The sequence below is a fragment of the Prionailurus viverrinus genome, chromosome B2 (genome assembly GCF_022837055.1).
Source record: "Prionailurus viverrinus isolate Anna chromosome B2, UM_Priviv_1.0, whole genome shotgun sequence".
NCBI lineage: Eukaryota > Metazoa > Chordata > Mammalia > Carnivora > Felidae > Prionailurus > Prionailurus viverrinus.
The window spans coordinates 4,417,903-4,982,934 of NC_062565.1; the positions used below are offsets into that span (position 1 = coordinate 4,417,903).

The 565,032-nt window shown below is 45.1% G+C and overlaps 7 protein-coding genes, 4 long non-coding RNA genes and 1 pseudogene across 22 annotated transcripts; 8 read left to right on the forward strand and 4 right to left on the reverse strand.

Annotated features, from left to right (window-relative positions):
- The first annotated feature begins 1,174 nt into the window (after positions 1 to 1,174).
- LOC125165218 (cytidine monophosphate-N-acetylneuraminic acid hydroxylase) lies at positions 1,175 to 129,172 on the forward strand. Of its 6 annotated transcripts, none has more exons than XM_047857810.1 (16): positions 1,175 to 1,322; positions 30,468 to 30,515; positions 71,703 to 71,906; positions 75,427 to 75,518; positions 84,248 to 84,357; positions 85,662 to 85,852; positions 89,891 to 90,038; positions 90,352 to 90,433; positions 92,086 to 92,223; positions 94,565 to 94,700; positions 112,097 to 112,237; positions 116,332 to 116,506; positions 118,527 to 118,643; positions 123,155 to 123,270; positions 125,720 to 125,815; positions 127,858 to 129,172. In XM_047857810.1, the coding sequence occupies exons 2-15, from the start codon at positions 30,505 to 30,507 to the stop codon at positions 125,793 to 125,795; spliced, it is 1,737 nt and encodes a 578-aa protein (XP_047713766.1). In that variant the 5' UTR covers positions 1,175 to 1,322; positions 30,468 to 30,504; the 3' UTR covers positions 125,796 to 125,815; positions 127,858 to 129,172. The 6 variants fall into 6 exon arrangements, 5 of the variants coding, with proteins under 5 accessions (XP_047713766.1, XP_047713765.1, XP_047713769.1 ...); XM_047857809.1 differs by lacking the exon at positions 1,175 to 1,322 and adding an exon at positions 14,416 to 14,461; XM_047857808.1 differs by lacking the exon at positions 1,175 to 1,322 and adding an exon at positions 25,506 to 25,573.
- Positions 129,173 to 140,277: 11,105 nt separating this feature from the next.
- Positions 140,278 to 142,925, reverse strand: LOC125165185 (uncharacterized). Its single transcript, XR_007152010.1, has 2 exons — positions 142,573 to 142,925; positions 140,278 to 141,129 (listed from the first exon to the last, which is right to left on the reverse strand). It is a non-coding gene; the product is annotated as an uncharacterized LOC125165185 (long non-coding RNA).
- Positions 142,926 to 159,265: 16,340 nt separating this feature from the next.
- Positions 159,266 to 392,256, forward strand: RIPOR2 (RHO family interacting cell polarization regulator 2). Of its 5 annotated transcripts, XM_047859371.1 has the most exons (22): positions 159,274 to 159,668; positions 328,248 to 328,374; positions 330,142 to 330,297; positions 331,110 to 331,188; positions 334,102 to 334,125; positions 335,472 to 335,525; positions 338,940 to 339,089; positions 342,787 to 342,850; positions 351,149 to 351,192; positions 352,961 to 353,086; positions 353,333 to 353,481; positions 354,990 to 355,119; positions 359,795 to 360,472; positions 363,723 to 363,904; positions 366,616 to 366,787; positions 369,473 to 369,608; positions 371,643 to 371,804; positions 372,819 to 372,977; positions 375,493 to 375,695; positions 381,393 to 381,476; positions 385,703 to 385,793; positions 390,511 to 392,256. In XM_047859371.1, the coding sequence occupies exons 1-22, from the start codon at positions 159,593 to 159,595 to the stop codon at positions 390,609 to 390,611; spliced, it is 3,147 nt and encodes a 1,048-aa protein (XP_047715327.1). In that variant the 5' UTR covers positions 159,274 to 159,592; the 3' UTR covers positions 390,612 to 392,256. The 5 variants fall into 5 exon arrangements, with proteins under 5 accessions (XP_047715324.1, XP_047715326.1, XP_047715323.1 ...); XM_047859367.1 differs by having other exon boundaries at positions 159,267 to 159,668; positions 352,961 to 353,481; XM_047859368.1 differs by lacking the exon at positions 385,703 to 385,793 and having other exon boundaries at positions 159,266 to 159,668; positions 352,961 to 353,481.
- On the reverse strand, positions 366,788 to 372,896 carry LOC125165897 (uncharacterized). The gene is made up of 3 exons (XR_007152259.1): positions 372,752 to 372,896; positions 372,473 to 372,480; positions 366,788 to 366,800 (listed from the first exon to the last, which is right to left on the reverse strand). It is a non-coding gene; the product is annotated as an uncharacterized LOC125165897 (long non-coding RNA).
- Positions 392,257 to 395,520: 3,264 nt separating the features above from the next.
- Positions 395,521 to 399,502, forward strand: ARMH2 (armadillo like helical domain containing 2). The gene is made up of 2 exons (XM_047859505.1): positions 395,521 to 396,516; positions 398,834 to 399,502. Exons 1-2 carry the CDS (start codon positions 396,252 to 396,254, stop codon positions 399,259 to 399,261), a joined length of 693 nt encoding a protein of 230 aa, XP_047715461.1. The 5' UTR covers positions 395,521 to 396,251; the 3' UTR covers positions 399,262 to 399,502.
- Positions 399,503 to 409,383: 9,881 nt separating this feature from the next.
- On the reverse strand, positions 409,384 to 419,459 carry GMNN (geminin DNA replication inhibitor). Of its 2 annotated transcripts, none has more exons than XM_047859122.1 (7): positions 419,332 to 419,459; positions 417,481 to 417,538; positions 413,423 to 413,500; positions 412,717 to 412,864; positions 411,868 to 411,950; positions 411,446 to 411,556; positions 409,384 to 409,796 (listed from the first exon to the last, which is right to left on the reverse strand). In XM_047859122.1, the coding sequence occupies exons 2-7, from the start codon at positions 417,529 to 417,531 to the stop codon at positions 409,635 to 409,637; spliced, it is 633 nt and encodes a 210-aa protein (XP_047715078.1). In that variant the 5' UTR covers positions 417,532 to 417,538; positions 419,332 to 419,459; the 3' UTR covers positions 409,384 to 409,634. The 2 variants fall into 2 exon arrangements, with proteins under 2 accessions (XP_047715078.1, XP_047715080.1); XM_047859124.1 differs by lacking the exon at positions 419,332 to 419,459 and adding an exon at positions 418,841 to 419,060.
- A 136-nt stretch (positions 419,460 to 419,595) lies between these two features.
- On the forward strand, positions 419,596 to 423,751 carry LOC125165800 (uncharacterized). The gene is made up of 3 exons (XR_007152228.1): positions 419,596 to 419,737; positions 420,337 to 420,578; positions 423,354 to 423,751. It is a non-coding gene; the product is annotated as an uncharacterized LOC125165800 (long non-coding RNA).
- Positions 423,752 to 462,365: 38,614 nt separating this feature from the next.
- Positions 462,366 to 467,454, forward strand: LOC125165799 (uncharacterized). Its single transcript, XR_007152227.1, has 3 exons — positions 462,366 to 463,077; positions 466,278 to 466,515; positions 467,304 to 467,454. It is a non-coding gene; the product is annotated as an uncharacterized LOC125165799 (long non-coding RNA).
- A 1,449-nt stretch (positions 467,455 to 468,903) lies between these two features.
- Positions 468,904 to 471,324, forward strand: LOC125165797 (protein numb homolog; annotated as a pseudogene).
- A 2,185-nt stretch (positions 471,325 to 473,509) lies between these two features.
- Positions 473,510 to 489,249, forward strand: CB2H6orf62 (chromosome B2 C6orf62 homolog). Of its 2 annotated transcripts, none has more exons than XM_047857886.1 (5): positions 473,510 to 474,604; positions 478,236 to 478,412; positions 479,235 to 479,357; positions 483,427 to 483,561; positions 487,838 to 489,249. In XM_047857886.1, exons 1-5 carry the CDS (start codon positions 474,563 to 474,565, stop codon positions 487,961 to 487,963), a joined length of 603 nt encoding a protein of 200 aa, XP_047713842.1. In that variant the 5' UTR covers positions 473,510 to 474,562; the 3' UTR covers positions 487,964 to 489,249. The 2 variants fall into 2 exon arrangements, with proteins under 2 accessions (XP_047713842.1, XP_047713841.1); XM_047857885.1 differs by lacking the exon at positions 473,510 to 474,604 and adding an exon at positions 474,621 to 475,978.
- Positions 489,250 to 492,137: 2,888 nt separating this feature from the next.
- Positions 492,138 to 508,350, reverse strand: ACOT13 (acyl-CoA thioesterase 13). The gene is made up of 3 exons (XM_047857887.1): positions 508,049 to 508,350; positions 494,853 to 495,037; positions 492,138 to 492,387 (listed from the first exon to the last, which is right to left on the reverse strand). Exons 1-3 carry the CDS (start codon positions 508,127 to 508,129, stop codon positions 492,216 to 492,218), a joined length of 438 nt encoding a protein of 145 aa, XP_047713843.1. The 5' UTR covers positions 508,130 to 508,350; the 3' UTR covers positions 492,138 to 492,215.
- A 124-nt stretch (positions 508,351 to 508,474) lies between these two features.
- Positions 508,475 to 523,416, forward strand: TDP2 (tyrosyl-DNA phosphodiesterase 2). Its single transcript, XM_047857884.1, has 7 exons — positions 508,475 to 508,678; positions 508,758 to 508,843; positions 512,295 to 512,468; positions 513,136 to 513,227; positions 514,943 to 515,061; positions 516,784 to 516,954; positions 522,268 to 523,416. The coding sequence occupies exons 1-7, from the start codon at positions 508,514 to 508,516 to the stop codon at positions 522,547 to 522,549; spliced, it is 1,089 nt and encodes a 362-aa protein (XP_047713840.1). The 5' UTR covers positions 508,475 to 508,513; the 3' UTR covers positions 522,550 to 523,416.
- Positions 523,417 to 565,032: the final 41,616 nt, after the last annotated feature.

Here is a 565,032-nt window from a genome sequence, read left to right on the forward strand (position 1 = left end):
TGCTCGTAATCCAAAGCACTTGTGTCTCAAAGTGAATTTTTCCATAAGAAATAATGGCAGGGCACTTGGGTGGTTCAGTGGGTTAAGCATCCGACTTTGACTCAAGTCACGATCTCACGGTTTGTCAGTTCAAGCCCCCCATGGGCTCTGTGCGGACAGAGCGGAGCCTTCTTGAGATTCTCCCTCTTTCTCTGCCCCTCCCCTGCTCACAGTCTGTTTCTCTCAAGATAAGTAAATAAACTTAAAAAAAAGGGCAGGGGACTCAGATGACTTGTTCCACAACCCAAAAATATTCATATAAAAATGATTACAATGCTGTAATATACTATAAAATAGTAAAACGCAAAATATAAAGAAAAGTAAACAAATTAACCTGAACTTACCTTTGAAAACCTTCGTGGCAGATGTGAGGGAGACAAGAGGGAGGAGGGTTATTGTGTAGGACAACTTTCACTATGCTAACAGGATCACTGCCATCTGTTGGCTCAATGGAATCTTTCTCTGCATGGGGGCCATTGTATACGCTCGCACGGATGTTGACTACAGCACAGTATTAATAAACTCTCATCATAGATGGTATTTAATGTAACTGGCAATAAGGCAGTGGAGGAAAGGGTCTATATCCGCAGGCAGCCCGATCTAGAATGAAGCAAAGCGTTCCTAAGCTCACTCTTTCTGGAAAAGCAAAAGACTGTCCATAGGTGCTTGGAAGTGACAAAAAATACACTAGTGCCTATTGTGAGCGCCTTCCAACGTTCTGAAAAGTCACTGATCTCTGTCAAACACCACGGCCTGAGATCGAGCATCCAAGCACGGGAGAGGATCACCCACAACCCCCGAGAGAGAGAGCGAGAGACAAGAGACAGAGAGAACCATTGGCTCCGTTGTGATCAGGTGACGTTCGGCTTCATGTACGACTTGTAGTGCAAGACATCGCTCGTTTATCAAGTTAAAGTGTATTAGAAAAGTTTGCTTGTCTTGCGGAACACTCAGAACAAGTTACTGGCGGTCCAAGGTTCTACTGTACTTGGCTCTGTTTCACGTAGTGTGGGTGGGAGAGGAAATCCAGTGGGCTGCCTTTCACTCCAGAAGCTTCCTCCTCCGGGACCTGGGCGGAGCAAGCTCTCTGAGGTTCTGACAAGTGGCTGATCCCAGCGGCAACATCCCAACAAAGCCGTGCCTGCCAGGAACGCGGTCCGATCCGATCCGTTAGCTCCCGATCCCAGCTCCCACTGGGAAATCGGTGCTGCCGATTTCCCAGGCTGCTTCTCCTAGGCGCCTCCCGGTTTGCAGAGAGCCAGCTGTTTCCTCGTGTGTTGGAGGTAACCAGGGTCGGGTGTTCCCCATTAGCAAGCAGAAACCCTCATGGTCTGGTCCACCGTGTGGCCAGTTCAGGGCTCCCAAGAAAGAAGCCAGCGGCCAGAAAGAGAGACAGAAAGCGCTGTAAGCGAGCCCCTGTTCCAGGAGCAGGACGGGCTTACCTGAGCCAAGGTCAGCTGGGAGTTAGATGCCGACGTCCTGGGGAGACAGAGGAAGAAAGGCCTAGTTTTTACACCCAACCATTCCCCGCCCCCCACAACGGCCACATCCACCTCTGTCACCTTATTGGCCTTCCTGCCAGGGCCTCTGCTTCAGGTCCTACCTTTTCCATTCAAAGCCTCTGAACTGTGGGAGGTCAATCTGCAACTTGTTCATTGTGTGCTTCCCCATCTACTAAGCAGAGGCCTCCTGTCTCCCAACCAACCTGCCACCCGTGCCCGCCCCGCCCGCCCAATGCCCTTCGCTAACAGGGAGGGACGGGCTCTCCTTCCTTTGGGTCCTGGGGACACACACATCAGCCCTTACCTCAGCCCTGATTGTCTCCACTGGACAGTGATCTCAGGCTCAGATGCTCGGGTCAGGAGGAACTGAAACAAATTAAGACCTGGCATATTTTCATGGCGGTGCTCTTTTTAAACTAGCGAATACTCTGTAAGGCAGTGATTCTTTAATACGAATATACATGGACTTAACCATCCAAGCAAATCTGAACCTGTTGAAGTCATGACCCCAGCGGCTATGGAGCGATTCTAATTATGCTGCCATTTCTCCTCATAGTTCTGAAACTCACTTTTGGTAGTTTCTTTCAGCCTCTAAAGCCTGATTTTTCTCACTCACTGAATATGTTCTGAGTACCTAGCATACTACAGATTTTGGGTCAGGGACCGGTGAAGAAGGGGTTATGGTTCTCAAACTCCTGGCCTCAGAAAGGACACAGATGGACAATTAGAAGAAGAGATCCGGATAATCCAATCTTAAATAATCAAGTGTGTTTAGGACTGTTTATAGTTTGCAAATATTCCTTACACCATCCAAACGCTGTGAGCAAATTGGCATCTTTTCAGAGTAGTCATATCTCTAGCACCCGGACTGTGGCTTCCAGACACGCTCTCAACAAAAGAAACCAAGGCTTTTTTAGGAAAAATAGCTGATTGGGAGTCTGGAGCAGGAAAGTGCAATGTGAATGTGGAATGTGTTGTCCTAGAAGAGGCAAGGAGCTCTCAAATGCCATTGGGATCATCACAAAATGACTCGCGAAGGCCAATATGAAGAGATTCCCGCTGGCCAAATGGGTCAGTTTGAGCATTAGTAAGAATAGTAACGGGAAAAAAGGATTGTTATTGGAGATGGTGGCTACACTCATCACGGTATTTTGTGATGTATGTAATCGCCAGACCACTATGTCGTACCCTTGAAACAAATATAAAATTTGTTGTCAACTATACTTTAGTTTTAAAAAAAAAGAATGGTAATTGATTGGATTCAAACTCATCAAATATGTTTAACTCACTGAGTTCAAAATGACACTAAAAAAAAAATTGGAGGCTAGGGGAAAATGATGCCACCACCCTCCCTTTCCTTGATAAACTGTACAACTGAGTAACTAAGTGGTACATAAAGGGAAATTTAACTTACGAAAGGATTCCAATTAATGCATGAAACGGGAATGGTAGAATCAGGCCATCTTGCAAGCCCCTAATGAAATAATGGGTCACAGTGTTGAGCATCAGTGGTTTTAAACCTCACAAACAAGAAAGTCTGACTTTTCTGTAGGGTGAAAATCTTTCATCAATTAATATAGGACAACATGTCTCAAAGCAGGTTATGCTAAATATTGTCTAATAAATATTCTGCCAAAAAACTATTTTAATCTTCAGTAAGTTTGGGGAATGTGGAACACCGTATGCCTTCCTTCTTGATGATTCATCATGTACATTAGTATATTAAATTCTTATAAAAATTAGTATATTAAATTCCTTTAAAAAATATGAAGAAAAGAACACTAGTGCTTGACATCACAGTCCTCCTGATAGAAGAAACTAAACATTACAAGCAAAGCTCTTGTAAAAGAAATTGAATCTGAATCTGAACAAGCCTCTAAAGACATCTAAAGGAAGTAAGTCCAAGGGACATATTAAATCATACCACAGGGATGCGATCTGCAAAATCCAGACTGTGAAAAATTTGGAGGGTCAAGCCACTTGGTTTCTTCTACCAATAAATTGTTAAGGGGAAAAAGAGAGACTGAAGGGAGTCTATTCATGGAGAGACCTTAAAGTTCTAGCAACCAGTCGTAAGGTGGGAAGCTTGTTTAGATGGTGAACTTTTTAATGCTAACGAAACCTCCATTTATGACAGGAGACAAGTAAAAATTGGAATACTGGATATTTAATAATAAGTAATGTTTTGGACGTGATACTGGCATATGGCTTCATCTTAAAAAAGGTCATTCCTTACAGAGATGCAGAGGTAAACGCAAGTGTGTGATGTAAGGGATTTGCTTCCAAATAGTGGACGGAGGGAAGCGGATGGGAGTCTGGATGGAGCGTGGGTGGGCTGTGGGTTGATGGTTGTTGGGCTGAGTGATGGGCATATGGGATGCCATTATATTATTTTATTTACTTTGGTGTGTGTTTGAGTTTCTACATAGTAGAAAATTAAAAAAAATTTTTTTAATGTTTATTTATTTTTGAGAGAGAGACAGAGCATGACTGGGGGAGGGGCAGAGAGAGAGGGAGACCTAGAAGCAGGCTCCAGACTCTGAGCTGTCCGCACAGAGCTCGATGTGGGGCTCGAACTCACGAACCGTGAGATCACGACCTGAGTCGAAGTCGGATGCTCAACCGACTGAGCCACCCAGGCGCCCCTCTGTAGGAGAAAACTTAAAAAAAGAGAGTGGCTATAACTTTCAGTTGGCTATGTACGTCAAACTCATAAGAGAAGGGGGTAGATCAAATTAAGTCTGTTTCTCATAAGAGAAATACCACACTGCCATCAGTGACTGCCCCCGGGGGTTAGGATGAGAGGGATAAAGCATGCTTACATGCTCCTGGAGACTTTTCCTTTTATGATGAATATGTATGTGCTTTTACAATATAGAAATCTTCAAGAAAAGCTTTTTTTCCCTTTGTGTCTAATAACCTTGCTTGTGTGATCACAAATACCGAATTTCTTTTCTTTTTTTGGTACTTTTTATATATTTTTAAATGTTTACTTATTATTGAGAGACAGAGGCAGAGTATGAGCAGGGGAGGGGCAGAGAGAGAGGGAGACACAGAATCCGAAGCAGGCTCCAGGCTCTGAGCTGTCAGCACAGAGCCCGACATGGGGCCTGAACCCACAAACCGCGAGATCATGACCTGAGCTGAAGTCAGATACTCAACTGACTGAGCCACCCAGGCGCCCCACAAATACCCAATTTCTTTTTTTTTTTTTTTTTTTTTTTTTTTTTTTTTAATTTTTTTTTCAACGTTTATTTATTTTTGGGACAGAGAGAGGCAGAGCATGAACGGGGGAGGGGCAGAGAGAGAGGGAGACACAGAATCTGAAACTGGCTCCAGGCTCTGAGCCATCAGCCCAGAGCCTGACGCGGGGCTCGAACTCCCGGACCGCGAGATCGTGACCTGGCTGAAGTCGGACGCTTAACCGACTGCGCCACCCAGGCGCCCCCCCAATTTCTTAAGGTAATGAGAGGACTTTTGCAACTAGGGTTCCTAAATTGAAGAGTATTACATGTTTTGACATCTAAAATTCTGAGGGTTTGTTTGTTTTTAAAGTCTCATGATCTACTGAGTCATACACACAGTCAAATAGGTCATGCCGATTAGACATAAATCAATTTTGGAAAATGGATTTGGAGTCAAGGACTAGAGCCGGAGACGCCCCACCCACTCCAAGGCTCTGTAATTTAGTGAGCTGTATGGCCAGACCCAACGGGGATCTGGGACACTGTATAAAATACTTAAGAAAAATGTGATCACGTTGCTTACTCTTTCTTGAGTGGCTAAGACATTCCATTTGTTTTGCTCGTAGAAGCCAGGGTAGAAAGCACACAAAGTAATTTATGATAAGTTTTTAATAAGAGGTCCTCTTTGTTTTGGGGACCTGTGTCTTGAAATACTTTACCCCAGCAAGGAGGGGGATTTATTCAGTTTACCTGAGGTCAGAGACAGTATGGTGTGATGGTAAATGTTTTAGCTTCTTAAATTTTTTTAAACATTTATTATTGAGAGACAGAGAGAGACAGAGCATGAGCAGGGGAAGGACAGAGAGTGGGGAGACCCAGAATCCGAAGCGGGCTCCGGGCTCCGAGCTGTCGGCACAGAGCCCGACGCGGGGCTCGAACTCACAGACCGCGAGGTCACGACCTGAGCCGAAGCCGGACACCTAACCGACTGAGCCACCCAGGCGCCCCTAAATGTTTTAGTTTCTATGTGCCACAAACCACATAGCAAACATTTGTAGGGCAACCACTAGGTTTGCTGGGAGGTGTTATAGAGATAATTATGGCCATAACAACCATTTACTCAACAAATGTGGTGTGTGACTGTGTAGAGTGAGCATTATTATTTTGCTCACAGATGTGTAAAGTGAAACTCAGACATGAAGTTCATTTACTGCATAAGGGGAGGAGGCAGATTTGAACCAGCTCTCTTCCCCACCCGCTGCCCCCCAGTTCTAAACCTTGGGATCTTTTTTTTTTTTTTAATTTTTTTTCAACGTTTTTTATTTTTTATTTTTGGGACAGAGAGAGACAGAGCATGAACGGGGGAGGGGCAGAGAGAGAGGGAGACACAGAATCGGAAACAGGCTCCAGGCTCCGAGCCATCAGCCCAGAGCCCTATGCGGGGCTCGAACTCACGGACCGCGAGATCGTGACCTGGCTGAAGTCGGACGCTTAACCGACTGCGCCACCCAGGCGCCCCTAAACCTTGGGATCTTAACCATCATGATGGAGGCACAGTGGAAAGATGGCCAGTCATGTTAATGCATAAAGAATGACCTCACTCTTAGCAACAGTGGCCGTGTCATATGCTCTGTGTCTCACTTTTCTCATCTGTAAAGCAACCATACTAACACCTTCTACCTAGAGTTGCTTTTAGGATTGCATGATAAAATACATGTAAACTGTAAGAACACACCTGGCTTATCAAAAGTCCTCAATACCTGTTATCTTTTCAAATATAATTGATAGGCAGGTGGCGAAGGGGTTGATAGGTTGGTGGATTATGGCGTGGTTTCTCGGGGGAGCAGGTGCCCCATGATGACACAAGCCATAGGCTTATGGCTGGTTGTAGTGGTCGTGTGACCGAAAGATAGAAATGACACAGCGGTTCGTTCAGATGGGTTGCGTGGGGATAGACGGGTGGGGACGGAAGGGTGGGCTGGGGTGGGAGAGGGTAGGAGGACTGCTGACAGGGTCTCTGCACACCTCCCCGTGCCCAGGGGAGAGGAAATAGTCAATGCGGGACATTACGCGTGTGTGTGTTTCAAGAAAGACGTTTCCAGGAGCAGCTGTGGTTGACGGTCATCGTGTGGCCGGGTCTGGCCTGGTTTTAAGGACGTCCCAGGGTGAGTGTGGAAAGGCTCAAAAGTGGGCTCTGCCCGGGGCAAGGACAGTTGCTCAGGGGGCCGGGGGTGCAGCAGGGGCCTGGGCCTCCCAGCAGACTCCTGCCGCACCACGGGCAGGTGCACGGCTTCCCTAGCAAGGGCCCCCAAAGAACAAAACAGAACAAAACAAAAAGCAACCAAAAAAATCAAACCACTGAACGGAAGATCATTTAATTAAAACGGTTGTGTTTTTAGAGCTGTTCACATTAAATATAATAGTTTTATTCTACTTAGGTTTACTAAAAGTCAAATAAGCTCGTGTTATCCCTGTCGTAGAATTTGTCAGCCAGGAAGAGAACTTAGAGATGATGGTCAGCTATTTAGCATCTCATGAAATTTTCATGACTGATCTAAACATAATGATGAAGACCAAGTGAATTAATGAAGTAAGATAAAAGTTTATAATTGAACTTTTCAATAATATTTAGGTCTACTTAAATAGTTTCCCCAATTTTTTTGGGGGGGGTAGGTAACTTAAAACCTTCGTTTTGCTCATTTAAATAAAGTGACAGATAGTCATTAAATATTTAGATCTTTCCAAATAAGATAAAATACAGAAACATTAATTAATAGCCATAGATTTATCTGCTTTTGACTTCCTCTTAGAAACGAAAGATTTGGGATCTGTTAGTAAATAGGTTCTGTGCCATGATGAGAAATTTGCTATGAGGAGACATATGGTTTTTAACAATATTCAGCGTATTCATATATCTGCCATCTAAAGAACACTGGTATGGGACGCCTGGGTGGCTCAGTCGGTTAAGCATCCGACTTCAGCTCAGGTCATGATCTCACGGTCCATGAGTTCGAGCCCCACATTGGGCTTTGTGCTGACAGCTCAGAGCCTGGAGCCTGCTTCGGATTCTGTGTCTCCCTCTCTCTCTGCCTCTCCCCCTCTTGCGTGCTGTCTCTCCCCAAAATGAATAAACATTAAAAAAATGTGTCTTAAAAACCTTCTGATATTTTTGACAAGCTTCCCCCAATTGAAATTCTAAATGAAGTCTTTTTGACTAATGAGACTCATTTACTTGGTATGTTCAATTACAAGGGAAGCATTGTCATTAGTGATAATAAACTTTCTTAGGCTATATTGTTAGGAGGGAATGTTATTAATATAACTATTCCAGAAATTATATGAAGTTCCTAAAGTTTTCCTATGTCCCGGCATAATGTTATCACTTGTAATTCTACTTACGGAACTGTTGTGTGTCACAGAAATAACCAAATTTCCTTTGTCGATTGCATTGTAATAAACTCTCATCAGATCTTTAGCCATAGCCAGGTTTTCAGTCTTCTGTCATTTACAGCTGTTGTTTTACTTTGATGCTCTTACAAATGTATTTCCTCTTAAGGGGATTCATGGAGAGGACTTTTGACAAATGCAGGTTTCTGACACCCTTAAGATTATGAAACTAAACTGGGTAAGAGTTTCTGGGCCTGGAGTGAAGACTGGATTCCAACAGAATAAGCATTAATGAGATGGGGCTGAATGAATTGAGGAAGGTGATTATATGACCCTTATTTGAAACATTCTGTTCCCTAATGTTTGTTCTTCCAGATTTAAGAAAACGTTTTCTCTTAAAGTATCTATGGCTTTTAGAAATTTGGCAAAATGGGGGTGCCTGGGTGGCTCCGTCAGTTAAGCGTCTGATTGTTGATTTCAGTTCAGGTCATGATCTCACGGTCCCTGGAATCAAGCCCTGCGTCAGACTCTGTGTTGACAATGCAGAGCCCGCTTGGGATTCCCTCTCTCCCTCTCTCTCCGCCCCTCCCCTACTTGCACAGGCACCTGAGTTCTCTCTCTCTCTCTCTCAAAATAAACGTTAAAAATTTTTTTAATATATCTTTATAAATAAATATGAAACATATTTTTCTCCCTGGTTCCTCCGGAATGGGGAAACTCTCAGTGAGTACTTTTATTTTCATGCAAATTGGAGTTATTTGCATAAGCTTCTCCTCGTAACAGGATAGGATTGGAAACAAGGTTGTACCAGCAAGGCTTTGACTGGAAGGTTATATTTGAGAAGACATCCATAGACTCAGATACCAACAGACAGATTTAAGGAACTAGGGTTGGCTTGATGGGGCCAATAAAGCCCCTTTGAAAAAAAAATCAGCCCTGTCCCCTAATTTACAGGGTTCCCAGCAGCCTTACCAGGGGAGCAAGGAAGGTCACTTCCTGGCAGGCCCAGGAAACTCAGGATCTTTGGGGGACGTTGAGAAGAGAGGAGGAAGTAACCCAGATCTGTAGGTATTTCAGGCAAATCTGTTGGCAAGAATCTGGCTTGGCTTCTGGCCTTGAGAGGCTATTAAAAGTTCAATCTAGAGATTCTTTATGAAAAGTTCCAGTAAGGCAGGTTTTAAAGAGTCTATGTGGTCCACCCCTATTCTTGCTGTCCTTATGTAAATAATTAGGCCAAGTTTGGCTAAAACTGGACTTATTTTACAAACAAATTCATCTTACTTTAGTTCTCCTTGCTGGAGACCAGGGTGATTTTAGAGAAAAAAAACATTGTTTCTGTAACACCGTGTTGTGGATGTTAGCTTCTAGTTCTGACGGTCTCTGAGTGTTTGCTGTTTGCCTATAAAACTGGGCTGGGTCCCGAATTCTTCTGGTTTCCTCGAATATCTGACTGTGATTCTCCAAACAAAGGTTTCTCATTTTCATCACTTGGAATCACCGGGAACCGAAACTGCCTTTTTTCCCCCTGAAAAGCCCTGCAAACTGAGGCTGGATGACTTGAGATAAACCTCAGAGAAATGGCCACAACAATGCTCGTTGAGACACAGGATCCCCAGAGACCTTCAAACTGGAGACCAGGAAACCCCATCAGATTGTCACTGCCGGCCCTCACTCCATCGGAGGTGCCTTGAGCCTGGCTGGCGTCTAGAAACTCCACTCGGCCGGAAGCAGCAATTGTTATGACAAACGTTGCTCATAAAATTTCACCGACAGTCAGAGCATATGAGGACAGGAAACTTAATTATCTAGCAGGAACCGTGTCGTTGATAGCACCGATCAGTAATCAATAAGATAGTCACCATCGGTTCAACTGGTCAGCACTAAATTAGCAGGGTTTTTTTCCCCTCTCTTCTTTTTTTTTTAAATTTTGTTTTTTTTAACATTTATTTATTTTTGAGACAGAGAGAGAGAGCATGAACAGGGGAGGGTCAGAGAAAGAGGGAGATGCAGGATGAAACAGGCTCCAGGCTCTGAGCTGTCAGCACAGAGCCCGACATGGGGCTGGAACCTACAGACCGCGAGATCATGACCTGAGCCGAAGTCAGACGCTTAACCGCTTAACCGACTGAGCCACCCAGGCGCCCCTCCCCTCTCTTCTTTATCTCAATCTTGTAATTACCTCTTCCTTCTTTCTCATAAAAACTCTTGGCTTTCCCTGCACAAGTGGGTCGCTTTTCTGGTTATTCTGGAATCCGTGCTCTCCCCCGAATTGCAGTCCTGGGACCCCAAATAAAGACCTGCGTTTCTTTTCAGTTTTGTCTCCTTTCTCTGTTGACAAACTCTTAACTACCTCAAACTCTCCAGCCCCTCGGTGATTTCCTCAACTGGGAGGACTTCTGGAAGCGTGTGTCTTCCTCACTCTGAGGCCTGGAAACTCCAACCACTAAACTGGGGGCAGTCATTCTGCTCACCTCATTTGTTTACTTGTTTCTTTCTTTTTTCCTTTCTTTCTTTTTTAATGTTTTATTTATTTTTCAGAGAACACGAGCAAGGGAGGGGCAGAAAGACAGAGGGAGCCAGAGGATCTGAAGTGGGTGGTGCACCGAGGGGCTTGAACCCACGAACTGTGAGATCATGACCTGTGCTAAAGTCGGATGTTTAACCGACTGGGCCACCCAGGCGCCCCTGTTCACTTGTCGCTTGGAGATCTTTGGTTTTTGTTGTCTGATTTGTCTGAGCACTGTTCTTTCATGTATTTCATTCCCGCCCCCCTTTTTTTGGGTTGTTTCAACAGAGGGGGTAGATCTGGTCCCTCCTCCATCTTGGCGAGAAGTAGAAATACAGGAGTCATTTTTGGTGCTTTTGTTTCCTACTTATTTTCGGTTTTAATTTACATGTCCTCATCTAGTGATGATTCGGGGCACTTTTTCACGTGCTCATTGGCGTGTGTTTATCTCTTTGATGAAACGTTCAAAACTTTTGCGTTTGTAAAAAATTGGGTTGTCCACCTTTTTGTTCTTGAGTTACAGGAATTCTTGCCTTGTGTATTTGTGGGCAGGAGTTTTCCATCAGATGTGTGATTTGCAAATGTGTTCTCCCCGTCCTTAGCATGCCTGTTCATTTTCTCGACGATGTCTTTTGTTAAGCAGAAGTTTAACAAAATTTTGGTGCCGCTTAGTTTATTAATGTCTTTTTTAGGGTAATGCTTTCTGTATCAATTTTAAGAAATCCTGTATACCTCCGAGTCATGCGTTTGCTCTTCACGCTTTCCTCCAAAAGCTTTATAGTTTTGTGTTTAAGTTTATCGCAGATTGTTGTGTATCGTGCGATGTAGAGATTAATCTCTTTCCCATATGAACATCCAGTTGTTCTAGAACCATTGTTGGAAAAACAACAAAGGGCTTCTGTTCTTTGTTTCGTTTTCATTGTTCCATCTTAAAAATATTTTTCTTTTTTATTCATTTAAAAAAATTGTAATTCCAGCATAGTTAACATACAGTGTTATATCGGTTTCAGAAGTACAATGTAGTGATTCAACAATTCGTGTATTACCCGGCGCACCTCATGGTCAGGGGATGCCTAATCCCCATCCCCCATTTCACCCATCCCCCCACCCACCTCCCCTCTGGTGACTGTCAGCTTATTCTATCTAGTTAAGAGTTTGGTTTTTGGTCTTTTTTTTTGTTCCTTTGTTCATTCGTTTCGCTCCTTAAATTCCACGTATGAATGAAATCATATGGCATTTGCCTTTCGTTGCCTGGCTTATTTTGCTTAGCATAATATACCCTAGCTTCGTCCACGTCGTGGCCCAATGGCAGGATCTCATTCTTTCCTATGGCTGGATAATACTGCGTTGTGCGTGTATCCACACCTTTGTCCATTCATCAGTCAGTGGACACTTGGGCTGCTTCCATAGTTTGGCTATTGGAGATAATGCCGCTAGAAACAGAGGGCTGCATGTATCCCACTGAATGACTGTCTTCGTATTCTTTGGGTGGTTGCCCAGTAGTGTGATTCCTGGGTTACAGGGTTGTTCTATTTTCAGCTTTAACTTTTTGAGGAACCTCCACTCGGTTGTACAGAGTGACCGCACCAGTTTGCATTCCCACCAACAGTGCCTGAGGGTTCCTCTTTATCCACATCCTTGCCAACCCTGGTTGTTTTCGGAGTGCTTGATTTTAGCCATTCTGACAGGGGTGAGGTGGTATCTCACCGTGGTCTATGTTTTCAAACGGGTTGTATTCTACCGCAATCTAATTTTTCAATCCTTTGCCAACACCGCATTATCTTCGTCCTGTAGTTTTATAATAAGCTCTGAAGTCAGGTAGTCGAAGTCTTCCAACTTTCTTCTTTTTCAAGATTTCTTTGGCTGTTTAGGTCCTTTGTATTTCCATACGAGTCCCAGAATAAACTTGTCAATTTCTCCACAAAACTTCTAGTGAGATTCATTGGAAATGCACTGAACCTGTTGCGTCAAGAAGTCAACGTGGGGAGAAATGACATGTTAACAACTGAGACTTCCGACCCGGGATATTTTAGGGTTGCTATTTATGTAGGGTTTTGATTGATATTATATAGTTGAATTTTGATGGGATATACTGGAGTTGATACTCTGCTAGTATTTTATCCATTTCATCTACATATTTATGTTTATTGGCACAAAGATTTTAGTACTATTATTTTATTTTAATGTCTGCAGGACTACAGTACAGTCTCTTCTTCCTGACAGTGGTGACTCATGGGCTTTCTCTTTATTTTTTCCTTGGCCAGTAATATCACTAGAGGTATTTTTATTTTGTTTTGGCCTTTTCAAAGAACTACCTCTTGAATAGATGATTTTGAATAGGTCTCTATTGTATGTTTTCTTTTTTATAAAATCCCACTCTTTCTTACTTCCTTTTTCTTTATTTTATTTTGTCGTTCTTTTCTAAGTACAGTACTTGGAATTAATATTTGGCTCGTTAAATTTCAGATTTCCTTCTTTTCTAATGTCTGTGTTTCCCTCTAAATACTGCTTCAAAAGAGTCCCTCAAGTTTGATATGTATGTTTTCGTTAGTATTTAGTTCTAATTTCTGATCTCTTATGATTTATTTTTGACCCAATATATCATATTAATATATATTGCTTAATTTCCAATGATGAATTTTAGTAGTTACCATTTGTTTTTGGTTCTGAGTTTAGTTTTATTATGATATATACAATCTTGTATCTCTACATTATTCCTTTGAAATTTGAGATTAAGCCTATGTATGAACAGTTATTATAACTGTTACATGTGTGCAGGAAAAAAAAACAGGTATATTCTGCAGTTGTTGAATGGTATGTTGTGATTCCTGTATCTCTCTCTCTCTCTCTTTTTTTTTTTTTTTGGTTATTTCAAACAGGAAGGTAAATTTGGTCCCTGTTATTGGAACTTGGCCAGAAGTAGAAATACATGAGTCATTCTTAATGCTTTTGCTTCCTACTCATTTTTTTTTTTGTTTTAATTTCTATCTCTCTGCTGACTAATGATAACGTTGGGCACTTTTTCATGCGTTCATTGGCCATTTGTGTGCGTGTAAAAAAATCTCCATTAGGTCAGGTTTGGTAACTGTGATATTCAAACCCTCTTCATCCTTACTAATTTATCTGCTTTTGACATATCCCAACATGTATTGGTACCTTTGGGGGCTACCATTTCCCTGACAATGGCTCAAGTCAGTCTGGAAGCAGGATACATCTCACTACAACATTCTCTCTCTCTCTCTAAGGGAGGGTACTGCCCTTTCCGGGGCAGAGTGGGGCCAGTGGAGGGCGGGCACGGGTAAGGGGGTGGGGGCGCGCGCAGGGGCGCAGGGTGAGGGGAGCAAGGGAGCAAGGGAGCAAGGGGAGAAGGGTATGTGGGGACGGGGCGGGGCACAGGGCGCTGAGCGAGGCAGGAGGCCAGAACAGCGCGGCGCCCTGCCCAGGCGCATGGGGCGCTCGACTCCAGGACTGGCGGGCCTCGGAGGGGGTGACGAGGGGGTGCCGGGCGGGCTCCCAGCTGCCTCCAGGCCGCCCGCAGTGTGAGCCACGGTGGGAAGGGGGGGGGGGGGCGACCCTTATCCCCAGGAAATGGGACGCGGAGGAAGCTTCTGGAGTTCGAGTTGTCCCTGCTCACCCCCAGGGCAGGTGACTCCCCTTCCCACGTGGTGGTTCCCGGCCGGCTCCTCCGGTGGATGCTCCTTTGGGTTCCCTTGACTCTGGCGCCTCTCCCTGGAGCCCCTCCGTCCGCAGCCTCCCTCCTGCAGCCCTGCGCCCCCAGGTGGAGTCCGGAGACCTCCCTGGGCCTCCGGAAACCCTCCCTGAGTCCCCAGGAGTCCCCACAGGTGAGCCGGCATCACTTGTTGGCGTGCCTGCTGCGCCTGCGCCCTCCGGACGAATTAAAATACATTTTTATCCGCCTCTTCAATCAGTTACTGAGAGTATTTAAAAATCTGGGGTTTTGAATTCGCCTGTGACTCCTTACAGTTTTGGCAGTATATCCTGAGGCTCTTAGTGCATGTAAATTTAAAAGTATGGTTTCTGACTAATTGGTCCTCTTATCTTTATGAAATGACTCACTTTGGCAATATTTGTTGCTTAGCACATGCTTTGTTGCTTATACGGCTAGGTCAGTGTTCTCTTGGTTAGAGTTTGAGATCTCCTTTATACAGACATTACGTGGGCATGAGTATACAAAGACATATTTCAAGCCTCAGGCACAGAGAATGGAATTAACTGTAAGATTATGGAATTTCTGAATTTCCCATGCTGTGAGCTGCTGATGCTTTGGAACTTTGCCTGCACAAATTACCATTAGCTGAGCTAGAAGTGGAGCCTTGCAGACGGGATCAGCACTTGCTTTTTCCAGGTTTATGGGAGCTACTCAACTAAATGGCAAGAGGTTTGTCCAGTGCCCCTCGCTAGTGTGAATTCAGGCTGAAAACACTCATGGTGGCCAGGTTGTACTTTTTTTCTCCCGTCCACTTAAAATTAAGATTTGAACTAATAGATTTTCCTGTCTCCTGGAACTGGGCTTGGGATGGGAGGAGTGGGGGATTGAGGAGAAAAGCAGTTTATTTCTACATTCATTCTTTTTTTAATGTAATTTTTTAATGTGTATTTTTAAATAAAAAAATTTTTTTTAATGTTTATTTATTTTTTTTTTGAGAGAGCATGAGTGGGGAAGGGGCAGAGAGAGAGAGAGAGAGAGGGAGACACAGAATTGGAAGCAGGCTCCGGGCTGTGAGATCATGACCTGCTGAGCCACCCAGGGCTCAGTGGGTTTCACCCACTGGGATCACTTTTGGGGGGAAGATCCCAATTAGACTCCCCAACTTGACAGGCTCTTTGGGCTGTGTCTCTGGAGCCATTGGAGGCCATGAATGCAAACCTCTATGTGTTCCCTCCCCCACCCCGCCTCCTTATTTGGGGGAAATGGCTGGCTACAGTCTTGTCTGCAATCAGTGTCTGATTTGAGAATTCCTTACGTTCATGACAGCTCATTGACTCTTAAGATGGTCAGATTTTTAGTTGTTTTTAACAAGAGGATTCATTCAGGTGGTTAGCCCATCACCTTACTGGAAACAGAATCTAAATTTAGTACATGGTACCTCAGACTCTGTTAGGCTCCTTATTTATGCTTTTGTCTCTCACATAATTATATATGTCCATAAATGACAATTGAGAGTATTTTTTTTAAATTCCACGGGAAGAAATTGGGAAGGTGATCAGCTTTAGCGATTAAGTATGTGCTGACCATTTCAGCAATGTTCCTGGCTTGGGTCAGTTTTTAAAGAGGCTGCCAGAAAGTGGTGACGATGATACCACAAGCCACTTACATCTGCTGGTTTGAAACTGCCCAGGAAACTTTACATTTTTTATTTTTAGCTTTTACTTCCCTTCGGCTTATATTTCTGTTGTAGTAGCCTTCTTCCAATGCCAAAACCGCACGAGCAAGCTGTGGGAGGTTGGCAGTTGCCCTGCCCCCACGAGATATGTCTATCTGGAGCCTCCAAATGTGACCTAATATAGGAAGAGGACCTTTTGGATATAATTAGGGATTTTTTTTAAGTTTATTTATTTATTGTGAGAGAGAGAGCATGAGTGGAGAAGGAACAGAGAGAGAGAGAGAGGGAGAGAGAGAATCCCAAGGAGGCTCTGCTCTGTCAGAGTGGAGCCCAACATGGGGCTCGAACTCACAAACCTTGACAGTATGATCTTAGCTGATACCAAGTTGGATGCTTAACCCATGGAGCCACCCAGACGCCCTGATGTAATTAAGGATCTTAAGAGGAGATCATCCTGGATTACGTAGGTAGACCCTGATCCAATAGCAGGTGCCTTTACAGCAAGAGGAAAAGACAAAGGCAGAGCCACAGGAAAAGACACAGAGGAGAGACACGGAATGAAGGTGACCACAGAGCAGGAGCCCGAGGTGATGCATCTGCAGAAGCTAGGAGAAAGACACGTACGCTCCTTCACACTCCCAGCAGGAAGCAGCTCTGCAGGCACCTTGATTTCAGACTCCTGGCCTCTAGAACCATGAGGGATTACATTTCTGTGATTTTAAGCCACCCGGTTAAACTTGAACTTGTTTGGGCAGCTCTGGGAAACTAACAACCGGTACTCACACTCTCTCTGCTTCAGTGAGATTGAAAGCCTAGTTTCCCATCAATTGTGATCAAGGTCAGGGACCAGAATGGAACTTCTCTGGAGCCACTCCCAACTTCAGCAGTTTCCTGCTTGTGTACTTTCTCCAATCAAGGGTTTCCAGGAGTTTCCCGTTAGTGTACATGCTCAAAGCTTTTAAAAGTATAACGCCCTTCCTATGACTGTTACTTTTTTTTCTGTTACCTTTTTAAAAATTTTATTTTAGAGCATGCACACCCATGTGTCGGGGGGGGGGCAGAGAGAGAGAGAGAGAGAGAGAGAGAGAAGGAGAGAGAATCCCAAGCAGGCTCCCCTGCTTGGGATTGGGCAGAGCCCAATGCAGGGCGTGAACCCATGAATGGTGAGATCATGACCTGAGCTCATGACATGAGCCAAAGCCGGATGCTTAACCCACTGAGCCACCCAGGCGCCCGCTATTACGGTTACTTTTGACCATGCCTCACGTCTGGGCTCGGCTCTTGCCATCATCCCCCTCTTCACCCTCATCTATGGTAGTATTTTTAATGTTTGACCCTCTCTCCCGTCCCCTCCTTCACACCTCCCCCCGCCTCCTCCAAACACATTGAAAAAGTCTCTCTGAAACATCTAGTGTGTCTCTGAACTTGACAGAAAAGTCATTTTTATCCAGTGAAGTCTGACAATACAACAGTTGCTAGGATTTATTTGTCATCGCAGCAGCACTGTGAGGTGGGCATTGTTGTCACCATTTTATTCAAAAGGACAGTGTTCCTCCAGTTAGAATCAAAGAACTAGAACCAGAAGGAGCCTTGGAACTGCTAGCCTGTTTTGTTAATTTATTAAACAGTGCTGAGTAGCTATGATGTCCTAGATTCTAGATTCTAAGACGCTCTGGGGATTCCAATGTAATTGATCTATTCTGAGCCTCACCGGCTGGCAAACGACTATATATTACTATCTGCATGTGGTACAATTTTGGAGCATTAAGAAGTTTGATGCTGGGGTGCCTGGGTGGCTCAGTCAGTTAAGCATCTGACCTGATTTCGGCTCAGGTCATGATCATGACCTCACAGTTCATGGTATCGAGCCCCATGTTGGGCTCTGTGCCGACAGCATGGAGCCTGTTTGGGATTCTCTCTCTCCCTCTCCCTCTGCCCCTCCCCTACTCACGTTCTCTCTCTCTCTCAAAATAAATAAATAAACTAAAAAAAAGATTAAAAGAAACTTGATGTTAATTTTAAACCAAGGTAATCATAAGTAGGCATTTTTTTACACACTCCAAAACAACATAAATGGACAAAACGATGTTGTAGAACCCTATTTATATTGGCACTTATAAATCTACTTTATTCATAACTGTTGCCTAGTATTTCATAGAAGAATATGCCAAAATTTACTTACTTATTCCTCCATTGGTATTTCCAGTATTTTGTTGCAATAGACATCTCTTTGTACCCGTGCTAAAATATTGCTTTAAAAACAAACTTAAACTGGAATAGAAGTAGAGTTGCTCTGCCAGAGGGTAGTTCTATTGTGATTTGATAGACACTGTCAAATTTCCCTGCCGAGCTACTGTTTTATACTCCTGTGTTTATTATGAGCATACACCTCTCCCAGGGGGCCCACCAACACTGAATACTACTCATCTTTAAAATTCTGCCAGGGGCACCTGGGTGGCTCAGGTGGTTAAGCGTCTGCCTTAGGCTCAGGTCATGATCTCACGGTTCGTGGGTTCAAGCCCCGCATTGGGCTCTGTGCTACCAGCACGGAACCTGGAGCCTGCTTCAGATTCTGGGTCTCCCTCTCTCTCTGCCCCTCCCCCACTCACGCTCTGTCTCTGTCTCTGTCTCTGTCTCTCTCTCTCAAAAATGAATAAACGTTAAAAAAAATTTTTTTTTAAATTCTGCCAATGTGAAGGGTGCAAGTGACCATCTTGTTTTGATGGGAGGAGGGCAGAAGAGAAGGTTAGGGAAGATTCTCACTGTGTTCCCTTTGTGTCTGACGGGAGACACATCCGAAGGGGCTGGGCTCCTCTCTCCTTCTGCCAGGCTGAGCTGGCCTGAGCTAGTCTGCAGAGGGGCAGCAGGGCTTTCGGTGGATGTTAACGTTCTGGATATGCAGAGGCTCTTCTAGATTGCTCCAGGGTGCTCCGTCTGCAACCTTTGACCTTCGGTGTAGATTGGGCCCTCCGTATGCATTTTCCCTACTCTTCTCTCAGGGCCCAGAGATGCCATCTTTTACTTCTCGTGACCCAGAGAACCTAAGTGTTCCATAGGCCACCGTAAGCGTGTAGCAGCCTAAATGTGTAATGTGGTGTGAGATCAGGTCCTTTTTTTGTGTGCACCCACATTACCGTAAGAGGCTGGCCGTGCTCTCCTGGACTTTGGCCTTGGTGCAGATAGACCATCGATGGCTGGCCCATGCTGTGGGAGATGAGAGTTTGGGGAACTCTACGTGCTCTCTTACTTTTCTCTAATAGACCGTGTGCCACACTGTGTTAATCCTGTTGGTACTAGGGCTGTGTGTCGGTGACCGGCCCTTTAAGCGTCACAGTATGCTTTGTCATGCTCTCATTTTATACTAACGGAAACTTAATTTAAGCATGACTTGAGCAATTTTTTTTTTCGGCGATAAAAACAGCCATTTATTATGTCCACAGAGTCTGTGGGTCAGGCATGCTCAGACAGGGCACGCCAGGGACAGCTTGTGTCTGCTCCGTGCTGTCTGGAGCCTCACCAGACGGCTGGAGCAGCTAGGGATAGGATCTTTGGAAAGCTTGCTCCCTCACACGCCTGGGAATGATGGCGGCTTAGCCCTTGGCTGGACTTGCCAGACGCCTCCATGGGGTTCTTTCATTTGTCCCAGCTTCCTCATAAATGGGGACTGGCTTCTGAGGACAGGCCCAAAAGAGAGAAGGCCAGGTGGTGTCTTAGACTAAGCTTCAGAAGCCACGTAGCATCTGTTGTCTGGGGCAGTCACAGGCTCCCGCCCAGATACAAGGGGAGGAACACGGATGCCACACACCTCCGTGGGAGGAAGGTCAGTCACGCTGTGAGAACAGCCTGTGGGAAGCTGTGGCCGTCTTTGGAAAATACCATCCGCCACTTTCCCTAGGCCCTATGGATGCATTCTCCTCGTTTCCAGACTGGAAGACATTTGGCCAGATATCTCCCACCAGAAAAATGTAACTGAAGATCAAAACTGCCAGAGTCATAGAGGGTAACACATTTGTCTCTGCAAACGAGTCTGGTTCTAGGGACCCTTCAGTTACCTACCCTTGGTTTATTGTAGCTTCCCTGGAAGGAAATATGCTATGCAAAATCGTTTCCCTTATATTTATCACGACCTTCAAAACTGCTGACCCAAAATTGGCCCCCCCAAAAGTTAGTATGTTCTTCTTAATGTCTTCTCAGTCCTTGGGAAGATCAGTAGGAAGGTGAGTGGCTAGAAATGCCTTTACTGCATCATAGACTATAACCTCTGGATGTATAACCTGGACACAAAACCTGGCCATTTGAACAGGAGACCCACATTCCTGGCCGGTGGCACCTTACGTCTTTGAAACTAAAAAAATCCTGCCTCCCCGTGTTTACATAATTGAGTTCTAGTCGTTAAGTTCTCGGTAGTTTGGACACTAGAAATGGAACAGGCCTCATAAGGAAAGAAGGTAATGGCCAGAGCCACAGTCCTTTTTTTTTTTTTTTCTTAACATTTATTTATATTTGAGAGACAGAGCATGAATGGGGGAGAAGCAGAGAGAGAAGGAGACACAGAATCTGAAGCAGGCTCCAGGCTTTGAGCTGTCAGCACAGAGCCCAGCACGGGGCTTGAACCCACGAACCGTGAGGTCATGACCTGGGCCGAAGTCCGATGCTTTAACCGACGGGGCCACCCAGGCACCCCATCAGAGCCACAGTCTTGAAGGCACAAATGAGGAGGGTGGTGGGTGGTCAAAAAGTTCTCAGGCCTGAGAAACGCTTTTCTCATTCAGATGCTAGATGGTTCCTCGTCTTATGCATCAGATCAGGGTGTCAGTTCAAGAAACTGTTCCTGAATTCGAATGGGAAACCAAGAGAACTTGCCTTTCCCTGCTGCTTCTTGGGGCAGAATGTAGTCCTACAACTTAATTAAAATTCTTCCCCTGCCCCCTTCCTCAGTCCGTAGAAAGCAGGGCAGGTCTGTACCGTGACTTTCCTGTAAGCCCCTGCCTAGAACACACGAGAGTGGGGTCCATCCTAGCCTGACCGTGGCCACCAGGACAGGCATCCTGCACAGTGCATTCGACATCACCACCACTGTCTGCTTCCTGAACTCTTTCATCATCCCAAGCAGAGACTGTACCCATTAAGCAGGGACTGCCCGTTTCTCTGTCCCTCCAGTCCTGGTAGCTGTCCTACATGCTGTCTCAATTTGCCTATTCTGAGTATCTCCCAGAAGTGGAATTCTACAGTATGTGTTCTTTTGTGTCAGCTTTATTTCACTTAGCACACTCTTTTCCTGTTATATCCATGTTGTGGCACCTATCAGAATGTCATTCTATTATTTGGCCAAATAATATCCCATTGTGTATATAGACACCACATTTTGTTATCAGCTCCTCTGTTGATGGACACTTGGGTCATTTCCACCTTCTGACTCTTGTGAAGAACGCTGCACTGGACGTGGATGTACGAGTATCCGTTTGAGTCCCTCCTTGCTTTAAATTCTTTTAGATGTATACACAGGAATGGAATTGCCAGATCATCCCGAGTGATTTTTTTGGAAACACAGAAGTTTCCAAAATATTCTATGACAGCAGGGAGGCTGATTTTCTCAGGGCTTAGAAGGGACAAAAGGGCACTACGTTACGTAATGCCTCAGGACAGAATATTATGTCAAGGCGTTATTCAAAGTTCTTCAGCGACTACTATTATTAGATCCTAAGCCTTTGAGCAGTGTAAGTGGTAAGGGGAAGGTGTTATTGGGGTCAGCAGCACCTAAAGGCTTTGTTTTATTCAGGGTATTCTCTTTAATGAATCAGGATTAGAGACTAGAGGAGAATAAGGGTTTCTGGAAAACCATTTTTTCGGGCCATGGTTTGGAGAAGGCTTATAAATTTCATAAAATTAGAGTTTATGGAATCAAGAAGAGGAAAGCATTCAGTTCCACTGGCATAGACATCTGGATTTTATTACCCAATTTGCTGCTAACAGGACATTAACCTTAGGGAAGTGACTTAAACTCTTAGGGCCTCTGCTTCCTGTATTAGACAACATGGATGGAGGAGGGGTTGGAGGACAGGGTGGGAGGTTTGGGCTGGATAATGTCGGGTCCATTTCTGCTCTATACATCCATGATTTTAAAAAGCTTGATTACTTTCTTATCCAGATCAAATTTTTATTTTTAGAAAGCCTTGATCCCTAGGTCCTGGCCATGTTGATTTATGACATGAGCTCATTGTAACTACCTCATCACAGAAGCTACTGTTTGTTTCTATCATGCCTTTACTCAACTGGAAATGTGCGACGTGAATTTAAGATAACAAATATTTCCTCAGAGTATGAACCATATCATGGGCAGAGTTATTGGATACTGTCACACCCTAGATCTTGTATTTGGTACTGTAAAACTTTAGAATAACAGTGGTTCTCTTAAAAGCCATTATGCTCTCCTCAACTACTTTCCGTAAACACACCTGCCCTTTACAAACATCTCGCCCTTTCTATGAACCCACCATCTGGTTTCGACTACATTTCCTTTAGAAATAATAGTAGTATAGTTTGGGAAAAGGCCTGACCTGTGATGACTGCGGGGTTGTTTTTATAGCATCTAGTGCATTTCTCATTCATTCATGCATTCATTCAAAAATATGCCCCATCCTAGGTGTTGGGGATACAGCAGTAAACAAGACAGCCCCCCTGCCCCCCATTTAGGTTAACGTTTAAACATGAAGACAGGCAGTGAATAAGCAATAACAGGTGTGCTGGGTGTTAAGCTGGAGAAATGGAAAGTTGTCCGTGCCACGGAAGCTTGTAGTGGGATTGAGCCAAAACTTTGGGTATCAAAGATTTCCAGGTGAAGTGGCATTTCAAGTGAAATCTGAGGAGTGGGAGGGAGTTAGCCAGGCAAAGATGGGGAGGGGGGATGTTGAAGTAGGGGAAACAACTGAAGTGCACAGGTCCACAGAACAGCAGGAAAACTAAGAGTGTCACGCTGACCAGACCAGGGTGAGCAGTGGGAGATAAGGGCAGGAGAGGGAGGCACACGCCAGGATGAGCATGATAGGCCACGCTAAGGATTTTGGACTTTATCCCCAAGGAAGTGGGGAATCATCGGGAGCTGCAAGCAGGGAAGAGACGTGGTTCCATCTGACATTTTTAAGGCTCGTCTAGCTGTAACATACTGCGTAGGTTGGAGGTGGGCTGGCAGGAGGAGAGTAGGAGGCTCTTCCTGAAGTTCACATGAGAAGGCCAGGGCTGTGGCTGAGGCCCTGGATCCCCCTGGAGGGACAGGCATGGTGTTTGGTAGGAGCTGGGGGGCTGCAGGTGGACCTAGGGTCAAGAAGGCTTCCACGGAGGCCCCAGGGAAAGAGTTTTCCAGAAGGGGGAGCGTTGTCCAGGGTGCCAGTGGAGCTGAGATGTCCAGTAAGTGGATGACTGAGAAGCATCGTTTGGATTTCACAACGTAGAAGATATTGCTGACCTTAGAACATTCCTGGTGGAGGATGCGGGCAACACTCATCTTGAGTGGCTTGAGGGGTCAGTGGAAAGTAAGAAGAGAGGAGAAAGAGAGACAGAGGGACAGACAAAGAGTGATACTCTTCCGGAAGTAAAGAGAGAGGACCATTGCTGGGGGGGACAATAGTGAGTTTAGAAAGAATTATAGTTTTAAAAACTGGAGAGGCTTGCACACGTTTAAATGCCAAAGGGAAGGAGCTGGGTAGAGAGGAAAGACTGAAGAATTAGGAGAGAAAGGGACAATAGCCTGGGGCTCCTGAGACTATGCACTGAAGAAGGAAGTCTAGAGCCCAGGTGGAGGAATTGGTCACTTGGCACATTTCACGGGCATTTTCCAACAAGACGTCTTCCTTTCTCACTAGACCGTAAGCTCCTGTATCTTTTGGATTCTGTATCCCTAGCACTGAGGCTAAGACCTGACACGGAAAGTGCCCTGTGAGCATTTAACTGAACTCATGTGTCCTTGGTGCTGGAAGTCCTCCCTTAGGGCAGAGAGACCAAATGCCTTGACATGTAGTGGGCTTCTGGCGTAGACTTTAAAAATGAGAGCTATGGGTGACAGAGTCGCCTGGCCAGTGATTAGGCTGGTACCTTTGGTCATTTATACTTGATGGGAAGGTAGTGGCTGAAATCCGTCACGATGGAGATGGAGAGAAACACACGGTATACAAGTCAAGAATGACTAGAGAAGTATTTCCCTCCCTCTTGGCTCTCTTCTTGGCCCAGAAAGGAAAAGGAACAATCCAACAGTCTCCACAGGAAAAGGAACAATGCTCCCACTTGGTGGGTCCATTTCTGTCGATGGGAGGCAGCTATTAGCACAGGCCTCAAACAGAACAAAAAGCTGGTTGCCAACCTTTTTCCATCCAGTGGATCATAAATCTTATATAAATGTACAGATTAAACTAACTCAATGAAACAATTCCATTAGATTTTTTTTTCCTTACTGGCAAAGGGCACCATTAATCTTGAGGAGCAAACATTGTTCCATATCTGTTTTGTTTTCCCCAAATCTCAAAATGCTTAAAGACTGACACTTATGCGTGAGATTCTTCCAGGAGGGAGGGAAGGAGTTGGAAATGGCCTCTGGGGTTTGTAGGAAGGGAAGATTGAAGCCGGGTGAAGAGGATGTGTGCCGGTTCCAGAAGCAGACTGGTTAATACTTCCAAGAAAGGAACATGCTACGGAGGTGTTTGTTGAGCCAGTATTTATTAACCGTTGACCTTGTGCCTCTGGCCCAGGCTCTTTGCCAGACACAGGCAATGAAGAGAAGGCAGCAGAGTGCTGGCCTTTGGGAGCTCATCATTGTGCACCGTCCTAGAATGAATTCAGTGTCCACTAGAGCTGCTTAGGGAAAGAGTCTTCTAGGTTCTGGTAAATTGGGCACGCACACGAAGATCCACTTGTGGATGCATGGAAATAATGATTCTGTTAGTCAGTGCAGTACCCTAGAAACCCCAGCGCAGGCTCCTTTGATAAAAGCCACACTACAGAGCATGACTGAAGAAGGCATGAGGCCCTCAATCCCTGTCCTGGACCTCTGTTCGGGGACTGGTGATGTGCTGTTGTGCCTACAGAGATACGACTGGGCTTGTGGGGGAAATTCCGAGTCCAACCAGTAGCCTAAAAAAGAACCCAAGCCTTCCCCCTTCGCTACCCCCACTCCTGTGGCTTGACCCGCTGAAGCACGTGACCCTGTGAATGTGTGCCTGGCCATTCAGATTTGTCTTTCTATTTCCTCATGCCCTGGAAACACAGGCAGAAGGGGGATAAGTGTTCTCCAAGCAGGGACAAAAAGCAAGGGATTCCAGACCTGCATGAAACCACAGGGGTTCCTGTGCTTGGGTTTTTTGAGATATCCCTGGATCCTTCTCACAAACCCCTCTTTTTACTCGAGGAGGTTCTGATTTCCGGAAACAAATGAGCGAGGCGGACACAGTCTCTGAAAAGAGCAACAAGGGAAGGAAGCCTGGGGAACAGGAACATTTAAGGTCAGGCAGAGGGAAAGGAGGAAACAAAACCAAAACAGAACGGAGCAAACGGCTCTGGAGGCCCAGGAATGAATGCGTTCCATTCACCGATTTCTAGCAAGCAGAAAGTTTCAAGGAGAAGGTGGGTGGTCATACTGAGTGTAACAGTGAGGCCAGTACGGTAAGGATGGGCAGATGCTATCACGCCTTCCCGGATGGCCTTCCTTCCAGGCACGGCGGGAGAAGCCAGATGGCGCTGGGGAGGGAGAGTTAGGAAGTGGAGAGGAGGAGTAAGAGTAACAAGAAATGTGGCAGATGAAAAAGAGAGAGCGAGAGAGAGAGAGAGTCGGGATAGTTGCCGGAAGAGGCCATCATCCGAGGGAGGTTTAGCAGGACAGTGTTGAGAGAGATCTAGAGAACTTTTCTCTAGGGTACAGCGTGGGCGAGAGTGGGCGGGATACAAACCTTCCCCTGGAGAAGGCTGGCACACTTCTTTGGGAGGTGCAGCGTTCTGTTACAGTGGTTTCTCCCCAGAGTTGGAGACAGAGAGGATGAGGGGACTGGGGAAGGGCCTCTCAGGGGAGCACAGCTGACCCGTGGCATTCTGAGTCAGGCAAGTCTGAAGAGATCTTCTTTTTATAGCCTCCCTTGAGTCACCACCAGGCTGTAGAATGCCCCCCCCCCCACTTCTTTTGTCATCCCCCTAGCATTTTATTTGCAAACGAGAGGGCTGATATCAGCAGGTTTCTTTTCCCTGGCCAGGTGCTGTTTGGGGGACTTCTTTGGGTGGAGGGAGTACGGTGGGTAGGGGAGTGGTCTGGAAGCTCGTAGGATTTTTTTTTGGTCACTTGTAAGTGTCATCGGATTATCTGTAGTATGTCTTTTTTCAGCATTCCTGCCCAACAATCATTAGATCCTTTAACTATGGAATCTGGTTTTTCTTCAGCTGGAAAAAAAAAAGTTCTCTTTTTATTTCTTTGATTGTTCCTTTTCAATTTGGTTTTTTTTTTTCCCTTTGGAAGACAAATTCTCATTTGTTCTCATATTTTCTTCCTGTTTATTTTGGGTTTCATAATTTCTCTCTCTTCTATGTTCTTTTTTCTTTTTTAATTTTTTTCTGAGCTGGTGGGGGGGTGGGGGGAGGGGGATGAGACTCCTTAAATTGGTTTCCTAGTTCACAGATTCTAAATGTGGTTTTGGTATATCCTGCCACTTAAGGCCTCTTCTGACGATGCGTTGCTGTGGCACTCACGGTTCTGTTTCTTACGGCTGTTCCCTTCCCAGGAAGGCTGTTCATACTTCCTTTTCCATCTCTGCAACATCTTCCTGCGTGTCACTTTGTCCTTTGAGACTTAAATGTCTAACTCCCAATCCCATACCTGATGGGAGGTTTAATGCCCCTCCTAGGTTTTTTTTTGTTTGTTTCTTTTTGATTCCAGCAGGTTTTGTATAAACGGTCCCTTCAAGGTCCCATTTTCTTTGGCCAATCATCTCCTGACCTCACGCCTCCTTATAGCCAGCCCATCCTGGCCCGGACAAAGGCCACATCTTTCCCTGTGTTTCCCAAGCGCCATTCACCTTGTGTGGGGCTCTCTTTGCTGGAGGTGTAAGGAGGGTGGTATCACTGCCCTCCAGAGAGCACACACTGTCCTTGAAAGTCCTGCCCCCTCCCCATCTTGGGAGCCTGCATGCACCTGCTTCCCCAGGTGCCTTCCCCCCACCTCCTACTGGCTCGTGCTCATTCAAGAGCCCCCTTCTCCAGAATCCTAGCTTCTTTTTCTGTCAGTACTTAAACAGGCAGAAAAGCCATCACCAGACCTGTTTTCTCCTCAAGAGAGTCCGGGCTCCCACTATTAAAATGACGATGTTTATAACTCAGTGCACTAATGAAAAAGGGGTTTTTTTAAGCTCTGCCTTGTGTACTCAGTCCATCTTGGGGAGAGAGATCTTCTTATTTCCAGTTCCCAATTTCCTCCACATATGTCGTGGTCCTCATACCCCCTTTGATTTCTCTTGGGTTTCTCAGGGTTGGCAAGCAATGCGGCTTCCCACGGCAGTTGTGCCAGTTCCTTCTGGCAGTTTCCTGCCTCCTTTCCTTAAGTGAGGCTTGTGTAGAATGTATGAAACATGTAATACATGTACAGCCACCAGCAATAATGTACAGACCCCAGAGAGTGTGACTCACCATTAGCCAGGAGTAAATAACAGACCCGTTGCCATTCTCCTTTGTCTACCTGATTCAGATTCACTTTGGTGACGCATCCGGTCCCCATACCATACTCTTGGGTGCTGGTCCCCTTAGGCTGTCCGTATGCTTGTGTTAGGGCTGGTCAACCAATCACAAAGGTTCATAGCTGCTTAGCACGCAACTGGCCGTGTCCAGTTGACTAATTGCACACTAAAAAACACCGCGAAAATGGTGCAAAAAGCCTGTGATACCGCCATACAACTCTTACCCTTGTTGTTGTGAGCGTAAATTGGTAGAGTCTCTTTGGACAGTTGTTTGAACCTGTCAAAGTTGGGTGTTTATATACCACTTGACTCAGAAATGCCATCCCTGGGTACATGGCCAACAGAAATGAGCACTTACGTCCACCAAAAGTTATGTGCAAGAATATTCATAGCACGTTTAGTCATAATAGGCAAAAACAAGGAACAGACCAAATAGCTAACAATAGTAGGATAAAGAAAATGTAGCATATTTACACAGTGGAATACGAGGCAGCAATGAAAAGGAACACCCCACTGCTGTGTATAATACGGATAAATGTCAGGGCACCTGGGTGGCTCAGTTGGTTGAGCGGCCGACTTCGGCTCAGGTCACGATCTTGCTGCTTGAAGGCTCGTGAGTTCGAGCCCCGCGTCGGGCTCTCTGCTGACGGCTCAGAGCCTGGAGCCTGCTTTGGATTCTGTGTCTCTCTCTCTCTCTCTGCCCCTCCCCTGCTCACGCTCTGTCTCTCTCTCCCCAAAATAAATAAACATTAAAAAAAATTAAAAACAAATAATAATATGGATAAATGTCATAATGGTGGGAGAAAGAGCCCAGGTATGTAACTGCACGATTCCATTTATGTGAAATTCAAGAGTAGGCATAACTAACCTGTAGTGATAGAGGTCAGAAGAGTGGTTGGTATTGGAGTGGGTATTGGCAGGGCAGGAGTTTGCTGGGGAACTACAAATGTTCTGTACTTTGATGTGGGAGGCATTTGCATAGGTGTATATCTATGTAAGAGATCATAGGGGCACCTGGATGGCTCAGTCGGTTAAGCATCCGACTCTTGATCTCGGCTCAGATCTTGATCTCAGGGTTATGAGTTCAAGTCCCGTGTTGGGCTCTGCACTGGGTATGAAGCGTACTTAAATTAAAAAAATCACAAAGCTGTACATTCAAGATTAGTGCACCTTACTATATGTTATACTTGAGTTTTTAAAAAGTATGATGCAATATGTTGTAACACTAGGGAAGGAAGAATTGAGAGACTTTCTCGATTTGGGAAGGAGAAGAACACTTTCAGGGGCCAGGGGTTACCTCGAATTGCCTTATGTAGAAATCCTTCCTTTATCCTACTAACAGACATGTCTCCTCCTAGAACAGTTGAAGCTGATTTGCTACTCCACTGATGATTTGCCATTGAGTTGGTCCCTCCACACCATCATAAGCGTCCTCAGGGGTACAAGTCCTTTGTCACACTTCCTGTGCTCCAGAAGCTTACAGTCTTACTAGCATAAATAACATATTTAGAGAATTTAGTATTATTCCTTTTTCCTCAAGTACAATTTGTGAGGTGCAGAATTCTCCAGGAATTCAGAAGAAAGAAAAGTCAGTTAGAAAAGGTGGTGAGTGAGGAACACCTGGCTGGCTCATCCGGTTAAGTGTCCAACGCTTGGTTTCGGCTCAGGTCGTGATCTCACAGTCCGTGGGTTCGAGCCCCGCACTGGGCTCTGCGCTGACAGTGCGGAGCCTGCTTGGGATTTTGTCTTTTCTCTCTCTCTCTCTGCCCCTCCCCTGTGTGCATGATCTCTCTCTCTCTCAAAAATCAGTAAAATTTAAAAGGAAAAAAAATGGAGTGATTTCAATGAAGGGGGAAGAACTTGAGGGTTTTTAACCTGATGGGAAAACTGTCTGATAGTCTTTTATTGTTTACTTTCTTGTCCTTGTTTGACGGACCGTAGAGGACCTGCCAGCAAGTGCCGGGATAGTGACCAGCCGAGAGACAGCGAATTTGTCACATAGGGGAAATCAACCATGGAGAAGATCCCAGACTTGCCAGGAGATCTGGGTTTGGACCCTGACCTGGCACCGGCCTGGGGCTCCAGGGACTGGGAAGACAGAATCGCAGTCAGAGGGGTGTAGGAATCAGGGACGACCTGGGGCCAGAGCTAAACTCTACACCTCGATGGAAAATAGTCTGCAGATACCCTTTGTTCGCTAGGAAAGCAGTTATTGTCAGTGCATTAAATATGGGGTATATGTGTGTAGGTGACGAGCTGACTCGAAGAGGCAGAATTAACAGAGAGTTAATAATTTCTCCTCTGTCACCTCATTCATGTGCCTGCACACACACACACACACACACACACACACACACACACGCACATTGTCACACACCCACACATATCTACCCCCCTGCATGTACCCACCACCACCCCCACACACCCATAACACTCCCTACCCCCACACCCACACACACCCATACACACCCCAAGCTCTGGTGCTGGCAGGGAATTAGAAGTTTATCTAAAATCACCCTCCACTTGCCAGGCTGTAATGGGTGGAGCCATGTGGGTGAGTGAAGGTTGGCAGGTATCTGAAGACAACAGAAACTCACATCAGCTGGCTGAATGTCTGTGCCTCCACAAGTCCCCTCACCCCCTGTGCTCTCATAATTGCTTTTGAAAAGGTTTTCTGGCTTCAAAGAAATCAAATCAAATTCGTTACCACGCAAATTGAAATTTACAGGCTGGTGTCATCCTAGAAGTTGTAAACATCATTTAAAAGAAGATTTCAGTCTCCTTCTGTTTCTGCTTTCTCTAAGGAGCTGTTTTGTGCTGTTTGACCCCTTCCTACCTGGAATGGAACAAAGGTATGGTTTCTAGTTTACTTGTTTTTTTTTCTTCCTACCGAATTTGGGATTAATATGTTTGCTAACTTGTATTTATTGCTTCCGATGAAAAGGTACAAGGAACTGAAAGCTCTTGGTGGAGGATAGGGAGGATCTCGTGAAGCTAAGATGATTTGGGGATATATGTCCCATTTTAGGAGCATGGGAGTCACAACTCAGTCAGTTATTTGGGTTCTGAGCTTGCCTCCTGCACACCCTGGCTGTCCTGAAATCCTCCCTGCCGGAGCTCTCTCTCTCCCATGCCATGTCCACTGTGCCCAGCCCTTCACTCGTGACCTCTTCTTTTCTGCAGATTTCCATTACTATTGTCTCTGGCTGCCAGCAGATCTTCTTGATTTTGGAACTTGCTTCTGTGTATACATTGCCTCCTGCTTTGCTTAGGGCTCAAAAAGCTTTAGGGCCATGAGAAAGACTAAAGGGTCAGGGCTGAAGGAGCCCATGGGGGTTCAAGCCCTGAAGGGCTTGGAGTTGAGGGGTGCTCTGGACTGAGAGGTTCCCTGAATTCTTGGTTCAGAAGTGCAGTCAGCCTTAAAGTTCTTACAGTAAGATGCTGACTCCATCGGGAGATAGGTAAGATTTTGAGGGCTGGGTTGGAGCTTACTCACCATTCGCAAATTGTTTCTGGGGGGGGGAAGGTCACGTGCAGTACAAATAAATTTGCAGACTGCTGCCTAGTCATGTTGGGGATACTGTCTGTAGGACATTTCATTTTAAACATGTCAATGTACCATTTGGGTACATGCCTAGTTCTCAAGCAAACATGCAGCTGTTCTAAAGATATTCTAGGAATGCTCGCATGTTTAAATCCCAGGTTCGTGTAAAAGGTTTTGTAAGAATCGCTGTGGTGGGTCATTAGGTGCAATGTCCATTTCTTCTTTCAGTAAATATTAATTGGGATCCTCGTGTGCTAGGTTCTTGGGGGTGCAGCAGCAAACTTACACACACACGGTTCCTTCCCTGTGTGGTTTTCAGTTTTTTAGGGGGTACGGGTAATTAATCAGTCTCATAATTAAACATGCGATTATAGGTTTAGTATCTCACATGAAACAAAGGAACACGGTGCTGTGAGACTGTTATAGCAGGAGTCGACCTTCTCTGGAGACTCAGGGAAGGTTTCCCAGTGGAGATGATTGAGCTGAGGTCTAAAGGGTAGGAGAGTAAAATACGTGAGAAGGGACCAAAGCGATATATTCTGGGTACAGGGTTGTACTTTGAGGAAATGAAAAAAGGCCAGGTGTTTTTAGGAGACACAGCTTAGATAAAAACGAGCTGGAGGAAGTGATTAGGGGTCACTGTGGTCCAGGCCATATTAGGTGCTTTCTCTTCTGGAAACAATGGCAGGAGATTGATGGATATTTGAGAGGCAAGAGAGGGACTGGCAGGATGAGATTGTCTTAAAGTGTCCATCTGAAATGTTATTCTGGCCGTAGTGGAAAGAATGACTTAGTGACGGCAGGGTGATCGGTTAGGGACTCTGACAGTGGTCCAGAAGGGAGATAATGGTAGTTTGGGTGAGGTGGGAGAGGAGGATGGTCGTGAAAATCCACTTTCTGGGTAAATGGATGGACTTGAATTGAATATGTGATGGCGAGAGGAAAGTGTCCGCTAACAGGGTCATGGCGGACGTATGGAGGTTTGGGAGGGTGAGATGTGCCAAGTTGAATTTTGGACATGCTAAGTTTCAGGTGTGTTTAAGATATTCTGAAGGATATGTCCAAAAGGCAGTTCGTTTACAGCAATGGCTTTGTGGCTCCAGTGTGTGTGTGTGTGTGTGTGTGTGTGTGTGTGTGTTTGAGTTTGAGTCATGAGTGTTCCGGGGCCATGGGTATGGATGAGATCCCTTAGGAAGAAATGTCAAAAGAAGAAAATGTAGAACAGAGCCTTGAGTAACTACAACATTTATTGACCGGGTCGCGGAAGGATGAGTCAACAGTGGAAACAGAAAGTATGAGCAGAAATGTAGGATAGAAACCAGTGAGTTGTTAGGTGTATAGAAACAGCAATCCCCAAAAGCATGTTGGACTCTGAGGGTGAGGAGAAAAACAACTAGCTGGAGACTATGTGGGGCTGAGACATTGTTTTTCCTTTAATGAGAGAGATCTCGACAGTTTAAAAGTCAATCTAATGCTGTATGATTCCATTTATATGGCACTTGCAAAATGGCATTAAGGGCAGAGAACAAATAAATCAGTGGTTGCCAGAGGATAGGCACAGTGGGGGCGCCATATAAAGGGGAGTTCCTTGGGAGTTCACCGAGCAAGGTCCTTGGTGACAATGGAAGAGTTATGTTATCTTGATTGAGTGGTAGCTATACACATCTATACACGGACTAAAATCTCATAGAACACACACACACCCACCCACCTGCACACACACCCACACATGTGCATGAAAATGGGTGAAAATGGGTGCATGTATAACTGGTGACTATGGGATAAAGTGTGTACCCGACAGTATTGTAGCGACGTCAGTTTCCTGGTTTGGGTGTTATAACACGGTAATAACAGTCATCTAAGATGTCACTAGTAGAAGTTAGTTGAAGGAGACACAGGACCTGCGACTATTTTTGCAAATTTCTGTGAGTCCGTTTCAAAAATAGACCCAACCCAGGTCTATTTTTTTTTTAATTTTTTACGTTATTTTATTATTTTATTTTATTTTATTTTATTTTATTTTATTTTATTTTATTTTATTTTTATTTATTTTTGGGACAGAGAGAGACAGAGCATGAACGGGGGAGGGGCAGAGAGAGAGGGAGACACAGAATCGGAAACAGGCTCCAGGCTCTGAGCCATCAGCCCAGAGCCTGACACGGGGCTCGAACTCACGGACCGCGAGATCGTGACCTGGCTGAAGTCGGACGCTTAACTGACTGCGCCACCCAGGCGCCCCTATTTTATTTTATTTTGAGAGAGAGGGAGAGACAGAGCATGAGCAGGGGAGGGGCAGAGAGAGAGGGAGACACAGAATCAGAAGCAGGCTCCAGGCTCCGAGCTGTCAGCCCAGAGCCCGACACAGGGCTCAAACTCACGAACCACGAGATCATGACCTGAGCCAGAGCCGGATGCCCAACCGACTGAGCCACCCAGATGCCCCTATTTTATTTTTATTTTAAGCTTTTTTTCCAAAGGAAAAGTTGTAAAACGTCGGTGATAGAGAAAGATAGGAAATTGACAGTGGAAAGATGTCCTGGAGGAATGTCTTTTTCTCTTTTTCTTTAGTATTTTGTCCTCTAGGTGAGGCTCAATTATTACTCTCATCATTATTACTCATGCATCACACACAGGAAGCACTTATCATTAAAATATAACTCAAATGGGGTGACTGGCTGGCTCGGTTGGTTAGAGCATGTGACTCTTGATCTCACGGTCATGAGTTTGAGCCCCGTGTTGGACTTAGAGATTACTTAAAAGAAACACAATTTAAAAAAAAAACGTTGGGCTTCCTGGGATGGCTCAGTCAATTAAGCATCTGACTCTTGATTTCAGCTCAGGTCATGATCTGACGGTTTGTGGGATTGAGCCTCAAGTTAGAGACTGTGACCGACATTGTGGAGCCTGCTTGGGATTCTCTCTCTCCCCCGCTTTCTCTGCCCCTCTCCCATTTACTTTCTCTCTCTCTCTCTCTCAAAAATAAATAAATATACTCAAAAATTTTTAAAAAATAACTCAAACCCCCTCCAGTTCTTGTCCCTAGAAGACCATCCAGAGACAGTTTGGGGAACTAAGGCAAATGCATTGGTGTTTGACCTTGTGCATTGATTTTACTTGGTGTCAGAGGTGGTCTGCTCCCTCCTGGAAGGGCGGTCTTTATTTACCGTTATATTTCAGAGTAAGTGAGGAGTGCATATGCTTTGAAAAGCCTTCTTTATGTATGTATGTATTTTTCTTTCCAAGTTTTTATTTAAATTCTGGTTAGTTAACATACAACGCAAGATTGGTTTCAGGAGTAGAATTCTGTGATTCATCACTTGCATATAACACCCAGTGCTCATCCCAACAAGTGCCCTCCTTAATGCCCATCACCCCTTTAATCCACTCCCCCCACCCCACCCCCATCAATCCTCAGTTTGTTCTGTATTTAAGAGTCTCTCATGGTTTGTTTCCCCTCTCTAACCGCCCCCCCCATATGTTCGTCTGTCTTGTTTCTTAAATTCCACATACGAGTGAAATCATATGGTATTTGTCTTTCTCTGACTGACTTATTTTGTTGAAAAGTCATACTTAAGATACGAATTTCCCTGCTATGTTTGTTGTGCGTTATAAGGTGTATACAGAGAAGTTCATAAAACATCAAGTTTAACACGTATAAATACCAGTTTAACCCAAGTCAGTAACTGTAGCAATACCTACTAGCACGCCAGAAGTCTCTCGTGTGCCCCCTTTCCCTTTTTTGAAAATAGCTTTTTTGACAGGATTTAAATGCTATAAAATTGATCTGATTTAAGTGTCTCAGTCAATAGCCTTTGGTGTATTTACAGAGATATGCAGCTATCGTCACAATGATTTTAGACTCTTTCTGTCACCCCAGAAAGAAACCTCATGCCCATCACCAGTCATCCCGTATTCCCCAGCCACGTCTCCACTCTCACCCTTGGCAACCACTACTCTCCTTTCTGTTTCTATAGATCGGCCAACTCTGGGCATTTTATTTAAATGAGATTCTACAATATGTGGCATTTTATGGCTTCCTTCACTTAGCTCGGTATTTTGAGGTTCATCTATGTTGTAGCTCGCATTGGTACATCCTTTTTATTGCCAAATAGTATTCTGAAGTGTAGACATGCGTGTTATGTTCACCCACGAATCAATTGATGGCCATTCAGGTTGTTTTCATAATAGCCAAATGAACGTTCGTGTACAAATTCTTGTGTGGACGTATGTTTCCAGTGCTTTGGGGTAGAGACCTAGGAGTGGAATTGCTCAATCATACAGAAACTCTGCGTTTAACACATTGAGAACCTGCCAAATTGTTTCCAGAAGTCCCACCAGCAAGTGCACGTTGGTTCCCATTTGTCAACATCCTCACCAAAGCCTGTTATTATTTGTATTTACTATAATAGCCATCCTAATGGATGTGAAGTGCTATCTCATTGTGGTTTTGATTTGAGTCTCTCTCTCGACTAATGATATTAAGCTCCTGTTCATGTGTGTTACTGACCGTTCATGTATCTTTTTTGGAGAAATGTGTATTCAAATCCTTTGTTTTTTAATTGGGTTATTTGCTTTGTTAGTGAGTTTTAAGAGTTTTTTTTATACATTCTTGATACGAAATTTTTATCAGGTATTCAATTTGCAAACATTTGCGTGTTGTCTTTTCACTTTCCTGATGGTATCATTTGAAGTGTGAGAGTTTTTTTTTATTTTAATGGCCAAATTTATCAAGTTTGTCTTTTTTGTACTTTAGAGAGAGAGAGACAGAGAGAGAACTTGCATGCTTTTGCAAGCAGGGGAGGGGCAGAGGGAGAGAGAGAGAATCGTAAGCAGGTGCCACACTCAGTGCAGAGTCTAACTTAGGGCTTATTCCCACAACCCTGCAATCATGAGCTGAGCTGAAATCAAGCGTTGGATGCTCAACTGACTGAGCCACTCAGGCACCCCAATTTTGCCTTTTTTTTTCACTTGGTGTGGTATCTAAGAAATCATTGCCCGATCTAAAGTCACAAAGATTTATTACTTTTTTAAAGTGTAAGTGAGCCCAAGATGGCCCTGTTATATTCTTCTCTAGGCAATTTATTTTTATTTAATTTTTTAGTGTTTTTAAAAACATTTTTAAATGTCTGTTTATTTTTGAGAGAGGCAGAGTACAAGTGGGGGAGGGACAGAGAGAGAGGGAGACATGGAATCCGAAGCAGGCTCCAGGCTCCGAGCTGTCAGCCCGGAGCCTGACACGGGGCTCGAACTGGTGAACCGCGATACCGTGACATGAGCTGAAGTCAGACGCTTAACCGACTGAGCCACCCAGGCACCCCGGTTGTTTATTTTTCAAGAGCAAGCAGAGACCCATTAGCTGAAAAGCTCAAATTCTTGTACATTCAGTGGTTTTAAGCATCGCCCAAATGAGCAGAATTTAGTCCTGTAAAGACTGCTTTGCCTACCTCGTGAAGCTGACAACGTTTGTTAGCCGTAGACAGAGTAAGCCGCGGTGCTGTAAAGATCCCAAGCTCGGTGACCCTTTGAACTCTCTGGCACAAGTGCTCTACTGTGTGGCCAAGCTGACACCACGTAGACACATCGGCCTCTCTCCCTTGGAATTTCCCCTGAGGTCGGTGGCCCTGCTGAACAATGGACAGTCCCTGGCATGGTGTGATAAGCCTCTCCCTCAACCTACCCTCTGTGTCTCCCACACAAGGCATGCGCACATTACTGCCATCTTGTGTCTGTGTCTTTTTCTTTCATCAGCCCTCCAATCCTCCAACTCACTCCCTACAGTTGGCTTCTAAAAGTTGTATAGTTTCAACCAGTACTTTTAGGTCTGTGATTCACTTTGAGTTGCTTTTTTTATGTGGTGTGGGACAGGGGTACGGTTTCATCCTTTCGGACGTGGCTATTCAGTTGTCCCGCCAGCATTTTGTTAAAAAAAACTATCCTTTCAACTCTTACGATCTTGGTGCCTTTGTTGAAAATCAGCTGGTCACACACACACACACACACACACACACACACAGATTTATTTCTGGACTCTCAGTTCTCTTCCACCGGTATCTGTGTCTATCCTTATGTCAGCACCGCACTGTCTTGATGGCTGTAGATTTGCAGTAAATTTGAAATTGGGAAATGTGAGTCCTCCAACTTAGTTCTTTTAAAAATTGCTTTGACTATTCTGGGTCTTTTGCAATTCCATGAAGATTTTAGAATCAGCTCGTCAGTTTCTGAGTTTTGGATAGGGGTTGCATTAAACCTGTAGATCAATTTAGGGGGAATTTCCATCTTAACATTTTAAGTATTCTGATCCATTAACATGGGATGTCTTTCTCTTTATTTAGAACTTTATTTTCCTTCAACGTGTTGTAGTTTTTGGCATACAAGTCTTGCACTTCTTTTGGTGAATTTATTCCTAGGTGTTTTCTTCTTTTTGATGGTATTCTGAATGGAATTATTTTTATAATTTCTTCTTTGAATGGTTTGCTAGCATATAGAAACACAATTGACTTTTGTTATTATTCTTGTATCTGTACCTTCGCTGAACCTGTTAACTCTGGGAACTTTTTAGTAAATCTCTTTGGATTTTCTGTGTAGGTGGTCATGTTTTCTGCACATAGTTTTACTTTTCCTTTCCAATTTTGATGGCTTGTATGTCTTTATTTAGCTTAATTTGCCTGAGGAGAACCTCCAATATACTGTTGAACAGAAGTGGTAAGAAAAGACATCCTTGTCTTGTTCCTGATCTTAGGGGAAAGCAACCAGTCTTTCATCAAGTATAATGTTAGCTGTGGGTTTTCTGCAGATTAGATTGAAGACATTCCCATCTGTTCTTAGTTTTTTGTTTTTGATTTGTTTTCATTATCAAGAGATGTTGGATTTTTGTCAAATGCTCTTTGTGTAACTTCTGAGATGACCATGTGGTTTTTATCTCTTTATCAATATGGTATATAGTATATTAATTGATTTTTAATGTTAAATCAATCCTGTATTCCTATGATAAATCCCAGTTTGTGTGTAACTGTTTATGAAGGATTGATAATTAGTTTTTCTCGAAATATTCCGTAGAATTCATCAATGAAGCCATCTGGGCTTTCCTTGTGGAAGTATTAATTGTAATTACTAATTCAATCTCTTTACCTGTCACAGGCTTATTCAGGTTTTCTGTTTCTTCATGAATCACTTTTGGCAATTCATGTTCCTCCAGGAATTGGTCCACATCACCTCTGTTACCGTATTCGTTGGCATGTAGTTGTTTAAAGTATCACCTTACAATCCTCTTAATATGTGTAGGATTGATGATAATGTCTCTTTTTTCATTCCTGATTCTTGTGACAGATGTTTTCTCTCTTTCTCTTGGTCCGTCTGCCTAAAGGTTTGTCAATGTGATGATCTTTTCAAAGAACCATGTTTTGGAATCTTTTCTTTCGGAATCTTTTGAAATTTGAAATTTGGAATCCAAATTTCTTTTGGAATCTTTTGACTCCTCTAGTGTTTTGTGTTCTGCTTCATTAAGTTTCTAATGTAATGGTTATTCTTTTCTTTCTTCTCTTTGCCTTGGGTTTAGCTTGCTCTCCTTTTTCTGGATCTAGAGTTGAAGGTTTTGGTTATTGATTTATGATTTCCTCTTTTCTAAAGAATAAATTTCCCTTTATGTCCTGTTTTAGCTGCAGAGCATGTCTTCTTTCTGATTTTAGTTCTCTCCCCACCAAAGGCATGGAGTACTCTACTTCTCAAATATCTTTCTCACTTTCCTAAACAGTATACTTTAGTTGCCTCTTTGGGAATGTTAATTTTTAAAACTATTTTTAATTTGAGAGAGAGCACATGAGTGGGGTAGAGGGGCAGAGAGAGAGAGACAGACAGACAGACTCTTAAGTGGGCCCCATGCTCAGCACGGAACCTGACGTGGGGCTTGATCTCAAGACCCTGGGATGGTGACCTGAGCTGGAATCAAGAGTCAGATGCTCGGGGAGCCTGGGTGGCGCAGTCGGTTAAGCGTCCGGCTTCAGCTGGGTCACGATCTCGCGGTCCGTGAGTTCGAGCCCCACGTCGGGCTCTGGGCTGATGGCTCAGAGCCTGGAGCCTGTTTCCGATTCTGTGTCTCCCTCTCTCTCTGCCCCTCCCCCGTTCATGCTCTGTCTCTCTCTGTCCCAAAAATAAATAAACGTTGAAAAAAAAAAAAAGAGTCAGATGCTCAACGGCTGAGCCATCTAGGTGCCTCTGTCTGGGAATGTTATTTGAATGAAGTCACATTGTATATATTTGCATACACGTGTGTGTGTGTGTGTGTGTGTGTGTGTGTGTGTGTGTGTGTGTGTTGTCCCTTAATATACTGGTGTTATGTTTTTACAAGTAGTCTTACTGGGTTCATTTGCCCTTGGTCTTATTTTCCATGGCATGATATTGTACCATTATAATTTATTTACATAATACATAAATGTGTAATTAACATTTTATTTTTGACGAACATTTGGGTTTCCATTTTGAAGCAATTAGGAATACTGTGATGTACATCCTTGTACATGTATCTTGGAGAATATGTGCACACATTTCTCTAATGTTGAGACTTAGTTAGAAGGAGGACCGGTAAGTCACAATGTGTGTGTATTTTCTATTTCATTAGCAAATGCCACTGTTTTCCAATGTGACTGAACCATTAGTAATATGAGAGTTTCCATTACTGCCCATAAACACTTGGTATTTTCAGTTGTTTTAATTTTAGTCATTCTGGTGGGTGTAGTGGTATGTTAGTGTAGTTTTAAGTTTCATTTCCCCAATTGCTAGGTTGAGCCTTCTTTTTGTGTTTATTGACCATCCGAATATTCTCTTTTGTGAAGTGTTGTTGAAACCTTTGTCCATTTTTCTTGTATATTGCAGTCTTTTTATTACTGATCTCTAGAAGTTCTCATATATTCTGCAAAGAAAGCCTTTGTTATAAGGGTATTACATATATCCCATTTGATGGCTTGTCTTTTCATTATTTATGGTGCCTTTGGACAAGCATGTTCTGTGTTTTAAATTTTTTTAAGTTTATTTATTTATTTTGAGAGAGAGACAGCATGAGTGGTGGAGGGGTAAAGAGAGAAGGGGAGAGAGAGAGAATCCCAAGCCGGCTCTGCACTGTCAGTGCGGAGCCTGACACGAGGCTCAAACTCATGAACCGTGAGATCATGACCTGAGCCAAGATCAAGAGTTGGATGCCTGACCGACTGAGCCACCCACACGCCCCTAATTTTTAATATAGTATAAAATACCACTAATTTTCTTTTTGGGTGGTGCTTTTTGTGTTTTGTTGAAAAAAATCCACACTAACCCAAGATCATGAAAATTTTTTCCTATATTATCTTTCAAAAAAGTTTATTGCTTGCCTTTTTTTTAAGATTTTATTTTTAAGTAATCTCTCAACCCAACATGGGGCTCGAACTCAACCTGGAAATCGAGTCACATGCTGTACTGACTGAGCCAGCCAGGTGCCCCCTCCTATTTTTTTTTAAAGACACAACTTACATTTATTCAGCGCCATGATCAGACTCTTACACTTAACAATCAACAGCATGGGTGCAAAAAAAAAAAAAAGTCTACATTAAAACTCTTTGTGGGAATATTTTGCCCTTTCCACTGAACAGAAACTATAATAACCTGTTATACAATTAGTCACAAATACAGTCCATGAAGTTTTTGCTCTTACACATGAGTGTTGTTTAAAACATGTCTTTGGTGTTTTTTTTTTAAGTTTTAATTTAAATTCCAGTTGGCTAACATACAGTATAATGTTAGTTTCAGGTGTACAATACAGTGACTCAACTATTCCATTCAACATCTGGGGCTCATCGCAACAAGTGCCCTCCTTAGTCCCCATCACCTATGTCCTCCCTCCCCCCTGCCCACCTCCCCTCTGGTCACCATCAGTGTGTTCTTTATGCTTAAGTGTCTGTTTCTTGGTTTGTCTCTTTTTTAACTTAGGCTTGTTTATTTCATTTCTTAAATTCCACACATGAGTGAAATCATATGGTATTTGTCTTTCTCTGAGTAACTCATTTTGCTTTAGCATAATGACATGGATAGAGCTAAAATATACCTCAGTATCAGCTAGGTCCTGCCACCACTGTGTGGCCAAGTTCACAAATCTGTTGTAATCTGTAGCTTCCCTGTCACTTCTCTGGCTCTCCTCTCCCACTAAGCTTTGTTTCCGGTTGAACAGTGTGGAATCAAGTCGTTAGTCTAAACAAAATAGTAAGAATCAAGGCTACAATCCGCAAAACTAAAAGGCAACCGACAGAATGGGAGAAGATACTTGCAAACAACATATCAGATAAAGGGTTAGTATCCAAAATCTACAAAGGACTTATTAAACTCAACACCCAAAAAACAAGTAATCCAGTGAAGAGATGGGCAAAAGACATGAATAGACACTTCTCCAAAGAAGACGTCCAGATGGCCAACCGACACATGAAAAAATGCTCCACATCACTCATCATCAGGGAAATACAAATCAAAACCACAATGAGATACCACCTCACACCTGTCAAAATGGCTAACATTAACAAATCAGGCAACAACAGATGTCGGCGAGGATGTGGAGAAAGAGGATCCCTTTTGTATTGTTGGTGGGAATGCAAGCTGGTGCAGCCACTCTGGAAAGCAGTATGGAGGTTCCTCAAAAAACTAAAAATAGAACTACCCTATGAACCAGCAATTGCACTACTAGGCATTTATCCACAGGATGCAGGTGTGCTGTTTCGAAGGGACACATGCACCCCCATGTTTATGGCAGCACTATCAACAATAGCCAAAGTATGGAAAGAGCCCAAATGTCCATCGATGGCTGAATGGATAAAGAATATGTGGTATATATATACAATGGAGTATTACTCGGCAATCATAAAGAATGAAATCTTGCCATTTGCAACTACGTGGATGGAACTGGAGGGTATTATGCTAAGCAAAATTAGTCAGAGAAAGACAAAAATCATATGACTTCATTCCTATGAGGACTTTAAGAGACAAAACAGATGAACACAAGGGAAGGGAAACAAAAATAAAATAAAAACGGGGGGGGGGACAAAACAGAAGAGACTCATAAATATGGAGAACAAACTGAGGGTTACGGGAGGGATCGTGGGAGGGGGGATGGGCTAAATGGGTAAGGAGCATTATGAAATCTCCTGAAATCATTGCTTCACTATATGCTAACTAACTTGGATATAAATTTTAAAAACTAAAAAATAAAGTTAAAAAAGGCTACAATCCAATAGAAAATTTTGTTTCCTACAAATTTTACTGATCTGCATACTAATATCAACAATTTTACTGCAATTATCATGTTAATTATGTTGCACTGCTCAGCTATTTTAAGGTTACTGGGTTCATTATCCATTGCAAAAATGAACTCAAAACATAAAAAAGCGTTTACTTACATTGTTTGCCTTTTAAATACATCTTTAATCTGCCTGGAATTGATTTTTGTCTATACTATAGGTAGACGGCCAATTTACATTTACAGTATGGGCTCCAAATTATCCCAGTAACACATATGGAAAAGTTTGTCCTTCCCCTACTGATTTACAATGTCATTTTTTTTTTGTTTTTAGGTTTTATTTATTTATTTTTGAGAGAGAGAGAGCAAGCAGGGGAGGAGCAGAGAGAGAAAATCCCAAGCGGTGCAGAGCCCAATGTGGGGCTCAAACTCATGAACCCATGACATCATGACCTGAGCCGAAATCAAGAGTCAGATGCTTAACTGACTGAGCCACCCAGGCACCTATACAATGTCACTTTTCAAGTGTTATTGTATGTGTTTGTTTGTTTCCAGGCCTCTATCCTTTTACTGATATTTTTTCTGTCACTGAGTCAACACCACACTGTCTTAATAGTTATAACTTTGCGGGCCACCTGGGTGGCTCTGTCCACTGAGCATCCGACTTTGGCTCAGGTCATGATCTCACAGTTTCTGAGTTGGAACCCCACATCAGGCTCACTGCTGTCAGCTCAGAGTCTGCTTCAGATCCTCTGTCCCCCTCTCTCTCTGCCCCTCCCCCGCTCATGCTGTCTCTCTAAAAAAATAATAACAATAATTATAACTTTGCAATAAGTCTAGATATTTGTTAGGACAAATCTTCCCTTATCTTATTCCTCTTCAAGAATATTTTATCTCTTTTTGGCCTTTTGTAATTCCAAATAAATTTTAGAATACATTTTTTTGATGTAAACAAAACAAAACAAAAACAAGCTCCCTCCGAAAGAACATTGAGAATTTGATTTGGATTGTATTATGTCTAATTAATTAGGAGTTAATTAATTAGGAGTGCATTGACATCTTTATAATATTCAGCTTCTGACCAGGGAACAAAGTGTTAACTGTCTTGTGGATCTACTTAATGTCTCTCAATAGAGTTCTATAATGTTCTCCATAGATAATCACATCTTTTGTTAGATTTATTCCTAGATATTTCGTATGTTATGTAAGTTTTTATCTTTACAAAATTTCAATATTCTTTTTTTTTTTTGCTGGTATGGGAATAAATGCCTTTTCTTAAAAGTTTATTTATTATTTTGAGGGTGGGGAGGGCAGAGAGAGAGAGAGGAAGAGCGAGAATCCTAAGCTGGCTCTGAGCTGTCAGCACAGAGCCCCACTCAAGTCTCAGTCCCACGAACCATGAGATCAAGACCTGAGGTGAAGTCAAGAGCCAGATACTCAACTGACTGAGTCACCCCGTGCCCTGAGAATAAATGACTTTTAAAATGATTGATTAGGTATCCAGCAATTCTGTTTAACTTTCATAGATTCTTATAATTTATCTGTGTGTTCTCTTGAATGTTTTATATATACAATGTACCTTCAAAGAATGAAAGCATTTTCTCTCTCTCTTTTTTTTTTTTTTTTGCAGCTGTTATATTTTTTTTAATTTCCTTTTCTTGCCTCAGTGTCCTAGGGAGGTCCTTCAGTACAGTGTTGAGTAGAAGTGTAATTGGAGGCATCTTTATCTTATTTCCAGTACCAAAGAAAAGTGTTCAGTGTTTCACCATTATGGATATTTGCTGTAGGTTTTGTTTTGGTTTGTTTTGGCTGGTTTGGTTTACATACTCTTTCTCAGCTAAGAGAGATAATTTTTCCTATTTTGCTATGAGTTTTTGTTATGAATGGATGAAATTTTCTTACACTGTTGTGTCTATTGAGGTGATGGTATGATTTTTCTCACTGATTCCCTCTTGGTGGAGAGTTATCTTAATTTTCTTAATGTTAAATTGACTTTGCATTTCTGGAATGAAGACTAGTTGATTATGATGTTTTATCTTTTTTATATATTGCTGGTTTGGGTTTGTGAATACTTTTATTAGGATTTTTCCATCTATGTTCATTAGTAAAATTGGCCTATAAATAATCTTTCTCAGGGTGTTTGGGTGGCTCAGTTGGTTGAGCAACGGACTTCAGCCCAGGTCATGATGTCATGGTTTGTGGGTTCAAGCCCCACGTTGGGCTTTGCACTGACAGTGCAGAGCCTTCTGATTCCCTGTCTTCCTCTCTCTCTGCTTCTCCTCCACTCGCACTCTCTTTCTCAAAAATAAATAAACATTTTTAAAAAATCTTTTAAAAAATGCCTGGGTGGCTCATTTGGTTAAATGTCAGAATTTGGCTCAGGTCATGATCTCACAGCTCATGAGTTTGAGCTCTGCATCAGGCTCTGTGCCGACAGCTCAAGAGCCTGGAGCCTGCTTCAGGTTCCGTGTCTCCCTCTCTCTCTCTGCCCCTCCTCTGCTCACACTCTCTCTGTCTCTCTCAAAAACAACTAAACATTAAAATTTTTTTTTAATGAAAAAAAACTTCAATCTTTCTCATACCATCCCAAAGATTAAGGTAGCCTCGGGGTGGGCTCCTGAGTGACTCAGTCAGTAGAGCATGCAACTCTTGATCTTGGGGTTGTGAGTTTGAGACCCACATTGGGTGTAGAGATTACTTCAAAAAGAAAGATTAAAGTAGCCTTACACAATGAATTGGGGGAATGGATTATTCCATTTCAGTTATCTGAAAATTTTTTGTAAGTTTAAAATGATTTCTCCATTGACTTTAGTAGAACTTGTGTGAAGCCATCTGGGCCTGGAGTTTTCCTTGTGAGAAAAGTTTAGACCACCAACCATTATCTTTGGTGGTTGAAGAGTATTCAGGTTTGCTATTTCTTCTTAAATTCTTCTGATATATTTTTCTAGGAATTCATCCATGTAATCTGAATTTTCAGAATATTGAAATAAAGTTAATAATGTCCACTTAATGTATTTTTTATGCTTGTAGAATCTGTAATTCTTCTTCAATCCTAATCTTGGCATTTGTATTTTTCTCTTATTTTTCTGACAAATTACACTAGAAATTTGTCAGTTCTATTAGTCTTATCAAAGAAATACCTTTGTTAAGGGAGGGGCCAAGATGGCGGAGAAGCATGGAAGTTTTTTTTGCCTGTCTCATGCCTGAAATGCAGCTACATCAACAATAAACCATTCTGCACATCTAGAAAACTGATGTGAGGATCAACACAACAATCTGCACAACCTGAACCACAGAACTCGGCAGGTACACAGTGCGGAGAGGTGAACTGGGGGAGAGAGAAGCTGCAGAGGGCAGGGAGCTGTGTTTGCTTGTGGAGAGAAGACGGAGACAGGGCGAGAGTATGGGAAAACAATCCCCCCAAAAGCAGCTGGAGAGAAAAGTAAAGGTGGAAACACCAGCAAAGGACTGCACACGAAAGGAAGAAAGGAGAGGGTTTAACTTCCGTTAAGACTCTATAAACCAGGGGAGCACAGAGTCTGAAACTCTGCAGCTTGTTACCTGGTGGTGCTCTGGTGGGAATCCCCAGGAGGAGAGTGGGATCCAGGGGGTCCTTGGGACACATGAGGAGAGGCAGTTCACTGCTGGGAGGACATTGGGTAGAGGCTCTGTGGCCTCTCCCCACAGACAAAGGTCCCAGTGGACCCTGGAGAACAACGGCATTCGCTGGTACTGGAACAAGGTCATTAAGTGTGAAGCCTGGTGCCAGATGTGTGTCGTGATTTTCCATAATCCCTGAAAGGCTGCTGCTATATGATTGCATGAACTTTTTCTGGGGTGGCTGGTACCTGGCCATGGTCTCTGGGCATCAGTAGAGGCACGGTCGTGTGAACACTCCTGGGGGCTGGCCGGCACCTGGCCATTGCTCAGTGAAACCACACACCCCCCCCCCCCCCCGCCCTGAGAGGGTCTAAGCAGGTCAAAGCTACACAGCCCTCAGAAGTGAAGGGTTTGGAAACATAGACCTATTTGAGATAAAAGTCGGGAGGGAGGTGCTGCCGGGCAGGCTGACAGCTTGGTCACAAACAGTGCAGAAGCTGGGAGTGACAGAAGCTGGAGACAAAGGAGGGATGCTTGATTGCCAGTCGGGGAAAGCACAGAGTTCTGAAACTGGAGACTGGGTAGCTGGGTGATGCCATTCTCACCCCTCCTGCATGTGCACGAACACACCTACATGCACCACCAACAATCCACCCAAGTAAGCTAAGCAGTGCCATCTAGTGGAGAATGGAGCTGTTACACCAAGCACTGTCCAGCTGGGTCAATTGTGCTTTAGAGGAACACCACAAGTCTCTGCCTGCTTCGTTTACGGACTATAAGGGGCTTCATAGCTTGACTTCTAGGGGAAACCGATGTAATTTCAATTGTATTTCATTCTGTTCATTGGTCCATCTATTCACTTTTTTTCTTTTTCTGTTCTGATTCTTTTTTTTTTTTAACGTTTATTTATTTTTGAGACAGAGAGAGACAGAGCATGAAGCGGGGAGGGGCAGAGAGAGAGAGACACAGAAGCGGAAGCAGGCTTCAGGCTCTGAGTCATCAGCCCAGAGCCTGACGCGGGGCTCGAACTCACGGACCGCGAGATCGTGACCTGAGCTGAAGTCGGACGCTCAACCGGCTGAGCCACCCAGGCGCCCCTTCTGTTCTGATTCTTGAATACAGAAAGAGAAAAGTTTTTTTATTTTTCATTTGTATAAAAAATTTTTTTCTTTATTTTTTTACTATATTTCTTACTTTTTTGTAAATTTTTAAAATTCTATTTGACTTTCATCATTTCGGTTTATTGTATTTTATTGTATTGATTTCTAAAATTTTCAGACATTTGCCTTTTTTTTCTTTTCTTCCCTTTTTTCCTCTATTCTATCAAGCTTCTTTCAACAACCAGACCACAACACACCTAGGATCTAGCATCCTTTATTTGGATTTTTTGTCTTGTTTTTAATTTTTAAATTTTATTTATTTATTTTTATTTTATTAATTCTTTTTCTTCCATCAAATGGTGAAACAAAGGAATTCATCCCCAAAGAAAGATCAGGAAGAAATGACAGCTAGGGACTTAATCAACACAGATACAAGCAAGATGTCTGAACCAGCATTTAGAATCATGATAATAAGATTACTAGCTGGGGTTGAAAAAAACATAGAATCCCTTTCTGCAGAGATAAAAGAAGTAAAATCTAGTCAGGACGAAATTAAAAATGCGATAACTGAGATGCAATCTCAAATGGATGCCACGGCAGCAAGGATGGATGATGCAGAGCAGTGAATCAGCGATATAGAGGACAAACTTATGGAGGACAATGAAGCAGAAAAAAGAGGGAAACTAAGGCAAAAGAGCACGATATAGGAATTAGAGAACTCAGTGACTCATTAAAAAGGAATAACATCCAAATCATAGGGGTCCCAGAAGATGAAGCGAGAGAAAAAGGGGTAGAAGGTTTATGAGAGCAAATCATACCAGAAAACTTTCCTAACCTGGGGAAAGACACAGACATCAAAATCCAGGAAGCACAGAGAACCCCCATTAGATTTAACAAAAACTGACCATCAACAAGGCATATCATAGTCAAATTCACAAAACTCAGGAAAGAATCGTGAAAGCAGCAAGGGAAAAAAAAGTCCTTAGCCTATAAGGGAAGACAGATCAGGTTTGCAGCAGACCTACCTACAGAAACTTGGCAGGCCAGAAAGGAGTGGCAGGATATATTCAATGTCTGAATTGGAAAAATATGCAGCCAAGAATTCTTTATCCAGCAAGGCTTCATTCAAAATAGAAGAAGAGATAAAAAGTTTCCCCCAAACTAAAGGAGTTTGTGACCACTAAACTAGCCCTGCAAGAAATTTTAAGGCAGTTTCTCTGAGGGGAGAAAAGATGAAACAAAAAAAAAGGACCAAAAGCGACAAAGACTAGAAGGGACCAGAGGACACCACCAGAAACTCCAACTCTACAGGCAACATAATGGCAATAAATTCATATCTTTAAGTACTCACTCTAAATATCAACATACTAAATGCTCCAATGAAAAGACAGAAGGTAACAGAATGGATAAGAAAACAAGATCCGTCTATATGCTGTTTACAAGACACCAAACTCATTCTACAAGGCCAACATTACCTTGATTCCAAAACCAAAGACCCCACTAAAAAGGAAAACTCTAGACCAATTTCCCTGATGAACATGGATGCAGAAATCCTCAACAAGATACTAGTCAACCAGATCCAACAATATAATGAAAGAATAATTCACCACAACCAAGTGGGATTTATACCTGGGATGCAGGGCTGGTTAAACATCCCCAAAACAATCAATGTGACACATCACGTCAATAAAAGAAAGGACAAGAACCACATGATCCTCTCAATAGATGCAGAGAAAGCATTTGACAAAATATAGCATCCTTTCTTGATAAAAACCATCAAGAAAGTAGGGAAAGAAGTATTATTCCTCATAAAAGCCATGTATGAAAGACCCACCACTAATATCATCCTCAATGGGAAAAACTGAGAGGTTTCCTAAGGTCAGGAACATGACAGGGATGTCCACTCTTGCCACTGTTATTCAACATAGTATCAGAAGTCCTAGCCTCAGCAATCAGACAACACAAAGGAAAAAAAGACATTCAAATCGGCCAGGAGTAAGTCAAACTTTCACTCTTCACAGACGACATGGTACTCTATGTGGAAAACCCAAAAGATTCCACCAAAAACCTGTTAGAACTGATCCATGAATTCAGCAAAGTTGCAGGATATAAAACCAACGCACAGAAATCGGATGCATTCCTATACACCAAGTGTATACCATAGTATACCATAGTATAGCTTATGAAAGAAATTGAAGACACGAAAAGTGGAAAAATATTCCATGCTCATGGATTGGAAGAACAAATATTGTTAAAATGTCGATACTACCCAAAGTAATCTTGTATACTCAATGCAATCCCTATCAAGATAACACCAGCATTCTTCACAGAACTAGAAAAAAACAATCCTAAAATTTGTATGAAACCACAAAAGACCCTGAAAAACCAAAGCAACCCTGAAAAAGAAAACCAAAGGTAGAGGCATCACGATCCTGGACTTCAAGATGTATTACAAAGCTGTAATCATCAAGACAATATGGTACTGGCACAAAAACAGACACTCAGATCAGTGGAACAGAACAGAGAACCCAAAAATGGACCCACAAGTGTATGGCCAACTAATCTTGGACAAAGCAGGAAAGAATATACAATGAAATAGACAGTCTCTTCAGCAAATGGTGCTGGGAAAACTGGATAGTGACATACAGAAAAATGAACCTGGACCACTTTCTTACATCATACACAAAAATAAACTCAAAATGGATGAAAGACCTAAATGTAAGACAGGAAGCCATCAAAATCCTAGAGGAGAAAGCAGGCAAAAACTTCTTTGACCTTGGCCACAGCAACTTTTTTCTCAACCTGTCTCTGGAGGCAAGGGAAACAAAAGCAAAAATGAACTATTGGGACCTCATCAAAATAAAATGCTTCTGCACAGCGAAGGAAACAACCAGCAAAACTGAAAGGCAACCGATGGAATGGGAGAAGATATTTGCAAACGACATATCAGATACAGGGTTAGTATCCAAAATCTATAAAGAACTTATCAAAGTCAACACCCAAAAGACAAATAATCCAGTGAAGAAATGGGCAAATGACATAGACACTTCTCCAAAGAAGACATCCATCCAGATGGCCAACTGACACATAAAAAGATGCTCAATGTCACTCAACATCAGGGAAATAGAAGTCCAAACCACAATGAGATACCCCCTCATGACTGTGAGAATGGCTAGAATTAACAACTCAGGCAACAACAAATGTTGGCAAGGATGTGGAGAAAGGGGAACTCTTTTGCACTGTCGGTGGGAATGCAAACTGGTGCAGCCACTCTGGGAAACAGTATGGAGGTTCTTCAAAAAGTATAAATAGAACTACCCTATGACCCAGCAATTGCACTACTCAGTATTTATCCAGGAGATACAGGTGTGCAGTTTCAAAGAGGCACATGCACCCCAATGTTTATAGCAACGCTGTTGCTAATAGCCAAAGTATGGAAAGAGCCCAGATGTCCATCAATGGATGAATGGAAAAAGATGTGGTGTGTATATATATGTGTGTGTATGTGTGTGTGTGTGTATACATATATATGTATATATATATATGTATATATGTATGTACATATATGTATATATATACATACATATATATGTGTGTATATATATATATAATGGAGTATTATTCATTGATGGAAAAGAATAAAATCTTGCCACTTGCAACTATGTGGATGGAACTAGAGGGTATTATGCTAAGCAAAATCAGTCAGAGAAAGATAAGTATATGACTTCACTCATATGAGGAATTTAAGATACGAAACAGATGAGCATAGGGAAGGGAAGCAAAAATAATATAAAAATGGAGGGAGACAAAACATAAGAGACTCTTAAATATAGAGAACAAACTGAGGGTTGCTGGAGGGGTTGTGGGAGAGGGGATGGGCTAAATGGGTAAGGGGTATTAAGGAAGACACTTGCTGGGATGAGCACTGGGTGTTATACATAGGGGATGAATCACTGGAATCTACTCCTGAAGTCATTATTGCACTTTATGCTAACCAACTTGGATGTAAATTTAATTAATTAATTAATTAATTAATTAAGTTAAAACAAAAAACAAAAGACAAAAAAATACCTTTGTCTTTGTTGATCCTATATAATACATGGAGAGTTTCTATTTTATTAATATTTGTTCTTCTATTCTTTCTACTTTCTTGGATTATTTTATTGTTCTTTAATGGTCTTGGATGCTTAGCTCATTATTTTCAGCCTTTTTAAAATATTCATATCTCGGGCTAAATACTTCTCTCTAAGCACTGCCTTCTTTCCTGCTACACATTTTGATATGTCAATTCTCATCATATTCAACATAAAATATTATTTAATTTCCATTATGATTTATTTTTACCTAAATATATAAATTGTATACATTTTTTTTGGATTTCTAACTTAATTGCATTGTCAGATAACATGTACTGTATGATTTCAGTATGTATGATGTTATTTTGTATTGTCATTTACTATTTTATCATTACTCTCTTGTAAAAAAAAACATTATTTTTTTAATGTTTGTTTATTTTGAGAGAAAGTCACCATGATTGGGGCAGTGGCAGAGAGAGAGAGAGAGAGGAAGACAGAATTCCAAGCAATCTCCACGCTGTCAGCACAGAGCCCAATGTGGGGTTTGAACTCATGATCTGAGCCAATGTTGAGATTTGGATGCTTAACCAACTGAGCCACCCAGGTGTCCCCAAAGCCATTTGTTTTTGTAAAAATACTCTCCTCAAGGGTTTAGGTTGATGATTGGTGAGATTCTGATTAAATAAGACGTAGAAAACCATAAAGTTCTGTGTGAATGTAGAATATGCCCTGATATCCCGATGGAGGACTGCATGTTTTTTTGAAGGTTATATAATGGTAAGAGTAGGAACAGTGGCTCTGTATAATAGATCAAACCGTCTGAAACTGCCATTTTTGCAAAAACCGTCGACTCTTGGCAATTTCCTGTCATTCAACAAAACACTTTGAAGATAGAAAATGTCCCATACAATTGCCATAATAACAATGCCTTTTATGTGTTTACTGGATTAAATGAGTATTTTATTCTCTCCCCAAAGCATCAGGCTTTGGCGCCAGGAAAAAAGAAAACTATGACTCGTTGTGACCAGAAGAAGCAGCCTGCTTCATATGACATTCTTCTTGGGACTTCTCTCCCGTCCCTCACGGTTTCCTCGCCCTGCTTCCCGCTTTCTGTCTATGTCTGCTTTGTTTTCCTATAACTGCTGTAAGTAGCTCACGCTTCTCCTTTTTTTTTAGATCAACAAACATTGCCTGGCAGTGCGCTAAGCGCTTCTTTGAAAATTTGTGATAAAATACGTATAACACGAACTATACCATCTGAACTATGTCAGCATACAGTTGGTTGGCATTAAGCACACTCACGTTGCCATGCACCCATCACTGCCACCCATCTCCAGAACTCTCTTCATCCTGCAAAGTTGAAACCATACCATTAAATGGTATCGCCCCATTCGGTCTCCCCCCAGCCCCAGCAGACCGTTCTTCTGTCCGCGTCTACGGATTTGACTACTCTTGGTCCTTCCTGTAAATGCCATCAGGCAGCACTGAGTGCTCGTCTCTTATTTCATTTAATCCTCCCAATAAACCAGAGGAGAAGGATTATCCTTAAAAAACCTGTTTTAACTGAAGTATAGCTGACACACAGTGGTACATTAGTTTCAGGTGACCAGCATGGTGATTCGACGTCTCTGTACGTTATGCCGTGCTCACCACAAGTGTAGCCGCCATCTGTCGCCACACAAGTCTACTACGCTGCCATTTGTCTTTTATTCCTGGGACTTACTCATGCCATAACTGGAAGCCTGTATCTCCCCTTCCCTCTCACCCATTTTGCCCACCGCCTTCCCAACCTCTTTTCTCTGGCAGCCATCAGTTTGTTCTCTGTATTTATGGGTCTATTTCTGCTTTCGATTGTTTTGTTTTTTAGATTCCAAGTGAAATCATATTGTGTTTGTCTTTCTTTGACTTATTTTACTTAGCATAATACCCTCTAGGTCCTTCAGTGTTGTCACATATGGCAAGAGCTCCTTCTTTTTTATGGCTGAGTAATATTCCATTGTGTGTGTGTGTGTGTGTGTGTGTGTGTGTGTGTGCGTGCGCGTGCACACCACATCTTCTTTATCCATTCATCTATCAGTGGGCACTTTGGGTGCTTTCTTATCTGGCTATTGTAAATAAAGCAGTAATAAACAGGGGTGCATGCGTCTTGAAAAGTAGTATTTTCATTTTCTTTGGGTAGTTCTACCCATTAGTAGAATTCCTGGATTGTGCGGTATTTCTATTTTTAATTTTCTGTTTTCTAGAGTGTCTGCACCAGTTTACATTCCCACCAAAAGGGCACGAGTGTTCCTTTTTTTGTCCACATCCTCCCCCACACTTGTTATTTCATTTTTTTTCTTTTTAAATTTCTATTTCAATTCTAGTTAGTTAGCATACAGTACAATATTGGTTTCAGGAGTAGAATTCAGTGGTTCAACACTTACGTACAATGCCCAGTGCTCATCACAACAACTGCCCTCCTTGATCCCCATCCCCCACCTAGCCCATTCCCTCCCACCCACCCCCCCACCCCGCCGTCAACCCTCAGTTTGTTCTGTATCGTCAAGAGTCTCTTAGGGTTTGTTTCCCTCTCTCTTTTTTCTAACCCCCGCCCCCCCCCCCCCCGCCTCATATGTTCATCTGTTTTGTTTTTTAAATTCCACATATGAGTGAACTCATATGGTATTTGTCTTTCTCTGACTGGTGTATTTCACTCAGCATAATATGCTCTAGCTCCACCCACATCATTGCAAATGGCAACACTTGTTATTACTCGTCTTTTTGATATTAACAATTGTGACAGGTGTAAGGGGATGGGTCACTGTGGTTTTGATTCACTTTTCCCTGGTGATTGGTGAAGTTGAGCATCTTTTCATGTATCTTTTGGCCATCTGTACATCTTCTTTGGAAAAATGTCTATGCAAGTTCTCTTCCCATTTTCAAATTAGACTGGAGGTTTTTTGAGTGTTGAGTTGTAGAAGTTCTTTATATTTTGGACACTAACCGCCTGTTGGGTATATCATTTGCAAATATCTTCCTCTATTTTGTAGGTTGCCTTTCCATTTTGTTGATGGTTTCCTTGGCTGTGCAAAAGCTTATTTTACTGTATTCCCAATAGCTTCTTTTTGCTTTAGTTCCTTTTGCCTGAAGAGACATATCTAGAAAAATGTTGCTAAGGCCAATATCAAAGAGATCACTGCCTGTGTTTTCTTCTTGGTCACTCTTCTATTTTGAATGTTCTTTATTCTTTGCCTCATTGCTCTGGCCATACTTTAAAACATAAAATTTTATATGTTTTTGGTTCTATAATAAATTAACTATTACAAATTTTAAAATGAGGTAACTTAATATTTATTTTTAAATACACTTTATTTGGAAATTTACAATTACAATTTACAGAAAAATTGAGAGGCTAGCAGATAGTTTTCATAAGTATCACACCCAGTTTTCCCCCATTACTAACATTTATGCTAACATGAGATATTTGTTACAATTAATGAACCACTGTTGATACATTATTGTTAACCAGAGTTCCTCATTTATTTACATCTCCTGGGTTTTACTTAATGTCTTTTTCTGTCCCAGGGTCACATCTCAGATACCACATTGTATTTAGTCATCATGTCTTCCTGGGCATTTCTTGGCTGGGACAGTTTCTCAGCCTTTCCTTGTTTTTGATGATCTTGATAATTTTAAGGAGTACTGCTGATCAAATATTTTGTAGACACTTCTCTGTTGGAGTTTGTCTGATGTTTTTCTCAAGACTGGACTAGGGTTATGGGTTTTGGGTTGGAAGATTACAGAGGTAAAGTGCCATTTCATTACATCACCTCAAGGTTACCTAACAACATAATTTATCAGTGTTGATATTGACCTTGAGCTCCTGGATGAGGTCATGTTTGTCCCATTTCTCATTGTGAAGTTGTTCTCTCCTTCCTTCCCATGATGCACTCTTTGAAAGGAAGTCACTATGTGTGGCCCATATTTAAGGGGTCAGAATTTATGCCCCCTTCCTTGAGTCAGGCTGAGTATACATGTAAATTCTTTGAAATTATTCTGCAAGGAGATTTGTCTCTTTCCCCCCATATTTAATTGGTCATTTATTTATACCAGTATGGTCTCATGGATATGTATTTTACACTCTGAGTTATAATTTAGTACCACTTTGTTTTTTTTCCAGTATGTTCTAGCTTTGGCCACTGGGAGGTCTTTCAGTTTTCACCTTTGTCTCTTTGACATAACCCGGTCAAGATAGTTGTTCAGGGTGTTTTGTTTTGTTTTGTTTTGGTGTGTGTGTGTGTGTGTGTGTGTGTGTGTGTGTGTGTGTGTGCATGTGCCCTTTCTTATTTTCCCGCACTACAAGATGCCCCAGGCTTACCTTGTGTATTTCCTTTCCTAGTCCTAGAATCAGCCATTTCTCTCTAAGGAGCCCTGGTTTCTTTTGTTGGAGGATGATACTAGACACCCAGATCTGGCTGCCAGTGTTCTTGTTGCCATGGGATATTGTTGCTTCGTGTTCCTCTCAGCTGACTGAGCTGGGACATGAATGTGTGCGTCCTGATCAGTATATACACACATCTCCATCAATGTTTCCATGTGTATCCATTTGTATCTACATCAAACTAAACATGAGTTCATAGATGTCTCCAGCTCTGATCCATTGCCACCCCAGCCCTTCTAGCCTCTTTCCCTTGCTTACTGTAGAGTCCCCATCCAGCAAGGATAAACCCGGCTCCTGCTGTTGCCATCCATTTATTTAATTGTGCAGTTACAACGCCACACATGTATAGAAGTGTCACAATTGGTAAACACACCCCTCTGCAAAACAGCATTGTCAACTAGAGTATAACAGTTACGCGCACTTCCGTTTGCCTTCAGTCTTACAGACTCCATTCATTTCCATAGGTTATTAGCCAGCACCTTTCCCCTCGCCCACTTCAGGTTGTTTCATACCTTTGTAATACATTCTCTTGTCAGTCTACATTCTTTCCTGGGATCCCTCAATCTTCTAAACCTTTTTTTATTTTAATTTGCCTATGTTGAGGCTCACTCTGTTCTATAGAGTGCTGTGGGTTTTGACAAATGTGTAATGTCATACCCACCATGGCAGTATCCTACAGACTAGCTTTGCCACCCTAAAAATTTCCTGTGCCTCATCTATTTAACCCTCCCTCCACTCCTGAACCTCTGGTCATCACTGATCTTTCTACTGTCTCTGTAGTTTTGCCTTTTCCAGAATGCCATGTAAGTAGAATCATAGTATTTCATCTAATCAGACTGGGTTAATTACTCAATAATATGTATTTAAGGTTCACCCATGTCTTTTTTTTTTTTTTGGATTGATAGCTAATTTCTTTTATTTAAAAAATATTTTAAAAAAATTTTTTTTCAACATTTATTTATTTTTGGGACAGAGAGAGACAGAGCATGAACGGGGGAGGGGCAGAGAGAGAGGGAGACACAGAATCGGAAACAGGCTCCAGGCTCTGAGACATCAGCCCAGAGCCTGATGCGGGGCTCGAACTCACAGACTGCGAGATCGTGACCTGGCTGAAGTCGGACGCTTAACCGACTGCGCCACCCAGGCGCCCCTAAAAAAATATTTTTAACGTTAATTTATTATTGAGAGACAGAGAGAGAGAGAGAGAGAGAGAGAGAGAGAGAGAGAGACAGAGCATGAGCATGAGCATGAGCATGGGAGGGGCAGAGAGAGGGGCAGACCCAGAATCGGAAGCTCTGAGCTGTCAGCACAGAGCCTGAAGCAGGTCTCAAACCCACGAACCGCAAGATCATGACCTGAGCTGAAGTTGGACGCTTAACTGACTGAGCCACCCAGGCACCCCTTTTTTATTTTACGTAGACTTTATATTTTAGAGATGCTTTAGGTTGATGGCAACATCGTGCAGAAACGACCTAGAATTGCCATATATATCCTTGCTCCACACATGCGCAGCCTCCCTCATTATGAACAAACTACACCACATTGTGAGAGTTGGTGAGCCGGCATCATTATCACCCTAAATCTACAGTTTATGTTAGTGTTCATTCTCAGTGGTGTTCTGTCAGCTTGTATACATTCTATGGGTTTTGATAAGTACATAATGACAAGTGTCCAAGTGTCGGCCATTGCAGCATACACAATAATTTCATTTACTTCTGTGCTCTCTGCCTCTTCATTTGTCCCTTACCCCCAACCCCTGGGATCCACTCACTGTCTTTTTAGTTTTGCCTTTTTCTAGGATGTCATATAGTTGGAATTAGACCGTATGTAGCCATTTCATATGGCTTCTTGCATTTAGTCACAGGCATTTAAGTTTTCCCTATGTCTTCGTGATTTCCTAGCGCATTTGTTTTTTAACACTGAGGAATATTCCATTGTCTGGATGGACCACAGTTTATTTGTCCACCCACCTACTGAAGCATCTCTTGGTTGCTTCCAGATTTTGACAGTTGTGAATAAAGCTTCTATAAACATCCGTGTGCAAGATTTTGTGTGGCCATAAGTTTTCAACTCCTGTGGGTAATAAACACCAAGGAGCATAGTTGCTGGATTGTATATTGTAAGAGTGTGTTTAGTTTTGTGAAAAACCACCAAACTGCTGTGGCTGTACCATTTTGCGTTCCCACCAGCGATGGACGGGAGTTCCTGTTGCTCCACGTCCTTGTCAGCATCTGGTGTTGTCAGTGTTCTGGATTTGGGCCATTGCAATAGGTGTGTGGTGATATCCCATAGTCATTTTAATTGGCAATTCCCTAATGACATTTGATGTTGAGTGTCTTTTCATATGATTATTTGCCACCAGTATGTTTTCTGTGAGGTGTATGTTCAGATCTTTGGCCCATTTTTTGATCAGGCTGTATGTTTTCACATTGTTAAGTTTAAGAGTTCTTTGTATATTTTAGATGATCGTCTTCTACTGGATATATTTTTTGCAAGTATTTTCTCCCTGTCTGTGGCTTGTGTTCTCATTCTCTCGATAGTGTCTTTTGCAGAATTGAAGATTTTACTTTTAATGAAGCCCAGCTTATCAATAATTCTTTCATGTATGAAGTCTTGTGTTATATCTAAAAAGTCATCACCAAACCCAAAGTCATCTAGATTTTCTTCTATGTAATCTTCCAAGAGTTTAATAGTCTTGCATTTTGCATTGAGGTATCTGAGCCATTTTGGATTGACTTTTGTAAAAAGTGTACAGCCTAGGTTTATCCTTTTGGATGCGGATGTCCAATTGTTCCTGCACCATCTGTTGAAAAGACTCTTTTTTTCATTGCATGGCCTTTGCTCCTTTGTCAAAGATCAGTTGACTGTATTTGAGTAAGTCTATTTCTGGGCTCTACTCTGTTTCATTGCTCTATTTGTCTATCATGTGCAAGTCTACTCTGTCTTGATTTATAGATTTTTGTAGCTTTGTAGTAAGTGTTGAAGTCTGGTAGTTTAAATCTTCTGACTTCATTTTTCTCCTTCAATATTATGTCGGTTATTCTGGGCCTTTTGCCTCTTCTTCTAAATTTTAGGATCAGTTTGTTGATATCCACAAAATAGCATGAAAGGACCCTGATGGAAATTGTGTTGATTCTGTAGATCAAGCTGAAAAGAATTAACATCTTGACAATATTGTGTTCCTTCCTATCCATGAACATGGAATCTTCCATTTATTTCTTTGATTTTTTTAAATCAGAGTTTTATAGTTTTCCTAATGTAGATCTGATATATATTTTGTTAGATTTATACTTGAGTGTTTCATTTTTTTAGGTGTTAATGTAAATGGTATTGTATTTTTGATCTCAAAGTCTCCTTGTTTATTGTTGATAGATAGGAAAGTGATTGACTTTTGTATATTAACCTTGGATCCTGCAACATTGCTATAATTGCTTGTTAGTTTCAACAGTTTGTTCTTGATTCTGAGATTTTCTCCAGAGACAACTACATCATGTGCAAAGATGGTTTTATTTTTTCTTTTTCAATCTGTATATCCTTATGTCCTTTTTTTATTATCTTATGTAGTACTTCCAGTACAATGTTGAAAAGAAGTAGTGAGAGGGAACATTTTCGCTTTGTTCCTTATCTTAGCAGGAAAGCTTCTAGTTTCTCACCATTAAGTCTGATGTTAGCTTTTGAGTTTCTTTTGTAGATGTTCTTTATTAAGTTCAGAAAGTTCTCCTCCATTCCTAGTTTATGGAGTTGTTACCATGCATGGGTGCTAGGTTTTGTCAAATGCTTCTTCTGTATCTATTCATATGATTATGTTATTTTTCTTCTTTAGGTGGTTGATGTGGTCGATTACATTAATTGATTTTTAAATGTTGAACCAGCTTTGCATTATGTGGAATAAATCCTACCTCTTTGTGGTGTATAATTATTTTTACTTATCACTGGGTTCAATTTCCTATTATTTTACTAAAGATATTTGTATCTATGTTTATGGGAGGTATTGGTCTATAATATTCTTGGAATGTCTTTGTCTGGTTTTGATATTAGTGTAATGGTGGCCTCATAGAATGAATTAGGAAGTATTCCCTCTGCTTCTACATTCTGGGTGAGATTGTAGAGAATTGGCATAATTTTTTCCTTAAATGTTTGGTAGATTTCACCAGTAAACTCAGCCAAACCTAATGCTTTTTTGTTTTGGAAGGTTATTTGTTGTTGACTCAATCTATTCAATAGACATCAGCTTATGCAGATTGTCTGTTTCTTCTTGTGTGAGTTTTGGCAAGTTGTTTTTCAAGGAATTGGTCTATTTCATCTAGCTTATCAAATTTGTGAGCATAGAACAATTCATAGTAATCCTTTATTTTCCTTTAAATGTCCACAGGATCTGTAGTGTTGTCCCCTTTTCCATTTCTGATAGAAGTAATTTGTGTTTTATCTCTTTTCTTAGTTAACCTGGCTAAAAACTTATTGACTTGATTCATCTACTCAAAGAAGCAGCTTTTGGTGCACCTGGTGGCTCAGTCAGTTAAGCGTCTGGCTTCAGTTCAGGTCATGACCTCACCATTTGTGAGTTTGAGTCCCATGTCAGGCTCTGTGCTGACAGCTCAGAGCCTGAAGCCTGCTTCAGATTCTGTGTCTCCCTCTATCTCTGTTCCTTCTCCTTCCCCTTTCTTTTTTCTTGCCTAATTGCTGTGGCTAGGACTTCCAATACTATGTTGAATAAAAGTTGCAAAAGTGGGAATACTTGTCTTTTTTCTGATATTAAAGGAAAATCAGTCAAATTTTTACCATGAATATGATGCTAGCTATGATTTGTCATATATGGCCTTCATTCTGTTGACGTACATTGTTTCTATACCCATTTTATTGAGAATTTTTATCATAAATGGATATTGAATTTGTCAAACGCTTTTTCTGCTCCTACTGAAATGATCATATGATTTTTATCCTTTGTTTTGTTAGTATTGTATATCACATTGATTGATTTATGGATATTGAACCACTCTTATGTCATTGGAATAAATCCCACTTGACCATGGTGTAGGATCCTTTTAATTTGTTGTTGACTTTAGTTCGCTATTATTTTGTTGAAGATTTTTGCATGTCTTCTCATCAGGGATATTGGCCTATAATTTTCTTTTTTTGTAGTGTCTTTAGTTTATTTTTTTTTAATTTTTTTTTCAACGTTTATTTATTTTTGGGACAGAGAGAGACAGAGCATGAACGGGGGAGGGGCAGAGAGAGAGGGAGACACAGAATCGGAAACAGGCTCCAGGCTCTGAGCCATCAGCCCAGAGCCTGACGCGGGGCTCGAACTCACGGAGCGCAAGATCGTGACCTGGCTGAAGTCGGACGCTTAACCGACTGCGCCACCCAGGCGCCCCAAGTGTCTTTAGTTTAGATATCAGGGTAATGCTGGTCTTGTGGAATGACTTTGGAAGCATTCTCTCCTCTTCAATTTTTTGGAATAGTTTGAAAAGTGTAGGTGTTAACTCCTTTTTAAATGTTGGGTAGAATTCACAGTCTTGTCCTGACTTTTGTTTGTTGGGTTTTTTTTTTTTTATTACTGATTAAATTTCATTACTAGTAATCAATCTTTTCAGATTTTCTATTTCTTCCTGATTCAGTCTTGGAAGTTGTATGTATTTATCCATTTCTTCTAGGTTGTCTTAATTTATTGTCAAATTGGTTTCCATACAACACCCAGTGCTCATCCCAACAAGTGCCCTCCTCAATGCCCATCACCAATTTTCCCCTCTCTCCCCTCTCCCTCATCTCCCCCCACATCAACTCTCAGTTTGTTCTCTGAATTTAAGAGTCTCTTGTGGTTTTCCACCCTCCCTCTCTGTTTGTAACCCTTTTTTCCCCTTTCCCTTCCCCCATGGTCTTCTGTTAAGCTTCTCAAGATCCACATATGACTGAAAACATATGGTACCTGTCTTTCTCTGACTGACTTATTTCACTTAGCATAATACCCTCCAGTTCCATCCACATAGCTGCAAATGACAGGATTTCATTCTTTCTCATTGCCAAGTAGTATCCCATTGTATATATAAATCCATTTGTATATATATATATCCACTTGTTAATTGATGGACAGTTAGTTTCTTTCCATAATTTGGCTATTGTTGAAAGCACTGTTAGAAACATTGGAGTACACGTGCCTCTATGTATAAGCACTCCTGTATCCTTTGTATAAATTCCTAGCAGTGCTATTGCTGGGTCATAGGGTAGTTCTATTTTTAATTTCTTGAGGAACCTCCACACTGTTTTCCAGAGCAGCTGCACAAGTTTGCATTCCCACCAATAGCGCAAGAGGGTTCCTGTTTCTCCACATCCTCACCAGCATCTATAGTCTCTTGATTTGTTCATTTTAGCCACTCTGACTGGCGTGAGGTGGTTTCTCATTGTGGCTTTGATTTGTATTTCCCTGATGATGAGTGATGTTGAGCATTGTTTCGTGTGTCTGTTGGCTATCTGGATGTCTTCTTTGGAAAAAGGTCTATTCATGTCTTCTGCCCGTTTCTTCACTGGATTATTTGTTTTTTGGGTGTGGAGTTTGGTGAATTCTTTATAGATTTTGGATACTAGCCCTTATCAGATATGTCATTTCCAAATATCTTTTCCCATTCCATCGGTTGCCTTTTAGTTTTGTTGATTGTTTCCTTTGCAGGGCAGAAGATTTTTATCTTCTGCACTGCAGAATGAGGCCCCAATAGCTCATTTTTGCTTTTAATTCTCTTGCCTTTGGAGATGTGTCAAGTAAGAAATTGCTGCAGCTGAGGTCAAACAGGTTGTTGCCTGTTTTCTCCTCTAGGGTTTTGATGGTTTCCTGTCTCATATTCAGGTCTTTCATCCATTTTGAGTTTACTTTTGTGTATGGTGTAAGAAAGTGGTCTAGTCTAGGTTGTCTAATTTAATGGCATACAATTGTTTGGAGTAGTCTCTTATGATCCTTTGTATTTCTGTGGTATCCGTTGTAACTTCTCTCTTTTATTTTGATTTTATTTGGGCTTCCTCCCTTTTTTTCTTGATGAATGTGGCTAAAGATTTATCAATTCTGTTGATCTTTTCAAAGAACTAGCTCTTAGTTTCATTGATCTTTTCTTTCTTTCTTTCTTTCTTTCTTTCTTTCTTTCTTTCTTTCCTGTTTCATTTATTTCCATTGTGATCTTTATTCTTTCCTTGTACTAACTTTAGGCTTTCCTCTTTTTTTAGTTCCTTTATTTCCTGTGAACTTTCATTGTTTATTTGTTACCTTCCTTGTTTCTTGAGGTGGGCCTGAATCACTATAACTTCTCTTTTGGAACTGCTTTTGCTGAATCATACAGATTTTGGAACATTGTGTTTTCATTTTAATTCGTTTCAAGGTACTTTCATTTCTTCTTTGATTTCTTAATTGACTAATCAGTTGTTTAGTTTCCAAGTGTCTGTGTTTTCTTCCAGTTTTCTTCTTGTAATTGATTTCTAGTTTCATACTGTTGTGGTCAGAAAAGATGCCTGCTATGATTTCGGTCTTTTTAAATTTATTGAGGCTTGTTTTGTGGCTTAACATGTGACCTATCCTGGAGAATGTTCCATGTGCACTTGAGAAGAATGTGTATTTTCTGTTTTCGGATAGAATATTCTGTATATATCTCTTAAGCACCTCTAAAGTGTCATTTAAGGGGCACCTGAGTGGCACAGTCTTTATGCATCCAGCTCTTAATTTCAACTCAGGTCATGATCTCATGGTTCGTGAGTTCGAGCCAAGTGTCAAGCTCCACACTGACAGTGTAGAGCCTGCTTGGGATTCTCTCTTTCCCTCTCTCTCTGCCCTTCCCCCACTCACACATATGCTCTCTCTCATGCTCCCTCTCTCTCCCTGACTCAAAATAAATAAGTAAACTTAAAAAAGATAAAATGTCATTTAAAGCCAATGTTTTCTCATTAATTTTGTACCTGGATGATCTATCCATTGATGTAAGGTGGGATGTTAAAGTCCCCTACCATTGTATTACTGTCAGTTTCTCCCTTTGTGTCTGTTAACATTTGCTTTATATATTTAGGTTCTTCTATGTTGGCTGCATAGATATTTAGAAGTGTCAATACTTCTTGTTTAACTGGTCCCTTTATCATTACATAATGCCCTTCTTCATCTCCTGGTACAGCCTTTGTTTTAAAGTCTGTTTTGAGTGAAAGCCTAAGAACCCAGCTGTTCAGAAAAGATTTTCACACTGGTATTTCTGGCTAGTGATATCTTCTTCCACTTACCTGCTGAAGCACATTTATCTATTTCTTTCTGGCAAAACCAACAAAAATTTTAGCTGGAGTCTGCCTAATATTACCATAGCACCTCAACATCAAGGGCAGGGATTCTGATTTTTGAATTATTAGTTGACCTACCACATTAAGACAAATTAGCAAATAAGCAATAACGTGCTAACCTGACTGTGCATCAAGATACTCTGCAGCTTATGGGAAAGTATTTTTAAAATGTAACTAGTGGAGACAAATCATATGACAGTGGCTTTCAGAGGAGACTGTCTGAAGCTGTACCTGACTTTACAGCTGACAGAACATCACAGCCCAGAAAGCCATGCATGGAGATTTATCCTGAGGGAGAAAGGGGTTCATCTTGGCAGATGACCTAAAGCAGTTCCTGTGTGAAACATTACCAAGTGTTGAAGGGCTCTATGCTCTTGTTGGGTCAGATAGAGATGCAGTGCCTGTTACTAAAGTGGCCAGTGACGGGGCGCGTGGGGGCTCAGTCGGTTGGGCGTCCGACTTCAGCTCAGGTCATGATCTCGCGGTTCGTGGGTTCGAGCGTCGCATTGGGCTCTGTGCTGACAGATCGGAGCCTGGAGCCTGCCTCGGATTCTGTGTGTGTGTGTGTGTGTGTGTGTGTGTGTGTGTGTGTGTATGTGTGTGTCTCTCTCTGTGCCTCCTCTGCTCACATGTGTTCTCTCTCTCTCTGTCTCTCAAAAATAAACAAACATTAAAAAAAATTTTAAGTGGCCAGTGACAGTGCTCTGGAGCATGCTTTCAGACCTGGCTTCTTAACTACTTTTTCCTTTGCAAACAGAGGAAGAGAGAAAACTTGGACTTTCAAAAAAGCAAAACTGTCATCTGTTACTATAACACCTACCAAGTGGTTCGATACAATCGTTTACCTTTGGGGGTGAGTTTCATAGCCAGCAGCAATGCCAATCAATACAGGAGTAATTATTAGACTAGAAAAGAAACTTACTCCATTATTTGAGGAATTGAGACAAGTTGTGGAAGTTTCTTTATCTGGCAGTGGCTTTGATTTACATCTTATTTTCATTATAACAGATACAATATCAATCCAGCAACCTTTAGACCACAGCAAATACTTGTGTCCATGTACTCAAGAAAGGGCCCCTTTCTCTACCTTACGCTAAAGAAAGAGCCTATAGATGTAGTTTATGGACAGATTGTTATCTTTTCTTGTGTAGGGTCTTTTCGTATTTAGTGAGATCTGGGGATGCCACAGACGCGGTTCAGTAAGTACATCCCAGTTCCCGTGGACTTGGTCTAGTCACCAAGTACATACGAGATTCTATTCAGTGGGTCAGAATCAAAATGGTACCTTGCTCCACTTGTACCAGTAAATGCTCCCTGTTACATGCCCAGGCCTGCAGAATGAAGCAGACCCTTTTTATTGTGAATAATAATGAGAACATATTTTTTTTAGGTTTTCTTTCTTTGCTTTGAGTGTGAGGAAGATAGAATGGCTCAGTAAAAGCAGTAAAATCAGTCCCGTCACTAACTTTTGTCTGTATACGTTCTGTTGCGGCACAGATGAATATTGCTAATGGGTTTGATTCTTCTCAGAGTGCTGCTCTTTAATGGCAATGAAAGTGCTGGCTGATGGCTTTGTTCTCCCCTCTGCTTTCTGTAAGCAATCAGTGTTTTAATGTTTGTGTGTTCTTCATGAAATTTAGAAGTGATTCATTATTGAATTCTGTTTCCACTATTGATGTGTGTGGAAACACGGTAGTGCAGCCATTTCTTTTCATACGTGAGTATAAATAAAACAGAATTGTTTTAAGTAAAAAAATAATAAAATGTAATAGGCAGAAAATTACACTGTGCTTAATGACTGATTTTTATTTTTAAACCGTTAGTCCCTTAAGGTCACATCTGTCAAGTGTGTGTTCACATATTTACTTAAGTCAATGATTGCTTTATTTTAACCACCTTTTATTATTGTTATTATTATTCTTTATTTATTTTTGAGGGAGAGAGAGACAGAGTGCAAGCAGGGGAGGGGCAGACAGAGAGGAAGACACAGAATCCGAAGCAGGCTCCAGGCTCCGAGCTGTCAACACAGAGCCCAACGCGGAGCTCGAACCCACAGACCGTGAAATTATGACCTGAGCCGAATGATGACGCTTAACCGACTGAGCCACCCAGGCGACCCTATTATAATTATTTTTATTTTTTTAAGTTTATTTATTTATTTTGAGCGAGAAAGCATGAGTGGGGTGGGGCAGAGAAAGAGGAGAGAATCTCAAGCAGGCTCTGTGCTGTCAGTGAAGAGCCTGTCATGGGGCTCGATCTCACAAATCGTGAGATCACGACCTGAGCCAAAATCAAGACTCAGATGCTTAACGGACTGAGCCACCCAGGCACCCCATCTTTTATTATTAGCTAGCTTTAGTGGTTTGTCCTATGTGCACTTTTCTTTTTGCTCTAAATATGCCATTGGACTTGTGTGTCTGTGTGTGTGCGTGTGTGTGTGTGACGAGTTTGCAAAATTCACCATGACTTGAAGTGCAATGACAGATCTAGATGTTCATTTATCATGCTGTGTGACTTTTCCCAAAGGATCTGTACTTTATTTCCTTACACCAGCTTGAAACCTGTTGTTTTAAATCTTTGGATCACTGTGTCCTGATCATGTTTACATGGTGTGCCATAGGTACTTACTCATGGACCAGGAGAGCACCTTCAGTTTTGGACGACTACTCTAATGACGTTCTTAGGAAAAATGGAAGGTGCCAGGGGTAATAATGGCCAGTCAGTAATCATACCGTGGACTTCAAATACTATAGCTGTCGATGGATTTGCTATGTAATCACGTGTAGAACTTTGTATGGGTGTCTTCAACCCTTTCTCTTCCACTAGCAACCCGAATAACACCTGACCTTTTGGTTGGCTAGAGTAAGTGGCCGGCTACCTTTCTTTCTTGCTGTGGTGTGATTGGCTGAACAGTCTTTTATTAAAAGTTGAAATGTAGATTGAAATCACATGAAAAATCACCTTTGGTTATAAACCTCCAACATTTTGATCCTCCATCCATGTTTTTGTCACATGCGGGGTAAAAAGCACCTCGCGATGCCAAAATTGTACAGTACTTATGTTCCCAAGTAGCGTCCTCATCTTCTGGGTAGAAATTACATTGTGCTAGGAATATGCAGAAAAATGGACCTCAGGAGTGGATTTACCGCTCATCTGTTAAGTCTTTAACTACAGTTTTAACAAGCATGACATTGCTAAGTATACGACATGTACATCATTTCAAAAAATACTGCCATGACTATCTTTTATGCATATTTTAGCTTCAAATTTTGAATCATCTTTTCTTTCTTTCCTTTCCCCTTCTTCTCATTTTGCTTCATTTTCATTATTGATATTAAACAGCGTTATCTTTGCAAACATATATCGAAGGTTGTTCTGGAGCATTTATTGCCTTTCTGGAAACGTTCGTAAGAAATGTTCTTTAAATGGGAACCCTCTTGCACTCTTGGTGGGGATGCAAGGTGGAGAACAGTATGGAGGTTCGTCAAAAACTAAAAATGGAATTACCCTACAATCCAGCAATTGCCTACTAGGTATTTACCTAAAGGATACAGAAATACAGATTCAAAGCGGGTACACGCTCCCCAATGCTTATAGCAGCGCTATCAACAATAGCTCAACTATGGAGAGAACCCAAATATCCATCGACTGATAAATGGACAAAGAAGATATAGATATAGATATAGATATAGATATAGATATAGATACATACACACATATCTCCATACATACACACACACACTGAAATATTACTCGGCAATGAAAAAGAATGAAATCTTGCCATTTGCGATGACATGGTTGGAGCTAGAATGTACCATGCTAAGTGAAATAAGTCAGTCAGAGAAAGACGAATACCATATGATTTCTTCACTCATGTGGAATTTAAGAAACAAAACAGATGAACATATGGGAAGTGGGGGGCAGTTTTGTTCTAACAGACATTTAGGTTAATTGTAAAGATAAGGAATGCATTATGGGTCGAAATCAAATATTCCTGTCACATCTATTTTGTTCCTGGCTTACTGGCTTTATTTTCAAAATTGAAGTTTGTAGTTTTCTCTTATTGGCATTCTTGCATATACTGTTCATTCAATAAATGAGTTATGACTTTCAAAAATAGTCTATTATGTCTTACATAAATATTGCCACCCCTACTTTCTTTTCTTTCTCATTTTCATGGGATATCTTTTTTCTATGCTTTTACTTTCAGTCTGTGTGTGTCTAAAATCTGAAATGAACCTTTTGTAGGCAGCATATAGGTGGGGTTTTTTTGTTTGTTTGTTTGTTTGTTTGTTTTTTTGAGAGAGAGGCAGAGAGAGAGAGAGAGAGAGAGAGAGAGAGAGAGAGAGAGAGAGACCGAGAGAGAATCTTATAGCAACAATGTGGAGCTCGATCCCATGACCCTGGGATCATGACCTGAGCAGAAACCAAGAGTCGGAGGCTCAGCCAACTGAGCCACCCAGGAGCCCCAGGATGGTCTTGTTTTTTTAATCCATTCAGCCACACTCTGTATTTTGACTGGGGCATTTAATCCATTTACATTTAAGTATCGATACGTATGTATTTATTGCCATTTTGTTCATTGTTTTCTGGCTGTTTTGTAGTTCTTCTGTATTTCTCCTTCTCTTGCTCTCTTCCCATGTGATTTGATGACTTTATTTAGTGTTATACTTGGATTCCTCTCTTACTACCTTTCGTGTATCTATTTTTAGGTTTTTGGTTTGTGGTTACCATGAGGTTTGTGTATGGTAACCCATGTATGTAGCCGTCTATTTTTAGTTTCTTATACTCCTTGTTTTTTTATGTTGAGGTTCTCGCTGTGTTCGCCCGTTCTTCTCCCAAGTTTTGTAAGCACATTTATGACCATTACTTTGAATTCTTTGTTGGGTAGGTTGTCTATCTCCATTTTGTTTGGTTCTTACTCAGAAGTTCTGTCTTACTCTTTTGTTGGGAGCACAATCCTCTGTCTCATTTTGCCTGACTCTCTCTGTTGGTCTCTATGTATGAGGTAGTCCAGCTTTGGCTCCCACTTTTGCGGGCATGGCTTTAAGTAGGCGATGTCCTGTGGGGCCCATGCGTGCAGTGTCCCCTGACAGCAGAGACTGGGGCTTTAGTGGCACCCCAGTGTGGGCTGCTCACGCTCCCCTGTTGTTGGAGGGTCGTGACTTGTCTAGGTGTGCCTGTGGCTGGCCGTGAACCTGGCCAGGACTGCGGCTGGTGGGAAGGGCTGGTTTCCAGCCCAGCGGATTGCCAGGCCCAGGGAGGGTTGCTGTGGGTGTGCTGGTGGGTGGTGCTGTTGTACTGTTGGCTCGAGGTCTGCCAAGGTGCAGAGCCGCGTGGTCCCCTCAGCACGGTGTCACCAGTCCAGAGGGAGGATTGCAGAACGGAACCCGCCAGGGATGGGGTCAGCATGGCAGAATGAGAGCAAAAACTGCTGCCGTCTGTGTCTATCGGACCCCAGCGAGAGGCCCAGCTGCCTCCCGCGTCTCTGGCAGGTGCTCCAAGGTTACTAAGCGGGTGTCCTTCACCTGTGGCACGTGCACTTTTAAATCGGACGTGAGCCCTTTCAGAGTGTTCCCTTCCCTACAGTTTTGTCGTTGTCCTGGACGTATTGCCCGTGAGCGTTTAAAGCCAGGCGTTCAGGGGGCTCATGTCTCCTGTGCAGGATCGGGACAGTGCCAATCTGGAGCTTGAATCTCTTACTCCTCAGGGAAGCTCCCAAACCTGAGCCACACCAGATCTCCGCCTCTTTCGCCTCATCTCAGTGCCGGCAGAGGCTCTGTCCTCCCAGTCTCCAGGCCCCCTTCGGAGGGAATTCTTCCATATACAGGTGCGGATTTGTTGTGTCCACGGGAGGAGGTGAGCTCCGGACATGCGTCTGCCACCACCTCCAACCTTCGACCATCACGTGTTTTCTTTTGCCTTCTGTGCCACCGTGACCTCGAACAGAACTGATAAACACAGACGTAGCTGGTTCAGCCTGCTTTACACGGTGCACAGAAAGCCTTCGAATCCAACACAGAACTTTGGCTAACTGAGTCATTCAATCAAGTAAAACAACAGATTTCGAGGGGTTCTCTCTCTCTCTCTTTTTTTTTTTTTTTTTTACTTTTAGGCCAATTATTCTGGGAACTGTGGCTGTGTTTACTGGGCTTGGTGTCAGATATTGGGACTCCTAAGAACAAAGTTGAAAGAAATGCATGAGGCATAGAATGGATTCCATCCTATCAAATACATTTAAAAAACAGTTTGGGAAATATTGAAATCTGTTGCGCACAGAATTACTAGCCATTTGGGACAGAAGTGACGGCCGGAACCTTCTTGGAGGAAGAGAATTATACTGGATTAGACTCAATTACGGAGCTCTGCCTCGTCAGCTCAGACTTGAAGTAGCTTTCCTTTCTTGTCACTATCTTGGTGTGATTTTTAAAATGATTTTTGGCTCTTAAAAACTGAGAGCAAACTGAGGGTTGATGGGGGGAGGGTGGGTGATGGGTATTGAGGAGGGCACCTGTTGGGATGAGCACTGGGTGTTGTATAGAAACCACTTTGACAATAAATTTCATATTTAAAAAAATAAAATGATTTTTATTTCCCATTTTAAGAAATTTTCAGGACTTCTAAACTGAAAGTGAAAATGCCACAAATGTAGTTGAGCTACACCCATTCTAAGTCAACACATGGAGAGAATTTTGACCACGTTGGCTTTGGAAGGGGATGTAAAATTGAGCGACCTGCACCCAGATTGCAATCCAGATTGCAAATCCACGCAATGTGTGCCAAATGATGTCTTGAAACGTCTCTTGGCAAAAATTGTAACCCGTTATGCTTCAGAGTTGTATCATAAAGACTGTTTCTTTAGCAACTGGGGTCTAAAAAGTGTAACCTCTGTGGTTTCCTTAAAATAATACGCAAGAGCAACTGTTTCCTTTGCTGCTGGAGTGTTATTTATATATATATATTCGTACAAATTATTCAGACGGAGGTTCTGTGGGAAAGTTAACTCACGAAGTAGCTAGCTGGTAGAGATACACCGCGTGACAGGCCGTGTGCTCAGCGACGGGGAGGGAGAATGTTTGGAAAAGCGTCCATATGTAAATAAACGGGGCACTGTGCCGGGTGTAAGGTTCTCCTGTTCTACAGAATGGTAGTGCGTATTAGCACGCGTAGGCTTGTCCCGGGGGTGGCTTTGGAGGCTTGACCCAGGCTGGGGTAGGACGACTGGGTTATATTTGAACCTGGAGGGTGGTAAACATGACTAGTGGTGAAAGTTGAACCGTGCTTGTGAGCAAAAGGATCAGATCTAAACGCAGAAGTGTGCAGGTGGGAGCGGGCAGGGTGGGCACCTGGAGCCCAATAGGATCCTGCGTCTGAAGCAAAACAGCAGAGGAAGTGGTGCAACGGAATCAGTAGTGAACCGCGTGCATATGCATCCTCCGTCTCATACTTCGTGGGAGCAAACGAGCAACCGAAGCTGAACGAGCAACCACCGTCCTTTCAGAATTCCCAGGGAGAGGCAGCTGCGGACCATGGGCAGGCAAGTGACAGGGGCATTGGGTCTGGAGGAACCCGAGACCAACACTGAGCAAGCAGAGCGTGTATTTCCAGGGGAGCAGCCAAGCCTGGGTCCTGCGAGGGAGGGGCTTGAGCCTATCGCGGTGGAAAGAGGCTTTGAGCCGCCAGTTTCAAAAGATGCTCTCCTAAGTCTTAACGTTATTAACCTTTCCTCCCCCAAATGTCTGCCTTTCCGTAGCATTGAACAGACGACGGAGGTCTTGTTGTGTCTGTCACCCGGAGAAGCTGCTGACCTGAAGGAAGGAATCAATTTCTTGAGAAACAAGAAGACCGGCAAAGATTTCATTCTGTACAAGAATAAGAATCGCGTGAGGGCGTGCAAGAACATGTGCAAGCATCAAGGAGGCCTGTTCATAAAAGACATCGAAGATTTAGACGGAAGGTACCGAGGGTTCTGTGCCTTCTCACGGGTGGCCCCTCTCCCGGTGAGACTTGGGCAGGGAGGGGTGCGCTCACTGAGAAACTTTGAACAACTCCGTCAACAGATTACGTCCCCGAGTAAATTCATAATCTTCGTGTGTGCTCACTTAGGCCATCTCTCCGATCTCGAGAGTTTATGATCTCTACTTAGGTTTCCTCTCTCTCGGGGGAACTCTCCGACTCCTCTGTGGCTTGGTAAAAGCTTCCAGTCCTTGTGCGAGGGAGTGTTTGGGCGCGTGTTTGCCTGGAAGTGGGTGTGTTGGTCGGTGGGCTTTTCCAGACCCCGCCTGAGAGCGGACAGAATCCCCCTTCACTCCCCGCCAGGCTCCTTGTAACTAATAAACAAAAAAGATGGCGTCCCAACTCTCCCTGCCTGGAACTGTGACTCTTCTGGGCCCTTCCCAGAAGAACTCACGCTGGTGTTCCCGGCCCCGCGATGAAAGCTTCACCTTAAACTTGGGCCTCCCAGACACAGGAGCGGTGCCAGAAGAGGGTGGTTTTGTTTTGTTTCCTGTGGCTGCTGGAGAGCTAACAGCTGTGCCTGGTGGAGCCAGGGGGAGTTCTGAGCGGGGGCAAAGTGTTATCAGCCAGCTTCTCGACTCCAGCAGTGCCTGAGAGACCCGCCTTCAAGCTCTGCTCCAGCCCAACCTGCCCTGTGTGGTTTTAGTCGTCCCCATAGTGGGCGTTCTGCTCCCACCGTGCTGTCGGTCCTCTTTATCAGGTCATTTGTGACCAACGTGCTCAGAGGGAGCTGGGCGGCTGTTGAGAAGCTCCCTCGGTGACCGGGTGGAAGACCACCGCCAGGGGTGGGACTAGGATGTTCTCGCGCTTGCAGATGCGTTTGCTTGTGAACGGTTAGTTTCAGGGCCCAGCCTACATACTATTAGAATTTTACATCTTAGAAAGACCACTGTCGGACCTGTGGCTTGATGGGCTCCTCCGATAAAGTCGCTAGCTTGGGAAAATGAAAATACAGGGCACCCTCTTAAATTTGCCTTGCGGATAAACAATGAGTACATTTTTAGTACAAACATGTCCGTGTACTGCACGGAACGTACTTTCACGGACAGCTGTGCCCTGGAGAACCTCTTGATAATTTGCTGACAGCCCAATCTTGACTCCCTGCCCTTTGCCCAAGGGGTGCAGTTAGGAGGCCCTGAGACAGGGGTGGTCCTGTCCCGAGTGGACTTTTGACAGCGCTCACGGCTGTCCGGGTCCTCTGATGGTTCGGAGACTTGCTTGTCTTCTCTTCGGGTCTCTGCTGATCCCTTTCACACGGTGCCCACCTAACCAGGCGTTTAAGGAAGTGTTGCGGCTTGGTGGTTGAGGGCCGAGTCTTTCCCGTGGCCCGATTCAGAAGCCCCACCGCTTAGCAGCTCAGTGACCTGGACCAGTTTCTTAGCCCGTCTGGGCCTCCGTTCTCCCCTCCCAGTTCCGCCCCTGTCCTGTCGACGGGTTTCCTCTACACGGGGAGCCAAAATCTCTCACCGTTACTCCCAGACGCAGCTCCCCGAGCATTTCTTTGCTGAAACCGAATCCCCGGAGTTAACTTCTGCACTGCCCTCCCTCACCCTCCTCTCCCCATCTGGCCGCCCCCTTCAGGTTCTCCTCCAGCCATTCCCCCCGAAGACTCTCTTTCTTCCAGGATCCGGTCAAGAACGATGACCTGCCTCTCCTCCCCTCCCCACTGCAGCCATTTTCTCTTCTTCAGCCACAACCCAGGTCAGCAACTCCTTGAAGCTGTGCTTCTCGGATCTCACGTCCAACGGTTTCTCACAATCTCTCCTGCATGTGAAGCTGTTGTTGCCTTCTGCCCGCCCACCTCCGCGTGAGGATTTATGTTCCTTCTCCGATGGCCCAGGATGCTGAGGAGCTAATTTGGAACGTTTTCTCTTAGTTTTCAGAGAGCTGTTGTTGGCTACTTGCTGATGATTAAAGGAGATGGCACAAAAGAGTCCTCTGTAAACCAAAGTGTGGAGCATGCTTTATGCCTTCTTCGTAGAAAAGAATATTTTATTTTTTATTTTTTTTTTTTAATATTTTTTTTCAACGTTTATTTATTTTTGGGACAGAGAGAGACAGAGCATGAACGGGGGAGGGGCAGAGAGAGAGGGAGACACAGAATCGGAAACAGGCTCCAGGCTCCGAGCCAACAGCCCAGAGCCTGACGCGGGGCTCGAACTCACGGACCGCGAGATCGTGACCTGGCTGAAGTCGGACGCCCAACCGACTGCGCCACCGAGGCGCCCCGAAAAGAATATTTTAAAAGTCTAGATATAACGAAGCTTGAAAAAAAAATCAGCAGAGTTCCCTTATATGTCAAATACGCATTTTTAGGGGCCCCCGGGTGGCTCAGTCGGTTGAGTGTCTGACTTCGGCTCAAGTCATGTTCTCACGGTTCGTGGGTTCGGGCCCCGCATCGGGCTCTGTGCTGACAGCTTGGAGCCTGGAGCCTGCTTGGGATATTGTGTCTCCCTCTCTGCCCCTCCCCCACTCATTCTCTCTCTGTCTCTCTGTTTCTCTCTCTCTCTCAAAAATAAACAAACATTAAAAAATGTAAAAAAATTCATAAAACACATTTTTAGTTTACAACCTCTCATGTTTCTGGTCTGAGACATATTTGGTTTTGTTTTTAAATTCTTCAACTGTCCAAGGAAAAGACTTCGCTGCAAACACTAGCAAAATAAAGAGGAAAAAGTTGAACTGTTTGTGTCCCATCCCCAACCCCCACACACCTTTCAACGCTCCGGTAAGAATGGAAAGAAAAAATCAGTACACATCCTGTTTTTGTTACAGTCTGATTCTCCTTCGGGAGTAGGGCTACCAAAGTGAGCAAATGAAAGTACAGAAATCTTAGTTAAATTTGGATTACAGATCAGCAAAAGATTTTCAGCATATCTCAAATACTGTGTTTGATGTAGATATATTTTTTAAATGTTCTCTATTTATCTGATATTCATATTAACTGGGGGCATTGTTCTATCTGGCAACCAGGCCCTGAAATTTTGAGCTATAAGGAAATCCTTCCTCTTCGAAACATGAACACTTTAGCTGAAGTTTGGTTTGGTACACTGTTGGCAGAGGTCAAGTGTTGTCGATCAGAAACATATATTTACTACTACGTTCTTTCCTTGTGTTGGCTCCCATTTGGATCTTCTCCAGCGAACCATCCCTGAAGACCACTTTATTCTCTTGGTTCTGTTGATCTGTCTAGACACGTGTCATCTTAGGACATGGAACTGAACGTCACTATTCATTTATTCATTTATTTTTTTTGGCTTCATTTTTTTAAAATCACCTACTGAGGATGATTACATATTTCCTTGGGTACTGAGTATTCATCTATTAGTGATTTTCCTTTTATATAGTTGGTGCTCAAGCCCCTCATTTAATTTGATCGCCAAGTAATGCACTTAAGCTTAGTGAGATTAATTATCATTTTACCATTTCACAAACCTCAGTACAGTGTCTTTTCCACGTAGGTCTGTCAGATGCACAAAGCACAACTGGAGGTTGGATGTGAGCACCATGAAATACGTCAATCCCCCAGGCAGCTTCTGTCAAGACGAACTAGGTAAATGGCATCAGGGATGAGAAATATATTCTGCTGTGATCGTTACTGGCGTCCTTTTTTGTCAGCTTGTGTCTCTACTCTCACTTGAAGCTTTGGTAAGACGGGTGAGAGAGCGCCAGGTCCAACGAGAGGACATTTCCATGAGGTGGTGCCTAGGACAAGACTGTGACCAGCTAGGGTCGGGGGGGGGGGGGCTATGACAGGTCTTTTGGAGGCCGTGTTTGTGAAGATACGCAAGATAGATGTTCGTGCACGTGACACTCCGAACAATGATGATGAAACCTCACCTTTTGGGCTGGGAAAGAAAGTACTTCAAACCCCACAGCTCTTTCTGGCACCGATAAGAGGCTGCAGTGTGTGTGCGACTCTCAGTACACCCCCCTTCAACTTTCTGCTTCCCCTTCTGGAGCAGAAGGGCTTGTCTAAATATGAGTCACAAGGGCTTCGGTGGACTCATAAATGCGTTTCTGTTCGAACTTACTAAGCTGGGTTTTAACAGTAGAAACGTTACATGTTAGACTGTTTCAGAATGACTGCTGCAGGAATAACGGATAGTTGTGATCGGGTGGGGAGATCACAGAAAGCTTCATGCTCCCTCCTGTGTCATCAGTTTTGGGCTTGCCTGTTAGCCCCCCGTGCGCGCATGCTCACACATGCACACGCACACACACACACACACACACACACACACACACACACAGGATCTGGCACCTGTTAGCTCCCCATGTGTGCATGCTCACACACACACACACACACACACACACACAGGGTCTGGCACCTGTTAGCTCCCCATGTGTGCATGCTCACACACACAGGCACAGACACACACCCAGTCTGGTGTTCATACAGACCCTTCCTAGACCTTCATCGCCTGCTTAAATTATGCCCCCATTCCTCTGAACCCTAAAACAAGGAACCCCCTTGAAGTGGGTGTCCACACTTGCTGTCTGCCCCTCCCCTTCCCACTGTGGTGGAGCTGCGGCCCCACCACAGCATGGACACGGCTCCTATCTAGGTCACCAGCCCCTTCCGTGTTGCTCAATTCACTGGTCACTCCGTTGTCACGGTACCCAAAGCCAGCGGCATATAGCCCAGTGGCACGGTCTTTTCCCTCCTATCTGGGGAGCAGCGGTTTCTGCATTCTTTCCTATGTGCTACCTTACAGCTCTGTGGGCCACAGGGGCAGCACACGTCTTGGCAGCTAACACTATAGTGTCAGCAGAGCTGTGTCCCTTTCTGGAAGCTCTGGGGAAGGATCCGTGTCCTTGCCTTTTCTAGCTTCTAGAGGCCCTCTTTGTCCATCGTCAGAGCCTTGCATCTCTGGGGCTTATTTCTATAGTCACATCTCCCTCTGACTCTTCTGCCTCCTGCTTACAGGTTTTAGGGTCTTTGGGATATATTGGGCACACCCAGATAATTCAGGATATTCTCCCTAGTTTAGGGTCAGCTGATTAGCAACCTTAATCTTGTTGGCAACTTTAATTCCCTTTTGCCATAGAAAACCTAATTTACCCATCGTTCCTGGGCATTAGAATGTGGACATGTTTGGAGGCCATAGTGCTGTCCTTGTCCAGGTTGTCAGCTCCCACCTAGAATCCTTAGTTCTACAACCTTCCAAGTCTCGTCTGCTGTACTATCCCTTAAGGAGGAGGAGGAGGAGGAGTCAGAAGAGGCTTCCAAGGGGGCCTCTGAGGAAACCACCCAGAAAGGGGGCATTTTGAAGAAATACTGGAGGACCCAAGAATATCTGCCAAGAAAACCGAGAAATCAAACATAGAAGAAAGTACCACATCAAACAAACAAATAAGAAATAAAATTCTGTTGCTTAAGAGGGGATAGCATGCATTGAAATCGTTAAAGAGCCTATTCCTGAACCCAGACACCTGTCACCACTATAAAATGTCTTCAAGGCTTAAACAAAAACAAAAAACAAAACACTCTCCTGATTTTTATTCCGACCACACTAACTACTTTTCTCAGGCTCCTCTGCTGACTCATCCCCGGCCAGACTTTTGAATGTTGGAGCGCCCTGGGACTGGCCCTACAGCTCCCTACCTATAAGCTTCCCCTAAGGGATCCCATCTAATCCCGTGACTCTAGATGCCGTCTTTACTCGGATGAGTCCAAAATCGTTCCCTCCAGATCTGAGCTCCTCCCTGAGCTGGCCACCTGCCCACCCGTATTTCCACACGGACTTGAGGTCGGGATCCCAAGCCAGCACAGCCAGGACAGAACTCTCCATGCCCGCCTCCCGCACAGCCTTCCCCATCTCCATAAATACCCGCCCAGTTGAACAAAGCCCGAAAGTCGCTCTTGACTTTCCTGTTTCCGTAAACTCCCACATCCAGACCGTTAATCGGTTGCTTCTATGCCAGAGCATCTCAGAACCTCTGTATACCGCGTCCCTCTGAGCGCAAGTCCGTGCCCTCTGCCGTGTGGGCGGCCGCTCTGCTTCCTTGCTTGCCTTCTGCTGTCTGTCCATTCTGCTTACAGCACCCGGCCTGATGTCGTAAATATCCAGGTCGATTCACTTCGCTCCCCTGCTCAAAACTCTCCAGACAGCTTCCTCTCACACTTAAGAATGTGAACACCTTTGACCCAGCGATTTCACATCCAAGGCTGTATCCTCAGATACACTGATGTGTAATGTGTATCTTAATCACTGGTGTGTTGAAAGCTATGGCTATAAGAATGTTCATTTACAGTACTTACAAAAAAAAATTGGAAACAACTTAAACGTTAGCAACAATTCTAGTATATCTAAGAGTGATACGAGTGAAAAAACGGAAAGAATAGTACTGATTGTAAAGCAAAATAGGGGTGCGTGCGTGGCTCAGTCAGTTGAGTGTCTGATTCAGTTTCAGCTCAGGTCGTGATCCCAGGGATCACGTGGGATCGAGCCCTGCGTCAGGCTCGACCCTGAGCGTGGAGCTTGCTTGGGATCCTGTCTCTGTCTCTCTCTCTCGCAATTACAAAAAAAATTTAATTTTTTGAAATTAAAATTCTTTTAAATTTTTTGAAATTAAAATTTTTTTTAATTTTTTAAAATAAAAAGATTTAATTTTTTAAAATTAAAAAAATTTTAAATATTTTTTTATAAAGCTGAGTAGAGGTCATCAACATTACATATAGTAGGACCCAATTATGAAAAAGGACCATGTACCTAAGCGCGTGCCGGCAGTATGGGTGGGGGCTGACTTACCACTGGTTACCTGTGGAGGGAGCTGAGCTGGGGGGCTTCCCACATGTGCCTCCAGACTGGGGGCTTTGAGTATGCTACCTCTATATCCTTTTTAGGCTCAGATTACTGTGACCCTAGCAGATAACATAGAATATCGGGGCCACTCTTGCTCATGTGTCTTAACGAGACCAACTCCAAATCACTTTTGAAAGAGTCTGACCTATACGGCCAGGTTCCCCCACGAGCAGAGGGGTCACTGAGTAGGGTACGTACTTCTTTCCATTCACCGCCAACCGGACAGGATGTTGTTCTGGGCAGAGTTGCTGATTGCTTTGACTGGAAATGTTTCCTCCCGTGCCCCTCGAAGGGACGTCTGCACCCCTAACTTCTTTTGCCAGTAAACTCCCCACTCCTGTGTTGACCTGGCCCAGGAGGCCTGCAGATCGCTGTTATCAGGAACTGGTTACAAGTGCTGTACAAATACTGTGAGGTTAATTTGGCGGAAAACTGATAAACAAAAGTTTGCGCCTGATAAAGTGTTTGCCTAAGTGAAAGAGCAATAGACTGTTGCCCCTCGTGAGTCTGTAACCACAAATCTAGAGCCGCTTGGGGTCTTATTCCAAACCTCTCTTTTGGACAAGACCTGTGGAGAGACAGGATAGCAAAATGGCTAAGGGTGGAGGCAGTGGGGCCTGACAGCCTGGGTTCAGATCCTCACGCGCAAACACACAATTAAGTGACTTTGGGCGTATTTTCCATCTCCTTGTGCTTTAGTTCCCTCAAATGGAGGTGATATCAGTGGTAGCTGCTTTCCCGGGTTGTTGTCAGGATTTTCAGGGTGAACATCTGTTAGATTCCCTCAGTACACGGGGCCTAATGATTTATCTGTACACGTCTATCTGGGGTAATCTGCACGTGTCCCGCAGCCGGGGACCGCAGGAGCAGGGAGGAGGGATTTCCCAGCAGCGGGAAGTTGGGTCCACTGGAAAACAGAACGATGATCTGGGAATTAACATGAGGGCTGATGTCCGCTGCCCGGCGGCTGGCAGGGTAGTGGAGGACTGGAGGCAGCGAGCCCCAGGAGGGCTTCTTTCGGAGCCCGTATGCAATCTGCCTTTGTGCAAGGGGCAGAGAGACCCTTACAGCACTTGCTTTGGGATCATAGTTAAGAGTTGTAGACTCTTAGTTTCTTCTGTTTCTCTTGGGGGGAAACATTCTGAAGGAGAATCCTTCAGAGTGGGTATCAGTGCAGTTTTCTGAGAGACTCTCATAATACTGTGGTATTTTCTACCTGATATTTGCTAATACGTTTTGTTTGTCCAGTGCTGAGCTCTCGTTTTATCTCTTCATTCCTTGAAGGTACAATAATTATCACGATAATCCTGTGATTCATAAGATGTCTTCTCTGTGCCAGGCATAATGCTAGACACATTGGGACCTATGATCTCATTTAATCCCCACAACTGTATGACGGGTGTATCGCATTTGTATTGTACAGATCAGGAAGGAAGCCCACCATGCTGACAATAAGCAGCAGAGTCAGGATTCCACATTCTCTTTATTTCATGACACCATCTTCCGGCAATCACATAACCTGGAAATAATAATAAGATGTACCTTTATTATACCACGCACATTTTCATGAACATAGTATAATCATAATGGTGCTCTCAGGCATCCTTTGTGCATTCCTGATTTTATTAAGAAAGCCAGTTGTCTTTCACTATTAAATAAATTGATTATTATTAAGATATTAATAGTCTTTCATTAAATTCTTAAGCAGTATTTTAAAGGTATGAAAATAATAGAGTGGCCACCCATGTGCCCAACATCCAGCATAAGACCCAGAACGTTACCAACAGAAGACCTGGGTCATATCACATGTACCCCCATCCCCCAGAGGCAATCACTCCTCTGAATTTGGGGTTTCAGCATAGCTGATTTTTTTATGTTTATTTATTTATTTGGACAGAGATAAAGAGTGTGGAAGCAGGGGAGGGGCAGAGAGAGAGGGAAAGAGAGAATCCCGAGCAGGTTCCATGCTGTCGGCGCAGAGACCGATGTGGAGCTTGATCCCACAAGATCCCATGATCCCGTGAGATCATAACCCGAGCCATAATCATAAGTCAGATGTTTAACTGACTGAGCCACCCGGGCACCCCTCAATGTAGCCGTTTTTAATTATTGTATTGGTTAGACTCACAAAAGGAAAACCAGTGCCATCCCCAAATTAGGATAATTTGATGAGAGTGTATTCACAAAGGGCTTTCTTTGTAAGTTGTGGATGTGAGAGAAACACAGAGAAAGTGGAGTAACCTAGCATTGATAGCAACCAAATTATCCATCTTTAGGCCCAAAGGGATGAGGAAGGGAGCAGTTTCCAGAATCTGGAAGAGGAGAGAGTCATAAAGGATTGGCTTGCAAGAGAGGAGCAGTGGCCTCTGTCAATGCCCAGAGCTATGTCTGTGGCCACTCATAATTGCAAAGGGGGCATGGGAAATCATGATTTTTAGATAGGCATAGCATCACTCCTCAGGAAAATGAGGATGCTAATAGGAAGAAGGAGGGAACAGATTTTGTGCAGACCACCAACAATGTCTGCAACAAAATCACCTTACTGGGAAGGAGCCAGAGGAATAAAAACCCCAACCTCACTGAGTCCTGTCACTGTCTCATCCTGGGGCTTTGCAGTGGCCAAACTCATCTGGAAGGGGAGACTCTGGGAGCCCTTCTATGTGATCCAAATAAGTCAGCCTCCTGACGTGGAGAGCAGGTGGATGAGGGAGAAGAAAGGTAGAGAAGAGGAGTCTGTAAGGATGAACGGAAGCCGTCTGGTGCAGTCATGTTTCTGGTTTCTAAAGTGCTCTTTTAAAAATGAAGAAGCAGCACAGGTGCCTGGGTGGCTCAGTCGGTTGAGGGTCTGACTCTTAAGGTTGGCTCAGGTCATGATCTCACAGTTGTGAGTTCAAGCCCCGCACTGGGCTCCGCACTGATGGTGCAGAGCCTGCTTGGGATTCTCTATCTCCCTCTCCCTCTGCCCCCCACCCCACTCGTTCTCTCTCCCTCTCTCCCTTAAAATAAAAATGAAGAAATAGTAAATTTTATCTTTGGCTTATCTTGAGATAATTCTATATTTAAGGTTCCCAATTTGAGGTGCCATATCTGGGCAGGAGCAGTGTCTAGGTTGAGAGAAAGTTGTGTAGCCTCAAGAGAGTCTTGGGAGACATGCAATTAAGACCATTAACTAAACAGTTTACTCAGCAGGTATTTAAGGAATGCCTGTCGTGAGTCAGGCATTGTTCCTGGCACGCTACTGATATCGCAGAGAACAAACTCCAGCTCTCGTGGAGTCAATAATCTTGTAGGGGAGGCAGGCCAGAAGCAAACAAGATAAGAGTATGTGCAGTGACGCTAAGGGGTAGGAAGAAAAATAATGAGAGGTAGGGGGTTGGAGAGTGCTCTTTGAGATAGAGTGGTCAGAAAGGCTTCTCTGATAAGGTGACGGGTGAGCCCCAACGAAGCCAAGTGTGGGCAGTGCTGATACTGGGAGAGCCTTCCAGGGAGACCATCTACACAAGACATCAGTCTGTCAGGGGCAGGGAGAGAGACTACCAGTACCTGGCCATGAGGATAAAGCTAGGGACATGAGTGAGAAAAACAGACTTTGGGGAGGTAATTCTTTAGGTTTCCAACTTCTTCTTTATTATGGTTACTCGGGATGACCTTGAAAATTGAAGTTTGACAGCATGTCTAAGTCTTTGTTCACACCCCTGAGGAAAATCCTAAAATGCATCCTTTTTCATTTTATGGGTAATTTTTGCCTCAGTTTTTTCCATAAGCAGTTGTCTTAAAGTGAGTGTAATTAATATTCATTTGGAAGGTGTGGAAAAGATTTCTTTTTCTATATACTTTGAAGAAAGTGGGGAAAATGCTTGACTTTGAGGAGAGAGCAGTGTCACCATTTCCACACGGACCGCATTGGTCTAGGACCTCATTTGCTTTCATTTAGCAATTAATAGACTTGCTACAATTTGTTGGGATGCCTGCGTCCTTGGAGGCAGCTAGAGTTGACAAGGAAAACACTGAAGAATGGAGCAGTCAAGTGAACTTGCTCGAGGTCACCCAGCTGTGAAGCTAACAAGTGGGGAGAGTGAGGGTTCCAACCAAACAAGGCCATCTGTCTTCGGAGACCGTGCCCGTCAGCAGTTTGCCACTGGCCTCCGAGACCACGGTGAGGGCCCTCAGATACAGTCCTCCCTTCCTCCAGTGGATTCTCCCCATGTGTCTCACAGCGTGGCCTTTCTAAAATTGAGTTCTGATTTTAATACTCCCTTGCCATGGCGGTTAGGTATTGCTTTCAGCTGTTGTAACGGAAAACCCAAGTCAGAGTGGCCTGGTCACACCGGGGGTTGTTTTTCTTATTCTGCAAGAAGCTGGAAAGCAGACAGTCCTGGGTATCATGGCCGTTTCAGAAGTTTATCAAGGAGCCAAGTTCCTTCTGTCTTCCTACTCTGCCATCCTTAGGATCTGGCTTTTTCCCTCAGCATCCCAAGATGGCTCCTGTTCCCTCAGGGGAAGCAACCACTTTCCGAACAAGAGAAGGGAAAGACGAAGGGCAACTAGTGTGCTTCCTTTGACTTTGTCCCTCTTTGTCAGGAAAATCAAAGTGTTTCCGGAAGCCCACTTGGGGACTTCTACTCACATCGCACTGGCCAGAGCTGTAGACACCGTATGTAGCACTATGTCGATGGCCACTCATAATTGCAAGGGGCCCTGGGAAATCATGATCTTTAGATGGGCATATCAACACTCCTAAAAAAAAAAAATTAGGATGCTAACAGTAAGAAAGAAGGGTGTAGGTCACCGGTAGGGTGTGCCACAATGGCTTAAAATTCGTCATTGACCTCTCATTGCTGCCACATAATAAAATCCAAATTCCTCCTTAGCATGCTGGCTAGGGTCCTCTATGATGTACCCTGGCCTTCCTGTCCATCCTGCCTGCCTCAGACACTGTGTTCCTGGGGCATAAGCCACCAGTCCCTTTGTGAATATCAAGCTCACCCCTCCTCCACGCCTTTGTGTGTGCTGCTCAGTCACCCCTTTTCCTTCACATAATCCTATTTCTTTTGTCTACACCAAGTACCCAGTCTTTCAAGTCTAGCTGGAGCACGATTTCCTATTTGAAATCTGCTTTGAGTCTTAACAACCAGGTTAGGTCCTCCCTCTTGCACGTTCCCATGGCACCTTGAACTCATCTGTATCATTCATTCATTTAATTGTAATGAAGTTGTTTGTGTGCATCTCTGTGACTCAGCTGAGGTCCCATGAGTCCCTTAAGTGCAATACGAACGAGGCAATGAATTGGCGTTGTCTGTCTCCAGCCCTTGTCCGGGCAGATATTGTTTGACACAAATGACTGTTGTGTCTTGTTTTGATTTCCCTTTGATTTTTGGTACTCTGTGTACCCGGGCCACACATTTCTGTCTGAGCGATTGTTTTGTACAGTCGTGTGTGTTGTGAATACGTGTCTCTTCCCTTTTGGTTCCAGTTGTTGAAATGGATGAAGAAAATGGACTTTTACTTCTAGAACTGAATCCTCCCAATCCCTGGGATTCAGAACCCAGATCTCCTGAACATTTGGCTTTTGGAGAAGTGCAGGTAAGGAAACATTAAAATTGTTATGTTCTTAAGAACAAAAATAAAACTAAGATGTCCATTTATGTGTGTGTGTGTGTGTATTATATATATATGTATATACACATATATATAATAAAACTAAAATATATAAATATGTATATATATATATTTACATCCTATATTACCTCAAATATTCTGAGGGAGCTATTTAGGACATGAAATAAAGTTCTTCTGAACTCTTGAGCAAATGTTTTTAGGAACCTCCACAACTTGATAGGAATCGCAAGGAAATATATTCAGAAAAAAACCCAACGAAACAACAACAACAAAAATCCATGAGCAAACAAAGTTCCAAAGGAGAGTCATGCCAAACTATTGGAGAAAGTTTGGAAGTTACCTCCGACGCCAGATTGCTGTCGGATAAGATGGCCAGCTGCATATTTCTGTATTTTTCCCTTTTACGAACCTTCCTGTGTACTCTCCTAGCTTTAAAAGAGAGTTTCCTCCAGAGGAAACACGTTGACAGTTTGGGAGAGGTAATCAAAAATTTGTTTTTCTGGAATATTTGGGAAGCGTGTACTTATTTGAGGGAAAGGGAAACCTGTCAAGAAGTAGGCCCAGTAAAATGGAATGTGATCGCTTGCCTCCCCTCCCGCTCCGCGCTGGCTTTCTACACCTTCTCTCTGCTTCTGGGTGTACTTCCTGTTTGCCGTGGATGTGCCGGACCGTGGGAAAGGACTGAGGAACTGAGCTGGAATCCTCCAGTCAATGCCTGTTTCTCTGTCATTGTTTATAGCTATTCTCAGAAGACCTCGACATCTTGAGTGTGGTAGCAGGTGATTTAGAAGAGGAATTCTTGCAAGCCACATGGCAAGCCACCCACCCAACCTCACCGGAATCACTCATTCCTGTATCTCTCCACAGCCACTCTGGCATGTAAATCCCCAAGTGTCTGTCGCATCACCTCTAACTGCCTTTCCTCGTAAATCGTGCCCTGAAGGACTCGGCACAGAGGGCAGTCTGCGGCGCTGATTATAAGTGAGCATTTAGGAGCTAATTGAAATAGAGTAAAACTAGGTAGGTCAGTTGCTTTGGCACCTAAAACCAACCGGGAGAGTTTCTATCCTAACGAAGCAGCGACCAGTCACTGCGAGCTATGTTCCATCTGAAGTCTCTTGCTGAGTCTCCCTTGGGTCCTCTGTCCTGATCACGCTCAGGACAGGGTTCTCCGGCCAAGGGGTGTCGGCCAAGCGGCACAGACCTTTCGGCTCCCTGTTGCTGGCCGGGAAGGATTCCGTCACCTGAATCTCACTGTCTTCCAACAGATCACGTACCTCACCCACGCCTGCATGGACCTCAAGCTGGGAGACAAGAGGATGGTGTTTGACCCCTGGTTAACGGGTCCTGCGTTCGCCCGAGGCTGGTGGCTGCTGCACGAGCCTCCGTCTGATTGGCTGGAGAGGCTGTGCCAGGCAGACTTGATTTACATCAGTCACATGCACTCAGACCACCTGAGGTAATGAAGGGAGCCAGTGCGGCGGGAAAGGCCTAGTGCGGTTTCAGGGGCTTTTGCAATTTTGGAGGTAGGTGCAGCTGGGATGAGAAAAAGCGGACTCAGGTCAGCTGAATGCCGACATTGGCGTGGCCCGATTTTAGCAGCGCGTGCACACTTCATACTGCCGGGAGTGAGGAAGGCCCCGTGGTGGGGAGGGGAGGGGGGCGCCGATAACCCTCTCTGCTTCCCACTTCCCCCTCTCGGGCCACTTGGTAGAAGTCTGCATCGAAGGATCACCAAAGCTGACTTCCTTTTTCAGTTCAACATTTATAGCAGGAGTCGGCACACATTTTCTGTACGGGCCAGAGCGTCGATGGTTTCGGCTGTACGAGCCGTGTGGTCACGGTCGCATCTGCTCACCTCTGTGGCTGTGGCTGTGGTTCCAATGAAATCCTATTCATAGACAAGGACTTGCGAATATCATAGTTTTCATGTGTCACAAGGCATCATTGTCCTTTGGATGATCCCTTCGGCTATTTTCAAAAGGTCAAAACCATTCTTAGCTTGCGGGAACAGGTTGCTGCGGTTGGCCACCTGATTTGTAGCGCCCCGATAACCCCGAGCTCCCGGCTCTTTGCCCCTGAGTCAACCCGATCCAACACTTCATTGAAACCAGACCGGCATCACACACTGATAATGGGAACTGAAACTCCCCTCCCCCAGGAAATCAAAAAGGAAGAGAATTGTCGCTTATAAAGCCACACACATTTGCAAATGAACTATTTAGGAAAGAGGGAAGGCCATGGTCCCAATCTCTTGGTTAATTACAGGGTCGTTTTTGTTCTTCCTTGTTTTGAAGTTTGTATCACTGCTGCTGGGTCGCCCATCTAAACACGCAGCAGTGCCCACAGTGTTATAAAATGAAGCAACTTCAGCCTTTTTTCTCCTGCGAACCTCCGTGACAAAGTTCACGTGCAGGACATGCTTTGGTAGAAACGTCCATGGTTAGGGACGGTATGTTGTTTGCTGGTTGACTGGCCCCTGGATTTTCTACTCCAAGACATGAATATGCGCTCAGTTATTTATTTATTTTTTCAGGAAATGCTTTATAAATGTAATTAACTGGCTGAATAACAAGTTACCTGCCGGTCACTTACAAACTGATGACAACCCAGTATGCGGGTGCGGTGATGAAAAATCTCTGTGTCCACTGCACGGCGCCTTTGTCCCACACCATGTGCGGAAGCTGCGGCCGCACACCTCCGAGTTTCTGAGAGCCCTGGGTTCATGCACCGTGTAACTGCCGTGCTGCGTGCGAGTTCTTTTGTGTAGCCTCTACAGAAAGAGCAGGGTTACCTACATGAGGTGATGGCTGCACAGTGCCCATTCCAAGGTGCAGTTGGCTTTCCTAAAACCTGGTTGCTGGTTTATTCAGGGGAGCACACGGAATTTGAGGGAAGGGGAGAAGTTTGCATGTCATTTCGTCCAGCTGTGCCCCAACCACAGTTCTAAAAAGCAATTTAGTTTTCATTTCAGGGGCTTGTGTAGGTGAATTTGTCAGGCGTTATGACACCAGTTCTCAACTAGAGTGTCACAGCACGCATGGCCATGAGGTCTACTGCAGGCAGGTCATCACCGAAGAGTTACTGAAGCTCGTCGGGGTCACTCCGCGGAGGCTGGTTCCTTGATAACCCCTTCCATTTTGACTCTCGCCTAGTCAACTCATAATTTTTTTTAATGTTTATTTATTTCTGAGACAGAGAGAGACGGAGCATGAGCGGGGGAGGGGCAGAGAGCATGGGAGACGCAGAATCCGAAGCAGGCTCCAGGCTCCGAGCCCTCGGCACAGACTCCAATGCGGGGCTCGAACTCAAAAACTGTGAGATCGTGACCTGAGCTGAAGTCGGTCGCTCAATCGACCGAGCCACCCAGGCGCCCCTTGCCTAGTCAACTCATAAACATGGGGGCCGTTTTCTCCCATTTTTTGTCTCACCTTTACTTGCTGAATAAAATCTCCTGATATCTATCAATGTAGTGTCATTAGGAATATGGCACTAGGTCAGATATCTGTGGGTTTTTTCTACACTGTCCAGTTATGTTTTCCAGGTTAAATTGTAGGTGAGGAAGCCACTTCCAGATTAAAGAAACAATGACTTATTTTGTCTGTACATACCGTTCCGTAAATATAATTTTTATTTGAGCTAAAAACAAAAACAAGGGGGAAAGGCCAGTGCACTTTAGAGAGTAGTCTTTAGTCAAAGAAATGTGATTTCATTGTGTAAAGGGAGGGAGTATTGCAATAGATCATATTATTAATGGATGCCACTAAGAATTGTGAACAATCAAAAAAAATCAGAAAACAATAAAACATCCATTTTAGACTAATTTGTCCTAACCCCCAAAGTCCTTTAAAATAGAAGATTTGGGTGCTGAACCCAAAGATTGAAGGCACAAAGAATCTTTCACTTTTCGAATCCTTTGTTTTTAAGGAAGAAAATTTTCTGATTTCCCCCACCCCCGGATTCTGCTTTTTTGACTATCTTTAACACAGTGCTGGAACTTAAATACTAGTACAGTTATGCAGATTTTGCTTCTGCTTTTCCTGTGATTAAATAACCTATTTCTCCTGACATTGCACTCTGTACAAGGGTAATTTAAAAAAAAAATTTTTTTTTGGTATTTGTTTTTGAGAGAGAGACAGAGCACAAGTTGGAGAGGGGCAGAGAGAGAAGGAGAATCCGAAGCAGGCTCCAGGCTCCAAGCTGTCAGCATAGAGCCCAACGGGACTCGAACTCAGGAACTGTGAGATCATGACCTGAGCCAAAGTCGGACGCTTAACCGACTGAGCCACCCAGGCGCCCCTGTACAAGGGTGATTCTTAAACCAGACAGTACATTCATTAGAGTCTCGGATTGCCTTCCATTAGAGGAAGAGCTAGGCCTAGAATCTGAAAATGTGAATTTGAATACCAGTTTGCTGTTTCTTAGTTGAATATGCCTGGATATGTTTCCTCGCTTATAAAAGCAAACGAATAATTCAGAGGGTTTTTGGTGAGCGTTAAACTACCATGTGAAAGTGCCTGACACCATGTTTGACATGTAGATACCTTGCCACTTATTTGTTTATTATTCATGTTTCTGCCACACCCCACAGCGTACATAATTTTTTTAATATAATGATTGCTCAGTAAATGAAACTTGACTTAATCTATGTAGGTGTTCGAAAGCTACTTGGACGGTTCATGGTGCACTGAGTCGGGATTACCACCCATGTTGAATGTCGTTTTCCTCTACACTAAATTTGACTCTCTTGTCCAACTGGAAACGGACTCCCTGTGAGGACAAAGAACTTATTCTATATACTGAGGTGTGGCTAACAACCTTTGAAAGTTGAAAAACTGCCCCAGGGTCTCCTTGTCTTGTGGACCAGGCCTTTCTCTTACTGGGAGCTGCCATGTGGGGAATGAGGAAAAAAAAGAAAATCACAGAGGTCTTCCCCTACCAGCAACCTCTTCAGCATGACTTTTTCCATCTTCTACCTTCAGTTAGAACTACCCACAGCATTCAAGTAGCAGATAGAATTTGCCCACCTGGTTGATATACGTGCCATGGGGTATGGTCTGTTCTGACAAGGAAAAAGGAATCTTGTAGGAAATGCCCCTCACCTTTATACTCAGCTTTGAGGGAAAAAAGCCCTTCTTTTGGACTCTGATGAGAGTCTGTGTTTTCAATTTCTTTAAAAAAAAATTTTTTTTAAATGTTTATTTATTTTTGAGAGACAGAGACAGAGCATGAGCAGGGGAAGGGCAGAGAGCAAGGAAGACACAGAATCGGAAGCAGGCTCCAGGCTCCGAGGTGTCAGCACAGAGCCCGACGTGAGGCTCGAACTCACGAATCGTGAGATCATGACCTGAGCTGAAGTCAGGAGCTTAGCCGACCGAGCCCCCCAGGCGCCCCTCAGTTTCTTCTTGGTCAACATGTTGGTATAAGGAGCAAACTGTCTCTTCTACTAGGTGATCTTGTTCTGTCACTTTCAACCTTTCCATCCTTCTGGTCCTAGTTACCCCACACTGAAGGAGCTGGCTGGGAGAAGACCGGATATTCCCATTTACGTTGGAAACACGGAAAGACCTGTATTTTGGAATCTGAATCAGAGCGGTGTCCAGTTGACCAATATCAATATAGTGCCGTTCGGAATATGGCAGCAGGTCAGATATCTACGTTTTTTTTCTATACTTCCCCGTTATGCTCTCTGGGTTGAATTTTAGGTGAGGAGGTCACTTGAAGATTAAAGAAACAAGAGCCGATTTTTGTCTGTGCATAGCGTTCTGTAAATACCACCTTTATTTGAGCTAAGACACTTTTTCCCCCATTTACCAACGGTGTAACTCCATAGTACAGGATAATAATCTAGTTTTGGATGAAGGAGATTTCTTTCCAGAGGAGGTGACAGCTTTCTCGAATACTGAATTAGAAGCCAAACTGGCATACACAGTTGTTGCTTTTATTGTTAAATTCCAGGTAGACAAAAATCTTCGATTCATGATCTTGATGGATGGCGTTCATCCTGAGATGGACACTTGCATTATTGTGGAGTATAAAGGTACTTTCTTGCCCTCATCAATAACGAAAGAGAAAAATGCTCCTGGAAGGAAGAGTGATAACCATCTTCTACTATCTTCGTTTCCCATGGAATAAAATGTATTCTGTCCTTGCCTTAGAACAGTGTGCTATCACTCAGATAATCTTTCCAAAGAACGTATTACCAGTAATGTTGTCTATGTAGTGAGAGGTGCAAAGCCTTTTCAGAAGGCAACAGATATTCTGTATATCGCATATAGTAATTTCTTCAAACTGCCTTTACCGAATGTCTTACGTTTTGAGATTTTAATTCCAGTGCAGTTAACATACAGTGTTATATTAGCTTCAGGCGCAGAATTTAGTGATTCAACACTTCCATACATCACCCTATACTCAACACAGGTGCGCTCCTTAATTCCCATCACCCATTTCACCCATCCTCCCACCCATCTCCCCTCTGGTAACCAGATTTGTTCTCTATAGTTAAGAGTCTGTTTCTTGGTTTCTCTCTCTCTCTCTCTCTCTTTTCCTTTGCTCATTTGTTCTGTTTCTTAAATTCCACATATGAGTTAAGTCATATGGTATTTGTCTTTCTCTGATTGACTTATTTTGCCTAGCATTATACTCTCTAGCTCCGTCCATCATTGCAAATGGCAAGATTTCATTCTTTTTTTATGGCTGAATAATATTCCACTGTATGTTACACATTCATGAGTCGATGGACATTTGGGCTGCTTCCATAGTTTGGCTATTGTGGATAATGCTGCAATAAACATAGGGGTGCATGTATCCCTTTGAATTAGTGTTTTTTTTGTATTTTGGGGGTACATACCCAGTAGTTCTGTTACTGGATAATAAAGTAATTCTATTTTTAGCTTTTTAAGGAGCCCTTGTACTGTTTTCCACAATGGCTACACTACTTTGCATTCCCACCAACAGCACAGGAGGGTTCCCCTTTCTCCAAATCCTCGCCAACACTTATGGTTTCGTGTGTGTGTGTGTGTGTGTGTGTGTGTGTGTGTTTAAGTTTATTCATTTATATAAACTTACATGTTATAAGTTTATAATCTCTACACTTGGCATGGGGCTCGAACTCATAGCACCAAGATCATGAGCCACATGCTTCTCCAACTGAGCCAGCCAGGCACCCCTCTTGTATTTTTTATTTTAGCCATTCTGATAAATGTCTTATTATCTGTTGAAATATTATCATGTAATGTAATCATGCACTTCTGCCTTTCATGTGGGAAGATGGCTTTACTGCCCTAACAATCATTGAATGGAATTTGTGGAAGGTTGAGATTTCTGTTGATCCCATCATGCTTCCTCTGCATTCTTTGGGCTCAACATCTAGAGATAATTGACTGAGGAAGTAAGCTGTCTGTGATCCTGGAGTGAAATCAAGCTAATTGTCCTCATGGGACATCCAGAACCCACCAAATAAAATCAAATAGGATGAATTTATTCACTTGAAACTTAAAAACAAAAATGCTATTGAAGATTTTAGGTTTTCAAATCTTCCTCACCTTTTTCCTTGGATAGAAGTAATTCTTCTCTGATCAAATGAGTCACATGAAAGAGACATACATGGGAGACTTCGTTGGCTTGGGAATTCAAACTGTATGATGTTCAAGATTTCACCCTGAAAACCCATCCCACTTTATTTTTCCACAGGTCATAAGATACTTAATACAGTGGACTGCACTAGACCCAATGGGGGAAGGTTGCCTGAGAAGGTTGCTCTAATGATGAGTGATTTTGCTGGAGGAGCATCAGGCTTTCCGATGACTTTCAGTGGTGGAAAATTTACCGGTAATATTTTATATCAGAGCGATGCCAAAGAGAGGCATGGTGCTTTGTTAAATGCTGTGAGAATAAACACAAAGATAATTAAGATACGGTTAAACTCCCCACAAGAAGTTTTTACAGTCTTACTGGGAAACCAGACTTGCAAAGCACGGACAGACAAGCTAACGTTTCCAGCTCGAAATATGGTGATGGAGCGTGAAAGAAACATTAAGGCTATTAGGGTACATCTGAGGAATAGCCAAGAAAAAAATCATTTGGATCATTTTGATTCATGGTGTAGACCATAGAGCCGAGCAGGAAAGGTCCGACGTTGGTAATCCAGACTTCAATGTTCTTGGAAGGTAGTTCAGAGCAGAGTGTGTGCCACTTGACGAAGGCGTGTCCCCTAGGCCCCATGGAATGCTCATACACGGGAGGAGTGCCGTCACTACAGGTGACGTTGCGGGGGTTAGGGAGTAGGGGCCGTGGGGAGATGTCGGTCAAAGGTCCACACTTCCAGTTATAAGAGGAGTGAATTCTGAGGACGTAGCGTGCGGCGTGGTGATGATCGTTACCAGTGTCGTTTTATACACTGAAGAGTTGCTGGGAGAAAAGGTCCCAGAGGTTTTCACCGAACACACAAAATGGTAATTATGTCAGGTGATGGAGGTGTTAACTAACCTCCTTGTGATCATCATTCTGCAATACAGACGCGTATCAGATCATCACGTTGCATACCTTAAACTTCTACAATGTTATATGTCAACTCTGTCTCAAACCTAGGGGGAGAAAAGCGTAGGGTCCAAGGCGAGGCCTCTTCTGCTCTGAGTCTAGGGGTGGTACTGGGTTGGGATGGGAGAAAGTGTGTAAGTGGCATCCTCAATGCCGACATTGTAAGTGTGCAATATATGTCTACGTAGTAAATTAACGTTTGGTACATGATCTCTAGCAATGCGGCAGAAATATTCCTTGCAGTCTGAAGCAAGCTCCTGTTCGGTTCCTTCCTTTCTTCCATAGGTCTGTGTTCATTGCCCACCAGGGTGCAAAACCGCGTGAGAGAGGAAGGTGCCTGTCTTAGGGAGTTAACTGGGGAGGCAAAATATGCCCATTAAAGGTTAGCTAGAATGATCCCATTCCCGTGTGAACATGTGTATGTGTATGGGAATGAATACACGCACCCATTTCTAAAAAGGTCTGGAGTATACGAGTGCTGGTACGTCTGGGTTATGGGTCACTCATTTCTCTGTGTCCTTATCTGTGTTTATCAAATTCAGTAGTGATAACCATAGGAACAACTCCCTGATGCGGTGCCCTGCATGCTCTGGCCCTGCCTGATTCCCCCGCTTCCTTTCCTGCCTGTCTCCCGTTGCTTGCTATAGATCAGTCCACACCGACCTATCATTCATTCCCCAGTCGCAATACACCAAGTGCGTTCCTGCCCTGGGCCTTTGTATTTGCCCTTTCGACCCCCTGGAGTTCTTTGGCCCCTGATCATGTGGTCAGCGCCTTCTATGTCTGTGTCTGGGTTTTATGACTCCGATGTCACCTTCGCCAACGGCTCTGTCTGACAATGCCCCTCTACCCCAGCCACTCTGCCCCTTGTCCTGGTTTACTTTCCTCCTAGCTCATCGCTCTTTGAAATGACCTTATTTATGTCCTTGTTCATTATTTGCTTCTCTCACTAGAATAAATACTCCATGAGAGCAGGGGCCTGCTTTATCTTTTCACCACTGGCCTCTCAGCACCTAGAACTGTCTGGCACGCAGTAGGTTCTCATTAAAAAAATTGCATGGGTGAGTGAGCGAGTGAACAGAGAAACAACCTGTGGGGTAGGGGTGACGACCCACTCACGGAAGAGGGAATAGACTTAATGCACTGGGGGAGCTGCGTTTTCATCCTCAGTCTTAACTGACTCCAGCATTCACGCTGTCAACCGCTGTGCACCTGCCGGAGTATGAGGGACACACGTTGCTTTTATAATCTACCAAAATGATAAAGTCATGTCCGTGTTAGAAAAGGGTTAACGCGTACAGGAATTACAGCACCCTTAGAATGTGCGTGCACACAAAGGACAGCCATGCATGCTGCCCTTTGTCTTCAGCTAGGGTCCCAGTGAGTTGCCATAGACAAGGAGAGAGTTCAGTGTCTTTGGCTGGTTTGGTAACATTTCCCTAGTAATAAGTTGAAATTTTCAAAGTAAAGCGTTTGGGGGCAGAGAGCACTTTTCACTCATGACACAGAGCTTTGTTCTGTTCCATGTTAGTCTATCAATTTTATCTCCAGAAAGAGTTCTGCTTTACCAGAACTTCTGTTTTTCTGTGATTTCTGAACTGGGGAGATTCTAACCCAAGCCCTGTCATTGCAGAGGAATGGAAAGCCCAATTCATTAAAGCAGAGAGGAAGAAGCTCTTGAACTACAAGGCCCGGCTGGTGAAGGACCTACAACCCCGAATTTATTGCCCCTTTGCTGGGTATTTTGTGGAATCTCACCCATCAGACAAGTATGGCTGGACGTTTGGTACCACATTTTTATGCCTAAGTTAATGTATGCTGGATGAGTTGTTTAGCTGGGAATCAACACGAAATGGGAATGAGTGAGCAGGAGCAGTCTAGAACTTGCTTCATAGGCTGCCTGAGAACACAGAGCATGAATAAAAGCCGTGCTTGGCAGCTAGAATCCATTCAGAGAGATTGTCTCTGAAAGGATCCTGGAAAGAGTGAAGGCAACGGCTGTGGGCTGAGTACATGCCAGGAACTAACCTAGGACTTTTAGCCACGCCATTCGAATCCATCTTCCCAGGGATGCTGTGGGGTCGGTACTATTACACCATTTTTGCGATAGGGAATCCAACTCAGAGAGGCATGGGACTTGCACAGCCGGGCTGTTGGAAACGCTGGAGTTGAGAAGTGAACTCTGGTGCGCCCGGTGCCAAAACTCTCTTCTCTTCACCACGCGGCGGCCCAGAGTAGAGAATCGTGTCCCCGTCACATTGAAGCTCCCTTCTCATTCTGGGGGTATGCGAAATGGTTGGCGACTGTAACTCTTGGTCTGGTTTTTCAACTGTGTTTTTGGAGGTCGGTGGAGTTTCTTTGAGAATGTTATTTAAATGTTGGGTCTTCAGTTTAACGGTGCAATAATGATAGTCATTCGTGTCAGTACTGGGTCTTGCGCAAAATTCACTTGTTATAGTCACTTTGATACCAGGTCATCTTTGAAAGAGTCAGCAGCTGACTTTTTTTTTTCAACGTTTTTTATTTATTTTTGGGACAGAGAGAGACAGAGCATGAACGGGGGAGGGGCAGAGAGAGAGGGAGACACAGAATCGGAAACAGGCTCCAGGCTCCGAGCCATCAGCCCAGAGCCTGACGCGGGGCTCGAACTCACGGACCGCGAGATCGTGACCTGGCTGAAGTCGGACGCTTAACCGACTGCGCCACCCAGGCGCCCCAGCAGCTGACTTTTAATAAACTTTCTCTCAAATAGGAATATCTATCCCAGGGGGCTTTCAGATTTAAGGAACATTGTTTTTCGTGCATCTTAACCGCTGTCTTTAGATCGGATTGTCCTTCCTGGGAACTTGACTACTACCAGATGCCTGAGCTGGAGAAATGCTTTTTCTTTTCTCTCAAAACATAGACCCTTTGATAGGAAGGAAACGTCCAAAATTTCCTATGAATTCCTAAAAGTTCAACTAAACATTTGCAAGATCATTAATGTCCTTTGAGACATCGATTGGAGCTGCTAGGGCTGAGTTGTCCAATATAGTAACTACCCGCCACGCGTGGCTATGAGCACTTTTAAAGTGGCCTTGGTGCAGTTGAGGGTTACAGAAGTTGGCGTCGATGGATCGATTGGGTTTGAATTATTTTTTCTATGCACCGATACGGTGTTGTAATGTGTTTTGTTGAATATGTTACGTAGAGAGCTCGTTTCACAGCGATACTTGTGTTCATTGTACTTGGAAATTCGATTGAACTAGTTACTATGTTACAATATATTTAACGTATTTTTCTAGCTTAAGGAAAAGATCTTAAGGAAAATAGGGACACGTTTGGACACGAGTTCAAGCCTCACGTTGAGCGTAAAGCCTACTTAAAAAAAAAAAAAAGTGCAAATTTTTCCTGAAACAAAAAGAATGCTTGCCAAATGTTCAGGAATCATAGACAGAATCTGGCATCGTGACTAACATTTCTCTGATATTATACTGCATACGAACAAGCTACATTTAAAGCTCCAGGGAGAGGAAACATGTATTTGTGACTTAGTCATACAGGTTGAATGTTATATTGAAATTGAATCTTTTTCTAATACAATTCAATAATGATTTTACACATTTTCTAACATGAATCAATATGCAGAAGACGTTATTTGTAATTGGCGGGAGTATATAAACTGCAAAAATTGCAAACCAAATTTGAACAATGCTTTGTTACTGTTTATAATTTGCCACTGCTTTTCAATTTATGCATTACCCTCTTTGAATTCAGTGTCAATACTAATGAGTTTACCCAAGAGTTATTGAATTTACTAAACTTGGGCAGTAAACTTGGGTAGTTTGGAAACAAATTCATTTTGCTTCAAAGTCAAATCAGTTCTTCCCAAGAAAGATGAAGCAGTTTTATCAACGTACATGTGAGTATTACATGAAAAAATATTTTTGGTGCTTGATTCACTTACTGAAAAACTTGTAAGCATGTTTGGAATAACTTGAACAAGTGAATCTACTCTTTCAACTGTAAGTATTATGAAATTTAAATGTTGATAAAGTTTCTTGATGAAAAGTTAGTATTTGAATTGAGATGTACTCTGATCAAGATGTGTCCCATTGAGAAGTACTGTAATTACTGTGGCTAGAGAAATACTGTTTATTTTTCTAGTCCTCAATGGTGTTTTCTATAAGGAAGGTCCATGTACTTGAAATGTTACTGTGCTTCCCCACTAAGCAGCTACATCAGTTACGTTTTTAAACTTAAAAAGAAACCCAGATGTACTTTTTTCCCTAAGAACTTCTTACTTTGAAGGAGCATAGCCCTTATAAGAAATCCTTTGGAATCGCTGGATAAGCCTAGATATAAATTGAAAGAATGTGTTCATGTATAAACATACACACCTTTTAAAAATGCGTATGTCAAAAGCAATCTTATCACAAGAAACAGTGCCAAAGTAGGAATGAAATTTAGGAGCCTTTGGTAACACAGGAGACATGCCCATCTATTAACCCTATTGATGCATGTTTAATCTGAGGGACAGAAGATAGACATGAGTTGAATTAACGGAGGTAGACAGCAAATGAAGGACTTAGGGAACCAGGGAAGGGTTGTGGGTGTCGAGTGAAACTTACACAGAACCAAGGGAATGAGCATCTCCAATACTGCTGGCAGTTGATGGCCCTCAGAAACTCCCTCAGGTTTTCCCTAAATTCTTTAGTTTTCTAAAGAAAATAGAGTGATCAGTAGATAACTCTGTCTCACACTCAGTCTTGGTATAGAGCTACATGGCCATCAGTTAATGTAACCAAAACAAACTTCCCAGTACCTACTATGGTAGACATAGCACAAAGATTTCACTTGAATGGCGCTAAGATTCAATGTAGTTAAGAACCGGGATAGCCATCAGAACACACACCAGTTAATGCTGGATCAGGTCCTGAAGGCTCCGCTCCCACAAGCTTTAATCTTCTAATTGATGGAACTGAGAGAGAGAGCCAGGAGGTCTCGGGGTAGCAAAGGAGACACTCAGGAACTCAGAGAAGCAGCTTTTAACCAGCTGACACAGAACTACTTCAACAGTTTCACAACCGCTGTGCCTACCAGCTAAAGGTTATCTGTTCCTTAAGGTAATGGAGAAAGGAGTGGGGAAGAGAACCCGCTGTCATCCACAGCTGTCACGCCACGTGGAAATACCTGAGGACTGAGAGACTGGACTGTGGTAATGCTTGCCATATTGTCACATAACTCACTGTCTTGGGCAATGGTGGACATAGGTTCAAAGATACAAAGAGAAAGCATTTCTAGGTCCAAGAGAGTCCGTTGAAGAAGATTAAAACAGGTTATTCTACTGCTTACGTATTCTTAGTTACGGTCACTCAGGTAAACAGTATCACCTCAGTGGCAATATTTGCCACATGACACCATGGAAAGTTGTGAAAGCCAGGCCAGCAATGAAGTATTGTAGAAGCTTCAGTTAAAAAAGAAGAACAGAGCATTTCCTTGTTTGGCCTAAATAAACATGTTTCATGTCAAAGCTTGTGGCCTGAATGCAGATAAACGACATCCTTTGAGCTGATCTTGTAGTCTAAGGTGTGACCACAGAAGAGGAACCAGACAAGGTAATGGACATTTTAAGTGTCTTAATCTTTAAGCTAAATTTGAGAAGGAAAGACTTTTCCTGATGGCACCCACAAAGGCATCCCTACCTGAGAAGTTAAGAATGGAGTTGCCCTCCAGACTTAGGTTGGATCGGAAGGGGAAGGAGATGGTCTGTACCTGTGGAAAAACAGAAATTCAGGCAGAGAAAAATAATGCTTTAAACATAGAGGAAAATTCAAGTAACTGTGGGTTCCTAATCATAAACCACAGAAACCAGCAGGTAGTAGAAAAGCATTTTTAAGGTGCTTAAAGAAAAGAACTGTCAACCCAGACTATATCCAGTGAAAATACCCTTCAGAAATGAAGGTAAAATAAAGACATTTTCAGATGATCCAAAATGAAGACAGTTCATTACCAGCAGACCTACTTTAAAAGAAATGCTAAAGAGGGGCACCTGGGTGGCTCAGTCGGTTGAGCATCTAACTTTGGCTCAAGTCATGATCTCCAAGTTCCTGGGTTTGAGCCCCACATGGGGCTCTGTGCTGACAGCTCAGAGCCTGGAGCCTGCTTCAGATTCTGTGTCTCCCACTCTGTCCCTTTCCTGCTCACACTATCTATCTCTCTCTATGAAAAAATGAATAAACATGAAAAGGAAATGCTACAGAAAGTTCTTTAGAGGAAAGGAAGATGGAACTAAAGAGAAACTTGGAATTTCAAGAATGAGAGAGAGAGCTACAGAAATGGTAATAACTGTCTACGCATTAAGACATTTTTTCCTAAGTTCTTTAAAAAAAATGTTAACCAGTTGAAAGCAACAATTATAACATGGTCTGATGGGATTTTCAATGTATGCCGGTGTGGTACACAAGACAACACTAACATAAAGGGCCCTGTGTAGTGGAAAGTTTTTGACATTCTACCATAAGCGCTACAACATTTTTAAGTAGACTGGAAAGTTAAGTATGTTAATTGCAATCCCCAGAGCAGCAACTATAAAAATCACACAGGGGCTCCCGGGCGGCTCAGTCAGTTGAGCATCCAACTTCGGCTCAGGTCATGATCTCACAGTTTGTGAGTTGGAGCCCCATGTCAGGCTCTGTGCTGACAGCTCAGAGCCTGGAGTCTGCTTCGGATTCTGTGTCCCTCTCTCTCTCTCTCTGCCCCTTCCTCGCTCATGCTGTCTCTCAAGAATAAATAAAACATTTAAAAATTTTTTAAATCGTACAAAGAAATGTCATCAAACACTCAATGGGATCAACAAATTCAGTTAAGCTGCAGGATACAAAATGAACATAACAAAATCAGGGTTTTTGTATACTAATGACAAATTATCTGAAAAAGACATTAAACAATAATATCAATAGCACTGAAAATAATAAAATATTTAAGAGTAAATTTAGGCAAGGAGGTGAAAGATCTCTACGCTGAAAATATAACACGTTGATGAAAGAAATCAAAGAAGATACAAATAAATGGAAAGATAATCTGTGTTCATGGATTGGAGGAATTAATATTGTCAAAGTGTCCATACTACCCAGTGTCATCCCTATCAAGATTCCACAGGCATTTTTTACAGACATAGAAAAAATAATCCTAATATTTGTACGGACCCACAAAAGACCCCAAATATCCAAAGCAGCCCTTAAAAAGAAGAACAAAGCAAGAGACATCATACTTCCTGATTCCAAGCTATATTATAAAGCTACAGTAATCAAAATAGTATGGTATTGGCATTAAAAACAGACACATAGGCCAGTGGAACAGAATCAACACCTGAGAAATAAACATTTTGACAAGGGAGCTAAGAATATTCACTGGGGAAAAGACACTCTTCATTAAACGGTCCTGGTAAAATTGGATAGTCACATGTAAAAGAATGAAACTAGACCCCTGTGTGACACCATTCACAAAAATTAATTCAAAATATATTAAAGAGTTACATGTAAGACCTGAGACCATAAAACTCCTAGAAGAAAACATAGGCAGTAACCTCCTTGACATGGGGCTTGGAGATGATTTTTGGATTTGACAACAAAAGGAAGGACAACAAAAACAAAAATAAACAAATGGGACTATATTTAAAAAGCTTTTGCACAGCAAAGGAAGTCGTAAGCAAAATGAAAAGGCAACCTATGGAGCAGGAGAAAGTATTTGCAAACCATAGATTTCATAAGGAGATAATACCCAAAATATATAAAGAAGTCCTACAACTCAACAGCAGAAAATAATCCAATTTCAAAACAAGTAAAGGACCTGAATAGACATTTTTCCAAAGAAGACATTCAGATGGGCAACAGGTATGTGAAAAGGTGCTCAATATCACTAGGCATCAGGGAAATGCAAATCAAAACTACAATGAAATATTACTGCACACCTATCAGAATGACTATTATCAGAACCACAAAAAAATAAGTGTTGGAGAGGATGTGGAGAAAGAACCCTTATGCACTGTTAATAGAATGTAAATTAATGCACCCACCATGGAAAACGGTATGGAGGTTCCTTAAAAAAATAAAAAATAGAAAGACTGTATGATCTAGCAATTCCACGTCTGGGTATTTATTTAAAGAAAATGAAAGCACTAACTTGAAAAGAAATGCACCTCCAATTTCATTGCAACATTATTTATAATAGCCCAAACCAAACAGGAGGTAACCTAAGTGTCCAACAGTGATTGAATGGATAAAGAAAATGTGGTATTATGGAATACCAATAGAATATTATGCAGCCATACGAAAGATGGAAAACTTGCTATTTGTTACAACATTGGATGAACCTTGAGGACGTTATGTTAAGTGAAATAAGTCAGACAGAAAAAGATAAATACCATATTATCTTACTTATATGTCAAATCTAAAAAAAAAAAAAAAAAAGGCCACCCAAACCCAAACCCTATAAAAAGACTTCAGAGTTGCAGTTACTAGAGAGACGCAGGGGTTGGGGTTGGAGAATGTGACAGAGATAGTCGAAGGTGCAAATTTCCAGTTATAAGTAAGTCATGAGGATGTAATCTTTAACACAACTATAGTTAACACTGCTGTACAGAATGCCCGAAAGTTCCTAAGACAGTAAACCCTACAAGTTCTCATCACAAGGAAAAAAACTTTTTCATGTATTTTTTGTATCTATATGAGAATGTGGAGGTTAGCTAAACTTCTTGTGGTAGAGAAATAAACATGGGAAGATCAAGGACAAAATTTTAAAATATTCTTAAGTATAGTTCTTTCTTATTTATTTATGTATGTATTTATTTATTTAGAGACAGAGAGAGAGGGAGGGAGGGGAAGAGAGAGAGAGAGGGAGAGAGAGAATCCCAATCAGGCTCCGTGCTGTCAGTGCAAAGCTGGGCATGGGCCTCCATCTCATAAACTGTGAGATCGTGACCCGAGCTGAAACCAAGGGTCAGGATGCTTAACTGACAGAGCCACCCAGGTGCCCTTAAGTACGTTTCTATAGTGCCAATCACTAATCCTAATTATTAAATGCAATATTTTTAAGCATCTTACCCTCGGGGATACTTCATCTGTCAATAGAACCATCTTGCATTAAGAACAGTGCAATATTGGGGAGCCTGGGTAGCGCAGTCGGTTGAGCGTCCGACTTCAGCCAGGTTACGATCTCGCGGTCCGTGAGTTCGAGCCCCGCGTCAGGCTCTGGGCTGATGGCTCAGAGCCTGGAGCCTGTTTCCGATTCTGTGTCTCCCTCTCTCTCTGCCCCTCCCCCGTTCATGCTCTGTCTCTCTCTGTCCCAAAAATAAATAAACGTTGAAAAAAAAATTTAAAGAACAGTGCAATATGATGACGACGGCTTTTACATTATCGTAAACATGTGCTAACTTAGAAAAGTTTTTAGAAAGCACCAACTTCAGAATTCAGTTTACAAATACAGTTGAATGGATATTTAAATGAATATGTTAATTTAAATGTCAAATGACATGTCAAATGCCTTCTCTGTGTCTACTGAGATGATTATATTCTAGTCTATTAATGATTGGCTTTCATATGTTAAACCAATATTGCATTCCTGGTGGAAGCCCTTCTTGGTAATGATGCAGTATAATTTGGGGGTGGTGGTAAACTATATATAATGAAATTTGGCATTTACACCATTTTTAAATGTGCAATTCAGTGGCATTAATTACATTCACAGTGTTATGCAACCATCACTACTATTTCTAAAACTTGTTTTTTCATCTCAAACAGAAACCCCACCCACCAAGCAGTAACTCTCCCTTTACCCTTCCCTCCATTTCTGATAAAATCTAATCTACTTTTTGTCTCTGTGAATCTGCCTATTATGGATATTTCGTATAAGAAAAATTATAAAATATTTGTCTTTTTTGTCTAGCTTATTTCACTTTGCATAATGGCTTTAAAGTTCTTCCCAGTTGTATGAGAATTTATTCTTTTTTATGGTTGAATAATATTCTGTTGTGTGGATACACCACATTTTGTTTATCCATTCTTCTGTTGGACAAGTGAGTTGTGTCCAACTTTTGACTATTGTGAATAATGATTCAAAGAACAGTGGTATACAAGTATCTGAGTTCCTATTTTCAATTTTTTGGGATATATACCTAGGACTGAAATTGCTGGATCCTATGGTAATTCTATGTTTAACTTTAAAGAACCTACCAAACTGGGGATGCCTGGTGTCTAGTTGGTTAAGCGTCCCACTCTTGATTTCAGCTCAGGTCATGATCTCATGGTTGGTGGGATTGAGCCTCGCATTAGGCTCTGTGCCATCAGTGGAGCCTGCCTGGGATTCTCTCTCCATCTCTGCCCCTCTCCTCCTTTCTCAAAATAATAAACTTAAGCCAAAAAAGAAAGTCCCAAACTATTTTCCACAGTGGTTGCAACATTTCATGTTCTCACCAGCAAGGTGCAAGGGTTCCAGTTTCTCCACTTGCCAACACTTAGTTCCATTTTTTGGATTATATCTATTCTAGCAGGTGTAAAATGGTAACTCATTATAGCTTTGTGTTGCATTTCCCTAATGACTAGTGTTGATCATTTTTCATGTGCTTATTAACTATTTATATATTTTCTTTGCATAAACATCTATTCAAGTTCTTTGCTCATTTTTTAATGTTTATTTCTGAGAAAGAGAGAGAGAGAGAGAGAGAGAGAGAGAGAGAGAGAGAGAGAGAGAGAAAGCAAGTGTGAGTGGGGGAGGGGCAGAGAAAGGGAGACACAGAATCTGAAGCAGGCTCCAGGCTCTGAGTTGTCAGCACAAAGCCCGACCTGGGGCTCAAACTTCTGAACTGAGAGATCATGACCTGAGCCAAAGTCAGAAGCTTAACCAACTGAGCCAGCCAGGCACCCCTTTGCTATGGGAAATAAGCTTAGGAATTCCTTGAGCCTGCACTGATGGGTTAATAGGCATAAAGAATTACAAAGCCATAGGATGCTCACATCCAAGCCTGGGTAAACAAGATTAGGCCCCCAAGATAGAGTAGAGGAGGGCAAAGGCCCCCATACAAAGGTACATGAGGTAAGCAAGATTAGGTATTCAGGGTGAAAGCACCCCCCAATTTAGTGCTGTAGCAGAAAGCTGCTTTCAGAGGAGGAAAGGACCAAATTAGGTAAACAAGTAAATAGGACTACAGACTGCTGCACTGCCGGTGAAGCTGCCCAGATCAGAGATGATTAACAAAAGAAAAGGTGCCTTGTTAACCCTGAGGTCATGTGTCCTATCTGTCTCATCCCCTAGGCTAGCTAAGATAAACAGAGGTGGTGTCTCATGTCCCCTGTAAGCAACCTTCTACCCAGCCACCTGGTGCCAGGATTTTGTTTTGTATTAACCCAAACCCCTAGACCCTGAATATCTTCAAGACCCCCTTTCCCTCATGCCCATGAGTTAATGTTCACAGTTTCATTGTCTGTTTGTGCACGTCCATCACCATGTTTGTAAGCCTTCTGATCCTAATAAAAATGGGGCAAGGACCCTTATTGGGGCTCTTGGTTTTTCCCGGATGTTAGCCATCTCTCACATTTTAATCCTGTGTCTGCTTTCTTGCTACACAAGAAAGAACTTTAGACTTAGAGTCTATGACATTTTGCTCATTTTTAAATTGGGCTATCATGATTGAATTGTAGGAGCGTTTAAATATTATATGGGTATTAATCCCTTATCAGGTGTGTTATTTGCAGATATTTTCTTCCACTCTCTACAGACTCTGTTTTCACTTTCTTGATAATAACCTTTGATGTACAAAAGTTCTTCATCAATATGAAATCAAATCTGTTGATTTTTCTTTCATTGCTTATGCTTTTGGTGTCATATCTAAGAATACATTGCCAAATCCAAGGTCACAGAAAGTTATTCATATGTTTTGTTTGAAAAATTTGATGGTTTTTAGCCTTTATATTTAGGTTGTTAATCAACTTTGAGTCAATTTTTGTATATGGTGTGAGGTAAGGGTCTGAATTAATCTTTTTTGCCTGTGGAAATCCAGTTGTCTCTGGACAGTTCTCTCTGTGTTGAAAGATATGGGCACCCTTGTCAAAAATCAGTTACCCATAGGTGTATTCGATGTTCATTTCTGGACTCTTAATTCTATTATATTGGTCTATATGTCTATTTTTAAGCCAGTGTCACACTGTTTTGGTTTTTCTAGCTTTGTAGCAAGGTGTTGGTCCTCCAACTTTGTCTTTTCCAAAATTGTTTCAGCTATTCAGGGACCCTTGTATTTCCATATGAATTTGAGAATCAGTTCCATTCCAGTCAACTATCCCATTTCTGCAAAAAAGGCTGATTGTTTTGAGGAGTATTGATATCTTAAAAATAATAACTCTTCAAATCTGTGAATATAGGAGGTCTTTTATTGAGTTCTTCTTAATTTCTTTCAGCAGTGTTTTGTAGTTTTCAGTGTACAAATCTTTTACCCCTTCAATTAAATTTATTCCCAGGTATTCTTTGGGATGTTATTGTAAATGGAATTGTTTTCTTAATTTCCTTTTTTGGTTGTTCTTTGCTGGTTTACAGAAGCACAACTGATTTTTGTTTGTTGACCTTATACCTTGCAACTTAAAAAAATTTTTTTTAGGGGCGCCTGGGTGGCGCAGTCGGTTAAGCGTCCGACTTCAGCCAGGTCACGATCTCGCGGTCTGTGAGTTCGAGCCCCGCGTCGGGCTCTGGGCTGATGGCTCAGAGCCTGGAGCCTGTTTCCGATTCTGTGTCTCCCTCTCTCTCTGCCCCTCCCCCATTCATGCTCTGTCTCTCTCTGTCCCAAAACTAAAAATAAAAAATAAAAAAATTTTTATTGTTTATTTATTTTTGAGAGAGAGAGAGAGAGAGAGAGACAGAGAGACAGAGCACAAATTGGGGAAGGGCAGAGAGAGAGAAGGAGACACAGAATCTGAAGCAGGCTCCAGGCTCTGAGCTGTCAGCACAGAGCCTGACACGAGGCTCAAACCCACGAGCTGTGAGATCATGACCTGAGCCAAAGTTGGTTGCCCAACCAACTGAGCCACCCAGGCGCCCTTACCATGCAACTTTACTAAATTTTCTTATTAATTTTATTAGCTTTCTTGTGTATTCTTTGGTTTTCTATAGATAGGGTCATGTCATTTGCAAATAAAGTTTTACTTCTTTTTTTTCCAGTTAGACGTCTTTTATTTCTTTTCCTTGACTAATTTCTTTCACTAGAACTTACAGTACTATTTTTAATAGCAGTAGTAAAAGCAAGCATCCTTGTCTTGTTCCTGTTCTTAGGGGGAAAGCTTTCATTCTTTCACCATTAAGCATGTTGTTAGCTATAGGTTTTTCATAAACACCATTTATCATGTCGAGGTTTGCTTTTATTCCTAGTTTCCTGAGTGTTTTTTTTTATCACAAAAGGGTATTGAATTTTGTAAAATCCGTTTTCTGCATCGATTGAGATGATTGTGTGCTTTTTTCCTTTATTCTACTAATGTGGTGAAATACACTTACTGATTGCCTTATGCTGAACCACCCTTGCATTTCTGTGACAAATCCTACCTGGTCATGGGGTATAATCAGTTTAGTATGCTGTTGGATATTGTTTGCTGGTATTTTGTTGAGGATTTTTGCATCTGTGTTCATAAGGGATATCAGTCTGTAATTTTCTTTTGTTGTAACATCTTTAACAACTTTTTTTTATTTTTGAAGAAGTTGACATATTAGTTTCAGGTGTACAACATAGCGATTTGATAACTCTATACATCACTCACTGCTCACCAAGATAAGTGTAGTTACCATCTGTCACCATAAAACATTATTATGATCTTAGTGACTACAGTACCTATGCTGTGCTTCTCATCTGCATCACTTATTTTACAGCTGGAAGTTTTAATCCTGTCACCTGCCTGCCTTTGGTATCAGGGTAATACTGACCTCATAGAGTGAATTAGGAAGTGTTTCCTTCTATGTTGAGGGGAGAGTTCGAGAATGAGGATGTTTTCTATTTTCTTCTTGAGTTGGTTTAAACACTGTGTGTGTTCCTAGGAATTTTCCCATTTCACCTAAGTTATTTGATTCGTTCGTGTTCAATTGTTCATAGCGTTATCTTATAGTTCTTTCTGTAAGGTCAGTAGTAGTGTTTCTCTTTATGATTTTAGTTATCTGTGTCTTCTTTTATTCTTTGTCTAATAAAGATTTGTCAATTTTTTTGATCTTTTCAAAGAGCCAACTTTTGGTTTCATTGATTCTCTCTATTGATCTTCTTTTTTAATACAGATGTTAGAGCTATCAATTTTCCTCCGAGCACAGCCTTTACTACATTTCATGGGTTTTGTATTTTGTATTTTTGTTTTCATTTTATTACTAAGTATTTTCTCATTTACCTTGCAATGTTGTGATTTATCGGTTAAGAGTGTGTTGTTATAGTCACTATTTAATTATCTCTCAGTGAATCTGTAGGTTCAGTGCAGTACCCATCAAAATCCTGACAGAATTTTTTGTACATACAGACAAGCTAACTATAAAATTTATAAGGAAAAGCAAAGGAACTAGAATAGCCAAAACAATTTTGAAAAAGAATAAATTTGGAGGGCTCACGCTCCCCACTTTTAAGACTTGCTGTAAAGCTACAGTAATCAAGATAGCATGAGACTGATGAAGGGATAAACACATGGATCAGTGGAGCAGAGAAGAGAGTCCAGAAATAGATCCACACAAATATAACCGTTGATTTTTGACAAAGGTGCAAAAACAATTCAACAGAAAAGAGAGAGTTTTTCGGTAAATATTAATAGAGCAATTGGACATTGGCATGCAAACAGTGAATCTCGATTAAGACCCCACATTGTATACCAAAACAATAAGTCAAAGGATATCATAGACCTAAATGTAAATGTAAAACTATAAAACTTTTAGAGGAAAAGGCAGGAGAAAATCTTCATGACCATGAGTTAGGCAAAGACTTCTTATATATAACGCCAAAAACAATCCATAGAGAAAAGTTTAATATATTGGACTTCATCAAAATTAAAAAATCTTTCTCTGTGAAAGATACACTAAAGACCGTGAGTAAATATTTGCAAATCAAATATCTGACTAACAACGTGTATCCAGAATCTATAATGAACTCTCAGAAACCAATGTCAGGAAACAATAATACGTGGACGCAACATTTGAATGGATACTTCATCAAAGAAGCTATATAGAAGCAAATCAACATAAGAAATGATGTGCTCGTATCATTAGCCATTAGGAAATACAGGTTAAAACCACAGTGAAATAACAAACTTTTGAAAATTGACAGTAGCCAGTTATGGTAAGGATGCAGAGCAACGGGGCTTTCACAGATGGCTGTTGGGAAGTCCAACTGGCCCAGCCTTCTGGAAAACTTTTGGCTGTTTCTTTCAACATGCATTTATCACATGACCCAGAAATTCCATTCCTGGGTATTTGGCCTAAAAAAATTAAACTTTTATTCACACCCAAGCTGTACCCAGATATTAATAGCAGCTCTATTCATGATTACAAAGTCAACTCAAATATCATTCACAGGTGAATGGCTAAACAGACCACGATGTCTACATCACGGAATACACTGCAAAGTAAAGACTGATAACACACAACAACATGGATGAATCTCAAAGGCATCATACTAAGTGGAGAAAGTCGGTCTCAAAAGTTGACATCTTGTATGATTCTGTTAATAAGGCATTCTGGAAAAGGCAAAACTATAGGGGTGGAGAACAGATCAGCGGTTGCCAGGGGTTGGACTAGGGGGGAGCATTTGACTGAAACGGGGCAACCCGAGAGAGTTTTGAGGGGTGATCGGACCGCTCTGTATACTGATTGCAGTGGCGGTTGCTCAAATCTGTACATGTGTTAAAATTCACAGAGCCATTCTCAAAAACTAAAAATACTGAATGTAAATTGATTTTTTTTAATTAAAAAACAAACAAAGCAAATAGTTATTCCTAACACCTTCAGCCCTGGTAGTTAAAACTCGTGTATTTGTTTGAGTCATGTTTGTGATACACTCAGGTTGCACACTTTTTTTTAATGTTTATTTATTTTTGAGACAGAGAGAGACAGAGCATGAACAGGGGAGGGGCAGAGGGAGAGGGAGACACAGAATCTGAAACAGGCTCCAGGCTCTGAGCTGTCAGCACAGAGCCCGACGCGGGGCTTGAACTCACAGACCGTGAGATCATGACCTGAGCCGAAGTCGGACGCTTAACCAACTGAGCCACCCAGGCGCCCCCAGGTTGCGCATTTTATGGCACCCATAACCCCTTGGAAAAACAATATGTATAACTTATCCATGTTCTCGTATTGGAAGCACAGTTTTATTTTAAATACTACTACCTTATAGATTAATTTTGCTTTTATAAGATTCTGTAATTATATATAAGGCTTATTTTATCCTTAGTACATGCAGTGACTCAGCCTCTTACTGCAATATTGTTTTCATGAGCAACTACAAGCACCATCTGCTTTGCGACGAGCCTCTTTGTCCTCCCTACCGGGAGCATTCTGTGAACAAAAGACAGACATGTGCAGACAGGCAATGCATGTGTCATTGTACCAGCTTGCTGGATATTACAGAATTATAAATTTATTATAAATCTGTTGGATAATAAAGAAACCAGTCCTCAAGATGAGTTTTCATAACAGTAATCCTGTAGGGACCAGCCGTGATTTCTCCTCCGTTACAGGCAGCACAGCACCATAGAAGAAATCATGCACGTGGAATTTAGGTCTTCCCTCTATCATTCGTTAGAAGCAATTATTTGACTTTTCTAGGCTTCATTTGTGTCATCATTAAAACATGACTGTTCTCACTTGAACATTCCGTGTTCTCGGAGGAACTATCGGCACATGTTTAATCACGTCCTATTTGCTGTGTTTGATACATCCTATCGCAGATGTGTTTCCATTCTTCCCACCTTCTTGTGGAGTTATATAGCGACCTCATATCTTCCTGATCTTTCTGTAAAGACTGACCTAAGATTAAAAAGTCGTTTCCTTTGATCAGTACTGTTCATTATGCATTCATTTATCATTTACTGAGCAGCACTGGTCTAGGTACTGAAAAAGCAGAGATAAATGATTGTGTTCTGAGCGATCGTCTCCTGGAAGAGAAAAACCATCATGATACAGCACGAAAAGCATAGGACACGTGTGTGTTTAGGAGGCAGTGGGGGTCAGAAAATGAGTACCGGGTGAGACGGTGAGGGTCAGTTTCGAAGTAGGAGTAGACACTGGCCGGAAAAGACAGTAAGATGCTGAGATGACAGAGCTCAGTATAGGGGACTAAGGAAGCTACGTGAGGCGTGGTGGGAGAAACCAGGAAGCCACACAGTGAACAGCCTTGTGTCTTCCACGGCAAGTGGCTTGGATTTTTACCTTGAAGGCATGAGGAGCCCAATAAAAGAGTCTGATGAGGAACAGCGATGTGATCAGAGGGGGAGTTAGGTCATGTGTCTGTGCGTTGGAAAGGGAAAGGCCAATACTGATCCTAGAGACCGGTTTGAGAACCATGACAATAATCTAGGCGGGGATGGTGAGTGACAGTGGGGAGTGAGAAGGGAATTCAGATTCAAGAGGCGTTAAGGAGACTGAATTCCAAGAACGTGGAGAAGAACCAGATGTCGTGCATGCTTGATTACAGGACACTTGGCTGCTTAAAATGCTGCCTTTTAAAGTAATGGCAAGCCACTCTTCTGTGTGTAAGTAATGGACAAATGTTGCTCTCAGCGCTCGCAGTGCCCCTCAGAGGGCAGCACCTCAGTATTGATTTTATTATTATTTTAGAGAGGGAGACAGGGAAGCATCAGGAAGTGACAGAGTTTTGTGAACACCACACATTGTGTTTTAGGAAGAGTAATCTGACAGTATCGTGGTTTGGAGACGAGATGGGAGGCAGAGAGACCAGGCAGTGAACCATCTTGAGACTAGAGGTCGTAAGAAAAGACAGAATGGTGGCAACTGCTTCGAAGTGAGTTCTACCCTGCTGGAGGTTCATTAATGCCAGTGGGAAGGGAAAAGCTACTCGCATCTGTGGGTGGAGTGCCGTCTTCACTCATATCTGCCGAATGGATTCCAGGGTCATAAGGTGATGTAAGTCCCCTGGTGCTGTAGAAATCCAGGTGCTTACATATGTTTTGTGTTTGTCTGACTAAAATTCTGTATCCAGTCTAGGTGAGCGGGTTGTAGCTCAAGGAGGTTAAATTCCCTTTAATAGAAATGTCTGTCTATATAACCCGTGTCAGGTGAAACACAGGGACAAATCCTTTTTCTCTGGATCGCCCCTTCTCTGCCCCAGCCCCACCACCACCTTCCCATATGACCCTGAGATGGTGATTTCCAGAAAGCTTGTGGTTTGGAATTAAATTTGGGACATGGTCGGCTCGGCTCGGTAGCACAGTGAGAAGCTAGGTGTCAGGAAGGGCTATGACTGAAGGTACGTGTGCTCTACAACCGAGGTTCATTTCTCAGGAGGCTGGAAAGTCCAACATCAAGTTGCAGATTCAGCGTCGAGTGAGCCCTGGCTTCCTGGTTCGCAGATAGCCGTCTTCTCGCGTATAACCGCACATGACGAGTGGTGACTTTTCAGACTTGGATCCCAAACTGGGGGAGAAGCTCCTTCCTGTGGCCTCCTGGCTGTGCGGTGTGGTGGACAGCCGGGTGGGCGCTGCCGTCCAGGGGGGTGACCTCGGGCAAGTCACCTGGCCTTTCAAAGCCTTAGTCCCCTTCTCTCTACGGTGAGAGCATGAATGGTAGCTGTCTCATTAGAGCTGTGAAGGTAAAGTCGACTAGCTCATGGTCAGTGCTTAGTATTATTCCTATCGAATACTATTTTGTCATCTGTACGTTTAGTTAATATCACATACAAGCGTGTGCTATTCCCACCTGTTAAAAATAGTCGGTCTTTTTACATCCAATCACCATATGATTATACTTAAAGACAAAGTATAAGTACAACTTCTTGGACTAATAATTCTTCCCTAATTAGGGACATTAGGCCAAGTATAGTCTTTATTTTTCCATGCGGTAAGTTATTGGTAAATGGGAATGAAGAGACAAAAAAATTCTAGCATCGCGCTACTCAGACTGTGCATCTGAGAATTAATTGCTTTCTTACATAAGCATGCTCTTATTTTCACAGGTATATTAAGGAAACAAACATCAAAAATGACCCAAATGAACTCAACAATCTTATCAAGAAAAACTCTGATGTGGTAACGTGGACCCCACGGCCTGGAGCCACTCTCGATCTGAGTCGGATGCTAAAGGACCCGACAGACAGGTTTGGTTTGAGTCTTTATAGAGACTTAAGGATGGTTAACGAATGGTTTTCAATTTTGTGAGAAAATAAAGAGCATACCTGTGGCCTTTTGACAGGTCCTCGCTTGTAGGAATATTAAGTCTTTGTTGACTGGCATGCCGAGATTCTCATGGAATCAGATCCACACGTCACCTGTAGAAACGGAAGTCTTACTGTTTAAATAAACCATTAAGTATCTTTCAGATCTAAGGGGGAAAAGATTGAGTTTTCCCGTAGGTTTCTCATGCACCGTAACAAATACTCAAATGTCTTCCTCATCTCAGAACCTTATTTGAGGATGAAGGGTGAGGGTGTTTTATTCCTATCAGGGACCGTTGATAGGCTCAAAAAGAAGTTGCCTTAAAGAAGTAAAACGCAACGGACACGAGAGTTGGTTTTCATATCAGCATAAACATTACCCCACCGCCTGTCCCATGCAGAGCACATCTGAGCAAGTAGCCTCGCATCGGGGGTGCGATTCGAGAAAAGTTAACATCGATGGCGCCGACCTATGTTTTTATAAACACTTGTCTTGAGCCAAATGAAACCATAAGTTCCTCACCCTAATTTAGAAACTGACGGGGTGAGTTAGAGAGCGAATCACACAGTTAACCAAAAGGGCACACCTGCTCCCAGCCTCACCCCTGCCAAGGCAGGGGTTAGCGATTCTGACCCTTTGCTGACTTCCTGTGTGAAACCGGTTGTTGAAGCCAGTCCTTTCTCCTCCATAAACCCCCCATAACTCCATCACTTGCCTCTAGCCTTTTCTGCCATGGCCTTCATTCAGCTTCTCATCATTTTTAGCCTCGATTCCCACGGTGTCCCCTGACTTGTCTGTGCCTGTATCTGTGTTCTCTATACCAACCAGTTCCAATCTGCTGGTCAAAATCCACGGTGGCTTTTGGTGGGTCATAAAAATCAGTGACATTCATTACAACCTGCATTTCTGAAAAATGAAATCGAACGGAATAGAATACACCCGAGTACCTTGCCTGTAATAAAGGGAATGATGATTTCAGGAAACTTTCGTGTCAGAGGTGCCCTTGGTGGACCCCGAGGGTCCTGATATAATGATTCAATGTTAATTCTTACAGGGACCGTAGGCAAAAGGTGGATAAGCCCCCACTCCACATTGCTGCCAGAGTAAACTTTTCAAAATGCAAAACGCTTCCTGTTCCTTCTGGCTTCAGATTCTTTAAGATCTCCCCAGTGTTTCTAGCATAAAAGCAGTTTTTATTCTCCAGATCAAAAGTAAGAGAATTTTTTACATCGCTGCCAGAGTAAACTTTTCAAAATACAAAACTGTTCCTGTTCCTTCCTGCTTCAGATTCTTTAGGATCCCCCCAGTGCTTCTAGGATAAAAGCAGTTTTTACTCTCCAGATCAAGGATAAGAGAAGTTGTTAATTATTCCGGTATTAGAGGGGCATTCGAGAGCCTTTGTCATTTGGCGTTTGCTGAGCTCCGTATCTTCTGGGTCCTGTCCTCCGGACGCATCCTGGAGCAGGAATTCGCAAACAGAATAACCTTGAGGAACTTGGGTAAATGCAGATCCCTGAGCCCCACCCCCCGGGGCTCTGGATCCGAGGTAGAGCCTGGGGATGTGCATTTGTATCACTGCATCTTACCGAACATTCTGGGTGACAAGAGCGTAGCGCTGTTGGGTTCTCAGTAATGACACGGAGTGTGAGGGACGTGGAAGGCTAAGTGCTTCCCTCTGCCTGGTGAGGGGAGGAGGGGGTGGGAGAACAGGAAGTGTGGTCAGGAAAAGCTCAACCTGAAATCTCTGGCATTTGAACTAGGTCTCAGAGGGGAAGGGGTTACTAGTAGAGTAATTGAGAGGGAGCGAATGAGAGGGACGGAGAGAGGGAAGGAGAGATTCCAGATTCCAGAGGGAATGGCGTGTGCTGGCGAAGGGAGGGGTCGATGGTGTTGCGAGTTTGATGCGCACAGACACTTTGAACCAGTGAGCAAGTGTATGTCATTCATTCAGAAACGATTTATTGAGCTCCTTTGGTATGCCTGCCTAGGTACTACTAGGTACAGGGACACAGCCGTGAAAATGTCCTTCCCTCGTGAAGCAGGAATGCCAGACGCCACGTGGGGGGGCCAGGGTCACAAAGGCCTCGTGCAACCACGCAGGGAGCTTGCCTGGGAGTAACTAGCGCTTGAGAAAGTTACTCAGCAGAGCAGGCACATCACTGCGTTATGTTCTGGAGAAACCATTTCAGCCTGCAGAGGAGCGTGAACTGGGCAAGAGGCTACAGGGAGAACAGCTCCAGTCGAGAAGGCAGCTGGGGGGCCTGAGATGAGTGTGGCTTTAAGCCGAGACCCGGCAAGGAGTTGCACAAGTAGCTCTGAGATTGACTTCCCAGGTAGAAGCTTTGGGATTCTGTTAAGTAATTTCTCACCGAAGCTAGCGCGTCTGTAGCTTTGGGAGAGCGATGGACCAAAAGCATCGTGTTGAGAAGTGGTGCGTACAGACCTACAGTGGCTTGCCAGGTATTTAGTAGACAGGTGCCTGTTTCCCTCCTTGGGTTTCCCCTGCCCCCTTCACATCCCGTTCCATTTCTAGGGTTCAGGGTTCCGTGTTTCACGCGGCGATTCCCTCTCCGCACTGGATGGACAGAGCTCTGGGGAGGTCAGAGAACTCGGTTATCCAGATTGCTGACCGGGTTTCAGAATAAAATTGCCCATCTGTCCGTCTCAGCTGTGGTTTGATCAGTACAGTAGGAGGACCACGTGTCAGAGGCCCCAAATTCTGGCTGTTTCTCGAAGCTAGGCTAAACTCGCTGAGACGCTCAACAGAGACTTGTTGAGCCCCTTCTAAGTGCCAGTCATGCTGCTGCTTCCCCCACACTTCCATTCCGCGGAGGCTGGGGGCGGGACCGTGAGTGGACATCCGCAACATAAATATGACATTATATTCAACACTTCCATCGTTTAGCTACTTGAATCAAAAGGGCCCAGATCAGTGGTTTTCCAACCTCCCCCCCCCCCCCCCCCCCCGCCCCAGACATGGACTTTGACCTTGAAATGTATTCTGACTTGGAAACCCACCACACTGGCCGATTCACAGCTCGGTGCAGGTTGGGGTTCAGGCCCCACTCCTCACACGTCTCCTCAGGAACTTCTGTGGGACGTTTCCGAATCATCCAGGCATTCTGACGGCTACTGTCTGGTTGACTGTTGATCTGGAAGGGCTCGCTTTTGCCTTCCTTGTTTATGGCTTCTCTCACCTTCGTGCCCTTCTTTCTCCCTGTGGAATCCCCCCTTTGTACACGCACACTCTGACTAGGTGCCTCCTCGCAGCCACCTTGCGGGGCGGTCAGGCCCTGTGGCCATCGGTGATTTCCTTCCAGCGGCCACTTTCCACCTGGATAGGCAGAGGCATCCAAAAGTGTCACACGTACTCAGCCACCTCGGGTAATATGCCTTCTGGACACGCAACAGATGTCTGGGGCCGTCGCTCAAGTGTGTGCAGGAAGGAGCCTCCCCAGAAGTATGGCACTCTTGGGGCACCTGGGTGGCTCAGTCGGTTAAGTGTCCGACTTCGGCTCAGGTCATGATCTCACGGTTCGTGAGTTCGAGCCCCGCGTCCGGCTCCGTGCTGATAGCTCGGAGCCTGGAGCCTGTTCTGGATTCTGTCTCTCTTTCTCTCTGCCCCGCCCCTGCTCACACTCTGTCGCTGTCTCCCTCAAAAGTAAACATTAAAAAATAAATAAATAAAAGAAGTAACAGCGCTCTTGGCATTCCCGTAAACCTTCACTACCCTTCCGGCTCCTCCAGGACCAATCTCTTTATGGGACATGTATGTGGGCACACAGCTTCCATAGACTGAGCTCTCCTACAAGGACTCAAGAGGGAATCAAATGATGTTTTTTTTTTTTAATTTTTAATGTAATTTATGATTTTTTTTTAATATTTAGGGAAAAGTTACAAAAGATGTGGAGTTTTCCCATAGTCCCATCCCCAGACTTTCCCTAACGTTTACATCCCGCATAACCATAATATAGTCATCAGTGCCAGGGATTCACATTGTCACAATAAGACTAATTGTCACCTTTGTGTCTTTAAGCAAGGGCATCATAGAGCCTCCAGAGGGGACCAAGATCTACAAGGATTCCTGGGACTTTGAACCCTATTTGAACATCTTGAATGCTGCTGTAGGAGATGAGATATTTCTTCACTCATCCTGGATAAAAGAATACTTCACCTGGGCGGGATTTAAGGATTACAACCTGGTGGTCAGGGTACGTCGTAAGTGTTGTCTGTCTTTGCTCTTGTATTATGGAACTAGAGGAAACCCCCTGAGCATTCCAGTTTATTTCTCAATAAGCCTGCCTTAAGCGCCAAATGTAGGGCATGTTCCCTCAGGTCCAGCTCACTTTTGCTTTGGGAGCATTCTTGTCCCACGATTGTTGTTGTGGGTTTTGTGGGTGTTCTGTTTTGTTTAGCATTGGCAGAAACAGCTCTTTACGCTGTGGAACTGGAAGGTGCTACCCACCTGACTTGTAGCCTGGTGACATAGAAACAGGTGCCTCCTATCTGCAGCTGTGGTAAGAATCAGATTGCACAGACCATGAGGTTTAAGCACAAGGTTAAGTGCTAGATCTGGGCTGGAGGTCTGAAACTTATATTCGCTGCAGCATGTACATACAGGGCTCACAAGCCAAGCGGTTCGGGTTATAACCTGGCCACCGAAGCTAAAAGTGTCTCCAAAAGCAAAGTAAATACTAACAGGTAGGAGGTGCAAGAGAAAGAGGGAGCCACAGTGGGCCAGGAGTACTGCAGGGGCTGGAGTAACCAGCCACTCACATGTATATTTTATCCGGCTTCTATTTAGTGCGCAAAGTTTAGGGACAGCGCATCAGGCAACAGACAACATTCGCTCTTAGAGACAAGGACCGGGGCCCCTCAGAGTGAGGACTATTCCCAGGTTTACCTTTCAACCCCTGAACGGTAATACCAGGCAATTCTTGCCATTCTTAAAGGCAATGATTCCTAAAACCTGGCCTGGGGGTCGGTGCCAGTCTATGACAATGATTTCTCCGGTCAGTGGTGAGTAAGTTTGAGTATGCTTACGAGTATGGTTACAAAGTTGTCAGCTTTCTTTTCTCGGGATGAATGGTCATTATTCCAAGATTAGGTCCTCTCTGTTTTTGAGGTGTCAAAGCATTCTTCCCTTAATGAAATAAAAGTAGATGTAAGACTTTTTTTAAGTCCTCACTGGGAAATAAAATGCGGTTGACTCTTGAGTGACACTTATAAGCAGGTTTTTTAACAATTGAGGACTGTAAATATAATACTGTATATATGTAAATTCTCCTATGAATTTCTTTTTTTTCAATGTAGTGTGTATTGATTTGGAGAGAGAGAGCAGGGGAGAGGCAGAGAGAGGGAGAGAGAGAGAGGATCCCAAGCAGGCTCCATGCTGTTAGCACAGAGCCTGATGTAGGGCTCGAACTCACAAACCACGAGATCATGACCTGAGCCAGAACCAAGAGTCAGACGTTTAAATGACTGAGCCACCCAGGTGCCCCTCTTAGGATTCTCTTAATAACACTTTTTCTCTAGTTTATTCTATTGTAAGAATACAGTATACAGTACATATTACATAAAAAACGTGTTTATGTTTTATGTTATCGGTAAGGCTTCTAGTCAACATGCTATTATATTGTGGGGGAGTCAAGTTATACATGGCGTTTCAGGTGCACAGGAGTGGGAGCAGGAAGGGGTCTGTGCCCCCAACCCTTTGTGTCATTCAAAGGCACTACATCGGTGCTTATATTAGCTCCCGAATATTTTTTGGGAAATGGTCTTTGAAGTCCAGAGACCTGGAGAGCATTGGCCTAAATGATTACTTTCAGTTGGACAATCAGTATGAAAAAGAGAAAATATTTGGAATTTTCCATGAAGCTATGGCTGTTTAGCTGCTATTTCATGATGAGAAACATTGCACATTTTATTTCTTCCTTTGCCTACAAACTTATCATGGTGTTTGCTGTCTCATTACTAACAATACTCAAGATGATGATAATCTTCTCTGTAAACTTGATCGAAGTTAGTGATGTGAAGAAGCTTGCTTGTGTAGAAGGCTAGGATTTGAATGTTATCAGTTCAAGAGAGAGAGATTGAGGGAGGGACTATACGAACTCCAATTCGTTGCTATCATTTAAGGATGTTTGGGTCTTACACAGTCTAGGATTTTTAGAAGACTTTGACCACCAGACTCATATGCTTCTTGCCTTTACCATGTTGTCATTTGCACAGATGATTGAAACAGATGAGGACTTCAGCCCTTTTCCTGGAGGATATGACTATTTGGTTGACTTTCTAGACTTATCCTTTCCAAAAGAGAGACCAAGCCGGGAACACCCGTATGAGGAAGTAAGCAGCAAATTGCTCCTTCCTGTCTACCTTTCTTCCTTCCTTTTTAAATCCACTTTTTATTTTAGAGTCGTTTTAGATTTACGGAAAAGCTTGCGAGGATGGTACAGAAGATCGTTAACACCTTCCTTTACTGTGGTAGTTGTCGCAACTAATGAGGCAGTGTTGAAACATAATTATTAACTGAAGTCCGTACTTGCTGCTTTTTGAGTCCATGGCAAAGACTGGCTCCTCTACGTGCTTACTGCCCAAACCCGACCCACTTAAGCTATCATCAGACCCGCAAGCCTTGAGATCTCTGCCTCCTTCCCCCCAGTGGACCCAGTGGGCATCCCTATAAAAGGAATTCAGTCAACATAAATCAACACATCTTTGATAGAGCTCCAGTTTTGAGCAAATCCCTGACCTGTGGCGCCATAATGGAAAGGGAGAGCTATTGCTTTGGAGACCGCTTCAAGCTTAGGACTGGTGCCCCCTCCCTGCTGATTATAGGCTTTGAGTAAGTGATTTAACCTGTCCAAGCCTTGGTTTTTTCTTTCCATGGGATGTATTCCCACTCTACCACTTTGTGGTAGTCACATAACTAATAATATACAGGAGCATGCGCTGTAATTTTAAATTCTATGTGAATGTAAACATAACGACCATTCGGGAAATTAGGAGGATATACGGTCTGCCCTTGAACTTGTTACTTGTGCCATATAAACGCACGCTACTTTAATTGCAGTGGTTTAAACGTACCTTTGGATAACAGATGTGTTCTTAAACGACCTTTTAATATTTTGATTTGTATTTTAAGGTTTCGTAAAGTACTTGCTATTGAAGAGAATCCTAGGTCGAAACTTCAGTACAACCAATGACTGATTGCCTGTTTTCTGGGTTTTAAAAAAAACTGGGTTTTCACATAGAGGAGAACCCTGTGTTGAAGCACCCATTTTAAGCAAAATGGATCTATTACATTTATTGCTTTATTTAACAAACGCATAGCTCTAAGCACTTTATAAACATTAAGTCATTTATTCGGCAGCAATCTCTGGACAGAGATCACTATATCCCCCACTTCTGGATGAGGGTAACGCCATACCGGCGGTCAGGAACTTGCCCGCAGGCTGTCCAGCTGGCAAGCGGTGGGGCACAGGGCTGACCTCCGCTGTCTGGCTCTAGAGTCTAGCTAGACTCTAGGCTCTAGACTTTAGCCACTATGTTGCTCCTCAGATTCTGAATTTACAAAATCTGTACATTGAGGTATCTGTTCGCCTTCAAGGAGATACATCTTCAGACTTTTCTGATTAACAAGTTCATGTAAAATATTCAGCGGAAAGTCGCTTTTTCACATCTGCTGGGTAAAGCAAGCAAGCGACCGCTTGCTGCAGATTTAAATGCACCGGGAAGTGCATCATCATCATGCCTGGTGCTCTGTGATGTGGCTCTCGGTGCTTTTATCTGCCAGGATCTTAGGGAGATTTTCTCATGCTGAGGTTTGCTTATGCCTACCCTTGGAAGCGCTCCTAGAGTCCTCTCATGCTGCCCGTTTCTGTTTTTGTTTTGTTTTGTTTTCTTTTAAACCATTAATTGCCTTTCAAGCTCATAAGTATATCTTCTGTCTCACCAGCTCTCCGTGTCTCCTAGATGCATGGCCACTGCAGTCCACCTCCTCCTGCTCCAATCTGGATGAGCTCCTCTGGGTCTCTACAGATCTGTCACCCTGCGACGTCCCTTACCTGCCTCCAGACCCCGGCCAGGTCCCAACCTTCTTTGCTTTTACACTTTCTGCTTAAGTCACTGCCACAGAAGGGATGCGTGGGAGCTGAACTTTACATAGTTTCCTGCCTCGCGTCGCAAGGCAGTTTAGCCGAGCGCACGACGCTGGCTAGCAGGTTACCTTGCGTGGACGTGGAGGGCGTTGCTCCTTTGGCCTCTCCCCGTGTGCCCCGCTGCTTACCGCAGGCTGATCTTTCTTCCTTTGTAAGTGACTTTGGACAAGTAAGGGATTCATCTGTATTTACCAGTGACAAGACCTTTCCCCAGCTGGTGTAGGGCTCTCTGTGCCTGTATAGGACTTGTCATCGGCGGGCTTTACCTAAAGTCAGGGATCACATGCTTCAGTGCTCACCGCTGGCTCAAGGCAGGTTGGAAACAGGAGAGCAGGGTGGGGACTATCACGTGGAAGGGGGCAGCGCCTGATGAGCCCCAGCTGATCGGAATATTCCAGAGAACTCGGAAGCCTGGATTTTTATGTGAAATACCCAGATTTACGAATGAGCACAAAACTAACTCAGTTTGTTAAAAAGGGACCGCGGGCTCTATGACCCGCGAGCTAGGCTGTTTGGTCAGGGGGTCACCAGTTTAAGTTATGGGGGTGAACAGCTAGCTGTTAGGTCGGGGGTCCCCTAAGCTCCAAAGTGTGGAGCTCCTGGCTTTGGGACATCACGAGGAAACCACCCCCTTGGGCTCCCGCCAGAATCCATTCCATTTACTCAGAGAACTGTCTGAAGGTATTCAGTGAGAACAGCGCGTAGGGCCATAGGAACAGGTCAGCGGTTGCATGTACGTCATGCTGTGTGTCCTCACATCGCCCTTGGGACCCACCTCTGCCCCCTGCACGTCTGGACGCCCCTCCCCACGCGCTCTGGGACTCTGCAGACTCTGTCTTTGGTTGCCCCTCATCAGCCTACATTCCAGATTGAAGTTAGTTGAAATCTCTTGCTGGTCAACGACTCCCTTTGTTTCCTGTTCCGTGACAGCTGATACCTGTATACGTGCGTTGTGAACACGCTGGTTGGGCCTGAGAGTGCACAGAACACAGGTGGTTTATTGCGCGTGACCGGTCCATCTTTTCAAACTGAAGTCCTTTCTCCATTCCTGTGACTCTGCCCCTGGGGTTTTTTCGCTTCCCGACTCTTCTCCTGCATTCTTCCAGGGCCTCTCTTTCTCCAGGCATCACTTAAAGTTCTTGTTTCCCCCCTGGGGTTCTGTGTTCAAATCATTCTTCCTCCCGCGCCTCCTCCTGGGCGATCTCGTCTGCTGGTACCGCGTCTCCGCTAATGAGTCCAAAATCTGTATGTCCTGCCCCACAACACGCTCGGGCTTGAGATTCTTTCCAGTCAGCGGCCCGCCCGATATCGCCACCCCATCTCCAAATCCTCATCACCTCCTTTTCAACCTGTTCAAACTCCAGCTCATCCTCTTCCTTCTCTAGAACCGCTCTTTCTTTTCTGGATTTTTGGCAGCACTGACCCCCGACGATGAGCCACGCTTGACACGGTGGCCCTTTCCCTCACCCCCAAAACTCATCAGTCACCAGGACCTTCCCATCTGTACCCCAAATCCTTCTCAGTTGTGTCCCCCGGTCTTCTGTGTGCTCTTCTCCAGATTGAAAGGTTAGAAAGGCCATCTCCTTGTCTGGTATGAGGAACGAGACCTCAGGCTCACGAGGGGCAGGCTCATCCCGGCCCAACTGCAGTCACGTTTCTAAATCTTCTGGTGGAAGAACAGAGCCGCTGAGCTGTGTCCGCGCTCACAGCGGATGTCATCTTTTTGGAGGGAAGGTGCAGGCGAGACAAGTAAACCACGGTGTCCATCTCGTCACCCTACGTCACGTAATGGCGTGTCATTTCCGGAAGTTGGCGTCTAGTGGCTTCCGTGTGCTGTTTCCCAGGGACAAATCCGACGCCCGATACCGAGAAAGCTCCTGGTGACCTTTAGCGCTGGTGCGGCTGCCGTGTCGAAGCCACCGCGGATCTTTGCACACTTCTTTTTATAAATGATATCAGTTTTTTCTCCCAACAGTCCTGTAAGAGAGGAAACTGAGGCTGAGCCAGGTTAAGGTCACCTGAGTAGTAAGCCCTCGGCTGACGCTCCAAACCATCTCTGCTTGTCTGCTAATCCTGAACTCTTCTGACGCCTGCCCCGAGCTTCCGTGTCGGGAGTTGAGATTCTCGAAAGGGAAGGGCCTGACCCCCTACCTGAGGTGGTCTTGCTGTGAGGCAGGCCCGAAACCCGCAGACGGCCGGAGACCCGGACGCTCGGCTGTGCCGCAGAATGTTCCGGCGGGAGACTGGAACGCGCCACTTTGAGAATAACACTGTAGCGCCCACTTGTGCGGAAAGCTTACCGTGCAGCAGGAGTCTTGGATGTGCGTCAACTCAGTTAATCTCACAGCCACCCTCGGAGGAGGGTTCCGTCATCTGCGTTCTGTAGATGAGGAGACTGAGGCACAGAGCGGTTGCTAATTCCACACGCTGGAACGTGGATTTCGAGCCAGCGATGTGACTGTGCCACGAGGCTTGCTTCCCCAGCTCCAGATCCCTTTCCCGTTTCCTTCCCTCACTTCCTGCTGAGCTCAGGTCCCTTCTCTCCAACCAACCCCCCACCCACACCCCGGCCTGTGACATCTACTGTGACTGCCCGGGTCCCTGCCGTCCCAGACAGCTGCTTCTCCCAGGGACATGAGGGGTCGGTACTCGGTGCTGGCTGGGTCACCCCTGCTCTTCGTTCCATGTCTGTTTCAGATTCGGAGCCGGGTTGACGTCATCAGACACGTGGTAAAGAACGGTCTTCTCTGGGACGACTTGTATATAGGATTCCAAACCCGGTTGCAACGGAGTCCTGACATATACCATCACCTGTAAGTTGGAAAGCGCCTGGCACATGCGAGGCCACCGTGGAGGACGCCGCGGATATATAAGCAGAGTCAGGGACTGACTGTGCCCCCATATTCTGGTGGATGTGCGAGATTCCACCATTAGAGCTTCATTCCTTTGTTAACCTGTGAAAAGCAAATCTGATTACAAAAGTAATATTTTAAAGAGTCATTTATACCTTCACATGGATGTGTTTCAGTTCCTTTCTGGAACTGAACCACATTTCCTTGGTACAAGAAATGAAAGGACATTATGAGAGGGAAGGAGGGCGTTTGCCAAGACAAGAATGAGGGGCAGTGTTTACGTGACAAAGTCATGGTCATTGAAGACAGACCTTTCCCACATCACATTTTGGCCTGTGCTCAACTCCAGGGTGCATTTGGAGGACGGTTTGGTTAGGGGGGATGGCCCACTGAGTGTCTGCCCGCCCTCCACTTCAAAAACCATGTAAGTCTCCCGTTACACAACTGTACATCTTTAAGACTGTACTTGGAATATTTGAGCTGAGACATCAGAAAGGCCCGTTGGCCATGTTTACATTTGCCAAAGAATCACCAAGAGGGAGAATCGTTTCTTATCATTACCACTGACCCTATGAAAAGTGCAGGAATTTCACTGTAAGTAAGCAAAATGTACCATCTGCCTCGGCCTTGAGCCCGCAGCACAGGCGTGTCTCTCTTTTACCGATTTCCTTTTGAACGTTTTAAAATTATTTTTAGAAAATGTAAAGAATGGTGAAGCATGAGAAGTAAAAAGTAAATAACACCACCCCACCCATCCCGCAAAACCCTGTTTCCTGCCTCTCCCCCCGCCCACTCACCAGAGCTCTCTCGGTAACTCTCTTCAAGTTCAGTGCGTATCAGTCATCCCAGGCCTGTTTCTGTCACCATTTCTCTGGTACGATGTCCCATACAGTTGGAGGGAAAAGTTTGTTGTTGCCGTTAATTTTTAAATATAATCTGAGTACGAAAGATCGGTGGCTTGCATTTTTTTTTTTTTACTCATCAGTGTTATCTTTGGCATCCCTCGTGTTGAGACACACACAGATCAGCCTCAGTTTTTTATTTAAAGATTTTCGTTTTACGTAATCTCTACACCCAAGGTGGGGCTCAGACTCACGACCCCGAGATCAAGAGTCACGTGCTCCACCGACCGAGCCAGCCGGGAGTCCCAAACCTCAAACTTTTTAATGGCTGTAAAACATGTTTGACTTTTGTTCATTTTGAACAGAACATATGCCTGACTTCTTGTTCTGGAAACACAGGAATGAAGCCACTTTTGGGGAGATTCAAGAGGTTATTTTCTTAAGAAAATAGTTTCCTCTTGTAGGATATTGGTGCTGAAGACTATTTTGTTCTGTTGTTTGGTAATGAAGGTCATAAATGTAAGAGGATCCCCTAATGAATCATGGGAAACAGTCACAGCCCAGTTTATCTTTGTCTCTCTTCAAATGGGATTTATGAGTTTATTGAACATTTTACTGGTTGTAAAGATAATATATCTCCACTGTAGAAAGTTTGAGGAAAGGTATTTAAAAATTCAAAAAAGAGTTAAAACCACAAATGTCTCCACCCCTCAGAGAGAGCCGTTTATATCTGGTTAATCTTTCCTTTTCATTTATAAGCACCTACACATGTGCTTTCTGTAAGCATCCAGTAATATTGTATGTACTTTTAAAAATGTTTATTTATATTAGAGAGAGAGCACATGAGAGAAAGGGGGAGGGGCGGGGGGGGGCAGGAGAGAGAATCCCAAGTAGGCTCACGCTGTCAGTGCAGAGCCCAATATGGGACTTGAACTCACGGACTGTAAGATCATGCCCTGAGCAGAAATCAAGAGTCGGACGCTTAACCGACTGAGCCCCCCAGGCGCCCCTAATATCATGTGTCCCTTTGTACCTACGTGTTTACTGAACAATCTTTGATCTACCTGTAAGTTGTTTCTAACTTTTCACTGTTGGATGATGTGGCGGGTTAACATGTCGGTGTTTCTTGTCAGGGCGGTTTCCTCAGGACACATTCCCACGAGCGGAGCTGCAGGATCCAGCGAGCACACAGTGCATAGGCTTTGGGCACAGTCTGCCCACTTGTTCAGGGAAGCCAGTTTATCTCCCCAGATACACGTAGGAGAGGACCCAGCTACCTGGACCCTCACTAGTACCGGGTTCTAATCCTTTTGTGTACAGAATACTAATCTATATTTTCACATACGAGAATTCCTTAAAGCAAGGCCCGCCACGATAAGATAAAAATAAGACACAGTTGTCCTGGTTTAAGGGTCCGCATTCAACACACTGAAAATGCCAGGCACTGAAACAGTACAGAAGCCCCATCTCTTAGGGGAGGGCTCAGTACCAGGTACCAAACAGATCTTGGCCAAGCAGCCGTCATGGAAATTTCCAAAACGTATTTCCGCGCTTTATCTCCTATACAGGTTTTGGAACCATTTTCAAATAAAACTCCCTCTCACGCCACCCAACTGGAGGTCCTTCCTGATGCACTGTGGGTAGAGCAGACCTGAGCTTTCCAGGTGAGGCATGCCGTAAGTCTGGGAGACACCCTTGTCGTAAATCCTGTCACTCTCTCTCGGGCGTCCAAATTAGGCAGGCGCCATACCTGTCAGAAAACCTGACTTTCAGGGGAGTGAGAAGAGCTAACATTACAAGAAGAACATTCAAGTTTAGAGATAAAGAAAGAAAATGAGCAGTGGGTACATCCAGTCCAAGTCCGTAGAGTGTTTGGTCTGGTTGACGTGAACATACGGCCAGTTAAAAAACAAGACGGAAATTATCCAGGAGGGCAGTGAGTGTTCAGAGCTGAATCCTGAACACAGAGCAGCAGAAGAAACCAAAGGGAGGAAAACTGAAAAACAGAGTACGATGGAAAATATCACCTCCCCATTTGCAATAGTCCTCTCCCTTTTTCAAGCCGATAGAGATCAGTTTGTCTGGTTCAAATCAGATTTGACATTTCTTCCTACCGCTTGGGATGGGATCTTATTAACTGAATTAAAAATTATGTTTCCTCACACTTACTATTAGAAAGATCACATAATATTATTGCGAAGATAGTAAATTCTTTGCCTCATGCATTTATTTATGTATTTATCCCACCAACACTGTCTCATCACATTGTACGGCAATAACCTGTTTTCTGCTCAGTAGACTCTGATTTTCTGACTAGTAAACTCTCTTGCTTTTGTATCCCTAGTGCTTAGCGCTGTGCCCCATGCACATACGATTTTAGTCATGGTATGCGTTCAAGGAGGGAAGGAACAGTGACTTTCTGTCTCCCACTCTCAGTACGACTTGTCTCTTAAACTGGGCTTCAGTGTCCTTACCAGTAAAATTAAGGATCGAAATAAAACATTTTTTTTTTTCAGTTGTTAGGTTCTTTGTTCCCTATTCTAGCCCTTTGCTCCATACCCCAGTCCAGCACACGGCATCGGGCTAGATCTTCTAAATTAGGATTATAAGCCAAAAGGGAAGCCAAGGGAATTCACATATTACTGGATGATAAGCACTATGTTTGTGTTACAAACTAAGTGTTGGGAGTACTGAGGAGGGAGAGATTACATCTGACTTTTTGAAATGACCAGGAAGAACATTATGGAGCAGGTAGTATTTGGGGACCGTGGAGAGGCGAGGTGGTGTTCGGAGAGTGGCTCGAAATTTGGGTAAAGTGCTTAATGAGGCTAAAACAGAGGGGAGGGATGGTGGAAAGAATATTCCAGACAGAAAGAGTGGCTGAAGTGAAAAGGGAGAAAAATGCAAGGTGGACTGGAGCCTTGAAGAGTCCTCCTGGGACAACAGAATAAGGGAAGTGGAGAAGAGGCATGAGTGGCCCTGAGGGAGCAGGGTCAGGGGGCCTCCGTGAAGGTGCTGAGTGCGTTTAGTAGTTAGAGAGGCCAGGAGGCATGGAAGGTGAGGAAGTAATGGACAGAAAAAGCAGAGAGTTCACGGTCTCGGAGCCAGAGCAGTTCTGAAAGATGCACAGGGACGCTTCTGTGTAAGTGGGTGAACGAAATGGAGCGGTGATGAAGGCTACAGTCAGGAGGCCAGCGTGTGCATTTTCAAGTGGCCACGTCAGGAAGGCAATAAAGTATGGCGGTCAGCACCTCCGACTTGGAATCTGACTTCTCAAGTTAAAATCTGCGCTTTGTCACCTACTGGATGACCTTGGGCAAATTAGTGAACCTCCCTATGTCTCAGGTTTTCATCTGTAAAGTAGACATAATGATAGCACCCACTCACAGGGTTGTGTCACAGGTAAGTCACTGCTGAGTGAGTGAGTAGCATGTGATAAGTGGACAATAAATGTTAACTTTGTCGGCCTGATGAAATAGACAGGAGAGTCCTGTGACCTACAGTCAGCCACATGGTGAATCTGTAAAAAGTCGGGAGAAGAACCATATAGTTCAGTTCACAATCCAGTTTTAGACTCCTGCTGACCTTTGAAGCATCAAAGACTATGTAACTTGGACTAAAGAACAAGACAAAAAATTTGTCCCAATGCAACAAAAAATGAAAAAGTATTAAAGTGAGATTTACCCTTAATGTCTTTAATTCACAGAGATGCCAAACAACATAGAAAATTCAAGAATTTACTGATGCTACGTCTTGAACACAGGAAGCTTATACCAAAGGGACTTATGCCTTATTGAAATCAACAGTGGATAATTACATGTTGCATTTGTGAGACGTTCACATATGTTTGTGGATCACTACATAGCCAGATAATTTAGCTTTCACTTATTCCATACACAATTCTCTGTAAAAGAGGTGATGAACCCTACAGGAACAGATTGTCTATGGGAAACCAATCATAACAGGAAGAGATGTGAATCTGAGGGTTGAAGAAATAGAACAGGAGGAGACAGAATTCCCTCAAGGACAATGAGGAAACTGGAAGGGGGTGAGGTAACAAAAGTTGGGTTAGAAAAAGAGAAGACGGAAGAGAAATGGATAAATGAGTGACTGTGAGAAGAAAGCAGGAAGGAGAATAACTTAAAATAGTATTATGAAAGAAGAATCTAACGATAGACATTTTGTGCCTGAATAGATTGATTTCCCAAATAGGGTCCATTAAGAGAGTCAGGTAAGAGGACTTGTGGGCTGTTTTGAAAAAGATTGTTGAAATGCATGCATTTGCCAAAACAAGGCTGCAGAGGCTGCCCTAAAAGGAAAACTTTCATTGGGACTGAAATTATCTTGATTCTGGGGCAAAATTAGTCATTTCCTGCAGCTTATAAATTCTAACAAATGGAAAGATCTTTGGTTGATAAAAAAAAAATGAACACTAGCTAGTAATGAGTTTTGTAGACAAAAATCGTTCAAAATCAATAGACAAGCCAACAACAAGCATCCATACCTTGAAAAAGTTGGGAAATCCTCGTCTGACCATACAAAAACATCGTTTCAGTGGTTGAGATAGGCAACTAATTTATCTAGTTTCTGCTACTGTCTGTAATTTTGGGTGATATTTGCACGATTAAGGCACAGCCATGCACATGTATCCCTAGGAAATGTGACTGTTAACAAGGTTGCTATTTTACGTGTTGACGTTGCTAGTACAACACACGCACACACGCACACACACACCTCTCATCGACTGAACTTCAATGTTGATTTTCTGAGTGTACATACTACCTCTTTAATTCTGAAGATACAAGAATCCAGTGGTGAATTTACCTCCTTAAATATCTGAATTCACACTTCGTAATGGAAAAGTTGATCTATTTCTCATGACAATTAATACCAATGATGTTTCATTTTCCTGGTTCACCTCACACATTATGCATGTAATTCAGGAATTGTATTTTGTGATTTACACCGTGTGGTAAACTATTCAATCATTACTGAAAAATAAATGTAATATATATCGATCACATGTATGTTAAAATGTATATGATGAGCAAAGAAAAGATCATTTTAAAATGTGGACTCATTTTCTCGCCATTAAGCCCATCTTTACTTTCATGCTAACTTTCCGGTGATATCGTTCTGATTCCCTCTCTCCAACAATTCTTTCATATCACCAGGACCGCCAGGGCATCGACCCTGCGTGCCCTCACTTTGTTCCTTACTCCTCTTAGATGGCTCTTTTCTACCTGTGTCCGCATCACCCTCTTCTTTCTTGTTCTCTACCCCACATCACCTGCCCTCTTTCCCTCTCTCGTATCTCATTTCCATGACTCAAACCAAAAACTGTGAAATCATCCTTTATGCCTTGCTCTGACATCCACTGCAGCAGCAAATCCTGTTACCTCCGCCTTCAAAATATACCCGGAGCCTATCCACTTCCTACCACCTGCACTGCTATCAAAATCCAGAGACAGAGGAAACTCATGGAAATAATCTTGGCATCGGGGGCTGATTTTCCTCCTGCCATGGATAGGCATCTGCCAATTCCAAAAGCCAAAAACCCGAATGCCTTGAAAATCACTCACACTCAAGGGGTGCCGGGAAAGCTGTTCATGGGGAGGTGGCTTGCAGACTGCACAGACCTACCATAAAGCCACGGTAGAGAGTGTCCAGGAAGCTGCCATGCTGCTATTCATCTCACACTTTGGGAGCTCCACAGTAGAGCAACTAAGATGTAAGAGCCAGAACGGAAACCACCGCCTTCATTAGTGCCCCCCCTCCAGTGCCCTCCTCAAACAAAGCTTAACTTTGAACTAGGTAGCCAGGGGGAAATATTTATATCCGCACTGCAGGCAACGAAGAGGAGATTTGGAGCTGAGAGGCAATAAGTTGATAATTAAAACACACACTTGATAAAAATTTGTATTGTAATCGCCAGGGTAACCAGTGAAGGAATAGTAAAAGAAGGTGTAACCACAAAAGTAACACAGGGAAGATGAAATGATTTAAAAATATTAACCTGCAAAAGAAGCCAACAAAAGAGAAAATAATAGAACAGATAGGATGAATAGAAAGCAAACACCCAGATGGGAGAGTATATCAATATTTGCATTAAATATAAACGGACTAAATGCTCTCATTAAAAGAGACAGGAACAGACTGGATTTCAAAAGATGCTTTTTGGGGTGGGAGATGGGCCAAATGGATGAAGGGGGGTGAGAAGTACAAGCTTTCAGTTGTGGAATGACTAATCACAGGGATGAAAGGTATAGCATAGGGAATATAGTCAGTGGTATTGTAACAGCATTGTATGGTGACAGATGGTAGCTATACTTGGGGTGAACATAGCATAATGTGTAAATCTGTCAAATCACTTAAGTTGTACACCTGAGACTAATATTTTGTGTCAGCTATTCTTCAGTTAAAAAAAAAAAAACCTCTTTGGCTGCTTATGAGACACATTTTTAAAAGATAAGCATACTGAAAGCATGAAAGAAAAAAAATGAGGGAATATATACTATAAAAACACTAATAAAAGATGGTACAGCTATCTTAATGTCAGATAAAGTGGAACACTCCGTAACGATAAAAAGGTTTTTTTTTTTAAATTCCAGTATAATTAAATACAGTGTTATATTGGCTTAAGGTGTAAAATATAGTCATTCGATAATTCCGTATATCACTCGGTGCTCATCATAAGAAGTATATTCTTAATCCCCATCGCCTACTTCACCCATCCCCTGCTCCCCCACCCCTCTGGGAACCATCTGTTTGTTTGCTGTAGGTAAGATCCTGTTTGTTGATTTGTCTCCTGTTTTCTTTGTTTGTTTGTTTTGTTTCTTATATTCCACATATGAGTGAAATCATATATTTATCTTGTTCTGGCTGACTTATTTCACTTAGCATTATACTCTCTAGATCCATCCATGTTGGTGCAAAAGGCAAGGTTTCATCCTTTTTTTATAGCTGAATAATATTACGTGTGTGTGTGTGTGTGTGTGTGTGTGTGTGTGTGTGTGTGTATCCATTCATTAGTCAGTGGACACTTAGGCTGGCTCCATACTTTGGTTATTGTAGATAATGCTGCTATAAACATAGGGGTGCATATATCTTTGCAGGTTAGTGTTTTTATATTCTTTGAGTAAATACCCAGTAGTGGGATTACTGGATCATAGGGTAATTCTATTTTTAATTTCTTGAGGAACTTCCATATTGTCCACAGTGGCTGCACAGTTTGCATTCCCACCAACAGAGCATGAGGTTTCCTTGGGTTCTACATCCTCACCAACACTTGTTTCTTGTGTTTTTGATTTGAGCCGTTGTGACAGGTGGGAGGTGATATCTCACTGTGGTTTTGATTTGCATTTCCCTGATGATGAGTGATGTTGTGCATCTTTTCATGTGTCTGTTGGCCATCTGGACGTCTTCTGCCCATTTTTTAATTGGATTGTTTGGGTTTTTTGTGTGTCTGTTGAGTTGTGTAGATTCTCTATATGTTTTGGATACTAACCCTTAATCGGCTATGCCATTTAAAAATATCTTCTCCCATTCAGTAGGCTGTTTTTTAATTTTGTTGATTGTTTCCTTTGCTGTGCAGAAGATTTTTATTTTGATGAAGTCCCAATAGTTTATTTTTGATTCCCCACCCCCTTGACTCAGGAGTCATATCTATGAAAAAGTTGCTATAGCTGATGTCAACGAAATTACTGCCTGTGCTCTCTCCTGGGATTTTTATGGTTTCAGGTCTCACATTTAGGTCTTTAATCCATTTTGAGTTTATTTTTGTGTATGGTTTAAGAAAGTGGTCCAATTGCATTGTTTTGCAGGTAGCTGACCAATTTTCCCAACACCATTTGTTGAAGAGACTGTCTTTTTTCCATTGTATATTCTTGCCTCCTTTGTCAAAGATTAATGGGCCATATAATGATGGGTTTATTTTGGGCTCTCTATCTTGTTTCACTGATCTGTGTGTCTGTTTTTGTGTCAGTACCGTGCTGTTTTGATTACTATAGCTTTGTACTATATCTTGAAATCTGGGATTGTGACACTCCTCACTTTGTTTTTCTTTACAAGATTGCTTTGGCTATTTGGGGTCTTTTGTGATTCTATACAAATTTTAGATTGTTCTAGTTCTATGAAAAATGCTGTTGGTATTTTGATAAGGATTGCATTAAATCTGTAGGTTGCTTTGGGTGGTATAGACATTTTAACAATATTTGTTTTTCCAGTCCATGAGCATGGAATATCTTTCTGTTTATGTTGTCTTCAATTTCTTTCATCAATGGTTTGTAGCTTTCACCTCCTTGGTTAAATTGAATCCTAGATATTTTATTATTTTTGGTGCAATTGTAAATGGGACTGTTTTCTTAATTCCTCTTTCTGCTACTTTGTTATTAGTATGTAGAAATGCAATGGATTTCTGTCTATTGACTTTTTATCCTGCAACCTTACTGAATTTATTTATCACTTCTGGTAGCTTCCTGGTGGAGTCTTGGGAGTTCTCTATATATAGTATCATGTCATCTACAAATAGTGAAAGTTTTATTTCTTCCTCACCAGTTTGGATACCTTTTATTCCTTTCCCTTGTCTGATTGCTGTGGCTAGAATTTCCAAAACTATGTTGAATAAAAGTGGGGAGAGTGGACATCCTCATCTTATGCCTGATTTTAGGGGAAAAGTTCTCAGTTTTTCACCATTGAGTATGGTGTTGTCTGTGGGTTTTTTATATATGGCCTTTATTATGTTGATGTACATTCCTCTAAACCTAATTTGTTGAGGGTTTTCATCATGAATGGATGTTGTACTTTGTCAAGTGCTTTTTCTGCATCATCTGAAATTTTCATATGGCTTTTATCAATGTCATGCATTGATTTGTGAATGTTGAACCACTCTTGCATCCCAGAAATAAATTCCACTTCATTGTGGTACATGATTTTTTTAATGTATTGTTGGGTGCTGGCCTCATAGAATGAATTTGAAAGCTTTCCTTCCTCTTCTATTTTTTGGAATAGTTTCAGAAGAGTAGGTGTTAACTCTTCTATAAATGCTTGGTGAAATTCACCCATGAAGCCGTCTGGTCCTTGGACTTTTGTTTATTTTGATTACTGACTCAATTTCTTTGCTGGTAATCGACCTGTTCAAATTTCCTCTCTCTTTCTGGTGGTTTTTGGGTGGTTATAGGTTCCAGGAATTTTATTCATTTCTTCTAGGTGGTCCAGTTTGTTGGCATATAAGTTTTCATAATATTCTTTTACAATCCTTTTTTCCCCTGTAGTGTTGGTTTCTTCTGTTTCGTTTCTGATTTTATTTGACTCCTCTCTGTTATTTTGATGAGTCTGGCTAAGGGTTTATCAATTTTGTTGATCTTTTCAAAGAACCAGCTCCTGGTCTTATTGATCTGATCTATTGTTTTTTTTAGTTTCTGTTTTGCTTATTTCTGCTCCAATCTTTATTATTTCCTTCTTTCTACTGGTTTTGGGTTTTGTTTGTTCTTCTTTTCTAGCTCCTTTAGGTGTAAGGTTAGGTTGTGTAATTGAGATTTTTCTTCTTGAGGTAGGCCTGTATTTCTATTAACTTCCCTCTTAAAACAGCTTTTGCTGCATCCCAAAGATTTGGGACCATTGTGTTTTCATTTTCATTTGTCTCCATATATTTGTTATTTCCTCTTTGATTTCCTTAAAAATTTTAAAAAATGTTTATTTATTTTGAGAGGAAAGGGAGGGAGAAAGAAGGGAGGGAGGGGGGCACAGAGAGAGAGAGAGAATCCCAAGCAGGCTCTGTGCAGCCAGTGCGGGGCTCCATCTCACGAACTGTGAGATCATGACCTGAACCAAAGTCAAGAGTTGGACATTTAAACAACTGACCCACCCAGCTGCCCCTCCTCTTTGATTTCTTAACTGACCCATTTCTTGTGTAGTAGCATGTTATTTAACCTCCATGTATTTGTGTTCCTCCCAGATTTTTTGTTGTGGTTGACTTCTAGTTTCATAGTCGGAAAAGACACATGGTATTACTTCAACTTTTTGAGTGTGTTGAGACTTGTTTTGTGGCCTAATATGTGATCTATTCTGGAGAATGTTCCATGTGCACTGAAAAAGATTATTCTGCTGTTTTAGGATGGAATACTTTGAACATATCTGTTAGATCCATCTGGTCCAGTGTATCATTCAAAGCCACTGCTTTCCTTGTTGATTTTTTGTTTGGATGATCTGTCCATTAATGTAAATGGGGTGTTAAAGTCCCCTACTATTATTTTATTCCTATGGATTCCTTCCTTTATGTTTTTTACTAGTTGCTTTACGTATTTGGGTGCTCCCATGTTGGGTGAATTAATATTTACCATTGTTATATCTTCTTATTGGATTGTTCCCTTTGTAATCATAAAGTGTCTGTCTTTGTCTCTTTGTTATAGTCATTGCTTTAAAGTCTACTTCGTCTGATACAAATATTGCTACTCTGGCTTTCTTTTGACGTCTGTTGGGTTGGTAAATGTTTCTCCATCCCCTGACTTTCAATCTGCAGGTATCTTTAGTTCTGAATGAGTCTCTTGTAGGCAGCATAAACATGGATCTTGATTTTTTTTTTTTGTCCATTCTGTCATCTTATGTCTTTTGATTGGATCATTTAGTCCATTTACATTCAAAGTAATTATTGATAGGTATGTGCTTAATTGCCATTTTGTTACTTATATTATGGTTAATCTTATAGTTCTTCTCCGTCCCTTTCTTCTCTTGCTTTCTTCTCTTGGATGCTAGCTTCCTTTAGTGATTATACTTGGATTCCCTTTTCTCTTTATTTTTTTGTATATCTGTTACCGAATTTTGGTTTTTTATTACCATTAAGTTTATATATAACATCTTCTGCGTATAGCAGTCTGTATTAAGTCGATGGTTGCTCAAGTTTTTACCCACTCTGAAGCACTAAATTTTTACTCCTCTCCCCTCCACGTTTTGGCTATATAGTGTCATACTTTACATCCTTTTATTTTGTGAACCCCTTGACTAATTTTTATAGATATACTTATTTTTATTGCTTTTGCGCTTCCTACTTTTCTTATTCCCACTTATGGTCTTTCCTTTCCATTCAAAGTGTCCCTTTTAACATTTCTTGTAAGGCTGGCTTAGTGGTGACGACTTCCTGTAACTTGTTTTTCTGAGAAACTCTTTGTCTCCTTGTATTCTCAATAATAGCCTTGCTGGATAGAGAATTCTTGGCTGCAGATTTTTTCTTTCCTTTTAGTATTTTGAATATGTCATTCTATTAACTTCTGGCCTGCGAAATTTCTGCTGAAATATCAGCTGATAGCTTCATGGGGTTTCCTTTGTATGTATCTGATTTCTTTTCTCTTGCTGCTTTTTAAAGTGTTTCTTTATCACTACTTTTTGTCGTTTTAATTACTGTGACTTGGTGTGGACCTCCTAGGGTGGGTTTTGTTAGGGGCTCTCTGTGCCTCCTGGATCTGGATTTCTGTTTCCCTCCCCAGATTTGGAAAGTTTTCAGCTATTATTTCTTTGAATACATCTTCTTCCCCCAGCCCTTTTTTTTCCTCTTCTGCTTCCAAGATCGCTATAATGTGACTGTCATTCTCCCTGCTGATGGTGTTGCATTCCCTTAATCTATTTTCATTTTTTCATGATTTTTCTCTCTCTCCTGTTCAGCTTGATTGCTTTCAGTTACTCTGCCCTCCAGTTCACTGGTCCATTCTTCTGCCCCCCCCCCCTACTCTACTGTTTATTCTCTCTGGTGTATTTTTATTTTAATCATGGAGTTCTCCATCCCTGATTGGTTCTTTTTCATGTGTTCTGTGTCTTTCTTGAAAGTCTCGCTGAGTCTCTCCACTCTTTCTCGAGTCCAGTGAGTGTCTTTATGACCGTTACTTAAAATTCTCTGTCAGGCATGTTACTTACCTCCATTTCATTTAGCTCTCTTACTGAGATGTGGGACATATTCCTTTGTCTCCTCATTTTGTCTCCCTGTCTGTGTCTGTTCCTATTTATTAGGAAAGTAAGCTACGTCTCCTGCTCCTGAAGGCCGTGGCCTTGTAAATAGCAGGTCCTGTGCGCCCACCGTGTAATGTCCCCCGTTCTCCAGAACCTGGCGCTTCAGCAGTGTCTCCTGTGTGTTGCACGTGCCCTGCTGTTGTGGCCGGGCTGTGTTTGCATTTAGTCCAGTTGGCTGTAATGTCTCCCTCTGCCTGATTGTGGGCAGTGTTTGATCCCTGTGTCGTTAGCGGGCCGGTCTGGGGCCGATTTGGGCTTGAATTGAGTCAGATCAGGCATTTGTCAGAGATGCAGTAGAAGAAAATGTTGGGGGGATTTCCTCTGTGTTGTCCCCTGAGGACCTTTGATTGGTGGGTGGGGCCTGCAGTTAGACCAGGTGTCAGCCACAGTGGGGCTGCCGTAGGTGGTTATCTTCCCCTCGCCTTGGGGCTGGGGTCAGTTTGGTGTGACACTGGGCCCTATCAGGGGTGCCCGCACACTGCCGGGTTGTGGCTCTGCTTTGGATGGACTTCTCCTGAGGGTGGGGCCACCGGATAACTAGGGGCCAGGGACGCACTGCCATCAAGGCCAGTGCCAGTCTGCCGTGGGAGGGGATTTGCAACGAACCGGAAGACTCCAGCTGAGACCGAGATGAGTGGGATTTGAGCAGGGGCGGGCAGGGCACACTGTTTGCAAGCTGGGTGGAGACTGTTCCCACTTCCTTGGTTCTCGCAGGTGTCTGTGTATCTTGGCCGGGGGTCAGGGGAGGGAAACCGCACCTGCCAGCTCTTTTGCTCTTGGAGAAGTCTCCCGACAACCCCTGCCCTTCCAGCACCCACTCTGAGATTAGTGAACGAATCCCCTCCCATACACCCCAGGCACTTCTCAAACTGCTGCTTCTGTGCTGCATCTTAGTGGGGCTGTTTTTTGCGCTGTTTCTTTAAGGGCAGGGACTCAGTTTCCCATCCTCCTCTGGCTTACCTGGAGCCGAGCCCACTGATTTTTAAAGTTCCAGGTGTTAAGCCCCGCTGATTGTAAGAACCCACAGAGTTAGGCCTTCTGGTCTTCAAACCCAAACATTATGGGGATTTGTCTTCCTAATGCAGGTCCCTTGTGTTTTGGGTGCCTGGTGTGGGATCTGCTCCTCTCTCCTCTCCCTCTGCACCTGCAGCATCCCCTCCCAGGATCAGATGACCAGACCCAGGGCTCAGTTTGACTCCTGATCCAGTCTCCACCCTTCCTACCCTTTTCGATGTGGCCTCTTCTTCTCTACATTTACCCATGGAGACTCCGTTCTGCCAGGATTCAGGCCATTTTCTGGGTCATTTGCACTGATGTGGGTGTTATCTAGTCGTACCTGTGAACTGAAGTGAGCGTAGGATCCTCCTCCTCCGCCATCTTCCCCGGAAGTCTCCACAAGGATAGAAGTTTTAGTTAACCAGGAATACATAAAAATCTAAATTTGTATGTATATCATGGCATAGCCTCAAAATGTATAAAGCAAAGAATGACATAACTAAATGAAGAAACAAAGTCAAATCATAGTGAGGTATCTGAAAATGCCTCCAGTAAATGATGAACTGACCAGACACACACACAAACTCAGTGAATACACAGACGATTTGAACAATACAGTTAAATACAAAGTCCTCGTTGACATCTAGAGAAACGTGCCCCCAACACCTGCACGATACCCATTCTTTTCAAGAATAAACAGATCGTTTACACGAAATGATGATACCCTAAGCTGTAAGGCAAAGCTCTGAAGATTTCAAAGATTTAAATCGTGTGGTGTGTTCTCATTCGACAGCACGACTGAGATAAAAATCAGCAAGATAATTATGAAGTCACCATGTGTTTTGAAATTAAGAAATAACTTCTAACGTACTGCTCTACGTTGAGTGTTCAAGTAGAAATGGAAATGTGGGAAAACTTTTCCATGCAGGCAGCTCGCTGGCAGACCCACGGCGCGTCCCAGGGTCCACCGGCCTAGTAGACTCGCCAAGGACGCGTTGAGAAAGGGCCACTCATCCTGTTCCGTCGATCGACTTAATCTCGTTCTGCACCAGTGTCTCGCTATTCTCACTGTTTTCGTTTGAAAGCAGGAGGGGTGAATCCTCTCTTACTGCTCTCTTTCATCCACATTATCAACAGGACATTCCCTCACATCTTCTTTTCAGAACTGTAAGTCGGTCTCTCATGCTCGAGCTTGTTTTTGAAAAACTGTTGTGCTGGACAGTTTATCATTGGCAACTTTAGTCACATCTGGTGGGGATTAGAGAGATTTGAAACAGGGAAGTGGTGCGGTGAGGCCGGGCCTAATGGAGGGGCAGGCATAGAAGGAAAGGGGCGGGGTGACGCTGAGATGTCCTGATGGAAAGACTTCACAGTTCAAATGCTCAAGGAGTTTTGAGGACCATTAAGTAACTGAAGTTATTTTCTTTGGTGAGCCAACGGCCCAAGGCAGGATATCCCAAGCGTTTTGCGTACTGCCACGGCATAAGTAGCTGACCCAAAAAGGAAGGCAAGACTTAGTATTCCCGAACTATGGTTTTATCTCTCTCCGCGATGTCTTATTTTTTTGGTATCTAAATCATGTTTTTGGTCTGTTAGAGGAAATGAAATCAATCTATTGATTTTCCTTGTATACAAGCAAATGAGTAGGCTCATCATTATACTTCTTGGAGTTATTACCTGACAGATCATTACAGCTTTAAAAAAAAAAAAAACTGATTTCAACTGGAGCTAGTCATTATTTCCATTAAAATTATTTTACTTATGTAAATAGCCATTGGAAATGTCTTCCCTTATGTAATATAAATTATAACAAGAAGTGTGCAAGATTTAAATAAAGAAAACAATAACATTTTGCCAAAGAATATATAAGAAGACTAGAATAAATAGGAAAATACATCCTAGACAGAAATATTCTATGTTGTACCAGTCTCTAAATCCAGTGAAATCTCAGTAAATCTAATCTAAAACATCCCCCTGTATTCATAAAAAGCCCCAACAAATCTCTATCTAAAATAGTCATAAAAAGCCTCAACAAATAAAGCAATAAATGTAATCTAATACATCCCTGTATTCATAAAAAGCCCTAACAAATCAACAATAAAGATGTCAGCAATGAAACAATTTTTGGCACAACATATGAATAGGAAATTCTGTAAGGAAATACAGATGGCCAATAAAAAAATGAAAAGAAGCTTAAGTTCATTAACAGGGTGTTCCAAGATAAATATACAAGGGGTCATCTGCAGAATTATTATCATTTTAAAAATTAAAAGAAACTGGGGTGCCTGAGCAGTTGGGCATTGGACTTCAGCTCAGGTCACAATCTCACAGTCCGTGAGTTCGAGCCCCGCGTCGGGCTGTGTGCTGACAGCTCAGAGCCTGGAGCCCACTTCGGATTCTGTGTCTCCCTCTCTCTCTCCCTCCCCTACTCGTGCTCTGTCTCTCTGTCTCAAAACTAAATAAAAACGTTTTTAAAAAATAAAAAATGAGAAGAAACAAGGATCAATTGTGAAATAGTGAAGTGTATTAGAGTAGATCACATTAAATAGCGGTTAAAAATGAGATAAACAAACATAATAAAATGATTTCAAAGAAACAAAACTATTTTCTTTAAACAAGTATGTCAGAATCTATATCCAAATAGTTTTTCTCCTGTAATTCCTTTGGCAAATATGAACATTTAAAAAAATTTTTTTTTAAGTTTATTTATTTTTGAGACAGAGGGACCACAAGCAGGGGAGGGGCAGAGAGAGAAGAGAGAGCCATAATTAAAGCAGGCTCTGAACCTTCGGCACAGAGTGCAATGCGGGGCTCGAACTCAGCAACTGTGAGGTCATGGCCTGATCCCAAACGAAGAGTTGGACGCTTAACCCACTGAGCCACCCAGGTGCCCCAGATAAGCATTTTTTAAAAATGAAACCGAAAAGGGCACCTGGGTGGCTCAGTCGGTTGCGTGGCCCACTTCAGCTCAGATCATGATCTCATGGTTTGAGTCTGAGCCCCACATCCGGCTCTTCTACTGTCAGCACAGAGCCCACTTCGGACCTTCTGTCCCCCCTCTCTCTCTGCCCCGCCCCTGCTTGCTCTCTCTCTCTCAAAAATAAATAGGCATTAAAAAAAAAAAAACCCACAATGAGATAGATTTATATTTTATTGATCCAGAAAGTCCTAGAGTACATATTGTTAAAAGAACCGAGTTTCAAGAAATACAATATTATCACTTTTATGTTAAAATAATGCCACATATAATGTGCGTGCACGAGCGCGTGCCTCTGAGGAAGAAGATACAGGGAGCTGACACCTTCTGATTCATGGGGAGCAGACAAGCCAGGAGCAGCCACATGGTGGCGTCCTCCACCTGCTACTGAACACGCTTCCGTATAACTTAAATATGTTAAGACCCGAAAGCTTCCCTGCATCGGTTACGTAATTAGGAAAACAGAAATGTGAGCATGCGTCACGTAACAGCCTCGTTAGAGTCAACTGCCCTCGAACTCAGCTTGCTTTACCGGTTTTCTGCAATCTTCCTGTGTCTATCTCCTAGTCCATATCTTCGTGGGTGTGGGTTTCACATACTGCCACCTGTCAAAATAATCCCCGTGCCTCCGTCATATTCCATATTCTGAATGGACCATGACTTGACCTCTGTTCTTCTTCTGCGGAACAGTGACTGGCCTTCGGGAGACTGTCGTCCGCACAACTTTTCTCACGGTTTTGAATTCTTGGGACAGAACTCTTGAAGTTGGATCGCTGAAAGGAAGCGGATGAACAGTTGCGCTTTGGGTAGCATGTTCTCCAGGTTCCAGTGAAAGTACAAGTGTGACGGGTGGACAGTCTCCCACGCTCGGCTTGCGCGTGCACTCCCCACGGAGCTGCGTAGTGTTGTTGCCTCTGCAGACACTTTGCACTCCTTGCTTGCACACCGTAGTCCTCTATTACTTCTCTTCTGCAAACTCCTTCAATACCTTCAGGGTAATCATATTTTCTAAAAACCAGCAACGACACAAATCTTAAAAACATGCAATACTTTTATGTATTCCAAAACATTAACCTAACAGAAGAAAGAAGACTGAATTCTGCCTCCCGTTATGCTTATACATTAGTTCAGCAGCTGGAAATCAAAGCTAATTCACCCAGTAAAATAGGTGACCTAGATTGCCTGGACACGTCTTTTCCCCTGCGGACTCAGCAAGTCTGTTTTGATTTGGATGCAGAAAACGTGCCTTGAATAGTTTTCGTTTTTCTGAGTCGGTGCCCATCCTGCCCCGGTCCAGGGAACAGGCGGACTAAGTGCGTCCGGAAGCCGCAGGGAGCGATGCCGTCGGTAGGTGGCGGAAGAGGACCACATCCCAGCCCACCACGCGTTTCCCCCACCCCTGCCCCTCGGCCACCTCGTGTGGGCGGGGACCTCCGAGGACCCCGAGCAGCCGCTCTCACGCCATCGGGAGTCCGCCTCCTCTGGCGTCTCCAGGAACAGAGGGGTCTCATTGGAACAGAGGAGTCTCATTTGGATCCTCAGTGATCCCTCGCCGAGGCCGGGCCGGGCTTCCCCTCCCAGGCCTGAGACCCCCTTCTCCCAGCGCCTCGCGCTGCAGGTCTGGCACGCTTCCCCCCTCCCAGCGCTCGGGGAATTTAGGAGACTACCGGGCAGGAGGCTAGAACTTCAAGTTCTGGGCCAGACATGACTTTTCCCTGTTTGGGAGGAAAAACACCTAAAATATTAAATCCTTTACAAGGAGACTTGTGAAGTGCACACAATTCCTATTCGGTCTTCCTTGCTTTCAAATCAAGAAGAAAGCCTAATATATATTAATATAATATATAATATTAAATAATAATAAATATATAAATAAATAATATATAATATTAAATTTTATATATATTATATGTATATGTACATATAATATAAATACATATATACATATATATAAAATACATATATATATACAGAGACACACACACATATATATATACACACATATATACATATACATACATAAGTATATGTGGGAGAAAAAGAAAAATTTTAAACCCTCATCCCTAGCTCACCCTCCCTTTAGGGGACCCCTTTCCACCCATAGAAACTGAGCCCAGGACCATGCCTGCTCCCAGGCAGTACATTCCCTTCAGCCTGGAATATTTACTCCAGTAATTCCTCAGGGGTCTCAGGCTATCAGCCCCAGGCTTCACTGCACCAAGACCTACACACCCCTGGCCGACCCTGGTCGGGGGAGGGTGGGAGGGGTCCTGTCGGCTTTGGCTTCAAGGCCTCCCAGTGCCCGGGCAGGCGTGGGCACTCTTAGGGTGGTTCTGCTGGAGACAAATGGTCCTCCAGGGAAACGTGCCATAACAGCTGAATCAGTAAACAAATCTTTACTTTCCGAGAAAACCATCTCAGATTTTAAGAAGGAAGGGAGGTTTTCCTCACTTGCCAAACGGTGCGGTTCAAAGTTCTCTTACTGTTCAGAACAACGTCACCTCTTGCCTTCGACATCATCACCGGGCACCCCCATTCCACCCTTCCTTTTGCAGCGTGCGTCTTTGAGCTGACCCAGAGTAAGAACTGTCTTCACGTCTGAGGCGTTTCCCTCTCGGCGAGCATTCCCTTCAGGAACACAAACACTAGGCTCCCTTAACTCGGAAATGTCATCTCGTAGGCATTAGATTCTTCGGTTCCTCCCCAGCCTCAGTCTATGGGAGGAGGGAAGGTGGGAGCTTTTTTTCTTCGGTTTCCGTGACAAACCACGATGGGAGGGCTGTGCCGCTCGGTGTAACCACAGACATCACACAACCGAAGGCGTGGTTCGGGTGTGAACACCCATGTGTTACTAGCAGTCTGATGCTCACAGAACGGGGGCCCCACCCAAGAATCCAGCTACAGGACTAAAGAAGGGGGTTTGTCCTTTTTTGAGGCCCAGATTGACCCAACCTGGACCCACGAAGACTTTGTCTCCATTAAAAGAGCATTTATAGGACTGGTCATTTCAGTGGCTGTAATTGACTCATGCAAATGGGACCCCAGTCACAGCGGTCAAAACTTTCATTTCTCCCTTTTGCACGAAACAACGGTGAGACTAGGGTTAATTTGCCTCCACGAAATAGGTCAGGCAAATTCTTACAAGGCCGGGCCATGAAGCAACATTTCCGGGGGCCTCAGGCCAATAGTTCTCTGGAAAAAAATGGAAATATCAGGGGCCTCGACAGGCCAGGGACATTCTAGTGCCCTCTGGGTAGACAGACATTATTAAGCACGCAGTTCAACTAGATATCGGGAACAACCAGACCGTTTCTGACAGTGAGTCTCAGCGGCCCCGACCGCACCAGCTGTCCAGTGCAGCTCTGGGGAACTTGGAGTGGATCCTGAAAATGGCACATGCCTGATAATCATGATTACTGGTATCGGGCCGTCCCTGTACTCTTCTTACCAAGTGTGGAGGAAGCCAGATAGGCTATTCTTTGGTGACATCACCCAAGGAAAATGGCCCCGTGTTCCTGGCCTAAAAGAGAACCGCTTGGAATTTACTCTTCCCCTCGGGAGAACGAAATACTAAAGTTCATTCTCTTCTCCCGTCGTGACCCGGGGCAGAAAAGAACGACTGGATGATTAAGGAGAAAGAGCAGTGCTCCAAAACTGGACGAGTAGACGGAATACTGCTCGGCAATGAGAAGGAATGAAACCCTGCCATTTGCAGCAACGTGGGTGGAACGGGAGGGTATTAAGCTGAGTGAAATAAGTCAGAGAAAGACCGATACCGTATGTTCTCGCTCGTATGTGGATCTTGAGAAACTCGACAGAAGCCCATGGGGGAGGGGAAGGGGAAAAATAGTTACAAACAGAGAGGGAGGGAGGCAAACCACAAGAGACTCTTAAATACAGAGAACAAACCGAGGGGTGATGGGGGGGTGGGAGGGAGGGGAAAGTGGGTGATGGGCATCGAGGAGGGCACCTGCTGGGATGAGCACTGGCTGTTGTATGGAAGCGATGAACCGCAGGAATCTACCCCCAAAACCAAGAGCACACTTTAGACACTGTATGTTAGCCAATGTGGCAATAAATTATATATCTATATGATATGTCTATCATATATATAACAATATATATAACAATAAATTATATATAACTATATACATAACAGTAAATTACAAATATATATATATATAAACAAAACAAAATATATATAAGAAAACAAAACAAAATTGGACAAGTAAAGGAAGAAATCCTTCCAGGGATCAAACTTCATCCTAGGCTGACAGTTTGCAAAGCTCATTAAAGACAGCAAGAACTCCTTGGGCATGTCATTGCAGAGCACTCTGAACTCACAGGGCTATACCACAAGGAAGAATTTTCTCTGAGGAGTCATTAGGTAGTTGTAGCGTTTATCCAGACTGAGCCCCCGGTAGAGTCACGGTGGACACAGAGGAGGTAGGAACTGGAGAGCTGGAGAGCGGCAGAAACCCACATCAGCAGGGTTCGTTCTCATCACCACACTCAGCCCAAGGTTTTTCATCAGTGTAGATTGGAAACGAATGAGCGTATCCGAAATTCCCAGCACCATTTGCAATTTGTCGTAGGTCATGCTCAAAGTCACTGCGAGAAACCTGTGTCCGGCCCTTGTTCCAGAGCGTGGAGTCGGCCGTTCTCGACTCCCACGCTGGTTTTTAGAGGCTTGTGGGTTGTGAATCCTTGGGTGGTGGCGGAAGAAAGGGCTCCGTCGGGGGCATCTGTCTCACCCTTGAGAGGGGGCCTCTGGATCCCAGCGCCGGGCAGGTCGGGTGTGGGAGCAGCAGCTGGCTTTTCCTGGTTTCCTTCCAGACTGTTCTGCGTCCCTTTCCCCCTATTTCCTCCACACGCCTCCCTCCAGGCCCCTTCTAGCTTCCGCTGAGCGTTTTCTTTCTCTGCATCTGTCCAGACCCCAACCATCCTCACGCTGACCCGCTGGGCGCCTCCGGCCTGCACCTGTCTCTCGCCTCGCCTCTGACTCCTCCCCCATCTTCCCCGCGCAACAGAGCACCTGCCGGAGAGCCAGTCATATTATGGCACTTAGTCTGGTCTTCTCTGTCTGCGAGCTCTGCCAGGTTGGGGACTCTATATTTCTATGGCCACACGGCCTCATACGGTGACATTTCAATTCATGCTTATCAGTAACAACGGTCAGCATGCGACTCTACTAAGTGTCAGGCGCTCTGTTAGGCATGCAACATACATCGCTTCCTAAAGGATACAAGGCAGGTTTCGTTATCCCTGTTTAACCAACGGGGAAGCCAAGGCCCCCAAAGCCAGTTAACTAACTTGCCCAAGGTCACACCATCTGTTTGGATCGAGAAGCTTGAACTTGCCTCTTCCTGCCTATGAAGAGCCGTCACCCCTCGGGTGCTGCTTCACTGGTCCACGGACCGGACGCCTGTGGACTCTGTCCGTAGCTGAGCTCTTCTCCTGAACCTTCCACCTCAGCAGCCCTCGGGGGTCGAGGGAGATGGTTCAAATGACCTAATGGGGCCTCAGGACCTTTGCGAGGTTTGATGGCAGGCGTGTAGAGTGAGCCTGTACCCCCATAAACTTGTCCTTCGCGATGCTAAAGGCTTTTCTGGAGGCAGGTGAGCAGCTGCGTGGGACTGGAGTGATGCCTGGGAATGTGTTCCCACCACGCGAGCCTCCTTCTGGGAGGAACTGGGACGGACGATTGGGCAACTCTTCTCTCTCTCCACATCTGCCTTCTCCCCACAGAGGATACCTTTTGGTTTCCTTCCTTCCTTCCTTCCTTTCTTCTTCCTCTTCTTCTTCTTCTTCTTCTTCTTGATAACTCTCTCTCTCTCTCTCTCTCTTTTTTTGATAACTGTCTGTGTCTAAGGATGCTTATAGACATTTCCTTTTCCCAGCTGCAGCAAGAACCGGGTGGATGTTTCAGATTCTTGGGGTTCTCAGAGACGGGTCATGTCAACAATGCCGTCCTCTTAGGGTATCAAGGAGTATTAAAGGTTTTTATTCAGAGGATCGTCCTGCCATATGGTGAGGGGGAAATACGATCCGTATTAGTGCCTTCCAAATTCCAAATGTAAGATAACAATACATTGAATGCCGAATTATCATCATTCAGGACGAACGGTTTATCCAGGGCTTCTGTTGGCTCTCCATCAATATGCTAAGTTTTTAATAAGTGTTGTCTTATTTAATCACCCAAACCAACCCCCGTATGACAAGTATCTATTAATTGCACAAGCTGGAGTAAGTTACGTAGCCTCATGGGCCTCAGTGCCCCCGGTCTGCAAGACGGACATCATAATAATGCCTGCCCCGTGAGGTTGAGATGCCAGAATTAAGTAATCCACATAAAGGGCTGAGCCCAGTGCCTAAGACAAAGTAAATGCTCGGGCATTCTGTGCCCTGGTCCCCATTGTACAGATCAGGAATATGAGCCTTGAAGGAACCTGCCCGAGTTCACAGAGCAAGATCCAAACCCAAAGCTCAAAGGGGAACCCTCTAACCACCTTGCCCCGCCGCCGTGCCTGTGGGTGCTTGTTGTCGTTGGCTCGATTCACTAATTAATCATTTACACTGCGTCTTATGTCCCTCATCTCCACCGTGTCTGGAGATGAACTCAATTGGTTAGAGCCCAGGGCTGCAAAGATCAGGGCCGGTTGACGCCTCCCTCGCCGGCCACCCTGCAATGCTTTGTTTATTTTCGAGAGAGACGGAGTGTGAGCAGTGGGGGGGAGCAGAGAGGGAGGCACAGAATCCAAAGCAGGCTCCGGGCTCCGAGCTAGCGGCAAAGAGCCTGATGCGGGGCTCGAACGGGCGAGGCCATGACCTGAGCCCCAGTCAGACGCTAACTGCGAACCGACCGAGCCACCCGGGCGCCCCTTCGTGGGTAATTATTCACAGTGCCCTGTCATTCTCAAACGGTGTTGGTTGAGACGATCGGTTATGTGGTCGCCCTCCCCGGAGTGGCGCCATCTTCAGCAAAGAGGCAGCATGTTCTCATAATCTTTTGGCTCCTTGCCCCTGTGCACAGACCGTCAGCAGCCACGACTTGCACGCCTGGGCGTCTTCCCTACCCCAAATCGCCGATTGCATTTAGGCTTCACCCCTCCCTGCTTCCCCAGTACTTCCGGCTTCGGATTCTTGGTGGCGGCCTGGGGTTTAAGGACGTCGGCTCTGGGGGTCTCTCTCCTGGGTCCACCACTCACTGGCTGGCAAATCACTTCCCCTTTCTCCAAGCCCTTCCTCATCTGCAGAGGAGACAGGAGACCCTCTGGCGAGGTTGTTACGACGTGGGGCTCAGGAGACCTCAGCCGCCTGGCGGTCGCAGTGGTGAAAAAGAGATGACGGGGTAGTCTCGCTCATCAGACAGGAGTCCCTGGTTTTATCACAAGTGTCCCTGCCAGGCACCAACATACCACACGAAGCATGATGAAGGATCCTGGGATTAGGAGGCAGAATATCCCGACAGAGTATTTCATTCCTGGTAAACAAGGCTGAAGGCTGAGCTTACAAGGCGAGGGACGCCCGTGGGTATGACTTGTGAGCTGCGGTACCGGCCGCCTGCCCCATACCCATCAAGCTCTCTGGAATGCAACTGCCGCTCTTCACAAGGCCTTCACGTTTGCTCAGCTTCTAAGAAGAGACCACTAGAGTCTCGGAGAATCTGGGTTGCCCCCTAGCGCCTCAGGGAGCCCTCATGCAGGGTCCCCCGCCCCAGCCTGGTTTCCCAGCACGGTGACCCTTGCTCCGGACTTGTCTTTCTATTTCTGCTGTGCCTCATGTTTCAGGGACCTGCTCGCTGCCTGTCATTATGGTGGAGGTATGAAAATCGAGCAGAAGTGAGGCAAAAGGGTTTTAGCTTTATCTTCCCATGACCCATTCTCTCCGCTCTTGGTAAGAGCACTTCCGTTTTCTTTGCTGAACCACTCGCTCCCACTCTTTGGGTGGGGCTGACCCCTCAACTCCAGCGATTGGTACGCGACTGAGGTCAGAGCCACGGCGATTGGTTCACGGAGACCACATGACTCCACTTGAGCCAATGAGAAGCAGTCCTGAGATTTTTGCTGGGCTGATGGGGGAGGGGCACTCCCTCCTTTAGGGTTACTAGCACCTGGGGGTTACTGGAGGCTGTCTTTGCCACCTAAAAAACAAAGCAAGCACAGACAAAAACCAAAGCTGGCAGAGGTAAGAAGATAGATTTATGATGACATTGTTTGGGCACCTGATCTAGCTGTGTTTGAACCCCTTCAAACCTAATTCCTGAGCCAAATAAATTCTCTTTTATGCACGTGCTATTTTTTTTTTTAATTTTTTTTTTCAACGTTTATTTATTTTTGGGACAGAGAGAGACAGAGCATGAACGGGGGAGGGGCAGAGAGAGAGGGAGACACAGAATCGGAAACAGGCTCCAGGCTCCGAGCCATCAGCCCAGAGCCCGACGCGGGGCTCAAACTCACGGACCGCGAGATCGTGACCTGGCTGAAGTCGGACGCTTAACCGACTGCGCCACCCAGGCGCCCCATGCGCGTGCTATTTTTAAAAAATTTTTAATGTTTGTTTTGAGAGACAGACAGAATGGGAGTGGAGGAGGGGCAGAGAGAGAGAGAGAGAGGGAGACACAGAATCTGAAGCAGGATCCAGGCTCCGAGCTGCCAACACAGAGCCTGACATGGAGCTCGAACTCACGAACTGTGAGATCATGACCTGAGCCAGAGTCAAACACCCAACCGACTGAGCCCCCCTGGGGTGCCCCAATGTGCACGCTATTTTTGAATTAAGTTCTTGTTGCAACCCAGAGAGTCCTGGTTAATATAATAGGGAAATGTGTCCTCTCTCGAAAGGCTTGCATTTTTAACAATAGACATGTCTTCAGCCCCAAAAATGGATGGAGCACTCGGACGTGGGTCTGGGCACGAGAGACTGGCTCAGAGCCCACCCCACCCGTGACGGTCATGCCTGCCTGGCGTTGAGGCCAGCCCGGCTCCAAGGACTGACCTGTCGGCCCAACAGAGCCCCTTGGCTGTTGAGGCGGGACCCCTCCCTGTGAGCACGTTTCTAGTGGAAGGCCACATGGATGGCCCGCCCTTAAGACCAGCGGCAGCAGCCTGCACAGTAGGGACGGGGAGTGCTCCCACGTGAGCATCAGCTGGGGTGTCAGCCTGTCTAGAACCACCGTCTCTCACCCTCCCTCCGTCTCCGGGTCCCCGCTTTGGACAGGCAGCCGCACTTGGCAGCAAGAGCCTGTTTTTCTGAAAGTTAAAACTGCTCTTCCAGCTTGGGGGGGTGGTGGGTTGGGTGGGGGGCAACAGACACGATCAGGTCACATACCAGACCAACCTTCTCTTTTCTTTCCTTTTTTTTTTTTTAATACGAGTGGCTGTTCTTGTTTTCTTTGAAAGAAGATCACTTTCTGAAGGCAGAGAGATGGGGCTCCCTCTCGGTGGGTGGGACCCAGGAAAGAATTACAAGGATGAGAAACAGAATCCAATCCCAGAGGACTGAAAGAATCTTCTTCACATGGACAGCAGTTACGTTCATTAATGGCTCACGACTGAGTTCAGGCTCGTTTTTGGATCCGTGGGATTGTCTTACTTTTTTTATTATTATTTTTAAAAAACTTTTAATGTTTCTTTTTGAGAGAGAGAGAGAGAGACAGAGCACGAGCAGGGGGGGGGGGAGCAGAGAGAGAGGGAGACACAGAATCCGAAGCAGGCTCCAGGCTCCGAGCCGTCCGCACAGAGCCCGACGCGGGGCTCGAACTCACAAACCGTGAGATCAGAACCTGACCCAAAGTCCAGCGCTTCACAGACTGAGCCACCCAGGGGACCTGTGTCCCCAACCAGGGCAAGGGTGCTGGGCTTTCAGACTCTCTTACCAGCAGTCGGAGTCTCTGGTTGTGGATGGCTCTGTGGGGAAACTCCCAGGCTTTCCGCACTTGTGAGCAGAATGACTGTAGATCAAGGGCAATTGTGAGCCAAAGCACAAAGCCGGGAAAGGAGGGAAACCCACGCACAGATGTGGTTAAAGGACACCCTGTATCTGGGGTGGGCCCAAGACTGCTCACGAAAGGCTTATCACGAAAGACCACAAAATGCAGGGCTGCTGGGCTCACCCCTTTGGGGAAGATTAACCAGCCATAAAGACGCCCCTTCTTTCTGCCACCACCGTTTCCACCCTGACTCCCGCGTGCACACAATTCAACCTTCCACAGCTGAGTTCATTTGCCTCCCTGACCGCAGCCCATCAAGAAGCTTCTTTCTGCTTTCTGCTGAGATTTCGGTTTGGAGACTTGAGGGAATCACATTCAGTCCGGCTGTTGGCCTGGATTGGGGTGGTGCGGACTTACCAGTGGGGTCGCCATCGTGGGGTGGCCGAGCTTGGACGCAGGCCCGGTGAAGCAGAGGAAACCGGTCCACGGGGAGAAAGAAGAGCGTCTGGTCAGATTAATAGCTAATAAATATTAAGTGCTGGCTGCGCACCAGGTACTGTTTTCACAAGGATGAGCTCATCCGGTCCTCACCGCAACGCGGAGGAGTAGGCGCGAAAGCTGTTCCCATCCGAGGTCGAGGGCGCTCATGTCTCAAGTGGCTTAGCCAGGGTCAGGCAGCTTCCAGGGGTGCAGTCAGGATTCAGTCTTCGGGATTCAGTTCTCCAGAGCCGTGGGCTGCCCACAGAGCCAGGAGGGCACCCCAGCACTCAGAAGCCCGGATTAGACTTTGTGGTAAGTCAAGGCCAGGCAGAGTCTGATTCACGGCCATCTGGGTTCTCGGTGGTGGTCCTCTCCCTCACACACCTGCCTGAAACGTTTGTCCTATCATCTTTTTTTTTTAAGTTTATTTATTTTGAGAGAGAGAGAGAATACACACATGAGCAGGGGAGAGCCCGAGAGAGAGTAAGAGGGAAGATCCCAAGAATTCCCATGCTGTCAGTGCAGAGCCCGGTGTGGGGCTCGACCTCAAACAGTGAGATCATGACCTGAGCCAAAATCACGAGTCAGGCACTTAACCCACTGAGCTACCTAGACACCCCTGTCCTAGCATCTTATAATAAATACCTTCCCCGTGCTTTAACAGAACCACACTTGGGTTGTGTTTACAGTGAATTGCTATGTTTGCAACAAGGAGACCCTTGGAAGGACACCTGCTCTTGATGAAAGGAGAGAGGAACCAAAGTTTGTTTCCAGCTCTTTCCAACTCCAAAAGTTCCCTTTCCTGGCCTCATGCCTCAGATCGGCTGTGCACAGGCGTCTCACCCAGGTTGGACTCTTGGGTGCGATAAAGGAAATTTTCGACTTTTCATGTTGGTGGGTCCTGCTCCTGGGCTCCCAGGGAAGCTATACTTTACATTTATCAAGGTCAGAATGACTCGGCAAGACCTCAAAGCCGGGGCTCTATTTCTGCCCGGAGCACACTTGTACATCTGCTTCGTCAAAAAAATAAATAAATAAATAACCAAAACAGAGCATTCCAAACACAAAGATAAGAAAACAAACCTCCCTGGTTCCCATAAGATTAGAGCCCTACAGCTTTGCACACACTAAAAACACTAAGATAAAGTCTGTAACTTTCTGGAATGTCTTTCGTCATGATGATTTGTAACTCTTTATGTAAAACAAACAAACATACATAACCCGGCACCAAAAGTCCCTTCCCTACAACAGTCTCTTTTTTTGTAAAGACTGTGTATCCCGGGCCGTTGTCTTAACTTGGGGTCAAAGAAAAAACTCTTTTCCTTTCTCTTTAAAATTTAAAAAAAAAAAAAAAAGGTCTGTTCAACTTGTGTCGACAGGTGTCAGAACAGGCCGTGCCTGGGCGGTGAGACGGTAGTGGCTGGATGGCCACTACAACCTTAACTTTGTCACCTCTGAATTGGAAAGTAAAAGTCCCCCTCGGAGAGAAAACCCCCCCAGGGGATGAGCCCTTTCAGGTGGACATGGGACAAGGGAGAGACAATGAGGAACCCCAAACTCTAGGAATTGTCAAAGAAATCATGCAATTTCTTTGCGTGTTGTGGATTCAGGCAGAGTGGCTTTATTTTCTTTCTCCACCTGTAAGAGGGGCCAGCGGATGCCCTGTCTGTCCAACAAGAGAACCTGAGAGATATACATAGTGGAAGAGAAAATAGCATAAGGCTGCTAACTTCGTTTATGGTTTACGTAAGAAGATTCTGTCTCCTATAATAGTCATGTTCTACAGCCAATGCAACAAATGTAATTTCCTATCACCAGCACACATTACAGCCTTTATGGAGGATTCAACAAAATTTTATCTTAAACTATGAATAGTAAAGGGAAGTTGTAAGAAATAGGATACCTACATATTTAAACTCGAGCAAGATCTTAATTCCTTCTTTCTAGCCACATTGATTATCCTACCCCTTAAAGGTAATACATACCTACTATAATATAGACAGGCATATATAGTGAAAATGTATACTAGAACGTAAACATTCTGAATCTCCTTTATCTTGGCGGAGCAAGACATTTTCAAGAGAACATTCCCATTCTTCAAGAACTTCCAGCAACAATCATTCAACCCTCGACGTCAGAGACAAACGTAGCTTATACTTCTAAAAACTAAGTGTAAAGAAATATGTCTAAAATTTCGGATTTCCAGAGTTAAACTTACAACGTCAACACCTTAGCAGAAGACACCTTACGCATGACGGTATGGTTGTAAAACCAAAGAAGAAAGACGTGTTTCTGTCAATCGCCTTAACCACAGATGGCCAAAGTCTGGCACAACTGTAATTCTTCTCTCTCCGGGGCCATAACGGTGGCCTCAATCCAGCAGAGCGGGTGTTCTCAATGAGCCTGGACGAGGCCTCAGAATTCCTTCCAATACAGCGACTCCAGGAGGCCGCTGTGAAGCAGTTGGTAATGGCATCCAAACTACCATCTCTGTCTGTGGTATTTGGGTCGCAAACTACAGAATCCTCTGGCTAATTTAGGCAAAAGGAGCTTTAGGAATGGTTACCGACAGCTCATAATATTGCGAGGACTCAGGATACACTGTCTGAACTTAAAAGAACAGGCCGCCTAAGGCCCCGGAAGCACCATGCCTCTGCCATGATCAGGAAGCTTCTGGGTCGACCCGCTTGCCAGACAGTCCGTTCTCCTGACACAAGGCCAACAACTGCTTTTGCCCACTCGCTCCTTCGAGACTCACATCGGTGCACCTGCCTGATGGACGTAAGTCACCGGAGGAGCTCTAGAGGCAGGTGAGTGTGCCCCACGCTGGCACCTGCCCGCCACCGTGGCGCAGGAAGGCACATGGAAGAGGGAACGATCGTAGTTCTGCTTCGCCATCTCAAGATGAACCTATGGCAGCAGATGTAGGAAGAAGGCACAGGGTGAGGAGCTAGAACAGTAAGATACAGAAATTGCAGTTTGGCAGTGTTCATCCAATGTCGTCCCGGGGAGAAGGGGCCCAGCTGTCCAGTCCTCTCCACGCACAAACCCTCAAAAGAGGAGAGAGAGACTCTGCTCAGTCAGCCATCCCAGTTCACCCAGGACCGGGGGTTCCGCGGACGTGAGGTTTGCGGTGCGAAGCCTCTGACAACCCAGGATGAACTGGTTATCCCAACTCGATGACGCTAACCTTTGCCATCAACCAACTAACCCCTTCGGTCTAGACTTCACTCTCACCCAGCGAATTTCTGGTTATAATCAGACTCTCCAGGGTTGTAGGAGATAATGCCCCCAAATCATTTGGTGTGACGTCTGGCACGGACCGAGCCCTCAGTAAATGCTTACATCTTTTAGATCTTCAACGTTTGTTTCACTTTTAAATATGTCGGCCAGGTAACCCAAAGTGTTTCAGCAAGTGTTTCTTCCGCCTTGTACGTTAATGGCTTTCCTTTCTGATTTCTAGTTTTCTGTTGAGGTTTTGCTTGGTATGACACAGTTCTCAGAGACGGTCTTCCCTGGGTGCCTTCTCAGCCTCTGGACCTCAACTCCACAGCTTGGGACAAGATGACTCCACGAAGGCCCTTGCCCACCCTCTCTGAGACGCCAAGGGGCAGCTTCTGGGCTCTCGAGACCACCTTATGTGGCATCCCTGCGGGGCCACACCCCGCGGCATCCACGGGCATCTCTGATTCTTCTTTGTCCGGGTAGCGTGGTGAAGAGAGGAGGCGTGAGACCCACGGACTCCTGAGGACAAGGCGAGACACTCCAGTGATGAGGGAGGCCCTGGATGAATAACAAGTCCCCTTCCTTCTGAACTAGGAGGGTCTGTCCTCCCCCCGCCCCCCGTGAGGCCTCCGGCCACCCCATCAGGCTGCTCTCCCTGCCCCGGACCTCCCCTCCTTCCAGGGCTGCCTGGCGTTTACCCCCCACTCCCCCCACCCCCCTCCGCCAGCCTTTGTGCACATGAGTCTTGGGCCTGCGAGGCCTTTTTTCTCATTCCTCTCCCCGCCTTGACATCCCCCAGTCTTTCAGGGCGCAGCTCGGATGCCGCCACCTCCCCAAACCTGCCCGGGATGCCCTCTTCCTGTTGGAATCATTTCTTTATCATCCGGGCCCCCAAATGGCTCCACGGGGCCTGCTCCAACACCCACCGGGTCGGATCCGGTAATGGAGTTACTTGTGAATCGGTCCTCATTCCCCACGGGACTTTAGGTTCTCCGGGGCAAACCCACGTATTGTTCATCTTTATATGGCCAGTGCCGACAACATCTAAAAAATCTGAATCGGATGAACCTAGTGAAGTCAACACCTCCGGGCTGCTTGGACAACCGCCCTCAAGCAGGCGCCCAGATTCTTGTGGGTCCAGGACCCTCGGCGGACACATCGAGGAGAGACCATCCCTCACTGTGTTCCTTATCTCCCTCCACTCTCTTCCCTGTCCGTCCTAAAAATGTATAAAAATATACGTGCCCCCAGTCAGATGAGTATCCCTCTGGGAACCACACGCGTGAAACCTTTGGGAAGCTCTGGTTTCATAGCACCATTAAAAAAATTTTTTTTATGTTTTTATTTTATTTTTGAGAGAGAGACAGAGAGAGAGAGCATGAGCAAGGGAGGGGCAGAGAGAGAGGGAGACTCAGAATCCGAAGCAGGCTCCAGGCTCCGAGGTGTCAGCACAGAGCCCGACGGGGGGCTCAGACCCACGAGCTGTGAGATCATGGCCTGAGCTGAAGTCCCACCCTTAACCGACTGAGCCACCCAGGCGCCCCATCATAGCACCATTTTAAAATGCCGTTCTTGCGATGCTGTTTGCTCACACATAAAACATAATGTTCAAAACACTGCCGACAATGCATGCATTTCATACGCGAGAAGTCAGGCTTGTGATGGCTTGTGAACGTGGAAAGAACAATGGGGTATTAAGATTGCCTCAGGAACTAACTGGTTTGGTGCCACTGAGGAGACATTTCTGTCTAAGTCTCCGCTTCCCCTCCCGTGACGTGAAGGGGTCGGGCAGTGATCCCCGAGTTCTCTGCAGCTCCGAAGTTCTGGGAGGTTCTGATTCTTCATTTTTACTTTGGGGTAAACAGAAGAGAAGCGGGGCACCTGGGTGGCTCGATCGGTTGAGCGGCCAACTTCGGCTGAGGTCATGATCTCACGGTTCGGGAGTTCGAGTCCCACATCAGGCTCTGTGCTGACAGCTCAGAGCCTGGAGCCTGCTTCGGATTCTGTGTCTCCCTCACTCTCTCTGCCCCTCCCCACTCATGCTCTGTCTCTCTCTCTCTCTCTCAAAAATAAATAAACATTAAAAAACTGAGATTACTATAGCTACTTATTAATAAGAACATGGGGGAGATTAAACAAAAGCATATATCTACTCAAAGCATGCAACACAAAGCCTATTTCTTGGTAAGCACTCCATCAGTGTGGGTTGATAGCCAGCCAGAAAGCCACAGCCAGGACCTGGCTCCCGCTCCCTTCCCGGTTCCAGGGAATAAGCTGAGCCCTATGTCCTTTTTAATGTGTGTTTGTGGCAGGAGAGAAATAAATACCGTGCTGTGCTGTTCTTTCCTCCTGGTGTTTGATAAGCTTTTATTTAAAAATAATACCAAGTTTTCCTTAGTGGTTGGCTTTAAAAGTAGCACTATGTGCCTTAGCTCAGTGGTTTCCATTCTCCACTGAGGCCTTGAAAGTCTGTTTCCCCCCAGGACTGTTTTAAAGCAGAAATAAACCCGCTGGTGGGCTTTCTCCTGAACCTAGCATCCAGTCTCCACCTATTGAAAATGAGTCGAAGGGAGAATGAAGAAAGGATCTCGTAATTATGCCCCCCCTTTTTTTTTTCATGTTCTTTTAAACACATTGCTCCTGGCAGAATCTGTTTGGCCATGAAATCCTGCAATTGATGAAAGTTTAATAGCAGCACGAGCCTAGAGGAGAGTCAGAAATTGAGATTCGACCCGTAGCGCAAAGGAGAATGTCCCCTGGGAGGGTGACACTCTCCACAGACACTTATTCCCACCGTTTACAAGTGTGTGCTCAGTGAAAGAAAAGGGAAAGCTTGAGGAGTCAGAAAGGGGAACCATTCGGTATGAGCCGTGGGCCCACAGCACGGCCAACGTGACTGGAAAGAACTGGCAAGAATGATGGAAAGTCCTCTGCTTCTGGCTCCGCCCCCCCTCCCACCAGTCTCTCCGTGATTATCAGGAATCAACTGGTATGATTTGTATTTCAATGCACAAGAGAAGAGGAAATGCAAACTTTTCAACTGCCTCTCATTTTAGACCTAACTGTACTTTCCGCCCCCCTGGCCCGCTGTTCTCCCTCATCTCCTGTTGTAAATTATGTGCATCAGAAAAGCAGTGACTCAGGCAGCACAGGCCTGAGGAAATGTGTGGCCTCAGGAGGAGGAAAGAAGATCTGATACCGACTGCAAAAAAAAAAAAAGAAAGAAAAAAAAAAAAGTGCTTCATTTTGTATCACATACTGTAGGTTCAAGTTCATTGCGGGCACAGACTTTGAAGAGCCAATGGTGAACCAAGATGGCGGAAGGGAGCATCCTCTCTGGAGCTTCCTCTCCTCTCTCATTTGCCTGGTTGGCGGCCACCTGATCTGATTTACCGTTAGTGGCAGGAAGAGCAGAGACGCGTTGCAGCGAATGATCGTGGAGGTCAAGGGCAGACAAGACTGTGAGAACGTCCGTTCCTAGGCTTCCTGGTTTTCTCGTCCTGCGTTCGTCATTCTAGGGGATTGTGTCCCCTTGCAACAGCCAATAAAACCTTCTCAGTGGCTGCCTGACATAGATTTTTGTGCAAATCTTGTTCTCCACCCTGCTTTGGAAAACGAAGCTCGAGATACAGACCCACCAGGGCCCAGCGGTGATTGTGTAGACCAGCCAAGCCACCCCGACCCTCGTTAACCAAGTCACTATGTTTGGTGTAAAGGGCCCTGGGGTGGTGGTCCCCCAGGCTCACAGAGACCCCTGGATGTAGATTCGAGGACAACCAGCCGCCCCCAGAGGCCCCTGGAATCAAGGAACAGATCGTCCCCCTAGGGCCTCCGGGAGGAACCCAGCCCTGCGATCCGCCTGGCGAGACCCACTCCAGACTTGGACCTCCCCACCTGTAAGATATTGGTGTCCTTTTAAATTTGTGGTGATAAATTAAAGCAGCAATAGGAAACTAATACTCCAGATTCTTGACATAATATACCCCAGCTCCTGCCCCCCCCCCCGCCCCATTTTGCAGCCGAGGAAACAAAGGCCCAGGGCATTTGCCCCCTTTTGTGAAATCACACGGCTAATTAACAGTAGCCGCTGACAACCAGGAGCAATGCTTTTATGCTGAGCACAATCTAAGTCCTTTGCGTGCATCGACTCATGGCGTCAGCATAACCCGAAGGCAGCGGCTGTCATTCTTCTCCCCACTTTACAGATGTAGAAACTGAGGCACAGTGATGTTCAAGGCACGAAGCTAGCCAGCGGGCTACCAAAGTTCGCACCCAGACGTTTCGGAAGGTACTCTATGCCCTGCCGGGCCCAGAGCCACTGAGCTCCCGGGGAGCGGTCCAATGTGCGGACCCCTAGAGTTACTTTATCTCACTGCGTCTCTACAACCCTGGGGAGGTCTGTGGGTCATTCCCCTTCTGGGAGGAAGCCGTGCCCACGCCACAGCTCTGGCTGGGGGCCGCTCCAGCCCTCCCGACTCCGATCTCTCCGCAGTCACCCGTCCCCCCCCGCTTGTGGCCCCGCGAGAGACACCGAAGAGACGCCAGGGACCCTGCCTTCAGCCAGCTGGTGGATTCTCTTGGGCTCAGTCCGGGCACCTGAGTGTCACTTTTCCCGATCCCGGCCTCACGGCAAGGCTGTTCCTAAGGCCTTGACCACTGACGGTAGGCTGTGTGCGGCAATGTGACAGGGCGTCCGGAAGGGCAATCAGGGAGAGCTTCCCTCCCGGGCGAGGCTCTGCCACGTCTGCGTGAGGGCGGTTCCAGAAAGCCATCTGCTTGGAGGGGCCGCACCTGCGGGCCCCGCGTGAGGCTGCGTTTTTATCACCCACACGGTGTATTTACTTACACTGTGTCTTCATTCAGGGTGGTCTGAGGAGGGGCTACGGAGATCGGGGAGGCCGACTGTCCCGGCCACTCCTTCATGCCACCAGTTTCCCATGCGCACCGCGGCACGCGGCAGCTCGGCGAAAGGACTATATACTTCCTGCTACCGAGAAGCTGCCTCCCTTTGGGACACGCGCGTTAAAACAAACCGGCGAGCAGAGAAGAGCTCTACCGGACGAGGGCCGTCTGGCCACGGGCCAGAGGACCGTGAGGGGCACAGGTGCACGGGGGCTGGCCCCGTCAATGTGGGTTCAGGAATGCTTCACAGGAAAACAAGATTTCCAGTGGGGGGGGGGGGGCGGGGGGGCGGGGAATACAGGGAGAGACACGGGCGGGAAGGTTCGAGCAGGCAGGGAGCCAGCAGCTTAACTGGAGCAAAGGGCTCCTGGGGGCACAAAGAAGTCCTCACGTCGGTTATCACGGGACCGTGCGTCCATTCACCAACTATGTGCTGTTCACCGCCCTGTGCCTGGTGAGACCCAGAGACCCAACAGTAAATAAATCAAGTGCCCCAAGGTGTGAGGGCCCCGGCCCCCCAGCTCCGCGATCCTGCCTGCAGAGCGGGAGCCCGTCCTTCCCGCCGACCCGCCACCTGCCCTCCCCCAGCCAGCGCCGGGCTGCTGTGACGCGGGGCGGACACAGGAGCTCCTCTAGAATAAATTACCGCCCCATCATCTTCATGCATAAAACATGGCACAGGAGGCCGGGAGAGGCTCGGCCCCGCGGCCCGGCAGCCGCCTTCGGGCCAGCGGGGAGCGAAGGGAAGGAAAGGAAAAAGCAAGTTAGAAGATAAAGAAGTCAACGGAAGCCTCAGATCCAAAAAGGAGAAGACGGTTTGTGTTTGGGGTGCTTTTTTTTTTTTCTTTGATACAAGTGGACTTGGCTTCCGTATCCCCCGGCGCCCTTTTGCTCCCTGCCATGAGAAGGTTGTAGAAGACTCAGGCCGGGACCATGGTGCTACCTTCACGATTACACTGGGTCAGAAGCAGGCCATGGAGGGACAGGATCCGGAGAAGGCAGCTCAACCGTGAGTGTCCCAAGGGTGTGGCCTGCGCCCCTCCTCCGTGCTGGCCTCCCCTCCGCACCCCTCCCTGCCCCCTCCTCGTCCAGGGCACCCTCTCGCCAAGACCTTAGTCCTCCTCCTCCCCTCCTTCCCCCTTCCTTCCTGTAGCTGCCTCCTAATTAGAGGTAACAAAATATGCCTTGTTTCAAGTAGCAGGTGAGAGAGGGCCTCTCTCTTTATTTCTGCATCTAGATGGAAACTACAAATGAGTATTGACACCAGTCAAGGGGTTGTGTGAATTGGAACTTTCGTTTACTACAGGGGGGCCAGGCGCCAGATGTCCGATCAAACGGGCAGGTAGCTAGAGCGGGTGAGACTCGGGTGAGTCACGTTTCCGTTAAAGGACCAGTCGTGTGTTTCCTAAATTATCAGACTCTCACTGAGGTTCCCCTTGAGTTGACAGAAACGCTAACCAAAAGGGAGAGTTCAGTGTTGAAGTAATCTGAGAACGAAAGAGCGTTCCTAATATATGCCGGGACCATCACCCCCCAATAAGTACCATACTGGTGTGGGTCTCTTGCCGGGGAGGGTCATGTAACCCCACGTGTCAGCAAGTTCAAATCGAGGGGCTAGGCTGCTGAGGTACGTGAGTGGGTCAAGGGCTGTTTTCACAGCTCTCGTCTTTGTCATGAGAAAAACAACAGTAAAGCCATGATGACGAGCGTCAGTGACTTCCGGCCTCGGCCTGAAGAGGCAACAGGGAGCGGTAGAGACCGTGGTAAATGGGGAACGCGTGTGCCCCCCAGAAGAGGGCACCATATTGTCGTCACGTTGTTTTCATGAGGAACGGAGGCCCACGTGGCCAGGTTTCCTGACTTTTCCAGAAAACAAAAACATGCTAGTTTCTCAGTCCAGGCCCTCAAGTCTAAACACGAGCAGTTAACTCTTTAAATACTCACCAGCGGACGGTAGGCCGTGACACAGAGTGTGACCACTGTGGACCCCCGGGCCCTGGTTTAAGGGCTGGGTGTTGCTCTCGCTAAAGGCCCATCACACGGTGCTGTTTCAGCCTCATTAGATGTTGGCGAGACTTTCTGACGTGTTAGAAGCCCCCGGTGAAGACGGTTGAATTAAGAGGAATGAGGGGTTTGGGAGGATAAATAGCAAACGGTGACGATGTGTTAGCGTGGGGGGCCCAGCTGGGCTGCTTGGGTTTCAAATAGCACCCCACGTGCAAGAAACTGCACGCAGCAGAATCTTTAATATAATGGAACAGCCGTTAGCAATTTTCTTATCTGTTTCTTTCACCTGAACCTCTCAAGTTCGGACTCTGGCTTTTGCGAGCCTTCGTTCTGTGTCCGTGGGGAGAAGAGCTGTGGTCCCGCCGATTTCGGACAAGACCTCCGGTGTGGGGCGTGTCGCTGAGAAAGGGTCGAGTATGATCTGTGTTGTTGCATACCGATGGGGTGGGGGTGGGGCAGCCTTCCCTCCACAGGCAAGAACTTGGGAGAAGGACCGGTTTCGTGACAGCGATCGTACTTAAATTATGGGACTAACACCTGGACTTTGGGAGAAGGTTTCTGCATGGTTTTAATACGAAACAATGAGGTGTTAACAAATGCTTAATCCAGGTTTGACATTAAGCAGGCTGGTCCTGACCTCTTTGGCATAAGCGTCTGAGGAAGGTGGGGGGTGGGTTTCTGACATTCCTCCAGAGTGGTCAAGAGGCCCGCCGTGTTAGAGTCAGCGTGAGTCAGAATCAGCAGCGGATCAAGTGACTTTGCCTGGGGTTGACTTTGCCAACTCATGGAACACCTGTGCGTGTTTGACGGCCGAGGAGTAGAGGCCGTGGAAAGGGGAAAAGAGTGAGGACGCTGAAGCGAGAACAATGGAGAAGTTTCTCACTGCAAACACCAGCCTACAAGGCTGGCCCTAGACATTGTTTTGCAGTTGCTAAACTCTCTTTGATAACTTTTTCTGTCCCCTTTCTCTGAGGCTTTTCTCACAGGTCAGCATCCCCTCTGACTCAGAGACCCAAGAGTAACCCTCGGGGTGATTCTGTTACTGAGAAAAAATAAGTTAATAACCTTTCCCCCAAAATTCACAAAGGGACCTTGAATGGCAATAGGAGATACACACGCCACCACTGTGCACTTCTGTGCCCATGCAGGCATTGCTAATCAACTCTGCACCCCTGTGCCCATGCAGGCGTTGCTAATCAACTCTGCACCCCTGTGCCCATGCAGGCATTGGTAATCAACTCTGCACCCCCTGTGCCCATGCAGGCGTTGCTAATCAACTCTGCACCCCCGTTCCCATGCAGGCGTTGCTAATCAACTCTGCACCCCCTGTGCCCATGCAGGCATTGGTAATCAACTCTGCACCCCTGTGCCCATGCAGGCGTTGCTAATCAACTCTGCACCCCTGTGCCCATGCAGGCGTTGCTAATCAACTCTGCACCCCTGTGCCCATGCAGGCGTTGCTAATCAACTCTGCACCTCTGTGCCCATGCAGGCGTTGCTAATCAACTCTGCACCCCCGTGCCCATGCAGGCGTTGCTAATCAACTCTGCACCCCTGTGCCCATGCAGGCATTGCTAATCGACCACCATTCTCCTCACCCAGGGAAGCCAGGCCCAGTCTTGGAATCCTTTCCAACCCAGTACTATTTCTCATCAATTAGATCTGCCTCAACAGCAAAAAGCTGTATTTGTATTCTGTTGCTTTGTAGCTAGTTACCACAAGCTTATTGTCTTCAAACAATACGCATTTATTACCTCACGGTTTCCATCGGTCAGGAGACTAGGCATGAATCAGCTGGGTCTGCTCAGGGTCAGCCAATGCTGTGGTCGGTGTGTCAGCCATAACTGCTGAACCCTCTGAGGCTCAGAGTCTCCTTCCAAACTCAACGGTTGTTGGCAGAATTTAGTTCCTTGTGGTAGGACTGAGGCCCTCAGCAAGAAAAGGCTACCCACTGGACCCTCTCTCCACCATGGAAGTTCTGTTTTCTTAAGGTCAACTAGAGAGTATCTGGTACTGCTTGTAATCTCTCCTGCAAAGAGTTCTCCTGATTAGGCCAGGCCCACCCAGGACAATCTCCTTTTGATTAGTTCAAAATCAGGGATCAGGGATCTTAGTTACATCTGTAAAATCCTTCTTTGCCCATATAACCTAATCATGGAAGTAAAATTTCATCATATTCCAGGTGTTTCCCACACTGGAGATCAGGGAATCACACAGAGCATGTGTACCAGGGTCAGGAGTCGGGGGCCATCTTAGAATTATGCTTACCACAGAGCCTGTCATCCTTGTGGTGGAACATGGATTCTGAGCTACTGGAAAGCTTTGTTTTTCCTTGAGCTTTCTTCTTGTGAAAATTTTCAACTAGACAGAGAAGTAGAGGAAATAATACAACGAATCTCATACACCCATCACCTAAACTTCACAACCGTTACCATGTTGCCATATTCGCTTTATCTACTTCCTGCCAAAGTATTTTATTTTTTTTCAATTTTATTTATTTTGGGGACAGAGAGAGACAGAGCATGAACGGGGGAGGGGCAGAGAGAGAGAGGGAGACACAGAATCGGAAGCAGGCTCCAGGCTCCGAGCCGTCAGCCCAGAGCCGACGGGGGGCTCGAACTCACGCGAGATCACTCGAGATCTCGCGAGATCGTGAACTCACCGACCGCGAGATCGTGACCTGGCTGAAGTCGGACGCTTCACCGACTGCGCCACCCAGGCGCCCCATTTTTTTTTTAAATTTTTTAAATTTATTTTGGGGACAGAGAGAGACAGAGCATGAACGGGGGAGGGGCAGAGAGAGAGGGAGACACAGAATCGGAAACAGGCTCCAGGCTCCGAGCCGTCCGCCCAGAGCCCGACGCGGGGCTCGAACTCACGGACCGCGAGATCGTGACCTGAGCCGAGGTCAGACGCTCAACCGACTGAGCCACCCAGACGCCCCTAAAAAAATTTTTTTTAATGTTTATTCATTTTTGAGACCGAGCACAAGCTGGGGAGGGGCAGAGAGAGTGGGAGGCACAGAATCCGAAGCAGGCTCCGGGCTCTGAGCTGTCAGCACGGAGCCTGACTCTGGGCTCAAACCCACGAACCGCGAGATCGTGACCTGAGCCAAAGTCAGAAACCCACCCGACTGAGTCGCCCAGGTGCCCCTGGGATATTTGCATTTTACGAGGGGCCACCAGAGACAGGCCCAAATCCACGATGGTGGGCAGGCTGAAGAGGGGCTCTTCTGACACCCCGGAAACCCTGCCAGGCTGCCTACCTGAGACCCCCAGGTAAAGAGGGGTGTGACCAATAGCTCAATGGACGCCTGGACTTTCTGAACGAGGACAGCAGCGTCTGGGCTGGCCGTGAGCCTGCCTTTCCTTTACTCTGCCACAGTTAGGGGACACTGAGGGACGGGACACCTGGCAAGGGTAACGCTCTGACAGCAGGGAGACTCCTTAGCTACTGGCCTGTGGGGGGGTCCCTGTACCTCCCTGGTGCCCGCCTCCTTGACCGTAACATGGCTGTTACGATGACACCAGCCTCGCGGTGCTACTGGGGAGGTTAAAAGACATGACTTGTGTCCCCTCCTTGCACCGTGCCTGGTACATGGCCGTGGTGGCTGCTGGCATCTGAGAGGACACAAGTGGTGACAGTGACGTGGGGGACAGTGCAGCAGGGCCACCAGTGCTTTTGGGCGGTTGGAGGGTAAATGCCGCATTGGGGAAGGTGGCCCTTCTTCCTGAGCCTTGACGTCACCCTCCCGCACGTCCAGCCCTGGGCAGCACCGCAGGTGGGAGGGTCCAGCCGCGCCCAGGAAAACCACTCTGGCCTCTGGGGGTGCGACAACTCCTTTCTTCTGGAAAACCCGGTGTTTTCCCCAACGGTGGATCCCCAGGCCGTTGTCCGTACCAGTAAAAACATCCAGATGACACAGCCCGAGGATGTCTTGTCGTGTCCCACAGAGGCTTTGCCTCTCCGTCCGGTGGAACTTTGATGGACAAGGCCGCAGAATGGCACCCTCGCGGACCCCAGTGACAGCTCCCTGGGTCCCTGGGAAGACAGCAGTGACAAAGCTGATACACGGTTGAGATTAGGGATGCTGCTCAGAGATACCACTGGCGACTTCCTTCCCAGGGGTAACGTGACTCGGCTGTCGGGTCTGCTCCTCTGCCCGTTCTCCTGGCTCAGTGGGTGGCGTTCTTCTTTGTGACGGGGCGGCTGGGGGCCTGCGGGCAGCGGGGAGACTTCTGGACCGTGTCTGGGAGCGCGGGCGAGATTTCAAAGGAGGGCTCTCCCGTCCGTGGCTGTCCTGGACGTGCAGTTCCGCACAAGGAGGTAAGAACACCTTGCGGTTCCTCCTCACCCCGCGTGGCTTTGGGGAGCACTCTGGTCCCTAGAAAGCTCTCGGAGTCTCTTCTAAATAACAGGTGGCTCCAATGGAGTTCAGGCCGAGGGCCAAGGCTCCGGGCAGGTCCCAGGGAGCCAGAGAGGCCTACGGAAGGTGCGCGGGGAGCCTTTCCCGGCGGCCTCTGTCCCCACGGGGCCACCACTGCGCAGATGGCCCCTGCCTGCCCGAGAGCCAGCGTCGGCTTACAGAGCAGGCCCGCTTACTATCGGCTTTCGGCACTGGCTCCCTGCTTGCTGGCCGGGCCGGGCCTGGACACTCTCACGTTTCCCTGCGCCCCTCCCCTGGGAGTCTGGCCTGGGGATGCCTCGAGCTGGCTTCTCAGCGCGCAGACACTCGAACATCCCAGAGGAGCACAAGCCACGTTGCTGCCTCGTACCCACCAGGCTGCTGCCCTGATGCCATCGGAATCGCCCTGAGTGTCTGTTCCTTCCGGCATTGCTACCGCCGCGGGCCGGGCCTCTCTGGTCCATCTCCCCACCCGAGAATCCCTGTGGTGGTGTCTGTTTGCTGTAAAGCCGTAAGCTTAAAGATTTGGGAGCCGGTAAATGAGGGGGCAAGATGCCTTTTAGAACATTCCCTACAATCCCTAAGTTACACATTCTTCTAGGCTCCATTTTATCCACCTGCTAAAATTGTCCATTAACAGCCTCAGCTCAGACAACAGGCAGGCTGCCCCCCCACCCTGCTCCCCCCCCAGGCCTGAGTCTCCCCCCAGTCCCACATCTTGTTTACCCCACAGTCCTGCCAGTTCCAGAGGATTCAGCTGTATCTTGTTTAGGGACCCTCGCATTCCTACTGATGTAAGAGTTCTTTATACACCTTCAAACATGGCGTTACCTATTTTCTCATGGTCCAGAAGAGTAATTGCTTCTCTAGAAGGCTCACCCTTCTTCTGCCTTAATGACTGAGTCTGGGAGTGCCATTGCCAAGTGCCCCATTCCAGCTCCTACTGTCAAGGAAAAACAGGACAGGAAACCCGAGAAAGGGAGACACTTTGAATAATTCAAGGGGGTTCTGTTGGTTGAAAAAGTGCTCTCTTTGTATGTACATTGATCTGGACAGATATTTTAGCTGTGTCCAGCCAAGGGCGGACAAAAGAGAGGGTGTGGAGGGAAAAGGGAAGGAGAGGAAGAAGAAACACTACTACAATGAACACAAATTTGAAAGAAAGAAAGAAAGAAAAAGGAAAGAAAGAACGAAAGAAAGAAAGAAAGAAAGGCAGAAACTTGCAGAGGGATTAGAGAACTCAGGGCTTGGTGACAGATCCCAAAGCCTTTTATTCTCAGATCGGTTGTTTGTAGACAGATAAAAAGAGCCCAAAAGTTACTCACTAGAATAACAACTTGGTCTCTGCTTAAAAGCAGAAAATTAGCAAAAGAGCACATTTTCTGGGTAATGTGAAGCTAGTGTATTAAGTTGGGGGTGGGGGCAGGGGGAGGAGGGTTCCAGGAGACGAAAACCATCTTGAAATATGTGAGCCAAACATCACCCACTTTGTGCGTGTCGGGTTTTCCTCCGAAACAGCAAGATCGGAAATTGTTTAAGTCCATATGAATGTGTGTGCGTGTGTGCGTGTGTGCACATGTACACACACGCCAGTTGTCAAGGCTGTGAAGACCACGAGCTTGGGCAGTAACGCTAGAAAACAAACATCTTCATTCCGTTTTGAGCTGATACAAAACCATCACGTCTCTGTGGTGCAAGAATCAAGCAATGTACAAACACATAAGGGAGAGGGGGGAAGTCATCTAGAACCCGCCCCCAGCCCACGACCATACAGCATAGTGTTCTCATTTCTTGGACTAAAACATACTAAACGTATTGTTTTCTCGGATCTGTTCTGCAACTTGCTCGTCTCGTGTAGCCACCTAACTTGAATACCTTTCTGTGTCCATCAGCAGCCTTGCATTTCTTTAGACGGGGTTCATACGGCCAAATAAACGCACACGAAGGTTTGCAGGGTTCGGGCAGTTTGAGTATATCTAATCTGATTCACTCAAATACACACACACGCGCGCACACACACAAAGACCATAATTGTAAAGAGGGATTGTATTGGATGTGGACTGGAGCGTGCACTTAACTATTCACCTCACCTGGAGTCTGGGACTCTGTAGCTTTGCCACACTGCCCCCACTGTCCCCACATGGTAATGTAGGTGGAACTAGTCCCCACATGCTCCCGGAAGAGTGAATCTTTGCAACCCCCTGCCAAAATGAATGCCGACTGGGAAACAAGACCATTCCCTGTCCCCTTGCGGGCTGGTCCCGTGGTGCCCGGTTTCCAAGGCACCAGAGGTGTTCTCGTGCCTGTGAGTGGGTGGTTTGACACTTGTCCCCGTCCCAAAATGGAGAGAGGCATCTAGGGCTGGAGCCCGTGCCCTGCACAGCCGGGCAAGATCCTGAAAAAACAGGGTCTGGGATATTTGCTGACTCTGAATTTCTGCAGCCCAACGTTTCTTTCCCCGAGGACTTGTTATCCATAGAGTCAAATTAATCCAATCCTTCAATTTCCGAGCAAGTGACACAAAGCCTAGAGGATTCACTTGCTAACGTTGTGTGAAAGGAAAACAAGTAAACACATGTAAAGGAGCCTGCAAAGAACCTCGAGAGACTCCCCCTCTGGACAAGGGGAAGCTTTACTTCTATCAGCATGGCTTCAAAGGATCAGAAAATATGCTCTTTTGAGCCCATCAGAGGCCGTGGCATGGAAGGGATTTTGGGGGCTTGCAAGCACCCCTCTAAATGGTAAGAATCATGAAGGAAATGTGTTAGATGTGTTCTTTAAATGTGTGCCAAGGTTTCATTGGCAACAATTTTCACATACGGAAAAGTTGAAAGAATTGTAGTGGGAGCATCTACACAACTACCCACCCCCTGGATTCTGCCACTGAGCTTCGCTGGACTTGCTTTATCTCCTATCTAGCCGTCCATCCTTTCCCCTACAAATCAATCCATGCATCTTACTTTTTTCATGACTGGCTCTTCACTTCAACATCTGTGTCACCCATTCTTGGTCAACGGTTCTTTAAAAACATTTCTTTTTGGTCAAATCCATGGAGGTATAATTTGCAGAGAGTCTTTTTATAGAGAGCACTTTTACTTCTTGGTATATGGTCCCATCAGTGTTGACAACATCTGGGGCTGTACAGCCACCTCAACAAGCAAGCTCTAGACGTTCCACCCCCCCAACCTTCCCTCCCGCTCCTTTGTTGTCAAGCCCCTCCCTAGACCTTGTCAGCCGGCGATCTGCCTCCTGCCTTATGGTTTTGCCTTTTCCAGAATAGATTATAAATGGACTCCTCCAGTCTGTAGTCTTTTCAGTCTGGCTTCTTTCACTTAGCTTAACAGGTTTGAGGTTCCCCCGTGTTGTTGCGTGAATGTTTGTCCTTCATTACAGAGTAGTATCCCATTATTGGGCGTATTTGTATAGGGTAGGATCATTTGCAGGTGACAAGGTCTCTAGGCAAAAAGCATGGGCACGGGTGCCTGGGTGGCTCCGTCGGTTAAGTGTCTGACTCTTGATTTCAGCTCAGGTCATGATCTCGTGGTTCACGGGTGTAAGCCCGGCATCCGGCTTTGTGCTAACGGCACGGCATGGAGGCTTCTTGGGATTCTCTCTCCCTCCTCTCTCTCTGCCCCTCCCTGCACACACATACACTCTCTCTCTAAGAATGAATAAATAAACTTTAAAACACATAGGTAGACAGTCCCCAAGGGCTACATGGTCTACATGGGTAGACATCAGTGTGGACAACACCCAAGATCTCAATGGTCTTCATATACCTGTTCCCCTCTCAGGGGAAGCTCCAAGCAAACAGGGACAATGAACCCCTCTGGAGTCCCACGACGCCTCGTCTACACTCTGGGAACATCAGTGGGACCTTCTCGGGTACTGTATTCAATCAGTGGGAAATGATTACAGTTCAGAATGTGTCACACAAGTTGTCAACACTACACTCTTTTTTCTATGACACTGTATGTGGCTGTAGAAGCTGTATATCGCTTTGCCCAGCGTGAGACCCAGAATCAGACCGACATTGGGGAGCAGAGGCCGGGGCACGGCTGTCCTGGCCCCAGAGAGTAAGAGACAATTACAGGGACCCCAGGAGTCCTATTGGGGTCCAGGAGCTTTCTGGCTGCCCTGTTACCCCTCTCCATTTTTTCTCCCTAATTTGAGTTAAAATGTTGTGTTTTGCATCAAGAGCAAATAAATCCTGGGCCCAGAAGGAAAAGAGTGAAGGAATGTCTTGAGTTCTCAAGGAAATCGTGTAGGTTAGCTTTCAGCTTTTCATCCAGCTTTTATTTTTTTTTAATGTTTGTTTATTTTTGAAAGAGAGAGAGAGACAGAGTGGGAGTGGGGAAGGGGCAGAGAGAGAGGGAGACACAGAATCGGAAGCAGGCTCCAGGCTCCGAGCTGTCAGCACAGAGCCGACGCGGGGCTTGAACCCATGAACCGTAAGATCATGACCTGAGGTGGAGTTGGACAGTTAACAGACTGAGCCACCCAGGCGCCCCTAATTCAGCTTTTAAAAGACTAGCCCAGACATAGATATAATTCCCCCAAAGGACAACAACTCGATTTCCTTCTAAATAGAAGTTAAATCACATTGAATCAAAGCTGAATTTAACCTCACAGTTCAAACAAAGCTGCTTGGTTTTGTAAGATGAGAAACCCAGTCCTCAGGTGAGACTCCAGATTCTCTTCGCCTTCAGCGGCATTCCCGTGTCATCTGTGATGTGGGGGCCCACGACGTCCCCACCACGGCCGCGGGACTCGTTTCCAGGTCTCCCCTTGGGTCATCTGCGAGAAGCCGCTCAGAGCACGTAGCCTGTCGGCGTCCAGCCATCCTTTCCCGCCCTGAGGCTCTTGGGCACCGGCTTTTCTCAGTGCTCCCTTCCAGTGCCCTGCGCCTCGGGTCACCCCAGTGCCTCCGGCGTTTGCCCCCTCGGCCTGGGACACAGCCCAGCTCTCAGCGCCTCGCCTGGCCTCCTCCCACACCAGACCAAACCCACTGCTGTCCGCAGCCTCCTGACGCTGGCGTGGCCCAGGCGACGGGTCCCAGTGTGTCAACCTCGTGGCAATGACTCAAATCTCACACTTCTGTGGGTCCAGGCGCTTCCCCCTGCATCCTCCCGCCGCGGACTCCCAGCTGCCCTGTCAGTTAGAAAGATCTGTATTACGCCCTTTCGCTCACGTGGGCACGAAGGCTCAGAGAGAAGGGAACACGAGGGGACACCGCTCCCTCCTCCGGAAGGGACCCGCGCCAGGCGCCATGCCAGCTGCTGCGTGAGTCACTCTTTCACTGACCGCTCAGTCCGGCCCCGTTTCTGCCTGTTTCGGAAATTCGCCTTACCGTGTCTCCCCACGTCTCAAGGTCTGGGCCCAGATGAAGTGCACGCAGCTGCGGGTGTCCCCCAGAGGCCGACTCCGGAACCCCACTGTCTGACCACAGAGGAAGGGATGTGCGGTATCCCCTGCGAACCGCGTCTCCAGAGCTGTGTCAAAGGCTCGGGAATCTGAGAGATACAAGGAAAGCACTAACAGAATGTTCGAATCGTGATGGAACATCTTCCCTGAGTCCCCGTTTCTTTTCTATGCCAGACAAGGGTGGTGGGGACCACTGAGACCGCAACCGGACCACCCGGCACCCCTGCGTCCCCTCCAGAACTGGGAGAAGTCAGGCCGGCTCCGTGCACCCTCCGCGACCAGGGCTGCCTCCTCCAGGGTGCCAGTCCTGCTTGGCTATCCGTTGACCCCTGAAAGTCGCCTCTCCCTGCTTGTTCAGTCGGTTGCCATCCCGCTGGTGGCTTCGGACACTGTGTTTCCCCACATCTGTGCAGAGGCTGAGCCGAAGGGAGGAATAGGGCGGGTGAGGGCAACTCCCATGGCCCCAGGATGTGGTGGCCCACTCCGGGGGCCCCTTTCCTTCCCAGCACAGAGCCGCAGACTCCCCTGGGGCTCGCCAGAGGATGCCTCCCTCCAGACCCGCCGGGGCTTCCCAACTCCAGCCGCTCATGGGTCACCGTGTGTAAGAGGCCGTCCCCAAACCGCTGACCCCCTCCCTGGGCCGCGCACACCTCCGGTTCTGTGCCGAGCAGGGCTCGTGCGGCGTCAGCACCCGTAACCCACCACTCCCATCAAGGTCGCCCCCCACACTTTCCCTTCTGACCTTGGGGAGGCGGGTCAGGCTTCCCCGAGGAGCTCCTCCCCATCCCCGGCGGTGGCCAGCCGCTCCCCACCCCCCCACCCCCGGTGACACTGTGCGCTTCAGCCTCTGCGGGCTCACCTGCCAAGCGGGCAGGCGGCATCCCCCCCTCGCTGGCGTCCCGAGCGCTCGGGACGACGGTGCGTGTGAAAATGTTTCGTCAGCTTGCACAACCATACAACCCGCATTAGGGCGTACCTTTACAGTTTTATTCTTTATGGTAAACACAGTGTATTATAAAAATACATATAACTTATCAAGAAGCTCTTAAAGGGCTTCCTCTTGTTTAATATACCTCCCGATGTCCCCCCATTTGCTCTCTTTAAAATTGTCATAGTCTTGCATTGAAGACCACTGTGACCTCCGCTCTACCGCGAAGGTCACCGGTTCAAAGACATCGCAGGGGAATTCATGTTCTAAAGCCATACCGCCGGTTTCTTTTGCAAGTATACATTCATTTTGTCCCCCTTTTTAAAATTTTTTTAACGTTTATTCATTTTTTTGATAGACACATTTTATTGATAGTGAGTGGGGGAGGGGCAGAGAGAGAGGGAGACACAGAATCTGAAACAGGATCCAGGCTCCGAGCTGTCAGCACAGAGCCCGACGTGGGGCTCGAACCCACGAACCGAGAGATCATGACCTGAGCCGAAGTCGGACGCTCCACCGACGGAGCCACCCAGGCGCCCCATTTTTTGTTCACTTTTAAAAATGTACAGAAAACAGAAAATAGACGGTAACTCAAAACAGGCTAACGAGGACTGAAGTGTAGAAATTCTCAGGCTCTTTACTTTTGAGGAAGAACAAGGACTTATGACGGTTTGTGTCCCCACTGTTTACGTGCTGACCTCCCAAAGTGTTTTTAGGAGACTGATCTGTTCCTTCTGCCCTTCGGTCTCTCATGTTTCCTCTGTTAGACAAAGATGCTCTTCAGCCTACGTAATGTTGAGCATAAATCTGAATTCGCGAGGCCTCACGTAATAAAACTCGGCTCTCCTTTGTGCGTGTGGCAAAATGCACACTAATATCAACACCTAATCAAACCCACGCTATCAGCCAAACACGACAAATGGAGGCAATTTCCCTCTTCTGCACACGAAAGCCCTGATTAATCCCACACCCTCCTGGGTAGCATCTAGAGCCTTTTCGCCTTTCGTTTTTCATGTATAAAACTGTCTTTCTGAACACCATGCTTTCAAAAATGACTCATCTGTGATTCAAAATCCAACAATCTCTGGAGCTTTTAATCTCACACAATTTTTTTTTTCAGTTTTCTTTTGTTCACGAATGTACTTACAATTTGCTTTGAGGTACCAAGGGTTAAATAAAGCATAAAGAAAACATCCCTTAGGGTCGTAAAGAAGCTTACGACACATTCCTTTCTTCCACTCAAGCCCTTGTATTATATTAGTTTCCAGAGTCTTCCCCTCTAGGAACGGTCAGCTTCCGACTCTCCCCGAACAGTAACTCCCTAGAGGGACTCAGTGAGGAGAATGATTGCTCCCCAAAGTCCACAGTGTTTCCAAAGCCACATTGGAACATTCATATTCATCACATCACAGGAAATAGGTTTTTTTTTTAAAGCCTTGAGCACATTATCTTTAGTTAATTTGTATGGTCTTCTCCATTCCAGCATCCCATTTTCATTTCGATCAATTATATTCTCAAAAGAGTTTTTTTTTTTTAAAGTGCTATCCTCAGAAATTCAGTTTAAATTAAAACAAAAACTGTTTACGTTTCCTTTGTTTTAAGGCACAACCATTGCTGGGGGGTTGGGGGAGGGGTGGAGGGACAGAAGGAACTTCCTCACCTGTTCCTGTCATTTTTAAAAATTGTAAATCCAGTATAGTGAGCATACAGTGCTATATTAGTTTCCGGTGTGCAATATAGTGATTCGACAATTCCATACATTGTTCGGTGCTCATCATGATCAGTGTACTTAATCCCCATCACCTATTTCCCCCATCCCCCACCCACCTCCCTTCTGGTAGCCATCAGTGTGCTCTCTATAGTTAAGAGCCTGGTTTTTTGTTTTTTTTTTTTTGGTTTGTCTCTCTCTTTTTTTTTTTTTCCTTTGTTCATTTGTTTTCTTTCCTAAACTCCACATACGAATGGGATCACATGGTATTTGTCTTTCTCTGATTTGTCTTACTTAGCATTATGCTCTGTAGATCCCTCCATGTTGTTGCAAATGGCAAGATTTCATTCTTTGTTTTATGGCTAATATTTCTTGTATATATCACTTCTTGATCCATCCATCTATTGATGGACACTTGGGCTGCTTCCCTAATTTGGCTATTATAAATAATGCTGCAAGAAACATAGGGGCGCACATATCCTTTTGAGCTATTGTTTTCCTATTCTTTGGGTAAATACTGAGTGGCGCCATTACTGGATCATATGGCAATTCTATTTTTACTTTTGGTGGAACCTCCATACTGTTTACCACAGTGACTGCACTAGTTTGCATTCCCACCAACAGTGCGTGAGGGCTCCTTTTTCTCCACATCCTCGCCAACACTTGCTCTTTCTTGTGTTTTTTTTTTTTATTTCAGCGCTTGTGACAGGTGTGAGGTGGTAGCTCATTGTGGTTTTGACTTGCATTTCCCTGATGATGAGCGATGTTGAGCATCTTTCCATGTGTCTGTTGGCCATCTCTGTGTCTTCTTTGGAGAATGTTTGTTCATGCCTTCTGCCCACTTTTTAACTGGATTATTTGCTTTTCTGGTGTCGAGTTGTATAAGTTCTTTTTATATTTTGGGCACTAACCCTTTATCAGATATGTCCCTTGCAAATATCTTCTCTCACTCAATGGGTTGTCTTCGTTGTTGTTGTTTAAGCTTTTTTATTTTGACACTTTTGTCTTCTCTGGTCTCAGGACACATATCTAGTAAAATGTTGCTACATTCGATGTCAGAGAAGTTACATTGACATAAGTGTTACAGTCTCCTACTGTTATTGTATCAGTATCAATTACTTCCTTTATGTTTGTTATTAGTTGCTTTATGTATTTGGGGCTTTCGTGTGGGGTGCATTAATATTTACAATCGTTATTTCTTCTTGATGGATTGTCCCCTTTATTAATATATAGTGCCCTTCTTGGTTTCTTGTTACGGTCATCGTTTTAAAGCCCATTTTGTCCCATCTAAGTATTCCTACCCAGCTTTCTTTTCACTTCCGATTGCATGATGAAATCTTTTCCATCCCTTTGCTTTCATATCTGCAAGTGTCTTTAGGTCTGAAATAAGTCTCTTGTAGGCAGCATATATATGGGTCTTGTGCTTTTTTTTTTTTTATCCATTAAGTCACCCTATATCTTTGATTGGAGTGTTCAGTCCATTTTCAAAGTAATTATTGATAGGTATATACTTATTACCATTTTGTTACTTATTTTGGGGTTGTTTTTTTAGTTCCGTGTTTCTTGCTTCTCTCATGGGTGATGGGTTTCTTTAGTGATATACCTGGATTCCCTTTTGTCTTTATTTTTTGCATATCTGTTACTGGCTTTTAATTTTTGGTTACCATTAGGTTTGTATTTAACATCTGACGCATCTATCAGTCTGCATTAAGTTGATGGTTGCTTAAGTTTGAACCCATTCTTTACTCCTCTCCCCCACGTTTTAGGGATATGGTGTCATAATTTACATCCTTTTATGTTATGTATTATTTGAATGATTTTTAAAGACATACTTAATTTTACTGCCTTTGTGTTTCCTACTGTTTTTACTCCCATTTATGGCCTTTCCTTTCCACTCAAAGAGTACCCCTTAACATTTCTTATAAGGCTGCCTTAGTGGCGATGAATTCCTTTAACTTCTGCTCATCGGAGAAACTCTTTATCTCTCCTATTCTGAATGATAACCTTGCTGGGTAGAGTTTTCTTGGATGCAGATTTTTTCCTTTCAGCCCCTTAAATATATTACACCACGTCCTCTGGTCTGCAAAGTTATTGATGAAAAATCAGCAGATGGCTTTGTGGGCTTTTCCTTGTAGGTAATGGTTTCCTTTTCTCTTGCTGCTTTTTAAATTCTCTCTTTGTCACTACTTTTTGCCATCTTAATTTCTATGTGTCTTGATGTGGCCCTCCTTGGGCTGATTTTGTTTGGGGCTCCCTGTGCCTCCTGGATCTAGGTTTCTGTTTCCTTCCCCCAGATTAGTGTATTTTTGTCCTCAGTTATTGAGTTTTTTTTATCCCTGATTGGTTCTTTTTCATGTTTTCTATCTCTTTATTCATGGTCTCACTGAGGTCCTCCCCTCTTTTCTCAAGTACATTGAGTATTTTTATGACTGCTGCTTTCCATTCTCTATTGGGCATATTTCTCCATTTTGTTTAGCCCTCTTGCTGTGATTTCGCCCTGTTCTTTCATATGGGACATATTCCTCTGTCTCCTCATTGTGACTACCTCTCTGTGTCTGTTCCTATGTGTTAGGAAAGTCAGCTATGTCTCCTGCTCTTGAAGGCAGTGGCCTTGTGAAGAATAGGTCCTGTGCGCCTATGGTACACCGTCCCCTGTTCTCCAGAACCTGGCGCTTCAGCGGTGTCTCCTGTGTGTGTTGTGTGCACCCAACTGTTGTGACTGAGCCACATTTTCCCTCAGTCCAGTTGTCTGCGATAGCTCTCTCTGCCTTCTGTGAACAAGGTTTGGTCCCTGTGTTATTAGCAGGTCGGTCTGAGGCTGCCTTGGCCTTGAGCTAAATCAGAGCAGACAGTTGGCAGAGATGTAGTAACACTGAACTGCAGGCTGCTTTCCCTTTGTTCTCCCCTGAGAATCTTTCATTGGTGGGCAGGGTCAGCAGGCAGAACAGATGTCTACCTCAGCCCCCTACTGGGACCACAGTCAAACTGATATACGTGCTTATCTTCCCCTCTTCGTGGGGCTAGAGTCACGTTGGAGTGGTGCTGGCCCCCTACTGGGGATGCTTGCACACTACAGGCTTGTGGTATTGCTTTGGATGGGCTCCAGCCAAGGACATATTAGAGAGGGAAGGTCTTCAGGAGAAGTGGGGGAGGGGACATGGTTCTAGCAAAGTTTTGCGTGTCTAATCTATGAAGGGACCTGGAACCACTTTAGAGGCTGGAGTGGGTGGATTCACAGAAGCAAGGAAGGGCATGCTACTGGAAAGCCAGACAGAGAATGTTTCGGCTGTGCTGGTTCCCTAAGGGGCCCTTATTTCTCAGGAAGCAGGGGAAAAAATGGTACCCACTGCCTTTTTTGTTCTTGGAGAGGTCTCCCAAAGATCCATGTCCTTTCGTGGTGTCTGGGTGGTTCAGTCAGTTTGGTGCCCGACATCGGTCAGGTCATGATCTCGCAGTTTGTGGGTTCGAGTCATGCATCAGACTCTGTGCTGACAGCTCAGAGCCTGGAGCCTGCTTTGGATTCTGTGTCTCCCTCTCTCTCTGCCTCTCCCCCACTCCTGCGCGCTCTCTCTCTCTCTCTCTCTCTCTCTCTCCCTCCCTCTCTCTCAATAATAAATAAACAATAAAAAATTTTTAATTAAAAAAAAAAGATCCCTGCCCCTTTAGCACATATTCTGAGATTAGTAAATAAATCTCCCTCCCAAATAACCCAAGCATTTTTCAAATCGCTGCCTCTATGCTGTATCTCAGTGGTTTGTTTGTCAAGCTGTCCTTTTAATGGCAGGGACTCAGTTTCCTTTTCCACGCCTGCCTCTCCCAGAGCCCAGCTTGCTGATTTTTGAAGTTCCAGGTGTTAAGCCCTACTGATGGTAAGAACACCCCAAGTTTGGCCTCTCTGTCTTTCACAGCCAAAAGTTATGGGAAGTCATCTTCCCTGTGCAGGTTCCCTGTGCCTGGAGTGCCTGGTGTGAGGCTCTATTTCTCTCCCCTCTCGATGGTCACAGCATCCCTCCCTCTCGTGGACAGTACGTTTAGCTCTCAACCAATCTCCACCCTTCCTGCCCTCTTCAGTGTGGTCTCTTCTCTACGTTTAGCTGTTGAGAGTCTGTTCTGCCAGTATTTGGGTTGCTTCTCAATTATTTACACGAATGTGGGTATCCTCCAGTTGTATCCATGGGACAAGATAAACCATCTTCCTCAGAAGTCTGTTCCTGTCGTTTTTAAATGCCATGATGCTTTTACATTTCTAACCCTTAACAAGTCTCATTGTCATGATACCCAGCATTTCCCCAGCTCTGGCCTCCCAGAGCACTGTTGTTCAGTAGATACTCTCTGTATAAATCCAAGGTATTATTTCCAAGTAGCAGAAAATTCAAAAAAATACCAGGCACTTACTTGAATTTCTTTGTCTAGAAGGACCCTAGAGTAATAAGTAGAAGCTTTTAAATTAGCTTTTTCCACCTCTGCCTATACCTTAAATCAGATTAGTTGAGCTCCCACCAGCCACGTGAACACCGGGACCTGTAGGTGGGAATGGGCATGAGGCAGAGAGGGCTTCCCCTCAGAGTTAGATGAATAGGCAGACATCTCTACTCATCACCTCTGTCCTCCCTACACCCACCCTCCTCCCCGTCTTCTCTGTCTTTCCCATTTTATCATGCCTAACTACTCACCTAACTGGGAGCTTTAACCCAGAGTCACCAACCTGGCCTCCAAGAATGTTGTGAGGCAGAAATAATAGCAACTTCATTTTTCAAATAAGTAGCTAGAAACATAGAAAACCACTTTTTGTGCCATCAAAGGATACTGTGGTAGGAAGGATATCCATGGATTATAATGAGCATCGAGAAGAACTGAAGACAAGACGTTGGCAAGATCTAGAAACATCAGCTGTTGCTCGTCCCAATGCCCTTTTAACTGCGGGGTCCTCCCGCAGGGGAGGTGGCTCTAGAGAATGCTCTGGGGGGCACAGGCAAGGGCCCTCCTTCCTCTCTGCTCAGTCATCAGTGAGGCTACTCCAGGACACAGGCCTGGAGACCTTCAGCCATTCTCTTTCTCCAACTGCTCTGAAAAGTGAATCTGCTGGATAGTGACATCCATATTTTTAAAATTAATTTATGCTGTACTTGGATTTTCTCTTTTTCCTGTCCCCAACGGTTTTTGACAATTAGTAAATAAATCTCTGAAACTTAGAAATCTCATTTTGGCAAGTTGAAGGTATAATATTAGTTATATGTGTTATATTAAAAAGAAACGTATTGCCTTTCAGTTGTAGGTGACTGAACACACCATGGTATATCTATGGTTTGTAGATGGTTAAACAAACCATGGCATATATATGGCAATGAAAAAGAATGGAATGGATACGTGCATTTGGATTATGCTCAGATACATTATTCTAAGTGAAACAAGCCAGCCTCAAAGGGCTACGTACTGTGTGATTCAATTTACATGGAGTTCTGGGAAAGACAAAACTGTAAGGATAGAAGACAAATCAGTGTCCACCAAGGGTTGGATAGAGAGGTTGACTACCAAGAGGTCTGGTTGACTCTGGTTGACTACCAAGAGGTCTGGTTGACTCTGGTTGACTACCAAGAGGTCTGGTTGACTCTGGTTGACTACCAAGAGGTTCTGGTTGACTCTGGTTGACTACCAAGAGGTTCTGGTTGACTACCAAGAGGTCTGGTTGACTCTGGTTGACTACCAAGAGGTCTGGTTGACTCTGGTTGACTACCAAGAGGTTCTGGTTGACTACCAAGAAGATGGAAGTCTTCTATATCTTGATTGTCCTGGGGGTCACACTATTGTCTGCATTTGTCAGAACTCATAGAACAGTACGCTGTAAGGGGGTAATTGTACCCTGTGTAAATTATACCCCCCCCCCCAAGAGAAATGTATCTAATTTCATCAAATTATGGGTCCATTTCTACACAGGTCCCCTTGCCACAAACCTTCATTATAAACCAATTCTTTGATTCAAGGAATTAAGAAATTAAGGACTTTCATAGAATAGAATAGATTTCCATATGGTCCCTTACCAACTCGTATTCCAAACAAAATCCTCAGCCATAGTCTTCCCACATTTGCTACCCCTTTCCTCCCGTAATTGCCCCCTCATGATCCCTCTTACCAGGCAGGACTGGTCTCCCCCTGCCTCAAACACTCAGAGCTCACTCCTCCCTCTGTGCCTTTTCCCTGTTGTTGCCCTGTCCAGAAGGGCTTCCCTTTTCGCTCTCTTCTTCCTCTACCTGAGCTCACTTCCAGCATCAGTAAACACCCAGGAAGTGTGTGTCCTATGTGCAAAGGAGACCATAAACTAGATAGGGATTTTTTCCCCAAAGAGCTTATAAGCTAAGTCATATAGATCCAGGAAGTCGAATTTATGCCAACATATTAGAAGTGTTTTGACAGAATTATTTGTGAATTGTATATTCTTTCAGCTCATCGGGGTTATCTATTTTTTTTTTTTACGTTGAATACTTATTACACTGGTAATAAGAAGGGAAAGCAGAAATTAAGGACTTAATAAGTGGTTTGGACCAGAGATTGTCAGACTTTTGAAAGTGACAACTAGACATTAGGATGTCAAAAATCAGAAATTGTCACTATCAAAAAAGAAATTGGTGGGAGGAGATGGCCTGTGGAAGCCATTACAAACGGCAGACACATCTATGTTAATCTGCATTGGTGCTCCTCATTCACAGTAAGAATCAAGCTGAAATATCAGATTGACTCATTGGAGAGCACAGGGTAATTGACTCTCGGAGAAGTGTAATTAATTGCAATGAGCAGATCCTAGGAGGGAAAATATAACAGACCTCACCACGCCTGTCCTGTGTTTCGTGTAAACTACAGCTCAGTTCTGTTTTCGTTCTTTAACCAACCATTCTTTAACCATTCATTCATTCTTTAACAACCATCTTTTGGTTAAGGGGAAAAAAATGTTTTCCTTCTTGCACAATTTCCACTAGTACAAAAGGAGACATTTACATTGGTTTATCATTCAGAGCATAACAAATCCATTTGACTCAACAAATTTCAATACGAGCTGCTTTTTAATAAGATCTAATGTGATACATATCATTGGAGGTAACTTATAAAATGAAGTACAAAGGATACATAAAAATATTCTATTATACCATCTAGTTACAACTATTGTTAACATTTTGAAGTATGTCTTCCCAGTCTTTAGTTTATGTACACACTTACATATAATAACTGGGATCATGTTATGTATAAGATTTTGGTAGTCTTTCAGTTATTATTATATCATAAAAAATGTACCCCTGATGGGGCGCCTGGGTGGCTCAGTCGGTTGGGCGTCCGACTTCGGCTCAGGTCACGATCTCACGGTCCGTGAGTTCGAGCCCCGCGTCGGGCTCTGGGCTGATGGCTCAGAGCCTGGAGCCTGTTTCCGATTCTGTGTCTCCCTCTCTCTCTGCCCCTCCCCCATTCATGCTCTGTCTCTCTCTGTCCCAAAAATAAATAAACGTTAAAAAAAATTTTTTTAAAAATTAAAAAAAATGTACCCCTGATAGTTAAAATTTTTCAAAAATTGGACTTTAATATGGTATGTGTAGTATTCCATCACACAAATGTAACAAAGCCTATTGACATCTCTTTCTAATCGTTCACTAGAATTAATACCTTTGTATGATTTTTGTCCATATCTCTGATTATTTTCATAGAAAAGATTTATTTAAGTGTGGTACAAGGGTATAAACATTTTTAAGCCTCCTGGTGCATGTTGTTAAATTGCCCTCCTTGAAAGTAGTAAATTTACACTAACACTGTAAGAGTTTGCCTGTTTTCTCGACAACTGTACCCCCTGTTAGAGTATTTGTGTTAGAAATCTACACAGTGGTCAAAGGTGGGATAATTTGAGCACCAAAAGAAAAATGCCCACTCATGGTTGAAATACATCAAGTATATAACAGTCTGAATTCACAATGAAACACAGAAAATATCATTGTCACCTTATGATCCTCAAAATATACTTTAAAGAAATAAATCACACATCTGTCCTTTCTTCCCTGCACAAACTGTATTTCAGACTAACTAAAAAGATGATGCGGGAATCGTAGCTATAAATGTGAAAGGAAAAGAAAAATTGATAAAATCATCATTCTTTTTTTTTAATTTTTTAAATTTACATCCACATGAGTTAGCATATAGTGCAACGATGATTTCAGGAGTAGATTCCTTAATGCCCCTTACCCGTTTAGTCCATCCCCCCCCACTCTCTGCAGTAACCCTCTGTTTGTTCTCCATATTTAAGAGTCTCTCATGTTTTGTCCCCCTCCCTGTTTTTATGTTATTTTTGCTTCCTTCCCTTATGTTCATCTGTTCTGTGTCTTAAAGACCTCATATGAGTGAAGTCATAGGTTTGTCTTTCTCTGACTAATTTCGCTTAGCATAATACTCTTCAGTTCCATCCACATAGTTGCAAATGGCAAGATTTCATTCTTTTTGATTGCCAAGTAATACTCCATTGTATATATATACCACATCTTCTTTATCCATTCAGCCATCGATGGACATTTGGGCTCTTTCCATACTTTGGCTATTGATAGTGCTGCCATAAACATTGGGGTGCATGTGCACCTTTGAAACAGCATACCTGTATCCCTTGCATAAATACCTAGTAGTGCAATTGCTGGGTCATAGGGTAGTTCTATTTTTAATTTTTTGAGGAACCTCCATACTGCTTTCCAGAGTGGCTGCACCAGCTTGCATTCCCACCAACAATGCAAAAGAGATCCTCTCTGTCTGTATCCTCGCCAGCATCTGTTGTTGCCTGAGTTGCTAATGTTTGCCATTGTGACAGGTGTAAGATGGTATCTCATTGTGGTTTTGATTTGTATTTCCCTGATGATGAGTGATGTTGAGCATTTTTTCATGTGTCGGTTAGTCATCTGGATGTCTTCTTTGGAGAAGTGTCTATTCATGTCTTTTGCCCATTTCTTCACTGGATTATTTGTTTTTCGGGTGTTGAGTTTGATAAGTTCTTTATAGATTTTGGATACTAACCCTTTATCTGATATGTTGTTTGCAAGTATCTTCTCCCATTCCGTGGATTGCCTTTTAGTTTTGCTGATTGTTTCCTTTGCTGTGAAGAAGCTGATGAGATCATCATTCTGTAGTCCTCATGAAATCATGGGTAGAGACAATGATCATTAATAGATGTCCAAACTCTCAATGAGAAATTGTTGTGGACCTTTATAATGGAGGGATCCAAATGACATCACGTGAGCTCATCCATCAGTCTTAACATCACTACGAATGGTACAAGTGACATGTGTACCTCAGGATTTGACAGAGAGGAAGCAGACAGCATCACTTGTGAGCAGTCCTACTGAAAACATTGAACTGGAATCTAATCAAGATTTTATCTAATCTAGATCTTCCTATTAGTTTATAGGAAATATAAGAAATAGAAAAACAAGTTAATCAACCACCTGAAGAAGTAATCAGCCCAAATCAGAATGTGGAAAGTTCTATAGGATAAATTTTCAACAAATAAATAGTATTTGTCGATGGAAATACTGGGGGAGAGCAGTGTGATCAACTGATGTTGAAAAGTTTTGGTGTGGATGAATCTGTGCTTTTAAAAAATGAAGAAATAACAGAGTAAGAAAGTTTTATTTGTTACATCATGGAAAGCCAATATCATGCAATGAATATCCTATACAAACTCTCTTTTTTGGTGGTAGATTATTCTGGGTATTACTGGGTTTTCTTTGGCCAGAATTTTAAATGTTTTCCCTGTGTTTCTGATTTTCTGAGAATATATATCAGTTTGCAAATTTTATATAAAGCATTAATAAGAAGACTTCTGAGTTAGTCAAGATGACATCACTGTGTTTGAAATTACAAAAGGTCAATTCAAGCAGTTTGGGTAGTAACCACCAGGTGGCGCCACTTTCTAGTTTTCGTTTTTTTTTCTGAACCCAACATCAAACATCTCTTCTGACTTCAACAGAAAGAAATAAGGATATAACACATTATTCACTCATGTATCTTTTCTATAAAACCATAGCTCCCAACTGAGTAATTTTGTACAATGATCAAACTTTAACATTTATTGACAAACCTAAATCCACTCACGGGCCCTTGTCACTAAACACAACTGTTTCTAAGGACTGTCCAACCAAACTTGTTTCTCAAGAACATGTAGTTCTTTTCTCACCTTTGGGATTTCCCCAGGATCTATATACATCTGAAAACATTGCTTCATACTATACAATAATGAAATTATGTTTCTTTCTTCCATATGGTGAGCTTCTTGGAGACAAATATGATTTTATTCCTCTATGTAACCTATGGTTGGCAACATTTGGTTCACGGTAGCTCAGCATGTGTACGCAGAAAGACCACAGAATCAGGAAAGGTATGAGTGCCTCCCCGACTCTACGTGTTGTAAATCTGAGTTCCTCCTGCCAGGACTATCTTTCTTGCCAAGATGAGACATTTTTTCCATTTCTCCATATCATAGAGCCTCAGGACAAATCAATTACGGATGTCCTCTATACAATAGTCTGCAGAGAAAAAGCAGACAGTAAACATCACCACATTCTTCTGTCTGCACGTTGATTTTTTTTCAGCACCAATAAGTCTTAATATATTCATTTCATTTTTTCAGAGAAAAACGGAGGAGGGGAGAGAGTTGGCATGTATTCTGAAGTGACAAAAGGGGAAAGGAAGCGGCCAGTAGGGCAAAATTAACCATTTAAGAAACATCCTCCAGTAATGGGGCCTCCACACCCTACATTCAGAAATTAGGGGGAGAGAAAGGGATCAGGGAATAAACAGATATGCTCTCCTGTCCATCCCTCCCCATAAATCCAAGATTTCAGGTAAAGCTTGGGTTTCTAAGAGTAAACATGGTTTCACATTCATTTGCCCTTCCTTGAACAATTTTGTGGCTACTTTGACGTAAGTTTCTTGCAACCACTTAAAAGTCCCTGAATGACATACATTCATCTTCCTTTTCTTCTCGGTCTCCCATCTCCACTTTCTATGTGGAAAGCCCTGCCACCCCTCTGCCCGGTCTAGCCCGGATCAGAGATTAAATGGGTTTGGCCCACCCAAATAGAGTAGCACGCATGTTTTGTGTGGATGACCACAAGAAATGGTGCTTAACCAGGAGAATTGGGAATGATGGATGGAGTGGTTCTAGGTTCTACATAAACAGTTCAGGAGTTGTGGACTCCCAAGAATTAAATGTGTGTGCGTGCAGATTGGGGATGAGAGGTGTACCTTGATTTTTGAAGTTTTAGTTTCTTTCTACTCTTTAGTTTTTTCTGGAAGCACTCTTTTAACTCACTGAATCATCCCCTTTCTTTTAAAATGTTCAAAAATGTTCAAAAAAAATGTTCAAAAAAAATGTTCAAAACCAGTTGTGTCTCCATCATGGTAGCATTTTGTTAAAGGCTCTTTAATTCTATAAACAATTTTAGAATATCAGTAGATGGAATACAACTGTTTTTTTAGGATTTTTTTTTTTAGAGAGTGAGCGAGCAGGGGAGGGGCAGAGAGAGGAAGAGAATCCCAGGCAGGCTCCACACTCAGCACAAAGCCCGACATGGGGCTCCAACTAACAAACCGGGAGATCGCGACCTGAGCCAAAATCCAGAGTCAGATGCTTAACCCACCAAGCCACCCAGGCGCCCCTATGTTAAACCAGAATTATAGGGTAGCTTTCTCACCTAGTCCAGGAAAACCAGTCATTTTCTTGGGTGTTCACTTATTACGTGCTTCTCGTGGCCGCAGTCAGAAGAATGCCCCCCAAAGAGGTCTGCTCTGGTCCCCGGAACTGTAAGTTAGGTTCCCTGGCAAAGGGGAATTAAGGCCACAGAGGGAATTAATGACGCTTATCAACTAATCTCAACATACGGAAATTAGGGCCCCTGGCTGGCTCAACCCGTGGGGTGTGCATGTGACTCCTGATCTTGGTTGGGGTCCTGGATTCAGGCCCTATGTTGGGCGTGGAGCCTACTTAGAAAAAAAAAAATAGGCAAACTATTCTGGATTATCTGCTTGTTCCCAGTGTAATCGAAAGGGTCCTTATAAAAGGGAGGCTGGATAATCAAAGAGAAAAGTTCAAGATGCTGCTTGGCTGGCTTTGAAGACGGAGGATGGGGCCACAAGCCCAGGAATGCAAGTGGCCTCTCGAAACTGAAAAGTCAGGGGAAAAGAGCTCCCTTTAGAGCTTCCGGAAGGAAGGTGGCCCTGCTGACTCCTTGATTTGAGGATTTCTGACCTTCACAACAAACGTGTTCTTGTTTAAGCCACTAAATTTGTGGCAATTTGTTACAGCAGCCACAGGAAACCGATACAGTCACCAAAGACTTCTATCCATTCCCATGACTTCTCTGGGTGACATTATGCAATTACTTATAGGGGTCTGTGCATCCCACTCCTGACAACCCTAATTATTTATGGGTTTTAAGCAGAAATGTGTAGAAGAGACTTCTTCGTCTGAACGCCTACCAAAAAGAAGAGAAGCAGAAAAGCATGAGCAAATGTGTGCAAGACCGGGAACCCCAAGCCTTCAAGCAGGCAGCTTAAGCGAATGGGCAGTCTGGGCGGGGAGGCATTGGAGAATTGGGGGGTGGGAGGGCGCTGTAGCAAACTGCAGAACAAAAGCCTAAGAGGCACTTAAAAAAATTCTTTTTAATGTCTATTATGTATTTTTAAGAGAGCGACAGACAGAACATGAGCAGAGGAAGGCAGAGAGAGAGAGGGAGACACAGAATCCGAAGCGGGCTCCAGGCTCCGAGCTGTCAGCACCGAGCCCCACGCGGGGCTCGAACTCACGAACAACGAGATCGCGACCTGAGCCGAAACTGGACACTTAACCGACTGAGCCACCCGGGTGCCCCAAGCCTAATAGGCATTTATGTCATTTCTTTTAACACTGTGTCAGCCCCTCCATCCCTCCTCCCTCCCCAAAATGTTTGCCACCTGACTGGACACCGGTGTGAAATCTCTGGGGGAAGAAAGCTAATTTCTTTAAGCTTCTTTAGCCTCTAGCCTGTTGATCGACCGTGTCTAAGCGCAATACCTAGCAGGGATTATAATCCCCTCCATACAGGGAAGGGATCCTCACCCTAGGTTTTTTTTTTTTTTTTCCGGGGATTGTTTTTTAAAGACGACCCAGAATAAAAATCGGAATCGGTAAAAAATTTTTTTCTAAGTTCCAAGGTAAAAAAAAGCAAAACTAAAAGGAGACAGTTTGACATTTTAAAGTCAGCGCTTATTTGATGAATGTTCATAATTACAGGAAGGAAAGGAGTAATGAAACAGTTGAGGAAACTTCATCACCGTCAGGCCTGGAACTTTTGTGAGCCGTGGGTTGTTGTTTGTGAGGTACACTCCGTCACCGGGTTGTTAAATGTTCCTGGATTCGTGACTCTTTGTCCTTCAACGGATCAAACCCTCTCTTTTCCTTTTCTTCTCCTTTCCTGTTAGGTGTCTCAGCCACAATTAAGTCATGCCGTGGAATGCTTACTGCCATAAATGTCATGCAAATTGAACATAAAGCTAATTTTACTTCTCATGAATAGAGCTCCTGTGGGTTTCCTTCGAGACGAATGGGGGGGGGGGTACATTTCATCCTCGTTCTCCACTTGAAATCACTGAAGTTTCCCTTCAGGGATCCAGCTTCCCCTCGGTCTAAATTTTCCATCCCTCTGGGCTTAATTCCCACAGCTCCAGTGCATCGTTGAAGCCCTCGCCTCGGGAAGTATTGAGCGAATAGCTATTTATTATTTTTAGAACTCCATTTCCAAGAGAAGGCTTTCAAGCCACGATTCACCTCTCTTTCCGTAGGCCTGTGAAAGGCCACCCCCTGCCTCAGTACATAAGAGCGCCCCACACAACCTCCACGGAAAGCTAGGGAAATTTCTTTCCGGGAGGACTAAGCGAAGGAGGCCCTTCCTTCTCCTCTCCAGTTACTATCATACTGTTTGCCATCAATTGGTAACCAGGCTTCGAAAAGGAAAGGAGGGTTTGGTAAACGTGACTGACGTCCTGAAGTCTACACAGAGCGGGGGTGAGATCTGCGAATGTTCCCCTGGGTCACATCTAGGCCATGAAGAGGGCCGCGCGCCCGCCCGAGCCCCTCGGAAGGACAAAACACCACGTGATTAGGCTGCACGGAGGACCCATCCCTTCATTCCACATGCCCTCGTGTGGGGAAGGTCTCCTTACTTTGTGTTCATTGCAGAAGCTGACGCGTCAGTGATGTGTATGTCTGTTGCCATGACGACCCAGCAGCAGCCGGCCTGGGCTTTTTCACCCCGTACAAATGTGCTCTTGAAGGGATGCTTGTCAGAATCTGCCAGACTGTTTTCCCTCCTGGACTCGCACAAAAGGTTTAGAAGGTTCCTGACCGCATTTAGCGCAGACGCAGGCCGAAATTTCACGTTTGGCTAAGGCGCGCGCACGATGTATCTCAAAAGCTCCGATCCCCCGCTGAAGTAATGGTGTCCCTGCCCGTCACTGCGAGAGCCTGCGGGGGCAACTCTGTACAATTAAAGAGAAGGGCCGAGCACAAATGCAGGAAAAGGGAATCTCGATGATTAGCGGAACGGAGGCTTCTGGTGACTTTTAATGGGACTCATAACTATCTCTGCATTTAATAAGGGGTCATTGTTGCTGCCTGTGTTTTTATTCCTAGTTTGGCTTGTCAAATCCGTATGTAGGTGCTGTACCAAGGGGGAGGGGGGGACCCCACAGTGCAAGCCAAGGGCATGGTCACGCAGGCCCTTCTCCACCCACTCGCTGGGCCCCGTTTCTCCTCATGCCTAGTGACCAAAAGAATTCAACTCCGAGAGTTCTGTGCCAAATGACACAGTTTTCAATTATCTAGGGATGCATTGACTAAGTTCGGGGGCTCTTGGAGTCCTTCCTTTCTCCTCCTCGGCCTTCCCGCTCTCTGCCAAGTCTCATGGAGATGGCAAATAAAGGCAGCCAAACACAAGTGGATTCAGAACGTAGCGGCAGCTCGCGAGAGGGTTTTATCGGGAAGACGGGGAACTGGCAAAATGAGTCGGGGGGATCGCTGTGGTTTGTGCCAACCCTGTCTTCAGAATCCTGAGTAATCTCTAGGGGGCTCTACGTATAGACAACATTGCGAGTTATCGCGCGACTCCATTAAGGTAGCTCGGAAAGTGAACCAAATAGCAGGGGGTGGGGGTTATTGTTTGTTGGAGGTTTTTGTGTATGGGTTTTTTTTTTTGTTTTTTTGGTTTTTTTGGGGGGTAAATCTTTTTATCTCTAAAGACATAGGGACGCCTGGGTGGCTCGGTCGGTTAAACGTCCGACTTCGGCTCAGGTCATGATCTCATTCATGGTTTGTGAGTTCAAGCCCTGCGTTGGGCCATCAGCCGTCAGGAGAGAGAGCCTCTGTCCCTCTCTCTCTCTGCCCCTCCCTGGCTTGTGCTTTGCGCTCTGTCTCGCTTTCACTCACTCTCACTCTCTCTCAAAAATAATAAACATGCAAAAAAATTAAGAACACGAGTGCTCTTGAGCCCCTTACAAAAGGCTACAGGGAATTTCAAAGCGCCACACTTACATCTGGATCCTGGTTATGAGTTACAAGTTGTAGTGTACGTGCAGTCTGTACACTACACTACTGCACTGTACGTGCAGTCAGAGTTGGTCGCCGATGTCTGACAGTCTTCGAGCAAACAGTTCAAGCCTCAGGATCTCAGTTCTGTTCCATGTAAAGTGAGGGAGTCAGACCCCAGTAGTTCGGAGGGCCACTCCAGGTCGAAAATTCTGTTTCCCTCTGGGAATTCTGGGAAAATGAAGCCCCAAACATGCTGATACGCTTTAATGAATTAGAGTCTAAAAGAAAATGCTAGGGCTGGTCATGAGAGAGAAGCATGCAAACAAAATCAACATTGAAGCCCCTTCCAGCCCCATATGTTAGTCCTGCCCCCCTCGAGGCAGCTGTAGCTCCGTCTTCCCATCTAACCCATGCCCCCCCCCAGTTTTGTTTTTTTATTAAGAAGCTAACAAAAAAAAAATCTGCATGTTTTCTGGCTTGAATTATTAACTTACTTAAATGCAGGGTGGCCATCTGGTGTAGGAGGGATCGTAACATGGGGTAGGCGGTCAAACCACATGAACTCCCAGGCCATTTCAACGCACCCTTTCTGACTTCACATCTTGATGTCCATTGTACAAACGAGCCAGTGCAGGGCCTGGAACCTAGGGCACACATTTGTGGCCTCTGGTGGGAACTCAGCCCACAAATGCTCTGTTTAAAAAAGGCATTTTATTTTTTTTTTTTATTTTTTTTTTCAACGTTTATTTATTTTTGGGACAGAGAGAGACAGAGCATGAACGGGGGAGGAGCAGAGAGAGAGGGAGACACAGAATCGGAAACAGGCTCCAGGCTCTGAGCCGTCAGCCCAGAGCCCGACGCGGGGCTCGAACTCACGGACCGCGAGATCGTGACCCGGCTGAAGTCGGACGCTTAACCGACTGCGCCACCCAGGCGCCCCAAAAAAGGCATTTTAAAAAGGAAGACTTTACACTTAAGAAGCCCAGCCTGGGTGGCTCAGTCGGTTAAGCGTCCAAGTTTGGCTGAGGTGATCTCATGGTCTGTGAGTTCGAGCCCTGCACCTGGCTCGTGCTGACAGCTCAGAGCCTGGAGCCAGCTTCAGATTCAATGTTTCTCTCTCTCTCTCTCTCTCTCTCTCTCTGCCCCTCCTCAACTTGTGTGTGCCACGCTGTCTGTCTGTCTCTCTCTCAAAAATAAGTAAACATTTAAAATTTTTGTTAAAAGATGAAGACTTTACATTTAAAAGATCCAGATTTCCAGCTTCTGTTATCCCAGGTCACAGTCCCCCTGGTGCTGCTGTGGCTGCTGGGTGTAAGGAGGGCTCCCCTGCCCCCACCCACTGGATCCTGTTCCCCTCCCCGCCCTGCCTTGCCACCAAGTGAGTTGATTTGCTGGCTAGTCAGGGACCACCCACCTTCTCCGGACCACCATTGAAGTATCAGTGTTCCAGGAAAAACTCACTGAGCTATCAGAGAAGATGACCCAGAAGATCCACATCAAAGACCAAATCAAAGGCTAGAGCTTTCTGTTGGGGATCCGTATGCATTTAATGATTTTTTAAAGGGAGAGAGAGGGAAAAGCCATCTGAACAGAGATGACAGATATTCAGTAGGTGGGATGCTATTCTTGTGTGTTCTCACGAACTCCTCACGTTGCCAGATCGCGATCTGCAGACGCTTACCTCTGAAACAAACCAGGGAGGGGGCGGGGAAGGGAGGGTCTCTAGTGATTGTAGTGGGGTGGTACTTAATCAGCTCACCCTCTGCTGACAACAGAGTAAGTGGTGCTCCGGGGTCTCCCCCTCCGTGGAAGCAGGGATCTTGTGAGTTCTGGTTGTTTTTTTCTTTTAAGTTACATGAGGCATAATTCACATCCCATCGCATTTGCCCTTTTAAAGCAGACAATTCCATAATTTTTGGCATGTTCAGAAAGTTGTTCAGCCATCGCTACTGCCTAACTGCAGAATATTTGCATCACCCCCAGAAGAAGCCCCTTTCCCCATCAGCAAACACCCCCCATTTCTGCCTCTTCCTTCCCGAGCTCTGGGCAACCACTACTCTGCTTTGTATCTCTATGGATGTGCATATTCCGAGCAGTTCGTATCAGTGGAATCACATAATGTACAACCTTCGATGTCTGACTTCTTTCACTTAGCATAATGTTTTCAAGGTTCACTCATGTAGCAAGTATCATTACCTCCTTTTTATGGCCAAGTAATGGTCCACGGTATGGATATATTACATTATGTTTATCCATTTTTTAGTTTGTGGACATCGGAGTTGTTTCTGTATTTTGACTATTATGGAGGATCCTTCTGATGAACATTCATGTTCAAGTACTTATGTGGGCATCTGTTTTCATTTATTTTGGGTATATACCTCGGAGAAGAATTACTGGATCATCTGGTAATTCTGTATTTGACTTTTGAGGAACTACAAAATCATTTTCCCCAGTGGCTGCACCAGTTTACATCCCCACCAGCAACGTAGGAGGGTTCCAACTTCACATCCTCACCTCCACTCCTCATTGTCTGTCCCTTTCAGCTTAGCCATCCGAGTGGGTGCACACTAGTATCCCCTTGTGGTTTTGATTTGCATTTCCCTAACAACAAATGACTCTGAGCATCTTTTCATGTCTGTGTTAGCCATCTGGATATCTTCTTTGGAGAAACGTCTATTCAAACTTATACCCCATTTTTAAAAATTGGGTTACGTATCTTGTTATTGTAAGTTGTAAGAGATCTCTTTATATTCTGGACACGAGTCCTGTGTCAAACATACGATTTGCAAATATCCGTTCTCATTTTGTAGGGTCATGTCCTTTTCTTAACAACATCCTTTGAAGCCCAAAAGGTTTTCACTCTGATGAAGCTCGATTTATCTACTTTTTCTCTTGTCATTTTGTGACTTCAGTGTCTTATCTAAGAAACCAGTACCTATCCCAGATCACAAAGAATTATTCCCATGTGTTCTTCTAGGAGTTTTATACTTTTCGTTTTAACATTTAGGTCAATGGTCCATGTTGAGTTGATTTGTGTATATGGTGTGAGGCAGAGACATGCAGTCCGGTTCTCATAGTTAAGAACTTGTTTCATGTGACTTGTGCTCCAGCGTGAGCTTTATGAAGGAACACAAAACATGCAGATCCTATCCTAGGGAAGAAAGCTTTGCTTGGATTCTCCGTGCAATACAGAATAAGACCGTGCAGCTTACCTCATGCATCATAGTGTAACACGGAGTTCTTTGATAAACATTTATCTTGCGGAGGAGCAGATTAAGCTGTGGCTCTGTGGGTATGTAATACATTCAAGGGTTCAGATAAAAGATCCAAAGTAATGGCGGCATCAATGTGTGGAGTCTGGGCCATCCTTGTCTCATCCCCAGTGTCTCACCCAGAGACTCAAAGACTGAATCCTGGGAAATGGAAACTGCTCCTCTCCAAGAGATCCTTTGACCCCTAAATCGGTGTGTGTGTATACATGTGTACATGTGTGTATATGTGGGAGGATTGTATGTATACATATATACAGGTATGTGTCTACACTCAATTTGTAACACAAAAAATTGTGTGGCCACATTTCCACTGGCATTTCCATCCAACCTCGGATGGCCAAAGGCCATGCTCCCTTAGCTTGTCAATAGCTTGGAGACAATTGAGAGGGCTCCTTAGGAATGATAGTTCTTCCTTTATTCTGCTTTTCTCCCACGAAACCATCATGGAGAATTTCTGGATTCTCGCTACTCTTTCCGTATTCCTTGTTCTCTCCTAAGTTAGACAAACTTTTTTTATTTTTATTTTTTTTTATTTTTTTTTTTTTTTAAATTTTTTTTTTTTTTCAACGTTTATTTATTTTTGGGACAGAGAGAGACAGAGCATGAACGGGGGAGGGGCAGAGAGAGAGGGAGACACAGAATCGGAAACAGGCTCCAGGCTCTGAGCCATCAACCCAGAGCCCGACGCGGGGCTCGAACTCACGGACCGCGAGATCGTGACCTGGCTGAAGTCGGACGCTTAACCGACTGCGCCACCCAGGCGCCCCCTAAGTTAGACAAACTTTATGGGGGAGATTGAGAACTTCACCACCATTTAAAACACGGTTTCTTTGGGCAACTCTATCATGCATTCTGAACAACTGATTTACAAACTTTGGGATTCAAGCTATTCATAACCTAGAAGCTGTCTAGATGGTAACTACGTTTATGGTTTCTTACTCTCCCTTTAATTTCATAGTTTTGAACAAATTTCAAGCAAAGTTAAAATTGGGGAACTATTTCGTGGGCCTTGGAATCTGGCAGAAGTGAATGTTTCTGGGACAATCTGGCCTTCAGAGTCTTCAGATGACTCCCAAGAGATTCCTTCTGTTTAACCAACCAGATGAGCACCTCAGGCTGGAGGATCAAGGACTGAGTCACTGGGAGAGGGCAAGTGAATTCAGAGAAACCATGAATCACAGTCAAAGCTCAAAGGGAAAGAGGCCGGCGGGAGAGCACGCTGCATTGTGTCTGACCCGTCTCGCGGAAGCGGGTCTGGTCTTGTTTTCGACACTGGCCCCAGGAAGCCACGCTTCCTGCGGTGAATGGCGAGCCTTCTCCTGGCGGCCAGCTCCGCGGGGGCTTTCCAAGGAAGGGCAGGGCGCCCTGGCAGGACCCCGGACACTCATCAGAGCCCCATCCACTGCCTTCCCGGAGGTGAGGCGGCAGGAAGCGTGGGCCAGAGCCGTCCTGATCCACCCTCCGGGAGCCACACGAGCTCTAGCGCGTTATTGAACCACGTCGTCCACATCACGCGGAGGTCACAACTGCCCCACGGCCAAGAGCGGCGCCCCTCCATCCTGGCCATGGAGCCATGCACCGAAAGGCTGGGTTTCTTACATGCAGACGCCTGAGAGATTGCAGCCGTGTGTCTGGGGCTGGGACCTGGGAAACAGCATTTTTGGAAAGGACCTGAACTTGAGAGCCACGGTGGTGGAGGAGAGCATCAGATGATCTCTGACGCCTCGAAGTCACCGCACAACTTAAAAGTGGAGTTGGGAAAGGTGTAAACAGCCCCTCGTGGGGGGTCTACTGTGTGGAAGGGTCTCCCGGAGGAGGCCCCGGGGGAGGAGAACGTGATCCTGGCCCTGGCGGGGTCCTGGACCAGCGGCTCACTACATAGTGAGGGATGTGTGTCCTTCGCATCCCCCAACCGTGTATTATAACGGTAGCCTGAGTCACACTGGGCTTGACCCGCACTCCTGTCACTGCCACGGTGCTGATGCCTCTATGCTTGTCAGCTCTCCGTACACCCGGTGTCCCGAAGGTCCTGGGGACAAGGCCACATCTCACCGACCCCGGTATCCCACTTGGAACACAGCACCCTTTGCTGGACATGACAAAAGTGCAGGTGCATCCTCAGGAGGAAGGGAGGGAGGCTGGGCTCTGCCCCGGAGCAGTGGCCGTGGCTTGGTGAGGAGTGACGTGCCACTACAGAGGATGACATAAGACTTCCACAAAGAAGGAAGTGTGAGGGGGCAGGGGAGAGGGTGACTCCGGAAGAGTATGTGCAAAGGTCCTGGGGCTCTGATAGCGGAAGCAGTCCCAGTGGTGGGGCCAGGGCACACGGGGTGAGGGAGGGAGGTCGAGGAGGCCCTGAAAGACACACAAAGCGGCAGGACACATGCTGTCCTGCTGGCGGGCAGGGAGGTCCCGGGTGTCTGGGGGTGGGGCTGTTGCAGCAGCGGCTGGGCGTGTGGGTGGCCTGGGGAGACCGAGGGGGCACAGGCGCGGCAGAGATGGGATCTGGGCCAGGAGTGTGGAGGGGCCTCCGCGGGGGCGGCAGGCAGCCCGGCTACCCCTCAGGCAGTGGCGCCGGGGGCACAATGCAGCCTTGGTGTCCCCCCCAGGGCCCCCTCCACACCGCTGCCGCCGGGAGGCGCCCTTTGTTTCTGGGGAAGAGCGGCGGCCTCTGCAAGGCTTTCCTGGTCACCCTCAGACTTGGCATCTGGCTGCTTTCAGTCACGAAATCGGCCCCATGCAGCGATTCCAGGGTCCAGGCCCCTGGACTAGAACCGCGGAGGAGAAGGGGCGGCGGCAGGCGGATCCCTCTCCCCGGCTGCGCTCAGGTCCCCGCCTCCCTCGCGGCACCTGCCGCTCCCCCACCCCGCCTCCCCCCAGCTCCACTGCCGGTCCCCGGCCACGTTTCCACTCCACCGGGCCCTCCAGGTGACCCGAGGGACACAGGACCCCCACCCTCCCCCCTGTCCTGAGGGACCCACTTGGATCCGAGGGGACCCCTGATGCCTTGGCCTCCGGATCCCTTCTGGAGTCTTCTCTGGTCCCTGGATTTTGGGACCCCGGGGGCCTCTCCCTTTCCCAGTGGGGTGGGACTCGGTCCTCAGCCAGCCTCAGCCTCTGCAGGGCCAGGCCAAGCACTAGTGGCCCACGTGTCCCCACAGCAGGAAGCACGTTGCCACCCTCCCCAGCCGTGCTCTTGAAGCCTCTCGGCCAGGCTTGTGGGAGAGGAGACCCACAAATGCCACCGGCTCCCCCGGAGCCACCACCCTGCAGGTCTCCTCGCCCAACCCCTCTGCTCCTGGACCCATTCCCATCATCTGGATCCTTGAACCCAGCATCAGAGGCCACTTTCTGTGGCAGCCTGTCTCCCACTCGCCTTGGTATTGGAAATCTCCGTGCCCGTCTCCTCTGGCCCTCGTAACAGATCACCACAAACTCAGAGGCTCAGAATGACATAACTGTATTATCTTGCACCACTGGAGGTCGCAAGTCCGAGGTGGATCTCACGGGGCTAAAATCAAAGGCTATATCCTTCTGGGGGCGGAGGAGAGGGGGTAGGTAGGGAGCCTGTGTCCCTGTCTTCTCCAGCTTGTAGAGCCTCCTGGGTTCATGGCTGCATCAGTCCAAACTCTGCTTCTGCCCTCGCTCGTCCTTCCCCGATTGACGTCTCTGACAAAGGCCCCTGGGACGGCGTTGGGCCCACCAGGAGAATCCAGAGTGGTCTCCCGTCCCAGAATCCTCGGTCACACCTACAGAGTCCTTTTCTCCATGTGAGTCAACATCTCCATAGATTCTGGGGATTAGGACACGGCCGCGGTTGGTCGGGAGGGGCCCGTTATTCAGCCTGTCACACTTGTCCCGGCAGCTGGACAGAAAACGAGGCGGAAACAGTCCAGTTTGACGTTCCTAAGGAGCTGTTTCCAACGTTTCCAGCTTCGGCTGCCTGAAGCGACGGCACCAAAGGCGACAGGAAACAGAGGTGGCGGGCAGATTGGGGGTGGGGACAGGCAGTGACATAATGAGCCCCCATGCTGCCATGTGGTATCTGAGGCCCCTCCCAAAGACCCAACCGTGTGGAAAGGTCTCCAAGGCAGCGGGAGGAAGGGATCTGGAGCCCTGGAGAAGAGCTTGGGCCTAGATGTACATTTGCGGAGTCATGGAGACACAGGTCGTAGTTGAAGGAGACGGGAGTGGGCAGGGAGGGGCGATGGATACAAGTGTGTGGGGAAGAGAAATAAGGTAACAAAGCAGAGGGTGTTTGGGGAAGCAAAAAGAGAAGGAAATAACGAGTATACAAATAATTGCTTTGGAGATACAGTGCAATTTTATTGGACCATTATCTTGTTTCTTATGTGTCCGCGGGGACCCGCTCGCTCCGTGCTGGCATTTGTCGGTGTGTCCTCTGCCCAGTCTGTCACATCAGGATTTGTTGTGGTATCGAGTACCCACGATGCACCAGGCGCTGTGTCAGCACTGAGCTCGCAAAAATAAATCGGCCGGTCCTCTGGGCTCAGTGGTGCCACCGGTGGGGAAGACAGGTGTCAAGAAATAAGCGAGGTCCTCTGGGGTGCAGATTGTGACTCGGGTAGACCCTGAGGGCCAGGTTTCCATCCGCATGGGGCATCCTCTGTTCACGGTGCTTTGCAGTTAATAGCCTCTTCTCTGCTGAACATTTTAAGGGGTGCCCTGGGTGGTGACTGACTCTTCATTTTGGCTCAGGTCATGATCTCGTAGTTTGTGAGATCGAGTCCCACGTCGGGCTCCGTGCTGACAGTGTGGAGCCTGTGTGGGATTCTCACTCTCCCCCTCTCTCTGCCCCTCCTGTGCCTGCTCTCTCTTTCTCTCTTTCTCAAAAATAAGTAAAACAAACTTTAAAAAACTAAAAAAAAAAAAAAGGAAACTTTAAGATACTGGCCACTTTCCTCAGCAGCATTAGGAAGATATTTTTTTCCAAAAAGGTTCACGTCTCCATAGCCAACACAGAGTCGACACTTGGGTGGAAGGAAGCAGATGATGGCCCCAGGCCTTTGGCTCTGAAGAACTCTACCCAGCTTCTGGATGACAAGGGGGCTGGCATGGAGAGCCACGCAGTTTCTGTTCCAGGGCCGCTGGACTCAGGGCAGCGGTCCTCCCAGAATCTGAGTTCCAGACCCTCCAGGCTCTCAGCCTGGGAAAAATTTGTTTGTTTTCCCCAAAGCAAAATGCTGTGTAGCGGCCAAAACGAGGAGCTGCTTCCTGTTTCTCAGCCCAGCTCTTCAGATGGCTGTGTTGGATGCAGTCACTCTATCTGACTTCCTGCTCCAAAGCCTCCCTTCTTGTTACTGTGCTTCTCAGAAATCTCGAAGCTCTCCTAGGTGTTATCAGAAACTGTTGCAAGGCCACTTAGGGTACAGTCTGTCCTCTACAGAGCTACCTCCCAGCTCAGTGACTCACCTGCCCTTGGAAACCATGGGGTGAGATGTGCAAGCGGGAACAGAGAGTCCCAGGGCATCTGTCACTGGATTTGTGATGCCGGGGATTAAATGAACAAGAAGTAGACAGAAATTAGAATGTGTGGGGGCGAGACAGTGGGAGAGGTTTGAAAGGGAGATGAAACGTTAAGGCCAACAGACAAATACAATTTGTTCCTCAGAGAAAAATTAGTAATTATTTGTTGAAGATCCACCTTCTCCCTTGGGCCACAAGCATCATGAGAACCATGAGGGGTTATTGCACCCCTGCACATTCTTTTAACCCCAGTGAAGTGCTGGCAGGTGCTCAGTAAATGTTTATTGAGTGAACGAATGAAGGGAGAACAGACATAAGAGTATCAGGAAATAATCCATTTAAAAGTATATATTGGTAGGGGTGCCTGGGTGGCTCAGTCAGTTGAGCGTCCAGCTTCAGCTCAGGTCATGATCTTGCGGCTCATGAGTTCGAGCCCTGCATCGGGCTCTGTACTGATGGCTCAGAGCCTGGAGCCTGCTTCTGATTCTCCCCCTCTCTCTGCCCCTCCACTGGTGTCTGTCTGTCTGTCTGTCTGTCTCTCTCTCCAAAATAAATAAAAACATTTTTTAAAACGTATATATTGATAGGGGCACCTGGGTGGCTCAGTCAGTTGAGCATCCAACTCTTGATTTCAGCTCAGGTCATGATCCCAGGGTCTTGGAATCGAGCCTTGTATCAGGCTCCACGCTGGGCATGGAGCCTGCTTGGGATTCTCCCTCTCTCCCTCTCCCTCTCCCCCTCCCCCTCCCCTCATTTGCACACATGCTCTCTCTTCTCTCTCCCTCAAAAAAGTATATATTGGTATATTAAAGAATAAATAGGGGCACCTGGGTGGCGCAGTGGGTTAAGCGTCCGACTTCAGCCAGGTCACAATCTTGCGGTCCGTGGGTTCGAGCCCCGCGTCAGGCTCTGGGCTGATGGCTCAGAGCCTGCAGCCTGTTTCCGATTCTGTGTGTCCCTCTCTCTCTGCCCCTCCCCCATTCATGCTCTGTCTCTCTCTGTCCCACAAATAAATAAACGTTGAAAAAAAAATTAAAAAAAAAAGAATAAATAAAAACAGGATTTATGTATGTTAACTGTGTTTATCTCCGGTTACAGAGATTAGAGATTACTCGTACTCCACTTGTCCCTTTTATGATTTTCTGTGATATTCTCATTTTTCCATAATTAGCTCTCATTCTTGTTTAATATAAATACCCTCAAGTAAAGATTCAAAAATTTAAAATCCAGAAGGCAGCATATAAAACTTACAGCAGTTTTGTGTTGGGCGTGGAATTGCAGAGTTTCATTTTGTTCATTTTCTAAACGTTCTATTGCTTTTATCAACTGAAAGCTGTTTTAATGAGCAACAAGTATCTTAGTCTGTTCACATTGCTCTCTCAAAATACCACAGACTGGGTGGTTTATAAACAACAGACGTTCCTTTCTGACAGTTCTGGGAAGTTCACGATCAAGGCGCCGTTGTCTGCTGAAGACCCACTTCCTCGCTTATAGGTGCTATCTTCTTGCTGTGTCTTCGCGTGGAAAAATGGATGGGGGATCCCCCTTGAGGTCTTTTTTGCAAAGCCACTAATCTCCCAAGCACCTCCCAAAGGCCCACCTCCAAATAAATACCATCACTTTGTGGGGGAGGAGAGTTAGGATTTCAGCATATGAATTTAGGGAGACACAGATTTTTAGCGCCAAGTTAGTGAGTCACCACGATAGGAGACCTACACTCTCTAGGGGCTGGGTTCGCAGAGTTCATGAACCATAAAGAAAAGATCACACTGAAGAGGAGAAGCAGGTGACATGCTCAGTAATGGCATATTTTTCATTTGGTGAAAAAAACATGTCCATAGAGATTTTATTTTACTTTAAAAAAATTTTTTTAACGTTTATTTTTGAGACAGAGACAGAGCATGAATGGGGGAGGGTCAGAGAGAGAAGAAGGGAGACACAGAATCTGAAACAGGCTCCAGGCTCTGAGCTGTCAGCACAGAGCCTGACGTGGGTCTCGAACTCACGGACTGTGAGATCATGACCTGAGCTGAAGTCAGACGCGTAACTGACTGAGCCACCCATGTGCTCCAGAAGTTTTATTTTTCAAATCCCTCTTATGAGAGGCTATGTTTTCTGATTCTCTGTTCATGGTTAAGAATACTTTTTTCATTGACTAAGAGACATCTAGATTTCTTGTGCTTGTTTTAAGTGACAAATTAGAAGCCCTAGTCATTTGGGGGATATTTTGCGAATGAACGTGTAGGAAAAAGAGCACAAAATAACGTTGTATAAATTCTTTGGAGACCTGTGCAAGTGGGTGGCCTGTGACACAAAGATAAAGGGGAAGGGGAGCTTTGTCTAATAAGTTGCTGTGTAATCTGGTACAGGAATGCCTTGAGCTACATCTGGTGTGACGGCAGGAGAACCTGGCCCGAGTCTAGGGGTGACCCAGACAGCTTTCGCCTTCATAGATGAGAATCCAGGGCTTTTATCAACCTCTGGTGACCAGACGGTGTGACAGAGCTCCTACAGGTGTAGATGTTCTGGTTCCTGTTGGCTCCACCAAATGGGGAAGTAAACAGAGGAATTCTCTTGGTGCAAAGCTATCGGCAATGGCTTACAGGCGTAAGAGTACACGAAGGAATACCGTGATGTTGGGTTTAATGGAGTGGGTGATACAGGTGTGTGTGTGTGTGTGTGTGTGTTTGTGTGTGTGTGTGCGTGTGTGTGTGCACACGCGTGCATGTAGGCTGTTTGAATATATTTGGGGGAACGAGCTTATTTTTGGCAATTTGAATGGCAGTTATGCCAACCCGAAGGGGGAAATTAAAATGTGAGAATTCTAAAGCACGTAAGGAAAAAACTGGAAAAGTTTTTGTCTCCCTTTGAAGGTAGAAGATTAACACACACACACACACACACACACACGCACGCATGCACGCACGCACCAGGTGCCAGCCAAACACAAAATTGGCATGGCTTCTCTCCAAAAACAACCCATGCAAAGTCTAAAACAGCATCCCTCGGTTTTCTGCCTCCACTCGCCCCAGGGTGGGTAATAGGCCCTCGGGGGCCCCTGGCATGATGGGATCTGTGGTCCTCCTGCTGCTCAGGGACCAGGCACTTTCCCTCATCCTGATGGGACCACTGTCAAACCAGCACCGCCTGCCGTCCCTCATCTTCCTTCTTGGCGGGAGAAAACCTGGAGGAGGGCGGGTGGAGACAAGCCCAGCGTTGCGTGGTCGGCCACAGAAGATCTGCTGCTGTCCCCTCCAGCCCGAACAGAACAGCAGGGGCACGCTGGCTGGGGGTGCAGGCAGATACGACGAAATATAAGGACGCTGTGCTCGCCTCCGATTGGCTGGTGCTTGGTCGCTCGGCTTTGTCTACACCCTGCCTGTGCTCACCAGCTAGTGGATGCTTTTTCGGCTCCCTTGTTCAACAACCAGACCCTGCCAGAGCTTCCTTTTTAATTTCCAGCTTTCCTTTCTTTCTTTTGGGACTGGATATCACTGTGGCTTTATCTGGCGCGTTGGTTACTCTTTTGTGATATTTGGAAACTGTGCAGCTGAGACAGCAAACACATCACTGCTCCCGCTTCTGTTAACGTGCTGCTCCGCAGCTACTCCTTTTCAGTAGGTGCTGCTCCCGGTCCCGAGAAGGGCGCTATTTTGTGCCTGGGACTTAGAAAATACAACTACAGCTGTGTCTCTTTGTTCCCTGTCTTCACAGACGAAAGAACACGCAACTGCACTGAGGTCAGATCGATCAGAATATTTGTAGCATGTGAACTCAGAAGTGAATTCTGAACTTGGATTCACTTCTTATTTGAACACATAAGCACCTGCACTTCACGCTTACCTGTTGGAAACACCTGCGGCTGGAGAAAGACCGCTTTCGACTGCAGGTGTAAAAAAGTCAGACTCAGAATAACCAGTAACATTACCTTTAAAGGCGATGAGAGTAACTGGGGTGTGTTGATTCTGAGAGAGTTTTGTCAACCAACGTGGAGGAAGAGTTAAATAAAAACAAACCTTGAGGGGCGCCCGGGTGGCCCAGTCGGTTAAGCGACCGACTTCAGCTCAGGTCATGATCTCGCGGTTCGTGGGTTCGAGCCCCACGTCGGGCTCTGTGCTGACGGCTCAGAGCCTGGAGCCTGCTTCCGATTCTGTGTCTCCTTCTCTCTCTGCCCGTCCCCCACTTGTGCTGTCTCTCTCTATCAAAAATAAATAAACATAAAAAAAATTAAACCTTGAAACCCCTCTTACCCGAAGATACTCTTAAAGTCTGAAATCAAAATACATTCCCTGGATTTCCTTCAGTTGCTGGATGATAGGTATTGTATTTTACAAATACATGTTCTGGGAAAAATTCTTAAGCCACTTTTTTTTCTTTAAAAACTTTTTTAATGTTTATTTTTGAGAGACAGACAGAGTGCAAGCAGGGGAGGGGCAGAGAGGGGGGGACACAGAATCCGAAGCAGGCTCCAGGCTCTGAGCTGTCAGCACAGAGCCCGACGCGGGGCTCAAACTCACAAACCGTGAGATCGTGACCTGAGCTGAAGTCGGACGTTAAGCCACTGTTGTAATTGAATTTTTTTGAGCCAAAGGTGGTCTGGCTGAGAGGGCGATAAGCCACATATCTGATTTCAGGGTGAATGGGATTAATGAATTAGCTAATTCGGGATTACTCCTTCTCGGCTTTGACGATGCTCAGTCATTTCTCTCCGTGACATTGCCTGCCTCAGGCAGCCGGGTGTGGTTCCCGCGACCGCCGTCACTTCCACACGAGCTGTACCCGATTGCTCTTGTGCTTGGGCACAGTCAGGTGTCACTCTGGCCAAGGGGTTGTGTGCCAAAAACTGAATGTGATCCAGAAAGGAGTAAACTGCCGTCCGTCTAAAAGATTTGATTCTCTTTAAAGGGTGCTGTTGCTTCGGCAGTTTCTTCCGGTACTTGTAAGGGGAAAGCATGAAATATGGGTTGTGTTTCCTACGGAGAAGGGCAGGACATCAAAAAGCTTCCGTTCTCTGAGAGCTCCCTGAACGGATGAGGAGATACAGGTGACTGCAAGCCCATCTTATACCGAGAGCGCTTTAACAGACCAGTACCTGCCAACGTTATTACAACTATTCAAGACGTGGGGCGCCTGGGTGGCTCAGTAGGTTGAGCGTCTGACTTCGGTTCGGGTCGTGATCTCATGGTGTGTGAGCTCGAGCCCCGCATGGGGCTCTGTGCTGACAGCTCAGAGCCTGGAGCCTGCTTCGGATTCTGTGTCTCCCTCTCTCTCTGCCCCTCCCCCGATCTCTCTTTGTCTCTCAAACACAAATAAACACCAAAACAATTTCAAAAAACTGAGGTCGGCCATCCCTTCCCCCAACATATCCTATTGGTTCTCCCCCCGCCCAGAAATGGCGAGTCGTGCCTGATGGAGATCTAGAAAGTGTGCTCTTTGTGTCTTTAACTTACGGGTCTGTGTCTGAAGAAAGCACTTCTGTGAGGGTGTTCGAGGGCTTGGCCGCTGGTGTGGGAGGGCCGCCGTGCAGGAGGGGGAATCAAAGTCAGCCGGGGATTTGAGCACAGGCACGCAGTTCCCTGGTGATGCCCTGCCATGCACTCTCCCGCGGGGGGACTCAGACGACCTCCCAGAGTGGATGAGAAAAGACCTCACGGAGAGACAGACGTTGGGGGCACTTAAATCACACACAGTGCAGGCCGGCACGGCTGTCATTTAGTTTCAGGGAAGAAGTGTGGTGTTCATCGTAGCTCACAAGCCCCTCCTGTTCGAGCCAGGTATTCCTTCGCTCATTTATCCATTTAGTAAAGGGCTAACCGAGCACTGACTCGGTGCCAGGTGCCGGGCTCGGCTCGGGGTGAGGGGGGGCTCCATGAGCATCCAAGGGGCAGTCCAGGAGGGGGGGAGAGAGAGGAGAGTGGGCACATCCCTCCGAGGAGCTGGGAATGAGTCACACGTGGGCTGCGCAAACAGGAGGGACAGCTGGCCGCGTCCTGGAGCCTTGGGGGCCAGGAAAGGGTTTCTGGAGGAAGCGACGGCTGATCGAGAGCGAAGTGGAAGCAGAAGTTGGCCAGGCTGAAGGACTGCGGCAAGGACGTCTCGGAGGCAGAAGCCAGCGGTGCAAGGCCTGGAGTGGAGCCAGACCACAAGGACAGGGACGCACACGTGGCCAAGGATGGCCAGAGCCGAGGGGGGGCGGGGCGGGGGGAGGCACCCCTGGAGCTGGCCAAATCTCCATCCCCATCACCCGCGTCGCTGTCCCCCAGCTCCCCTGCTCGGCCCCCTCTGGATCTCTGGGACGGCACAGGAGAGTGGGACACCCCAAGTCACAACCACAACCATGCACGGCTGCACTGGAGCCCGAGGCAAAAGGAAACATGTCACCCGTGTGTACCTTTCCCCAGAAGTGTCCTCCCAAGTCCAACTGAGTGGAAGAAGGGACTATAGGCTTTTACAGTCAGAACACAGGAGTAGCTATCAAGTCCTTCCCTGCCCTGTCTGGCTGCACAGCCGTCAACGCCCATAACACCGCGGGGCAGGGCCCAACCTGGGCTGATGAGGGCTCTCATCACATAATAACACCGGGCCGTAGAATAAAATAGCCACGGACAGCTCGTTTCTATCTTGTTCATCGGGGGGGGGGGGGGGGGGGGGCTTGTTTTATTTTTTCTTTTTTGGTTTTTTTTTGCCCATGATTTAATCTATAGATGAACCCAGAAAGAGAAGTAGGAGTCAGGTAGCACAACGTATTCTGAAAAATGCTAAGGACGTTGGACGTTGTCCTTGGGGCCGTGGAAAAACAACGAAAGGCTTTAAGGGAGGGAAAGGATTCGATTTTTTGGCGTAGAAAATCTCACTCCAGCTGCAGGATAGATCTTGGATGTTCCATCTGCCGTAAAAACATCTGGGCTGATACAAACACGTCAACTTGATTCACAAAAACCATGCAAATGAGAAACACATTTGTAAATATGTGTTGACTGGTACGTATGTCCAACAGTGAACACACGCTTGTGCACAACTTTTCAAAAACACACTCCTGTGTTTGTGTACGTGAGCGCGTGTTTTGTTGAGATTCCCAGAGAATTACTGGAGCAAGTTGGGGAACATACTACAGGATATAAATTGCAGAGAAAATAGTTTTCTATCCAAAATATAAGAGAGCAAAGAGGGGCACCTGGGTGGCTCGGTCGGTTAAGCGTCCGACTTCGGCTCAGGTCATGACCTCACAGCTTGTGAGTTCGAGCCCCGCGTCGGGCTCTGTGCTGACAGCTCGGAGCCTGGAGCCTGCTTCGGATTCTGTGTCTCCCTCTCTCTCTGCCCCTCCCCTGCTCGTGCTCTGTCTCTCGGTAATAAATAAACGCTAAAAAAAATAATTTAAAAAAAAGAGCAACAGAGGAAGTTATAACAGAAAAATTAAGGGAGAGAAATTAAGGCTACTTTCTACCTGGAAATCTTGGTCCCCTGCCAACTCCTTCACCTGAAATACTTCCGCTCTCCTAAGAATTTCGCCAAAGGATCCACTCTTTCTTTCCTCTCCAGACGTGTTGGGAGCCCTGAAAACCGAATGTCCGTGAAAATCACCCGGAGGACCTAAAACTGAGTTTGGGATGCAGTAGGTCTGGGATGGGTCCCCAGAATACAGATTTCCATCAAGCTCCCAAGTGACATGATGCTGCTGGGGACCCGGGGACTCACTTTGAGAACCACTACTCGAGACTGGTGCTTCTTCTCAAGCTTTATTGTGCACACGGATCCCCTATGTCCTCTTAGCCAAAGGCAGCACCTAAATCAAAATCAGCATTTCTCACCAGGGGCTGATTTTACTCCCAGGGGCCTTCGGATTCCCTCTGGAAGTAGCTTTTGGTTGTTATAAATGGTGGTGATGGGGCGTTGACATCTAGAGGGTACAGGGCGGAGATGCTTCTAAATATCCTGCAGGGCCCCCCACAAAGAATTGCCTAACCCAAAATGCCACGGTTGTGAAACCTTGATCTACACCATACAATTTAGACACCCTCTTAGACCTCACAATTGTGACGACAGCAGTCTCTTCGGGCAAGTGTGATGTCTGATAGAGAAATTCTGGGGCTCCCCTCCCTGGGAAGCAGGCACCACCTCCCGCCACACCCCACCCTGCCTCCAAATGCTGGCCACGTAGCACACTGGAAAAGCTTTTTTAAATTAACGTCTCAAATGGTGTAAAGGAGTCGTTCTCAGCTCAAAGCTGGACAGTAGCATCACCTGGGGAGTCTTGAAATCACACAAGCCTGTGTCCCACCAGCAGAGGTTCTGACTTACCTGCTCCGTGTGCTGGTGTGCTTGGTGGGAGTTTTATAAGCTCCGAGAGTTGTTGGTTCATGGTTTTTTGTTGTTGTTGTCATTTTAAAATTCAAGTAGTTAGCATACAGTGTAGTCTGGCTTCAGGAGGAGAACCCAGTGTTCATCCCAGCAAGTGTCCTCCTTAATGCCCATCACCCATCTAGCCCATCCCCCCCACCCATCCCCCTCCAGCAGCCCTCAGTTTGTTCTCTGTATTTAAGAGTCTCTTATGGTCTGTCTCCCTCTCTATTTTTATCTTATTTTTCCTTCCCTTCCCCTACGATCATGTTTTGTATTTTAAATTCCACGTATGCGTGAAGTCATATGATATTTATCTTTCTCTGGCTGACTTATTTTGCTTAGCATAATACCCTCCAGTTCTATCCACGTTGTTGCAAATGACAAGATTTCATTCTTTTTCATTACTGACCAGTGTTCCATTGTGTATGTAAACCACATTTTCTTTATCCATTCATCAGTTGGTGGACATTTAGGCTCTTTCCATACTTTAGCTATTGTCAATAGTGCTGCTATAAATATTGGGGTACATGTGCCCCTTCGAAACAGCACACCTGTATCCTTTGGACAAGTCCCTAGTAGTGCAATTGCTGGGTCATAGGGTAGTTCTATTTTTAATTTTTCGAGGAACCCCCACACTGTTTCCCAGAGTGGCTGCACCAGTTTGCGTTCCCACCAGCAGTGCAAAAGAGTTCCCCTTTCTCCACATCCTCGCCAACATCTGTTGTTTCCTGAGTTGTTAATTTTAGCCACTCTGGCAGGTGTGAGGTGATATCTCATCATGGTTTTGACTTGCATTTCCTGGTTTTGACTTGCATTTCCCTGATGATGAGTGATGTCGATAAGCTCCGAAAGTCAATCCGGGTGTAGCCAGGGTCGAGAACCATTGGCATCCCACCTTGCTGGGGACCCAGCAATTGACAGTACAGGAATGGGAAGAGAGATGTGTAGCCTCTTGACCATGTATATGGTTGCAGCTGAAGAAAGCCTTCCATCCGGAGACGAGTTAGGCCCGCGAGATATCCCTCACATAGCAAGCATTCATTGGGTGGTATATGTGAGCTGTGTATTATGTGATGGGCTAAGAACAGAAAGTTGAAGAAGTGTGAGGGCTCTGCCTTGCAGGGACCACCCAGTGCATGCAGACATCCCCATGTACAAGACGATAGGGCTGGAGCAGAAGGACAGGCAAAGTGTCAGGGTCACACCGGGGAAGTATCACAAGGAAAGAAGTGGTTTGCTCTCCCGGGGGTGGGGGGGGGTTCCTGGGGGAGTTGGGGCAAGGGTTCCCAGAGAAGGCAACTTCTGAGCTGGGTGTGGAAAGTGAACGGTGCTGTTTGGAAATGTCAGGCATATGGGCACGGTTGGGCCATCTGGTATTAAAGGAAGTATTGGTGGCGAAGACAGGAGAGTAGCCCAGAGCTGGGGAGTCAGCACGGCCAGTTCACAAAGGCCTTGCACTCTGGGGTTTGGGCTGTACAGGCAAGAGGGAGGCAGTGATGGTTTTTAGGCCAAGATGTGAGGTGAGGTTAGCTCACCGTGATCACGCACGACCTCGTCACACAGTCCATGAGCGGACTGAGCAGGGGAGCCTTGGGTGTCGTGCTGCATGTGGCCAGAGCCCCTGGGTTTTGCAATATCGTAGCTCCCGGACTCTCGGCCCCAGGCTTGCTTAGTGCAGAGTCTAGTGGATGATGAGCTTGACAAAGGGCCAAATTGGCCCTTCGGGACTGGTGGTTTCCTGGACCGGGCCAGGCTGGGTCAAGCCCCGCCCCCCATGGCCACCTGCCTACTCCCCGCCCACCCCAATGCCGTCACTCCAGATGGGCTCTCGGGGGGACCGTTCTCCTCTTTCCTCAGGGACCCACTCAGAGAATTCATTCCCTCGCAGCAGACTGTTCCTGGGGCCTCCGGTCTCCTCCGCAGCCACAGTCAACATCAGGGAAGGTCTCTGTGGACTCACAGACATCCCCTTTGCAGGGCAGACCCACAGCAGAGTCGAGAGGCCTACTAAGCCTGGGGTCCTGCTCTCCAGCACAGACCCTCCGAATAAACAGAAGGTGATGCACAGAGGGGGGCAAACACCCTGCATATGCACAGACAGCCTTGGCCTAGTTCCCAGGCCTTCCACACAAATCACTAATCTCTTCCTGTTAAAACTGAGACATTAACTAAAGCAAGCTTGGAGTAGCATCTTATCCATACAAAGCAGGCCAAAGAATAATGGTAGTCCTCACTGCTGACGAAATTATGGTGAAATGAATGTATTCATATACTGTTGGAGGCACGGTACATTTATATAATCCTTCAGAAAAGCAGTTTTGCAAAACAATTTAAGAGCCATCAAGATATTCACAGCCTTTAACACAGTACTGATAAAAAAAAAAATCAAGGCTAAATGCACAAAAGGTGCTTGTTGAAGCATTAGCTATGATATCAAATGACTAAAAACAACCTAAATCCTCAGTAATAAAATAGCTTAAATTACGACACATCAACTAAACTGAACATGGTGACCTGTGACAGAGAATAATTAAGAAATTAAGTATACACAGAATGCTTTGATCCATGAGGATTATATTCAGCTGCAAGTAACAGGCGAGCTTAACACAATGGCTCAAATCGCATTCGCTTTTCTTAGAAATCAAGAAATCCAGTTTTATCGTTGGTTCAAGGCCAACATCTCTGTGAGTCTCCAGAGCTTTCCTCTTAGTGATAAGATGGCTGCCAAAGTTCCAGCCATCATGTCTATGATCAATACAGGAAGAAGGGATAAGAGAATTCCCTTTAATGAGGAAAATGAGAATGTTCCCAGAAGCACCTCGTAGCAGGCATTCCTTATGTCTTTTTGGCCAAAACTGGCTCACAGATCACCCCCTCTGTGATGCTGTAGGGGAAAATGGGGAACAGGATGGCCACAACTGGTTTACCACCGTCTGGGACTGAGAACACTGCCACACAGGAGGCAAGATAAGAGTTCTATTAACAAGAAAGAAGGGGGAAATGGGCATTTAGGGGGAAAGTGACAGTCGTCCTCAAAATCAAATGATGTGAACCCTTTGATGACAACTGTGTGAAACTATGTGTGCATTCAAGCAAGGGTTGGCCAAAACGAAAGATGCAGAAGAAAAAGTATATTCGTGTATAGGATTACGCATGTTTTTCCTAAACGTTCTATAATACTGTTCATGTAATTTCTAAAGGAAGCAATGTCTTTTAGCATCAAAGACACAAAGAAAATTACTCCAAAAGAACAGTGGCTTTCTTGGTCCGTGGCCACCTTTACCATAAACTGGGTTTAGCTCTCAAAACCCGTGAAGGATTCCTTACCAGCTGGTTTATTCTCTTCAAACTGAAAACAGTGATATGGTCTGATCACATCTGCCCTCCAGATCCCCTTTTTGCTACTGTGCCACATTAACGTCAAAGCCTCCATATTCGCAAACTTTCTCTTCTCGTTGAGCACGATGGCGGTCATGCCCTTGGCTGAGCATCTGTCTTGTTCCTGCATGTCAGAAGCGTGTGAGAGAGGACGCCAGTCAGATTTACTAAAGATGAAGCAAGTCCCTGAAAGTGGTGTGGGCAGGAGCTGGCTGGTCTCAGGCCAGGAGTTTTGCAGGGAAATTCTTGCTTTGGTTGAGGTACTGACTAAGTGGCTGCTAGGATTTCTTCCAATGCGTCGTCCTCATCTGTACAAGCTAAAGTTGCTGTTACTTGTCTAAATAGAAATTCCAGGTGGTTCATCTCCCTCCAGTATCTAAGAATTGTTATAAAAATCAATCTGACAACTTCTAGTCCCATTAACCAGTTTGAGTAGGAGTTTGCCAAGTCTGTGGGCACCTGCAGGGCCCTGGTGCCTGCAGCCCTCCCATCACCCCAGCAACAGCCGGGTATACTCTGTGCCTTCAATTCCCACCCAACAAAACTTCCCTACTTCTATCTTTGAGAGTCCTGCCTTCTCGCTACTGTGATAACAACGCTACTGTGCTTCATTGCCTCCCCCATTTTGGGCGCCCTGCCCAACCTGTGTGCGTTCAAACAGCCCCCTGTCTTCCAGGGACGCAACGGTGGGAAGCTCAGGTTTACTGTGTGAGGAAGTGAGCAGGAGCATTATTGCTTCTTAATCATCTGACTTCTCCCCCATCCAAACTGTCCTTCTTCTGAAATTGTGACAATGTGGGCATAAATCCAGATCTCAGGCATCTCCTGAGGAATTAGAAGATCTGCCAACCTTGGCCGGCATTTCTCCCGGCGGCCTCTGCAGGGTGGGGTAGAGGCTGGCCTCGTTAGCCAGGATAAAGCTTCCTTTCCAGAAAGGGCACGGTTTCCACCTTTATCCACGAAAGCCAAGGAGTTCATTGCCATACATTGCCTTCTATCTTTCTGCTTCTCTCCTTTACCTTCCTTTCCCGGCTCCTGAAGGTGGGTATTTGAGTTTGCAATCCTGCTTTAAAGATTGCAGACAAGGCGCACTTTGCATGGTTGTCCAGGACCCTGGAAACGACCCAGCGAGCGGAAACCGTGCAACGTGGTCGTCATGATCAATAGGAAAATGATGATTGTTCCATAAACTTTAAAAATGTTTACCAAAACATGAAAAACTCTTCTAGCGCCAGTTATAAATATACAAGGAAGTGGCGGGAAATGTAACACTAATGTTTATTCAGTACACTGGAGTTTAAACATCCGAAACGTCGAGGAGGAAAGTGTTTGATTTCTCTGTAAAAACTTCTCAGAAGTAAACTGTGCCGACCCTCATAATTGACCACGTGCGGTAAGCATCTTTTCTTTTTAACTTTTTTAATGTTTATTTTTGAGAGAGAGAGAGACAGAGCGCGAGCGGGGGAGGGGCAGAGAGAGAGAAGGAGACACAGAATCCGAAGCTGAGCCCGACGCGGGGCTTGAACCCACGAACCATGAGATCGTGTCCTGAGCCGAAGTCGGCCGCTTAATCGACTGAGCCACCCAGGCGCCCCCCTCTTTTCTACGACCTGGCGAAGTGTCATGATCCTTTCTAAGGGTGGGTCAGCTTCCAAAATTTTATCCTTTGTGCCTTCCGCATCGTGAAACGTATCCGAGAGGTTTTGTAACGGGAAGTTTTGACAGGTCAGTGAGTCTGCCTTCGTGTAGTTCCTCTGGCTACGACTCCCTTAGTTAGACCGTCACCCCCACGGGCAGTTAGGACTCCTATAACTCACCCTGTGCTCAGCTGGATGCCACGTTCCCTCTAACCGCTTTCTGTTTCTTCGCTGCATTTTCATCTTTGTGGACCAGTTCTCTCTTTCGGTGGCCCATTTTTGTAAAACGTCACGTGGTTTGTCACCAGGAGATAAAGAAGGCCACAAAGCCACACGCTTTGCTGTCTGTGCTCCGGTGGTCTGACATCACTGGTCACTGATCCTAAATGCACATCGGTCATTTTCGTAAGGGATTTGTGGGTGGAGCTAGAAATGAAGTTTGTTTGTACTTAACACGATCACTTACAGTTAACATACCCCAGCAACCGGGTAGTTGAGGGACTGGTGTTTCTTAACTAGCTCATGAAAACTGAAGTCACTGTGAATCAGAACCGTGCAAAGCGAGAACAACCTGTAACCTGTCTTTTGTGTGACAAGACAAAGTATGAAAGCTTCTTAAGACCTAATATTTCGAATGGACTTTAAAAGTCACCCAGGGCCTTCCGGCCTCCAAAGGAGCGTCCCCTTGTAGAGCATCCGATCTCCTGACCGTTCGCAGAGTCCTTGAGAAAACAAAAAATTATCACAGACTCTTTGCAAAAACCTGCTGTGGCGTTAGTACACCACTCTGACCACCAGGTGGAGTGCTAGGCTCCCAGTCTTGCCCCCCACGGCCTTGAACTTTCGAATAGTTACGGTAGATACAAAATGGACTCAGCCCATATGGTGAACTCTGTCTATGGAATCCTCTCTTATTCCAGAAATCAGGCACAGGAAGAGGGTCACGGCTCCTACCCTTTGACCTGCCGTCTCCAGGACGCTATATTTTTTTTCCTTGACCCTTTGAGCTGGAGTTTGGTTATGGGCCTGGGGAAGAAGGAGGACACTTAGTCAGTTTGGATGGACACCCAGCCTGAGCAGAAGGACCTCTCGTGGCTCCAAATGGCCCAGCACACTGGGAGCCCATAGTAAGGCCTCATGGTGAATTTCATGGGCCCAAATTCACAGGCGGGATTCGGTGGATGGCCCTTAAACATGTATATAGATTTCCCTTGGGAGCGTAACAGGGGACTTGATCATAACAGTTAGCTGGCCAAGGTTTCCAGAATCCTGGATCTCATCTATCTGGTAGGAAATCACCTTGGTGTAGTATATACCTCCTAGTGCACGACCAGGCAACCGTCCCAGAGGTCACACAATACAAAGGCTCACAGATTAAATTAAAATGCTTGCATCATATAGGCTATCAAGTCAATTTAAAATACAGAGCATGGGGCGCCTGGGTGGATCAGTCAGTTGAGCATCTGACTCTTGATTTTGGCTCAGGTCATGGTCCCAGTGTTGTGGGATCAAGCCCCACGTCAGGTTCCACACTTAGCATGGAGCCTGCTTAAGATTCTCTCCCTCCCTCCCTCCTTCTCTCCCTCTCCCTCTCCCTCTCTCTCTCTCTCTCTCTCCCCCCCCCCCACTTTACGCCTGTCTCCTGCTTGTGTGTTCTCTCTCTTAAATAAGATAAAATAAAATTAAATTAAATTAAATTAAATTAAAATAAAATAGAATGCATGAAGCAAGTGGGAGGTGATCTCATAAGGTAACACGAAACAAGGTGCGGATGGGGTAAAAGAACCATAGCACTTGAATCCTAAAGTTTAAAACTCCCCTGTCCTGTCTTTCTCTCTGTTTCTGCCACATTAGCCTTCACCACTGATGCTCTGATTGGTCACAGCAGCAACTGAGCTTTGCACAGGGCGGTCCACAGGCAGAAGTTTCCCAGATGTGATGATACGTACTTTTCCGACAGATAGAGGCATAAGGACAAGTATGCCCGGCCACAGCTGTAGCTCGTTGATTAGCCCATCAGCCTGTTGAACAACCACGGACTTTATTTCTATTTCTTGGAGAGAGAATGTGACAGGCCACGAGGGGTGATAGATACCAACCCACGAGGGGTTGGCCAAATTAGGCCTTCTGGACACGGAGGGTTCCTGCATATTTTGTATACCCTGAGTACTTGGGTTCTCTTGTACAGTTAGCATTTCATAATGTCTCGCGTATAGTATTTCATGAACACTAGGGTGGCGTGTGCATTCTTTTCTGTCTACGTGTAACATACACGTGCTCTGCTTCCCGACTGCTTAGGTTTACTTAGCACGTGTTATGAGTTTCATCCGTCCCATATGGTGTTTTCTTTCTCCAGAATGACAACGTTCTCAACAATGCAACAATTACGCACTACCCGTCACCCCCAGAACACTCCGTTCTCTCCCTCTAACACGCCAGACAGAGAAGGTAAAGCTATAAACCATCATTATCATAGTAAACAATATGGAAACAGCAAACAACGCACTCCTGTGAACGTGAGCCCGCTCAGCCCAGTCTTTTCGAAGCCCCAGCCAGGGCTGTGCCTTGTGTCGGCTTCCCTAGACCATGAGGCCACCTGAAGCTCCAGGCATCCAGGTAGCATTGCTTTGCCACCTGCTCTACTGTCTTTGCAACGTCCACGCTCCTATTTTGGTCTTGACTTCTCTTTTGTGCATCCTCATCAGAAGCGCTGTTCGTGATGTTTTTCCAATATCTATCTACTGCAGCTGATTAGCTCTTGTCTTCTGACAGGTCCAGGAGCTAAGACTTTTATCTTTTGAGTGCACTGAAACATAGTCTAGAAACATGTCACAATATAACCATATGCATCATTTACTTTTACATAAGCCAGCCCTCTCACTGTGAGAAAATGTCCCAAAAACTAGGACTGCGGGACTGAACACTTTATTTCTGATGTTGTACTTGGCCTGTTTTATTTACACCAGTACAGTAAGAGATACTGAGTAATGAACCCTATGCAAATAGCTGCATCACAACAAAAAGAAACTTAGTAAATACAATTGCAGAGTATTTCTTTATTTTTAATTTTGTTAATGTTTATTTTTGAGAGAGAGAGAGTAAGAGTACAAGCAGGGGAGGGGCAGAGAGAGAGGGAGACACAGAATCTGAAACAGGCTCCAGGCTCTGAGCTGTCAGCACAGAGCCCAACCTGCCGCTCGAACTCACGGACCATGCGAGATCACTACCTGAGCCGAAGTCGGATGCTCAACCGACAGAGCCACCCAGGCGCCCCTGCAGAGTATTTACATGTGATTCTGACTAGTATGACTAATCAATAGACGACATCTTTTCTGCAAAATCACTGTTCTTTGAGGTTTTTTGGAAAATGTACCAGAAGAGTTTTTATAGAATAAGTTTTTGAAATCTGAGGGGAAATTTGAAACAAGATACCGATTGAAAGTGTGTTCAGTGTTCAACAGAGAGATGAAGTGAGATTAAGAGGCAATTCACAAGGCAACATGATCCACGATCAAATCTGTTCTTTCAGTCCCAGCTAATTCGTTCTTGTTTTGTTGGTCTCGGGTTAAGCTCTGCTCCGTGGGGCCTGCCTCTGGACGGAAAGAGTCCTGAAAATCCCGACCCAGCCCTCGGGTAGAACCTGACGGGCGTTAGGTACCATCTGTTATTGAGTCTTTGATGGTTCTTCAAAAACATTCAACTTCAGAGCTGTGGTTTGTAGCAAGGGGCTTTAGACGAGCGTGAGGAGGAAGACAGGAGCCATCTGTTGATGACAAGACAGTTTAGGCCTGGTTATTTTATTATATTTATTACTCAACATGATCGGTATGGGTCAGGTACTGTGAATAGGGAGGCCAGTGACAAACGTCCAGTGGCCTTCTGATTCTCCCTGGAAGGTTCATGCTGTGCCTACCCCCGGTGACCAGGGGATCTGCGCCTGGGGACAAAGTCGGTTTGGTGCCAGTCCTTACGTCGTGAACATTGCACACCCCGAGACCGTAACTAGACTGTGCCTGTGACCCTCCATAAGCATTTCAATGCACTCCATCTTGTTCCCCGTGCGTCTCATCGTGCTCTCTACATGATTCAATCCAATATGTGATTTGTGCTTCTAAACTTGGCCTGTGAGCCTCTCTGCTCCGTGACCCGTGGGATCATTTGTCCTGTCTATCCCGGGAACTTTCCTCTGTGCCGAGGTGATCTCCCACACGACACCACCCGTTAGTCGCTTTGCCATTAAACCTCTTTCCACTCTGGCCTCAGCTGACAGGATGCCACGCACTCCGCGTCACGCGTCTGTTGGCCCGCTGAGGACGCTGAGGCCAGCTGGCAGGTCAGTCCCGTAGCTGGTGAGGAGCACCAGCAGCACGCAGCCTGCCTCCTGCTCAGCCATCCCGGAGAGTCAGGTATTCAACACTTAATGCTTGTCCTAATCTAGAAAATTCTCCTGTATTCTGAGTGGAAAGTTGGTTCTTTGTGGCTTTTATCTGCTGATCCTGCTTCCGTGCTGTGAACGAACTCAAAGAAGTCTTCGCACGGCTAAAGAAATTAATCGTCCCTCCTCCCCTCCAGGCCGCACACACCTAGCAGTATCCGCTGGTCCTCATAGGACAGTGCTGTTCAGACTCTCGGCCATCTTGGGTTGATGATAAAACGCGATGCCCAGCGCTGAGCAGAGTGGTCCAGATGAGGTCAGACAAGCACAGAGCACACAGTAGGACAGCTGCATCTTGCGAGCAGAATACTTCTATTGCCACACGGCGTTATTTCAGTTTTCTGGCAGCTGTAATATATTGTTGGCCTTCACCGGGGTCAGCTGACTTTAGCACTATTTCCCAAATGGTTGTGTCACTAAACACTGGTCTACCAGACATACTCGGGGTGCCTTAAAAAAAAGCATTCGGTGCTCAAGCAGGTGTGTGAGATTCTAATTGAAAGTTCAACCCGTTTCTTCACTGATGAGTCCGCCAAGAGGCGCTACGACGTAGTGATGAAGAACATGGGCACTGGCTCAGGTCACAGTTCTGATAGCTGTGCAACTTTGGGCAGGTTACTTAACCACTCTGTGTGTCAGTGTCTCCATCCGCAGACTGGGACAATAAAACAGCACTGGCTACACAGGGTCGTCAGGAGGGCTAAAGAGCAAATATACAGGAAGGTCTCACCACGATGCCCAGCATGTAATAAGTCCTTGGAAAACATGAATTAATATCATGCAACGCACCGTGTGAACCTCCTGAAAGAGAATCCTGTAGAAGAGGGTTTGTTTGGACTGGGTTTCCCATCATCTTTATCACGTCGAACTATTAAGACTTTTTCCAGCCTCTGTCCACGCTTGATATCTGGGACTTGAATGCAGGACTTCATAATCTGTGGCTGATGTATGTTGCCCTGTTTTTAGTACATTATTCCAGCCTCTCTGCAGCCCCCGAGTGTGGGCTCTGTCAGTGGTTCCGTGCACTACCGTTGCAAACGATGCAAAATACAATAGAAGTTTCCCAGGGTGACTTCCCACTATGAGCAAGACTAGTTTGCAGACAGTTATCTGCAGTTACCCTCTGCGTCAGCCCAGACATCGCTTTATCTGGGACCTATGGATGCTTATAGGATTTGTGTGGGGTTTTTTTTTTTTTTTAGATCACAACTTTTGAAATTTTATTTAAATCCAAGTTAATTAACATATAGCGTACTAATGGTTTCAGGAGTAGAACCTAGTGATTCATCTCTTTCGTAGAACACACAGCCCTCCTTCCAAAGAGCGCCCGCCTTAGTGCCCATCACCCATTAAACCCATCCCCCCACCCACGTCCCCTCCGGCAACCCTCAGTTCTCTGCATTTAAGAGTCTCTTATGGTTTGCCTCCCTCTCTGTTTTTATCTGATTTTTCCTTCCCTTTCCCTATGTGCATCTGTTTTGTTTCTTAAATTCCACATAGGAGTGAAATCATATGATATTTGTCTTTCTCTGACTGACTCATTTCTCTTAGCGTAAATTCTAGTTTCAAAGCACATTGTTGCAAATGGCACGATTTCATTCTTTTTGACCACTAAGTAATAGTCCATTGTATATACAAACCACATCTTCTTTATCCATTCGTCGCTCGATGGACATTTGGGCTCTCGCTGTACTTTGACTACTGTAGACGGCGCTGCTATAAACATTCGGGTATAGGATCCACGTCGACCAGCCGCTGGTCCCAGAATTCCCTACTTCTTATTCCTAACTCATCTGGAATGGGAAGTGTGCGTGGCAGAGGTGGGGGTGGAAGGGATACAGAGTCATCTGGTCACCTCATGCGATGAAGAAGTGGCAGGAGGTACAAGGACCGGCTTGGCTGTCCTGAGTGACTGCCTACATTCTCAGGCTTACCATCCAGTCTGGTTGGATTTCCTGGGACAATGTGCTCCTGCTGAGAGATTCGGGGCCAGTCAGCAACTTGTTATTGTCAAGTGATTCTGCTCACTTACAGCCTTCTCTTTCATTTTAGTGGGTTTTTGTTGTTGGTTTTCTTGGTTTGTCTGTTGTTGTTGTTGTTTTTCCAACACTTGGCTCTACCTCTTGCCTTTCACGACCCAGGTTACCTCCAACTGCTGTGTTGGTCATTTGCTGGCAATGTTGGGAGAGAGGAAGCTTTTGAATTGCAAGCAGTGACTGACCCCTTTGCTCCCAGCAAAGTTTGCCTTCTTTCCTCTTAAACCAGCACAGCCAAGTTTACTGAAACAAAGACGGGCGCGTCCCCAGGATGAAGGTCCCTGCAGAAGATACGGAGGGAATGATAACGGTCCCCAGAGTGCAGTTTCCTTGTGGATTTCAGTCAATGTGCCACTTTCAACTGGGAAAAGTGAAGGGCCCTCCCAGCAAGGAATTGTTCACAGCAGAGAGGATGGGTGTCATCCCATGTGCTGTGCACGGGGAGCGTTTTCGGGGGGGGAGGGGAGCACACTGACCACATTCACTGCACTTGGAGTTGTGCTCGTTGAGTTGATGGGATTGGCTGGCAGAGCGGCTGCGGGGGTCCCCACCCCCGGTCCCCAGTGCCAGCGTCCACAGCTGCCGTGGGATGTGTGTGCACACTACCAGTGCGACTCCCACAGGGTGCCAGGACCCAGGGGATGCCCAGACACCTGTTACTGCCAATCAGTGTCTGAGCTGAGACCTTACGGCAGATTTCATTTCCTAAATCATGAGTGAGTTCATGTAAGTAATAACACTAACTGAAGCTTGTATTTGAGCGTTCGCGAAAGGCCAAGTGCTTTAAACCTATTCTCTCTCTTACAATAACTCTTAAAGACGGAGACTATTATAAAAGCATTCAAGTTTTATACGTTAGAAAATTATGGGGCGTCTGGGTGGCTCCTCAGAGCCTGGAGCCTGTTTCAGATTCTGCATCTCCCTCTGTCTCTGACCCTCCCCCGTTCATGCTCTGTCTCTCTCTGTCTCAAAAATAAATAAATGTTAAAAAAAACATTTTTTTAAAGAGAAAAAAAGAAGAAAAAGAAAATTGTAAGTAATTTGTCCAATATGCAGGATTAGGCCCAGCTGTACGCGTTAGAAAACAGGGAGACTTAAAGAAAATGTGTGCAAGTGGATTTCTTTTTTCTCTTTGTGTCAAGATGTGGGACTCTGTCCATGTGGCCACCCATTTTTGTTCCCATGTGGTTTTTTCCTCAGGGTCCGTGAGGGCCACTCACACTCCAGCCTTCACATCCTCATTCCAGCCAGCAGAAACGGGGAAGGCCAGAGAAGTGTGTGTCCCACCCTTTAAAGACACTTCTCCAAAGCCACGCATAATGTTTCCGCTTGTATTCCATTGGCCAGAACTTAATCATGGCCACACCTGCCTGCAAAAAGGGTCAGAAAGATATATCTGTTCCAGACAGCCATGTGCTCAGCTAAGACTCAGGGATTCTAACATTAAGGAATAAGGGGGGGGAATGGGTGTTAGGGAACAGCTAGCTGTCTTTGCTGTAATGAGAACCCAAGTCAGCCGGCTTCCAAAGCTTATATGTGTATTTTAGCATTCCTGACAATCTGGCCTCCAAGCAGAAAAATTAGGGAGAAATTTCACGAGGTCACCAGACCCCAAGAAGGAACAGTACGGTGGAACTGCGAAGCTGTATTTCCAGAACCACATCATCCTTTCAAACCACTTTATTGAAGTCTAATCGACTAACTGATGTACAATAAGCCGTGCATATTCGAGATGTACAATTTGACAAGTTTGACATAGACACGCGCCCATGCGAACATTACCGTGATCGAGAGGATGAACATTTCCTTCCTCCTCAACACTTTCCATGTGCCCCTTGTAATGCATTCCTCCTGCCTTTCTTTGACCCCCTCCCCCAGGGATCATTGATCTGTTTTCTACCGCTATCGATTATTTGTGTTTTCTAGAGTTCCGCATAAATGCGATAAAACATACCGTGTTTTGATGTGGCTTCCGTCACTCAGCATAATTATTTCGAGATGAATCCATGTTGTTTTAGGTAAGGACCCACAGTCTGTTCCTTTTTACCTCTCTCTCTCTCTCTCTTAATCTGTAGCACGTCTTTTCCTTCTCTTAACAGTCTCTCAAAAAGCACAAGTTTTAGGGGCACCCGGTAGCTCAGTCGGTTCTCAGTTCAGGTCATGATCTCACGGTTCGTGAGTTCGAGCCCCGCGTCCGGCTCTGTGCCCACAGCTCGGAGCCCGGAGCCTGCTTGGGATGCTGTGTCTCCCTCTCTCTCTGCCCCTCCCCCGCTCACGCTCTGTCCTCTGTCTCTCAAAAATGAAGAAACGTTAAAAAATTAAAAACAAAAAGAGAAGTTTTTCATTTTGATGAAGTGCAATTGAACAATTTTCAGCAATGCAGTAACTACTTTCAAATGGACGTATTTCACACGTAAGCCCTTATCATGACCATCTGACAAACTAATACATTACACCCATTTTATATGCAGAGAAAACACAGGAACAGCAGCCAAGTACTTTACGTGCTTCCCAGGAAATGACACAGTGAGCAAGTCACTGAGATCAAATGTTCTCCTTTAATGTCTAAAAACATTTAGATACTAAGAGACTTTTTTGAGTCTAGAAATAAATATTTAGTGCCTGAAGAAGTGATAATCCCACCTGGCCTAGGAAAGGGGGGTTAGCAAAGCACAGCACTAGTTGAGAATGAATCTTACCAGGGCAAGCGGAACAAGGCAAACTGAGTCACTTCGAACTAAAACAGAAAACTTCACTGAATTAGTATGGTTCGAATGGGCAATGTTAGTCACAGAACTACTGAATAATTCATTCTGCATGAAGAGACAGCGAAACTAAAAGAATCTGGATCTTGGAATAGGAACAATCGTTATTACCCATTTTATTTCATTTCATTCACTTTATTTATTTATTTCTGTCCAAAGCCGATAATTACTAACAGTCTTTGGAAAACGGGTTTTGTGGAGAAATGCTTTTGGTTTTCGTTTCCTATACTTTAGAATTATATGGATTTTTTTTTTTTTACCACAGATATGTTTTCCTTTTGTTCCTAAAAGAAAGGAAGAGAGAAATCTTTTGAAAAAGTCAAAGATTTTGCTAAGACATTATTAACCTTTGAGAGGTTGATACTGAGGCAAACACTCTGAACTGGGTTTTTTAAATCAGTTCCTTCCTCAGAAGTCAAATAGTGTGGAGGGATGCCTGGGTGGCTCAGTTGGTTGAGAGTCCGACTTCAGCTCAGGTCACGATCTCACGGTTCGTGAGTTCGAGCCCCGTGTTAGGCTCTGTGCTGACAGCTCGGACCCTGAAGCCTGCTTTGGATTCTGTGGCTCTCTCTTCCTGCTCCTCCCCCACTCGTGCTCTCCCTCTCTCCCAAAAATAAATATTTTGTTAAAAAAAAATAGTGGAGGCCCAGCCTCAGGGGCCATGTCTAGAGCAAACTCAGTTTCGGTAATGCCAAGGGCCAGAGTAAGCCCTGTCTTCTCTGTGCTACTTTGGGCTTAGAGAATAATAATTAGCGTTCATGGAGCACTTAGCAAGTGCTGGAAGGCCTTCTGAGCATTTCACAAGTATTACCTCACTGGATCCTCTCCACAACCCCGGGAGGTGGTGCTGCTGTAACCTGTGTTTTACAGATGGCAAAGCTGTGGCACAGAGAGGTTAAGTGACTTGCCCAAGGTCACACAGTTAGCCAGCGGCGGAAGCAGGGCTGAGACTCCAGGCAATATGGCTGCGCGAGGTACTCCGGCATCATCCCCTTAGGCCAAACATCCGGGCCGCAGGTGACACGAGACGCAGCGAGCACTGGGGGCTGGCCAGGAGGACGCGGGCCTACTCAGCACAGATTCATGCGCCACGGCTGCAGCCACAGGAAGCGAGGGAGGGCCCGGTTGCTGGCAGAGTGCCAGGACATGTTCCCTAGAGGGAGAGAGAGAGAGACAGAGAGAAAGCCCTTCCTTCCATCATGTTTCATCCTTCGTCTTTGAATCTCATCCCCTTCCTTCCGAAACTCACAATTCCTTCTGCTTTGGCGGAGGAAAAAGTTGCAGGGCAAGCAAGAATTTATGCTGTTTTCACCGTAGAACCCGGTGCGGCTCCACGGGGAAGGGGAACCCGGGGAAATATTTGTTGGGGTTGATAAGTGCTTTCCACTTACTCGTGAGGCAACCCTGGTCTCACAGGATGCAGAAAGCAGCCGTTGAAAGTCTTATCCAAAGATAAAAGTCTTTATGACCCTGTTGGTTTTCATCCAAACTCTACACCCTTTTGTTCAAACGGAGGAGAGCAAAAGCAGTGGCGAATAGAAAAGAATTTCAAGTATCTGAGACCCACCCCTGTTTTTGTATCTCACGCAGAGGTGCAGAAAGTTATCCCACAGAGAAGCAAAGCAGAGGAATTCGAGATAGAAGCCTGGGACAATGAATGAATGTGCTCATTCAGGGACCAGAGAAAGGATGCTTTCCCTCTCTGTGGGCCCTGTCCAGCTTCACTCTGCTTCTCCCGATCCATACTGGGGTGCCTTCTCCCCCTAGAGCCCAGCCTCAGCAGGGTAGAGGGGGGAAGGGCAGAGAGGCTGGCTGGCTCAGCGCCTCCCTCCTTGACTCCACGGCACCTGTGAATCGACAGGTGCCCCTGTCCACTTGGAGAGCTACGCGCCCCCGTCTCTCTTCACTCGCCCTTCACCTTCCGGGCGTGAGGGGACAACTGCCTCCTAACTCTCAAGCCATTGTTGCTCCTGTGACCCTAACAAGAAAAGAAGGAAACCCACGGCGTAGCCGTTGTCCTCACGGGGGGGAAAAGTACACGACTCTATTTTTCAAAATCCATTTGGGTAAAAACGCACATCTTTGTAAAATGTTACGTTGTTGGGTCACATTTGCGACGACCAGGCATCCTGATTTTGCTCGCTGTCGGTGGCACGTAAAAGGCGTGCGGATGTCTGGCCACCTCGGGCACACACATCCCCGCTATAAGAGCCTCAACCCAAATGGTTCCAGTAGATAAACGAGGAAATGCTCTCCTTGCTTCGTGAATCTCTGAATCTGGGCCAAGCTGCCGAGAGAGTAATTCAAAGTAGTTCCTGGTGTCTGTCGAGATCCCAGCAGCTTCTCAGCAGCTCCAGGATTAACAAGGCTGAGACTGCGGAAAAGCGAGAGATTCGGACTGCATTAAACATTCAAGGCCACGGAGCCTGTCTGGGATGGACCTCCCTGATGCATCCTGGCAGGAAGGCTCTACCTGGGGACATGGCTGCTCACAGGCTCTCTCTTGCCCACCTGCACTGCTCCCTCCAGGATTTGGTGGTCGGAAACGTCACTGGCCAACCAGCAGCAGTCATAAAATTGACTGCCACTTATGCGGTTCTTACCATGTGGCAGACATCTAACCTCATTTAATTTCTACGAGGGACGTAATTCTGTTCCCACCTTGCGAATGGAGTGTGGCCAAGACACCTGTGAGTGGCTGAGCAGAAGTTTGAACCCAGATCTGCCGGTTTTAAAACCCGTGCTTTTAATCACCACGATACACTACCAACTTGCGTTCAGTACTCAGCCCAGGCTTGTAACTTTCCAAATCAAAACTAGTCACATGGAGGACAGATGTCATATGGAGGACAGATGGGTCATCCCTTTGCCTCTGGTCCCAATACGATGCAGAGGAAGTCTTGAGAACTGGCTTTTCCCTTCCCCAGAAAAGCGGAACTAGGGGGTTTGCATCAACCTACAAATGTCGTTGTTGTTGTTTTTTTAAACACCAGATAGTGGGTTATGGAAGGAAGAGTAAGATCCCACTCACATTAATCTCATCAGGATCTTTTTCAAATGGGAAGCTCCCTGTGCCCAGAGAGAAAACACATTTCTACCTGGGTATGCGCAAGGTAGTGTGACTTAGACGGCGTATGGTCCTCCCAGGGACAGGAGATTTACCATAGGACTTTTATTTTTTTATTTTAAATTTTTTTTTAATGTTTATTTATTTTTGAGACAGAGAGAGACAGAGCATGAACGGGGGAGGGGCAGAGAGAGAGGGACACACAGAATCGGAAACAGGCTCCAGGCTCTGAGCCATCAGCCCAGAGCCCAATGCGGAGCTCGAACTCATGGACCGTGAGATCGTGACCTGAGCTGAAGTCGGACACTTAACCGACTGAGCCACCCAGGCACCCCCTTTTTTTTTTTAATTTTTTTTAACGTTTATTTATTTTTGAGACAGAGAGAGACAGAGCATGAACGGGGGAGGGGCAGATAGAGAGGGAGACACAGAATCGGAAGCAGGCTCCAGGCTCTGAGCTGTCAGCACTTTTAAAAACAGGGAGAAGAATGTCATGTTAGGGCTAAGAAACCAGAAAAGTAAATAAGTAAATAGAATCTACAGCTTTGCAAATAACTCGCCCGTCATTGAAGGTTCCTCCCATGGTTTTGGAGTCACCCAGATATAGACCCAGGGGGAATGGGCAGAGTGGGGTTCTCTGTGACCATAATTGAGATACACCCCTCTGGGGCGCCTGGGTGGCGCAGTCGGTTAAGCGTCCGACTTCAGCCAGGTCACGATCTCGCTGTTTGTGAGTTCGAGCCCTGCGTCAGGCTCTGCGCTGGTGGCTCGGAGCCTAGAGCCTGTTTCCGATTCTGTGTCTCCCTCTCTCTCTGCCCCTCCCCCGTTCATGCTCTGTCTCTCTCTGTCCCAAAAATAAATAAAAAACGTTGAAAAAAAAATAAAAAAAAAAGATACACCCCTCTGAAAGAGGAAAACCAAGCCCATTGTTTCTAGTTGTTCCATAAAGAGCAACAGAAAGTGTTGGGAGGTCAATTATAGAAGGGAATTGGGGACGGGAAGAATTCATTCGCAAAGTAGAGGAAACCGTCTTCCTGCTTTATCCAAAAATGTGTGAATTTTTGCATCTAGAAGGTGAGGCTTGTGTCAGCTACATTCTGTCAACGTCCATCCTGGGGCCTTTTCTCATCTGCCCCGAGCTCTCACATCGCTGTGAAATTCTGCCACCAAAAGAAATAGTGTTGACCATTTCTTGGAAATGTGACGCGTCACCTTATTTAATTCTCTCTTGCCACAACCCTATGAGGAAGGTACCGATGTTTGCCCTGTTTGTGAGTGACAACACTGTGGGACAGAGTGATTACCTAGCCGGCCCAACTCCCGGAGCTCCGTGGAATTTACGATTCGAGCCCAGACTCTTTGACCATAGAGTACATGCCTCCAGCCATCATTCACCGCACAGCATTAGTGACAAAACGTGGATCAAACTTACTCCTGAATAAAAAAAAAAATCTCTGAACGTGGGATGTCAGACCCTGCTTTCCGGTATGAGATGACACCAGAGGCTGAGGAGGGAAGGAGGATTTTTTCGGGGCATTTTGGTTGAACCAATTGGCTTTTTCTATGAGTATAGTTGACACACAATGTCACATTAGTTTTAGGTGTACAACTCAGGGGTTTGACAAGTTTATCCATTATGCCGTGTTCACCGCACTTGCGGCTACTACCCTGTCACCTCACTGTCATGCTCTGCTTTTTATTCCCGCGACTTACCCATTCCATTACTGGACACCTGTGTCTCCCTCTCCCCTTCTCCCAGCTTGTCCATCCCTCCTTTCCCTCCTCTCTGGCAACCATCTGTTCTCTGTATTTATAGTTCTGATTCTGCTTTGTTTATTGATTTCTTTTAGATTCCATTTATAAGTGGAATTATATGGTATTTCTCTTTCTCAGACTGACTTATTTCACTTAGCATAATACCTGCTGGGTCCATCCATATTGTCTCATATGGCACAGTCTCATCCATTTTTATGGCTGTGTAATACTCTGTGTGTGTGTGTGTGTGTGTGTGATATTTTCCTTATCCATTTATCTCTTGATGGATACATAGGTTGCTTTGATATCTTGGCTATTGTAAATAATGCTGCAATAAACATAGGAATGCATATATCTTTTTGAATTATTATATTCATTTTCTTTGCGTAAATTTTACCCAATAGTGGAATTATTGGATCATAGGGCATTTCTATGTTTAATTTTTTGAGGAAACTTCATAGTGTTTTCAGCAGTGGTTGCACCAATTTATATTCCTACCAACAGTGCGCAAGAGTTCTTTTTTTGTTTAAAGTTTATTTCTTTTGAGGGAGAGAACCAGGGAGGGGCCGAGAGAGAGGGAGAGAGAGAAATTCCAAGCAGTCTCTGCACTCCACGCTGAGCCCACGCAGGGTTTGATCTCCCGAACCATGAAATCATGACCTGAGCTGAAACCAAGAGTCAGCTGCTTAACCAACTCAGTCACCCAGACACCCAACACAGGTCCCTTTCTGTGCACATCCTCACCAACACTTGTTATGTCTTATCATTTTGATTTTAGCCATTCTGACAAGTGTAAGGTGATATCTCATTGTGGTTTTGATTTGTATTTCCCTGATGATTAGTGATGTGGAGCATCTTTTCATGTGTCTGTTAGCCATCTAGATATCTTCTTTGGAAAAATGTCTATTCAGGTCCTCTGCTCATTTCTTAATTGGATTATTTTTTTGATGTGGAATTGTGTAAGTTCTTTATACATTTTGGATATTAACTCCCTTTTGGATATATCATTTGCAAATATCTTCTCCATTCGACAGGTTGTCTTTTTGTTTTGTTGGTGGTGTCCTTTGCCATACAAAAGCTTCTTATGTTGGTGTAGCCCCGATAATTTATTTTTGCCTTTGATTCCCTTACCTTAGGAGACATGTCTTTAAAAATGTTGCTATGGCTGGTATCAGAGAAATTATTGCCAGTGCCCTCTTCTAGGATTCTTATGGTTTCAAGTCTCACATTTAGTTCTTTTTTTTTTTATTTTTAAATTTTTTTTAACGTTTATTTATTTTTGAGACAGAGAGAGACAGAGCATGAATGGGGGAGGGTCAGAGAGAGGGAGACACAGAATCCGAAACAGGGTCCAGGCTCCGAGCTGTCAGCACATAGACCGATGCGGGGCTCGAACTCACGGACCGCGAGATCGTGACCTGGCTGAAGTCGGCTGCTCAACCGACGGAGCCACCCAGGCGCCCCCCAATTTTAGTATTATGCTAGTTTTCTGAAAAGTGTTGTTGGTGTTTTAATAGGCATTGCATTGGGTCTGTAGATGGCGTTGGGTAATAAGGACATTTCAACAAAACTTTTTTTCCATCCCATGAACATGAAATACCTTTCCATTTGTGTCATCTTCAATTTCTTCCATCAGTGTTTTCTAGTTTTCAGAGTCTTTCAGAGTCTTTCACGTCTTTGGTTAAGTTTATTCCTAGGACTCTTTTTGGTGTAATCGTAAATGGTGTTCTTTTTTTTTTTAATTTTTTTAACGTTTATTTATTTTTGAGACAGAGAGCATGAACGGGGGAGGGTCAGAGAGAGGGGGACACAGAATCTGAAATAGGCTCCAGGCTCTGAGCTGTCACCACAGAGCCTGACACACGGACCGCGAGATCATGACCTGAGCCGAAGTCGGCCGCTCAACCGACTGAGCCACCCAGGCGCCCCAAATGGTGTTCTTTTAAAAATTTCTCTTTCTGCTACTTCATTATTCGCATATAAAAATGCTACTTATCTCTGGGTATTATTAATTTTGTATTGTGTCACTTTACTGAATTTATTTATTACTTCTAGTAGGTTTTTTGGTGGATTTTCTAGGATTTTCTATGTATAGTATCACGTTGTCTACAAGCAGTGACAGCTTCTCTTTACCAATACGGATGCCTCTTAACTTCTTTCTCTTCTCTGATTGCTGTGGCAGGGACTTCCAGTGCTATGTTGAATAAAAGTTGTGAGAGTGGACATCCTTGTCTTATTCCTGACCTTAGAGGGAGAGCTCTGAGCTTTTCCTCGTTGAGGCTGATGTTAGCTGTGGGTTTTTCATATATCAATTGGCTTTTATCTTCAGAGATCTCTGGTATAAATAAGACTATGTTTCCAAACCAGTCATTTAAAATGTTGCATATTTATATATTCTTATGATGTATGTGCATGTGTGTATGAATAAAAGTGGTGGTTTCAGTGAATTGTGTAAGTTTAAAATTTGAAATTACCTCCTTTTGAAAATGAAGAAAATTGGGCTCAGAGAAGTTATGGGATGTGCCCCAAACCAGCCAGGTGGCAACTTTTAGTTTAACAAAATAGTTTTGAAACTGCAGTATACTGGCCTGGAAAATGGAGCTATATAGAAGGGGAAAGACTCATTCACACTAGAGTCATATTTGGGCAATACAGTTGTTTTGAACACTTTTTTTCCCCCCTTAAAAGCGTTTTCATACTTATCCTGAGATATCAGATCCTCACTCTTGGAGTTGCAGAGAAGCTCCAGTTCTCAAGCTTGCCAAGCTGAGCCCTGATTTTCCTTCCCAGGTTCATTCCAAAATAAGCAGGCAGCCCTGATCACCCTTAGCTTACCCACTTGTCTGCTGAGTTTTGACTGACCTTAGGCTGGTTACCCAAAACCCACTGTTGATTAAACAGCTTTAGATTATAAATTGGGGTGAGCAGGAAAGCTTTGTATGCAGTTGAAGAAACCATTCTAACGTTTTTTGAGACTTTAGTCTCAAGACATTTACACGCTGATTAATTAGGCTTTCTAGATGTTTCTAGAATCCACCAAAAAATCAGGTCAGCCTTTCAGCAGGAGCAATAGCTACCCTCCCACTGCTAACGTGCCAGAGGCTGGACCTCACTATTACCTCCCATCATGAAGTTTTTTGTCAAAACGAGAAGATATCTGTTAATATGATTCACCCTGAGTTTTCTTATATTTGAACAATAAAATGTGAAACTACTGGGGTGCCTGGGTGGCTCAGTCGATGGAGCATCCAACTTCAGCTCAGGTTATGGTCTTGCAGTTCATGAGTTCGAACCCCACATCTGGCACTGTGCTGACAGCTCAGAGCCTGGAGCCCACTTCACTCCCTCTGCCTCCCTCTCTCTCTGCCCCTCCCCCACTCACGCGCGCGCGCACTCACGTGCGCTCTCTCTGTCTCTCAAAAATAAACATTTTTTAAATATGAAAGTACTATGCTTTTGGGGGGAGGCATAAATATTTGGTCTCAATTCCCTCTAACATTCTAGATAGACCTTGCTCTTAAAAAGGATTAGTGGTTTGCTTCATGTTCTAAATGCCTTTGTTTAAATTAACATTTATCTTTACTATGATTAAAAAGAAATATAAAAAAAAATGGAATCCATGTTCATTGTAGACTGTAGACCTTTTAGAATGTTCAGAGTAGTTTCAAGCACAAAATAGAAACCATTGGTAATCCTATCAGGCTTTGGTGTATTTTTTCCCATATGTATGGGTTATTAACCAGAAAATTTGTTTCATACTATATATGCAGTGGGGTTTTTTCTTCTTTCTTTATATTATAAGCATTTTCTGTGTAATTTAGTCTTCTTCAAAAACACAATTTAAATGGTTGCACAGTATTTTAAAGTATGGATATGACATAACATCTGTAACCATTTCCTTATTGTTAGACATTCAATCTTTTAACGTATTATCAATTCTCCCTCCAAAAAGTCTGGACCAACCACCCTTCCACTGGTGTCTTTAGTTGTTCATGAGTTTGATGATTTCTCAGTTTATTCTTCACCTACACTTCTTTTGCACCCTGTGTTTTTAGCCCATTTTTTAACTGTTCTAGTCATCTTTTTCTTTTTAATTTATATTTATTCATTTTACGTGAAAGAGTTCTTTGTTAAAAGTTGTTTCCCATTCTCTTTGACACACGCCATAAATATTTCTAAATTCTTTATGTTTGGTTGGACTATTACGGGTGTAGGGGAGGACTTTTTTTCTTCTCTTTCAGGTTCTTTGGCCTAATAATTAAATTGAATAAGATAGGTTCGCGAGAGAAAAACAAACTTAATCTCATACCTGTGTACAGGAGCTGATACAAATAGGACGAAGTGACCAAAGTGGGCAGCTTTTATGCCTCTTAAACAAAGAGACGATAAATTTGTAAAGAACTGACCAGATACAGAAGTTTGAGTGCGGGGTAGTAAGTTAGTAAGCAACAAGATTTGTTTATACAGCCTTTTTGGCCCCGAATTCCCCATGTCTGGTGGCAAGACTGTCTCTCTACCTCCTGGTCCAGGGAGGGTGCCTTTCACATGGGACATTTGTTTCCTGTTCTCAGAGGGACGAAGAGGGTCAGAGTGTCCTTCCTGTGCCAGCTATTTCTGAAGCGACTTGAACTTAAAATAATCAACACGCCAAATGAGTATCTTTTGGGCTGGTGTATTCTCCCCCTCACAGTCAGAAGTTAACATTTTGGTAGAATTTTCAAGGGAGTGTGTGTGTGTGTGTGTGTGTGTGTGTGTGTGTGTGTGTGTATACATATATTGGGGGGGGATATATACAACAGCTTTATTGAGCTATAATTCATACACCACATAATTCCTCAATTTAAAGTATACAATTCGGATCTCATGGTTTCGTGGGTTCAAGCCCCACACTGGGCTCTGTGCTGACAACACAGAGCCTGCTTGGGATTCTCTCCCTCCCTCTCTCTCTGCCCCTCCCCCGCTCACACTATCTCTGTCTCTCTCAAAATAAATAAACATAAAACAAATTAAAGGATACAATTTGTGGCTTTTAGTATATTCAGAGTCGTACGACCATTTTAGCACAATCAAGGTTAGAATATTTTCATCATTCCCCAAAAACACCTCATACCCGTTAACAGTCACTATGTATTTTACCCTTGTCTCCAGCCCCTGGCAACCGCTTTTCTACTTAATGTCTCTATAGATTGGATTATGTCTGAACATTTCATATTGATAGAATCCTGTAATATGTAGTCTCTTGTGCCTGGCTTCCTTCACTTCGCATACTGTTGTGAAGGCTTTAGTATGTGCCCTGCCTTATTTTTCAAGTTTTATTTCAGTTCCGGATAGTTAACATACCGTATTATATCAGTTTCAGGTATACAATATAGTAATTTAACACTTCTGTACATCACCCTGTGCTCGCTTGTGTTTTTACTTATCTTGAGTATGTACCTAGGAATCGAATTGGTGGATCAGATGGGAACTTTCGAGGGGTGCCAAGCTGTTTTTTGCAAAGCTCGTGCAGCATTTTACATTCCCACCAGCAGCGGATGCAGGTTCCAATTTCTTCACATCCTACCCAACACTTGTCATTTTCTGTGTGTGTGATGTGGCCATCCTAGTGGGTATGGAGTGGTATCTCATTGTAGTTTTGATTTCCATTTCCCGGATGAATGATGAAGTTGAGCATCCTTTCATGTGCTAATTGGCTATTTAAATATCTTATTTGAGGAAATGTCTACTCAGATCAAATGACTGTGTTTTGACAGATGCCTCCTTCTCTCCTCCTTCTTTCCTCCCTCCCTTCCTATCTTCCTTCCTTTCCTTCCATTACTTATTCACAAATTTGTGCCTTCAGACAGTCAAAGAGCTGAAATGTGCCCGTGTCCCCCAGCAGATGAGCAAGCCTGCATCCAGCTTGGGTACTGGCCCAGGATTCACATCAACATATGTTTTCTATAAAGAGATTTTATCCCTGTCTCCACCCACAAAATAAAGTCGTTACTCAGCATTTCATAACTTAATTAGGAAAACATAGTTTTCAAGGTTGAAGGGGCATTTAAAACTCACCCAGCCTAAGTACCCATGAGTTCTTCCTGTCATCTACCCTGCCAAATCATGCCCACATCCAATGACAGGGAATTTATTGCTTCCTGAGGCAGTTCATTGTACTGCTGGACAAAGAACTTTGTTCCTGGAGCGTTCTTTGTTAGCCTGAGCTTAAATCTACTTCATTGAAGCTTCCACACCCCAGTTCCACCCCCTGAGTTATTACAAAATCCCGGAGGCCCACCCACGTTTGTGAAATCCTCTATCCTATGTCTTTGAGATTTCTCTTCTTTGAGGTAAACATCATGATTTATCCAACTGTCCCTCAAGAATTGTGGATCCTGAATGGGGGCTTCACCAACCTTCTGTGAACGGTCCGACTCTCTTATTTCCCTGACCCAGCACAACTCCCAGGCTGGCCAGGAGCAAGTCCGATGGACATTTTCTAAACTATGCAGTTTGTGATTGCATTTGTGCCCTTTGGCTATTGTTGCTGACTATCCTGTGGGTTGCCTGTCACGCGGAGTTTCCTCGTCAACTAAAATGCCTACTTTTTCTTTCATACCTGAACTGCTAATGAACCCCATCTCTGCATTTCTGCATGTCTTGGTAGGATTCAAATATAGAATTTTTATCTTTACCCTGATACATGCCATCTTGCTGAATTGGGTTCCATCAAAGATAATTAGTGATAATAATAATAATAATATTAAGAATAATATGTCAAAAGCTCTATGTTCATTATTATTTCTTTTTGAATCTTACAAACACTCCGTGAGGTAGGTACCGTTACCATCCTCATTTTAGAATGGAAGGACTGAGGGGGCGTCTGGGCGGCTCAGTTGGTTAAGCGCCCAACTTCGGCTCAGGTCATGATCTCCCCATTTGTGGGTTCGAGCCCCATGTCGGGCTCTGTGCTGACAGCTCAGAGCCTGGAGCCTGCTTCAGATTCTGTGCCTCCCTCTCTTTCTCTGTTCCTCCCCTGCTCATCCTCTGTCTGTCTCTCTCTCAATAAATAAATAAACATTAAAAAAATTTTAAAGGAATGGAAGGACTGAGATGGCACAGTTAATTAACTTTCTCTGAGTCACACCCACATTTGCTGACTTCAAAGGCCAAGTTCTCAGGAAGTCCACCATATTACTCCCCATGGCTTTGGAGCCCAGTGCCCCGGGCCAGCGGGGCTGTTACCTTCCTGCCTTCTGATCAACAAATCTGGCAAGAGTGGACTCCATGATTCCACTCTAGCTCAGGGTACGCAAGCTTCCGTAGCTGCTTTGACACATGAAGGGTACCCTCTCCGGTGTCCCCCGAGCCTTCAGTCAGGGCAGCACTGGTTTCCGCTTTTGTACGCTGGGCTCTCTCTTCACAATGCATAGGGAGCAAAATAATGCTCCCAACAATAAATTTGCAAAATATGCATTCTGAACTAGGGGTTACAAATTTTGAAAGGGCCAGTGATAGAAGAGAGCCACAGCCACCTGCCACTTCCTGCCAGGTAGGCATTCAGGTGGTCACAGCAGCTCAGTCATCCCTGTGTTGGCACGGGTGTCTCCATCTCGTCCACGGGGAGATCCCGCAAGTGCGTGTCAATGACCCAGATGCCACCTGTCCCCCCGATCTCCCTGATCTGGGTCTCCCTGGCAAATAAACCTGTGATGTCAGCCTGGCCTCTGTGTGAGCCCATGTCATGGCGATGGCCAGTGTCCCCTCCAAATGGAAGGAGTCTGTGCTGAACCTGTTTTCAAGTGTGGCGAGTGCCCCCCTCACTAATGGTCTTTGTTTCCTCCTCTAAGTCTCTACGGGTCATCCCTTTAACAGCCCGTTTTCATATTTTGTTCGACAACCGCCAAACCGATAGCACCAGCCCTGCCAGAGCTGGCCCTGACCGTGCTCCAGGCACCGTTCCGGCACTTTGCAAGGATAGCCCATCTAGGGTGGTCACACTAGCACAATGAGGTGAATACTGTTACCGCCCCCATTTTCAGATGGGGAAACCGAGGCTTTGAGAAGCTCAGCAATGTGCCCAAGATCACAGTTAGTTGACAGCAATGCCAGGACTCGAACCCGGGCCATCTGACCCCAAAGGACAAGTTCCTGGCCACTCCACAGCAACGCCATAAACTCCACTAAAATCTATCAAGCAGTACAGTACTTCCTGCCTTCAGAATCGCCTCCCTCCTCCTTGCCCGTCTGTTCCTTAAATAGGCACCCGCAGTGTCTCACCAGCCTCTCTTCCAGTCTCAGGACACTGGGATGTCACTCCTCGGGACCACGGAGAGCGTCTCCGGACATTGCCAAGTGCCCCTGCTGTTTGCCCCAGCTGAGAACCGCTCTCGGCACAGCAGAAAGCACAGGGCTTTGTTCCAGAGTGAGCTTCCAATCCACGGGACCTCTGGCTGGGCTGGGTGTGGATGGTGCTTGCCCTCATCAGAGACCCACACCATCAGGAGCAGATGCTAACAATGCCCCAGAGGTGCCCCGCCAGGCGGAAAGGGCCTCAAAATCCTTGTCAGATACACGCGAGGCACCTGAAGCCTGCCTTTGATGCCGAGGGATCACGGTGCGACGTGCAGAAGCTCACTGCACACGGCCGGATTGGGGTCTTGCACCTGGGATGAGCGGCCCAGGGTCTAGGGTCTAGGGACCTGGGCTCTCCTCCCGCCCACTTAATCCCTAAATCCCACAACTTCTCTGAAGCCGCAGCCTCCTCACTCATAAAAAGAAAACCGTGAAAATACCTACCACACGGGGCTACCTGTCCAGAGGATTAAACTAAGTCGTGCATTATCTCACAGGAAAACAGCTACTATTTTCTTTATATTCATCCAGTCACTTCGGCCCTTGACGGCGGTTAGCAGTGGGCCCAGTTGTACGTTGTGAACGGACTGGTAAGAGGTGGGCGCACGGGACGCCGCAGGAGGCCAGCGACCCTGGGACCGGGGGACCCCCTGCCCTGTCCCCAGCCGAGGGATCCCGGTCACCGTCCCCAGGTCCCGGTTCCTCGTCAGCAGAATGACGAGGCTGGAGCTGATGGTCTCCAAAGTCCTCCTTCCTTCTACCAGGTTCTGTGCGTGGAGGCCGCGCCCAGTGGGTCTTTGTCCTCTGTTCTGCGCCTGGACGCTAGCTCACCCCACCTTCTCCCCCCACATCCTTCTCGCTTCTTGTTTGCCACTTCCACACTCCCCCACGCTGCCTCCTTCCTCCCACTTCACCATCCCGAAGTCTGTGAAGAGGAGCCGGTGTTCCTGCGGCCTTCTCCTTCCTGAGCCAGAGCTCTCAGACTCCATGATGATGAGCCTGGTGTAGGCTCTACAGGCTCCCGTCAAAGCCTCCCCCAAAGACCGACTAGCTCCCCTAATTAAGCACAGCTTCCCGACACTCCTAGCAACTTGAATCAGTCTCTAGACCCAGGAGGGAGGAAGGCGTTCCTGCTCCCCTCCAATCCAGCTCCGGGAGGGAGAGTTGGGGGGTTTAGAGTAAGGGGTGGCTAGAAAGGAGGAGCATCCCACCATTGCACACCTCCCTGCGTCCCCTCGATGATGTCACGGGGAAACTAATATCTGTGGAGTTCCTATCGAGTGCCTATCGTCTGCCTGTCTAATCCTCTTGCGGGATAATGACATAGTATATATTTAATTAGATACAACTTCTCTTCCATGGCCAAGTCCAGGGGAAACCAGGTACAGTGCAGTGACTGCATTAAGCTCATTACTCGACCCCGTCTTTCCCTGGCTTCGTAATGTGGGTTCACCCGCCACGGCTGTACCCTGGATCATGCCTGGATCTCTCTTCGTCCTTCTTCCCATTTAGACAGAAATAAACACAGGGATGAGCTTCCCACATAACGTGACTTCATCGTGTGTAATTGTTGGAATGAAAACTTCCCGGTTGCATATCTCACAATGCCAATGATTACAGTGATTAAATCAATCGAGACCAATTTCATAATCATCGACTGTATAATTTCCCAACTCGGCAGGGCCCCAACACGTGGCATCCCAGCTGTCTGATCCAGGGATCAAAAACACAGTGTTAAAGCATTTGGGGCTAGGATTAGGTAATTTTGTAAACTTAATACCATATTAATAAGGATGATGTGTCTGTCGCAGTAAAACTCCATGCAAATCTGGTTTGTGATTTCCCCAGTGCTGACTTACTTCAGCAGCTCAGATATGAAAAATACTCTCGTTGCCCCCAAGAAATTGCCCCGCTGAATATTTTATTCTCAGAAAGAATCGGTCAAGTACATGTATACTTTAATTATATCGCTATTAGTATTGTTGTTGTTATATAAAGAGCTTCACAGGATGCATTAGCTCAGAGCCTGCAGAGAGCTTCGTGGCAGTCTGTCCAAACGATTTCATGGGCTGACTGATGCCCCCGGGGCCCCAGGTTGAGATCTTGACATCACATTTAAAGTCAAAGAAAGCCTCAGGTGGAAAGCATGGTTTCATAGCTTCTGCTGCTTCTCTGTAGCTAAAGAGAAGAAACTGGACCAGAGCCAAAGGAGGAAAGAGTAAGATTGCACAACCCCTTGGATGCTTTCCACTGAATCCCTCTGTCTCTCTACGGGAGGCAAACTGTTTCCTGCCAGTTCATTTTGCACACAGTTCGAGGGACCCTGTTCGCTCCATTGTCATAATCAGAGACCCTACAGATTCTAGGGTTTGAAGCCCTTGTGAGACACAGGAAGATTAATTTATGCAGAGTTGTGTCTACCACGTGATACATAATTTTTGAAAGATCCGATTGGGACGGGGACAGGGCACATGGAGGTGCTTCTGCAGGGAGCTGTCAAAGTTTCCCTTCTAGAAAGTTACAGTAGCATTTGCCTTGTAAAAAGTCACGCGCTGCAAATTCGTTTTTGCGTGTTTTGCTTTCTTTTTTAAAAAGCATGGATCTGCAGGTGATTTGTAGAAGCGCCCACCATCTTAATTGGACCAAGTGACCGAAAAGCTCCTCCCGCTATGTTAGGCAGAATCGCGGCCCCCAAAGATGGTCATGTCCTAACCCACCAAACCTGTGAATGTGTTTCGTTGTATGGTAAGGGGGATTAAAATTGCAGATAGAATTAAGGATGTCAATCAGCTGACCCTGAGATGGGGAGATTATCCTGGAATATCCTATTAGACACACTGCTGGCTCGGAGGACAGAAGAAGCCCATAAGCCAAGGGACATAGGCAGCAAAAGAACTGATTGTCCCCTAGGACCCCCCCCCCCCCAAGGGATGTGGCCCTGCTGACAGCTCGCTCTGAGCCTGGTGAGATCCAATCCAGACTTCTGACCTCCGGAACTGTAAACTTATAAATTGGTGTTGTTTTCAGCTACTAAATTTGTGACAATTTGTTACAGCAGCCACAGGAAACTAATACACACTTTCCCTCGATAGGAAGCTCACCGGTGTGGCAGCTGCCCTCCCTCCTCTGTAAGACCGCCCTCTCTTCCCCTTCCTCTACACAAGGGCTTCGGGCTTTCCGGGCTCTTTAATAGAAACATTTACCAAAAGAAGATTTCTTATTCCCTAGAACTGTTTAGCACTGTCCTACTGATAGCTGTTTCCTAAATAGTAAACTTAAATATACCTAGTTGGATAAGTAACTATCGTTCTCTCATTAATGTTACCACCTTTCAAAAAAAAAATTAGGTTTGTTTTGTTCATTTTCACCTTTTGTTTCATTTTAATATTTTTTTATTGGTTTTAAAGAATTTAAGTTTATTTACTTATTTTGAGAGAGGACCCATGAGTGGGGGAGGGGCAGAAAGAGAGGGAGAGAGAGAATCCCAAGCAGCTCAGAACCCGATGCGAGGCTCGATCTCACAAACCCATGAGATCATGACCCCAGCCGAAATCTGGAGTCAGATGCTTAACTGACTGAGCCACCCAGGTGCCCCTATTTTTTTAATTAATTAAAAAAAATGACACATAAAAGGAAAGTTAAATCTCATTTTCCATAATCTCATGATTGAAAAAAGCATCTAAGGTAAAAATATATTCACACAGCAGACAAAACCCAGGACCTTCCCAAGATTTAACCGATCTCCCCACCGCACCCCCATGCACACACACATACACACACACACCCAACTCCACCCCGTACAAAGCTGGTATCCCAAAGGATTCACTCTCAGTATAAAAGTGAATTGGAAAAAAAACAGCTCCCTCACCCTATCGCCACACCCACACCCACCCCTTCTGGGAAGACCAGGAATCATGTCAAACCTTGGAACCTATGGGAGGAAAGAAAGAAATGAGAATTTAGAACCAGAAGCTGGTCGTACTAAGGGTTGGCAGGAAAAATTCATAGCACCTGGAGGTACTGAAATACCTCAAGCCAAGAATTTCATTTAGAAGAGTCCAAGCTGATCGTGGCTCTAGGCACCTGGCAGAAACAATGTTCTGAAGGGAACCCACCTTTTTCCAGAGCCTCAAGGAAGCTCCAGAAATAAAATCCCAAGAAAAACCAGTAGCTCAAGCAAGAGAACAACAGGGCAAAAACTCTGAACCCTTAAAAATAATAAAATAAAAACATTAAAAATTAGCAAACATTTGAACAGAAACGTCACCAAAGAAGAGTTACATTTGGCAAACAAACACATAAAAAGTTGTTCAACATCACTTGTCCTTAGGAAAAACACAAGACTAAGATAAATTGTCACTACACATGTATTAGAACAGCTAAAATAAAAACTGACGATGGCAAATGTTGGTGAAGATACAGAGAAACTGGGTATTTCATAGATTGCCAGTGGCAATATAAAATTGTACGGCCACTCTGGAAATTATTTTGACATTTCCTTAAACACATACTTGCCATAAGACCCACTCCTCAGCATTTACTCCGTGGAAATTAAAATTTACGTCCACACAAAACCTGGAGACAAATATTCATAACAGCTGTATTTGTAGTAGCCAAGAGCTGGAAACGACCTACTGATATCTCTCCTAGGTGAATGGTTAAACCATGGCTCATCCAACCGTGGACTACTAGTTGGCAATAAAAATGAAGGAAATATTGGGGCTCCTTGGGTGGCTCAGTCGGTTAAGTGTTTGACTTTGGCTCAGGTCATGATCTCACAGTTCATGGGTTTGAGCCCCACATCGGGCTCTGCTGAACACTTGCTCAGAGCCTGGAGCCTGCTTCAGATTCTGTGTCTCCTCTCTCTTCCCCTCCCCCGCTCATGCTCTGTCTCGCTCTCTCAAAAATAAATAAATGTAAAAAAAATTTTTTTTTAACGAAGGAAGTATTGATGTATATAGGACTTGATGGATCTCAAGGCAACGTGTTCAGTGGAAAAAAAAACAATCACAAAAGGACACATACTGTGGGTCTATTGAGATAACATTCTCAACTGTTGTAAAACATTTTATGCCACATTAGTGGCTGCCGGGGGATTAGGAATAGCGACAGGCAGGTGAGGGAGGTCTGTGTGGCTATAAAGAGGCAAAGACACCTTTGTGGGGATGCAACAGTGTTGTGGTTTGAGCGTAGCGGTCGGGACAGGAATCTACACATCCGATGAAACAACGTAGAATTATACACGTAGCGCACCAATGTCGATTTCCTGATGGGGCTACTGTGCTATTGTCAACGCGAAGTGTAAGCATTGGGGGAAATTGAGAGAAGGGTACATAGGACCTCTCTGTACTGTTTTCTGCAACTCCCTGGGAATCTATAATCATTTCCAAATAAAAATTGAGAAGAAGAAAACATAAGGTGTGAGAATTTTCCACAACAGATGGGTATTTTACCCAAGAAGGTAAATGAATCCCAAGGAAGTTGAGTACACAGAGACATCCCTGTGCATTCACAAACACACACACATACACCTTTTTGAAAACAGAAAATGGGACCGTGCTGTACAAAACTCTTCCGCAGCTGGCTTTTCCTTCCGATGCAAATTCCATCAGAGCCATTTTTATCCTTTGTCTTCCCAGCAAAATGCCTCACACATGAGCACGTACACATTGCTGCGTCTCATAAATGGCTACCTAGTGGCCTGTCTTGTTTTTCATTTGTTCTTGGGATTCTTGAGATCTGAGACGATACTGAAATTTTTATGAAAAGAATGAGCAATGTCTTTTCCTCACGTTGCTGAGCATAGCACATGTGCTAATTATTGACCGTGTGGTAGGTTTGGACAGTGAGGTGAAGAACCCTGAGCCATTTCTGCTGAAGTCTCCATACCAACCAAACAAAAGAGGATTAGATGGTCCTGCCCCAGCGGGATTTAGAGCTCAAATGCTCTCCCACCTGGTCTCAATCAGAACGAAAATATTTTGAGTCCTTCTTGCATTTCCAGATCACTGAATCACACTTGAATCCTCAAGCGGATACAGCTCATGACTTTCTAGTCTCTCTCTTGAAGATGGGCACATCTACATCATTCTTTACATTGAGAGCTTTTCAGAGAGCTAACGTGGCCAGATTTCGATCACCTTTTTCCATAAGCCAATCCTCGATCTCCTGTTGTAGCTATAAAGTGCCCTTTTTCTTTTGTTTTCCTTTTTTTTTTTTAATTTAATTTATTGTCAAATCGGCTAACATACACTGCACAGGGTGCTCTTGGTTTTGGGGGGTAGATTCCCGTGATTCGTCACTTACGTACCACACCCAGTGCTCATCCCAGCAAGTTAAGGTGTCCTTTTTCTTAAAGAATAAGCAGCTGCAGGCTCAACACCAACTGCAGAAAACAAGCATGAGGTTTCTTTTCTCCCAGCTCTCCAGGCAACACATAGTCCTCTGGAAAATAAATATAAAGCTGGACCGTGAAAAGGAGGGCACGAAGCTTTGAAATCAGCTGCCTCCCTTTAATGATAAGTGTACCTCCCAGTGGGATGGATTAATTAGTTAGTGATTGTCGACTCCTTTAAGAACCACGGCGCTGGTATTAATCCTGGGCTAGACTAGTGTGTTCACCGTTGTTACTGAGCCGAGTGTTCGTCCCTTAGGATGGTCTGTCAGTTCTGCCCTCGATCCAGGCTTATCATCCCCTTCTGATGAGACGCGTCCCCCCCACCACCTTACCTCTAAGCTGTCTCCTCCTCCTCTACCCACAATTTATGTCATAAGGAAAAAAAATCGGTTCTTTTTTTTTTTTTAATTTATCTCTCCTGCAAGGCTTTCAATGGCCACATGGAACCTATAATTTTAAACCCAAACAGCTTGTTCAAGCAGCAGAGTAGTAAACGAAAAGAATTCCGGTTGCGAGATGTTCTTATTTTCCTCGCTGTAGTGCAGAAGGTCATCACCAGAGCTACCCAGCACATGTCTCCCCCACCCCCCCCACACCCTGCACCAAACCCTCCTTTCAAAGGCAAGTTCGCACAGTGGTCCAAAGCACGGCTTCTGGTGCCGGACCCGCCAGAGTGCACATCCTGCCTCTGCTTCTTGCTGAGACCTATAGTCCAAGGTGCTTAGCCTCTCTGGAACACACCTTGCAAGAAAAGTACCTGCCTCACGGGGTTACTCTGTGGATTACATGAATTCATATTTAAAAAGGGCTTAGGGTGGGGCACCTGGGTGGCTCAGTGGGTTGAGCGTCCAACTTCGGCTCAGGTCACGGACTCGTGGTTCGTGAGTTCAAGCCCCACGTCGGGCTCTGTGCCGACAGCTCAGAGCCTAGAGCCTGCTTTGGATTCTGTGTCTCCCTCTCTCTCTGCCCCTCCCCTGCTCGCACGCTGTCTCTCAAAAATAAGTAAATATTTAAAAAAAAATTTTTTTTAAGGGCTTAGGGATACCTGAGTAGCTCAGTCGGTTAAGCAGTTAAGCACGTCTGACTTCAACTTCAGCTCAGGTCATGATCTCACGTTTCGTGGGCTCAAGCCCCATGTCAGGCTCCGTGCTGACAGCATGGAGCCTGCTTGGGATTCTCTCTCTCTGTCCCTACCCTGCTCACATTCTCTCTCTCTCTCTTTCTCAAAATAATTAAGATTGAAAAGTTTAAAAAATATATATATAGGGGTGCCTGGGTGGCTCAGTTGGTTAAGCATATGACTTCAGAGACATGAGTTCGAGCCCCGCCTCTGGCTCTGTGCTGACAGCTGGGAGCCTGGAGCCTGCTTCGGATTCTGTGTCTCCCATTCTCTCTGCCCCTCCCCCGCTCGCACTCCATCTCTCTCAAAAATAAATATTAAAAAAAAATGTTTTAAAGAGGGCTTAGAACACAGCCTATGCCCTACAGTGAGCATGCTATAAACTGGACTTTCCCTACCACTGTATCCTCAGTGTCTATGGCAACACCCCTCACACAGATAGGGAAACTGAGGCAGGCAGAGGTTAAGTGACTGGCCCCAGAGCACACCAATCACGAGAGTCTGAGCTGGAAGTCCAGTCTGCGTGGCTGGCGTCTGAGCCTGTCCACCACGTCCCTGGCTCTTCACACAACAGGGACTCAAATGTTGCTCAGGTTGTTCACTAAAATATCATAACCATTCTAAATCCGGGCCCTTTTCACACACTGTACCCCTGGCCTGGAAAATTCTCCTCTCCAACAAGTACCGCCCCGCCCCCCCCCCCCCCCGGTTCTTATCAGTTCAAAGTGTCCCAAAATGTTCTTTTCCTCTTCTGAATTTTTATGGCACTTTAATTGCCCATAAAACTCACTGGCACTGACCACATCCTGTCTTGTATTGTCACTTGTCTTTTTTAATGCGCCTGTTTCTCCAGCAAGACTGTAAATCCGCTGAGGATGGGCCCTGTTGGCCTTACGGTTCTTTGTGTCCCTGGCGGGGACTGGGATGGCGCCTCGCCCAGAGCAGAAGCCCCTTAAATGTGCGTTGATTGATAAACGGGCACAAAAGCAGCTAGAAATGGACAGAGTGTCCCCTTGTTCTTGCCGCTGCCCCATTTGCGGGCTTTAGCACACCCTGCCCTCGCTCACGACTGTGCAGCGGAAGAGGCGATGAGCTCGTTTCACGCACCTGCCATATCTTCCCTTGTTCCACACCTGTTTTTTTACAGTGGGGGGGGGGGGGCATCTGGAAACAACTGGAAACTCAAAGAAACCTAGATGGGCATCTCTTCCCCCCCCCGCCCCCGAACCTGGAACCAATTGTGACTTAGACTCAGGGCTGGGCTGAAGAAAACCAAAATATCACCTATATTACAGGAAACGCAGACACGCTTCCAATATAGGTACAGGCCAGGGTGGATATGGGTCTTGCATCTGTTAGTCAAGCTAATCTTGACCCTTCAGAAGTAGGCAGACTCACCCACCCAGTCAAAAGCAGCACAGGAGCAACCGCTGACCTCCCCGTGGCACACTTAGCTCAACTTAGCGTGTGAAAGAACACAGAACGTGCAGGCAGCTGGCTCCAGAGAGAGGGAGGGGCTGGTTGGAGCATGCTCAGAGCCATCTTTCTGGTACACCCATCCGTTGAGTCACTCTTCATCCACTGAGGAGGCTGAGGGAGAGAGTGATGAGGACGGGAGAATTTCTCTAACGTGTGGAAACGTACAATCAAGAGATTCCCCCACACGACAGCCTCTGTCTTCATCAGTTGGGTTTGGCCATTACATTCATGGTCGACCAGGAGTGAGGCCGCCCTCTCAGGGAGAAGGGTCAACAGTCTATGAGAGCAATGTATCCCACTATCGTGACACCATTCTCTCCATTACCAACCACTGTTCCTGAGTGGATCCTCCTAGGACCTGTCATGGGAAGCCTAGGTTTTGCTCTGGAATTAATCAGAACAGTACATTTATTAAGTTAACCCCAGGCCACCTGTGATGGGTTGAATTTTGTCCCCTTAAAAAGATATGTCGAGGGGCACCTGGGTTGCTCTGTCGGTGAAGCATCTGACTCTTGATTTCAGCTCGGGCCATGATCTCACAATTCGTGAGATCAAGCCCCACGTCAGGCCCTGTGCTGACAGCACAGAGTCTGCTTGGGATTCTTTCTCTCCTGTCTGCGCCCTGCCCCACTCATGCACGTGTGCATGTACACGCTCTCTCTCAAAATAAATAAATAAACATTAAAAAACAAAAAGATATGTTGAAGTCCTAACACAAAGTACCTCAGGTTGTGACCGTATTTGGAAATAAGGTTATCATGAATATGACTAGCAAATTTAAAATGAGGCCATAAAAGAGTAGGGTGGGCATATAATGCAATATGGCTGGCATCCTTGTAAGAGGACACAGACAGGCAGAGACCAGAGTGATGTGTCTACAGGACGAGGCACACCAAAGATGACAGCAGTCACCACAAGCGAGCAAGTGACAAGGAACAGATTCTCCCTCAGAGTCCTTGGCAGGAAGAACACTGCTGACCCCTCAGTTTTAAACTTCCAACCCCTAACACCATGAGAAAATAAGATTCTGTTGTTTAAAGCCACCAGTTGTGGTCCTCTGTTCACGGCAGCCCCAGGAAATGAGTACCCCACCCAATGCCCAAGACCGAAAGTTCGCTCTTCCTCAACCCACATTATGGGCAGATGCATTCTCAGTGTGTCTCATCAAGCCTCAGAGAAAAATGCTTCGTTAAGACGTCGGTTCCCCTCCACGGGAATAATCATTTCAATAGCTACTTTCTGAGAAATCCTGAATTTCTTCTTTCCAAGTGCTTATGCTTCCCTCCCCCCTAGATATTAAAAAGAAGAATTCAATGAATTAGGAAAATCATTAAGAAAAAGATACGTGGCAGAAGGACAGAGGTGTGTGAGTTGGCTCTCAGAAAAGTTGGTTTCAGCCTCCATTTTCCATTTAGGGAGACCTTCATGCGTGCTGTGGAAATAAATCTAACGGGTGTCGATATTGTGCTAAATTAATTTTCAACTTTGTCAGCACCCATCCACCCTTACGCCCTTTTCGGTCAAGGTATATATGCAAATTTTGTTTTGCTCACTTCAACACGTGTTAGCACACCACCCTTAACAACCACAGTTCTTTGAGCTCTTTAGCTTTTTCCTGTAGAACATAGTTTGCTTATCCATCCTCTAGCTTTTCGGGCATTGAAATAGTTTTCCACCTTTGCCTATGATAAGTAATACATCTTTGTAGTTTTTCCTTCTCTTAGAATATTTCCTTCAGTTATTTTCCAAAAGATGTTACTGGGTGGAAATGTTAACAGTATGTTTCGTATCATCATGCCTCTCTTAGACTTAGGAGGTTGGGACTCCTGGGTGGCCCAGTTGGTTCAGCGTCTGACTCTTGATCTCAGCTCAGGTCTTCATCTCAGGTTGTGAGTTCAAACCCTGTGTTGGGCTCTGTGCTGGGTGTGGAGTCTACTTAAAAAAAAAAAAAAAAGACTCAGGCATTTGACCATACCACAATGTTATCAGAAGGATTTAAGTTTGTTTTTTTTTTTTTTATGATTATTTTTTGAGAAAGAGACAGAATATGAGCAGGGGAGGGGCAGAGAGAGACAGAGACACAGGATCTGAAGCAGGCTTCAGGCTCCGAGCTGTCAGCACAGAGCCCGACATGGGGCTCGAACTCACAGACCACAGATCATGACCTGAGCCGAAGTCGGAAGCATAACCGACTGAGCCATCCCAGCACCCCATGATTTAAATATTTTTAAAGTCTCATTTGGCAGATGTATAATACCAAACATCACGTGTTTCTTCATAAGCCTTGAAAACATTTTTAAAACTGGCATTATAGGGGTGCCTGCCTGGCTCAGTCAGTACAGCATGTGACTCTTGATCTCGAGGTCATGAGTTCAAGCCCCACCTTGGGCATAGAGATTACTTAAAATTAAAAAAAAATTAATTTGGCATTATAACCAAATAACTCATGCAACTAAACTACATTTGTTTCCTGCTTCAGGGGAAGAGTAACTTCTCCCACGTATCTGAGTGCTTGGGAAAATTGTTAACTATTTTCATGGGCCTTTCACTTTACTTATACAGCTAAAATTCACCAGAGAGTTGTGCTGTCACAAACTCTAAATCAGTGGGACTCGAGAGGAGACTGGCTGTTCCAACAATGAGCCAAAGAAAAAGGGACGGTATAATCTGGTGTCAGAAAAGATCCCCAGCTAAATTCAACTCAAGCAAAACTTACCGCACCTTCCATTAAAAAAAAGAAAGAAAGAGATCATGGATTTAGTTTTCTTCTTTTTTCTTCCTTTCTTTCTTAGTTTTCTTTTTTGGGGGAAGGGTAATTTTGGGGAAAAGGAAGGTATAAGGAGCAGATTTTAACTTATGCATGCTATGACAATTCAGTCGGGAAATTTTCCAACAGATGGTTCTGGGGCAACTGGTTATCCGTATCAAAAGAATGAATATGAAACTCTTCTTTACACCATATGCAAAAATTAACTCAAAATGGATATAGCCTAAATGTAAGACCTGAAACTATAAAATTTCTAGCAGAAAACAGAGGAGTAAATCCTAACTTTAGGTTAGGCAATGGTTTCTTATAAAGCATAAGTAACAAAAAAAATAACAAGCAAACAAATTGAATTTTATCAATTTTAAATATTGTGTGTCATAGGACATCATTAAGAAAGCACAGCCCATGGAAGGGGAGAAAATATTTGCAAATCAATATAGTCAAGGGGCTTGTATCCACAATATATAAAGAACCCATACAAAGATAAATAACCCAATTAAAAAATTAGCAAAGGATTTGCAGAGACATTTACCCACAGAAGATCTACAAATGGCCAAAAAACACATGAAAAATTGTTCAACATCATTAGTGCTTAGAGAAATGCAAACCAAGACTACCCGATGATACCACATCACACCCACTAGGATAGCTAAAGTAAAACAGACAGACAGTAACAAGTGTTAAAGAGAATGTGGAAACATTAAAACCCTCACACATCACTGATGGGAAGGTAAAATGGTGTGGTGGCTTTGGAAAAGACGTGCCCGTGTAAAAGTTTGTACATGAGTGTTCATGGACGCATATGCTTAATAGCCAAAGAGCGGAAGCAACCCAAATGATCATTAACTGATGAATATATAAACAAAATGTGGTGTATCCATACAATGGAATGTTATTCACCCATTGAAAGGAATGAAGTTCTGTTGCAAGCTTTAACAAGGGCGGACCTTGAAAACATTATGCTAAGTGAAAAGCAAACCACAAAAGACTGTATATTATAACGTCCTTTATGTCATATGTCCAGAATAGGCAAGTCCGAGAGACAGAAAGCAGATGAATGACTGCCTGGGCTGAGGTGAGGATGGGAACCTGGAATAGGGAGTGACTACTAATGGGTACAGAGTTTCTTTCAGAGGTATTGAATATGTTCTAAAATTAGATTGTGGTAATGACTATACAACGCTGAATATACTAAAAACCACTGAACTAAACACTTCAAGTGGGTGAATATTGTGGTATAGGAAATATACCTCAGTAAAGCTTCAAAAAAAAATTTATTTAATCATGCCTTATCCTACCACCAGAAATGATACTCTTAACACCCGCCATATTTACAAACTTTGCATCCCTCCTTCAGTGAGGGTTTGGTGAATGCTAAAGGGGGACGTCATGGGAATGTAATGATTAGACCATAGGCAAGTTATCTTTTCTTCTCTGCATATTAAGTCTAGACTATTTATTACCCTGATTTTCATCGCAGCCATAGTTGGTAACAGGGAGACATACTGGTTGAGGCAAGAGCCAGGTTATAATCACTGACTCCCCTCCTTTTGACCCATCCAACCAAATTCCTTCAAGGGAGCACCTGAGGCCACTTGTTTCTCACCATCCCCTTGCTACTGCTCTGAAGGCAACATCATTTCTCACCCAGATTGTTGGAACGGCCCCTCCAACACTTTGCCCCGCCCACACCCTTATCGCCTTGATACCCATCTCCCATGTGGCAGACAGAGTAATCTCTCTCCTGTTTAAATCCCTTCAGAGTCTCCTCCAACATTTAAACTACAGTCAAAGTTCCTTCAAGAGACTCACAAGACAGTGGGCTCCTACCGACCCTTCCAGGTCTAGGACTTCTCACCTCCCAGCCACCGGACCCCGCCCTCCTTCCCAGTGACACTTCTCCCTTTCTTTCAGCTCCTAGGAAATAACATTCTTTCTCTCTTTTCTAGGACTTGGTACCACTGCCCTCTCCAGCTTAAATATTCTTACCCCCAATTCCCTTCACCAGCCTACTCCTTCTCATTCTTCAGGAATCATTTGGACGCCACTCCTGGCAAAAGTCTTTCCTGAGCCTCATGGCCCCATCAAGAACCCTGTAGTTCCCCCACGATATACAACATCTATTGCATTAAATGGGAATTGCCTACTAGTTTTCCCCAGCTCCCCATTTATCCACTAAGAGACTTTGGGCAAGTTACTTAATGTCTCTATGCTTCATTTTCTCACATGAAACATGGAGATAAAAATAGCACCTACCTGAAAGACTTGCTACAAGGATTAAATGAGATAATATTTGTAAGTCACTAAAAACAGTGCCCAGCACATTATAAGTGTCACATTCAAGCGTTTTGTAAAAGTGTCATATCTAGCTACACGCTGTAAGCCCCAGGAGAGAGTTTTTAAAATTTTATGCACTGTTGCAACCCCTATAAATTTCCTAAGTGAACAAGTACATCAATTAACCCAGAAAATGTATAATTAGCTCAGAGCTAGCTCATATTTTCAAGATCCAGGGGAGATAGTGGATAATAAATGAAGCAGGTTTCCAAAGAAGGCAAGAAAAGAGAGAAGCAAAAACAAAGGCACCCTTTTAAATTAGTGTAGAAAGGATAGGTAATTCAATAAGTAAAACTTGGATCATTGGTTAACCATATGGAAAAAGCTGAAGTGAGAATCCATTCACAGCACAAAAATAATTCCATATGCAACTATTAACTGGAAAAGAAAATCTTAAAAGAACCACAAGAAAGCAAACCCCAATATTTGAGGTGTGGTAGATCATTATAAGCATGCCACAGAGAGTGGTATTTATCAACATGGAAAGATGTTCTCTATAAGTTGAGAGCTCTATAGGTGTTAGCAACCAACCTCTGGAGGCAGACTGCCTTCGTCCATATCCCAGTCCTGCTGTTCACTGTTATGCAACTTTGGGCACGTTTCTTAGCTTCTCTGGGCCTCAGTCTCCTCATCTGGAAAATGGAGGTTATCTTCGTAATAGCAACCACATAAGGTGTTATGAGGATTAAATGAGGTAATATTTGTATATCAAAAATGACATAGAATGATATCTGGGCGACCCTGTTTTTATAAGGCAGTTTTTATATAAAATTATGTCAGCTGGTTATGAACCTATTTTTATAAGATAGATTTAAGTAAAGTTATGTGGGGCGCCTGGGTGGCTCAGTCGGTTAAGTATCCAACTTCAGCTCAGGTCATGATCTCACGGTTTGTGAGTTTGAGCCCCGCGTCCGGCTCCGTGCTGACAGCTCGGAGCCTGGAGCCTGCTTCCGATTCTGTCTCCTTCTCTCTCTGCCCCTCCCCCATTTGTGCTCTGTCTCTCTCTGTCTATTAAAAATAAATAAATGTAAAAATGTAAAAAATAAAAAAAAATTTTTTTAATAAAATTTGTTAGCTGGTCATATCTCAGAGATGGGATTACAGATATCTAGGTTTATCTTCCTTTTAATTAAATCTTCTAATTATTGTACAAATTATTGTACAAATCTTCTAATTATTGTACACTGCTTTTAAAATAAGAAACGCACAGAAGTGATTTTTTTTAATCTCTATTTATTTTTGAGAGAGAGAAAGAGATACAGAACACAAGCCAGGGAGGAACAGAGAGAGAGGGAGACCCAGAATCCAGTGTAGGCTCCAGGATCCTAGCTGTCAGCACAGAGCCTGACATGGGGCTTGAACTCACAAACTACGAGATCATGACCTGAGCCAAAGTCAGATGCTTAACCGACTGAGCTCTTTGTGTAAAGAATACTTAATGTACAGATACATACAATCATGCATGGAAAAAAAACCCAGGAATTTATAATGGTAGCACTGAGTGTCTTTTTTGTTTCAATTACATGTGACTTTTATTTTCTCCCTCATGTGCTGTCTTATATTTCTAAATTTTTCAATATGGATGTGATTACCTGTGAAGCCAGAAAAAAAACCTGTGATTTCCTCTTTTTTTCTTTTCTTTTTAAGAAACAGCATTCACTTGGTCAGGGTAAAAGGTAGATTTTCATTTAAAACAGAGGGAAGAAAAGTCAGGTACAGATTTAGAGGTAGAAGGGAAGGAAATGTTGGGGAGGATGAATTTCCTCTGCCCTGTGGGGTCCCTCTAGCTGGAGTAAGAATCAAATTGACATGAGACAGATTAATAGGAAGAAGTCAAATTCAATAGTGTATGTACATGTGGGGAATCCACACAGACAATGAAATTCCAAAGGCAGTCAGGCAATATGAGGCTTAGATGAACTGAAGAGAGGGGTAGGGGTCTGAGGATACCAAGGGGAGAAAGACCATTAGGAGGAAGGTGAAGGGAAGTGTTTGGAAAACACAGGTGCCCTGTTATGTAGAGAAGTTTCTTAGGCAAAGAGGAGTCTTTGTTAATAGCTCTTGTCCTGGTACAAGCAGGCAGTTGGGGGGAGATAAAGAGTTTTTCCTGAATCTTCTGGGTTTGGATTACTTTTAACTCAAAATGATGTTCATGTCAAAGTGGCCCATCTTGGGTTAGCCTGCCTTTGGCCCCTACAGAAGTAACAAATCATATATGACGGTCTGTATTTTCTCTGAAGTGGGAGGTAAGCAGCAGAGAGGATGGTTTAAGTTGTGAAATAGTTTTAGGGAATGAAAAGTGGCTGAGAAAGGTTAAAAACAAATGCCTGAGCCTGCCTGAGGGGCTACTTTGTTGAAAAACCTAATTTAACATTAACAAAAACCTATGAGCCTTCTGCCCCCACCCCATGCTCAGAAGCATAGGTCAGGAGGCAGATTAACCCAAGGCTGATGAGAAGGTGCAAAGGAAATACATCACACGAAGCAGAAGGTCTAGAGGTTAAACACCAAAATATTAACAGTAGGCATTTCTCGCTGTTGGAATTACAGTTGGATTTTTCTGTTTCCTTCTTTAAACTTACTTGCTTTTTTTTACAATTGGCAGATATGATTTATTGGTTAATTTTTTGACAAAAAATAGATGAAATTATGAAACCATGCAAGCAAATCTATGAAAGTGAATCCTCCTTCCACATTTATCGTCTAGCTCAGATCTCAGGTGTCGGCACCAAAAACAAAGGCAAAAAAGCAAACACATTACCATCTGGCGATAAACACTTGTTAAGATTTCGGCTAACATCTTTTTCTCTAAGCACACACACATATACATGGCAGATTCTATCCCCTATGACCTGCTCTGCAAATCAGAATACAAATGGCCATAACTCTTAATTCTTTTATTTTTGCTATTTGCTCAAGTCCGCATATGCCACAGTCGGAGGACCTCCCTTAAATTCTTGCCAGCCACCAAACTATCTAAATATCTCAGGGGTTTTCTCATGCCAAAGGGCATACGTTTTGCTATTGATTCCAGGAATCGTGGAACTTGGAAAATGTCATTAATCCAATGTATGCTGTTCATCTCGTTGCCACGAGAGGTCAATGTTGAAGCCCAGACATGCACAGTTCCACAGGTGTGATTCTGTGCACTGAGGGGTCCCTGTTCCCCCCAGCCCTCCCCTGCCCTGCTGGGGTGTCCAGGGTTAAGCTCCTAAGTTGCAGTTTTCCCTTCGGCAGTCAACACCCTGCCAAGGATGACAGTTGTCCCAGGATGTTTGAGTCTAAGGACGCTGACTGAGAGAGAAACTATTATTGACTTGGAAAGAGCCACCTGCTGTGCTCAAACCAACTTTGCTCTGTGTTCTTTGGTGCTGGCATAGAGTCCAAGTAACTACCCTCTCCTAAAGGTGGTTTTATTTCAGGGGATTTCACGGTACGTCCCCACTAATTCTATGCCCAGCATTTTCCCCAACTGAAGGACTACTACTCACTTTCATACGTATATGTTCTCACTTTCTAGATAAAACATTTTCATAAAGCAGATACCATACGTTATTTCTCTCCGTCCAGTGGTATGCTAGAGCCAAGTCATTTCTGCTCATATGAGCCAACTGTTACATTTTCATAAAGGTCGTGAGCTGACTGTTAAGACAGCCATTATTTGAAGTTAAATTCCATAAATGTATAATTAAATAAATTATATTGACAGCAAACTTAATACTACTCAAAACTCATCACTTCCTAATGACCAATTTAACCATTATCTGTGTACTTGAGGTTCTTGGCATCCATTTTAGCTGTATGTTGGAAACACCATATAATTGAGTGCTTCTGATGATCTCTTCCCCACTTTGTGTTCAATGACATGATGTTGGTGGCTTGAGATCAGCTGGGGTATGGGTATTTGCACTACGAAAGTCAGCAAATACTGGTGGTTTAACCTTTACTGGTTTGGCACTGATATCTATATTCTCAGCAGCTAGAATGACAGGGTGCCCAATAAATGGCAAATGGATGGAAGGATGGATGAATGGATGGAAGGATGGATGGAAGGATGGATGGATGGATGGATGGATGATGGGAAATAATGGAGGAGGGGAGAGTGGTAGAGGTTTGGAAACAGGAATAATAGCCAAGAGGATGTTGGCTAGGTGGAGTGTTTAGTATTCTGCCTTTACCTTACAGAACCTACCCAGCCAACAACCTCACTTGTTCTATTTCCTTCTTTCGTAGGTTTCTCACGTTGTGTTCTTACACATTGTGCAAAAGAGTGCAACATAGTACAGAAAATGTGGTCACCCTATTTCTGAATTGTGTATTGCTTCATCACATTTCAAAAGAGGCATACATTTTGTATTCTGGTTCATTCCACTGGAGACAGTGGTGTAGCAATGCCCACTGCAGAATACAGGAAGCCCCCCAGTTACCATTCACTACATACCGCACTGGCTCCAGAGGAAGGTAAGCAAGGGTGGGGTCCTTCTGTAGCAAGGTTTTCTTTACCACAAGTTCCGTTCCCAGATACCATCTTATCCCAGTAAGCATAAAGAAAGGGGAACTAAAAATTACTACTAAAGCTGCCTGGGTTCTGTGGACTAGGGCTCAGTGAAAATCATCCAAGAAGCAAGGTCTGAACTTTTTCTCACCCATTCTTCATAATATCCCCTACTGTGAAACTTCCCTTGTACCGGTTTTAAATGTCTGTCTTAAGGGTCTCTTATATAGCTTTCTTTTAGTGCATTAAAAAGTGGAGGCAAGGGGTACCTGGGTGGCTCAGTTGGATAAGCCTCCGACTCTTGATTTTGGCTCAGGTCATGATCTCACCATTCTTGAGTTTGAGCCCTTCATCAGGCTCTGTGCTGACAGCACGGAGCCTGCTTGGGATTCTCTTTCCCCGCCCCCATCTCAAAAATAAATAAATAAACTTAAAAAATAATAAAAATAAATTTAGAAAAGGAGAGAAATCAGGAAGAAGAACTAGGAGCAGACAAACCTGGGACAAAGTGGTGGAGAAACATTTATTATTGTTATAAACACCTTGCTTTGGAATCCCTCACTAAACAGCTTTCAAGGGGATCCTTTGAAGGAAGCCTTATCTGTGTCAATAAATCAGAAGCCTTCCAGTAGTCATCAGATCACATGACGGTAGAGACACCTATTCAACTGTGAAACCCACGAGTTAGCTGATTGCTTTACATGAGAAAACATCTATTTGTCCCTCTCGCTCCAGGGCCTGGGGTCACCTACTTGGAAGACGACACAAGTCCTTCCAGACCTGAAAAGCACTCTGAGGTCCTGTGTGATAACGGTTCCTCCTCCCCCCCGCCCTCCCACAAGGAACCAGAGCTGGGATAAAGGTCACAGTGGAGCAAAGGGGTGGGTGTTCCCAACCTCCTACCACCCCAAGGACCTGGCGACCACCCAGCTCTCCCGGGTTCCACTCCCCCATTTCTGTGCTGATAGGAATCTCCTACAGCCTCCACTCCCCGAACAGACGAGAGGTCACGGCCGGGGCTCAGTCACTCATTCATTTAGAAAATGTCTCTGGAGCGCTGGTTCCCATCAGGCCTGAAACATATATGAGAAGATGGTACTTGACCTTTGCCTTCTGGGAGCTCCGTGTTGAGTAGGACCGGCTGGCTGAAGACTGAGAAAACGTGGCCTAGATCCTATGGCTTCGAGTTGTACGGCTGGACCGTGTTCGGGGCGACTGCCGAGTTCACAGAGAATAAGAGACCCGAGAAATCAGGCCCAGCGCTGCGAACCCTCCTGGCCCAGCCCTGTCCCCTGTGCCCATTGGATATCTGCACCGTGGCGTTTTGTTTTTGTTTTTACACGAATACATTTTCTTTTCATTTATACGGAGCCCTGCGGTGGTCCGTAGGAGCACTTGCCTGGCAATCTGGACTGGCCTGCTCTTGGGGAGCATTCGGCTTGCTGCAGCCACTCAGCCACATCACAAATGTCCCACCCCCTCTTCCTCCCTAATCAAGAAAGTGAGGACGGTCACCCTGACCTTCCTTCCTTACCTCGGAAGGAACTCAGAAGGCCAGGTGACATCCATTCTCAAATTTCTTAGGAGAAATGTGCCCTTGCTGGGCTGAACGTTATCATCGTAAAGTAAACCAGGAGATCCTAGATGTGAGCAATGGCTAACACAGGGCCCCGATTTTCCTGGGGCTGAGGAGGGAGGGAGGGAGGAAGAGAGGAGAAAGAATATTGCTTTTCAGACATGTATCGCCAACCCCCTCCCCTCTCGGAGTTATCTGGGTGAGACAGGAACTGGTACAGAATTATTATGATCGGGTAATATCTAGAATCATAACAGTGACTACGTTTGCAAAAGCTTTTTGTTTAGGAAGTATCCAGTGAGAGCAGTGCTGTTCCAGGCGTGCCTGGTGCTCTGCTCGGCACCCCGTTCCCCACCAGCACTGGGGACATTTCTCCTCTTTTACAAATAACAGCCAAACCACCGGGTGTGGCCGGCAGCTGACTGAGTGGGTTTTACATGAAGCCACACTTAGGCTAAGGAGTGAGGACAGAGCCTACCCGCCCCTGCCCCTCCCGCCTCCCTCCCTCGGATCCACACACTGCATTTGCCGCCTCCCCTTTTGTGTACTTTGCTAATACAACTCTTCATGAAATTTTGCAAGAAAATAATTCACCTGTCATTCCAACACCTCTCCCACAGCTACCCCTTCTGCGGGGTGGGCCGGGGTACCCCAGGGCTTTCCCTGAGGGAAGAGGCAAAAATCCTACCCCCTGAATTCTTGCTACCCAGCGTCTGGTGTCTGGGGGCCTCTCTTTCCCCTTGGGGTGGTTAGCAAAACCCCCGCCCCGTCCCCACCTCAGGTTTCCATGATAGGAGAAGACAGGAAGTTGACCTTTTAGGTTGCACCTGCCTTCTGCCTTCATTTACCCCTGGCCCGTGTTCTCCACATTGGCTTGTTTATTCACTGGCAGAGATGAGAGCCCCCCAGACAGCTGGCCTGAGCCACCCATCCCGCAAGACGTGACCCTCGCGGTGTCCTCAGAAGCACCGAGACCCTTCAAGGCAGAGAAACAGGCTTGAGCCTCCCTTGCCCCCTACACCTTAACACTGCACTTGTAAGGATTCGGGTGTACAACACTCGGGTGCCTCTGGCTAAGAGAACAAGCCTCCAAAATCAGCAGAAACAACTTTTAAAGCCTTCAACCTCATGACGGTTACAAGAGGGTTGAGTTTTGTTGTGTTTTTTTTTTTTTTAATTTTTAAAATGTTTGTTTGTTTTTGAGAGACAGACACAGAGTGCGAGCAGGGGAGGGGGAGGGAGAGGAGACGCAGAATCCGAAGCAGGCCCCTGGCTCCCAGCTGTCAGCACAGAGCCCGAGGTGGGGCTCGAACCCATGAGCCACGAGATCATGACCTGAGCCGAAGTCAGAGGCTTTAACCAACTGAGCCGCCCTAGGCGCCCCTGAGTTTTGTTTTTTGACACTTGTTTTTTTGGAGGCCTGGCTGCTTTCTGCTCACCTCCACCTCAAGCTGCAGGGCTTTGTTTTTCTGGCTTGTTTCCCTCCTCCCCTGACCCCACCACACTCTCCGGCCTACACCCTTGTTTATAAGTCTCAGTTCTCTGGTTCAGCTCCGTTTGCGGTCTCTGAGAGGATGGGTGGAACTGAGCAGCCTGCTCGCACAGCAGATAGAGTTCTAGGAAAGGGAGAGAAAGGTCTTGCTTTGAGGAGGATGTTTGTAGGGTGGCCTGACACGGGTGTGGAGGTGAAACAAACCGTAGATTGTTTTTTCACACTCTCAGCTGACAGAAATCAGATGACAGGGACCAGACGGAGCATGACAGGGAAGGGGAACCCCGGCCTGCAGGTCAAGACCCAGGGGTGATAACAAAGCTTCTCCGAGGGCAACCTGAGCTCACACCTGAGGGCGGAAATTGTTTTGGGAAGTTGCACACTGACTAATAACTGCAAGCTCCCAGGCACAATTGCCTGAGACAGGAGGAGGCTGAGCCCTCCTCCAGGCTACATGCACCCGCAGGCGTTGCATTTAAGTGTTTTTTAAGGTGTATTTATTTTTGAGAGAGAGAGACAGAGACAGAGTGTGAGTGGGGGAGGGGCAGAGAGAAGGAGACACAGAATCCGAACCAGGCTCCGGACTCCAAGCTGTCAGCACAAAGCCGGACGTGGAGTTGGAACTCATGAACCGTGAGATCGTGACCTGAGCAGAAGTTCGGATGCTTAACCGACTCAGCCGTCCAGGTGCCCCGCGAAGGCTGAAATTTCAAATCCAAGAGTATCTCTGCATATTCTCCCATGGAACTTTAAAACAAAAATAAAACAAACAGCAACCCTCCCCCCCTCAAAAAGCCCAGATGCAATCTGGACGTATTTTCCTTCCAAAAAAGAAATATTCTGCCCACCCCCCACGCTTTCTTTTCTTGTCTCCTGTTAACGAGCCCTTGTGCTCAACTATAGACCCCGCCAGTTAAAACCAGAGACAAGACTCTTAACTCATACTCTAACTAAAACCCATCGTGTTTATTTCTTATCACACCTTCTCGAGGCATTGCTGAAGATATTTCGCAATGACCAGGACAACCGCCCGGGCCAGACCAGAAAAGCCCTGATAGCAACAGAATGCCTAGAAGACCACACCCCACGTGTCCCCTTCCCTGCCCGTGATCGTACGCTGAACACATACGGACCCCCACCCATGACTCCGTGCTCTGTGTCTGCTCTCGGGCACGTACCCCCGGCCCCACACACATACGCACGCAACCTCGCCCTATAAAACTCTAGGTGTCCATCTTGCAAGCAGAGAGGTTGGTTATGAAGGCTTGAGCCTGTCATCTCCCTTGGCTGCTGCCACCTGAAATCTCTCCCATTCTCCTTTCCTGGTCCTCATCTCTTGAATGATTGGCTTCTCTTGCCAACAAGTTTATCTGAGTTTGTTCTGCAACAGTGTTCGCAAACCCAGCCAGGAGCTGTTCTTTTGATTGGTCCAGGACTCATGGGGATTCCTGGGGAGGGAGCTGTTGGCCAGGGCAGGGCACCAAGGCTCACCTGCTCGTTACCTGAGTTAGTGGCTGTGATAGATGGATTGGTAACATGTCCTCCTCCTTTTTTTCCTTCCGTCCTTCCTCTTTTTTTTTTTTTTTCTGGAATGTAGTCATTGAAAGATCTCTTTACCCAAATTATTTTTCTGTCCTCTCTGAAATCAGAAGTCACTGAGATGTATATATTAAAGAGAAGCCACGGTGGGAAGAGTTTTCAAAAACATTTGGTCAAAATCAGAACATAACAAATCCCAATTTCAGACCCTTGTTTCTGTTGCTGTCTCTACAAAGAAGACATTTTGAGGCTAAGAAGAAACAGGTCAGGAGGTAAAGGGGGTCACAACCCAGAGTTAGTCCATGGAAAGGGACGGATCTACCAGGCCTTCCCTCTGTAATGCCCAGCCACCATGGGCCTGCGGCCGCCATATGCTTTTCCAGGGTCACTGATCCTGATGCCTGGCCTACAGGGCTTGCTGAGGTCCTGCGCCATTTAATGTGGAGTCTGTACCAGTGGTCTTTAACTGTCTAGGTTTTTGAAAACCAATATAAATTTTGGAAAATTATGTACCCTTGCATATCTAAAATTATTATAAGTTTTACAAGTTACAAAGAGTGTAATATATAATACAAATATGTATATCTCCATCATCCACATAAAAAAACTAAATTATCAAATTCTTTGAGGTTTGGAAATGTTTTACATTTTTCCTTTTCCTCCTGGATTCGTATTTTTATTCCATTCCTCCACCTCAAGAGAATTTTATCCTAATCGTGAAGGCAACTTCTCAGATACATTGTCAAAGTTTCATTTGATACTTGTCACAAGAGAAACATTCCTGAGAGAGCTACCATAACTATTCTGTAACTATTAAGACATTTAAAAGAAGAAACAGGGGCACCTGGGTGGTGCAGTCGGTTAAGCGTCCGACTTCAGCCAGGTCACGATCTCGCGGTCCATGAGTTTGAGCCCCGCGTCAGGCTCTGGACTGATGGCTCGGAGCCTGGAGCCTGTTTCCGATTCTGTGTCTCCCTCTCTCTCTGCCCCTCCCCCATTCGTGCTCTGTCTCTCTCTGTCCCAAAAATAAATAAAAAACGTTGAAAAAAAATTAAAAAAAAAAAGAAGAAACAAAAGATATTCAGCTGGTCATTAATATATTAGACTCTGCTTTTTAACAATTTCTAGTGTAAGGTCATTAGGTTCACTCTAAGACTGTAAGTTAGACAAATAGGATCAATCAGTATTTCAGATGGACCCTTATTTCTTTAAAATCTATCAGAAAATTGATGACATATTTTATTAGAAATGCTAGACGCATCCCAGAAGGTGATGCTGATCCCACCACACCACGAGGTTTTACTTCAGCCCAAGTGTGGGACAATTGCCTTTCTTGTAATGTATTTTTATACTCGGAAGTCTTGTTCTGTCATTCTATCACAATTCTCTTTAGAAGAAAATATGCATATGTATGTATCATTTTCCTGTGACTAAGTGGTTTTCAGCATTAAAATTTTTGTCTGGATAGAATTATTGCATTCATTAGTACCAATTGATCATAACAATATATATATATATATATATATATGTGTGTGTGTGTGTACACACATACACATATACACACACATATATGTGTGTGTATATATATGTATATATGTGTATACATGTGTGTATATATACATGTATACATGTATGTATACATGTGTATATACATGTATACATGTATATACACATGTATATACACATGTATATATACATGTATGTATACATGTATACACACATACATACATTCTTGATGGTAACACTTCAAGTGACTGCCTCATGTCCATTCATTTCAACCTGAAAGATTCCCTTTAGCAGGTCTTAAGAGGCAGGTCTATACTATATTTCTTGTATAAGTGAAATTCCTTAGCTTTTGTATATCTGGAAACATATCCATTTCTCCTTCATCCTTGAAGGATAGTTTTTCCAGATATAGAATTCTTGGTTGATATTTTGTTGTTGTTTCAGAACTTTAAATATTTTATCTGTTTTCTGCCCTCTGTGGTTTCTAATGAGAAACTCACCTGTTGGCCTTATAGAGGCTCCCTTGTATGTGGTGAGTCATGTCTTTCTGCTTTCAGACTGTCCCTTGATTCTGGCTTTTGACAGTTTGATGATGTGTTTAAGTGTGATATCTTTAACCTTATGTATGTGGAGTTTGCGGAGTTTTTTCAAGGTATAGATTAATGCTTCGCATCACATCTGGGAACTTTTTGGCCAGTACTTTTTCAAATATTCTTTCTTCTTCTTTTTCTCTCTTCTTCGGAGGGCCCTGTTATATATACATTGGTATGCTCGGTGATATCCCAAGTTCTATGAGGCTCTGATCATTTTTCCTTACGCTTTTTTTCCTTTCTGTCATTCTGCTGATCTCCTTCAAGTTTGCCGATTATTTTTTCTACCTGGTCAAATCTGATGTTGAGCATCTCCAGTGAATTTTTCATTTCAGTTACACTATACCTTTCATCCCCAGGATTTCTATTTGATTCTTTATTTTGTAATTTCTGACTTTCTTTTTAAACCCATTTATTTTTTTAAGTGTTTATTTTACAGAGAGAGAGTGTGTGTGTGCATGTGAGCAGGGAAGGGGCAGAGAAGGGGGGGGACAGAAGATCCAAAGCGGGCTCTCTGTTGATAGCAGAGAGCCCCATGCGGGGCTCAAGCCCACGAACTTGAGATCAAGACCTTAGTTGAAATCAGATGCTTAACCGACTGAGCCACCCAGCTGCCCCTTAAACCCATTTCTAATAGCCCTCACCCTCCACTCTGGTAACCAGTATGTTCTCTGTATCTATGATCTTTGTTTGTTTGTTTGTTTGTTTGTTTAGATTCCACATATAAGAGAGATCATGCGATTTTCATCTTTCTCAGTCTGACTTATTTCACTTAGCATGATGCCCTCAAGGTCCATCTATGTTGTCACAAATGGCAATATTTCATTCTTTTTCATGACTAATATTACATGATAGGTAGGTAGGTAGATAGGTATACAGACAGACACAAAGATTTCCTACAATGTCTTTATTAATCCACTGATGAACACTTTGTTTCCATATCTCGGCTATTGTGAATAATGCTACAATGAACGTGGGGGTTTATATATCTTTTCAAGTTAGTATTTTTGATTTCTTCTGGTAGTTTTTACCTTCTTGTTGATGTTCTACATTGTTGAGACATTGTTCTTACATTTAGTTTCCTTTCATTCTTTGAACATATTCTAAATAGATAACTTAAAGTCTTTGTCCCAGTAAGACCAACATCTAGTCTTCTTCAGGGGCAGTTTTTATTGACTGGTTGTGTTTTATCTTGTTTTCTGTGTGTGGGCCATAATTTCTTCTTCACACATCTCAAAACTGTTTGCTGAAAACTGGACAGTTGAAATAATACATGTGGGAAGTGTGGAAATCAGATTCTCCCACCTCCCTAGGGCTTTTGTTGTTGCTGTTTAGTGATTCTTCTGGACTTGCTCTGTAAAGCCTACAATCTCTGTCACGCGCAGCCACTGAGATCTCTGCTTAGTCGCACAGTGGTCAGCTGATGTTGGACAGAGATATCTTAAATGCTTGGAACTAAGTCTTAGTTTTTGCCAAGGGGCTCCATGTATAAGCTGGGACATACCTTCCACATTTAGCTAGGTACTTTACAACCCTGCCTTATCCTTTACTTCCTGCTTCCACAGAGCCTCAAGATTAGGCAGTGGTGAGAATTCATAGCCCAATCAGGCGTCTTCTGTAAGCATGTGCACAGCCCCGGGCATGCACACAGCCATAAACATGTTTGGCCTTCTAGCTTCTCAGAAATATGTCAGAACTTTCCAAAGCCCCCTAAGACCATTTTTCCTTGGCTTTTCCCTTTTTTTTTTTTTGAGTTTATTTATTTATTTTGAGAGAGAGAGACCATGAGCAAAGGAGGGGCAGAGAGAGAGGGTGAGAGAGAATCCCAAGCAGGCTCCATGCTGTCAGCACAGAACCCGATGTGGGGCTCGATCTCACGAACTGTGAGATCATGACCTGAGCTGAGATCAAGAGTCAGACGCTTTTCCGACTGAGCCACCCAGCTGCCCCCCAGCTTCTCCTATTTAAGATTTTGGTTTACCAATTATCCCCTGCTCTTCTTACCACCACATCAGGCAGCTTCGTTGCTTAGCAGTGGCCTCTGATTGTTTTCAACAAGCAGGTCTAGCTAGTGGAAAGGTGTTCACACTGGGCAACTCTGAGTCAGGTTAAATAAAGACAGCTTTGTCGATGGGGTCAAGATGGGTCAAATCATGACATTTCTGGGATTGGGGCCTTGAAGAAACTCCAGCCCCATTCTCCAACCACTCCAATGACTGCCAGTCTGTTTTCACTGTGATTGCAGACTCTTGGTTTTCAAGGCTACCACAGAGCTGGGGACGAGGTGGGAATAGCACAAGTTAAAATGCCACAAAACTCATTGTTCTTATGAAAATTTCATTGTTTTTCTTGAATAAATGTTCCAGAGTCCCGAAATAGCTGACAATCAGCAGTTTTTCTGGTGTTCCTTTTTGCTTTCAGTGAAGAGAGGGTTTTTTTGAATTCTGAAGGTCCTTACCCCACCACATTTTTCTCTCAGACCTTTCTTAATCATGTGCCAAAAATCTCATAGTGACTTACCATCAAAAGTCGTGCTTATTAATCTACCTGTAACAACTCAATGAGATCCTCTTTCAATTTTCTGGAAATAGCTGGAAAAACTGTGACCTGCCGAAGGACTGAGTACCCATCATTTAGTGTCATTCATGTTTTCAACAACAATATTTCATATTCTCCCTGGAGTTGGCACCCGGTGATTTATGAACCACAGGGCAACCTCTCGTCATAACATTTAGGATGGTGAGAGGTGTACCTTGCTTTCAAAGTTCGGAAAGTCACGCTTCCTCATCTGGCCTCCCTTCTGTGGACAGAAATGCCCTTCTGGGTCTGGAGTCACAGTCTGGGAGGGAGTATTACAACCTCCCTTAAAAGCCCCCCTAAATTTCCCACAGACGCAAAGGACTGGTTCTCTCTGCCCTCTCAGAGTTTCTTTTCCTGACCACTGGTGCAACTTTCCACGGCTCCCATACCAAGAAAGTGGTCCTGAGGTTAGAAAGGGGGAGGAGGGCACACTGCACAGTGATCTCTGGTTACTCTTCTAAAGTGGGTGGCAGAGCCCCAGAGAGGGATTCCCATCTCAATTCGTGTCACCACAACCCTGGGAGGTAAATGTTATTATCCAGTGGAGTCAAAAGTTTTCTATGCTGGAGAGCCCTCGGGATTATATTCTGGTTGAGCCAGAGGGTACAGGCCAGGGACCGAGTCTTACAGTCGTGTTTGTATAGTTAGCACAAAGTATTGATGAAGATTGTGTTTTCACTGGGGGCAGCTTGAGGAGAGAGGGCTGAACAGATTACTGTTCCATTTCACAGTCGGATTCAATAACTTCAGTTAGAGGGCTGGTAGTAGTAGCAAAGCCAGGATTGGAACTCAGTTCTGTCAGATCCCAGACCCAGTGCCCTTCATGCCATTTTTAAAAGTCACTAGCCGCAGACTAACCACTCCTGGGAATCATACCCAAAGCCCAAGGCTATACGCGCACGAGCCGTAGTCTGTGTGAGTCTGGCCACAGAGAGTGCTTTTGCTGGGCTCTCCTCCCTCCTTCCAGAGCAGAGTGAGCAGATGCCTTCACCGGGCAGTTATCCTCACTGTCTTCAGTCCTATGAAAGAGGACCATTCAGGCTTTGGTCAGCCTGTTCTGGAGGCTTCCCCAGCACCCCCCACAAGTGACCCCGAGTGTGCTCCTTCGGCCGAGAGATACACCCAAAACTGGGGAGTTCGTGCCGGAAGGCTCCAGAGCGTCTGGGCTGTCATCGCACGAGGTGGGCACCTCCTCTTGGCAACGTGAAAACATGAGTATCGTTAGAAACTGTGTTCCTTTAGTCTCAGCTCCTCGGTCACGGCCCTGTGCGGTTAGACACATTTCATGTGCATTTTTACAGGCAGGGGTACCCAAAGATAAGGTGATTTCTGGCTCTGTGGTTTTCTTCACCTTTTTCTTTCTTGATTCCAGCCCTTCCGCAGTTTCAATTCCTCTCTCCTACTTTGTTCTCCTTTCTGTTTCTGAAAGGAGAACATTTTACCCCTAATTATTTCAGATTCTTTTCCCTGCTCTGCGGTTTTTGTATCTGAACATCAAAAACATGCTCTAGAGAGACTGGGAAACTCTCCAGAAGTAGGTACAGAGAAAAGACTGTGATACTCATTCTCTATTGGAAGGAAAGCTCGCGTTGGATGGTGACATTTTCCCACCAGTATGGCTTCTGCCTTAAAGCGCTTCTTCACAGGTGCAAGTGTCTTTTTCACAAGAGCAAGCCCTGAAAAAATGTTTAAAATTAATAAATAGAGGCGCCTGGGTGGCTCAGTTGGTTAAGTGTCCGACTTCAGCTCAGGTCATGATCTCGCGGTTTGTGAATTTGAGCCCCATCATCAAGCTCAGTGCTGACGGTTCAGAGCCTGGAGCTTGCTTGGAATTTCTCTCTCTCTCCCTCTCTCCCTCTCTCCCTCTCTCCCTCTTCCTCCCCTGCTCATGTGCATGCGCATGTGCTCTCTCTCTGTCTCAAATAAACATTAAAAAAATTGTTTAATAAGTAAACAGCTGATCATTATATAAACCAAATTCTCATGCCACAAAATAATAATACAGTACAACCTTGGTTTGCAAGTGTAATTCGTTCCAGAAACACACTTGTGATCTAAAGCACTTGTATATCCCAGCAAATCTCAAGAACCATTGGGTCAGTTGTGATCATATGATGCCTTGCATTATGTACAACTCGTATTGCAAGACATTGCTCGTTTATCAAGTTAAAAATTTATCAGAAATGTTTGCTCATCTTGTGGAACACTCGCAGAATAAGTTACTCGCAATCCAAGTTTTACTGTATTGTGTTGGTTTCCACATGTTCAGCATAACACATGCACCGTCACTTATACATTATTTAAATGTTTCCCACCGTGCCAGACAGAGAGTAGGCATTCGTGACTATGTTTCAAATGGATGAGTGGATGAATGACTCCGTGAAGGGAAGGATGGATGGATGACCACAGGTGAGTAAAGTTCCTCAAAGCAAGGACAAGGACTTGCATGTCTTTGAACTTCGAACACCCCGTATAGCACAAAGGGGCACCAACTGTTTAGAGTCGTAAAAAAAAAAAAAAAGCTTTGCCAAGTTCCTGCACTTTTGACCTTGACGAGGTTCCATTGTTACACATAACCCAGATTGTCAGAAACAGTCTTTACACGAAATAGTTTGCTTCGTACTGGCTCATGCTTACTTTGTTCTCTACCCCAAATGCATTGATCAGAGCTGTTTGCCTCCGACACTGAAAGCAAGGTCCTTTGGTTATTGTTCCAGACTCACCTCTTACTATCTAGTCAAACCACTCCCTGCAACCTACACCCTGTAAACTCTCCCTCCCTGACTGCCTAGCTGTGAGCACTGAGATTCTCTAGTCTTAGTCTTTCTATTCTAGTACGGATTTGAAGAGGCTCAGAATAGGCCACCCAAAAATATGCCACGTTGGCATTAGGATTATTTTTAGCTGATGGCAGTTGAGAAACAGCAGACACAGGAGAACTCTCTGCCCTCTCCCTTCCTGCCTAAATATAGGGCACACATCCCTCTTTGCAAAGGTCTGGTCTCTTCCATAAGAGAGAGAAGGACTCTTCATCACTGAAGACCACTTTTATCGCTGGAGACAATGAAGAGTGTGCATGACAAATGTTATTAAACAACCCTTATCGATCGATCACACATTTCCTGGTCACCCTCCCCCAACTTACCACCCTAGGAGACCACACCTTCCCTTTTTCCTTTGTCTCGTCACTGACCCACAACTTACTGCTCCTTGTTAAAATGATATATAGACCAAGTGTTACCACTTCTCTGGGATTTTCCCTTCTTTTCCATGAAGCCCCTGTGCACATAGAAATGTTAATAAAATTTGTACGCTCTTTCTACTGCTAATCTGTCTTTCGTCAGTTTAATTCACAGGTCCCAGTTAAAGACCTAAAAGGATAGGGGAAAGGGTGTTTTTTTTTCCTCCCCTGTAGATTCTAGGGTGACTTCCCAAGTAAGAATTTTTGCCCTCGTATTCAGTTCACATTAGAGCTTTCTGCCTTTCACTTCATCATTATTACTCATTTTAAAAATGCTTATCGATCAATGACTTTCTTCCTGGTAATACCCTAGGAGACTGGAGATACAAAGTTTATGAAGACATAGGCTTTGTCTTGCGGAGGGAAGGGCAGGGGTGACATAGGCACATCAATAAATGGGTGGACCAAGGGATCAAGACAAGCATTTCCACCTGGAGATATCAGGGAAGGCTTCATGGAGGTGGTAGCCCTTAGATCAAGCTCTGAAAGGTGAATGGATGTGTCCTAAGTTGGGAGGGCAAACAGGAGGACTGGAGCCACATAAGGGAAGGTCTGGAGCGTCTACCGTTGGGAGCTGTGGGTGGCTCAGCCGTCCCTTATGTTTTACACAGATGAGAGACTATGTTACATGGAGAGTGAGGGTGAGACGAGGGCTTGGGTTAGAACTCAGCTCCACCACAGGATGCATGACCTTGGGTGGGTTGCTTTACTTCTGGGGCCTTACGGTAAAATGAAGATAATACCAATTTCACAGAGTTGGTGCGAGAATTCAGTGAATCAATGGACTTAGAACTGTGGCTGTCACCAGAGCAGTGTTAGCTGTTACGTGGTTTTTCCTTTTGCCCATTTTTTGGCATTTACGTAAATATAATCATACTATTTATGTTCTTATGGGGTTTTCCCGTCAACATTGTGTTTTTGAAATGTATCCGTATTGATGTTTGCCTCTGTAGTTCATTAGTTTTCCAGCTGGGCTAATACATCACACGTGTGTGCATTATCTCTCTAAGAGCAAGGACCATGTTTTCTATATTCCTTGGTTTCAAGGTGTTCTTGGTGGCATCTGTGGTTTGTTCTTTGAGACTAGTAGCTGTTTTTAGAGTATCTAAATTGGAGAAGACAAAACTGAGGGGAACTTACCAAGGGCTGTTGAGATTTCATACCGAGCACGGTGACCATTCATTCTCTACCCCCACTGAGGCTTCTGCCAGAGAAATGGCTCCAAGCTGCCCCGTGAGAGATCTAAGCTGGATAATTATGATTGGGTGTGAATGGTGGGCCATGTACTGTGTCAGCTCCTTTACATGAATTATCCTATTTAATCCTCAGAACAAGCCAAATGAGGAAGTGTCTTAGGTTGTTAAGGCTGCCATTACAAAGGACCCCAAACTGGGTGCCTTAAATAACCAGAATTTGTTGTCTCACGGTTCTAGAGGCTAGAAGTCTAAGGTCAAGGTGTCCACAGGGCCGGTTCCTTCTGAGGGGGGGCGAGGGGAATCTGTCCCATGCTCTTCCATAGCTTCTGGTGGTTTGCTGGCCATCTTTGGTATTCCTTGGCTTTTAAATCCCTGCCTTCGTCTTCACGTGGTGTCCTCTCTGTGTGCCTGTTTCTGTGCAAATCCCCCTTTTTTATAAGGACGATTCATATTGGAATTAAGGCCCCACCCTATTGAAGTATGACCTCCCCTTAACCAATTACATCTGCAATGACCCTAGTTCCAAACAAGGTCACATTCTGAGGTCCTGGGGTTAGGGCTTCAACATATGAATTTCCGGAGGGCCCGGGGGACACAATTAAGCCCATCGCCAGAAGATGTTATTTTCCCCATTTATACATGAGCAAATAGGCCTAGAGAGATCATGCTGATGTGGAATGACTGGGGGTCCCTAGTGTGGTAACCCCAAGCGCTAATGGGAGGCTGTGGTGACCCAGATCATCCTCAAAGCTGTTTAGACCAGAGGTAACGGAGTGAGCTCTGGAGCTGGTCACATCTGCCCCTCACCCGCTACGTGCTCTTCAGAAAGTTACTTAAGCTCTCAGAGTCCCACGGCTTCATCTGTAAAATGAACTAACGGCATCCCCCTCACAGGGCTGTGAAGGGTAAAGGGCATGGAGACGATGGGTAAGAAACACAGTAACGTTCAAAACTGATAGCCCGCCCTTCCTCCCAGCTAGTCCGAACCCAGATCTCCTGCAATTGGCCCCATTTTGCCTGTGTGTGGGGAAAAAACAAGTACCCTAAATTCACCCTCCTAATAAGCCGTAAGTGTGTGTTACAGCACCGTTGACTGTAAATGCGTTGTTGTGCAGCAGATCTGGAACTTCTCCATTTTGCGGGACTGAACTCTATACCCATCAAACCTCCCGTTTCCTCCTGCCCGGGCCTTGGCAACCACCCTTCTTTCCATTTCTATGAATTTGACTACTTGGGGAATCATGCAGTATCTGTCTTTTTGTGATTGGCTTTTTTCACGTAGCATCATGTCCTCGAGGTTCATACAATGTGGTCGCATGTGACAGGACTTCTTTCTTTTGTTAGGCTGAGTAATATTCATATATGTGAGATACACGAAGATATGTGATACATATATATGAATATATATACATATGTCACTTCCTCTATTCATTCGTCTGTGAGTGAGCGTTTCGCTCGCTTCCACATCTTGACTATCGTGAATAATGCTGTGGCCGACATGGCAGAGCAAGGATCCGTTCAAGATCCTGTTTTCGATTCTTCTGGGCATATACCCAGAATTGGGATTGATGGGTCATATGGTAGTTCCGTTTTTAATTGTTTGAAGAATCTCCATACTGTGTCCCATAGTGGCTGCAGCATCTTACAATTCAGGTCCGTTTTTTATTAATTTAATTTAGGTTAATTCAGCACAACCCTTGACCAGAAAAGTCATTTGAGTGGGAATCTGGGTGGGGGATGATGGCAGAAGGGCCAGAAAGGAGGGAAATGAAGGAGAGACAGAGAAGGCATCGGCTCCGGCTGTCTGCCCTTCGGGATTTCTTTTTTTTATTTTTTTTTTAATTTTTTTAATGTATGTTTATTTTTGAGAGACGGAGCATGAGCCGGGGAGGGTCAGAGAGAGAGGGAGGGAGACACAGAATCGGAAGCAGGCTCCAGGCTCTGAGCTGTCAGCACAGAGCCCGACCCGGGGCTTGAACCCACAAACCATGAGATCATGACCTGAGCGGAAGGCAGGCAGAGGATTGACTGAGCCCCACCCCCCCTCAAGGCCCCTCCCCTCCGTGTCTCTCATGTGGGGAAGGGGCACTCTTGGCACTGGGGCTGGAAGTTCCTCCTCTGGAGCCACCGTCCCACACGTTGCAGGAAGAGTACCAAGGCATTAAATACCAGTAAGACCTGCAGTCATCGTGCACCCCCAAACATTCACATAGTTCCAGAACCTCCCCTCGGGACGGCCCCAGCCCTGGTTGAGGGCGATGGAAGGTTCCAGCAGCCCCCGAGCTGTGTGCTCTCTCTGGGAACCCCTCAGCAACCAGACGGCCGCAGGGGCGTCAGTAGCCCTTCCTCACTGACCCTCCGTGAGCTGGGATGCAACGCAGAGGTACTCGGATGGGGAGCTGGAAGCCACCAGCGGAGGGAGGGAGGGGGGCAGGGACAAAAGCCGGTAAGGAATGCGCTGTGTTTGGCCGAACCTGCATTTCCCTCCAGTGAGACACCTGATAGTCCCTCGTGTGAGCCAGGGGGAGCGCCTTTGGAGCTGAGGACTTGTGCCCAAGCCCCCCTGCGTTGTCCTGAGCTTACCTTTAGCTCATTGTAACGTGAAGATCTCCTTCTGTGGGCGGGGTTTTCTGCCACTTTTTCAACATGCCAAGTGTGCACCAGCATGTTGACACGTTAGGCTTGTACAACTGAGCCCTAGCACCTAGGTAATCGAATATGCCTAAGTTCCTTAACGCACGTGCTGGCTCCCGCCCCAGCCCCCACTGAGGAAGCGTCCCCCCACTCACCCCAGGGGGAGTCAGGGTTTTGAGAGCTACCCCTCTCTCTCCTCACTTGCAACAAGGAATAGAAAGTTCTTTGCTTTCAACGTTTCCTCGGGTTGTGTTCGATTTAATGCACCCCAATTGGCAAACCCCTTGAGTTTGGTTACATTTCCTCGTGGCTGGACTCTTCCAGCCCCAATTCACACGCTCTCTGCTGGGAGAAGCCGGTGTCCTTTCAAAGGCGCAGTGAATAGAGGAGGAGACAGGTTCTTAGCTTGCAGCGGGCGCCAGCAGTCTCTTCAAAAGCACTCAGTAACTCAGCGAAAAACCAGCACGCATCTACGAGCGTGGCCAAAACCTAGACCACTGTCAATACCAAATGCTGATGAGGATGTGAAACCACAGGACATTCCTTCATCGCTGGTGGGAGGATAAAATGGCACAGCCCCTTGGGAAGACAGTCTGGAGGCTCCCTGCAAAGCTTAACATATTCTTACCCCACAGCCCAGCAACTGCGTTTCTGGGTCTTTACTCAGTGGAGTTGAAAACTTGTGTCCAGGCAAATGCCTGCACGGGGGTGTTCATAGCAGTTTTTTTTAATTTTTTTTTTTCAACATTTATTTATTTTTGGGACAGAGAGAGACAGAGCATGAACGGGGGAGGGGCAGAGAGAGAGGGAGACACAGAATCGGAAACAGGCTCCAGGCTCCGAGCCATCAGCCCAGAGCCCGACGCGGGGCTCGAACTCCCGGACCGCGAGATCGTGACCTGGCTGAAGTCGGACGCTTAACCGACTGCGCCACCCAGGCGCCCCCATAGCAGTTTTATTTGTAATTGCCAAAACCGGAAGCAACAGAAGTGTCCTTCAGTGGGTGAATGGGTGGAGAAACTGTGGTACGTACAGACCGTGGAATATTATTTGGTGTTAAAAAGAAATGACCTATTAGGAAGACGTCCAGATGGCCAACCGACACATGAGAAAATGCTCAACGTCACTCATCATCAGGGAAATACAAATCAAAACCACCATAAGAGACCACCTCGCACCTCTCAGAATGGCTAACATTAACAACTCAGGCAACAACAGATGTTGTTGAGGATGCGGAGAAAGAGGATCTCTTTTACATTGTTGGTGGGAATGCAAACTGGTGCAGCCGCTCTGGAAAACAGTCTGGAGGTTCCTCAAAAAACTAAAAACAGAACTACCCTACGACCCAGCAATTACACTACTAGGCATTTATCCACGGATACAGGTGTGCTATTTTAAAGGGACACATGCACCCCCGTGTTTATAGCAGCACTAGCAACAATAGCCAAAGTATGGAAAGAGCCCAAATGTCCATCGATGGATGAATGGATAAAGAAGATGTGGTATATATATACAATGGAGTATTACTTGGCAATCAAAAAGAATGAAATCTTGCCATTTGCAACGAGGTGGATGGAACTGGAGGGTATTATGCGAAGTGAAATTAGGCAAAGAAAGACAAAAGTCATAGGACTTCACTCATATGAGGACTTTAAGAGACAAAACAGATGAACACAAGGAAAGGGAAACAAAAAGAATATAAAAACAGGGAGGGGGACAAAACAGACGAGACTCATAAATATGGAGAACAAACTGAGGGTTGCTGGAGGGGTTGTGGGAGGGGGGATGGGCTAAATGGGTAAGGGGCACTAAGGAATCTACTCCTGAAATCATTGTTGCACTAGATGCTAACTAATTTGGATGTAAATTTTTAAAAATAAAAAATAAAATTAAAAAAAAAAAGAAATGACCTACCAAGCCATGAAAAGACATAGAAGAAATTTAAATGCATGTCACTAAGCGAAAGACAGCAGTCTGAAAAGTCTCTATTCTGTGTAAGTCCAACTATATGACATTCTGGAAAAGGCAGAGCTTGGGAGACAGTATTTTAAGATTAGTGGTTGCCAGGAGGTAGGTGGGAGGGATGCCTGAACAGGCAGAGCACAGAGGATTTGGGGGGCAGCGAAACTACTTTGGATGATACTATAATGGTGGATTCATGTCGTTAAACATTTGTCAAAATCCACAGAGTGTACAATACCAAGAGTGAACCCGAAGGTAAACTCCGAACTCTGAGTGATCATGACGTGCCGTGTAGATGCACCAGTCGTAACAAATGTCCCTCTCTGACGGTGGATGCTGGGGATGACGGTGGGGGGTGGCAGTGGGGGAGGGTGTGGATGTGGGGGGGCAGGGTGCATATGGGAAAATTGTTACTGCCTCTCGATTTTGCTGTGAAACTAAAGCTGCTCTAAAAAAATAAAGTCTATCAAAAATATATTCTTGGGGCGCCTGGGTGGTTCGGTCAGTTGAGCGACTGACTCTTGGTTTCGGCTCAGGTCACGATCTCACGGTTCATGGGATCGAGCCCCGGGTTGGGCTGTGCGCTGACAGTGCTGGGCCTGCTTGGGATCCTCTCCCTCCCTTGCTCTCTGCCCCTCCCCCACTCGCGCTCTCTGCCTCTCTCTCAAAATAAATAAACTTTAAAATTTTATCTATTTATTTATTTGTTTTAAAACCCTACTCGGGAAATAAAGTTGCTGGAAGTAAACACTGGGGGCTACCAACTCCTCACCATTATCTCTGTTTGCATTTTCTGGGCTTCTGACCATCTGTGAGGTCTTGCAACACGATGGAGAGCTCTGGCAACCCCCCCCCCCCCATGAAATCGCAGCATCACTCAGGTTGGTGTTTGAATAGCCATGGAGAACGTAGCACACTTTGGGGGGTTCCATATGGCAATGCCAGCCCCCGCCCCCACACTCTTGTGAAAGCACGCTGGTTACTCCTGCCTCTGGGAGGAGCTGCCCTTTTGAGTCACATTTTCTTCTTTCTTCTTTAGCGATAAAGTCTGAAGACCCAGGCTGGGTAAATAGGGTGAAATGGAAGTCATTCGACCCAAACTAGTTCTCTGTTGCTTGACCATAGATTGAATTGAGCCGCTAAGAGCCCAGATGTGTGCTGAGCTTGGCTGGAACATTACAGAGTTTCTCAGCTCCAAAGGCAAGAGGTTTGCAAAAAGGAAAAAGGCAACTTCTTCGGAGTGAAACCGAGGCTGCGTCCCTGCAGGTGCCTCTTTGGTGCAGCGCAGCGGGTTTTGCTTTCAGATAAATTGTCACTGAAGCAAAACCAAGATATGAGAAACGTGAACCCCGTCTCTTTTAACACGACCCATTGTGTTCAAATTCATAAGTATGAAAGTTGAAAGCTCACCTTCCTCCTTAAGAAAATATGAAAGTTGTCGCTCTGAAGGAATCCATTGCGCTCAGCCTTTAAGTTCTATCTGTGTTCAGACCCAACCGGATCTGCAGCCCCCTTCCAAAAGAAGTTCTTTCTTCTAGGGGGGGGTGGGGGGGGTGAGAATTACCCCACCTGGCATGCAGGCTTGGAAAGGCTCAGGGAGCCTATTCATATGAATGAAGCTGCTTTCGGAGGGCAGATGCGGAAGCTGCCTTCCCTGAGGGCTTCTGCAACCCTCAGAGAGGAAATTGCCCCTGCGCACTGTGGTGGTGGGAACGGTCCTGGCTGCACACCTGCCCTCACCCGCTGACTGCCGCCCTCTCCAAGATGCAGTATCTGGACCCCGAGGAGCTCCCGGGCGAGGAAGAGGATGACATTTTTGGTGAAGGTAAACGTCTTTCTGGCAGGAACCATTCCGGTCTACTTTGCTTCGCTTTGGAACTTTTGCCCAGCTTGGGTACTTTGAAAGCATCCTGGTGGTTGTGGATATCATCTGGGCACCAATGAATACCAGGCAAAGCAGGAGATGAGGGAGTTGAATGGTTCCTCCAAATGTCTTGTTTTTGGAAGTCATGACTCAATAAAGGTTTAGTTTAGGGAAGAAGGTAGTACTAGATTATGTCTCTTGTCCCTCTTCTGTGCTAACACCTTAAGGGACAGCTGTCATGGTGCTTTGCACCCGGCAGAGCTGCTAAGGTAGCAGCTGGACAAGCGGACCAGGGATGGTTGTCCATGGTACCGTATTGCTTTGATCTGCACTCGCTGCCTCTCCCCCTTCTCCCTTTCCCCTTGGATCATTTTCTCTTCCTCAGACACATTTGGCACCCCAGGTGTCGATGCCCTCTTCCTCTTCTTCCAGGCTGGGATGCTAGCTTCTAACACCCACTGGTACCCTATGGGTCTCCCCTCTTACTTCATGGCTCTTCCACGAGCAGACCTGTGGGGGGGGGGGTTGGCTGTAAGGGTTGTGATTTTCGTTAGCCAATCTAGTAACCTGCAGGTGTCTTGTTCAAGTGCTACCAATGATATGGGCCACAGGTGAGAGCTTTTCCAGAATTTGAAATAGTCGAAATAAATGGTAATGTGGACTCGGGGACACTCTGAGTGTTTCAGTGTATCTTTCTGTTATTTTTTTCTGGCCTCAGAAATATTTAAAATCCTGATGGGAATTGCATCTTAACTGAAATCGGGTTTAAGAATACCAGCTCAAGCTTCGTTGGTGCTTGCCAAACTCAGTCCGTTGCTTTACTTTGATGACAGCTATTTAGAGCCACTTGAACTTTGGCCTCAGATATTTACTCCCATCAGGACTTATAAAAAGGCTCACAACTAGGAAAATAAACCTAGACTGGACAATCTGGTCATTTTTCACCCAGCCCCCAAAACGCCCAGGCCACATTTCCTTCCCGGAAAGGGAGGCTTTTGCGGGTAACTGTGGTGCTAATGAGCGCCATCTATAGTCCAATGTGCTGCACTACAGTTTATGTGTGCCCCCCCCCCCCCCACCTCCCGCCCCAACCCCCAGGGAGGGCTGAGATGTCAGTACAGCAGGGCTTGGTGACCTGTAGGAGCTCTCCCATGAATATGCAGGGTTATTAAGGTGAGTACTTCAGCCTCGACAAGCATGGTGAAGAGTCAGGTTGGGAGTCAGACAGGATTCAGATTCAAATTCTCATTTGCCATGAACTACTTTTGTGGTTTACGCAAGTCCTTTAACTTGCTACGCCGAACCTCAGTTTCCTCAGTGGTAAAATGGCACAGTACTAGCTACTGGGTTGTAGACCATCTTCAAAATAGGTTCATAATGTTTGCATTGCACTTCACCCGTGATATGCTTTATACTTTCTGGGCTCAATTTCTCACCTAACTTCATCTCCAAAGATGAGAGAAAGAATGCTTCTAACTCCAACATCCGGTGTTATTTTTATTCACTACTCCAAGCTATGGCTCATGTTGGCCAGTTTATGCGAGCGTTTGTCTGGCGGGTGACTCATTTAAGCAAGTTCTGTTGGGAGTGACAGTCAACAGGGGGCCCAGCTGTTTAGTTAAACCGCCTGGCTTCTGCCACTTGAATCACTCTGTGACTTTGAGCAGGTTACTTCATCGCTCTGTGCCTCAGTTTACTCACTGATAAAATGGAATACAGGGGCACCTGGGTGGCTCAGTCAGTTAAGCGTCCGACTTCAGCTCAGGTCATGATCTCAACGGTTCGTGGGTTTGAGCTCCACATCAGGCTCTGTGCTGACAGCTCGGAGCCTGGAGCCTGCTTCAAATTCTGTGTTTCCCTCCCTCTCTGCCTCTCCCCCGCTCATACTCTGTCTGTCTGTCTCTGTCTCTCTCAAAAAATAAACATAAAAAAATTTTTTAGTGGAGTACAAACCTCACAGCCAGTTACAGGGAAGTGCTTGGAATAGCGCCCACAACATAGTAAGTACTCAGTAAATACTGGTTCCTACTATGTAGTCACAAAAATGGGTTTGTAAAGAGGCTACAAGGTGATGTAGAACAGTTTTTGTACATGTTGGGTCAGCCTAGGACTTATTTATAGAACTCAGTTTATACAAAGTAGGGAGAGAGCCCAGATGTCCATCAACTGATGGATGGATAAAGAAGACATGGTACCCATCTATAGTGGAATACTCCTTGGCCATCAAAAAGGACGAAATCCTGCCATTTGCAACAATGTGGGTGGAACTAGAATGTATTACGCTGAGCAAAATATGTCAGTCAGAGAAAGACAAATATCATATGATTTCACTCACATGTAGAATTTAAGAAACAAAACAGATGAACATAGGGAAAGGGAAGGAAAAGTAAGATAAAAACAGGGAGACAAACCATGAGAGATTCTTACATACAGAGAACAAACTGAGGGTTTCTGGTGGGAGGCGGGGGGATGGGCTAGAAGGGTGACGGGCATTGAGTAGGGCACTTGTTGGGATGAGCACTGGGTGCTGTATGGAAGTGATGGCTCACTAAATTCTCTTCCTGAAATCAGTATTACACTACGTGTTAACTAACTTGGATTTAAATTTAAAAAAAAGAACTTCAGCCTATAAGCAACTTTTCAGAGGTTATAATATGGTGAAAACACATCAGGCAGGTGGCTAGGAGCTCGCCTGGAGCTCTGCCCCTGCCGTCACAGGCGTGTGGGGTCCTGGACATCATTTCATCTCTTTGAGTCTTACCTTTCATCTAAAACAAGAGGGCCGATGACACATCCTGTAAGATTTCGGTTTTAAAAATTCCAGCATTCTATCGCTCAATCTTCTCTGCACAGCGGCATACATCTACCTAGAAGAATTCATGTTTGCTCTGTTTCACCCAAGCTTTTGGCTCATTTAGCCTGCCTACGAAAGCAGAAAGCTTTCGGTACAATGAGTTTTCTCTAACATAACGGAAGGAAAATGCCCAGGAGCTCGTTACTAAGGCAACCATATTTCCTTGCAATGGACACATGTTTAAAGAACCCTTTCCCCCTAAAGGGACACAAATTTAGAATTTAGGTCCACTTGCTTAAAAGTATATATAAATCCATTTAGATTTATGGACCTGGGCAAAAAAAAAAAAAAATGAGTCATGCTCACAATGTTTTTTTAACTGCCTTTCTGAAATCCTGTTTGCTTCAGCTATTGTTTTCTGTGGTTAAAGAAGATGTTAAGGTTCACAGAAGTGAGAAGCATTGGTGTATGATTCTGTTCTGTTCTAGGGGAGAGTTGCAAATGGTTAGCGCGAGAGAGAAGCAGTAATCTACCTACCCTCCAGAAACCCCAATATTTCTATATTTACTCCTCTCTCTCTCTCTCTCTCTCTCTCTCTCTCTCTCTCTCACACACACACACACACACACACACACACACACACACACACACAATGCCTCAGGTTGGCTTTCCGGATAACCCCAACACCATCCTGCCTTTTAGAAAATGGTTACTACCAGGTAGACTTTGTTCTTTCTTGGGGGGAAATGATTGATTTGATTACCAAGGTATTGAAAAATCAGTCAGTGGAATCAGATGCTCTTTTCCCGTCATTATTTCAAACTTATCAAATTAAAGGGCTTTATCTGCTTTGTCACTGTGCCTTCTTGACAATTAGGCTGGTGTATGTTAGTAGAACCTAGCTGGATGGATAATAATAGTCATGATAACTCTAGCAATTATGGTGGTGATAATAGTAATAACAGAAAAAAGAAAAAAGCCTCGTGCACAATGGAGGCCCTTGGCCAGCTTTCAGGAACAGAACGGAATTCGCGTGTGGGAGGAAACAGTTCCCCAGGTGGTGGTCAGTGGCTGGTTCAGCAGCCGAAATTATTCCTTGGCCCAAGTTAAAGCTGTAGCTGCCGTTTTCCTCAGAACCACAGTCACTGCCCTGTTTTCAGCCCTGCTCAAGAATCTGCCGTCAAGTGCAATGGTTAGAATAATACCACACCACGGGGTCTCAGTGACGCGTGCAAAATATTTCTCAGGCTCCTTTTTCCCAGGACACTCACATGCCTCAAAAGATCTTGCTTCTAGAAAGACCGCAGGGAACGGCAAAGCTTTTGCCAGACCTTCAAATGTTCTTCGGAGCTGGAACAAGGCAGCATAGCATGAGAAAATTTCCCATCCTGGATCACTGTGTCTAAGAAAGTTCTCAACCTTCCCAAAGGAGGGGACCCCTCCCAGGTGCAGATGAGCTGACAGAAGAGAGAGCGCTCATTTCTTTAAAATTTCTTCTAGAGAGCATGAGCAGGGGAGGGACAGGGAGGGGCAGAGAGAGAGGAGGACAGAGGATCCGAAGCAGGCTGTGCATGGTCAGCACAGAGCCCGATGCAGGGCTTGAACTCATGAACCCAGAGATCACGACCTGAGCCAAAGTCAGTCACTCGACTGACTGAGTCACCCAGGCGCCCCTAGCTGTCTGTTGCTCTTAAGCAGACCAGCAGATATTTAAGAAGCAATACCACTCGCTTTGAACCAAACCTCTCTCATTTCCCCAAGCCAAGTCAATTAGCACATTTTCCCTTTCAAAAGGCATTGCAGCTTTAGAGAGAGCAAGAAAACTGTAAAAGATTTATCGAAGAAAAAGAAAACAAGAACCGTAAGCAGAGCGGATGCTGACTCTCTGTCTTTACTGCTTACGAAGCCGAGGTAGATACTTTTTAATAGGTCGACAATAACGCAGTCTATTCTAATCTGGCATATTTGGATGTTGCTTACTGAATCACATGTGCCCTTTCTAAGATTAAGAGAAAGAAGAAAGGAAGAAAGGATTCAATTCCCAATATGTACAAAAGCAATAAACCCTAAAAGTTCAGTCTGGTGAAGTCATGCCCTCTGTGGAGAAAGTCTTAGGAGATGGAACATAAAAATACGAACATAAAGATAGAACGTAAAGATATGCGTCTCGGCCAGGAGGAGGCAGAGCTTTTTGTCTGGTTATGCCACATTTTACGTTGTATAAATATAATCGCTAATCAGCTATGTTGGACCTTCCTCCGAGAGTCCGTACCTGGGGTTCTCATGTGGGATTAGAAAGCGGCCAGGAAGAGGTTGCCCTAGTCTCCAGAGTCGAAAACAGCCGGTCACTCTTGGCTGTCGTGATTTGCCAAGTCGGCTTGGGTCAGGTCCCCCTCCTCACGGTCCTGGATAAATGCTTTGCTTGGGAAGTCGTCTTTCCTATGTTGTCACCACCGGCTCCGGAGCCGACACAGACCTCCCCGTGGTAACTCATGCCTCTGTGACCTATGTCTTGGATTATTGCAAAACATTCCCTTCCCATAGATGTCTAGGAAGCTTTCTTTGGTGCCAAATGGATGGTGTCATTTCAGGGACAAACGAAAATAGCACCTTGCACGAAAGCTATGCAGGCTGTTTTAACCACATGTCCACCCCCCCCCCCCACCTTTGATTTATGGTCTCGAGTGACCTCAGAGTGACCTATTTAGATCAGGCCAAAGCCAAAGGGGCCCAATGGCACAAACAAAGCATTTTAAATGCTTATCTAATATCTTTATGAGGCAGCCAGCCAAGTCTTTTTAGGAATGGTATACGATATGCTCACGTATATCTTTTATAGGACATGAGAGCGACACGTTATGAGCATACCCGTTGTCTGTGTAGCCAAAAAAAAAAAAATGCTTTGAAGCAAAGAAATGTGTAGTTATTATGGCCAAAACAGTGAAATAAATTGGTAGTATTGCCCTCCCTCCTTGATAGAAGTCACTTGATTTACTCAAGTCAACATGTTCACTAGAGATGTGGTTTCTCCAGTTGACTATTCCTCGCGTGTTTTATTGTGCTCAGCGAGTGTCTGTTCATTCCACGTCTCATTTATTTTTGGACGGCTACATCTTGCCTATTGACTGTTTGCCAGGCAGCTGTGATGTTGAACAAAGACGTTTATGATTCAGTGGATTTCAGAAGAGGTTTTACAGAAGGAAGAGGTATTCGCTGAGTCAAATTCCAATGACTATCTCAGCTACCAGGACAGAGAAGAGTTAGAGAGGAAGGGGGGAAAAAAAAAATAGTGACCGGTCTCAGCAAGCAGGGAAAATGGAGAAAAGAAAATGAAACCAAACGCGCAGGTGCCGGTGGGATGTTGACCTAGTCAGTACGTTCCAGGCTGTACTGGGGGCTGGTTTCTGGGGAGGCTGAAACGTGGGTGTACCTGGCTGAGTGTGAGGGTGATGATTCGACAGCATGTGTCCAACCTGGAGTGAAGGAGGCATCTGATGAGAATCTGAAGTGTTCGACCCTTGTTGGCAGATACACCAGGTTATTTAAGCTGAAAAAACCCCTTTGTGCTGTGTAGACAGAACATATCTCATCAAGCATCTAGAACTTCCCTTCCAGGAAAAAGAACAATCTACTTGATCAAGTTTAGATATTTTTAAGAGAAAGATTTTGACCCATGCCGGGACAGCAAAGGGCGGGAATAAAGGCCAGTTTTACTATGGAGGGCAAATTAATAACTTCTATCAGTATCTCTCACACGTGGACTTTCCACATCTTACACTTTTTCATGCTTTACCTCGCTGAGCAAACGCTTCAGGCAGAAGACACTTAAAGGTCAGTGATGGATTCAAAGTAAGAATCGCGGGCCTTGAAATATAAAAGTGAGAAAAATGTAAACTTTCGGAGGCATGAGATGTCTGTTTTCCCAATTGAGGGAGGAAAAAAAAAAAAAAAAAAAAGAACCCTGTCAACTTTGTAAAGATTTTCAGTAATAGATAACCTAGCAGACAGAGAAGACATCTTGAGGGTGTTTTATCTTCTGCTGTATTAGGAGTTGTAATCCTAGGAAATGAACATTTCTAAATAGAAGAAAGAACAAGATGCCGTCTTCTTAAAAGCTATGAGATTATGGTGCCATCTTCTTATTGCAGTGTTTTCCTTCTTAGTCTTTGTATCACTGGGGTTAAAAGTTTAAATATATATACTTTACAACTCAAACAGCAACAGGGGAAAACCAGCCGGGCCCTTCTCCCTCTTGACTTCATTCTAAACCATCCATTCAGTATTAAGATGTAATGAGCTAAGAAACAAGAAGAAAGTAACTTGACTTTCAGATCACAGTTTGAGTCAGCTGGCTGAGCAGTTGAATTTAATTTTTTTCTCTGTAAATTGGCATTCAGGGAACTCTGAGAAAGAGAAAATATGAAAATATTTTCCGTGGTGGGATTTTTCTTCCTATCTGTAACAGCACAATGAACTGATAGATGGTATTTGAAGAAAAGTAGGTCCAAGAATCAAATATGCAGACGTGATTTGTGGAAGGCACTTTTAACCACTTTCAGATAAATTATATGACTGAAATATTAGGGAAAACACACCCTTCTCCTTCAGCTTCTGGTGGATATAGTGAGGGGTACCAAGGATGTCTTTGGTGTGGGACATGTTCAGCTCCCTTTTAATCTCCATTGGTATCCCTAAAAACTGACACTTAAGTTCAAATTCTAAGTCTTAAAAAGCACGATGAAAAATCTTTTTCAGAAAACATGGCTATTTTGAAGGATCTAAACTCCGTGTGTAAAACTGTATGCTTGCCCTGCAAACAGCTTCTAGCAGAGGGCCAAACCCCTTTTCTGGCCATATTGCTATATTAAGTACTTTGCTTAGAATTTAAAGCCACCATTATTTTTAAATCTTTGGTTGTTACTATTCAGACTTCAAAACTGAGGGCAGGTAACATAGTAGAAAGAGCAAAATTTTTGGACTCAAGAGATCTATTTCAATTTACTAGTAGTTAGACTTTAGGAAAGATACCTATCCGTTCGGAAGCTTCATTTACCTTCTTCCACATGGGGATGATGATAATAATGGTGATAAGGATGATGTTGGGGTGATGATGGTGATGGTGATAGTGATGGTCATGGTGATGATGATGGTCATCATGATGCTGATGATGATGGTGGTGGTGATGACCGTGGCAGCCACGGTGGTGGTCTTGGTGATGATGATGATGGTAATGGTCACCTCCAGGGAAAACTGCTGTGAAGTTAAAGGAGATAACGTATGAGGTAATGGAAACCATTAAGGGCTTACTATGTAAATGTCAGTTATTATCGAACTGATGCCCCAGCCTCCCAGGTCTATGCAATTCCCTTCTCCTACTGCCTGTGATCAACAAAGACACAAGCTGATGAGAGCAGAGTTATTTAGACAGTGCATTTCAAATGCTTTCCTGGGAATACAAAGGTGCGTCTGGCTCATGAATTAACAAGCCTGGCTGCTTTCTGATCTCCACCGTGTAACCAAGGCAGAGCTCGGAATAACCCCATCATTTGGCACAGAATAAGTATGTGACTTCCTACCCATTTTGTTTATTGTTAGCCAGTCTGGTCTCCCTCTGAAAATTCTTTAAGTATTAAAGAGTAATATACGCTACGGCAGTTTTCTTGTGGAGAGAGTCCCCTTGCCTTGGCCAGGAATTCTGGACATCAGAAATCATGTCTCTACCAGTATTTATAATAATATACAGTCTCTATTTCCCGGATAAATATTTAGTTGCAGTAAACATAGCACACTGTCTCCCCCATCTCAGTAATCTTAGAAAGGCTAGGCTCTCTTTATTTGTTAAAACATTTCTAATTTAAGGATAACATCCATTGGAATTTGAATTACATACATGTTACAATATTTCAGGATAGCAATTAAATGAAGCTTCTACAACATCCCTTCTAGTGGCGTTTTGTTTGGTTCTTATTTCCATTGCTTTTTAAAATAGTTTCTTTCTTTTTTTTTTTTTTTTGAGAGAGAGAGAGTGTGTGTGTGTATGTGTGTGTGTGTGTGTGTGTGTGTGTGTGTGTGTGTGTGTATACACCCAAGAAGGGGAGGGACAGAGAGAGAGAATCCTAAGCAGGCTCTGTGTTGTCAGCACAGAGCCCGATGTGGGGCTCGAAACTACAAAACCAAGAGATCGTGACCGGAGCCGAAACCAAGCGTCAGACACTTAACTGACTGAGCCACCTACGCGCCCCTAAAATATTTTCAATGATAAAACCTCCTGGAAGAAACTGTGGTGATCTCTTTGTGTATATTTTTTCTATAAATATGTGAATGTGCACACACATGCACAGGAGAACAAATGTTAGCTCGGTTGCTCAATAATCATTCTACATGGGTTAGAGAACAATTAATACGATCAACCTGCTGTGAACTCATCAACAAATATTGATTGAGCACCACTCACTGAAAGTTATGAGCAGTACACATAACTGATCCTTGAGGGCAGAAACTGTACCCGCTGTGGCAGGGTAGACTAGTGATGGGTCAACTCAAATCCTCCCCACTCCTGGAGAGACAGATGATGGTGGGTCAAGAGCATCGTCATCTGCATGAGCAAGGAAACACATTCTGTTATTTACAACACAGGCTACAGCAAAGAGGAGAGGACAAAGCCCCATGCATCTTCCTAACACTCATGATACTTCAGAAAGACAGGTGCTTATGCCTTTACAACCTACTAGGCAACGCTGAGAACCGCACGCAGTGAGTCAGTGGCCCTCCACCCCATCTTGACCTACTCAGAAGTCAAGTCAACCAAACTACAGCCTGCAGGCCACTCCCAGCCCGCTGCCTGTTTCTGCGCACAGCCTCCAAGAAAAGAATGGTTTTTACAGAAGAACATTTGCAATTGAGTTGATGATGGGGAACACGAAACACTGAACTCCAATTAGGTGAAATGTTATCCCAAAGAAGGAGAATTCCATTCTTCTCCTAAGCAGACCAGTATTGCGAAACAAAACAAAGTACTCAATTATTACATTTTAAATTTTGTCGATAAAAATATGTGATAATTTTGTTTTCTCTCATTATGTGGAGGTATCCACATAATTTCCTTGTTTTTACCTCTTGACTCACAAAGCCTAAAATATTTGCTGTATGGCTCTTCATAGAAAAAGCCAATGTTACCAAAATTCCAAACCATGTTGCCTCTTGAGGTCATTGATTTCTTAACTGTGTCTCCCACCAGCTCTTCCCCTTTTCACATGTACTGGGAAGGTCTTAGCATTTTTAAACCCCCATTTAAGAGGAGCTCTATTCCCCTTTTATTGCTTTGAATATTCTTCTTAAGAGAATATATGTCAGCATATGACACTGCTCTGTAACACCAACTGGAAGGATGATGAAAAATCTGTGGTCCAAGGCAAAGTCACAGACAGGGTGCCCTGGTTGGGGAGGCCAGAGAAGGCAATACCACTCAAGCAGGAGACACAGTGGGACTAGGGACATGTTCTCCCAGCCCATTGTTGAATGAGGTGAAAGAAAGTAGCACACAGGGGGTGTCCAGGGTCCTCTCCACTTATTTTATTTTTTTTAATTTTTTTTTTCAACGTTTATTTTTATTTTTGGGACAGAGAGAGACAGAGCATGAACAGGGGAGGGGCAGAGAGAGAGGGAGACACAGAATCGGAAACAGGCTCCAGGCTCTGAGCCGTCAGCCCAGAGCCTGACGCGGGGCTCGAACTCCCGGACCGCGAGATCGTGACCTGGCTGAAGTCGGACACTTAACCGACTGCGCCACCCAGGCGCCCCACCACTTAGTTTTTTTAATGTTTATTTACTTTGGAGAGAGGGACAGAGTGCGAGTGGGGGAGGGGCAGAGAGAGGGAGACACAAAATCTGAAGCAGGCTCTGGGCTCCGAGCCGTCAGCACAGAGCCCTACACGGGGCTCAAACTCACCAACCCACCAACCGTGAGATCGTGACCTGACCAAAAGTCAGACGCTTAACGGATTGAGCCACCCAGGCGCCCTGGGTCCTTTCCACCTATATACCTCTGCATCACTTCAAGGGACTTTTCTCCCCATTTGACTCTTTGGGTTCACATGTGTCCAAGGTCTGGAACCCTTGGGAACTCCTGGTAAGGAACGACTGTTGTGTGAGCATGACTCCAGTCCTATTCTCAGCTCTTCCCCCCACATCACCCCAAGTCTCCCAGTTCATCATGGGCGGAATCACTCGAAGAAACCATGAGTGGAAATACATTACCTTGGCATGAGAAGATTACACGGGATTAGCAGAGCTTTGATCATTCCAAAACAGTGCTGGCTCTTGTCCATGGCCTTTTGTCTGTAATGCAGACCAGTGTGTGTCCACTTAGGCTGCATGTTAATTGGCGGACAAGGAAGTATTTTCAAAATGGGCATGAAGGAGTGAGGGAAAAGCACCACCCCACACACTTATGCACATTTAGTGGGACCACTCAGCTCCTGGTTGCTAAGCATGAGAAGCAGCAGGAATATTTAGCTCTACTGGGCAGCGTTGAGTAGTTCTAACTTGCTGGAAGGGAAAATATCTTGTTGTTAAAAGCAGTCAAGGAGCCATTGTCCGCTGTTGGTGAGAATGTAAAATGGTGCAGCCGCTATGGAACACAGTATGGCGGCTCCTCAAAAAATGACAATTATCAGATGATCCAGAAATTCCACTTCTGGGTACACCTCCAAAAGAGTTGAAAAGCAGGGTCTTGAAGAGATATTTGCACACTCAAGTTCATAGCAGCATTATTCACGATAGTCAAAAGGTGCAAGCCACCCAAATGTCCATTGACGGCTGAATGGGCAAACAAAACGTGGTCTATATGCACTGGAATATTATTCAGTCATAAAAAAGGAGGAGACTCCGAAATAGGCTGTAACATAGATGACCCTGAGGTCGTTAGCTAGGTGAAAGAAGCCAGTTACAAAAATAAAATAACACCCCACCAAACACTGTATGAGTCCACTTATATGATCTAAAATAGTCAAATTTCTGGAAACAGAAAATGCAAGGGTGGTAGCCAAGGGCAGGGAAGGGGGGATCGGGGGTTGTTTAAGGGTAGAGTTTCGGTTTTGCAGGATGAAGAGACCTCTGGAGAAGGGTGGCAGAAAGCGCGAACGTATTCCATATTACTGAGCTGTACCCTTCATTATTAAGATGGTTAGTCTTCTGTGTATTTTACCACATGTATATATCTCCACGTTGTTTTAAAAAAGAGTTAGGAATAGCTACACTAAAACAAACAAGACAGCGAAGTACCAGGTGGTTCCTGAAAGTCTGCAGAACAGTTGCCTTTTCTTAAATCGCATAAATTTAACGTAGGGACGGAAGTTCCATGAGAGACAGAAGTGGTTCCGGGGAGCGGATTCTGACCACGGCTGGGCGTACCTGATACAATCCTAGAAAGACTGTGTTCTTCGAAACAAATGTGTAAGAGTCGGGTATGGGAATTCTTTCCAACAATTTCTGCCTGGTTGGGAATCAGTTTTTAGAATCTCTGCGTAAATATATTTTGAGATGAGCACTTCCTGAGGAAGCTCTTGAAAGGAGTCGCAATCATCAGAAGAGGCAGCCCCCCTTAGGAGGTTATGAACTATGGAGGCATATAAGATTTACTTTTTTGGCTGTTTAGAGAAAATGTATTGAATGTCTCCCATGCGCTAGGTTCAGTTCTCGTCGGCTCCCGGGCCAGCAGTGAAATATAACAAAGCCCAGCCCTCATGAAGTTGTATTGTAGTGAACGGCGGCCAGACGCTAGACAAGCAAGTAAAGATAGGATGTGTCAGAGGAGAGAAGCGTTATGAAGAAAAATTGAGTGCCGGCTGAGAAGAATGGAACATGGGGGTCAGGGAGGCCTTTGCTGACAAAGACCCAGAGGCTTGATGAACTGTAGGTCTGTCCCGCACTTCTGGGGCAGAGTGTTCTAGGAGGAGCCGGGGGCGGCGTGGCTGCAGCACAGCGTGCACGAGCAGAGAGCAGCGGAAGATGAGATCCAGGGGTGGCCGGTGGGGGGGGGAGGGGGGTTCCGGCCCTTGTAAAGTCCTCCAGGCCCTTGTAAGGGTCTGAGGTTTTGCTCTGTGGGGATGGAAGGCTTTAGAGGGTGTTGAGCAAAGTGCCATAATCTGATTTGCGTTTCAAAAGGATCATTCTGACTGTTGTCTTGAAAATAAAGGTGGGGGCTTGGAGGGCAAAGGCAGGCCACTTGGGAGACTTGAGATATTCCAGAAGAGAGCTGACGGGGCCCTTCCCAGGCCTGACACTAACTAATTCTGGAGGTGAGGGGCGGGGGGGGAGTTGCCGAGGATAACTCCAAGGCTTTGGCCCAAGCATCTGGAAGGATCACGGGGCTCTTGACTCAGAGGAGGAAGGCTGCCGGAGGAGGGGGCTTGGAGGTGCGGAAGAGCAGGCCATGGCCGGGGATCGGGAGCCCAGTTCGGGACAGTGACATTCATGGTATATAGATAGTGGCTGACTTGACGAAGTCCCACTCCAAGGCCCTAGGATAGTGGGCACTCAGGAAACATCTGTGGCACCGTTGACGATAGAGCGGCATCTGCATAACTGAAAGTTACTCACAGACACATCTCTAGCTTAAGAGGATCCTATACAGGCTGTTCCATAAAACCAGGAGTTCAAGAACGCAATACGAGGTGTTTACAAACACGAAAGGGAGATTAAAAGGCAGATCAGAGGGGAAGGGCTGGGTGATCAGGGCAGACTTCCTGCAGGTGCGTATTTGAAGGCGAGAGCTTGATGCCCTTGCGAACCTGACAGTCGTGGAGGCGCGTCCAAACGTGGCCCCTGACATTGGGTGCTACGCTTACCAAGTGAAACGCTTGCATTTCTCTCCGTCTTGCTCCGAGGCTACACATGCATAGAATCTCTGCTGGAGGAGACCTGAAGAGATTTCCAGTCCATCTTCCTAACAGAAGGCAGACGAGGGGTCAGTCCCACTGCTAAACTCCTCTCTTCTTTCCCTTCCCCAAGGAGATTTATCAGCTTTTCTCAGTGACACATCCATTTCTCAGTCAAGAGCCAGCAACCAGCGCAATCGCTTTCATTGGAAGTCAAATCCCCCAAGCTACATGTTCAACCGCTTCTCTTTGTTCTAATCCTGGGGGGAAATGTTCTTCCTCCTGTAAGATAATCTGTGGCATCCTCAAAAACCATTAAAGGAACGCATCAACACATGAGCAACTCTCCAAACACTCAAATAGCTGGTCAAATATTTGGACTCCAGCAGGCACTTGAGCAGAATGACACATCTATGCCAACAAGAGGGCAAGTGTATTCTGAGCAGCAAAGAGGCCCAAATGTCTGTGAATTCAGACCTGAAATGCAGGGGCACGCAGCCACAGCTGTTGACCTTGAATTCTCACCCGGGGCTGAGAGGCACTCCTCAGACAGGCCCGTGCACGTACATTCACGCTTCTAAAACCTGCTGGTGCCCAGCGGTTACGTCCTCCTTCTGACTCGGCCACCGTCTTGGGCGCAAAGAACAAACACGAGCACGTGTTCACATTGCTTTTCCCCAAGGAGCCCCTTGAGGCTCACGGAGAAAGTGTCAGCGCAGGAAGAGGCTGAACAAAGCCTTCCACCCCCACCCCGCACCCCGGACACCCCAGCCTGCCTGCAGATAGCTGTTTCAGCCTCTTCGCACTGCCGCTAATGAACGTCACCAGGATTTGATGAAAGATATGTAACGGCGGGGGGGGGGGGGGGGGGGGTTGCTTGGAGAAGCCACTTTCTCTGGAGATTTGCTTAAACCTAAGCGCTCGGATTTGCTGCCATCGCCACGAAATCTTCGCCTCCAGCAGCCTGAGTGTGAATGACCTATTTTGAACGTGGCAGCCAATTACACTTTGGTGGCGTGAATAATTTATTCGGTTCAAGAGCACTGTCAACGGAGGGACATTGCAGCAGCCTTGCTGCCTGGCTAATTATGGAGGGGGGGACAGCGCTCTGTCCTGGCGTCACAGCCCCCATCCACAGCCGCTGGAGCCGTGGATTGAGTGTGAGCAAAGAAGGGAAGCGGGGACACGGGGCCAGGCCGGGTTCCTGCTGCCAAAGAAGGTTCTATGGGTTGAGCCAGCTGTGCCTGGGGAGTCGGATTTCGACTCTCACCTCTGCAAGATGAAACCAGGTGGGGGGTGGGGGACGATCCTGATTTTGGGTAAAATGTGCGATGGGGTGGGGGGCGTAGGCTGTGAAACGGTGACGTAGGAAGGACAGAGGCGTGGACCCGGAAGCTAGCAAGGGTGGCGAATGGTTTCCAGGCCTAGGGGGAGGAACACAGGCCTTCCCGCCCGGCAGCTGGGAGCTCACACCTGCCTGGTCCTCAGGGTTTTCTCCTGCGTCCCCCGCTGTCCCACACGCTGCAGCTCGCTCTACCAGCGCTCCAGGAGTGGTGACCGCTCGCTTCAGCTCACAGGGACCTGGTTCAGACCGAACTGGACTCCCAAGTAATGTCCGTGATGATGGTGAGGCTTTCCAGAGCGTTCGATAACATGGCTTCCCGGCCTGTGCTGCCTCCTGAGGTCCCCTCCTGACGTTAACAGTCTCACTCTTCGAATCAGGGAGGGACTGATGTCTGGGAAGGTGTTTTGCATCACTGGGGCGGGAAGAAGGAAAGGGATTGAACAGGGTCTTGTGCAACAGTGGCTCTGGCCTAAAATGGAAAGGGACATGAAAACAACTAAACGAGTGATCTGCAGAAGGAAGAATTTGAGGGGTGCCTGGGTGGGTCAGTTGGTTAAGCGGCTGACTCCTGTTTTGGGCTTAGGTCATCATCTCATGGTTTGTGGGTTCCAGCCCCGTCTCTGTCAATGCAGAGTCTGTTTGGGATTCTCTCTCTCCGCTCCTCCCCGCTCGCTCTCTCTCTCTCTCTCTGCCTCAAAATAAATAATATTTTTAAAAAGAAGAATTTTTAAACATGAATACAAGCAGATTTTACATTTTTTTCAATCATCAATAGGCAACTATTTACAATAGGTAAATAAATAAATCACCTTGGAGAACCTTAAGGACAAACCTCTTCTTTTATGGCTCCCCTGCTAATGAGGAAAAGGGGGCAGATTTACTATAAAGTGAGTCCATTTAGAACCCTCAAGAAAGCTCCCATATCAAATGCCTAGCATTATGTCTACACATATGTACTGATGGTTTCCAATCACTTCTGCAGCCATTTTAAAATTATTTTATACTTGAACATCTTTGTGCAATAACATTTAGTGAATTAAATGTATACTGTTTACCTTCGGTGTTAAAGTATTTGTGCCTCTAGGAATTTGCAAAGTTAACATTCTGCCAAAATGTTGGTCAGGGTAGATCAGAGCTTCTCAATATGCGGTCTGAGGACCCCTAATGTTTCCCAACACTCTTTCAAAAGCTCCCTAAGGTCCTCCGTAATTTCTTTTTTAAGTAGGCTCCACACCCAACGTGGGGCTTGAACTCATGTCCCTGAGAGATCAAGAGTCAGATGCTTTACCTACTGAGCCAGCCAGGCACCACTCTCAATAATTTTGTTAAACGTAAAGGGATTTGGCCTAGATTATGTTATGTGCACACACACACACGTGTGTGTGTGTGTGTGTGTGTGTGTACATACATATACATATATGTATATAGCTCACATATACATATATATTATGTAAAGTATAAAATGACTAGTCTAGATTATGTTATTGTGCAATAGGTCCTGAGACCAAAAAATTGGTAACTGCTGGTCCAAATGGTATTATAACGGGGGCGTCTGGGTGGCTGTCAGTTAAGCGTCTGCCTTTGGCTCCGTTCATGATCTCATGTTCATGGGTTCGAGCCCCACATCCTGCTGTGTGCTGACAGCCTGGAGCCTGCTTCAGTTCTCTGTCTCTCTCTCCACCCCTCCCCCACTCATGCTCTGTCTTGTCTCTGTGTCCCTCTCAAAAATGAAATAAATATTTAAAAAATTTTTTTAATCCAAATGATATTACAGCAGAGAATTACGTCCCGCTGTAACATAATGTCTGAGCATCTAATCTCAAATTTCTGGGTAGAAGGGGATTGTTGGCTACATTTAGGGCACATTTTGTTTCTTGCCGGGACACGTTCTGCTCACTACCTCCTACCCACATCACCTTCCAGGTCACCTGGTGTGGAAGCTAGAGGCAGGGGTGGAGGTGGGTGGAGGGTCGCGATCAGATGCCCAAGTGCATAGGCCTGATTTCAGCACCCCTGAGACATTCATTCCTGGGACGCACTCAAACACTAAGGACGTTGGCCAAACACGTTTCCCATTGTGCAAGCAGATACGTGTGACAATGGTGAGGAAACCGCAGCCTGAGACGTCTGCTCCCTTGAGAACCTTATCATCAGTACCAGACACGGGCAAAGGAAAATGGGGTCTTGCTCTCCGCAGTTCAGAAAGCAGTCAGCAGGACCCGGCTGTCATCTGTCGAGCTGAAGCGTGCTTCTGTAGGTATAGTTCTGGCATCAATCAATGCGGGCATATTATGCTCTTTTCCGGGGGAAACGGTGACGAAAGCCAGCAGGGCCCATGCTATGCTGTCATTCCGCGGTCGGTGTTTACTGACTGTCCTCTACACCCGTTAATACAAAGCTTCCACTACTGAAAGCATCACGGTTCCCGACATCAAGGGACATAGGCACTAATGAGGAGAAGCGGACCAAAGATCTGTAACGGAAAGAAATTATGTGACTGGGTCTGTGCTCACGGGCCACCGTACTTCCAGGAGAATGCGGGGACAGCATGGCGGGCCAGGGAAGGCTCCATGAAGGAGGCGGTGTGTGAACGGAGCTTCATAGGGGAGGCAGGATTTCTAGAGACAAACATCAAAGGTCAGAGAAAAAGCGACGGGTGATTCTCAGCAGAGAATTTCCAGGCAGTGGGAAATTCGAGCAAAAACTGTGGCAGCAGAAAATGTCAAATGTCAGAGCCGAAAGGACACTTGGCAAACCCTTCATTCGACAGGTGAGGACACTGAGATTTCAAAGGTCAAGATCTGCCCTGAGCTTTCTATTGGCAGAACCAAAATAGAACCTAAGCGTCACCAAGTCCGAGACTCTCTACAGGGCTGTTCCTTGGACACAGAGCATAGCTGGAAGAGCCAAACTCAGGGCCAGCAGTGCCCTAAGGGTGGTGGGGCGTATTGAAGAAGCTTCTAGAACCACACTATAGTGCCAAGTGCACCGGGCACCTGCTGGGGTCTTATCCAGAACAGTGCCTTCTGAGACAACGGCACCAGAGTTGTCCGTGCGCCTGTTAAAATGACTAAATCGGAGGGGCTCCTGGGTGGTTCAGTCGGTTAAATATCTGACTTTGGCTCAGGTCATGCATGATCTCATGGCTCATGAGTTTGAGCCCCACAGAGCTTAGAGCCTGCTTCAAATTCTGTCTCTCTCTCTCTCTCTCTCTCTCTCTGCCCCTTCCCCGCGCCTGCTCTTTCTCTCAGTCTCTCAAAAATAAATAAACGTTAAAAAAAAATTTTTTTTAATGACTAAATTGGAACGGGAGAGAGGGTAACTCGAAAATCTGCACTTTAAACTCCTCCCCACAGTGCTACTCAGGCACTTCCTAAGTTAGCAAATGAAAAACAAAAAGGAATACAGAAAGGTTGATCAGAGCAGCAAATGAAGAATTCAGCAGATGTGAGCAAGGCAGGGGGCAAGAGAGTTACAGTATAAGGAAGGGGTTCAAGAATCTTAGGGCTGGCAGCCTTCCAAGCCGTGATCTGGCCATGCACTTGGGTGGTCGGATGCCTATGGAGGAAGGTCAGAAGAGTAGAGAAGGAATTCCGAAATCAGGATGTTAGATCTGCTGTCCACATGGATACTAAGCACCACAGTTATGAAGGGAGTTTAGATCTCACGTGTATCTGGCTACCCCCTGGACCAAGAGGAGAAGCCAGAACGCACTAGCATCATGGGCAGAAGGAATATAGAGGAGTGTAAATGGAGAGGGGTCACTAGATGTCACGGAATCTCCGACACCTTCCATCAGCGTCGCTTCGTGGCCCCAGCGGGTCTCCGGGCGTGCTCCGGGTTCTGTATTAAATATCTGAATCGTTAAGTCCGGAAAATAAGTTGGTTGCCTTTTAGATGCTCCTCTGCTTTCCCTAAGGAACTGTGTGTTGACGAGGATGGACTGATGGCAGAAAGAACCCCCAGGCTGGCTGGGCCCCAACCCAAGCCTGGCTTGAACCGATGCCCATGAGGGAAAAGCGGGATAAAATTCAGTGATTGAAAGAGACCCCTGTCAGTACTGCTGAAGTTCAAACGCCCTGTTTTATGGAACCAGAAATAATCGCTGTTCCCATAGCATCCGTACTCCTTTCTCTCTCATAACACCCACCCCAGTTATTTACAGTGTCCTCATGCCCCGCTCCACGAGATGGGTTACCTTCGTGTCCCCCTCCGTGTCTCCTGCCCTTAGTTGCAACAACAGCTCTCTCTGGTACCTTGGGGTGTTTTCAGTTACGACTGACATCGGTGGAGGGGAGGGGGGTGTCTGTGTCAAACTCTTTCTCCCCTAGGAGAACCGTGTCTCTCCACTGGCAGGAAAGAGTGATGTAAAGTCCCACAACTAGCAGAGTTTTCTCTAATATCCCCACCCCCAGCTGGTCCCAGTGCCGGACCAGCTCTGGGAGTCGCTGTGTCCCTGGACGAACTTACAAGGGCTCAACCAAGGAGTCTCCGAATGCTTGCATCAGTGACGTCTTGAGATAGAAGCATCCTGGTGAGGCTATCATAGGGATCCCAGGAAGAAGGAGGTGGTGTTCTAACAGAGAGAGTGGGGAGACAGGGGAAATAATGACCCAGGAATGAGCCCTGGAGTGACCACAGCAGGGGCAGTGATTGGAGAGGGAGTGTGAAGGTGGCCGGACTACGCACCGGGAGACCTCGGTCCTGGCGCGGCCTCGATCTGGTTATGTGCCCTTGGGCTCTGGGATTCGCACTAGACACTCCACTAAGGATTGTGTCCTGCTTGTGTAGACCTGTGCTGCCCAGTCCCTCCGTGCCTCTCCCAGACCCCTGGCCTCTAGCTCTGAATGTGCCCAGCCCTGCCCCCACCCACACACCCAAGCACCAGCAACATACCCAAGCCCAAAGGGGGAAACCGGGGTGGGGAGTAGAATGTCCTAGAGCACACAGAGCGCCAAATGTGTATCACCTCTGACTGTGAGTAGCAGCCCCACCTTTGTGACCGCCACCATGTTACTTTCTCAACCTGTCAGAGCATCAGCATTCTTATCTTTCAAATGGGGACAGTAATAGAAAAAGGGATTGTTGTCGGCTCAAGTGAGACAATGCCGATCCTTCTTTTCATCCTCCGCTCGCTCCCCACCCCACCCCCATAAAATTTGTATGACGTCTACAACCGCCCCGTGCCTCATCAGGAAGGCAGGGAGTTGGGAAGGGGGTGTCGTGGACTGGACATTTGTGTTCCCCCAGATTCCCATGTTGAAGCCCTCGCTCCCAGTCTGGCTGCATTTGGAGTAAGGAAGTAGCTGGAGGGAAATAAGGTCGTGAGGGTGGAGCCCGATGCACGAGGACCAACGTCCTCGTGCGGGAGACACCAGACAGCTCACTGCTGTCTCTGCACACGCACTGAGGAGAGACGGTGTGCGGATGGAGGGAGAAGATGGCTTTCGGCAAGTGGGGAAGGGAGTCCTCCCCAGAAACCACATCAGCCAGAACCTTGATCTTGGACTTCCAGCCCCCAGCGCTGTGGGGAAATAAATGTCTGTCCTTTAAGCCCCCCGGTCCGTGGGATTTTGTTACGGCAGCAGGAGCGGACGAGTATGGGGGGGGGGGGAGATGAGAAGTCTACCATTCCCAAGGGTGGATATTCGCCCCCCACCGCACAGCCCTATCAGCACCGAGGCTAACGTGCAATAGCTCTTTACCCCTTTCTCCCCAAATTCCTACTGCACCTCTGTGCTCCTCTCCAGGTGTTCTTGTCCAGAGTGAGGTAAATGCAGAAATGTCTGGAAGCATCAGACTCTACGCAAATAGCTACAACCCAAGGTACAAGGGGCACTGCATGTCCAGGGATGCTAAGATCTAAGATGTTGTGACAGTTCTGTGGTGAGGACAGCAGGAAAGGGGGACAAGGGACCCGGGAAAAGCAGAAACAGACTGGACTGTTTAAACTGGATCTTGATGAGTTTCCCATATGGGGACAGGGGCAAAGATTACAAAGATGGATAGAGGCTGCCGGGGAGGGTGGGGTTCACAAGGGAAACAGAAGGACCCACCAAGGAGAAGGAGTGCTCCAGAATGGGAGGAAGGTACCGAGCTCTTGCCCTGTGCTGGGGATACGGCACCTAAGACAGAAATGTTCTCCGTCCATATGATCTCACAGGCCGGGGAAAGAGAGACAAGAAACGAGCAAAAAGGCAAATCAGACCATTACAATTTATAATTAGTGCTAAAAAAAAAAAAGAGGATTGTGAAAAAAGAATAAGTAGAGGGAAGGATATACTTAGAGACGTGGGCGGGCAAGGAAGACCTCTCTGAGCAGTGGCTCGGGCTTGTTTACTGAACTGAAAGAAAGCCCTTGTGGCTGGAGCTTAGTAAGGGGGGGGGGACCCCAGGCTGCAAGGACTTGGGAGCATTTGTATGCAGTTGGGATTTACCCTACGAAATGGGGAATACAGGGTTTTAAGCAGGAGAGTGACCACAACATATTCATATTTTAATAGACTGCTCTTTCTGTGTTGGTCATCTGCTGCCGTATAACAAATTGTCACAAACGTCGCTGTTTAAAACACCACCTTGGACAAGTCACATTAACGCTCTTGAATCTTGGTTTTCCCATCCACGAAGTGAGAGTAATAATGCCTACTGCAGAATTATGGTCAGGAATAAATGATACTGTGAAGCACCCATTCCGAAGCCAAGGATAGAAGAAGCCCGTCAATGCACTGGAATGTTCGGTATAGCAAGGACTGGCTCAAGTCAACCAACTTCACAAGGGACTTTCCTATTGACCAGAATACCAATATCGAGGGGCGCCCGGGGGGCTCAGCCAGATAAGTATCCGACTTTGGGTTTCAGCTCAGGTCGCGATCTAACGGTGCGTGAGTTCAAGCCCTGTGTCGGGCTCCGTGCTGATAGCACACAACCTCCTGGGGATTCTCTCTCCTTCTCTCTGTGCCCCGCCCTGGCTCTCTTTCTCTGAAGATAAATAAATAAACTTAAAAAAAAAAGGGCAGGGGGGTGCCTGAGTGGCTCAGTCAGTTGAGTGTCTGACTTCGGCTCAGGTCATGATCTCAAGGTTCGTGAGTTCGAGCCCCGCATCGGGCTCTGTGCTGACAGCTCGGAGCCCGGAGCCTGCTTCAGATTCCGTGTCTCCCTCTGTCTGCCCCTCCCCTGCTCGCGCTCTGTCTCTCGCATTGTCTCAAAATTAAATAAACATTTTTTTAAAAGATTTTTAATAAAAAATTTAAAAAGAAAAATACCACTATTGAAAACATACAAAGACTAGCTGGCCACGCAGACTGGAACGTTCCTGTCATGTGGTGCACACGTTTTCTCCTCTGAAGGAGCACCCGCGTGGGAAGACTGAGTGCTGTCAGAAACTATTTTGTTAAGTCAAAAGAAGGGCAAAGAGAGGTGGTGTCTTGAAAAACCAAAGGCTCAGACGTCAAGGCACTCGCTGCCCTTCCCGGTCTAAAGCAGAGACACGGCGACCAGTGCTTGCCCTTGGTGGCCTTTCTAGGCATCCAGCACCCTCTGCTTCTATCGTATCCTTCGGTGGGTTGTGATTAGCTGATCAGGCTGTGTTTTTGGCTGTTCCTATTCCGGGCCTGGGAATATGCAGTCTCCTTACCACAACTGGATATCGGTGTTCTGGTGTTGACACAGTCTTCTGGAATGTTCCCTTTTGCTCATTGTCTAAGCTCATGGATTCCTTTTTTTTTTTTTTAATTTTTTAATGTTTATTTATTTTTGAGAGACAGACTGAGCAAGAACATGCAGGGGGAGAGAGAGAGACACAGAATACGAAGCAGGCTCCAGGCTCTGAGCAGTCAGCCCAGAGCCCCAGGCGGGGCTCGGACCCACAGACCCAGAGATCATGACCTGAGCAGAAGTGGGAAGCTTAACCAACTGAGCCACCCAGGCACCACAAAGCTCATCCATTCTCACTAGCTCCCTCACAAAGTTACCGAATCCCAAGCTGGGGCTGGCGGTGCTGTTCTATTTCACGTATCCTAAAGCCACAGTTTGTACAGGACGGTGGTGGCTTTACGCATGAGGAAACTGAAGCACAGCAGACATTCCCTGTTTAAGCAGGTGGCAGAGACCTCATCTCTGGGGCCTTAGAGACTCCCAGTCTCCTAGAGTTCCCACTCCAAAATGGGAATGTGTTTCCCAAAGGTCAAATCCAGCAAAACAAAATAAAAACCGTTTCTCCCCACCATTACAGGATCTGTCTACCCAAACAAGCCTAGGGCAGTGCCCACCCAAGGCCGACCTCCCCTGGGGGGCTTTCCAACAACAACTCTTACCTTGAGCAACCAACTTCACCCCACCCCCACCCCCCACCACACACACGCGCGCGCGCGCGCACACACACACACACACACACACACACACACACACACACCGCCGCTGCCGCCCCCCCACCCCGCGCGTTTTCCAGGCACGGCCTCTCTCCCAAATCCCCAAAGGTGAGCTGGAGGGGTCTTCGCTCGCCTCGGCCTCCCCTGCCCTCTCGCCCCCGTGCACTCTGCAGCCGGCCGGCTCCCCCGCGCGCCCGCCATCCATCGGCTGCAGGCGGGTAGCAAAGCGCAGCCTGGCGGAGCCGGCCCGAGCGACTGTCGAGCAGCTGTCTCCCCCGGCCCCCTCCCCGCTCCGCCGACGCCGCCGGGCCCGCGGCCGCGCCTCCCCTGCGCCGGCTCCCCGCCCCCCCCCCTCCCCTCCGCCCGCGCGCTCGGCTCCGCCAGCGTCGCGCACCCCTCGCCGCAGCTGCCGGGAGCGGACGCGGGAGGGCGGCTGGGGTCTGCGCGCAGGGTCCCCGCTGCTCCCCGCGGCCCTTTGTCCCCGCACCCCCGCGGGGCGAGCGCGGCTCGGGGCGTCGCGTTGGCCGGAGGCTCTTACACACGCCCGAGAGCCCCGGTCCCCCGGTCATGACAAGGAGCCTCCGTCTTTAGGTATGTGCACCTCTCGCGGGTTCTTTCCGGCTGCTGGGTCTGCCTGCAGCCCGGCTGAGGTCCGTGCGCCCGGGAGGGTCCGCGCGTCGGCTGCCCGCAGGGGAGGGGCGCGAAGTTGCCGAGCGAACAGGGGCACACGCACCCCTGCAGGCGGAGCCGAGGGGCGCCCGGGGGGAGCGGAGGACTGGCCGCGGGGACGGTGAGGAGCCCGCGGCAGTGCCCCGGGGCCCGGGGCGTTCCTGGAGCGGGGTTGGGGGGGGGCGCACGGCCGGACGAGCGGGGGGCAGAGGAGAGGCTCCCGGGGGTGCGGGCGCGGACGCCCTCGGGCGGGTCCTGCGGCCCGCTGTCACCCAGCGACTTCCGGCGCTCTGAGTCCCGCTCGGGGCTGGGATCTCGGTGTCCAGCGTCTGAACTTGTCCCGAGGCTGCCGGGGTTGAGCCCGGCTGTGACCCAGCCTCCTCCCCGCGTGTCTGAAATCCCCTTGCCCGGGTGGGGAGGGCGCGGGTGGGCGAGGTGACAAACGGGAGAAGAGGCGAGCGCGGCGGCCGACCTGTGTCTGCAAAGATGGGGGGGAAGGGCGATGCACCTGAGGACCGGGAGCGCCCTGCAAGTTCCCGTGGCCTGGGAGGGGTCAGGAGAAGAGCGAGTGCAACTCTGTTACCGGCGACACTGTAGCCTCCTGTCCCCTCCCCAGGGGGGTAGGGAGCAGAGAGAGAAGAGCTCACGTGTAAGGGAGCGGGCGCTGCCTGAAATTGCGCAGGCGGAAGCCACCCGGATGTTACGGTGCCAGAAGCGCGCGATGCGAGTCCCCAGTGCGAAGGGGCAGCTCCCCGGGGGGCGGAGAGCAGGTGCAAAGCCCAGAGAGCCGGGCGAGGGAGGCGGGGGGAGGGTCTCAGAGAAGGCATTGGCGGCCTCGAAGGTTCTTGTCCCAGAGGTACCCACGTGTTGCTCGAGTGACCGAGCGGAAACGTCGAAGCTTTTGATTGGGGGCGGGGGACGGTCAGCACAGTGTGAGAAATCACGTCGGGCCGCCTTTCCTCCTGCCGCCACCTCTTACACGCTCAGATCCGTGTCCTTGGTTGAAGTTCTAGGACTGCGACTGACCCTTGCCCCCATTCCCAAAGACACTGCACTTGGCCCTCTCTGCGGGGTGGGGCCGGGCTTCTTGTGCCAGCCTTTGCCCCTGTGTTACCTGATTGACACACGGTCATTTCTTCCTTTTTGTTTTCTGTCAGGTTTCTCTGGCTCTGAGAATGTTCCTCCTCTCCTTTCCACCCCCACCCCAGTGTTGGCTTATCTGCCTGCTTCCTCTTGCTCCTCTAGTCCTGTTGGACCAGACTCTGGAGCTCCCCGGCTACCAACCACCGGCTTCCCCCATTGTTTCCATCTATCTGTTTTAGCGGCTGTCACAAGCAGGTGGCGTCACTGTGAACTCTAAGAACCAGCATGGCCAGGCTATTCTCCAGTGGTTACTTAGGAAGCAGCCAGTAACCATTCCCCTTCTGTAGGAGCAAATTGCAGGGGTGGGTCCAGCCAGGGTAACAGCAGCTAGGGGAAAGGGCCTCCCCCCTCTTCACCACTACCTCCCAGCCCAGCCCTCAGGGTCAAGCCTCCGGTGCCTGGCCTGCCCTTCACTTCAGATCCTGCCAAGCTAGGGCTCTTCCCCCAGAAGGTAAAACACGTGTCTGTCCGAACATCTGAAAACCTGAACGTTGGAGAATGTGTTTAGTAAACACAAGCTGTGTATGTGGCTTTTCCAAAAAGACCCCCCAATCAGTATTGCTTCTGTCTCTGACACTCCAACATGACATTTTGCTCTGAATATTTTACCGTTAGGATAAATATAAAGAAATACTAAGCTCGGGCAGGGAAAAACCGAAAGCATGCACTGAGGACTCGCATGGCACTCTGAGTACCCAGACACAGATTCCAGAAATGGCTCTCCTTCCTTTTGTGGACTGCGAAGTAAAATTATTTCCAGCAGAAAAGGGACCTGTCCCCTTTCACAAGTGACCTAGAGAAGCCAAGGGGGCCTGGAGGGAGCTATTTATTTATATCTATACATGGGGGTAGCTAAACTCACATAAAAATCCCACTCTTTAGCATTGAAGTCCGTTGGCTTGGGGTCCCGCCCGCGGCTGCCGGTGTCTTGCCTTGAATCTGAGGTCACTAAGTGGAAGCATCCCTACTACGGCAAAACCCCTGCCCAGCTGTGATACCAACCACTCGCCGACCTTCCAGAGGTGACCCAAGTCACCTCTCTGTTATATTTTGGTTTAATTCACGGATTATTGGCTCATCCCTCAGCGTCAAGAGACTAGAACACAGACAAAGGCAGTTCTGCACAGTGAGCGGAACAGCCCGCACGATTTATAGTAAGTGGTTGCAGGAAGCAAACAATGGTCCCTTGGGCCGAAGGGTTTGCAAACCAGTGTTGTCTTTTACTGTTCACTGCATTCAGCGGGTTGGAGGGGGGGCGGGGGGAATAAAAAAGCTGTTTTGTTTTCATTCTGGAAAGAAGTAAGAAGTCTAAAACCAGTTTCTTTTCTTGGGAGGAAGCGGTGTGGAAGTGAAAGTCCGTGTGATTTAACACGATGGGTGCTCCTTGGGGCAACAGATTTGACTTTCCGTTTGAGCTTCCTCTGCACTGGTGGCCTGTGCAGGGCCTCGTGCTTCTGAACAGCTTCTTTACCAAGGTTATTTTCATCTGCCAAGCCGAACTCCAGGAGCTGGAGGAGATGGACAGCTTGTGTTTGTGGCCATTCAACCAGAAAAGAATACCAGCTGAAAACAGACAATGAAACAAGGGAATCGGGGGTGGGGGTGGGGAGAGGAGGTACGGAGAGACCAGCCACACATAATTGGCTCCCCAAAGGCAAATCTGGATGCAGAATGGTGTCATAAAGCAGTTGTCACGTAAACACCCCACAGTGTGATTATTGGAAAGATCTGTTCAGAAAGGAAAACGGTGGTGTGCCTTTCCCTGTCCCCTGGAGGGAACCCGCCTCTGGCTTTTCATTTCTCCCCACTTGTGAAATCATATCCTTATCGTTTCTTGAGACAGCTTTCTCCCCCTGAAAATGAAAACCTCACCATTGTGTACACGGAAGCCTTCGAGTTCCCACTAAGCGGAATCACTCGACGCGTTTATCTTCGGTGAATTCATATGGAAACACCCGCACGCCCGCTTCCCTCTCTGGATCTCCTCTCCGAGGCCACCAGGTTCCTCTCTGGGTTAATGGCGTGAATGGCCAGGAGTTGTTGTTGTTGCTGTTTTCTTTGGTCACAGTACACTCATCACTTCCATTGGAAATGTTCCCTAAAAATCATAGATGTTTTCCTCAGAGTTTCGCAGGCTCTCTAGAAAAGATCATTTGACACATGGCCCGACGCTGGGTTGCCCTCCCTCGCTGGAAACGCTGGACACCATCAGGAAGAGAAGCCACGGCAATTTATTTTATTGTGCATTGTTTATGTGACACTGAATATTTTCACATGTTCGTTACACTAATCAAAAAGGAAAGTAGCTTTTTTTTTAACAGTGAAAGCAGATGAGGGGCAACGTGTCTGTGTTGTGTTCCGCGAGATCAAAACACGCTCTCTGCTAGAGCAAGGAGGGGGGAGTCTTAGACAAAGGAATATTTTTCACACTGTTCAGCATTCTAAAATATAATAGAGTGATTAACAGTCATGTTCGTTTCCCGAGTGGATTTGAAGTCCAAGTCCGCAGTGTTACGTCGTAATGTAGGGGAGGGCTAAATTTTTTTCGATTTAAGCACCTGTTTACTGAGCAACTGTTCTGGGCTCTGGCCGAAGCTAGAGTTTGCATTCAGTATAAAAGTGTAAGATATTGATTGTAGGTGGGTGCCAGGGGGTGCACAGTCTGGAAGAGAAGTAGGAAGAACCCAGTCGTGTTGAGCAGTGTGCCGTCCACACGTCTTGGTTTGCCCTGTCCACATCTTGTGACGCAGCATAATTATTAATAGCACCCTCTTTTGCTCAGAAGTGTTCCAGTTTGGACAATAAGTTACACGGTCATCCTAGAAATAAGGGCTATGAGGTCAGGGGAGGAGAAGAAGGCTGTGATGGGAGCAGCGGGTGGAGATTTCGTTCCCGAGCCTGGTGTAGGCATACAGACAAGTGGGATGGAAAAGGAAAGACTGTGAGCTCCCTGAGGACCCAGAGGCTCTGTTTCCCTTGTTCCTGTGCCCTCGGGGCTTTGCATGCGTGGGCAGCAAATGGCAGGCATCAAATACTAACCAACTGCTCGTGACCCAGATTGAAGATCCACACTGAAGGTAGTAAGAAAGCCCGGGACGGTGCGGAGGCATGCCTGGCAGAGAAGGTCAGATGGGAATAATTATGAAACAGGGCTATTAATAAGGCCGAGAAATGCTGAAACAAAGCCGGCGCTGAGCATTCCAAAAAGCAGCCTGCGCGCAGAAAGCCAGTGTGGTGTCACTCCTTCTTGTTTCTGCCGTTTCTCTTTTGAATTGAATGCCATTGGCCTTCACCTCTAGCCTGGAGGTGATCTCTTCCTTCTCAAGCAAATTGTCCAGGAAGGAACTGAAGGAACAATGACCCCATTCTCCTCGAGCTTCTTTCCTTCTGTCCTTGTCCTCTAGGAGGAGTTTCGGAAGGGAGGCAAGGGCAGGAGCCTGCTGCAGGGTGGGGAGGGCACCTTATAAACACAACAACAGCACAGACGAACACCAGGGGCACGTGCTTTTTCCCTTCTCTGAACTGGAGGGATAAATTCAAAGCGACAGTTTCGTGGAGCTAGTGCAACTCCTAAGAGGTTATTCCCAGTGGAGCTTGTGAGTTCCCCACTTTTTGCTACATACGAAGGCCTGGAGTGACGTGGCCTTGGCCTTAACTGCGCCGGTTACCTTCTGATTAACGTGACACACAGTAGGTGCCCTGCTGTATGCGGAGGTTCAAGGTTAACTCCTGTACACGAAGGCTCCAGGCCAACTGCCAGCTGCTAACCCTTGAGCAGCAATGCCTTACCTTTAGTTTAGAAGGTTACTGGTAGCATTTGAAGCCACTTTGGGATGATTCCTACCTTCCCAAGTGCTAAGCCGATTTCGTGTTGTCTTGGTGATACTTCATCCTCAGAAATAAGCAGAGCTCAGAAAAGAGAGAGGGCGACACACACAAGGTTCTAGCACTGAGACCACGCGTCTGGGTTCAGTTGCAGACAACAGGATCCACTCGGCAGAAAGGATATAAAATAACATGGCTTACGGAGCTGCTGGGTCACACGCCAAGCCACCTGGTAACATTGGGTCACTAATGGAGCCCCTGCCTGATCCATCATCAAGAAGCTGCCCGCCCATTTGAGAAGCCACCAGCTCCCGAATGAGGCTGCCACAGCCATGGTCCAGAAAACAGCCAGCTGGGAAGGCAGCACGGCAAAGCCAGACGGTCCAGGAGGGTGGTCACCAGTAGTTACCATAGAGGAGAAGAAGTACAGCACAGTCAGCAAAATAAGCTCCCCGCCCCAAAGATATCCACATCCTGCTCCCCAGAACCTGTGAATGTGTTGCTTCACGTAGCAAAAGGCACTTTGCAGCTGTAATTGAGTCCAGCACCTTGAGATTACCCTGGATTCTCCAGGTGGGCCCAGTCCCGTTACATGGGTCTCTAAAAGAGGAGCTGTGGTCACATGACTATGGAGGCAGGATGAGAGAGATTCAACATGGCGATGAGATTCAACATGGCGATAAGAGAGATGAAGCCGGGGGCCACGGAGAAGGAGTGTAGGTGGTCTCTAGAAGCCAGAAGACACAAGGAAATGGACAATCCCCTGGCGCCTCCCGAAGGGCACACCATGTGCTGAAACCTTGATCTTAGCCAGCAGGACCCATGTCAGACTTCTGACCTCTGAAACTATAAAAGAATAAATGTGTGTCGTCTTAAGCCACTAAATGTGTACTGATTTGTTACATCAGCCACAGGAAACATACCTGCAGCGTCCCCATCACTACTGCCTCCAAATCTCGTGCAAGTGCACCCGGGGGAAGCCCCCTTGCATCACGTGTGGGATCCGAGTTGCAGGGGGTTCTGGGAAATGCGCCTTTGTGCTTCCCAGCTTCAGTCGGGAGGCATCTGACTCAAAGGCTGGAGTGATGTCGAGTGCCAGTCATGTATATTCAGTGCAGCTGCTGTGGGAAGTCACGGGGAGCCCGGGGGGGGGGGGGTCGGTGGGGGCACAGCACTCTTTACCGTCCTGCTCTGAGGGACTGTGGCATGAGGCAGAACAGAAGTGGATGCCTGAGATTTTTAGGAAGCTTGACAAATGTTATTAAGCCATTAAAGCATGAGGGGGAGGGGAGGAAAAGGCACCAGAATAGTTGCCCGTTTGCCATACCAGAAGTTACTATCTGATTTGTCATGTATCGTTGGCAGGGTGGCATTAGGGAGAGATTGTGCGTAAGTGTCTCAGTGTTAGGGGTAAATATCGATGTTCTGTAGCTTAACTCTTAACTGTATACGGTCAGTCTGTAGGGCACATTATTCGTTCCAAAGGGTCTTCAACAGTATCTCCACCCAACACGCCCTTCCTACGTTGGTCCAAACAGTCAGATGCAGGAAATGAACACCGTCTCGTGTTATTCCTGTCACATTTCTTCAATCGGAGGAGATAACACGAGAGTTGTCGGTAGAAGCATATCTAAATCTAAAGCCGTCTTCTCCTGTAGGAGATCAGCCTAAGAAACTCATTCTTAAAATGTATACACATTTTAGCCAAACGTTTTGGTTTGTTTGCACGGGACCGGTAGCCCCGAGGGTTTTCAAACTGCCGAAGCCAGCAGGTAAATGAGCAAGAATCCAAATAAGTTCCTTTTAAAATTTTTTTCTGATGTTTGTTTATGTTTGAGACAGAGGGAGACAGAGCGTGAGTGGGGGAGGGTCAGGGAGAGAGGGAGGCACAGAATCCGAAGCAGGTGCCAGGTTCCGAGCTGTCAGCACAGAGCCCGACGCGGGGCTCGAACCCACGAACCATGAGATCATGACCTGAGCCGAAGTCAGACGCTCAGTCGACTGAGCCACCTAGGCGCCCCCAAATAAGTTCTTTTTAAAGCAGAGCTGCCTCGATGTGGCCAGTAGAGGTGCTGGGGGGAGCGTCCTCAAATTGGGGAACGACCTCTGAGGAGGTGGACAAGACCTGGAACAGTAGCCGGCGGGCCCCGGGGACCTGGTCCCCAAGGTACGGTCCGCCACGCTGGAGGCCCTGCTCCCCACAGGCTGCCTTCTCTTTTTCTCTTTTTCTTGCTCCCTACCACTTCTTTTCTGCACACGCCTCCTTCCCTGATACCTAAAGTTTACCGTTCCTGAAGTCCAAGTTCAAGACCCCCTTGATGCTAGAATATGGTGATACGTTCATCTGAGTGGTACCGTCATATGTTCTGTGGATGTTTGCAATTTTCAGCAGCTTTCATCATCGTGTCCCGCTTAAACCCCAGCCCCCTGTGATGTAGCGGGACCCCCAGTAATGCTCCTGGCCCCCCACACTGGGACACAAAACTTCAGGATGAAACAGCTTGTCCAAGATGACAGTGTGCGTGTGCAGAAGGGGCTGGGTCAGCACTGAGTGTTCCCACGCCCTCATGGGGGTCTGTCCGCCCCAGGATGTCCACTCAACTAGCCTCTGTAGCAAAATCGGTGTTAAGCTGGAGAGAGGGAGAGGTGATTTGTTCTGCCTGCCCGCCGCCTTCAGTCACCGAAAGGTGGCCTATTTGAAACCAAATTCACTGGGAGCCCGAAGTCTGATGATTGTCTCTCGTTACCTGGCCAGTGCTCTCAGTTTGATACTTTATTTTGCAAGTGGAAACCTGCCCCCTGTAATGACATCAGAAAGGTCAGGAACTGCTCTCGTTTGAGGCTCCCATGACATTTCGAAAAAAGTTTGACCTTTGAATTTTGTCATAATGGTCTTTGGCCTAAAATAGGATAGAAATGACATGTACTGTTTCTTTCTCAAGGGTTTGTTATTTTGTTTGTTTTCTTTTTTCAAAAGATCCTCAGTGTGTGTTTCTTCACAATAAGATATTTTCCAGATGCAATTTTTTTTTTTTTTTTTTTTGGCTCTGATCACTGCAAAATGGCTCTTTCCCCTGATGGAAGAAAATAGCCAAAGCAAGAGACGAAGGGTCTGCATCAACTCAAGATGCTTCCATATGTGCGAATATATGGTTATCGACCTAGAGGTACTGAAAATGTGTAGTTTTTCACTTAAGGAACTAGTTTCATCCTTTACAATCCAATGGGGGGAGGAGGGGAAATAGACCCAGGTAGACCTTGTGCACATAGATGCTACACGTGGCAAAAAGGACCTTCCCGGGGCGCCTGGGTGGCGCAGTCGGTTAAGCGTCCGACTTCAGCCAGGTCACAATCTCGCGGTCCGTGAGTTCGAGCCCCGCGTCAGGCTCTGGGCTGATGGCTCAGAGCCTGGAGCCTGTTTCCGATTCTGTGTCTCCCTCTCTCTCTGCCCCTCCCCCGTTCATGCTCTGTCTCTCTCTGTCCCAAAAATAAATAAACGTTGAAAAAAAAAAATTTTTAAAAAAAAGGACCTTCCCTCCATCATCTCCCTGTAGGTAAATCACGTGATCCTGAATGTGGTATAGAGGCCAGGCCTTCCTGGGCACAGGAGTGTCTGAAGTCATGGCAATTTTTTTTTAATGTTTGTTATTTTTGAGAGAGAGAGAGAGAGAGAGAGAGAGAGCACACAAGCAGGGGAGAGGCAGAGAGAGAAGAGGACAGAGGATCAGAAGACAGCAGAGAGCCCGACGCGGGGCTCAAACATGAGAACCGTGAGATCATGACCTAAGCTGAAGTTGGCCGCTCAACCAATTGAGCCGCCCAGGTGCCCCACGATTTTTTTAAATAAATGCAAATCTTGACTTACAGATGCGTGTACATGTATGTGATACTGCGTGTTGACAGAAAGCCCCCCTTAGGTTGTGAAACAATCTAAAGAAAAACATTTTAGGGGCGCCTGGGTGGCACAGTCGGTTAAGCGTCCGACTTCAGCCAGGTCACGGTCTCGCGCTCCGTGAGTTCGAGCCCCGCGTCAGGCTCTGGGCTGATGGCTCAGAGCCTGGAGCCTGTTTCCGATTCTGTGTCTCCCTCTCTCTCTGCCCCTCCCCCGTTCATGCTCTGTCTCTCTCTGTCCGAAAAATAAATAAAACGTAGAAAAAAAGAAAAACATTTTATATAAGAGTCATCTTAATAAGAATAGCTACCACCTAGTAGCATTTTCAGTGTGCCCGGCACATGGATTAATTCCCTGAGTCCTCATAATAAACTGAGGTCATTCCCCTTATCATCTCCGGTGTATAGATGAGAGAAATAAGGCCCAGCAAGACTAGTATGAGCAGAGCACTGTTTTCAACCTGGGCCGTCTGGCTTCCGAGTCTGGGCTGTGGCTGTGGATGTAAATACACAAAGACCCCCAAGTTCAGAGTTCCCACAGAAATTAACCGCCGGTTAGCAGCACCCTCGGGAAGCCGGCTGAACTGCACTCCGGTTACCCGATCGCTTAGAGCAGCAACTCAGTAACTCAGAGTCTGTCCAGGCGGTTTGCAGGCCAAGGTTCTCAGCTGACATCCAGGCACTAATGAGACTCCTCGCCATTCGGCTGTAATCGCCGAGAAGCTGTTTCACATTAGGCAGCCGTGGCGTTCACGATTCCAGCGAGGTAAGCGGTGCGTCTGCATAGATGCTCTGCTGGAGAAATGAAACAGACACCATTCTGAGTGATCAGTACATCTTGGTAGATTACACCGTTGTCGGTGACGAGCCTCCTTTCTCAGGGCGCAAGACCGACCCTCGCGATGCCTCAGAGATCTGAACCGCTCTGAGGGGGAGGGAAAGAGAAAAAGCAGAGAAAAAAGGAATCATTCGTCCCCTTTCATAAAGACTATTGTCTAATCCATACCCACGGGTAAAGCATCCCCGATCACTTTTGTCTTAGTTACTGAATGTAGGAAAACAGCATTATTGTTAATTCATGCAGTTTTAATTTATGCGGACTAGAATTATATGGGGTAATTACCTGCAGTCGAAAAAAAATGAATCATGTCAGGTCTGCTTAATCCTTGCACGATTTGCCGCTCTCTCTCTCTCTCTCTCTCACTCTCTCTAGGAGAAAAGATTTAAAGCAGTAACCACAGTGTGTGATATGCCAACTTGCGTTGCTTTGTTAAATGGGGGATATTTTTTTTTTCCCTTCGATTTGCATCCCAAATAGAGTCCTCAGATTTGGACTGCCTGGATTTGAATGATTCCCAGAACAATAGCTTTAATTTACTGACTTAACTCCCAGTTCATCTTTTCCAGAAGTGCCCATTTTTCAAATCAGTGCAACGGAAGTTATCTTGACGGGCCCTGAGTATAATTTCTTTTATGGGAATAATTCAGGGGGAATGATGATGATTTCCTTTGTCAGCATTGATGGGGGATTTATAGCCAGGATCACTAGCTTCCACACTGCCTCTGAACCCCTGGGATCCAGTGGCTTCCAAAAACTAAAACAAAGCATCTGGACAAATGGTGAGGCATTGAGTAGACATGGATGGAAATATCCTCATGACTTTTGTCGAGCAATAGACGGCTTAAACTCGTATAGAATCGTTCAGAGAAGAACAGGACTTGATAAACGTCTGCTTGAAAAATTATACTCTGTGACTTTTGCAAAAATTTGAGACAGGCTACAATAACGTGCAGTTTAAAAACTGAAGAAGTACCAAAAGGAGGAGCCAGACGTCAGTATTGTAAGTGCATGTTCACGTCCAACTGAGCTGCAGGCTTTGCTCCGAATTCCTTGACGCCAGGCAAAAGGCGGTCCGCGATAGATGATCACTGAAGTTACTGCTATCAGAACAACGGACATACAAAACACAGCGGTTCCCCAGGGGGCGGATGCCCTTGTGGGAACCGATATAGGTAGAGGAGGTTAAACTGAGCTAGGTAAACCAACGAACCAACGCCTTGCGGTGAAATTCAAAAGGCGACACCTCGTGTGTTTTCTCTACTGTTTTCTCATTCCTCCACTGCGTTCCACTAAAGATGCCAAGGAGCAACCTAAGGACGCTTCATGAAGAGAAAAAGAACATGTATACTTGGCCTTCAGTTGGTATTGTTTGGAAAACAGTGACCCTGCTTTTCTAGGGCAAAGTTACGTGCCCTAATCAGATCTTGTCTTCAGGGGCAGTTGAGCACGACTCACCGCTTGGCCCTGCACCCCTCACGGGGGAGCCCGGCTCAGACAACCGAGTCGCAAGTCCATAATAATCTTGTTACTGTGTCAGAATTTCCCACTTGAGATTTGGGGCTCTGGCAAGACCAACCTGATTCTCAAAATAAATCAGAGCATGAGAACATAAAACTTTCATTGTTTAGGTAAGGCAGCTGGTGTCTTTATTCTTGACTTTGATGAGGATGGCAATGATGGTGATGATCGTGATGGCCGTCAGTTTCACCTGAGTACACACATCGTGCCTGGCATTTTGCTTTACAGGTCTGATGTCCCTTAATCCTCACAAGGACTTTAAGAGATAGGTGTAATGGTCCCCACTTTACAGAAGAGGAAACCAAACAGAGGTCATTGTCCCAAGGAGGAGATGCACACCAGTTGTGTGACTATAGACTGGTTCTGGAACCACATACCACACAACTTGATGTGTCTTTGTGTGCCCGTGTGTGTTCAAGCTTCTGGATCCTGCCGCTTCCTTGTTCTTACTTGCCGCCTCTCTCTACCCCTCACAAAGACAACGGCTATGGCCTTCCCTAAGACCCTGTAAGACTTGAGACCCTCTGTCAAGCTTGAACTTCGATGGCATGAAATTGCTTGAGTCCACTCTCTGGAAATGCAGAATACTTGCAACCACAGCATTTACATGTCTGCTGCTTTGCTGGGACAAATGCTCTCGTGTAAACTGTTTTCCTTGACTCCAGAAGTACTAATGGAAACATAACTGTAAATTTAATGCCGCGCTCTCTTGCTGCGAATATTAATTATGGCACACAGCGTAATCCGGAATCCAGCTCTGGACGGTGGCAGCGGGCTGGGATATGGTGACTGGCTGGGTCTAACCACCTGACCACACTGTTGTCCTCTCTCCTCTTCACCCCAAATACCCCAGGCTGAACAGTTGGAGGGCGTCTGCTCGTGGGCTGGAACGCCCGCATTGCTAACAAAAACAATAGAACCATCCTGCCGAATGATGTGTTTTTGGTGCACAGAAAAATTATATCCCTCCATGGGATCAAAATGCATTCGTATGTGAATTTGTGTCATTTTTGAAAGACGTCACTTAGTTCACATTCTGAATTGTGCTCATCCCCTTCAATTGTACTCAACACCCACACTCGGTGTTCTCTGTACTTTCGATTCCAAAGTCTGCGAAGAGGTTTGAGAAACATACAGTGTGGATGACATCCTTCAAAGAAGAAAATGTTCAGAGTGGCTGATTGTCTGGATGGTGTTGACTAAAACACCAGCAAATCATACCACGGAAATTTAACTTTTAAAACTGCCTGCTCAGGGGCAAAATATCCGAGGGTCCTGCACCATATTTAATACCAAATGTATTTTTTAAAAGATTTTATTTTTAAGTAGTCTCCCTCCCCAACGTAGGGCGCAAACTTACAACCCCGAGATCAGGAGTCCCATGCTTTGTCAACTGAGCCAGCCAGGCGTTCATCACCCCCCACCCTCACCAACTACATGTTTTAAATAAGAAAATCAATTTTTTGTCCCCCTCTGCATATATTCCATAGTCTCTCACTAGCTCAGTTTACTAATTCAACTTTCAAGAGACTAGAGAATGCACAGGACTTACAAACGAGTGCCTAGGTAAATTATGAAACTCATGAAATCAACTCCTGAGAAGCTCTTCTCCTCTGGGAGGTGCACAAGGGAGTCTCAACCTAGACCTTATTAAACTAAAAATGACTTGATAATACATTCTCATCACTGTAACGATAAAAATAGCAAATGCTTATTCACTGTTCTAAGCATTTGACATTCATTAACCTCTTTAATATTCACAGCAACCTATGAGCTCTGTCCTTTCTTCATCCCCTTTTTACAGATGAGGTCACTGAGGTCAAGCAACCTGTCAAAGCTGTACTCACAAAGCGGTGCTGCTGGTCACAAACCCAGGCCGGCTGAGTCCTTTAGTCCCAACAGCCCAGAGGTAGAAGGCTTTACTTTTAAGTCTTCACGACAATGGCAAAGTTTTTCTAAGTCCTACGATTCACAGAACCATTCTCCCTTTCTTTCTTCTTTTTTCTTTCTTTCTTTCTTTCTTTTTTTTTTTTTTTGCCATTAAATAAAGATACAATTGTGCTGTTTTTTCCAGTGAAGACTTACAGTGCCTTTTTCAAATATTTTGTGTAGTAGAATTGGAATTAGATGACTGGAGACCCATGCATGACTTACTTTTTTGGATATTAAAAGAATGGAAAGGGACGCCTGGGTGGCTCAGCCGGTTAAGCATCTGACTTCGGCTCAGGTCACAATCTCATAGTTCATGAGTTCGAGCCTCGCGTCGGGCTCTGTGCTGATAGCTCGGAGCCTGGAGCCTGCTTCAGATTCTGTGTCTCCCTCTCTCTTTGCCCCTCCCTGGCTCATGCCATCTCTCTCTCTCTCTCTCTCTCCCTCCCTCCCTCCCCCCCTCCCCCTCTGTCTCTCTCTCTCTCTCTCAAAAATAAAATAAACATTAAAAAAATCTTTTTAAAAAAAGAATGGAAAGGAGATGTGATCAGTGATTGCTGCATACTGTGTGCAGAGAAAATTTAAACCCTGGGAAGATTTTTTTTTTAAGATAACTATCCCCAGGCCCCACCCCAGATAAACTAAATCAAAATCTCTGGAGAGAATAACAGTTTTAAAAAGCTTTCCAGGTAAAAAAAAAAAAAAAAAAATAGGAAGAAGAAAATAAAAGTTCTCCAGGTGACTCTAATTGCAGCCAAGTTTGGGAACTTCTAGATTAGATGTTACAGTATATTAGGCTTTTTCTAGAGGTTATTGATAGTTATGTTGATAGGAAGTTACAGGAGCTGGGAGGGAGGTTAAATATTTATTTCAGCGTAGCAGATGTTTTCAAATAAACACAATGACTGAGTTCCTAAGAGTGGTCGTGATTTCCTGGACTTAACCACAAGAGTGTAAGATCCAGGGAGGGCATCTCCCTTGAGTAGCAAAGATTGCTCATTTATTTTTGTTGAGTCTAACATGCTGTCAGTATCATTGTACTGTGTTGTTAACCCATAATGAGCACCTCATTGTAGGAATGGTTGGCTATCGGATAAGAAAATACAAGGCAAGGGGGTCATAGACAAGTATTAGCCATTCTTCCTGAGCCATCTGAGTACTTGATTAGTACTGTGGGGCCTTCTGAACACTGATGACCCTCCGCTCCAGGGCGATGGAAAGTCACATTAAGAAACACGCAAAGAGGGCGCCTGGGTGGCTCAGTTGATTAAGCATCTGACTCTTGATTTCGGCTCGGGTCCTAATCTCGCGGTTTGTGGGATCGAGCCCTGCATCAGGCTCTGTGTTGACAGTGTGGATCCTGCTTGATATATTCTCTCTCTCTCTCTTTCTGTCCCTCCCCTGCACAAGCACACTTGTTCTCTCTCTCTCTCTCTCTCTCTCTCTCTCTCTCCCTCTCCCTCTCCCTCTCCCTCTCCCTCTCCCTCTCCCTCTCCCTCTCCCTCTCCCTCTCCCTCTTCCTCAAAATAAATAAACATTTAAAAAAAGAGAAACAGCCAAAGAAAACTAGAGGAGGAATTCTGCCTTCTCCGCTGAAGGAAAATGGAGATGGGTAGACACAAGACACATCGGGGAGGGAGAAAGTCAGATTCTAGTTCCAGAATGGAACGGTTGCGTACAGGTTGGTTTCCTTACCTGGACGACTGGGATCATGATAACTGTCATGCCTGATAGGGTCGCTATCAGGATACGGAGGAGGTGTCAGAGCGTTTGGAAAAGAGGAATCTGCAAACATAAAATGTAATCGTCCATCTCCTCTCCGAGGCCCTTTGGCGATACTGGAGACACACACAGCTGCGGAGCCACCAGAAGAGGGACCGTTCTGTTTTTATTTCCAAAGGGTCACTTTTTCTAAAGTCTTCTCAGTTTAGCACCTGCCACTAAGTCCTTTGGAAAGAGGCTCCACATGCTGGAGAAACTCCCTGTCGATTGGCTTGAAGGCCTGCCTTCCCTGCACGGAGATTATTTCACGTTTTTGTTCTGGCGTGGCTCTTCTTACCCAGTCCCATGCTCCGGTTTGCTTCAAGCACGCATTCGTTTCTGCCCGTTCTGCCGCCTGCTCTAAGGGAAAAGCCCCGGAGTGCTCCCACAAGCTTCTCCCCATGAGCCAGAGGACAGAGGCAAAATCTGAGGCTCCCTGACCCCACAACTCCCCTTTCTGCGAGCCTGTTCCTTGCCTGAGAGACATGGTCCCAGTTTGGAGTTCTCGTGTCTACCCAGAGGTTGGCCTGAGTGGAGTGGAAAATTAGGTGGATTTGGAACCTGAAGCCAGTTGATTTCACCTTCACTGTGGTCAAATTATAGACTTCTTGTTTGCTTTGAAGTAGAATACAGTAGACCCATGAAATCAACAGGCCAAACAAAATCTCCTTTTCTTTCTAGAGAAAACAGACACATCTCCCTTCTCAGTGACCTCACCTTGATCTGCACCCGGATCTGAAGAACCCAGGGGTTATCCCGCGTTGCAGCCACCCTGCACTCATCATTCCTTCACGCACTATGTCCTAGAGTGCTCCAGGAAGGGGGCAAAGGTTAAGAATCACTGTCTCTGAAGTCACCTTTGCCTGCTTTATGCGAGATGGGAGCCCTGATACCCACATGCTACTTGGGATTGGCTCACTTTTCTCAGCACTGGGCTAGTAGACACCCAATAAATTATTAAAATATTCAATAAATAGACTTAATAGAGCAAATGGTATAACAAATTCCTGAGTACCCATCACCAGTTGCAACAATTATTAAGAATTTTCCACATCTGCTACTGGGGCACCTGGGTGGCTCAGTCTGCTGAGCGTCCCATTCTTTTTTTTTTTTTTTTTTTTTCAACGTTTTTTATTTATTTTGGGGACAGAGAGAGACAGAGCATGAACGGGGGAGGGGCAGAGAGAGAGGGAGACACAGAATCGGAAACAGGCTCCAGGCTCCGAGCCATCAGCCCAGAGCCCGACGCGGGGCTCGAACTCCCGGACCGCGAGATCGTGACCTGGCTGAAGTCGGACGCTTAACCGACTGCGCCACCCAGGCGCCCCTGAGTGTCGCATTCTTGATTTCAGCTCAGGTCGTAATCCCAAGGTCCAGCCCCATGGCTCAGTGTGGAGCCTGCCTAAGATTCTCTCTCTCTCCCTCTGTCCCTCTCCTCTGCTCGTGTGCGATCTCTCTGCCTCTCTAAAATAAATTTAAAAAAGGAATTTTCCACACCTACTTCCTCTCTCCCTTTTGTTATTGTGGTTGAAGCATTTTAAAGCAAATCTAGACCTGAGGTCATTTCACTCCTCCACCCTTTGGTGTGCATCTCAAAAGTATGGACATTTCCTCACATAATCCTAATCCCATTTCACACCAAAATAATTAGCAATATTTCTTATTAACATCTCCTTCCTATTAAAATGTGCCGAGTGTCTCAAAAATGACCTTTTCCCAGTTGGTTCGTCATCATGGTCAAAATAGGATCTGCACATTGCATCTGGTTGGTATGTCTCTTGAGTCTCTTTCCCCTCTCTTTTTTCCCTTGAAGAAATGATTTGATCGGTAAGGAGTCTGAGGTCCTGTGAAGTGGTCCCAGGGAAATCTGTTCCCTGTTTAATTTCTCCCAGTCTGTCCGAAGAATCATCAGCTCTCACTCTGTTTATAACCTTGCCCAAGCTGACGGGTGGGGCGGAGGGAGACAGTGGGTAAGGACCCAAGAAAATGAATGACAACCACTTTCTCACCAGTGGACCATAGAAAAAAATTTAAAGGGCCAAAGGAAGGCCAAGCATTGCAGAGTGAGACCTGAGTCCAGAAAAATAAAAGTAGTTCTTCACGCAGTTCTGGTGTGACCCAGAGAATGGAGGGAAATGTGTGAGCCATCATAGGGAAGGTCTAGCAGAGAACAGGGTTTTAGGCTGGTGAGAGTGAGACGGTGGAGAGATGCATTAGGGGAGACGGGTGATGTTGGGAAAAGTCTTCCAACCCCTCCTTTTCCTGCTGTAAAAGTGGATCTGGGGGCACCTGGGTGGCTCAGTCGGTCAGGCGTCTGATTCTTGATTTTGGCTCAGGTCGTGATCTCATGGTTCATGAGATCAAGCCCCGTGTCGGGCTCTGTGCTAACAGTGTGGAGCCTGCTTGGGATTATCTCTCTCTTTCTCTCTGCCCCTCCCCTACTTGTACACTCTCTCTCTCTCTCTCTCTCTCTCTCTCTCTCTCAAGATAAATAAATAAAAAAAATGGATCTGACCCCCTCTAGGTAAACTGGCTCAGGACAATGAATGGGCAAAAGGGATCATTGACAGCCAAGAGTGGAAGTTACCTTACTAAGAGAGCCCAGTGTGGTTGCACGCGGTATGTGGGCTACCTGAGAGGGGAAGCATCCTGGTGGTGCCTTTTGGGCTCAGAATCCAAGTAATATGGCACTTCACACGTGTACAAATAAGCCTTCATGTATTCTTTTGTCCTTGGTGTTAGAAACTTGCCATGTGTTGAAAGATCCAGTTCTTCGGTGTGGGTCGTCCCTTGGGAGAAAGAAGCCATAAACATTTGTTCTTTCTTTGCACGAAATTGTACTTTAAGCTAAGGATTAGATGGGCTTTTTGCTTTATTGCCGTTTTTACAGCTTCGGATCCTTTGGACAAAGCAAGGGATAGTAAGAAAGTATAGACCACTCTTGGTGTATCATAAAAAGGAACGTAACTCTTCTGCTTTGTTGATAATCTAGCTATACCTAACTGCTTTGCATTCTGATTACAAATTATTTTTTTTTTTTTGGCAACCAAAAATAACTCAGCAGATGTTATCCACATGGCCACCTTCTTGGTATGCAGCAGTGAGGACCAGTAATGAAACGACTATCCTTATTATAGCTGTTTAATTTGCCAAAATTACCATGCAGAGAACATGTGTCCGGGCCTCTGAAAAGCCCCTCGACTTTGAAGCTGCTGGCAGAAGATAGCTCGTTCATACCAGCCTTTTTCTGCTAGAATCCCAGAGTAACTTTTTGACACTGAGTTCTTCCAAAACGAATCCATTGGTGTCGTTTACTTCCTCTGTACTTTGCTTAGTAATAATTCACGTGCCTTCATGTAAAACACCACTGATTCAGGGAGACCAAGGTGAAATGATCAGAGAACTGTACGTCAGGGCAGGGAGAATTCAACATGACGGATCAGTTTCTCCCTGTTAACACATAATGACTGGAAAATGTCAGTATCCAGCTAGCTCATTTCCTTAGCCAAAACATTTTTCTATTTGTAGGCTGCTTAAAAAAAAAAAAATTACGAAGTCTAACAAACGCGTCTACGCTTTCCCCAGACTGTAGTGTGAACCCAGCAGGTCACTGATGCATGTAACAGGTTCACTCCAATACCAGTGTCCCTTGATCAATTGTTAATTTTCATAGCAAATCCATGCTATGAGAAGTCCTTCTGGAAACTTACAGTTGCATAAACAAACCGTTCCAAGAGCCAACAGCAAGCAACTGTAGGTTGATCAGAACTCATCATCATTTAGACTTGGAACAGCTGCGTGACGCCAAGAGCCTGAAATATGCAAGGTCGCAAAAGAATGTCTTGTTTGTGGCTGCAACGACGAACAGAGACTGTAAATAATAATGCGTATCTGCCCACATAAATTCTTTCTGCTTCCCGTCTCTGGATGAGCCCGCATTACTTGTTATGGTAGAAAAAAGCCAAGTTAGGGACCCCGGGGGCCAATGCTGAGAAGGAGTCCAGGTGTTCTAACCGCATCTCTTCATGCCTCTTAAAGCCCCCAGGAGCAGCGCTGCGTACCCTCAGGTGTTTTTCACGTCTATAATGAGATGACTGAATGCGAAGCATTTGAAGTGCTGCTTTTAAAAGTGTTGTCATAACAACAGGAATAAAATGACGACTGTGACTGAGTTTGAAAGAACTGCCTTAGCTTTAAGTCCATTGTGTTCCCTTAGCATTGCGAGGGCTTCGCTGTAACCTCCTGGCTCGGATGAAGGCCGTGATCATGTGATATGACCATAATGGAGTCCGTGGTTTTAGCTGTATTTGCCGTCACTTAACCGTCAGTCAATTCAGTTTACTTGTGTGGATGGCCAAAAAAAAAAAAAAGATGACTTGACCAGATGAAACATGTCTTATTAGTTTGATTATGTCTCTGAAAAGCTTTAAGGTAATGCAGCCCTTTGGGGCCCCTGGCTGGCTCAGTTGGTGGAGCGTGCGACCCTTGAACTCAGGGTTGTAAGTTCGAGCCCCACGTTGGGTGTTGCGATTGCCCAAAAAGAAAAAAAGATAATTTATCCTTTTTCTGGGATGAAACGTGTCACGTAGCTTGATTATAAGGCACTATTCCTTCTTCTGCGTCTCATGCTTGTTCGTAAAGACCAGTGTTCTCCACACGCGCTGGGCAAGAGAACAAGCACATTGTGCAAAACTATGCTTCCCAGCACACTACTGGGACCCTCTCCTGGAACTTAATGTCATTGTTGTTTTCTCTGTTTAGGATTTCCAAAGATGTAGCTCGGTTCTAGTGAACCAATAAAAAATATGAGCTTACAAAAATGGTAATTTTAGGAGAGTCAAATAGCATTAGAAGATGTCAGTATCACTTTGGTGCGTTTTCGAAGGAAAAAAACAACACTCGCTGGAAATGAGTTGCCAAGCTCTTGGGAGACACAGGCCACATGGGAGAAAGCCTGGAGGAGGTGATTGTGCTGCTAGGCACGGGACCGTTTTCTTCTATGTGCGAGCGTTGTTTTTGAATCTGGCGATCAGAAAGTGAGGGTTTGCAGTGGGTGTATGTTTCTCTCCGCAGGATCAGCCAAGCTGTCTCTGGGGACAGCTTTCCCAAGAGATTGTTCCCTTTTGATGTGCATGGGTTTTAAATATATGTATAACTGTATTGTGATTGCTAATAGCTTCAACCTTCACTGAAATACAAAATGCTCCTTCCTTCCAATCAGGACACCGTTGGTCCTGTTCTGCCATGTCGTGTGCACCAAAGGAAGGTCTAGGACTATTCTAGACTTTGCATTTTACGATGAGTTATGAAAACATTAGTTAAAATCCACCCAACCCCTCTTGAGATTTCAGCTAGTCTTACGTCCTGAGTCATTTCTCCTCCAGTTATCATAAGGCCAGCTGCCACTCCCTGCATTTTATTTAATCTGCCAGAATAGAGGAAGAAACAGAGTTTTCGTTTTCTTCAGGCGGAACCGGTGTCAGTCACCTGAGAGCTACTGCAACTGGCTGTCCCGGTGAATAGACATGCGATTAACATTTTTTCTCTACTCTTCAGATGAGTCAGCCAGACCCTTAAAATAGCTTTCCCATGCTCTGCTGTGATTGCTTTGAGGGGTGATAAAAGAGAGAAAAAGAAGGAAGCAGTCGTGTCAAATTACTTCATTCCTATATGTCTCTTCCCTTGTAAAACGCGTATGGCTTTATAAATAATACATTCCACTTGATTGGTAAAAGTCAGATGCATCTTCAAAGCGCAGGCTCTGGTTGACAGGTAGACCATTAGTCCACACCAGCCTTTTACATACATTATCTCACTTCCTCCCTGCAACAGCCTAAGTGACTTAGCTATTACTGTCTTCATTGTATTGAGAAAAATTAGAGCGTAGAGAGGACCAGTGGACTTGGGTGAAACCTGGATCAGCCTGGCACCAGGGCTCTGCTTTTCTCGCCTACCCTGTGCCAAGAGTCAACAAAGCTGGTGCAGATAGACGGAGCCTCCCCTCGGAAGTTTGTAGCTCGGTTGAAGATATGAGATGTTTGAGAAAATAGTCATCATACAAGTTGGGTCGAGTCTGTGAGTTCCCGCCAGTGATGCAGATTTTTGGTGCAGAGGGAAGAGCCTCTCGGTGAACTGCTCAGAAAATGCTGTGAAGGACAGTTGGCTTTGGTGTCAATGAAAGGAATGGGTTCAATGTGGGCACCTGGGGGGGCTCAGCTGGTTAAGCGGCCGACTTCAGCTCAGGTCCTGATCTCACGGTCCGTGAGTTCAAGCCCCGCGTCGGGCTCCATGCTGACAGCTCAGAGCCTGGAGCCTGCTTTGGATTCTGTGTCTCCCTCTCTCCCTGCCCCTCCCCCACTGATACTGGCTCTCTCTCTCTCTCTCTCTCTCAAAAATAAACATTAAAAAAAATTTTAAGGAATTAATGGATTAAATCCCTTAAATAAGAATCCATGAGTCCCTCCTGACTATCCTGACAATCATGGAATAAGCAAACAAACAAATAAAAAGATTAAGGAAAGCTCTTTCTTACAGTAGAAAAAAAAAAGTTATTAAGTTCAAAGAGGACCATTTTGCCACCATCATAGTAATAATTGATTTGGGCAAGAGCCATCAATGGATGCTAAAACTCCTGGGTCAGAGTAACAAGATATTGGCATAGCCTCCAAGTACCTCCTTACCAACCACTTATCAATTACAAAGGCAAAAATAGTAACTTTCCAGGGGAGAAACTGCCCAACAACACCTCAACCGAGTGATCAATGTTAACATCACCAGTAACGGGACCAAGAGAGTCCTTGTGCCGTCTGATGCAATGCCTTAGGAAGGACAACAGTACCACTTATGTGATGTCACTGCCCGAAATGCAGAGCCTGAACCTAATTATGAGAAAATGTCGGACAAACCCAAACGAAGGAACATTCTGGGACACAGCTGGTCTGTACTCTCTGAAAATGCCAATGTCATGAAAGACAAAGGTCAAGCAAGGAACCCTCCCAGATTAAAGGAGGCTAAAGACACATGACAAGAGAGACAGGGCATGGTCCTGGACCGGCTCCTGGCATGAGGGTAGGGGTGCTAGGCAGTACTTTATGGGGACAGTTGGTGGAATTTGAATGAGATCTGCACATTAGATAATAGTATTGTGTACATGTTTAATTTCCTGATATTGATCACTACACTGTTCTGTCAGTGAATGTCTGTGTTCTCAGGAAATACACATTGACCTATTTCAAAGTAAATTTGCATCATACTGGCCGATTGCTCAATGGGGTGGAGCAAATATATGCATAAATATGTATATGCAAATTTCCCCAAAATGATTTAGGAAATAATGTGTGTGTGTGTGTGTGTGTGTATAGGGGGAGGAGGACATAAAATGTGGCAGACGTCAAAAAATAGTGAATCTGGGGGCGCCTGGGTGGCTCAGTTGGTTAAGCGTCTGACTTCAGCTCAGGTCGTGATCTCACGGTTTGTGGGTTCTAGCCCCACGTCAGGCTCTGTGCTGACAGTTCAGAGCCTGGAGGCTGCTTCGGATTCTGTGTCTCCCTCTCTCTCTGCCCCTCCCCTGCTCATGCTCTGTCTCTCTCTGTCTCAAAAATAAATAAAAAACATTAACAAATTTTTTTTTAATAGTGAATCTGGGTAAAGGATTTAGGAGAGCTTTCTGTACTTTTCTTACAACTCTTCTGTAAGCTTTAAATTATTTCATTTTTAAATTTGTTTTTAAATGTTTTTATTTATTTTTGAAGGAGAGAGAGACCGAGTGTGAGCAGGGGAGGAGCAGAGAGAGAGGGAGACACAGAATTTGAAGCAGGCTCCAGGCTCTGAGCTGTCAGCAAGAGCCCAATGCGGGGCTCAAACTCACAAACTGTGAGATCATGACCTGAGCCGAAGTCGGACGCTTAGCCGACTGAGCCACCAGGCGCCCCAGCTTTAAATTATTTCAGAATCACATGTGTGTGTTTTTTTAGTTGACTTTTGAACTAGGCTTCGAAAGCACTCATGTGCTTAGTCCTTATCAGTATTTAACGTAGTGTGGCTTTTAATGATCTAAAACTTGCTATCTTCAGAAAAATTTGATTTTCCAGCTTTGCTCACTTTTGCCTATCTGGCTCACTCCCATTCTCGAAGTAGCCGGTTTTATCTTCTTTATGAAACTTCCTGGTGGCCCCTGTCTCATTGATCTTCTCTATTGGGAGAAGTTTGTAGCTTGGTTGAAGAGATGAGATATTCAGGAGAACAGTTATAATACAAGTGGGTTCCTGCATCCGTGAGTTCCCACCCATGATGCTCTATGTTTGATGTTATTATCAAAAGCTAGTCTTGTTTAGCACCTGCTACATCCCAGGCATTATATATGCTCTCTCATTTGCCCCTCACAAAGATCCTCCAAGTGTTTATCCTTTATATAAATGAGGAGACTGGGATTCAGAGAAGTAACTTGCAGCAGTTCAAATGGCTGTAAGCTGAACCACGCAAACTGAGCCCAGACCCCTGGCATCTCTGCTCGGCACTTTTCTGGAGCCCTGAGAAGCAGGTGCTGCCCTTGGTGTTTCTTACATCACAGATTGTCTCCCATCTCCTTATGTACAGTCATATTCTCTTCTCCAATTAAATTACTGAAGCTGTTTAAATCAGAGACCTGGTCCGGTTCTCTTTGGATCTTGGACCACATGCAGAATCCTGCCAGTGTTGAGCGTAGCACATATACTTAATTATGTGCCGATGGATGGAGTCTTAGGAACCATGGAAAGAAAACTATCAATATTGGTTCACAGCGATTCTGAAGATGAATTTCTTTCTTTTTCTCCCAAGTTAATTGAACCTAAGTCTTTATTATCGCAATCTCTGTGTTTCTGTAGCATTTCACCTTTTAGAAAGCACTCTGCTACCAAGACCCCATACCTCAGGGGTTAGCGCACCGGTCTCGTAGAAAGCCCTCCTTTATCTTATGTATGTTTTTAGGCTGATGTCCTGCCATCTGCGGGGATGATGACAAGTCAGGTTACAAGATCTCCCAGAAGGGGCACCTGGCTGGCTGTTGGAAGAGCATGTGACTCTTGATCTTGGGGTCTTGAGTTTTGAGCCCTGTTGGGTGTAGAGATTACTTAATTAAAACTTTGAAAAAGTAGAACTTAGAAAAAAAATGTCCAAGTAGCCTTGTAATGGTAAGATTGAATGATGCATTGATCTCAGTTGAACCTTATAATGCTCAACTGTTACTATGGGAAGGAAATACCACTCTCGTTCCACAGACACCAGAATGGAGACCCAGCAGGTTCGGCACTTGCCCAAGACGCCATGTTGGTTCTGCCGTCTCTTGCTGACGAGTGAGTCTACGGCACATTGTTCGCAGATTGTTTTTAATCCATCCGGGTCACTTGTCTTAGTCAGTGTCGTGTGTCATGCGTGCATTTATTATTCGGTTAATGTTGACAACTAAGAAGTAAATATTAGCGTTGACTTGATTTATTTTAAAGCACTGCATAAAAAAAATAGCCAATGACTTAAATAGATCTACTTTTTTTTTAAAGATTCGTCAACTTCTGTAATAGGCACCTTGCAACCATATAATAAGCAGACGCCTATTTTTAGGATTCATCTTAAATCATCATTTAGCATAGCAGGCTATTTACATCTGGCCCACATGCCTCTTTCAGACAACTGAATTATACTTCTGCTCTTGACCAAGATGGTGGGGGGAGCATAAACAGGATGGCAATGTTAAGAAGCAGAGGAAAGGAACACCAATCAGCCTTGCAGAAGTGACTCAGAAAGTGCAGGGGTGGGGGAGCTGCGTGCGGCATCTTACATGGCCTCGGGATTGGATCACAAAATCGTCAACTCTCAGCCGGTTGTTCGTCGATTCCGCTTTTCCCTTTCAAGTCCTGATTCCCTGGCACTTCCTCTTGCAGAAGGAGTGGGGACTTTTTCTAAAACTTGACAGTGATTTTTTTAAGAGCTTTATTGACGTAGAACTCACATACCGTAGCATTTGCTCACCCGAGTGTACAGCGTGGGCCTTAGGAGATGTGTGCGGTTGTCCGACCGTGACCACAGCATAGTGTTGGCGCGCTCCCAAGGCCCCCCAGAGGTCTCTCCTGCCCCTGTGACTGCTGCCGTCCTGGCACCAGGCAGACACTTGAATTGATTCTAGCATTTGTTACTTTTGCCGGCACATCACCCAGCAACCTGCCTCCAGACCTGCTATGGTCATCATCCTGTCCCAGAGGAGTGGTCTCGCCTAACTTCCGGAGAAGACGTAGCTTTGAAACTGTGGCCACAGTTGACTTTTAAGTAGACACTCTCCCCTCGTGAGAAATGCTTCGGTGAGAGCCAAAATATCCTTACCGTGGTCACTCAGAAATCACAGATGTCTTATATTTTCTATCAACAGTGGGAGTCTTCCAGATTTACCTGTATGTGTTCTTAATTAGATTTGGTTACATAAAAAGAGGAAAACGCCGTAAAAACCCTTCTCTTCAGGGGCGCCTGGGTGGCTCAGTCAGTTGGTTTAAGCGTCCCACTTCGGTTCAGGTCATGATCTCATTGTTGAGTTCGAGCCCCCACATCGGGCTCCCTGCTGTCAGCACAGAGCTCACTTTGGATCCTCTGTCTCTCTCTCGCTCGCGCTCTCTCTCTCTCTCTCTCTCTCTGCCCCTTGCACACTTGTGTGCTCTCTGCCTCTCAAGAATTAATACGCATTAAAAAAAAAAACTAGCTTTCTCTTCAAGGGTTAGGGCGATGATGTCCAGCCATTTTGTCATGTTTTAATTTCATGATGTTTGGGTCCTACAAGCCAAGCGTGGACTAATGCTAATTAGTCCCCCATTTCCCCAACAGAACCCTGGGGTCACCATCAGACGGGTTCGCTTTGCCTTTGGCCGCATCTTAAAATCAGAAATAAAAAGCATATATCACACAGACTGGTTCTATTTCCACTGATTATCCAAAGGAACATATGGAATACGGGGCAGACTTAAGTACCCTTTTTATTGTTATTTATTTTTTTTCAACGTTTTTTTATTTATTTTTGGGACAGAGAGAGACAGAGCATGAACGGGGGAGGGGCAGAGAGAGAGGGAGACACAGAATCGGAAACAGGCTCCAGGCTCCGAGCCATCAGCCCAGAGCCTGACGCAGGGCTTGAACTCACGGACCGCGAGATCGTGACCTGGCTGAAGTCGGACGCTTAACCGACTGCGCCACCCAGGCGCCCCTTTTATTTATTTTTTTAATGTTTATTTATTTTTGAGACAGAGACAAAGTGTGAGCAGAGGAAGGGCAGAGAGAGAGGGAGACACAGAATCCAGAGCAGGGTCCAGGCTCTGAGCTGTCAGCACAGAGCCCGACGTGGGGCTTGAACTCACGAACCACAAGATCATGACTGAGCCGAAGTCAGACGCTTAACTGTCTGAGCCACCCAGATGCCCCTTAAGTACCCTTTTTGAAGATAGTTTATGAAGAAAGCTGATTTATAACCCTTTGGACAGAGCCCTATAAAAAGAACCTGATAAAAATAAGCAGGTTGCAAAAATTAGCATGCATTATGTTCAGAATCATTGTGTTTTTTCTTAAGTTTATTTCTTTGGGGGGGGGGGAGGGGGCAGAGAGAAGAGAGAGAGAATCCCAAGCAGGCTCCGCACTGTCAGCGGGGCTCGAACTCACAAACCATGAGATCATGACCCAAGCTGAAGGGGAGAGTCAGAAGCTCAACCCACTGAACCCCCCGGGCACCCCAATAATTCCCATTTCCTTGAACGAATCTCAGTAGACTTAGCTGTAACAATCTGATTCACATTCCTTCTAGCTGACTGGACAGTTTGTCCGGTTACTTTACAGGTTGCTCCATGCCTCGGGCCCCCCTCCCTGACCCGGTTGGTGTGGAGACTCTGGCCGGGCAGGCGTTGCAGGGAGGTCAGCCTGCAGCTGGGCTCTTACCTTAGCGCACTCGACCTCACGGGTCCCCTAGAGGAACGGTTCAGATTTGGGAGGAGAGGCTTGCAACTCGGGCTCATCAAAGTCACAAGAAAGTATAAGCCAAAATACAGGGTAATAAAGATACAATGGGAGACAGACCCATCGCCAGGACCGAACTTTTCCAAAGTTTTTCTCCCCCTTTTACCACTTCTGCTGGTGCAGCTACCACACGCCGCAGTGTAGACCCTGCTGCGCGCGGGCCTGCTGTGTGATAAAAGCTCGTATTGCCCACCCCGCAAGCAACTGTCCAGGGTTGATTTTTATATCACTCGTTCATGTATTCTTAAGAGTCAGCTTATCGCTTCGTTCCCCAGCTAGCCGGCTATTTCCCCCTCTGAATTACACTCATATTGTGGTCGAAACAGGGCAGGAGACCCGGCGGCGTGAGGGGGGACCTCTTCATCCCCTGGTTTCTTTTTATCTGCCTCCGCCCCCACCCCAGACCCTGCCACCTCCAGGCTCTGTGCTCTTCTCCAAGACCTGCCTGCCGATTTGATCAGCTGCCTTCTAATCTAAACCAAGCCCAGGACTTTCCACCGGGGGCGGTGGCTCACAGCGCCCACCGAGGCCCATTGTACCTGTATCCCCGTGTTATGACGTGTAAAATCCGATACTCGCTTTAATTGCAAAAGCCCCTGGTCCGTGTTTGGTCGGATCCTGTCACTGTGCCGCAGAGAAGGAAGCTGCATTTTTCAAAGAGTCGAGAAGAGAAGCAGCTGTGGCTTTCTGGCTGCTTTTCCAAGAGGCTCAGCTCAGAACGGCAGGGCCTGCTCGAGGCAAGGTGCTTGGGATTCTTTCCAGAGGCATCCCATGCTTCCCGTGGGGTGAGGGATGGAAGGGCAGGGACAGCTGCCTGGAACAGCAGCCGGGTGTCCTGGGACAAAGCAGAGTGAGGACCAGACCCGCACTTGACCGTTTGCCTCAGAATGGAAACTGGCCTGGGATTGGTCAGGTACAGAGGAACTCTGGTGTTGGCATCTTTCAGAAGACTGGACGACGAGTCCAAACGTTTTTCGGAGCCCCAGCAGTTTTAAGTAGCAGCACCCAAAGAAGAGTTGGTTGTTTTCCGAGGAGTTTCTTGCTTACTAGACATGGTATCTGAAGAGCGTTGGCCTCACGTGCTGGGTGCCCCACGTGCTGAGTACCCCCCCACCACCACACACAAGTTTTGCAGATGAAATAAAGACGTTGGCACAAAGCTCAGGACTCGTAAGGATGTCACCGGGGGAATCTGAACTGTTCTGGTGTCATGAGAATTTGTGAAACCTGACACATGACTTCTTAGAAGTCAGATTTCTCCTTTGCAAGACTTCTACACAACAGTATAAGTACATATGTTGCCCAGCACGTATCATATATGTTCCTTTTTTGTCCTTTTTTTAATGTGTATTTGTTTTTGAGGGAGAGAGAGAGACAGAGCACGAGCAGGGGAGGGGCAGACAGAGGATGTGAAGCAGGCTCCGAGCTGACAACAGAGAACCAGACGTGGGGCTCAAACCCATGAACCGTGAGATCATGACCTGAGCTGAGGTCAGATGCTCAACCGACCGAGCCACCCAGATGCCCCCCCGGACCTATTGTTTTCTAACTGCCACGTAGTATTCTATCCCAGGGTTTTGCCGTGATGTATTATCGACTCTTGCTGTAAAAACTGGCATTTGTTTCCGTTTTTCCCCTGTTCCACTGCCTGTCATCAACATCCCTGTAAATGCCCCTTTGTGAACTTGAGTCTTTCTCTACAGGACAGACTGAAGAGTAGATAGGACATGTTAAAGGATACCAATGTTTAACCTTTTATTTTATTTATGTATTTATTTATTTGAGGGAGAGAGAGAGTGCACACATGTGAGGGTGAGCAGAAGGGAGAGGCAGAGGGTGGGAGAGAATCTTAAGCAGGATTCGTGCTCAGCACGGAACCCAATGTGGGGCTCAATCCCACGACCCTGAGACCATGACCAACCCGAAATCAAGAGCCAGACGCTCAACTGACTGGGCCACCCAGGCGCCCCAAATGTTTGACTTTTTAAACAGATCTTCCAAATTGTTCTCCAAACTTTGGAGGATAAACCCAGCTTTAACCCCCTATCCCTACCAGCATCCCAGCATCGATACTCCAGTTCTACTGTGGCCTTTTTTTCTTTTTTTAAGTTCAAGCGTTCAGGCCAAAGGAGCATGTAAAAGGAAAATGTAAATGACTCAGGTGGGGATGACTGGTTTTAAGTCCTTAGAGCCCTGAAAGGGACCGGTGCAGTTTGGGGGGTGGTTTTGCTGGAAGCTGGGAAGACTGCATCCATGGGGCTTCTTAGGGAGCCAGGGAGGAGCCTGCAGACTTTGAGAGCACAGAGGCGGGAGTGGGGTCATCAAAAAGGAGGCAACAGAGCCTTTCAGGTAAATGTGCCAGTGTGGAGAAGCTGAGGCAGCCGGAAGGCTGGTGGCAAAGAACTTGCCTCCTTCTGAGTTGCGGGACGGGGTGGTCACGTGGCCCGAGTGCCTCCTCCTCTGTCTCCCCGGTCCCAACCTACCCCTTTCTCCAACAGCCGGACTTTGTGTGGGGGGCTGTGCACTTGTGCTCTACGACTCCCCTTGGGCGGCTTGTCAGCCTTCGGGACAGCTGACCCGTAGGATAGAGATCTCGGCCTAAACCAGCTCTCGGCCAAATTCTTGCCTGATAACGATCATTCCTCAGACCAGCAAGCACGTTCCTACTGATCGTCCATTCAACATGTAGCTTCCGAGGGTTTTACCCATCCCAAAGCACTTTACAGTCCTAGAATCCTGGACAGGCGTGTGTCTTATTCTCAAGACCCTTATCTGTCGCTGAACGGAGGGAAAAGGTGAATTAGTCTACCATCCGGTTCATGGGTTTAATTCATTTAACCAGACATTTAAACTTTGCAAAGAGAAGCCTATTTAAGACCGAACGGTATACATTAAAAGTTGGAGTTGAGAAGATTATTCTAACTGAAGTTTTAAAATTTCAACCAACTTGGCATCATTTTTTTTTTTTCTTGTCTTTGCTGAGCTAAGAATCAGTTGAGGACCTTTGCAAAACCCCAGTACCCACGTGGCCTTCCGCATTAATTAAATTGAACGCCTGGCCACAGGATCCAGATGCCCCTAGTGGAAACTACCGATCGAATGGATAAGAGAAAACAAATCTTTGTGGCTTAAAAAAAGGATCATGCCATTAAAATATTTCAAATGCTTTAATTCTTCCCCCGTGATCGAAGAATCCCATAATTGCAACAACAGATCTACTGAGCAATAATTTATGAAGTGAGATACAGTACTAATAAAATTCCCCAAATTTAGACCTTAAGGTGATTATAAAACTGTTGAGTACAGAAATAACGCAAACTAAAGTGTCTTCTTCCTTTTTTTTTTAGTATTCATTTATTTTTTGAGAGAGCGAGCAGGGGAGGGGCGGAGAGAGGGGGGCAGAGCCCCCAAAGCGGGCTCTGCACCGACAGCAGTGAGCCTGACCGGGGTTCCATCTCGCGAACCTTGAGATCCGGACCTGAGCCGGAGTCGGACGCTTAACCGACCGAGCCACCCAGGCGCCGCGACGATAGTGTCTTCTTGATACTCAGGACAGGTTTGATGTAGACACAAAGATGACACAGGCGTGCTGTATGAGCCTGAGACGCGGACGACCCCTTAGTAAGCAGCAGAGAGCCCCTAGAAGGACCTCGTTGAGTCTTGCATTTCTCCCTGCCATCGGTGCATGAGGTATTACCTTCACTGCACGCACACGCGCACACACACGCATCATCACTTCTTTTATTTTTTTAATGTTTATTTTTGAGAGAGAAAGAGAGACAGAGCATCGGAAGGGGAGGGGCAGAGAGAGAGGGAGACACAGAGTCCGAAGCGGGCTCCAGGCCCCGAGCTGCCGGCACCGAGCCCGACGCGGGGCTCGAACCCATGAACCGTGAGATCATGACCTGAGCCGAAGTCGGATGCTCAGGCAACTACGCCACCCAGGCGCCCCTCCATCGTCACTTTTAAAATGCTAGAGAACTCCAGCAAAACTTAACCTCCCCCCCCCCCCCCATAGCTGGCATGGAACTGGTGGGGCTGTGGTCCCATCCAGCAAGCCTGGTGCCTGTTGCCAGGCCTGTTGCCGGGTGAGTCAACACCCGGGCTCTGCAAGAATCCCTGTACACCCCAGAGCTGCTTTCTTCTAGAGAGGGAGGGAGGGGGTAGGGACCGAATGAGGGGATTTAGAAACCAGCCAAGGCATGGAGGAGGGGCCAGTCCGAGTACGCCCTAGCCAAGTGACTCTTCCATCCCATCTGGAAAGTTCCGCTGCTGTGCCTTTTAGCTTTTCTTCCTTGCTGGGTCTTTAAAGGACAGTTACTGGTGCTGTTCAAACAGGCCAGGTGGGTGTCTGCTCACTCTGGAAGCCCTCAGTCCTCCCAGAGGCTGCCTCCCCATTCTCCTGGAGCCTGTTCCTCTCCGGAGTGAGGTTCCCTGCTAAGACAATGGTATCTGCTTCCACTCTGCCTGACCTAGGCGGGTAGAATTACCTAACAGCTCAGGCCAGTCCTTTGGGGGAACTAACCTCAGGCTTGTGTCCGCCAGAGTTGTGTTTTGACAATGCCTCTTAGTCATTGGCGTGGTGAGTCTCGACAAAAGCCGAGCAAGAGACTGAAATAGGGGGCGTGCTTTCTGCTGTATTTCCCCCTCCCTTTCCTCCCGCTCCTCCTGCATTCTCATTTAATAACCTACATTATCCCCACTTTTGTGAATGCTCTCTTTACCCGTCTTGTTTCGCAAGGCCACAACAGTGGTGAGATCGTATCTTTCAAAATATACTTAAGGGTAGAAAGGAGAACAAGCTTAAGTAAATTCATCTCTAAAGAAACCTCGTGTTTTCAGCCATCTGACTTCTAAATGTAGAATCCTACCCTGAGACCTGACTTGTGTTTTGAATGGGATGCGGGGCCTGGCCGAAACGTTGACTTGGCCTGTTTGTGTGTTTCTGCTGTTGAATGGAGGTAAACGTTCCGAAGTTTTCGTGTATCTGAGCCTGTCTAAAAAAAAAAAAAAAAAAAAAATCCCAGAAAAGAAACCTAAAATGACTGATAATTGTGTGCAATTTTCATTTATTTCTGTCTCAGTAGGTGGGTATCTTTTTCTTCTTCACCCGCGAGCTGAATCCTTTGGAAAGGAACGAGCCCTAGGAAACAAGACTTACAAACATCTAATGGTCTCATGACTCACCTCACCTCACCTTTGTCATTGTTGACAAGCTTAGTGTCTTTTCTGCCTGGACCTGCCTGTAATTTGCCATAATCTTTCCACTGTCTTACAGGACTACCAGCCAGACTCCCAGAAATCATGTTGGTAGGGTCCCAGTCCTTCTCACCTGGGGGACCCAATGGGATCATCAGAAGCCAGTCCTTTGCGGGGTTCAGCGGCCTTCAGGAGAGGCGATCCAGGCAAGTCGTGTGTGGGTCTCTTCCGGGACGCGACGTGAGAAGGACGTGAGCTCGTGCCCTGGAGAGGCTCTGTGAGCACGCAGCCTTGTCAAAACACACACACAAACGTGCTCTTTGAATCTCTTTCATGAAACAGACGTAATGCACCAGAAATTAAGGACGGTGGTTTCTTTTCTGTCATTTCAAATTCCTGCTGCAAAGCAGATGTCTGAGGATCTTGGACAAGCCAGCGGTATCTGTGCATGGCTTTCCCCACCCTCCCACCCCACGCCCCATGCAGCACATTCCCCACGGCATCCAGATTTGGGAGACTGCGTTGGGTATAAAGTTACGCAGCCGGTAAAGACAGCATCTGCACATCAGCTCTGGGAAGCAGATGTCATTCGGATACGGGCTCGGGAAGTTAGTCTTCCGCTTTCTCTGGAATCTCCCTTCATCTACGCCAGGACTTGGGGGAACACACGGGTAACGAAATAGGTAACATGGAGTAGGTCTGTCGTCGGTTTTTCTGACACAGCAGAGGTCTTACAGGCTCTCGGGACCTTGTGCTCTGACCTGTCACATCCCCTTTGGTGCGCACGGTTGCGGCAGAGGAAAAGGACAAGTAACCTGGGAGGGGCACAGGGCAGGCACCTGCCACACTCGGAGGTCACGGCTTTCCCGTTGACGGTGGGGTCAGTGAGGTTCTGGCCTCTTGGTCTCCTAATCGGATCAGTAGTTTGGGTCTAAGCTATCAGGTGTCCACCTTCCCACCGCACTCCCTGCCACTAATGTGACGCTAAGTTTTATGTTCTACCTAAAGATCATTTGCTCCATCAAAATCAAGCTGAAAACAAGCTATTGGCCCAGCTACATGGACTTTTCTTTTTTTTTTTTAATTTTTTTAATGTTTATTTATTTTTGAGAGAGAGAGAGAGACAGAGTGCAAGCCGGGAAAGGGCAGAGAGAGAGGGAGACACAGAATCCGAAGCAGGCTCCAGGCTCCGAGCTGTCAGCACAGAGCCCGCTGCAGGGCTCAAACCCACGAACTGTGAGATCGTGACCTGAGCCGAAGTCAGATGCCCACGCGCCCCTGGGCTTTTCTTTACTGCTGTCTGGAGTTAGCCACGTGTCGTGCTTTTTCCTTTATCTAAAAACTGTTCAGGGGCACCCGGGGGGCTCAGGCTGTTGAGCATCCAACTCTTGATCTTGGCTCAGGTCATGATCTCATGGTTCATGGGATCGAGCCTCGATTTGGGCTCTGCACTGACAGCATGGAACCTGCTTGGGATTCTCTGTCTCCCTCTCTCTCTGCCCCTCTTGCACACTTTCTCTCTCTCTCTCTCTCTCTCTCTCTCTCTCTCTCTCTCTCTAAACAAACATTTAAAAAACAAAACTGTTCATTCACATCCTAGACGAATTTAGTAGACGCTCGTGCCCAAGGTTACGTAGCGCACATATTTTTCCATTGGATTATATCCTTCTGCTTCCTCACTTCCTCAGAAGTGTTTGTCCTTGGCTTTCCATAAGGTGTCAGTGGTGTGGCATGTTTCCACGCAGAGCACGGTACCTGACGGGCTAGACAGGTAGCCTGTCCAGTTCAGGGCAATAAATCTGATAGTACATCTGCTGATAGACTAAACACAGGATGGCTCAGGTTGTGCATATATAAGGGACTGATACCTTCCCCGAAAGACATGAATACAAACACAAGACGATGAAAAAGGCATGTCTTTGCTCAAGTCCTTTTGGACGCCGAGACTCACAATTTCTTTTTTCTCTGCGTAGATGTAACTCCTTTATCGAAAATCCCTCCGCTCTCAAGAAGCCTCAGGCCAAACTGAAGAAAATGCACAATTTAGGACACAAAAACAATAACCCTCCCAAAGAGCCTCAGCCTAAGAGGGTAGAAGAGGTCGTCAGAGCCTTGAAAAATGGACTTGAGTAAGAACGTTGAACCAACAATACCCTAGAACGTGTCTCCTTTCTAAAGTCCCACGGGAGGTGGGGAGGTGGGGGCACACAGCAAAGTCTTAGGAGATCATTTTAAAATGTCTATTTCTGTAGTGATATTTCATTCTTGTACTGCAACCGAGGAAGCCTTAAATGAGTCCCAAACATGTGAAATATGTTGGGTTTCCACATCATATCCATGACATTGAAGGAGATCTGAACTAGTGATGTGTTTAACTTGACCTTGAATTGGAGTCCACTTAATTAAACAATGGTGGACAGACTTCTCCATTTTAGTGATTGCTGAGGAAGAGTTCTGAAACCTTCCCAAGTTGTTGTATTACGTCATATTGTGTCGTATATATTATATATATTTATTATTATTATTATTATTATTATTATTATTATTATTATTATTATTTTCCCAGAATAAAATTTCCCTAGAGTGCAGGGTGCCGTATAGAGTCAGTGTTGTATTTAACTAGATAGAATTCTGGAAACCTGGACCCAGGACAGACTCCATAGGTGTTTTGCCCCTTCTCTCCCCATTGGTTTTTCTTTTTGGACTTTCAGCCTCACAGGGTTCTCCTCTTTAACCATCTGGAGAGTACCAGAAGCAACTGCTGGAGCTTTCCAAAAGTTGAGAGATTGGGAAACACACAGCCTCTCTCCCACCGACTTTGCCCTCTGCAGAGCAGGAACCAGATTCTTAATCCCCTTCAGGAGGACAGGGTCAGCACCGGCACCAGATGTCACTTGCCAGGCACAGAGTTCACAGTGGTGTTTCCTGTTGTTTTTTGCAGCGAGTATCTGGAGGTTCACCAGACGGAGTTGGACAAGTTGACAGCTCAGTTAAAAGATATGAGAAGGAACTCTCGCCTGGTAGGTGTCGTTCAAGCAGTAGGATGTTAACACAGTATTCCTTTTTATGGCTAAGTGTCCTTTTCTTTTTGTCCTGGATGGAAATGGGGAGATGGAGAAGGGTACGAGGACAAGGAAGAACCTTTAAGAAAAGCAGGTCATGGGGCGCCTGGGTGGCTCCGTTGCTTAAGTGTCCGACTCTTGGTCTCGGCTCAGATCACGATCTCAGTTTGTGGGTTTGAGCCCCACATTGAGCTCTGTGCTGACAGTGCAGAGCCTGCTTGGAATTCCTCTCTCTCCCTCCTTCTCTGCCCCTCCCTTGCTCTTTCTCTCCCTCAAAATATATAAATAAAACATTATAAAAAATAAAAATAGAAATATCTTTAAAAAAAAGAAAATCAGATCCAAGGGGCAAAGTACTTACTATATCTGCGTCCTGATGCGTATTTGTGAAGGAGGTTATATTTCTTCTTAATGCTTTATTCTTGATACCTTTCAGTATTTTCCAAACATGTTTATGCAGGTAGACTTTATAATCAAGAAAAAATACTGGGGCACGTGGGTGGCTCAGCCGGTTAAGCATCCGACTTCAGCTCAGGTCATGATCTCACTGTTCGTGAGTTCGAGCCCCACGGGGGACTCTGTGCTAACAGCTCAGCACCTGCTTGGGATTCTCTCTCCCTCTCTCTCTGCCCCTCACCTGCTCATACTCTCTCTCCAAAATAAATAAACATTTAAAAGATATTTTAAAAAAGAGAAAAGATACTAAACAACAGCCACAACCCCCCTGCCCCTCCTCCCAGTAATCTAAGGAAATGCAAAATTGGGGTTGTCCTAGCATATTGTTAGTGCAGAGTTTGGAACCCAGAACCACTAAGAAAATAGTACAGTTCAGTGACATCAACGAGGGAAAGGAAGGAGGCTCCAGTGGTGCCTGTTATGGGAAGCTGGAGGGGCCCCGGTCCACTTTAGTTACACGTCCTCCTGCTCAAGATGTTTGTAGATGTCCTCTAGTCCGATGAATCTGTAAAGACTTGTCTGCTTGCAGAGAGGCCTCTAATCTATACACTATTTTATTTTTAATGTTTATTTATTTTTGAGAGAGAAAGAAAGAAACAGAGCATGAGCAGGGGAGGGTCAGAGAGAGAGGGAGACACAGAATCCGAAGCGGGCTCCACGCTCCCAGCTGTCAGCACACGGCCCGAAGCGGGCCTCGAACTCACAAACCGTGAGATCGTGACCTGAGCCAAAGTTGGATGCTTTAACCAACTGAGCCACCCAGGCACCCCTGTATACACTATTTTAAATGATTTTGTTCAGGGGCACCTGGGTGGCTCAGTGGGTTAAGATCTGACTTTTGGTTTTGGCTCAGGTCACGATCTTGGGTTCATGAGTTCGAGCCCCGCATCAGGCTCCACTCTGACAGTGCGGAGCCTGCTTGGGATTCTCTCTCTCTCCCTCTCTCTCTGCCCCTCCCCTGCTTGCGCTGTCTCTGTCTCTGTCTCTCTCTCTCAAAATAAATGAAATAAACTTTAAAAAACGATTTAGTTCCGTTCTAAATGATCTTACACCAGAATGTTTCGAGGCTTCGGAAAGCCCAGGAAAAGTCTCCGTATACTAGAGGGTCCAGCTGTGCGTTAACAGCCGCTCTCTTCTTCTGTTTTAGGAGATTTGAGAAAAAGTGTAGTGGTGTCCTTTTTTGAAGGCTTAGAGGTTAAAAGCTTTGTCGAAGCTAAGGATTTTATACCCTGGTGATGTTAGAGTATGAACTGCCCCATCTCTGTGGGGAGTGGCTCCTCATGGAATGGGCTTCTATGCCCTTGGCCATCCCCAATGGCAACAAATGTGTCTCCTTGGAGAACAATGGTGAATGGATGGAGGGGCTTCTGCCAGGACCCAGTGTCCCGTAAAACCCCTCCCGAAGGGGCTGTGGGAATGGTGTACTGATTATGCTGTGATATTATGAGCACGCAGGAAATGAACTTGCTTAAAAAAACATTTTGTGAAAAGCATATCACCGCCCTCCAGAACACTCTTAAACACCAGTTTTATCTGTTTAAACAGGAAGGCAAGTATTCTTTTAACACATATATCACTGCCGCATTTTATGTTAACTTTTTTCTTTATTTATTTTTTTAATTTTTTATTTTTTTTATTTATTTTATTTTTTTTTATTTTTAACGTTTTTAATTTATTTTTGAGACAGAGAGAGACAGAGCATGAACGGGGGAGGGGCAGAGAGAGAGGGAGACACAGAATCGGAAGCAGGCTCCAGGCTTTGAGCCATCAGCCCAGAGCCCGACGCAGGGCTCGAACTCACAGACCGCGAGATCGTGACCTGAGCTGAAGTCGAACGCCCAACCGACTGAGCCACCCAGGCGCCCCTTCTTTATTTAAAAGTTAACGTGGGGGCACTTGGGTGGCTCAGTCGGTTAAGCATCCGACTTCGGCTCAGGTCATGGTCTCACCGTTCATGGGTTTGAGCCCCGGTCGGGCTCTGTGCTGACAGCTCAGAGCCTGGAGCCTGTTTCAAATTCTGTGTCTCCCTCTCTCTCGCTCTCTCTTGCTCTCTCTGCCCCTCCCCTGCTCATGCTCTGTCTCTATCAAAAAAATAAATGTTAAAAAAATTAAAACTTAACATGAATTTATGTGTTCCTCAATATGTAAGAGAGGAGAGCTAAAAGCAAGTGAAACCCTTAAAGCTCCCAGCATGTGGAGAGATTGGGGTGGAATTCTGGAGACACGGAGTATAAATAAATATTGGCTCTTAAAAGTACTCTTACTGCTATTTGAAATAACCCGGTAGAACTTGGCGGGTTTGATCATCATTTCACTGGTAATGCAGAAATGCAGACTAAACCCCTCTGTTCATATCAGTAACAATTTTGAGGAGAATAAGTTTTAATCCCAACACTCCTTTTTTTTTTATTTTAGGGTGTCCTGTATGACCTAGACAAGGTAAGTTATCATTCTGTGCCGAGAGTTGCTGGAAAATAAGCACTAAATCTTTGAATAGAGGTCAGTGATGTCCTCTTAGGCATAACAAGACCTCAGAGAACTGAGGATTTTTCTAAGCCTAGGAAAAGTCATGCTTTTCTCTAATGAGGGGGAGCTACCATCATGTAGCTCCAATGCCGTCTTTAAGGTCACTTCCATAAAAGTGCCACCTGGTTGGAGGGTTCTCGGTGTGCTGATGAGTTTCAGGACTTCCCAGGTATTTAAGCACCTTACCTGTGCCCCTTCTAAATATGGACTATACTGTTTCATCAAGCCAAAGACGTCCTTGATTGGAAAATACACTGGTATTTTATATGCGCCTAAGAGGGAAAAAAGTGATTCCAGTTAAATCCTGGCACCATTTTTTTTTCTTTTCACTTAAAATTTGTATTGTATGCCTCAGGACAAAGCCCTTCGAGCTTTCTTTTCGTTGTAGATTTTGTTTTTGTTTCTTTCAATATGCTGCTGTCCCCTTCCCATGCCTTTCTGTAGATGCAGAGAAAGTTTTAATGCTGAATCATGGTATGATGGGTTTTTTTGAAGACATTTTAAAGGGTAATTAAATTGAATGCATGTAGGGGCGCCTGGGTGGCGCAGTCGGTTAAGCGTCCGACTTCAGCCAGGTCACGATCTCACGGTCCATGAGTTCGAGCCCCGCGTCGGGCTCTGGGCTGATGGCTCAGAGCCTGGAGCCTGTTTCTGATTCTGTGTCTCCCTCTCTCTCTGCCCCTCCCCCGTTCATGCTCTGTCTCTCTCTGTCCCCCAAAAAATAAATAAACGTTGAAAAAAAAATTAAAAAAAAAAAGAAAAAAAAATTGAATGCGTGTAATAACAGTATTTATAACTCAAACGAAGGATGACACATAGAACCACTGTGATTATCTGTGAGTGTGCCCCAGCAGTAGGGATTGTAAAATGCACCCCCGTTTCAGAGACACTAAAAGGCAGGGGGGTGAGTTCATCTTAGAGGTGACAGAATGGAGGGATTGAGGTCTAGCCCAACATGATACCGTCCTGCCAGAGACCCAGTGAGTTCCATTTGATTGGCTTCCCTCGATGTTCCACACAACGATTCCAATAACCAGCTCGAGTTCATCTGTCGGAATATTTATTCCATGTTTCAGAAAATACTTCCCGAATCGTTCATAGAGAGTCTCTGAAATAGCCACGATTGGAAGAAAGAGGGGATGGTTCGCATTTTCTGGTACTTCTGAGTAGGAGAGCGGGGAGAAGATATTCCTGCCAGTCTAGATGGGTGAAACTGTAAATGGCTGCATTTTCTTTCAAACTTCTTCTTTTATTTCCAGCAAATTAAAACGATTGAAAGATACATGAGACGCCTGGAGTTTCACATCAGTAAGGTAATGGAAGTTCCTGTTGTCTTGCTTCTGTGTTTCCGTTCTCAGTCACTAATCACTACGCCTTGGGCCTAAGCGTGGCGTCTAGTCCGTGGACAATTTCTTACCTAATTGACTCCTAGCAGTTAAGTCTTCCAACAGGCAGTAAAAATGGAGACAAACAAGACTTAGGAGCCTGACAGTCCGGCACAGTACCGACCCTACTCAGTTCAACAGACATTAAGTGCTTCCCGTGAGGCACCCACAGTGCCTCCTGCTGGGCTTTTAGTCTCCACGTAGTCTTGGTAAAGACTGAACCAAACGGACCTAGGAGAAACTTCACGCTTGCATAACTTGACCTCTGGGCACGCATACAACTCGGTACCCCAGAAACTTCTTCGTGAAGGCCGTATAAGTACTTACGGACGCTGCCATGTACCTCTCTAACCCTGTCGAGCACCCAGTTCCTTCTGCCCTTTCTCGCATGACCTCTTCATCTTCGTCGCCCGCATAGATGGGGCCATTTTGCCAGGCTCCCTGACACCCAGCCCTGAACCCTACAGATAGTTCACTGATGGTCCAGCCAGCCTTGTGCGGGGTGGGACTTTGTCACCCCTTGTTCTGAACACTTAAGAGAGTTACCGGGACAGCCTGGAAATATTTCCCTTTGGGAGCCGCTAAATCACACCAGTGGCTATTCCTGTCTGCATCCCCGCGCGGCAGCCTCTCTTCCAAGTATGGAGACTGGACGCTTCAGCCGATCTCTGTGCTAGGAGTCAGAAGCCCTGGATTCCAGGCGTGTGCTCTCTGGCCTCTAGCACCGACGTGGACCTGAGTGTTCGACTCTGTGAAATGGGGCTGGGAGGTGCACGTGTTCGGTCTAAATGACCCCAAGAGTTCCTTCATTTTAAAATTCTGTGATGATTTATGCACACGTAAGCACGTGTATCTATAACTGCCTTTGTGTGTTCCCACTCTGACAAATCCCTTTTCCCTCCGCAAATCTGAAACTGCTCCAATCTCTGTTAATAAATAAAACAATGACATCCATCAGATGACATCCAGCCGTGTGGCTGGCAAGTGTTGGCAGATTGAAACCCAGCAAGAAGGCACAACCCTGCATTAGGTAGGAGTGAATTTATCCATCTCGTATCCATCATTGTTAAACACAACAATCCCGGCGGCTGTTAAAGGTTGGTAGCGGTCTGTTTGCAACACCTATATACAGCATGCCTCACAAATTATAGTCAACCGAGTGAGTCAGTCCGTTTATTTGATGAGAGCCACTGCTGACTTAGAGTCGAGACAGATGCTTGCCTACAGACGGGCCCGTTTCCGCTCAGGTGAGTACTTGGTAACCCTTTATCCTAAAGGTGAACTTCATTTGGCTAGGATAGGTTGATATTGAAATGAAAATGAAGAATTAACTTATCTTTAAATGCAAAGTAGTAGACTACATCATCAGGGCTAAACCAGCACCCCGCCAGCAGCTTCCTTGTAGACGGGATTATAGACTCGGAGTCTTTGGCAAACCCGGCCACAGGGGGGAAAGGTTGAAGGCACAGGCTTCCAGGGGATTACCTGGGTACAACCGCCTGACCTGCGCTGGAAGAGGTATCAGCTCTTGCACTTCTAAGAGTTTCGTGGGGACCTCCCGCGTCAGAACGATCTGCAGCGTTTATTTAAAACTTCAGATGCCCAGCCCAGCCCTAACCTCCTGAATCAGCATCTCAGAGTGGGGCCTGGCCATCAGCATAGTAATGAGCTCACCAAGTAAGGCTGAGTTTAACTTTTAAGTATGGGACCCACCTTCTGTGCCGGTCACCAGCCCAACGATTTTATCGGCACATCACCACCCCTGAGTCCTAGGTCTCCCCCTTAATCAGGCACGAATCCATCGGCCCCAAAGATGAAAGGCTGCTTCCCGGAGTCTGGCAATTTCCCTCAGCAGAGCGCAGTGAACTGTTGAAGAGCGACAGAGAATCCTGTAACCAGAGAATAATTTGCAATCTCTTAACGTTCATCTTCTAAGCTGAGTGTGATGACGTCTAATGTAGAGACCGCAACTGGGGAAAACCACACCACTGGCGGGTCCTACTGATGCTTTTTAGCGAGCGCCCCAAAACTCGCCTTCAGAACCAAAGGGGAATCTTCAGCTCCAAAACCCATGACATTTACCTCGACCGTCTTCTGGCTCTGTAGCTTTTTGAGGCAGTGAAGTGCGTACAGAAAGGACAACAAGTAGCCCGAGGCAGGCTTCCTGGTCTCATGGATTTCCTTTGCTTCTGCTCACGCCTGGTGCTACTGTCCTTTTAATCTGCCTGCAGGCTGCTGTAGTTAACTGGGTAGCGTGTGGATAATGGAGGACGGTCCAAGCCTGTGCACCTACACGTGACCGGGAATAACGAGGTTCTCTCGGTGTAGGCACAGTTGACATTTGGAGATGGCCTGTGCTGCGGGGGCTGCCCTCTCCTGCTCAGGATGCTGAGTATCCGTGGCCTCTATACCTACCAGATAGCAGTAGCGCCTCTCCCTGTGCCACGGGAAACAAAACGGCCCCAGCTTTTGCCAAATGTCCCCTGGGTGTCAAAACAGCCTTGGGTTGATTGAACATCACTGCCTTAGAGGCATTAAGTGATTATCAGGCTTATAGAACGAGTATGGTTGATAGTCATTTGCAGAAGGTTTATTATCATCTAGAGGCATAGGTGTAGAGGTGTAGGAGGAAAATGTTCACGTCTATTGTGAGGCTCTTTATTGAAAATGATTTTTGTAAAATCTTGGCTCAATTTTTTTTTAATTTTTTTTAATGTTCATTTATTTTTGAGAGACAGAGAGAGATAGAGCATGAGTGGGGGAGGGTCAGAGAGAGAGGGAGACGCAGAATCGGAAGCGGGCTCCAGGTTCTGAGCTGTCAGCACAGAGCGCGACGCGGGGCTCAAACCCACGGACCGCGAGATCATGACCTGAGCCGAAGTCGGACGCTTAAGCGACTGAGCCACCCAGGCGCCCCTCAATTTCTTTTTTTTTTTAATTGATAAATTTACATGTGTGGATATAACCTTGTGACAGTCCTCTTAAAATAAAGTGATAATAGCCTCGTATCAACACTTCCAGCGTTTTTTTGCTTATGAAGAAGACTCCTGCCTTCGTTATCTAGTACACATCTCACGCAGCCACCGGTGTTCAGCTCATTTCCATTTTGTGCCATTTGAAAAGACAGCTCAGATTAAAATCTGCTTCAGAATGGAAAATGGATCCCAGTGGCTAAAACAAAAACGATTGGTCTCTGTCTGAAAGGATGACGCTTCTGCCAAGAGTCCCCTTGTTGAGGTCGGAAACGTAAATACCTTAAGCACGTAGCCATGGCCCATGTAACTTCTTCCAAGTGAGATGAAATGTTTACATCCCTTGTGTGCCCTCTTGTGATTCTGACAGGTGGACGAACTCTACGAAGCTTACTGTATCCAAAGACGCCTCCAAGACGGTGCCAGCAAAATGAAGCAAGCCTTCGCAGCCTCCCCGGCCAGCAGAGCTGCCCGGGAGAGTCTGTCCGAGATCAGTCGCAGCTACAGGGAGTACACAGAGGTACGCGCAGGTCTGCTCAGCAGCTTAAGTGCCCCCCAGGCCCCCCACCCCGGGATTGTCGGAATCGCTGGTCACCGCCAGCAACAAGGGAGCGTCAGCCTCCGGCCCCGTGCTACGCTTCAGGGAGATGTTTTGCTGTTGGCCTCTCTTGCGTTGGTTTGAGGCTGTCCGTGGAATTATTTAAGACAACTGCTGGGCAGTTTGGTCGGTTGTATTTTTGTTCAGAGTCTTCGTTAGACCCCGCGGCCTTTATTGGCTTTTCTCAGTCCCCGAACATCGCCTGTCAGACACCCGTTTCCTAGTGCCTTGGAACGTGCTCGCTCACAAGCTTGTAAAACCCTTAAGACTGTAGATTCTACGAAGCCATTCGCTCTTGTGTGCTCGTGCTGCCTTGTACTCTTTGCACACGTAGGCTGCAAACGCTTGTCGGAAATTTCAGTGAATGCGCGAGTCAGCCGCGATGCCCTGGTTTTTGACGTTTAAGTGCGCTTCCAAATTTTCTAGCGTGTGGTCGAATCTGGCTTTATTCCTGGAAGTCGAACAGACCCGGGGGGTAAGATGGCTTCCCTGGATGTCGGGTATCGCTAAGCCTCCTGCCCAGGATTATTTTATTGTAAGGAAGTTCCCTTCTGTCTTAAAGGAGGCAAGATAAAGAACCCTGAGCAGAAGTGTGCTCTCCTGGCTTCTGTCTCTGAGGCCCAAACAGATGACACAGGGAGATCTTCAGTCCCCCCGGGGTCACCTGATACCAAGTGTCTTTGATGAAAGCTGAATTATTAAAGCAGCTTGTCTCACTAGCCCGTGAGTCTGCTCACCGATCGAATTCCATGAATGAAGTCATCAGCCCCATGAGGGTCTGCTGGACAGTTCCCAGAGCGGAGCGTCTGTCACGGCCCTGCGGCGGGAGGGACCTCACGGGTCACTTTGTATGGTCATTCAAGCTGCGCCTCTGGTCGGAACCGTTAGTCCCTTTCCGTGGTCTGAAATGGGCTTCTTTACCTATGTTCCCCTTTCAGAACAACGCTTTTTAAATGCATGAAATAAAATACAAAGAATCCAGGAATTCAAAAGAAACCAATTATCCTGAAACAGATATTTCAATATTAGCCGTCCAGTTGTCAGCAAGCAAAATATTTTGATTATCATGCTGTGCTTTAGTTCTGCCGCTTTATTAGCACGTCAACGTTAAGTTATAAGATCTAGCAGTGCCTCTACTTGTTTGAAGTTATAAGATTTTAAAGCAGCAAAAAGTATAAATGAGTTTTCAAGGTACCTAGGACAAATGATGTGACCAGGAACATGCCTGTGATTTCTGTCCGTGTCAGAGTCACAGGTACTGGTCGGTCATACTGCTGGGGCTTCCTTTCTACATTTGTGACACTTCAACAGTGGATAAGTTTCAATTAGAGGTTGGGAAACAGCAGAGGGTTTCTTTTCCTCGCCCAAGTTGGTGAACCCAGGGGTTGAGGATCTCTGGCTTAGAAGTAGCCCAGCCCTGGTTCATGAGACCACCTTTCTCCATATTCGTGAAATAAAAAGAGCAGTTACAGAGGTCGTTCAGAGTCCACGAGCAGATAACGGACCGGCAGGAGCTTCCTGTCCTGGAACATTTGCTAGCCGTTTTGGAAACACCTGCCCTTGGTCAAGTGCCAAAACATGGCATCACAGTCTGCTCGCAAATTCAAAGATGTAGATTACAATTTCAGCAAGAGGGACTTCTGCCTTAGAGAAGAAAGTGTCGGATTTCTGCAGGGCCCTACCTCACTTGACATCAGGTGGGTTTGTGTCTTCCCAGAACTGCAAAGCCAGGATTTGATAGCAAAGAATGTTTAGGGCAAGAAGGCTCTGGATGCTTCCGTAGGTGCAGCCATGTTCATCAGTCGCCGCACGGGCGAGATGGAAGCAAATCCTGTCCACAGAGGTCCTCAGCCGCTAAACTAGCTGGCCCCAAGGTTTTTTTGAAGACACTGGTGCCAATCCTGGCTTGCATGATAACATCACTGGCCTTTTTGGAGAGTGTAACGTGTTCTTTCACAGAAACACACGATGCTCTAAGAAAAGAGGTTTATAATACCGAGGGTTTGCTTTCAAAGCTTTCGAGCAGCACAGAGCTCAGACGTCAGGAAGTTTCCCCCAGGTTTGCGAAGCTGTTTCAGGCACTAAGAGCTTACAAGGGGAAAGACAATGCCATTCTCTTTGCGTCCCATTCAGGCACCAGTTCAGAAGAGTGATCTTTTGGGGCCGAACAAAGGAACAAGTAGGAGAAACAGTAGCCTTACAGATCAGTCCTGAAGTTCTCAGCAAACAAAATGTAAAGGGAGCCATCCCTGTCAGCACCCTGGGCTGGCCCCACCCCACCCACCCTCACTCCCATCATGGAGGCTGACTGCTGAGGGGGAAGCCTGCAGGTGCCCCGCCTGGGGGAGGGGGCGGACATGGGCACCGATGCTTCCTGCAGCCGAGGTGGTCTCCGGAGCTTAAGCTGGTCGACCTGCAGAGGGGCCCCGTGGGGAGAGCCCCCCCACCCCCCGCCAGGGTGCTTTTCCTTTTCTGATCTCCAGTGGCTCTGTTTGGGTCATCAGATACTGAGGAGGCAGGGTATCTAACCACACGCTGAGATAGTGTCCCTTCTTCTGCCTTCAGTGTCCCCTCAACTCCAGAGTCAGCAGAGGACTCTCGTCACACCCGGGAATCACTTCCGGGCACCTCAGGAGCCCCGCGTCACTCATAGAGCACAGTGCTATTTTTGCCGCCGCCCCCCCCCCCCGTTTTTATTAAAAAAAACTTCCAATCGACAGAACAGTCAAGACTAGCGTAATAAACACCATCTACCTTTACGGAGGTTGACCAGTTGGTAACAGTTTGCCCCATTTGCTTTCCTTCTCTCACATAGGCCCAATTTTTTCTTTTTCTTTTCTTTTTTTTTTTTCTTGTTGAGTCATTTGACAGTCATTAGTAGACATTATGACACTTTACAGTAAGTATTTCAGCGCCGATCCCATAATGGCAACCCGTGTAATCTGTGTATCCCTTGCACAAACACACAGCATTGTCACAAGTAAGAAAATCAATCCACTCAACAGAGTTATCAAAGAGCCTGTGCATTTCCAGACGTCCCCTATTTGGTCCAGTAGTAATGTCTTTTCTGTCTTAGTTTATTGTCCTTCAAATCAGGATGCAATGAAAGTCAACAGGTCGCATCTGGTTGTTATGTCTCTTTAGCCTCTTTTGTCTAGAACTTCTTCCCCCCCACCCCGCCCCCCAACATTGACCTTACATAGAATCCGGGCCCGTTCTTCCAGCATGTCATGTTCTGGATTCGTCTGTCCATGGCATAATTTGATGACATAACTGATGCACCATCTGAAGGCAACACAGCAAGGCTTCTGTTGCAGTAGGTCCCGGAGTCAGCAACGTAACAGCCTTGATCTTCTCCATTTAGGAGAAGACTGCTTTCCTGCTTATCTAGCATCCCAGTCCTCGTTGTCGTGCATGGAAATAATTGAACTTGTTCTAGACTCTGAATTTCCTGTGCACCATTTTGTCAAGAAGGCTTCTCCGGCAGTGCTGGAGACTCCAGGAGTCTCCTGGAATTCAAGCACTAGTTACTTGTTTGCAGCCGAGAGAACGTCATGCGCCTTGAGCTGTTGTGGGAGAGAAGCCTAGGTCTGATGCCACTCTTTTGTACTCTCCACAGAACATGTGTGCCATTGAAGCAGAGCTGGAGAATCTGCTGGGGGAGTTCTCCATCAAGATGAAAGGTACTCGGGGCGCCTGGGGGGTTCAGTCAGTTACGTGTCTGACTCTTGATCTCAACTCAGGTCATGATCTCACGGTTCATGGGTTCGAGTCCCATGTCAGGCTCAGTGCTGATAGCAGAGATTGCTTGGGATTCTGCGTCTCCCTCTCTCTCTGCCCCTCCCCTGGTCACGCTCTGTCTGTCTCTCTCAAAATAAATAAATAAACTAAAAAAAAAAAGATAAAAGGTATTTTTCCCCCACAGAGAGTCAGGAGCCATCTCCACAGACAGAGCTCACACTATTTTTATTTTTCTTGCAAAGGCACTGTGCCGCCACCTTTACCCCTCCCCATTTATGTTAATGTATTGATGTTCCAGAACCTCCTGGTCCTAAGACTTGCCTGCATCCTTGAATCTTTATTATGGCAGAATCTCAGACATACACAGAAGTGAAGAGAATTTACAGCGAGCCCCATATCACCTAGATTTAATAATTAGCAAGATTTTGCCACATTTGCTTCATTTGTTTTTTCCTTTGATGATGTATAGCCCAGATATGAGTCTGCCTGTATATATTTCATTATGCATCCCTTAAAGAATAGGGACATCTTGGGGTGCCTTGGTGGCTCGGTCGGTTAAGCGTCCGACTTGAGCTCAAGTCATGATCTCGCGGTTTGTGGGTTCGAGCCCCGCGTCGGGCTCTGTGCTGACAGCTCAGAGCCTGGAGCCTGCTTCCGATTCTGTGTCTTCCTCTCTCTCTGCTCCTCCCCCACTCATGCTCTGTCTCTCTCTGTCTCTCAAAAATAAATAAAAATGTAAAAAACAAAATTAAAAAAAAAGAATAGGGACATCTTCCCCCATAGCCACAATGCCCAGTATTATCATGTCTAATGAAACGAACATGCCTTTGTTATTAATCTGTTCCCTGATCCAAGTTTCCCAGTTGTCTCAAAAATGCTTTGTATGGTTGGTATGTTGCCGTCGGGATCCACATGAGGTCCAGGCGTCATTAGTGGTCGTTCGGTGTCTCTCTCGGGCTTGCTGTCACCTAACACAGACCCTTCCCATTTCCTTTCTACTGTCGACTTGGCATAGAAACCATTGTATAGAGTATCCCACACCTAGATTTGTCTTCTGGCTTCTCTGTGGTGTCGCTTCAGTAACTCCCTTGCACTCATGTTTTCTGTAAACTACCCACCAGTCACTTCCTTTTATTCACCTCTAGTGTTAAACCCACAGAGGTCTCTGCGTTTTCCTCTTTTTCCCAGCGCGTCTGTGGGGTTTGCTCTGGCAAGTTCCAACCTAGAAGCATGATGGGGTTATATTTGTAGCGCGGCATCTTCAGAACAAACAAGGCGTGCTCGCTGTAGCAGACGGAGCATCTGCCGGGCCTCGCGGGCAGGGCTGTCAGATCAGCAACGGCAAATCCGTTGAGTTTTGAGTTCGCGCCCGTTGACTGCAGCGGCGAGGGCTGGGCGCAGGCGGTTCCGGTCCTCGGGTTTCGTCGGCAGCCTGATCCCTGGCTTGTTGCTAATGGGAACTTAATCACCCTCTTGCCTACTTTTTGCGGTTAAGGGAGTAGAGAAGGGGTACTTTTTCAAGTGTTCAACGGGAGACTTTCGTTTTGGAATCTGTCATTTAAGTCTGTGGGGCACTGTTTGTGTCCAACACCAGGCCCTCCGTGACAGCACGAGAGCCACTCTGCATGTTTATTGCTGGAGTAACAGTGACCTTGACCTTCAGCGTCTGCAATGGCTGCATTCTTCTCTTGGGCAGGCCTGAGAGTGAACTGGTTTGTGATTCGGTGTTAAATCTCAACACCGGCGGTACCACCGAGGTGGGGCATCCGTGCCCTTTCAGTTTTCCATTTCTTGTCTTCATGTTGGGTCCTCACGAGAGTCAGAGGTTCCAAAACCGCTCAAGCCCTGCCCCAGACCCAGCAAGTCGGGGGTGGGGGGGTGGGGGGAGTTGGCAAGATTTTTTAAGACTCTCAGGATGGTTTCAGCAGCAGCCTGGTTCTGGAAGACAGTTGCCCTGAATCAGTGTTTAGCAGCAAGCACTTCCCTCTCCTTTCCCCCGACGCTCGGTCACCATCCGTGCAGACTAGTCTGTCTCTCGCTGAGAGAAACTCGGGCAGCACATCTTCCCGCTGTTCCTACTGGGGGTCCCAGATTTCCCCTATTTCTGGTGCTCACGGCTCTCCAGGGCACCCATCATTGGTGAGGTGATAACTCCCCCCATTTTATTGGCAGGAAGTGGGCGTTCAGTGACTTGTCCTAGTACTCACTAAGTTGGAGTCAAACTTGACACTGAATTCCAGGCCTCTCCCAGTCCCACGCTCAGTCCCATATGAGGAGGACTGAAGTTTAAGAGAGCAAAGCAGACGCTATAAACTGTGGCTCAGAGCATGGCCTTTCACTTCCCTAATCTGACTCAGAAACTACAACTAGGAAGCCTTTCAAGGGTAACACTGGCACGGAAATCGTCCTTTCTTTTGATAAAGGGAAGCGTCCTCACACTGCCGAGAAGTCTTATGTCTTTACCATCAGCTACTTTATCTGTTATTCCTTCTGGTAAAACATAACTACCCCAACAAACATACTGACATAAACTGAGGATATTTCATAATATTTTCAGACCTGGTAACCCGACTTCCTCCTGCCACACCCTTCCACACTTCCCTTTTTGCCCCACCCAACGTGAAGAAAACAACCATTTTGGGGTGGGGGGGGGGCAGTGGGGGTGTGGCTGGATTGATGATAAAAACAACTGATCAAACACTTAGGGAGCCCCTGCTCTTGGCCATGCCCTACACTGCCTCCCGATGCATGGCCCCAGGTCTGAGTTCCACCCATCCACTGGAGAAGATGGAGGTATGAGCCAGCGTGTTCTCATTCAGTGGAACGAATCACCTGCTGGACCAGTGGGGAGGCTGGATTATCTCAGAAGCCTGGGGGGGCGGGGGGAGAAGGGTGCCACTCACCTGTCTTGGGGGACGGAAGCAGGGAGGTAGGAGGAAGGCTCCCCAGTGTCATCTCTGAACACGAATGAGAGGGACTGCTCTGGGCACATGAACAGCAAGGCAATGGCGTTCACCAAAGAGGGTAAAGCATGTGGAAAATGGCAGGCGGGCTGGCAGGGCTGAGCCGCTTCCTGGAAGAAGAGTTACGGACGTGCGTTGGCACTGGATCTTAAAGCACCTTGAATGTCAGTTTAAAGAGGGAGCGTCTTGTTAACCAGGACAGTGACGAAAAGACGTGGGCTCTCGGGGAACAGTAGCTCCCACAGCGATTGTTCCAGTGACCCTCCAGGCGGTGTGTGTCCCCACGCCTACACCTGCCCGTCCAGCTTGCAGGGCGGGTCAGGCCTCAGCAGAGGGGAGAACTCCCTGTGAGCTAGTAAATCTGCATTATTTATACCTGGTCAATAAATCAGGAAGGCCTGTAGCAGAGCTCCTGGCTGGCCAGCTGCTTGGCTCTTTGCCTTGGAGTAGAAAGTGTGACTTCCTTAGCTTCGTAACTACTCCACCAGGTGCTAAACTTTGTTCACAGTGTCATGAATACCCGGCCACCCTTTTCCCTGTGTATATGCGGTCAACATGTGTGATCTTTTTTATCTCTGGAGCGGAAGATCATCATAGAACTAGAAAACGTGGGGAGCATTGTTCTGGCAGATAAGTCTCTGAGCAAAGGAAGGAAAGGTGAGCGGCTGCCTAGTCTAGTGTCTGGGCCTTCCAAATGGGGTGCAGAAGACCGTTCAATCAGTAGTAGGTTTTACAGTAAAACAGCCAAAGGTAGCCATAGAAATAAAAGTCCCCTACCCCCACCCATCCCTGGATGCTAGCCCCCAGTGGTCCTCAGAGGGGCCGAAATGAAAGCTTTCTAGACTGTGCAACGGTAATCACAAAACCACTGAGAAAGCATAAAGGTTTCCCCAACTGTGAAAATCCCAGCAAGGCTCCAGCCGGGCCTCAGAGACCTCAGGCTGTAACTACAATTGGCCTGCTGTTGGTTTTAATTCTGCAGCCAGTACGGTGATTGGCTTACAGGAGCAGAGGGCGGGACCTGTTTTTTGCCTGCCTGTTGCCAATTGGCTACATTATGGTTGTAATCAGGGTCTCAGTGTGATAGCACTACAAGCGATTCTAAGAAATTTTGCTTTAATAACATGGGCTCATAAGCGCAAAAACATCCCTACCAAGTACCTTTCTCCCATTAGATAAGTTCCTCAGGTATGAAATTCCCGGTAATTTTGAAAGGGGGAAAAAAAAACCTTCAAAGGATTTTTCCCTTTACATACCTTGTCAGTTTTGGGTTTTTTGTTTTTTAACCAGGCTTCTGTTGTATTTGCACAGGTAAGCCTGCAGCGGATGAAACCTGCACTAATTTGCACAGGTTTTAAAGGGCACTTTGGATTTTCTTAGAATCAGCACATCTGCCCTATTCTGATTTGTAAAAACCAGTCAATTGTGCTTTTTTCCCCAAAGTATTAAAAAAAAAAGACTAATCCTGCAGAAAATGACTAGGGAAAATTGACTTTTTAAATTCTGCTCTTATTTCAGTAAATCTTTTAAAGTGGCTTGTTATGTTCTAGTTATTGGCAAAGTCCTAAGTGGCCTGGCTCGGTGGGGAAGGAGGCAGAAGGAGGTGGTGAGTTGCTGCCATCTACTGACAGACAGTGGTAACAGCGGGTGCCTTTTTTAAGCCTAAACGGACCTTCCCTATCCTCTTAACTGTGGCCGTGCCTCTTGGACCGGGGAGAGGCGGTCATTCATTCCAGTCTCACAGCTTAACGGGGCTATTCAAAGAAGGCAAGATACACTGTGTGGTGATACCATCGCGGTCAAATTTACACGGGTAAAACCATACATACCCTCACATAAGAACAATTAGGAACTCAAAGGTCGTAAACAGGTCGTTAAACAAAGGTCGTTTAACATTGGCAAATATACCCAAAATTTTTAAATCATAATGTCATCGCTCTATCCAGTGCTAAACTTTGTAAAAATTGTCATGAATATCCAAACAGCCTGTTCTCCGCATATATGCTGCCCGCCAACCAACATACGTGATCTTTTTTATGTCTTTTTTCTTATAAACACATATTTGAAAAAAAATCCAATAAAAATCGCTATTGAATGCCAAACGTTTAATTTTCCTCTTAATCCCACCTTACCAGAGACCATTATTTTTAATATTTATATTAATTATCATAACATAATTCATACATAATAATTAATAATAGCTTGTTAAAGATAGCTAAACATTTGTACTGAATTTTATTTTATTTATTTATTTTTTTTTAACGTTTATTTATTTTTTTTTTAATTTTTTTTTCAACGTTTATTTATTTTTTGGGACAGAGAGAGACAGAGCATGGACGGGGGAGGGGCAGAGAGAGAGGGAGACACAGAATCGGAAACAGGCTCCAGGCTCTGAGCCATCAGCCCAGAGCCCGACGCGGGGCTCGAACTCACGGACCGCGAGATCGTGACCTGGCTGAAGTCGGACGCTTAACCGACTGCGCCACCCAGGCGCCCCAACGTTTATTTATTTTTGAGACACAGAGAGACAGAGCATGAACAGGGGAGGGGCAGAGAGAGGGAGACACAGAATCGGAAACAGGCTCCAGGCTCCGAGCTGTCAGCCCAGAGCCCGATGCGGGGCTCGAACTCACAGACCGTGAGATCGTGACCTGAGCCGAAGTCGACGCTTAACCGACTGAGCCACCCAGGCGCCCCTGTACTGAATTTTTTTTAATTGAAGTATAGTTGACCCTCAATATTATATTAGTTTCAGGTGCACAACGTAGTGATTCCACAGGTTTATATGTTCTGCTGTGTCCACCGTGACTGTAGGTACCGTTCTTCCCTATACAACACTGTTACGATACCATTGACTATATTCCCTACGCTGTGCTTTATATCCCCATGACTTATTCCATAACTGGAAGCCTGTACCTCCCACTCTCCCCTTCACCCACTTGGCCCATCCCCCCACCTGCCTCCCCTCTGGAACCCATCAGTTTGTTCTCTGTAGTTATGGGTCTGCTTCTGCTTCTCGTTTATTTTGTTGGTTTTGTTTTTAGATTCCACATATAAATGGAATCATACGGTATTTGTCTTCCTCAGCCTGACCGATTTCACTTAGCCTCATGCCCTCCAGGTCCATCCATGTTGTCACAAATGGCAAGATCTCATCCTTTTTTTATGGCTCTGTAGTATTCCATTGTGTGTAAGCATTTGTAGTGAATTCTGAACTGGAGGGTTTTTTTCATAAAAGTATATTGGTGCTTTTCATTGGAAAATGAGAAAATAAAATTGCCCATTCTTATTAAATTTGTTTCATTCCTTCATTAAAACTGTGTCTTCGGGTCCTTATTAGGGTAAGAGACTTTGCTTTGTGGTTGCCATGGAAGCAGAGTCAGGATTACTGATAAGCCCCTGTTGATGAGTTTAGTCCCTACATTTATTGTGCACGTGTGATGTGCGTCTCTCCCTCCCCACAACTATATTTGTGCTTGACATGCAGTAGGCGTTCCGGAAATATTGATGCGTGAATACAGGCCACTCCCTTTGCCCAGAAGTGCCTGCTTACCCATGCCCTCATTTGCCTGTGGTGAAATTCTGTTGTTCAAATACTACCTTCCCCCAAGAAACTAGCCTGCGTTAAATGAGATAGAGTTTCTTGTTGAATTACACCTAAGTAACACATTCTTACAAAAATCCAAAATAGAGAAAAACATCTCCTTTTACTATCTCTCCATTGCTGTCCCTCTGTCTGATGTGCATCGATTTGCTACCTTTTCATATAGATAACATCTTTTAAATGAACCATGTATGGCACATGGTCAATAGATAGTATGACCTGGGGCGCCTGGGTGGCTCAGTCGGGTGACCTTCCAACTCCTGGTTTTTTGGCTCAGGTCATGATCTCACAATTTGTAGGAGTTCAAGGCCCACATCGGGCTCTGCACTGATGGCACAAAGCCTACTTGGGATTCTGTCTCTCCTCTCTGCCTGCCCCTCCCCTGCTTGTACGCTCACGTGCTCTCTCTCTCTCTCTCTCTCAAAATAAATAAATAAACTATAAATAAATAAGTGAATGAATGAATGAATGAATGAATGAATAGTATGACCCCATTCCTGAATATATAATCATTACTATGCATTAGGCACTTACTATGGACCAGAGGCCATCGATTGTCTTTACAAATAGCTCTCTGAGGTGGAGACTGTGACCTCCCCGCCCTTTTAGAGGTGATGAAATTGGAGTTGATACCTAGAGTAGGCTCCCTGGTCAATAAAACAGAAGTCGCCTTCTGCTTTAACTCCTCTTACTGCCTCGGGTCCTTGTCTGTTTCATCCCTGTGGACTTTAATCACATTTTATTCTATTTTCTGGGTATCGGTGACCTCTCTCTTAATTTCCAGATCATTACCCCAATGCACAGATCCCCCCACACGGAGTCTCAATGAATATCTACAGAAAGAAAGAGACTGATTAAATTCAGGGTCCCTGAGATGTCCCACGACAGTGGCCTGACATGGTTTGTTCTTGCTGCTACATCAGAGATGGGGCTGGATCCCAGGTTGAGCAGATCCAGCCCGGGGGAGACGTGCTGACGGCATGATCGAAGGGAAGCCCCCTCTCCACATGGGGAGTGTGGGTTGTTGTCATCTGGTTGGTTGTTTTTGTGTTCTTAATTACTGCCTTTGTATAGATGATAATCCGTTTTAAGTGATCTCATCACACACTAGATGGTGCATTATGCCGTCTAGTTGTCCTTATCGTAATTATCTCTCTATTATCATTATGCTGGGTAGATAGGAATAGGAAAACACAGGAATGAGTGAACTGGGGAGAGGCGAGGGGGACAGACTAAGCCCATGGAATCTTCACCCAAGTGAGAGACACTTATCAGAAATCACCAATCTTTGGGACAGAAGGAAAAACAAGACAGCAGTTTGTTTTCATGGGAATATTTTGGGTAAATAAATGAATGTATCTTTCTGGCCCTAATTCTCTGGTCCTGGAAGCTGGGTGGACTTCTAATTGGTCAAAGGTTCATAGGGTTCTAGTCCCTGTCGAGCAGCCTTCTTTGCCCCAGAAAGCACCATCTTTGGTTAACCCGGCCAGGAATGTTCTCTGCAGCGGTGATAGATGGGATTCTCAGCTGTCCCCTCATCCCCTCGGGTGGTCCCTCAAAACTATTCCATGAGCTTTCACAAAGGTCTGATGCTTCTGGTTTATTAACGTTCCAGTGTGGGCTTGTGAAGGGGAATCTATGCCACACCTCATGTCTCTGTTGCATGCTTACAGGTCTGGCTGGTTTTGCTCGCCTCTGTCCTGGAGATCAGTATGAAGTAAGTATTGTGTCCATCTGCCTGCTGGAATTGGGGATTTGAGGGACAGGAATCAGCTGCCATTATTTGGTTTCTTACATTGCCCTTTTTTTTTTCCTTTTACATTTGTTTATTTGGGGGAAAAATGAAGCCCCAGTGAGAACGTTTGGAGGTGAAGACCCCCACATACTCTTCATCCAGACACCAATTTTTTTAATATGAAATTTATTGTCTAATTGGTTTCCATACAACACCCAGTGCTCATCCCAACAGGTGCCCTCCTCCATACCCGCCACCCACCCTCCCCTCCCTCCCACCCCCATCAACCCTCAGTTTGTTCTCAGTTTTTAAGAGTCTCTTATGGTTTGGCTCCCTCCCTCTCTAACTTTTTTTTTCCCTTCCCTTCCCCCATGGGTTTCCGTTAAGTTTCTCAGGATCCACATAAGAGTGAAAACATATGGTAGCTGTCTTTCTCTGTATGACTTGTTTCACTTAGCATATCACTCTCCAGTTCCATCCACGTTGCTACAAAAGGCCGTATTTCATTCTTTCTCATTGCCAAGTAGTATTGTATTGTGTATATAAACCACAACTTCTTTATCCATTCTTCAGTTGATGGACATTTAGGCTTTTTCCATAATTTGGCTATTGTTGAGAGTGCTGCTACAAACATTGGGGTACAAGTGCCCCTATGCATCAGTGCTCTTGTATCCCTTGGGTAAATTCCTAGCAGTGCTATTGCTGGGTCATAGGGTAGATCTATTTTTGCAGACACCAATTTTTAACATAATGTCACATTTGCCTTATTATTACTACTATGATCGTTATTTTGCTGAACCATTTTAGACCAAAGCACAGGCATAGTGACCTTTTGCCCCATAATTATTTTCCCCAAAATGGAAGAACCTGCTTTCCTATCAGGATCGTGCAACTCTCAACGCAGCTGACTTAACATGGGCATTTGCCGTACGGTCCATATTCGTATTTTCCCCAGTCCCAATGTTGTACTTGAAAGCAGCCTTTTCTCCTGATGCAAGAGCCAGTCCGGGATCATGAGTGCTCGTAAATATCACGGACTAAAGAACACTAGTATCTAGACCTTTCTTTATAAAGATACACTCCAGAAAGTAAAAAAGGCTTTTCTCTTTTCCCCTCTTTAAAAGAGAACTTCCCTAATTGAATCATCTGTCTTCTCCAAAACCCTCTGTGATCATCCTTGGGGCGGGTGTAAGGGAAGGGTATCTTCCCCTAAACGGTAAAGCTGTCTGAGCAAAGAGAGCGGAGACCCTCTCCCTGGGGTCTGTCGGATTTCAAAATCTTTGTCCAGTTCTGCCTCCCTCATCCAGGAGGAGGAGGAGGGGTTTTTGTGTGTGTGTGTGCTTCTGGCTGCTGAGTAGATTTTAGCTGATGGTTTCTCCTCCCGCTCACGGAGCTGGGGGGTCCAACGGCTAATGTACTGAAGCATTGTATTCTCCCAGGAGAAGGATCTGGTCACCGTGACCGTGGTAACAAGGAGACACGGGTTGACCTTTTACAAAGAGGGCCCCCCACCCCCTCTGCCTGGCGGAGCAGACCTTGCTCCCTCTTAAAAGCCTCTTCCCCACTCACCATCTGCCCCTCCTCCGCCCAGACCCCAGGGAATTGGAAAGACCCACAAGAAGGGGGTGGGCGAGGAGGACGGAAGAGGGGGGGGGCAGCAGCTGATTTATTCCCATGCCGTGTATCTCGGAGTGTGGGTGGCAAGTCGGGCGAGGCCCCTGGAGCCCGAGGTTTGGTGTCTTCTCCCCAGATTTTCATGAAGTACGGCCGACAGAGGTGGAAACTGAAAGGCAGAATAGAAGCCAACGGCAAGCAGAGCTGGGACGGAGAGGAGGTCGTGTTCCTGCCCCTGATCGTCGGGTTCATTTCCATCAAGGTTCAGTATCGTCATTGTCATATCCTGGTGCACGGATGGGTGACCCCGTCGGTGGGGACCTTTGTTCGTGACTTCCGCCCGCGGGCCCTCCACCTTGCAGACTCCCCTCTGCACCCCGAGTCCGCCGTGAAGACCGTGGCTCTCGCCCAGAGCGGGCCAAGCAGAACAGGGGAAAGTGTCCCTGGCCTTTGTCCGGCACCCCCCTCCCCCACCGACGTAAGGCCGTCCCTGTCCCTCTCTCACCAGGTCACGGAACTCAAAGGGCTCGCAACTCACCTCCTGGTCGGCAGTGTGACCTGCGAGACCAAAGAGCTGTTTGCCGCCCGACCTCAGGTGGTGGCGGTTGACATCAATGACCTTGGCACCATCAAACTGAGCCTGGAGATCACCTGGTAGTAAGTGGCCCTTTTCAGTTTTGCCACGTTACAAATACGTGCTGCAGACCAGTGCTGTTCAGAGGGTGGCACGGGGACCATCGGCATCCCCAGGGGGGCTTGTCACAGAAGGAGACTCTCGGGTCCCACCGAGACCTGTGTCAGAACCTCGAGGGCCCGAGGCTCTGCTCGGCTGGCTCAGTGGGTGACGTTTGCACATTGTCAGCTCCATAAGCTGGAGAAGCCTCTGTCTTACCACTCTGCTCCTCTCCTACTTCCTGCTTGAAAACTGTTTATTGTGCTGCCTTCCCTCCTTCTCAACCTTTCAATGTATATAAAGAAACACAGCTCTGGGGCGCCTGGGTGGCTCAGGTCATGATTTCGCGGTTCATGCGTTTGAGCCCCGCATCGGGCTCTGTACTGACAGCTCGGAGCCTGGAGCCTGCTTTGGGATTCTGTGTCTCCCTCCCTCTCTCTCTGCCCCTCTCCCACTCGTGCTCTGCCTCTCTCTGTCTCTCAAAAATAAGTAAACATTAAAAAATTAGAAAAAAACACAAATACAGCTCTTAAGCTAATTTGGAAGAAAAATAACTGTCCAAAGGAGATATTTCACCCTTGGAAAAAATCCCGATTCTCTCTATAATGTCTTCATTGCCTGTCCCTCTTTATCTCGTGTGCCCTATGCTGCTCTGGGAAACTTCTCGGTATCTTTCACACTCTACTGAAATAGAAAATTGCCAGGGAGGAAGAGATACCTTTCGTCAGAGCAGTGAACTTAAAGGTGGTTTTCTGAAGTCACCTCATGAGAAAGGTCGTAAGCCATTAAACACTGGTCGCCCACGACGTTTGACACTGTGCCCCTGGTATATTTCCATGCACGCGTGACGTGCGGGGCACCGATATTCAGGGTCCTCTTTCCGACATAGAGGGTGAGGTATGGAAGCAGCAAGGACCCCGTTGTCTTGTCCATGAACCCCTGTGGACACCTTTTGCCCGGCCTCCCTCCATGTCAGCTGTAGTCATCGGTGTGGCAAAGGCAAGACCGTTTGTCTTGCCGGACGAACCAGATGGCATGATGATAAACAGGGTGACGGTGGACAGACTGTCCTGCACGCAACAGGCTCTGTGTTGACAGAAACGAACAGGAGTCTACGTTCATTTTCTTTAGAACAATCGCCTTACTCTCCTGTATTGCCAACATAAAGCTCAAAGAATCTTTACAGACTGACATCTTGTACTGGACAAGCATTAATATGTTTCCATGTCTAACATTAACCAAGAAACAGATTTATCTAATGGCTGGGTGTATAGGTGAATTGCACTTAATGCCATGATGATAACCTTGGCCCCTGGAGGGGACTCAGTCTTCTGCTCCACTTTGTTTTATCTTGGTTTATCGCCCGCCCGGCCAGCCCAGTTCCCACTTTTTTGAGTTTACTTTAGTATAATGAGGTGTCTTCTCGGCCTGCGGTCCAGGGGTTAGAGGCGACCTAACAAACGTGCGTTCACGGGGACCTGTTGTGTTGCAGCCCCTTTGACGTGGAGGACATGGCCCCGTCCTCGGGCGCCGGGAGCAAGGCCGCAGCCCTGCAGAGGAGAATGTCCATGTACAGCCAGGGGACCCCGGAGACGCCCACCCTGAAGGACCACTCCTTTTTCGTAAGTTCACGGTGATCTGGGGAGGAGGCGCGTTGAACCCGAGGGGGGGCTTGCACCCAGTATTTGAAACGCGTGACACGGCATTAGGGGTTCTCGGTAACTCCTGATAATGCTCCAAGATGCCCTTGGCCATCTGCACAGGGCGGTGGTAGACCGCCCCCTGCCGTCTTTCCTCTCCCCTCACCCCCCTTTACTGATCGCACTGATAACACGCAGACTTTTCTGAAGACTCTCTGAGCTCAGCCTTTTAGAGTGAGGGGGTCCACAGCGGCCTCCTAGTTCTAATCAGAAACGCAGGCTCGGGGGTGCCTGGGTGGCACAGTCGGTTAAGCGTCCGACTTCAGCCAGGTCACGATCTCGCGGTCCGTGAGTTCGAGCCCCGCGTCGGGCTCTGGGCTGATGGCTCCGAGCCTGGAGCCTGTTTCCGATTCTGTGTCTCCTTCTCTCTCTGCCCCTCCCCTGTTCATGCTCTGTCTCTCTCTGTCCCAAAAAAAATAAATAAACGTTGAAAAAAAATTTTTAAAGAAAGAAACGCGGGCTCGAAAGCTAACGAGACACGGTAACCAATGCTTTCCGCTAACTGCGCGTCTTGCTTTGACTTCCCAAGCGGTGGCTGCGCCCTCCGGCAGACAAGCCGCGGCGGCTGTCTGTCTTGAGTGCCTTGCAGGACACTTTCTTGGCCAAGCTGCACTGCAGCCGCTCCCTCAGTGACCTGCCCTCCCTCCGGCTGAGACCCAAGGCCGGGCTAGAGTTTTATGTGAGTGCGGGTGGCCTGCCCGCTGGGAAGTGCTTGCCGTGGGGGCTGGTGGCACGTGTGCTGTGGTCTGTCCGTTTTTCCCGCTTCTCTGTCGTGCTCATGGGGCGACGGTTACAGCCGTCCTGTCCCTGGGGCGGGAAATTGGGTCACGCATGCGCCTCTGTCCGCCAGGTGGTTGTCCCTGTCTTTGGCGAGCCCCGCTTTTGTGCTGTGGTTTTTCTCCGCTGGGGCAAAGATATCCATGGTAACAAGATCTTCATCTTTTAAAAATACAATTACACTTGCGGTCAAAGATGTTCCTTCCCAAGTCCAACTAGTTTATCACCAGTAACAGTCTTTAGGCCTTTCGGCATTCAGATGCACTTAGCATTTGAGTAACCTCAAAAAGGGGCATTCAAGGAGGTCAAAAGGATGCACACCAATTTAACGAGAGCCTTTTTTATTTAAAGAGGTTCTTAGCCTTAGTTTATTGTAGTGTCTGTTAATTTTTGCTGCCTTAGCAAAAGAAACTCTTTCATTTGTAGCCAGGAATGCAGCAGGTGACCTACATTGTATGAGGTTAGGTCACAAGAGAACGTCTTGTGACGTTAGGTCACAAGAGAGGGCACACGTACACACACATGTACGTGTGTACATGGAATATTCTGCTCTTTACGAACATATAGAAGTCATCTTTGGGTGGGGGGGGGGAGTCATCTTTGAATGTCCAGAAAGGAAAGGACTAAAAAGTTTTCTGGTTAATGATGATAATAATTGCATCTAATTCGTTCAATTACAAATCCCAGGTGACAAGGACCAGACTAAAGTAGTGGGGTTTCCGAGGAAAACGGAAAGATCGTGTGAGGAAAATGTGCCTGAACACATGGACCCAAAAACGATATAGCAGATACAATTGTATACGTAACCACGGATATCACGTGTATATCCATGTTCGCCTGCTTTAAGTTGTGGAGGGAGTTGGTAGAGATCTTAATAGCATAATTTAAACAAGAGTTTGATGGCTTCTTGTAGCCTTTTGGATAAAGGCAGACGCCTCAGAGCGGCTCTTCCTCGGCCCGGCTTTCCACGCCTGCCATTGACCACTCTTCGTCCTCTGCCTGAGCCCCTTGACCTCCCCACCGCTCTCCAACCCCACCACACCCTCCGCGAGCTGCCATCTTTGCGCACACAACGTTCCTTCTCGAATGCACTCCCTCCTCCTCGCCTCCGCCTCCCCATCCTGCAGGGCTGAGCTCTGGGACCCCCTGTTCCCCAGGCGGCAACCATCCCCGTGCGGGGGTCCTGCCTTGTTGTGTCACGCCTCAGTTATCGCACACGCGCTCGCACTGTCGTGTGCCCGTTTATAGGCTCCCCTTGGCACACCGGGAGTCTCCTTGAGCAGAGCACCTCGGCTTCGTCTAACTCAACCTTGGCCACTTCGTGTAGGTGCGCGTTGGGTTTGGGAACATGAGGCCCGAGAGAAGCGGCTGGTGAGGACTTCGGAATTTCCGCAAGAGTCCTGATGGAGCAACCCCCCGCCTCAGCCAGTGCCTCCCTCGTCCCCCAGTGCGGCCAGGGCCCCGGGGGTTCTGTGAGATGCCTGAGGGATCCCCTCGGAGGAAGTCCAGGGGGTAGCCCTTTTCCAATCCTACCAGAAGCTCCCCCTTTGTCTCTCCTAGAGGGGTAAGGTGCAGGGGGGCAGACAGAGGGCAGAGGACACCGAAGGAGACAAGCCCCAGAGCCCACGGGGCTCACCTGCTGCTTCGCGGCTCCTGGGGGGGTTCCCAGAACTCCGCCCACTCCCGCCCCTGCACCCCCAGGGCCCTGAGCAGAAAGCGCGGGGACCATTCACAGAAGAAAACGTTCTTTAGAGGCAAAACTGAGCTGCAGAGGTTCCTGGAGTGCCCCAGTGACACAGCTCACCCTGTGGTTAACCAGAGGAGAATAGAAAGTTTGGGTTGAACTGACTGCACGTGCTGGGATCTGGCGGCCCCAGCCCAGCAGCGAGGGGACCAGAGACACGGCTGGGAGGACAGGGGCTCCCTTTCCGTCCGCTCCCATTTCACTGGCTGGAACGTTTTGTTTCCCAGAACTATGATGGTAATTCCTTGCTTTGTATGTAATTAGGCATGAGCGTGGTACTTAACTATTTACCTAGAATATCAAATCCAGAACCCAGGAGAAATTATCATTTTGAAAGAGCTGGTCTCAAATACCCAGAAAACTTTTTCCACGGAGCAGCATTTGGTACCGAGACCCTGCACGGACCGCAACGTAGGGAAAACTGACTTAGAAATCATTTTAATGCCCGCATAAAGTAATTATCTTGGTTACCTGGATATTTGGAACCTCTCCCCCTTCTGAGCTCTGCTTCATGGATCACAGAGTGTACTTGACCCAGCCCGGGCGGGCTCGACAAGAGGACTCGCTGTTTCTAGACACAGCTCTGGCTGTGCAATCGCGGGAGACGTTCAAGTTTATTAGTCTCCCGTTTTTACAGAAGCTATGCCAGTGTATTTCTGGCCTCAGTTATTTGTGGCATGGTTACCAAATTAATAGAACATTTTCAAGGGCTTGGATTTGTGGGTAGAGATTCTTTTAAAATAATCTATGATAATTGAAGCAGAACAAAGCATCCCGTCTTTTGAGTGAAATAGCATGAATGTTGTAAAGTCTTTTAAGATAAATGCCTCCCCCCCAAAATTGGTAGCATTATTCATAAGTACAGCTGCCAAATATTGTGAGATCCTGCGTTTCAGGAAACAGGCTCACTTGCCTCCCCTCCCCCACCCTTTTCTTTTGAAAATGTTAAACCCAAGAATAGTCTAATGAACTTTCACCTAGATTCAACACCAGAAGTCCTTTCTAAGAGCTTTGTTTTCTCTTGCCACACAACACAACCACACACACACACAACCACACACACACAACCACACACACACAACCACACACACACACAACCACACATACACAAACACACACACATACAACCACACACAAGCCACACATACACACAACCACACACACACAACTACACACAAATCACACATACAACCACACACACACAACTACACACAAATCACACATACAACCACACACACAACCACACACGTACAGCCACATACAAATACACAACCACACACACACAATCACACACACACACAACCACACACATACACACAACCACACACACATACACATACAACCACACATAACCACACACACACAAACCACAAACATACACATATACTACCACACACACAACCACACACACATACAACCACACACAAGTCACACATACACACAACCACACACACTACAACCACACACATACAACCACACACAAATACACAGCCACACACACAAACCACACACACATACAACCACACACAAATACACAACCACACATATACAACCACACACATACACACAACCACACACATTCACACACTGCCACACACACACACATACACATACAACCACACATAACCACACACAACACAAACCACAAACATACACACATACTACCACACACACAACCACACACACACGCACAACCACACACACACACACACATACACACAATCAACAAATGAAACGTTAATATCATGAAAGTGCCGGTTGTTTATTTTAATGATCTCGTATCTTGTCTGCACACAAACCACACCAAGCATATAATTTGTATTTAAAAATAATGGTGTCAGGGCTCCCGGGTGGCTCAGTCGGTTCAGCATCTGACTTCGGCTCAGGTCATGATCTCACACACGAGTTCGAGCCCCGCGTCGGGCTCTGTGCCGACAGCTCAGAGCCTGGAACCTGCTTTGGATTCTGTCTCCCTCTCTCTCTGCCCCTCCCCTGCTCACTCCCTGACTCTTTCTCTCAAAAATAAATAAACATTAAAAATTTTTAAAATAATAACGAGACGCCTTTTATCCACAGTCTAATCTACCCGATGACGTCTTTGAAAATGGCAAGGCCGCTGAGGAGAAAACGCCACTGTCTCTCAGCTTCGGTGACCTGCCCAACGAGGACTGTGCCCTCACCCCGGACCCAGCGGGCTCTCTCTCCAGCGCAGGTGCGGCAAACCCCGAAATCACCATCACCCCCGCAGAGCTGAGCCCCAGCAGCCCGTCCTCCCACAACGAGGGCACGGAAGACTCCGCCTCGGCATCTTCCAGAAACTCCTCACGAGAGGGCCGGGAGGCCAAGCCGCCCCCGGAGGAGCCCCCAGCCGGGCCCAGGAGCCCCCCGGAGCGCCGAGCGGCGGCAGGTGCCGGGCCGGAGCGCCTGTTCCTGGAGAAGGAGGTGGCCGAGGCGCTCCTGCGGGAGTCCGACGAGGCGTCCGAGCTCAAGCCGGTCGAACTGGACACTTTTGAAGGAAACCTCACGAAGCAGCTGGTGAAGAGGCTGACCTCGGCCGAGGCGCCCGCGGCCGCGGACAGGCTGCTCTCCGAGGGCTCGGTCAGCGGAGAATCCGAAGGCTGTCGATCCTTCCTGGACGGAAGCTTGGAGGACGCCTTCAGCGGGCTTTTCCTTGCGCTGGAGCCCCACAAGGAGCAGTATAAGGAGTTTCAGGATCTGAACCAAGAAGTCAAGCATTTGGATGATATTCTAAAAGTAAGTACCGTTTCAGGGAAACCAGACTAGGTTTGGAGAGAGGCGTCTGAGGCCAGCTTCTGTGCAAAGTTGCGTATCTATCTTTCCCTGACCGATAGATAACCATCCTTTGGCGCTGACTTTTCCACCCCGGTAGCACATGTTAAGTTTCGTTTTTCCTCACAACAGATCGATGTACCTAAGACGATCAGGAGTTAAACTAAACAGCTCTGAGGAGTGGCTGAGCCCCTTTGGTCCCAGAGTTAGTCACTGTAAACCCATGTGATGTGATGTGATGTGATGTGATGTGATGTGATGTGATGTGATGTGATGTGATGTGAAACGGAGGCATTTTGATGATCATAATGTCACTGAGATGCTACTGGATAGGATCCCTTCCTGACTGATCAAGACTTAGGCATGGGTGGAGCCATGGGTCTCTCCCCTCCGCACCCCCCCCCGCACAGGCCTCCCCGCCAGCCCCGGGCACTGCCTCCAAAGAGTCCCTTCTCCAGACTTGTCCCAACCAGTGAGTCGGAATCGGAGATAGATCCAGCACCAATCGTCATCTGCTGTGTTCTAGAAGCCAGGGACCCCCAAGTCCACCAGAGATGTCCTCTCAACCCTGTTCCTGATCAGACAGCTCAGTGTGGACATGGTGGGAGCAGAGAGCAAGAGGGATGATCTCCGCACAGGCGGGGGTTCCTAACGATGGGATCATTGTTGCTACACCGGAATGTATGTTTCTACCGGGCATACAGATTAAACTTTTGAAAACACGGCACAAGAAGACAGGACCTGATTTTGTCCTGAATCCCACGCCACTTCTGTGTCCTTTGCTACTCTAAGGTCGCCGCACAGGAAAGAAATCGGGTCCTTTTCCAGGAAACAGCAATTCTTTGCTGACCTGTGCTATAAAATAGGCTTGAAAATAAGGTGCCGGTGGCGAGCCGAGATTCCACCCACAGAAGCCTGTTGTGTCCCTTGGAATGACTGTTTTTCAGATGTGGTCTTCTCAGTGGCCTGTGGGAAATGCATTTCCACACATTTCCAAGGCTTCTCTGACTCTCTTAGCCTTCTCAGTCATGCTCCCCTAGCTTGGAGGGAGATTTGTCCCCAGGGCAGATGAAACTTCAGGCCCAACTCTGCAGATCCTCTAGTGCCCATGACGGACTAATTCAGTTGTTGTCCTCTGAGAGGACGCTCTGAATCTGCCTTCTGGAAAACATAAAAGTGCCCGTTCAGGACCCGTGTGTTCATGCTGCTTGCCCTAGTACTCCAGTGAAAACATCTTCTAACCCCCCAAGAAGCTCTCATCTGCATAGGTGACCAGCTTTGCTTAGTAGGCGAAAGGTGTTCAATTTAAAGACAACTGACCCCACCTCTCGCAGATGCCTTCGAGAAAGCAAGTGGAGATACCAGTTCCCATTTCCAGACATCTGGAATGCTGAGAAGTATCTCGGCCCACCAGGAAACACTAAGCACCCCATCTGTTAGTATTATAAAAACCTGGGGGTCACAGATTTCTTTCCAGAGTGTTATTTCAATCTGCTGTTGTTCCAGAACGTTCCTGCCTCTAAAATCCTTTACTGTCCCTCCCTTCGTTATGATCGATATGTAAACCCATCCATACCGTGCCAGGTCAAGTTCAGCAGATAGCTACTTACGAACGAAGACCCTAGAGGTGGGTTGAGTCTGGACCAGCTCCTTCTATCTGTCTGAGACTGAAAACAGCATTCGAGTTGAGGGCTGGGGCAAATGGCTTTAGATCCAGCCAGAATTAAAGCATCAGCTGGACAAAGCTTTCTCTTTTCTCCCCCCCTTCACATTCCTAGGACGCTAAAGCCTCTTGAGGATCAGAAACTAAATGATGCTGCCCCTGGGACGGAGATCACTGAGGGTGAAGGAAACAACTCTGATTTAAAAGACCGAAAGACGGTTCCCCCCGTGGTTTTGTGCCATCTTGAGTATCAGAGACAGCTCTCTGCGAGGCGCTGCCTGCCTTGTGTTGCGAAGTCAGCGAGGAGAGCCTGAGAGGGTGGACATGTAGTTCTTCTGACTCACAAGACTTGTCCCGTTCAGTCCGCCCCAGCGTCTGTCCTCTTGAATATTTGGAAGGACTTCTTTCCATCTCTGTGCCCGTAGCAACTGGCGTTACGCTGTTTGTCTTGCTTCTGTCTGTGTCTAGCAATACAGAATTCCCCAGGCCCTAGGATGGGTTTGCCCACAGTATCCCAGGGCCCAGTCACGGAAGTGACGGGATTTGTTCCGGAGAGGAAGCAGGGACCCTTCTTGCTGGCCCTGTACCCTTCCTTTTCTCCTCAGCGCTCAAAGAAAATGATATGCCGTGAATGTAAAATCAATACACTTGCCTAGGGAGTATGAGTTAAGTCTGAGTTTGAGTAGTTTTCTCTTCCTGGGGTTGGTTGTTTTTTGTGTTTTTTTTTTTTTAATCCTTTAGAACAGGTTCCTTGGGCAGTCAGCTCCTGTGTCGGGACACTGCACACGTTACAGATTGGTTACTATTTGGCACGGACTCCGTGACTCTCTAGATTTGTCTGCTGGTTGTATTTTCTTTGGAGTTGAGCTCTAGGCAGAAGGGTATGGCAGTTCCGTTTCCCAAGGCTTTCTGGGCTGTAATGTTTTCTCAACTTTTTATTCTAAACTTTCAAGCAGACGTAGGGGTGCCTGGGTGGCTCAGTCGGTTGAGCGTCCGACTTCAGCTCAGGTCTCCTGATCTCGCAGTCTGTGAGTTCGAGCCCCGCGTCGGGCTCTGTGCTGACAGCTCAGAGCCTGGAGCCTGCTTCCGATTCTGGGTCTCCCTCTCTCTCTGCCCCTTCCCTGCTCATGCTCTGTCTCTCTCTGTCTCAAAAATAAATAAAAACATTAAAAAAAATTTTAAATAAAAAATTTTTAAAAAAACTTTCAAGCAGAAGTAGAGAGAATCCTGTAACGGCTCCCAGTGTGCCCATCCCCCGGCTTCCACGATGTCAGCTCGCGGCCAGTCTTGTTCCGTCTGTTCTCCTACCCGCTTATTTCCCTCCAGATCATTTTGGAACGAATCCCAGATCCTGTGTCATTTAATCCATCGTTGTAGTTTTTTTTTTTTTTAATGCGAAGATTTTAAATGCATTTTTTTTTAAATGCCAACAACAACAAAAAATAAAAGCTTGGAAAAAAAGAAAGTGTCGCATCTTAGATCGAGTGTTGCCTGTTCTGTTTCTGCTTCTGGATATGTTGACCTTCTCCCCGATGCCTTCTGCCTTTGCAGTGTAAGCCAGCCGGAAACCGCAGCCGGTCTTCCAGTTTAAGTCTTACAGTCGAAAGTGCTTTAGAAAGCTTTGATTTCCTGAACACCTCTGATTTTGACGAGGAGGAGGATGGTGATGAGGTTTGTACTGTTGGAGGAGGCACGGACTCGGTATTTTCAGACACTGAGACGGAGAAAAGTAGGTAAGTGTGAAGTCAGCGTCCGCTTACCTCTCTTCTGAACAGTGGTTCTTTGTTACTCTCAGACGGGACCCGTGCACGTCTCCAGGAAGAGAAAACTCCCTACACGAATGGCCAACTGGCTTTCAATTCCCTCTTATTGGCAAGGGCCATTTTTAAATGTTGTTCACCTCTCTTGTGTTGTCGGAGGGAAAATGAATCACCTTTCTTCGTTGTAAATAAAGGGGAAACTTTTGTGTGGGCATGTGTTTTGTGCACACCGATATCTTGGAGGCTCCGGGGGTCGACAACTTGCCCCCGGTGCAATGAATTCCAAATTCACGAAGCGTGCTGTGTGTCTGGAGACCTCTTACTGGATGATCCACCTGCACCTGGTTCTTATCTCTTCATTTTGTTGTGCTCTGCTTTTTCCACCCCTGTATCTCTTGCTCCCTTTGGCAAAGTTGCTATACGTTAACCTCATCCGTGCACGCGTCAATGTCAGGTTTAAGTCCAGGGCACGTAATTGCCTCAGAATGTAACAGGGATGACCAACAACTGGTAACGATTTCTTCTGCTTCTGCAGCCCAGCAGGTGGAGAATGAGGCCTTCTCTGGGGAGGGAAGGGAAGGGGAAGGGGGATTGTTGTCACCTTCTCCATCAGCCTTCCGTGTGCGGCCACATCTTGTCTTTGGCACTAGCGTCTGGGGTCCGTTTTGTAACTTGAACGAAGCAAACCAAGCACAGTGGAATTTGCTCACCTTCACTACACACACACACTCACACACTTTCCCAAAGGAAAGGGCAGATTTCCACCTTCTTTACTTTTGCCGTGTTATGTAAACAGGTTTTCAAGTTACGCCATCACGAACCTCTCTGTGGGTGATGTTATGTCAGTGTTTTGGGGTTTTCTTGTTCCTGGAGGCTTTCTTCTTCCAAAACCAGGAAGAGAAAAAGTGAGAACTAGAATTTATGCTTTGAGCAAACTGAGGACACGGCAAACAAGTTACTAAACGAATGCAATGTTTAAGCGATGCCCCTGCATTCTATGCTGAGATTTCTCCAATTTGATCGAATTTGTGAAATGCTGCAAAACCAAAAATCTGTCTCCTCATTACATAATATGTCAGAGTCAGACATCAGTCTAAGCTTCGTTCTTCTGGCTCTCAGAAGCATTTTAACAACAAAAACCTCGTAGATTTTGTACGTTTTATAGAACATTGATATTAAATTGACTGAATCGATCAACTTTAGTATATGTCCTCAGTGATATTAGGGAAAATTGTGAAAATTGTGTTTTTTTTATGTTATTTTTTTTGAGTTTATTTATTTTGAGAGAGAGATAGCACAAGTTGGGGAAGGGCAGAGAGAGAGAGAGAGAGAGAGAGGGAGAGAAATGGAGAGAGAGAGAGAGAGAGAGAGAGAGAATCCCAAGCAGGTTCCGTGTTGCCAGCACAGAGCCCCATGCAGGGCTTGAACTCACGAAACTGAGATCATGACCTGAGCCAAAACCAAGAGTTGGATGCTTAACCAACTGAGCCCCCCAGGCACCCCCATGTGTGAGTATTAAATATGTGTTGATGGCCAGGATGCAGGCACAGTGCTTTCCCCTGGAGGCAGGTGTGCAGTGGAGTAAAGCGTCCAGTGCCTCTTAGCTCAGGTTCACGATCTCTTTAAATCATGGAGGCTGGAGGCCAGGAGCCCGGAAGCCAGCAGCTGCCCTGTCGCTGTCTAGCCGTGTGAACAGGACCCCATGGGGAACCCCTCTGCCCGTCAGTCCTCCCAGTGTGAAATGAGACAGCTCTTCCCTCTTTCCCACACAGATTAATTTTAAGAACAAAGTTGGATCATAGAGGCAACGTATTTATTTGTAAACGTAAGTGCCCGTCACGATCCCAGGTTTAGACAGTTCACCAGCGGGGAGTAAACAAGGTGTGAGAGGCAGAACCAAGCTCTGCCTTGGAAGAGTCCAATAAACGCCTTTTAGCCTTTGTCTGGGGTAGAACATCATGCCTCCTGTTGGCAGTTTTCCTTTTTCCTTCTCTTCTAGTAGCAATTGATCTGAGGCCAAAAAAAAAAAAAGCCTTGACATTATCTCTTAATGGAATTGCTCTTGGGAAACCACAACTATAGAGGACAATTTAATCCCAGGATATTTGGCAAAGCGCCCCATCCCCAGAGCAAGAAAGTGTAACAGGTGCACCATGAGAGCAGATTCCTTGGTGAGCCTGCTTTACAAATGGTTCACTGCTGGGGGCAGCTGGGTGGCTCAGTCTGTTAAGCGTCCGACTTCAGCACGAGTCATGATCTCACAGTTCATGGGTTCAAGACCCACGTCAGGCTCTGTGCTGACAGCTCGGAGCCTGGAGCCTGCTTCGGATTCTGTGTCTCCCTCTCTCTCTGGCCCTTCCCCGCTTGTGCTCTCTCTCGCTCTCACTCTCGCTCTCTCTCTCTCAAAAATAAATACACATTAACATTTTTTAAACACTGATTCACTGTGCTTGAGAAGCAAATTCTGGAAGCAGTTTGTTTGTGTGATCTTTTAATACGGCACATTGGTGACTGGGCTGAATCAAGAAGTAGCTTTTGAAAGGTCTCTCGGTTTTCCAAGGTAGGCTAGAGACAGCCTCTTTGCGGTAGGTGCTACTTGGGGCCTTCTGGGAGCTTCGTAGGGTTGACCTGGGGTTTCCCTGCTGAAAGAAACCGCTAACGTTGCGTTCACCTTCCTGCTTCAGCCCTTACAGGTCGGTACACCCAGAGGCCAGGGGGCACCTGAGCGAGGCGCTGACAGAAGACACAGGAGTCGGGACCAGTGTGGCCGGAAGCCCCCTCCCCCTGACCACAGGAAATGAGAGCCTGGACATCACCATTGTCAGGCACCTTCAGTATTGCACCCAACTCGTTCAGGTGGGCTCGGCGACTGTGTTTGTTTTAGACCCCAGGCTCTTTATGCACCAAGAATGTGTGCTGCCTTTTTTCAGTTTTGCCAGAGAAATGAACATTCAGGAATATGAGAACAAGCCTGCTTCGCTTTGGGCCGACTCGAAAGTTCTGATGGCCCTGGCCATCCTCCCTGAACCCTGGGTTTTCTACCTTGAGACCTAGCTCTCCGCACTCGAACATGCAATAGGTTAGCTCTTGATTTCAAATCATTTGCCAAAAGAGAAGAGTAACGTGACTAAGGGAAAAGAAATTGCATTGTGCCATCTACAAACGGGTGGACTTCGAAAGCCAGTGTTACAGGGCACACGGTAGTGTGAATATTGTCACTCCACCTGGACGGCTAAAGGCGAAATGGTGCAGGATATAAGCACGGTTTCCCAGATCTTGAATAAGTACGTATTAGCAGCGAGAGAGAATAGTTCCAGAGGCCATTATCGTTGCCAGGCAGGTGCTCGTTCTGGGACGCCATGGGACTTGTTTTTCTTCTCACTTCAGGCTACTTACCTGTTAAGACTTTGCAACAGTGAAGCGGATATTTTGAAATTCTTTGGTTGCAGGAAGTGCGTTAGCTCCCTTGAACACAGTGCTCCCCACCTCCTGCCCCAAGCATCTCCTTAAATACTTACTCCTCGCCTGGTTGCTTGTCTTCTCCAGCCTGTTTGCATGTGTGGGGAACAGGATGAGAATGTGAAAGCAAATGGGTAATGGTCTTCAGGGGGATTGGCCAGACAGGAAGGGTGCAAAACTTAAATAAATAAATAAATAAATAAATAAATAGTCAGTCAATCAATCAATCATGCTTCTAAGAGCATGGGACCAAGTGGCAGACAAGAGGCAGGGTAAGGAGGAGGGGGGTCCCAGAGAGGCCAGAAGTGGGTTAGTGTGCTTTTTCCATAATGCACTTGTGATGAGATGGAGAATATACTTTTCCTTCGTGAACAAACAACCCCAGAGTCACCTCAGACACTGTGGGAAACTGGTTGGCAATTACGACTCTTCCGCTAGGTTGGCCAACATCCCAGTTGATCTCTTCTGTTGACTGTTGAATTTGCCAGCCATTTACTGACAACCAATCTGGCAGAAGGCACAGTGGTTTTTTTCTGACCAAAATGGGAAAGGGTTGTTGTTTGCTTATAACTATTCTCTATCCAACCACTTGAATAAGATGATTTTCACAACTCTTCGTCCTTGCTGAGCCTGATTCTGTGCTGCACACACTACCTGTTGGCACTGTAGAGGTAAAGTCATCATCTTGTGAGACATAAGAGAATTCTCCTCCATGAAGGAATGAATGTTTTCTCTCAAAGATTAATTGACAAGCAATATTCAGTGCAATGCAGTTCGTGAGTTTGAGCCCTACATCAGGCTCTGTGCTGACAGTGCACGGATCCTGTTTGGGATTCTCTCTCTCTCTCTCTCTCTCTCTCTCTCTCTCTCTCTGCCCCTCCCCTGTGCACTGTCTCTCAAAAAATAAATAAACTAAAAAAAAAATTTTTAAATATTCAGTGCAGTGTTCTTCCCGATAGTCAGACCAGACCATGGTCATAACAAGTCAGCCCCACTGTGGGGAAAATCAGCATCAAAAAAACAGAAGAGGCACATGTACAGAGATGTAAAGGATTAAGGATTAGAAACGTAATTTCTAACTCACACCCACTGCCGAATCGGTGAGTTTATATCTTCATTCGGAATGTAATTGCAAAGAGAAAAAAACAGGCATTCCATGTGGACCATATGTTATGCCTGAAGTCAGTTCACTTCTGCTGTATCTACATGTGTGAAAGGCATCAGCACATAATTGCTACACTAGGCTCAGAGATTGGAAATCATATGTGCATAGAATCTACATGGTTTAGACAGGGGAGGATGGCAGTACAGGTCAGCTCCCTGTATCCATACCCACCAGGTGACTGGACAGGTCTCTGAGGCACACAGAAAGGTCTAGAACCTTCAGGCAACAAGTGACTTCTGTCTTCTCTCATGACCTTTACTCTTGTGACCTGCACTCAAATGAAATCAGTTACTATTCATGTGGCCTTGGGCATGCTACTGGACCTCTCTGTGCCTCAGTTTCCCCAGCAGTAAAATGGAACATCAACAGTACCCACCTCCTAGGGTGGTGGTGAGCAATGACATGAGCTAATACACGGGCTCAGACCAGTGCCTGGTACATAATCAGCACTCGTTAATTAGAATGAGAAAGCCTTGATTATAATCATGATTATTATACCACACATTCTTCATTTCCAGCTTGAAAACAAGGAAAGAAATCCGTGCTGGGAAAAATGACTACTTGGGAAAGCAATCTTTTTTTTATCGTGTGAGCACACAGATAAGCAGCCTGAATATGCCTTCGAAGTTTCAAAGAGGATTTACAGAGCCTCAACTTGATAATAACCTTGTGGCTCTATTAGTGAAAAAATCCCAGAATCCATACAGGCACGGAAAAAGTTGAGAGGCAACAAAAACACGTGTGATTTCGTCGGGTGTTGTAACGGGCACAGAACGAGGAACGTTCTCCCGCCGGAACAGAACACGGTGCAGGCGTATTTAGCGTGACGGCCGTGGGAGGAAGGACAGGGTTGGGTCGGGAAACCTCCGCTGACGACAGTGGGCGTGATTGACACGGCGGCTTCTTTGTTTTCTCAGCAAATTGTTTTCTCAAGCAAAACCCCATTTGTGGCGAGCAACCTCTTGGAGAAGCTTTCTCGGCAAGTCCAGGTGATGGAGAAACTGTCAGCCGTCAGCGATGAGAACATAGGGAACATCAGTTCTGTCATTGAAGGTAAGCACGTGTGTGCCACACCCCCAGCCTCTCCCTTGCTCCGTGGGGCCGGCAGGAAGGCATGACAGTGGAGGAACGGCCAGTGGCCAGTGCCCAGCAGCGTGGACTGGTGCCATCTCGCTGACACTGCGCCTCAGCCTTCGGAGTCAAACCAGCAGAACACGGTTTTGTCCATGGGGCCAGCCCCCCACCTCCGGAAGTCAGACACCCGTGTCTAAGCAGAACCAGCGTGCGCCTCGCAGGCGGTCTCAGGGACTTTTTCTGCCAGCGCGGTTCCATTTTGGGGACAGGCGACCGGGACTGTCTGTGCTTGTGCCGTGTTGCTGGTGAAGACACGGCTCCCACAGCAGCTGACTGGCAAAGGCAGGACGCTCCCTAGCTGGCCTTGGAAAAGGTAGAAATACGCTGGCACGCTCTCAGGAAAGTCCCCGGTTCCAAGAGGGTTAGGTGGAGAACTTGACGTGGGGAAGCTGCCTTTGAACTTGCGTGGTCTGACCACGGAGCTCTTTATAAAGACAGGAGTTTTCGTCTTTGTTCACAGCACACATCCCGTGGAGGTAGTGGGGCGCCAGACTCTTCTCTGGGTCGCTCAGATCCAGCCTAGAAGAGACCTCCCTGTAGGTTCCCGCTTTAGATTTCTGCCTCCCGCATCCAGTCCTCCTGGGAGCCGGTGACCTCGGCAGGTGTCTGAGAGGCGTAAAAGGGGACAGGAAGCCGAGGACACCAGTGACTCGCGTCCTCCCGGCTCCCAGGCACCTCCTCATGGTCCCAACCTCATGAGGTCACGACCTCACGGTCACTGACCGTGTGCTGCCTACACGGTGCTCTTCGCCATTTCAGCCAGAGAGGCCCCCCCGGGCGGGTGTCACACTCCCCCAGCCCACCTCCTGATGTGTTACGGCCCCTTCAGAAACATCTCCTCCGGGGTGATTCTCTGATCCTGTAGCCAGGTTTGCAGGAAAGTTACGGCGGGGGGGAGATGGTGAGAGCATCTTCCGAGAGGAGGGCTGCTGGGTTTTCTCTCACCGAAAGCAAACAGCTTTGCCTTTGCTGTGTTTTCTTTGCCGCCAGGGCTAGATGAACTCCTGGTCATAAGTTCCTTGCCCTTTAGAAAATCTGCCAACTACAGAGGAATCTCGTAGTTCCAGTTAAAAAACAGTCTTTAGGGGCGCCCGGGTGGCGCAGTTGCTCAAGCAGCCGACTTCAGCTCAAGTCACGATCTCACAGTTCGTGGGTTCAGGCCCCGCGTCGGGCTCCGGGCTGACAGCTCGGAGCCTGGAGCCTGCTTCGGATTCTGTGTCTCCCTGTCTCTCTCTGACCCTCCCCCACTCATGTTCTGTTTCTCTCTCTTTCTCAAAAATAAATAAACATTAAAAAAATAATTTTAAACCACAGTCTTTAGGGGATGCCTGGCTGGCTCGTTCGGTGGGACAAGGAGACTGTGGTTCTCCGGGTCATGAGTTCAAGCCCCACGTTGGGTGTGGAACCTACTTAAAAAAAAATTTAGAGGCGCCTGGGGGGCTCAGTCCGTTAAGCATCCAACTCTTGATCTCACAGTTCATGGGATTGAGCCCCATGTCAGGCTCTGTGCTGACAGTGCAGAGCCTGCTTGGGATCCTCTCTCTCTCTGCCCCTCCCCCCCCCCCACTGTCTCTCAAAATCAGTAAATATTTTTTGTAAAATTATGTAAAAACCATAGTCTTGGGGCGCCTGGGTGGCTCAGTTGGTTAAGCATCTGACTTCGGCTCAGGTTATGATCTCACAGTTCATGGGTTCAAGCCCCGCATCAGGCTCTCTGTTGTCAACACATAGCCTGCTTTGGATCCTCTGTTCCCACCTCTCTCTCTGCCTGTCCACCGCTCTCTCTCTCTTTCTCTCAAATAAAAAAAAAATTTTTTTTAACTTTTAAAAACCACCGTCTTTAAAAAGGGGGGGGGGGGCAGTGATGCCTGCCCCACCCCCACACAGGCGCATTCTCTTCATCTGCTTCGTTCCAACTGTGTGTTGGGGGTGGGGGTTGCTCTTCTTTTCCAGCCATCCCAGAATTTCACAAAAAGCTGTCTTTGCTGTCATTCTGGACGAGGTGCTGCAGCCCGGTGGGGGTCTACCACAGCTCGGCTGACAGAGTGATGAAGCAGCTGGAAGCCAGCTTTGCCAGAACCGTCAACAGAGAATATCCAGGCCTCGCAGACCCAGGTACAGGGCAGGGGCGGGGAGGAAGGGGTCCGCCGTTTGGTTTGAGAGCGAGCACTGGCGGGCTGCCCCTCACCACTTCCCCAGCAGCTAGTCCTGGAGAAAAGGCTGACTCTCCGGAGAAGACGTCGTCTGTCCATCATCTACTCTAAGAAAAGAAAAGTTGGAGCACGAATGTGTTCCAACTCAGAATCTCAGCGGTGACTTTTAAAAGCACTGTGCGTCCGTGTTGCTGTTTAGGTGGCTGTATATGTTTTTCATTAAAATGTTACCAACAGGAGCGTGTCCCATGGTGGAACCACGTGGGAAACAGTTTGGCAATTTCTACTAAAGCTAAATATACCTACCCTATGATCCAGCCATTCCGCTCCTAAATATGTCAAGGGAGATAGATGCTTAGACTCTCAAAAAAGGTTCATAGCACTTTCTTCACAAGAACCGAAAATCAGAAACAACTCAAATGCCCACCAACAAGAAAATAAATGTGTTGTGTATGTGTGTGTGTATAATGTGTATGTATATAATATTGTATATATGTATATATTGTGTATTTATAGCATCAGTCATACAATAGGCTATTACACGGCAATTTTTAAGAAGAATAAACTGTAAGCAACAATGTAGGTGAATCCCACAAATATTTTATTGAGTAAAAGGAACCAGATACAAACAGTGTATACTGTATAATCCCATGTATATGATGTTCAAGAACAGGTAAAGCTGAGTCCTAGTGATAGAAGTCAGATTATCAGTTACCTGTGGTGGGGGTGGGGGGACCTGAGGGGGGCACTGAGATGGGGGCATGAGTCAACCAGGTGGGGTGCCAGCAGTGTTCTGTTCTTGACCCAACGCAGTTACACAGGTATGTATACGTACGTCCAGTAATCATCCGGCTGTTCACTGAGGACTAGCTTGTCTCACGTACTGTGCTCTGCCGTACCCCACGGTACAAAGACAGGTGAACGAATGAGTGCTCATGGCACTTCAAAGCCTCTTTGTGTTTCTCCTTCCAAACAGTGTTTCGAACCCTGGTGTCCCAAATCCTGGACCAGGCTGAGCCTCTGCTCCCCTCCAGCCTCTCTTCGGAGGTCATCACCGTTTTCCAATATTACGGTTACTTCACCAGCCACGGCGTGAGCGACCTAGAGAGCTACTTGAACCAGCTGGCCAAGCAAGGTGGGACGTGTTCTTTCGTTGCACCGTGTGGTGGCTCCATTTGGAGTGAGCTCTGGTCTTTTCAGTCATCGTTTTTAGGGCTGGTAACCATTTCTTCCCCCAAGTCAACAGCTGGGATGAGATCAGCCTTTTCAATGACTTCTGGACCCCTAACAGTAGTGAGCCTCTTGGCAATGAACCAGGGGTGTACCGGGAGCATCCTGATCACCCAGCAAGGATACGACATTGACCAGAAGCTGACTTAATGATGTAATTTCTTCACGAATGTATTTGCCGTTTGTGGGATCGACCCTACAGGCAGTACTGTGTTACGTTGCCCTTTTTGGAGGCACTTTCATAACAGTCCGCAATGGGATTCACGAGAAGGCAGATGGGGCGACATGTTGGTCAGGAAAGGAGATGGAAAACCACGTCTCGGGCTGTGTCTCCGGGGAGGGTGCAGAACGGGCACCAGCACAGCGGGGTGGCCTGAAGTTCATGATTGCCTTGCTTCTCGCATGGTGTCACATGCTGAAAATAAAATAAGCAGCTGCAATGAGAGGAAACCTCTTTGGGGGCGGAGCCAGGCAGCGAGGGGCTGGGTTCTGGCTCCCCAGTCTGTGCTCTGTAAATCCACCCAGACTTCACCACTGCCGGTGAAAGGGGGTGGGACTGCAGTGTGTTCTTTAGGAGTAGACGGGTTGGCTCAGCACCAGACTTAGCCCTTCCCTCCAGAGCGCTAAACCCTGCACTGACAGGTCCGTCACAGAGCTCACATCCCAGTGAGAAGACGCACTTTCTCCCCCCAACCCGGTGCCTAAGCCAGCCCGAACACAGGAGAGTCTGTGTAGCCCTCATGATGAGTAAATGCTGGTCCAGAGTTCTAGAAGGAGAACCGAGGCGGGAGACCACAGGATCTCACTTGAGGATAGTCTTCCTATCTTCTCTAAGTTTGTCACTGTCTCTAAAGCAGTTTTCTGAGTAAATTTCTCTACTGTTCAAATGACATCAGTAGCAGCTGACATCCCTGAGCCTCCCCCCGACGGTCCCGGGGAAGGCGTACCTACTTACCAGTAGGAGTGGAGGAGGACCGTGGAGAAACCCTAACCCTGTACATGTCTTTTTTGTTTTCTTCTTCCTTTAAATAAGAAAAAGGCCCTCATTATTTAAAAAAAAAAAAAAGACTAGAAAAAAAGTACACCTAAAAATATTCAAATCACCTACTATCTTACTTTTAAAATTTAATGTATTTTTAGTTGGATATGCATGGATTTGACATTTCAAAGCTGTGATGACCTATTATAAAGCATTCAGTCCTAGCTTTTATTTGATATTATATCCCATGTTATCCTTTGAAAGTTTTTTTAGTTTGTAGTATCCCTGCATTTGGATTCATGCGAATATAGTTGATTATTGTTGAACAGTTAGGTTGTTTTCCATGATTTGTTTGTTCCATTTTTTTTTTCCAACGTTTATTTATTTTTGGGACAGAGAGAGACAGAGCATGAACGGGGGAGGGGCAGAGAGAGAGAGGGAGACACAGAATCGGAAACAGGCTCCAGGCTCCGAGCCATCAGCCCAGAGCCTGACGCGGGGCTCGAACTCACGGACCGCGAGATCGTGACCTGGCTGAAGTCGGACGCTTAACCGACTGCGCCACCCAGGCGCCCCGTTTGTTCCATTTTTATACATAATACTGTCTCGAGACCTTATGCTGTGGCATTTATTTAAAAAGCAGTGAAATGACCACAACATCCCCAGCAGCAGAAATAGGAAATTAAAGCCAAAAAAAAAAATCTCAAAAATTCACTAACGTGTCCATTGAATAGTGGATGCTGTCTTCTGATGGATCGTGAATTTTAGGTTATCGTTTCCCATCTGTACTGACCAGATACACTCTTATCCTAATGTTTCAGTGACTAATAGATGCCTGCACCGGGTACTTTGTGAGGGATCAGAATATAGTCCTTGGTCATGGAACATCGTCAGTTTGTCCCAATGGGACTCAGAATTTTATTTTTTATCATATCATCTCCATATTCCAGCCAACCAGCTGGATTTCTCCATCCGGGCCCAGGTGGCCGAGTGCAGACAGAGAGAACATCAAGCTGGGGTCACTCGGGGCCAGGGGATTGCCAGACGGGTATGGCTAAAAGATCGGAAACAGAGTTGGCTCTCATCGGAAGATTTTACTTGTAGTAAACTACAAGTTTACTTGTAGTTCCTTCGCTGTATATTTTTACATTTGACTATTTAATTCATTTACATTTGACTATTTAACTTCATTTTAGAAGTTATTTTAGCGGCCGTACAAGATGGAGATCTGCCTTCGCTACTCCCTATTAAGGTTTGCCATTTACCATAATAGAGTTACTAGAATCATGCCCTTTTCTCACTAACTGAAAACATCACCTTCGTCGTATGCTGACTTTGCGTACTTGGGTCTGTTATTACATGTATACTTGAGTCGTATATTTTTAGTGAGTGTGTTACCTTACGATCAGAAAGTGACCTCTGCTTTCTCTTCACTCGCTAGTTTCCTTGATTCAGACCCTGCAGTCGCTGAGAGATGAGAAACTGCTCCAGGCCATGAGTGACCTTGCACCCGGCAGCCTCTCGGCCCAGCAGGAAGTACTCGGGACCCTGGCTGTGCTGCTGACTGGCGATGACCAGGAAGCCCGTGAGGCTGTGATGCTGTACTTGACCGCAGCCTCCAGAAACGAGCACTTCAGGGAAAAGGTAAAGCCCCAAACCACGGACATCAAGCCAGAAGCTTCTTTAATTTTCTATCATTTACTATTAATATTTTGCCAAATGTTTCTTATAAAAAAAATAATTTTCTTCTGCCTATTAATAACACATACCCTGTAACACAATTTAAACTACAAAATATACTGTAAATATTTTAGTGCCCATAAGTCCAGCCCCCAGAGAAAACTGTTAGGGATTTGGTGTACATTCCTTCTAATGTTCTTCTATGCATATGCTAACGTCTATAATTATTTTTTTCTTTTTTGTTAATATTTATTTATTTTTGAGAGAGAGACAGAGTGCGAGCAGGGGAGGGGCAGAGAGAGAGGGAGACACAGAATCCGAAGCAGGCTCCAGGCTCCGAGCTGTCAGCGCAGAGCCCAACACAGGGCTCGAACTCACGGAGTGCAAGATCATGACCTCAGCCGAAGTGGGACGCTTAACCGACTGAGCCACCCAGGCGCCCCTATGATTATTTTTTTTTCCTTAAATGAGATCACACTGTTCTGTTGCATAACTGAGTTTTTAAATGTAATAGATCATGGTTATTTTCCTTGTTAGAACATGCTGATCTACTTCATTCTATTTGAGGGGTTAATGTGCATCTCAGGGTATGGATACTCTATAATTTATTTTCTTGTTCCATACTGATGGGCCTTTGTGGAGATCCCAACTCTGAAAAATATCATGATGAGCATACAGGCACACACCGTTTGTGACTTGACATCGGTCATCAAACCATTGAGTCAAAGAACATTTTTAATTTTGAAAGCCATCACTCCTTTTTGCCAGGGGAGAGGAAGTTGACCCCTCCGTGGCTTTAATTCAGTACCAGCCGGGTGTAACAGGCATTGGCAATTCAAGCACGCAGGGGCCCCGTACAGACAGCGGCTCGGTCCCCTTTACAATCTGAACAGTTGTTCTAAAAATCAGCTCATGCCCACCCTCAGATCAGCTCAGTAAAATCAAAGTTGGCCCCTTCTTGTCCTGGGAAAGGTCAAATGTTGACAGCTGAGAAGAGCTTAACTTCTCTGAGGTGAGCTGGGGAATGGTGGGATGTTTGTGTCTCCACAAGACCTTCCATTCTAAGGTCATCTGGGCCCAAGAGCAGGGACTTCATGTTCTTCTTCCCTACAAAGCTCCAGTCTTTTACTGGGATTTGCTCAACAGGCTGTTCTATGGGCCAATCATCCTCACTCTACTGAAGAGAGAGGAGGAAAATTAAAGGCGTGTGACCGCTGCTGGTAGCAGCCTATACAGACACAGTCTTCTGTGCGTGGGATCATGGTGCCCTTTGGTCATGACAAGTGCCCTTTGGTCATGACAAGGACCCATGGTCTAGCGTCTCCTTAGATAAAGGCAGCCTGGGGCACCTGGGCGTCTCAGTCGGTTGGGCATCCAACTCTTGATTTCGGCTCAGGTCATGATCTCACGGTCCATAGGATGGAGCCCCCCATCAGACTCTGTGCTAACGGCGTGGACCCTGTGTGGGGTTCTCTCCTCCTCTCTCTGCCCCTCCCCCACTCGCTCTCTCGGCTTTACAATAAATAGATAAACATCGAAAATTAAAAAACAACACAGAAAACAGCAGCAACCACAGCAGTTACAACACAGCCCTTCTTTGGCTCTTCTGTATGCGCCTTCTACTTTTAGGGCACATGCCACTGGTCACATGCTCTCTCTTTATTCCAGTTCAGCTCTCATTGTCATGCCCTTGGATTCGTTTTCCACGAAAGAGTGTCCCCTTGCAGGTGGCTTAGACGACACACTAGTTAAGAAGCTAGAAACTTAGGTACCACCTAGAAATGTTGGACCCACCGTGCCCAAACCTTGAGTTCTTTCCATTTTTTCTTGTATGAAATAGCAAACGTTGGCACATTAATTCTGTACTCACATGTGAAGGGCTAAAGCAAATATAAAAATACCTAGGTGAGAGCTGGTGTTTCTATAAATCTTGAACCTTTGAAAACCCGTAGCTACTGAAACTAAAAGTTGTAGATTGGTTCACTTTTGATGCTTTTTGCTCCCCCACCCCAAACAAGTAGAAGATGTCCATCCTTTCCAGTTGTACCGTTGTGTTGGGATGTTGTTTCTCCAATCATCTGGGACTTGCCAGAGGAGATGCTCGCTGTCCTGTTCAGTGTCAGGGACTTCTTGCTTAACAGCACACCTTCTCTTGGCTTCTTAGAACTCCTACCAATTGTGGGGCACCTGGGTGGCTCAGTCGGTTAAACGTCCGACTTCAGTTCCGGTCACGATCTCACGGTTTGTGGGTTTGAGCCCCACGTTGGGCTCTGCGCTGACAGCTCAGAGCCTCGAGCCTGCTTTGGATTCTGTGTCTCCCTTTCTCTCTGCCCCTCCCCTGCTTGTGCTCTTTCTCTCTCTCTCTCTCTCTCTCAAGAATAAACATTAAAAAAAATAACTCTTGGGGCGCCTGGGTGGCTCGGTCGGTTGGGCTTCCGACTTCGGCTCAGGTCATGATCTTACAGTCCGTGAGTTCGAGCCCCGCGTCAGGCTCTGTGCTGACAGCTCGGAGCCTGGAGCCTGTTTCAGATTCTGTGTCTCCCTCTCTCTCTGCCCCTCCCCTGCTCATGCTCTGTCTCTCTCTGTCTCAAAAATAAATAAAAACATTTAAAAATTTAAAAAAATAATAACTTATCGATCCAAATGTCACAGCAGCCACCTCTTCTTGGGCCACTGCTCAAACCCAAGTGAGCAAGATGCTGCTTACGTGTCCTGTGAGATGGTATATCTCTGCAAGGCACAGAGAATTCCAGATGCTTTCTCAGGCCGGGGAACAGCGCCCAGTTCCCACTCAAGCCAGCAGAGTTACGGGCTTCATGCTCACAGGGACAGTGTGGTCCAGAAGTCCCATCTACAGATCCTGTTCCTGGGGCACCTGGGTGGCTCAGGTGGTTAAGCGTTCGACTCTTGGCTTGCGCTCAGGTCATGATCTCACGGTTCATGGACCGAGCCCCACGTTAGGCTCTGTGCTGGTGGTACAGACCCTGCTTAGGATTCATTCTCATTCTCTCTCTCTCTCTCTCTCTCTCTCTCTCTCCCTGTCTCTCCTCCTCCCCCGCTCATATAGGCACACTCTCTCTCAAAATAAATAGATAAATAAACATTCAAAAAACAAAACAGGGGCACCTCGGTAGCTCAGTCGGCTGAGCATCCGACTTTGGCTCAGGTCATGATCTCACGGTTTGTGGGTTCAAGCCCCGCGTCAGGCTCTGTGCTGACAGCTCAGAGCCTGGAGCCTGCTTCAGATTCTGTGTCTCCCTCTCTGCCCTTCCTCTGCTCGTGGCTTGTGCTCTCTCTCTCTCACTCTCTCACTCTCTCACTCTCTCAAAAACGAATAAGCATTGAAAAAAAATTTTAAAACAAAACAAAACAAAGATCCCATTATCAGGGGTGGACTGACCGGGCCCATATGCAGCACTTCATCCCTCTTGAGTCATTGTCATGCAAACATGCCTGAGAGGAAGAACCATTTAAGTTGTTTTTGGCCAGTTAAGCCTTGGAATGTATGCTTTGCACAACGGGTTAAACTTTGGTTAGGTGGTTAAAGCTTGGAAGCTCTTAGGAGGGGTACAGGAGGGAAATGGACGCGGAAAATGGAGGAGCATCGTGTGCTAAAGTTCATCCACTTTACAATTTTCACAAGGGCTGGCCCTGGAGGTCAAAAACCAATTGATGATAACTATGCAAAAGCCTAAGTGAAATGGGACATTTAATATGATTATTACTCACAACAGCCAAAAAGTGGAAACAGTCCAAATGTCCATCGGCTGACGGGTGCGCAAAATGTGATCTGTCCCTACAGAGGAATATGATGCAACACACAAGGAATTCTGACTCGTGCTGGAGGAACCTTGAACGCATCTGGCTAGTGAAAGTGCAAGACGTAAAAGGCCACATGTTATGTGACTCCGTTCCCGCAAAATGTCCAGACTAGGGAAATGCAGAGAGAGGGAGGGATCAGTGGTTGCCAGGAACTAGAGGGAGGAGACCAGGGGAATGACTGCCCAAGGGTACAGGATTTCTTTTTAGAGTCGTGGAAATGATCTGGTCCCTTTCTCTTAGTACCAACTAAAAATAAACTTTATTACTAAAAAAAAAAAAAAAAAAAAAAAAAAAAGGAAAAAGAAAATGATCTGGAATTAGGTAGTGGTGATGTTTTGTGAGTGTATGAAAAACCACTGGGCCATACAGTTTCAAGGGTGAATATTATGGTATGTGAATTATATCTCCATATTTTTTTAAGGGTGGGGCTGTTCTTGGGGTGCCTGGGTGGCTCAGTCGGTTAAGCGTCCGACTTCGGCTCAGGTCATGATCTCACAATCCGTGAGTTCGAGCCCCGTGTCGGGCTCTGTGCTGACAGCTCAGGGCCTGGAGCCCGTTTCAGATTCTGTGTCTCCCTCTCTCTCTCTGACCCTCCCCTGTTCATGCTCTGTCTCTCTCTGTCTCAAAATAAATAAACGTTAAAAAGAATTTAAGGGTGGGGCTGTTGTCCAGCACTGAGAAACTAGGCTGTGTCTCATCACAAGTGGGAGGGACCACCACAGTGCTAGGTGCCATCCCATGAGCAAACACGTCAGAAGGTTACACTTTCAAGCTCTTTCATCCAGGCACGATGGTGGCACCAGAGTTGATGGGTGCTCACTAAGCGCAGGGTATCATTCTAGGTGCTGTAAGGAATCAAATAAGATTAAAAAACAAAAAATCCAAGGTCTTCATCTTTTAGGGAGCTTCAACAGACATGGAGTCACTGTTGTATCTCCTATAAACAAATACAAGAATACGCAGATGTATATGATAACAGTAACGCTACAGCTCTGTTTATCGAGGCCTTACTTCGTGCTAAGACCGGATTTCAGTCCTTGACATGTGTCACCATGTGGAAGAATCAGAAAGGCCTGTGAGTGGCTTTTGATTCTACTCACTTTGCAGATTGACAGACTGAGGCACAGGAAGTTAAGTAAAATGCCAGAAGCACACATGAGCAAGTTGAGAGAGTAGAAATAGATATAAACACAGGCGTACATATGTGTACATACGTAATGATAATTAGGTCAACGTAAGTCATAGGAAATCAGAAAGACAGTAGAGAGCCGGTCACATAGTGGTTGGTGATGCAGGGCCTGGGTCTTAAACCAGCTTAAAAGATAATTGGGCGGGGGGGCAGCGCCTGGGTGGCTCAGTCTGATAAGCGTCCAACTCTTAATTTTGGCTGAAATCTAACCCGTCCTTCCCGGTCCAGGTCGAGTATCATTTTCATGCACCGTGTCCTGGCACTTTGGAAGGTGGCTTTCTTCCACGCGATTCACTTAGCGTCTCGCAGCTTCTGTGGAGACACATTCCTTCCCTACAGACCCTTCTGCAACCTTAGCACTTGCGCTAGACCTCAGGGGCTCTTGAATGCTGGAAACGTAACTTTGGACCTTCCAGCTTCATAGTCCACAGAGTCTGTGACCTGATGAGAGTAATGGATTGAATTCAGAGACAGTTCTTTTAGTAAACATGAATTGTTATGGATTTTTTTTTCTTTTTTTTTTTTTTGTGCTCTGAAGGTCATATGAAATGTCTCGTTTTATCTATAGTTTAGGTCCGGGAGTAAAAGTGATGCCTCTAAAACTGCAGACACATCAAAATGTCCTCACGGGGTCCCTCCCTCTCTTCCAGGCCTTGCTGTATTACTGTGAGGCACTGACAAAGGCAAACCCCCAGCTCCAGAAGGCAGCCTGCTTGGCCCTGAAAAGCTTGCAGGTAAGATCCAGTCTCCGAGGCCCCGGCAGTTCAGCTCTGAGCAAGTCTAGGCCAAGTGCACCCAACAGCTTTCTTCCCCTACTTGGGGGCACCTGTCTTACCTCTTTCATGGTGGGAACTGTGTATTCATTTGGGGGTCTTTTCTTAAAACTTTATTTTATTTTATTTTATTTTTATATTTTTTTTAATGTTTATTTATTTTTGAGACAGAGAGAGACAGAGCATGAACGGGGGAGGGTCAGAGAGAGGGAGACACAGAATCCGAAGCAGGCTCCAGGCTCTGAGCGGTCAGCACAGAGCCCGATGCGGGGCTCGAACTCACAGACCGCGAGATCATGACCTGAGCCGAAGTCGGCCGCTTAACCAACTGAGCCACCCAGTCGCCCCTAAAACTTTAATGTTTATTTATTTCTGAGAAAGAAACAGTAAGTGGGGGAGGGGCAGAGAGAGAGAGAGAGAGAGAGAGAGAGAGAGGGAGAGACAGAATCTGAAGCAGGCTCCAGGCTCTGAGCTGTCACCACAGAGCCTGATGCGGGGCTCGAACCTACGAACTGAACCAACCACGAGATCATGACCTGAGCCAAGGTCAGATGCTTAATCGATTGAGCCACCCAAGCGCTCTGGGGTCTTTTCTTTATTTTTTTTTTTTTTTAATTTTTTTTTTCAACGTTTTTTTAATTTATTTTTTTGGGACAGAGAGAGACAGAGCATGAACGGGGGAGGGGCAGAGAGAGAGGGAGAGACAGAATTGGAAACAGGCTCCAGGCTCTGAGCCATCAGCCCAGAGCCTGACGCGGGGCTCGAACTCACAGACCGCGAGATCGTGACCTGGCTGAAGTCGGACGCTTAACCGACTGCGCCACCCAGGCGCCCCTGGGGTCTTTTCTTTAAATAGTAGCTAAATGTGACTTTGTTTCGTTAGAGTTGATAATTTTCCAAATGAAATAATTATGTGTTTCAGCAGCCCGCGGCCCAGAAATGGATAGCTTATCCCAAAAAAAGAGTTGATAGGATGATTTCACCAATTTTTCTTGTGTACAAGAAAGAACAGGGACAAATAAAATTTGTAAGGAAATACTGAAATTCAATGTGCCGATAAATTCCCAGATGCTTCCCCATGATCTGCTTTAACAAGCAGCTCACCCTTCCTTTTTTTTTTAAATTTTTTTTAATGTTTATTCATTTTTGAGAGACAGAGAGCAAATGCGGGAGGGGCAGAGAGAGACACAGAGGATCTGAAGCAGGCTCCTCGTTAAGAGTGGAGAGCCCAATGGGGATCTCGAACCCACAAACCCCAAGACCACAACCCAAGCTGAAGTTGGACATCCAACTGACTGAGCCACCCAGGCACCCCAGCAGCTCACCCATCTTAAGTGTGTCAGGGGGACATGTCACTGAGCAGTGACAGGGCTAAAATGTAAATGAAACAAAGGCTGAGAATTCCCAACATTAGAGACTTTGCCTTTCAGGGTGCCCAGCTGGCTCAGTCAGCAGGGTGTGCAACTTGCAGTCGTGAGTTTGAGCCCCAGGTTGACCGTAGAGATTACTTAAGGAAATTAGAAGGAAGGAAGGAAGGAAGGAAGGAAGGAAGGAAGGAAGGGAGGGAGGGAGGAAGGAAGGGAGGGAGGGAGGGAGGGAGGAAGGAAGGAAGGAAGGAAGGAAAGGAGAAAGAAAGAAAGAAAGAAAGAAAGAAAGAAAGAAAGAAGAGAAGGAAAGGGGAAGAGAGGAAGAAAAAGAAAGGAAAGAAAGTTTGCCTTTCAGTAGGAAAGATTTAATGTTCAACCTACCTTAAATCATCAAAAATAAGACCAGTCACTTCTGAGAAAAAGATAAAGTCACACCTTCAAACTTGCTAAAATCTTGGATGGCCGCATGGGACAAGGGGCGGGACCTGTAGCCGGATGGGCATGAAGAGAGGGGTTAATACTCTCAAAAGAAGATCTCATGACCTGTGCAGAAAAACAGCTCTGGGAAATATAGCCTTCCTTGTCACGTGCTGAAAAATACCTTGTGTGGCCAAGAGAGCCCACAGTGACTGCTGTTTATTTGAGTGGCCTCCTGGTACCCGTGACATCTCAGAGACGATGGTTGTGACACGGAGCTAATGGAAACAAAGTCACCAGGGTACAGTGAACGGTGTCCACGTCTGTGGATTTGCACAGTGTGAACGTGACAGTAAAAGCAACGGTTTTAACTCTAGCAGATCTCAAGTCTGAGAGCCCCGATGCCTCCACTGTTCTCTTGTCTTCCAGAAAATACGATCCTTTGTGCTAGACAAAACACCTCTTTTTAAACCATCCCCAACCCCCCAGCTCCTGAAAGGGGCTCTGGGCAGCATGGTGTGAAAACAGTGTAGACACGGGGGTTTCATCCACCCAAACCAATCAACTCTAGCTAACCTGTCAGGGAAAACATCATCATCATCATCATCATCATCATCATTATCATTATTTTATTTTTATTGTTACTATTATTAGTAGTACTTAGTTAATGCTAGCAAGCAGACAGCCACATTTTTCTGTTACCAAACTGGACCCAAATGAGAGATCGAGATCCTCAAACCAAGAGGCCCTCGAAGTTCGGGCCCCTCATCTGTTTCTCTGGGCTAAGAGCCTGTGGTCTGCCTGTGCTGCTCACTGCCCTTGACACCTCTGTCACCGGCACCAGGGCTCTCTGCGCCTGGCTTCCTTCCAGAAGGAGAATCTCCATCTCGCAATCTGGTCCCTCAGAACCTCAGCGGAAGCATTTGGGTCTGGCCACAGGCGTGCCCCACGCGGTGGTGTCCCTGGAAACGCGGTGCTAGGCCCTCCTCTGCCTGCACGCGTCCTCTCCCGGGGGTGTCTGTCATCTTCCCCAGGCCAATGACGCCCCCCGCCCGGGTTTCCAGGCCGGGTCCTCCCTCGCTGGCACGTGCCCCGCTGCCTGCGGGGCGTCCCTGCTGGGAAGTCACCTCCGACCGACTGGCACCCAGCTCGCCCACCTCAGTGGGGGGTGCAGCTCGTCCGTGCCCCTCCCCCACCTCATCCTCACCCCCGACGGCCCCGCCCCGCGGACCCCACCGCCCGGCAGCCCGCTCTGCCCACCCGCATTGCAGCCGCCTTCCCCCCGGCCTCTGCCCCCGCGGAGTCCGCGCCTTCCGTGCGCGCTTTCTGCTGCGGTGAGGCTGCTCTCACTACAGCACGAGTCCCGGGCGCCGGGTAGCTCCGTGGGTCAAGGGTGAGACTCGTGATCTCAGCTCCGGTCGTGATCTCACGGTTCGTGAGTTCAAGCCCCACATGGGGCTCCGCGCTGACGGCGCTGAGCCCGCTTGGGATTCTCGCTCTCTCCCTCTCTCTCTGCCCCTCCCCTGCTCGCTCTCTAGCTCTCTCAAAATCAATAAAAGCAAAACAAAACACCCCACAAATCCCGCTTCCAAAGCTCTTATGTGGCTCTCCACGATGCTAAGGATGAAGTTCAAAGCACTTAATGTGGCTGGTAAGGCCCCTCCTTGATTGGGGTCCTGGTAGGAGGTGCTCCCCTCGCCTGGAATGTATTTCCTGCCCCACAGCGCCCAACACATGCACACGTGCACGCACGTACACACACACACACACACACACACACACGCCTACCACTTGCCCGAATGTGGCTAATTGCCCTAAGACACCGCTTCCTCTGTGAAGACTCTCCAGGTCAGACCAGATGACGTTTCCCAGCTCTGTTCTGCCCGAGCACCGTGTCCCCGCCTGTCATTGTCCCACCGTCTGTCTTTCCGCTGGACCGGAAACCCTGGGGGGTCAGGACCGAGCCCCGCTCGCTGCCTGGCCGGCTGCCCGGTCCCCGGGGCGCTGATACGTGTGGGATGGACAGACACGAGGGTTCCGACCACCGCTCTGGCTGTCCTCCCGTTGGGCACACAAGCCAAACACAGAGTCCTTAGCTGAGCACTGGGTTGGAACCAGTGAGGCGCGTGGGAAAGAGCTCGGAGAAAGGGATCCTGTTCTGGAAGGACAGGCTGGCCACTCCCCTTCCAAACGCGCCTTGTTGGAGCTCCTGCAGGTGCGCGGCCCAGGCGCCATCCGGGGAGACGAATCCCGTGCATCTTGGAGGGACGGCGCGGAATGTGTTCCTTTGAAAGAGCCCCTCAGGAGCCGGACGCTCAGCGGGCCCGGGAACCCTGCGCAAGACAGTACCGCCCCTGTGGCCCCGCCGTGGGTGTCGCGGCACTAACGGCTCTCTCCTCGCAGGCCACCGAAAGCATTAAGATGCTGGTGACTTTGTGTCAGTGCGACACCGAGGAAATCAGAAACGTGGCCTCGGAGACCCTCTTGTCTCTCGGTGAGTTTCGCTTACACGGCTGTTTCCTTCTGGTGCTCTCCAAGGGAGCTGGGCCCAGACGGTTCGTGGGCGCCGCGGGAGCGCCCCCCCCCCCCCTGGGGGCGCTGCTCACACTCATGCTCACACATGGGGCGTCACACACATGGGACGTCACACGCGTGTTCGCATGGCATACGTCACGCACACTTACACAGGGGAGGTCACACTCACACAAGGTACATCGCACACTCGCACAGGGCACGTTACACACACACAAGGTAGGTCACAATCACACACACACACACTATGAGGAACTGGTGGCTTCCCATCTCCCTCCAAGGCCCGGGTCTCACCGCCTGGAGCTGGGGGAGGGCCGCTCTCGGGAGCCCCGCCAGGCCGATCAGCCTGCGCTGTTTGGAGGCCAGGACGTAGACTCGAACCTAAAGCAGAGGCAGTAGTCAGGGATCCAGGGGGGCTGGCGAGCTTGGGCTGGGACTCCGGGGGCCGCGGTTGGCTGAGGCGGCAGGCACGGCGGGCACACTAGTCCCCTCCTCACCCTGCCTCGCAGGTTAGCCTCTGCTTGCCCCGCTGACCTGTGCCCAGCTGAGTCCTGACACCGGAGAAAAGAAGTGTGGTTCTTGAATGCTGGAATAGCCAGATAAACCCCCCTCCCCACTTCACCTTGTAAAGGCCCCTGCCTACCAGGTTTCACGCCTTTGTTCTTTCGGGGGAGTGCAGGGGGCACTGCATATCTTTGACCTGCATAAAAGATAGAGACAGTTGGTATTTTACTACTGCCACCGCTCGTAATGTGCAAAAACTATGCTTCTAAAAGTCCTCAAATATAATCCGGCTAATAATACTAGTTGGAAAGAAGCCACCCTGGTTTGGCTATAGTCGCTTAATAACGTAAGGCAGAACCTCGTGGCATTTATAATCACCGTGCAGATCACATTCGTTGTTGTAGGTGTTCTTTCTTACAGTCACTGGTTTAGTGACACTTCCTTCTGCTAATGAATACATCATTTGATCCACAGAAATCCAAGCCAGCACATGTTTGTTTAAAGGATAAAACAGTTATTCCTTGAGTCGCCTGGGTGGCTCAGTCAGTTAAGCATCCCACTTCAGCTCAGGTCATGATCTCAGGTTCTTGAGTTCGAGCCCCACGTGGGGCTCTGTGCTGACCGCTCGGAGCCTGGAGCCTGCTTCGAAGTCTGTGTCTCCTCCTCTCTCTGCCCTCCCCTGCTCATGCTCTGTCTCTCTCTGTCTCTCAATAATAAACGTTAACAAAATTTTAAAACAAATTTGGGTAAGGGGCGCCTGGGTGCTGAGGGCGCCTCAGCTGGCTGAGCGTCCGACTTTGGCTCAGGTCATGATCTCGCGGTTCGTGGGTTTGAGCCCCACATCAGGCTCAGTGCTGACAGCTCAGAGCCTGGAGCCTGCTTCGGATTCTGTGTCTCCCTCTCTCTCTCTGCCCCTCCCCTCCCCTTTTCTCTCTCTCAAAAATAAAATTAAAAACATAAAAAAATTTTTTAAAAAAACAGTGATTCCTTACGGCTGCTTTAGGCATACAACTTTAATTCCCTAAACATATGCCCAGGGTATTATTAGTTTGAACCTCTTTTATCCCATCGTGTTCTGGGCTAACACTGAAGGCAAGCCAAGTGTTTGCACAGCTCAGCGACGCTTCCTTACCCAGTGTGACCCAGAGAAGCCTGTCCCCGCCAGATGTGCCCCAGGAGTCACTTCAGCGGCACAAACAGCATCTCCAGGAGCGATGGTCACACCTGCTTCACCTGCGGGGCTCCCCCCGGTCCCCATGCCCCCCTCACACCACCAGCTCACGTTCCCAACACTAGTTGCACATTGGAATCACTAAGGAGGCTCTCAAATACACTCATGCCCGGGGTTCTACTCCCGAAGGTTCTGATTTCAGTGGGCTGGGGTGTGCCTGGGTGCTGGGACTGTTCAAAGCCCCCCAGGTGATTCTAAGATGTAACCGATGCTTGAACCCGATGTTATGAATCTCCTTTGACCTTAATACACAAACACTGGTGTGTTTTTAACTCACCCAGATGACTGAGTTGGTAATTGTGTCTGGTAGGTCCCCCTGTGATTTGGGGGCCGGTCTCTTTGTCCTAGACGGCTGCTGTGGAATTAGTGGCTTCTGTAAGTGAGGAACTGAAGGTTAACTGTATTTAATTTTGAGTCGTTACCGCTCACATGTAAATCACCACCTGAGGCCACTGCCCCACTGCCGTCTGCGTAGCTGTGGCCACCTACCCGTCCGGCTGGGCCTCAGACCGGTTGAAAGCACACTGCCCCATGTGCCAAAGCTCAGGCCCTTTCTCCTCCAACACCTGCCTGCTTCCCAGGGCTGTTGACAGACCAGAGGAGGGGCCAACGCAGATCAACGCCCATGGAAAACAACGTTAGAGTAAGAGGCCCCGGCATCCCAGCTCTGGTTGTGTCTCTGCAGTGATGCGGGTTACACCTGTAGAAGATTCTCTCTGTGCCGGGCACTGTTTTGAGGGACCTGCATGAGTTAGCGCATTTAATCTTCCGAAGGACTCCACGAGGGAGAAGGGCAGTTAGTCCCATTTTGCAGAAGGGCCCATTGAGGCATAACTCACTTATGGGCACCCAGACCCGGTAGGGCACCTCGATGGAATCCTGACCCACCTACACTCTGCGGGACTCTGGGGAAGGACTGCACACCTCTAAATTGGGATATAGCCATGCACACGCTAGGAACGGGCCGGGTATTCACTGGGTTCTAAAGAGCGTTAGTTACGCAAGCCATTCAGGCTGTGTGCCATGGTATGAATGTGCCTAACTCTCTCTCTCTCTACCCCCGCCCCCCCGCCCCGCTGTCATCACCTGGAAAGGTGCTGTGTTTAATGTTTTATATGTCAGGGTTTTGTGCAAATATTTTGTCTCAAAAAAGGATTCCACTCCGAAGCAGTAAAAAAGCAAAAATTACTGAATTAGGGGAAAAAATAGTATTTGCCTCAGAAAAGTCAACAAGGCATGACAAAACAATCTACAGAATCTCTAAAATTTGGGGGCCTTTGTCTAGAGGAGTTCGCTAAGTTCTTATAAGTGCAGGTGACTCCCTCCTTTGATATGTGATGTATTACCGAAAAAATTAAATATACCCCTCTAAAAGACAAACTTTAGTTGATTGAGAGGCTTCTGTTTCCAGAGACTACGATATATTATAAAATCCACCATTACACTGCTTTTCAAAAACTCACTGACATCAATGCATTTCTAGCGTTTCACGAATCTTTTTTTACTTTTTTTGTTAATGAACTTCTTTTTTATTTTTAATGTTTATTATTTTTGAGAGAGAGACAGAATGTGAGCTGGGGAGGGATAGAGAGAGGGAGACACAGAATCTAAAGCAGGCTCCAGGCTCTGAGCTGTCAGCACAGAGCCCGACACGGGGCTCGAACCCATGAACTGTGAGATCATGCCCTGAGCCCAAGTGGGAAGCTTAACCGACTGAGCCACCCAGGTGTCCCTCTTAATGAACTTCTGATTGAGCACAACTCATTATTCCCAGCTTTGTCTCTCTTGTATTAAATACGTGCAAACCTGCTTCTTATCACTACTTCTCTGTGATTGTTTTCCCCGTTTCCTAATCATTGTTTTAAATAGGAAAAAATAGAATGGAACGTTCAGATAACTTGCATTTACCTGTTGGCTGTTCGAGATGGTTCTACTGGCAGACGTGACCTAGTTACTAGCTGGTAGATGGCATCACCACATGTGTCCAAGGCCAAGGGTAATTTTTTTTAGCTCAAGTTTTTTAGCTAAAGTGTAGCTAAATTTGACTTTTATAAAAGACCCTTTAGATATGTCAATATATAATGTAAAAAAGTAAAAGCTATATCAAAGTTCAATGCCTTGAAGTCAAGGACCAGCCATTCTGAAATCTCTAACACACTTATAATCCATATGGTTTCTCAGGAAGAAATCTATGTGTGAAATTGTTGCCATTAAATGCCCCTAGGAGTTCAACTGTTCCACACCCTGATGTTATTTTAGTCTCTGGCATTAACTCAAAAGTACTTGGTTGTTCTACAAAGGAAAAAAGAGACAAACCAAAAAGCCAACTCTTAACTACAGAGAACACACTGATGGTTACCAGAGGGGAGGTGGATGGGGGATGGGTGAAATAGGTGAGGGAGATTAAGAGCACACTTATCTTGATGAGCACTGGGTAATGTATAGAATTGTTGGATCATTGTATTGTACACCCGAAACCGAAACATATAACACTGTATGTTCACTACACTGGAATTCTTTTCTTTAATCTTTATTTATTTTTGAGAGAGACAGAGCACGAGCGGGGAAGGGGCGGAGAGAGGGAGACACAGAATCGGAAGCAGGCTCCAGGCTCCAAGCTGTCAGCACAGAGCCCGACGCGGGGCTCGAACCCACGAACTGTGAGATCATGACCTGAGCCGAAGTGGGACGCCCGACCCACTGAGCCACCCAGGCGCCCCTGGAATTTTTTTTTTTTTTTTTGAGTATAAAAAAAAAAGTTCTTGGCTCTTCTAAACAGTACCAGGAAACAACATAATTAAGAATTACAGAAGATGACTTTCCTTATTAAAGTTAACATTAGCAGATATAGCAATCCATTCCCAAACAACTGGTTTCAATTCGTTATCCTGAGTGATGAATAAGAAGGTTAAACTGGTGTTTATTTTTGATGTTCTGCGCGCAGGAGAAGATGGGCGGCTGGCGTACGAACAGCTGGACAAATTTCCTCGAGACCGTGTTAACGCCGGAGGGCGTCATGGGGCTGAAGTTGCCACGGCCTTTTAATGAGCTCTGCCCAACAGCCATCTTAATAAATGGCCCTGTTCATCAAGATGGTGCTGGGATTTAGCGGGCGTGTTTAAACCTTGAAGAGTTCTGCTGAGGTTGTCTGGAAATTTAACACGTCACAGATAGAAGTCAAAGTCGAGCGTCATAGTACCTATCTACTTTTCCCTTGGCCGATAGAATAGGGCCAATATGACTCCGTAGATGACGGTGTCGATTGCGTCTGACGATACTTGGTAGAAACGTCCATCTTATCTCGTATGTATGGAATTTTAAAACAGCCATCTTTGTACTTTTTTGGAAGTTCTTCTCTAAGCCTAAAATCGTCACATGATACTTTGATGACTATCACACGCCTTGCGGTGTCTCCCCGTCGTGTCCTGAGGGTTGAGGGGCCCCACCAGCTACCTAATTTTACCTTAAATGCAAAGCACAAAAAAGAATTTCTTCGAATAACAGTTTGCCCGCGGAACTCGGTAAAATGACACATTGTAAGAGTTTAAAATTTTTTTTAACTTCATTTTTTTTCAAGCCTCCATTATTTCTTTTGTTTCTTTTCTCCATCCTGACCATTTCCAAAGCATGTTTCCGTGATGGATAAAAGACAGGTTGATGTCTAAGATGATACCCGTACTCCTTAAAAAAAGACATTCGAAGTTGAAGCTTTTTTGAACACGAGCCATTTTTTTTTTTATGATACTTTTACAACAGAGGTATTTTGCTGCTAAGACAAATCAAAACAAAAACTCATGGAATCAGAAAGCTGTGATGCTCTTTGGGGTCGTAGAACTGGGCACTTGGAGGAATCTTAATGGGGCGGGAGCAGAAGGAGATTCACAAGTGGTCCTTGCTTCTACAGGAATTACCAGGAGATTAGGAGGAAGAATGTCCCAAGGGACGAGGGACGAGGGACAGTTACTGCCCCAGAGAAATCACTCGTCACTGGGTGGGATCTCTTGGCCAAATAGTTAAAACAACAGCTCCCCTCACTGTTTCTGTATCAGGGGAGCAATTCCACTAAATAAAGTACAAGACCACTAGATAGCTCGTACTAACTTTCCTTCCTCTTAAGAGTATACACGGTGGGATATGCCAAGATATCAAAATAAAATATGTGAGTGTGATTTCAACCGTGGAATATCAACTGTATTCTGGATGTGTTCGTATCAAATATTTAGGTGTCGTTTTAAATATTTACATTTTAGCAAGACCTTTAAGAACAACTCTTAATCCATTTTAAAGTAAGAATTGTTTGCCAGACTTCCTGGAGAATAGTTCTTTCAACTGTGAAGTTATAATGTGTATATATATTTGTATATTTATAAATATTATATATATGCATATATCCTTCATTTTAAAGGTACATTGTACAGTCTGTAGTTTAGCATGTATAGTCTGTAGCCTATGGTCTCTGTTAGATGGTTGATTCTTTTTGTAGAAAGTCAAATCACAAATGTTACAGAGTTTTTTGTTAGTTTTGTTTTCGTTTTCTAATTTTTTGAATATTGCATGAGTAATTACGTACTTTTGTATTCATTTCTGCATTTTATTTTCACTCAGAGGGGGTGCCTTTAGTCTCGTGGCATTTGTATCCATCACTCTTTCAATCATGGAAGTTAAAATAAAAATTATTTTTGAATTGTTACTCTTATGCACAGAGTCTGCTCTGTTTTTCACATGCCCTTCTTAAGCCGGCGTTTCTACAGCACAGGGTGCCTCATTTCGCAACTTGAATTTCTCATCTTGAAATTCCTTCACTTGTAAATGAAGATAATAATGTTTACCTCTCAATTTGTTGTAAAGCTAATTGGAGGGAAAGAGCTGTGTTTAAGAATTGTGGTATCCGTGAGCAGAGACCACGAGCCCCTTAAGGATGCTAAGAGCCTTCATTTGTGTGTTCCCAGCCCACACCCCACCCGTGTCATCACAGAGGAGCCCCCAGCATTCAGCTGGGAGATTATTCACCCACTGACGCTATTAAATACCAGTGATTCCTTTAACTGAGTCAGCAGGAAAAATTTTCTCCTACAAGGAAGGTTTATTGCTATACTGTTTAACTGAATTGTCTTCCTTAACTTTACAAGATGGTAAAGGAAAACCGTAAACCCCAACTTGGCAGAAAACACCAACCCTTCTTACTGTATTCGAAAAGCAAATTAGTCAAATAGAAATATTTTTATCCCTGAAATTTTCCTGGAGATAATATCTCTTATTAATATTCTCTTGATTTTGAGAAATTCTAAGTATGCTTTGTGTGAGAAACAAATTGCTACAAACCTGATCTCTAACTTCTCATTTATTCAACAAGTTTTGTTTATTTGGATACTTACTATGAATAAGGTATATACTGGGGACTGTTCTTTTTTTTTTTAATTGTTTTAGTGTTTATTTATTTTTGAGCAAGAGAGAGAGAGAGACAGAGCACGAGTCGGGGAGGGGTAGAGAGAGAGGGAGACACAGAATTTGAATCAGGGTCCAGGCTCTGAGCTGACAGCACAGAGCCCAACGCGGGGCTCAAACCCATGAATGGTGAGACCATGACCTGAGCCGAAGTCAGCCATTTAACCGACTGAGCCACCCAGGCGCCCCCTGGGGACTGTTCTTGACACTGCAGATACAGCAGTGAAGAGGAAAAAAAAAAAAAAAAAAAAAATCTCTGCCCTCACAGGGCTCATAGTCTGGTGAGGGAAAGACAAGACAGGGAAGGCGATCATAATTGCACAAGGTTGGGGAAGGGAGAAGTGACATGGGAAAGGTCACAAGTTTGAAGAGGGTGTTCGAGGAAGGCCTAATAGAAAATTACACTTGAGCAGCAACCTGAGGAACTGAGGGGTGAACCACGTGAATATCCCCGGGAAGAAGAGGTAGCAATAAATACAATGGCCTTGAAGAGGAGCCATGCTTGGGGTTTTAGATTTTACTAGCAGGCACAGTTTATTTTTAATTTTTTTTCTAATAGATTTTAAAAAGTAAAAATAATAGGGGAAGTTAAATAATACATTTTAGGGGCGTCTAGGTGACTCCGTCGGTTAAGCAACCAACTCTTGATTTCGGCTCAGGTCAGGATCTCACGGTTGGTGAGTTTGAGCCCCTGCACTGGGCTCCACACCGATGATGCAGTCTGCTTGAGATTCTCTCTCTCTCTCTCACTTTCTCTCTGCCCCTTCCCCTATGACCTCATGACCTGAGCCAAAATCAAGAGTTGGACACTTAACTGACTGAGCCACCCAGGCACCTTCATTCTTTTTTTTTTTCTCATACTGAGTCTTCGAAATCTAGTATGTAGTTTATACTTACAGCACAGCTCACTTCAGATTAGTCACATTCACGTGCTCCAAAGCTACATGTGGCTGTCGTGCTGGCCAACACATGTCCGTGATTCCCAGTTGTCCCACTAATAATCCTTTATAGCCTTCACATGCATATGCACGTGCTCGCATACCCACATGCACAGGTGCTCACATACACGCATGCACACGCGTATGGATACAGGGTTCCAACCATGGATTACATGTTTAGTTGTCATGTCTCTTTAAGGCTCTTCTCACTTACAACAGTAGCCACTCCCCCTTTCCTTGAGCTTCCGTATCTTGATATATTTGAAGAGTACAGGCAAGTACACTTTGTAGAAAGCAAGAAAAGAACTGTAGGGCAGTCTCCTTGAGTGGGACAAGTCATGAAGTGTACTGTAGGAATGGAGAGGGACCCACCGTCCAAATTTCTACGTTGACAGTAGGGCGTTGTCGATAAGTTGGAAATGAGATGCGAGACCGATAAAAGCCAAGGATAAATCCAAAAATTTCAACCTGAACCGCTGGAAGGATCGGAGTGCCCTCTTCCGAGACAGAGAACCTGAGCAGCAGCTGGCTTAGAGAGGAAATGCACGAATTCTGATTTGGACATGTTATATTTGAGAAGCCACGTAGACATCCAAATGGATGGCTGTCAAGTTGGTGACTGTGTTTGGAGTCCAGGTGAGAAATCTAGTTAAGAATACAAAACTGGGGACGGGGGCGCCTGGCTGCCTCAGTTGGTGGGAGCATGTGACTCTTAATCTCAGGGCTGTGAGTTCAAGCCCCATGTTGGGCGTAGAGATTACTCAAAAAATAAAATGTTAAATATGAGACGCCTGGGTGACTCAGTCGGTTGAGCATCTGACTCTCGATCTCGGCTCAGGTCATGATCTAATGTTCATGAGTTTGAGCCCCACCTCGGGTTCTGAGCTGACAGCATGGAGCCTGCTTGGAATTCACTCTCCCTCTCTCACTGCCCCTACCCTATTCATTCTCTCTCTCTTTCTCTCTCTCTCTCTCTCTCAAAATAAATAAATAAAAATTTTTTAAATAAAATATTAAAATATATTTGTGTGTGTGTGACGGAACAGTCTTGGAACACCCCAATATTTGGAGGTCATAGAGAGAAGAGGAACCAGCAAAGGAAAATGGAGGGTGGCAAGCAAGAGAAAAATCAAGTGTGACATCTTAGAAGCTATTCGCTAGGTGAATTGAGTGTTTCAAGGAAAAAGGAGTATCCAATGCTGAGGACTGAGAATTGGACTCAGCAGAATGAAGGTCATCAGTGAGCCTGAAGATTCATGGGTTTGAAATCCATCTTTGGAGTCATCCAAGAGACAATAGAAGAATATTTGAAACACTAAGTATGGCAACTCTTTGAAAAGTTTTTGGCGCCTGGGTGGCTCAGTCGGTTGAGCATCTGACTTCAGCTCAGGTCATGATCTCACAGTTCATGGGTTCGAGTCCTGTGTCAGGCTCTGTGCTGATGGCTCAGAGCCTGGAGCCTGCTTCAGATTCTGTGTCTCCCTCTCTCTCTGTCCCTCCCCTGGTCACGCTCTGTCTCTCTCTCAAAAATAGACATTTAAAAAAGAAAACTTTTTGTATAAACAGGAACAGAGCCATAACTTGGCGGAGGGGTTCTCTGAGGTCAAGAGAGTGTTTTATTTTTTTAATAAGAACAAGTACAGCCTGCTTGTTGATGTGAAAAGGATCCAGTCAACATGGAAAACTTAGTTAAGGCAAGAGAAGAACTGTAGGGCAATCTCCTTGAGTGGGACAAGTCACGAAATGTACTGCAGGAATGGAGAGGGGTCCATAACAACAGGACAGTTGGAGTATATGTGCACGGATGGAGATAGGTGGACGCAGTGAAGGCAACCATGCCTTCCACTGACTGCTTCTATTTTCTCAGCAAAATAGGACCAACATAGGAAAGCCATGATGTGGAGGAAAACTCTGATTCCGTGACAAATAAGCAGAATAGCCACAATGCTATGAAAGGAAATTCAGGATGTGTTGGAATAAGCCAAGTAGAACAGGCAAGTTCCCGTAGATCCTGTGCAAGCAAAGGGACAAGGGCGGGAACACTCCCGGCGTATGTGGGGAGAAGCCAGTGTGGTCGACGCTGAGATTCCGTGCCCCAGAGGCGTGTAAGTGAACTTGATTTGACTGAAATTGTAGAAGGCCTTCGATGGCGGCCTGAAGAATTTCGGCCTCCATTGCTTGCCCCTGATTTGTGTATTCCATTCTCCAGTGTCGCTAAGAGATGCATTCCAGAGTTCTAGACTGTTGACTTCAGCTGCCACTACACAAGGATAACTGAAGCACCACTGGCCTTTTTCATACGATGTCTAAGGCACATACTTATTATGTGCAATTTTCAACTCAGATCTACCAGTATTTTGTGGGGCTGTATCAGCGCCTCCAGAAGTTCTGGAATGTCACTGTTAGGCGCTTTTTCGTTAAGAAGAAGGAAGAAGATATCCCTTCGGTTGAGAGTATTTTTCACAAAGAAAAATTCGTGGTGCTTGGTCGTGTATTGAAGAATCAATCTCTAGCCATTGAGAAGAGGGCTCAGGCTGCATATAGAATCGGACTGTTGGCCTTCACAGGTACGGACTTATTTTTTATTTGTTTTATTTAATGTTTATTCATTTTTGAGAAAGAGACAGAGCGTGAGCAGGGAAGGGGCAGAGAGAGAGGGAGACACAGAATCTGAAGCAGGCTCCAGGCTCTGAGCCGTCAGCACAAGGGGCTCGAACTCACGAGTCACGAGATCATGACCTGAGACACTGAGCCACCCAGGAGCCCCATGCTGGTACTGATTTAACCAGCTGTGCTAATGTAGGTCTTTCAAAATCTTCTGCTTGTTATAATGCTGTAAGTTAGGGATTTTCATAGCTCTGATCTTAAAATTCCAATAACATTCCCTTTGCCTAAATTTTTAGTTTTTTTGTCTTTGTACCACCAAAGATACTTACTAATCATTTTCTCCTCAAGGATCTCATGTTTTAAAATAATGTGTCCATCCACTAGATTCTACTCCTGAAATCATTATTGCACTATATGCTAACTTAGATGTAAATTTAAAAAGTAATTAATTTTAATTTTAATTTAAAAAAGAATGTCCATCAAATAAATTACTCAGTAAGAACTTTCCCACTTTTACTAAAAACAACTGTACTGAAATTGCCGATCAAAGTTCTCATTATTATTTAAAAAAATAAAATATCTAAACCGACTTGATATAATTCCAACTTAGTGATATAATTCCAACACAGAGTAATACCAGTTGATATTTTATTTTTATTTTATTAATGTTTATTGTATTAGAGAAAGTAGGAGAGAGGTTGGGGGGGTGGGGGCGGAGACACAGAATCTGAAGCAGGCTCCAGGCTCTGAGCTGTCAGCACAGAGCTGACATAGGGCTCGAACCCACAAACTGTGAGATCACGACCTGAGCCGAAGTCGGACGCTTAACCGACTGAGCCACCCAGGCGCCCCTATTTTTTATCTTGCAAAAATGCATTGCACAGAAACTACCTTAGAAAAATCATTAAAAGCTGTTAAAGGTTTTAATCATTAAGGCTGTTAAAACACCTATCAGGAAGGCACTTGGGGCATCAGTGAAAAGCAACCGTGAATGTATATTTGGCCAGAAAATTATGTGGTAAACTGCTCAAACACACACCACTCTAATGATTATCAGGTTTAAACTCACTCCACTTTTTTTGTTCCAATAAATTTCAGGATATGCAGTGAAATTTTATACATAATCTTCAACAACACGTCTCTTGATTAGAAGCTCTGGTAGCTATAAGTATCAAAGATGACTGATCTCTTTTTTAATGGGTTGCCTAGATGTAATTTGATAGACTAAATTTTTCAAAGAATGGCGTCCGTGAGAGAAAACATTTACCGTTTTCAAGAACCAAGGGGTCCTAGGTGCCAGGGTGGGTGAGAACCAGTGGCACAGAGCTAGAAAGAAGCTGGAGGATTCCCATGTGAAGGAAGGATAAATGGCGCCCACCACTTGAGAAAGTTCCCTGTAGAGCTCTGTTCACCATTTGGGGGAAGAGCTGGCTGGTTATAAAAGAGTCAGAATTCTTTAACTTGATGGTATGTAACCTCAGTCTTAGTTATACTTCCAGAAGGCAGGGAAAGAGCCTATGCCCAGGCTTCAGCTAAAGCTTTAACATTGGCTAGAACATCCTTGGGTCCACGGGACTGTGGTAGTGCCACTAAGAGAAATCCAAGCCAGGTCAAAACCCCAGTGGCTAGAATCTGGCCAAGTATGCCAGCTACTCCTCACCACCTGAGTAGTCTTCGTCCAGTGTTTTCTTGGCCAGTACCTTCTTAGGGTTTGAGATTTGAACTCGGGCAATCTAGGGTTCCAGTATACGAGGAAAGTAGAGCCTGGGTTCAGGTGGGGTCAGTCTGGGAACCAGGTTGGGTTCCCAAGCAAGAGCAATCTTATAAGGTCACGTTGGTTCCAGATCTGCAAGAGTCGGGCTGAGAAATGAGACATCAGAGAGAACGGGACAGCAAGGGACGGCTCATGAAAAACCTCTCTTACGAGTTACACCCTGGCTTTGCAGGGCAGTGTTTTGGTTTTCCGTTTTGTTTGCTCTGTTCATCTTGAAGTACGGACTCCTGACACCTACTCAAGTAGGTGCTTGAATAAAGCAGCCAGGGAGGAGACTTTGACAGGCGGGGAACTTCCAGTCCCTTTCGTGTTTTGTGCTTATCAACATACTTTTTCCTGTTCACAGCAGCACGCCAGGAGGGGGTGGGGAGGAAGGAAAAGGAAAATTCAGAGCATCCAGAGTGTCAGTATACAGCAAAAGGAATATGGACACATCAGCACTCAAATGTCACCAGCTCCTAGATACACCAAATACTTCTGAAATGCAAATACTTATTTTCCAGGAGGACCCACCGCTGGGAAATACGCCACTGAGCACATAAAAGAAGTGGCCAGTTTGTTACAAAATCACCAGCTGGCGCCGAAAGTAAAGATTCTGCTGCTCCAGAGTATAGCCTGCTGGTGTTACTTAAATCCTACCAGCCAGAGGAAAGCCAAGAATTTCAAGTTTATCCCTATCCTCGTGAGGATTTTTGACTACAGAGTCGATTCTGTCATCAAAACTGAAATCAACAAACACCTCCTTGTTAAATTTTGGGCTTGCTACGTTCTCTCTGTCATGACCTGCAATAATGTGTCCTGCATAAAGGAGCTTAGAGACTTAGGTAATCTGAAATATCATTTGCAAATACTGGCGGCTGAGAATTGGTCTGGGTGGCCTGAGAATTTTGCAGAGGTGCTGTATTTCCTCATCGGTTTCCACAGGAATTAATTTCTCTAAGGGCAGCTACCGTCGCATTAACCCGGAAAACTGAAATAAACAATAACAAGTCGAGATAGTACTCTAAAGTGTTTTCTTTTAGGCAGTTGAAAAATTCTCTGTCAACCATCACGGTGACCGAAATAACCAAACGTATGAAAGGCACCAGTGTTTAAAATGACCTCATAAAGGGACACCTGGGTGGCTCGGTCAGTTGAGTGTCCGACTCTTGGTTTCAGCTCAGGTCACCATCTCACATTTCATGAGTTTGAGCCGCACATCGAGCTCTAAGCTGACAGCACAGAGCCTGCTTGGGATTCTCTCTCTCTCCCTGTCTCTCTGTCCCTCCCCCACTGTGCTATCTCTGTCTCTCTCAAAATAAATACACTTAAAAAAATAAAATAAAATAAAAATAAAATGACCTCATAAAATGTAGGTTCATAAAACGGGGATTCAGTGAACGATGCATTACCTATACAACTGTTAGGAGCAATGGTGTGTTTTGGGGGGGGGGGTCATCAGATGACATTAAGCCAAGGCACCTAGAAATGCCAGACCCTAACCTCTCCCACAGCCACCTCTTGTAATGGACACTACCCCACCTGTGCCCTTTTAGCCCTATCTCAGTGCTGATCTTCTCATCATCCAGCTGCCACGACTTTATCTGAGAGGGTTTTCTGGCCACCAAAGCATGATCCCTTCGCGCGTGAGGCCAGCTGAAAGTTCGGGGCAATTAACACTCAATAAAACCTCAACTCAACTCCACCGGTAGAACTCTGGATGGAGACGGGGTGCCGCGTGTTCAGACGTCTAGAGGCAGCCTGAAGGTAGGCTCTTGGGTTTTCCTACAACGATGTGCACAATCCCTGTATTATCGGTTAGAGAATAAGTAGCAGAAAGCCTGCACCTGACTTCTGTGCTACGCAGTCTCATTAAAAGCTTTAGTGCAAAAAGTGGTATTTATCGCAAGTGCCTAAAGGCACACTGACCGTTGCCTTAAGTTGCAGCCAGTGGATGTTGAATTTTTCACCTTTTTCACAAACTGGCTTTGACCGAGCTGTGCTTCAATGTGACGGTAAAATGGTAATGCAGTTCTGTGATCCCTGCTTGTATTTCTTATAGGAGGGCTGATCACATCACGCGGATTCGTAGGGATCTTGGCACAAGTGTTCTCAGGGGTTAAACCAGAGAACGCTGTGTTCTGCTGAGCAACTGTGTATTCTCATCCTCTGTGAATTTTGTGAATGCAGACTTTCTCAAACCAGAATCCCCTTTATGGCGGTAGATTCAGGGTTGAAAATTGGAAGTCCTGGGGCGCCTGGGTGGCGCAGTCGGTCGAGCGTCTGACTTCAGCCAGGTCACGATCTCGCGGTTCGTGAGTTCGAGCCCCGCGTCGGGCTCTGGGCTGATGGCTCAGAGCCTGGAGCCTGCTTCCTATTCTGTGTCTCCCTCTCTCTCTGCCCCTCCCCCGTTCATGCTCTGTCTCTCTCTGTCCCAAAAATAAATAAACGTTGAAAAAAAAAAAGAAAATTGGAAGTCCCATTTAGAGACTGGGTCATGGTCAGAAATTACTTTTTGTTAATGCTTTTTATTTTATTATTTTTTTGAAGTTTATTTTAAGAGAGAGAGAGAGAGAGAGAGAACCAGCAGGGAAGGGGCAAAAAGGGAGACAGAGGATCCGAAGTGGGCTCTGTGCTGACAGCACAGGGCTCAAACTCCCAAACTGTGAGATCGTGACCTGAGCTGAAGTCGGACGCTTAACTGACTGAGCCACCCAGGTGCCCCTGTTAATGCTCTCTAAATTAAATTTTAATAGTAATGTCCAAGTAATACACAAACATAATTTAAAAAGTCAGATAATGCGGGGTGCCTGGGTGGCTCACTCAGTTGAGTGCCTGACTTTGGCTCAGGTCATGATCTCACGGTTCATGAGTTCGAGCCCTGCATCCGGCTCTGTGCTGACAGCTAAGAGCCTGGAGTTTGCTTAGGATTCTGTGTCTCCTTCTCTCTCTGCCTCTCCTCAGCTTGTGTGCTCTCTCTCAAATATAAACATTTTAAAAAAAAATTTTAAGTCAAATAATACAATGACTCAGACTGAGAAATAGCATTCCCTTAACCCCTTCCTGATTTGCACTCCCAGAGATGACCATTTGAGGCTTTTTGGCTGATTCTTCTGGTTTTTATTATTATTGTTTTATTATTATGACTATCCTAGTTCTAAATAGTTCACATATGGGCACCTGGGTGGCTCAGTCGGTTGAGCGTCCAACTTTGGCCCAGGTCATGATCTCGCGGTCCGTGGGTACAAGCCCTGCATCGGGCTCTGTGCTGACAGCTCAGAGCCTGGAGCCGTTTTCAGATTCTGTGTCTCCCTCTCTCTGACCCTCCCCTGTTCATGCTCTGTCTCTGTCTCAAAAATAAATAAACGTTAAAAAATAAGTAGTTCACATATATTTCTGATTCTTTCCCCCCCCCAATTTTAGGTAATTTTCTTTTTACTTCTTACTATGACTGACAAGGTCTTAAGGTTCTAACCCTGTTCCTTGCTGGGGTTTCCCCTTCGTCTCTCAATATAATTGTGCCACAATTGTCCATTAAAACAAGAGGAGTACTTCAGCGTTTTTCATGGCTAAGTAGTATGTGTAGCATCATTTCCTTCCTCATACAACTCTGTTTTCCCTGGAGTCTGGTTCCTTTGTTGTGTTGCTTAGTTTCATTCACGGATTTCCATTCTCCATAACTGTTCAGCCACCCAATACTTACACGCTAATTGTTTCCTCTTGAAGACAGACCCCCACCCCCATCCTGGATGCCACCATGTTATTGTTCCCATTTGGGCCTCCCACCTGGCTAGCAAAGATTTTAGGATTTCCCTTCACCACCAGGGATCCCCTCTATCCCTCCCATGTTGGGGGATCCCACATACTATTGAGGGATCCCACATACTTTTGCTTTCCTTTTTCTGGTTCACTCCCACATCTGAATTTGGAGCGGGTTTTCCACTAGTTTCCTCAGAAAGAATGAAGAGGAGGTTAGTTTTTGGAGATCTGCCATTTCTGACGATACGTTTATTTTTCTGGAGGGATCATCTGACTTCAGCCAGCCTCTGACCCTGGAGGAGCAGCAGAGGACCTCAAAGTCCTCACTCCTCAGAAGAGCCAGGCTCTGTTTTTCCCAAAGCCTACAGTCAGTGAGGTCACTCACCTCTGCTGAAACCAGGAGTGTTACAGGACTGGAGTTTCCCACTCCTGGAAGAAAACCTCAGATTTAGATTTTCTTTTTAATGTTTATTCACTTTTTGAGAGACTGAGTACAAGCAGGGGAGGGGCAGAGAGAGAGGGAGACACAGAATCTGAAGCAGGCTCCAGGCTCTGAGCTATCAGCACAGAGACCAACGCGGGGCTCAAACTCACAAACCACAAAATCAGGCCCTGAGCGGAAGTTGGACGTTTAACTGACTGAGCCACGCGGGCGCCCTGAAAACACCAGATTTAGAAAAGTAGCAGGTTCCCTGCTGGAAAGAATACTTTCCAGAGGTATTCTATCTGTATACAAGGAAATGTACATATATCCCTTTTCTTAGTCTTGTTTTAACATATAGTAGCATTTTATTTGCAGCAATTTTTTTCTGGGATTCACCTTTTTAAAAATTGAAGTGTAATTAACATACAATATTATATTAACTTCAGGTGTACAATGTAATGATTGAACAATTCTATACATTACTCAGTGCTCATTGCGACAAGTGTATTTTTTTGTTTGTTTGTTTATTTTGAGACAGAGTGTGAATGAGCATGAGCAGGGGAGGGGCAGAGAGAGAGGAAAAGAAAGAATCCCAAGCAGGCTCCACACTGTCAGCACAGAGCCTGATGCGGGGCTCAAGTCACTAACCATGAGATCATGACCTGAGCTGAAATAAGGAGTTGGACACTTAACCAACTGAGCCACCCTGGTGTCCCATGAGAAGTATACTCTTAATCCCCTTTATCTATTTCACTTATCACCCCCCACACGCCATCTTTCCTCTGGCAACCACCAGTTTGTTCTCTGTATTTAAGAGTCTGTTTTGAGTTTGTCTTTTTTTGTTGTTGTTGTTTCTTGAATTCCACATGAGTGAAATCATCTGGTATTTGTCCTTCTCTGACTTATTTCACTTAGCGTAATACCCTCTAAGTCCATCCGTGCTATTTGTTGCCCATGTCAAGAGTTCCTGCTTTTTTATGGCTGAGTAATATTCCATTGTCTATATACCTATACCATCTATATCTCCTGTCTTTATCCACTCATCTATTCTGTATATCTATAATCTATATACATCTATCCCACACTTTCTTTATCCATTCATCTATCTATGGACACTTGGGCTGCTTCCGTTTCTTGGCTATTGTAAATAATGCTGCAATAAAGAGAGGGTGTATTTATCTTTTCAACTTAGTGTTTTCATTTCCTTTGGGTAATTATCTAGCCATGGAATTACTGCATCATAGGGTTAATTTCAATTTTTAACTTTTTGAGGAGCCTCCATATTGGTTTCCCATGGTATCTGTACCAATTTACATTTCTACCGACAGTGCACAAAGGTTCCTTTTTCTCCACATCCTTGCCAACACTTGTTATTTCTTGTGTTTTTTTATTTAAGTCATTCTGACAAGTGTAAAGTGATGTCTCATTGTGGTTTTAATTTGCATTTCTCTGGTGACGAGTGATGTTGAGCATCTTTTCATGTGTCTGTTGGTCATTTGTAGGTCTTCTTTGGATAAATGTCTATTCAGGTCCCCTGCCCATTTTTTAGTTGGATTATGTGTGTGTGTGTTGAGTTATAGAAGTTCTTTATATATTTTAAATATTAACCCTTTATTGGATATGTCGTTTGCAAACATCTTCTCCCATTCAGTAGGTTGCCTTTTTGTTTTGCTGGTTTCCCTCACTGTGCAGAAGCTTTTTAGTTTGGTTTAGTCCCAACAAAGTAATTTTGTTTTTGTTTCCCTTACCTCAGGAGACCTATCTAGAAAAGTGTTTTTATGGCTGATGTAGAAGAACACATAGCCAGCAATTTCTTTGACAAGTTTTATGGCTTCAGGTCTCACATTTAAGTCTATAATCCATTTTGAGTTTATTTTTGTGTATGGTGGAAGAAAGTGGTCCCGTTTCAGTCTTTTCCATGCTGCTGTCCACTTTTCCCAGCACCATTTATAGAAGAGATGGCATTTTCCCCTTGTATGTTCTTGCTTCATCATAAATTGACCATAAAAGCATGGGTTTATTTCTGAGCTCTCTGTCCTGTTCGACTCGCCTACATGTCCATCTTTGTGCCCGTAGCATACTGTCTTGATTACTACACCTTTGTTGTGTATCTTGTAATCTGGGATGGTGATACCTCCAGTTTTGTTCTTCTTTCTCAAGATAGTTTTGGCGATACGTGGTCTTTTGTGCTTCCATACAAATTTTAGGATTATTAGTTCTAGTTCTGTGAAAGATGGTGTTGTATCTACCAATACTTTATCTTGGTCTAGGTTCTCTACCTTAAAGAATAGATCATTCAGGGGCGCCTGGGTGGCTCAGTCGGTTAAGTGTCCGACTTCGGCTCAGGTCATGATCTCGCAGTTCGTGAGTTCAAGCCCCGCGTCAGGCTCTGTGCTGATGGCTCAGACCCTGGAGCCTGTTTCAGATTCTGTGTCTCCCTCTCTCTCTGACCCTCCCCCATTCATACTCTGTCTCTCTCTGTCTCAAAAATAAATAAAAGTTAAAAAAAATTTTTTAAATAAAAAAATAAAAAAATAGATCAGTAGATCTATTAAATAGATAAGATAGAACAAATAGAATAAATAGAATAGATAAATAGATCATTAAATGATCTTAAATATAGATCATTTCACACGTGTGGGAACATATCTGTGGAATAGATTTCTAGAAATGGGATTGCTTAGCAATACTCGTATTTTTGTTTCAGTTTCCTTCTGTGCCCTGTTTTGTCACTTTTCCTTCATCCTCCCTGGCTATTAACCGACTCATCAGTGTGAGATTATGTCTTTTATAGATTACTGTCATTTTTAATGGGGTCTAGGGAGACAGAGTAGCTAAATGGCTGGGTTTGACTCACATGCTTAACCGGAAACTGCTAAGGCCCCTCTTCTGACAATGCTTAGAGAACTTTTGGTTAACATTTTATCTATGGAAATATAGCTTAAGAGGCAGACTAGCTCTGTTGTTGTATTCAGATTCCTCTTTGGACTCTAGCACACGTGGAAGTTGAAGGTGGTAAAATAAAAGGCTGAAGTGGACCTTGAGACATTCGTATGCTAAGCTTGGAATTCAAAACTGGTTTACCAAAGTGTTAACACTCAGTTACTTTACTTCCCTTGGTTGCTCCTTACAATTGCATCTCTCCCCAACATCTGAGTTCTCCTAGAAGCGAACTCCAGTTAAGAATTTGAATGCAGGGACCGTATTTGCAAGATTGACCTAAGGAACTAAGAACAGGGTGGGGGAGAAAGCCGATAGAAGGTGTGTTATCAAAAAGTTACTATCTGGGTAAAAGGGAACTTGTGATCCTACTGAGGGACTGCTCTAGTAAATACACAGCACACACCTCAGTTATCCTGCCCAGAGGCCCCAGGAGCTCAGACACACCAGCTCCTATCCTTCTTGGGCAAAAGATAATGACTTCATTAGCTAAAACCTAAAATTCGACTGGGGTATCTTGGAAGAGGCAGGGTGGGCACAGGGTGGTTTTTCTAAACAAAGTCTCAAGGGCCCTAAGGCTGCGTAGTGACATGTGTGGTGCTCTGGCTCGTTAGAATCAATTTTTCTTCTGATGACATTTCAATTTCTTTTGAGGGGATATCTTGTCCACAGTGTAGCCTTAAGAGACTGCCAACCCAGCCATCTTGCCCTTCCGAGGAGCAGTGACATAAGCCCGGCTATGCCAATCTTGCCATCTCAGGAAAGGGGAGAAAATCAAACAGCACTAAGACAACGTCGATTAGCACCTGCTGCGGGGTCCCCAGTGCCGCTCTGACTTCTGCTTCCTCAGGACCATTGTAGTCTTCTGATGAATCCCATTTTTGTTCATGGCAGGCAGGATTAGTTTCTCTGTTTTACAAAGAACTCCAAGAAAGGCAAGAAGAGACACGTTCAAGAACTTTTTTAGAAGTTTTTCTACATACATCTTAGTAACATTTCACTTTCTTCACAGACCTTCTCACCACGCCACCCCCGCGACCATACCCAGTTTTTAAACTTGTACCAGTGTATAGAAAAGCAATTAATGTAGGGATATTTTAAAATCTGGCCACTTAATTTGTTTCTGGTTGCTCTTGGGATTTTCGTATGTAAATGAGTTCTTTTTCCTTCCCATAATTAGCTTTATTTGGTTTGATTGCACCAGACTGAGACCGCGAAAAGAATTTGTAAAAATGGTGGTCCATTCTTCTCTAGTTCGTGACCTTGTAAGTTTCTAAAGCTTTGCATTTAACCATTCACCATGTGATGCTAGGCATAGGAAGATAGTTTTATCAAGTTGCAATTTCTTCTTTCCCAAGCTTAATCGTATCCATGCTGTTATTAGGATTATGGGCTTCTCCCCCCTTCAATGTTCAGAATTTCAAGCGTGCACTAAAACTAGAACAGTCTTGCATTCCTGGGATAAACCCCAAGTTGGTCATCATGTTTTATCTTCCAGGATACAACTGGATTAGCTTTACCATCTTATTTAGGATTTTTCCATCTGTATTCCCCCTCCGACCCTTTATGGGCCATCCTGGTTAGTTTTCATATGTAATACTAACTGTATAGAATATATTGACAAATTAGTTCAGTCTAATCCAGGCTTCCCACGTTAACGGTTTTCCAACAGATTCTTAACCTATTGATATCCTTACAGAAGCTCTCCTGAATTTTTTTAAGCCAACGTCAAAGAAGTTACTCTAACTTGCCAGATGGGACAGACCTCTGACTCTATCTTCAAGGCATTTCACTGAGGTGTTCTGACTTTAGATACCTAATTGAAAATCAGACCTGGGGCGCCTGAGTGGCTCAGTTAAGTGTCCAACTTCGGCTCAGATCATGATCTCACAGTTTTTGAGTTCAAGCCCCGCGCTGTGCTGACAGTCTGGAGCCTGCTTCAGATCCTGTGTCTCCCTCTCTCTCTCTGTCCCTCCCCCACTCACACTCTCGCTCTCAAAAATAAACATTAAGAAAAAAAGAAAAGGAAAATGAGACTCATCATCTAAAGGTAATTCTTCCAAATTCTCTGTCAACTAGTTCCCAACTGCTAGGCTTAAAAATCTATCACCCCAAGTTTCCTCTTGAAATCCATCCTCAAAACCACCTCAAGGTCCTTAGGCAACTGATTTGCTTTCTATCAAGATTCTGGTTGTATTTAAATGGAAGCATACAGCAGGTACTCTTACCTTGTTTCTTTCACTCGACGTCATGGAGATCTGTCCATGTTGTTTATGCCTACTGTGACTTTTTGAGACAAAGCATGATTGCATGAGTTGGGGAGGGGCAGAGAGAGGAGAATCCCAAGCAGACTCCACACTGTCAGCGTGAAGCCCTACGTGGGGCTCAAACCCACAAACTGAGATCATGACCTGCACTGAAAATCAAGAGTCGGATGCTTGAGTGAACCACCCAGGCACCCCTCTAGCCTTTAATTCCATCTTTGGGCTAGTGGCCCATCCCTAAAACAGAGCTGCACTAACACAGTAGCCATCGGCCTCATGCAGCCATTTAAAAACAAATGCAGTTCCTCACTCCCACTAGCCCCATCTCAAGTCCTCAACAGCCACATATGGCTAACTGGTCATCACACTGGACAGCAAAGATATTTCTAACATCTCAGAAAGTTTCCTGGACAGTGTTGCTGTAGATTAATAATCACTTTTTTTTTTTTAGTTTATCGCTCTCAAAAATAGAGTGCAAACAGGGAAGGGGCAGAGAGAGAGGGAGGCATAGAATCTGAAGCAGGCTCCAGGCTCTGAGTTGACAGCACAGAGCCAGATGTGGGGCTCAAACTCAGAAACTGGGAGATCATAACCTGAGCCAAAGTCGGATGGATGCTGAACCAACTGAGCCACCCAGGAGCCCCAATAATCGCTTCCATTCTTAAAGCATTTAGTTCAGACACTGTAGTAAATGTTTTAATCTTCAAATAACACTGAGGCAGACTTCATCTCAACATAAGAGATAAGAACATTAGGTGAGCCTGGGTGGCTGTCAGTTGAGCGTCCAACTTTGGCTGAGGTGGTGATGTCAGTTTGTGAGATTGAGCCCCGCATCAGGCCCTGTGCGGACGGCTCAGAGCCTGGAACCTGCTTCAGATTCTGTGTCTCCCTCTCTCTCTCTGCCCCTCCCCTGCTCATGCTCTGTTTCTCTCTCAAAAATAAACATTAAAAATTAAAAAAAAAAAAAAAATCAAGATTTATATGGATAAATAACTTGCCGCAAATAGTCCTTTAAGGCTTGACCGTGCTCTTTATTGCCAGTCTACACGAAGGTATGTGTATGCTTCTCACAGAACACATTCTATCCCAGTGCTATATACTTTATAAACAATTCCCTTTGTCCTTTTCTTCATTCAAAACACCTATGGGAAATTTCTAACTTAATCTCTTACTCTCTTATTCCTCAATATATACTCCATACTATCCCATATGTGAAATGTGTGAAGAGAAAGTTTCAGAACTTTTACCTTTTGTCCCCCTGCATCTCTTAAGTGCAATTTCACCTGCCTTCCAACCCCCAAGAGATGGTCACGATCATGACCATTTTAAGCTTCTGAGAAGAGTCTGATTATACCAGGCAGTTGAGCCTTTACCTGGCTGATCTGATCAGCCTGATTGATTTACCTGGCTGATCTGATGTGGGGAGCTTTTGATACTGAAGTCTCCTACTCAATGATCTAAAGTACCCAGTAAGAATATCTGGAAACCAATAGTCCCTACAATGAGCTTGAGGTACAACCAAATTTGGGAGTAAAAACTTCAACTATCTCAGTATTAAGAGGGACAAATTCATTTTCTCCTTGTTTCCCTTAAGATAGCAGAGGAACAGAAAACATAAAAACCACAGAAATGGACACATTTTCTATACAGACGGCTTATACTTCATTCTTCCAAGGTACACACGACACTCAACACGAGACTGAAGTTTATTTATCATATACACAAGTGGTGTCTGACATCTGAGAAAATGCTATTTACATAAAACATCGTAGATTAAAAATACATAGTATTTGTATTTTAATACAACAGGGTCCCAGGATTCAAACAAGGAACTTTGATTCCAACTTTGCATTATACATTTGTCAGTTCTGCTACAAAGAACTATAGTGGAGGCAAACTTTGGCAGTATATTTCTCGAGAGTCAAATATTAGAGAATTTCACACATGTGGTTTTGCATCTGTAGAGGAAGATACAACTTCTTCAGCACATGTACCGATTTCTGAATCTTCCACTTCAGAGTCCTCACCAGTTTCCTCTTCAGAATCAAATTCCTGACTATTTGGTGATTCGAAGTTATCCAGAGGTCCATCATGCAGTCTCTTTTAAAATGATAAACGAACAATTTATCGTAAATACTTAAAAGCCCAAGTCCACTAGCAGTATGCTGATATAATTTACCCTCAATGTTCTAATGAGGTCCTTTTCATAATGCTTCCCCATTAAAGTCACCTACAATCAATCAAATGTTATATCAAAACCTCTACTATACTAAACCATATTTCAGTAAAGTTGCAGCACTTAACATTTGCTCATTTTTTTTCAAGTTTATTTTTTTTTTGAGAGAGAGAGAGAGAGTGAGCAAGTAGAGGCAGAGAGACAGGGAGAGAGAATCCCAAGCAGGCTCCACACTGTCAGCACAGAGCCCAACAAGGGGTTCAAATTCACAAACCAGAAGATCATGACCTGAGCCAAAATCAAGTCAGATGTTTGACTGAGCCACCCCAGGTGCCCCGAATTGGCCCATTTTTTTTTTTTTTTTTTTTAAGCACTGGCATGCTTTCACAGTGTAACTCCAATCACTTCTCAAGCTACTTATGGTGAAGGACCAGGTTTTTAAATTTCCAGTCTGCTGTGAACCAATGGCAGTTAAGAAAGGCTATTACAAAAAAAGAGTGAGCTATTTCAGTACTTCCAAGTGAAAACTCAAAACATTAATTCTGTCATGGCTTTAAAATGTAAGCAATTCGGTACAAGAAAAGCTTTTATTTCAAAAACTTTCTTCCTACCAGCAAGATGATTTTTTGCAAACACAAGTAACTTTGAGACCTATTTTTTTTTAATGTTTATTTTTGAGAGAGAGAGAGAGAGAGAGAGAGCTAGAGCAAGCAAGGGAGCACGACCGAGCATGAGCAGGGGAGGGGCAGAGAGAGGGAGACACAGACTCAGAAGCAGGCTCCCGGCTCTGAGCTGTCAGCCCACAAGCCGTGAGATCGTGACCTGAGCCAAAGTCGAATGCTTAACCGACTGAGCCACCCAGGCTCCCCAAGACCTTTTTTTTAGCTCAAGACTGCAAAATAACAATTATCAACCTAAGTCTTTTTTTTTTTTTAAGTAACCTCTACACCCAATGTAGGGCTTGAACTCATGACCCCAAGATCAAGAGTCATGTATGCTCTACCGACAGCCAGCCAGGTGCCCCGCAGGCTAATTCTTATAAACACATTAGTTTCTTCCAAATTGAAAAGTCAGATACGACCACCAAACTCATTTAGTGCACCAATTAACAGTTTTATATATGACTGTAATGTCACACTGGCATTAAAGTTAAATTAAAACCAGTTTAAAACTTTGAACTGTAAAATAGAAAAATTTTCCATAAATTTTTCACATGTAAATAAGTCTCTTTATATTTCTACAAGAAAATAGCTGTTCTGTTGCTTCATGAGAATTATCTGCAATCACTGGGCTCTTATTACGGGCAAGGACTTCTCTGAACTTTCATCATTGTTAACTCATTATTTTCATACCAAGCACATAGCACCCACTATTGTCCCATTTTACAAATGAGGAAAATGAAGGCCTGACAAGATAAATAACTTACCTGATTTAACAAACTTTATTGTGCGAGGCAGGGAGCTAAGACTCACATCCAGGAAATCGGGTTCCAGAGCCCAAACCCTTACTGATTACACTACTGCGTCCCACTGTAACAGATGATTCTGCATCAGGAGAACATTGAAATACCTACCTCTATTACCTCTGCCATATACTGTACGTGTTCTGCTACTTCCGCCAATTCTTTATTTTCCTTTTTCAGGCGGGCAATTTCATTGTCCTTCTCTTCAATCTCTTTATGAAGCTATACGATATAAGTAGAGTTCAGTATTCCATACACCTGCCATGCTACAAACCCACACCATACGCCTCCAAGTATATATCCGATAGACACACGCAGCATGAAGGCTGCTAACACCACCACCACCACCTTCAGCTCTCGGTACAGGAAGCTGCTTTTGCATCACAATTCTGACGCATAAATCCTTTCTAATTAAACCTTTCTTAGGCCAACGTCAAAGCTAATTTATATCGCTCTAACCAAACATGTGAAGCAATAGAAGGAAAATCCTCCCGGAATGTTAAAAACTGCCACAAATTCTATTTGGTACATACTTTCTCATTTTCCTTAAGTGCTTCATAGAGAGCCTTCCTCCGTTTCTCTGCCACTTCTTTCCAATATTGAGAGGATGGGTTTTCTAAAATAAATGAATGTTTTACATACAGACCTTGAAGACAAGGTTACATGCTGCTACAAAAAAACACTACTTTTTTCTACTGAACAAATCCTTCCACAAGATTTACAAAGCATCGCTCGGTTCCCTTTGATCTCCACTGCCATTCAACAATGAGTAGATCCAACCGGCTCCCTCTCTTCGCCGTGTTTCCGCTGGCTCCCCTCATTTTCTGACATACTCAAATCCCTTTCTTCAAATCCATTCTCTACACACTTTTCTTCTGAAAAGACGATTTCCAAGTTTTATAACCCTTAATTAATCACTACCATCCACAGCTGGATCTTACCAAACAGTAAGGCCGGCCCAAACTTACAGTGTATGCGTATTTACAACCATAAGAAATTTTATTTTTTTTTTATTTTTATTTTTTTAATTTTTTTTTCAACGTTTATTTATTTTTGGGACAGAGAGAGACAGAGCATGAATGGGCGAGGGGCAGACAGAGAGGGAGACACAGAATCGGAAACAGGGTCCAGGCTCCCAGCCATCAGCCCAGAGCACGACGCGGGGCTCGAACTCACGGACCGCGAGATGGTGACCCGGCTGAAGTCGGACGCTTAACCGACTGCGCCACCCAGGCGCCCCAAGAAATTTTAAATTACCAAAACATTTGAGTAAAATATCTAATTGTGTCTCCAGGTTAAGAGATTGTGTACAGAAATCATAACTGTACAAATATTTACCTTTATTAAGAAATTTAAGATAAAAGTTATACATATTTTCATACCTGCAATCATAAGATCAAATGCTTCCTGAGTAACTCCACTAAAATCTTTATTTTCACTATGTTCTGGGACAATGACAACTCCAGCGCTGGAATTCTTAGATGTTAACTGGTCGTTCCAATGTTTCCTTTTGGACAAGTCTTTAACCAACTATAATGAAAATACATACATCAATCTCATTTATTTTGATTTAATGAATGAAAGTTGGGCGGTTTTGTCAGTATGTATTAAAAATAGAGTGCTCGTCTGTCTTTTTTATATCTTTGGATCTTTTAAAAAATCACACATTTTAAAACTCTACAAAAATGTATAGTTATTTTAGAAACCTTATTTGCAGCAACTAGATTAGGCTTGGGTCTAAGGCTTAGCTGAAATCATGTTTAGTGTTTAAATAACGGAGTGCCACAGAAAGGTTATTTTCAACCTTGCAAAAGCCTAGAAGCCCTCATCAGTGATTCTATCCTGATAGATAAAATCTAACATTTTATTCCCAAAACATCAAACATTACTCCTGTTGGCTACTCAGAACTTACTACACCATCCCAGTCCTACTAATTATTCATACCAATTCTGAACTTCCTAAACTCAACCATCACTACACAAACCACTGCTGTGGGAAACATGCAATTGTTACTCTGGTTTCAATGATTTAGACATCTCTGTAAAGGCAGGCTCATCAGAACCCCATTCCAGCCCAGTAACACATACCTCATTTTCTCTTCCAACGAGAGCTCCAGCTGCAGAAGGCTGAATCATCTTCAGAGTCCTTCTTGGGACAGGACTATTCTAGAAGTCAACATAATTTATTATCTGGTTACTGAGTTGCTATATGGGTTGTTGCTCTTTTATTCCTGCTATAATTTAGGAAAAAAGAAACACTAAGAACACTAGTATTTGTTCTGCTATATAATTTTATTGTTTTTTTCTTTCTACTGCTTATTTATTTTTGAGAGAAAGACAGAGTGTGAGCAGGGGGAGGGGCAGAGGCCCAGAACCCAAAGCAGGCTCCAGGCTCTGAGCTGTCAGCACAGAGCCCGACGCGGGGCTCGAACTCACCAACAGTGAGATCATGACCTGAGCTGAAGTGAAGTTAGACGCTTAACCGACTGAGTCACCCAGGCACCCCTGTTCTTCTATATAATTTTTATAATGTTGCATATGAGCAACACATTGGTTTATTCAACTAGCAAACGTGTTATCTCCCTAAAATTATAATAAAGTTTGAAAAAACCCTAAGAATGGCTCATATTACCCAAACACGAGTTTGCTACACGAGGAGTTTGCTACACGAGTAGCAGTCCTCCTTCCATCTCAATATATGCTGTTATTACAGTCATTTTGTCAACTAATCACATCTAGTTAGAACAAAAATGTAACAAAATTTCTAAGCTCTAATACTTCAAACCATGCGTGATGAATTCCAGTACAACAGGAGTACTTGTATTCCCTCTTAAAAAGATCTGCCACACAGACGTCTTAGCATTTATGGTAGAAACCCACAGAAGAGGGAAATTGAGGAAAAAGGTTAATTATTTACACTGCAAGATACTTATTTCCCTAAACAAAAGGATTCATCTCAGACTTCGTTAAATAGTGAACATTTCCTAACACACTTGTATGTATTTACCAAAGGAATTTAATTTTTTTTTTAAATGTTCATTTTTTTGAAAGAGTGGGGGGGGAGGGGCAGAGAGCGAGGGAGACACAGGATGGGGAGCGGGCTGAAACTGAAACTCCCGCACCATGAGATCACGACCTGAGCCAAAGTCAGAGGCTCAACCGACTGAGCCACCCACACATCCCAGGAATATAATTTTCAAGAACGTACTTTACACAAAACCAAATACACCCATAAAAGGACCTGACTGCAGAAGCAGTTTTGCTTCAAGCCTGTTCACCCGGAGACGGCCAAAATGGCAGTGCTGGAGGCGCCAGGGTACTGTAAAACGCCCATGCTCCAGTTTTGAAAAAAATATACCCTTCCTTAAAATATGGAAACAGATTCCCATAGATTTCCTGACCTGAAAGCCCTGTTTTTGCAAAAAATCATTAGTTATACTGCCACCATGGGTCAGCAAACAAAGGTACACACTCGAACAAGGGCTGCAAGAACATGACACCAAAGCAGCGTGAGAAAGTTACCGATTCCATACTGCAGTTCACATGGCAAGAGCTCGCCTTTCCCACGGTAAACTTTCTACCGCTGATCATTATCTCACTGTTTAACCGAAGAACAAATGCCAACCACTCTGAGAACAAATATTACACCAACATTGCAGATGTCATTTTATAGATTAGTCACCAGCCCCCAGACAAATAGAAGAAAACCTAACTTGGGATCCTTAAGAATGGGAGGTGTTAATTTATTTAAATGCTTGCTACTTATAATGGCCAAAGAAGCCAGATAAATCACTGTCAGAAAAAAAATGAGTTTTCAAGATTAACTTTTATACATGTAAGCTTTAAGCATCCAGCCCCAAAGATGTAATATTGCTATTGTCATTTTCTTTATACAGATTATACACTGTAATAACAGATTCTTTAGAGCCAAAATGTTCTCCTACATTAATGGGCCATGTTTTTATAAAACAATTTAAGATTCTGTGAACCCTTCTCTCTCTCTCCCTCAAAAGGAAAAAAAAACACAAAAGCACTACTCACAGGGAATTTTGCATACAATTGGTAAGAAAGCCATGAGCAACCATAATTCACTCTTACAGATCTATTTTTATTTAAAAAAAATTTTTTAACATTTTATTTTTTTTTAAGAGACAGGGACAGAGCGTGAGCAGAGGAGGAACAGAGAGACAGGGAGACACAGAATCCAAAGCAGGCTCCAGGCTCTGAGCTTTCAGCAGAGCCAGATGTGGGGCTCAAACCCATGAACCCCAAACTCATGAGGTCATGAGGGGCTCAAACCCCAAACTCATGAGGTCATGACCTAAGCCGAAGTCGGACGCTCAACCACTGAGCCACCCTGGTGCCCCTTACAGATCTAGTTTTAGTCCAATTTTCTTGTTTTACATAGATGTGAACAGAGGCTGCAATGCTAAATAATTTACCCAAGGGGTGCCTGAGTGGCTCAGTCGGTTAAGCAAATGACTTCCGCTCAGGTCATGATCTCATGGTTCATGAGTTCGAGCCCCAAGTCGAGCTCTGTGCTGACAGCTCAGAGCCTGGAGCCCGTTTCAGATTGCGTCTCCCTCTGTCTGCCCCTCCGCCACTTGCACTCTGTCTCTCGCATTGTCTCAAAAATAAACATCAAAAAGGTAAATAAATAAATAAAAATAATAATTCACCCAAGGTCACAGTTTTGGAGGCTGAATCAGAACCAACCAGAACTCTAATCCTTTTATATCCGAGATAGTTTTACTCTAGCTAGTAAACATTAGATTCCTCTTTAAATAGAAGGATCTGCTGAAATCTGGGATTTGCCTCAAAATAATTAGGTGACTCAAGGAGTGAATGAGGATGTAGATGAAACAAGACTGGCAATATCCTGGTAACTGTTAATTGAGAGTATTATACTATTGACTCTGAGTATTTAAAAATTTTTATACAAATTATCAATGCACGGTATTAAGAAAAATAATGTAAGGACACTAAGGCAAAGTCAACCACCTATTAGCAAGCATCTGCTATCCCTTATGAAAAGCTTTTATTTACTCTATTTAATTTGAATCTGCAAACTGATAGATTTCCCGAAGATGTCTCATTCTCAGGAATCCTCAGCAGCTAAGTTGTGCAGCAGAACCTAGTGAAGTTGTAAATTCATTTCGAACCTTAAGAGCAAAGTCAGTCAAAATTACAAATTCAAAATTAAACTCTGTTCTTATTGTTGTAAGAATAAATATTTGGGATAAGATTTCCAGTGACACTATTATATGGGGATTCAAAAAGTGTAGCACAACAAGCAGGTTAGATGGTAAGGAGTATAATGTACTCTGAAAACACGTACGATATAATGCAAGATGTGTCTCTGTGCTCAAAGACACGAATTCCAAAGATACAAAGGATTTTAATAAAAATCATTTCAGAAAACGTAGGAGTGGAAAGAAAGCAACACAATCTTACGGAAAATCCTAAAGAAGCTACTAAAAAACTATTAAATCTAATAAACAGTTTCAGCAAGGCTGCAGGACACATCAAATTCAAAATATAAAAATCACCTGTTTTCTATACGCTAGCAATGAGCACACAGAAAATTTAATGCAAGAAACAATTCTATCTACAATAGCATTAATAAAATACTTAGGCAAAAAATTAAACAAAAGGAGCATAAAACTCAATACTCTGAAAATTACAAAACAGTATTGAAAGAAATTTAAAGATAACCTCAATAAATGGAAAAAACATAGCACATTCACGGATCATAAAACTTACTTTCCACCATAATTAATTTTTTCAAGGTTCTCTGTTGTTACCTGTCCTCTGGCTAAAAGTTCGATACTTCAAAGTTTATAGAGATTAGAGCCAGGTTAAATTTTGTTAAATTATGTCAAACTAGGAGTGCCTGGGTGGTGCCTGTTAAGCGTCCCCAACTTTTGATTTCGGCTCCGTCATGATCTAATGGTTTTGTGAGTCCGAGTCACATGTCAGGCTCTGCACTGACTGTGCTTGGGATTCTCTCTCTCTGTCTCTGCCCCTCCCCTGCTGGTGCTCTCGGTCTCTCTCAAGATAAAGAAACTTAAAAAAATTTTTTTAAACTTATGTCAAACTACTTCTAACCACATGCTTTCTAAAACAAAAGTGATCCTATCACATACCTTTATGTTCTCTTTGATTTCTTCATGTTTCTGCTTCATATTGGGATTCATGATACACCTGATGAAGCAAAAAAGATTAGTAATTCATAAGCAGAAAATGGTTTGCACCTGAAGGTGGAGTGCAGATTTTTGTAGTTGTTGAAAATACTTAACAACCATAGAAATCCTACCACTGTATGGTGGAACTATCTCATCTCACGGTACCCAAACTCAGCCCTATCGATGACAAAAGTGTCTAAAGTTAGTGACTCTTAGTATCTGTATTATACACACAAATAATTCTGGTTGGAAACATCTTGTTACAAAAGGAAAATTATGTATTCTAAACAGTTTTACAAAACACTATTCTGTCCTGGATTAAATACAGAAAAGATCTGAGAAATGGTCACCAAGAGAAGCAAATACGGTCACCAGGTACTTGGGTATGCTCAGGTCCATCCTTAAGAAGAGCATTCTAGGGGCCCCCAGGTGGCTCAGTGGGTTAAGCATCCAAACTCTTGGTTTTGGCTCAGGTCAGGATCTTATGGTTTTGTGCTGCCACCGCAGAGCCTGTTTGGGATTCTCTCTCTCCCCCTCCCGTAACTCGCTCTGTCTCGGGTCTCTCTCAAAAGAAATAAACTTTAAAAAAAAAAAAAAAAGAATAGCATTCTAACTTTGCTGTTTCAAAGGCAGCTTTAAGCTGTAATAAAATTGGCTCTGGTAACCAGCAGTTAGTAGTGATTTAATATCCAATCAAATGAGATTATATAATTACATCTGTAGGGAATGTTTAACCACCACCGTGAACTGAGTGAGACATTGAGGGAAGAAAGAGGGAGAAGATAAAGGGATTACGCAATGTGGTTAACCAGACCACAAGGCCAGAACTCACTCCAAATCCAACCTTCGAAGGTACTGGATAGGTCTATACCAGCCAAATAGATCTCCCTGACTTCTGTGGTGTATGCCTTTACTCAGTGCAGTGGCTTTCAAACTTTGACAATGACACACCTCCTGTGCCCCAGCACACACACAGTCCCCAACTGTATGATGCTATTTTCTATCCTATTTTAGGTTGAGCCAATGCGGGCGGGGACCCACTACCCTGAGCAATGTTTATTTTCAAAGTGCCTGGGATCCCTGAATCATTCACTAGGTCATGAACATTGTTTACAACAGAAGAGACGAGAAGATATAAGAGTGCACAGCGTGTGAGGTCCTAAGTACTGCCTCGTGAAACGTCTAATGTCCTTGTTTGGCTCCTAAACTGCGACGTAAAATGTGCTTCAGTAAGAGTCAGGGTTAAAACAGGGGAGGGTCACTGACCAAGTGCAATCTTTCGCGTGTTTATCAAACCGTGGTCAGCACCCTGCACCCTTACCTCTCCGGCGTGGGAAACGCTGACCGACCTGACACACCAGGGTTACCAAACCGGGATCGCAGGGTCCAGAGACCTCCCCCCGGGAGCCCAGGCTGCGGACCCCTCGGATCCCGGCCAGGAAGCCGCAGAGGGTGGGGGTTCCGTCTGGCCCGACAGCCGGGCACGCGCAAGTCGTATCTCTCACGGCACCGGCTGCCCAACGGCGGCGCAACCAGGAGCCCTACTGGAAGCCGGGGACCCGCAACTCGGCGGCCTGCCCCGGAGCTCCCGCCGCGGCGCACGCGTCCGGGACGCGTCCGCCAACCAATAGGGAGCGCGGACGGCGGAGCGCGCCAAAACCGACCCAGCCAATGGGGCAGCCCCTCGCCCGCCGGCCCTGCCTCCCCCGCCAAGGCCCCCGCAACGTCCCGGTCGCAGCCACCCTGACCCCCAGCCGCCGCCCGGCAGCCGTCGGGGAGCGGCCCCCGCGTACCCACTTCCCTCACACTTACCGGATGGGAGCGCCCAATCCCCGTGGCGGACGCGGGAGGCCGTGGCAGGAACACCTCGCACAGAGCCCGCAGCAGCTGGAGTGGCTGGCGCCCGCCCCCGGCAAAGCTTGCGAACTCCGCTCGGCTGGCGCGATGGTCACGTGACCCGTTGACGCGAGACGAATCCAGCGAATCGCCTCCCGCCTCCGCCCGGGCGGCCCCACCCCTTCCCGCGCCTGCGCGGTGGGAGTAGCGCGGAGTGGGGTGGGGATGCTCGGAGGTCTTTGCTCCCGCGAGGTCGCTGCCTTCCGACCTCCGCTCGGAAGGCCCTTGGGCGTGGAATGCGGTCTTCTTTGTGTCCTGTGCGCGGGAGGAAGAAGCTCTCCCCGGTAGACGGAAAACACCGGGAGAACAAGCTCTCCTATAGGTAGTGCACGACTCACCTGTCGGCACAGCCCTGGTTCCTGCACTCCTAATGGTGTGGAGGGCTCCCGTGTTGTGGTGCGGTGGGGGCCGCGGACCTGCAGCCCCTCACCCTCCCGGGGTCGGTCCAGGCGGGGGAACACGTCACTGCAGTTTTAAGGGGCAGGGACACCTTAGCAACACCTCTAGCTTTGTTTTCTCATTACTCTGCAAAACTCTCAGCCTGCTTGTGGACACATTTGAGTTCGCCAAGTTCTGTCTTTTGTTTACGTCTACGGTACTACGGATCTGTTTTCCCATTTAATTTTCCAGGGGATTAGCATTCTCAGGGAATATCACCAGCCACGCACAGCGCCGCCTTCGGGAAGCGCTTTCTCACCTGCGTGCCCGCGTGCCCCCCTGCCTATCTCACCAATGTCTTTTTGACCGAGCTCACAAGGTACAAAGCAGTCATGTGGTCCTGGCTTTGTTGGTTAGAAATAAGGCTAAATTCATAAAGGAAACAGTCCATTGATTGGAAAACAGACTGGGTTTCCAAAGTGAGAATTCTGATGACCAGTACCAAGTACAAGCATGGTGTCATTTTTTTGTTTATTTATGTAGAGAGAAAGAGAAGCCCAACCAGGCTTCCAGAGCCTGATGCAGGACTCGAACCCACAAACCATGAAACTATGGCCTGAGCTGAAATCAAGAGGCAGATAGATGCTCAACCGACTGAGCCACCCAGGCGACCCAGCATGGCATCATTTGACTGAAACACCAGCCAGTCAAAATAGTAGTTCTGGCTACCAGTTTCTTGACTCAGCCGTGTGATGAAAAGGGATCACTGGAAAGACCCAAAATGGGTAAGTATATATTCAAAAGTATATAAAAAGTAATGTTCAGGTAGCCTGTATTACGTAGGGTGTAAAGCAGAGTTCGTGCTGTTCCTTAACAGACTTAAAAAGCTGGAAAAGAAATCTCTTCCACATGAAAATGGTAAGCAAACCAGAGAGGCAGAATCTAGAGGTCACCAAAGTTAAAGACCTAAGGAGCAGTAAGAGAATTGGTGATTTTCCAATAGTATCATGAAGCTCACTTCCCCAAATGTAATCAGTAGTTGCTAATAGTATTGTTTAGTTTTGAAATGGTGTAGGGAGACTTTTACTGTATACGTTCAGTATTGCTTTTTCTTAATTCAACATACCAAAGGAGATGATGCCTATTTTAGGAAAAAATCGTGAAGTTCCCAGAATCTGAAGCAACCATTTTACCAGCTTAGATTAGATCCTTTCTGCTTTGCCTGCTAAGTGAAAACTAGTTTATGTGACTAACTCACATCTGTACCTGTGCTATCCAGTTGGGTGGCCACTAGTCATACACTTCAAATTTCTCTAGTCTTCATCGAAATGTTATAATGTAAAATATATGCTGGATGCCAAAGATTTAGTACTAAAGAATGTAAGCCATTTCCATATTTTTTTGTATTGATTACCTGTGGAAATGATACTTTGGACATATTAAGTTAAATGCATATATTGTTAAAATTCATTTCACTGATTTCTTTTTTACTTTTTAAATTTTATTATTTTTTTTTTAATTTTTTTTTTCAACGTTTATTTATTTTTGGGACAGAGAGAGACAGAGCATGAACGGGGGAGGGGCAGAGAGAGAGGGAGACACAGAATCGGAAACAGGCTCCAGGCTCTGAGCCATCAGCCCAGAGCCCGACGCGGGGCTCGAACTCACGGACCGTGAGATCGTGACCTGGCTGAAGTCGGATGCTTAACGGACTGCGCCACCCAGGCGCCCCATTACTTTTTAAATTTTAAAAAATGTCTCTTATTGAGGGGCGCCTGGGTGGCGCAGTCGGTTAAGCGTCCGACTTCAGCCAGGTCACGATCTCGCGGTCCGTGAGTTCGAGCCCCGCGTCGGGCTCTGGGCTGATGGCTCAGAGCCTGGAGCCTGTTTCCGATTCTGTGTCTCCCTCTCTGTCTGCCCCTCCCCCGTTCATGCTCTGTCTCTCTCTGTCCCAAAAATAAATAAACGTTGAAAAAAAAAATTAAAAAAAAAAAATGTCTCTTATTGAGAGAGAAAGAGAAAAAAAAGAGCATGCCCATATGCAGAGGAGGGGTGGGGGTGAGGTGGGAGCAGAGGATCCAGAGCGGGCTCTGCGCTGACAGCAGAGAGCCCAGTGTGGGGCTCGAACTTATGAACCGTGAGATCATGACCTGAGCCGAAGTCGGACACTGAATCGACTGAGCCTCCTGGCACCCCCCTTTTTCACTTATTAGAATATGGCTACCTGAAAACAATGTAATTACGGATGTGGCTCACGTTATATTTCAGTGAGATGCGGCCGCTCTAAAATAACATATGCCATCCCGCTGAATCCTCTTAGTAGCCCTGTCACATAGATGCTTTCCACTCCCTTCTTCACAAGACAGAGAGGGTAAGTTACATGCCAACCTCTCAGACCTGTAGGCAGTGACAGACTGAGACTTCAGACCTTCTGACTGAAAGTCCACATGTAGAAAGAGAGGTTCTGAAAATACTCCTCTCTCCAGAGACAGAAGATCCTCCAGCCCCTAAGCTACTGAGAATGTCTGCAAAATGTATGCTTTCATACTGTTTCTGAGGACGCACTCAGAGAAAACGCATTTGTAGAGATCTGGAAAAAAGTTACAAGTGGTTGCAGTTTAATCAGAATTTTTCTATAGGCATCCAAATATACTGTAGTTTTATCTGCAGTAAGGAAACCTTGGGTATTGATAGGATTAATTTTATGCAGTAATAATGGCTCCTGTAAAATCCATCAGTTTATTGCAGTGTTACATTATATAACTTTAAACAAAATCATGGATATTTTTCTGTGATCTTTCTCTTAGCCACTTCTAGCTAAGCACAAACTCCATTGCTGTGCATTATAGAGCTGTTTGTTTGTATCTTGCCCAAGAACATTTATAATCAGATTGTGAAAAGAGAAGAAAGAAAGAAACACAGTAATGTACTGTAATAGACAAACAAAACCAAGTCATTTAACGTGGAATAATGACAGATTAAAATGCTAATGAAAATCAAGAGGACCAACTGACATGGCATGTACCTTTTTACAATTTATCATTTATTAAGGCTAAGCTAAATTCCCAAGTTATTTTTTTTTTAAAGTTTACTTTTATTTTGAGAGGGACAGAGATAGCACGAGTGGTGGAAGGGCAGAGAGAGAGAGGAGAGACACAGCATCCCAAGCAGGCTCCGTGCTGCCAGCCCAGAACCTGTAGAGCCCGCAGAGCCTGATGCCGGGCTGGAACTCACGACAAGTGAGATCACAACTCTAGCGGAAACCAAGAGTCACATGCTTTACCGACTAAGCCACCCGGGCACCCAAGGTTTTTAGCCAGAGTTCAGACATTGCCTACTATATGATAATTTTTATTTTTCTGAAAACTGCCCTGGGGTAACAAATAGCAATTCATTGCATTCTCTTCAAAAAGTGCTGAATCATATTCAAATAGTAGTTGAATTTACATTTTAGGTTACCTGAGACATGCACAAAGGTGAAAAACAAAGCAGGAAAAAAGTCCAGATTCAAACAATGTATCAGAATTAGGGATTTTATTATTTTTTATTTTTCTAAATAGGCTCTACGCCCAGTGTGGGGCTTGAATTCCTGACCTTGAGATCAAGAGTAGCACGTTCTACCAACTGAGCCAGCCATGCGCCCTGGGGTTTTTATTTTTAAGGTAACATTTTAATAATCGATGATATGAGACATATACTAATGTTAATGATGATACATCAGCTTCAAGGTAAAAGGCAGTAAACAGGCGGTTAGAAGGTACCAAGTAAATGAAAAATAAAACACATAGTGAATACAATCCTTAAACCTTGTAGATAAGCCATTATATGTAATTTTTTGTTTTCATTGTATTTGTATTGTATTTATTTTTACTTTTTTATTTATTTTTCTTAAAGTGTATTTTATAAAGTTCATTTTATTTCAGTAATCGCTGCACCCAGTGCGAGGCTCAAACACAGACCCTGAGATCAAGGGTTGAATCTGTTCCTACTGAGCCAGCCAGGCGCCCCAGTGTATTTGTATTTTAAAGAAATGTTTACAATTTTTTTTTTAATGTTTATTTATTTGAGAGAGACAGACAGAGTGTGAGCAGGGGAGGGGCAGAGAGAGGGGGAGACACAGAATCCAAAGCAGGCTCCAGGCTCCGAGCTGTCAGCACAGAGCCTGATGTGCGTCTTGAACCCACAGACCACGAGATCATGACCTGAGCCGAAGTTGGACACCCAACCCACTGAGCCACCCAGGTGCCCCCACCCTCTCATTTTAACTTGATTACCTCTGTAAAGACCCTGTCTTTAAATAAGGTCACATTGTGAGGTACAGGGAGTTAGGACTTCAGCCTGTGGATTTGGGGAGGAAGGAAGGGGACACAATTCAAACCATAACTGAAAGCTTTTCAGCTTTCCCATTCTGCCCTCCTCAGCCGCTTGCACCTCACCTCAGAGTGGGAGCAGCCGGCATACACTCCTGGGCTGATCAGACAGGTACCGAAGCCATCCTGCCATTTGTGTGACCTTTCCTTCTTATGGTCATTTCATTTCAACTTTTTTGTATTAAGAGCAGAGCTAGGCAGTTCCTGCATTTTAAAAGGGCCCCCGTATGACTCTTGATCTCAGGATCCTGAGTTTGAGCCCCATGTTGGGAATAAAATTACTTAAAAAAAAAAAAAAAAAAAAAAGTTTAAAAGGGCACTCAAGGAGAAAAACCTTTTTTTTCCTACTTTATTTTTTTCTTTTTTAACTTGTTTTATTTTTAATTTTTTTTTAATTTACATCCAAATTCGTTAGTTTATAGTGCAACAATGATTTCAGGAGTAGATTCCTTAGTGCCTCTGACCCATTTAGCCCATCCCCCCTCCCGAAACCCCTCCAGTAACCCTCAGTTTATTCTCCATATTTATGAGTCTCTTCTGTTTTGTCCCCCTCCCAGTTTTTATATTATTTTTGTTTCCCTTCCCTTATGTTCATCTGTTTTGTTTCTTAAAGTCCTCATATGAGTGAAGTCATATGATTTTTTGTCTTTCTCTAATTTCACTTAGCATAATACCCTCCAGTTCCATCCACCTAGTTGCAAATGGTAAGATTTCATTCTTTTTGATTGCCGAGTAAGACTCCATTGTATGTATGTGTATATATATATATGTATATATATGTATATATATGTGTATATATGTGTATATATATGTGTATATATATATATATATACACACCACATTTTTATCCATTCATCCATCGATGGACATTTGGGCTCTTTCCATACTTTGGCTATTGTTGCTAGTGCTGCTATAAACATGGGGGTGCATGTGTCCCTTCCAAACAGCACACCTGTATCCCTTGAATAAATACCTAGCAGTGCAATTGCTGGGTTGTAGAGTAGTTCTGTTTTTAGTTTTTTGAGGAACCTCCATGCTGCTTTCCAGAGTGGCTGCACAAGCTTGCATTCCCAGGAAAAAACCTTTTCTATGGAAATCTGTTCATCTTAAAAAAAAGAAAAAAAAAAAAAGAAAATCTGTTCATCTTGTTCCTAATGAAAATAATACATTTTTAAGTTTATTTTTTAACGATCTCTGTACCCAATGTGGAGCTCAAACTCATGATCCTGAGATCACAAGTCCCATGCCCTTCCAACTGAGCCAGTCAGGGGCCCCAAAAAGAATAATTTTTGAGTGATTTCTGATATATGAAGCCCAGAATTTAAGATTTTGATATTATACATCACCAATCTCAGGAAGTTCTGTCCTCTATGGTAATATGTTTATGAACACACAACATGTGTTCCAGTAACAAATTCGTTAGAAAATTTTTGGTAAATGTAGAAATAATACAGGAGATACAGGATTGTATTCGTGGACATTAGGAAACAGCGGGAGGATCATGAAAGATGAATGAAAATATTAGCATATATAAAAAAACAATAAAGATCTTGAGATAGAGGAAAAGTTTAAGACTAGCTGAAAGGGGGGTGCCTGGGTGGCTCAGTTGGTTGAGTGTCTGACTTCTGATTCTGCTCAGGTCATGATCCCAGGATTGTGGGATCACCCCCCGTGTTGGCTCTGTGCTGGGCGTGGATCCTGGGTTCTCTTTCTCCCACTCTCTCTCAGCTACATGCGTGTGCTCTCTCCTCTCTCTAAAAATTAATTAATTAATTAATTAAAAATTAATTAATTAATTAAAAAATAAAAAAGATTAGCTGAAAGGAAAGTGGTCAGACTTGGGTTCAGGAAAGGGAAGGAGGCCTTCTGTGTACCTGGCTTCCCAGTCCAGGAGGAAGCTTGGTCAATTAACCATGTTACATTTTCCGGTCTCAGTAGTCTTGGGAATAGGTTTCCAGCAGCCAGTAAGAGAACAATTCTAATCCACCTCTTGGGAGAAATTATATCTCTTATTATAAGTTTCAGTTTAGCAGAATATCTCAGGTTATATATCTCATAAAAGTGGTTAGCTTAGGAAAAAGGGGGATGTCCCTGGGATGGGAAGGGAAGAAACCATGGGGACAACTCTGGGGAGACTGTCTCTCCAGGATCCTGCTGTTCATGTGATGCAGCTTCAGTGACTGTCTCTGTGTCCCTGTGAGGGCTCCTTCCGGTATTCACAAATATAACAAGATCACTAAAGATCACCACACTTAAAGGTTGGAGGTGAAATGGCCACAAAAGAGCTTAGAATGGACCTTCTAACTGAGCCAGGGAAATGTTCTTTAGTCACTGAGCACTAAGCCTGTCCGTTACTTCTTGTCTGGGAAGTAGGATGAAAACAGAGATGCTTCTCAGGAAAATGAGACTAGGTGACCACAGAAAATGAGACAGAGTATTGAGTGATTCCAGAGTATTGGAAAACGCAAGCTCTAAAGAGTAGTTGAGGCCAAGGAGGCTTTTCAAGGGTCAAGAAAATGTTCTTGACTGTGGTGGTGGTTACAAGACTGTATATAATTAACCAAAACTCATAAACTGTACACTTAAAATAGGTGAATTCTGAATGTAAATTATATTGCAATAAAGCCTGAAAAAAAAAACTAAGGTAATACAGGCAGGACCCCAGGAGAGACCGCCGGGGTGCTGAGATTACAGATAGAACCCCCTCCTTCCTAGAAGGTTAGAGCCCCTTGTCAGCCACCCTATGTCTGTGCTACAGCAAGTGACAAACCAGAGGAAACAGAGCTTAGCTAAGGAAAACCTCAGGTGACCCAGAGCCTGAGAAAAGTCACAAAGATAGCATCAGAGCTCTTGAAGCGAATGAAAGGCGTCCTTAAAGCTATTTTATTTTATTTTATTTTCTTATGTTATTTTTAAAGGCATATAATTTTAATCCTATCTTAATATTTGTGTCTATAAAATATTTTATAAAACGTTGTGTCTTCACTTCAGCCCGATGCGGGGCTCAAACTCAAGAACTTCGAGATCATGACCTGAGCTGAAGCCGGATGCTCAACCAACTGAGCTACCCAGGTGCCCCCGAATAACTTGTTTTAAATCAGGTTGTGCTTCCAGTGTCCCTAGAGTGGAGTTTATCACAGTATTTCATACCCAAGAGACCAGGTCCAAATCGCTCAGAGGCTGCCAGGAAGTTAGAGGTCCTTATCCTGGGGCTCCTGGGGGGCTGTCGGTTAAGTGTCCAACTCTTGATCTCAGCTCAGGTCATGGTCTCACAGTTTATGAGTTCTAGCCCTGCACTGATGGTGCGGAGCCTGCTTGGGATTCTGTCTCTCCTTCTGTCTGTTCCTCCCCAGCTTGTGTGTGTGTGTGCTCACTCTCTCTCTCCCTCATATAAATAAATAAACTTAAAAAAACTTTTCAAGAGCTAAGAAATCTGAACACTATATATTTTACGATGTTAAGATATTAAGGTATACCTTAATGTATATAAGATATACCTAATGTTAAGATATTAGGTATAATAGTATTGTGGTTTTTATCATAATGGTTTTTATTTGTAAATGGTATTTATAGATTAATGGTATGTCTGATATTTGCTTTGACATAATCAATGTAGGAAGGAGAGGTAAAGATATAAATCGGGCTTTTTTTTTTTTTTTACATTTATTTCTGAGAGAGAGAGACAGAGCACGAGCAGGGGAAGGGTGGAGCAAAGGAGACAGAGAATCCGAAGCAGGCTCCAGGCTCTGAGCTGTCAGCACAGAGCCCCATGAGGGGCTCGAATGCAAGAACTGCAAGACCATGAGCTGACCGAAGTCACACGCTTAACCTGCTGAGCAACCCAGGTGCCCCTTAAATCAGGCTTTCTTCACATGGATGCTACTGACATTTGGGGCCAGATAACTCTTTGTTGTGGGGGCTGTCCTGTGTAGCATCTCTGGTCTCTACCCTGTAGCCGCCAGGAGCTCTCCTCAGTTGTGAGGAACAAAAGTGCAGACATTGAGGGGCACCTCGCTGGCTCGGTGGGTGGAGCATGTGACGCTTAGTCTTGCGGTTGTGAGTTCAAGCCCCACAATGGGTGCAGAGATTACTTAAAAAATCTTACTAAAAAAATGCAGACATTGACAAATATCCCTCTGGGGAAAATCACCCATAGTTGAGAGCCATTGGTATAAATAAAACAATACTGGCCTTGTGTTGGTAACTGCCAAGGTTAGCATATATGAATACATGAGAATTTATTCTTCTGTCACCTCTGGTTTTTTTTTTAATTTATTCATATTTTGAGAGACAGAGACAGTGTGAATGGGGAAGAGGCGGAGAGAGGGAGACACAGAATCCGAAGCAGGCTCCAGGCTCTGAGCTTGTTAGCACGGAGCCCAGTGTGGAGCTTGAACTCATGAGCTGCAAGATCATGACCTGAGCTGAAGTCGGATGCTTAACTGACTGAACCGCCTAGGAGCCCTAGTCCCCTCTGTTTTTATATGTGTTTGAAACTTTAAATAATACATTTTTTTTAAATAGTAACTTAAAAGTGATTAAATGAGGAGTGAAGAGGTGGAAATATTGGAAAATATTTGGCCATAAAAACCTTGGCAACCACGAACTTTTACACCATTTTTTGACAAACCATTCTATGTAGTAAAAGTGTAAGCACAGCTAAGAGATGTGAGCTAGTGAAATATATTACCAATGGAGGTCCACAATTTATTACTCCAGTGATGTTAAAAATTACATATAAGTATAATATATATGCTTCTATATAGTTAGCTGCCTAGGTCCACTCTTGGTGCAGAATCAAAAGACAGAGGATGATATGGATGGTGGCCTGTGGGCTGTGTGGGGGCCTTTAGGTATGCTTTGTTTAGCCTACATAGTAGTGGTCTACACATTGTCTTAAAAAACTGAATTTATTGTCAACATCTTAAAAATCAGATGATTTCCATAAGCAGAGCGAGAGGACAAATGACAAGCTAAGAGAAAATGTATGCAGTGTATTTCACAGATAAAGGCCTCATTTCCCTATTTTATAAAGAGCTCTAAAAACATTGAAGGGGAAAAAGCCACCAACTCAATGGGAAAATGGGCAAAAGACAGGAGCAGAGAGTTCAAGGAAGAAGATATACAGATGGTTCTTATATGTATGAAACAACACTCAACTTCACTTATAATCAGAGATAGGCAAATTAGAGCACTGAGAAACTATTCTCACCTTGCAGATTAGCAAATATCCAAAAGCTTGACAAGTGTACTTCTGGTAAGCAGAATTATAAAACACTCCCCCCACTAATATCTGATCTCTGGAGTTATTCCCTGGAATAAGTTATAGTAAATGAAAAAAAGGCAGTTGGATTTTATGAATGTAATTAAGGTCCCAGTGAGTTGGTTTTAAATTAATCAAAAGGGATATTATCCTGGTGGCCCTGACTTACCAGTAGGGTGCCCTTCAACAGAGGACTTAGACCTTCCTGACGGCAGAGACCTTCTCCTCCTGGCCTTGAAGAAGTGAGCCACCATGAGTTTTACAGCCCCAGAGAAGTGAATTCTGCCAACAACCTGAATGGGCTCATAGTAAGAGTCTTCCCCAGTGGAGCCTCCAGATGAGAGCACAGCCTGACCAACACCTCATTTACAGCCTTGTAAACAGACCTTGGGCACAGGGCCCAGCTCGCAAACTGCTGACACACAGAAACTATGAGACGATGAATGTGTTTGATCTTAAGCTATTACGAGCGTGACGACACAATACTAATAGAACATTCTAGGTGAGACTGGAAGAAACAAGCTCTCTCATACATGGCTAATGCGAGTGCAGAAGGTCAAAGCCCCGTGGAAGTTGGCTGTACATGCCGGTGCATTTCTACAGGGTCTATGTGCATGCTGACTTTGGACCTAGTAATTCTACTTCTGGGGATTTACTCTGAAGGTATGCCACTGTAAATTTAAAATAGCTTGTGTTTAGCCCTTTTTTACTACATCATTATTTATAATGCCAAGGTGTCAGAAATAAGCTAAATTGCATATCCATATGAGGTGGGTAGAATAAATTATAGTTTATCTATATACAGTGTAGTACTATGAAGCCCAGAAAGAATTAGGGAGATCTCTGAAATGGAGAATTCCAGGGTGCCTGGGTGCCTGGATGGCTCAGTCAGTTAAGCATCCAACTCTTGGTTTCGGCTCAGGTCATGATGTCACGGTTAATGAGTTCGAGCCCCACATCAGGCTCTGTGCTGACAGCGTAGAGCCTACTTAGGATTCTTGTCTCTCCCGTCCCTCTCACTGCCCTCCCCTGCTTGTGTTCTCTCTCTCTCTCTCTCTCTGAAAACAAATTTAAAAACTTAAAAAAAAAGAAGATTTGAAATAGAGAATTCCCAGGATATATCATTAAATTCAAAGAGTAGAATGAGAGAGTATATATAGCATTCTGCCTTTAGTGAAGAAAGCAATGAGAATCTATGTCTGTAGCTATATTTTCATAAAAAAGAAACAGGCTGAAACAGAAAGTACTGAAAATGGAAAATGGTTACTTCATGGGAGTGGGGAATGGGATAGGAGTGAGGCTTTTGAGTGAATACTTTTTTACTTTTGAACTATGCGAATGTTTCACGAATGCAGTAAAGAAAAACTGTATTAATGATACAGGTTTTGAAGTATTTAGAGTTTATTCTGAAATGCTTCAAAAACAAAACACATGCATGGATATGGGGATATTTAGATGGATGTGGTAAAGCAAATATAGTAAAAAGCTAATGGTAGAATTCAGGTAGTGGGTGTATAGATGTTCACTGTAAAACTTTTTCAGCCTTAACTGTTTGAAAATTTTACAATAACGTTGGAAAAAATTTAATGAAAATACATGAACAAAAGCAAACCCTAAAGCAATCCTGTGTATTAAGTTGGTAATGTCACCGCACAGAGAAAAGAACTAAGTCAAATACATTTCGAACAGAGTATCTTGTACACTCTTAGTGGAAGGTATTTTAAGGACAAAAAGCTTCAAAGAAATCTTGAAAACCTTTCCTTATTAGAAATTTCCATCAACTTCATGATAAGCAGTCAGTCAAATCTCCTAGGTTACAATAAATACCAGGCCAAAAGAATTTTTCCTGAAATAGCCTGTTTAGATTCAGTTTCAGAATGTTAATAACGTTATTCACAAGAATTTACCAAGTATTCATGGCATACAGTTCCAGGAAGAGTGTTTTATTATCCACTAGGTGGCAATACTATTCTAACTAAAAGCAGAACTTGAATTTGAAAGACTCCTGCATCTGACAAGCTGTATACTATATTGGTTTTCTCACCTTTTGAGCAAACTGTACTTTCAATAATATCTCTGCGAAGTAGTGTTCTTCAGAATTTTAGTGACAAAGAAAAATAGATCCTATTTCCAAATTCAGAATCGCTGGATTGGTAGGGACCTCCAGAATAGCCCTCCTACTCTATCATCTTTCCTCTGCCCAAGAAATAGGACATTTATCAAAGTTCTGTTCCAACGATTAGCATAAAGTCAAGTGGTTCATTCATTCATTTTTCCATTCATTCTTCGAAGAGCAAACAGTTTCTGGGCAATTACCATCCACCAGGCATTGCACTGGGTGTTGTGGATGTGACAGTGCATGCAGGCACAGCCCCGCTGCTCTCGATGAGCTTAGTGTCTATTTCCCTGGCAAGATGGGAGAGTTGGCAGGCTCCTAGTTCTCTTCACAGCTCAAGCAGAGGAAAGATCTTACAACCGAAAGAAAGGGAGGCACCAGTGAGGAAGAATAGACAAGTAATCGTTAGAAGGAGTAGGGGAGGGTGCTGTGAGGCACACAGGACAGCACGAGCCCAGCCAGTCTTAAGAGTAGTCAGGGAAGACATCCCAGGTGAAGTGACATTTTAAACTAAGACCTAAAGATGAGTTGAAGCTAGACAGGCAGGGCAGGGAGAAGGGAAGGACTATGTAGGTTCAAAAGTTGGAGGGGGAGAAATAGCATCTTATTCTCACCTGTATCCCCAACACAGTGTCTAGCTCATAGTCGACTTAGATTAAACACCACCCTCACTCTAAATGCTGTCACACAGTGTGACCTTAGACTTCTCCACTTCTTTGATCTAGGTGTCCTCACTCTGACGGTGAGTGAGATCACTCGGGGACACTGTGGAGCTGGAGATAAGAGGGCTCAGGATGTAAGGCTGAGGACCTCTGATAGGAAAGAAACAGGCAGAGAAAAGAGAGTTAGCAAGAAAGGCTGGGAAGCAGCATCCCAGGCGGCAGAAGGGACCAGGCAAGCGTGGCATCTTGGAGGCGAGCAGTTTAAGAGCTAAGCATTGATTAATTGTCAAAAGTCAAGTGATTTAAGAAACAGCTGGGGCACCCATCTGGCTCAGTCTGTGGAGTGTGCAACTCTTGATCTCAGGGTTGTGGGTTCGAGGCCCACTTTGGGTGTAGATACTACTTAAAAAAAAATAAATGAAGTAAAATATTTAAAAAATAATAAGAGGGGCGCCTGGTGGCTCAGTCGGATAAGTGTCCGACTTCAGCTCAGGTCATGATCTCACGGTTCATGAGTTCGAGCCCCACGTCGGGCTCTGTGCTGACAGCTCAGGGCCTGGAGTCTGCTTCAGATTCTCTATCTCCCTCTGTCTGCCCCTTCCCCGCTCATGCTCTGTCTGTCTCTCAAAAATAATTCAAACAAAATTTTTTTTAAATAATAAATACTCAAAAGTGAGCATTAATTGATTGATAAGTTGCTTTTAGACTGGGTAAGAGAAGGTTCTGTGACCGGGTGGGTGCAGTGGTCACACCGCTGTGGGTTGATGATAGAGTCTAGCAGGTGAACCCATCAAACCAGCAAGTACAGGAAACTAAAGGGATCTGGCAGGGGATGGAAGACAAGGTGGGAAAGTGCTTGAGCACATTCAAATGCTGAAGGAGCCAGGAGGGGGCTCGGGAAAAACAGCCTTCAAAGCCAGTGTGGCTGCTGGGAAGGCTGGAGAGCCTGGGGACTAACGCAGTGATCTGGAGGAGGGGTGCCCAGGGGTGTTCTGAGCTCATTCAACACCCAGAGGGGATTTCTAAAAGACCTTTTTTGGAGGAATTTTGAGTTAGCAGCAGAAAGAGTGGTGCATTTGTTACCATTCCTGAGTATACTTTGACACATCTTTATCATCCAAAGTCCAAAGTTTGTTTACCTTACAGTTTACTCCTGGTTACAGGTTTGCACCAATGTGTTTGCACAAATGTGTCCTGACGTGTCTACATCATGTGATACAGCATATTCTCACTGCCCTGAAAACCTCTGTGCTGTACCTGCTCATCCCGCCCTTTCCCCAGACCCTGGCAACCACTGATCCTTTTTTTTTTTTTTTAATTTGTTTATTTATTTTGAGAGAGAGAGAGAGAGCAAACGCATGATTGGGGGAGGGGCAGAGTGAGGGAGAGAGAATCCCAAGCAGGCTCCGCACTGTCAGCACAGAGCCTGACTCGGGGCTCAATCTCACGAACCGTGAGATCATGACCTGAGCCGAAATCAAGAGTTGATGCTTAACTGACTGAGGTGCCCCAGCAACCCCTGTCTCCACAGTTTTCCCTTTTCCAGTTTTGCCATGACGTATAGTTGGATTTAAACAGTATGTAACCGGGGCGCCCGGGTGGCTCCGTCGGTTAAGCATCCAACTTCAGCTCAGGTCATGATCTCACAGTCTGTGAGCCCCGCGTCGGGCTCTGTGCTGACAGCTCAGAGCCTGCAGCCTGCTTCGGATTCTGTGTCTTGCTCTCTCTCTGACCCTCCCCCATTCATGCTCTGTCTCAAAAATAAACAAACATTAAAAGTAAATAAATAAATAAATAAATAAATAAATAAACAAACAAAACAGTATGTAACCTTTTCAGACTGGCTTCTTTCACTAACATGCTTTTAAGGTTCACTGCATGTCTCTTTATGACTCTTCTCAGTCCTGAATAATATCCCATTGTCTGGATGTACCAGGTCGTTTAGAGTGGATTATTTTTAGCAAACATTATTTTTAGGAATCATGAAATGAAACAAATAGTAAAATGACCACAAAGTAAATGCAGAGAGTGAAAATTTTTTGTTTTGAAATTTGGACATATGTGAGTAAAAAAAAAACTTTTTCTGATTAAAAAAAAATTAAAGTGCACAAAAGGGGCAAACAATGCATTAATACTTTAGTATTAGATGTAAGATACAATTTAGGGAAAATTGCTAAATCGTACCACTGATTGGATATAATCTTGAGTCACTCTCCATTTTTAAACAATTAAAAAAAAGGAAATGTCAACTCTTAAAGATTTTACTCAAATTCAGTAAAATGTTTCAAGTATGAACTAGAATTTGTCCTTACCACACAAACATATCCTACTTCTCCATTTGCTGTGTTTGACAGTTTTCAACATTTTTTATTTATTTTTGGGACAGAGAGAGACAGAGCATGAACGGGGGAGGGGCAGAGAGAGAGGGAGACACAGAATCGGAAACAGGCTCCAGGCTCCGAGCCATCAGCCCAGAGCCCGACGCGGGGCTCGAACTCCCGGACCGCAAGATCGTGACCTGGCTGAAGTCGGACGCTTAACCGACTGCGCCACCCAGGCGCCCCTGTGTTTGACAGTTTTGAACTTTAAACACATAAACGTTCCGGGGATGAGGGGTGGGTCACAAAATATAATGACAGAATGGAAGTGACTCGAGTTCTATTTCTCCATCTATAATCACTGTGCTGTCATTTTTTTTTCAATCTAGTTTTAATGTTTGTTTATTTTGAGAGAGAGAGAGAGAGAGAGAACGAGGAGGGGAGGGACAGAGAGAGACACACACACACACAGGATCTGAAGCAGGCTCCAGGCTCTGAGTTGTCAGCACAGAGCCGAATGCGGGCTGAAAATCAAGAAGCGGGAGATCGTGACCTGAGCTGAAGTCGGATGTTCAACCAACAACTAAGCCACGCAGGCACCCCTCAATCTAGTGTTTAAAAGCAAAGATATAGTACCCCCAGGAACTGGAGACAGGAATCGTATCCAAAATGAACTATAGTGATTCCAGGGATCCGTACTCTCCAAGCCACTCTGCGTGGCTGAGGCTGTGTTTGCTGGACGCCAGCCCTACACCTGGGAGGTCTCTGAACCACCTGCATGTAGAGCACAATGTTTATTAAAGGAACAATACAAAGTGCGCATTTCAAGTTTACACATATGTTAAGAGAGCCCAACGATAACTGCTAAGTTGTTTAGAACTGGCCAGCAAAAGATTGTTTTCAGGAAGGAGTATTTTATCTGACATTGTTTGGAATTTTCAGCCCATGGTGATGGTTAGAAGACCAGCAATGCAGTTTGTTTTCATTTATTTTTTGTTTGTTATTACTGTTTTTTATTTTAGAGAGAGAGCAGGGAAGAGGGGTGAGAGAGAGAGAGAGAGAGAGAAAGCATCCCGAGTAGTCTCCATACCCAACACAGAGCCGGACAAAGGGCTCAATGTCACCACCCTGCGATCACGACCTGAGTTGAAATCTAGAGTCAGATGCTCACCCAACTGATCCACCCAGGTGCGCCTACACAGTTTGTTTTTAAATCACTACACACACAGCCCTGGTGCCTGTGCCTGGGTTGACTGCCCCACCGCGTCCCCCTAGGTCAGCCGCAAAGATGTGCTTCCCGGTGGCAGAAGGAAAGGCCAAAATGAAGCTTAGCAAGGGCAGGTTTGCTGCTGAGGCAGGGGTGGTAGGGGCAAGACCCCCTTAGAGATAGGCAAACCGAGGCAGGGCCGCAGCTGTGGTGGGCGGTGCATTTATTAAGGCTCCCATACGTTGCAAGAAAGACACACATGGAATTACATTGCAGGGAGGTGCGGGGCCCGGGAATGGTGTAGGAGCCGCCCCTGCGGCTGACCAGTCACTCTGGTACAAAAAAGGAGGCAAGTAATGCATTAATAGGCAACAGGCCTCTGAGAACTGAATGGAGAACGTGAGTTTTTATTTTAAGCTCTCTCTACCCGCCAACGTGGGGCTCGAACTCACAACCCTGAGATCAAGAGTCACATGTCCCACTGACTGAAACAGCCAGGCGTCCCCAACAACCTGAGTTTTTGAGGTTCTTCTGAGCACACCCAAGCATTTGCAAGCACTGGAAGACAGTGCCTGATGGGTGGGTCTGCCTGTCTTCCCCAGAACAGGCATCCCCACTGGGAAGAGAGCCACCGTACCCTCCTCTTTGAGGGGAGGCTCTCCCCTGCCCTGGCCGCCTTGCAGCCATTCCCCAGGTAGCAGGGTTGGTGTCTGGCAGATAGCACAAACCCCAAATGTTTTACATAGAAAGCTTCTATTGGGGATTACTCTCCTCAGAAGGTCCTGTGGGCCAAGAGCTAATCGCCCAGTGGAATGCTCTTAGGCTCAGTAGAAACAGAAGAAATAGCTGCTGTGTGGAAAGAACAGAAAGGAAACAGAGGACTCAGGACCCACTGGTGGCTGGAAACCACTTTGACCGAAGCTTAGAGTAACTTCTGTTGACTTCAGTGGGGGCAGGAAGGCAGATTGTTAACTGTTGTCTATATCCAGGGCTGGGAAACTTTCTTCTGGAAGGGGCCAGGTAATAAGTATTTTAGTCTTTCTTTACTGCATACTGTTTTTACCCCCCTCTTAAAACAATGCAAACCATGGGGCACCTGAGTGGCTCAGCTGGTTAAGCATCCAGCTTCGGCTCAGGTCACGATCTCACGGTTTGTGAGTTCAAGCCCCACGTCAGGCTCTGGGCTGACAGCTCAGAGCCTGGAACCCGCTTCAGACTCTGTTTCTCCCTCTGTCTGCCCCTCCGCTGCTTGCACTCTGTCTCTCACATGGTCTCAAAAATAAAAACATTAGAAAATAAATAAATAACCAAACAAACAATACAAACCATTCTCAGTTCTCAAGCAGGAGAAAAACTGGCCATGGGCCGGATTTGGCCTGAAGACCATGTTTCGCTGACTTTACTCTAGATAGTTGACCCATTCTTAAACTGAAGAGAAATCACAGGGAGCCAGTCTATCAGAGATAGAGCGAAGTGACTCTACCATCCCAAGAAAGGAGACTTTCTTGCAAAAGACTTGATAAATAATTTGGAACTGGGTGCATGTAAGAGTCACTTTGTTCCTACTGGAGTGAAAAGAGAAGAGTGTTGTGGTGAGAGAGCTAGGGTACGACTGATGGGCGGCCACTGCCCTCAGCGGAAAGCAGAAGTAGGGGAAGTTACAGGGTCTCCCCCGAGTTACAGATTTGCTAATGCAACTTTTTTCCGTGTGGGGGATTTATGGGGTAGATATGAAATAGATTTGTGGGAAATGGACTGAAAAAGGACTTCAATGACAAGAAGCACAGTCTTCTTTTCCCCAGCTCTGTTTATTTTGGATGTAAGTCTCCAAAGTGTGTAAGAAAACGGGAAAACCCAGCTCCAGACAAAACTGTCCATTTCTGTGATAGTGGGAAAGGGAAGGGGACATTCTCAGGAGCTCAGGACTTTAAAAGGTAGATACAAAAGATAAAAGGGGGAGTACCTCCCTCGGAACGAACGCAGTATCAGCCAAAACCGACACACGGTGTTCGGAAACCTAGAACAAGCAGAGTTACATCCTCCCCCTTAGAAGCCGAAGGCTTGGTGAGAAGAGGCGCTGGGATTGGGTGCACTCAGCTATCAGGGCTGGGTCAGCACTGGCTGCGTAACTTGGGGGCTCCAGCGCAGGATGAAATGTGAGAGTCTCGGTGCTAAAAACAACAATAACGACAAAAGTTGCTAATAATTTCAAGATGCTAAGAGCAGGATAAAAACCAAGCTCAGGGCTGCTCTGAGCAAACCATTCAGGTAGGTGCACACTCATGAGACAGTTCTTGCCGGAGGACACAGGACTGTTGAACCCTCCCTGTCTAACCCGCCCTGCTTCCTTTAAGGTTCTCAAAGGGAGACGTCAAATACAGTGTTTGGGACCCGCCAGCAGGTACCCTTCGTTTTGCGGTGGGTTCCTGTAGCCGCCTTTGTGGCTCTCTGGTGCACTGGGCTGCAGGACACAACTGAGGCCCAGCACCCAGATCTTTCTGCCAAGCAGGAACTGAGAATGCCTGAGGGTTTAAAGTGTGAACGGAGAAGAGAAAAACAGCAAACGTCTGGCCTGCGTAGAGGGCAGCAGATAAGCCAGGAGAAGTAGAAGAGTGCCCTGTAGTGACCTCTCCTACAAGCAGACACCCCAGTCCCTGTCCCAGATGTTCTTCTAAGAAGGCAACTGGATGGAGGGGACTAAAGGCAGACTTTCTCCAGCTCCCCCGGCGCCCCTCACCGATGAGAGGAAAGGGGCTTTTAAAAGTATATTTGGGGGCGCCTGGGTGGCGCAGTCGCTTAAGCGTCCGACTTCAGCCAGGTCACGATCTCGCGGTCCGTGAGTTCGAGCCCCGCGTCGGGCTCTGGGCTGATGGCTCAGAGCCTGGAGCCTGTTTCCGATTCTGTGTCTCCCTCTCTCTCTGCCCCTCCCCCATTCATGCTCTGTCTCTCTCTGTCCCAAAAATAAATAAACGTTGAAAAAAAAAATTTTTTTTTAAAGTATATTTGGATTTAAAAAGAAACAGGAGAGCAGTATTCTCCGCTGCTTTGATGGAATTTGATGGCATAAATGCCAAGAGATCCCAATAAGCAAGGAAAACAGCCGATTATTTTTCTTCACCTCCTTCGTAAAGCAATGGTTATGGTCATCCGAGAAGTTTTAACAAAGGCAAGAAGAGTGTCTAAGAGAGTCAGGTAATAATGCAGGTGTTTAAAATGAATCCAAGTGTCTAGAACTGTACAAAATAGGATAATGTAGGAAATTGCACATGTGCTCTGAGTCTTTGTAATTAGTCTTTGAGTAATCATAGGACACAGGAGAAACTAAACAGTTGGGCAAAGAAAAAAAAATCAAATTTTGGGGGAAAAAATAAAAAGAAAGTTTAATCCTCAAAATCGGGACTAGTAAATTTGAAATTTGAATTGTTGGTAAAATTGTGAGCAAACAGCACTAGCGAGTCGAGTGTAAGAATGAGATAGTAATAGAAACCCACACGTGTTGTCTAAACAAGTCCTTTCAATCCAGACTCTCTTAACAAAAGGGGGTGGGGATGGGAGTACAGTTATAGTGGTAAATCAATGGAATAAAAGCAGTAATTCCAGCAAGATGATGAACAAGACCTAGCGTGTTGTCCCTGGGGACAAGATGAAGAAATGGTGACAGGTGAATCCGCAGCCTAAACCGTACACGCTGTGCAGATGAATTAATGTGTCAGAGTCTGCTTGTCCAGGGGTTGTCGCATAGTGTCTGTCCGCCGCTGCCCCGTTGAGGAGCTTTGTCAGTAACCTACGTGTTGGCACAGAAGGTGTACTTACCAGGTTTAAAGATTATCCGAAAACTAGAAGGGAAACATAGTGCCTTCACTACAGGTTCATGTCTATGTAGGCTGGAATCTCAATTCCAAACCGGCAGGTTGACATTTTTAACTAGAATACACATGAAGAGAATTTATAGCTTTAAAAAAACAAAAACAAAAAAAACCCAAGATTTTTGGGGGCGCCTGGGTGGCTCAGTTGGTTAAGCATCAGACTTGATTTTGGCTTAGGTCGTGATCCTGGATCACAAGATCAAGCCTCCCGTCGGGTTCGGTACTGAGCATGGAGCCTGCTTGGGATTCTCTCCCTCTCTCTCCCTCTGCACCACTCCCCCTGCCCCCCATGCTCACATGCTCTCTCTCAATAAGTTAAAAAAAAAAAAGGATTTTTGTTGGGGCGCTTGGCTGGCTGAATCAGTGGTGCATGCAACTCTTGAGCTCAGGGTTGTGATTTCAAGTCCCACATTGGATCCAAAGATTACTTAAAAATAAGATCTTAAAAAAGAATTATATTAAAAAATGAGAGTGTTAGTACTACTCACTTAATAGAGTTCTTTCGAACATTCAGAGATCATACTTATAAAACATTTAGATCAGTGCTCTATAAATGTTACCTGTTCCTGTTCAGTTCTGGGCATTTTGTGTATGTTGGCATATGTATATGTATGACTTTTTATCACATATGTTTATTGAAAAGTATACATGTATTAAAATATTAAAACAGGACCTTTCATTTTTCTGTACAAATGGGCACAATGTTCTGTACTTTGGTTTTTTCCCGCCACAGACTGTGTATCTTGGAGATCTTTCCATATAAGCACATGTAGATCTACTCCATTCTTCTTTTTTTTTTTTTTTTTAAAGAAACACATTTTTTGGGGCACCTGGGTGGCTCAGTTGGTTAAGCGTGCAACTTCAGGTCAGGTCATGATCTCACAGTCCATGAGTTCAAGCCCCGCGTCGGGCTCTGCTGACAGCTCAGAGCCTGGAGCCTGCTTCAGATTCTGTGTCTCCCTCTCACTCTGCCCCTTCCCTGCTCATGCTCTGTCTCTCTCTGTCTCAAAAATAAATAATAAAAACATTTTAAAAAAATTTTTTTAGTAAAGAAACACATTTTTAAAAAATATTTATTTATTTTTGACTGGTTTGGGGGAGGGACAGAGAGAGAGAGGCAATTAGAGAATCCCAAGCAGGCTCTGCACTGTCAGTGCAGAGCCCGATGTGGGGGCTTGAACTCACAAACCATAAGATCATGACCTGAGCTGAAGTCGGACGCTTACCCCACTGAGCCACCCAGGCGCCCTACTCCATTCTTTTTTAAGCTGTGTAGTATTTCATTGTGTAGATGTACCATAATGTATTTGCCTTGTCTGTCATTTAGGTTGTATTCGGTCTTTTGTTTTTACGGACGATGCTGCCATGGATTTCCTTAGAACTCCAACACTGGAGTCAGAGTGACTGCGTTTGGGTCCCAGTATTGTCACTTGCTAACTCTGTGGTCCCGGCTTAGCATTACTCCACTTTAATTTCCTTAAGTGTAAAATGTCAGTACTAATCATGCAGAATTCAGGGGGGTTCTTGCGAGGATTAAATGTAAAATGCCTTGCTTGGTCCCTCATACCTAACAAGTAAGCTCTCAACAAATACAAAATACTCCTATTTTTTTTTTTCCAACTTTATTTACATTTGAGTTTTTCTGTAGGGTGAATTCTTAGGGGTCAGATTGCGAGATCCTAAGGTGTACATCTAAAGCGGGTAGCCAGTGTTAACTTGTCTCCGCATCGGGTAGTAATGTTTGCCCCTCTAGGTGACCAGACGCTACCTTCCTGCACCCTTGTGCCCTTGGGGGCTGACCTCTGTAAAACCGTATCAGATCACATCTCTACCCACCAACTCCCAGTCAGCTTCCCTGTGAGAAATACAGGCAGCAAGACGGGGTGGGAGGTAGGAGCCCCGGGCCTCTGGGTGGCTGTGGCTACACCCCTTTTCCAGAAGCCACTTGGGTGGCTCCACCCTCCTCCGTATCCACTCCCTCCACGGTTCAGTGAGAGCCCCCTCCCCCTGCTGGATGTGCCTGGTGGTTGCCACTTCCTGTGGCGGCTTGTCCCTGGGCGCTTCACCAACCCTTGTAGGCCTCCTCAGCCCTGGGCACGTCTATAAATAATCTTCTTATCAGACTTCCTTCAGTAAACCCTGTTAGCATGCCATCTGGCTGGCACACCAACCAATTTACATGCCCGCCGATAAGCTAGGAGAATACTTGTTTGGCAATACTTGTTTTGGCAATACTCTCGTGTCAAATATTTTTTGGGATTTTCCCTAAAATTGTCCCTTAACTTGTTTATTTTTTCTGAGCACCAGTGCTGTCATTCATCTTTTATTACAGACAATGTTTACTGTTGAACTTCAATTTCTTTCTTTTTTTAAAAATTTTTTTAACATTTATTCATTTTTGAGAGACAGAGACAGAGCATGAGCAGGGGAGGGGCAGAGAGAGAGAGGGAGACACAGAATCCGAAGCAGGCTCCAGGTTCCGAGCTGTCAGCACAGAGCCCGACACGGGGCTTGAACTCATGAACCCTGAGATCATGACCTGAGCCGAAGTCGGATGCTTAACTGACGGAGCCACGCAAGTGCCCTTCTTTCTTTTCTTTTCTTTTCTTTTTTTTTTTTTAAGATTTTATTTTTTTAAGTAATGTCTACACCCAACGTGGGGCTTGAACTCAGGACCTGAGATCAGGAGTCACACACTCCACCAACCGAGCCAGCCGGGCACCCCTGAATTTCAATTTCTTAAAGGCCTTTGCATAAGTGTTGTCTTACTATACTTCAGACTGCTGTAGCAAAATAGAGTGGGCAGGTTATAAAGAGTAGAAATGGATTTCTCAGAGACCTGCTGTGTGGGAAGCCCAAGATTGAGGGGCAGGCAGAGTCGGCCTCTGGTGAGAATCTGCTTCTTAATTCATGCGCGTCCTCTCATGATTGGAAGGGGCAAGGGAGCTCTCTGGGGCCCTTTGTGGGTTTTTTTTTTTTTTCAAGTTTATTCACTTATTTTGACAGCACGAGTGGGATAGAGGCAGAGAGAGAGAGAGAGAGAGAGAGAAGGGAGAGAGAATCCCAAGCAGGCTCCACACTGTCAGCACACAGAGCCCAGTGTGGGGCTTGAACTCACAAACCTCAAGATGACCTGAGCCGAGATCAAGAGTCTGATGCTTAACGGACTGTGTGGTTTTTTGTTTTGTTTTGTTTTGTTTTTCAATAAGCTGGGGTGCCTGGTTGGCTCAGTCAGAAGATCATGTGACTCTTGATCTCAGGGTCATGAGTTCAGGTCCCATGTTGGGTGTAGAGATTACTTAAATAAACTTTACCAAAAAAAGTACACATATATTTTTCAAAAGTAAGTTCTACGCCCAATTCAGGGCTCCAACTCATGACCCTGAGAGTCACATGCTCTACCAGCTGAGCCAGCCAGGCTGTCTGGGGTCCTTTTTTTTATAAGGGCACTAATGCCGTTCATAAGGGCTCTACCTCATAACCTAATCACCTCCCAAAGGTCTCACCTCCACATAACATCACTTTGGGAGTTGTGTGTCAACATATGAATGGGGGGGGGGGGGAACGGGATGCAAACATTCAGTCCATAGCAAATGTAGATATTTATTTCTTCAGTATTGTATTAGTTCAATCTTTACAAGGCCAATTAAGAGTATAAAAAATTTAGGGGAGGGGCGCCTAGGTGGCTCAGTCGATTGAGTGTCCAACTTCGGCTCAGGTCATGATCTCACACTCCAGGAGTTCAAGCCCCGCGTCCGGCTCTGTGCAGACAGCTCAGAGCCTGGAGCCTGTTTCCAATTCTGTGTCTCCCTCTCTCTCTGCCCCTCCCTTGCTCATGCTCTGTCTCTCTCACTCTCAAAAATGAATAAATGTTAAAAAATTTTTTAAAAAATTTAGGAGCACCTGGATGGCTCAGTCGGTGAAGCATCTGACTTTTTTTTTTAATAAAATTTTTTTTAATGTTGGGGCGCCTGGGTGGCTCAGTCGGTTAAGCGTCTAACTTCGGCTTAGATCATGATCTCGCAGTCCATGAGTTTGAGCCCCACGTCAGGCTCTGTGCTGACAGCTCAGAGCCTGGAGCCTGTTTCAGATTCTGTGTCTCCCTCTCTCTCTGACCCTCCCCCGTTCATGCTCTGTCTCTCTCTGTCTCAAAACTTAAACGTTAAAAAAAAAATTTTTTTTAATGTTTATTTATATTTTAGAGAGAGAGAGAGTGAGCAAGCAGTGGAGTGGCAGAGAGAGAGGGAGACAGAATCCAAAGCAGGCTCCAGGCTCTGAGCTGTCAGCACAGAGCCCGACATGGGGCTCTAGCCCATGAGCTGTGAGATCATGACCTGAGCCAAAGTCGGAAGCTTAACTGACTGAGCCACCCAGGCGCCCCAAGCATCCAACTCTTAATTTTGGCTCAGGTCATGATCTCACGGTTTATGAGATCAAGCCCCACATAAGCCTGCTTGGGACTCTCTCTCTCACTGCCCCTCCCCCACGAGCATGTGCATTTTCCCTCAAAAATAAATAAAATAAGAAAATTCAACCAAAATTATATTAAGAATTATTGGAAACTTCATACTCCAAAATACAGGCTATTAAGGAACCACCATAAATTTTGTTAGGTGTGATGATGACTGTTGGCACGTTACAAAAATGTCTCTCTAGATTTACTTTAAAATGTTCTGGAAGAATGTTCTCTCCTATCAGCACAGAGCCCGCTTCGGATCCTCTGTCTCCTTCTCTGTCTGCCCTTACCCACTTGTGTGTGCGTGCGGGCTCTCTCTCTCCAAAATGAAAAATAAACATAAAATAAAATGAAATACTTCAGAAGAAGAAAAAACAGAGTGAGGGGAATACATGGAACAAGCCTGGGAGATGTTGGTAATTGTTGAAAGTGGATGATGAGTAGGTGGTATTTCACCACACACATATTCTTTTCTATGCCCGTTCATTACCTCCACTGTTGTGTGTACTTGAAAAGTTCAAGATAAAAAAAAACAAAACAACAAAACCAATGGCAACCACGAACAAAAAGACAACTAAACGATAGAAGTAGGGAGAGGGTGACTAGCAAGATGCAGCGGCAAGGCCCTCTCGCCTGCCTCAGCCTGGCCCCCAGCACCCGCCAGGTCACTCCTGCCCAGCCCAGCCACGAGCAGGTGCTCCTCGTCCTCAAGCACAGGAAGCAGTGGCTGTGCACGCTCTGCCTGCCCTGCTGTGAAGACCCACAACAGTAAACCATCAGGGAGATTTTCCGGTTGCCACGCAAGGAAGATGGAAATGTTTGCAGTTTCCTAGAAGGAGGATCATTACTTAGAGGCTCTAACAAACTGACGTATGGACGTGACACACAGCCTTCTGTTTTGTCTTCCGTGTGGATTCTTCGGAGAGTGAAGTTGGCATTTGAAATGTAATTTGGTATTCTTGGAGACATTAGAACCGGATTTCATTCTCCCTGTAGACAAGGTCGATGGTATGCTTGCAGAAACAGGGATGCGGGGAACGGTATTGGAGACCAACATGAATGAGATTGTTCCCTTCGTTGATGCACAAAAACACCCGAAGACAACCCTGATGAGGCGGGCATCGCTGGAGCGCCAACCTGTGCTGTATCAGCTGTAAAGAACGTGAATCTTCCTTCAATCCCAAGAAATACTGACATTGATAGCATACGTGTAAAAGTGGCAAGGCTGCCTTCTTTTCGGTAAATGATTCGCAAGGCTAAAAAAACAAAATTGGGCTCTTCCCGGGTAAAATCCAGAGGGAAACGGCATTTAATGTTACATGCAGTTGCTCACCACAAATAGGGGAGAGTCTTGGATTTAAGTCAAAGTACTGTATAGAAGTTGTATAACATTGACAAGTTCCTGCGTGATTTTTTTGTCTTTCCTAATCTGCATTCCTGCGTCCGCTGAAGGCCTGTCTCTACATACCGGCTGCTACGGTATTCAAAAAGCATCTTACATATTCTTTAATTACTACAACCCAAATGTTGGTGTTTTGAATGGATTACAAGCGCAGCATTCTCTAATTCCTTCTACTATTTGTCATGGTTGTTATTTAAAGAACCAAGTATATGTTGCATGAAAACAGTATGACCTTTTTCTCTTGGCTTAAATAAGCACCAAAGTAACTGGGGGGGAAAAAATTCAAGTGGAACAGTTTCAGTTGGGCCGTACCTCTCTATGATCTACATTCCCTTAGGTATGACAACGAACATTTAAGCATAACTTTTCAATTTCATTTATTTATTTAAGTAGGCTCTGCACCCAATGTAGGGCTTGAACTCACGACCCCAAGATCAAGAGTCGCACACTCACTGAGCCAGGCAGGTGCTCTTAACCATAACTTTTCCATTGTGATTTTATGTTCACATCATATTTGGATATCCCCCGATATATAGTTTTTTTTTACATTTATTCATTTTTCAGAGACAGAGCACAAGCAGGGGAGGGGCAGAGAGAGAGAGGGAGACACAGAATCTGAAGCAGGATCCAGGCTCCAAGTTGTCAGCACAGAGCCCGACGTGGGGCTCGAACTCACAAACCGCAAGATCATGACCTGAGCCGAAGTCGGAAGCTTAATCCACTGAGCCACCCAGGCGCCCCACCCCCAATATTTTTAAAAGAAAAACTTCAAACATACATGCAGATTTCTCACATCCTTTTTATTTTGAAAAATTTCGGATATCTGTGCAGATCGACAGAACAATACTATGAAAGTCTGTGTGCCCACTATCTAGATTCAACAAGTTGAAAGTATTCATGACCCTTTTGCTCCTTCTGTTGCTCCCTCCTCCTCCTGAGTTTTTCAGTGTCCCTGCTCAGAACCCCCCAACAGCTCCCCTTTCCGTTTGGCCCTTGAATGTGGTTGTTCTAAAACGGCTCCAGCTCTGTCCTTTATCTTGAATTAAGAACTAGAACGTTGTGTCCCTTGTTAAAGTCCTGTCAGTCATCAGAAGATGGAGAGAAATTGCTTGGTGTAGGAGAGCCCATGAGAATGTCTGCTTCCTGAAGTACTTCCTGCTCCTTCCTTTTGATCTTCCCAGTTGCAGATCTTCTGGCCTTTGCGTGTTTACTGTAAACTATACCCTGAAGCTATTCCCAGGAAGGCATGCAGGGGACAGATTTGGTGGAGATTAACGCAGACTAAATATCGTCTTTCTGGGGCGCCTGGGTGGCTCAGTCGGCTGGCCATCCGGCTTTGGCTCAGATAGCGAGTTCAAGCCCCTCATTGGGCTTTGCGCTGACAGCGCTGAGCCAGGTTCGGATCCTCTGTTCCCCTCTCTGTGCCCCTCCCCTGCTTGCGCTCTTATCTCTCAAAAATAAATAAACATTTAAAAAATATGTCATCTTTCTCAGTTATAAAATTGTGGGATGTCACTATCCCCCCTCCCCCATCCCCACAGATAATTTAAAAGTTGACGATTACACACCCCATTAACAGGTTAAATACACACAGTACACATTGATTTCTGGTCTCAAGGCTTCACAGAGCCTGGAAAAGACTGCATCTAACCCTTTTAGTGTCAAAAGGGCAAAGGGAAAAGTTTGTTCAACTAACTCTAACTGCCTGTATTACTTGAATGAGAGGTGAGTGTTGCCTTCAGAAGTTCCTTGCTGTTGAGGTACAGTCTCAGTTATGCTGAGAAGGAAGCCGGAGCTGAGGTGAAGTGGACCTTGAGACTGGGAGAGAAAAAGAGCAGTATCTGGTGCTGACGGGTCGGATAAGGAACAGGGAAGGAAGCTCCCTGAGTCCTTGAGTGTGTGGTGGGGCTTTTTTATTGCTTAAATCAACACAGTGCAGAAAATTAACTAGCATATAAGAGGATCCTTAATAAGCAGTATGTGTTTATTATTGGAAAAGATAAGTTTAAAGAAAAGGAACTAGCTTAAAGCAAGATAGTTTCCTTTTTAATTTTGTTATTTCCCAAATATGGTTGCCCTGTGGCGGCTACTGATTTAATAGAAGTAAAACAGCTGATGTTAATAGAAGTCACAGATTGGTTTTGGTCTTGGTTGGCTTTTTAATTGTTTTTTTTTTTTTTAACGTTTATTTATTTTGAGACAGAGAGAGACAGAGCATGAACGGGGGAGGGGTAGAGAGAGAGGGAGACACAGAATCGGAAGCAGGCTCCAGGCTCTGAGCCGTCAGCCCAGAGCCCGACGCGGGGCTCGAACTCACGGACCGCGAGGTTGTGACCCGAGCCGAAGTCGGACGCTTAACCGACTGAGCCACCCAGGCGCCCCTTGGTTGGCTTTTTAAAACAGAACGGTTGCCCTTTTTATTTTCTATTCCATGTTACATATTGAACAGTGTCAAATATCTAGCTAAAGGATCCCATGTGGAACTCTTTAATAGGAAAATAGTATTGACGGGGCTTCTTATGAATTAAAATGATTAAGAGGAAAGAATAGTTAAAAAGATATATATCCTGTGATTATATAACATACTTTTATTTTAACGAAAGACTAATTATTAATCTCTTATTATAAAATGGTAGCGGAGTTGTAATAATTTACTCTGATTTCATTATCAAAAGTCTAGCACGGGCGCAGTCTGAAAGAAGCCTAGAGTTTAACGTATCGTACCAACGTCGGTTCCTTAGTTTGGCAGCCATACTACAGTAATGTGCGATGTTAACGCTGGGGAACCTGGATGACAATTATGTGGGAACTCTCTGTATTATCTTTGTTACATTTTGTAAATATAAAAGTATTCTAAAATAAGTTTATGAAGAAAAAACAAAGCCTAACATACGATGTTGAGTATAGCAATGGATGTATGGATAACGATCTGCTCAGTATTACCCCAATGACGACTATAATCATGAAAATTACACATGAATAAATCTTGTAAATTAAAAATGTGACATTTTTCAAGAAAGTTCCATGTGAAAATATTCAGCTCAGGTTACCAATTCTAAATTAACAATCAATAAAGCACAATCAGACTAAGAACAGTTCTTTAATGTGTTGGGTACTTAGGACACCTAGAAATACTCTTTCTTGAGGCTAAAATAAATTAGATGAGGCCATTTGAACAAAAGAAAGCTGTTATCTGCCAGTTTCTCCTGCATTTCTGGTTCATTTGGAAAGAAAAACAAAGAACTGCGGGGATCAGATGTCTATGTGTTCCTTCTTTCTCCGTTTTCTGGCATTTGTATATTCCTGAAGTTACAGCAATGGTAAGATCCCACTGAGGTATGGCGTTCTTTCAATAAATAATTGTGCAGACTTCATTAAGGATATCCCATGCCTTCTCATTAAATAAACAGAAAGAAAGACCCTGTGTCCATTAGGCTTCTCGTCGGTCCCACCTCAGTGTTTGACATTCAGTCTTATAGACCAGACAAGTGCAAACAATAGTTCATGGGCCACATTTGGCCTGTTGTCTTTTTTGTTTTTTTAATAGCCCATGAATTAAGAATGGTTTTTACAATTTTTTTTTAAGTTTATTTATTTATTTTGAGAGAGAGCATAGGAGGAGCACAGTGAGGAGAGAGAGAGAATACCAAACAGGCTCATAGCTATCGGCGCAGAGCCCAACGCAGGGCTCCAGCTCACGAACCGTGAGATCGTGACCTGAGCCGAAATCAAGAGTTGGACGCTTAACCAACTGCGCCACCCACGCGCCCCGGTTTTTACATTTTTAAATAATTGAAGTAAAAAATACCAAAAGGAGAATCTTTTGTGGCACATGAAGTGAAATTCAAACTTCAGCATCTGTAATTAAAGTCTTACTGGACTACACCGTAAAATTGTGGCTGCTTTCCTCCTACAAAGGCAGAGCTGAGTAGTTGTGACAGAGACTGTATGGCTTGCAAAGTCTAAAAATGTTTACTATCAGAGCCTTTCGAGAAAAAGTTTGTCGATCTGTGGTAGACAACTTCCCCCATACACACACTCCCTGTTTGTTTTCAGAACAGTGTTCTTGTTTCTTGGCTTTCCAACCAAGTGCCGCTGTGGGATTTAAGCAGCCGTGGGCAGGGCTGGTGTCTCGAGGAAAGGACTAAAAGCGTAGCTAACCAGGAGAGATCTGGCAGACACTAACACTCAGGAAGGTAAGATGTCAAGTACCAGAGGAACTAATATATGGCTGAAGAGGCCAGGCAGGTCCTGGTGATCTAACAGAAAGGAGGTCGCATCTTAAGAAGTCAGCTGAGGAACAGGAGACTTGAGGTACGAGTGGTCTAGGCAGAATCTAGAAGGTCAAAGTTTGCAGCAGGGGCTGCATGAAAAACAAGGTGATACCCAACCCAAGATCTCATCTTGGGGCGAAGGGGATTGTCCCCTTTTAACACTGCTCTCTCGGTTGGATAGCCTTAAGTCCGAAACTACCAGCGCCGTCCGGAAGAAAGTCCAAGTTTAAAAACGCAGACCTGAGGCGCCTGGGTGGCTCAGTCAGTTAAGCATCCGACTTCGGCTCAGGTCATGATCTCGAGGTTCATGAGTTAGAGCCCTGCGTCAGGCTCTGTGCTGACAGCCCAGAGTCTGGAGCCTACTTCAGATTCTGTCTCCCTCTCTCTCTGCCCCTCCTCCACTTGTGCTTTGTCTCTGTCTCTAAAAAATAAATAAATGTTAAAAAAAAAAAATTTGTTTTAAATAAAAATGCAGACCTGAGGGGAACTGCACATTCTCACAGATTAATGCCTCTGAAGGTTGCTGAAGAAAAGCTAATGACTCTGCTACTAGACTTTCCTTAATGTCTAGTTCTACACACATCTTGATTACAAGATGCCATTATTACTTGTATATCTCAGCAGGATAACCTTGGCCCGGAAGCTGGTCCCTCCTTCGTGACTGGGCCCTATATCTAGTTCCATATCACAGTGAAAAGCCATCTTCTTACCAATCTCCCCAGCAAGAAAGTCTCCCTTGTACATCGCTGGAAGTCTCAAGTGCCTATATCTCAATTCCCATTTGGACAAAGTCCATAGTGAACAACAGTTGGGAGAAGAAAAGTGACAGAGGGAAGTCATTTAAGTTGTGCCCATTCAGTCATTCTTAATAGTCAGTGATAAAAATAGATCCCTTAAAACTGGTAAATCCAGGCACCTGGGTGGCTCAGTTGTCTGAGTGTCCAACTCGACATCAGCTCAGGTCATGATCCCAGGGTTGTGGGATCAAGCCCCGTGTCGGGCTCTGTGCTGAACATGGCACCTGCTTGAGATTCTCCCACCCGCCCCCTCTGTCTCTCTCTCTCTGTCTCTCTGTCTCTCTGTCTCTTTCTACCCTGCTCACTCTTGCTCTCTAAAAATATATATATATATTTTTTTAATAAAAAAGAAACCACAACCGATAGAGGCACTTGGGTTGCTCAGTTAGTTAAACGTCAGACTTCAGCTCAGGTAATGATCTCATGGTTCATGAATTTGAATCCCATGTCAGGCTCTGTGCTGACAGCTCAGAGCCTGGAGCCTGCTTTGGATTCTGTGTCTTCCTCTCTGTCTGCTCCTCCCCCACTCACACTCTGTCTCTTTCACAGATAAATAAACACTTAAAAAAAGTTCAAAAAAACCACAACTAATAAATCAAGTATAGAAGAAGTATATTTTAAGATATAAAAATAAATACTAAAAAGAGCAGAAAGAGGGAGGAAGTGTGAATATACTAGTTTCACAAGTACTCAGAGTAAGCAGTCTTACCTAAAGAAACGGGATTAGGGGCACCTGGGTGGCGCAGTCAGTTAAGCGTCCGACTTCAGCCAGGTCACGATCTCGAGGTCCGTGAGTTCGAGCCCCGCGTCAGGCTCTGGGCTGATGGCTCAGAGCCTGGAGCCTGTTTCTGATTCTGTGTCTCCCTCTCTCTCTGCCCCTCCCCCGTTCATGCTCTGTCTCTCTCTGTCCCAAAAATAAATAAACGTTGAAAAAAAAAATTAAAAAAAAAACAGGATTAAGTGTAATATAGAAACTTATATTTATAAAGTTAAAATACAAACAGATATTTTCTTATAACTTATTAGGAAAAACACCCAGAGACACTATAGTCACATTCATACAAGAAAATAGTCCATGTAGTGAAAGATTTAAAATGTTAGAAAAACAAAACAAAAACCCAGAAAACATTATACACAATGTGATGCATATTTAAGACCAAATCTTTACATATGTGGTTTGGATTCGCTGTGACAGGCACTGCTGCCTACCCTACAGCTCTCCCCTTGCTGTTGTTTGGGGGATATACCCAGCCCCTTGGCATGACTCACTGTTGGTCAGGCCTCCTGTCCCTGACACCTAAGAGTAGCCAGGCATATGATCCGTTTGCATGGCCAATGAGATTTGAGGGGACATCTGTAGGGCTACTGGAAAATAAATCTTTTCCCCTGTTAAGAGTAGCCCCAGGAAGACAAAGGCTTTTACCCTCTCTTCTGCCTTTGAATGCACCTGAGAGGTTGGAAACCACAGGAGCCAGTTTGAGTTCCTGAGTCAACAAGAATAAGGAGTGTCCCAGCAGAAGGAGGGAGCCTGTGAACTGAGGGCACTATTGAGCTGTTGAATGAACGCCAACCACCACAGTTGCAGAGTGACTCCTATCTTTACCTCCATCGTTCATTTCTTCAGGCCTAGCATGGAAAGAGGTCTCAGTTCATCTTGCTTAGCAAAACATTCCTTAGAAGCTTTTGGCCAGTTGTCTTCGTAGACCGCTTAGGTATTTCACTTGGAGCAGAGAATAGTTGATTTTGTACTAAAAAATCTTCCCAGCAGAGAATCTTCCTGGCCCTGGAGTATATATAAATGGCCTTGGGCTTGTGGGATGGAATCCCGGAACACTGGAAATAGCCGTGCAATAACAGAAGGTGATTCAAGGAGGAGCTTCTAGAGGTCACACTGAGGGCGTAAACTGCTCCAGACAGCCCTTAATTCCTTGCTTGTATGAATGCTTTAAGCTCCTATAGGAACACATTGAGTGTTCCTCCCGCTTGGTATCTCTCAATGATTTCTTTTTTTTTTTTTTAATATTTATTTATTTATTTTTGAGACAGAGCGTGAGTGGGGGAGGGGCAGAGAGAGAGAGGGAGACACAGAATCTGAACAGGGCTCCAGGCTCCGCGCTGTCAGCACAGAGCCCAATGCAGGGCTTGAGCCCAGGAACCCTGAGATCATGACCTGAGCCGAAGTCTGACGCTTAACTGACTGAGCTACTCAGGCGCCCCACCTCTAGCTGATTTTTTCGTGACTTCTATTCAACCCACAATCTCTCCAGTAGACTTTCTTCCCTTCCCCCGAGGCCCCTCCTCCCTCCCTTTCCCTCGCATTCATTGACTTCCTAATCAGGCTCAAGCTTCTACGACTGTCTGTCTTAACTCCTAGTTCCAAAGATCTCCAGGGCCTCGTCCCCACTGGCTCTCTGTCCCTCCTTTCTAAAACAGATTCATTCTTCGTGCTCCCAGCTTTTCTGGGAGCCACCTCACCACTTTCTTCCCTGTTTACTGCAGCGGGGCTCTGGGTAGTCACCCCACACACCCACCCCCCACAGTGCTGTTTCTTCCCGCATCTCCTGAGCCTCCCTCTGTCCATAGTCTCTCCTGCTGCATATTTGGCAGTCGGTTTCCTTCCCCACAGCTACACTGACGCTGTTCTCTTATAAGGTCAACAATGACCTCTTTTTAGCTAAATCCATTATTCTTTTCTGGTTTCTCAATCTCTTGACCTCTCTGGTACATTAAACACACACACACACACACACACACACGTACACACACACACACACACACACACAAATGATTTCTCCTACCTCAAATGCTCTCTCTCTTCCTTGGCTTTCGTTCTGTTTGCTAGCAATTCCTCCTGTCTTTATTACTTCTATCCCTCTTGCCACCCCTTTACTGGGTACTCCCTTTTTCAACCCTTGGCACTCTAGGCGGTCTTTCCTCTTTCACTCTAACACACAGCATCTTTCCTACAGCTATTCCATCGGTGCCAGAAAGGCCTGTGCTGCTTTCTCACTTACACGTTAGCCCCTCAGTGTTCACTGTTCATCTACTCTTGGTATTTCACTGCTACTGTAATTTGGACCTATCTCCTTTCCCAAACTGGCTCCTCCTCCCCATTGCCCTGCCTTTGGTCATGGCATGGTCATTTTGTCCCTGTGTTAGTTTGATAGCGATGAAGGAGCGTGGGCTAGCTGAGGGCAAAGTGCAGGCTCACGGCATCCCCCCCACCCCCACCAAGGTGGGACATGTATGTTACTCCTTGGACACTCCCAGCTACCCCAAAACAGGAAAGCACAAAAAAACAAACGGTTAAACTGATAAGTGTCTCCACCAGTTTACTAGAAAGAGGTGATCCCATCAACAGCCTGAATTCCCTACTGTCTTATGTTAATGCTTTGCTAGAGGAAAAAACAACCTTAGCTTGACCATAGCTGGGCCTCCAGTAAGTCTTTAGAATGTCAACATGTCTTTAGAAACTCTTTCTTGACTTTGTCTCCTCCAATTCCATAAACTGGTCACCCCCACATTTACAGTGCAGCTCTTCCTGCCCATGGGTCCTGTCCCCATGCTTCAATAAAATCACCTTTTTGTACCAAAGACGTCTTCAACAATTCTTTCTTGGCCATCAGCTCTGAACCCCATGAACCCCACCATGACCCCTAAACCTCATTAGTAGGACTGTCATAACCACAACAACAACAGCAACAATAAAAAAAAAAGAACCCACAGAAACGACATTTAAGGTGTCTTAAACAACAGAAATTAACTTTCTTACAGTTCTGGAAGAAACTAGAAGTCCAAGATTAAGGTGCTGGCAGGTCCGGTTTCTCCTGAGGCCTCCAGTTGGCTTGCAGATGGCCACCTTCTTGTTGTGTCCTCCCTCACATGGCCTCTTCTGTCCACATGCATCCCTGATGTCCTCTCTCTCCTCTTAGAGGGACAGCAGTCATACTGGATTAGAGCCCACCCCAATGACCTCATTTAACCTCAGTTGTGCCTCTGAGGGCCTTATCTCCAAACGCAGACACCTTCTGAAGTACTGGAGTTAGGGCTTTCACATAAAAATGGGGAGGAGGGTAATTCAATCCATTATGTCACCCAGGCCAAAAACTTTACTGTCTTCTTGACTGACTTCTATCTTCTACCCAGACATTTAGTCTTCTGGACTTTTCCTATTAAATACTAAATCGATCTCTTTACCACCATTCCCAAGTGCCGTTGTCAGGCCTTAATCTAGTAAAAAATTTTCCTGCCTCATCTTTGTAAGGCCCTCTATAATCTGATCCACCTCATCTGTTGGCATTTTTACCAAAGCCAATCGTACATAAAAAAATAGAAATGATAATATTAAAAAAAAAAAAAAAAAACAGCCCTCAGCCCTAAACGCAGGCCCAATGCCCAGATGTAGGCTTCATGTAGTTTCTTTGATCTAGAATATGCTTGAGAAAATTACTTTCCACCATATCTCTTTTTTCTTGCCATGCTGGTATTCCATAATCCTAAATAATAATATTATACAATATTATTTAATATTATGCAATAATAATATTGTGCAATATTGAATTGTATCTACCAGTTTAGACATTCTACCTTTTTTAAACAATGTTTTCTACGTTTTTATTAATTTTGAGAAAAACAGAGTGTGAGTGGAGGAGGGGTAGAGAGAGGAGACACACAATCCAAAGCAGGCTCCGGGCTCCGAGCTGTCAGCACAGAGCCTGACGCGGGGCTCGAACCCATCAACTGTGAGATCATGACCTGAGCCAAAGTCAGATGCTCAACTGACTGAACTGTCCAGGTGCCCCTAGACATTCTACTGTTTATGAAGGATAAGAATTAGGCTCAGAGGCACTACCCCATACCACCTCGCCTCATCCCACCGCCCAATTTTTGATAGTTATAAATTATTTTTGGTCCTGAACTTTTTCTTGCCATCAACATTTGAGAGTATTTCTTAATTCCTCACAAAGTAAAATGAGGTTACTAGTGCCCTTGCTCTTCCATTTCTCCCTCTCTTTTCACTTTTTAACTTCTTTTTTAAGAATTTTTTTATTGAGGATAATTCTATTACTTTTATTGTTATTTTTCATGTAAACTCTAAACCCATTGTGGGGCTCGAACTCACAACCCCGAGATCAAGAGTCCCACGCTCTACCAACAGCTTCTGTCAGGTAGATCTTTAATCTCACATTGTTAAGATTGCATGACATCCGTGCATGACAGTATCCAAGAGCTATATGCGTATAGGTTTATTCTAAAAGTGTGATGTCAATACACAGGGCTTACGTTATTATGACTATGTAAATATTGTGCCAGAGGAAATTTTGCCTGTAACATCCACTGTTAACCATCCCTGGACTGTTCAAAATAATATGCTCTGAACATCTGTACAAATACATCCTCTTTTCTTTCATTCTACCTGTTGCTCAAAAATCTTGCCACATTTTAGTTTCCTTCACATTTGGACATTTTGCTCTTAGAGTTTGTAATTTATTTTTTCCTTATTGAGAAGTATGTTAGTTTCCTAGGGCTGCTGTCCTACCATTCTGGAGGCTGGAAGTCCACGTCGGCCGGATCATGCTCTCTCTGGGCCCTAGGGAAGAGCCTTCCTTCTTTCTAGCTTCTGGTGGCTCCAGTAATCCTGGCATTTCTTGCCTTGCAGCCTCAATACTCCAATCACTGCCTCTCTCTCCTTCCCTGTGACTCTGTGTGTGTCCTCTCCTCTTCCTATAAGGGCCCCGCTAAATGCAGGCTGCTTTCATCTCCAGAACCTTCACTAATTATGTCTGCAAAGACCCCATGCCCAGATAATGTTACATTTTGAGATTCCATGTGGGCATGAATTTTAGGGGGCTACTATTCAACACACTACAAGGGGAAAACATGATTTTCTCACTATATTATTAATATTTTCTCTACTGTGGGGCACCTGGTGACTCAGTCAGTTAAATGTTGGACTCTTGATCTCAGGTCAGATCTTGATCTCAGGGGTCATGAGTTCAAGCTCCATGTTGGGCTCCATGCTGGGCATGGAGCCTACCTATATATATATATATATATATATATATATATATATATTTTTTTTTTTTTTTTTTTTTTTTTTTTTCCTCCACCACAGTCTACGGTGAGAGGAAGTTATGGTCCAAAATGAATCCAGGAACTCAAACATTGTCATCACTGCCTTGTTTCTTTCTCTCCGTGCTCTGCCTTTGTTTCTTTCTGTGTCAGCTTCATTCTCCTGCAAGCTTACCTCATGTGCTGACAAAGTAGTTTCCGACATCTCTCCAGGCTCAAGTCTTCTGCACAGATTGTGATCCTAGCAAAAATGAAAACTACTTTACTGATGGTTCCAGTAAAATACCTCTGAAGGACTTTGCTTGGCTCATCTCTGAACAATCACTGTGGCCCAGGGCATGAAGTACGCTCATTTGGCCAAATTTGAGTCGCATGCCCGCCCTGAATGTTGGGAGGTCGGATGACCCTACCCCAGGGATGAGGAAGGGATGGTGTCCTAAGAGATTCTAAATAGACCAAAAAATCACATTATCCCTTGCAAAACCGAAACTAGCTTTATCAATAGCTTGATTGACAGCTGTACATAAAATTCTAGGTTTATAATTTTCTTCCAAAATATTGACAGTAATATCTCATTATTTTCTTTTATCCCAACATTATGAAAAGAAATTGGAAGTACAGAAACATTGGAAGAGTTTTATACTGAACGCCCATAGATCTGTCACTTAGATTCTACAATCAACATTAGATTTCCTTTATTAAATACCTTCCACGTATCCATCCCTCTGCTCATCCATCCATCCATCCATCCATCTTATTTTCTAGGCATTTCAAAGTAAGTCACAGACCTCGCTGCCCTTTACTCTCAGACACTTCAGCGTGCAGATCATTACCGATACTCAATTCGGTTTGATATTTGTTTACAATTTTTTTTCATTTGAGCTAAAATTTTTATACAACAAAATGCGGAAATTTGAAGTGTACCATTCAGTGAGTTTTGACACTGAAACCCAAACCCATATCAAGACATAGAACATTGCGTCTTCCCTCGTGTCCCTTCCCAGGAAATCCCTGCACCTGCCCCCTTGCAGAGGTAACCGCTGTTCTGAATTTTGTTTTTCTCGTGCCTGTTTAGGACTTCCTGTAGATGGACGCATACAGCAGTCACACTTTTGTGTAAGGATTCTTTCACTAAGCATAATGTTTTTACACTTACCCATGTTGTTGTCTGCATCCCTTTCATTGTATAGCTATACCACCGTTTATTTATCCATTTTTCTACTGATAAATACATGGGGACTGTTTCTACTTTTCAGCTATTGTGAATACAGCTGCTACACACATTCTTGCACACATCTTTTGTGTTTTGTTTTGTTTGTTTTGGTTTTTTGTTTTAGAGAGAGAGAGAGAGAGAGAGAGCACGTGCAAGTGGAAGAGAGAGGGGCAGAGGAAGAGAGAGAATCTCAAGCAGGCTCCATGCTTGGCACAGAGCCCACCGCAGGGCTCAGTCCTGTGACCCTGGGATCTTGACCTGAGCTGAAACCAAGAGTCAGATACTCAACCGACTGAGCCACCCAGACGCCCCTGCACACATCTTTTTGTAGGCACAGTTTCCATTTTTCTTGGACAAAGTGCTAGGAGTGGAGATGTGAAGTCATAGAGTAGCTGTAGGTTTCATTTTTTGAGGACCTTGCCAGATCTTCTGCCAGAACGATCATCTTATTTTACAGCCTTCCAATAAAGCATGAGAGTTCTGGTTGCTCCACAGCCCTTGCCAACATTTGTTGTCAGTCTTCCCAATTTCAGTCATATTGGTCATATAGTAGTACTTCATTTTGATTTTAGTTTTTAATTCCTAATTTCTAATGATTTTGAGCAGTTTTTCATGTGCAATTTGTGTATTTTCCTTTAGGTAGTATTTGATTAAATCTTTCAGTCACTTAAAAACATGAATTATCTTTTTTTTTTAAACACAAGTGGGAAAGTTTATTAAAGTAAAAAGTGCACTCTCAAAATAGGAGACCGGCCGAGCTCGAGAGAGAGCTGCATCAGATTATCTTTTTTGAACTGTACAGCTCTTTTTTTGTTGGCAGGGTTCTTTATATATTCTGGATTTTGAGCTTTCTCGAGTATGTTTTTTAAGTATTTTTTCCAAACAATACATTGTCTTATAAATGTATTTATAAGAAACAGAACTATTTAAAACTTGATGAATTTATCATTTCTTCTTATGTTTTTTGCTTTCAGCGTCCTTCCTACCCCAAGTCATGAAGATATTCTTCTGTGTTTTCTTCCATATTTTTTTAAATGTTTTTTATTTATTTTTGAAAGACAGAGAGGGTATGCGCAGGGGAGAGACAGAGAGAGGGGTAGACACAGAATCCAAAGCAGGCTCCAGGCTCTGAGCTGTCAGAACAGAGCCTGATGTGGGGCTCAAACTCATGAACCATGAGATCATGACCTGAGCCAAAGTCAAATGCTCAACCAACTGAGCCACCCAGGCACCCCTCTTCCATCTTTTTGTTTTAGTTATTATGTTTAGTCAAGAATTCATCTCGGTTTATGTGTATGGTTTGAGGTAGGGATCAGGATTCTTCTTTTTCCCCCTATGGATATCCAGTTGTTTTAAGACATTAACAAAAATTCTAATGTTTTCTGATATCTAATAATTGCAGATTGCCTGCTGCAAGTCTGATTTTTATTCCCTTGAAGGTGACTGATTTCTTCCCTCTCTAAGTGCTTTTTGGATCTTATTTTTTCCTTAGTACATCTAATATTATCCTGCCAACCTCTCAGTATCTTCTTTCGATCTGAAGATTCATAGCGATCTTAGCTTTGGTAGATTTTCTTCAGTGATTTCTATCATAACTTCTACCCTTGCATTTTCTCTGGGCTCTCTTTCTAGAACACATTTTGGTTGTATTGTGGACCTGGATTAGACCTCCAGGTCTTTTATATTTTCTTTTATTTTTTGTCTTTCTCATTTTTCTCATGTTATATTTCTACCTTTTTAGAAACAATTAAAGTGTGGCAAGCATATTTTTAATTTCCAAGTACTTTTTCTTGTTCTCTAACTGTTCCTTCTTTATAACATCTTGTTTTTACTTTAGGTATTTATTATATCTAGAATATCTCCAAAAATATTAATTAGAGGCTTGAAAATTTATTTTTCTGTTACTTAAATTGGTTCTTGTGAGGTCAGATTTATTTTTGCTTCTTCTGGTTTTTTTTTTCTTTCTTTCTTATGTAGCTGATTTCCCTCCTGTGCCCAGTGATGTGGGGGATGCTTTTTATAGTTTAAAAAAAAAACAAAATAAGCTGATTTTTTTCTAGATGTGTTTCCTCTACTATTGCATATAGGGTGGTTTTCCTGCTAGCTAATTACTCAGAAACCAGAAGAGGCTGACAGGAAGTTCTGTGTTCATGAGCAGAGCTTGCTACACAGGAAGACTTCCTGTTACAATGAAAAAATGGAGAGCCAGAGAGAGGAGGGCTTTGCTGGGCCGCTACCACTCACCCCCCTAGTATTGGTTCATCAGTATTATATAAAAGCTATTGTCTGCTGATTGTCCTTTTTTAATTTCTCACGAGATGAGAAATTTATCTATCTATTTATTTATGTTTTTTAAAGTTTATTTACTTGTTTTGAGAGAGAGAGAGAGAGAAAGAGGCAAGGAGGGAGGGGCAGAGAAAGAGAGAGAGAGAGAGAGAGAATCCCAAGCAGGCTCTGCACTGTCAGTGTAGAGCCTGATGTGGGCTCTGTCTCACAAACCCTGAAATAATGGCCTGAGCTGAAACCAAGGGCCATAACCTTAACCAACTGAGCCACCCAGGTGCCCCTGGATTTCTTCATTTAAAAAAAAAAAAAATATATATATATATATACATACATATGTAGTTATTTTTAATTGTGTGTTGTAAGGGAGGGGAGACAAATGGATGTGCTCAGGCTGCCATTTAAAACTAAAGCTTCGGGGCGCCTAGGTGGCTCAATCAGTTAAGCGACTGACTACAACTCAGGTCATGATCTCATGGTTTCTGAGTTTGAGCCCCATGTTGGGATCTGCGCTGACAGCTTGAAACCTGGGGCCTGTTGGATTCTGTGTCTCCCTCTCTCTCTGCCCCTCCCCTATTCACGCTCTGTCTCTCTTTCCTTAAAATAAATAAACATTAAAAAAATTTTAAAAAAAATAAAACTAAAGCTTCATTCTATCTTTCAAATTATTTATTTCCTGCTCTTTTTTTTTAATTATTTTTTTAATGTTTATTTATTATTGAGAGACAGAGAGAGACAGAACATGAGCAGGGGAAGGGCAGACACAGAATCTGAAGCAGGCTCCAGGCACAGAGCCTGACGCGGGTCTTGAACTCACAAACCGCAAGATCATGACCTGAGCCGAAGTCAGACGCTTAACCGACTGAGCCACCCAGGTGCCCCTGCTGCTCTTTCTGAATGGCATCTTTCATTGGATTTGGGTCCATATCTTTACTTTCTCATGGCTATGCCAGACTAGCATCCACTTTCATGCCCTCAGTTATTGTGTTCCTTTTTCCAGAAACTTTCTTCTTCTTATCCCTCTTTTCTCCCACCTTAACCTAGTGAAATTCTTCCCAACTCCTGAAGCTAATTTGAACGTCCTTCCTCCATGAATCCCATCTATTTAAAGTACCTTTGATTGGCCTTCCTTTTATCTTACTGTTACTCAACTCAATGCCTCTTGTTCACAATTCAGCTCTTAATTACACAGTGTAGTATTGGTCACTCTCATTTCAAATGTTTATTATTATGTTGGTAACTATTAAAAAGTCTTCGGGACAAGCATTTAGTTTTCTCTGTCCTTCAAAACACACAGCACAGTATGCATTTTAATAGGTATTCAATAAGTATTTGTAATTGATCAGCTTCCCTACTATTTGCAAGAAAGAAGATAGATAATAGCTTATATTTCTTTCTTCTGGAAACAGTAAGACGAGTCTTTTAATTGAAAGCTGAATTGGGGATGTTCTGTTTCAGGCAAAAGAAATGCTGATTTTTCTGCACTAAGTTAATATATAACTATATTAAGTTACATAGCATAAATGTCTGCTCAAAGCCATGGCAATAGACAGATCCACCAAAATTGAAGCAATTGAGGTCAGAGGGGTTTGGGAAAAGCAAAATAGCAAAAGGTGATTTAAAAATAGACTTCAGGGGCACCTGGGTGGCTTAGTGGGCTAAGCATCTGACTTGATTTTAGCTCAGGTCATGGTCCCAGCCTTGTGGGATCAAACCCTTCATTAGGCTCCATGCTGAGCGTGAAGGCTGTTTGGGATTCTCGCTCTCTCTCTCTCTCCCCCCTCCTCCCTTTGCCTCTTTCCCCTGCTTGCTCTGTCTAAAATAAAAATAATAAACAAGTTAAAAATAAATTAAAATAGATTATTTATAGATTTAAATTTCTGTAACACTGCTAACAATGTCATCTTCAATTAAAAAGGAAAGTTGTCTAGTGGTAGAAAAAGAACAAATAATAAGAAATAATGTGCTTCTGGTAGTAATTACCACTGTTCACTAAGTATATCTGCTTCCCTACCCTTCTGGGCACATGGTAGTTTTGTCCTGCCTTGATCCAGTGAAGTTAGGGGTAGCCATGTGACTTGCTTTGGCCAAAGAAATGAGAGTGAATGTGGTGTCACTTTCAGGTGGAAACTTTAAAAGCCAGTGAGGGATTTCCCATATTCCTGATTTCTGCCTGAGTGATCATGGAAGCATGTGATACTCCGTAATTCTGAATTCCAGAAAGTATGTAGTGAACAGTCTGTGTGCAGATCTGTGATGGAAAGAGTGTGAGTGAGAGACAGACCTTTGTTGTTTAAGCCACTGAGTATAAATGATTGCTGTTCAGGCTCATCAAACCACCACCTGTGGGCCAGTTGCCTGTTTTGATAAAATTTTACTAGAACATAGGGAAGACATTTGTTTCTGTGTTGTCTGTGTCTGCGTTCATGCTAGAACTGAATTGACTAATTACAACAGAGACCATATGGCCTGCCAGCTGAAAATATTTACTATCACTCTTCAAAAAAAAGCTTGTTGACCTCTGACCTAGGCTATCCTAACTGTGATAGAGCTGAAAGTCTTTGATAAGTGTCCTTTTATGGCTACTTCCTGTTTTGTACACAACACAAAAGATATAGTAGCTAGCTAGCTAGCTTCCAAGATGGCAGCGGTGATCCCCAACCCTGAACACAAGGATATTCACATCTCTGTGCACTTCCTTCCCACACTGAGCAGGGCTGACTTGTGTAACCAATGTGGAAGTAATGGAGTGTGACTTCCACGTTTGGGTCATTAAAGATCGTGTGACTCCCATCTGCCTCTCTCTGAGACCACTCACTCTGGGAGAAGCCACTACCATGTTCCAAGGGCACTTGAAGCCTTGGAGAAGCCACATGGTGAGAAAACGAGGCCTCCTGACAACAGTTATGTGGGTCAAGCCCTCAGATGATTGCAGCCTCAGCCAAGGTGTTGACTACATGAGTGCTCTGAGCCCAAATCACCCAGGTAAGCTACTCCTGGAGACCTGACTTAGAAGAAATTATAAGATAATAAACATTTGTTTTTTTATTTTAGTTTTTTAAATGTTTATTTATTTTGAGAGAGAGAGGGAGGGGCAGAGAGAGAGAGAGAGAGAGAGAGAGAGAGAGAGTCCCAAGCAGGCTCCACGCTGTCAGCTCAGAGCCCAATGTGGGGCTCCAACTCGAACCATGAGATCGTGACCTGAGCCGAGATCAAAGAGTCTGATGCTTAACTGACTGAGTCACCAGTCGCCCCACATTTGTTGTCTTAACAATAAATTTGGGAGTAATTTGCTATTCAGAAGTAGATAATTAATGCAATATTCAAATGAAAAAATATCCTCGTACTCTGTACACTTACACATCTATGTATTTGCTTGTGCGATTTTACAGACACATGCACATTATTTTACTATTTTATTACTGGACAAAGAATTTGTGGACTTCCATAATTATAGTATACTTGTGTGAATATAGATAAGTTTATCTTACCTGTGGAAGAAATTATTGTACATGTATAGATCGCTCCCATTTCCTTTTTAACACTGAATCTTTGTGGAATAGAGGTGAAATGTGTTCTGCGAAGGAAGGAAAAGAAACTCCCAATATTTCAGTATTTCTTGATAGGGTAACTGCTCATGTTTACCCTAAGTTCTTTGTATGCAGGATTAGGGTAGAATGAATGGAGCAAACTCCTCATAGTACTTGATTATTTTATTTCTAAGTGATGATGCAAAAGTGTCAGAAGCCAGGTTTTTCCAATTAACTACTATAACCTTTATATATACATTAAATGGAACAGTTAGTAATAACATTTGGAATTGTAAGAGTGACATATGGAATCAAGAAAGACCTTTGAAATGAAATTAAGGAATAGTCAAGAGGCAAAAGTCCATAGGAAGCAGGCTTCAAGGAAAACTGAAGAAAAGTGTTCCTGATGGCATTTGCTTTTTCTTTTGCATATTGAGACCAACAGGCAAAGAAAATGGGTAAAAAATTCCTTCTCAAATGGTATCAGCAGATTAGTTTGCATAGCAGTTTGTATGTATTTAACCCAGAATATAAACAAATAAATTAACCCAAAATATAAACAAACGATTTTTGGATAGTACTGGTAGGCATAAAGCCTGAGAAATAGAAAATAAAAAAGGAAAGTTAGAAAGAAAGAGAGTGGGGAATGAAAAAAGGCTAAAAAATGAAGAAAATCCATGGAGCCATGTGAGTTTTCACATGCATATTCCTTGGATTCTTAACCATGTTCCAAACTTGGGGACAATGCAGGTTATCTGGCCAAATCTCATTTTCTAAGCCTATGGCTTCCCTTGGGCCTTCAGGGAATAAATAGTCCACTATCAGTCAGCAAATGAGTACTGGCTTCCACAGCTTGGGCCCCCATGAAATGAGGCCAGGACTAGAGGAGAAATTCATCAACTTACTGCTACCCCAGCAAAGACCTCAAAACATAGTTTCTTTCTCCTTTTTATATCATGTTTGTTTAGGGGCGCCTGGGTGGCTCAGTCGGTTAAGCATCTGACTTCAGCTCAGGTCATGACCTTACAGTTTGTGGGTTCAAGCCCCACGTCAGGCTCTGTGCTGACAGGTCAGAGCCTGGAGCCTCCTTCAGATTCTGTGTCTCCCTCACTCTCTGCTCTTACCCCATTCATGCTCTGTCTCTCTCTGTGTCGCAAAAATAAATTAAAAAGTTAAAAAAAAAAATTTATATCACATTTGTTTAGTGACCGTATGACTCTATTGTGGACGGAAGGGCTGTATGTGCCTTGAATAATCCCTGTTGGACTGTGAGATTTTATTATTAAATCCCATGTTATCATACATACCTTAAATGATAAGCCTGTATGGTTGAATTTGGGAGACCAGGTTCCTGGTGCTGTTGCCTATACGATCAAACTATAGAGCTAATTCTCCAGGCCTGGATTGTCTAAGCATAAACTTGTCCTGTGTAGATGTTTATTGTGCTGATTAATTTTTATATAATAAGTATGACCAACAGTCAAGACCATATCTGATAAACTAAATAGCACTATGAAGGAATAAAATATTTGAGAATTCCTGAAAAATCTAGCATGCTTGCTGACCATAAATATGAGGAGAGCTGTTGAGAAAACCAGATTTTTCAAAGAGAAAAGAATGTGTGTGTAGACAATGTATATCTTAAAGGGAAATTCTTTGGTTCTTTTTAGAATAGTAAACAATTGTTAAATACTTTATTGGCTTTCTTGTTGTCATATATTTAGGCAATGTAAGCATTCACTTGAGTAATCATTTCCTAACTTGGACTGAACGTGCAGGAGTTGGCTTGGAGGAGGTTAGCCTTGGAGCCCCCTGGATTCTGTTTCTTCGGGGAGGAGGCTGGCACAGAATCTTCAAAAAGTGTCATTTTATTAAAAATGTAAACTGGGATGGCACCTGCTTTTCTTTTTTTTTTTTTTTTTTAATTTTTTTTTTTCAACGTTTATTTATTTTTGGGACGGAGAGAGACAGAGCATGAACGGGGGAGGGGCAGAGAGAGAGGGAGACACAGAATCGGAAACAGGCTCCAGGCTCCGAGCCATCAGCCCAGAGCCCGACGCGGGGCTCGAACTCACGGACCGCGAGATCGTGACCTGGCTGAAGTCGGACACTCAACCGACTGCGCCACCCAGGCGCCCCTGGCACCTGCTTTTCAACTAAGAAAATGTTATACAATGTATCTAATGTAAGTTTAACCCTCTAATGCAATTTAAACCCTCCAAGGGGAAATTAGGCAGATTAAAAAATTTCTTCTTACATTTATTTTTAGAGAGTGAGCAGGAGAGAGGGGCAGAGGAGAGAGAGAGAATCTCAGGCTTAGTGCAGAGACCAGCGCAGGGCTCTATCTCACGACCCTGCTGAGATCACGACCTGAACTGGTGCCAAGAGTCGGACCCTCAACCCATTGAGCCACCCAGGCGCCCCACTGAAGCAGATATTTTTAATCAAGGTGCCCACCATCATCATTCCACAAATCCCACTGTTTGAAGCAGCCTAACTCAAAGAAGCCAATTCTAACGTGATTGAGTGGTTTTCCCATAGTTAAAGCTAAATTTTAACTGAGTCCTATCTGACTTTTATCTGAATTTCATCAGAACATTATGGTCATGGCATTTTAAAGATTTCTTTCCTTTGATTATCCTTCCCATTTTACAGCCCTTCCAAATTGCAGAGAAGATTGAGCTAGAAGTGTTTTCTTCCCCCAGAGCACACTGCTGATATTTCTTGGCTCATCTCACTGAGACCAGACATGGACCCCCTGCACACAGGGTCATAGGATTTGTTCAGCTGTGACCAAGAATCTCCAGTTCTATGGCATGGTAGCTGAAATGGAAAACTGCATTTTTTACCTTGACACCTCCTCCATCCTAGTTTTTCAGGATTGATGATTGGGGTAAGCGTAAAAACTTTTCAGTGGTTTCTTAGATAAGATACCAAAAGCACAAGCAACAACAAAAGAAAAAATACATAAAGTGAACTGCATCAAACTTTAAAACGTTTGTGTTTCAAGGAACAGCACCAAGAAAGAGAAAAGACAGCTCACAGGATGGGAGAAAATATTTGCAAATCATGTATCTAATACACCTCAGTAATAAAAATGCAACCCAACTAAAAGATGGGCAAAATCTCTGAGTAGAAATTTCAACAAAGAAAATAGAAAGATGACCAAAAGCACATGAAAGGACGCTTAGCACCCTTAATCATCAGGGAATGGTAAATCAAAACCCCCGTGAAATACCCCTTCACATGCACCAGGGTAACTATAATCAGAAAGAGAGATAACAACAAGGATGTGGAGAAGGAGCCCCCAGACACTGCTGGTGGGAACGTCAAGCGGTGCCATCACTTCGGAAAATAGTCTGGCAGTTTCTCAGATGGTTAACGATAGAGTTAACATCTGCCCCCCAGTAATGTCACTGCCAGGTGGATTCATTTCTCAACAAAGAGAATTGGAAACACATGTCTGCACAAAAGCTTGTATACAAATGCTCATAGCAATATTATTCATAGCCAAAATATTCATATTCATAGCAATAGTATTCATAGCCAAAGAGCAGGAAAAAACCTTAAATATCCATCAACTGGTGAGTGGATAAACAAAAGATGATTTATCTGAAGAATATGAAACACTAATTTGAAAAGATCTCTGTACTCCTCTGTTCACTGCAGCATTGTTTACAGGAGCCAAGATACGGAAGTAGCCCAAGTGTCCGTCCGTAGACGAGTGGATACAGAAGATGTGGAGATACATACGATGGAATATTACTCAGCCATAAGAAAGGATGAAATCTAGCCATTGGCAACGACATGAATGGACCTTGGGGGTATTATGGTAAGTGAAGTAAGTCAGATGGAAGAGGACAAATTCTGTGTGGTTTCACTTATAGGTGGAATCTAAAAAACCAAACGAACGAACCAACAAAACGAAAACAAATTCACAGATATAGAGGATGGAGTGGTGGTTGCCAGAAGGGAAAGGGGTTGGGGGTTGGACGAAATGGGTAAAGAGCTCAGCTGTATGGTGAAGGGCAGCAACTAGACTCTTTGTAGTGTATACAAATATCGAGTTATAATGTTGTACACCTGAACCTTACATAATGCCATATACCAATTTTACATCAATAAAAAATATGAAATAGGCAGTGAACTATTATTCAGCACTAAAAAGGAACTAAGTACTGAGATATAATACAACAGAACATGAATGAACCATTACACTTAGAAGCCAGTCACAAAAGGACACATATTGTGTGATTCCATTGATATGAACCATAAGAGAAGGCAACTCTGGAGAGACAGAAGACAGATTAGTGGTTGCCTGAGACTGAGGAAGATGATAAGGGAGAGTACCTGCTAATGGGCACAGGGTTTCTTATTTGGGTGACGAAAACGTCCTAAAATTGTGATTAGACAACTCGGTGAAAATACTAAAAACCATCGAATTGCACACTGTAAATAGGTGAATTTATGCTACGTCAATCATACTTGTAGCTGTTATTTAAAAAACTCATCTATGGAAGTGATCAAGGGTACAAATCAGGGGCAGATCAAGAAGACAGGGGCCTGTTGTCATGGGGGAGGTGGTGGCACTTGGTGGCTACCGGTGGCCAAGGAAGAGGCAGTGACACTGGACTTGGTTGGGGGCAGCGGCAGATTTGGGGCTTCCGCAGCTTCTTCCAGGGCGGACGTCCAGCACAGCTGCTGTTGAGACCGAAGATCTTCCTTCTCGTCCCTCGATTGGAGTATTGGTGTACCGGCCATCTTCAGACGCCTCTGGAAGACAGATGAGGAAACTGAGGCCTGGGGAAGTTACAAAACTTGTTCAAAGTCACACAGTTTGTAAAGGACACAGCCAAGACTAGAGTGGGTTGTCAAAATTAAAACAAACAGTCTACAGCAAAGTTTTAGGGGAAAGAAAGATGTTTGTGATCCACAAGCCAGTCGTCCACATCAGGGGCAGGCGGATGAAGAAGGGGTTTGTACTGGAAAATGCAGCTTCCCGGTTGATGACCTTGGCCATATAGAAGTTAAGGAGACCAGAGGAAGGCACAGCTGGGAAGATGCTGTTAAAAGATTGAAAGCTGAAAGGACGTTCTTCAAAGGCTTCTTTGGAAGGCGGTCCTGTGGGTTTCAGCAGGTGGACCGCCAGTTGTGGATGAAAATACTAAGGGGTGCCTGGGTGGCTCAGTCGGTTAAGCGATCCACTCTTGATTTCGACTCCAGTCATGATCTCATGGTTTGTGAGATCGAGCCCCGCATCAGGCTCTGTGCTGACACTGCAGAGTCTGCTTGAGATTCTCTCTCTCTCTCTCTCTCTCTCTCTCTCCCCCCCCCCACACACACACACTGTCTCTGTCTCTCTCAAAATAAATAAACTTTAAAAATTAAAAAAAAAAGAAAAGAAAATACTAAGGACCTCATAGTTGACCAGACAATAGAAAAAGTTACTTCCTGTGTCCCAGGTAGGAACTTGATAGAGGCTTCTCTGACATATGTCGTGATGGCACTGCTTGGCGCTGATCTGTCATTGCTCCATGGCTGTCAAGGTCATGGCTGCAAGATTGAGCATGAAGGAGAGGAAGCAGAAGCTGGAGAAGGAATGTGGGGTGACTGCTACTTTTGATGCTAGTCGAACCACTTGTACAACAGAAGGGTCATTCCGTGTCACAACAGCCACCGAGCACGCAGAATGAGAGCAATCATGAAACAGACCCAAGGTGTCCAGAAAGGGCCGGAGTGGTGGGAAGCAGACAGCATCAGCTCCCTGTGCTCATGGAGCATGCCCTGCGAGGGTCCCTTCTCATCTGCCCCAGTGACCACGCCGGTGACAGCGGTAGCATCACCATCTCCTGCCTTTCAAGTGAGTGGCCCTGACTCGGCCTCCCGTGGGCTTGCGGCTCAGCCAGCCCGCACCGCCCTCGTGGCCACAGCAATGAAGCCAGCCCTGGAGCCCTGGGCCCTGATGCTGTTCACGGGGGAATTGCAGCCACGCACTCGGGGCCGGAGGCGGTCAGTCTTCAGGTGCTGTCCCTCCAGGTCTTGTCCAGGCTGCTCACAGACACACTCCCCCTGTGGCGGACTGCTGGTTAGAAGAGGGGTTCAAGAGTGTCCGGGTTCAGCTGCCCTTCCGCGGTCAGTTCTCCAGCCTCCCACACCCACTGCCATCACCCAGCCAGCACCGCCTTTCCAAGGGAACTCATTCCTCACCTCCCAGCCTGTGCCAGTGGTCTGGTCCCACCCCTGCAGCCAGCCTTTGTCCCTGCCCAGTCCTATCCTGTGGCCAATGGGATGCCCTATCTGGCACCTCATGTGTCTGTGATGGGCATCACTCCCTCCCGATGGCAGCCAATGTGTATGACACTGTGGGCCACCCTCAGGCTGCCCACCCCCATCAGCCTCCCAGCCCAGTCAAGCCCCAGACATTCCCTTAGTAGGGGACAAGCCTACTTTCCTACAAGACTGCCAGTCTTTCATTAAGCCTCCTGCTCAGCACCCCAACGGTTCTGTAGCTTTCAGCGGTGTAGACAATGGTGGGTTGGCCTCAGGAGATGAGCACACAGAGGTTCCTGCAGGCACCTGTCCAGTGCATCCTTCCGAAACCCGGTGGGCTGCATTAGGAAGCAAGTCTGGGCAGCGTACGAACCCCTCACCCACCAACCCTTCTTCCAGTGACTTACAGAAGATGTTTGAAATTGAACTTTAAGCAGTCTGTATGGCTTATGTATGTTGTGTGTACCTAGACAAGGGCAGGGGCAGAGGTCAAAGGAGCAAAGGGAACTTTGCCTTCCCTGTCCGTTTACTTTCCACTAATCCCAAGGGTCCCAAGGAGCTTGTCCAGGCACAGGGTTCTATGAAAGGTGCTTTTGAAAAGAAAGGGGCAGGAACATTTCTAGAGAAAAGTTGTCTTGCAGTTAGGCTAAAGAAGTCAAGGAAATGTTGCCCTCGGTCCACCTCCTACTCCTGCAGTCCCTCACAGATCTCGGACAGCAGAGAGGCAGAAGTATACGGACAGGAGTCTGTATTCAAAGCACATTTACTGGAGTATAAAACAGTAGGGGAAGCAAAACCATCTCCCTTTGTTTTTCATGCCATTTGCCTGCTGCCCCTCAGTGCTGGCCTGTCTTAGAGCCCAAGAACGTGCTGGCCTGCGCTTGGGCTGGGGACAAGAGATAGGCGGGCTATGCTGCCAGGATTCCCAGGAGGTCACATCAGCAGTTGTCCAGGAGATTTTAGGTGTATCTTTAGGTATATTGTAGGTGTAAAGTTGAGCTTCCACTTTGAGTAAGAATAAACATAAATCTGTATCAAAAAAGCCAAAATCCTTATTTTCATGCATTTACATATTTTAAATAGTTGTCAATATTAAAAAGTTGTATGAATGTAAGTGATCTTGCCAAAGGTAAAAGGGTTACCTGTGAGAAGCTGTACATCTGATTGATTTATCAGTGATGCCTGTCAAAGTGGGGAGAGGGAATGTTGGGAGTCGCAGATGAGATCTCTGGCTTATTTGGTATCATTTGTGGTAAGTAGCACATTGCAGCAACACATGCGAGTGACAAATACAGTCACTAGGTGCTGGTTGTAAAGAAAAGAAAGAGCAGTGTTGTCCTGGGTTTCAACCTGGGGTGAAATTCTAATGTCGTTATTTTGTTTTGTTTTTTATTATTTTTACAAAGTTTATTTATTTTTGAGAAAGAGAGAAAGAGAAAGTGGGCAGGGGAGGGGCAGAGAGAGAATTCCAAGCAGGCTCCGTACTGTTAGTGGGGAGCCCGACGCAGGGCTTGAACCCACAAACCGGGAGATAATCACCTGAGCCCATGTCAGACGCTCCACTGACTGAGCCACCCAGGTGCCCCTAATGTCATTATTTTAATGGAATCAATCTAAATACACTTTGAATATGTATTGGCCCTGATGGACTGCTGCAGTTTCTTTATGTCAATCCTCTATGTTTGAACTCTAGGGTAACGGTGACATCATCATATCCATCCATGGGAGCACGGGTTACCGTGTTGGTTTGTCACGCGGGTCTTGGTGGGTTTTGTTTTGTCTCTTAGATTTGTGGGGGTGGAGAATCTGGTTTTATTAGCTGTGTGGGAGTCTGTCCGCTCACTTGAGGAGAGCAGAGCATCCTGTTGCCAGTTGCAGCCACTTGACCTTTGGTAACATGAGATCCCATCTCATTTTTACTTTTGAACGTTGGCTTTACAATTAAATGTGAGCTGTATGTATTTGTACTGATAAGGACTTATAATCTGCTGGGGCGGCTGGGTGGCTCAGTTGGTTAAGCCTCTGACTCTCGATTTCAACTCAGGTCCTGATCTCCCAGTTTGTGAGTTTGAGCGGCAAGTTGGGCTCCACACTGACAGCATGGAGCCTGCTTGGGATTCTGTCTCTGCTCGCTCTGTCTCTCAAAATAAATAAACTAAAAAAAATTATTTTAAAAAGCTTGACTTACAATCTGCTTTAACAAAAAATGTTCTTCGTAGGGAAAAAAAAGACATGAACCAGTGTTAATTTTTTTAATATCTTTTTTTGGTAACTAAATGTCATGAACTACCCTAAATCTTCAATAGTGATGATTTACAATTATCAGTATGTGATTGTGAAAATCAATCAGGGAAGCAGTAGCAGGAATTTCATCTTTCAGTTCTGGACAAGAATCTATATGGAATGGTAGCTCACAAATAATTCTTTTGGGTCATGGGTGAAAAAAAAGGGTATTGCAGGTACTCTATTTTGATTTTCCCAAGTGAAAGGCAGTAATCCGAGGGACTTCTAAATTTCATCATACTGAGTAGAGTTCATAAAGGAGTGTAGCTTTACTTCTGTCGAGCATTGACTTTTGCTGATTACCGACTTATAACTGCGTTATCAGCACATCAGAGCTCTGAAAAATGGGCCTCAACGCCCTTGATTCATCGGCAAACGCCCCACAGTACCCTCTTCCTATTTTCCTAAGACCGTGAACTACATAGGGCACTAGGTCTCTCAGGTCCTGGGGGATCCCAGTAGAAACTGTATTCTGAAACGGGGGAGGATCCGCAGGTGCAACTGTCGTTCTCCCAAGTCACAGCAGCCACGTTCCAAAGGCGTCCAACGGTGACCTTCCTCAGAGCCTGAGGACCGCCCTCCCTGCCCGCGCACGTGGCGAGGTGGGGACGGAGCCACGTGGGACCCGTGGAAGACACTCTCCGCAGCGCGCGGCTGACATTCCAGGCGCTGGAAAGGAGTTGTCAGCTTCTCGCTGCAAGACCCTGCGCGCAGACCCTGTAGTTAGAAGTGAAGCACAGTGAGGTGAAACGGGGATCGTCCCCGACCTCCCATCACACTTCCCTTTTCCTCCCTCATTCCGCCCCCGCCTCCGCCAACTCTCAGCCCGCTGGCTCAGCTCAGACTCGCCGCCAGACCTATCGCGGGGGCCGACCGAGACCCCGGAAGAGGGACTCCATCCGGGTGCTTTGTGCGGGCGAGGGAAGGGCGTGGCTTTATGACGACAGTGAGCGGGTGGGGCGAGGAGCCAACTCAGGAGCTGGGACAGCCAGACGGAGGGGGCGGCGGGAGTATGGGTTGCAACTTGCCACGCCCCATGGAAACTCCATGCTGCTCTGGAGGGGAGTCTCTATTCTCAAACTCTCCTTGGAGGCGGGAATGTCAACTAAGAAGTTTAATTTCAAAGACTCATCCTTTGGAAAGCTTCTTCATACTCTCTTCTGCTGCTCTTCTTTCCTCTCTGCTTGATAACCACGGGACACTCTCCGCCTCCAGCCTTCCCTCCCCCTCTCGCTCTGTGCAGATGGTGGCGGCCCGCGCGGTGCGCAGCCGCAGAGAGTTCTGGGCGGCGCCGGCGAGGGGCGTGTGACGCAGCGGCCGTCGCTGCCATTTTAAGTTGTTTGTTCTCGCTCCCCTCCTCAAACGCGATTCTGCCCCGGACCCGGGAGGCGCCCGAGGCCGCCGCCGTTTCCGCAGCCTGCGGTTGGGGGGGAAACGAGGCTGTGCCACCGCGGACTCTCACCCTCCGCTTCGGCTTTGCCCCCTCCGGGTCTCCTCGACCTTCCTTCCTGAGAGCCGGAACCCGACCGTGGGGGAAGAAAGACTCGAGAGCAGATGCTTGAACTGAAATAACTTTATTTTGGGGGGTTTGCTTCGCTGACAGACCCCGTAGCGCAGGGCTCCCCTCCCCTTCCTCCCCTCCCCCTCCGCCGCCAGTACCAATCCCACCCCTCTTTCTCCTCGTTACTTCTCCTCCTTTCTCTCGGTCTCTCTCTCTCTCCTCTCTTTCTCTCTCTTTCTCTCTCTCGCCGCCGCCGCCTCCGCGTCCTTCCGTCCGCCGCCGCCCGGGGCGCCGAGCCAGACTATGGGTCCCAGGTGGGGGCTGAGCGGCGGCAGCAGCGCGGGCGGCCCGGTCACAGTGCGCACTGCAGCGGGGATGGAGGGGCTCAGTTGGCTGGTGGTTTTCTCTTGACATGGCTCCTGCCCGTGCTGCGAGCAGCGCCCCCGCCGCCGCCTCCTCTTCTGCCGCCGCCACCGCTCCGCCCGCAGGCTGCGGCTAGAGGGCCCGAACCCCGCCCGAGCGTCGGTCAGTGAGTCCCGGTCTGCGCGGGGACAGGGAGGCCATTTCCCCGTCACCCGCCCCCGTCCCAGCTGCCTCGGTTCCACCCCTCTGCCCCCTCGGGAAACCAACTAATGACCCCACCCTAAACTAGCCAAACTCGGGAAACATGGTCTGTTCAACGTGAGAGAGAGCGAGCGAGCTTAATCCGGAATCCGGGAACTTCAGGGCCTTTTTTTTTTTTTTTTTTTTCCGGGGGGGGGGTGGGCTGGGCGTACTTTAAAAAGTAATTCATATTAACACAACTATTTTCTTTTTTTCCCACTGATCCATCCCATTTTCCCTCTCCCGCCTCCTCTACCCGGGCGGGAATTGTTTCCACGATGAAATGAGTGAAAACCCGAGTGATCCTGTGTCTCCCGTGGTGCGAGTGAGTCGCTGCCGCTGAAGGCAAAGGGTGGGGGTGGGACCTGGGGGGTGGAAGGCAGGTGGTCCCTGGGCGCTGCCTGGGATCTGTCTGGGAGAAGAGCCCACCGCCTTTGCCTCAGCAATGCTCGCAAGAAGATAAGTCGCACTCCCCACGATCTTGAACGGGGCCAGATTCCTAGGGAAGGCTCCCTTGGGGAATGTAGGACTCATTGCAGGGCTGGGGGTGTTGGGATCCCGGGCATTAACCAGGTCCAGCCACAGAGCCGGAATAACTGTTATATCGTGTCATATACCCCCTTTCTCTCTGCCATCATGATTTTCCATGGCAGCAGCATTAGCAGTCGCCTGAGGGTGAAAATGTGGGTGATGGGGAAGTTGGTAATGACTCCGCTGTTTCTTCTCATGGCTCCTTTGGGCAACACCTGTCCGCCCCCGGTATACACTGTAGTTGATTGCAGGGAAACCCTGTACCTCTCCCCTTCCTTCTCTACCGATTTTGCACTTTTCTCTTTGCTCACCACCAAGTGTAATCAATAACAAGCACTGGCAATACATAGCAATAGTGAAATCTGGAATAACTTAAGAATTGATTAGGTACTGCAGCCATGGATCTGGCTGGGTAAAACCCAATTGGATATTTCGGTTTCCTTCACCTACCCTGTTTTGGTGTTTGGGGGGGGGGTTGGGTTTTTCTTTCCCCCCCCTTTATAATTTTTTTGTTTTGGTATTTGGAAAGCAGGGATCATTACACTCCCCCCCCCCCCCCCCCCCGCCCCGTTCCTTATCATAATCCCTTCTCTAAAGAGGGGGAAAAATCCGGATGGATTTGAAGGATTGGACTGGTGTCAGCTGTGTTTTATTGCACACCTAAATCCTGATAATAGGCTTTTCATTTCCCCCCAAAGCCTTTATTTTGGCATTTAAGCCAAATGCGTTTTCCAAAAAGTTAGTTCCAAGTATTTTCTCCTCTCTGTCTTTCCTTCCTCCCCTTCCTCTTTCCCCATAACCCCAAACGTTATTGTCCAAACATGACTGGACAGCAGCTTTTGTTTCTTGACCCTGTAATATGACAGTCTGCTAATATTGCCAGAAGGTGCAGTTTTTGGGTTACAGTCGTGATTTTAGCTATTCAATCATATTAGCAGGAAAAAAAAATGACTTGTTTCTGTTGTACTTGAGTCTTAAGAAAAAGTGCCCATAGTTTAGTGACAATTTCCAAAGGCTTTAGTACCACCTGTATTTCAAAATGGGGGACCCAAACTCCCGGAAGAAACAAGCTCTGAACAGACTACGTGCTCAGCTTAGAAAGAAAAAAGAATCTCTAGCTGACCAGTTTGACTTCAAGATGTATATTGCCTTTGTATTCAAGGAGAAGGTAATTTAAAATTCTTAATGTGAATTAGCACAAGTGATTTTTGTAAGTGTATATTAAGTTATTTGTTACCCTTAAATACGTGCGTGTTAGGTTAAAGAGTGGTTGACAGAAGTCTACGTATGTGCTTTCACTTTGACCCTTATGGGGAATTCTCTGCTCGAGCTGGTGCCATGCCGGGTAACTCCCCGTGGAAGGCTGGAGGACTTGTTGGTTTGGAAATACTCTAAAGCTTAGTAGGGTCTATTTTTAGTTAACCTGGGGGGAGCAACGTTGTAAAACTCGCATTTCTGTTTTACAATAAATTACATTTATGTAGAGTTACATGGAGAATATTATTAATTGAAGGATTGTCTATAAAGCAGGACGTTTGAAAGTGGTAAATTAGAATCAAGATGTTTATGTGCTGAAACTAGTCTGTTCAACTTCTTGCTAAAGATACCTTTTCTCTTGGTACATTTAATGGATTACAATACACTTTAATTTTTAGGAACAACTAAATACTGTTAATGGTTAATTTGTGTTTAGAAGTGCAATTTATTAAAATTCAAAAGGACCTAAAGACATTGAAATTTCGAGGAGGGGGTGGTGAACGGAATCAGAATTAACTACACGGTTAAATAGCAAACAACTGAGTTGTGAGTAGTCAAAGAGAACATTATAAAAGCAGTATTTATTTTTTTTGCAACTTAAAATGGCCAGTTTCTTCAATGATCTGTTTGACATGAGATTAGGTTATGAGTATAAGGAACTACTGCTTTAATTGTTGCACCGAAGTTGTGAGCTAATTTCAGACCAGAAATAGATTCTTAGTGTGGCATCTATTTAATATTTGGAAGTTTCCTGGGTATTTACCCCACTCTTAACTCTTGAAGAGTATTTGTACAGGCAAACCGTGGTTTTATTGCTCTTCACTTTACTGTGCTTCGTGGGTATTTTGGTTTGCGGCAACCCTGGATTGAGTAAGTCTGTCAGCGCCATTTTCCAACAGCATCTATGCACTTCATGCCTCTGTGTCACATTTGGGTAATTCTAGAAATACTTTAGGCTTTCTTTTAATCAATGTATTTGTTATGGTGATCTACAATCAGTTATTACTACTTGCTGAAAGCTCGGAGGATCGTTAACATTTTTTAGCAATATTTTTCAATTGAGATATGTACATTATTTTTTTTAAGACCTAATGCTTCTTGCACACTTAATAGACTACAGTGTAGTGTAAACATAATTTTTATACGCCCTGGGAAACCAAAAAATTAATTTGACATGCTTTATTGTGGTATTAGCTTTATAGCTGTGGTCAGGAACTGAACCCACGATATCTCCAAGGTATGCCTGTATTTAAGGATGCTTTTGGCTGCTGGAGTATATAGCATTGCAAAGTGATTTCAGAGTGGTGGTTTTGAAGTGATTATCCCAAGATTGGGTAGTACCAGGGATTGACTTTTCCATTTTGTCTTTTTGTTGATGTGTTGACTGCAGAATTGAGAAGATCAGATTTTAATTGAAGGTATTATAAGTTCAGTAGAACTAAATCCAAGACATACTTGGTGAGGTTCTTTTAATATAGAAGATGCCCTGAGTTGTACCATCTAGTTCTTTAACACCATGAAAACCCGTTTTTACTCTGAATGGACAGTGCCCAGGCAATTGTCCTGAGTAGTTCATGAATTTTATAACCTAAATTGATGAGTGCTTGGTTACAAGTAAATTTGAAACTCAGTTTGGTCGTCTTTTAATTTTTTTTCTTGTTTCGTATATTGACACTTTTATGTAATACGTAAAAGTGGTAATGATACTTGACTCTTTTAAGGAGTTAAAAAATGGTAGTTTGTACAGCTTTGTTTTTAAACTGTTGAGATTTTAATTTAACTGTGTAGAATCAGTTAGATGAAAGTACATCAAGAGTAAATCACTTTTTTTTTTTTTTTTTTTTTAGCATTAGGTGTGTCTAGTGTTTATCTCTCACCATGTTTAAGAAATATTACTGTTTAAAATAAGTTACCTGTTCTGGATACTGTAAGAGCGTGCAGTAAAACATTCTTATTATAGCCTGTTTGTGTGTGGTAGGGGTAACGGGAGTGATGGGGGTTGGAGGGAGAACAGAAGGAACCACCTATTTGAAAATCTGGCATTTCATTATAAAAAATCACTTCAGTTAATACTAGAATAAGGATACATGACATTGTAACATGAACTGGGTGTTAAAAGACAATGTGCTACTATTGGTGGGTTAATACACTTTGTTTTTTCCTTGTAGAAGAAAAAATCAGCACTTTTTGAAGTGTCTGAGGTTATACCAGTTATGACAAATAATTACGAAGAAAATATCCTGAAAGGTGTGCGAGATTCTAGCTATTCCTTGGAAAGTTCCATAGAGCTTTTACAGAAGGATGTGGTACAGCTCCATGCTCCTCGATACCAGTCTATGAGAAGGGTAAGTTCTGTTTGTCAGTCCTGATTTGGTAAGTTTTTATAAGTTAAACTTACATTTTTTTCCCCCTTAGAATGAAGTTGACTTCAAATAAAACATGGATGACTTTTTGCGTGTGGTGTTATGCTGATAGTGGTGTGTATTGTTGCCGTGAATAATGTTTTATGTTACTGTTTATTGGATTTTCTTTTTTGGGGAGAGAACTGACGTGCTCCTTATAAGTTAAAGTAGAAGGAATTACTGCTGTCAATCTTCTAAATTTCTGCAACTCTTTGGAAGTTAGTATGAACATATTTGAACAGGAGATCCCCACAATTAGTGGCGTGGGGGAAGGTTAGAAAGAACCATGTACTGGTCTGAAAGGTTTACTGGCCTTTGAAAATTAATACGCTGGACTATGATAATAAGGAACAAGAATGGAGAAAATAGTTTTGTGTAAGTATATAATAAAAATACCAAGACAGCTTTGCTTATATATGAACTAGGTTCTGCTTTTGAAGAATGGAAATAAAAAATACTGGGACTTAACCAGAAAAATCAGCCTGAGTTGGAGTTTTCACCATGTGCTGATTAATCTAGGTCTTGATATGAGCAACATTGGACTGAGTATGTGGACTCTACAAGATAAAGATTAGAAGTAGGCCATGGGCTAGTCAGATTGGGTACTGTTCTATTCCTCTTACCTCTTAAAACATAAAATGATGCTTCACGCACCTTCTGTACTTGTGAAATGTTTCTGTAATCAAACCTGTAATTGGTGACATTCATTGCTTGTTATAACTTTGTTTCTTTGAAAGTAATTTTTTTTTTTTGGTCATTTTATAGGATGTAATTGGCTGTACTCAGGAGATGGATTTCATTCTTTGGCCTCGGAATGATATTGAAAAAATTGTCTGTCTCCTGTTTTCTAGGTGGAAGGAATCTGATGAGCCTTTTAGGCCTGTTCAGGTATTTTATTCTAAGTGTGGTGTGTACTTAAGTGAGTAAATAGGGCCTAACTTAAATTTTTTGAGAATAGGCGTTCTAATCAGTTTTAACTCATGAGTTGCTCTCGTCTGTTTGGATATTGTGATGCAAGAGGAGAAAGCATTTGGGTGACAGAATCTCTTGAGAATGAGAGGTGGTCCTAACTACTCCAGTGTGTCTTTGAAATAACAGCTAGAGAAAATCTTTGAGGATAGATTTACAGAGGGGCCCATGAATGAACTCAGGTGATCGCTCCTCTGAAATTGTACTCCCAAAATAGTATACCTAACCATCTGGTTCTCAAAGGAGTCTGATATAAGAAATCCTTTTCTAAAAGTAGATTTGTGTATAAAACTATACAAGAGAGGAGTAAATCTGGTAGTGGTGGTGAAGTAATCTTCCTGGACATCCCTGCCAACTTTTGACTTGTCATTTGATGTACTAGTTTCTAGTGTTGAAGAGCATTTGCCCTTGAGGCAGTGATCCTAATTTTATGTATGGTAGCTTTATATGCATAGGAGAAAGTAAAGTAATCTCCCCTGAAATACCAACATGGTTACTGCTAGGTCAGGTATGGCCAAGTTTTATTCTACCTATATGTAAATGTCATAAATACATCAATCATACTTATATCTATAATAAAAATAGCGAAAATTATGATTGAAAAAATTTTGCATTTATCCATTACTATGAAGTATCTTTATGGTGCTTTTGTGTATGAACAAATTGGTATACTCCCCCTGTCCCCATGGTAATGTTCTGCACAACAGCTCAAATTATCGTTCTTTTTCTAAGATTCATTTGACAGAAATAAGTTCTAAAGTTAACATATAGCCCTAAATGTGGGTAAAAGTATTGCGTATTCATGTTTTCCTTTAATGGATGATACTAACTCACGTGAATGTGCTGGAGAATAGAAGTTTAATGTGGCAAGCAGGAAGACCAGGAATGATGGGGCGTGTTTGTAGTTATCAGAGCATGTCTTACGCATCAGCTGTAACTGCTGTCCAGAAGCACTGGAAGGATTTTTTTTTTTCATTCAGAATTTTTCACTGGGAAACTGGTTCACTTCTCCCTGTATTTTTAAAAATTTCCAATTCTCTTCTCTTTCCCTCTGAGACCTTATTTGGGATAGTTGTGTTAAAATAGTCTTGTCTCAAGTCAAGCACTACTTTTTCAAATAATGGTGTTTGAGAGTTGTGCTAGGCTGTCTCCTGAATATATACATTTAATCTTCATCCTTACAATAACGATGCAGACAGGAGCCTCCTTTTGCCAAGGAAGACGCCGAGGCAGTTGCGGATTAGCTAAACAGCCCAAGGTCATGCAGTTAAGTGGCAGTCAAGACGTAATTCCTGTAAAGCTTATGCTCAGAATTTGCTACTCTGTACTGTGGGAAGTGCCCTGTATTATAAAAACCTAATATTATGGACTGAGTGTAAGCACTATATAGGGTAGAGGTGGACTGAGTATAAGCACTATATAGGACAGAGGTAAGTTTAGAGTTCAGCTTTAGGAAACAAGTTAATAGTGTAAAGATGAACTTACTTCCCTTGTAATTTAAAATAATTAGTATCCTGAATGAGAGGTCATAAATATAAATAATTTCGTTCTTGAGGTAAATGAAAGAAGGAAGGATAAACTTCAATTTGAAAACTTTCTTTTGTTTTTTTTGATTCTTTGACTCTTGAAGCACTTTAACTTTTTTTTTTAACTTTTTTTTTTTTTTTTTGAGACCAGGCGTCAGTGGGGGAGGGGCAGAGAGCGAGGGAGTTACAGATTCTGAAGCAGGCTCCAGGCTCCAAGCTGTCAGCAGAGCCAGATGCAGGGCTCAAACTCACGGACTGCGAGATCATGACCTGACCTGAGCCAAAGTTAGACACCCAACTGACTGAGCCACCCAGGCGCCCCTTGAAGCACTTTAAAGTTTGAATAGTAATGAGATTTAGTAGGAACCAGAGTAAAGGTTGTTTTTCAATAACAAGTTCCTACTATATTCAAAGTACTAGGAGGTACACTTTAAAATCTCTCTTCTTTCCTCTTTATCCCTAAATGCTCTTGCTGCGTTAGTTCTTCATCACACTGTTCAAATATTTTGTTACTTCTCGGCATTGCTTTCATGCTGCTTATTAGGGTTTTCTTTTTTGGTGGGGACTATTCCTTCCTTCCCAAATCTTTATGTATTCAATAGGATAGAATTGAAATGCCACAGAAACATAGAACCCCTTTTCAGTCTCACTGAAATCTCTTTTCAGTGTGATGTTCTACTGGCCTCTTCTAGTCTCTCCCTGGTATTTGCCATACTGGAATACTTGAAGCTTTCTTACTTGAACAGTTTTTTGTTTTTTTTTAAGTTTTTTAATAATTGTTTATTTTTGAGAGAGAGAGGCAGAGTGCAAGCAGGGAGGGCAGAAAGAGAGAGGGAGACACAGAATCCGAAGCAGCCTCCAGGCTCTGAGCTGTCAGCACAGAGCCCGATGCGGAGCTCAAAGTCACGAGCCGTGAGATCATGACCTGAGCCCAAGTTGGATGCACAACTGACTGAGCCAGCCGGGTGCCCCACTTGCTTGAATAGTGTTTTAATTTTGACACATTTGTGCTTAATGTTGGCCCTGTTTCCTGGAATGGCATTTTCCAAATTACCTTTTCTTAGCGCTTTCCCGGGGAAAATTACTGTCCTCTTTCAAGGCCCAATCCACAATCATTTGCTAATACTGCCTACAGCGCCCGCTGTGGTAATTATTTCTCCCTTCTTCACGTAGCACTCTGAAGATAGGAACTCAGTTTAGGATTTTACAGATAACCTCAGCTTATTCTAGGAAAGATTTGAAGCAAGTTAGGTTTTATATTTGCATGTGCGTGTCCTTTTGAGCCGTGTCAGAGCCTTAGTAGCCTTATTTTCATATTCATAAATATTTGAATTTGTGCAGAGATACAGTCGAATATCCTTTTTCCATGCAATTGTGGGAGTAGCATATCATTTTATGTTATGGCTTATAAGAGAAGCTAGGCAGTCAAATTCTAGATCGCAGGAACTGGTTTTTCCTTGTCAGTGTTTCTTGCTGTCTTGACATAAGAAGATAAAAGTTGAGTCAAATGGACTAATAACAGTCTTTCTTAAAATAATTGAACATTATATATAAATAAAGAGATCTTTAAGGTTTCTCTGCTTTTTGAATTTTCCATTAGCTTGGTTGTTTCACCCAGCACTTAGTGTCTCCACGGACGTTTTGTGGGAGGATGGAGTTGATTTTCCTCATGTTAAAAGAGTAAAAGGATGTTCTGATTTGAGAATACTTCTTCCTAACTTAAAGTTTTTTTTAATCTGAAAAACCCCACATGAAAACATCTTTAAAATTTTGATTTGATAACATCCTCAAGTCCATCTATGTTAGGACTGGATACCTTTCAGGTGTGGGCTTTATGTATCATTTAATCCCCTTAACTGTCCTGATGGGTTAGAACCTGAGATGAAACTGAAGTTTAGAAAAGTTAGGGGATATGTACAAGGTCACGTAAATAGTGACATGTACTGCTGAGATTGGAATACATCTCTTCGTAAAAGCTGTCTGTAGTGTGTTCTTTATAATAAAAAGGAGGGAGGTGTCATTCGGCTTATTTAAGCATTACATTGGGGGACACCAAATATGTTGGAAGTCTTGAGCCATGTAGGTTTGAAAATCTAGTTTTATAGAATTTGGCCTAAAATCATTGAGAATGAGGATCTAGTCACCCTGATGCAGTGTTTTTCTTGAAGGTCGAATTCTGTAATGGAGTGCTGTTCACTAGAACTTTCTGTGATAAAGGCAATGCTATGTATCTCAACAGACTATTCAGAATGGTGGCCACTGGCCACATGTGATTATTGAATATTTGAGATGTGGCTAGTGTTAGCGAAGGACTGAATTTTAAAATGCATTTAATATGTTAAACTTGAGTAGGCACAGTTGGCCACCGCATTGGATGGCACAACTCGATGCCTGTGGATGCGGTAGATGTTTCAAGTACGGTAACGTCTTTGTACTTACATGTAAATGTGTTTCTTAATTAGGCCAAATTTGAGTTTCATCACGGTGACTATGAAAAACAGTTTCTGCATGTACTGAGCCGCAAGGACAAGACTGGAATTGTTGTCAACAATCCTAACCAGTCAGTGTTTCTCTTCATTGACAGACAGCACTTGCAGGTAAGCATTTTTTAATTTTAATTTTTTTTTCCCTGCCTGCCTGCCTTCCTTCCACTTAACTCCTCATTTAAAAAGCTTATTCATTAGGGGCGCCTGGGTGGCTCATTTGGTTAAGTGTCCAACTCTTGGTTTTGGCTCAGGTCATGATCTCACAGTTTTGTGAGTTTGAGCCATGTGGAGCCTGCTTGGGATTCTCTGTCTCCCTCTCTCTCTCTGCCCTTTCCCCAATCATGCTCTCTCTCAAAATAAATAAACTAAAAAAAAAAAAAAAAAAACTTGTTAGCAAAAGATTTTTTAAAAATGTTTATTTTTGAGAATGAGTGCAAGCAGGGTAGGGACAGAAGGAGAGGGGGACAGAGGATCCAAAGAAGTCTCTGCACTGATAGCAGAGAGCCTGATGTGGGGCTCGAACTCACAAACGGGGAGATCCAACTGAGCCACCCAGGCACCCAGCAAATTATTTTTCCATATGCGTTAATTAATTCTGTTTTGCCACTTAAAAACTGCATTATTTTTGAAGTTATTTAAAAATCAAAAGATACCCTGGGCCTCACCCTAGAATAGTGGTTCCCAAACTTTGCTGCATATTAGAACTGCCTGAGAGCTTTTAAAAGTCATGATTCTAGTAAACTCCAGTGAACTTAAAACAGCGTGGTTTTTTTGTTTTTAAATTTTAACATTTATTTTCGAGGGATAGAGACAGAGCATGAGTGGGGGAGGGGGAGACAGAGAGAGACAGAGTCCGAAGCAAGCTCCAGGCTCTGAGCTGTTTTGTTAGTACAGAGCCCAACGCGGGGCTTGAACTCACAAACTGCGAGACCATGACCTGAGCTGAAGTCAGAAGCTCAACCGACTGAGCCACCCAGGCACCCCAAAACAGTGTTTTAAGAAACCCTGCGGTAGAGCTTTTCTAAGTAAAGTACGGTCAACAGATCATAGCAGATTCTTAAATATGTGGACTCTCAGGCCCTACCCCAATCCTACTTGATCAGAATCTGTGTTTTGAAGAAAATCTTCAGGTGGTTAGTAACACAGATTATGTTTTGAGACGCTGTAGCCTTAGATCTTATAAATAAAAATCTGGAGGCTTCTTGGTGGCTCAGTCGGTTAAACGTCCGACTTCGGCTCAGGTCATGATCTCTCAGTTTGCGAGTTGGAGCCCCACATCGGGCTCTGTACTGACAGCTCTGAGCTGCTTGGGATTCTGTGTCTCCCTCTCTCTCTGCCTTTCCCCTGCTCACGCTCTGTCTCAAAAATAAAGATTATTTATTTTAAAAATCTGAAGGGATAAAATACATCTGTATTTAAAAGATCCAAATGTGTTTTAAATAAGCACTTTCAATTTAAGTGATGCAGGTATTCCAGATTCTTTTTTATTCTGTGGAACGTTCTTTATCTCATCAACCTAAACCTGAGTATCATCACTTAGAATTTATAACATGTTTTGTTATTAACCTTTAAAAATAGCATCGCTTTAATTACCATTCATTCAACAAATGAATGCCTACTACTGTGTGCCAGGTGCTGTGCAACAGTGAACCCATTAGACAGAAATTCTGTCATCAGGGACTCCCACTGCATGGTAGGGGAGGCCCAGCAGCAGAGAAGTACAGTATGCAACTCACGTGATGAGTGCTAAGAGAAGATGGTGCGGGGTACATAAGCCATTGGATCAGAATTCTTAAATGGTGTCACCAGAGAAGGCCTCACCGGGCAGGTGATTTAGAAGAGTATTTATGATACTAGTTATGCATTGTAGAACATTGTTTATTTTTACTAGAGAGTATGACAGTAAAAGCATGAAGGTGAATCCTACTGCTACCTTCAAGGAACTGAAGACTCCTTAGGAAGATTAGATGTTGACTTTGTATCTTGTAAGAACATTTTAAAACACATATGGTATTATAGGTACAAATAACTATGGGAAGAAAGTTAATTTCAGTGGAGGCATTTCATAAAACTAACAAAAAACATACGACTTGGGTGGGTTTTGGGGGTTTTCTTTTCTGTTTCATCTTTACCTTAGTTCTCCTATGGTGGATATTTTGAAGTTGCCTTAGTTTTCCTTTTTAATTACTTATAGTGTACTTTCATTTGAGTAACTTACTTAGATAATACTGGATAGCAGGCTGTTGACTTCTATTATGGAATCCACAATAGAGATTGGGAGAGTGTAAGCTGGGGAGAGGGCCAGAGGGAGAGCGAGAGAATCTTAAGCAGGTTTCACACTCAGCTCAGAACCCTACGCAGGGCTCAGTGTCACAACCCTGGGATCATGGCCTGAGCCGAAATCAAAAGTCAGTCACTCAACTGACTGAGCCACCCAGACACCCCGATTATCACGCAAATGTACAGATCAATAATACTATATAGAAATGGCTAGTGGCTTGAAGGAGTAACGTTGCTAGATAAGTAGGAAATCGTCTTCTGTTTTATATCAAAGTCAGATGTTTATGCTTTATGAAGCAAATAGCTTGAATCCTTTTAATGAAAAGAAAGTTGTAAGCTTGTCAGCTAAGTTCATGTTGTAGGTAGGGTGACCAGCAGTCTGTCTGTCTGTCTGGAATGCCCTGATTTTTGCATTGGAAGTCCCAAGTCCTAGGAACCTTAATTGTGGGCAGTGCGATGGCTGGTGTCAACCCTGACTGTAGATGCATCTGGTCTCTAGCGCTCTTAGGTGCATCTTTCACTCCGGTCATTACTGGTCTTCCTGACCCGGAGATGTGTTGCCATACCTGCCCTGTCAAGAGGATCGAGGGACCCACCAGGGTGGCCAACGCAGGGTGCGTTACTTACCGGCCTCAAGGAGCCGTACAGGCATGAGCTCACGTCATCCTCCCCACAGTCCTGGGAAACGTAGGTCTTCTTACTCCCATTTTAGAGGTGAGGAAATCAGGAAACGAAAGAACTTGATCACAGTCGTCTAGCAGAGATCGTATGTCCTTCATAATGCAAGATGTATGGAAAGAGCTAGACCAAATCATAATTTTGGAGGGGAATGTGGTAGAGAGGCACGTGCCTGGAGTCTGGGTTCTAATCCACATGCAGCCACTGACTGGCTATGAAATCTTGGACAGGTAACTTCTGTGAGTGTGTTTTTTTGTTAAATTGAATAAACGATATTCATAAGGTTGTTGTAGCATTTAAAGTGAAAAAATAGCACCTGGGTGGCTCAGTTGGTTAAGTGTCTGTTGGTTTTGGCTCAGGTCATGATCTCGTGGTTTCCTGAGTTCGATCCCCCCACGTCGGGCACTGTGCTGGCAGTGTGAAGCCTGCTTGGGATCCTCTCTCTCCCTCTCTCTCTCTCTGCCCCTCCTAACTCATGCTCGCTCTCTCTCAAAACACCTTAAGAAATTTTTTTAAAGTAAAAAAATATATGTGCATTATGTGGTTTATTTATATAGAGAGACTGCTTTTTTTAAAGGTGCTGAAGTGAAAAGAACTTTGAAGGCGGTGGTTCAAGGGTTTTAGATTCCGTCTTGCGTTTACTGGCAGTGGTGACCTGTGAAAGCACCTAGCACACTTGCCATAAGCTAGATGTTAAATGGTGACTTTTTTTTTTTTTAATGTTTTGTTTTTTGAGAGAGAGAGAGCTGGGGAGGGTCAGAGATGTTGGGGGTGGGGGGAGAGGATCCCAAGCAGGATCTGCATGGTCAGCACAGAGCCCGATGCAGGTTTTGAACTCACAAACCGGAGAGATCATGACCTGAACTGAAATTGAGAGTTGGACACTAAACTGACTGAGCCACCCAGGTGTCCCCAAGTAACTACTTTTTAAAAATAATACTTACAGTTTTATTTTTCTGGTAATACTTTTGCTTTCTTCCAGTCCTTTACCCCCGGTTATGCTTCAGTCTTTCTTTTTTCTATTTCATATCTTTGCCCTCACTTCTATGACACTTTTGTTGTCCTTGTATATACAGACATGACTTCAAACTTCTGTTAAGATGTGTCTCTATGGCCTTTAACCTTATTTTCCTTTAGCAAGTTGTCCAAGTTGACTTTTCTGACTTCAGTTTTTTGTTTGAATAAACTCTCTAAATGTTTGTTTAGTTTATAATCATGCTTATTCTTTCTGTATTTTATATGGCAAGGTTGTGTCTTCCTAACTAGACTGTGGTCCCTGTGGGTACAGACTGTAATCTGTTCCCTTGATCTGTGTGCTTTATTGCTGTGTGTAAGTGCTTGATAGAATTATGGGAGATTGACTTCATGTGACACTTGATGGGTTATGTAAAGGTCTTCTTTATTAAGATTAAAATGATTCCCCTTGCAGACTCCGAAAAACAAAGCTACAATCTTCAAGTTATGCAGCATCTGCCTCTACCTGCCGCAGGAACAGCTTACGCACTGGGCGGTTGGCACCATAGAGGACCACCTCCGTCCTTACATGCCGGAGTAGGGGCCTGACCAGCAGAGCGGAAAGGATCAGGGAGCGCAGCAGCATTTTGTTTCCTTGTTTTCTTACACTTTATTCTTTCAGAGTTTAAAGAAAATGGACTCATGCACAGAACACTATGCATTTTGAAATGTGTTCATCCTGGATTTTTTTTTTTTTAATTATTTGTGTCTCAGAACTTAAAAAAAATTAGGTGTCTTCTGCACGGACTGTGTGAAAGAAGATGCTTTGCATATTTGCTGCACTGCATCAGCATTCTGCTAAAAATGTGAAGTGAAAGGACAGTTGTACACTGAAATGCTTAAATGTATCTGAAAGCACAAGGTGATACTCTTTTTTGATGGTCTTTCCATTTATGCTGGTTTTTGCCTCTCTGACATCTGTCATCAGTATTTAGAGGGTGAGAAGGGAATGTAAAAGGTATACATAACATTGAGACAAACGGAATAGCTTTGCCGTAATCACCGTCGTTCCAGAGCACTGTCAGATTCATTCTAATGACCACAAGTGGTTGTTTAAAAAAAAAAAAAAAAAAAATACAACCACGGGGAAGAAATCTTTTAAGAAAAAAAAAAAGCATCTCATTGTAGGCATTCTTGCCTCATGTTTTACTGGGCCATGTTTGTTTCCTGGTACTCATAAATAAATGTATGTATTTTATTTCCAGATCTCTTTCCCCAAGTTGTTGTTATAAAAGAGTATTCTGCTGAATGTGGATACAGTTCTACACATTAAAGCAGATCTGGAGTCTGAAGTAGCTAACGCAGCTGTAAAACTGAGAAATCCATGCATAGCTGCAGAAATCATGATAGGGAGAGGACTTCCCTTTTTTGGTTTTTGTTTTTTGGTTTTAAAGAGAAGAGGTTTTTATTACAAAGAAAATGCAGTGAATTGTGCAGAAATACTGGTTTCTACACCATCCTAAAAGAAAACTTTAGGAGGGTTTCTTGGAATAGAAAAAAGTTACTAAAGTTGGCATCTTAAATTGTTAAAAAAAAAAAAAAAAAAAAAACAGAGTGTCAAAGCTCTAAAAGCAGAACTCATTTTGTGCAATGAACATAAGGAAAGACTACTGTATAGTTTTTTGTTTTTTCTTTTTAATGAAGAAAAGCTTTGCTTAAGGGTTGCATACTTTTATGGAGTAAATCTGAATGATCCTACTCCTTTGGAGTAAAACTTAGTGCTTACTGGTTTCCAAATGTATTTAGCTTCTGGTTGGAATTTGAAAAAAATGAAAACCTAAATAAAATAGGTGAAAGTTCCCTGACTATTCAGGTGAATACACAAAACTGAAGTGGTAACTTTTTTTTTTCCAAGTCGCTGGGTGGTGTTACTGATGACCTTGGGGGTTATGTTACAGTCCATAGCACACAGTAAACTCAGGACAAAAACCATTTGCGTTTGCAGTTTCAAGAATAGGAATCAAAGACATTTTGTAAGCTTTAACAGGTATCAGGTTGGCCTTGTTCCTTGCTTCATGGAAAAGAAAAATATTTTTTAAAGTAGGCTTCACACTGACCGGAGGCTTGGACTCAACATCCCTGGGATCACGAGTCGCATGCTCCACCAACTGACCCAGCCAGGCGCCCCAAGAAGTACTAATTTCAAAATGCTTCCACGTTTTCTCATCAATTGAAAATTTAGAATCTACTTGAAATCATGGCTTTGAATGTTTATCATGGCCAGGTCCTGTTTGAAGCTCTGGTCTCACAAGCCTGAGTGGAAAGAGCTGCAGAGGTTCAGTAACTTGCCCAAGCTCATGTGCGGAGCAGGGAAGATTTAAAACCAGGCCAGCTGTCTCTGTAGGATCCAAACTCTTCATTGTTGTACTATGTTGAATTACACTGGATGTATTCAGTAAGTCAGTTTTTAATTTTATTTTAGAGTCAATTTAGAAAAGGTGTAATACACAAAACTCCTGTATAACCTTTACCCGTGTCTTAGCCACATTTTTTCCCACTTTTTCTAGATACACATATATATATATATATATATATATATATATGTCTTTTCTGAACGATCTGAGCATTTGGTACATATGTCATGGGTACATCTTTATTCCTTACTTCTAGTGCTTCAGCCTAGGTCCCAAGTACAGGGATATTCTTGTATAACCACAGGGAAGTAACCAAATCCAGGAAATGCAGTGTTGATACACCTTCACCTGTCCATATTCCAGTTTTAATTGTCCTAATATCCTCATGTCTTTTTTTAAACCATTGAATGTAGCTGTCACATCTCTAGTCTCTAATCTGGAACAGGTCATTAGCCTTTGTTTAATAACCTTGACATTTTTGAAGAGTAGGCTAATTTTTTAAAAAAATATAAGGTGTTCCTCATTTTGCATTTGAATGCTGTTTCTTTTTCCACAGTTAAATTTGGGATTATTCTGGCCAGCACCCAATCCAGAAGTGCACTGTCGAGTTGCTCTTTGTTAATGTTCATTTTGATTGATCAAGGCCTGTTTCTGCATTGTAAAGTTACTGTTTCCCCCCCTTGAAACCAAGAAGCAGTCTGGAGAGCAACGTGGAAGTACCCTGCTTTTCATCAGGTGCTCTACTGAGGAGTTCTGATTTTTGGTGTAACCAGTCTTTCACTAGCATAGCTGCAAATTGGTAATTTTCCATTATTTACCCCTCCCTCCACATATATCAGCATTTTATTGTAAGGAAGAGCCCTCCCAGCTCTGCCATGGATTATCTACCTACATGGTGTGGATTCAATTCCTCTTTCCCAAAACTGCATAGTTTGCATGCCTCTTACTATTTGAACTTGAACACTTGCTTACTTTCAAGCACAAGAAATGTTCATGTCAATTTCCCTATCTCAGCCCCGTAGCCCCGGAATCCACTATTTTCTCCAAGGAGCCCAGGTTCCTTTTAGAGGGAAATCTCGGAAATCAAGAACTGGGTGCCCCGTGTGCTTACTGCTCCGGGGAAGTCTGCTCTGTTGAGCACAGATCAAGCACGTATTCCTAAACAAGCAAAGAATACTCAGCCTTTAACTGCTGATGGTGTTTCCAAATTTATTTAAAGTTGCTTCCTTTCTTTTTGATGTTTAGTTAATGAAATGTTCAGAAGACCCCATGATGCAAAAATGAAATACTAAGAATGCCACGTTCAACAGAACTTGAGAAATGGACTAAGTGATTTGTGATTTAATCTTTCTGATCCCGTTTTGTGATCTGCATGGTTTTATTCTAGGTGCTAGAAAAGGGGTAATAGTATGTTTTTCTCCCCGCCCTTAGTACAAAATATGCCAGTCCTATGATAAATTCTTTTCCTTTTTTTTTTAAGTTTATTTTGAGAGAGTCGGGGGAAGGGTAGAGGTGGGGGGAGGCGGGGGGAGACAGGGGCAGAGAATCCCAAGCAGGCTCTGCACCATCAGCTTGAAGCCCAATGCAGGGCTCAAACTCAGGAACCACGAGATCCTGACCTGAGCCGAAGTCAAGAGTTGGACGCTCGACTGAGTCACCCAGGCACCTCAATAAATTCTCCATCAGAGAAAAACAGCACATCCATCGGACTATTTCCTATGTCACTAATGTGCTTTGCCTCAGACTTCATTGAGGACTATTTTAGGCTATACGGCTCAATCTATTTTATTTTCCAATATGAGCTATGTTTCATTAATTTTGAAGTTCCATAATCTTGAAATTAGGTTTTAAAAAAATGTAGCAGTTATTTTAAGAGCTGAGAAGGACATAAATTCACAGATTAAGCATTTATATTTCCCTAAGTGCTTAAAATAGCTTAGTATTGGACTTTAAAAGTAATCTCATTTTGGGATGCCTGGGTGGCTCAGTCAGTTGAGTGTCCGACTTCAGCTCAGGTCACGATCTCGCAGTCTGTGAGTTCAAGCCCCGTCCCGTGCCAGGCTTTGTGCTGACAGCTCAGAGCCTGGAGCCTGCTTTGGATTCTGTGTCTCCCTCTCTCTCCGCCCCTCCCCCACTCATGCTCTGTCTCTCTCTCTCAAAAATGAATAAACATTAAAAAAAAAGTACTCTCATTTCAAAATGTCCTTGCTAGCTTCTTTGCTTTACCTAAGTTTTCAGAGACCCTTTCAGCTAAGAATGTTTTCACCCAATTATCATACATAGATTACAGACTGAAGAGGTTTAAGATGAAAAGCATCTCACTCACTGTCATTTTCTCCAAAGAAAACATTTCTCTACCACTTCTGGTTGTGCTAATTTATTTTGAAAGTTACATCTGTTCAAGTCAAATTTACACTTGGTGTTCGCTGTTGGATTTCTTTAGGCGGTGGTGTTCTGGTTTCCCAGGTGTTTTGTGTGTCTGCCTTGTGCTATTAATTTTCCCGTGGCCTTCTTCGTCACATCCACGGAGGTAAATGCAAGTGTTTTTCCTTCCTTCAGAACATGGGCTGTTATCACTATATCTTCTCCTATTTTAGCCGGTGCCATGTACCTTGAAGGGAAACAAATATAGTTAACAGCAAATAATTTTTTATTAAAATTCTGTATTTATTGGGGCGCCTGGGTGGCTCAGGTCATGATCTTGCGGTCCGTGGGTTCGACCCCTGCGTCAGGCTCTGTGCTGACAGCTGAGCCTGGAGCCTGTTTCAGATTCTGTGTGTCCCTCTTTCTCTGACCCTCCCCTGTTAATGCTCTGTCTCAAAAATAAATGTTAAAAAAAAATTTTTTTTTAATAAAAAATTCTGTATTTATTTTTGAAAGAGCAAACGCAGGCACATGAGCAGGGGAGGGGCAGAGAGGGGCACAGAGGATCCAAGGTGGGCTCTGCTCTGACAGCAGAACTCACAGACTGAGATTGTGACCTGAGCTGAAGCTGGATGCTCAACCAACTGAGCCACTCAGGCGCACCTTAACATTTTTTAAAACGGGAAGTTGTGTGCGTCCCTTAGATGTTGCTTATTTTCTTTCTACAAGAGTTTAAGAATGGTATCCGTAAACTTTCTGTCCTATCAGATTTGAATGGCTGGTCTTGACCAAGTACATCTTCCCCATTTCATATCCCCCACGAGTTTCTTTTCCCATAAATATGAGAAGCCCCCCCCCCCCCTTTCTTCAAGTTTCCCCTTTCATCTTTATTTGGGAACATCCTGGGTGAAGTGTTCCTGGTGTCTGTCTACACAGTAGGTTCCCCCTTACCTGCAGTTTGACTTTCCATAGCGTGGGTGACCTGTGGTCCATAAAGCATTAGATGATCCTCCTGATCTGTCAGAAGGTCAACAGTGGCCTAACGCTGCGTCCCTGCCTACGTCTTTCCCTCACTGCGTCTGCTGCTCTGGGTGTGTCATCCTCTCCCATCCTCACTAGAATGGTGAGTACAGTACAAGAAGGTAGTTTGACAGACCACGTTCACATAATATATCACGCTTGTTCTATATTATCGTTATCCTTGTTAATCTTACTGTGCGTAGTATATAAGTAAATTTTATCACACGTATGTATGTATAGGGTTCGGTACCACCTGTGGATTCAGGCACCCACTGGGGGTCTTGGAACATATCCCCATGGGTAAGAGGGGCCTACTCTATCTTCTATCAATATTTAGAATTCACTCAACTGCACTTGAGTAAATTCTGCACTTTACGGCACTTGAAACGATCTAAGGTGAGAACTATAAGGAATTAATGCGAGCTCCTTAGAATGCTGGTGATGAGCCGTATATATTCATAAGTTGTTGTTTCTTTATGAAATATCGACAGTAAACCTTTGAGACTCTTTCTGCTCAGGTGGGTCAGTTTTTGAAGCTCCGGCAGTTCTTGATGGAAGCTGTCTGACTTACTAAAGAATCTTTAGGCTGACGATAGCAGCAGTAGGATCTCACAAGATCCCGAGGTACCAGGTTTGGGCATCCGTGCTCTGGGCAGAGGCACCCAAGGGCAAGTAGAATCATCAGCGGGTCCCACCCCCACTCACGGAGTAAGGTAAGGACCGCCCAGCCTGCTCGGCAGTACAACGAACGGAAACTGCTCTTTCCGTGGATCTTAATTTCAAGACCGTTTGCCCTTGTCCTGTGACCTGTGAATGGCACCCTCCATTTATTTCCACAGTAGACGCGGGCTGAATTTTCTGAAGTGAGCCTATTAAAAGATTTAGATTGTCTACAAATCTGATAACGTTATTTTCACTTGCCCTCATGTTGCATAACATTGGCTTTCGGGTGCCCCCAGTAAAAATCATTCTTCCGTTGTGTAGCTGGAAAAAGCAGTCATACTGAAACAAAACCCCCACGCCCTGCATTCTAGTGACCGGACTGGCACCAGTGCTGGTTAAAACTGGTACTAGATCTTTTACATTTGGAAACATCTGACCCCTGCAGGCATTTTCACCAGAGTGAGTGACAGCCTGACATCTGGGGTGCTGCTTCCTGACCACACAGTTTATACCCATGGAGCCTGGTGGCAGCTGCAGGGAGAGATACAGGATTGCAAAACTGGCCATTTTGTGTTCACTCTGTTACAAGGCAATGGCGATGGATACTTTACGAAGGTTTATCCAACTCTGACTTTTATTCAGGCTTTTCTCAATGCACTCAATGCACTCAATACAACCCTCCTAAGACCTTTGTACAGGTGGCACTTTTCAGGACTTTGTGCAATGGTTACAAGCCGGGAGTTTTTTTCCCAACCAGTATACATAACAGAAGCCAAATGTTTGCTTCTTTGAATGTTCAGGTCATTACCCCTTTCCTCCGGATACATACATACTGCATTTGGAAATCAGTTGCTCCAATTCTAGATTCTAAGGCTCTGGGATATTCTGGGCACATCTATACTTGCCCTTAAGCATGATCAGCTCGGGGCACCTCTAGTTTTATTCATGTTACAATTGTACGTAGTCTCATTGTTTGAAATGAGTTTTCACATTATAAAAAGGTATTTGTAGTACAGTTTGGATACATACGTTATGTTCATATCGACACTGACTCCCGGTGCTCCCCTTTCTGTGGATACCAGAGCCAATGTTGATACGTTATCCACCAAGGTGGCTATCATGCCACCATGCAGAGTGCCGAACTTATTGGCATGGTCGTCTTCTACTCTCATTTCACAAATCAGTTTCCCAGGGGTAGCAGAGACCAGAGTCATCTAAGTGTAAAAGAAAAAAAGAAGTTTGAACATGCTTTGGTGTTAGGAAAGCCCAAACAGCCCATCAAGAATTATCGTCCAGTTAAACTGAGTCACCCCAGGGCCTCGTGACCGGCTCAGTTGGTGGAGCGTGCGACTCTTGATCTCGGGGTTGTAAGTTTGAGCCCCACACTGGGTGTAGAGATTACTTAAAATCTTAAACTAAGTCACCCCAAAACAGTTGGGCAGAAATTCAAATAAGTTGCCAATCTCTCTCTGATAGAAATTACCCCAAATATAAATTGTCTTTATCTTTTTTAACGTTTGCTTATTTTTGAGAGAGAGAGAGAGAGACAGAGCATGAGCAGGGGAGAGGCAGAGAAAGAGAGGGAGACACAGACAGAACCTGAAGCAGGCTCCAGGCTCTGAGCTGTCAGCACAAAGCCTGACGTGGGGCTCAAATCCACAAAACATAAGATGACCTGAGCTGAAATCAGAGACGCTTAACCGACTGAGCCACCCAGGTGCCCCTCATATATAAATTATTTTTAAAGAAAAAGGAATATTTAGGGAAAAGACAGTAGTTTTTGTTAATCTTCACTGCAGAAATCAAATATTCTAAGCTTTCCAGCCTTATGTATTACAACCTGACATCTCAATGTCTCCATCTCAATTTTAGACCAAGAAAGCTAGCTGGTCCCTGTGATCTGTTAACCCATGATAGGTTTCATTTGGACGTTCCCTAGTTTTTGCAGAGAGTAATTTTTATAATGACTTTGTAATGAATAGTTTAAAATAATTTGAATAGACTGGAAGAAATTCAGTAATTCAGTGAGTGTCTAGAATTCACAAACTTATACCATAAACCCATTTTAATATACAAAGTTTCACAGAATCCAGAAGTTAAACTGCTTTTAAGATCCTGCCCCATTTATGGTATTATAAAGAAAAATAAGTACATAAAAGATAAAAAGGGAAATAATAAATTACAATTTTTATATCAAAATCTTTAAAAAGGAAAGTTTTGGGGACCCTGGGGTGGCTCAGTTGGTTGAGCATCTGGCTTCAGCCCAGGTCATGATCTCATGGTTTGTGAGTTAAGCCCCATATGGGGCTCTCTACTGTCAGCACAGAGCCTGCTTTGGATCCTCTGTCCCCTGCCCTCCCCTCCCACTCTGCCCACTGCCCACTCTCTGCCCACTGCTCCCCCCCCCCCCACTCACGTGCACGCTCTCAAAAAATTAAAAAAAAAAAAGGCTTTTGGAAAAATAATAGAAATATTTTTTATATCCGACTTAAATTACTAGGAAAAACGTCATAGCGTAAGATTGAGAAATTGGAACTGAGCTGTGAATGGGATGTGCTACATTTAGCAATAGTCATTTTTGCTGTTGCTAGAGGTGTTCAGGCAGAATACAGATGAGTATTTGGTGTATCTGTTGTATTTGGGGGTGTGGGGTGTCTCGACCATTAAACGATTACGTTCTAGATAACCGCTATCTTAACTGAGCATTTTCCTATGCTAGGCTCTGTGGCAAACACTTAAATACTATGTAATAAGGAAGGGGTAGTTTCCACTGCTCCTTTAAGTAGGTAACTGAAATTCATGGTGGTTTGTTGTTGGGGTCACCCGTGATGGGACAGACCTGAAATTTAGATCTAGGTCTATCTTCAAGTCTCCCTAGACACTATAATGTCTCTGGATTTGCAGTGGCCTTTAACAGCTCCCACCAGGAAGACGCTTTGGAGTTTCACAAACCACAACTTTAGTGATTTTGCTGTTGTTTTTCCCCTGGAGAACTAGGCCCTGAGGTAAAACAAACACAGCCACACAATATAAACCATCCTAAACAATATCATGTCATGTTTTGCATAACAGGTAAGTCAATGGCAAATAATGTTAGACAGGATCAAGTCTATCCACACGATAAATGATGTAGCCACAAGATGTCCTCGTAAACTACACATGGAACAGGACCAACGTGTAAACTGCCCTCATTCGGGCATTTACACGAGTATGTTAAGCACTGACAACGTAAAGACAAATGAAATGAAATCCCTCCTCGTAAGGGGTTCGCAACCTAAAGGAAGAGACCCGTACGCAGACCACTGCAGTGGGAGGGTTCCTGGAGAAGAGAGTACAGGTTGCTTGAAGGGCATCTAACTTTAATGGAGTATGTTTTTAGAGAACAGACATTAGGAAAGGCCTCCTGAGGGACAGGGAGGAGTGAGCCAAGTGAAGATGGGGAACAAGCCAGACAGTTCAGGGAAGAGAACTGAAGGCAGTTGGGTGCCATGTGAAGGCCTCGCGTGTTGAGTAGAAATCAGTTAGAGATTATCTGACTTCGGCGGGGGTGACAGGAGGCCATGCAAATGTCAGCTTGACTTTCTACTGCAGAATACAGTTTTTGACTGTTTTTCTTTCCCCCAACTTGAAAGGCCAAAGGACACAGTGGTACACACGAGTGGTTTAAAATACACATTGGAGTAGAGAGAATTTTGTTCCCGTCAGCCTGATCCTGCAAAAGAAATGCTTTTATGTGTCGCCCTCTGTCGTCTCCCTGGGTAAAATAAAGGAATTAAGCCACTGGAAGCTAACAAAGGCATCGATGTCGGAGCCAGGCCCCAAAGCTAATCAATAGTCTTGTTGGGGAAGAGGCCCACGGAGAGCTAACCTCTCTCTGATGAGGAAGGGGGGTATGAGGAGAATCCTGTTAAAAAAAGAGAGCATAAATGATCTTGGTCTCAGTCAAGATACGGGTTACAGGGGACACACTTGTTTGGTTATTAACTACGGCTAACTTTGGGTTCGAGACCACACTCCGCGACGCTGCACGCATTGTTTCCACCCGCACCCAGATCTCTGAAGTGGGTCCTGTTGTCTTCATCGGCCTCCCACATCTCAGGTTTAACTCCTCTGCAGAATCACCTCCCTTCACGGCTCACCTGGACTGCTGCGGGCAACCGGGTCCCGATGCGTCGGGTGTCACGCGGAAGGATAGCTGCCACGCCTGTTACGATGCAGCAGGGCCGAAACCAACACTGCTGAGAAGCACCCAGATACATTCCATTCTCTGGGCCACCTCGGTACGATGGCAAGAACCTTTATGGCTCAGCCCAGTCCAACACGTGGGCTCCTCGGTTTATAGGAAAAATTACTTATGTGTGCACACATACGATCACCTGTCCCTTTTCTGCACGGCCTGCAGCGGACTGCCTCTCCTCGGTTCCTCACGTGTTCACACGAGTTCCCATGGCTCCTGCCGCCACGGCACCCTCCTTCCTCACCCCGCACACCCAGGCTCCGATTCCATCGCCGATAACCGTCTCCCCGTTCCTCCCTTACCTTTCCAGGAAAGACAGTGAGAAGGAATGCCTGATAATCAGCACGAAGGAGCTGGCCCCCAACAAGAAGCTCCGTGTGGACCCCAGAGTTCTCCTTAGGCCTTGACGTTTCCGGTCATCCTGGTCCTGGTCCTGGTCCACAGTCATCACTGTGACTGCTGGTGATGGCTGTGCAGCTCACCACCCTGCCTCTGCTAATGAATGAAGACGTGTGTGTTCTCTGGCTCAGTGAGGGTGTCTGCCACGGGCCTAAAGGAGCGTGGCACGTGGCCTGAGAAAATCTGTGTATGTAACCACGCGAGTCAGCCATGGAAGGACGCTGAATACGAAAGACCGCGCTTAACACACAAAAGCACCGAGGACCGAGGAGGTCAGTGAACGAGAAGTTTATGTATTTGTGAAAGAGGTTGTCTTCAAGCAAGTTGTCCTGATGACAGGCATTGCTGATTTCGTATGTGACGCAGTGCAGATACCAGAAGGAAGTGTCTGAGGACAACGTATAAATGTACCTTCATAAAAGCAGGAAAGGAGGGAAGAGCAAGAAGGCGGGAGGCACAGCAGCAAACAGGCCAGTTACGGTAAGGGCCCCTAAGAGGGCATACGCTACAGAAGTACTGTGGCTCAACCATGTGCTGTAGCCGCCCAGCACTTGGGTTTTATAATGTGTGTCTTAGCCGTTTAATTGCACGGGTGGCTTTAGATCAATAGGCAAGAGCATCAGCTCTGGAGCCAGGCTGAGGCAAGATCCTTAACTGTGGTCAAGAGCAGGGTAACATTCAAATTAAGCAATTGGAACACGGCCCGGCATATCATGGGGGATCGAGACATTTCAGTTCTCATCCTTGGTAAAGTTGGGACCCGAACACAACTGTGAAACCCCAAGTTGGTTTGTATAGTTTCACATGGATTTTTCTTAAAATCACCCGATTGGAACTTAGAATTTTCCAATTACTAAACTCAATCACTGAATGACCTCATGACTAAATTCAGTGGATATTTTTCAGGCCTTTGTTTACCTGACCACTCAGCATGTCGAGACATCCAAACCTTTTCCTGGCCTTTCCTGAACTCCCACGTCCACCTTCTCCTGGGTTTCCTCCTCCTCCTCTGTGGAGTGCCACAGTCCCTTTGCCGGCACCGCCCACCCAAGTCTTAGGGTCATCTTATCATCCGGCCTCATGAGACCACCAAAGGCCACACTGGCTTTCAGTTTCCCTCAGAAGGTTAGAGGACAGGTTCTCTAAAGTTAGGCACCATAATAGAGTTAATGGCATGGGCTTTGGGGCAGATACGTGGGTTAAGATCCCAATTACTAGCCGTAAGGGCTTAGAAAAGGTAAGCCTCGACTTTCTCATGTATAAAATGGGGATGACAGTCACAGCATTGCCAGGAGGATGAAATAAAATTTGTAGGTAAACCAATCAGGCTCAGAGTACTCAAATACCTGTTCTATTACTGAAGAGGACTCCGGCCTGCTTGCTTTTCTTCTTGCAGTTAGGACTTAAACTCTGCTTCATTTAAGGGGCTTGAACAAACTGAATAACCAGGTGCCTTTCTGAAGGTGAATATGATCCCATGAGATCCCGTGTCTTATATCCTGCAGTTGGGCTCCTTCCTGAGCAGATCCTGTGTACGTATCTGTAGAAGTACCAGCCCCCGGCCACGGGCAATCTCTTTGCAGGGCAAACAGCCTACTGTGTGGAGCTGCCCCCAGCCCCAGAGTCCTCTCTCCTCTCTCTCTCCTGTCTCACTATCCATCAGCAAAATCCAAACTACCCATTGATGCCAAATCCTTTTCCCCTACCGTATCAGTAACTCTTGACCTGAGTCCACAAGTCCTGTCTGCTCGACCTTCAGAGGGGCCAGAATTCACCACTCCTCACCCTCTGCTCTGGTCCAAGCCACCACCTCTGCCCAGTTCTCACAGCTGTCCCCAGGCTCACCTTCCTGCCTCTGCCCTTGCCGGCCTTATGTCTGCTCTCTCACTACCAACAAGAACGCTCTTTTCAAAATTCTGTCCCTCTTTCGTTCAAGCCCTTCAAGGTGACAGCCACCTACTAAGCCATCCGATATCTCCTCTCCACCTTGTCCGCTTGGGATTCCTCCCGAAATGCTGCAAACACAGTGTTTTAAGTCTCTGAGCTTTTACGTTTGCTTTTCTGCCGGGAACACTCTTCCCCTTTGAGTGCCCATAACCTGCTCAGGTCTTTACTAAAGTGCCGCTATTTCGGCGACATCTTCCCAGATGACATGAGTTAAAACTGAACTCTCCATAACAGAACCCCACAGGAATACACGTTGTAGGGAAAAAATATTTAAGCTTTCCTGTCCCAATACTCTTTATCATTGGTCCCTGCTTTATATTTTTTTTATAGCACTTACCACCATCTAACATACTATATAATTTGACTGACTTATTCTGTTTAGTGTTGAACTGACCACACTAAAATGTATGTTCCATACGTGGGAGGATATTTTTGTCAGTTTTCTTCACCTCTATATTCCTGGTGACTTGAATGGTGCCTGGCACGTAGTAGGCATGCAAGTGTTTGTTGAGTGAGTGAATACATTAGAATCTGAAGGCCAACTACAGGAGCATTCTGTAACAGTATGCCCAACATTTACTGACACAGCAACCGACTGAACAGACTATCGGGAATATCTTCCGTGTGCCAGGCGGTCACCTTCCACTAGGCACTGACAAATGCTTATTAAGCATCTACTAGGGGTTTGCTCCCAAAGAGTGCTCTTGACGTGGGGAGGGAAGACAGAAAAATAGGTATTTTCACTAATATACAGTAAGTCTGACAATAACAGTTAGCCAAGGTATTTAGCAGGGTCAGACAAAGACAGTTGGGGATGCCAAGGAAAGTTTTTCAAGAACAGAGGTGGTTGCCACTTGAAAAAGACTTTGAAGAGTAGAAATGGGGGGCCGACTGGCTCAAGGGCAGAGGATCCAAAAATAAGATGTTGTCCTAGTCCTTGGAGAGATAACTAGTAGAGGTTGTAAGAGACGGCCAAAAATACAAAAGTTAGCAAATGAGTGCCATGGGAGGCAAACAAAGCCCAAGGGAAGAGCTAAGAGGAATTTAACAAAATATTCCCGTAAGAGTTGACCAGATGAAGTGACATTCTACTCTTGTTCATTGGAGTGGTGACAATGGTGACAGACAGGCTTGTGAAGAAACATAAACCATCACTATTGTTTCTCAATGGCTGGTAAATGGCAGGCTTTATTGAATCCTTCTAGAATACCTATAAAGGTGGATTCTGTGAAGCCTCTATGGTATATTAATCACATTGGTAAGATTTCTCTCATATGCAGGTTCTCTGCTGCCTTGAATCTGGAAAAGAGGGGCTAATAGAGAAGGACCTCGACACATTGAGGACTAGAGCAGGGTCTATGCATGTCTTCAGATCTCCTCTCAAGGGGAAAAACACAGACTTGTGTAGAATTTTTGCAGGTGATCTACTTTAGAATCTAGTACCTGAGGACAGGTAGGAAGCCCTGCAGGAATGGAAATATGGTGAGCCAGGCCCAGCCAACAGTGGACTTGTCCTAGGACAGCACCACAAATCAAACAGCAATAAAGAAGTTTAAGTCATCTGTGTTCCCTCTGTATTCTGTAGTCCAGAAATTCCTGCAATTCTCAGGGTGGTTGAATAAAAATTAGGCTACCTTTTTTTTTTTTTAAAGTGTTCTGTGCTGCATTTCAAAAATGCATATATTTAGTTTTTATCAAAGCCCTCAGATACCTTTCTGAGGTCTTCAGGAACTGGAGGACTTGAATAAAAGGACTACTTGGACAAGCGGTAGAACATTTCAGCAGCATCTCATTTCCAGGTGTATGTGGAGCCACTAAACCTTGACTGTCTTCCACGCACAGACATGTATAATCATTTCCCTTGAATTGGTCCTCCATTCACCCACCCCTGCTACAGTTCTTAATTTCACAAAATATGTAGAGTTGCTCTGAACTGATGCCAAATCCCTTTTCCCTATGGTATCAGTAACTCTTGACTTGAGCCCATGATTTCACTAATTGTATCTTGACTCCTTAAATTCTATCTCTGAGCCATCTAAATTGCCACGTTCCTCCTCTTTATTAGATTTTTAACTGCAACGATCATTTCATACGAATAAACAGTGTAGAGATGCATTTTCCTACCTCCCACCCCTTCAGTGCCATGTATCCTGCAATATCATTCTCTAGACTTTTTCAAACATATATGCACATAGAAGGCTTTATTCCTTTCTTTATATAAAATTACAAAGGCGGGATCACATGATACGCATTACTTTACAACTTTCATTTTTCTCTTCCTGGTAGAATAGCCATGCTTGTAGCTCATATCACAGAAATCTTCTTTAATTGCTTTGTAGGATTCCCTAGTATTTGACTATATTAGATTTATTAAAGTATTGCTTGATATATGTTCTTTGAATATTTTTTACCATTACAAACAAAGATGTTTTTATTTGCGGAAGATAGATTACCAGAATTAGGTAGCTGGGTAAAAAGGTTATGTAAATTTTTAACCAATCTGCCAGATCGCTTTTCAAAACCACTGAGTAAGAGTGCCTCATTCCCGAATTCATCCTCAGGAATGCATATTATTCCTCGTAATTGCTCTTTTTACAATATGATGGGCAAAATAACACAGTGTCTCATGGTTTAAGTTTGCCATTAGCCAGGTTATGGGTGCTGCTGAACAATCCTTCATGCTTACTGGCTGACTACTTTTCTTAATTCTTTTCCAGATAGTTGTATTTTGACTTATTTATTTATTCTTTTTTTAAATTTACATCCAAGTGAGTTACCATATAGTGCAACAATGACTTCAGGAGTAGATTCCTTAATGCTCTTTTTTTTTTTTAAAGGAGGTTCTACACCCAGCCAGGAACCCAACACCAGGTTTGAACCCATGACACCGAGATCAAGAGTCAGATGCTTAACCAACTGAGCTAGCCACTCAGGTGCCCTGGATTTCGACATTTATTGTATCTCTTGCCATAAAGAGTTTAAATTAGTGAAATGCACAGTGCCAGACACATAGTAAATGCTCTTATTGTAAATAAATATAACAATTTCTAATTTTATAAAGTCATACGCATCATTTAATGACATGCTCCTATGATAAGAAGTCATTTTTTAAAATGTGCCTTCTTTACATAGAGCTATAAGGGATTTCTTTCACCGGTTCCCCTATGGTTAGACATTTAGGTCGATGATGGTTAATGGTTGCACAACAATGTGAATGCAATTAATACTGAATTGTACACTTTAAAGTGGCTAAGATGACAAATTTTACGTCATGTATATTTTGCTGCAATTTTTTTTTAAAAAGGGGAGGATATGGGGCACCTGGGTGCCTCAGTCGGTTGAGCATCGACTTCAGCTGGGGTCATGATCTCGTGGTTGGTGAGTTCAAGCCCCCACCAGGCTCATCCCTGTCAAGCATAGAGCCCACTTCAGATCCTTGGTCCTCCTCACTCTCTGCCCCTCCCCTGCTTGTGCTCTCTTGTCAAAAATAAACATTAAAATAAATACATTGAAAAAAGTGGGGGGATCCACCATCAATGTTTCCTGAACTTTTTTATTCATGGGACTCTTTTTTCTCAGGAACAGTTGATGGGACTGGTACTTCCCTAGATCCCACTTTTCTCCTCTCCTGGATGATAAACTCCTAGAAGGCAAGGAACTGTGGTTGGTATTTCTTCATCATCTCACAGTACTCGGTTTGTCGACTGATTTTAAAGTGATCTTATAGCAAGAGCAGGACTTTCAGTGTTGGTTCTTCTCTATCAGTATTTTACAAAAGATAGGTTTTGTGGGTATCTATAAACATCAATAAACCAGAGATGGTTTTTTTTTGTTTTTAGAACAGGCTAAAATAAAGAAGCTCCAATGTAAGATCTCGTGCACGAGGTTGACATCTGTACCAGGACTGATAGGAAGGTGCTTTCTTCAATAGGTCATTTTGGGAAGAACAGAAAGTCACCATCCTTTAGCAGATTCTATATGCTGGGGTACAATATCTGTCCAAAAACCAAAACTGCCCTTGGCATACTATCAGCCAAATTTTCAAGTGTTCTTCTATTTAATTCATTGGCTTTTTAAAAAATCATTAAAAGAATCAAAGGTTAGGACAGAATTTTCTTACCATATAATCAAGAAAAAAAAACACGCAACTCTGTTTGGATGAGGTGTTTCTCTTTCTTGGGGTAGTTAGCTAATCTGGTAGAACCCAGGGCTTCTGTTTTTCATGCTTATTTATAAATGATTCCTATGGAGCGCCTGTGGGGCCACTGTGGGAACGGGGCAAGGGGCAGACGGAGAGCACTGATGCTGCACCACCGCTTCTCACGCTTGTTAATATTAAGAAACATCATCCCTCTTCATCTTTGCAAAAGCAGTGAGGTAAGCACACAGGTGTGTCTGAAACATCATATGCATCCTTACTCCAATTTAGTTTTAACAAGGCGTTTGCATTAAATGCTTAAGAATGAGCATCCTTGCCTTGAAAAATCTCTGGTGTCATATTTAACCAAAGGGACAACTGTTTGGCATAAAATATTTTTGTCAGCCAAGGTCCAGGGAGGCAACAGAAAACACACTGGCTATTTTAACAAAGAGAATATAAATAATTGTTAGTAGAGACTTAGAGAGAGACCACATTCTGTCTCATACCAAGACATGTGGAAGTCTGATCTGAACAACCGGTTCAAAGTTCAGTGCAAACTTGGAACGAGAGAGTAGCAATTTATCTAGTTTTAACCCAGCACAAATCAAGTGATTAAAAAGGTTTTTCGACATCAGCACTATTGACATTTGGACTGGGGTTTTTTTTTTTAATGTTAATTATTTGAGAGAGAGAGAGAGAGAGAGAGAGAGAGAGAGACAGACAGACAGACAGACACGGAGCATGAGCAGGGGAAGGGCAGAGAGAGAGGGAGACCCAGAACCCGAAGCAGGCTCCAGGCTCTGAGCTGTCAGCACAGAGCCCAACACGGGGCTCCAACTCACAAACCGTTTGAAGCCTGACGCTTAACCTACTGAGCCACCCAGGCGCCCCCTGCATAAATATATATTTTAGTCCTAGCAACTCTGCCCACACAAAACAAACAACCACAAATCCTATTTTTTTTTTTATAAAGCTAACCATAGTTCTTTTTTTTTTTTTTAATTTTTTTTTTTTCAACGTTTATTTATTTTTGGGACAGAGAGAGACAGAGCATGAACGGGGGAGGGGCAGAGAGAGAGGGAGACACAGAATCGGAAACAGGCTCCAGGCTCCGAGCCATCAGCCCAGAGCCCGACGCGGGGCTCGAACCCACGTACCGCGAGATCGGGACCTGGCTGAAGTCGGACGCTCCAACCGACTGCGCCACCCAGGGGCCCCACAAATCCTATTTTAGATCAAATTAATACAGAGCACCTACAATGGTATTGACCTGTGCAGTTAGTATGACAGTCACTATCCACAACTCCATATTGAGCACTTGAGACATTGTCAGTATGAATTGAGATGTGCTCTGAGTGTAAAATTCACACCGGACTTCAAAGATGAAGTCCCCCCAAAATAATACTCTTTTGTATTGATAACATACTAAAACACTATCTTGGATATAATGAGTTGCTCAAAATATATTACTAAAATTAATTTTACTTATTTCTTTTTGTTTTATAATTTTATACATATAAAATTATGCATGTGGCTTGCACTTGTATCTTGCACTGTATCTCTGTTGGACAGTGCTGGGTCTAGAATAATTGGTATCACTACCCAACTTTAAACTGCAACATCTGAGAAACTCTATACATCTGGTTCAACAGGCATATCTTCTTGGAAGGCAAGTTACCACCAGTGCCGACTCAGCAGGCACACACGAAGTTTAAGAGAATTTTGATCAGACTCTCAAAGGCAAATCCAACCCATGACAAGATTATCATGAGAGGACACACATCCAAAAGGTTAACAATGAAAATGGCTCCAGAATTTTTAAGGAATTCAAACTTCCCCCCGAGTCCAATACTTCTTTCTTTGCATTAAGAGATCTCTCAAATGGTTAATTATAAAGTAGTGTATTGTTTGTTATTTTATCGTGTTTGCTATTTGAAAACATTAAATACATTTGCCTAAGTATTATTTCCTATGTTTTTCACAAAAGCCCTTACAGATAATTAGGGAAAGTTATTTACATGTTGAAAATACAGCCCAGGTGTTGTTTCCAGGAGGAAGACCTTGGTCTAATGCACCACATTCTTCCAATGAATGCAGTTGGTCTGTGTTTAAACTCCACTTTTAAGTGACCCATTTCCAAATGTCCCCAAACTCTTTCCTAATCAGAAGGAAAACAGGCATGCATGCTTTAAAATATTCAGAAAAAAACCTAAAAGTTCTTAGGTTGTTAAATGTCTTGCAAATCTGACATAACCAAGGGCTTCTGTTATTCATGCTTATTTATAAATGACTCCTATGGAACAGGATTTCTACACAGACCGCGAGAACTAGGAATCTGGGCTAGTCTGTTCATGTGGCAAAGGGGACAGGGGCTAGTCTGCCTAACTCTGTAGGGCCACTCCACCAGAACTTGTCCTTCCTCCCTGACTGCAAGTTTTTACTATCAAACGCTCTAGGCTGCACGTGCATGGTAAATATAGATTACTTTCCCCCCCAGAGCACTACAGGCATTTGTTTGTTCAAGGGTTGAACTTTAAAGTCCTTTCTAGCTCTGAAACCGAGCAACTGTGTCTCCAGAACAAGTGATAATCAAACAGTCCCCGACTTACGATGGTTTGACTTAGGATTTTTCAATTTTACGATGGCGTGAAAGCGATACACACTCAATAGAGACGACTTCCAATTTCGAGTTTCGATCTTTTCCCAGGCTAGCTACATGCATGTAGGACCATGCTCTCCTGACGCTAGGCAGTGGCAGGAAGCTCCCAGTCAGGCCCTCCATCAGGACGGTAAGCAACTATACTTAAAATTACTCTCGGGGCGCCTGGGTGGCGCAGTCGGTTAAGCGTCCGACTTCAGCCAGGTCACGATCTCGCGGTCGGGAGTTCGAGCCCCGCGTCAGGCTCTGGGCTGATGGCTCAGAGCCTGGAGCCTGTTTCCGATTCTGTCTCCCTCTCTCTCTGCCCCTCCCCCATTCATGCTCTGTCTCTCTTTGTCCCAAAAATAAATAAACGTTGAAAAAAAAATTTAAAAAAAAATTACTCTGTACCTATACAACCATTCCGTTTTTCACTTTCAGTACAGCGCTCAATAAACTACATAAGATATTCAACACTTCTCACAAAACAGGCTGTGTGTTAGACGGTTTTGCCCAACTGCAGGCTAAGAAGTGATCTGAGCAAATTTAAAATAGGCTAGGCTAAGTAAGCCATGTAGGCTAGGTATACTGAATGCACTTTGGACGTGCCATATTTTCAATTTACAATGGGTTTATCTGGACGTAGCCCAATCGGAAATCAATGAAGACCTGTATTTATGTACATTTAGATGAAATAAACTATGCACTTGACCTAGCACATAATGGCTCTCCATAACAGTAGTAATCATCATTGCTGAATTTACCGGGGCGTCCAACAGAATCTAGCGAGAGCTACTAATTTTCAGCGCAACCCGCCCCAAGCATCGTACTTCCGTTACAAGCCAAGGCTTTGACTCCAATACCTTTTCCAAAACTCTATCAAAACCGCGACCACTGCCCATCGTCTTCAACAGCTCCAGCAGGTGCTGTGTCAAGCGGTTCATCGTGGACCGTTCCTGCTTCTGGGCACCGCACAAGAATGAACCTTGCAAGAGCCGGGAGCCCCGATGTGTTCGCAAAACACCAAGGGCGAGCAGGGCGAAGAAATCTCCGTCTTCCCCGCCCACTGTGCGCTCTGGGTCCGGCGTCGCGGGCTCCGGCTGCCAAGGCGTCAGGGGCTCGCGCTCTGAGGTTCCGACCCCGCTTGTGACCGCGCGCGCAAGCGCTGTTATATCCGCTCCCGCCCCTGCCACCGCCCGCCCTCCCCCCCGCGTGGCCACGCCCGTCGCCCTCGGAGGGCGGAGCGCGTTTCCCGCCGGGCGGGTGACGCGAGTGCGCCGGGGCGGCAGGCGCCTGCGCAGTGGCGGGCGTCGGCCCGCGGCGAACGGATGGAGGGGCCGAGCGGCTCGGAGGTCACGCTGGAGGCGGACCGGGAAGAGGGTGAGCCCGAGGCGAAGAAGCGGCGGCTTCTCTGTGTGGAGTTTGCCTCGGTCGCGACGTGCGACTCCGCCGTGGCTCAGTGCTACCTGGCCGAGAACGACTGGGAGATGGAAGTAGGCTTCGCTCCTCTCTCCCCTCTCTATATCTCGGCCCGGGAAGCGCCCAGGTCCCACCGCTGTGTCTGTTTTTCAGAGAGCGCTGAACTCGTACTTCGAGCCGCCAGTGGAGAACAGCGCCTCGGAAAGCCGCCCTGAGACCCCGGCAGGGCCCGGGTCCTGGTGAGTGAGCGCCGGGCGGGTCCCTCCGAGGCGGTGGGCGGGCGCTCCGGGGGAGCTCGAGCAGCTGCCCGCGGGCGGAGATGCGCCCCGGCGGCGCCCGGGTCCTGGTGAGTGTGCGCGGGGCTGGCTGGTCTCTCGGAGGGGCTCGTGCAGGTGGTTGGGGTGCGGATGGCGCCCCCGCCGCGGGGCGAACGCGTCACCCCGACGTTATGTAGTCCGGGAAGGAAAACTTCGAAGCTTCCTTTTTGACTCGAGATCTAGGAACTGCGTGAGAGGTTCGAAATAAATGAATGAGGCAAAATCCTCTGTTGAAGAACGGTAACTCGGAAGTCTCCTGGCTTCCGGTGCGGTTTATCTACGTAGTTGTTTTTTGGAATGCACACCCGCCTTGTAATTCCACTGCTTGCCTCCCCAATTCCAGCCCTGCTGCCCTTCACGTCCAGATGCCTGACGCATCCCTCCAGGTTGACCGCTGCCTATCCTTCCAGTTTTGTCTCCTCTCACCCTCTCTTTCTGACCCCACAAAAACTTAACAGGCATATCAGACTTTCGTTTTCTCCAGTGGGCCGTTTTCTCTTTTCAACCTTCGTAAAGATATTTATGACCTCTGCCCTGAACCTTTTCTTGGACTCTCTTCATGCTAAGTAGTATTTACCGTAAGGCCCGTCTTACCTCCAAGAAACGTTTCCTCTTAGGTAATCTTACAGCATCCTGCAGGATCCCGGTCGTAGTAACTAAGTTCACATTCTAATTGCTACTTAATATTTTATATCTCCCACTAGGCTACCCATTTGGTGAAGCCCATATCTGTTTTATACGTTGTTAATCTCCCAAGTCTAATACAATATTTGGCATGTAATAAGCTCTCCATAAACATGTATAAAGTTCTCCCCGGTATGTGAGCAGCTGGTAGAGTTAACTTCATAGTGAAGACACATTTCTCCCGATAATCTTTTCGGCCGCACCAGTTTCCAGATGTGGTAATTTCATTAGGCTCCTCTATCTGCCTAGCTTCTTACTGGGGGAATTGTCCACCCATCCACAGTGACAGAGCTGTGCCTCCCGTGTTGTAGTATTCACCTAGCCCAAGCTGGCCAGCCAGATCTTCTCTCCTGGGATTTCAAGATTAGGATAAAGAGAGTTCAGTCTAAATCTTCCTGTGGAGCTGGAACCATAACGTTGCTAACTTCGAACTTGTGCGGGAAAGAGGAGAAGGCTGGTTTGCAAGAGGCAGAATGAGGCTGAGGGAAGTTGAGTCAGATGGAGAGAAAGCCTTGATTGAACTTCCTTAGAGACAGCTGCATTCCAGAACCTGGCTCTGTGGCATGTTTCTGTTTCCTTCTAAATTCCTCTGGTGTGCTCAAACCAGCCTGAGTTAATTTATGCCATTTAGAATCTAAACTGTAACCAATAAAGAAATTGGAACAGAGGCACTTGATCTCAGGGTGGTGAGTTCAAGCCCCATGCTGGGAGAGAGAAAGTGGGGGGGGGGGCGCAGAGAAAGGGAGAGAGAGAACCCCTAGCAGGATCCCTGTGGTCAGCACAGAGCCGCATGTGGGGCTTGAACTCACAAACCATGAGCTCATGACCTGAGTCAAAATCAAGAGTTCGACACTTAACTCTGCCACCCCGGCACCCCTAGAGCACGCAATTCTTGATCTTGCGGTTGTAAGTTCAAGCCCCCATGTTGGGTGTAGAGATTACTTAAAAATAAAATCTTAGGGGCTCCTGGGTGGCTGAGTTGGTTAAGTGTCAGACTCTAATTTCAGCTCAGGTCATGATCTCGAGGCCAGTGGGATCAAGCTCCACGTCGGGCTCTACTTGGAATTCTCTCTCTGCCCCTCCCCTGCATGTGCACTTTCTCTCTCTCTCAAAAATAAATATTAAAAATAAATAAATAAACATTAAAAAAATAAAATCTTGAAAGCAGAACAGAGGAAGTGGATTCCCTAAAATAGTCCCTCAAAAATGTGAAGTCCGGCTGAGTAATGGTGGAACGGAAGGGCATTTGGAGTCCCTCTCAGAATTATAAATTGGGATTTTGGTAGCACAATTGGCGAAATTTGAATAGGTCTTAAAATTATATAATAATGTATCAATGATAATTTTCTGACGTTTAATAATGCTTGGGTATATATGTAAGCCTGTCCTTGTTTCTGGGAAATACAAAGTATTTATGCAAACATTTCACAATAAAAAGCAAAGCAAGTAAATGTTAAGTAAATGAATGGTAACGTTTGTGTGGGTGAATGGTGAAAAGAATTCTTTTTACCCTTTCTAATGTTTTACTGAAAGTCTGAAATTATTTAAAAATACGTTAATGTTAACTTGATTTATTGTGGTTACTTTACAGTGGTTACAAATACTGAATCATTATGTTGTGCAACAATTAATATCATGTTATATATCAATTATATCTCACTAAAAAGTTTTAATTAAAAAGTTAAAATATTGACATTAAATTTATTGAAGTTATAAATATGAAAACCTATTTCTGAAATTTATGTATGGCATGTAACTGCTTAGCAATCAACTTTTAATAATGGTTTGTGCCTCCACTCAAATATCTGGGCCTTGGTGGAGGTGGTGTGAAATGGTTTCTCAGGACTGCGGACTGGAGCTTATATGTTTGGCCTCTCCAGCATGTAGTCTCAGACTTCTCATGTGGTATCTTGCGAGAGAGCGTTCCAAAAGGCTCGAGTGAAAGCTGCAAAGTTTCTTATGACCAAGGCTCTGAAGTCCCAGGACATCCTTTCCATCCTATTCTGTTGGTCAAGCAAATCACTAAGGCAAAGATTCAGGGGGAGAGCTGTTGGACCTCCCCTTTCAATGAGGGGGTAACAACACATTTGCAGCTGCTATTCACAAAGAGATCTTACTTCCTAGGTTTCCTCTGTGTCATTTACGATGTAAAATAAACCCACATTTGGAAATCTTATATTGCTCAGTCTGACTTCAGGTCATAGTGTAAAAAATCATTTTAGGAGTGCCTGACTGGCTCAGTCAGTTAAGCATCTGACTTCAGCTCAGGTCATGATCTCGCCATCCATGAGTTCGAGCCCCGCGTCGGGCTCTGTGCTGACAGCTCAGAGCCTGGAGCCTGTTTTGGATTCTGGGTCTCCCTCTGTCTTTGCCCCTCCCCTGCTCACGCTCTGTCTCTTGCTCTCTCAAAAATAAATAAACATTAAAAAAAAATTTTTTTTAAGTCATTTTGGTGACATTGAGGGATATTGAGTTGGCTATAATTATGTAAGTGAACAATATTTAGATAACAATAAGAATCTTTTTTCCGCAGTTGTGTGGCTTCTTCTCTTATATAGGCAGATACTTTTAGGGCTCTTAAAATTTATTTATCTGTAAAATGAGGGCTACAAATAGTTAGAAAATAATTTCAAATTTATCAGTTTATATAGATGATTTGCAAAGTTGTGTTTCATTGTGATCTTGCCAGTGTTGATCTAACAAATGAAGAAACAACAGATTCCATTGGTTCTAAAACCAGCACATCTGAAGGTATTCAGCAAGAGGATGGCAGCACGTTCTCTTTCATTACCTGGAATGTTGATGGATTAGATCTAAACAATCTGCAAGAGAGGGCTCGAGGAGTGTGTTCCTATTTAACTTTGTAAGTATTATTACTTAGATTTAATGGTAGCATGATCATGTATGTTACCGTCTGCAAAAAGGGTAAAGGTCAAGGTTGTGGGCGTTGGCATCAGATCTGAGTTCAAAACCCAACTCCGAAGACACATTTGAAAGAGCGGAGAGTGATTGCCTCTCGGTGTGGGTGGGCAGGGGAGGGGATGCTGATTTTTGTTAGCAGCCTTCTAGTACTGTTTTCCTTTCTAAACCTGTATGTAATTATTGCTGTGAAAATAAAATTACCAAGGTCAACTGTATCTGCTACACACTGGCTCTGTGACCTTACATAATCACTTGTGAGCTGCTGAACTTCTCTGCAGTTCGGTTTCCTTCATCGTGGATAATAACTGGTGAGGATTAATAACTTTTAAAGCATCTCATGGGCCATTATTAGGCTCTCAGTACACTGATTTCTATTATCTATGATTCCACTTCTTTTCAATTTAAAGTGTTATGTATGCTTTTCTTTTTTAATTTGATGTTTACAGTGTTTGTTAAATGGCACAGATCTTTCTGATTTTATAGTTCTCAAAGGTCAGTGTAAAGATTGAATATTAGATCTCCTAGGGGGCAGGATATTTTGCTAATCTAAGCGGCAGCACATGAAATAGTTTACCTGGTATTTATCATAAATTGCTGTTTTGAATTAGGTATAGCCCGGATGTGATATTTCTCCAGGAAGTCATCCCCCCGTATTGTAGCTACCTAAAGAAGAGAGCAAGTAGTTATGAGATGATTACAGGTAACACTTTTCGTCTTACTGTCTTTGTCTCTGGAAAACAGTCAGTGAAAGAGGTAAATCAAAAGTTAGCCCATAGGAGCACACACAGGAAAAAGCAAAAGTAAGTTTGAGAAAAGTAAGCCAGATGCAGGGTACTAGGAAAACTGTAGGAGGATATGTTATACATCTTAATATATGTGAAAAGTGGTGGTTGAAATGGATGGGTTTTCAGGGAAATAGAAATTGCAAAAATTTGAGACCTTGAGTAGTTTTTTGGTAAAATAAATTTATTAAATTGAAGTGTGATAATTGCCTTTTCAAAAACTCTATTCCTTTTAATTGATTTTTGTTTTTTTCCTAGCTTTTTTGCCCTGAATAGTTTTTTGATTTTCCATCTTTTTTGTTCTTAATGAGTACATTTAGTATACCAAACCGGCTACATTCCATGATATTTGGCTAAATCGTGTGTTTTCTTTGACTTTCGTTTTTACATAGTATGTAATTGTAATTTTGATTTATTACTAAATTCACGATTGCTAAGCAGAGGGTTCCTTCTCAGTCTCTGTGTTTGTCTTTCTGTCTGTCTTCGTGGGACAACTTTCCTGCATTCTCTTCGGGATTCTTTTTGACTTTCTTCTGTTTTGGATTTCTTGTTTTCTGAATCCCATGCTTTCCTCCTTCTTGGTTTTCTTCCTCGTTTTATTAGTCTGTTTTTGATATATTGTGCTGAACACGTGGTAGGAACTTTCAAACTGGAGGATTCTGGTAAATTCAGTTCTGGTAAATTCTTTTCCTCTTCCTCTTCTTCCCTTCCTCCTCTGTCCCTTTTTCTCTTCCCTCTCCCCCTCCCCCTCCCTTTCCCCTACCAGCTTGCCCCCTTGCTTGCCAGGTTTCTAGTCCATGTGGCTGTTGTTGACCTTCTCCCCCCTTTTCTTCCTCCCTTCTCTCCCTTTCCACTTTTCCTGGTTTTTCTCTGTTTAGATAAACCACTTCTCGCTTCTTCAGCTACTCTGTTTTCTGAAAAACAGTTGGAAGCTTTTATTCACTGCCCCTCTACTTCACTTCTCTTCTCACAACTTTATACCTTTCTAAATTTCTTATTCATTTATCATTTTTCTGGTGCTTCCAGAGTAAGAAGTAAATCCATGTCAGTTTGCCTCAGTGTAAGTTTCATCTACTTTTTCAGAAATTGCTCAATTTTTTATTTGATACTGGCATCATTAACTATTTTTAAAATTTCTTTTTAATGTTTATTTAATTTTGAGAGAGAGAGAGAGAGAGAGAGAGAGAGCACTTGTGCAAGGAGGGGAGGGGCCGAGAGAGAGGGAGACCCAGAATCCGAAGCAGGCTCCAGGGTCTGAGCTGTCAGCACAGAGCCCGACACGGGGCTTGAACTCATGAACCACAAGATCATGACCTGAGCTGAAGTCGGAGGCTTAACCAACTGAGCCACCCAGGTGCCCCCAGCATCATTGACTATTTTGGGCACTTATGTGAATTCATTTTTATTTTTATATTTCTTCCATACATCAAGCTACATTTTGGGAAGGGGCAGGTAAACATAGGGACTCGATTGGCCGTCTTCAGCTGTGTTGAAATAATAGTTTACTTTGAAGATTCATACCCATTTAAATATCTGTACTTACTTGTTATAAAATCTTCAGCAGGAGAACTTGGGATAAACTTGGGATATTCTTGACTTCTCAGCCTAAATTCTTTTCCACAAACATTTGAAGGTCATGAAGAAGGATATTTCACAGCTATAATGTTGAAGAAATCGAGAGTGAAATTTAAAAGCCAAGAGATTATCCCTTTTCCAAATACAAAAATGATGAGAAACCTTTTGTGTGTGTATGTAAGTAATTTTTAAAAATTGACTTTTTTTTTTTTTTTTTTTTTTTTTTAACTGAGTGGTTTCTTACAGTTCCACTGTGGTATCTTTTTTTAAAAAAAAAATAATCTGCCTTTATAGAAAATTTTCTTTTCTAAATTCTTTTAAATAGTCTTAACACTGTAAACTAAGTTTTTACATAAATTACAAATACAAATTTGTGAATATAAAACCCTGATCCATTGGATGTTTTCCAAAGAATATTTAAGAATTTAGGGCTGCTTGTCTGGGTAGAGCCAGGTAGAGCACGCAACTCTTGATCTTGGGGTTATAAGTTCGAGCCCTGTGTTAGGCGGGGAGCCTATGTTAAAAAAAAAAAAAGAAAGAAAAATGGAATAAACATAGTATAAATATTTAGAAAAAAGAATTTACTAACATTCCACATTTGCTTCCTAAAGTGGTTCTTTTTTTTCCTAAATGCATTCTACATGATAGTGTACCATACTCTGTAAGCCTTACAAGAATGAATCCAAAGATCTTGCTCTTGTAGCATTTATAGATTAGCAAGAGAGAGATTGTGTTGTATAGTAACTAAAATAAAGGAAAAGCATAAATGCCACTGGAGGAAATATAATGCTGACCATGGGAGTTTAGACATAACCTTAAGCTAGATCGTTTTTTGTTTTTTCATTGAGATATAATTGACGCAACAGTATACACTTCCAGGTGTACGGCATAACGATTCGATATTTGTATATGTTGTAAAATGATCACCGCAGTAAATCCAGCTAACAGCTGTCCCCATATATAGTGACAACATTTTTGTGTGTGTGTGATGAGATCAGCTAGGTTGTTCAGTGAAAGTTTCATGAAGGAAGTTGTATTTGAATTGGGCCCTGAAAAATAGGTCAGAGGTAGGCGTTAAGAACAGTCCAGGTGGCAGAACCACCGTGAGCAAACTTGTGCAAATTGCACATTGCAGGATGTGTGTGCGTACATAGGTCTATGTGAGAAAGAACATACAGGAGCGAAGATGAGCCTTGTATTCAGTTGGACGTAGATCTATATGAGAAAGAACATACAGGAGTATACATAAGCATTGTATTCAGTTGGGTGTAGACGGCATGCAAAGGGGTCGTGTGACAAGAGATTGGTAAAGTAGGTTGGATCCAGATTACAGAAGGTCACGAATACCCAGTATGAAAGAATTTGGACTTGATTCTGCGGGCACTTAGTGTGAACAATGACAGATCCTGCATTGTCGGTATCTAAGTAGTAAATGATTTTCATTCATTCATTTAACTGATCTTTTTCGAGTGCCTATGTGCCAGGCTGTTGATAATAGCAGAAAATAAAAGAACCATCTTTGCTCTCAGATGACTCATGACTTTGTAGGAGAGAAATCACTGTGCTGTAATTCAGCCTAGGGAACTTTAAAAACAGTCTTTCGCGTATGCTATAGGAGTATAGAGGAGGGAGCCACTGTCTGGGGATGCTGAGGAAGGATCACAGGGGAGGTGACATTTGAGGTAGGTCTGGAAGTACTAGTGGCTGTTTGCTAAGTAGTCTTCGGGAGCAGGATTAGCACTTTACACCTTGACCTAGAAAGATGAGCACAATGCTGAGTATATAGTTTTGCCTTAGCAAATACATACTAATGAGCCGAGTACTTGGCTGATTCTGTTCTCAAATTTCTGCATTAGTGGTTGGTGAGTAATTTTAACAACTATATTTATCCTGTTGCAGGCAAGTGTGTCAGGAAACGAACTTTGCCTTATGACTTCTCACTTGGAGAGCACCAGAGGGCATGCTAAGGAACGAATGAATCAGTTAAAAATGGTTTTAAAGAAAATGCAAGAAGTTCCAGCGTCAGCTACAGTTATATTTGCAGGAGATACAAATTTAAGGGATCACGAAGTGAGTGACAAAGTATGTTCTGTGCTTCTGGGCGCTACTGCTGTGGAGACTAATTTGGGTTTCTTCTGACCAAAGCTGTTAAAATGTGTAAGCGGTCTTCTAGGTGCAATTCAGTAAATACTCACTTAGCCTGTGCTGTGAGCCTAGCGTTGCAGAAGCAGGAGGAGCCCTTAGATTATTGGGAAAAACACAAATACTGCACTTGAAACAGACAACACAAAGCAATACATGTTGATTAAAAAGAGGGGTATAGAGAAAATAATAAATCAAAGTTTAGAAAAGATCCAGTGTATCTGCTGTGTCTCTAGCTGCAAGATGAGAAGCACAGAAAGATATGACCATCACAGTTGTCCCTACTTCTCTTCCGGTTTTCTTTTTTCAACTTTTTTTTTTTTTTACTCCCTTTTCCTGGTGCAACCGTGCCTAGGTCTGAAACGCTGTCCTTTCCTTTAGTTCAGTTGAGACACATTGGGATTTTTCAGGGCCTCTGTAGACTTAGATCATATTAAATGGTAAGCTGGCCTTGCCTTTTACCCCAACTCTGGCTGAACGCACATCAGATTAGAAGTGTTCATTTCACTGCTGAACGCTCCAGGAGTGGAGGAAGTGAAACGAGCAATGAAACCATGTCAGGACTTACTTCCAAAGTGAGGGCAATACCCTAAATAAAGAAGGTGGTGCTCTACTTCTCTTTGTGATTTTGTGTCCTTGTACACAGATTATAAAAGAAAATCAGATGGTCTATTGGACTATTTGCAAATCAGTGACTTCATGGTAGCTGTTTTGTGATACCTGGTTGATCGGGTTAAAAGAAAAATCCTGCTTTTCAACAAGTGTTGGGAAAACTGGAAATCCACATGCAAAAAAAACACTTGGATCCTTACTTTATACCCTATACAAAATGTGTTCAAAATGGATCAGTGACCTACAAGAGCTAAAACTATAAAACCTTTAGAAGAAAACAAAGGGGAAAAGCCTTGTGATACTGGATTTGGCAACGACCTCTTGGATGTGACACCAAAAGCATAGACAACAAAAAAAAGATGGCCTTCATCAAAATTAAAAACTTTTCTGCATCAAAGGACACACAGATTGAAAAGGCAGCCCATGGAATGGGAAAAATGTTTTGCAAATCATGTGTCCGGCAAGTGAGTAATATCAACATAATTAATATTGATATTATATAAAGAATTTCTGCAATAAAGAAACAACCTGGATTAAAAATGAGCAAAAGACCTAAATAGACATTTTTTCAAAGAAAACCTACAAATGGCCAGTGAGCACAAGAGAAGATGCTCAGCGTCACTGATCATTGGAGAAATGTGAATCAAAGCCATCACGAGGTATTACTTGACATCTGCTGATATGAGTATTATCAGAAAACCAGAGAATAACATATTGGCGAGGGTTTGGATTGGAACCCTTGCGATGGGGATAAAATGGTAGAGCTGCCATGGAAAGTGGTGTGTTAATTCCTCCAAAAATTAAAACCCTTTTCATGTGGTCCAACAATCCCATTTCTGGGTATATACCCAAACAAGTAAAAGCAGGGTCTCGAAGGGATATTTGTACACCTGTGTTGATAGTAGCATTACTTTTTTTTTTTAAGTTTATTTATTTATTTAGAGAGAGCAAGCACGAGCTGGGAAGGGGCAGAGAGAGGGAGAGAGAAAATCCCAAGCAGGCTCCGTGCTGTCAGCGCAGTGCCTGACATGGGGCTGGTACCCACGAAGCGTGAGATGATGACGTGAGCTGAAATCAAGTCAGCTGTCTAACCAGCTGAGCCACCCAGGCACCCCTATTGCAGCATCATTCACTGTAGCTAGCACCTAAGTGACCATTGACAGATGAGTGGGTAAACAAAATGTACGTGCCTATAGCAGAACACCGTTAAGCCGTAAAAGGGAAGGAGACACACATGCTGTGGGATGGATGAGTCCTGGACATTATGCTAGGTGAGGTAAGCCAGTTACAAAGAGGACACATTTTATATTTTCTCCTATGAAAATATAAAGTAGTCAAATTCATACAGAAAGTAGGATGGTGGTTGCCAGGGACTGGGGGAGGATGGAATGGGTAGTTAGGATTTAATGGGTATGGAGTTTCAGTTTGGGAAAATGAAAAGGTTCTGGAGCTGGATGGTGGTGATGGTTGCACAATTATGGCGATGTACTTAGTGCCGTGGAACTGTACACATTAAAATGGGAAATTGCACGTATGCAGGCCTACCTCGGAGGTGCAGGTTCAGATCCAGACCCCCACATTAAGCTGGATATCGTAACAAAGCAAGTCAAATGAATTTTAGTTTCCCACTGTGTGTACAAAAATTATGTTTATACTGCTGTAGTCTTTATTAAAAAGAAATGTACTTGTTAAAAAGGTATGTACATTCAAAAGCAATGTACATACCTTAATTAAAATTATTTTATTGGTAAAAGATGCTAACCATCACCTGAATTTTCAACCAGTCATAATCTTTGTGCTGGTGGAGGGTCTTGCTCTGATGTCGGTGGCTGCTGGCTGACCAGGGTGGTGGTTGCTTAAGGTTGGGATGGCTGTAGCTATTTCTTCAAATAAGACAATGAAGTTTGCTGCCTTGACGGGCCCTTCCTTTCACAATTTCTCTGTACCCTTGCTGTGCCTTTTGATAGCATTTTACCCACAATAGACCTTTCAAAATTGGAGTCATTCCTCTTAAAGCCGGCCACTGCTTTATCAACTAAATTTACATAATATCCTGAGTACTTGGTTGTCATCTCAACAGTTTTCACCGAGAGTAGATTCCATCTCAAGAAACCACTTTGCTCCTCCGTAAGAAGCACCTCCTCATCCGTTAAAGTTTGGTCCTGAGACTGCAGCAATACCATCCCTTATTCAGGCTCCACTCTAACTCTAGTTCTGCTGTTTCCACCACATCTGCCTTAATTTCTCCACAGAAGTCTTGAAAACCTCAACTCCGAGTCACCCGTGAGGGTTGGAATCAACTGTTCCAAAGTCCTTCCTGTTCATGTTGACATTTTGACTTTTTCCCGTGAATCATAGGAAAATCTTCCAGAAAGTTTTCAATTGATTTTGCCCAGATCATCAGAGGAATCACTGTATATGGCTGCTATAGTCTTATGAAACGTACTTCTTAAATAAGACAAAAGTGGAAATGACTCCTTAACCTGTGGGTTGCAGAATGGAGGTGGTGTCAGCAGGCGTGAAAACATTTATCTTCCTGTCAATCTCCACCAGCTCTTGGGTGACCAGGTGCATTGTCAATGAGCAGTAACATTTTGAAAGGATTTTTTTCCTGAGCAGTAGGTTTCAGCAATGAGTAAACCATGTTGTAAACAGATGTGCTGTCATCCAGGCTTTGTTCCATTTGTAGGACACAGGAAGAGTAGATTTAGCCTCATCCTTTTTTTATTAAGTTTTTAATTCCAGTATAGTTAACATACAGTGTTATATAGTGTCAGGTGTACATTATAGTGTCTCAACAATTTCATACAGATTTGGCATAATTCTTAAGGGCCCTAGGATTTTTGGAATGATAAATAAGCATTGACTTCAACTTCAAGTCAGCCGCTGCATTGGCCCCCAACAAGAAAGTCAGCCTGTCCTTTGAAGCTCTGAAGCCAGGCCCTGACTTCTCTCTAGCTGTAGAAGTCTTAGATGGCATCTTCCAGTAGAAGGCTGTTTTGTCTATGTTGAAGATCTGTTGTTTATCGTAGCCACCTTCATTAATTCTCCTAGCTGGATCTTCTGGAGAACTCGCTGCGGCTTCTGCCTCGGCACTTGCTGCCTCCCCTGGCACTTTTATGGATACCGGGTCTTTCCTTAACCTTTACGAGCCAACCTCTGCTAGCTTTAAACTTTTGCAGCTTCCTTACCTCACTCGGCCTTCATGGAATTGAGAGTCAGGGACTTGCTCTGGATGAGGCTTTGGCTTAAGGGAATATTGTGACTGATCTATCCAGACCACTCAAGCTTTCTCCACGTCAGCAATAAGGCCGTTTTACTTGTTATTCCTGTGTTATCTGGAGTAGGGCTTTTAACTTCTTCCAAGCACTTTTCCCTTGTATTCACAATTTGGCTAAGGGGCCTAGTGTTTGGTCTGTCTCAGCTTTACATATGCCTTCCTCACTGAGCTTAATCATTTCTAGCTTCTGATTTATAGTGAGAGACAAATGGCTCTTCTTTTCACTTGGACACTTAGCGACCATTGTAGGTTGATCAAACAGCCTCATTTCAGTATTGTGTCTCAGGGGAAAGGGAGACCTGAGGGGAGAGAAGAGGTTATGTGGAGCAGGGAGAACACACACAACAAATATTAAGTTCACCGTCTTCTTTAAAAAAAAATTTTTTTTAATGTTTATTTATTTTTGAGACAGGGAGAGACAGAGCATGAATGGGGGAGGGTCAAAGAGAGAGGGAGACAGAATCTGAAACAGGCTCCAGGCTCTGAGCTGTCAGCACAGAGCCCGACACGGGGCTCGAACTCACGGACTGTGAGATCATGATCTGAGCTGAAGTCGGATGCTTAACCAACTGAGCCACCCAGGCGCCCCAAGTTCACCGTCTTCTATGGGCATGGTTCATGGCATCCCCAAACAATTAACGGTAACAGCAAAGATCCCGATCACACATCACCGTAGCCGATGTATAATAACAAAGTTTGAAATGTAAAGATCACCAAACCTGACGCACAGACGCACCGTAAGCAAATGCTGTTGGGGAACATGGCGCTGATAGACTCGCTGCCTGCGAAGTGGCCACACACACCTGCTGTTTGTAAAACAGTATCTGTGAAGTGCAGTAAGGTGGAGTGCAACAAGAGGAAGTATGCCTGTTATTTACCACAATGCAAAATCTTTAAATCCTGGAGTGTGAATAGAAGGAAGAATTGATAGTAAATTTCAAATGACACTGTGAAGGCAGCTCACGTTATTGGATCATATAAATGGGATATGTCTAAATTTATACACTAGAGTAACCGTTTTGCCTACTTTTTACTTGTGTTCATTTTTAAAAAAATAAATAGCAATAACCGAGGCTATGGGCTTGCAACCTTCTAAGTTTTGTCTGATATCCGAAGTTAGGAGTCTATGACAGAAGAGAAGGGGCAAATTTCAGATCTCTCAGGCTATCTTGATTATTTTTATATTACCTACTTATTACTGTACAGCAAAATATTTTTTAGAATATATATCTAGTCTTGCATTAATTTAGACATTCTGATTTGAAATGTTGGTCTTAGACATAGAAAAAAACCTTTTTAATTTAGGAGAAGAAGGACTGAATCTTAAAGAATTGTCTTTTTCTTTTCAGGTTACCAAATGTGGTGGTTTACCCGGCAACATTTTGGATGTCTGGGAGTTTTTGGGCAAACCTAAGCATTGCCAGTATACGTGGGACACACAGATGAACTCTAATCTTGGAATATCTGCAACTTGCAAGCTTCGTTTTGATCGAATATTTTTCAGAACAGCAGCAGAAAGTGGTCATATTGTTCCCCAAAGTTTGGACCTCCTTGGGTTGGAAAAACTGGATTGTGGTAGATTTCCTAGTGATCACTGGGGTCTTCTGTGCAACTTAGATGTAATATTGTGAAATGCCTTTCAAATAAGAGTTTTGCATCTTATGAGTAATTTCATTCTGGGTTTTTCCAAATGTAATTTTATCTGTCTGGAAAGGTAGGCTTAATAGGGAGGAATTAATGTACTAGATCACTGTAACAGAAGAAAACACTACTGTGATTTTATTTTGTGGACTGTGTCCTCATATTTCAGAAGTAAATATTGATGTTTATTTACATTAAAGCTTACCTGGTGTTCAGAATATGAGACTTCTTCATAAAAGGCCACCAGGACCGTTGGAGCTTTTCATAGTGCTCAGAGTTACCAGCTGGTTCTCAAGCAGGGCCACGTCTCTATCTGGGCTAGCCTTTGTAATTTGTTGATTTTTAAGATCAGGCACCAGAGAGTTTATATTTTAAGTAAATCTTTAAAAATAAAAATAAGAGGTTATTGAGTTTGGGGGGTTAGATCTTTTCATTATGTTTTAGAAATTCAGGTAATTGTAAATGAAAAAGCCATGATTATGTACGTTTAAGTAGATGATAGGTATCCCACCATAGACTTTGTTTTCGTCAGCTAACAGTACATATTTGCTAAGCTCTAAGTGAAACCTTAGGACTTGAAATTTCTCAACTTTTTAAAATTCATGTTTGTCAACGTCGCCATTTGTGTTGCCAACAGAGGCAAAGTTAGACCTGATAATGATTAAAGTCCGTTTTACAGCTGCATCGGATATCTTTTCTAAGAGAAAAATGAATGTGTAAAGAGAAATCGGTTTTTAGTTTTACTTATAAAATTGAATTATTTTACAGGAGAGGGATAAGGAGCACTTTTAACTGTGCTTTAAAAAAAACACTTTTAAGAGAAGTGTACTTTAAATAAAGAATTATACTTGTTTATAGTTTTAGTATGCTTTTGTGTCCACGATGGGATTGAAGTTTTTACCTGCTTCCTATTTTTGACTCTTCCTGTTTCTGACTGCTGCTACTCACCTCTCTGAGAAAGAAAACAGCTTCTGTGAAGCTTCTCCCACCAAGAACTACCAAGCACACGTTGATGTCCTCAGTATAAAAAAAGGAAAGCCAGTGGGGATGATTAGAATGAGAAGTCACAGAGCCTCATTTTCAGCAGGGGTATCAAAATTAACAACCAAACCACCTGATAAAAGACAAACTGAATTTATGCATGATATTCTCTTTGTAGTGACGATGGAAAGGAGTTTTATATGTTACTTATTTAGTCATTTAGAATGAAAATGCTAATATTGTAGCATACATTACGGAGGCAGTAGTTCATTTTTATAGGAAAAGGATGTTTGGGGCATAAAATGCTTATTCACTGGGGTTCCTGGTTGGCTCAGTCAGTTAAGCATCCTACTCTTGATTTCGGCTCAGGTCATGATCTCATGGTTTGTGAAATCGAGCCCCACATCGGGTTCTGTGATGACAGTGCAGAGCCTGCTTGGGATTCTTTCTCTCTCTGCCCATCACCTACACACCCTCTCTCTCAAAATAAATAAAGAGTTATCAGATTGTTTGAAAACCTTGAAAGGAACTCCAATCCCTTTACATGACTGAGCATTCAAGTGAAATACCTTCCATTTGCTGTTCATAGTGACAGAATCTAAGAAGTTTTATGTGATGGGAATAGGAACAATTAGACCAATTTTAGTCAGCTTTCCCAAGAATTAAGACCCTACTAATTTACTGAAATCATTATTGCACTGTATACTAAATAACTTGGGTGTAAATTAAAAAAATAAAACTATAAAAGTAAATAAAATTGCCAAGAATGGCCTGCTCATTAAGAAAAAAAAGGAAAAGATGGAGCACCTGGGTGGCTCCGTTGGTTAAGCATCCGACTTCGGCTTAGGTCATGATCTCACGGTTCATGAGTTCAAGCCCGCATTGGGCTCTGTGCTGACAGCTTGGAGCCTGGAGCCTGCTTCAGATTCTGTGACTCCCTCTCTCTCTGCCCCTCCGCGGCTCACACTCTGTCACTGTCTCTCTCAAAAATAAATAAAACGTTAAAAAATTTTTAAGAAAAAGAAAAAGGAACTACTAATCTGCAATATCTTGGATTTTTTTTTTTTTTTTACTTTGGATTTCAAATTTCCCAAGCATGGTATATCTGAGTACCTTACTTTCCTTGGGGGAAATTCCAACTCAGATTCTTGTATTTACTTCAGTAGGCTAAATACCATCTTTGCCACTGATGTGGAATGTACTTGAAGCTTGCTAGACCTCAGTTTCTCCCACCTTCAAAACAGGATAATTCTGCCTTTCCTGTACAGTTTGTGCTAAGACAAATGTCTCAGCCAACAGCATGTAACAAGAGCAAATGAAGCCAGAAAAGCTATACTAAGGATACCTAATTTTACCCTTAATAGTTCTTGTAGTCTCTGGCATGTATACATGCAGGAGCTCAATAAATGCCCATTAAATCCCGAAGAGAAGTGAGAGACAGTGGCCTAACATTAATGTCCTAGGGAGGCAGACTTTTTCATGTAGTGCCAAAATAGATTCTAAATTCATTATATATATTACAATAATAAATATATAATAATATAATTATATATAAATATATATGTATACAATGTGTATGAATATATATATATCAAAATAGGCATTCATTGTAATGGCACTTGAGTTAGAAGATTAAACTCTAACATTCTGGGCTAAGCCCATGTATATTAAAGATCTCTGGGAACAAGCCTGTGGTCTAAATTGGATTTGTTGGTGCAGTGAGAGGGTACTCTGAGGGTATTGTGGAAGGCCAAGTGAGAGGACAAAGGGCAATGCCTTTTGTGAGGTTTAGGTTCCCGCTGAAGGATTCTGGGGAGGTCTTGGATTCGGAGATTGGTTCCTGTACCTTACGGTTTCAGAGGTAGACTAGGAAAAGAAAGGGGCTGACTCAAGATTGGATTCTATCATGAGTAGAGGAGAGTTTAGCAATTGGGCCCCACCAGTTAGGAGTGGGAATAGCAAAGCAAAGGGGGCCTCTGTGGTGAGAAAGTAATAGTTGTTCACAAAGGGGATTGTTATGTTGTTTTATGGCCTGAGCTTGGGAGGGGAGGGTTTTTTTTGTTTTTGTTTTTTTTTAAGTTTATTTATTTTGAGGGAAAGAGAGACCATGAGTGAGTGGGAGAGGGGCAGAGAGAGGGAGAAAGAGAATCCCAAGCAGGCTCAGGCTGTCCGCCAGCACAGAGCTGGATGTGGGGCTGGAATTAACGGAGATCCTGACCTGAGCGGAAGTCAAGAGTGGGAAGCTTAACAGACTGAGCCCCATGGGTGCCCCTAGGAGGTGAGTTTCTTCAGGTTCTTCTGGACATCTGGCGAAGTCATCCCAATTGCATGACTGTGGGAGAAACATTATTTCCTGTGAACTTTGCTTCTGGCTTTATCTGTGTCTTCCCAGCCTCATCAATGGCAAGGTCACTTTTTTTCTCTGTGGTCCAACCTGATTTCCATTCTTGTCACGGACTATGAGTCAAGTTCTCTCTTGTCCAGCAAAAGAGTGGATGCAGAATTGAATACAAGAGAGGCTAATGTTCGGGAGGAGACAAGAGCCCCAAACAGGGGTTTCATCTGTATTTATTGAGCTCACAAGATATTACCCACGTGATGAATGTGAAGAAAACAAGTGAACACATGTGAATGTGGTGAAAACAATCAGACAATAATCGTTAACTTGTGCGTGTAAGAAGCAAAGGGTTTGGGGGGGCAGGTGGAGTTTGTGATCAAGGTACCTTGGCACCAGATGGAAAGTAACTTCCTGCAGGTGATCTAACAAGTTACTGGTGATCCCATTACAATATCTCGCTAGCTCACCTCAGGCAAAAACGCCCAGTGGTGGCAGTTTTCGGCCCTAAGCATTTTCCTGACCCATTTATGTAAGTGGAAACTATTTCCCCACATACTCTTTCAGTCCTGGATGGGTTTTTCTTTCAGTGTTTATTATCTTACTTAATCCCCACAGTCATCCTTTAAGAGTGCTATTATCTCCACCTTGTACATGAAGAAACTGAGGTTTGCCAGGATTATGCAACTCCTACAAGGCCTGTCCATAGCCAGTGAGAAGCCTCGTAGGGGCTTGCTCGTCGGGTCTGGGTGACTCTTTCCTGGGTACCGCGCTGTGTTTCATAGTCCTGGGAATGCGCAAGGGATGCTCACAGAAGGCCCTGGCTTCCTTTTCTGCTCTATGTTACCGTACCTAGATGCGTGGGCATCTTGTAAGAAAACAGAATAAATTCAAGAGTCTTCCTCGTGAGTTTTCTGTGGTTCAGATCATCACCATCCCCTAGACGAAATGGAGTGTAAATACTGAGGTGAATGGCACCCCATTCACTTCGAAAGCTTGGAGGTGATGGGGCCCCTCCCAGACTGGGCAAACCTCAGAAAGTAGCAGGTGCTGAGGACATCTTGGGCCCAAAGAAACTTCCGCTGGAGGAGTGGGTCCGGTGCATGTGGGGTGACTTCCTTCGGGGGACACATTCGCGAAGGGTCTTTAACCCAGGTAGTGCGCTCACGGATGCCTCGAACCTGCCTGGTCCCCGCATTTGGAAGGTGGGGGGGGGGGGGGGGCTCGTCCCTACACCGTTGAGGGCCATGGCGACAGAGAAGGTTGGCGAACGAAAGTAGGTGGGCACACGGGTCGCCCTCGACCCCGAAAGCCTTCTGCTGGGAGTGGGCCACCCGGGAACCCACCTTTTGGAAGGTGAGCGGGGCGCTGCCAGCTGCGCAGGGCCCGCGGCCCGCCCCTCCCTAGGGGCGCGTGCGCGCGCGCGTGTCGCCGTGGTAACCGCGCGGCGGAAAGGCGCGGAATCACGGGCGCGCGCTGCCCCGGCTGCTGCTGCGGGCGTCGGGCGGGGGTCCCGGGGCGGGCGTCCCCGTCGGACCGCTGCTGCCCACCCCGCGGACCCGGCTGCGCGGGGCGGGGCGCCGGAGCGGCGGCCGGGCTCGCGTGCACGGCTGGAGGTAAGCGCGTCGCGGCCGCCTCACCCGTCCCGGGTCCTGACCGGGGTCGCTCCTCCGGCGCTCTGTCCCGGGGAGAGAAGGCGGGAGCGGGGCTGCCGTCGGGGGGCGGGCACCGCGTGTGAGTGAGTGGGCGAGGCCGGCACTTGACGGCGGGGAGCAGGTGGGACGGCAGGGGCACCTCCCCGCTAGCCCGTCGCATCGCCTGCGCGGTGCCGGACCGCGCGCGGACCGAGGGACGGGAGGGGGGGCGGCGAGGAGGCGGGGGGGGGGGGGGGACGGGCGCCCCGAGTTGGGGAGGTGAGTGCCTTAGGGCTCTCCCGGACCGCGGGGAGAGGCGTTACCCGATTGCTGCGCGGCAGGGGTGTTTCTGGGCAGGGCGGGGTCGGGGACGTTGACCTCGCCTCCCAACCTCGCCAGTTGCATCTCTTCGCCCTGTAGAGTCGTGTCCTTTAAACTCCGTTCGGTGATATTTATGAGAGATTTGCTGTCATTTGCGAAATTCATTTTGTCTCTGGACCTTACCGTAATCTGAGGCTGAAAACCCCCGAATGGCTTTTCTCTCCTTCCCGTTGAACTCGCTCCACGGAATCAAGATATTACTATTCATCAAGAGCATAAGCCTTAGGAGAGTCACCATTCTTTCCATCATTCTCTTACTTTTATGGAGAGAGAAAAGGATATTATATGCATACTCATGTCCATTTTTATTGCTAGTGTGTTTAATCATTTTTGTTTGTGGGTTAAATGTTAGTGCTGTAAGCAGTGCTTAAGTGGAGAAGTTAGATGATGTTTTTGGTAATAAAAAAGCCCAAATTGTAGACAACGCCCGCTCTCAAGAAAACAAGAATTTTTGAAGTGAACGTTCGTATTTATTGCTTTATTCCTGAAATGCATGCTCACTGTCCGAACACTCAAAATGTTTATTATAAGAAGGCACGGCCATGGACACTACTGACATTACGCAAATATAGGATTTTATTTTGTATTTACTATTTTACATCATTTTTCACATAAACGAGGAATGCTGAAAATAGCGATTCAGCCATCGACTGAATCATGGAGAAAGCTGAATTCCTCTGTAATTCGAAAGAGAAGGGTGAGCATATATCAAGACTTTTTAGCACCACAGTAGTCTCATCACACCTTGCCGTATACAGTGCCAGTGCAGGGACTTAATTTTCGCTCAGAAATAAAAAATAATTCAGCCAAAATCTGATTAAAAATAGTCAAGGGGCACCTGGGTGGCTCAGGTGGTTGAGGCTCCACTGCTGGCTCAGGTCATGATCTCACAGTTGGCGAGTTCCAGCCCCACGTGGGGCTCCCTGCTTTGCCTGTCAGCCCAGAGCCTGCTTCGGGTCCTCTGTCCCCCCTCTGTCTGCTCCACTCCCGCTTACACTCTCCCCCCAAGATAAATATTGAAACAAATAGTCAAAGGGAGCTTCAGTAACTTATTAATGTGAAAGAATGGATTTGCTGTTAAATTTTCTCGACTTCATTTTTTTCTAGTCGAGCAGAGAAGAAGCATTCTCTGTAAATAAATCTGTAGAACTAGGCCTCACTCTTTCTGGGGGCATTTGATGTGATTGCCAGGTCAGGTGGCCTGGTTTTGGTCATGGCTCTGCCACTTAGTGGCTGTGTCACGTTTGGCAAATTCCCTAACCCCCCTAACCCTCGGGTTTTTATCTTAAAATAGGGGTAATAATAGGACCTCTTTGGTGGAATTCCTATAAGAATTAAATAAAGTAATACATGTAAGAGTACTTTGGTCACTGCCTGGCATGCAGTAACCCTTCAATAAAAATTATTAGTACTGTTAAAATAAGTTTTCCTTTCAGGAAATATTTTCTAGCTGTTCAAAATAACTTGGCACTGGGGTGCCTGGCTGGCTCAGTCGGTGAAGCATGTGACTCTGGATCTAGGGGTTTTGAGTTCGAGCCCCACGTTGGGTGTAGAGATTACTTAAAAATAAAATCTTAGGAAAAACAACTTGGCACTAAACACAGAATTATTTTGATGTGACAGAAGCTTGTTGTGATGTATAATCTCAAACCATCATAAAATTCATAATTTTTATTTGCAGCATCATTATAACAACAAAACAGCGATAATAAATATTGATGAGGGTTTTTTTTGGAGGGGGGGCAGTAGGGTTCGCGGGGTCTGGATCCGACGACCAAGAAAGAATTCTCGAAGTCATCTTTGGTGCAAAAAGGTGATTTTATTGAAGCATGGGGACAGGATCGTGGGCAGGAAGCGTGGCCCTGGGACCACGAGGAGAGATTGGTTATATACTATGGGGCTTGGGGAGGTAAAGTCCGGGGGAAGTTTCCAGTGAGGTTTTCATATGGTAAAGAAGACTCCCAGGATAGTGGAGGCCTAGCTATTGTCAAGCTAAGGTGGTTTTTCCCTCTAGCAAAGCATTAGCCTTAAGACCGTGGGGAGTCCTGAAGAAGCATTTTACTCTGCCAGCCTCAAGTAATTGCCAATGGGCTGCAGGTTATAAGGAAATTTAGTTCCACCTGCCATTTCCTTCTGCCTTTGTTTCTTACTTCGCCAAGGAGGGGTGATGTTGGGGCTCCAGGAAAAGGAGTCGATAGATTTCTGGAGATTAGGCTGTTGATAAGAGTGCCTCTTACTTGTGATTTACAGAGATATTTGTAACTAGATGGAGACCTGGTCCTGCAGGACTGTGACCTCTGTCAGTTACCATTTGTTTCTCCCCTTTCCTTTGTTCTTGGGCAGCCAGGGGAGCCCGAGGAATGTCACACATGTCCCACTTGGTTGGGGGCGGTGTTTGCCACCTGTCAGCCTGTCTTACAAGCCCTCATCAGATAACACGGTCTTAAAGGCGTGTCCTTCCAGGTCACTATGTTGAATGATGCAAGGACGAAGTTTTGCTTCCGCGGCCCTGGAGTAATTAGTAGGTTCTTGTTCCATTTTTTGTTTTTTAATCTTTATTTTTAGACACTATACATGTGAATTCAATAGTGACCGATTATCTTATTTGTATGTCTAGTAAGTGGTAAAAAGGGTTGGGCCAAAATAACATCTATTTTTGCATCGTTTTTCAGTCTTTTAACCACAGGTGTTTGAGTTTCAGAGTAAAGCTTCTTGAATAATACGCGGGTAGATAAAGAAAGTGCCGGGGGTTTAGCGCTGTTCCCTTTCAAATGACGTTGGTAGAATTATGTTACCTGTTGGAGAGTTTTCGTACGTCCAGCCTGCTGCCCATTCTTTTCCCAAAGTTCCAAAAAGTCAAGGGATTCTAATACATGTCTGTTTAATTTAAGCAGTGTTGCTAGAGTAAGGGGATAACTCAGACCTCCAAGTGAATTTTTGAAGGTGGGGTCATTCCATGCCATAATTGAAAGCACCAGAATGATGAGTATGGGGGGGGGGGGGACATTAACCTCAGTGTTGCCACCCACACGTTTTAGGTATTCCATTTCGCAATATGTTTTTTCATGTGATGAGGAAGTAAGGATTGCTCCTTTCTGGGATGATGATCCTATTGTTCTGGGGTTGTGACTGTCAGAATAGCTTACCTTTTTTTTTTTTTTTTCTTTGCTTTTGTCTTTACAATGAAGTACACAGGACGTCTGGCTGCACTGCCCTCTGGTCAATACAACACAGTTGCCTGCCTTCCAGATTTCTTCAAAATAACCTCTGAAGGCCTCTTACCTTTAAAAGAACCATTATCTTTACCATCTCTCTCCACATATTTGTACTTATCAGGAAGTCGAAATATTTGGTTAATTCAGCAAAACCTCCTGGGGCGCCTGGGTGGCTCAGTCGGTTAAGCGGGGGACTCTAGGTTCTTCGGTCGGCTCAGGTCACATGACCTCAGGGCTTCGGGCTGAGTGCTGGCAGTGCAGAGCCGCTTGGGATTCCTTCCCTCCCTCCCTCCCTCCCTCTTTCTCTCTCTGCCCCTCCCCCACTTGCACTGTCTCTTTCTCTCTCAAATACACTTTAAAAAGCTACGAATCATCCAAATTCTAGGTGCCACACGCTTCACGTTTTGTTGAAGCGAAGGACTTCTCCCCGTGCGCGTGCGTGTTTAGGAGTCTCTGCTGACTCCACGGGCTTGGGCTTTTCTGGCCCCTGTGGTGTTGGACCTACTGTCCCCAAATCTGGAGAGACTTTTGCTGACCTTGTTTTACTAGCCTTCTCCCGCTCGGGTGACCACTCTCACTTTCTTGAAACAAGTTCCTCTTCTGGTTCATGAGAGCGTCCTTCAGTCTCCTTCCTGGGTTACCTTAGGGCACGTCGCTCCCCCGCTTGGAAGTGTCAAGTCCATCGGTGGATGAATGCATGCACAAAATGTAGGAGACACACACTGTAGAATACTGCTCAGCCTCCCGCAAGAGGGAGAATCTGCCTCGTGCCGCGACATGGATGAGTCTTGAGGACATGATGCTGAGCGAAATGAGCCCGAGGCAAAAGGACAAACTTTGTGGATCCGTTTGCCTGAAATGTCTGGGATAGTCAAATTCATGGAGACAGTGGAACCGTGATTCCCAGAACTGGGGGGGAGGGGAGACGTCGTTTGTGGGTACAGTTTCAGTTTGGAGTGAAGGAAAACTTCTGAAGGCAGTGATGATGGGTGCTCAACAGTGTGAGCGTATTTAATGCCGTCAAACCGTATATTCCAAAACGGTTAAGGTGGAAAATGTTCTGTGATACGTATTTCACCACTGCCTACCCAACCAAGTACGGACCTCCGTGTAGCCTGTGGTCCTTCCCTGGGTCTTCTTGGTCTGTGTTTTCACCCTCCCGTCTCATTTCCCGCACGCGTTCCACATTCCAGACACACGGACCCAGGCCGGACACACCAGCTCCTGCGAGGTTTCCTGTTTCGGTGTGTGGGCCATCCCCACGTCCTGGAATGCTTTCCTTCCTTCAGCGCGCAGCGGGTCATCTCAGGATGGAGCTTAAGTGTGACACTTCTGAAGGCTTTCCTACTGCCCTCGGCCCCTGGCATCAAGCTCTGTGGGTGTGCTTCCAATGTGTCCCTCATCCTGTTCCCATACGGTATGGGTTTTTATAGAGCAAGGACTAGTTGTATTTTTTTTTTTAATTTTTATTTTTTGTTTATTTTTTTAGAGAGAGAGTGCAGAGAGAACTCGAGCAGGGGAGGGGCAGAGAGAGAGAAGGGGGCAGAGGGTTGGAAGCAGGCTCCGTGCTGACAGAAGAGAGCCCAATGCGGGGCTTGAACTCATGAACCACGAGATCATGACCTGAGCTGAAGTCAGACACTTAACCTACTGAGTCTCCCGGGTGCCCTGGGACCAGTTTTATTTTATTTAAAAACAATTTTTTTTAATGTTTATTTTTGAGAGAGAGAGAGAGACAGAGTGTGAGCGGGGGAGGGACAAAGAGAAAGGGAGACACAGAATCGGAAGCAGGCTCCAGGCTCTGAGCTGTCAGCACAGAGCCCAACATGGGGTTCGAACCCACGAACTGTGAAATCATGACCTGAGCCTAAATCGGATGCCCAACCGACTGAACCACCCAGGCACCTCGTTTTATTTTTAACATGCATGTTTGCTTTTAAAAAAATCTCAAGTTAATATTTCCATTCTTCTTCAAAAGAATTGTAAGACCTTAATACATTTAAAATTTCTGTTTCCCCCTCCCTCATCTCCCACTTTATTATCATTGAACATTTTTGTTGGGATATTTTTTTTATGACTCATGTTAGTCAGTTTCTCGCATACCGATTCTTTTTCCATCCCCTCTGTTCAGTATCCCTTTCCTACCTGTGTTAGTGGGGATATATGGGCGGTATACTCCGTGTTTAGCTAAAAATCTTTGTTTCATTGTTAGTCTGTTTTGCAATTTTTATTTGAGGTCATTAACATTTTTTCAAAGCGATAACGTGCAATATAGTGCAAAAATCATGGGATACTTCGTGAATTTGCATATCATCCTTGTGCACATGGGCCAGGCTACTCTTCTTGGTATCCTATGTGCTGGGGAAGCGACACTCTTGAATGTTACTCTTGAATGCTGGTTGGGTGAGTTCTGAGTTCTAGGCTAGCAGTTTTTGTCCTCAGTACTTTGACTGTCTTATCTTCCAACATCTATGGTGTTGCCCATGGAACACGCCGCCTTTCTAATTCTTGTTCCTGGGAAAATACTCTGTCTCTTATTGCTGGTTCTTTGTAAGATTTACTGTTTGTCTTTGGTGTTGTGCAGTTTTGTTTCAGTGAGTGTAGGAATAGGTTCATTTTACCTGCTCAGAACTTCTGGTACGTCCTGGAGAAGAGGATGCTTGTCTTTCACCAGAGACCGTGGTGAGGTGCCTGGGTGGCTCGGTCGGTTAAGCGTCCAACTCCAGCTCAGGTCACAATCTCATCATTTGTGGGTTCGAGCCCCGTATCGGGCTCTGTGCTGACAGCTCGGAGCCTGAAGCCTGCTTCAGGTTCTGTGTCTCCCTTTCTCTCTGCCCTTCCCCCGCTCACACTCTGTCTCTGTCTCTCTCTCTGTCTGTCATAAATAAACATGGAAACCAAATTGTTTTCTTTCCTTTTTTTTTTTTTTTAAACTATTCATATTAATTAATTTGTTGTTCTTTGGAACATTCAGGTAAATCTTCCTCCTGACTAGTAACATACAGTCGTCATGGTAGCATGTATTAAGTCGTAATTCCCATCCCATTTGGCTTTTTACTCCTACTTTGTTATTGAGTAAGCCATAAGAAAAAGTCATTTTAATTTTTATATTTTAGATGTTTTTTATAATGAGTATTAGAATCTACCTTTGTTTTTTCTTTTCATTTCCCAAACATCCTTATATATTTTTGCTTGTTTATTTAGTACAAATGAATCTTATTAAGTACTTTAAAGCATTCTGCTGAGTTTTAATTCATACTCCATTTCTTTGTGAACGTAACACGTTGTCATCTTTGACGTGTTACCCTTCCAGGTTAAACCACAGTTCACCCCCCATTTACTCATTTCTTCCATCATCTCTCTCTGTACAGTCTTCATAATTATGTTTAAAAAGATATTGAGGGGGGCACCTGGGTGGCTCAGTCACTTAAGCATCTGACTCTTGATTTCAGCTCAGGTCATGATCTCACTGTTGGTGAGATCCAGCCCTGCGTCAGGCTCTGTGCTGACAACGCGGAGCCTGCTTGAGATTCTCTCTCTCTCCCTCTCTCTCTGCCCTTCTCCTGCTCATGTGCATTCTCTCTCTCTCTCTCCCTCTTTCAAACTAAATACATAAACTCTTAAAATAAAAAAAAGATGTATTCTCTGTCACATCTTTGTAATGCTTCTGGCGACCCCTGGGGACAGGACCTCTCTCCTTCGTGCCTTTCAGTCTGTGTATCTGTCTGCCGTGTTCAGAGATGCTGCTGCTGCTAGGAAGTTTGCTAATCTTCTCCAGCCTGGCTGTACTAACCCTAATGTCCGTGACTCTCTTCTTGGTGTGGTGGATTTAATGACGAGGAAAACTCTTGTGCTCCTCTTCCACTGTTTCACCAGTATGATTCCTAGAAAGCTGATAAAGGAGGGGTTTGTCCCTTTTTCTCTGCCTGTATTTTCTTCCACTTCTTCCCTGATCTGCCCTTCGGAGCCCCACAGAATCTGCTACTCCCCATTCCACACTGATGCTCTCCCTGTGTTTAAAAACCAACGCAGTATTGTGTTTCCCTTAATTCTTCTTGATCTCCTAGTAGGGAGTCATTTTATACTGTAATTATGAAGCATTCTGTCTGTTGGAAGTAAATTCCTGGATAATCCTCTGTGTTTATTGGCACAGGTTTTCTCTAACTTATTTTACTTTATCAGCTTCCAGTGGAGAAAGTGAGAGCACAGAATACAGTACTGAAAAACTGCAAAGTTTTAAAATTCTTGGCTTGGCCCCTAGTTGAATGTATTGTCTGGATTTCCCACTGTCTCCTTTGTTTGCTGGTGAGGATCTGTGTGCCTGAGAGCCCCTCGTAGATGCAGGAGCAGCGGCTGGCTTCTCCTGAAGGTGCTCTCTGAGCTGTTTTTTCTTGACACCTCTCTCCAGGCTTGGGCAGGTCAATGGTGGAGGGGTGTGGGTCCCGAACAGGTCACCACCTGCTTTGTCAAGAGAGTGCTGGAATTGAGAAAGATCAGGGCAATATTCCCTACCCATTGAAACGTGGAGGCTTGTTTTGGAGAAACTGGAAACTAACCTCTGACTGGTGAGCCACAGAACTTCAGCCAGAATATTCTGTGCACTTGTTGGGGATACGTCTCTGTCTTGCCCCTTGGATTATTATTGGGAGGCTCAGATAATATGAAATACATACAATTGCCCTGTGAATAAAAGGACTATTATAAGTGGCTATTATATTGATGATGGTGATGATAAATTTTACAAACCATTTATTTCCTTGTTGTTAGCAGGATAGATTAATAGCTGACAATATTCTACTTTCTTCCCTCTTCCATAGGGAAATAAGTGAACTATTATTTACTTAATGCCAGAAAGTTAAATTCTTTTTTTCTTTTTAGTATTTTATTTTATTTTATTTTTTTATTTAAAAAAAAATTTTTTTTTTCAACGTTTATTTATTTTTGGGACAGAGAGAGACAGAGCATGAATGGGGGAGGGGCAGAGAGAGAGGGAGACACAGAGTCGGAAACAGGCTCCAGGCTCTGAGCCATCAGCCCAGAGCCCGACGCGGGGCTCGAACTCACAGACGGCGAGATCGTGACCTGGCTGAAGTCGGACGCTTAACCGACTGCGCCACCCAGGCGCCCCATTAGTATTTTATTTTTTAAGTAATCTCTACATCCAGAGTGCCTGGTTGCCTCAGTCGGCTAAGCGTCAGACTTTGGCTCAGGTCATGATCTCAGGGTTCATGAGTTCGAGCCCCACATCAGGCTCTCTGCTGTCGGCGCAGAGATCCTTTGTCCCCCTCTCTCTCTGCCCCTCCTTCCCTCTCTCTCTCTCTCACTCTCTCAAAAATAAACATTTAAAAAAAAGTAATCTCTACACCCAACATGGGGCTCAAACTTACAGCCTTGAGATCTGTCTCATCCTCCACCAACTGAGCTAGCCAGTCTCCCCCAGAAAGTTAAGTTCTAAAGGAAAACTTTTTGTCTAACTGATCATAGGCGTGCTGACATGTAGAATTTAAAGATTGGGCAATCTCAGAATTGATGAATGGTTTGCCAGATTCAGAAGTTCGGTAACGAAGGGAAGGAAAAAATTCTCTACCCTTCAAGGTCTTCCAGCTGGACTAAGAATTAAACTGACAAGAGTTAGATTAACAGGTGAAAAAAAATCCAAGTTTTATTACATGTGTACATGGAGGCCCAATAATGAAATTGAGCACTAAAGAAATGACCAAAGTAGACGGGTTTTATGCTTTTTAGACAACGAGACAATAAATCTTTGAGAAATTGATGGGACAAAGAAAATTGAACTCTGGGAGCTTTGATTATAAGGAATCCTAAACAGAATTTGGGCTGGGGTAATAAATGAGTAGAAAGTAGCAAGGAGTGTTTATACAGGCTTCTGGGTTCTAAATTCCCCGTCTCTGGTGATAAGGCTGTCTCTCTACCTCCTGGTCCAGAGAGGGGACCTTTCACGTGGGACATTTATTTCCTGCTTTCCGGTGGATGGAGAAAGGTCTGAGGGTCTTGGTTGTGTAGGCTGTCTCTTGAGTAACTTACACTGAAAATAAATGGCCAGGTCACCTGGGTGGCTCAGTCAGCTGAACGTCTGACTCTTGGTACCGGCTCAGGTCATGATCTCCAGTGTGGAGCCTGCTTGAGATTCTCTCTTTCCCTCTGCCCCTTGCCCCTGCTCGTGCCCTCTCTCTCAATCTCTAGAATAGAATAGAGCAGAACAGAACAGAATAGAATTTTTTTAAAAATTCAAAAAAAAAAAAATAAGTGGCACATTTTGGGGCAGCTTGCCCTCGGACAACAGTCATCACCAGCTGTGTTCAGAATTTGGCACGACGCAGATTCGCTTTCATCGCCACGCCAAGCACTGAGCCGCTGGACCTGGCTGTCACCTAGCACTGATCAGGCTTCCCTGTACAGTCACCGGCCTGCCCTTGCCGGGTGTTCTAAAGGTGCTAATTTAATCGTTACAGCACAGGACAAAGCACTTAGGTAGCAGTGGTGACCCCGTTAGGAAGAAATTGAATTCAGAGAGAAATAGAATGCTGAGTCAATTGAGAACTAAGCTATTCCCATAATTAGGGAGATGATTTAAAGCCCCATGATACATACTCAAGGCTTTACCTGATGGAGTTTTTCTTCTTAATGTGGAAAGAGTGTCTCCAGGAGGAGAAAACGGAGGTTATTTGCAGTGTAGAGGCTGTGAGGCAGTGTCTTAATTTTGCAGCAGTTTAGAAAAGATGGGAAAATATTTACTCTAGCATTTGGCCAGTAGGTACGTAAGTAAATATGCCTTAAATATGCATAAATAAATATTACCTTTTCTTCCTCCCAGCTTATCCCCTGTCACGGAATGTTTCTATATGTCCTTGAATTGTTCATTTATCTGTTTCATCCAGTCACCCCCAGCGTGAGCAGGAAATCACCGTGTTCCTTGAATCCAGGTGGCTCAAGGCACACCCCTGGAACTGCAGTCCTCCCTGGGGTTGAAGGCAGGCCGCCTCGGCAGAGACGGGTTTTGTCACCGCGACTGACTGGAGAGTAAGGGAGAGGACCGAAACAAAGAAGCCACCGCCCCTGGCAGCCTCAGGCGAAACAGAAACTGCTGGGACTTGGCTTGAGCTCACGGGGTCAGAAAGCAGGAGTTTGCCGACTCCATTTTGTTAGTCGTAAACCACAGAAGGGCCGGCCTGTGGGTACCGCCTGTAGGAAAATGCTGCCCAGAAGTGCATTTGACCCCTTTGGGCAGTTTTCTTTTCCCTCAGACGGAAACACTGCAACCGAGCCTGCAGAAGCGTCTCACTGCGGCCTTATTGATAGAAGTCAACAATCAGAAACAGTCTTAATTGTTTAGCAATAAGGAAATGGTGAAGTAAATTATACTAAATCACCTGATGGAATATTGCAAAATAACGAGAATAATTACGCGGAGATCGAATGTTAAGTGAAAATAAGAACTATGTTAAGATTAATTTCACTCTGCTAAAGTAGGTGTATACACATTGAATACATTGAAGGAGAACCTGAAAGAAAAAATGGTCGTGCGTCACCGTGATTCGATTATAGTTTTTTTAGTGTACATTTTTGTTACTATGTTTAAAGAATTATTTATTCCGCCCATTCAACCTCCATCCAGGCATTATGCTGGAGCTCAGGGACACACATACAACCAATACAAGACAGTGTTTCTAGCGTATTCCTCCTCAGGGTTTTGCAATATCATTTTTAAAAGTCATACTTACTCCCTTGATCAAAAATGTTAGCTCCGATATGATGCAGCAGCCACAGGACAGCCAAGTTTCAATGCCAAGCGTGTCTTTCATAGCTTATCTCAGCTTTGTATTTCAGAACTGGTCGCAGCCATGCTAAAGCATCGCCGTTCAACACCTACGGCCTCTGGCGACAAAGCACCATGTTCTGGAATGGATGTCTCACGTGCTCAGGTCCTTTGTTGTCGATCCACCTTGGTCTGACTTGGCCTGTAGAGATGAAAGAAAACCCCCAGTATTCTTTCTTCCCCCCGTTAGATATTTGGGTTTTTTCACCTTTACACTTAGAAAATGCTCTCTGCTGTAGGGACTCCAGGGGTTAGTAACGGGACAAGGTGGCAAGTTTTAGAAAGCCCATCTTTTGAAAAGTACAAAGCATGGTGTTACAGGTTGGACCGGTGTCTTCCCAGAAAGATGTGGTGGTTACCTGTCTACCAGTGGAATGTGACCTTATTTGGAAATAGGACCCTTGCAGATGGAATCAAGTTAAGATGCGGTCAGGAGGATGGGCCCTTTATCCAGTGTGACCGATGTCCTCATAAACGAGGGAAATTTGGACTCGGAGGCCCCCAGGCAGAATGCCATGTGACATCAGAGGCAGAGATGGGAGTGTCCTAGCTGTAAGTCTAGGGGTGGGAGGGACTTTGCCAGCCAGCACCGGGAGCTGGGAAGGGACAGGGGAGGGTTCTGCCCCATCTCCGAGGGAGCACGGCCCTGCTGTCACCTTGATTTCAGACTCCTGATCTCCAGAACTCTGACAGGATGGATTTCTCCTGTCTTAAGACCCCCAGTTGGTTATACTTTGTTACAGCAGCCGCAGGAAACAGGTGGTAAAATGCAAGGATTGTATAAGTAAATAAGTACTTTGATGAGTACCTGATGGGGATGTAGAAATAGACATTCCGGACCTGGCCAGTCTTTCAAGAACCTGCAGAATGCTTTTGTTTCATATTTTTTATATGAATCAAATATGATGTATTAAAATGAAAGCATATTAAGGACGCCTGGGTGGCTCAGTCAGTTGAGCGTCTGACCTTTGATTTTGGTTCAGGTCATGATCCCCAGGTCATGGGGTCAGGCCCTGCGTCAGACACGGAGCCTGCTTGGGATTCTCTCCCTCCCTCCCTCTCTCTCTCTCTCTCTCTCTCTCTCTCTCTCTCCCCCTCTCTTTCTCTCTCTCTCCCTCTCCCTCCCCCCTCCCACCTGCCCCTCTGCCCATCTCCCCTGCTCATGCTCTGTCTCCAAACTAAAATTAAAAACAAAAAAAGTAAAAAAATTAAAGCAATTTATTTATTTATTTACGTTTATTTATTATTGAGAGACAGAGAGAGACAGAGCATGAGCATGGGAGGGGCAGAGAGAGAGGGAGACACAGAATCCAAAGCAAGCTTTAGGCTCTGAACTGTCAGCACAGAGCCCGACGTGGGGCTCGAACTCACAAACCATGAGATGATGACCTGAGCTGGTCAGACGCCTAACCAACTGAGCCACCCAGGCGCCCCTTAAATTAAAGCAATTTAAAGAAGAGAACTTTGAGGCTAGGAAACAGGAAAACAGGGTTACTTAGAAAAATTATTGCATTGAAAGCAAAAAAATAAAAAGTGAAAATTAAAATGCAGACATTTGCGACCAGTACTTACTCTAAAACAAGTTAGACTTTGTAAAAGCAAAAATTCACTAATTTATTTACATAGGAAGTTTAGATTTTTACAAATAATTGCTTTTTAGGAGGAAGCTGGATGCCACCGTGTGATGTTTTCATTGCTTATTTCTACAGTTGTTATTAATGCCTTCCAGCTACCTGTGCTAGAATTGGTACAAAACCTGGAAACAGTGGTGAACATCTCACTTTTAGATAAGACAATTACTCAGTTCATGTAGTATGTGCTGTATTTGGAAGGCTTTTAGATAAGGGGTTTTTTTTTTTTCATTACTTCTGGCGAACTTTGATGCTGTTATCTGTGGTCTTTAATATTTTTGAATAGTCAATATACATGACCTACACAATTAAACGTTCCTCTTCCAGATCATCTATGGGAATTAACCAGTGGTTTGTCAGATAATTATATGTAGTTTTAAGACCATGATGTTTGTCCCTGAACTGGAACTAGCAGATAGATTGCTGGAGTCGTGGCCTCTTTTTCCAGTTACTGAGTCGCCAGAATTACCATGGTCCTGGATGTAAACCCCAGTTTTTAGGCCATATATCCTGTTGATTACTTAATTCTGCCAGGGCCACACCTCATGACTTAGGTAGGCTCTTTGCTGTGGTTCCCTCACTGCATCATTTATTCCTTCATCCTGATCTGTTCTCAGACAATGATCATGTCTCATGGAAGGAAGGAAGGAAGGAAGGAAGGAAGGAAGGAAGAAGGACAGACAGACAGAAGGACAGACGTAGCTTCACCCAGACCTAACCACCCTCCCTCCCAGTTGATTCTCACTGTGGTTCCCTCCATGGCCAGGACTGAGCTCTAAGTCATCAGCAGAAATTTTGGACAGGAAATCACCACCTCCAGTGGACAGCTGTCTCTCACTGTTACCTCACCCATGGTGCATTTCTCCATTGCGTACGTGGGGTATCTTGTTATAGCCTGTCATCCTATCATGCTTATAGCATTCTTTTGATCTAACAGCATCTTAACAATAGCCAAGTAAAAAGAAGATAAAGGGGGTGCCCGGGTGGCTCAGTCATTTTAAGCCCCTGACTCTTGATTTCGGCTCAGGTCATGTTCTCACGGTTGTGGGATCAATCTCCACGTGGGGCTCTGTGCTGACAGCGCAGAACTTGCTTGGGGTTCTCTCTCTCAAAATAAATAAATAAACATAAAAAAAAAAGACCACACTTACGAGTTTGTCATTGCCTCCTTTTTGAAGTGGTCATGAATTATTCGTTCAGTGTCTCACTGGACAGTGTTGCTAGAGTTTGGCATCTGGATCTCAATCTGCAATTTCCAGAAATTCCCTTCATTGCCTTCCTGAAAATCAGAAGTTTTATCTTAGAAGCCTCCAAGAACCTCCTGTTTTCCTCCTAGAACCTCTCTTTTTCTATATAATTCTGCATAATTTACCAAGATTGATTGCACAAACCTGTAAATTCTTTGTGTATCTTGGGACACACTTTATCTGGACCTTCCACTGGAATATAAGCTCCTCGAGGGATTTTTTTGTTCCTTGCTATAGCATATGGAGGTGCTCAATATACTTTCTTTTAAATAACAGCCATATTGAAATATAACTTACATACCACGAATTCAGTGGTTTTTGGTATATTCACAGGTATACACACATCACCCTAATTTCAGAAATCTTCATCACCTCATTAAAGAAAACCTCATACTCACTACCCACAAAGCAGTCCTTCCTGTCGGTTCCTGGCACCACTAATTTACTGTCTATTTTTATGGATTTGCCTATTCTGACACTTCGTATAAATGGGATCATACAATATGTATGAGGCCTTTTGTGATTGGCTTTTTTTTCACTTGACACAGTGTTGTTAAGATTCATCCGTGTCTCATAGCAGGTAACATATTTCTTCTCTATTGCCGAGTAACATTCCATTATATGGATATACCACATGTTTATCTGTTCTTATGTACATTTGGGTTATTTTTACTTTCTGGCTACTGGGAATGCTACTGTGAGCATTTGTGAACAGGTTTGTGTGTGGATACATATTTCCAGTTGTATATATCTAGGAATGGAATTAGTAACTATGCTTGACCATTTGAGAAATGGCCCAAACTGTCTTCCAAAGTGCCTGTACCATTTTACATCCTCACTAGCAATGTGCAAGGGTTCCAATCTCTTCTCATCTTACACACTTGTTATAGTGCCTTTTTTATTTTAGATGTCTGATGATAGCCATCTGGGCGGGTGTGAAATGGTATCTCATTGTAGCTGGGTTTACATTTTTCACCTGATCTTAGCCAAAAGGCCGAGAAGCGATGGGTTTGCATTTTTCTAATGACTAATAATGCTGAGCATCTTTTCATAGGCTCATTGGTCAGTTGTATATCTTTGGAGGAATGTTTCTTCAAATCCTGTGCCCATTTTTTTAAACTTAGCTGTTTGTCTTTTTATTGTTGAGTTGTAATTCTGGGTAGAAGTCCTTTATCAGATATATGGTCTGTAAATATTTCCTCCCATTTGTCATTTGTGTTTTCATGTTCTCAATACTATGGTTTGAAACATGAGTATTTAACATTTTGGTGATGTCTATTTTATCTGGTTTTCCTTTTGTTACATTTGCTCTTGGTCCCATACCTGAGAAACCGTTGCTTAATTCAAGGTCACAAAGATATATATGTATATATATATGTGTATATATATGTGTATATATATATATGTATATATATGATATATATGTATATATATATGTGTGTGTGTATATATATATATATATATATATATATATATATATATGTTTTCTTCCAAGAGTTTTATAGGTTTAGTTTTTCTGTTTTGGTCTTTGACTCATTTCATGTTAATTTTTGTATATGGTGTGAGGTAGGGGTCCAACTTCATTCTTTTGCATGTGGATATCCAGAGTTCCCAGAACCCTTTCTTGAAAAAGCTGTTCTTTCCCTATTGAATTGTTCTGGCACCTTTGTTGAACATTAGTTGGCCATAAATCTAAGGGTTTATTTCTAGATTCTCAGTTCTATCCCGTTGATCTGTCTGTCTTTATGACAGGGCCACACTGTCCTGATTACTATAGCTTTGTAGTAAGTTTTGAATTTGGGATGTGTGAATCCTTCAACTTTGTTCCTTTTTTTGCCAGATTTTTTTGGTCTTCTGGGTACCTTGCATTTCTGTATGAATGTTAGAATCAATTTCTGGGGGGGGAAAGAGACAGTCATGATTTTGACAGGAATTGTGTTGAATCTGTAGACCCATTTGGGGAATATTGCTATCTTAATCATATTCAGTACTCTGATTTATAAAATAGCATATCTTTCCATTCACTCAGATCTTCTTTAATTTCTTTCAAATATTTTGTAGTTTTCACTGTACAGATTTTATACCTTGCTAAATTTCTTACTAAGTATTCATTATAATGCTATTGGAAATAGAATTGTTTTCTTAATTTTATTTTTGCTTGTTCATTGCTATAGAAACATAATTGACTTTCATATATTGATCGTCTATCTTGCAACCTTGGTGAACTTTAATAGTAGTTCTCCAGTAGATGCCTTAGGATTTTCTATATACCAGATTGTGTTATCTGCAAGTAGAGATAGTGTTACTTCTTTCTTTCCAATCTGGGTGCACTAATGTCCCACCTGGAACCTCCAGTACAGTGTTGAATAGAAGTAGGGAGAGCAGACATCCTTATCTTGTTTCTGACCTTCAGTCTTTCACCATTGAATATGGTGTTAGTGATGAGTCCTCACAGATTCTGTTTATCAAGTTGAGGAATCAATAAATATTTGAGGATGAATACATTTTTATATAGTCATTTATATATTCTTTACACTTTTTACTTTTTGGGTCTTGTTAATAAAACTATTCGCAACTAGAAATTATAAAGATATTTCTGTTAGAATTTCTTTTAATAATCTTAAAACTTTGTGTTTCACAGTTAGGTCTTTAACTCATCTAAAATTTATTTTGCATATGGTATGAGGTTCATCATTTCTCTGGAAAGCCAATTTTCCTCAAAGGAACCTAGCATCCCCAGAAACAAGGCCATAAGGCTTAAACAGTAATCATATGGGGCGCCTGTGTGGCTCAGTCGGTTAAGCGTTTGACTTCGGCTCAGGTCATGATCTCACAGTCCATGAGTTTGAGCCCCGTGTCAGGTTCTATGCTGACAGCTCGGAGCCTGGAGCCTGCTTCGGATTCTGTGTCTCCCTCTCTCTCTGCCCCTCCCCTGCTCATGCTCTGTCTCTCTTTGTCTCAAAAATAAATAAAAACATTAAAAAACAATTAAAACAACAACAGTAATCATAGCCAACACCTTTCCTAGAAGCTTGGATTTAGAGAAACCCAAAGGAATTGCTGGAGGGGCTGAGGAGGACCCTAGTGAGAGCCCCTGTGGGAGAGAGAAGCATAACTCTATTCTTCTCAAGATCATGTGTGAGATCTGGCGGGTGTCATATTGTGTCTGTCTCTTGTTGTGAGATAAAATACCAGAGAGAGGTGGCGGTGGGAAGTGAGTCCTTTGCGTGGACAGGCGTAAGGCTGGGAGTTCCGCAGGGATAGGTTGAGGATAGGAAAAGCAAAACACCATTCTGCATTGTCAGCCTTTCCTTCAGGGTCAAACTGAACAGGCCGTCATATTTGGAATCTAAGTAGCTAAGATTCAAACCAAGCTCTGGAACGCTGGAGCCCTGGTTGCACAAATGATTTGTTTTGTTTTTTAAAGTCTCGTGTAGAATTGCGGATCTTTGCATGTCCGAATGTGGAGTTCAAGAAGTTCGACTCTGCTACTCCCCACCCACAATGTGGAAAAAACAGACTGAAAATAAATTGCTAACTCCCCCCCCCCCCCCCCCCCCCACACACACAGTGGTATGTTATTAATCAGGGGAAACACAGAACAGGGTTTTAAACCACTTAATCTGGCAGTGTTTGAATCAGCAGCATTTGGGGGCGCCTGGGTGGCTCAGTTGGTTGAGCATCTGCCTCTTGACTTCAGCTCGGTTATGATCTCATGGTGCATGAGTTCAAACTCCGCATAGGGCTCTGAGCTGGCAACACAGAGCCTGCTTAGGATTCTCTCTCTCTCTCTCTCTCTCTCTCTCTCTCTCTGTCTCACTCACTCGCTCACTCGCTCTCTGCATCCCTCCCTCAAAATAAATAAATAAACTTAAAAAAAAAAAGTAGCAGTGACTGGAATCCACTTAATGGTCTTTTCAGTCAGTTGGTACTTTTTTTTTTTTTTTTTAATTTTTTTTTCAATGTTTATTTATTTTTGGGACAGAGAGAGACAGAGCATGAACGGGGGAGGGGCAGAGAGAGAGGGAGACACAGAATCGGAAACAGGCTCCAGGCTCTGAGCCATCAGCCCAGAGCCCGACGCGGGGCTCGAACCCACGGACCGCGAGATCGTGACCTGGCCGAAGTCGGACGCTTAACCGACTGCGCCACCCAGGCGCCCCAGTCAGTTGGTACTTTTACTCAGGCCGGAGCTATGTTGGGTTTGCCCGGCTGAAGTGGCTGCTGTGTGAACTGCACTGTGCTGAGTCCCCCCCCCACCGCTACCGCACATTAAGGTGTTGCCGCAGGTCCATCCGACAGTGTAGAAATGTTGTTTGAGGCCCTGGCGTCCCTCTGCTCATACACATCCCTTCTCTGGCGTTCAAGTTCATCGCTGGGGCAGTTCTCCCCTCTCTTTTCTTCCTGCTGCGGTTCCCACGCCACCCTTCGCAGTTGCACTGTCTGTGGTTTCAGTCCTCCTGTTCCAGAGGCAAGCGCCCCTCCTTGTGGCCTCAGAAGGCCGGGAGCGGCCGAACGGCATGTCACAATGCCAGCGCCATTCACCAGGCCTCATCCCACCGTGTGGGCATGTTATCGTCTCACACCATCACAAGGAGAAGGTGAAGGTGAGGACTGCACAGAAGATGTTTTGCAGGAGAGATCGCATTCACCCAACTTTCATTACAGTGTATTGTTATAATTGTCCTGTTTTACTAGTTGGTTGTCGTTAATCTCTTACTGTGCCCGATTTATAAATTAAACTTTATAATGTGCATGCGTAGGAGAAAACAGTGTTTGTAGGGTTTGGCACTGTCTGAGGTTTCAGGCATCCGAGGAGGGGGGTCTTGGAATGTACCCACCGCGAATAACGGGGGGACGACTGTAGTGACATGCCCTCGGTGCTGTTAACGAGGCTTGTGGCTTTGAGCATCAGCTCTACGGTCGTGACCGTCCAGCTTCCTTGTCCTCTGAGCTCCGGATGGATCTGTCCCGTGCCCTGCTCCGGCAACCCCACTCGGATTGGATGTCTTGCATTATTTGGGGTCATGGCAACATCATTCTCCCAGTTGCTCGGTCATCGTGGCCTCTGGCCTCCACCTCCTACCCTCCTCCCTATCCAGTAGCTAATGCTGTGGGCCCTGAGTCCTCAGGACCTGCACTGCCACCACCTTGCCTCAGGACCCCATCCACCTGGATCACCGCAGGCCCTCTCACCTTGTCCCTCTGCTTATGCCCTCGACCCTGTCACACTCTTCGACATGGCAGCTGCGGGAGCCGATCCTGCAGCACTTGCCGGCTCAGAGGAAAAGCCAGGGACCCCTTACATTGACCTACAAACTACAGTGTGGCCTCCCCTGCCTCCCTAACCTCTTGTTCCTGCTCTTCCCCTCCCTCCAGGCTGGCCTCCTTGCTGTCCCTGGAATGCAGGGGCGTTCCCTCCTCAAAGTGTTCGCATTCATTTCCTCTTCTTTCAGATGCCGCTCAAGATTCATTCTCTTGAAGTCTTTGCTGGAGCCTGACCTTCTAAGTTCCTTAATTCTTCAGCAATGTCTAATCTGCGAGTTAACCCGTCCATTGAGTTTTTTTGTAAACTCTACCTCCAGTGTGGGGCTGGAACTCATGACCCCAAGACCAAGAGTCACCTGCTGCTTTACCAACAGAGCCAGCCAGGCACCACCCCCCCCCATCTGTTGAATTGTTGATAGCAAAAGTGATGTTTTCTTATTTTTAGAATTTGTGCTTCGCTATTTTTCAAATTTGTCCGGGGCTTCTTGTTGTTGTACAAACCTTATACCTTATTATTGATTTAGTTTCCTTAAACATTTTATTTATTTTATTTTATTTTATTTTATTTTATTTTATTTTATTTTTTCAATTTTTTAAAATATGTATTTATTCTTGAGAGAGAGACAGAGACAGAGCATGAACAGGGGAGAGGCAGAGAGAGAGGGAGGCACAGAATCCGAAGCGGGCTCCAGGCTCTGAGCTGTCAGCCCAGAGCCCGACGTGGGGCTCGAACTCACAAACTGTGAGGTCATGACCTGAGCTGAAGTTGGACGCTCAACCGACTGAGCCCCCCAGGCGCCCCTCCTTAAACATTTTAAACATCTTATTTTACATTTTTTGTATCCCAGAATTCCGTTATCTGAAAATCTTAGGAACCTATTTCTCTGGTCTTTTCTGTTGCCTCTCTTGAGGGTGCCTGTGTGTTTTGTGATGAACTTGACTTCTGAGTTCAGGTTTGTGTGGGTTCTCTCTGGGAGTTAAGGAGAGCTCTTCCAGAAAAGATTTATAATTGCCTCTGCCAGTACCCATGGTCAGCACCAAGCCAGGACCACTTTAAATTAATTTCTCCCCTTCAGGGACCCGACTTGGCAATGAAAAGTTGAGCCCAAACCTGCATTTGCTAATTCTTGGGGGAGAATTTTTTTCTTCACAGAGCCCCTTGGCCAGATTTTTTTTTTTCTTTCTCACTCACCTCTCCAACCCCCCCACGTCAGGGATCTCTCTCAAAGGTTCCTGGTTCCATGAGGCACTTTGTTTCCAACCCCCAGACTTGAATGGGCCCACGGCTCTGACCTGTGCCTTCTTTGCATTATTAAACTCAGGTCTCCCGCTGGGTTCTAGAAATCTGCGATATCTCTGACAGCTGCTGCAAAAGCATTGGCTTCCCACTCTGCTTTGCAGCTGCCTGTTTGGTTTAGAGCTCATTCTCTGTGAGTGCAGTTATGTATTCAAAAGGGTGTTGGGCCTGGGTGGGTCAGTTGGTTAAGCGTCCAGCTCTTGATCTCAGCTCAGGTCATGATCTCACAGTGTGTGAGATCCAGCCCCATGGACGTGTGGAGTCTGCTTGGGATTCTCTCTCCGCCCCTCCCCTGCTCAGTCTTGTTCTCTCAAATTAGATCAATAAACTTAAAAATAAATAAAAATGTGTCATATTGTATTACATTTTCCCCAGCAACCTCAATAGTTTACTGTGCTGCCATTTGGCTAGGCACAGAGATCCAGACTTTTTCCATACATATATTTTCTGTTCACAGTCTGCATCTTTCATGTAATATCGTGTCATTGACTACATGGTAATACATGAATATTATAATAATAATCATACCTTAATATGGGACATTTGGGATTTCAATTTATTATTAATAATGTAGTTTTAACTACTAACAACACTAAATTTATTCACTTTGAAAGATTGTTCTTTGTTATGAGATTATATCTCTCCTACTTTATGCTATTCAAATATCAAGTTTTTAGATAAAATGATAGGAAACTTTTTTTAATTTTTTAAATTTTTTTTAAATTTACATCCAAATTAGTTAGCATTTAGTGAAACAATGATTTCAGGAGTAGATTCCTTAATGCCCCTTACCCATTTAGCCCATCCCCCCTCCCACAACCCCTCCAATAACCCTGTTTGTTCTCCATATTTATGAATCTCTTCTGTTTTGTTCCCCTCCCTGTTTTTATATTATTTTTGTTTCCCTTCCCTTGTGTTCATCTGTTTTGTCTCTAAAAGTCCTCATATGAGTGAAGTCATATGATATTTGTCTTTCTCTGACTAATTTCCTCTTAGCATAATACCCTCCAGTTCCATCCACGTAGCTGCAAATGGCAAGATTTCCTTCTTTTTGATCGCTGAGTAATACTCCATTGTATATATATACCACATCTTCTTTATCCATTCATCCATCGATGGACATTTGGGCTCTTTCCATACTTTGGCTATTGTTGCTAGTGCTGCTATAACCATGGGGGTGCATGTGTCCCTTCCAAACAGCACACCTGTATCCCTTGAATAAATGCCTAGTAGTGCAATTGCTGGGTCGTAGGGTAGTTCTGTTTTTAGTTTTTTGAGGAACCTCCATACTGCTTTCCAGAGTGGCTGCACCAGCTTGCATTCCCACCAACAATGCAAAAGAGATCCTCTCTCTCCGCATCCTCGCCAACATCTGTTGTTGCCTGAGTTGTTAATGTTAGTCATTCTGACAGGTGAAAGGTCGTATCTCATTGTGGTTTTTATTTGTATTTCCCTGATGATGGGTGATGTTGAGCATTTTTTCATGTGTCGGTTGGCTATCTGGATGTCTTCTTTGGAGAAGTGTCTATTCATGTCTTTTGCCCATTTCTCCACTGGATTATTTGTTTTTTGGGTGTTGAGTTTGATAAGTTCTTTATAGATTTTGGATACTAACCCTTTATCTGATATGTCGTTTGCAAATCTCTTCTCCCATTCTGTTGGTGGCCTTTTAGTTTTGCTGACATCTTAATATTTCTGAGCCTCAGTTTCATCATCTGTGAAATGGAGATGATAATAATGTAACGGGGGGTCAGAGCACTAAAAATAATGCAGGTACAATGTTGGGAACATTATGAAATAAATGGTACTTTCTACAGTGTTAACTGAATTTTTCATACAGTGTTATACTTGTGATAATGTAGTTCTGGGACATCTCCCAATGACTTCAGCTTGGAGGCTGTGTTTGGGAAGCTGAGGAACGCATCTTACAACAGGCTTTTGAGGCAGATATCGGCAGGGTAGGGGAGGCAGCGTGGGGAGCTTGGTGGATGTCAGAAAGAGGACAGGGAGGAGGAGGCCAAGGAGAATTCGCTGTCCTGTCCAGGGATGACTTGTTGTCACCTGAGCCAACCTGTGTGACATGTACATGATCCATCCCAGTCCTGGGGGTCCTGCTGCTGGGCCAGTGGGGCTGCTCTTACTTGACCCGAGTTCTTTGGTGACGGCTAATGCGGTGACATTTCCCAGGATCGAAAGTGGACTCCATGGCAGGGAAGAGGAAGGAGAACTATATGAACAGTAGATACCTCCTGTTCTTCACAGGGTATCTCTGGGCAAACCTTAACCGAAACCCAACACACTCAAGAAATAGACATCGGACATGTTGGGTTCTGGCTGTCACACACAGGATTTGACTTTGTTCAGACCTGCAGCTCCAGCTGAGATGAGAGCTGTCAGCTGCCTTTGAGAACCGTGGTCATTGTATCTCTTCGAAATTGGGATTGAGTTGAAAATTAAAATACGAAAACGTTGCCTTTTCTCACGGACTTGTTTCCTAAGTCTTTCCCTCCCTTTGGTTCTTTCATTCACTTGAATGATGAAGAATGATGGTAACTCCTCGTGTCCTTTCTTCATAAACTAAGTGATTTCACACATCGGTGGGGATTCAGCATAATGACTAGGTCAGGCTGTCACTTCCATGACTGAAGAATAAATGACCACCCCTTTTCTCTAGCGTTGGTGTGTGTAGACCTCCTTCTGGGGAGAGACATACACTAGTTGTGTTGCTAATTAGCTTCCCAGGGCAGCCTGGGCATTTATTTCCTCCTAGTTAGGGTTGCCTGATAAAGTACAGTGTAAATATGTGCCAAATATCGTACAATAAAAAAATAGTGATTTGTCTGAAATTCACATTTAATCGGGAATGTTGTTTGCGTCTTTGCTAAGTCTGGCTGCCTTGTTCATCCCTGTCCCTCTGTGTTACATGCATTTCCTGAATGTCTATCGCTGTTGTGATTTACTGAGGCTCTTGGTGCTGAGTGGATCTCAGCCTCCAGTGACCGAGCATCACACCAAGTACATTAAATTTATTTATTTATAAAATATTGAAGACGTTCACATGACTCAATAGGTACAAAAGGCTATTTGCTTAAAAAAAAAAAAAGATCTCTGTTCCTGCCCTCTCCCTAGTCATAAAAAATATTAATGACTTCTTGTATATTCTTCCAGAGGTAATTCATTTTCAAGCAAGTTCATATTTATATTCCTCCCCCACCCTATTCCATTTTTGAACAAATAGTAAATACCAAAATCACTATTTTGCGTTTTCTTTCTTCACCTAACAATAGGTCTTGCTGTATAGCAGCGTGCAACGAGCTTTCTCTTTCTTCTTCACAAATGTGGGGTATTTCAAGATAGGGCAAGATTGGAATTTATTGAACCAATTCCCTGCTCACGGAAGTTTGCTGATAACCATTATTGTGCCCAGGAGCAACCTAGTGTGCTCATGATTTCATAAGTGCTGCCCAGGCATGTCTGCCAAGTAAATTCCCTGCAGTGGGGTCACTGGAAGTGGATAGTGCCCCCTGCCCTCCACAGAGACTGTACCAACTTAGACTCATGACATTAGAAGGACTGAGAATGCCCACGTAGCCATATTCTCAACACAGGAGAGTAGGACGTTTTTCCGTATACGACCATCTCGTAGGTGAAAACGTGCTATGTTAGTTTTAATTTGTGTTCCCCTTTTTATTACTGACTTTGAGCATCTTTTGGGGTCTTTAAAATGCATTTATATTTTCCGTGTTCTGTCTATTGATAGACTTTTTCTATTGGATGGCTATTGATTTGAAGGCATTCTTGTTTGTTAGGGAAATTATTTCTTTGTGATGAGAGTTGCAACTATTTTTTCCACTTTGTTGTTGACACTTTGACTTTATGGTGATGCTTCTATGAAAATTTTTATTTATCCATATCTTTTATTAATGAATACAATTCCTATTTTTTTCTGTTGTGAGTTCTGAATTCATATGCCTAGGTCTTCCTCACTCAGAGATTGTATTCTCCCATAGTTTCTTTCCTTTCAAAAATTTTTTTATGTTTATTTATTTTTGAGAGAGAGAGACAGAGTGTGAGCGGGCGAGGGGCAGAGAGAGAGGGAGACACAGAATCCGAAGCAGGCTCCAGGCTCTGAGCTGTCAGCACAGAGCCCAACGCAGGGCTCAAACCCACGAACTGCGAGATCATGACCTGAGCTGAAGTCAGACGTTGAACCGACTGAGCCACCCAGGCGCCCCTGTTTCTTTTCTTTAAAAAAACAAAACAAAACAGATTTGGGGCACCTGGGTAGCTCAGTCGGTTTGGCATTCGACTTCTGGTCAGGTCATGATCTCACAGTTCATTTGTGAGTTCAAGCTCTATGTCGGGCTCTCTGCTGTCAGCACAGAGCCTGCTTCAGATCCTCTGTTCCCTTCTCTCAAAGGCCCTCCCCCATTTGGGCTCTCTCTCTCTCAAAAATAAACAGCTTTATTGGGATATAGTTCATATAAGCATACAATTCGCCAATTTAGACTGTATAATTCAGTGACTGTGTAGTCACACAGGTGTGCAACCTTCAGCATAGTCTATTTTATTTATTTATTTATTTAAATTTATTTTTAACATTTATTTAGTTTTGAGAGACAGAGACAGAGCACGAGTGGGGGAGGGGCAGAGAGAGAGGGAGACACAGAATCCGAAGCAGGCTCCAGGCTCCGAGCTGTTAGCACAGAGCCTGACGTGGGGCTCGAACCCACGAACTGTGAGATCATGACCTGAGCTGAAGTTGGACGCTCAACCGACTGAGCCACCCAGGCGCCCCACAGAGCATAGTCTATTTTAGAACTTCTTCGTTACCTCAGAGGAAATCCTGTGCACATCCAAATTCACTCACCATTTTATTCCACTCTTCCCCAGTCTAAGCCACCGGTGATTTGCTTTCTGTCTGTGTTCCATATAAATGGAACTGCATCATTTGTGGTCATTTCTGATTGGCTCTTTCATGTAGCATAATATTTTCATTTTTTAGCATAATGTTATCAAGATTCATCTACCTTATAGTATGGGTCAGTACTTCATTTTATTGATGAATAATATTCCAATAACTGCTATGTCACATTATGTTATCCATTTTTCAATTGGTGGACATTTGGGTTGTTTCTACTTTTTGACTATTGTGAATAATGCTTCTGTGGATACTCATGTACAGATTTTTAAGTGGACATAGGTTTTCATTTCTCTTGGATATATACATAGGAGTAGAAATGCTGGCTTATATGGTAAGTATGTTTAACTGTTTGGGGAACTGACCAACTGTTTTCTAGAGTGGCTGCGTCAGTTTACATTTCTACCAGCAGTGTATGTAGGTTTCACTCTCTCCATATCCTCAGCAACATTTTTCATTGTTTGCCTTTTGGATATTAGCTGTGCTAGTGGGTGTGAAGTGGTATCTTCTTGTCCTTTGGATTTGCATTTCCCTGATAGCTAATGATGCTAAGCATGTTTCATGTGCTTATTGGCCGCTTGTATATTTTCTTTGGACAACTGTCTGTTCAGACCCTTGCCTATTTGAAAAATTATTTGTCTTTTTACTATTGAGCTGTAACAGTTCTTTATTCTAGATATAGATATCTAATAATACGATAATATATTATGTGATTTACAAAAATTTCATTCCATAAAATGGGTTGTCTTTTCACTTTTTTGTTAGTGTCTTTTCAATCCCAGATTTTAAATTATGATGTCCATTTTGTCTATTTTTTTCTTTTGTTGTTTTTATTTTGCTGTCATAATAAGAAACCTTTGTTTAACCCAAGGTCACAAAGATTTACCCCTGTGTTTCCTTCTAGTGAGTTTATAATTTTAGCTCTGACATTTCAGTTTTTGATCCATTTTGATTTAATTTTTGTATATGGTGTGAGGTAGAAGTCCAATTTCATTCTTTTGCATGTTGATACCTGGTCATTGTGGTACCATTTGTTGGAAAGACTGTTCTTTCCACAGTGGACTGTCCTGGTACCTTTGTCAAAAATCAATCCCATGGTTTGTTATAGTGCTTTTATGATTTTGGTTTTTTTTTTTTTTTTTTTAAGTTTCTTTATTTTGAGAGAGCATGCGTGTGTGTGGGGAGGGGGAGGGGCAGAAAGAGAGGGAGAGAGAGAGAATCTCAAGTAGGCTCCGCACCAGCAGCACAGAACACAGGGGCTTGAACTAACCAACCATGAGCTCGTGACCTGAGCTGAAATCAAAAGTCATATGCTAGGGGCGCCTGGGTGGCGCAGTCGGTTAAGCGTCCGACTTCAGCCAGGTCACGATCTCGCGGTCCGGGAGTTCGAGCCCCGCATCGGGCTCTGGGCTGATGGCTCAGAGCCTGGAGCCTGTTTCCGATTCTGTGTCTCCCTCTCTCTCTGCCCCTCCCCCGTTCATGCTCTGTCTCTCTCTGTCCCAAAAATAAATAAAAAACGTTGAAAAAAAAAACTTCTATAACATCCTGAGGTAAAGAAAGGGGTAGGGGTTTAGGGACACAATGGGGGAGAAAGGCCGTTTACAGGAAAGGAGAAGGGGCTATCTGGAAAACAAAGGTTGCCCTCTCATACAGATACGTTTCTTAGGTAAAAAGCTATCTCTGGTAATAGCTCTCTTCCTCATAGAGGCTCCTTTTCCAAAGTAAATATAGGCGGCTGAGGAGGAAGTAAAGAGCTTTTCGTGAATCTGCTAGGTATTGATCACCTTTAGCTCAAAATAATCCTCATGCCAAAGTGGCATGCTTTGGGGTGACAGGTTCTGCTCCCCTTAATTCTCTTTTTTTTTCAATATATGAAATTTATTGTCAAATTGGTTTCCATACAACACCCAGTGCTCATCCGAAAAGGTGCCCTCCTCAATACCCATCACCCACCCTCCCCTCCCTCTCACCCCCCATCAACCCTCAGTTCTCAGTTTTTAAGAGTCTCTTATGCTTTGGTTCTCTCCCACTCTAACCTCTTTTTTTTTTTCCTTTCCCTCCCCCATGGGTTTCTGTTAAGTTTCTCAGGATCCACATAAGAGTGAAAACATATGGTATCTGTCTTTCTCTGTATGGCTTATTTTACTTAGCATAACACTCCCCAGTTCCGTCCACGTTGCTACAAAAGGCCAGATTTCATTCTTTCTCATTGCCACGTAGTACTCCATTGTGTATATAAACCACAATTTCTTTATCCACTCATCAGTTTATGGACATTTAGGCTCTGTCCATAATTTGGCTGTTGTTGAGAGTGCTGCTATAAACATTGGGGTACAAGTGCCCCTATGCATCAGTACTCCTGTATCCCTTGGGTAAATTCCTAGCAGTGCTATTGCTGGGTCATAGGGTAGGTCTATTTTTAATTTTTTGAGGAACCTCCACACTGTTTTCCAGAGTGGCTGCACCAATTTGCATTCCTACCAACAGTGCAAGAGGGTTCCCGTTTCTCCACATCCTCTCCAGCATCTATAGTCTCCTGATTTGTTCATTTTGGCCACTCTGACTGGCGTGAGGTGATATCTGAGTGTGGTTTTGATTTGTATTTCCCTGATAAGGAGCGACGTTGAGCATCTTTTCATGTGCCTGTTGGCCATCCGGATGTCTTCTTTAGAGAAGTGTCTATTCATGTTTTCTGCCCATTTCTTCACTGGGTTATTTGTTTTTCAGGTGTGGAGTTTGGTGAGCTCTTTATAGATTTTGGATACTAGCCCTTTGTCCCATATGTCATTTGCGAATATCTTTTCCCATTCCGTTGGTTGCCTTTTAGTTTTGTTGGTTGTTTCCTTTGCTGTGCAGAAGCTTTTTATCTTCATAAGGTCCCAGTAGTTCACTTTTGCTTTTAATTCCCTTGCCTTTGGGGATGTGTCAAGTAAGAAATTGCTACGATTGAGGTCAGAGACGTCTTTTCCTGCTTTCTCCTCTAGGGTTTTGATGGTTTCCTGTCTCACATTCAGGTCCTTTATCCATTTTGAGTTTATTTTTGTGAATGGTGTGAGAAAGTGGTCTAGTTTCAACTTTCTGCATGTTGCTGTCCAGTTCTCCCAGCACCATTTGTTAAAGAGGCTGTCTTTTTTCCATTGGATGTTCTTTCCTGCTTTGTCAAAGATGAGCTGGCCATACGTTTGTGGGTCTAGTTGTGGGGGTTTCTATTCTATTCCATTGGTCTATGTGTCTGTTTTGGTGCCAATACCATGCTGTCTTGATGATGACAGCTTTGTAGTAGAGGCTAAAGTCTGGGATTTTGATGCTTCCTGCTTTGTCTTCTTCTTCAAAATTACTTTGGCTATTCAGGGCCTTTTGTGGTTCCATATGAATTTTAGGATTGCTTGTTCTAGCTTCGAAAAGAATGCTGGTGCAATTTTGATTGGGATTGCATTGAATGTATAGATAGCTTTGGGTAGTATTGACATTTTGACAATATTTATTCTTCCAATTCATGAGCACAGAATGTTTTTCCATTTCTTTATATCTTCCTCAATTTCCTTCATAAGCTTTCTATAGTTTTCAGCATACAGATCTTTTACATCTTTGGTTAGATTTATTCCTAGGTATTTTATGCTTCTTGGTGCAACTGTGAATGTCAGTTTCTTTATTTGTCTTTCTGTTGCTTCATTATTAGTGTATAAGAATGCAACTGATTTCTGTACATTGATTTTGTATCCTGCGACTTTGCTGAACTCATGTATCAGTTCTAGCAGACTTTTGGTGGAGTCTGTCGGGTTTTCCATGTATAATATCATGTCATCTGCAAAAAGTGAAAGCTTAACTTCCTATTTGCCAATTTTGATGCCTTTGATTTCCTTTTGTTGTCTGATTGCTGATGCTAGCACTTCCAACACTATGTTAAATAACAGCGGTGAGAGTGGACATCCCTGTCGTGTTCCTGATCTCAGGGAAAAAGCTCTCAGTTTTTCCCCATTGAGGATGATGTTAGCTGTGGGCTTTTCATAAATGGCTTTTATGATGTTTAAGTATGTTCCTTCTATCCCGACTTTTTCAAGGGTTTTTATTAAGAAAGGTTGCTGAGGGGCGCCTGGGTGGCTCAGTCGGTTAAGCATCCGACTTCAGCTCAGGTCCCGATCTAACGGTCCGTGAGTTCGAGCCCCGCGTCGGGCTCTGGGCTGATGGCTCAGAGCCTGGAGCCCGCTTCCGATTCTATGTCTCCCTCTCTCTCTGCCCCTCCCCCGTTCATGCTCTGTATGTCTCTGTCCCAAAAATAAATAAACGTTAAAAAAAAAAAATTTAAAAAAAAAAAAAAGAAAGGTTGCTGAATTTTGTCAGATGCCTTTTCTGCATTGATTGACAGGATCATATGGTTCTTATCTTTTCTTTTATTAATGTGATGTATCTGGCACAAAAACAGACACATAGACCAATGGAATAGATTAGAAACTCCAGAACTAGACCCACAAACGTATGGCCAACTCATCTTTGACAAAGCAGGAAAGAACATCCAATGGAAAAAAGACAGCCTCTTTAACAAATGGTGCTGGGAGAACTGGACAGCAACATGCAGAAGGTTGAAACTAGACCACTTTCTCACACCATTCACAAAAATAAACTCAAAATGGATAAAGGACCTGAATGTGAGACAGGAAACCCTAGAGGAGAAAGCAGGAAAAGACCTCTCTGACCTCAGCCGTAGCAATCTCTTACTCGACACATCCCCAAAGGCAAGGGAATTAAAAGCAAAAGTGAATTACTGGGACCTTATGAAGATAAAAAGCTTCTGCACAGCAAAGGAAACAACCAACAAAACTAAAAGGCAACCAACGGAATGGGAAAAGATATTCGCAAATGACATATGGGACAAAGGGCTAGTATCCAAAATCTATAAAGAGCTCACCAAACTCCACACCCGAAAAACAAATAACCCAGTGAAGAAATGGGCAGAAAACATGAATAGACACTTCTCTAAAGAAGACATCCGGATGGCCAACAGGCACATGAAAAGATGTTCAGCGTCGCTCCTTATCAGGGAAATACAAATCAAAACCACACTCAGATACCACCTCACGCCAGTCAGAGTGGCCAAAATGAACAAATCAGGAGACTATAGATGCTGGAGAGGATGTGGAGAAACGGGAACCCTCTTGCACTGTTGGTGGGAATGCAAATTGGTGCAGCCGCTCTGGAAAGCAGTGTGGAGGTTCCTCAGAAAATTAAAAATAGACCTACCCTATGACCCAGCAATAGCACTGCTAGGAATTTACCCAAGGGATACGAGAGTACTGATGCATAGGGGCACTTGTAACCCAATGTTCGTAGCAGCACTCTCAACAATAACCAAATTATGGAAAGAGCCTAAATGTCCATCAACTGATGAATGGATAAAGAAATTGTGGTTTATATACACAATGGAGTACTACGTGGCAATGAGAAAGAATGAAATATGGCCCTTTGTAACATCATGGATGGAACTGGAGAGTGTGATGCTAAGTGAAATAAGCCATACAGAGAAAGACAGATACCATATGTTTTCACTCTTTTGTGGATCCTGAGAAACTTAACAGGAACCCATGGGGGAGGGGAAGGAAAAAAAAAAAAAAGAGGTTAGAGTGGAAGAGAGCCAAAGCATAAGAGACTGTTAAAAACTGAGAACAAACTGAGGGTTGATGGGGGGTGGGAGGGAGGAGAGGGTGGGTGATGGGTATTGAGGAGGGCACCTTTTGGGATGAGCACTGGGTGTTGTATGGAAACCAATTTGTCAATAAATTTCATATTAAAAATAAATAAAAAAATAAAAAAAAAACTATAAAAAAATGTGATGTATCACATTAATTGATTTGCGAATGTTGAACCAGCTCTGCATCCCAGGAATGAATCCCACTCGATCATGGTGTATAATTCCTTTTATATGCTGTTGAATTCGATTTGCTAGTATCTTATTGAGAATTTTTGCATCCATATTCATCAGGGATATTGGCCTGTAGTTCTCTTTTTACTGGGTCTCTGTCTGGTTTAGGAATCAAAGTAATACTGCCTTCATAGAATGAGTCTGGAAGTTTTCCTTCCCTTTCTATTTTTTGGAATAGCTTGAGAAGGATAGGTATTATCTCTGCTTTAAACGTTTGGTAGAACTCCCCTGGGAAGCCATCTGGTCCTGGACTCTTATTTGCTGGGAGATTTTTGATAACTGATTCAATTTCTTTGCTGGTTATGGGTCTGTTCAAGCTTTCTATTTCCTCCTGATTGAGTTTTGGAAGTGTGTGGGTGTTTAGGAATTTGTCCATTTCTTCCAGGTTGTCCAGTTTGTTGGCATATAATTTTTCATAGTATTCCCTGATAATTGCTTGTATCTCTGAGGGATTGGTTGTAATAATTCCATTTTCACTTATGATTTTATCTATTTGGGTCATCTCCCTTTTCTTTTTGAGAAGCCTGGCTAGAGGTTTATCAATTGTGTTTATTTTTTCAAAAAACCAATTCTTGGTTTCGTTGATCTGCTCTACAGTTTCTTTTAGATTCTATATTGTTTATTTCTGCTCTGATCTTTATTATTTCTCTTTTTCTGCTGGGTTTAGGCTGTCTTTGCTGTTCTGCTTCTATTTCCTTTAGGTGTGCTGTTAGATCTTATATTTGGGATTTTTCTTGTTTCTGGAGGTAGGCCTGGATTGCAATGTATTTTCCTCTCAGGACTGCCTTCGCTGCATCGCAAAGCATTTGGATTGTTGTATTTTCATTCTCGTTTGTTTCCATATATTTTTTAATTTCTTCTCTAATTGCCTGGTTGACCCACTCATTCTTTAGTAGGGTGTTCTTTAACTCCATGCTCTTGGAGGTTTTCCAGACTTTTTCCTTTGGTTGATTTCAAGCTTCATCACATTGTGGTCTGAAAGTATGTGGTCTTGTATACTTATGAAGGGCTGTTTTGTGACCCAGTGTGTGATCTATCTTGGAGAATGTTCCATGTGCACTCGAGAAGAAAGTATATTCTGTTGCTTTGGGATGGAGAGTTCTAAATATATCTGTCAAGTCCATCTGATCCAATGTATCATTCAGGTCCCTTGTTTCTTTATTGACCATGTGTCTAGATGATCTATCCATTTCTGTAAGTGGAGTGTTAAAGTCCCCTGCAATTACCACATTCTTATCAATAAGGTTGCTTATGTTTGTGAGTAATTGTTTTATATATTTGGGGGCTCCCATATTCGGCGCATAGACATTTATAATTGTTAGCTCTTCCTGATGGATAGAACCTGTAATTATTATATAATGCCCTTCTTCATCTCTTGTTACAGCCTTTAATTTAAAGTCTAGTTTGTCTGATATAAGTATGGCTACTCCAGCTTTCTTTTGACTTCCAGTGGCATGATAAATAGTTCTCCATCCCCTCACTCTCAATCTGAAGGTGTCCTCAGGTCTAAAATGAGTCTCTTGTAGACAGCAAATAGATAGGTCTTGTTTTTTTATCCATTCTGATACCCTATGTCTTTTGGTTGGAGCATTTAGTCTATTTATGTTCAGTGTTATTATAGAAAGATAAGGGTTTAGAGTCATTGTGATGTCTGTAGGTTTCATGCTTGTAGCAATGTCTCTGGTACTTTGTCTCACAGGATCCCCCTTAGGATCTCTTGTAGGGCTGGTTTAGTGGTGACGAATTCCTTCAGTTTTTGTTTGTTTGGGAAGACCTTTATCTCTCCTTCTATTCTAAATGACAGACTTGCTGGATAAAGGATTCTCGGCTGAATATTTTTTCTGTTCATCACATGGAAGATCTCCTGCCATTCCTTTGTGGCCTGCCAAGTTTTAGTAGAGAGATGGGTCACGAGTCTTATCGGTCTCCCTTTATATGTTAGAGCACGTTTATCCCTAGCAGCTTTCAGAATTTTCTCTTTATCCTTGTATTTTGCCAGTTTCACTGTGATATGTCGTGCAGATCGATTCAAGTTACGTCTGAAGGGAGTTCTCTGTGCCTCTTGGATTTCAATGCCTTTTTCCTTCCCCAGATCAGGGAAGTTCTCAGCTATTATTTCTTCAAGTACCCCTTCAGCACCTTTCCCTCTCTCTTCCTCCTCTGGGATACCAATTATGCGTAGATTATTTCTCTTTAGTGCATCACTTAGTTCTCTAATTTTCCCCTCATACTCCTGGATTTTTTTATCTCTCTTTTTCTCAGCTTCCTCTTTTTCCATAATTTTATCTTCTAGTTCACCTATTCTCTCCTCTGTGTCTTCAATCCGAGCCGTGGTCGTTTCCATTTTATTTTGCAGCTCGGTTGTAGCATTTTTTAGCTCCTCCTGACTGTCCCTTAGTCCCTTGGTCTCTGTAGCAATAGACTCTCTGCTGTCCTCTATACTGTTTTCAAGCCCAGCGATTAATTTTATGACTATTATTCTAAATGGACTTTCTGTTATATTGTTTAAATCCTTTTTGATCAGTTCATTAGCTGTCGTTATTTCCTGGAGATTCTTTTGAGGGGAATTCTTCCGTTTCGTCATTTTGGATAGTCCCTGGAGTGGTGCCCAACTGAGGGGCACTTCCCCTGTGCTGTCTTGAATACCTTGCACTGCCAGCCTTGTGGTGCTGGGGATCTGGCGTATTAGCTGGGGTGGATACGCAAGGTGCACAAGGGGCGGGAGGGGCAGGTTCAGCTCGCTTCTCCTTTGGTGATCTGCTTCGGGAGGGAGTCAGCTTCGGGAGGGAGTCAGACCCGCCGCTGGAGGGATGGATCCGCAGAAGCACAGCGTTCGTTGTTTGCATCATGCAAGCCAGTTCCCTGGCAGGAACCGGTTCCCTTTGGGATTTTGGCTGGGGGATGGGTGAGGGAGATGGCGCTGGCGAGCGCCTTTGTTCCCCGCCAAGCTGAGCTCTGTCGTCCAGGGCTCAACAACTCTCCCTCCCGTTTTCCTCCAGCTCTCCCGTTCTCCGAACAGAGCTGTTAGCTTATAACCTTCCAGATGTCAAGTCCCGCTGGTTGTCGGAACACACTCCGTCCGGCCCCTCCGCTTTTGCCAGCCAGACTCGGGGGCTCTGCTTGTCCGGTGGGCCGCCCCTCCACCCCGGCTCCCTCCTGCCAGTCCGTGGAGCGCGCACCGCCTCGCCGCCCTTCCTACACTCTTCCGTGGGCCTCTCGTCTGCGCTTGGCTCCTGAGACTCCGTTCTGCTGGTCTTCTGGCGATTTTCTGGGTTATTTAGGCAGGTGTGGGTGGAATCTAAGTGATCAGCAGGATGCGGTGAGCCCAGCATCCTCCTACGCCGCCATCTTCCCGAAAGCCCCCCTTCATTCTCTGTTAAACTTGCTCTTGCCCCAAATCCCTCGGGAAGAGTGCTCCAGGGCCTGTGAGGCACTAAATGGCCCCCAGTCCATGGATTGTTTTCCCTTGAATAAAGGACATCAAGTTTATTTTGAAATTGTTGTAGTTTCGTCATTCGTATCTCTCACCTTCCTTAGATTACCACATCATTGAATGACTGGCTGCAGAGGCCAGTGTCCAGGTGTGACCCATTCTTTGTTATCCCTCCTCCTACGCTCATGAATTTCTAAAGGTACTGGGTTGCTTCTAGAAAAGGTGGTGGGAGGAGGGAAGACGAAGAGTCTTGTGTTCTCACAAAAGGCTGAGTGTATTTGTGAATAGTGAGGGAAGGAAGGTGTGGGTGGGGAAAGACTGGTGTAGACTGGAAGTCCAATGTAGTTCACAGGAACATAGCAACTTGCAACCCACAGCAGGGTTCTGACACGCTCATTAGGAAGCCCTTATCCATGTGTGCTTACCCGCGGGGGATTTGTTATGTACTTGAAATAACAAATACTTGGGAGTCTAGACCTCCTAGTCAGCTAGTCCTCTTGTTCAACCATAGACCCCAACAGTTAAAACCAGGAATAGACAAGACCCCTTAACTTGTGCTCTGCCTGAAACCCATTCTTATTTCTGAGGCATTGACGATGTTTTGCAATGACCAGAACGTTCCACCTGCCAGGCCAGAAAAGCCCTGGTAGTGGTGGGAGGATGCCTAGAAGACCATACCCCACAGGTCCCCTTCCCTGCCCATGGTCGTGTGCTGAGTATCTACTGACTCCCAGCCATGATCACGTGCTCTCTGTCTGCTCTCTTGCGTGTCCCCCTGAACCTCTCCCTATAAAACTCCTGGTGTTCATCTTGCCAGCAGAGAGGTCAGTTGTTAAGGCTTGAGCCTGCCACCCCCCCCAAAGTAAATCTCTCCCGTTCTCTTTTCCAGACCCTCCTCTCTTGGGTTATTGGCTCCTCTTACAACGAGTATATCTGACTTTGTTCTGCAGTGGTGCTTTCCATTTGTCCAGCCCCCTCGGGATTCCCGGTGGGGGAACAGTTGGCTGACGCATCACACCAGGGCTCACCCGTTCGTTTCCTGAGTTAGTGATAACCGGTAACACTAGAACTGGTTTTTCAGTCTTGGGCAAGTCAGTGAACTTTCCTGAGCTTCAATTTCATCATTTTTAAAGCAGAGATAATAATATTGCCTGGGTTGTTATGAAGATCACACTGAAGAAAGTGCCAGACAAAGATAAAGTTTCAATGTTCGTTGACTCTAAGACAGTAGCGATTATAAGATGCATCATTTTTTAAAATAACACTAAGGAAGAAGAAGCTCCTGTCTGTTACACACAGCACAGCAGTTTCTTGTCATTTAGAAAATTTCTGCACATTGAAATAGATTTATTTAGGCAGATTGTTTTGTATCATAAATCATTCTTGCGCAATTATAAAAAGGAACTGTAAGCGAGTAGAAATTAAGGCATTCTTAACTTTCCTCACCATCTTGACCCACTTCTGCGGTATCACTTGTCAAGCTAGTTAGTGCCAAATTTCCCCCATACAGTATTGCCTGTGTACCATCATGAGCATTTGGGGATGCAATATTTCTTTTTTTGTTTTTAATTTTTTTAATGTTTATTTATTTTGGAGAGAGAGAGACAGAGTGCGAGTGGGAGAGGGACAGAGAGAGAGAGAGAGAGACACAGAATCCGAAGCAGGCTCCAGGCTCTGAGCTGTCAGCACAGAGCCTGATGGGGGCTTGAACTCCCGGACCTCAAGATCATGACTTGAGCCGAAGTTGGACGCTTAGCCGACTGAGCCACCCAGGCACCCCAGGGATGCAATATTTCTTAAAAGAATGCTTCATATTATCTTTCTTCCAAGCCTTTGAGACCAGTTCTGCATTATCAACACACACACCCACAAGCAGTGGCATCTGTCTCCTGTCCAGTGCTTGGCTATCTTAAGACATCTTGATTTCAGGGATGGTACGCGTATGGAAATGCTTACCTGTTAGAACTGATGAAATATAGTAGTATGATTTCATATTATTTCATAGGTTTGGGCTTGTAAGGGGAGAAAGTGTTGTGGAGGAAGAATCCTCTGTCCTTTAAGGTCCTTCTAGCTAGACCAAGAATCAAATTGACATGAGACAGAGTAACAGGAAGAAGTCAAACTGAATAGTGTATGTACATGTGGGGAATCCACACAGAAGTGGAAATTCCAAAGAGAGTCAGGCAATAATATTCAGCTTATATGAGCTGAGGGGAGGAGGGTGGGGGTCTGAGGATACCACGGGGAGCAAGACCATTAGCAGGAGGGTGAAGGAAGGTGTTTGGAAAACACAGGTGCCCTGTTACATAGAGAAGTTCCTTAGGCAAAGAGGAATCTTTGTTAATAGCTCTCGTCCTGGTACAAGCAGGCAGTTGA

What these genes read in the sequence shown, in the direction of transcription:
- GMNN (XM_047859122.1), bottom strand. Translation starts at nt 417,531, where the DNA reads ATGAATCCCAATATGAAGCAGAAACATGAAGAAATCAAAGAGAACATA. An exon ending in AAATCAAAGAGAACATAAAG is followed by an intron (nt 413,501 to 417,480) that starts GTATGTGATAGG and finishes GTTGACTTCTAG; the next exon opens with AATAGTCCTGTCCCAAGAAG. An exon ending in ATATGGCAGAGGTAATAGAG is followed by an intron (nt 409,797 to 411,445) that starts GTAGGTATTTCA and finishes TCATTTTAAAAG; the next exon opens with AGACTGCATGATGGACCTCT.
- ACOT13 (XM_047857887.1), bottom strand. Translation starts at nt 508,129, where the DNA reads ATGAACCGCTTGACACAGCACCTGCTGGAGCTGTTGAAGACGATGGGC. An exon ending in TTGATAGAGTTTTGGAAAAG is followed by an intron (nt 495,038 to 508,048) that starts GTATTGGAGTCA and finishes TTTTACACTTAG; the next exon opens with ATGACTCTGGTCTCTGCTAC. An exon ending in AGTGTCGATATGAACATAAC is followed by an intron (nt 492,388 to 494,852) that starts GTATGTATCCAA and finishes TTTCCCTTCAAG; the next exon opens with GTACATGGCACCGGCTAAAA.
- ARMH2 (XM_047859505.1), top strand. Translation starts at nt 396,252, where the DNA reads ATGTCTAAGGCACATACTTATTATGTGCAATTTTCAACTCAGATCTAC. An exon ending in CGGACTGTTGGCCTTCACAG is followed by an intron (nt 396,517 to 398,833) that starts GTACGGACTTAT and finishes CTTATTTTCCAG; the next exon opens with GAGGACCCACCGCTGGGAAA.
- CB2H6orf62 (XM_047857885.1), top strand. Translation starts at nt 475,850, where the DNA reads ATGGGGGACCCAAACTCCCGGAAGAAACAAGCTCTGAACAGACTACGT. An exon ending in CCTTTGTATTCAAGGAGAAG is followed by an intron (nt 475,979 to 478,235) that starts GTAATTTAAAAT and finishes TTTTCCTTGTAG; the next exon opens with AAGAAAAAATCAGCACTTTT. An exon ending in AGCCTTTTAGGCCTGTTCAG is followed by an intron (nt 479,358 to 483,426) that starts GTATTTTATTCT and finishes TTTCTTAATTAG; the next exon opens with GCCAAATTTGAGTTTCATCA.
- RIPOR2 (XM_047859367.1), top strand. Translation starts at nt 159,593, where the DNA reads ATGGTGCTACCTTCACGATTACACTGGGTCAGAAGCAGGCCATGGAGG. An exon ending in TGGAGTTTCACATCAGTAAG is followed by an intron (nt 335,526 to 338,939) that starts GTAATGGAAGTT and finishes TGATTCTGACAG; the next exon opens with GTGGACGAACTCTACGAAGC. An exon ending in AGCCTGGAGATCACCTGGTA is followed by an intron (nt 353,482 to 354,989) that starts GTAAGTGGCCCT and finishes GTTGTGTTGCAG; the next exon opens with CCCCTTTGACGTGGAGGACA.
- TDP2 (XM_047857884.1), top strand. Translation starts at nt 508,514, where the DNA reads ATGGAGGGGCCGAGCGGCTCGGAGGTCACGCTGGAGGCGGACCGGGAA. An exon ending in GTGTGTTCCTATTTAACTTT is followed by an intron (nt 512,469 to 513,135) that starts GTAAGTATTATT and finishes GTTTTGAATTAG; the next exon opens with GTATAGCCCGGATGTGATAT. An exon ending in CAAATTTAAGGGATCACGAA is followed by an intron (nt 516,955 to 522,267) that starts GTGAGTGACAAA and finishes TTTTCTTTTCAG; the next exon opens with GTTACCAAATGTGGTGGTTT.
- LOC125165218 (XM_047857808.1), top strand. Translation starts at nt 25,521, where the DNA reads ATGAATGCGTTCCATTCACCGATTTCTAGCAAGCAGAAAGTTTCAAGG. An exon ending in TGGCTTTTGGAGAAGTGCAG is followed by an intron (nt 84,358 to 85,661) that starts GTAAGGAAACAT and finishes GTCTTCCAACAG; the next exon opens with ATCACGTACCTCACCCACGC. An exon ending in CGTTCGGAATATGGCAGCAG is followed by an intron (nt 90,039 to 90,351) that starts GTCAGATATCTA and finishes GTTAAATTCCAG; the next exon opens with GTAGACAAAAATCTTCGATT.